A 575400-nucleotide genomic window follows, 5' to 3' on the forward strand; every position below is an offset into this window, starting at 1 on the left:
GTCTTAATGGTCCTCTGTCAGGGGGAGAAGGTGTATGTACCTCTGCCCTATTGGATGCACCTTAGCTCAGCAAACATGCATGAGCATCAACTCTGTGCCTGAACATCACCAGTGCCCTCCTTAAGGGCTATATTTCTAGTGCCTGGCACAAGGTGCTCATTGAACAATGGCTTGTGAATGAATAAATGAATGAATGAGCAACCCGAGTTGCCTGGGAGTTTCTAAAATATATACTTGCCAGCCCCCACTGAGACCTGAGAAATCAGAAACTCTGGGAGGCACACTGGAGACTGGGGGGGTTCTTTTTTTTTTTTTTTTTTTTTAAGACGGTGGATTTCTTAAAAGCCACGCACGTGCCTCTCAAGTCAGAGCAGGAGAGAGAAGAAAGCCCAGGCAAGGCAGCCTCCCAGGCGGCTGGCGTGAGCAACTGGGAGGCTGGGGCTCTGCTCCCAGGAGGCGGAGGAGCAGGAAGACCCAGGGACCAGATTAGAGCTCAGTCTTGGATATGTCGGTTAGAGGTGCTGCAGAAGCAGTTCCGTTTGGAGTTCTGGGGATGGTGTTAATATCCACCAGAGAGGATGCGTTCAAAGGCAGGGAGTGGAGAGAGGGAAACAATGAAGGTCTGCAGGTGGAAGGCCTAAAAACAGAGAGAGAGAGAGAGAGAGCCCATTAGGCAAATTTGCTGTTTTGGAAGCCAGGAGGTGACTAATTCAGGCTGAGGAAGAAGGACATAGTCATGCCATGGCGCCCCAGGGTATGAAGTGGGGCCCAGGAAAGAACACTTCCCACCCATCCTACGTGTGCTGGGGTGTCAGCTGCCAAAGAGGCCCCACCAGGGTGGGGACTGCCCATACTCCCTGGGCTTGCATGATTGAGACTGCCCTAGAATTCGTGGGGGGGCTCATTGAGAGTGTCTTGTGAACTGAGGCCAAATACACCAGACTCTTAAGTCACAACCTACCTACCCCCTTTCTCCGAACCACAGGCAGTGAGGCAGTGCCAGAGAATGTGAAAAAGTGCCTTTTTTTTTTTCATTTTTTCATTTTTTATTTTTTATTTTTGTATTTTTCTGAAGCTGGAAACGGGGAGAGACAGTCAGACAGACTCCCGCATGTGCCCGACCGGGATCCACCCGGCACGCCCACCAGGGGCGACGCTCTGCCCACCAGGGGGCGATGCTCTGCCCCTCCGGGGCGTCGCTTCCTTGAGACCAGAGCCACTCTAGCGCCTGGGGCAGATGCCACAGAGCCATCCCCAGCGCTGGGCCATCTTTGCTCCAATGGAGCCTTGGCTGCGGGAGGGGAAGAGAGAGACAGAGAAGAAGGAGAGGGGGAGGGGTGGAGAAGCAGATGGGCGCTTCTCCTGTGTGCCCTGGCCGGGAATCAAACCTGGGACTTCTGCACACCAGGCTGACGCTCTACCACTGAGCCAAACAGCCAGGGCTTTTTTTTTCATTTTTAAATCGTTTTTATTTTTTAATTACAATTGACATACCTTATTATATTTGTTTCAGGAGTACAGCCCAGGGATTAGACCAGGGGTGCCCAAACATTTTACACAGGGGGCCAGGCCAGTTCACTGTCTCTCAGACCATTGGAGGGCCAGACTATAAAAAAAAACTGTGAACAAATCCCTATGCACACTGCATATATCTTATTTTAAAGTAAAAAAACAAAACGGGAACAAATACAATATTTAAATAAAGAACAAGTAAATTTAAATCAACAAACTGACCAGTATTTCAATGGGAACTATGCTCCTCTCACTGACCACCAATGAAAGAGGTGCCCCTTCCGGAAGTGCGGCGGGGGCCAGATAAATGGCCTCAGGGGGCCACATGCAGTCTGCAGGCCGTAGTTTGGGGACCCCTGGATTAGACATTACATAATTTCCTAAGTGATCATCCCGATAAATCTCACACCCATCTGACACCATACATAGTTCTTAGGTTATATTACTGAGTATATTCCCTATGCTGTGCCTTACATTCATCCTGGTGACGATTCTGTAACAACCAACTTGTACTTCCTAACCCTTTCACCCTTTCCACCTTCCCCCCAACCCCCCTCCCATCTGTAAGCATCAAGATGTTCTCTGTATCTATGAGTCTGTTTCTGTTCCGTTTGTTCCTTTATTTTGTTTTTCAGATTCAATTGGTGATAGATATGTATTTATTGCCAATTTATTGTTTATATTTTCTTATCTTTTTTTTTCTTCTTCCTAAAGAAGGCCCTTTAACATTTCCTATAATACGTGCTTGATGGTGATGAACTCCTTTAGTTTTTTCTTGTCTGGGAAGCTCTTAATCTGTCCTTCGATTCTAAATGATAGCTTCACTGGATAGAGTAATCTTGGTTGTAGGTCCTTGCTTTTCACCACTTTGAATATATCTTGCTACTACTGCCTTCTGACCTGCAAAGTTTCTGTTGAAAAATCAGCTGACAGTCTTATGGGAGCTCCCTTGTAGGTAAGTGACTAACTGCTTTTCCCTTACTGCTTTTATGAGTCTGTCTTTGTCTTTAAACCTTTGACGTTTTAATTATTACCCATCTCGGTATGGGCCTGTTTGGATTTATCTTGTTTGGGACTTTCTGCACTTCTTGGATTGTATGTCCATTTCCTTCACCGAATTAGGAAAGTTTTCTGTTATTAATCTTTTTTTTTGTATTTTTTTTTTTCTGAAGCTGGGAACAGGGAGAGACAGTCAGACAGACTCCCGCATGCGCCTGACTGGGATCCACCCAGGACGCCCACCAGGGGCGATGCTCTGCCCCTCCGGGGCGTCGCTCTGCCGTGACCAGAGCCACTCTAGCGCCTGGGGCAGAGGCCAAGGAGCCATCCCCAGCGCCCGGGCCATCTTTGCTCCAATGGAGCCTTGGCTGCAGGAGGGGAAGAGAGAGACAGAGAGGAAGGAGGGGGTGGGGTGGAGAAGCAAATGGGCGCTTCTCCTATGTGCCCTGGCCGGGAATCGAACCCAGGTCCCCCGCACGCCAGGCCGATGCTCTACCGCTGAGCCAACCGGCCAGGGCCTGTTATTATTTTTTCAAATAAGTTTTCAGTGATATACTTGAAGTTGTTTCAGAGGCCCCTTACACTGTCTTCATTTTTTGTTTCTTTGTTTTTGCATTCTTTTTCTTTTTGCTATTCTGATTGGGTGTTTTTTGCTTCCTTATATTCCAAATTGCTGATTTGATTCTCGGTGTCATCTACTTTACTGTTGATTCCCTGTAAGTTATTTTTCTCATTTCAGTTAGTGTATTTTTCATTTCTGGCTGGTACTTTTCATAGTGTTGAGGTTCTCACTAAGTTCATTGAGTGTCCTCATAAACTCTGCATCTAGTTGATTGCTCCATTTTGTTTAGTTCTTTATCTGAAGTTTTGTCCTGTTCTTTCATTTAGGATAGGTTTCTTTGTCTCATTTTGTCTGCCTCCCTGTGTTTGTTTCTATGGATTAGGTAGAGCTGCTGTACCTCCCAGGCTTGGTAGAGTATCCTGTAGGGAGGGTCCGGTGGCACAGCCTCCCATTCACCTGAGCTGGGCACTCCAGGTGCACCCCCTCACCCCGTGCAGCTGTATACACAATCCTGTGGTAGTTGAGCCTTGATTGCTGTTAGCATATCAGTGAGAGGGATTTACCACTCCGCCCCCCACAGGCTGCAAGGACTGGTTGTGATCACCAGCCTCCGACCCTCCACTGTGCGGGGGCCCACCCACAGAGCAGGACTTACTTCAGTGGGGCACTGGCGCCTGCTGGGTCCACCCTTGAGTGTGTCCCTGGTGGAGATGGTTGGGTAGTGATGCTTTGATGCAGTCTGAAGCTGTCGACTGAGCACACTGGCTCTGGGGCCTCCCAGGAGGTGCAAGCCAAGGTCAGCTGCCACCTGTGTTCTGTCTGGAGCCACCTGGCACCGGCTGTGAAGTGGTCTGCAGATGGCTGCTACTTGTGCTGGGCTTGGAGGTGCCCAGGCAAGGCCAAGGCTGCCTGCCGCTAGTTCTGGGCCTGGGGCCACTTAATGAGAGGTATGAGGCACACTGAGGCCAGATCCTGCTTCTTTGAGAGATGTTAGGAAAATCTAAAGAATGAGCCAAGTCAGGCCTTTGGTATGGAAAAGCCACAGGGAACAGCTTGTGTGGGCCCGAAACTGGGCGGGGCCCCAGGGTATCCCCAGGGCAAGGGGAACAGTGTGAGTGGGGTTGATTGAGATGCGGATATGGCGCCACCTGCTGGCTCTGTGGGGAAAGAGCTCATCAAAGGAACAATGCAAGCACTACTGCTGGAAGAAAACTGCTCCTTTCTTGATACAAGACAATTTAGTTCTTCCCCATATGTCCCTGGTGCCTTTCGACCTGATGCCCCAGCACTGGAGCTCAGAGGGAGTGAGTCCAAGTAAGTTCATTTGCAGGCCCTTTAAGAGGAACACCCGGGACTCTGGCAGCCTGTCTCCCTCAGTCTCAATCCCCCTTATTTTTACAGCAGGAAGTTAATGGGGACTTCTCTTCCAGAAACAGGCAGAGAAGTGTTCCCAAAATTGTTCCATTGAGTCAAGCCCTGCCAGAACTGTGGCAGTTATCAATAGCAATAAACAATGGTCCAGGAACTAACCTGACTCCTTTAAGTTGATCAGGTCTAAAGCCAAGCCACAAATCACAGAGACAAACCCTCAATGCCTGGTTGGGAAAGTCTCTTTCTGCTTCCCATAATAAGTGCTACACAGTCCCAGAATGCTTTGCTTTGCTGACATATACCTTGGCATCAGTATTTGTACACCCAGACATCAGTGTTTCCAAAAAAAAAGTTGCTAATACTTCTTGACTGGTTAACCCCAGCAACTTCCATGTCCACAAGACAGAAAAGCTCCTAAGCACCACATTCAGCACGCAGAACCTGGGATACCATCTCAGATTCTCGCCCTCTGCAGATCCTCCATACATCTGCCTTTGTTTTCATTAGTGTCCCTGGTCTAAATTATTTTATGCCAGAGAACAAAAACCCAAACTCATCCGTAACATTCCTGGCACTGGAACCCTGAGCTGGGGACCTAGTGTGGGGCTGGGACCCCTGGCTCTTCAGGTGGAGGCTCCACAGCCGTGGACTCCTGGTTTTTATCCATCACACCTGCGTGTGGGACCAGCACACTCCGCATCTCCGCCACTCCTACCTGTCTCCATACGCCTTCCTCTCTGATTCCCTAGCTGTAGGACTTCCAATTCAGCTAGGTTTCAGATGGTTCTGGATGCTGGTGGTTCTGTAGTTCTGTTGTAATTCAGACGTGGTTGTGGGAGGACTGCGTACTGTGTTTACTTGCCTGGCAGTTGAAACGGGCCATTTTTCACTCCTATTCCCAGTAATGAGGACGCTAGGATGTTTCTAAGGGCTCACAGAGCAGCGTGCTGGACTCCAGCACTCCCCATGGATTATCTTGTTAGACCCTCACAACAACCTTTGAGGCAAGTACTGTTTTTCTGTCAGTTTGATTGGTAACGAAACCAGCTAGGATTCAAGGCAGCCTGTCTCTACAGGCAAAGGTCTTCACCATTGAGCCACATGGCCATTCCGGTCAGTACTGAGAGGCCCAGGTCAGAGCAATGCATCCAGCAGCCCCATGCCAGTGTCCTAGGGGAACCAGGTCACTCCTACTTCCCACCCATCAAAGCAGCAGGCTCTCTTTTCGTGACAAGACAGGACACCCACACCCCGGAGGTGAGCAGGACCACAGGGGCTGCCCAAGCCAATCCCCTCCTCTGGGGGGAGACCTAGAAGCAGGCCCCCACTGGTCTGGGTCCTTCAGCAGAGCGGGCTACAGCGGGACTGGCGCCCAGGTAGGCCAGCCCCCAGCAGCGCCCCCAGGAAGCACCAGGCTTCCCCAAACCCCTTCCTGTGACAGCCTGCCTGTCCTAAGACAGTGGCGCCCAACCCAAAGAGGTGACAATCACCTGGCAGCTTTAGACACAGCAAACCCCAGCCATTCTTGGGGGCCACTCCCAGAATCTCCAACCCTGCAGACTTAGGTGGGACAGGGCATCTGTACCTTGTAGAAACTTCTAGGTGTCTTTCTTGTGAGCTTCAGAAGGTCTAACCCTCCAGAGTGAGGCTGATGGATCAGAGCAGGAAGCGACCCATGTGAAAGGGGACTAAATAGCCGGACATCAATTGTGGTAACATTTCCTGACCTAAGTTTGGCAGGACATGTGATTGGAAGGACAGGGACAGTCTTGGGGAGGACATGGTCCGAGGTGCTGCTTCCCTCGGTGTCCGCGGCAGGGGACAGAGGTCCGAGGAGTCTCCTCCCCAGGGACGGCAGTGAGGACAGATGTTCCGAGCTGTCCCCTCTCCCAGAGGCCCCTTCCGGGAGGCGCCGGGCGCTGCGCGAGACGCGGAGCGCAGAGCAGTAGACGCGCCACCTGCCGGCCCCGGAGCGCAGGGCCCGCGTGGTCTGGCGGCTCCACCTGGTGGCCACTCGGGGAAGCGGGGGCGGCCAGCCCCAGGCGGCCTCGGCGCCGGACACCATCCTGGTGATCGGTTGGCAGCGGTTCCTCCATCAGCTCCCCCACTCCACGAGCTTTGCTTCGAGACACAAACCCACCTGGCAGCGCCGGCCGGGCTGGGTGCCCCTTCCCCGAACAGCGCCCGCGCTCGCAGCCCTCGTGGTCCCAGGGATCCGGCCTATCGGTACGATTCCCTTCATTCTCGACCTCTCCACCTCTTTGGCTGTCATCTTGAGCTAAATGCCCCCGAATTTCCGTTTCTTCTTCTGTTAAAAAAAGAAGCGTGGAGGGGTCTAACAATATCACGTGCTGGGCTGGTGGACAGCGGTCCAGACGACGCCCACAGCTTCTGGGTCAGTGCCTCCACCACCGCTTTGTCCAGGTCCACGAAGGTACAAGAGGAGCTGTGCATGGCGGGCAGGGATTTCTGTGCCCAGAGACAAGTGAATTATTGGAGCTCTAGGGTGACCAGGCAAAGCTGAGAACGAATGACTTCACATTCCTGCACAGGAATGAGAAGAAAATGGGACAGGAATATGGGACGCATGGGGCAGAGGGGTACCAAGCGAGGAGCAGTTCTGCTGAGCCATGTCCTCAGAACTGCAGAAGAATACCTGCCCACTAGCAAATGGTCGTGACCTTCAATTTGCACTTCTGTCCCTGATAAACTCCATGTTGCATTTGAACGGGCCTTTCTCCTGGCTCCAGCAGGGACCCGCTGAGCGGACACCACCACCTGGGACTCCCTCCTCTTTAAGAGGCTGAAGCTGGCGCACCCTGGAGCCCGGAGCACAGCGGGCACTCAGTGTCTGTTGAACTGAACTTTAGAGGGCCCTGAAAACATAGGTACTGCCTTTATTTTCAAACTGGAACCTCCTGGAATTTTTCATTGGTTCTTGAGATTTTTTGTTCCATACACTGGGGCACAATTCGTCACTTACCCGGGGACTGACTGATTTTGCTCCTCACTGGATGCAGCTTGTTGCTTTTCGCCAAGATTCTTCAAAGAAACTCTGATTCTCTCAAATCAGACATTTCTTATAAGCGACCGGAGAAACAGTAAGACTCTTGTACTACACACTATGGGTGCGCCAACCAGTTCACACTCTGACTTGTTACATCCTCTCCCAGGCTGGGGTCCCCAGGAGTGACTCTGGGACAAGGGTGTATGTGCACATGGGTTATTTAGGGGTGATCTCAAGAGGAGTGGAGAAATGAGACGGGGTGATGGAGGACGCCAACACAGGGTGTTCTCATGAACACCTGCAGCTCCGCTCAGCTGGGGAGCTCGGGAGACAGTGGCGGACATGACCCAGCTATCCCTGGGGGAGGCAAGAGGCCGAGTGCCATCAGCCACTGGCCGAGGGCTGTTCCCAAGAGCCTGGACTGCTTGGTACTTCTAGCCTGCCTACGAGTGTCCGTGCTTCAGTGGCCAGAGCAAGTCCTCAGGCAAAGGGAGCTGAAGCACCAGGCCAACCCGATGGGGCACCTACAGCATCTGCCACACAGACCAGCAGTCACACGTGCCAACTCACTCATGACTGGCACAGGATGAGTGCCGATGAGTGCCAACCCTCTTATGGACCATTCGCTTACGCATCAACACTTTCACAGGTCAACTTGTTCAGGAGGTGCCAGTCACGTGCCGCTGAGTGAGCACACTGGTCTGCACAGGCTCTAGCAGTCAGGAAATATCCCAGGCCCCTGTGAACACAGGAGACAGGTCCACTCAGTGGTATCAGCTATGATACACGGGCTGGAATGGGGCCGATCTCGCCCACACTCTGCAGCCATTTAAAAGAGGCTGCTCAGACCAGCCCTGTGTCATTAGGGGCACGCGGGGGGGTCAGCTCAGGAAGGTTTTAATTTAGCACAAAGTTCAAATTGTAGGAAGACAGGGAAATAAATTGGTGACAGTTTTTCTCTCATGTCCTGATACAAAGGGCATTGGCCACGTTTCTGCAGGGCCTCAAAACTAAAATCGGCCCTCGTGCAGGATTTGTCTCCAAGCCCCAATGCCTTTGACGGCAGGTTGCTGTGCCATGTTTCAACTACACTGCCCCCAGAGGACAAGGGGACCGGCCCCCAGAGGACAAAGGGACCAGCTCAGGCCGCCTGTGAGACGGGAGTCCTGCCCATTCGAGCGGGGTCTTAAAGCTTCCCTTTTGCAAAGAACAGTATGAAATTTTTGTAGACATTAATAAGCCTGTTCTGCACCAGTTTGAAAGCAATACAATCTCCATCCCGATGATGATATAGAGGGAGAGGAACAGGAAGAAGTGGAGGTGTTCCGAAATGGTGTCCCCAAACCCAGTGGTGGTCAGCGAGACGAGGCAGAAGTAGAAGGCGTCCTCGAAGCGCAGGGGCGTCTCCCGGGTGGGAGGATGGCGGCTGCGCAGGAGATGTAGGCGAAAATAAGGAGGGCGATGGCGGGCAGGGGCACGTCCAACCTCTCCACCCGTTAGCCCACCTCATCCAGGTTGCTGACGATGGAGCAGGAGAGCCTCCCGACACCAGCTCCGGACAAGTTACACCTCCCACGGCCGCGGGGGCAGGGCCGTGTGTCTGACTTCGCTTGTGCCAGAAGCCTCTCAAGCAGCTCCATGTTGCCGCTTGGGGCTGAGGTACACCTGCCGGGTTTGGGGCCCGGGGGCTCCTCTGGGGCATCGATGACGATCCTGGGGACAGCTTGGTCCTTGGGCTTGGCGGCCGGCCTTCTCCTGCACAGCAGTCGGCAGCCACGCTGGGCCAGGGGAGGGCGGAGGAAGGGGAGTTTTTGGAACCAACTGTAAGACGTGGATAAGAGGGTCGCCAGGATGTCGCCTGTGTCCGTGAGGACCAGAACCATCGAGGGGGATGCCGAAGAGCGCGTAGAGCATGCACAAGTACTTGCCGAGCGGGGTGACGGGTCGATGTGGCTGTAACCTGAAAAAGAGCGCGGACTCGCTGAGAATGCGAGGGGTTCCGCGACTCTGTTCCCCTTCCCTGTTCCCAGCGGCTCCCGCCCTCCCCGCAGGGACAGCAGACTGCAGAAGTCGCCTCAGGACAGCCTCTCATCCAGGCTTCGGTGAGGGCCCAGAACCACTGTGGTGACCACAGTGGGTGAGGGATCTAAGGGGGAGGGGAGACGGGTGACAGAGGTGGGCCATGGATAGAATGACCGACTTCCCAGTGTGCTCAGGACCAAGGGCTTTCCCAGAATATAGGACTTCCAGTGCTAAAACCACGGCCGTCCCGGCAAAGGAAGCAATTGACTCTGGCCATGGAGGAGGGTGTGGAGAGACCTCTTGAGCATGGACGGAGCAGGGGAGGGATCCTGGAGCCTCTCCTGTGGGGACAGGGGCTCAGAGAGGCCCAGCTATGGAGTCCCGGGGAGCCCCAGCCTTGGGTATCAGTGAAATCCCCATGCCCAAGCTTGTCACGGGCCCCACAGAGCCATCCGCCCTTAAGGATGTCAACAGTGGCCATGATGGCCATAGACAAGCCACCCTGTCTTCCAGACACTGCCTAAGCCCCCAGTTCTCATGGACCTCTGGGGGAGTCAGAAGACATTCTCCAGTAGAAATCCCCCAGCCTCAAGGATGAGCACCCAGGCTCAGATTTTTATGTTTTGTTGTTTTTAAAGAAAAGAATATCACATTTCTTATGAGATTTACAGAGTAAAGTGCCTTTTAGAGTAAAAATTCCTTGCATAGAAAACGCCTAATGTTGGCAACCACCATTATTACCACATTTAATGGACAAGGAACAGGGAAGTCAGGTGACCTGGGCAGGGTCACACAGCCCACAGCCAACAAGAGTGTGTACCCCTCCCTTGAAGATCTCCCCCAAACATGCCTCCCCCGGTGTTCTCCTCGGCAAAGGTGGGCTTAGCAAATTATAGATAAAGTCTCTGTGGCTGCCTTGGGTGGGATATGTTCACAGCCCAGAACAGATGCCATGTTCTAGAAAAGGCACCAAGGACTCAAGTCCCAGAGAGCACCCAGCCCCAGTGGGGGGCTGCATTAACGAGCCCAGTTATTGAATGCTGAAGTGCGTAATGGAAAACCATCTCATTTCTTCTGACGCATTGCTACATTCCACGATGATCAGCCCGCCCCACTTAGGCTGTATTTAATAACCCATGCTCTTCACTCTCTAGCCCAAGGGGGCTGACCCAAGTGGAAACGACTGGGGATTGGCCGACATCACACCTGTCAGGTGTCCCTTTCACCAGCATCAAGGCCAGGTGCATTTCGGGTGACCCAGAGATTCAGGGTAGGAAGCAGCAATGCCAGCAGGACCTTCCAACACCATTATTGATTTACAGGCAATGCAGAACTTTCCCCAACACTCTCTCCTAGTGGTAATTACTGGACAGCCCGATGTCCTAATTGACTTATAGTGTGGGTAGTAGCATCACTTTCTTGAAATTTAAACCAGGCTAATGCATTTCCATTAGATCAGTAGTTCGCAGCCTGGACTCCCATTAGAATCACCTTGGAGGGCTCTGGGAAAGGCTGATGCCTGGGCTCGTCCCTAGAGATTCTGACTTGATTGGCATGGAGTCGGGTCCAAGCAGGGGAGCTTATAAAAGATATGCAGGTGGTTCTATGTGTAGCCAGGGCTGAGGACAAAGTTGCATCAGGTCAGTGCCTCTCACACGTTAGTGGGCATCAGAATCACCCTCGAGAACCTGTTAAAACATGGTTCTGCTGGGCCCCACACCCAGCGTTTCTGACTCTGAAGGTCTAGCATGGGGCCTGAGAATTACCTTGACTTCCTGACACGTTCTGGAGTGACGCACACGCCACTGGTCCAGGGACCACACTTTGATAACCATCGCACTAGTTCGGTGGGTCCCCACAGGGGCAACTGTGTCCATGCCTGGAGACATTTCTGGTTGTTGCACCTGGTGGGTACAGCAGGGGAAGAGGTGGGTGCATCCGGTGGACACGGGCCAGGAAGGCCACTAAACACCCTACAATGTTCAGGACAGACCCCCACAGCAAAGAATCATCTAGTCTGAGACGCAGGAGTGCTGAGGCTTAGCAACGCTGCCTCAGCTCAATGCCCTGAAGTTCTTGAGAAAAAGTCCAAACTGGACCCTACACTCTCAGCCCAGCCCCCTTGCTCTGATCCGCCTCTCTGGACAGCGCTCCCGCTGCCCTCTGGATGAACCCCCCTCCTTAGCCCAGCTGGCAGGGGCTCCCCGCGGTCTGGTCCCTCCTCTCTCTCACCCCCTTCATGCCAACCTAACATCACCTCCTTATAATGCCTGGCACTTCTTTGGCTCCCAGGCCTTTGCCCATGCGGTTCTCTCAGCCTGGGGTACCCTCTTCATGTCCCGCCTTCCGTCACCCTGGTGACTCCCACTCCCTCTCTCCAACTTCTCGTGGCTGTCATCCCCTCCAGGGAGCCTGAGTCCTGCCTCTCGGACCTCCCCCAAGGCGGGGGCAGCCACCCCAACTCTGTGCTCCCACAAAACCCTGCGCACATCACACACTGACCACGGGTGGTGGTCCCGGGTTCTTCTGTCTGGCCCGGGAGCCTGAGCTGGCGGGAACTGTTGACAGACGGCATTTTGTACACGAGCACTCAGCCAAGGGACAAGACGAGGCTGAATTCCAGCTCACACCTTGCTCTCTGGGACCTAGGCCCAGGTGTGGGCGGCACCCACCGGAAGGAAGGGCACTCCATTCTAATTCCCACACAGGCGTTGATGGGCCAGCGCAGGGACGGCTGTGCCCTGAGCTGGGAACAGGCCCACCCATGCACAGTAGGCCTGGCACGGGGCAGGTCCCCCACACGAAGTAACTGAACACCCCGGCGTCTTCACCAAGGGTCCCCAGCATGCCCTCCCGCCCCCCAGCTCTTTCTGCCAGGCCCAGCCTCGCCCTTGCACTCACCCACGGTGCTGATGACCCTGCAGAAGAAGAGCGAGCTCAGGAAGGACCAGTCTGCGGACCTGCTAAACCACTGGCTTCGCCTTGGGCAGCAGCTCCCTGAGACCCAGCTTCCTGTCTTCCATAACTCAAGAAAGAAATGCCCAGAGTGAGGGCGAGGGCTCCGCCCTGCAAGGCAGGCCCACCTAGGGGCAGGGGAGTCTTCCTCAGGGACCCGCAGGCCCCCGCCTTGTGGCACCAACAACCCCAGAGCTTGGTTCTCGGAGCCCTGCTTTTCAGCACCTCTGCAGTGAGGTCCTGCTCCAGGGCCTGCAGAGAGCTCCCACGGCAGAAGCCCCGGGGGTCCAGCTGAGCTCAGCCACGGGATTGCTGTGCGGCCTTCTGGGGCTGTCTGAACTCACCGAGCCTCCATTTCTGCCCCCTGCAAAGGGGCTACAGACTTCCGCTCTCTCTCACGGGCTTCTTGTAAACTGAAAGCAAAGGCTTTTGTGGAAAGCAGGCTGTGCTATGGCTGCCGGCCGCATCCCCACCTGGAGGTCATTAAGCCCGAAGGATTTGGTGATGGTCCCAGGGTCTGTGGGCACAGGCCCCCTGAGGATGTCTGGGCCGCAGGCAGAAGCAGCTCTGGGAGCCCTTTGGTCTCGAGGAGGTTTTCAGATGGTTCTTTTGGCCTGGCAGCCAGTGGGATCTGGCATCCCAGGGTCCACCTGCCAGACTCTGTACTGGGGGGTGGGGGGTAAGAGGACATCACAGAGCCTGGCACATAGCAGGAACTCACTCCTCATCTGAATGGGCCTGGGAATCCAGACACCTGCATTCTAGGCTCAGCACTGACCCTGACTAGTTCCTATAGCTACAGACAGGCGGCCTCTTTCTCAGCCTCAGTTTCCCCATCAGGGAGGCACTATGTCGTGGTGGTGAAAAGCTCGGGCTCTGGACCCCAATACCTGGGTTGAGCCCCTAGCTCCATTTTGTGTGACCTTAAGCAGGCTGTTTAACTCTCAGTACCTCAGTTTCTTAATCTGTAAAAGGGGGACAGTTCACACCCACCTGCCAGGATTGGTGTGAGGATTAAGTGTGCAAGTGCTTGGAAAACCTTTGGCACGGCGTCTGTACTTAGCTAGTACTTACTGAGTATTTTCATTTCCGTTGGAAATTGGTAGCAAACGGGGTCGGACCAGCTCGGTGTTCCCAATCCGTTCTGTGCATCAGAATCACCTGGGAAACGCTTTATAAATCAGATTCCCAGTTGCAGAGATCATGATTAAGTTGGTTGGGGGAAGGGCCTGGGAAGGTGTATTTTAGACAAGCTCTCTGGATGATTCTGAGGCATGGCCAGGTTTGGAAAGCCCGAAACTTGTTAATAGTCTCGACCCAGTGCTGCCTCCGAGTGTCTGAGCAGCAGCAGTGACAGAAGTCACCTCCCAGGTTGGCTGAGCAGGCTTGTGTCTGTCTGCAACACGTGCAGAGTAAAGGAGTCGAGGAGCCCCTCCATGGAGGGGAGACTGCCTTCTGACACCATTCCGTAGTCAGCCCCAGCTGAAAGGACCTGTCTCTAGTAGATGTAAAGTGACTAAATACAAATGATGTCCAACAGGGACATATAGAAGCCTTCCAAGAGGCTTCATGTTTATTATCTCATCTGCTTCCCACAGGGTCCCTGCGAGTGTGGGCCCCCTTCTGTCCAGGACAGTGGCCGGCAACCCGCAGCTCGTGAGCCACATGTGGCTCAATCTGATTGAGGTCGTTTTTTAGCACAGGCCAGCTTAGGAGTACCCTAATTAAGTTAATGACAATGTACCTACCTATATAGTTTAAGTTTAAAAAATTTGGCTCTCAAAAGAAATGTCAGTCATTGTACTGTTGATATTTGGCTCTGTTGACTAATGAGTTGGCCAACCACTGGTTTAGGACACTAGATCCAGAGAGAGCAATGGCTTTGCCTGAGATCACACAGCTAGCTGGGGAGCAACAAGGACTAGAGCCAGGTCCCCAGGCCTTCTCACACTCCCTCCCCCCTCCTCTGAGTCCCACAACAGAAGAGGCTGTTTGAAACAGAAGACGGAGAGCAGGGGCAGGCTGCTATCTTGGGGAGGGCAGTCCAAGCCCAATTTGGACCGAACCACGGGGTGGGACAGACAGAGTCCTGGGGATGAGCCTAGGAGCTCCTAGCCCCAGATCGGGTCCCCTCTGCACCCCACCGCACCTCCCGGACCTCTCCAATCCCCCTTCCTGGGAGCCTGCTGGTCTGGGCGAGGCTGGAAGCTGAGGCCAAGGGAAGGGAGTTGGACTTTTCAGAGCAGCTACTGGGCGCTCAGTGCTTTTTTTATCTTCTTCACAAGAACCCTAAGAGGCCATTATTCTCCCTATTTACAGAGGAGAAGACCGAGGCTCAGAGAGGGGAAGCGCAGGAATGGGGAGGTGAGACGCAGAGGGCTCCCAGATGCCACCTCGCCTCAGGCAGGGGAGCCCTGGGCTCTCGGCGGCTGCCTCCGCCCGTGGAGAAGATGCCCAGGTGAGCCTCTTACCGGTTCCGTTGCATTGCAAGAGGCCGCAGAGCTTCTCCAAGAAACCCTCGAACTCCGGGTCCCCTGCCCCTAGGTCCTGGCCTCCCTCAACGCCTGAGAAGAGCAGGGCACCCATCAGCGCGTAGGTCACCAGGGAGCAAAGAAAGCAGAGGCGAGGGAGGAGCTTCTCTAGGGCCTCCTGGTACCACCTCCTGGCCTGGGGCGGCCCTGCCGCCTCCATCCTCCCAGGAGCTCGCAGGATGCAGGACCGGAGGTATTGTGGCAGGAGCGCCGAGGTCCCGCCAAGAGCAGGAGGAGGAGGGAGTGCCCGGAGATGGCGGTGCTCCTGCGCTGAGTGGGCGGGGCGTGCACTTCCTCCGGGACTCGGAGCAGCCCTCACTCGGCGTGTTCGGTTCACCCGAGTTACAGACGGCGCCCCGCCCCCAGCGCCCCAAACTACTACTGATGCACCCGGCTGACGCCCCGCGGTGTTCCAGGAGCGCGTGCAGGGCGCTCTGGGAGCAGGGCCTGGTGGTTGCTTTGTGCTTTGGCCTCTCCCATCCCTTAGCTGCAGTTTTGACTTCCAGGTTCCAACTCTGACTTTTGGTTTTTAGTATATTGATTGTCCTTCCTGAGCTTTGTCTGTGGTACTTGGTCTCTTGGACAGGTAGTAATCATAGTAACTAGTCTGGCCAGAGTGTACAAAGGGCCGTTCTTCTTTGTGGATCTCATTACTGGTCCCAATTCTTCACTCCCTGTAGTATACCCACCCTTGTCATGGCCTCACTGTGGGCCGCCTCTCCCAGGAAGCCAGCCTGGGCCCAAACGCTCCTTCCCCTGACTCTGCAGAAGGGACTGAGAGGGGAACTCAGGGTCTCTTTGAAATCTCTGCTTAGATTCCTTTTCCCCTGAAATCTGAGTTTATAATAGTTAGAAAACGCCCATCCATTCAAAGGTGAGCAGAGGGCGGCAGGCAGAATGCTCGGCTGCTCTAGCGCTGTGGTCTTCGAGTTCTCTAACTACAATCGTTCCACAGTACAAACCCATTTGCATCAAGGCCATAACTACCTTTTATGTAAATATGACATAGGAAAAGTAAATTAAGTAGTTAAAGTAAGCCCAGCCCATTGCAAAGAAATAACAGGCCTCATTGGGGATGGGTCCTTATTCTTCGCCTCTGTTGCCCTGAACCATACCCTGCCCTCTGTCGTGTGAATTTGCAGCGCCTCCCAGTGGAGCAGTTGAGTACTACATTCCCTCTCCATTCAGGCTGGGCTTGGCCCTGTGACTTCTGGCCAATGAAATGGTAGCAGATGTGATATCAGAAGAGGCTTTTCAATGTATTCACCTGGATTAGTTTGGCCTCCTGGGTGGCTGCTATGCATGGCAAGAAGACATTCTCTCAGAGGTGTTTGTCCCCAGCCCCACCCCAAGCAGAGTCACCCCGGGCCAGCTCACTCACTGCGGCAGAACCAGGGGAATAAGCAAGGAGGTGGTAGGAACTGTCAGAGCCTGAAAGCAGGTCATCTTCCCCTCCTAGTGACACATCATTCTAAAGACTCGGTTCATCAAAAAGTTAAATGCAGATTTACTGTATGACCCAAGAATTCCTCTCCTAGATATACACCCCAAAGGATGGAAAACAGGGACTCAAACAAATACTTGTACACAGATGTTCACACCAGTCCTATTCACAGTGGGCAAAAGGTGGAATCAACCCAGACGTCCATCTGTGGACGAGTGGATAAACAAAATGTGGTCTCTGTGGGGTGGAATCGTCTTCAGCTATAATAGGGAGTGAAGTGCTGATACACGCTACAATGTGTATGAACTTCAAAAACCTTATGCTAAGTAAGAGAAGCCAGACAGAAAAGGAAAAGTATTGTATGCTTCTATCTTTATGAACTATCTAGAATAAGTAAATGCATAGAGGTGGAAAGCAAATTGGTAGTTTCCAGGTGCCAGGGAGCACGAGGACCAACTACATGCAAGGGTTTGAAATGTTCTTTTGGGATGGCGAAGGTGTTTTGGAGCTAGATGGTTACATAACGTTGTGAATATACTGAATGCAGCCAAATTGTTTACTTTAAAATGGTTGATTTATGTTATGTAAATCTTACCTTCATAAAAAGGAAAAAAAATATTGTGTTTACATAAGATGTTTAATACCTACAAGTTCAATCTGGGCATAGTGTAATTTACCCTTTTAATGTATCCACTCTGAAGTAGGAGCATACCAGGGCTCAGAAGCCTGAAAATTTTAATCTGTGAATTAATTTATGTGTGGATTTAGGTAATCTGGTTGTAAACCCGCTTAAAGATTGCCTCCAAATTACTGTCTTGACGTAAGGGCAGGGTGTTAACAGGGTGGATGACTAAGGCGTGTCATCTAGTTACAGGCATCTGATCCTTCCAGGGATGAGCAAAGCTCTGAAGGACATCCTCCAATCTAACCCTCTTTTAAATCCAAGTTTATATAAAGCCTTATAAACTGTTGAATTCCTAATCACAACCCTACAAAATTAGATTAGCGGCCACAGGGGGCAATGGTGTCAGGCAATGACCTAACCAGTTACACGAACACATCAAGAATTAGAAATCTTGAGTTGCAGTTTCTCAAGTTTTCATCAGTAAGAGTGGTAGCAAATATCCCCAGGCCACAGGACACATCATCAGCCATTTAAAAATATATGTGTATGTTGAAGAGACTATTGGATCTGGAAATGGATCTTTGGAAAACATGTCCAGCAAGGTTATTCTGCAAACACAGACACTGGGTTCAGAGAGCTCCAGGGACCAGCCCGTGCCACTGAGGCAGGTCTAGAACCCGGGTCTAGTGTTATCATATTTGGTTCTCTTGCTGCCACTGCCTCCAGCTGTATGGAGCTTTTCTAGAGCATTCAGCTCAAGTCACGTGTGCCTGACGACACGAGCACTTCCCACTGTTACTTCTGTGGCCAATCTCCCTTCCACCGCACTGCTGCCCTCAGACTCCCACCCCACTGCTCCAGGCCCTCAACTCCAAGCCAAACGCATTAGTGGAAAAGCCTGGAATCAGAGCTGGTGGTCAGAGAGCCCCTACTGGGGACAGGCATCCACGTGGGTCCGATGAGCTGTCAGAACCGCCACCATCTGTCAAGACCTATGAGAACGCATACAGCACGGGGTGCTGATACGGTTAGTTACCCAGCCTCAAAGGCACACTGCAGCTCACCCTGTGACCTGCCCCAGGTCCAGAGTTCCTCCAGGACGGACTCCAGTTGTCAAAGCCCCGCCATACCCACCCCCAGCCCCCGCTAGATGCTGGAGGGAAGGAGGCAAAGATAATTTGGTACCATCTTATTTTAAAGATAATTAAGGTGACGCCTCAGCACTGGAGAAGCTGCCAATCAGATTAAGAAACTGAGATAAATCTAAGAAAGTAATAATACAATGGTGCAGAGCTGATTTCCAAGTCCTCTGCACAAATCATTCACCCCATGACCCTTGGGCTCATCAGCAGAGCCAGGCATCTGCAGGAATTCCAGCTCTTAAGAATCCAAATGAATGGCGGCTGCCTTGCAGAGGGTGACGGTGGACCCTTTGACCCACTACTTAGAGGGCAGGGCATCTTTCCTCCTATTGCCATGATGGCGAACCTATGACACGCGTGTCAGTACTGACACGCGTAGTCATTTTCGATGACACGCAGCTGCATGTGGCCACATACCAGAGAAGTATGGGGCCGCATGCCGAGAAGGACATTTCATCCTCAGCTCCTGAATGGCCAGGTGCAGTAGCCGAGGATAAAACATTTGCTGTAGTGTAGACACTCTGTGCCGGAGGTCTGTAGGCCAAAACAACAGAACTCCGGCACTGAGCGTCTAGTTCTGGGACTTCTGGTTGGGCTGTTAGGGGATCTTTGACCTCACTTCTGGCAGATGGAGCAGGGAGCAGTGGAATGGGGGAGACGCATCTCTGGGGGCCCTGTGATCGCCATTACTAACAACCACATAACCACAGCAACCATCATCCAATCTACTGTTCTGGGGTGTCGTGGATTTCTAATTGACCATCATTACTGAGATAAGTGAGGAGAGAAGCGAGGGCCTGTGCTATGGGTGCCGTTTCCCGCCATTAGAAATAGCGGCAGCCATCTTAATTTACATAAGATGCAACTTGCAGAATTTCAAGACAGCATCTGGGCTCAGGTGTTTGTCGACTTGAGGTCAAAGCTTGAGAATCTGGAAAGGTGCCGCTTGGAGAATCAAGAGGAGTGCCACTACGAACAGGAAATTTGGAGTGCCTGGAACTGATTACCAGACACTTTTAGCACCCTGAAAAATATAGCAATGGCTTTACTCACAATTTTCCCCTCTATGTACTTTTGTTAGACCTTATTCTCAGCATTAAATAATATCAAAACCAACAAAAGAAACAGATTGACAAATGAAGTTAGTAGTACTTGCTTGGGCTTGAAGTGTACAAAATACTAACCTTCAATTGAAGATTTAGCCAATGAAATTCAGCAACAAAAAAGTCACTAATAGACAGGTTAGTTAAAGAATTCTCCCTCCCCCTCACTTATCTTAGTTCACGGCACCGAACACAAGTTAAATAATATCAAGACCAACAAAAGAAACCGACTGACAGATGAACAAAGAAGTCACTAAGCAGGTAAGTTAAATAATTAGTTTTTGGTATATTAAATACAGTTATATATTACAATTATACATTTTTGTTATTTAAACTATAAATATCACGAAATTATGGTTTTTTCTCGAAGTGACACACCACCCGAGTTATACTCAGTTTTTTGGTGAATTTTGACACACCAAGCTCAAAATATTGCCCATCACTGTCCTATTGCTTCCTACTGAGGATTCAGGAGGCCTCTGTACCCCTAACCGCCTGCAAAATCCTCAGAGCTGGATTATTTCTGGTCATTGCCACCAGAGGGAGCTCGAAGAACAAGCCTGGTTTTTGCTTCTTTGCAGTTTAAGGAGAGGGATGGGAGATTATGCTCTCTGCTTCTAGCAAGTGCAGACATCAGTTTAAAAACTCCTAACAATTTTAACTTCATTCCTGATTCGTGGAAAATACACATGGCAGAGTGATGCTGGGTCTTCGGATGTACAGAACAGCTGTCCTCTGTGGTAAGTTTCCTGTGAATATTTCAGACTCAGAAACCCTGCCTGTCTACTTGGCCTCTAGTGCTCTGTCCAGAAGATCGGATCCCAGAATTCTCCCTGCCAGAATTCACAGCCCCGGGGACTGCTCTTCCAGCCAGAACTAACGCCAGACTCTGCCTTCAACAGTTCCAGAGCCCCAAGCCCCAGGCTCCCTCCTCTTCTCCACGCTGCCAGCGAGCATGTGACAGCACAGATGTGACAGTTAAACAGGCATTGAAATCAAAGTGGGAATTACTTTGGCCACTAGAGCCCATGTGCAGACCCTCACCTCCGTTCGAAGGGGGGATGCAGCAATGCTGTTCTGATGCCGGAACAAGTGACAAGATTCTCTGGGGAGAAGCAGCAGCCCAACCTGAGAGCTGACAAGTCCCACCTGAGGCCACTTGTTCATTACAATAGTTTAAATTCGTGGGTTTGCATCCCTATGACCATGTGAGGATATCACAAGTACACCCCTCCCCCCGCCCTTCTCAGGATTATTTTGATCCTGCTAAAAAAAAATTATTTTTGTTTTTGGAGACAGCTATAAAGAGGATGCTCCCTTGGGCAGACCCCAGGGGGGAAGCCCAGAGGGGAAGCAGAGGGAAATGGCCCTGACCTTCAGGTCCTGGGGCTCAGCCCAGATTGCTGCTGTGGGCTCCAGATGTGCAGGAGGCTGGCAGGCCAGCGGGAAAGTGGACTTGTCAACACGGCTGGGTGCACTGATCCTGTACTCGGGGGACATCAGAGGACAGCCTGACCCCTCAGTCACAGCAGCTGCTCCTAGAGGGCTGGTAGGTGAATGCAGCCGCAGCCCCGAGCTCACCCTCAGCCACGCACTGGCGAGCATTCCCTGAGTGGCACCCGCTGAGGACTCGCCAAACCAGGTGACAGGACCAGCAGGGGCTGCTGCCTGGCATCTTATCGCCTTCCCCGGCATGGGCACTCCTCCGTTCCATTCGGTGGATGACGCCCTCTAGGCAGTCTGGGTTCCAGCTCCATGAGTCCAATGTGCATCCCTTTCCTTCTCACGCATCGTCCAGAACTCACACTCGGGATTTGGGTTCAGAGATGAGCGTGCCCCTTCCGCTGTGGCTCTCCCCCACGCCTCGGCCAGCACCTCATAAGAAACGGCCTAGAGCCACCCTGCCAGTGGCTTTGCGGCCATGAACCCTGCATTCCCCCGGCCTCCTCAGCCACCTGTATAGACTCAGGGTGGTGTTTTATGTTTTACAAACAGCTTTCACTTTTATTGTATTATCCCCATTAGACAGATAAGGAAACCGAGGCTTGCCAGCATCTGAAAGTCTGGGATAAGCGGGACTCAGAGTACAAATCTGCAGAATTGATAGTCCCCAAACTAAAACTACTGATTGCCCAAACCTAGCTCATGGAGGAGATCATGCTGACCCCAGCACTTCATATTGATTAAGTAGCTGCTCCTGAACTTGGGGAATCTCTGGGCAGCCACCTGGATTCTGCTGTAGAACCCCATGGCCTGGTGCTGCCACCGCAAAGCTGATGCTCTATGTCATATTTTGCAGTCAATCTCACATCTGTGGTGAATGTCTTGGTTTTTGCCATCTGGCAACCACTCTGCTTTCTCCTGAGACCTCAATTTCCCACAGAGGAACCGCTCTCCTCACCTTTATCAGAAATAGACAGGTGATGCCCTCTTGACCACTGGAGCGAGCATTGGTTTCTCTCGGCCACGGTGGTTGGTTGGAGCATGAGCCCACAGCCCAGTCAGAAGCATTGAGATTCTTTTTTTTTAAATTTTCTTTTTAAACTTTTATTATTGATTTTAATTTATTGTGTTTACATAGATTCTAGTGTTGCCCTGCACTCTCTTTAATAATAACTCTTGAACCTGGGAGGATGCAGGCTTGGGGTGTGTGGCAGCAATCTTGTCACCATGAGGAACCCAAGAGGCAGAGAGTGGTTATCTGATACATTGGTCTCTGTATACAGATATCTAGGCCTGAAATCAGTATTCCTCTGAAGGTTTTTTGTTATGTGACCAATGAAGGCCTTTTATTTCTTGGGCCAGTACGAGTTGACTATCCAACGTAACATCTCTTGCACTACAAACACCAATCATCCTGTTATTAAAAACACATGCATTCTGAGCCTGACCTGTGGTGATGCAGTGGATAATGCGTTGACCTGGAAATGCTGAGGTCGCCAGTTCGAAACCCTGGGCTTGCCTGGTCAAGGCACATATGGGAGTTGATGCTTCCAGCTCCTCCCCCCTTCTCTCTCTCTGTCTCTCTCTCTCCTCTCTAAAAATGAATAAAGAAAAAAAAAAAGATTTAAAAACACATGCATTCTATCTTGAGACAGTGAGCTGTCCCTTGTTTCTGTCCCTCTTGCCAAGTCACATGGAAGCTAACTGAGGACTCTTGCTCCTCACCCATTGGTCAGACAAGTTGATTCACAGAATGAATTATATACAATGCCCAGAAGAAAACAGCCAGGCATCCTTCTTGGTACCAAGTCTATCTCCTTCGTTTATTTGCCAAGGATATATGGTACCTCCTTCACAGCAGGGCTCTTCATGTCTCTATCCTGCATTTAGAACCTGTTTCTTCATCTACAAGATAAAGTGGAAGGGCCAAGCAGTCTCTAACAGGTGACAAGATTCTCTGGGGAGAAGCAGCAGCCCGACCCGATAGCTGACAAGTCCCACCTGAGGCCACTTGTTCATTACACTAGTTGAAATTCATGAGGTTTGCATCCCTGTGACCCTGTGACCCTGTGAGGATATCACAATCACCCCCACCCCGCCCTTCTCAGGATTATTTTGATCCTGCTAAAATAAAACCAATTTTTTTATGTTTTTGGAGACAGAGTTATAAAGAGGATGCTCCCTTGGGCAGACCCCAGGGGAGAAGCCCGGAGAGGAGGCAGAGGGAAATGGCCCTGACCTTCAGGTCCTGGGGCTCAGCACAGATTGCTGCTGTGGGCTCCCTGCAATGCTAACATCCTGTTATCCGTTTATACAGTCTCAAGGAAATAAAGAAAAATGGCTTTACCGAGGAAGCACGGCCTGTGAGCAGAGGGCTTTGGTGTTTGGGAACAGCCTGAGGTTTCGGAAAAGGGCCACTGATGGAGATATGCTTGCACACTCTCTGTGTGCAGTAACCCGTGACCTTAGGAATGTCTCGATTCGGGAGACAATAGGAGGGATGAGTGAGAATAGCATTGAGGTGGGTCTGTGTGGGGCATTTTCTTCTTTGTCTAAGGCCTCTCAGCTCTGTAAGCAAGTGCCATCCAAAAAGCAGCAGAGGCAGGCCCCTTTCAGAAAAAAACTTCTAATCGAACCGAGGTTTCCAGAAAATTGTGTTTGGAGAGCTAAGAAGGTTGGCTGTGAGTAATCTGTTTTTTAAATAGCTCTGTTAGTTGGTCCACATTGTGTTTTTCATTCCATCAGAGCCGAAGGTGGTGTTTCTTTTGTTTATAGTATTAGTGTTATATTATTGGTGATCTCATTGTTCTTGTTTGTGACATGTTTACCTCGGTAGGAAAGTTATTGTAGGAGGCAAGTCGGGAGCCAATCTACCCACCCAACCTGCAGAACTAAAGAAAAGGACGCCAATCGGTCCTGCAGGGTGCATATTACTCCTCTCTTGGATTGTTAAAGTCTAATTATAGGCTGTTGATCCCAGTTAGAACCATTTATAAGCCTAAACACTATTCTACAGCGTCTTTGCCAATGGATGTGTTTTGTTTGATTGTGGTGTAAAACATAACATTTGCACATTTGGGGGACTAGGACAGGTTCATGTTCCCTAGGAAAACCAGATGGAAAATAGGCCAAATATGACTCAGTGTTGGGATGGGAGAGCAATTGACCTTGATGTTTATTTATTAGGAATTTCTGAAACCCCAGGACTGTGAAGCTCTCCTTTCAGCTCTCAGCTCAAATGCCACTTCCTCCTGGAAGCTCTCCTTGACTGCCCACCCTTCAATGTTGGGACAGCAGGTTTTCTCTTCCGGATGTTTATTATTATTACATGTTATATGATTTTGAGGATTATTTGATTGTGTCTTTCCACTAGATGGAAGGCTGCCCAGCATGATGCTTAGCACATATTGGGCCTTTATTCAATGTGTTATGCAACATGTGTATGTTTGAGACTATTCAATCATGCTACAGAAGATAAGAAAAACAAATGGGATGGATTAAACTCAAGAAGCGTGAGGCACAGATAGTAAGCAAATCAGTAGATTATGAAGTATAAGCAAAATTCATTGGATGTATTTAGTACAGAGGATGAGTAACAAGTATCTTGCGGGACACAGGCAAGATTCACATGGATTGTGAGTAAATCAGTAATTTGCACGGCATGTTACAAATAGATAGAAGAAAACATATAAATATATATGATAAACAAACCAGAGTGCTAAGTACAGGCAGGAAAATATAAAGAGCCTAAGGTATAAGCAACAATCATGTCATCTCAGGGCTAGTAGCTATGTTACCCCCTAAATCAGCCATCCATTGATGACACCCATTATGGTCCCAATTGTTTTGCCCAAGGCATAGCTAAACCCACAGCTGGTCAGCAGACTAACTGATGAGCACCTTCTAGACCAAGCAAACTGGAAAGTCTGTGTCATTGCCCACCACCTTCTGTCTGTTAGGTCCTATAACTCACCTGCAATTCTGGTCCTTGTAGGTACGCCATTAAGGGGGAGTATATATGGAGAGAGAGAGAGAGAGAGAGATGAACATTGCATATTACATAACCCAGGATTGGGGGGTGCTTTCCCCTCCACCTGCTAATACCTTACTATTTTTGTTCTAACCTACCCCCAATCTCTTTCCTCTTCCTTTTCATTGTGTGTTTTAAATTTATTTATTGGGGTAATTTGCCCTTCCAGTTTGTAAGATAGATAGGGGCAAGGGGCGGTGGACAGGAGTGTTTGTGGTGGAAGGGGTGACAGGAATTTCTTCTTCTTCACTGATGCATACAGTTCTCTTTCACCTCTAATCTTGGGTGGGTGTTTGTTTTTCCAACCAAGCGCTTGCCTCCAAGGGGCCTGGCCTGGACTGAAGGCGGGCAGAGGGAGGGGCGTTGTCTGGTATCCGTGGACTCTAATGAGGGAGGACCAGGCCAGCAGCTGGAGAACGTGGCGGGGGTTTGGGGCAGCCGCCTGTCCCAGCCAGTTGTGGAAAGCCTTGAACGACTTTCAAATGGTCGCTAGGGACAAGGCGGGTCAACTCCCTGGAAGCTGGAAGTGCAGTAGAGGCTGGAGTGGGAGCCCACGTGGACGCTGGCTGCCGGCGGGCTGAGCCTGAAGCCCCAAAGGCAGGGTGTGCGCTCGGCTTCCTGCCGCCAGGGGACGCGTTGCTCAGCGCGGCCCACTTGCGGAATAAGGAGGGGTGGCCTCAGTCAAGTGAAGGGTGGGCGGGGTTCGATCCAACTAGACCCGGAGAGAGCCAGGCCCCACCCGAATGCTGACTCCGACTAGTGCAGGGGCGTCCTCAATTCGGACCCAGGAGAGCGCTGGGTTAGGACAGAGAGGAGGGCTCCTGGGGTCAGCCTGAAAACTACCAGTGACTGGGGCAGAGGGCTGGGCGCAGGGCCTGGCACTCAGCAGGCGCTCGATATTTGCTGACTGGGGACCTCAGGGACAGCTCTGGGGAGCAGCTGGCTGGGGAGCCTCACAGCGGTCTCGGTGGCTGAGGACTCTTAGTGACGGTGCCTTGCGCTGCAACCCGGGAGTTGCACGCAGTAGGCTTATTCCGTTTAGGGTGGGGAAGCGAGGGAGCCCCTGCCCGGCGTGGACACCCTGAGGGCTCCCGGAGCATCTCCGCTCTGTGCTCCTGGCCTCCGACATCCTGCCCCTCGACTCAGCAGGTGCGGCCTCAACTGCGACCTGAAAGCGTTCCTGCTGGACTGCTCAGCTGAGACTCCAGGGAGGGAAGAGATTTCTTCCCAGGACGGTTGTCTCGGCGACCCGCTGACGGTGCGCTGGTGAGACCGCTGAGAGGACTAAGGACCGAAAGAAGCTCGACCACAGGCTCTGGCCCAGGATGCCCCTGGAACTCGCTGAGCGACAGGAAATGCCGCCGGCCGAGTCCTGGAGCCTGCCCCCCCCACCCACCCACCCCCGTTTCTGCCAGTGCTGATGCAGGGGAGAGGGAGTGGGAAACGAAGAGCAACGCTTGTGCTTTCTGAGCCACACAACGCCATGGTTCAGATTTGGCCTCTGAAGGAAGACTGTGTTCGAATCCCTGCTCCATCACTTACCAGCTGTGTGGTCTTGAGCAAGTTTCCTGCTCGGTAAAATGGAGATTTATAAACTTAAGCAACTACATCTGTCCCGATGTCATGCAGACAAAGTGGGATAGTGAATGCACAGCTCTTAGCCCTGGGTCTGGCTCGGGTTAAGCCTCGGTAGGTGACAGCTATTAGGCCCAGTGTTCTCATCGCTGTCCCTGCCAGATGCAATCATAAGTGAGGATGACTAGCTTCCCAGAACTGAGAGAAGTGCTCTAAGGCCTTTCAGAGTGTCAAGTCTGGGTCGTGGAGAAGAGACCCAGGAAGGTTCCTGGCCACTGGCAGGCAGCCTTCAGGGATGACACTGCTCTGTATCTTCCCCGCCCCCTGAGAGCTGGAAATGCAGGTGCCCCTGTGCTGTGCTGCAGTGCCCCCTGCTGGATGCTTGCTGCGGGACTCTCCTGCAGTGAATACCTGTAATCATCAATGATGACCCTGACTAACTTAGCACATGCCTGCATGGTAAGGACACTATTTCAATGAATCCTCACAACAACCCTGAGAATCAAACCAGGAAAATGAGGTGCAGAGGCAAAGTAACTCACTCAAGGTCACACAGCCAGTGGTGGCCAAGTTGAGACCCCAGCCCCATCTGGTTCCAGAGCCTGCATTCCTTCCCTGTCTCTGGTGATCTAAACACCTACTTCTCCATCAAGGCTAGACCCCCAAGCATGGGATGGATCATCCAACTGGGACAGGGAGGGTCAGCCATGTCCTGGGGCCACCCTGCTGCCCACATCTGGCACTAGATCCCAGGTGCCTGTTGGAGAAGGAGACAGTCATCTTCCAGCACCTCCCAGAGGTCAGGGCCAGCCCCCTGGGGAGAAGAGGCTGACTGGGCTGGGCTGGGAGGCTGTCGGGGTCGTGTCCCCAAGGATCACACCCTGGCACTCGAATTTGGTCACCAGGCGCCCTGCCCACCTCTCCCACTTGGGGCGTGGGAAGAAACTGGCCCTGCTACTTCCTTCCTTTCTCCCCTGGAAAGCCCAGGTGCCAACTAATGAGGACCTGGGAGCTGACGTTCATTACGGTAGGAACATGCCCAGCCCCAAATGAGTCTCTGTGTAGACAAGCCTTACCCACCCCGCTCGCATGGGCCTGTAGTCAAGGCCTCCTTGCAGCCCCCACATCTTTCGGCCCCTCCAGGTAGGGGTCAGCTGGGACTTGGGCACCGAAGTCAAGAAAGGGTGCATGCCACACTGGAGGCCTGGGTTAGGCGCCTTGCGCCCCCTGGGTCCTCTCTGGGTGGGTGAGTGTTGGAGGAAGAGGAGTAGGAGGAAGGCTTCAAGCTTGGCACGAGGGCTTTCCGGAAGCCCCAAGACAGCTCAGACAGGGCTTGTGGCCTGGAAAGGAGAAAAGGTTTCTTCGGGCAGCCCAGGAAGGAGACCCGCGGCGCCGAGCAGGGCAGTTTCGGCGCCGGATACCAGGGGGCAGTGCTGCGCAGCGAATGCGATCGAGCCGCAGTGTGGCGCCCGGGCCAGCACAGGCACGACTCCTCTCTCGTGTCTCAAATGCATTGCAAAGTTGCTCCTAGAACACTTCTGACCCCAATAGTCCCCTGACCCCCATAACACGCTAAAGGGGGCTCGCTTCCGCTCGGCCCCCTCCGCGCGCCGCGCTCAGTGCAGGCGTCCTGGATGTCTGTGATGGGTAGACAGCTGCCAGTGGTGGGTGTTCGACGCCTGGTTTGACTCTAAAGCAGTGTAAACTGGGGCAGCCGGGTGGGTGCCCCGTCGGATGTGTGCCGGCTGCGCTCGAAAGGGTGGGGCGACCTGGAGGATTGGGTCTGAGCGGACTTAGCCCGTGAAAATGCAGGCACTACTTTGAAAGCAAAAGAGAGCCGGATGTGGGCCGTCTGCATTTGATCACCTTCTGGATTTACACAGAAATCCGTCCGAGGACAGGTCTGATATAAGCCACCCCAACTTGGAGCCACCCCAGAGGGGCAGGTTTGGGACGGGCGAACTTGCGCGCCAACACCCAGCCCCAGGCCCACCCCGGACTCAGTGCAGTGTTTCGGATGCCTTTCCTGTTAGGCTGCATCCAGGTTTCAAATCCGCAGAAGCAGTGGACACAGAGGACCTGGTGGTAGGCAAGGTGCTGTTCCCACCCTTAGGTATATGAACTCCACCGCCGATCCCAGCCCCGAGGTCAGTCCCTTCCACAGCGGGGCCAGGTGTGAGCCCAGAGCTTGGAGAAATATAAACCGGATGTGCTTCTCTTTGGGCACAGCCTATTTTGCTGGGATTTTTGTTTCTGTTTTTCTGGTGTGTTTTTGTTTTGTTTTGTTAATTTTTTTTTTTTTTTACTAATAGCTGCTTTGCAATAAATAAAATAAAAAGACAGCTGCCTGTCGCTGTTTGAATGCTTGTGGCTGTTTGTTCTCTGAAGAATTCGCATTTAGAAATTGCTTTCCGTGAGCTCAGAGGAAGAACTTAGAAACCACCGTTATGTAATTTGAAACCATCAATAGCCCCTCTTTAAGGCCGTCTTTATTGTGAGAAGTCAAGGTAATGATTTTGTCCCTGTCTAATTTCGTCCCAATGTACAGCATTGCTTTTATAGCCTTTCAAAGGTAAGTGAAAGGCATCAATCTGGGACCCTTTTTGTGGCCGATTAACAGTTTAAACTGGTTTTCTAACCCTGTCACAACTACTAAGCCCATAAACAGGATTTCTGGGAAGGCATTAGCAAGTCTGTAAATAGATCATTTTTTTAAAACTCCAGCAATTCTGCGCTCCTCTAAAATAAAACATAGGTCCACAGGGTGGTTGGATGTGTGTGGGTGTGGGTGTGTGTGTCACACCTCAAAGAAGAGGTAGTTACAAATAACTTCTCAAGAGCTGTTTGTCTCCTGGTTATTATTATTATTATTATTGTCATAATCTCAGGAGAAAGCAAACAACAAGCTGACGACACAGGAATGGAAATCAATGGTTTGCAGGTGCACAGACTCTTACTGTAGGAAATGTCCTCCGGCAAAGCCCGGCCTGCTGCTGCCGACCTCTTTTGACATAGCATCATCCACATAGAAAAATCTGGTTTTATCGCAAGAGTTCTACAGGGGGAAATATTTTATGTGGACGCTGCCGGGACAACTCTGGGAAAAACGAAAGAAATGAAGGCAAACTGAACACCAACTTAAGGGAGATCCAACCATCATCTTTTATCCTCTCGGTACCACTAAGAAACATTTACTGATATTTTAAATTGAAGCAAAAAGGCAAATTAGACAACTTGAAGCTTTAAAAATTTTTTAATGAATTAAGTGTAGGCCCAGTCTTACTGTAAGTTTATTCTTTGATGCCGCCCAATTTCTCAGATGCAACAGGAACCTCTAACCCCTGGCCTGGGGTCCCCTACCAAGACCCACTGCCTGCTCCCCGGGCACCGGAGGGGTCACCTGTCGGTGCTTTACCAAGGGGAGAGGGCAGTCACCCTTGTGAGAATCGAGGGAGAATATTTAATTAGTCGTGAAACTGTCCAGAGGCCCAGCCTGCCCCCCCCCCCCCGCTAGGCTATGCGGGAGGCGACCCCCGGGCCCGGCGAGCCACCAGGGCCTCCTCCGGCGCCGCGCGCGGAAAAGCTTTGCCTGTCGGGGCTTCCCCGCCCTTCCCACGCGGTGTTGCGGGAATTTCGGGCCCCGGCCCGAGAGGAAAGCGCGAGAAGGCGCTTCTGGGCTCGCTGGGGACAGGCCGCAGCGGAGCCCGCCCCCGGCCAGGGTCCCCGAGGCCCGCGGAGGGGCCGGACGTGAGGGCGCGGGGCGGGCGGGGGCGCCAGTCCCGGGAGGGGCCTCCGCGCCCCCAGCCGTCGGCGCTCGGGAGGTCGAGGCGCGCAGACCGCCCCCTTTCCGGCCCGCAGGCGGGTCCGCGCCGGGACCTCGGGAGCGCCGCGACTCGGGTCACTCGGGACCCGGCTGGGATGGGGCGCGTCCAGAGCCGAGGAAGGGCAGCCGCGGCTGGGGGGCTGGCGGGCCCGCCCAATGCGCTCCGCTCTCGGCTGTCCCCAGCCAGAAGCAGAGCTCGCGCCCTCGCTGCGGGTCCCTGGCCCGGCCCGGCCAAATCCGCGACGCTCAGGGCGCCCCAGACGGTGCTGTGTCCGCCCCTCCTGCGAACACCACCTCCAGGACGACGCGCCCACCCCGCCCCGTCTGACGGGCCACCCAGCCGGGGACTGCCACCGCCGCGGGAGGACCCGGCCGAGGAAGGCCAGCCCCGCGGCTCCTACCTCCCCGGCGGCCACACGGGACGGGGCGTGGGGGCCGGTGGCCAGCGGCCTGACGGAGGGGCCGGCCCGACTGCGGAGCGCGCGCCCCAGGGACCAGTGGCCCCCCAAGCTTAGCCCAGCCTGGCCCTCCTGCCCGGACGCAGCCAGGGTCCCGCCCTGCCTCTCCCTATCCCAAACCAGCCTGCCCTCTCCGCCTTCGCCATCGCCTGTCCCTCTGGGGTCTCCTCGCTGCTGCTTACCACGCCGACTCTCCTCTCCGACTTCTTTCTCCCCACCTTGTCCCCCGCCCCCACTGTCCTGCAGCTTAGCCCCGAGAGAGCCCTAAACAACCCTCATAAAGCCAATAAACTAAAAACGTAAGCACTGCCCAGGATCCGTGTGCGTTTCCTGTCGCTTCTAGAAGGCAAGAAGGACACCGGGCGGATTGGGATTGGCTTCCTCCGAGAGGCCAGGAAGCTTTCCAATAGTCTAAGTCAGGAGACAGCTGGCTGTGTCCTTAGCAGCTCTGCAGCGTCTGAGGACTTCCTTCTGCACCCTCAGGCATGGCAGTCCTGGGGTGCTAGCCCATTGCACAGATGGAGGACGAGGAGCAGGGAGGTAACCCCAACTATTACCAACTTAATACTTCTCCTGTGATGGATTGCAGTCCTTTGAATACGATCTCTACCTCCTGTTTTCCCTTCCTCATACTGAATTTCTTGACGTTTTCTTAGGCGGTTTAAGCAACAGGACGAAGAGAGGGCGAAGATAGCCTCATACCTTTCAATAGCGTGAAATAGCAGTCTGGAATTACAGCCACATAACTATCACAAATGAAACTGTTTGTGAAAAATCTGTAACTCTAGCTATGTAATTTGGAAACAGTCATGAAAAAGGATATTGCACAGGTGAAAGCGATTTTACAATTGCTCCCATATTTTAAAATATTTTTCAAAATTGTTGAGAGGTCTTTTCCTGAATGCAAGGATGAATGTTTCAACTTGGAAATTTCAATGGCACCTTAGTCATCGGGAGGGCTACAGTTACCATAAATTGCCTTTGAAGTGTATATTACAGTGATTGAAATATGTTTCCTTTTTAAAAAAAAGTCTCTGAAGTTGAAAACTTTCCACTTTTACCAAATAGCCTTTCCTGAAACTTTAAAATAATCCCTCGAATGTTTTCTTAGAGAAATTTTGCAGTAAACATAATGTTTCTTGAACTCTAAAAAAACAGGAGTTGGAACTCAGCCTTCACAACCATGAATTTCCTCAGATTTTTAAGCTGAACACATCCCTGGGTGTCTGGACCTTGCTCTTGTTGAAGCCGAGTTCTCCCAAGGGAAATTTGCATTCCTGGAGAACGCTCCTTTCAGGCAAGTCCTGAAATGATGCAAGTTTAGGCAACCCACGCCTATCAGGGTGGTCAGAATTTTGGACATGGGATCAATGTTACACCCAGCCAGTATCCTGGGCATGCTGACCAGGCTAGGGAAATCCTGGACAGACTCATGGACAATAAAGACAAAATTCAAAACAGTCCCTCGTTTTGTAAGAAGCACTCAGACATGGGGGAAGAGGAGGCATTAAGTTCGAAATTGTCCAAAGTGTCTATATACTTTCATATTTGTTACTAATTATCATCCCTTTCCTGTAGCTCGTTTTGTTTGGTCAGCCTTGAGTACCTGGGGACATACCAGAAAACTGCTTTGATTTCTTCCCATGTTGTTAATAATAACTTGGAATTGAGTCTACCTAATACAAAAAGTCTTGGACTTTAATTTTGTGCTAAAGCAACTAGATCTTGAAATTGAAGTTTTTTTCTTCTGTCCCTATGTAATTTTTACTGCACCCCCTTTCACTTTAGTCCTTCAAACTAGTTTATTGTTCTTCCCATCTATTTTCTTGACCTCTTGAGGATTTTGTGATGGTAATTGACATTACTGACCAAATTTACAAAACACCTTCAAAATTAACTGATACTTTTACCACCTACTGGAATATCGATTAACCAAGGAGCCCTCACCAACCCAGAAAAGTGAGAGAAAAAAATAAGCTAATCATAGACAGAGAACTGAGGCCAAAAAGCAATTCATAATTAAGGGTTTTCTTTTTATTTCTTCAAAAAGAATGTCTCAAAATTAGAAACTTCAGAGTAATTACTGTGATACATATATTAACTGTCACCCTCCAATGGGTATTCAGGCCAGAATCCTTTTTGTGCTAGTGACGTGATAAGACACATATAGTGGTCAGGAAAAACACCAGAAAGTTGTGTGTTTAACCCCAAATGAAGCCTCGTTCCTGTTACTATCTATCTGGCATCCTTCTTTATAGAAAAGTATGATTTTAGAAGGAAAAGAAAAGTTGGAGGGGGAACACCCTGACAGCTGATGGTAAATAATTCTCCCGTGGAAACACATGAAGGAGCCCCAGCAGCACAAAGCAGTGGGTCCATGTCCTGCATCAGCCCGAAGGAGGGAGAATTTGGAATGGGAGAGGCAATGGGCAGTTATCAGGAAGTGAAATGCTTGCCCAGAGAATTCTAAGCAAGCCAATCACCAGTCGAGGCAGTTGTTGTTTTTTAATATCCATTTCCCATTTATTTTATCCAATCAAAAAAATTTCCCCAAGGGGAAAAAATATGCTTGTAAAATGTCTCATTAACAGCAAAGATGAATTGCACCTCAACTCTTGAACGCCAGGTAGCTTTAATGGAGATGGTAGAAGTTTGTGGAATGCCAGAACACAGCCAGCGGGAATCCGGGCTCTTTTCATCTGCTCCGTGGAGCGAGCTGTGTGTTCTGCAGAAGCGTCAGTCGCCAGGAAGACGGCGTTGGTCCTGCATCTGTATTTATTTATTTTTGTTTGTTTCAAATATGAAAGGATATGTATTACTTTCTAAAATTTTTTATTTTCAATCACTTCTCACTGTTTACCAGATTGAAATTGTGTTTTGAGAGACACATGAGAGGATCTCTACATTTAGTACTATTTTATAAGGAAAAGGAAAAAAAAAAAAAACACCCGACGGTACTGATTTTTCTAGTGTCAAGTGAATGCATTATTGGTTTTATTCTTCAGGCATCCCCTGATTACTACTGATAAAATAAAAGCTTAAAGCTTTCACTTGGAGAAATACGAAACTTTATTGATACAAAGTATGGCAGTGTGACCAGCAGTTGGTTATACAATGGGTGGGCCAGGGGTGGGGGAAGACACGAGGCAGGGAGATCTGGTCTCGTACTCAGTCACTGCAGTGATCGTGTTTTTTGGAAAGCCCGTTTTGTCCAAGGGCTGGTCAGACTCCAACGTGGTCCCCACAGCTCATCTCTGAAGCCAGCAGTTTAGTAGAGCCAGGAGCTCGGTTAGCCTCCGTACTCCGACCCCCAACCCAGTGACACCCCAGCTCAGAGCACCTCCAAAGGCAAGACTTTTATAACCGAAGGGAAGCAGCTGGGAGGGGCTCAGTTGTAGCACTAACAGTTTTTGCTTCTCTACAGAGGGGAGGTAGCAGCTCAGCCCCTTGTTTGTTTTTGCTGAACACCTCGATTTTGCCTCTGCATTTCCCCACCAGCAGGAAACCATTACCCGGGACAATGTCCTATTCCATTGTCATTATCTCCTGCAGAACTAAAACAATACTCGGTTTGGCCTCCTAGGCGACAGGGATTTGTTCTGCTCTTCCTTAAGCAGAGTTTCCGACTGAGTCCCTGACCCAGTCACTTGATATCCAGCAGGGATACCTGGTGACAGGTTGTTTTTTGGTTTTTGGTGTTGTTGTTGTTTTTAATCTGCTATCTTGTGTTTTGTAATTTCATTCTCTGAGAAATAGCTCAGAAACTTGATTCTCAACCAAGAAGAATCACTCCGGGCTAAGGGGAGAGGATTTGCTCAAGCTGCGGGAGCTCTATAATTGAAATCAGCTAGATAAGATTTATTTATAGTTGTCTTATTTTGTTGTTGTTGTTTTTGTATTATTGAATACCACACCCTAAAACGTTTTGTAATATTGGGATGTTGAATCTCAAACCCAAAAAGGTAAAAAAAACCCATAGGATGTCACATATTTTTCCACTGGGCCATGGTGTTTCCTTTCTATTCACTTCTTTTAAAACACATAAATAAATATAGATATATGTGTGTGTGTATAATATTATGATATGTCAAGATTTCTAACATTCATGAACAATATGATGAACATGAACTCTTTGGTGCTATCTTCCCTAAAAATAAACCAAGCCCACGGAGTGGAAGGAACCCTTCTGCCAAAAGCATCTTCCTCTGTGTACACTTACGCAGGCCGGCAGCCATAGTGTTTTCACCTGGAGAATGTTATGTCGTTTAAGGCAGATCTGATGGCAGGAAGACTTGTTTGTCTTGGAGCTAAGGAGCCAGTAGGACACTTAAGACTGTGTTTTGCCCTTGGACTTACTGCAAGCTAATTGTTAGCATCGCTCCGTAGCTGCTATCACTTTATTACTCTTGTTGAGCCACGAGTAACCTGGGAAGCACAAACATAACAGCTGCTTATAATAAAAAGGTAATTGGCCAAGACTGGCTACCTGAGGAGATTAAGCCTCATGCTAATGAGGCCAGGGTCACATGCTGATTTTCTTTGCTCTGAGATGGTAATAAACAGTCCTGTCTCTCGCAGTGCCAGTGGCTGGATCTGTGCAAACTTAGTAAAGAAACAGTTCAGAATACAGGTCTTGTTGGAGAGAGCCATTGTGGGGGATGAGATGGCAGAATGCCTAAGCGCTGTCTGGAGGCAGACAGGTCTGGGTTTAAATTCTGACTTCCCCATTTTCTCCCTTGGTGACTGGGCAAGTTCCTGGCCACTCTGAGCTCGTGTTCCCTTGTCTCTAAGAATAGAGGAAATCTAAGTGATAGTGTTCTATTATATGTGAGAAAGCTTAAGGACAAGGTGTGTGTAAAACATTCAACACTCGGCATGAGTGATCATCATTGCTATCTGTATGTACAATGAATAGCACTGCCCACCCAAGACCCAACCCTGTGGTTGTTCCTAGTCCTGTCCCTGTCACTAGGAAAAACATCCTTAGAAACAGTAGAGCCACCTGTTTTACTCCTAGCTCATAGGAGACTTGTCATGAACAAGCAAAGCTTCATTTAGTTGGTCTGTTTGGGTTATACACCGAAGAACTCGTTCTGCAAATCACAGTGGTCTTCCCAGTCATAACGATTCTTCTTTCTTTATGAAAACCAGTTGAGAAAGTTTTAAGTCTTAGTTTTACAGATAGGAACCTAGAAATAGGAATAAATGAGAGCATTCAAGTGCTCCAGGTAAAACTGACCAAGAGGCTGAGATAAGGAACAACATAGTTGGTTTTGTTTTTTCTAAAAGACACCAGACACTTGACAAAATTAGTCCAGCCTTCCTAAGGGCTCCCTGAAATCTGGGAGATTTTTTTCTCAAGTAAACTCCTCTGTTTCAGCCAATTCATATAGCATGTAAGAAGTTCTCATTTCCCTACTGATGGGTTGAGACTCTGAGGAACCTATGAACAAAAGACGTACCCTCCAGTTTTGTGGAAGATGGTTTTTTAAGCTTATAGCTGTCTTTAATACCTTTGCCCTGAAGTTCCCTAGCCCTAAATTTACTAATTTCTGAAATGTTATACTTAATTGTAAGATAATTATAATTGTAATATAATATAATATATACTTAATTGTAATATAATTACAACATGTAATTGTAATACGATCCCCCCTGCATTTTGCTAGGCATGTATTACATTTGCAGGAAGACCAGAGTTGTGCCAACAAGTGACCTAGATAACCACTATGGTTTCTTACAACTATCCTGAAAACCTCCTTATTTTGCTTTTTAAACATTGGGGGTTTGGCTCGTAGGAGCAAAATTGTGTATAGTATGCTCTGTCTTGGGTTCTGATTGATTAAGCTCTTTAATTTTTTTTTTAAAAAAGCTCTCTTAATTACTCTGTTGAACATCACTCATGCCGTTCCTCCCCTGCATCCCTTGTCTTCTGTCGCCCGTGAAGCCTCCCTAGATGTGGGCTGCCTCACCCTCATCACTGCTTCTTTGATTGAATCCTGAACTTTGCCACCTCGCCACACTGGCACAGGTTCAGGGACAAGGTCCCCACTCTCGAGAGCTTACAGTCTAGTTGTGGGTATAAGTGCGCAGGAAAAGAAGGTAGCGGCGGAAAGCCAGGCATGAAGGGTGGCGAGCGTGGCGGAGGCGCTGATGCCTGGCCCGTCCCACTCTGACACTCACCTTGCTCACCTGAACGCGGAGCTGACCCTCCGTGGGCAGCCGCTCTCACAGGAAGTCACTTGAGATGTTCCGTATGGAAGCTTTCTGTCAATCATAACTCAACTATACAAAAAAGTGGGAGGCATTGTTAAACCATAAGATGCAGGAAAATACCAGTTAGTATTAAACCTTAAAAGGACACTAAAGATGACCAATGCCCAATCCAGTAGCATGGTTCCATCGGGGGTAAGAGGGTCTCAGGGGTGCCTGGTGCTCAAAGAGCCCTCAGCTGTGTTGGTGTGCTTCGTGTCTTACGTTAAAGAGCTGATCAAATGACCGATCAGTATCTCATTTATGTACATTTTGGTATATATTAAATACATACACAAATACATACATAAAGGACTTTAGTTACTGGGTTTCATTTTACAGACGAGAGAACTGAGTCCTAGAGAAGGAAATGCTTGCCTAGAATCAAGCAGCCTCTTAGTAGCTGAGCTGGAGCTCTATCTTGTTTCCCGGCTCAATGTGTGTTTTTTCTACCCCCTGTAAATCTTATTGTCATCCTTGATCCTCTGTCCCTCACCCCCCTACTCAATCCAACAGCAGGTCCTGAATGTTCCACCTTCTAACTGTGTCCTGAGCCTGTCCACTTCTCTCTATTGCCATTGCCCACGTCCTGGCGGCTGTCCACGGACAGTGGAGCAGGGGAGGCCAGGGCTGTGCAGGGCGGGGCTTCCAAGAGCACTGCATGTATTCACAAGGAAAATGTGAGTCACCGTCACACCTGTTATGCATCCCTCGTGGGGCACGTCTGTGGATGCATGTGGAGGTACTCTGAGAGTGTGAAGCATTTTTTATGTATGCATGGAAAGTTATGGAGATTTTTATGCACACTTCTACAGCAATTGTCACGTGTAACAGACATAGACACTCCTCTCTGGGTCCCTCCATGCTTGCTCCAAAGCTCTAATGGAACTCTCACGTTCTGGGGTGTGATGGATCATTGCCTTATCTTCCTTGCTAGATGGACATCACTGGAAGGCAGGAGCGAGTCTGAGACATCCTCCTGCGATGCAGAGACTGGGCTCCCTTCCCCGCCCCCTGCAGGCATGGAGCATGTGCTCTGTGGGATCGTGTTGAACAAACCTTTGTGCAGAATAAGCCTGCGCCATTGCTGCCGCTGTGCCGTCCACCTTGGAGCCTGTCCTCACGGCCCCCTGGGTGGAGGGCGCCCTGTTCTCTGCTCTGCCTTTCCTTCAATGCCCGGTTGAGTCCTACATCAAAGAAGCCTTTCCCACACTCCAGCTCTCCTCACTCAGCCCTTCCTTTCTTCTGAATCCTTCCCCACTGGCAGCCTGGGCCACAGACTTCAGCCCTTGGGATGTCTTAATTCATGTGACATTTTAATGGGAGATTGGAAGTATCCTGAGCTGAGATTGGCATGTCGCCATGTCTCCTCCTACAACACAGGAGGCCATAAGCTTCCTAAACATGGGTACTAGCACGTTACCTGGCAGATAGGTGCTCAGTAAATATTTGCTGAGTGAACAAATGAAGAGCCTCCTCGTGGGCTTCCTGCTTGCACTTTTACACACATCAGATTGCAAATCCTCATATAACTGGTGCCCATTGCTCTTAAGATAAATATAAAACTTTCTCCCACAGGCTACAAAGCCTTCTATGAGCTGATTCCCATCCTCCTTTCCAAACTGCTCTCCTACTTTCTTCCTGACTGAGCCATACCAGCCTTCCTTCTGCAGCTCTAATACACCACACATTCCTGCCTCAGGACCTTTGCACTATCTTTCCTCTGACTAGGAGACTTTCCCTGGTTCTTCACATGCTTGACCAAAACAGTCCCAGCTATACACCTTAATACTCTTTTACCAGAGCACTTACCACTGTCTGAAATTACCTAGTTGATTAAATGAGTTTACATGTCCCCTGTCCAATCTACCTTCTCCCACTAGACCAGTGGTAGTCAACCTGGTCCCTACCACCCACTAGTGGATGTTCCAGCCTTCATGGTGGGCAGTAGCAGAGCAACCAAAGTATAAATAAAAAGATAGATTTAACTAGGCCCTGGCCGTTTGTCTCAGTGGTAGAGCGTTGGCCTGGCGTGCAGGAGTCCCAGGTTTGATTCCCGGCCAGGGCACACAGGAGAAGTGCCCACCTGCTTCTCCACCCCTCCCCCTCTCCTTCCTCTCTGTCTCTCTCTTCCCCTCCTGCAGCCAAGGCTCCATTGGAGCAAAATTGGCCCGGGCACTGAGGATGGCTCCATGGCCTCTGCCTCAGGCGCTAGAATGGCTCTGGCCACAACAGAGCAGTGCCCCAGATGGGCAGAGCATCGCCCCCTGGTGGGCATGCCGGGTTGATCCTGGTCAGGCACATGCGTGAGTCTGTCTGACTCCTCCCCATTTCCAACTTCAGGAAAATACAAAAAAAAAAAGATAGATTTAACTATAGTAAGTTGTTTTATAAAGATTTATTCTGCTAGTCCAGGGCTAGTCAACCTTTTTATTCCTACAGCCCACTTTTATATCTCTGTTAGTAGTAAAATTTTCTAACTACCCACCGGTTCCACCGTAATGGTGATTTATAAAGTAGGGAAGTAACTTTACTTTATAAAATTTATAAAGCAGAGTTACAGCAAGTTAAAGCATATAATAATAATTACTTACCAAGTACTTTATGTCGGATTTTTGCTAAGTTTGGCAGAATAAATCTTTATAAAACAACTTACTATAGTTAAATCTATCTTTCTATTTATACTTTGGTTGCTCCGCTACCACCCACCGTGAAAGCTGGAATGCCCACTAGTGGGCGGTAGGGACCAGGTTGACGACCACTGCTCTAGTCTAACAAGAAAGGCCCTTGTGTTCCTTTGTCATCACTGTTTCTAGCTACTTAGCAGAGTGTCTGCTAATTGGGTGCTCAATAAATGAATGAATTTTTAAAAATCAAATTACACTGTTATGGGCTAACTATGTACCCTAGCCCCAAATGTAACTGTATTTGGAGATAGGGCCTTTAGGAAAATAGATGAGGTTAAATGAGGTGATTAATGTGAGGAACAGGATTGATGTCCTCAAAAGAAGAGAAAGAGACACCACAACTACACACTCCCGCTCTCCCTCTCTCCATGTGAGGATAGAGGGAAGGTCATGTGAGGACACAGGGAGAAAGTGGCTGTCTACAGCCAGAAAGAGAGGTTTCACCAGACACCACCTTGACTGCACCTTGATCGTGCACTTCCAGCCTCCAGAACTGGGAGAAAATAAATGTCTATTGTTTAAGCCACCCACTCTGAGATGTTTTTGTTATTGCAACCTGAGGTGACTAGTATCCACATTTCCACTAATTAGCTGACTGGCCTTAGACAAGTCACTTAACCTCTGTGTTCCTCGGGGTTTATGCCCATGAAATGGGCTAATAATAGTTCTTGCCTGGTAGAGTTGTGGTTTAAATGAGTTAACATAGGATACTGCGAGTGATCCCTCTTCTATTGTGGGGGTTAGTTTCCAGAACCCCTCCCCTGCGATAGGCGAAAATCCACGAAGTAGCGACCTGATATTTATTTTATTGTTTATATATATTGTAAGGCTTTATAAACCCTCCCCATACTCTTATAAACCTTTCCCACACTGTTATTTTTTTGATGGATTCAATCATCTTTATTAACCTGTCAATGTTACATTTTATACATAATATCTAGTTATCTTCTCAAAGAGACCTATATTTAGTACATCATGTTAATAATAAAAAGCCAAATAAGATGGCTAAGCTTCTTCCTAGCATTTTAATAACCTCTGGACAAGGCAAGCTAGAAAGTCAATCACTTTACACACACATAAGAATAGTGTTCCAAAATTACTAGGAAGCTGCTACATTTTAAGCAGGGAAGGAAAACATTTTCATTTTGGTCTTTCTTGTGTTCTAGCAAATTATACTTTCAATTAACAATAACAATGATATCATAAAAAATGCTCTGCTTTTAAAATTTCTCAACTTCAAATTAAAATACAGTGTGTCCGTAAAGTCATGGTGCACTTTTGACCGGTCACAGGACAGCAACAAAAGACGATAGAAATGTGAAATCTGCACCAAATAAAAGGAAAACCCTCCCAGTTTCTGTAGGATGATGTGGCAGCATGTGCGCATGCGCAGATGATGACGTACCAACGTGTATACAGCGGAGCAGCCCACAGCCATGCCAGTCGAGATGTGGACGGTATAGAGGAAAGTTCAGTGTGTTCTGTGGCTTGCTAAATTCAAATCCATGACCAAAGTGCAATGTGAATATCGGTGCGTTTATAACGAAGCACCACCATATAGGAATAACATTACTCGGTGGGATAAGCAGTTGAAGGAAACCGGCAGTTTGGTGGAGAAACCCCGTTCTGGTAGGCCATCAGTCAGTGACGAGTCTGTAGAGGCTATACGGGATAGCTACCTAAGGAGCCCTAAAAAATCTGTGCGTGAGCCCACATCGAACTGCACTGAATAGGTATGAAACTGTGAGAGTTTTCCTTTTATTTGATGAGATTTCACATTTCTATCGTCTTTTGTTGCTTTCCTGTGACCGGTCAAAAGTGCACCATGACTTGACGGACACACTGTAGTAGTATTGGAGTCTTTTGGGAGGCAAATGGCTAGCAGCTACATCTATCAAGTGCAGCTGAGCCTCTCTACTGGTCAGCTTGTTGATTTAAATTTACTTGTTCTTTATTTTAAATATTGTATTTGTTCCTGTTTTGTTTTGTTTTTTAACTTTAAAATAAGAGGGTAGCCAGGGCCAGGCTGGGTATAGCCCTGACCAAAGGGAGGACGTTAGGTGCATAAGGGTTGGGCCCACTTGGAGGAGGGGTCTTGGTACTTCCGGGAGCTTTAGTAAAACCTGGTCTTGGCTGATAGGCCCCAGACCAGGGTTCCCCAAACTAAGGCCCACGGGCCACATGCGGCCCCCTGAGGCCATTTATCCGGCCCCCGCTGCACTTCCGGAAGGGGCACCTCTTTCATTGGTGGTCAGTGAGAGGAGCACATATCACTTGTTACGGCTAGCAGTGACAGATATGGAACCGGATATTGACCATCTCATTAGCCAAAAGCAGGCCCATAGTTCCCATTGAAATACTGGTCAGCTTGTTGATTTAAATTTACTTGTTCTTTATTTTAAATATTGTATTTGTTCCTGTTTTGTTTGTTTTTTTTTACTTTAAAATAAGATATGTGCAGTGTGCATAAGGATTTGTTCATAGTTTTTTTTTTATAGTCCGGCCCTCCAACGGTCTGAGGGACAGTGAACTGGCCCCCTGTGTAAAAAGTTTGGGGACCCCTGCCCCAGACTGTGAGGCAGGGGCCACAGTGTAATTAGCAGGCTGAGAAATTGGGGCAGCGTAAGTGTGTGCAGGGTAACTGCTCGCCGGCACTGCTGTGGCAGCTGGGCAGGCAGCTGCTGAGGCTGGCCAGAGAAGGGTGGAGGCTGGTGCCTGGGAAGCCGGTTGCTGGCCGTATCCCTGGAATTGCTGAGGTTGTTGGGGTCCAGTCTGCTGACTACAGCCTGCTGAATACTGAATGCCGTACTGTGGCTGCCGCTACGGCGCCAGCGGCTACTGAGCACCATACCGGGCCTGCTGCGGGTACTGCTGGTACATCTGACCTTCACTGACCTGCTTGTGTCTGAGCTCCTGTATACAGTGGCTGCTGGGGCTGAACTCCGGGGGGCGAGCTGCGGAGGAGGAGGAAGCAGTGCTGTCAGGAGTTCCTCAACGGTCTTCTGCAGGAGCACCGCGTGGCCCTGAAACCTGATCATCTGTTAAGCCAAATGCTGACATGACATTTTTATTGATCTCATCTTGGTTTTTAAAGGATCAAAGGCTGACATACTTGCTGCCATAACCTGAGTAAACTGTTTTCCAGAAGAATCAGAAGCAGCAGGCTTTTCTCCCCTACCATCCACAGTGTCATTTTCAGGAATATATTGGTGGGAGGTCCTGGTTCTCCAGGTGGTTCCAAGCTATTCAATAAGTGATTCACTTTATTTTGAAGTTCTATGAGTTCTTTTTTTTTTTTTTTTTTTTTTACAGAGACAGAGAGAGTCAGAGAGAGGGATAGATAGGGACAGACAGGAATGGAGAGAGATGAGAAGCATCAATCATTAGTTTTTTGTTGCAACACCTTAGTTGTTCATTGATTGCTTTCTCATATGTGCCTTGACAGCGGGCCTTCAGCAGACCGAGCAACCCCTTGCTTGAGCCAGTGACCTTGGGTCCAAGCTGGTGAGCTTTGCTCAAACCAGATGAGTCTGCACTCAAGCTGGCGACCTCGGGGTATCGAACCTGGATCCTCTGCCTCCCAGTTCGACACTCTATCCACTGTGCCATCTCCTGGTCAGGTTCTATGAGTTCTTGATGGAGATATTTCACCTGACTTGATTCAAGAGGTCTTGGTTGGCCATTAACAGATAATGTTAGTTTCAGCATTCTACTACACTGAATTGCAAAGGAAAGGTCAGAACTATCCAAAACTGTTATAAGATCTCCATCTTCATCTTTATACTTTATTGTAACTTCATCATTACTCAGAAGTTTTCCTCTGAAAACTCGTTGCATCATTAGCACTAATTCGTCGTAAGTAATATCTTCATTATGAATGGGAATTCGTCGAATATCCTCCCCAAGTTGAGCTTTGATGACTAGCTTCCCACTTAGGTCCCACTGTCCATTCCTGGTGGAATCCAGGATGGTAGATATATACAACTGAGAGAAAGACAGTTTCCCGCGGCCGCACTGACCCCACTGGTATAAGGTCACCGAGCTCCGGGGCTCCCACACTGTTATTAACCTTTCCCACACTCTTATAAACACTTCCTATGCTCTTAAACACTTTCTACACTCTGAAACCTACGTCATTTTAACAACATATAAAATCCTCTATGGGTACTCACCACTGAATATACTATAACTTGAATGATGATGATGATGATGAATTAACTGTGCAGTACTGATGACAGTGAAGGTGATGATGATGAGATGAATGTACTGCACAGCCAAGGAAAGCATTTTTTTATGTTGTTTTCTATTTTTTAGGCTAGAAAATGCCTATTTTACCGCAAAAATAATTAAAATAATAAATATATAAGAATACCTATATACTGCAAAATCCCATGATACAGCAAAAAAAAAAAAAAAATCCATGATACAAAATTAGATGTATACAATTTAAAAATCCGTGATACAGTGAGACCGCGACAAGTGAACCGCGATATGGCGAAGGACGACTGTGTGTATTAGGAATAGCAGGTTTTGTCCTTTTATTGACAAACAGCAATCATGCCCACTTTTGAACTCCCAAAGTAGGACATCTGGAAAGAAAATATCACCCGGAGAAAGAGGTGTCTCGGAGAGGCCCGAGACAAACAGGCAGAGGAGGAGGAGAAGGTTTCCGGGGAGGCAGACTGGGAGGAGGAACAATGTGACGTGTTCAGGGCCAACAAACAGGCTAGTCTGGCTTAGGCAGAGACTCTGTGGAGGAGAGAGCCCCGTATTTATTTGCACAGAAACACCAGTGTTTTTCAGCCAAGGAGAAGCCGGCAGACATTCTGAGCACGTCTGGGGTCACGGGCCATTCCAGTCCCTTCACCGGCCTTCTCGAGTCTGTCAACAGGCCTTGCTTGCCCGCCGGTCACCAGCTTCTCTCCACGCCCTCCTTGGCACCACGCTCCTTGTCTGTCTCTCCTGCCGCTGCTTCTCCTGTCCTCCAAACGCAGCAGAGCGACATCCTGGCGCAGGGCGGTATCCCTTCATTTTCTCAGCCACTGGGCTGTCCCGTCTCTCCCTCTCTCCCTTTCTGGCATGCCAAGGTTTTGCTCTGTAAAGAGAATTTTAACTAAAAGTTCCACTTACTCTCAAGTACACCGATCTGTGTAGACAGCCAGAATAATTTTTTGTTTCGGTGTTATTGTTTTTGTTTGTTTGTTTGTTTGTTTTACAGAGACAGTGAGAGAGTCAGAGAGAGGGATAGATAGGGACAGACAAACAGGAACGGAGATAGATGAGAAGCATCAATCATCAGTTTTTCATTGTGACACCTCAGTTGCTCATTGATTGCTTTCTCATATGTGCCTTGACCGTGGGCCTTCAGCAGACTGAGTAACCCCCTGCTCAAGCCAGCAATCTTGGGTCCAAGCTTTGCTCAAACCAGATGAGCCTGCGCTCAAGCTGGCAACCTTGGGGTCTCGAACCTGGGTCCTCCGCATCGCAGTCCAACATTCTATCCACTGTGCCACCGCCTGGTCAGGCGGTGTTATTGTTTTTAATCCTCCATTCCCACAGAGCCGAACTGGCTTGGGGTCTGAACCTTTGGGTCACTCCTTGCCCTTATCTTTCCTCTTGGCTTGTCTCCTAGGGCTGAAAAACTGGCCTTTGCACCCACGGACACGTCCCCACGTTCTCTGTCCGCCCCCCTCCCCTCTACTGGGTAAACACCGGCCTGCGGTCTCGGGTACAGACTCGGGCACAGACTCGCTGGGTGCAGCAGACAGGGCACAGGCCCCGAAGCACGAAAGGCAGGCTGGCCTCCTGTCTCCATTTCTGCTTCCAGGGCCTTGTCACTCTGGGACCCCTGAGCCTCAGTTTCCCCGTCTGTAAGATGGCACAGAGGGTGGGAGGTCCCATGTGAAAGCTCTTGCTGACCCATAACTCAGGGGGTGAATGTAGTTGTTTTCATTATTGTCACCAGCTGCCTGTCATTTGTTCTCTTAAGTTCCCGGCCTTGGCCTCATGGTAGTTGTGAATCCGCATTAGGGAGCAGGAAGGTGGGGGGGGGGGCTCAGTCTGCCTCAGAACCCTTCCCCCACATCGGACCTCCCAGGGTTCTAAGTACTCCATTGATGACTCAAACCCCGGTAGCAGTTTTGTGGGATGTTTCTTAGCAACAACAAGCAATGACGACCTGAGGCCGACCCTGGGGCTCTCCCACTTGGTTAGCTCCTGAAGCTGTGGCCGCCCACACCCCCAGCATCACGTGCTTGGCACACATGTCTAAGGAACCTGTTCCCTAGGGCTTAGCTCAGCTGCCTCCGGGACCAAGCAGGTAACATGATGGAGGGGCTGACCTGGCGGAGACCTGGGGGGCATGGATTCCTTCCAGGAAGGGCCACCACTGATTGTTGATGGGGAAAAATAAGCTAGTGCAATCGGGTGATCAATTTTTCAAAAGAAACTGAGAGTTCAGGTTTCTAGGTGAAATCTCTTTATTTTTAAAATATTTGGAATCAACTCAGATTTTAACAAAATACAGTGTGGACCAAACCCAACGCGAGACCACAGGCTGGGTCTGAGTCAGATTGTCCGCCTCTGCTTTAATCCACGTGGGCATATTGGTAAGTGCTCAGGGTTACTGTTCTGTGACTTACTCGTGTTTCTCTTGGGGACTTGTCTCAATGCCCAGCAGCATTCACATAATGTGGACCGCCTGACGACTCTGCTATTAAAAAAGGTGTCTCTGTCTAAGGCAGGGGTCCCCAAACTATGGCCCGCGGGCCGCATGCGGCCCCCTGAGGCCATTTATCCGGCCTCCGCCGCACTTCCAGAAGGGGCACCTCTTTCATTGGTGGTCAGTGAGAGGAGCATAGTTCCCATTGAAATACTGGTCAGTTTGTTGATTTAAATTTACTTGTTCTTCATTTTAAATATTGTATTTGTTCCCGTTTTGTTTTGTTTTTTTTACTTTAAAATAAGATATGTGCAGTGGGATTTGTTCATAGTTTTTTTTATAGTCCAGCCCTCCAACGGTCTGAGGGACAGTGAACTGGCCCCCTGTGTAAAAAGTTTGGGGACCCCTGATCTAAGGAGTCACCTCCCCTTGGCTTTCTGTGTGTACCTACGGAGCCCGAGAATGTTAGCACTGGGACCACCACCAGCTCCTGACAGGTCACAGACCCTGTCTTGTTCCTCTTTCAGCAAAAAGGAAAGGGAAAGCCACGTGGAGTAGGTAGGATCTTACCTGGGTCACTAAGCTTTCTAGTGGCTCAGTCGGAGCAGTAGTGCAGCCTCTCAGCCCCTGGCCCTCTTTTCTCCCTCTTTTCCTGGAGCTTCTATTTCCACTCATAACATAACTGTTTTGGCTTCAAACCCAAACACATTCTGCTGAGAAGCGGTATTCCTCTGAGCCCTCGGGATATCAAGCCGCCGAAGAATAAACAAAAGGCAGGTTGATTGAGCGGCCAACACTGTGGTCTTCCAGCTGTGGCTGTGGTCAGAATGAGGACCAGCAGAACGCAGAGTCCCGGGCATGCTCACCAGGCACACTAGCACTGTCATGGGCGTGATCCCCTGACTCCCTCTAATTGTCTTTGCCCAAAGTAACCACGTCTCCCTGTTACCAAAAAAAAAAAAAAAAATGTGGCAAGATGTACAAACAGGCAAAATATTTAGTCCAGCTTAAGAATGCAGTGGAAGAAGGCAGTGTGGAATCTCCAAACTCTAACTGCTTTTCAGGGTTTGTATATTGGGCTGCAGCAACCAAATATGTGAAAGGAAGGGGCTCGGTGTCCTGCTCCGCACCAGCAGCCTCTGGTGGCTGCAGGGGACTTGCTCTTCTTTGGGTGGTCCCTCCTGTAGAGATGGTGGACAAAGCTCAGTTGGCTCACGAGGCAGGCTTCCTCAGCCTTCCCTGTACCCGGGGCTCAGCGAGCCCTGCACAAAAAGAACCATAGGGAAGAGGCTCCGTGGCCAAGGACTGCCAGGCTGTTTGCAAATTAGAACCTCCGACGTGCCTGTGACTTGGTCTTCCGTTGGTGGTGCTGCAGCAGAGCCACGGGTTGCCACCAACAGCTTTGAGGATGTCCAATGTACCGCCACATGTCGATATTTAATCCTTCACAAAAGCTGTTTATGGTTCTGTGTCCTCCTCTTGATGAACGTTATACCTTAATTTTATTAGCTTTCCCGGAGAAGTCAAACAGATTGCAGAGGCTCAATTTTCTCTTCCAGAAGTCCTGCTGGTTTCATTAGTTAATGTTTGCAAAGCGCTTTTGGAGAGGGAAAGTGCTGTAGAAGGACATGCTAAGTAGCAGATACGCGACACATATTATTAGAACATCTCTGCTCCTAAATGGCAGCCCTTCCATCTCACGGGGTGTGTGTTTGTTCTGACCATTGATTCATTCCATGGAGAGCATGTCTGCCTCCGTTTCAGGTTACCTTGGACTCCAAGGCCAATTACAGCCATCTGTGGCCTGTGCCCACAATTCTCCACTTCTGTTGTAACTGGAAGTCTTAGAAAGTCGTGAAACAAATGGTTCTCGCTAATAGTCTTCCCATTTTCTTTTCCTCCTTCTGCAAACACCAGTGAGTGGCCACCAGGCACCAGGCATGCCCCTCCTCTCGGTCTCTCTCCCTATCTTGTCTGCATTAATAATGGTTTTGCTGAGTGACCTAGGTTGAGTCATTTCATCTTCTTGCTTTTCTTGATCCTTTCACCTGGGTTGCCAAGGATCTGATACAAAACATCCAAGGATAAAAATGTGCACATGCTCAGTTCTGTATTTCTGTGTGAAGTATCTCACCTCGGCCAGCTTCCAGTAGTGAGGGAGGGAGAAGTCCATGGTGCTCACTCTGCTTCCACACGGGTATGGTTTTGCCTTTCAAATGACAGTGACTCCCCCCTTATTATAAGGCAGTAAGGTGTGACACCTATGTTGATTTTTCGCAGTTTATTTTACATTAAAATGTTTCGCAGAAGTTTTATGTGTTTCCCTGCCTTCTTAAGAAAAATACAGTTTAATCTTTTGAGGGTCATTTTCCTGAATATCCCTTGTCACATGGCATTCTACTGCTTTCAGGACCTCAAAAGCACTTGAGGGTGTAGCTACTTACGTCCAAACCAAGTCAGTCCAGATGAAGATATATGTATTTATTGATTTTACAGAGAGAGAGACAAAGAGAGACATCATTTTGTTGTTCCACTTGTTTATGCAGTCATTGGTTGATTTTCATGGGTGCCCTGACTGGGGATCGAACCCACAACCTTGGTGTACTGGGATGACTAACTAACTGAGCCGCCCAGCTAGGGCAGATTGTGATATTCTTCGAGCAGCTTGGTTTGTTTTTCATCTTCCTTCAAGATTTTTTGTTAGCCGACATTCTCCCTGTCATGGGTATCCCCGCCTCAAGTGATACTTTCCCTTCCTGTTTGCTGCCTCTCGCCGTCAGCAGACTAGAAAATGGGAGCATTTGGCTTGTTAGAATTGCGTCTAAAATAAGAGTAAATGGGCTTTGAATGAGGGACTGAGCAGGTCTCCTTTGAGCAGAGAGCCCAGGTTGTAATTTACACTCTGTGATACACCCACTCTAACTGCTCAATGGCCTCGTCTTTGTCCTTTTTCAGCTCTGGCTCTCTTCTAGATGCGGTGAGGTTTATAGAATAAGTGACTTCCGGGCAAGCATTCGTGCACATTGAAATGGAAAAACCGCTTTACAGTTCTGATACAGGGAGTTCTTAGAAACTTGCTCAGAGTGGGTGTCAGTACCTGCTTGTTGACTAAATGGCTCCAGCAGCTTCTCAGGCAGGAAGGGATTTTAGAAAATGATGGGTTTAAAGATACTTTGAAACACAAATGTACTCATGTTAGAAAGATACAAATTTATAAGCCAAGTTTCCTGGAAAACCTCAAAATTCTCTGTGACCCAGAAAACGTTGTCATAAAAGCGGCCTTTCTTTTTCCTCCCAATGCTCCAGTTGGGAAATTTCAGAGCCAGATGACCACCTGTTGCCGTTTCCTATTCACCACCCTAAGCATTAATGTATCTCTCGTTTCCTAAAGGCGAGAATAGAACGTGTGCATTATTTCATCTTTGGTTTTTAAAAGAGGAAGAAATTCAGGGCTCTGTACCCACTTCACCCCATATGACATTCAAGAAATGAAGAAAATCTTGGCAAAACCCACCCTTGTTCCATTTCTAGCCCTAATGCTTTTGTTCTCTATGATCTTTAAGAATAACATGGGCTTTCTTTACTACTAAATCCAGCCTACGCTGTGTAATGTCTGAAATAAAGGATAAAAATAAACTTACAAACTAATGAATTCTTTAGAGTTTGGTTATTCAATGGAGATGCCGAATAGTTCATTGGTCAAGATCATGGATTTGGGTATAGGATGGTTCTGTGTTTGACTCCACGCTGTACCACTTCCTAGCCATGAGGCCAAGGACAAGTTGCTTAGCCTCTCTGAGCCTTAGATCCTCATCTGTAATATGGGTGTTTCAGTTACCAACTGCTACATAACAAACATACCCAAAGCTTAGTAGCTTAAAACAAAGCAACCATATAGTTTTATTCAAGATTCTGCTATTTGAACAGGGCTCAGCATGGTTGGCTCATCACTGCCTCATACGACATTGTTGGGATCCCTTATCAGGTTGCATTCAGCTGGAAGTTCAGCTGGGCTGGAGCACCCAAGATGGCCTCACTCACACGACTGGAAATTGGTGCTATCCACTGGAGCACCTCCATTTTCCACATGGCCTCTCTTCCTCTAGTTGTAGACTGACTTCTTTATAGCATGGTATCTGGGTTCCAAGAAAACAAGAACAGAAGGTACCAGGGCTCTTTAAGACCCAGCCCAAGAACTGACTCAGGGTCATATCCACCTCTTTCTATGGATCAAAGTATGTCACAAAGCCAGACAAATTCAGCAAAGGCAAAATAGACTCCACCTTTTTAATGGGAGGAATGGCAAAGAATTTATAGCCATTTTTAATCTATCACAATGGGTACACATAACTGTTCTTTCCCCAAAGGGTTAGTATGAGAATTAAATGAGATAATAGCACTAAGTCCTTAATAAATACTAGCTGTTTGTTACTGTTATACAGTTTTGAGTCAGTATGCGGCCAATTAGCTTTGCCATCTACAATCTGGACTTTTCAGTTACTCCGTCTAGCTTTTGGTTCCTTCTTACTATCTGTGCTAACATAGTGCTAGCCACGTGGGATGTGCTTGAAGAAAGATATCCGTAGTAATATGGGCCAGTGGCGCAATGGATAAGGCGTCTGACCATGGATCAGAAAGATATCCGGAGTAAATATTTATTGACAATGTTCACCATGTGTCAAGTAAAGTGTCTAAACACTTTAGTTGTGCTACTTAATGACTGCATAGGTACTAGAACTGACCTTATTTTGCACATAAGCTACTGAGTCACAGAGAAGCCAAGTAGCCAACCTAAAGTCACACACACCTCATAAGCAGTGGAGCTGAGACAGAAACATATGGAGCAGACAGCCTGGCTGCCTCAGGACCCTGTTTGTTTGTTAATCGCTCTAAGCCCCTTCCAGCTCAAGAACTGTGTGTTGCTTCAATGCACAAAACAGAAGAAGTAAATGAAAGAACTTAGCTTCTTGGTACAAAATGCAAAGTTGAGAAATGGAGTCCAATGGGATTGTTTGCCTGAAATTAGCTCTCTGCACATTGGCTAAGTGTTTAACTAAAGCGGAGAAAAAAATGTCCGTATGTGTGGCTGCATTTTCTACTTCAGATATTCAGCATCAGTTCTTAATTAAATTGCTTCTCCAGTGCCCTAGCTACTTTCTGTGAAATGGGGATAATGACGACTAGATGAGATTAAATTTGTCACCACGTGCGACTTTGATTGGGGCGAAGATCTCTGCATAAATGCTAGCTATATTCTTGCTTGTAATTAGTCACTATTATCAGGTGCTCTGATTCAGTCTTACAGAAACTTAATTTCTGGTTGTATCATCGCCTCTGATGCAGCTTCTTATAATGTTTCAGACACGAAGTTGTGCTGCCCCCAAACCGCTCAGAATTGAAGAGGATCTCATATTTTCTGCCAGCAGGTGCTTCCCCCCTACACTTTTCTGAAATAAAAACTGAAGATGGAAAAGGAAAGCCCTGTGTGTGCTATCGCAGACCCCGCTTCCTGTTGCCGGGATGAGGTGAAGGGAGGGAATGTGAAAAACACCTGCAAGGCTCCGATTGTAACTTAGTTTGCTTCTGTGACATCACTGCACCTGACCCCAAAGAAAGTATTCGTCTTGTTCGGGTTTGGGGAAGCCTGGGTGGTGGTAGGAGGGCCCCTTTCAGTCAGGAGCCTGGAGCTGTCGCCCAGGTGCCCCCAGTAACCAGGTGTCTCATCTTTAGCAAGTCGCTTTGCCTTTCCAGACTCCTTTTCCTCATCTGTCAAGTCACATGAAAGTTACGGAATAGGTGATTTCTACCAATCCTTCCAGCTCTCCGGCTCTATTCTGGATCTCTCTGCACCTGCAGATGAGGTGTGGGGGCAGGAAGGGCCCTGGGAGGGAAGGAAATTCAGTGAAGAGAATCAGACAGTCTTACCTGGAGCCGACCTGTGTCCTCCTGTGCCTTGCGGAACAGGCTTGACTCAGATCAGCCGGACAGTCTCCTGAGTTCACTCCTTTCTTTGCCAGTGGACACATGACTTAATTTCTCCGGGAGCAGCAGCTGCTTTGCTGAAATTTCCATTCCTGGGTTTCCATCCTCCACTGTGTCCTCTCAGAAACCTGTCATGGTTTTTCTGGATGGATGCCCACAGAATTTTAATCCACCCAGAAGGAAAAAAAGAGTGCTATGCATAACAAACAAGCAAAACCAGGTTCTGGGTTGACTGTTTTTGTTTTTTTTACTGAAGCTGGTTATTTCAAGGGCTTGAAACATGGTGGGGCATTGGTCAACAGCACCGACCCTGAGCCATGCCTAGGGTCGGTGAGTTCCCTTAGTTAAGGGTTTGTCCTGGAAGCTGTAGAGAGGAGGCCTCTAGCTTCAGCAGACACCCTGGATCCTGCCCCATATCCTGACACCTTCAGACCCTCATAAATGGCTGCTTAATTAAATTAGGTGTTTGCTGTAATATCCCATTTCTTCCTTTCCACAGTAAGCATGTGTAATTTCCAGGGGATTAGCACATACACGGACACACACGCACACACACATCCCTGCCCTCAGGAAGACTAGCTGAGTCCCCTGACTTTATGCAATTTTAAAAGGTGCAGTCCTCCAATTTGAGCTTGGGGGGAGATCTGGGAGATGTCCAGGAAGGCTCATTCCTGCTATCGGACGTTCATTGAGGAGGTTGGAGCCCAGGAAAGGCACTCATTGACTCTGGACAGCTTGATGTGGGAGAGTGACAGACTCCTAGGAAGTGCTCATGGCTGGTAATCCACAGCCCTATCAGAAATAACAATTCACATTTCCATGTGTTTCATGTTGTTTTGATGAAATTTGTGAAGATCAATGCTTAATAATCAGGATTTCTGGAATAAACTTAAGGTCATTGTTCTGTATCTGTGATTTACACCATGGTCAGCAGACATTATGCAAACTCAAACCAGTGATGGGATTAAATAATGAGCAGAGCCCGCCCTGGGGTAGCTCAGTTGATTAGAGTGTATTCCAGAAAGGCAAAGGATTTGATCCCCGTACAGATTAATGTTTCTGTCCCTCTCTTTCCCTTCTTCTCTCTCTAATATCAATAAATAAAAAACTTTAAAATGTTCAGACTCCTGTGGGGTGGCCAAAGATCATAAACAGCTTTGAAGTCAGACAGAACTGAGTTCAAATTCGGCCCTTGACAACTGCAGGACTTGGGCAAGTTATTGAATGTCTCTGAGCCTCTGTCTTTTCATCTATAAAGCTGGGATAGTACCACCCTCCTGATCAAGGAGTTAGGAAAATTAACTGAGGTTACACACCTGGCAGTGACTCCCCATTAGACAGTTCTCAGTTATACCAAATAAGGCACTATTTCCTCCCCTACAAGAGGCCGGGTCAAGCATCTCCCAAGCCCAACTTCAAATCGGTTTGGGGGCTTTGATCATAGTTTGGTGTATCCTGTGGTCGGAGGTTGGGGGATAGAGGGGGTATGTGGCCCTGGACTTCCCCTGGACACCCCTGCCTACCGGAGGTGGCCTTTCTCAGGGCAGTAATTCACTCCCTGGACAGTTTCCCTCATCGACCTAAAAGAAGAGGTGGTAGGTCGGACATTTTTATTTAAAAAAAATTCTTTTGTCCTGGCGCGGCAGGTGTCAGCGTGGGTTTCGTGGAAAGAAGGAGGCCACGGAGCTGGATGCCACCAGGGAACGGGAGCGGTTCCGAGGTGGCCCGATTCGGGCCACGGCTTCAGTCTGGGACTCTCCTGAGGGGGTGAAGCTACCCCCTAATACTCCTGCGCAGGGGACCCTGGCCAGGTCCAGCTGTCGGAGCGGAAGACCTTCCCCCGCCAGGTGTCAGGGAAGGGTCAGTGGGCCGGAATTTGGGAGCCCATCAACCCCTGCTGGCAGACGTCCCAGGAACTGTCTCTGGCGGCTCCGCAGGGAAACGAGGGCCCCGCCCACCGCCCAGACCCGCTTCGGGGACCCAAAACCCGGTGACCTGCTAGCTACGCGGTGGTGGCAGCCAAGGCCGGGCAGAGGCGCCTCCCGACGGCTCGGCCCAGGCGGGAGTGGAGCCCTTGGGGCCTCAGGGCGCCCGCCTGAGAGGGAGCGTAGGAGGGGGAACCGGTGGGTTGGCTGGATTCTGTCCAAAGCCCACTGGACGTCTTCGGAGCAGGGGGGCCGCAGGGGTCGTTCCCTCCTCCACTCCCACCGACCCGCCCGGGAGAGCGGGACTCAAAGCACTTGCCATCCGAAGACCCAGTTGGCGTCAGGCTTCGAGGGCTGCGTTCGTGGCAAAGAGGACTGAGGGACCACCCGTCTGCCGGGGACCCGCTAAGGACAATTACACACACACACACACACACACTCTGAAATAAAAGTAATGGCCCAAGGTCGGCCTCCAGGGTCGGAGACGCCCTACGGAACCGAACCCAGAATGGGTTCTCCTTGGGGCCAGGGACTTGGGGGAGGAAAGGGGAGGGAGAGTGCGGCGCCCCATCCGTCCCCGACAGGTTTGCTGGGAGCCGGCGGGGCGGCAGCGGCGCGACCGTGGGGCGGGCGGGGCGTGACTGGCTGAGATCGGTAGCCCCCCCCCCGGCGCCCCCCCCACACAGTCGCACCCCCCTCCGCCCCTCGCTCCCAAACAGCTCGCCGCGACCCCCGCCCCAACCCCCACCCTTTCCCCGCTCGCCTCCGCCCCCATTCTCGGAATTGTGTAAAAAAATTCTCAGCCAAACCTCCCACTTCCCCCTCCCGCCCCACCTCCCTTTAAAAAGCCCCCTTCCCTCCGCGGCCCTTGCACTCTGTGAATGAGGGCAGGGACTCGGCCCCTCCCCCGCCCAGGAGCCACGCCAGACCGCCGCACTCAGAGGACTGTTTGTTAATAGTCCAATTAGATAATTGCCATCTTTCACTCCTTTCGCTCTGCATTTCCCATAAAGGAATGAATGGGGAGAGCGGCGTGGAGAGGGCTTCTGCCCCGGCAAGGTGACGAGAAGGGCTGGAGCATGCTCCTTGCACAAGGCCATGCGCTTGAATTGAATCATTGTAGCCTAATCAATGCTCTTATTGGATTACTGGCTGTTGCTTTTCTCAAAGATATTGTAGCAGAGACAATGAAATAGCTAGGGGAAAACTTTTTTTTTTTTTTGAAGCAGATCTCACAGTGGAGATTTTCTGGGCGCTCTCTCTCCCTCTCCCCTTCTCTCTCCTGCTGGACTCTGAGTACAAAGCTGCTCTTTGAATGGGCTGCCTCAGGGCTGCTGGAGGTGCAGGCATGAAAAAATCCAACGGGAACTAAATGAAGAGAGGTGGCTGTTTAAGATGGCTGTCAGCGTGGAGGTGTGTTAAGAAAGAGTTGTTTGGGATGAAAGCTTGGCTTTTTAGAGTTGCGGGGGAGATACTTTTTTGGGAAAACTTTTTCTCCTTCCTACTCCCCCCCCCCCCCCAGAGGCAATTCTCTCTGTGCTTCAGAGTGTTTAAGGGTTCTCTCTCTCTCTCCCTCTCTCTCTCTCTCCCTCTCACCCCCCCCCCCCCATTCAGCTCTATCTGTCGAGTGTGGAGAAAAAGCCTCTAGCCAGTATGTGAGCAGGAGGGTCAAAGGCAAAGAGAAAGTTAATAATGCCTGCTAATGGTACTAACCATTCAGGATGAATCTTGCCAAAAGTTTTTCTGGAAGTGTGGGTCTTTGATTGTGTGTTTCCTGAAAGCAAGACCAATCATTTCCGTTTATTCACTGGCTAAACCCCTACTTGATTGGGGACAAGGACAGAAACCATCCATTACGATCTGATATATTATCCAAACAATTTAGTGTATTCATGAGGTAACCGAAACGTGGGGGCTGTGAAATTACCCGTAATCAATTGCAGCAGCGAGTGTGCGTCCCCCCGGGTGTCGGACAACTACAACTCGCCGTTTCAGTTAACAGGCGGGAGCCTCAGCATTTCGGAGCTACGCTGCTCGCCACCTGATATCCAGGCTGGGGACACTGGACGTGCTCAGAGGACGCGGGTGCTGACGAGGCGGCCTCGCCGCGGCTTCGCCGGGATCTTGTACCCAGCCCGCCGCCTCTCGGCCAGCGCGCCACTCGTCGGTCGCCGCTGACCCGCCCGCGGCCACCGCAGCCGCCCTGCCGGGACGTTCATTCCTGCCTCTCTCCGGGCCAGGGGTAGGAGGTGTGTTGGAGGGGTTTATCCCCCCACTCTGCCTCTTTTTCTTTTTCTTTTTTTTCTTTCTCCTTTTTTCTTTTTGTTGCTCTTGCTCTCCTATGTTCGGGAAACCAGACAAAATGGACGTTCGGTGCCACTCAGACGCAGAGACTGCCCGGGTCTCCAAGAACGCGCACAAGGAGAGCCGGGACAGCAAGGGCGCAGAAGGGAACCTCCCCGCTGCCTTCCTCAAGGAGCCGCAGGGCGCCTTCTCCGCGTCCGGCGCCGCGGAAGATTGTAACAAAAGTAAATCCAATTCCTCAGCGGACCCGGATTACTGCCGCCGGATCCTGGTCCGAGGTAGGGTGGGCAGGGCCACGGGGCGCGTTCTTTGGGGCGACTCCTGTGTCCGAGTCGCGCGCCACCAACGACCCCGGCAGGCGGGGAGGAGGTGTGTGTGGGCTGGGACTTCGGAGAAAGTTGCTAGCTCTCCTCTCCCCGCGGCCGGTGGGGACTGGCACCTGGGGCGCGCACTCTCCGGGACCTCGACCTTCCCAGCCCCGAAGGCCCGGCTGCAGAGTGGCTGGGGAGGTTTAGAGGAGGCACGGGCGGGCCTAGTCTCTGAGGCTGCGGCCTCCGACCCGGGAACGGAGCAGGGAACTCTGGAGGACGTGTGCGCGCCCTGCGGCCGTGGGGACCTGCGGAGGCCGGGTCTTGGACTCCCGCGCTGTGGCGCATTGAGCGCACCCAAGGCCAAGGAAGCGCGAGCGCGGGCGCGGGGGGAACAGCCAGCGAGCGCCGGCTACGGCCCAGCCAGATGGCGCGCTGGGCCGAGGGCCGCGGCGCCGCCGCCGGCAAAAGCGCTCGGGCTCCGTGGTCCGGCTGCGGGGACCGCCTCGGTGTTCGGCTCGGCCCCACTCTGCTGCGCGCTGTGCGCTGGGCTGGGGCGGCCACGGCGGTGGGGCCCGGCCCCGGCCCGGCGCCGCCCCCGCCCGCGGATCGCCAGGCCCGCCGGCTCGACTCGGTCCCTCCTCCTTCCGCCTCCCGGGCTCGGGAGGGAAAGAGACCCCGGGGTGGGGGTGGGGGCCGCCGGAGCGCAGTCTGGTCAATATGCTCCAGAGCTGGGGCCCCCACTCCGGGCTGGTCAGTGCGGGGACCCTCAGGCCGCCACCGACCCAGACCACGTTGTCAAGCCCCCGGGGCGGGAGGACTATCCGCGATTTGGAATTGATTTCTTCCCCTCCGCTGTCCAGACGGTTGTACAAAAGCGAAGTCTGGTTCTCCCCCCCATGAGCGGTGGTGGTAGTCCCCTCGCCCCCCAAACACGCACTTCGTTCGCCGGCTGTGGCTGCGCCCTCCCCCCGAACGTAAAGCTGGTGGCGACAGTTCCGAAGCCAGCTCCGGCCAGGGAGGTGGAGAGAGACAAGAAGGCTCTGGCAGCTGGTATTTTCTCTTCCCCAGATGCCAAGGGGTCCATCCGAGAGATCATCCTGCCCAAGGGCCTGGACCTGGACCGGCCCAAGAGGACGCGCACGTCGTTCACGGCGGAGCAGCTCTACCGGCTGGAGATGGAGTTCCAGCGCTGCCAGTACGTGGTGGGCCGCGAGAGGACCGAGCTGGCGCGGCAGCTCAACCTCTCCGAGACCCAGGTACTCGCGGCCAGGCTGCTCCCGGCTCTGACTAGCCTCCTTCCCCACCCCCCACCCCAGCCAGCTCTTCCTCGCCACCCAGTCTGGCTGGGGACAGTCTCCCAGGGGAGGCGGAGGAGCCAGGGAGGACAGGGAAGAGAAAAGGCCTCAGGCTTTCCCTTTCTTCCTGCCCTAAGCCATCCCTTTCCTCCTGCACCCGCCAACATCCCAGCGCCCAGGCTCTGATCACGTGGCCTAACCTAGGAGGCCCCAAATCCTGTCCTTTTGGAATTCTTCTTGGACCCCCATCTTGAGAATTCCTTGCTTGTCTTTACAAAGAACTGATGTTCACCCAATTTTGGCCACTTCATTTTGGCCAGATTTCTAGGCATCACACCCTTTGGGGACCCCAGTCTTACACAACACCCAGGCCCATTCTGCAGTGGGTCAAAAGCCGAGAGCCCAAGCCCCCTGTTCCAGCGCTGTAGGTGATAGCTGAGATTAGAAAGCTGCTCTGACCCTTAAGGCTTCCCTTGGCCCTGAGCTACCCAAGCCCACTGTCAGCCCTGAGCACCACTCCAGACCCAAGGAGGCCCTGTCTTCCATGCCGTGATGTGTGAGGTGCTGGATGGGAGACAGGTCTGGGGCCCTGGGAGCCAACACTGCCAGCTGTGCCTTAGGCCATTTGCTTTCCATGAAATCCACATGATTCTATGGTGCTGGCTCTGTGGACTCAGCCAGAGGCACTTTAGGACCTGAGAGGTTTGCCTGGCAGAGGCCCTTCGGCCTCGGTGAGGCAGACACTTTTTTCCTTTCTTTCTGAGGATGAGTACTTTTCCCTACACCCAGCCCTGAAGCAGGTGGGGAGCACTGTAGGGTAGAATCTGGGCAGAAAGCTGAGAAGCTGGGACAGAACTGAGTGGATGTTCTTTCTGAGTCTGAGTTGACACGGTAGCTCTTCCTCAGTCTCTGCTACCACCCTCTGAGTCTAGTTTGCAGAATATAGACAGGATAACCTTTCCCTGTAGCTGCTGCACTCCATTCTGGGCCACCAGGTAGGCCTGAGGAGGGACAGAGGGGGAAGATAAAGTGATGGTGGAGAGGACTTTGTCCAGTGCAGCCTCCCGACTTCCTCCTGCGATTCCCCAGTTCCTGGTGAAGAGCCACAGAGCGGTTGAGTATCACTCAGACCCTCCAATCCAGCTGGTGGTGAGAGGCGGTGGCCTGTCAAGAACATCCTGCACAAATGTTCCTTCTGCAGCCACTTTCCCTGCTTGCTGCTAGTTGATGGTCAAGTCTTATCCTAACAAGCAGGAAGCAGCTGCTTGTAGCCTTCAACAGTACTTGCTGCTGGGGCTAAATCCGAGCCTGTTTGGCCTGGGGCCTGGGTCCAGAGAGGCAGGGAAACGCTCTCCCCACTTCCGTTCACTTCCCACTTTCTGCACCGCATCCTCAGCCCTCACAGGTCAACGGTACAGCTTCAGGTGGTGCGACCACCCCGGGAAATACCTCCTGGTCTTTGTCTGAGTTAAGGTCGTGGACATTTTTATTACTTGATTGGTAATCTCGGCCTGTTTTCACGACCTGGAAGTGCAGCCTAGCTGAGCTGTGTGGTCCTGGCTCCCCCTGTCAGCTCCGGTGACAGACCTCTCCCGAGGCGGGTGGGCTGGGATTGCTGGAGGGTCCCGGAGCCCGGGCACCCCGGAGCCTGCCTCCCTTGACGCCCTTCTTCCCTTGCCCCTCTTCCCCACCTTCCTCGTGCCTGGCACGCAGGTGAAGGTCTGGTTCCAGAACCGGCGCACGAAACAGAAGAAGGACCAGGGCAAGGACTCGGAGCTGCGCTCGGTGGTGTCGGAGACCGCGGCCACGTGCAGCGTGCTGCGCTTGCTGGAGCAGGGCCGCCTGCTGTCGCCGCCCGGCCTGCCCGCGCTGCTGCCGCCGTGCGCCACCGGAGCGCTCGGCTCGGCCCTGCGCGGGCCCAGCCTACCGGCCCTGGGCGCGGGCGCCGCGGCGGGCTCGGCCACCGCCGCCGCCGCCGCCACGGCCCCCGGACCCGCCGGCGCCGCGTCCCCTCACCCGCCGGCCGTGGGCGGTGCCCCCGGGCCCGGGCCGACCGGGCCAGGGGGGCTGCACGCGGGCGCGCCGGCCGCCGGACACAGCCTCTTCAGCCTGCCGGTGCCCTCGCTGCTCGGCTCCGTGGCCAGCCGCCTCTCCTCCGCCCCGCTGACAATGGCTGGTTCTCTGGCTGGGAATTTGCAAGAACTCTCCGCCCGATACCTGAGCTCCTCGGCCTTCGAGCCTTACTCCCGGACCAACAGCAAAGAAGGAGCCGAGAAAAAAGCGCTGGACTGATTCTAAGTGTTCCCCTGTATTTATATTTATAGTATCTATTGTGTGATATTTATGGACTCGCGCGTAAGGCGCGGGGCTCCCACGCTGGACGCCCGGCTCCTGGGAGGCCGCGGACAGCTCTCCTTCCCCGGGCTCTGCTGCCCACTTGATCTCACTGGGGCAATTTTTTCTACCTTTCCTATGTGTTCTCCTTGCCCCCCACCCCAAACTTCCTTTGAATCCAGGAGAATCCAAAGAATTGGGGGGAAAGGCCCGAGGTAGCCCACCTGATGCCCGAACCAGTGCCGGGCCCCGGAGGGCAGAGACCGGCTCCAAGGCCGGAGCACCGGACGCCTGCTCTAGACCCGGCCGCTGCTGCTGTTTAGTCTTACGAATATTTGAGAGAAAAGCTGCATGCAAATCCCAGGTACTGAAAAAGCTAACAGGTTTCCTTAGACCAAAAAGGAATACGTTCCTTCCATTGCCAGAGAACCCAGGGTTTTGGGGAGCCCCCGGTCCCCACTTTGCGAAGACCTCCCGGGAGAGCCGGTGCACACGCGGCTTCCTGGCCGGACAAATCCTGCTGAGTTTTCTTCTCCTTAGAGAAACTCCAATCACAGCCACCTCCTGGGCTTATTGACCTCAGGAGACAATAAACCAAATATCACGGAAGGCAACGGTGGTGATAAATTCGACCTCATCAGCAGTACACCAAGAGTGATAACCGTCCCATCAAACCAGATGAAGTGGAACCAGTTTGGAAAGTACTCTTGACAATGGAGTTTGGAAGGTCTAAGAAAATTCAGCAGAGAGAATGCGCCACGGGCAATGCAAACATTCAAGTTCTGGGTTTTATCGTTTTAAACAGAAATTTAAAAGGGAACGGCAAACTAAAAGCCAACGCAGCGGATGAAAGAAAATTCAGAAGCTTCTCCGAGGCCGTTCGGGGCGGTGGCCTAGAGCTTGGGCTCCCGGAGAGCGCGCGGGGGCTCCGGCGGGCAGCTCGGAACCGGCGCTCCGCCCCACCTTCTCCCCGCCGCGTGGCCGCAGGCAGAACCGCAGGGTTTGGAAGCAAATCGGCGCCCAGTGCCTCTCCTGTCCCCCACTCCCGGACTCACAAAACCCTTCCTGCACGGAGGAGACGCCTGGATCTCAGAGCAGTGTTTTGAGGACCGGGAGGCAGGGACGCAGCCGGGACAGCAGCGAGCCCGATTCCCCCGTGGGTCGTCTACGCAGCCAGATCACCTCCTTGCGTGGATAGTAGAGGATCCCTCCCCTGAAAAGCCCCGGGGTTTCTATGGTCCCAAGTCAGAAACCTGGACCTTACTGACGCGACAAGGACAGTTTCCACAGCCACGGCTACCCGCATTTTAACCAAAACCGCAGACCCAGCCGGCGAAGTGCCGCAGTGTCTAGAATGTATTCCTCCATCCGAAGAGAGAGTAGAGCATTTTAAAAATAGTAATTTTATTGTAAATTATTTACGTCGGGAGCTTTTTTCCTTTTTTTTTTTTTTTTTTTTTAGGCAAATTATTTTTAGTGAAGAAAATAATGAACGATTTAAACGCGGGTAGGTGTCACTGAATCCTGACTACTAACTTTGTTCTGAATGTTTTGAATATCTGGATGTTTTGTATTTATGTGGTGAGAGTGAAATATATATATCTACGATGATAAATGACGTGTATTTGTGTCTTGTATTTGAAGGAGAAAAAAAAGAAGCATCTAGCAAGCGATGAGTCTGGGCGTGGGGACTCTCGGGGCAGAGGGTGACAGCTTCAGCAGAGGGCTTGCCGTGGGCCCCAAGGACGAGGTTTCGGGGGGACCGGCCGGAGAGACAGTGATGGTCTGTCACTTGCTGGAGTGGCCACTTTCCAGCTCTGTTTGTCCCAGTGATGTTGGCCCTTAGCCTTCCACCCTTGACCTCCCACTTCACGTCTCTTGGTTTATTTAGGAACTTGTTCACGGACACCCTAAATTTCCTGCCTCCTAAGGTTCTACATTTCTAGGGTTTTTCAGTCGCATCTGCAGACCGGCAGGATTTTGGATTTTGTGCCATTCCCTTCTTCTGACTTAACAATAAGTCTCTCTGCTGTCCAAGAGAAACTTTGAAGGAGCAAGAGAATTCGGTAGATATCAATCTCTCCAGAGACCGCTCTTCCCAGCCCAGTACACAGGCGGTGGTGACAGATGTGGCCGGTGGCAAACAGAGATCTTGGGGAGCTAGGCGGGCTGGGGAGAGTTCTCCAGGACACACTGTCCTAAGGCTCGCGCGGCAGGCCGGGCAGCGCAGTGGGCGCAGTGCAAGGGGCGGGTCTCGGTGGGCCCACACACCTGGTGCCGTGGAACCCACAGTTCCCTTGGGGAGCCTGCGCAAGCCAGGCCTCTGCCCCCACCACGCATGTACTGCGCAGGTTTTCGGCATCCGCGTGGGCGGAGGAGTCCCTGGGCTGGGTGTGGGTTGGGGGCTACCGGGTGTAGGACCCTCGCTCTGAACTCAGCGTTTGCTGGGAGCAGCCCCCAGAGTTCACTTTTGTTTCTCCAAGTCGCTGCACACCCCTCAGTTTCGCTTCCTCTTGATTGTCCCCTTGCTGTCCCCCCCTTACTCCCCCCCTACCCCTGTCTTCTCTTCTGTCCCTTGTACCCTGGGCTCCCTCTAGGAGTCTCTCTCCCCTGGTGGGCTCTTGGACTCTCCCACCCCATCTCTCCTCTTTTCCGTAGCTTTCCCCCAATCTTTCCCTCTGCTCTCTCCTATTCTCTCTCTCTCCCCCTTTGGATTCCTCTGCCTACCCGGGTGGCCCCACAGCCGAGGCGTGGGTGGCTCTGCTGCATTTCAGGGCAGGTGGTTGGGGCCAGCGAGGGGGAGAAGGGAGTGAGAAGGTGGCATAATTTTATGGAACAAAAGAACAACAAAATCCCAGCTTCAGGGTCCCCAACAAGCTTAGCCCCTTCCTCTGGGAGCCTCAGCCTGGGGAGTCACCAGGCTGATCCGGGAATGGCCCCCCTTCCGCCCCTTTCTCGGGTTTGCTTTCTTATCTGGAAGAGAGAAAAGAACCAGTTACTCCATCTCCTCTCCTCTCGGCTCCCACCTCTTCCCTCCCTGGCTTTGGAAAGAGCTGCTGAGCTCTTCGCCTGCCACTCAGAGAGCGCGATTGTTCTTAAAGAGACTCTTCTGCAGAGAAAAGAATCACAATTTTAATTAAAAAACATTTACAGACAATTCATCTAATTTTAGTGCTTGTCTTATTTTTCCCCCTTCCCTAAGGGCCTCCAGCAAACTGCCTTGGTCCCCGGAGGCCTCTAGCGAGGCCTCTGGATTCCAACTAGTGCTTCAGGCCAGGGAGGAGGCAGGTGGCCTCCATGACAACAGCTGGCCCTGCCTGGGAGAAGGTGGAAGGGGCTGCTGGGGGTCAAGGAGAACAGCTGGAGGGGGTAGTGGGGGGCTGGAAGGAATCTCATGCTCGGGCCTGCACAAAGCAACATCCAAGTTTGCTCAGAGCAGAAGAGGAAAAGAAGGAAAGAAAACTTTTTACCAAGCTCCTGTGACTTCGGTGGTCAGGTGTAGGGATGATGTGGAAAGTCACTTGTGCAGCTGCACTGGGTCACGTGCTCATATCTACACGGGCATTTGGCCTAAGTCTGAGCTGATAGATATGCATAATAAATAGCACTTAACAGCCCCGTAGAGTTTACAAATAGCCTTTCACACACTCCATCTCCATTATTCCTTGCTTTCAGAGGTCCAGCGGCATTTTAGAGACAGACACAGGCTTGCAGCAATCGGTGGCTAGGTGAAGGCCACATGGCTAGACAGCCCCAGGACTGGAAGCCCCCACCCACCCCCTCAGGCCAGGGCCCTTTTCCTTCTGTTTCTTTCTCCTCTCCTTCCTCTTTCTCTTTTCTTCTTTCCCTCTTTTCTTCTTCCCTTTTCCTCCTTTCCTTCCATTTGTGCTCAAAGTGTCTGACTCCTGGTACCTGACCCCGTTAGCCTCTTGGCATCCGCATCTGCACACTCCCATTTCTTGCCCTCTTTCTCCTGCACCAGCTGCTGAGGATTTACTTGATGCCTGTCAGGAGGTCTGCATTTCTTCCCTTTTCCTGTTTTCTTTCCTGCTGGAACCCGACTCCTACCTCCTCCTACCCTCTCTAGAATGACATCTTTATACCTCATGCCCTCTTTATACTTATACTTCCTTCATTATTTTTATTGAGGCATAACATTCATATGATAAACATTTATACAGTGAGGTACAAAAGCTTAAGTATAAATTGATGTGTTTTTATACACACACACACACAAACACACTTTTTGAATTGTTCCAGTGAAACACCTTCAACTCTTCACCCTACGCCACATGATGACACAATGGCTTTCTCCTGTTTGAAAGAAATGGTGTCATATTGGTATGTTATTGTTACATAGAAACACTTTCTAAGAAGTCTTTCCAAGGCTCCTTGAATCCATTAGAAATCAAGTATCTTGTCCAAAGCCCCATAGTTCTGCATTTAAGAAATTTAAGCTCATCAGAACTTAAAATCTACTAAATCAGGGTCTTTTAAAACACAACTGATGACCACCTGCTTCAGAATCATCTGGGGACTGGTTACAAAGCAGATTCCTAAACTTCAGCTCCATCTGATGAATCAGAAACTGTGTGTATGTGTGTGTGTGTGGGGGGGGGGGGTTAGGAATGTGCCTTATTTATTAGCAAGTTGCCCAAGTGATGTTTATCCATGCGAACATTTGAAAACTACTCTACTAAATGGCTAACTCCCAAACACACTGCCACCTCCAGCATCTGGCTCAGGGCCTGGCGTTGGGTAGGAGTACAATGAATGTTTGTTAAACACATTAATCCACATTTTCTGACACAGTTTAGAGTTTCTTGGATCACATCGTAGTCTTGTAATTTAACACCATTTCTACTTTGAGAAATCTTTACATTTCAGAGTCTTTTTACTCGAATAGGTTGTATTTCAATGAAGCAGGAGAAGAAAGCGAATAGATGTTAGTGGTTTTTCAGATTTCAGGAAGGACTTTTATAAACCCAACTGGGACCACCTTGCTGCTCCCCTTCAGATCTGGGAGTCTGGTGAGGGCAGAAGAAGAATTCTACAGATTTGCTGGAAGCCCCTCAGAGACACAGCTTTCCAGGTTGGAACTGAATGCCACTGTTGAAGAAACACCAGAGCTGTGGAAAGAGCAAGGCCACCAGGTCCAGAGAAACACGTGGAATGGACGTGGGAGCTGAGAATTACTTCAGCATTCTCTGATTGATAGTTAATATGAAACTTATTTTCTATCTGGAAGTACATTCGCTTATCATCTTACCATGGAAACAGAAAATAAATGTTGTGCTTTATGTGCTAATGTTGTACCCGTTCTTAGAAATAATAGCAACACACACACACACACACACACACGCACACGCACACACGCATGCACACAAAGCTCACAAGGCCCCGGATGATGGTATGCTTCACTATGAAGAAGTGATTCATCTCAGTGTTACTAGTTATGGGGCCTAGAGTCAGAGTGCCTTGGATTCAAATCCTAGGTCCACCACTTCCCGGCTGGGTAATCTCAGACAAATTACTCAGCTGACTGCTCTAAGCCTGTTTCCATTCATCTGAAATGAAGATAACAATGGCAGCTACCACATCGAACTTTTATGTCATTAATTAGATAAGGCCCATAAAGCATCTAGTACAATCTAGTATAAACATTGAAATGTTAGTTACTTATTATAAGACTGTGTCACTGTGGTAGCTGATGACTTGAGACTCTCTCTGGGCCTCAGTTTCCCTGTCTGTAGAGTGAGAGGGATGGCCTAAAAAGTCCTTCTGTGAGGAAGGACTTGGAATTGTGGTTGAGTCAGTCACAAGGGAATTGACTCTCTCTGTTTTTAGACTGGGTACCACGGTCATTAGGAAGCACAGAATTTTTATCACAAATGATGATTGTTATTAATAATAAAGTATTATTTTAATGGCTCGACAGACAGCCTACAGGTGTTGGGTGTCAGACAGCCCTCAACTGTCAGTTTCCTTTGGGAACTGCCTCAGTTAAAGAGAGCCACCTTGCCCAAGGTCATGCCCAGTTTCCCAGGGTGACTTCCAATGACTAACAGACAGGGGGATAAGCCCGATCCTTGCACCCCCACTCTGGCTAGCTTGGAAAGGCCATACCATCTCCCAAAGTCCCTGAAATGTTGGCAGAAGTTGTCAGCACTCCAATGCAGCCCGACTTCTCCTTCTGTCCAGCACTGCTTCTGTCCTTCCTTCTCCACAGCTGTTGACCTTGGAGCATTCCTCATAAACCTTTTCCATGCTAATTTCCCTGCTCTTAAGGAAGCCCGTGCGTCAGATTTTACGGGAAAGAGCATGCTAAATGGTAGAAATGGAGATGCCGGGGCACAGAGCGACTGAGAACAAGTGGTAGGCGAAGAGGCAAGACTGTAGGAAGCACCTGTCATACCATATTATGGACCTTTGGACTTGATCATCAAGGTGACAGGGAGTCACTGACAGGTTCTCCCCAAGGAGATCAGGGAATCCTCAAGGGGCTGATTTGGAAAAAACATCTCTGGTAGTTTGGGGAGACTTTCCTGGGAGGTGGTGTGGGAGGAGGAGCCCAAGTAACCTGCAACAGAGACCAGCTGGCGAGCTCACCACAGCAGGGACAAGAGAGGACGGTAGTGGTGGCGGCTGTCAGCTGGGGCAGTAGCAGCAGAAATGAAGAAGAGAGAATGGATCCAAGACATTTTTCTGAGATAAAGTATACACATCTCAGTAACAAACTGGGGGCAGCTGGTGTTGGCACTGATTTTCACGATTGGGTCTAAGTGGAGCTTTGAAAACATTTTTCTTGAGACAGAGAGGGAATGGGATGTGGAGCCTGAGCCCAAGAAGGGATGGTGTGTGTGTGTGTGTGGGGGGGTACTCGGGCCCCGGTGACTTCCGGTGGGAATCAAAAGGCCCCAAGCAGGTAAAATCACAGAGCATGCGCCTTAGCTGTCCCTCCCCTGCTGCTGGACGATTGAAGGGCTTGGGGAGTCTGGCTCTGGCGGCGACAGGGCTCTCAGGGACGGGACCCTGCCCACACCTGCCTCCCCTCCTTACCCGCGTGAGGCGGCTGCAGATACCCTCACCGGGAAAACAAAACAATGACCCTGGTTCGAGACCCAGCCTTGACTTAAACTGAGCGCTGCCATGGCACCCTGGTGCTCAGTTCCAGCGGTTAGAAATGCCCTCCAGGAGGGAAGGTCGGGCTGTGACGAGGCCCGCAGTGACCCAGGGTCGTGGAGCAGCGGGAGCCACCTCGAAAGGTGTGGCCACCACCCCTGGTGGCCCCTCACCCCATCCCAGCCTGTCACTCAGCTCATGGAAAAGGAGGGACAGGTAGGTTAGCGGCCCCTCTCCACCCTCCAGACCGGCGAGCTGGGTGGGCCCTGGACAGCGCACCCGCGGGGCGGGAACGCTGGGCCCGCACGCCCCTGGGAAGGAGAGGAGCAGGGCTGGGAGGGAGGCGGTTTGCTCAGGATGCCCGGCAGTGAGCTTCTTCCCACTTGTTAGGTAAGACTGCCATCTGATAGGGGGTCAGCATGCAAGCCTATTCTTCCAAATCCCCATCCCAACATTTAATCATGATCTAGATGCAAGTTTAATTTTCTGTCCCGGACGCCAGCGGAGGCTGTGGAGAGCAAGCACAGGGGTGAGAGGCGCTCCTGGCGGGGCGCAGAGAGCCGGCTCGGAAGGACTGCGGACTCTGAGACCACCAGGTAGGTGGTTCAGGCCTCAGCCAAGGCAGCCCGGGGAGTCATGAGAGAGGAGAGGGAGAGAAAAGGCAGTGGAGTGACAGCAGGTGCACACTGAGCAGAGGGGGAGATGATGCCAGAAAAGTCAGGAAGATCTTGGATATCAAGATCAGGAAAGTCTTGGATACCAAGCTGAAGGTCTTTATTCTGTATGCAGAGGGGACGTTTTTGTTTTGTTTTTGGTTTTTTGCAATCCTGAGGCAAATACAGGTGTTTGTGGTCAAGCTGCTTCTCTAGTTTCTGAGTAAGGAGCTGGGTCCAGTCATGGCTCAGTGGATTTGCTTAGACGGGAAAGGTCGTGGCAGAGTAGGGAGCTGTTTCAGAGGGCTCAGCCAAGTTTCCTGCAACAGGGCCCTCGGCCATCACGTGGGCCACACAATGCTGTAGGAGAACTCTGGCTTTGGATTCTGTCTCTGCCTTCTGTTAGCCATGTGACCTTAGACAAATGAGTTGACCCCTCTCCATTAGAACTGTCCTCCGTAAAATAGAAATACTACTTTTTCAGCTGAGGTGTGAAGTCCTTAACATCGTGCCCAACTGGGAACTCAACAAATGTTGATGCCCTTTTCCATTTGGAGCCAGACCTTTTCTTTAGGCCCTAAGTGTCAACTCCTGCCTAGGTTTATATCTGGGCAAAATCATATAACTGCGACGTTGTTGTGGGTACATTAAGGTACTAGATGTGCAGTACATGACAGAGAATAGGAAAAGAGGGTCCTCTTTGCTAATTGGGAGAATGAAGAAGACACACTTTCATCAGTTCGGTCTCCGGAGCATTTTTATGTGTTTATATACACACATGCTCAGACATTTTGTTGAGGTTCTTGTTTTTTCTTCTTATGAATAGGTTAATATTATACATATTGTTTTGTGACTCTTTTCAATTTAACAATGTATTTTGGAGATGCTATTACATCCCTGCTCATAGGTCTACCTATATTGTTATATACACAGCTCATAGTAATTAGAGGATTAGTAATGTGCAGATACTCCAGGACTTTCAGCCTTTTGTCTAGTGCATTTTCACCAATGAAATAAAAGTTAGTTTTGCATCTCATTTGCATAATTGAACAACTTTCTTTGACTTGTTGTTTGCTTCTCTGATGTTCTTGTTTAATAAAAAAAATTAAATGCTTCTTTTTTATCACTTCATATTCATTTTGAAATATTCCATAATTTTTGTGAGCAGTGTATATTTCACCATATGGCTGTATCATACTTTATTTATAGCCTTTCATTTATTGATGAAAATTCGAATTCCTTTTTTTTTTTTTTTGCCTTTGCAAATATATTTCTGAGAACATGCTTGTGCTTTTCTGTACCTAGACTCATACAGTATTCCTAAAGGTGGAATTTCTGCTCCAACCAATATATGTATGTTTAATTTTACTGGGTTCTGCCAAAGGTAGAATTAATTTATATTCCCACTCACAGTTTTTGAAAGTCTGGCTGGGTCATTTGATATCTGTTCCTGGAGGCTCTTCTAAATGCTACCTTGTCAACTAAATAGTGTTGAAAATGCATACAACACCAATCCCCTGAAGTTACTACAAAAACATAGTTTGATCTTTTATTTATTTTTTAATTCACTGAGAGGAGGGGAGGCAGAGACAGATTCCCACATGCGCCTCGACCGGGATCCACCCGGCAAGCTCACCAGGGCCAACTCACTCCAATCGAACCATGGCTGCAGGAGGTTAGAGAGAGAGAGAGAGACGCTAGAGGGGGAGGGATGGAGAGCAGGTGAGTGCTTCTCCTGTGTACCCTGAACGGGAATTGAACCCAGGACGTCCATGTGCCAGAAGCTCTACCACTGAGCCAACCAGCCAGGGCCACCGGTTTGTTCTTTCTCTTTTCTGGATTATTATTCTTGAGATAGTTTAGAACTGCCTTTAAAATTAAACAGATTTATTTTCAAAGTGATTAAAAGTTAAAATTTCAAGGCTTATTATATAAAGGAGCATTCCCCTGACCTCATTCAAGAAAAAGCACAGAGCTCAGTGAAAATTGGACAATAGTGGGTTTTATACAGTTTACCTTCTACATCTCTTAGCAGAGAACATTCACCTTCTGTTTCCGTTATTTTTACTCTAGTCCAAGCCACCACTGTCTCAGTGTCTGTTCTACTGTATGTCTCTTAATTTACCTCTAGTTTTTCTTTCCTGTAAGCTGTTCTCCATGGCACAGCCACAGTGATGTTTCTCAAACGCAGGTCTACTCTAGGTTACTCTGCTACTTCAAGCTCTTCAGTGGTTTCGGTGAATTTGACTCTAGGATCAAATTCAGTTTCCTTAGTATGGCTTACAGGGTCCTTCATGGCCAGACCTTGCCTTTTCTCATTGTTCCTGTCCCTTTATACTTTCTGGTTCAATCTCACTGGACTTGAAAAAATTGTTCAGATTATGTAAAAGCTTATGTTTAGAACATGTTTCACTATTAACTCAGTCACTTGTGACTCTCATCTATGTCCCGTTCATCTAACTATCTGTATGTATATAGGAGGAAAAAAGAACAAAGGTAACAAGGAAAAGATGAAGTGCAGACCATGTGAAGGATGCAGAACTCAAGGCGTAGAAAATCAGTGTGTCAGTGAAAGGACTGTAAGGGAAACTTTATCCTTTTGAATCCTGGAGTTCCACTTTGAATATCATGTTTAACTTTTGAGTTTTGCTTCATTGTCAAATGTGTTCTACCCTTGAGCTTCCTCCCTGACCTGGGGTCCTTTTCTTTCATTGCCTAAGGCCTGTTAACACCCCCTGCCCCAGTTGGGGCCAGGACCATAACAGCTGCATTTGAAGTTTAGCAATTCTTTTTTTTTTAATTTATTTATTAAATTTAATGCAGTGACATTGATAAATCAGGGTACATATGTTGAGAGAAAACATCTCTAGATTATTTTGACATTTGATTGTGCTGTATACCTCTCCCCCAAAGTTAAATTGTCTTCTGTCACCTTCTATCTGGTTTTCTTTGTGCCCCTCCCCTCCCCCAACCCCTGTCTCCTTCTTCACCCCATCCCCCCTCCCCCCCACCCCTCACCCCAGCAATTCTTTTAAGTCAGTATGCTGCTGGTCCCAGACCTGAAGAATTAGGTAGAGAGAGATACTTTGAGATGCAGGAAGATGCTGAATGGCCCCCACACTCAGAAGTCATTTATGCCATTATTGGAGGTTATGGCATACTAATCACTCACTACACTTCCCTCCTTGTTTGAGTAAACTGCACAAGGTGCCATATGGGGTTCTAAATTTAAGTGGCAGCAATTGACTCCCAAGGTAGTCTCCTGTTTTGCACTTGGAGTTGAATTGATCAATCCAGGCATGGGCAGAGAAAGGAAGATAAAGGTAGAAAAGGATAGTACCCCCACTTTTTAAGGCACTTACACAGTGGTCCCATGAATGTTAGTGCTCACAGCTCGGATTAATGTCTTACTTTGCTCTTGAGTTAAATTTTTTAAAGATTTTATTTATTGATTTTAGAGAGAGGAGAGAGAGAAAAAGAGAAAGAAGGGGGAGGAGCTGGAACCATCAACTCATAGTAGTTGTTTGTCCTTTGCGCCTTGACCTGGCTAGCTTGGGGTATCAAACCAGCGACCTCAGCATTCCAGGTCTACGCTTTATCCACAGCGCCACCACAGGTCAGGCAGCTCTTGAGTTTTGAGAGGTCAAGGAACATTCACCTCTCCCAACACTTTCCTAAGTTAGTAGAAACATTGGCTGAACTGCCTTAAAAAAAAAAAAAAGAAATTGGCCCTGGCCGGTTGGCTCAGCGGTAGAGCATCGGCCTGGCGTGCGGGGGACCTGGGTTCAATTCCCGGCCAGGGCACATAGGAAAAGCGCCCATTTGTTTCTCCACCCCACCCCCCCTCCTTCCTCTCTGTCTCTCTCTTCCCCTCCTGCAGCCGAGGCTCCATTGGAGCAGAGGTGGCCCAGGCGCTGAGGATGGCTCCTTGGCCTCTGCCCCAGGCGCTAGAGGGGCTCTGGTCGCGGCAGAGCGACGCCCAGGAGGGGCAGAGAGTCGCCCCCTGGTGGGCAGAGCGCCGCCCCTGGTGGGTGTGCCGGGTGGATCCCGGTCGGGCGCATGCGGGAGTCTGTCTGTCTCTCCCCGTTTCCAGCTTCAGAGAAATACAAAAAAAAAAAAGAAAAAAAGAAATTGCTTTAATTATGATTGTCCTTAAATTTAACAGTATACAGAAAGATTGAGAGTTCTCATTGCTCTTTGAATTTGTTTTAACTGTTTGGATTGCTATTTTCAGGTCTGACACATAATAGGCACCTTAACATTTGTTGACTGCCTGCTATCACACAATGAGTTCGTTAACAGAGTGGCGTATTTGAGTCCTTTGATTTCCTAAGTCATCTCTAAAAACCTTTTTATTGAACTTATCGGTTGATAAAATCATATTTCAGGTGTACAATTCTATAATATATATAATCTGGTATATATTGTATTGTATTCCTCTCCCTAAGTCAAGTCTCCGTGAATCAGCATTTATCCCCCTAAACCTCTTCTACCTCCCCAACTCCCCTTTCTCTGTGCTAATCATTACACTATTGTCTGTGTCTATGAGTTTATTTTCCTTTGCTTAATCCCCTCACCTTAAAAATATATATTTTCTTACATGTGTTATTGCTCTTACTTTCTCTATTTCACTATCTGTCTGCCTGGAACCATTTGAAAATATGTTACAGACATCATGACAGTTTTTCCCTATACATTTCGGAATGTATACCCTAAGGACATTCTCCTACACAACTACAATATCATGAACTTATCCAGGAAAGTTAATAATTTTCTAATATCTACTATGTATTAAAACTTTCCGATTTGCCCCAGCAATGTCTGATAATGCTTCTTTTTTTTTAAATCTAGGGTTAAATATGGGTTTATGTATTACATTTGTTTATTATGTCACTTTTGCTTCTTTTAATCTAGAGCAGTTGTCTGATTTCGTTTTTCCTTCTATGACACCAACTTTTGACCAGCTATTTTATAGACTGAACTGCATTGTGGATTTGTCTGGCTGTTTCCTCATGATATTATTTAACTTGTTTCTCCATCCCTCATATTTCCAGCGAACTGGAAATTAAACATCTTTGACTAGCATACTTCTTAAGTGATGCTTTATTGCAGCTGCCTTCTCACGTGGTCTGAGGAGGAGAAGAGTGTTCCATTTTATGATCATCACACATCTATTGAGCTAATAGGTACCATGTACTATGTTAGATAAAGTAGGAGACTAAAAAACAAAAAAAAACCCAACCCACCAATGTTTAACGTAATGGCTGGCACATGATTAATGTTCTATGAATACTTGTTGACTGCTGAAATATATAAAGAAAGATAATTGACACTGTAAGGCAATGAATGGCAAGAGTCAAATGAGTGCTGAATGGAACTACAATTTAATTTAACAAATATTTTGATTTTGTTGGACAGAGATGCTTCTATAAGCCCTGAGGTAGATGCTGTAAGCACTGCTAGGTGCTGGTAGTACGTTGATCAGCTAGATAGCCCAGTCTCTGCCTTTGAGGAGTAAATGTCTCAGCACTTAGGAGAAGTAGGCTAAATGTAGACGTGAAGGCAGAATTTGTATATACTGGTGTATATATTAATGTATAATTATTTCTCATTCTCACAGAAATATTGCAAAGTACGTGTTATTGGAGCGGCTTTTCTGCATGAGACTCAAAGGTCAGAGACTTGCCCATGGGGTGGGGAGAGAGATCTCCAGGGTTCAACCCTGGACCTGTCTGTCATCGAGCCCATACTGCACTAAAGAATATTAGTTAAAACTGCAGGAAGTCCGCCCTGGCCGGTTGGCTCAGCGGTAGAGCGTCGGCCTGGCGTGCGGGGGACCCGGGTTCAATTCCTGGCCAGGGCACATAGGAGAGGCACCCATTTGCTTCCTCCCCACCCCCTCCTTCCTCTCTGTCTCTCTCTTCCCCTCCCGCAGCCAAGGCTCCATTGGAGCAAGGATGGCCCGGGAGCTGGGGATGGCTCCTTGGCCTCTGCCCCAGGCGCTAGAGTGGCTCTGGTTGTGGCAGAGTGACGCCCCTGAGGGGCAGAGCATCGCTCCCTGGTGGGCAGAGCCTTGCCCCCTGGTGGGTGTGCCGGGTGGATCCCGGTCGGTCGCATGCGGGAGTCTGTCTGACTGTCTCTCCCTGTTTCCAGCTTCAGAAAAATACAAAAAAAAAAAAAAAACCCCAAAAAACTAAACTGCAGGAAGTCCATGAATTCTTCTGAAACTCTAGACACAGTTTTGTGAAGAGATGGTTATTTAGCAGATTCTCGAAGGAATCTCTGGCCCCCAAAGAGCCGAACAGTTGTCTTAGATCAGGAGTCGGGAACCTATGGCTCATGAGCCAGTTGTGGTTCTTTTGATGGCTGCATCTGGCTCACAGACAAATCTTTAATAAAAAATAATAACATTAAAAATATAAAACATTCTCATGTATTACAATCCATTCATTTCCTACCGCTCATGTTCATGGTTGCGGGTGGCTGGAGCCAATCACAGCTGTCCCTTTGGTGTTTGGGACCACACCAAATTTTTATTGGATAATGTGTAACGTACACAAGTCGTTGTATGGCTCTCATGGAATTACATTTTTAAATATGTGGCATTCATGGCTCTCTCAGCCAAAAAGTTTCCCGACCCCTGTCTTAGATATTCAGAGCTGGAAAGATCCTTAGAAATCAAAATCCCCCTGCTCTCATTTCAAAGTTGGGCAAACTGAGTTGCCAGAAGGATAAACGATTTGTTGCAGAGTGACTCAAGTGGCAAAGCCAGCTGGATCCCTGTCCCCCCCTCTTTCAGGTCCCTGGATCTCCTCTTTGCTAACTCACGCGAGGGCAGCAGAGCCCTGAGCAGCCCGGAAGGACTGCGCGCAGGACCAGAGCTCCTCATACACCGGCTTGGCAAGGACTCACCTCCTTACCTCTGGAGGCAGGTGTGTTAACTCTTCAAGGATTAGGTTCTCATTCAGTCCCGATAGGTAAGTTGCTACCGTTAGTAAGTAAACTGCTCTAAAGCGAACTCTGGACTGTGGAGAGCAACCCAGCTATCCAAGAGCCTGCTTCTTGCCCAGTGCATAGGTTTCTCCCTGGGCAGAAGAACCCGGCCAGGGCTACAGCACATCAGACCGCCTCTGAGGAGACCGTGGTGGGAGGGGGAAAGGCAGGACAAGCTGCTTTCTGCACCAGCAGAAAGTTGGTCCACGTGCAGGAGCTGCTCTAACAGAGTCGTGTGAACAGTGTTCATATCCCTGTGGTGCTCTGGCTTATGGGATGCCTCACAGGCCGCCCCACCTACTTCTCAGCCTTAAGTTACAGCCCCTTTTCTACTCTCTCTCCACACTTCTAAGGCTCATTTCAGTCTACCTTCCACCCAGCATGGTGCCTGTCACGTAGACAGCTTTGAATTAGTATTTATTTACTAAATAAATGAGTGAGATTCTACTCATTGGGCTTACATCTTGATTCCATCACTTAAAAGCTGTGTTATTCTAACAAGGAAGTTAACCTCTCTGAGCAATAACGCCTAAGGTTACCTGGCAAAGTGGAAACGAGAGGGAAGCTCAGTGATGGTCAGGAAAGGCCCCCTGGAGACGTGGAGAAGGGTAGCAGGGCCTGACCCTCTCGGGGAACTGAGAGGCAGACGGGCAGGTTCTCCAGCCTGCTTCCGAGGCTGGGCCCAGTCCCTGAGGTCCAGTCCCGATTCAAAGCCCTGGCCTTGCTTTTGCGAACACCTGGTTCGTTCCTCATTCTTGGCCTGTCCCAGTAACACTGGGGAACTTTGATGTTTTTTGCTATTTATTTATTTATTTATTTATTTATTTATAGCAAAAAAGAGAGAGACAGACAGAAAGAAAGACAGCCAACCAGACCGACAGGGACAGACAGACAGGAAGGAAGAGAGATGAGAGGCATCAACTCATAGTTGTGGCACTTTGGTTGTTCACTGATTGCTTTCTCATATGTGCCTTGACTGGGGGTAGGAGGTGGGCTCCCATTGAGCCAGTGACCCCCTTGCTCAAGCCAGTGACCTTTGGGCTCAAGCCAGAGACCATGGGGTCATGTCTATGATCCCACACTCAAGCCAACAACTCTGAGCTCAAGCTGGTGAGCCCGTGCTTAAGCCAGATGAGACCACGCTAAGGCCAGAGACTTCTGGGTTTGGAACCTGGGTCCTCTGCATCCCAGGCCGAGGCTTTATCTGCTGTGCTACCATCTGGTCAGGCATTTTTTTTGCTCTTTTGATATGATGACCTTTCCTCTGTGCTCTCTCTGGGGCAACCCCAAATTCGTGCTAGCATCATTCAAGATGAGTGGTATTTGAAGGAGATTTCCTGCCCCAAGAGAGTTAGGAATGGGATGTTTAGGGTTTCTTAGAGAATGGCCCCTTGCTGTTCAAACAAGTTTCTGTCACTTAGCCTTGTCCAGAAAATCCTTATTGTTTCTAGATAAAGCCTCTGTAGTTTCAGATCTAAGCATGATAAACCTGGCTACTGCCTGACATTGGACCAACTGTCTAGAGCCCACGGCACTTACAAGGAAGGAATAGTCACCTCTTTATTTGAACGAAAACACAGCATTGGGGACAGATTAAAAACTATATTATTTTAATTTTTAGAGGAAAAGAGTTCCTTAAAAAGAATTGTCAAGGATCAAAACTGGTTAATAGATCACATGTGTAATATGTAATTAAACTTCTCCATTTTCAGAGACCTGCAATTAGAGTTCTTCGTCTAGTTACCCATAATGACTCATCCTTGCTAATACGCTGAGAATGAAGGGAGTCAGGGAGAGAAATTCAGTCTGATCTCTTCCCTGATTTGGATCTAGAGGCGGTGGGAGTATGCGTAGGCTGGGAGGCAGGAGAGCCGGGTGGGCTCTAGTCCCAGTTCTGTTTCTCGTGAGCTGGGCCTTGAGCTAAATCACAAAGCCTATCTGACATTTGTTTTCCTCAGCTATAAAACAATAATAATAACAATACCTACCTCAGAGTATTGTCATGAAGCCTTTAATGAAACTATGGGTGTGATAATGCTTTGTAAATTTTAAAATACTCTAATGTCCTAATATGTTTAATATTGTGCTTACTTTTTTTTTTTTTTTTTTTAACCAATGGCAGGCCAGGCCCTCTGTCGGTGGTGGGAGGAAAAGGGTTTAACGGGCAGTATCAGCCTTTGTGTCGTGTGAAAAGACAGACATTAGTGAAGGGCTAGGGTGCTTTGTTGACTGGGTCTGTGACTGACTGATGGCACTACTTCTGATGACCAGGAATTTATTATTAAGAAAAGTGCAATGTGCTTGGGGAGCTGGGACTTGGTTTGTGCCTTCCCGACTGCAGAGCGTCACCGGAGATGTCTCAGGTGCTGCCGTATTGATTTTGTTGGGTTCACATTTAAAGAGAAACCTTTCGGCCCTGGCCGGTTGGCTCAGTGGTAGAGCGTTGGCCTGGCGTGCGGGGGACCCGGGTTCTATTCCCGGCCAGGGCACATGGGAGAGGCGCCCATTTGCTTCTCCACCCCCGCCCCCTTCTTCCTTTCTGTCTCTCTCTTCCCCTCCCGCAGCCAAGGCTCCATTGGAGCAAAGATGGCCCGGGTGCTGGGGATGGCTCCTTGGCCTCTGCCCCAGGCGCTAGAGTGGCTCTGGTCACGGCAGAGCAACGCCCCGGAGGGGCAGAGCATCGCCCCCTGGTGGGCAGAGCGTCACCCCTGGTGGATCCCGGTCGGGCACATGCGGGAGTCTGTCTGACTGTGTCTCCCCGTTTCCAGCTTCAGAAAAATACAAAAAAAAAAAAAAAAAAAAAAAGAGAAACCTTTCATTTTGGACCAAGTGGAGGTCATGGGGGATTGAGATGGGGACACTGAGAAATTTCAGGGTTCAGTTCTAAGTCTCAGTATGAGTCATAGGATAAGAATTGGGGTTTGAGTTCACACAGCGTATCAGACTTATAAAGTACCCTACGGGTGATCTAATGTAATGCTACTCAAAATGTGGCCGAGTTGTAGCTTCAGAATCACCAGGGGGCGTGTTAGAAATGTAGGTCCTTGGGTCTCACCCCCAACTGCTGAATCAGGAACCCTAGGGCTGAAGCTTAATAATCTACGTTTGTAGCGAGCCCTCCTGACGATTTGGATGCACTCTAAATTTGAGAAGTAATGCTCTAATCCAGGCCCATTCTGTAAATGTTTGTGCAATGCTCATCCTAGTTCCTAGTACATAGTAAACAGTCCAAGCCCCAAAGACTGAAAAACAATTCCATGCACAACAGTTTTTACCTTGTTTAAAAATTATACTTTGCCCTGGCCGCTTGGCTCAGCGGTAGAGTGTTGGCCCACATGTGGATGTCCCGGATTCGATTCCCAGTCAGGGCACACAGGAGAAGTGCCCATCTGCTTCTCCATCCCTCTCCATTTTCTCTTTCTCTCTCTCTTTCTCTCTCTCTCTTTGTCTGTCTCTCGCTTCCCCTCCTGCAGCCATGGCTCAGTTGGTTGGAGTTCATGGCCCTGGGTGCTGAGGATGGTTCCATGGAACCTCCACCTCAGATGCTAAAAGTATCTTGGTTGCTAACACGGCCCCAGATTGGCAGAACATTGGCCCCAGACAGGGGTTGCCTGGTGGATCCCAGCTGGGGTGGAACTAAAGTCCGGTGTTTATGAAAAAATGGAACTAGGAAACGAAAGACCAGAATTCTAGTTTTGGCACTGCCAAATACTAGCCATGTGACTGTGGGCAAACCATTTGCTCTTTCTGGACCTTGGTTATTCAATCTATAAATAAGAATTCTTAATCTACTTACCTAATAGGATTTCTTCAGATAAGTTCATGGTTTTGGAGGTCATCTTTGGTTCCGGTGGTTTAGGATCTGCGAGCTTTCTGGGCAGGAGGCTATGGCTCTGGGCTGAGAGGGATGGGAGAACTGGTTGTGAGGAGGGACGCACATCTGAAGTAAGCAGAATGATGTGGGTTTGGAAGAGCGCGTGTTGACGGAAGGGGGATGGCCCAGCTGGAATCTACTCCAGTTCACGTGACTCCCAGGGAGATCAGACATATCAGACTTTTACTATGGAAGCTAGTTGATGCCAAACAATTTGGAGGCTACTCAAGACAAGTAATTTTAATGATAAGAGTAACAAATTAATGGTCAACTAATAATTCCAGACTTAGTTCTGAGACTTCCAGGAAGTTCCACAGCTGCCTCACTTACTGTCCTCAACAGCCTGGTGAAATAAGTGTTCTTAGTCCTGCCTTATTGACACAGAAACCGAAGCTCAATGTCACATCGCTTGTGAGAACCAAGAGTCAAACCCAGGTTTATCTGGCATCAAACGCATCGTCTTTACCATTATTTTGTGTCTCTTCACTTGTTCTTTAAGTGTTTCCTGTGTTTATCTCTGGTCCTAACGTTGCATTAGCTATATTCTACTTGTTCCCTGAGGCCCAGTACAAACACCTCCTCTTTCATTTATCTCCCCTTCACGCCCAGTGCGAATTTTTTTTCCTATCTCAGCATTTTTAGTTTCTACTTGCAGAACAATACTCCCACTTTCTGCACTTTAATTATTTGGGTACGAGAGTACCCATGAGGCTATTCCTTCGCACCATGGAAGGCGAGGCACGGTTTCTCGGCGTAGACTTGGCTGATAATTGCATTCCAGGGTAGACACAGAAGCCCCCAACCCCACTGCATCCCCCAAGGAAAAGGTCATGGAAGAAAACCCATGTGATCTATTAGCTTCTGTTTCCATCATTTAAAACAGGAACAAGGAAAGCAAATGAAATAAAGGCTTCTGTTTTTTATCATCACGCTGCCAAAATGATTGAGGACAGGCAGGTGACGATCAATTCAGTGGCGGGAAGCTTCACCTGGTTCTGGTGTGCAAATCACCCGTCTCTTCTCTGGGCCTTTCAGTCAAATAATCGAAATGACTGAGAGAGGAAAGGTGGCGGCCGGTAGTTATGCCCAGTCCATTCTTCCCATTGACGCGGAAGGGATTTATGTAGGTAAGTCCCATTAATGTTAATGGAAGTTACATGTGTAAGTCTCCTTTGTCATTGCCGAGAGAATAGACCTTTATACGCCCGGGTAATTATGGTACTGGCACTGTTCGTTTTTTCAGTTAACTTTTTCACCTGCCTTTCCTGCTTGGACTCTTAAGAAAGGAACTGAATTCTTCTGTTCAAAAAAGGAAAATTGCCAAAATATCTGAGAGGTGAAACAAATGTAACTAGATCTGCTTGTTTGCAGGAGGAAAGAAAGCCAGAAAACACTAGGACAGGAAGCTGGAGGGTGCGCTCCTGCTAATTTTCAGATGCCCAGGAAGCGAGTTGCCATTGGTTTTCTAACAATGCAGGGATTTTCACCCCCCCTCCCCGTCTCTCAGATATTTGAAGTGAGAGAGAAGGAAGTCCCTGCACGTTTTGACTGAATTAATTTGAGGGTGGAAGAGTTGAGTAGCAATGCCCACGTCTTTGTGGAACCTAATACAGAATTAATCTTGGCCTCTCCCTGAGACTTGATAAAGTATTTGAAATGCCCTGGTTTCTGCCATCTGGGTGACAGGAATCTACAGGACGGCTTTATGAGCGTCCCATTAGAAATAAAAGTCCCCAGGGGTGTTTGTTCCTCAGTCACACTAGGTGCTCTGATCCGAGCCTGCACACATCCTTAGGCATTAGCCGTGCCTGTTCCTGGGCTGGACATGGGGACGTCAGCATCCTAGTCTTGCCTGTGTAGACAGGTCATTTTCGGAAAAGGTTTTCACAGTGCAAAGGAACAAAGTTTTAGCTTTTCTGATGGCTTTACTTCTACTTTTTTATTTTATTTTATTTTTTGGTAATTGGGAGCTGAAGAAGGTATACTTCAATACACAGACATATTCAGATTTTGTGGCAACTATTCAATCTCGTGTAGGTAGGGACTTTAACAGTCACGAATTCCGCCAACTGGTCCAAAAGCAGTCAGTGATAGGGAGCTTACCCTAGCACGTAGCGTGGCCTCTGGAGCACAGGTGGGGAAGTGATTTGAATCACCTTGTCAGAAGCAGGCTGTTCTCTCTTTGGACAACTTTGTGTTGGAGAGTTCTGGCTCATGGTCAATAAAATATGACTTTTAGCCTTACTGGGACACAGAGAACTCAGGTTCAAAACCCCAAGGTTGCTGGCTTGAGCACAGGCTCCCCAGCCTTGAGCTCAGGGTCGCTGGCTTGAGTGTGGGATCATAGACATGACCCCATGTCTATGGGGTCGCTAGTTGAAGCCCAAGGTTGCTGGCTTGAATTCAAGGTCACTCGCTCTACTGGAGCCCCCTTGTCAAAGCACATATGAGAAAGTAATCAATAAACAACTAAGGTGCTGCAACAAGAATTGATGCTTCTCATTTCTCTTCCTTCCTGTCCGTATGTCCCTGTCGCTCTATCTGTCTCTCCCTCTCTCTCTGTCTCTGTCACAAAAAATTATATAATAATTATATATATATATATATATATATATGACTTTTACTAGTTTTCGCTTACCCTTTTTGACCATGTTTAATTTTTTCACCCAGTGGCCACATTCTATCCGCTTGGGACCACAGAAAACAAGTTAGCTTTCTCTGACACTTAAAAGTTCTCCCCTGTTCTTCAGCATTAAGAACTAAGACATTTTATTGGCCTGCTTATTTGTACTCATATTTGTTAGGCCAGGTTTCTGACTAGCCCTTGTCCAGCTATTCTCTTGTTCCTGGGACAGCTGAACCCTATGTTTCTAAGTTGGCTTATTTCCTAACAGTTGTGACAGATGACCTTTTGTCTATCATCTTGTCCTTTAAAATCTTTGTACCCAGATTGCCGGTCCACGTAGCTGCCTGTCCTTAGAGTTCCTTTCAAGTGAACCAATCAGAGCTTGGAGAAGACCCAGACATAGTGTTATGTGAGCTGTTTTCTCCAAAACAGCCTCATGTAGCAAAAAGAAAACTAACTGAGAATTAGGAGACCTGGGTTTTAGCCTTTCCTCCGCCATAGAAGCTCCTGTTTGAACTCTTTCTCATCTGCTCATTTCATCATTATTTAACAGCCAAAGTGATCTTAAAATATAAATTGGATTATGTCACTAAAAATCCTTCAACCCACTTGGGTCTTACCCTAAAATTTAAAATCTTTACTGAGACCAAAAAGGCCCTCCAGTATGACTCCGTGCTGACTACCTCTCTAGCCTCATCTCCACTTTTGTCTATGCTGCTCAGAAAACCGAATGTTAGACCACTGAGTGTTAGCCACGCTGGCCATTTTGCAAGATCTGACCCACTCAGAGTCTTTGCATACGCTGTTTCAACTTCTTCAAATGTTACCCCCTCGATCTTTGCCTAACTAACCCTTATTCCCTAGATTTCAGCTCAAATATCATCAGGAAGCTCTTCTGTAACCCGGAAGCAAAGCCCCTCGCTAGATGCATGGCGGCCAGATCGAGTGCCGAGGGCTGGAGATGGGCATGACCCCGCCCTCCCGCCTGTGCTTTTGAGGTGTGCCCAACCTCTGCTTGTGGCCGTTTCCACCAGATGATACATATTCTACACAGGTCCTGTCATAGGCAGGCTGGATATGGAGAAATAGGTCCTAACGGTATGGTACCTGGGTCTTAAAAACATTTAAAAATATATAGTTTCCTCAACTTAAAGTAACCAAACTCAGTAAAGCAAAGGAAGAGCAAGGAAACATACATTTATCAATGACCTATTTCAGTATTTGGCAAACTTTTTTTTTTTTTTTTTTTTTTTTTTTTTTTTTTTTTAGGACCAAGAGTAAATATTTAGGCTTAGTGGGCCATACTATTGTGGTTCAACTTAACTCTGTTGTTATTGCCTGAAAGCAACCACAGATAGCACATAAACACATAAACAAATGAGTGTGGCCCTAAAACTTAAGTTACAAAAACAGGTGGTGTTGGACTGCTGGTCATTGCTTCCCAGGCCCTGGCCTAGTGTGTGCCACATGCCTGGCATACATTTACTCTTCATGGCGATCTGATAGGCAGCTGATTATCCATCCTACAGACTCATAGAGGTGAAGTAACTTGCCTAGAGCCACTCAGCTTAGTCTGGGAGAGAAACGGGATTCTGACTTGGGCTTCAAAGTTAAGAGAAAGGAAATGGTCAATAAAGTTCAATTCAATAGGTATTTATTGAGCACCTACCATATGATGTGGCAGTGCTAGACATTTCCAAAGGCTAGCATCTTTATATTTCACTTCTCGCTGATTACCTAGGAAGACTGTAAGACGGCTCAGGGAGGCATTATGGTGTGATGAAAGGAGAATGAGTCTTGGGCTCAGGGCTCAAATTTAACCCTACTATCTCACAACTCTGTGAACCTGGGTCAGTTTATTTAAGTTCTGGCCTAAATATCCTGAGACCAAAAACAAGTGAAGTGATATGGGTCGATGGTAGGCCTCCATGAAATTCTTTTGAAATGAGATTTATTGGAAGGGACACTGTACATTTTATTTATACTACTTGAACTTTTCTGTAGTAGGTATGTACGTTTTAAAACTCTTTTTTATTTACTTATTTTTTATTTATTTAGTTTTTAAAAAGATATATTTTATTTTTAACTTTATTCAGTTTTTTTAGAGAGAGAGACAGAATGAGAGAGAGAGGAGCAGAAAGCATCAACTCCTGTATGTGCCTTGACCAGGCAAGCCCAGGGTTTCAAACCGGTGACCTCAGTGTTCCCAGGTCGACACTTTATCCACTGCACCACCACAGGTTAGGCTAAAACTTCTTTTTAAATTGGGGGTGTGAAGGAGGCAGGCATTCTTTGTCTTGTCTAGGGCTGGTCTGTCTCTAAGAAATTGGCTTGTGTGATGGGGTGTTACTTGGCTCTCTCTACCAGCAGGAAGAAGCATTTGGAGGAGATTCCGGAAACCTAAGTACTGAGTTTGAAAGTGGATAACTTTTCAAGTCCTGCATTCTTTCTCTTTTATTTGCTAAGTGACAAAGGAATCATGTAGAAGCGGGACTTGCAAGGTCTACATCCTGATCATGTTTGATACCAGACTCAGAGTGGACTTCAGCATGGTGAATGTTTATCATGGTTGACGAACCGACCTTTAGAAAAGATGGAGTGGAAAGAGTGAAGTGGTTTGTAGGAAAGATGTTTATGGTCCAAACAGGGCTGCAAGTTACCTTGAGGGCATCTTTGGTATCTGAGGACATTATACGCACTCTATCTTGATGGTTCGGATCTCTTATTCCATTTGCGGCTAGATCATCTCAAATTTCAGACTTTCAAAAGCACACCGGAACAACTTCTTCTACTCCTGGAGTGACCATTCACTTCCAGACACACCTTCCATTCCCTCTCTTTGCCTCTGCAGCTGCTTTGAGGACGTTCTACTTCATTGTACATGATGCACTTTGCAAATTTCCTCGCTGGAGGCAGCCCTCCGACTGTCTTGCCCTTATCTGTGTCTGCTATGCTAATGAAATAAAACAGTCAAAACTCAGTTTGGGAGAGTAAAGTGTAAACTAGGTCATGGTTGAAAATTTGGCATTTGGTGCCATTTTAGTGATCCATAATTTTCATATGTTTCGGCTTTTATCAGATGAAAGGCAAACTCCTTTGACCCATGAAGTTGATCTGTGAACTCTGTCAAAAAAATTCAAACCCCCACAGTAGTAGTAGATCATGTATGCCATTAGCATAATTTGCCACCCAGGGTGTAAATGTATATTCTCCAAATTGGTACAGAGAGTATAGATAGTATTTTACAGTGTGTGAGGAAAAGGTTGCTTATTTGATGCATAGCAGAGCTCATTCAAAGTTTGCTGTAAAATTACTACTCCTCTTCACTTATTCTGCTGGACACTGTGAGTTGTCATATAAATCTTAATGGGGTCATTGAGGTAGATACTATATCAAATAACACAATATTCTAGTGGAATCTAGAACAGAGTGGGAATCTGATTTTCATAAGCCAATTTGTTTGGCAAATTAGAGAGGAGGAAAGAAATGTCTCAATTCATCAAGTTCAGTCTTTGAATGTCAGAGAACCAGTTTATAACCTGAAGGAATAAAATGGGGAATTGGAGAATCTGAATTTTTCTTTGCCTGCCCTTTGGGGCTTCCTTCCATGTGTGTGTGTGTGTGTGTGTGTGTGTGTAGCTTGGGTGTTTGTAGGACTTACTTCACTGTTCCCGAGGCTTTGTACGATTTCTCTAGCATCTCCATGATGATGTTCCTCTTTTTTCATTCCTGAAATTAAAATGTGTTGGAATGCTTGGCTGCCTTTCACTCCCTCCTCAATGGACGCTTTAGTTTTTCACACCAAGGTGTCCTTCTTCAGGGTGCCAGGTCAGGCTACCAAAACAGCTTCTAGGAGGGGATTAGGACCAATTAACATCTTTGTACACAAAAGCCCCTGGCAGCTGAACAGGCAGCCTGGTGGCGGCTCCGGAGCTGCATTTTAAATAGGGGCCTTCTGTACTTGAGTTCAAGTAGGAAGAGGTGGAGAAAGTTTTTATTTATAATTGAAAATGCTGGTTTTGGATAAAGTCTCATGAAAAGAAAAGTAGTGTTCAGAAGTATCGAACAAACACCATTTGAATGTTGGTCTATATTGTATGCGATTCTATCAAGGATGCTCTCACAATGTCGCCGGTTCTTCGGCACATATTGAGATGAAGCGATGTTTCTCCACATAACAATTTTGTCCTTACATTTCTCTTGTTCTCAGTTTAAAAAAAAAGTTCAGCTGGATCCCTAGGCACAATAAGGAGCCGCCGCTGCTGCAAAGGATATATGGTCTTAAAGGGCAGTAGCCTTTTCATAAGAAATCTATCATATGGCTACCTGCGCCAGAAGATATTTGTTTAGGGTCAAATAAAGTGGGGAGAGGCTTTGTGCAAAGTTTGTTTGTTTCTTAACCCTTTGATCTGAGAGGGGTCCAGTGATTTTTGTTTTCATTTTAATCATAATAACTAAAAGGTTACACTTTTTGTCGTTTACCTTTCTCTCTCTCTCTATATATATATATTTTGAGGTAGTATGCATATTTTTTAGTTCAGAAATGCTAGAATCAATAAAGATCTTAGCGTTAAAGAAATTTTATTACCCAGGTAATTGGGAAGAGTCTTAAATAGAGAATCAGTTGGACTCTATTAAGAATAAAGTTGTTGAAGATGGAAAGGGACCTTTTAATACACTTAGATGATAAGAGTTTTCAAATACAAATTAAAGCTCAAGAGCAAAGAAGGAGTGTTTACAATTCCTTTCTTATTGTACCTTTCTAGCTTCCCAACAGCAAGGCATGTTGCTTTCACCGTGATTGAAAGTACTAGAAAATAAAATGCTGCTTTCAGAATTTACAGTGGGAACCCATGAGAAAAAGAGAAACCTGAAAAAGAAATTAATTAATATATGGTAGGTCATAGAATGACGGCGCCCACAAATTTACTGCATTAGCGTGGAAAGTGTGAGGAATTGAATATGAGAACTCGGAACTCTATAATTCCTGTTCTGTGATATATTTTTTTCCTTCCACGAGGAAAGAGATGAGAAGAGTATGCGTTTCTCTTTCAATGGCTCTAATAGAAAAAAAAAAATTTTTTTTTAAAGTCAGCCTTTTGGTCCCTAATCTAAATTATGGTCATTTTCAGTTTCCTGGGTTTTATACATAACTCCAGATTCTTCTTAGCGTGATATTTTCGAAGCAAACCTTAATACAGTCTCAATGTGTGGCTTCCCCCCTGGGTTTTAGTTTCAGATACTGCATTGTGAGTCTTCAGACACGTTGAGTCCCCCTAATGTTAAATGGTAATTGCCAGAAGTAGAGCCGGGGATGGAAACATTGTTATATTTTGTCCATTTTTCACACTTCAGCAGTTATCCCCTTTTCCCCCTTGCTGTATGCTTATTAGGGTATGAAATGCAGGTGTGTGGGAAATGGCTAGCGGACATTGACAGGTTATTTTGTTGGTCACTGCCTAATTAGTAGCATAGTGGATGCACCCTGCTAAGCTTTAGTGTGGGCCAGCCGAGCTGGTCTGTTCTCATTTCCTCACGGCTTTGATATTCGCCAAAAGATTGACGGTTTACACAAAAAGCCAAGGCCCGAAGGAGGCCTGGGGAAACAATGGGCCTTCTTGCTTGTAGACACCACAGATGTGAGAGAAAGCTGGCTAAAGACAATTGGCTGACACTGTCTAATTGTCTCCGATGTCAGCGTCATTAATGTTTTCCCATGTAAGACGGAGAAGGCCAAGGTTGTATCCTCCCTTTCTGTCGAGTCACATGATTATGTAACTTACCGAGATTCAGATTAAGTGTTAATTGTTATTTGTGCAATAAAGACACTGAATCTACCTTGGGTTGAATGAATGTGTACTTAATTAATTTTGACAGCTTTTATCTTATTACCTTTGGAATAACCCTTATCAGGATGAATAACATTTTTCAGTAATTAAAATCACAGCGCGTTTCATGATAATATGTATTTACAACTTTTGGAGTTTCAACCAGGGAGACGATCAGGAAAGTTGACTTACCTTCTGGAAAGCTTCTGGTGAATGTGCTAAGTGATAATTAGAACAAACACTTCGGGATGTCAGCGGTGCTTTTCAAATTGGACAGCTGACCCAAGTGTTCTAAAGAAACACGTGGTCATAGCCAAGAAGCACAAAATTACAGCATGACCCCTGTGAAACTCCAAACCTATTTTTATTTACGAAATGGTTTAAAAAATTTTTTTCCTGTGGAGGAGAAAACTGGGGAAGGTGAAACCCCCTAGGAAGAACGGACAGATCGGACTGAAATTAAACAGCTTTTTGCAAGGTAAGGCCTGTAGTTTCCTACAGTGCTGATGATACATCAATCCAAACTGAAGTGTACTCGTTGCCACTGTAATCAGCAAATATTATCATACAGTTGGCCCTCTGTAGCAGCATCGGTAACACCAGCGTAAGTTAAGGCAGATACTGCAGTGTGTGCTCCTTTTGATATTTTATAGGTCTTTTCTGGGCACTGAGAGCCTTTTTCCCAAAGAGATACTCTGTGATTGGTTTATTGTCTATGAAGCTTTTGAGTCAGGGAAACCCACAGATCTTGAGTTCCCCATTGAGTTAAAAATGTATTAAACTTGATTCCCCAAAATTATCTCTTAGAAAAATTAGTCCACCCCCCAAATCATTCTTCCAGGGAAGCCCCACGTTTTCATCGGAACCTTTTATTATCCAGGTGCGTTACTTGAGTACACAACCACCGTTGACAGGAAACAGTTTTTGACCTTGGAGTCCTGCATAGAAAATTGTATCACCGAGTGTCTGGCTCCCTGCATGCTTTCTTTACAGCAACACCTACAAAGTGCAGCCCACGCAGTGGATGCCCAGTACGTGGATGCCCGTGCATGTCCACACTGGTTTCATAAGTGATGCATTACAGCTCAGCTTCTGATGCACTGTCATGGAAAAGTGCCTAACCTTTGGGGTCAGGTAGATCTGAGTTTAAATCTGGCCTCTGTGACTGACTAGCTGTGAAACTTTGGACCTGAGCTGTCTAACTTCAATTTCCTCACACTGTATTTGAAATGGGTAGCCATGCCTTGCAGGCTTGGTGTAAGATTTAAAGAGAATGGGCATGAAGTGTTCAGCATAGGACCACCTATAGTAGCTGTGCTGTGAACGGTAGCTATCCCGTCATGACTACACCAGCACCTTCTGCATGCCAGGGAGGGCTTGTCGGCCTTGGGCTCCGCTCCCCCCGTTCACTAACTGTGTACCTGAACTTGGTACCTAACCAGTCTAAGCCTAGTTCCTTATATGTAACAGGGGGGTGATAATACTTGTACCCGAGGGTGTCATTGTAAGGAATAAGTGATCGAATGGTCTTAGTGTTCATGACATAGACATACTGACTACCACTGACATTTATCGAAGGAAGCTCAGTGCCTAGCACTGAGCTAAGTTGGGTTGTTTATTTTCCCCTTGGGGGCAGGTTAAAGATGCACACTATCTCTTTTAATGCACACTGCAGAGAGCCTAGAACACAAAACACTTTATAAATATTAGCCACCATTGTTGTACCGGTCCACAGAGAAAGAATAAATAATTTACATTATTTCCATTTTATTTATATTTAAGTCTGAACGATGTTTTGTTTTTAAAAAATGACCAGATTCCCTCTGTTTCATCCATCGAAGACTCACTCTTTAAGCTTGTCTCGGTCACGTGATACATTTATCCATCCCACCCTAAAGTCCAGTCCGTGAAAATATTTTCTGACATTAAACCGGTCCGTGGCCCAAAAAAGGTTGTGGACCACTGGTTTAGGAGACCCGGGTGAGATCGTTCCTCCGCCAGGCGTTTCTTGTCTGCGAGGTTGAGAAGGCAGTACCCATGAACCCCTCCCTCTTCCCTTCAACACTTTCACCCCGGTCCCTCCTTTACCTCCCCCTCGCTTTTTAAACCACTTTCTTTTTTATACACGGCAACAGTGTGAAATGAGTGCAGGCTACTCCAGAACATGATATTGGCCAATCTCGATTTATTCCGGCATATCACTGACCACAGGCAGCTTTTCTCTCAATGACCTAGGCCAGCTGGGCGCCGTGGCCTCATGATGGGCAGATCCTGGTGCCCTGGGTACAGCCAGATGGGCCTAGAAAATGTCCTCTTCTCTCCCCTCCCCCCTTTTTGATTTAGTTTGCCACCAAAAGGGATAAAATTCACAACTTTTAAATACTGCGCCTTCATTTGGTTTCCTTATTTAGCATGGAAGCTGATAGCTTCAGATCAGTTCAGGGAACACTTCCTCAGCGTCACTGACTTGTGAGCTACTGTACCGCATGCAGGGAACGCAAAGCTGAAGCAGGAAGTGCTGTGCAGCCTAGCGGTCACGTGTGCCGGCTTTGATACCACTCCTAGGTTAAATCTTTTATCTATGCCTTGTTGGCTTGGAGAAGATACCTGCTCTAAGACTTTGTCCTCATTGGCGAAGGAGGGTTGGAGAATATCAGTGTCATAGGAGTGTTTAGGATTAAACGAGATAACGTATGGAAAACAGTGACCACTCAATAAATGGTAGTCATTAATAAGACACGGTCTCTTCCTTCATTGGAGGAGACGGACACCAAAAAGAGGTCACTTCCACGTGACGTGGTAAGTGTGCTAGGCTCCCTCTGGCACGCGGGCCAGGAGGCAGCTTCGGGCACGCTTCGGGACAGGGCAGGCCTTGGCTTTAGCCTTGACGGGCGAGGCAGAGTCGTCCAGGGAAAGGAGGGCTCGGAGCTGTGTTCTTCCAGCGGAAGCGACAGCATGCGCAACTGCACAGCGGAGAAAACATAGCCTATGCCAGAAAGTGCCAGAAATTCAGCGTTCTTAGCGACGCAGGGTCCTTGGGTTGGACTCAATCTGTAAGAGAGGCTTGGAAGCGGCTTGGCCTGTGCAGCCTTGCCTCTGTGTCCCTGCCCTCGGCCTGACTAGCAGCCTCCAGCCTCCAAGAATGCCAGCCCTTATTTCATTTGTTTAACTTCTGTTTTGAAAAAAAAAAAAGGTTATTTATGTGGAAAGGTCATGCCTATCATTTAAGAAAAAGCTAGTCATGGGTTTCCAGAGCTTTCCTTATCAACTGTGTGACCATGTACTATTCTTTAACTTGTGTCTCAGATCCTTCGTCTATAAGATTACAAATTTGGATAATAATAGTATTTACCTCACGCGGGATATTTCAGGATTAAGTAATACGATGCATGTCAAGTGCTTGGAACAGTCTATGGCGCAAAGAGAAAGCTCCATCCATGATCATATTGATGTGTGACCCACTCGCAGAATACTTCCATTCAGAAGAAGGCAGCTTTTAACTGAGAGAAATGGCAGAATTTTCCAGCACGATGCCATGTGCTATTTGGAGGCAGAGATCAGGGAGTGAATTAGAAAAAGGTGGCCTGGTTCTTTCCATCTTGTCTTCTAGAAGAAAAATGAGCGCGGCTGCACATACTGTCGTTTGCCAGGGAAGCGGGGGTCCTAACTAGCGCTGCTGAGCTGCTCGGTGCTGTCCTCTCTCAGCGACGCTCGCACCACTAAGCATCCGGGAAGGGCCGATCCAAACCGCCATGGGCTGCCACCTCACCCTTGTTGACGTGGCTGTTCTCAAAAAGACAAGGAATAAGTGTTGGAGAGGATGTGGAGAAAAGCAAACCCTCATTCATTGTGGCTGGGCTGTAAATCAGAGCAGCCACTATGGAAAACATAGAAAACAATAAATAGAAAAATTTTTTAAGATTCCTCAAAAAAATTAAAAATAGAACTACCATATGATCAAGATATTCTACTTCTGGGTATTTGTCCAAAGGATAGAAAACATTAATCTGAAAAGATAAAGGAACACCTGTGTTCATTGCAGCATTATTTACAATAGCCAAGCTATGGGAGCAACCCAAGTATCCGCTGATAGGTGGATAGATCAAGAATATGTGGCATCTATATAACACAGCAAGAAGAAATCTTGCCATTTGTGACAACATAGATAGACCTGAGGCATTATCCTAAGTGAAATAGGTCAGACAGAGAAAGACAAACACTGTATAATTTCACTGGTATGTGGATTCTAAAAAAAATAAAAACCCAATAAACAAATAAAAAACAAACTCCTGAGTACAAAGAACAGAGTGGTGGTTGCCAGAGGGGAAGGGGGTTGGGCGAAATGGGTGAGGGGCCCAACTGTGTGGTGGCAGATGGTAACTAGGCCTATGGTGCTGATCACTTTGCAGCATAGACAAATATTGAGTTACAATGTTGTATGCCTGAAATTTACATGTTGTGGCCTGAGAACAAACTTATCCCACTAGCAGAACCTTTTTCTCCTTCTCCTCTCCTTCACCCTCCCTCTCCTCCTGGCTCTACTGGTTGCCCTCCCCCCTCCCTCCCTCCCTCCCTCCTTTCCTTCTTTCCTTCCTTCCTTCCTTCCTTCCTTCCTTCCTTCCTTCCTTCCTTCCTTCCTTCCTTCCTTCCTTCTTTCCTTCCCTCATTCTTTCTACCCCTCCTTCCCTCCCTCCTTCCTTCCTTCCCTCCCTCCTTCCTTCCCCCTTCCTTCCCTCCCTCCTTCCCTCCCTGCTTCCCTCCCTCCTTCCCTCCCTCCTTCCCCCCTTCCTTCCTTCCTTCCTTCCTTCCTTCCTTCCTTCCTTCCTTCCTTCCTTCCTTTTCTCTCTCTCCTTCCTTTTCTTCTTCTCCCCTTTACCCTTCTTTACAAATTAGGTGGCTTGGCTTGAAGAAGTATGGGTTGGATTTCAAAACTATGGCTGGGTGCCCCTGTGCAAGTCAACTTGTACAATTGTACCCCCCTCTGAATTCTTCTATTTCAGCCCGCTCAATGGGGACTGTTTTGTTTTATTTTATTTTTAATTGTGGTAAAATACACAGAATACAAAATTTATAGTCTTAACTATTTTAAGTGTACAGTTCAGAAATGTGAAGACTATTCCTATTGTTGTGCCTCCAACCTCCAGAATGTTTCATCTTGCCAAACTGAAACTATATAAACAGCAGCACCCCATCCCCTCCTCCCCCTCCACTGGCAATTCTTTTTTGTTTGAATGAATTTGACTAGTCTAGTAACTGCATGTGAGTGGAATCACACAATATTTGTCTTTTTGTGACTGACGAACTTTTTTTTTTTTGTATTTTTCTGAAGCTGGAAAAGGGGAGAGACAGTCAGACAGACTCCCGCATGCGCCCGACTGGGATCCACCCGGCACGCCCACCAGGGCGATGCTCTGCCCACCAGGGGGCGATGCTCTGCCCCTCCGGGAGGTCGCTCTGCCACGACCAGAGCCACTCTAGCGCCTGGGGCAGAAGCCAAGGAGCCATCCCCAACGCCCGGGCCATCTTTGCTCCAATGGAGCCTTGGCTGCGGGAGGGGAAGAGAGAGACAGAGAGGAAGGAGGGGGGGTGGAGAAGCAAATGGGCGCTTCTCCTGTGTGCCCTGGCCGGGAATCGAACCCGGGTCCCCCGCATGCCAGGTCGATGCTCTACCGCTGAGCCAACCGGCCAGGGCCGTGACTGATGTATTTTACTTAGCATAATGTTCTCAAAGCTCATCCATGTTGTAGCATGTGTCAGAATTTCCTTCCTTTTTAAGACTGAGTAATATTCCACTGTATCTATACACCACATCTTGTTTATCCATTCATTCTTTCTTTGATAAACATTTATTCATTCATTCTTTCTTTGATAAACATTTGGGTTGCTTCCACCTTTTGGCTACTGTGAATGACGCTACTATTAACATGGTTGTACAAATATCTCCTCAAGACCCTGTTTTCAATTATTTTGTGTATATATCCCGAGTTGGAATTCTGGATCCCATAGTAATTCTATTTTTAATTTTTGAGGAACTATTATACCACGTCCACATTCATTGCACCTTTTACATTCCCTTTAACAGTGCACAATGGTTTCAATTTCTCCACAGTTTCCTCGTGTGTGTGTGGTCCAGGAAACGAGCCTAAAAAGTGGACCTTAGGCATCAGCGTTTTAATGGCAGACCTAAGGCGTGTCAGCACCTGACGGAATTCGATCCAAGACTCTTTTCAGAGGCACAAGCAGCAGTGCCAAGGACAGAATTCTTGTGAGCAGGCTACATAGTACAGGTGCTGCCATCTGCACACCTGTATGGAGGACTTGCTGAGTAGGACATTTTGATGTCTTAATGGATGACCGTGAAATTGACAAATTAGGGGAAGGGGGGAATTGCATCTCTGAAAGCTTGTCGTTCTTCATTCTCCTGGGGTTGACTTGGCTTCTTCTTTCCTTCATGCTAGAATTTCAGATCCTTTCTCCAATGGATACATTGGTGTGTGTGTGTGCGCGCACGCTCGCGCGCGCACGCCATGTGCTTAATGTTTAACCTGTGGCCTACTGGCGACTTCCTTAAAAAAATAAAAGCAAAGCAGACACTTCATAGACAATAACAGTATGGTGATTTCCAGGGAAAAGGAGGATGAAAGGAGGTAGAGGAGGGTAAAGGGGGGTAAATGGTGACGGAAGGAGACTGGACTTGGGGTGGTGAACACACAACACAAGGTACAGATAATATGTTATAGAACTGTGTCCCTGAAACCTATGTAATTTTAAACCAATGTCACCTAAATAAATTCAATAAAAAAGGAAATAGAGAAGTTAGAAAGTGTAATTTGAAAAGTGGCTTTTATGTGAAGCAACTTTTTCAATATTGAGATTTAGTCAATGTCTTACAATGGAACACTTCTAAACCTTAATCAGTTGTGAATAAGTGCTACCATGTTGCTATAATAAAGGACACTTTTAATTCTGAAGTACTTTTATCCATAATTGTTAAACAAAAGACAAATATTAATTAGGTTGGAAAATATTAAAACATGCTATGTTTCCCTTATCAAGTAAAATGCTTTTTCTAAGATTTTATATTTAGATCACAAGTAAACAAAATTAGATTAATAATATAATTAATATCTATGAAATTAGCTCAAGAACTAGAAATTACTAGTAACATAATTATCATTGTCTATGTGTTATTCTTTTTTTAATTAAAAAGTTTTTAATTCATTTTAGAGAGAGAGAAGAGGGGAGGGAGCAGGAAGCATCAACTCCCATATGTGTCTCGATCAGGCAAGCCCAGGGTTTTGACCCCATAACATCAGTGTTTCAGGCTGACGCTTTATCCACTGCACCACCACAGGTAAGGTCTATGTGTTATTCTTTTTTTTTTTTTTTTTTTCATTTTTCTGAAGCTGGAAACAGGGAGAGACAGTCAGACAGACTCCCGCATGCGCCCGACCGGTATCCACCCGGCACGCCCACCAGGGGCAGTGCTCTGCCCCCCAGGGGGCGATGCTCTGCCCATCCTGGGCGTCGCCATATTGCGACCAGAGCCACTCTAGCGCCTGAGGCAGAGGCCACAGAGCCATCCCCAGCGCCCGGGCCATCTTTGCTCCAATGGAGCCTTGGCTGTGGGAGGGGAAGAGAGAGACAGAGAGGAAAGCGCGGCGGAGGGGTGGAGAAGCAAATGGGCGCTTCTCCTATGTGCCCTGGCCGGGAATCGAACCCGGGTCCTCCGCACGCTAGGCCGACGCTCTACCGCTGAGCCAACCAGCCAGGGCTTCTGTGTTATTCTTTATCCCATTTTTCTGCCTTTTTTTCAGAGGTAACTACTATCCTAAATTTTGTTTTTATCATTACTTCGCTTTTAAGTTGCATCACACACACACACACACACACACACACACACGGGGTGGGCACAAGTAGGTTTACAGTTGTAATACAAATAAACAATACAATACAATAATAAATAAATAATATGCAAGAATAAAATCTATTTCATGTACTCATAACTGTAAACCTACTTTTGCCCACCCCTTGTGTGTGTGTTTGTGTGTGTGTGTATATTTTATCTCTTATCCTGTCCATAGTCATTTGTGCTGTTTCCAAATTTTTGTTATCACATATATTGATGCTGTGAATATTGTTGACCATGTCTCCTGAACACGTATCTGCTCAGCACTTTGTTTAATTGTGCATGCAGGAGTAGAATGGTTGAATTATGAGGTATGTCAATGTTCAGCTTTGCAAGCTACTGTCAAATTATTTTCAAAGTGATGATGCCAATTTAGAATTATATTGCTCACGTAGAAATGATTCCATTACCCACCTATCATCAGTTCTCCTGAAACATAACACTTGTGTCCTATGTCACCATGTTAGGCAAAATCACCCAACTTAAAAAACCACAGGGATTATGGGAGAAATAGGTTTGGGGGCAGATGGTAAAAAAACTATGTCAGAGACACATAAAAACAGTAGCACAGTTTGATATGTGAAATAGTTCAGAAATACGTACTGTCCTGTGTCTCTGTCCTCTGGATAGGGGTATGTTCATCTCCAGGAACAATTCCAATGTCGTTGCTAAAACAGGGTAGGGGTGCTTACCCAGCAGGAGATACATGTCACACCCACGATGGTTAACTGAAGAAAGTCTCAGTGTATTTAACTTGTGTTGGCATTCTCAGATTGCAGGTTTGAGAATGGAATAGAGAGGTAAGCACATGATGGAGGAGAAAGGAGGTCTTTCCCATCAACCCCTAGGAAAGCGAGAGAAAGTTAAAGGAGAGAAAGCCTGAGCCACAGGTCAGCACTCTGATGGATGGCTATAAAGATAAAACTATATCACAAATCAATTCACTTCTTTTTTTTTTTTTTTTTTCTTTTTCTGAAGCAGGAAACGGGGAGAGACAGTCAGACAGACTCCCGCATGTGCCCGACCGGGATCCACCTGGCATGGCCACCAGGGGCGACGCTCTGCCCACCAGGGGGCGATGCTCTGCCCATCCTGGGCATTGCTCTGCCACGACCAGAGCCACTCTAGCGCCTGGGGCAGAGGCCAAGGAGCCATCCCCAGCGCCCGGGCCATCTTTGCTCCAATGGAGCCTTGGCTGCAGGAGGGGAAGAGAGAGACAGAGAGGAAGGAGGGGTGGTGGTGGAGAAGCAAATGGGCGCTTCTCCTATGTGCCCTGGCCAGGAATTGAACCCGGGTCCCCCGCACACCAGGCCGACGCTCTACTGCTGAGCCAACCGGCCAGGGCAATTCACTCCTTTTTATCCCTGCTGTCCCTTTCCCAAATTAGCCATCATTTCCTCTTGTAACTGGTTTCTCTTCCTTCAGTCGGGGCAGTCCCCCACCAAGTTCAGTTAAGTTTCTCTTTCCATGTGCCTCCCTAGAACACTCCCATCACAATGTATACGGCAGGGGTCCCCAAACGTTTTACACAGGGGGCCAGTTCACTGTCCCTCAGACTATTGGAGGGCCGGACTATAAAAAAAAAACTATGAACAAATCCCTATGCACACTGCACATATCTTATTTTAAAGTAAAAAAATGAAACAGGAACAAATACAATATTTAAAATAAAAAACAAGTAAATTTAAATCAACAAACTGACCAGTATTTCAATGGGAACTATGGGCCTGCTTTTGGCTAATGAGATGGTCAATGTGCTCCTCTCACTGACCATCAGTGAAAGAGGTGCCCCTTCTGGAAGTGCGGCGGGGGCTGGATAAATGGCCTCAGGGGGCTGCATGTGGCCCGTGGGCCGTAGTTTGGGGAACCCTGGTATACGGCAATATGTGATGATTGCCTCTAATTATTAGTCTACTAGATTGAAAATTCCACGAGGACTTAGGTGTGCTCGTCTTGTTTACTATTGCATTCCCAATGCCTAGCAAAACGCTGGGCATGAGGAAGGTGCCCAGAATTTATCAGCTAAGTAACTGAATGAGTGAAGGAGCTGTGATTTATGTGATAGACTGATCCAGAATCTTCACCGTCCTAAATATATAAGTTATTCTGCGGTTTGCACTGGGACCTCTGTAGGTCCCAGGAGACGGAGTTCAGGGCAGAAACAGAAAGGCCTGACTCGTTGAATCTGAAGCTTAGGGCACCTCGATACGGCCTGAGAAGTAGTGCCTCTCAGGATGCAGGGTCTCTGCAGTGAAGCAGAGCAGATTTTAAATATTGTGTTGAAACTCTGAGGAAAGGAGATCCTAGAACATTTCTCCCATCAGGGAAAAGGTAAGCGGAAAATAATGGAACAGTTTCCAATTCTGCTACTTTCAGACCTGTAAGATTCAGTTAATTATGTTTAAATTTTATTTTAGAAAATACAAAAGAGCCTTTTTCTTTTTTTCAACCCCAATTTCCTGGATGTGCTGAGGAACTGAACCCATGAAAGACTTCAGTATTTCTTTCCTTCTTTTTTTTTCTTTTCCTTTTTAAATTAAGTGAGAGGCAGGGGGGCAGAGAGACAGACTCCCGCATGCGCCCAGACTGGGATCCACCTGGCAAGCCCCCTACCTGGCGATGCTCTGCCCATCTGGGGCCACTGCTCCATTGGTTGGCAACCGAGCAATTTTAGCGCCTGAGGCATGGCCATGGAGCCACCCTCAGGGCCCAGGGCCAACTTGCTCATGCCATGGCTGCAGGAGAAGAAAAAGAGAGAGAGAGAGATAGAAGGTTGAGGGGAAGAGGTGGAGAAACAAATGGTCGCTTCTCCTGTGTGCCCTGACTAGGAATTGAACCGGGGACATCCACACGTCAGATGGATGCTCTACTGCTGAGCCAACTGGCCAGGGCCAACTTCTGTATTTCTTAATTCTTCTGTTGAAAGTCTTAGCGTTGACCAGAATGACTCCAAGCTGTAGTAGTGCTGTCTGCCCATCCTGCAGACACGGGTAGGCAGTGCAAAAGCAGGTTTATTTTTGTTGGACTTCTTTATCTCTCCCAATGTGTCATTGGAAACTTCTATTCCTGCCCTGCCAACTGCATTTCCTGTTCTTAGTCTCAGTTCCCTATTCTCATTGTCCCTGATAGAAATGGCGCAAACTACCGAAATTGAAATCCTGGAAGTTCTCCAAAACAATATAGAAATAAATGTACACATATCAAAATTGAATAAGAGGGTGACTACAAGTTGTGGTGGTATCACTGAAATGCACCAATTCTTAACTTGTTGGGAGTTGTGGATTTTTGAGACTCAGATGAAAGTTATGGGGTTTTTATTTCCCCAGAAAGATGCACATACCCATTCACAATTTTGCATACAGTTTCAGAGCGATCATGAACTAAAGGTTAAGGATCTCTGCTGGAAAATGTTTACTGAAGAACTCCCCTCAATCCCAAGATTTGGGGACTGGGAGATGCCACATATATAACAGGTGCTCACACCTATGAATTTGTTATTAAAAATGAAACAATGTGCATCCAATCACAGACTTGTACATGTTTTACCGTGGACTTTATTAACTGATGGCTATTAGGAGTTGCACAACAGGATTGTTAATTGGGATCCTGTCTTGGTCCGTAGGTCCTGTCTTGTTAGGTAAAACCATCTGTGTATTTGAACAAAAGCTTTCTTCATTTATTGTAGTCATGATTGCCTGAAAGTAGGAACTACTGGCTTGATATTCACAGTTAAATATAAATTGTAAACTTCCTTCCAGGAAAAAGGTCTCAGATGTTAAATTCACAGAATTACATTTCTTAGAAAGGCTCTGCATCTTATTTAAGCTGAAAAATTATTGCTTTTCACAAGAAAAGCCCCAAGGGATTTGAATTTATGTCCCATCAGATGCTCCATGCTGGTTGAAATGTACTTGCAGGGACATGGACAGCAGTAGGACGTACAATAGGATTTTAGGTCTCAAGACAGCTCCCGTCGTTTTCTGAAGCTAGAGGACCCTTATCATAATAAGCAAAGTAAGTGGTGGCCCATATATATTATGTTGTTGGAAGTCCCCAAAGCCTAGCTCCGATAGCTGACCAGGAGCCAAAAACCTCATGATTTAAATCACTTCCCCAGTTCCTCAACACAGGTGGAAGGATCGTGGACTTTAGAGACGGACAGAACAGGGATCAACCCCACCTCTCTCACTTATTAGCTTTGTGATCTTGGACCAATTTCTTAACTGCACTTTGCTCCAGCTTCCCCATCTGTGTGAAGAGATAATGAGAACCGCTGACGTGGATTACTGAGTAATGCTGTTAGAGGACCTAGCACTCATTGTCCCTGATATACGGTAAACTTCATTCCCTTCGTGATCTAATTACCATATAGAGAGCCAGGAAGCAGCAGCTCCTGCTTTAGGCTTGTTTTGACAGTGTCGGTCTACAGGAAGCACTGAACATACACTTTCAAGCCTGATTAATAAAGTATGTCACCAATGCAAAGTGTCAAGCAGGAAGAGACTTCATTATAATCGGTAGCAGGAGAACATAGCAAATTACTTTTAAAAAATAATTCAAACATTCATTTTGCTCATATCTTTGTAAAATGCAATTTAATTACTGTTTCATTGTTCAAGAACATAGGAACATATAAGTGAAATATTTTTTAAATAAAATAGAACAAAATTATACTTTAGTTCTGATTTCTCTAAACCTTTTTTTGGGGGGGGGATATCTCCAAGTCTATTGTGTATTCTTACTAAACCAACAACTATGGAAATGCTTCCGGGCCCACTGCCCGTGGGCTAGTGAAGGCTGCAAATTCTTCTCTCCTGGGCTTAATGTCCCCTGAATGGCTCCTCCCTCTACCTCATTCTCGCCAAAAGTCTGCTCTTCGGAAAAGGACAAGAAGGAATCTGATGCTCAACCAGTAAATCTGGGATAGTGAGTTGAGAGCCAAGAGGAACACTTTCCATCCAGATTGATCTCAGCATTCACTCCAGGTGCCGCTGCCAGAGGTGATGTCAAGGACCTCAGGCACCTGTTCCTCACCCAGGACTCCCTTCGTCCTATTAGAGGTTGCTTTGCAAATACAAATTCCTGTGTCTTTGAGTTTTTGTTTGTTTACCCATTTGTTGCTTTAAGTTATATGTCTCATATATGAGTAAAAGCATGTAGTTCTTGACTTTTTCTGTCTGACTTATTTCTCTTAGCATGATATTCTCAAAGGCCCTCCATGTTGTTAGAGATGGCAGTATTACATCTTTTCTTATAGCTGAGTAGTATTCCATTGAATATATGTACCACATCTTCTTTATCCAATCCTCTATTGAGGGACACTTTGAGTGTTTTATTGTCTTGGCCACCATAAATAATGCTGCAATGAATATAGGGGTGCAAGTATCTTTGTGAATAAATGTTTTCAAAATTTGGGGGTAGATATCCAGAAGAGAGATTGCTGGGTCATATGGTACCTCTGTCCTTAAGTTTTTGAGGAAATGCCATACTGTTTTCCATTGTGGCTGTACCAGTTCACATTCCCACCAGCAGTGAATGAGGGTTCCTTTTTCTCCAAAACCTCTCCAGCACCTGCCATTCCTTGTCTTGTAAACAGCCATTCTAACCGATGTGAGGTGGTATCTCATTGTGTATAGTTTTGATTTGTATTTCTCTAATAGCTAGTGAGGTTGAGCATTTTTTCATATATCTGTTGGCTAGTTGTATATCTTCTTGAGAGAAGTGTCTGTTCAGGTCTTTGGCCCATTTCTTAAATTGGATTGTTTGTTTTCAGAAGGAGAGGGACCCGGGGAAATAGAAACAGGTAATGCAGGTCAAATACATGGTGCGGAAGGAGACTTGATGTTGGGTGGTAAGCAGTCAATGAGACATAAAGATGCGTATCATAGAATTGTACACTTGAACCCTTTATAGTTTTATTCATCAGTGTCACCTCAATACATTTAATTAATAAAAGAAAATACAAATGCCTCTTGGAAAAACAACTAAAACTCATGAAAAACAATGAAGTGACTGGAATTAAATTCTTGGCAGTAGCATTGCTGGGGATACAGAAGGTGAGGGAAAAGAGTATGGAGGATGGAGAGGAAGGTGGTGGAGGAGGAGAAATGCATAGAGAAAGAGTCAGTAGAGAGCTCAGAGGGATTCTCCATGGGCTGTGGTTTTAAACCAGAATCTGAAGTTTTAAAATTCTGTAGATCTAGCAATAGGCTTTGATTTAAACAAGAAACACACACACACACACACACACCAGGACAGGTATAGAAAATGTACCTCACCCATCCACTTAGTCATGGTTTGCGGCCATTTAACTGGCATGCTTGGTATTGACTTCAGGGTCCATTATGGACATCAACTCAGCAGCCTGGGCAATTTCTTTATTTTTTTGACAGTTTGATTTTCAAGACTTTCCCTTGGCTTTTAGTACTTTTTTTTTTTTTTTTTTTGACTCATCTTCATTAAGGATTTTAAAAGCGGAGGTCTTTGCTTACATTGAATGTGCTACTTTTTCTAGCAACATCGTTCCTTGCTAATGGGTTTCTGAATGCCATTTTCATGATTTAATTTTTATAGAACCCTACATCTTTTATTATGACGTTTGCCTTTGTAATATGTACAATCTGTCGGCTACATATTGCTATGCTTTAAATATTTTTTCTGTTTACCGTTAATAAAAAGAGGTTGCGGGTTCACAGAAAAATGGTGTGTATTATCTGCTGATCATCCCCCACTACTGCTGTACGCCGATCTCTCTCTTTTCCTCCACACTCATGGGGATATAAAGCTCTTTGGCTGTGGAGAGGAAACCAGCATAATGGTAAGGCTGCTTGGCCTTTGTCAATTTGATAGTAATCATTTGCCTATTGTTATTAAACAGTAACATATATAACGCTTGACAGTTTACCCAAGGCCTTCACTCATATTATTTTGTTTGAATCCTGAAAGGTTGTCCAATCTTAATTATGATCCCATCTTGCAAGTGACTTACAAAGGTTCATGACTATTGAGTCACTGAATTCACCCCTTCTTTCCTTCAATCGGGTCAAGACTTTTCTATCCCAAGACCCCCGCATCCCTTTCTCAGTTCACATTCCCTTTTAACGACAACCTTCTCTTCTTCTCCTTCAAGGCCAAGCCACCTGAGAGTGGTTCTGTACCCCTTTCCCACTTCCTGACACCCCATTCGTTCTTCAGCTCATTGAAATCCAAGGTTGTCGTCTGCCACTGGGCTGGACTGACTCAACGAAGGTCATGGCAGCCTTCGGGTTGCTGAGTGCAATGAATCCTTCCCAGCCCTCCTTTTCCCTGAGTCCTCTGTCCTGTTGACAGTACTTGTTATTCTTTCCATTATTACATCTCTTCCTCTGGCTTCCGGGACATCCTCCTCTTTGGGTTTTCTCCTTCCTCTCCAGCAGTCTTCTGGTCTCTTCAGCGACTTCTCTTCCTGGGCTTTTTTCTTCAATAATGACATTCCTCAGAATTCCAGCCTCCGCCCACTGCCGCTCCTTTTTCTTCCTTTATTCTCATCCTAAAGTCTCACTGTTTCTCTATAGGTTGTAATACTCATCCACAGATTTGTAACTGCTTATGTGATGTCCTCTTGTCTTATTTATGGCTGTAGTCTGAGTGTCAAAAACAGGGTCTGTTATTAGGCAAATGATCAGTCAATATGTCCCCAGCACAGCACTGTTTCTTAGTGTTGTAGGTGTGGTGCTGTAGGTGATTATGATTTTGAAATGCCCTTGTGCAACGTACATTGAAGTATTTACAAGCGCAAGAACAAGAAGTGCAAACATCAGTCATTGTTGCAGCTCAGCAACGGGTCCCTGGACGTTAATTAAACTATATCTTATCTCTAGTTTTGCTTATGTTTGAAAACATCTCTAGTAGTTAAAAAAACCCAAAAAACAAAAAAAAACAGTCATCAACCTATAGTCATTTCTCCAGCATCCTGGCCTTAGAAATGAAATTTCCACTGAATTTTCAGAAAATAGTTGAAACGTGGAAAGAAGATAGTGTAGGTAAAGTTTGTAAGCTTGCTTGTTCCTGTGTTAGGGCCTGTGAACTAATGAACTAACTGCTCAGCCTCTTCGGAATATGTCATTGACTCCCCCCCCCCCGTCTTCACCTAGGTAGTTCCTTTTCATTTAAATTTAAGTGTAGCCCTGGCCGGTTGGCTCAGTATCAGAGCGTCAGCCTGGCGTGCAGGAGTCCCGGGTTCGATTCCTGGCCAGGGCACACAGGAGAAGCGCCCATCTGCTTCTCCACCCCTCCCCCTCTCCTTCCTCTCTGTCTCTCTCTTCCCCTCCCGCAGCCCCGTTTCCAACCTCAATACAAAAAATAAATAAATAAATAAACAAATAAATAAATTTAAGTGTAAATGTCACCCCCTCAGAAGGGCACTTCCTGATCATACAGTCTAATATAATCTCACGGTTGTCATCACTTACCCAGTTTTAATTCTCTATATAGCACTCCTTGCTGTTTCTGTGTTGTTCTTATGTCCCTGTCCCTCTCACCAAGGGGGACAAAGGACCTTGTCTAGCCTGTTCATTGCTGTGTGGTAGGTACCCTATAAACATTTGAGGAATTAATGGAAAAACAAATGAATGAATGACTGATAGATGTTTAGGTGATACACTTCATAGGACCAGTAAGGGAAAATGGCAAGCTTATTTCCCAAGGGGTAGTGTTTTTCAAAAGTAGCAAACCCTCTGTAGGTCCTGTTACTAATCAGACGTGTGATCTTGTGTGTACTTGCTGGGCAGATAAAATATATTATGCTCACTTTGTTAAAGATGGCGCTGCCCACGTGGAAGCCCGTCGCCCAGGTGATGGTATTGGTTACCTTTCTTGCTTGGGATGGGCGTGACTATATTAATGTGTGTTGGGGGAGGGCTTTCGCACGAAAAAGTTTTAAAAGAGATCACGTTGTTCCGGGGAAGAGTGATTATGTTCTAGGAGGAACCCATGCTGGAGGAGAGCAGAGAAAGGTCATGTGGAAGAGGCCAGGAGAAGCAGCCAAGATGGTGGAGCGCTGAAAGAGAAGGGAGTTTGTGCAGAGAGAAGGAGATGAGGAACAGAGGTGAATAAGGCTGGTGAGGTAGAAACCTTTGATCCTAGAAAAACTCAGATAAGTCAGTGGGTTTGGGAGCCCTGAATGGAAAGGGAAGTATTTTCTCACTGTATTTCTCGCCCACCAGGTGCAAGCTAGGATTAAAGCTAATGGCCCACCAGTTCTTGGCTCCGTTGTTTCATTACCATCTGTCCAAATCAAATGCGAACCTGCGTGGGCCAGGCGGCCGTGATGGTGGCCATGGCTACTGGCTTTACAGTACCCTTTTTCTTTTTCTTGTACCTTTTTTCTTTCTATTTTTTCTTAAGAGTATCTGGAGAGCTGTTTGATGGACACTCTCCATTGGACCACCTTGCTTAAATGAGGTGATAAGCATGTGCTAATATAAGCAGAATCAAAAGAGGAGCAAGCTCTGGGAGAGGTGTAAGTGAGTAAGAACAGTAATTAAGGTACCTGTTGAAATAAACCCTTGAAGAAAAAGAGAAAGAGGCAACAGTTTGTATATTTTGGCTTCAGAAGACCTCTTTCAGGGGACCATTGTAAGGCTGACTGTTTTAGCCCGAAGAGCAACCAGTAAGGTTCGGTTTAGATCCCTGGTTTAATACTGACAATTGTGTGGGACTTTGGGCAATAATTGTGGAAGGAGGGGGAGGAGGAGGGGGGGAGAGGGGGGAGGGGGCATGGAGGTTTGGTTGGAAAAACAGTGGGAAGTCTAAAAATACATTGCTAATGAGGGGACAGAAGCTCTACCTTCAGAGGCAAGGTAGAGCTGTGGCTCGGAGAGTAGATATGAAGAGTTGGATTATAGTATAATACTTTTATGGATTCTTTCTAACCCTTGAGAGTACAATCCAAATATAATCCAAAGATGGTTTTGCTAACACAGCGCCCGTTTGGTAGCCACGATCAACTCGTGGATGGAGCGTGTCCTCTTGAGGCCAGCCTGGAACCAAAACATTGCCTTCGGTAGTTCACTGAAAATTGAATTAGAATACATGACTCTCCACCTCCCAGTGTCATGGTTCCTTAATGCCAGTGCTCGTGAAGGAGGTCAGGGAGCAGGATGGCGAGTTTGGTTTAGGACGTGTTGAGACTGAGGTGTCAGGGATACTTACAAAGAGCTCGGGGATCTGGGATAGATATGAGATTTCTCAGGGTAGACCCCAGGTGAATACCAGCATCAAAGGGACCAAAGGAGGATGTGGAATTCTTTGAGAAATATCTGATATCTCTCCCAGGAATGTACCATCTCCAGAAGATCTTATACCAACGGTCATTCCTTTCTGAATTCTTGTAGCACTTCCTGTTGTGCCATATCTAAACTTCTAAGCCTTTTTAGCAGAGTGCTGAACAATAGAAACACAGTGGAAGCCACCCATGTGAGTTCTGTTGTAAAGATCCTTCCAGTCATGAAAGGCCCAATCTTGGGACTAATCGCAGCGTTGCTATAGCTGCCTGTACAGGCATCCTGGCCCCGCAGTGCCTCTGGTCTATGCCCCCCTTTCCGGCTCTTTCCCAAAGGGGCCTTAGGCAGAGCTCAGAAGCTAGGTCATGGGTGAAAGAGGGTCAGAGTACTGATAGTGCACCCCCCACGGCCAGGCACACACAGTCCTAGGTTCATGGGGTGTCTCCCTGGGGCCCGCGTCAGAAGAACAGAGGAGTGAGCAAAAGGCAGTTGCTACCACTTCATCTCAGATTCTCAGTATTCAGTAAACAGACTTTCTTTTTCTTTCTTTCCTTCCTCTCCCCCATCCTCTCATTGTCTCTCCCTCCCTCTCCTCTTTCTCTTCCTCTCTTCCCCTCCCTCTCTCTCTCTATCCGGGGTGACCTCTATGTTTATTTCATTCTGGAGTATACCGCAGCTCTGCCTGCCCCAATGTGGTCAGAGCTGATGTGGCTCATTGCACACTGAGGGAACTACACATTGGCTTCCATCTTCTGCAACTAGAGCGCATCTTTTTCTCACACCTGCCTGATTTACTTCACAAAGCTATTATACAAATCAAAGGAGATAATGCCATGGAAGTGTTTTGTTTGCCATTTTCTAAGTACAAGTAAAGGATGCTTATTATTATATAAGAAATACTTACTGAACATTTATTTTATTTTATGCATACTAAGGATGGAGCCGAGAACAGACATGGTCTCTGTTCTTGTGTGCCTTGAAGCCGAGTACGGGAAGACAAAGACTGAGCAGCGAATAAGTACACAAAAGATTGTGTAGATACAATCATGGTAAGTGTTATGAAGAAAAATATATGAGTGCTTTGAGAAGGTAGAATGAAACGTGATTTGGGCATCTCGAGAAAGACCCCTTTGAGAAAGTGGTGTTTAAGTCACGATCTGAAGGATGAATCAACATTGGCTAAGTAAGTGAAGGGTGTAAGGAATAATGTTTTTGGAAGGAGGAACCGTATCTGTGAAGACAGTGAAGCAAGATGGAGACCGCAGTATTTGAGGAAGGGAAGAGGCCCCGGAGAGTCACGGAAAGAAGGTCACTAGATGAGGCTTGGGGGCGGGTATGGACAAGATTGTGTAAGATCTTGAGGCCAAACCTTGGGTTTTGGACTTTTACTGAAACCTCTCTACACATTCCCAAGAGAAGGAACTTAGTGCCGGAAATTGATTATACATGTAATCGGCATACGGCAGAGGTGAGAGAGCAATGGGTGTCCATTCAGATAACCGGATACTATTACTGCAGTTAGCAGTTTCTACACCATAGGACTGGTGGTGTCAGGAGAACCTAGGGGGTCCCAGAGGGACCCTTGTGGCACATGTGGGACTGTGGAGTAGGATGGAATAGGGTATTGGTGTAGCAGCTAGGATCACCAAAGGACAGAGCTACCTACAAAGTTGCTGTCAAAAGTAGAGAGAGGCCCTGGCTGGTTGGCTCAGTGGTAGAGCGTTGGCCTGGCGTGCAGGAGTCCCGGGTTCAATTCCCGGTCAGGGCACACAGGAGAGGCGCCCATCTGCTTCTCCACCCCTCCCCCTCTCCTTCCTCTCTGTCTCTCTCTTCCCCTCCCGCAGCTGAGGCTCCATCGGAGCAAAGTTGGCCCGGGCATTGAGGATGGCTCCATGGCCTTTGCCTCAGGCACTAGAATGGCTCTGGTCACAACAGAGCGATGCCCCAGATGGGCAGAGTGTCGCCACCTGGTGGGCATGCCGGGTGGATCCCAGTCGGGTGCATGGGGAGTCTGTGAGACTGCCTCCCCATTTCCAGCTTCAGAAAAATACAAAAAAAAAAAAAAAAAAAGTAGAGAGAGAGAGAGGTGTATGGGAGGGAGAAAGAGAGAGCACTTTTCTCTTTCTTCTGCCTTCTGTCTTGCCAATTCCTCCTTTTTCAAAAGCTCATTGGAAGATGTAATTCACAGGTTCCGAGCCACTGGAGCAGAGCAGAAAAGGGTGGGTGTTGAAGGGAGTAGAAAATGGTGGGGTAGAGACAATAACAGAATATGAGTCAGAAAGATTTCACTGAGAGAAGAGATGAGAATCTCTGAACTACAGAAGGATTGAGCCCATGGTAGTGACAATCCCCTCCCTGGGGTTCAGTAAGCCAGCTCCCTTAATGGGTAGGTAGTGTTATCTAGTGAATTCCCCAGTAGTTTAACTGAAAGCCTGTTGATCTTACATTCTCTTTCCACTCGGTACCTGTGAGTTATATAAGAGGATCCGATTAGATATAGTATATATATCATTTGTTGAGTACCTGCTATGTTCATCATACATTATAATGTCTCATTTAATCCTTACAATCACCCTATAAACTGGGTACTAGTGATATGTCCATTTTATAGTAAAGGCGACTGAGAAGGAGGGAGTTAAGCTAATAAATGTTAGTGATGATGTTTGCACAAGGGCTTTCTGACCCAAATCATGTACCCCTACCATTATAGCACAGTAGCTAGCCTAGAATTTGGGAGGAGCCGCTCACTATGAATCTCCAAATGTAAGCTGTAAGTTAATTCTTTGATGTCCAGTTTTTTCCTAACTTGTGAGAGGATTCCCAGCGGAAATTCTGTGCTGGTTGGACAGGAGACACAGCACTCGAGATCTTGTATCTGGAACCTTTTTACTAATAATACTTAAAATGTATGGTCAAGAAACATTTTTGGGGTTTTTTTCATACTGTGGGTAACTATATCGTTATTTTTCATTTAAAAATGTTAGTCATGTTAACATAGAGTGGGTTTATTATTGTATTTTTTATAAATAAACTAAATATTTTAAAATTTCAGTTTTAATTTCTAATACAGCAAATGTTGATAGATAGCCCACCTAAAGAAAGCTTTTTGTAATCCTTAGTCTTTTTTTTTTTTTCTGTGACAGAGCCAGATAGGGACAGATAGACTGGAAGAGAGAGAGAGATGAGAAGCATCAATTCTTTGTTGGGGCACCTTAGTTGTTCATTGATTGCTTTCTCATATGTGCCTTGACCAGGGGCTAAGGCAGACCAAGTGGCCCCTTGCTCAAGCCAGTGACCTTGGGCTCAAGCTGGTGAGCTTTGCTCAAACCAGATGAGCCCGCGCTCAAGCTGGCGACCTCAGGGTTTTGAACTTGGGTCCTCTGCATCCCAGTCCGATGCTCTATCCACTGCGCCACCGTCTGGTCAGGTCTCAATCCTTTTTTTCAGTGGGGTCTTTGGTCTGAGGAGTTTGAGAGCTGCTCCCCTGGGCTCTGCTCTCCATTCATGGCAAGGCAGGAATGGTGACGTTAACTTGGAATACGGGTGACGTCAAAGACTTAAGAACAGAGACCAATTGGTTTGCAAGGTCTTTCCAACCTTGATTATCTGCATAACAGCTGCCTACAGAAAGTCAACCAAGGCAACATGCCAGAAGTTTGTACAACTTCACCTGGATAACGTGGGATACAAAAGGTAACAAATTTCAACCAAACAATACTATTTTTATGATGACTCTACTGCCTTGAAGTTTGTTTCATAGCCTAATAGGCCTTTCAGGAATTAATGTTAGGGAAAGCTTGTAGTGTTTTAAACTATTTATGGTATGAGAAGAAGAAAGGAGTCTTAGAAATGGTAGCAACTCTAATAAAAACCTAATGTGGTACAGTGCCTAGAACAGAACGTCTCTGCATGGATAATGCCATTAAAGACCTTGGCTTCAAGTTTTAAAAAAGAAGAAGAACTAATGTTAAACTAGCATAGGAATCCAATTTGAAAGAAACAATACGTTTTTAAGCAAAATGGTCAAGGTCTGCTGGCATTGTTCATATTCTGTTAATACGCCATTATTATATATATTCAAGATGAAATCTGTTATATTGCTTGAAACTTTGGTATATATCTAGATTACTGTTACCTTTTCAATCAGTTTTGCACAGAAAGGGCAAGTCACTCTGCTTAATGCTTCTGAGAAACCTAGCAATCACTAGCAACCAATTGGCTCATACTTCTACAAAACACAGCCCAGGCTCTATTTTAAAATAGTACTCTCTACAAATGTGGTCACTGTGTTTCTCTCTCTGGACTGAACTGCAGGAAATGTATAATGGCATCTCATGGGCTTTCTTCAGGTTTAAACGATCTCCAATCACTATTTAGCTTTTGCATGGCTACTAGCGTCAAAAAAGGGTCAGAGAGCTACTAATAAGGAATTTCAGTTCTTCCTCCAAGAAGAATTCTTTTCCCCTTTCAGTCTCTGTGGTCTCATCAAATTATCTGCATAACAATTCACACTGGTCTACCGCTTAAACTTTGTATTCTTAACAACGATAAGCTAAGTAAAGTGAGACATTTGTTGAATATCATTTGTTGAATACCTGCTACATTATAGCACATTACAAGGCCTCATTTAATCCACACAAGGAACCTATGGGGGCTGGGTGACATTTATCAACAAGAATACATAGGTCTCAGGTGAATGTTTCTATGGCATTTGAACTGTTGATTATATTGTATACCCGTCACACACAATCAAATAATTTTCTGTCACTGTATATTTGACCCTCTGGTGTTGGATTTTAAAATTATTTATTTATTTATTTATTTATTTATTTAGTATATTTCCGAAGTGAGAAGCCCAGAGGCAGTCAGACAGACTCCCGCATGCACCCAACCGGGATCCACCCGGCATCCCCACCAGGGGGCGATGTTCTGCCCATCTGGGGCATTGCTCTGCTGTGGCCAGAGCCATTCTAGTGCCCTGGGTGGAGGCCAAGGAGCTGTCTTCAGTGCTGGGGCCAACTTTGCTCCAATGGAGCCTTGGCTGTGGGAGGGGAAGAGAGAGACAGAGAGGAAGGAGAGGGGGAGAGATAGAGAAGCAGATGGGCGCTTCTCCTGTGTGCCCTGGCTGGAAATCAAACCTGGGACTTCTACACACTGGGCCGGGGCTCTACCACTGAGCCAATTGACCAGGGCCAATGTTGGCTTTTTTTAAAGTGCTTTTTTCACATCCACTGACATGATCATATACATTTTTTTCTTTTACTTGTTAGTAGGGGGGACCATTACATTAATTGATTTTAGAATGTTGAACCAGGCTTGCATACTTAGAATAAATTCCACTTGGTCATGGTGTATAAATCTTTTTGTGTATTGCTTAAGTTTGCCAATATATAGTTGAGGATTTTTGCATCTATGTTCATAAGAGATATTAGTAGGCAATTTTCTTATTTTGTATTGTCTTTGTCTGGTTTTGGTATCAAAGTAATACTAGCCTCATAAAATGAGTTGGTGTTTTCTCCTTTTCTACCTTCTGGAAGATATTGTATTGATTTGTACTAATTCTTCTTTATATGTTTGGTAGGGTTATTTAGTGAAATGATCTCAGCCTGGAGATTTTTTTTTCAAGACTTTTCAACTACTAATTTAAGTTCTTTGAAGGTTATAGGACTATTCAGATTGTCTATTTCATCATAATTGAATTTTAGTACCTTGTGGTATTTGAGGAATTGATCTATTTCTTCTAAGTCATCGAATTTATGAACATAAAGATGTTCACAGTATTTACTAATTGTCTCTTTATTATTATGGCAAAATACATATAATATAAAACCATTTAAACTCGTTAAATATACAATTTGGTGGCATTTAGGACATTCACAGTGTTGTACATTCATCACCAACACTTAGTTCAGGAACATTTCGATCTCCCCAAAATGAAACCCCCTAGCCATTATGCATAGTTCTTCCTCCCTCCACTTAGACTCTGAAAACCACTAATGTGCTCTCCGTCTCTATGAATTTTCCTATTCTGGATATTTCATATAAATGGAATAATACAGTATATGGCCTTTTGTGTCAGACTTCATTTTCTCAGCATAACCTTTTCAAGTTTCATCCATGTTATAGCATATATAATTATATATCAGTGTTTTTCAACTGCCAGTCCACAAACTGGTGCCGGTCCACCAAAAATCTCATGCCAGTCTGCAAAAGAGTTAACCACCCTGATGTTGTATGGAGATTATAGACCCAATGATCTCAGTCAAATTCGATTATTCTCAGGGTGATTTCTGCCTTAGTGATATCCTAAATAATTCTCCTATTTTCACCGGTCCTGAAGCATAAAAAGGTTGAAAATCACTGGCATATATCATACTCCATTCTTTCCTATAGCTGAATAATATTCCATTGCATGTATACATCACATTTTATTTACTCATTATCTCTTGGTGGGCATTGGGCTATTTTCACCTTTTGACTGTGTTGAATATTGCTACTGTGATGCTCTGCCCATCTGGGTCATGGCTCCATTGCAACTGGAGCCATTCTAGTACCTGAGGCAGAGGCCATGGAGCCATCCTCAGTGCCCGGGCCAACTTTGCTCCAATGGAGCCTTGGCTGCAGGAGGAAAAGAGAGAGACAGAGAGGAAGGAGAGGGGAAGGGTGGAGAAGCAGATGGGTGCTTCTCCTCTGTGCCCTGGCTGGGAATCAAACCTGGGACTTCTACATGCTGGGCCAATGCTCTACTGCTGAGCCAACCAGCCAGGTCCATTCACTTTCTTATATACTTAGGAATGGAATTGCTGGGTCACATGGTAATTCTATGTTTAACTTTTTGAGGAACTGCCAAACTATTTCATAGCATTGGCACCATTGTACATTCCTGCCATCAATGCATGGGAGTTTCAGTTTCTCCAAATTGTTGCCAACAGTTGTTATTCTCCACTTAAAAACAAAAGCCACCCTAGTGGGTGAAAGTGATATCTCGTTGTGGTTTTAATCTGAATTTGATGTTGTGCATCTATGCCTTCTTTGGAGAAATACCTATTCAAGTCCTTAGCCCATTTTAAAAGTGGGCTATTTTTCCTTTTGCTGTTTAGTTTGTTTGTTTTTTTTTGTATTTTTCTGAAGCTGGAAACGGGGAGAGACAGTCAGACAGACTCCCGCATGTGCCCCACCAGGATCCACCTGGCACGCCCACCAGGGGGCGACGCTCTGCCCACCAGGGGGCAATGCTCTACCCCTCAGGGGTGTCACTCTGTCACGACTAGAGCCACTCTAGCGCCTGGGGCAGAGGCCAAGGAGCCATCCGCAGCACCCGGGCCATCTTTGCTCCAATGGAGCCTCGGCTGCGGGAGGGGAAGAGAAAGACAGAGAGGAAGGAGAGGAGGAGGGGTGGAGAAGCAGATGGGCACTTCTCCTGTGTGCCCTGGCTGGGAATCGAACCCGGGACCTCTGCACGCCAGGCCGACGCTCTACCACTGAGCCAACTGGCCAGGGCTTGCTGTTTAGTTTTAAGAATTTTATATATTCTAGGGATTAGGCCCTTATCACATATGTGATTTATAAATATTTACCTACATTCTGTAATCATCTCAATCTTTTTTTTTTTTTGAGAGAGAAAAAAAAAAGATGGCACTTTAGTTGTTCATTGATTGCTTCTCATATGTACCTTGACAGGGGGCTCCAGCTGAACCAGTGATCCCTTACTCAAGCCAGTAACCTTGAGCTCAAGCCACTGAACATGGATTATGTTGATGATCCCACACTCTAGCCAGCAACCCTGCGCTCAAGCTGGTGAGCCTACGCTCAAGCTGGCAACCTCAGGGTTTCCAACCTGGGACCTCTGCATCCCAGATTGACACTCTATCCACTGCACCACCACTGGTCAGACATTAACCTTTTGACAGTGTCATTTGAAGCACAAAAGGTTTTTATTTTGGTTTAGTCCAGTTTATCCTTTTTTCTTCTGGTTGTGTGTGTGTGTGTACGCGTGTGCGTGTGCTTTTGGTGTCCTAAGAAATTCTTAGATTTGGGTGGAATGATCAACTTGTTGAGAGTTCTCCTGTCAGCTAAACCTTTTGATCCTCATCAGAATCCTGGGCAGATATAAGCCTCAGCTGACAAATGAGGCTACCAAGACTCAGAGAGACTGAGAGACTTGCCTAGTTGAGAAAATAAAAAACACAGACAAGTTTCTGGACTCCCAACGAGGCTTTGACTCTTACCTCTTCGTAGCTGACCATTAAATATGTTTTAAAGAGGGCAAAGTCCAATTGTATGATAGATCTGCCTGTCTGGAACATGATTATTAATGGTAATGGCTGGGTATTACCTGGCATGCATGTGTTAGGTTTATAGTAAAGAATGCCTACTTTTTATTAACTGTCCTTTCAGTTATATTAGCGACTGTCACACCTGAATTATAACAAAGAAGCACCAGAGTAATTCAATGTGGGCGGCAAAATTCTTTGAAGAATAACTAGTTATAATTGGGGAGTCTGAACACATTTCAGAGTTGCACGTTTAATATGCAGTATGGTTAATTGCACTGTAATTACAGTATTTTAGAATGCCATTCTAAGTGTTTAATCCTTTTCAGGTTTGCCTTCCAATCAGTGGTCCGCCTTCATTTTCCAGATTGATGAAGTCCGCCTCAGAGAAGGGGGTAGGTAACAAGATTGCGCTGATGTGTCTAATCAACAGGGAAAGTTGTAAAATGAATCTTTTCTATCTGGAATTTATATATAATCACAGCTATGTTCTCTTTATGAATGAGAGTTGATTAGTTAGTTGTCAGAATATGAAAACAATAAAAGCTTTTATTTACCCAGATAAGTTATGCTAGTCTCATTATTTGGGCCTGATTGAGTTGATGGGAATATTTACATTATCTCAGCACATAGATCCACTTAATCTTATTCCTAATGTTAATTATATACTCCAAGAGTTACTGTCACGCACTTATTTATGGTGTTTACTATTAGAGTTTGTTTATACATGGGTGATTGTATGATTCCCCTCTCTTTCACTGGACGATGCCCCTTTTAAAGCTGCAAAGGGCGGCCCTGGACAGTTGGCTCAGTGGTAGAGCGTCGGCCTGGCCTGCAGGAGTCCTGGGTTCGATTCCTGGCCAGGGCACACAGGAGAGGCGCCCATCTGCTTCTCCACCCCTCCCCCTCTCCTTCCTCTCTGTCTCTCTCTTCCCCTCTGGCAGCCAAGGCTCCACTGGAGAAAAGTTTGCCCGGGTGCTGAGGATGGCTCTGTGGCCTCTGCCTCAGGCGCTAGAATGGCTCTGATTGCGGCAGAGTGACGCCCCAAGATGGGCAAAGCATCGCCCCCTGGTGGGCGTGCTGGGTGGATCCCTGTCGGGAGCATGTGGGAGTCTGTCTGACTGCCTCCCCGTTTCCAGCTTCGGAAAAATATAAACAAACAAACAAACAAAAAGCTGCAAAGGGCATCTCCACTCATAGAAACCTGATTTGCAGTAGTTTGTGCACACTAATTTGATGACCTCTAATTCAAGAAAGGCATGCAGTTTGGTTTCCGAGAATTGGTTAAGATTAGACTATTAAGCTGACTTTTAATAGCTTCATTTTGCCTTCGTGTACTTGCATATGCTTTTTCAGTGTCTGGAGTTTGCTTTCTCTGTATATCCCCTGCAAACTACTATTCATCCTCTAATATCTGGCTTGAAATTCCATTCCTCAAGGAAGGAAGCAGACCCTAATTCTACTAAAGAGAGTTAATCCCTGCTTCCCTGATCTCATTGCTGTGTCTGCATATTAATACCATCACAGCCCCATTATACTGTATTGCTATTCTCTTTTATAGATTTGCTTTCATTAACAGACCAGTTTCTTTCTTGCTCTCTTGTTCTTCTACCCATTAGTCTTATATTTCTCTTTCTGATGGAGTCATATAGTTCTCCTAGAGTTCTGCCTTTTTTTTTTCTCCCTTTTTCTACTCTCAAGTCTCTCCCTTCTTTATCTGGATCATTTCTAGAGTTCTATCTTCAATATCATGAACTCTTTCCTCCATCTGGTCACTTCTGTATTCTAAGCTCACTAGTTGATTCTTCATCTTATTGAGCTTTTTATCTCCAGAATTTGTATTTTTTAAAGTTTTAATCGTTTTGGTAAAGTACTCCATTGTTTGTTGCTTTTATTTCTGAGTTCATTAAACTACTTATCTGTGTTTTCTTATATCTTGTTGAGGTTTTTTTTAGAACTGCAATCTTGAATCTTCTGTCATTTAAATCACATATTTATATGCCTTTAAGTTTATTTTCTGGGGATTTTCATTTTGTTTCTGAGCTGCCTTGTAACTTGGTTATTTATGACATTTGATGAATTACTTCTCTACTTAGACATATATGGGAATAAAATCTGCTTTTTTTTTAAGAGTGGCACTTGTCTATTTAGTAGGTTAAGAAGAAGTCTTTTCTTTCTCTTTTTCCAGTAGGTGGCACTGAAGTGCAAATTTTTAAGTTTTTCTGAGGGGTGGTGGGAAATGCCCCATGTTCCCTGGGGAGGTGAGCATCTCCTCTATGACCAGGTCACCTCAGTCTCAGGGTACCACTTCCATGGGGGAATATGGTAGGTGATGGGGTCCTGAGCTCATGGTATGCCAGTGCTGTCCCTGCAAGCAGACACTGCCTGCAGTTCAGCCACCATGGGTGGGGTGACTTGGGAGAGGCTCGCTGTTGCATTTGTGGCTTTGTTCTCCTCCCAGTAATGGTGACTGCCAGGCCTCAGCTGCCTCACCTCTGTATCTCCACCCCTGTCACTGGCATTAAATGCAGCATGCACCTGCCACATAGGGGAAAATGCTTCTGTCTCTCCAGTTTTCAGGGCTGCAGATACAGTGTTCTGTCACCTGACACTCCCTGCTGGAGCTTCTTCTGGGGTCTCTTGCTATCTCTGGGAGGGTGAGGGAAGATAAATTCTGGAAGGGTGAGGGGAGGTAGCCAGGCTCAGTGGCTTTGTTTTTCTGCCTGGCAATGGTGGCCCCAGATAACTGTGACCGCACCTCTACCTTTCATTTCTGCCCAGGTCACTGGGTTCAGCCACAGCATAGACTGACCACTCAGGCAGGACCACTCACTCTTTGCTCCTCCAGGCTGCAGGGAGCACAGGTGGCAACCTGATTCTGCCCCTCTACCAAGACACACAGTAAGCTCCCCACCCCGGCTGTGTCTGTGGCACCTGACTCTGCTCTTCTCTCATCTCCTCCCCAGCTCCCCTCGACTTGTCCGCCTTCAGATGTGTCACTGTGTGATCTTTCAGATGTGTTTGTGTGTTGAGCAGGGAATCCTTTGTTGAATTATAGCTGTTCAAATTGTTGTAACTTCAAGGGGAGAGACCAGGGGAAGCTTTCATAGCACCATTCCTTTGACTTCCTATAAAATCTCATTTTTGAAAAATATTCTTTGAGATATCATTTACATAGCCTAAATTCACTCAGAATTTAGTGTTTTTTTATATATTCAAAAAGTCATACAAATGTCATCACTATCTAATTTCTAAGCATTTTTATCACACACACCCCCCCACACACACACCTTATACTTATTCCTCATTTCTTCCTCTCTTTAGCTCTAGGTAACCACTAATCTAATTTGCCATTTTTAGACATGTCATAGAGGAAATCATATACATGTGGCTTCTTTGCATAATGTAGCATGTATCTGTAGCCTGAATAACTATTCCATTAATTGTATATATCATACTTTGTTAATTTATTTACCAATTGATAGACATTGGGTTGTTTTTACTTTTTTCACAATATGAACAATGCTGCTATGAACATTCATGTTAGAATTTTGTGTGCACATATGTTTTCACTTCTCTTGAGTATACTTGTATGAGTGAAATTCTCGGTCATATGGTAATTCTATGTTTAACTTTTTGAGGAGCTGCCAAATTGTTTTTCCAAATGACTATACCATTTTACATTCCTCCTGGCAATGTGTGAGGGCGTCAACTTCTCCACATTTTCCCCAGCACCTGTCATGTCTATCTTATTGATGATAGCCATCTTAGTGGGGGTGAAATGACATTACCCAATTACCAATGACTAACTAGGAAAGATCATTAAGAGTGAAGATATGTCATTAGAGACCAAGGCTAAGCTCATCTATACACTGACTTTTCTATTTTCCCTTTACCACAGATATTTATTTCTTCACATAGGTTTGAGATACTGTCTAGTGCCTTTTGATTTAAATCTGAAGGGACTCCCTTAGCACTTCTTGTAGGGCAGGTCTAGTGGTAAGAACCTCCTTCAACTTTTGTTTATTTGGAAATGTCTTAATATCTCTATCATCTTTAAAGGACAGTTTTGCTGGAAATAAAATTGTTGGTTGACAATTTTTAACATTCAAAACTTTAAATGTACCATTCTACAGCCTCATGGTTTCTGATGAGAAATGTGCTGTTAATCTTATTGAGAATCCTTGTAGGAATGAATCGTTGAACTTGAATGTGTAACTTCATCTTTAATAAATCTGGGATCTTTTTAGCCATTATTTTTGTCACTTAATTTACCGTTTCTTTGTTTCTTTCTGGGCCACCAATTTCATGTCTGTTAAACTGCCTGGTATTGTATTTTAGGTCTGTGATGTTTGTTTAATTTTTCAAAACATTTTTTTTCCTCTGTGTTTCATTTTGGATTGTTCTATTGCTGTGCTTCTAGATCACTAATTTTCTTCTATATCGTCTAATTTACTTTAAATGCTATAGCTGTAGGGAAGAGCTTTTTTCTTTTTTACATTTCTGATATTGCATTATCTCTTATAGTTCCATTGGAGTATTTTTTATAATTCCTGATTCTCAGCTCATTTACATGTTTTATATATACCTTTGATAATATTTATAAGCCTTATAATGTTGCTTATAAAGTTCTAGTCTGCTATTTTCATTATCTCTGTCATTTCTTGTTTTTATTAACTGGTTTTTCTCCTGATTTTGGGTCATATTTTTTTGCTTCTTTGCTTATTGTAATTCTTGAATGCTGGATATTGTGAATTTTACATTGTTGAATGTTGAATTGTTTTGTAATCCTTTACTATAACATTAAATAAGAAGTCTGTCATCACTTTTACTGTTGTTCTTCTGTATATAATATCTATTTCTCTTTGGTTGCTTTTAAGAGTTGAATGTTATGTTTAGTTTTTAACAGTTTGACTATGATATGCCTATGTATGGTCCTTGTATTCCTGCTGCATTACTTATAAAGAGACATACATTAGTTACAACTCAAGATACCCAAGAATTTCAGAATGGCTAAGTATTGATCAATATAACTGAATGGCATTGAATGAATATGTAGATTATGTTGGTATAAGATAAAATGTATATGAAATGTTTTGTAAAAGAACAATTAACTATAAAAATATTTGAAAACTAAATAATGTTTGTATTAGAAACATACATTTAAGTTATGTAAATAGTATATTAAGATAAAAGTTTTCTTCTTCTGAAAATCTGTTTTTCAATATAGCTTTTATTATTATTTTTTGACAGAGACAAAGAGAGAGTCAGAGAGAGGGACAGACAGACAGGAAGGGAGAAAGATGAGAAACATCAATTCTTTGTTATTGCACCTTAGTTGCTCATTGACTGCTTTCTCATATGGCCTTGACTGAGGGGCTATAGCAGAGCGAGTGACCCCTTGCTCAAGCCAGTGACCTTGGGCTCAAGCCAGCGATCTTCGGACTCAAGTCAGCAAGCATGAATGGGGTCATGTCTATGATCCCACACTCAAGCCAGTGACCCTGTGCTCAAGCTGGTAAGCCTGCACTCAAGCTGGAGACCTAAGGGTTTTGGACCTGGGTCCTCCACATCCCAATCTGATGCTCAATCCACTGTGCCACCACCTGGTCAGGTTCAATACAGCTTTATTGAAATACAAGTAACATTCTATAAACTTCTCCTATGCAATGTATACCCCTAAAGTGTACAATTCTGTGGTTTTGAATATATTCATATAGTTGTGCAAAGCATTATTCCAATCAATTTTTGAAAAATTTATCACCCCAACAAGAAACCTCACACCTATTAGCAACTACTCCTGATTTTCCCCAATGCCCTCAGTTCTAGATAATCAACCACTAATTAATTTTTTCTCTTCATGGATTTGCCTATTCTGAGCATTCTATAAAAATGGAATCATACAATATTTGGTATTTTTCTGACTGGCCTTTTTTTTTTCCACTTAGTATAATGTTTTCAAAGTTCATTCATGTTGCATGTATTAATACCTTACTTCTTTTTATTGTTAAATGATATTCTAATGTTATCATTTTATATATAATTAACATTATAATAAATAGCTCTGTATATAAAGCCTTTTAGGATAGACTTTTCCAGTGTGAAATTAATATCATGAGATTAAAGGAAAGGAATATTTTTCCCATTGTGTTTTGATCTTATTAATCTATATACCTTGAAAGATTACATATATACTATGGTTTTAATTTTATGAAAACACAAATACGAAAGAAAAAAATCCTTCTTATTACTGCTCTTTCCAACTCTACTCCTTACCCATTGGGCCTGTTCATCTGCTTTTTACCCCTAGTCTCCTGAGTTTGGTACATATCATTCCAATTCATTTTTAAAAAGTCTGTCATTCCCCATCCATGTCTGTGTGTGTATGTGTGTGTGTGTGTGTGTGTACACACACACACACACACACACACACTTACCTCTTTAATGGTTTTTAATTACATGTTATTTGGAGATTTATAAATCCAATATGATGCCTGCAACATAAATCCCTGTGTGCATTATTAAACAGAACAAAAACTAATTATATCACTACTATCCTGTCCATCAATATTCACATCATATAAATAAACCATAGTGTAATGGGAGAGCTGAATCCCAATAATTGACTCTAATAGCCATCCTAATAACTCATTCCATGCCCTCAAGATAATACCATATTGTATTTCAGAAGGCTATTTTAATTTCAAGGAAGGTAAACAGGATTCATTTCAAGGAGCTGTGGATTCAGTGTGGGACCAAAGCACTCAGTTTGATTGTAGATTTGATAATTCATTAACTTGTTCTTAAACTTCCAAAGTGCTACCTAAATTACCACATCATTGAAGTAGATGATTAAATCAGCCATTTCAAAATGGAACTTTGTGAACTAACCCAAATATTTAACAGGTGCTCTGTGCTCATCTGGGGTTGAATATGAGAAAATATCTTTGATTTTTTTGGGTTTGGAGGAGGCCTCTGGTCATTGCCCAACAGTCAGGGTGACTGATCAGGTTTAACCGGTTTCCTGACTGTGGGGCAAACCCAGGTAGCCATGATTTGTTACCCAAATCTCTTGATTTTTGTTTAGAAAGAAATTATTTCTCTTTATACAAAATAGCTGGTGGTAGCACATATTCATGTTTTCGTGTAGTTGAGTCTGAATTGTCTCACATCTCCTGGGCCTCTTTCAAACTCTGAGGGTTAAAGTGTATTCTCAGGGTCAAGGCCATTTGCTTACTGCCTGGGGATCTTCATGATGGCTGATCCACAACTGTCTTAAACTATCTTGCGAAAAATTAGGGAAAGAACTGAACAATAAGACTCCTTACTGAATTTATTTTTCAAGTTTCAAAATTTTAGCTCACTCAAAAATGCTATGCTGCCCTTTTAGATCACTCTACTACTGAATCCCTAGTGCTAAACTATTATGTCACCCTTTTAGGAGAAACCAGTGCTATTGTTTTCTCAAGCCTGCTTGAGTTCCAGTTTAGTAGGGGTATCAGACAGATACTAGGTACAATACTTACCCATACTTCAGCCCCCTGCCCCATCTGTGGTGGAGAGACCCACTCAGTAAATGACGCATTTGCATTACCCAGCAAATGAGGAATGAGCAGAAGCAGTAGCTGGTGTAGGACCCTCACTAAGAGTATTGAGGCTGAGGTATTCAGTAAATCTAATTTCATTGGATTTATTCTGGATGTTAATGATCAGTGTAAAAGGACTGTGCCTATTTTAGCTCATAATTAGCATCTACAACCCCTTTTTCACAGACCTGTAATCTTTAAAAAACAAACAAACCACCTATTGTGTATCAAATTCTGGATTTGAGGTTTTGCATTTCTTCCTCTCTCTGTTCAATCCTTACAACTCCTCCTGTAGAGTAGGTATTCTTCTTATTTTTAGATCAAGTTGAGAGAGGTCAGTAGACTGACCAAAGGCTTACAACCAGAAATCGGGGGCTGGAGAGAGCCATTTTGAAATCGGGCAGGCCTGCCGCCTCTCTCCTGGTCAGGGTCTAACCCAGAGCCGGGTTTGAACAGTGCAGAGGGCCGTGAAGTGGGACATATGCTAGGTTTCACTCCGCCAGGCTACATTGCCAGGCAGCCGTGTGGCCTTGGACATTCAGACTGCAGTGGCAGCCTCGCTAAAGAGAAGGTCCTCTCATCGCGAACCAGATGATCCGCGAGCGCCTGCGACCCACGTGCTGCAGGACCCCGGTTCAGACCCACCTCTCAACCCCATTGAGGTTGGAGAAAGCCATTCCTGGACATGGGAACTTTCAACTCACTACCACGCCCTCCTTGCTCACTATGTGTCAACGGGCCGGCCTGTTTCAGTCCCTGCCTGCCGTGTAAGAATCGGAAAGGAAGCCAGCGGGTCCCCTCTACTTGGGTGGCTCGCGGGGACCGGCCTTCGCTCCACGTTCCAAGTGCGGTTCCCACAGACGCTGCAGATCCAAGGCGGGTTTTGTCCGGGATCCGCCTCTTGGGTTCCCCGGGGGGTAGGGGGTGCGGTAGGCAGAGAAAGGTGTGCAAGAGCGAGTCGGGGCGACCCACGCAGGCCCCCGGGCCCGCACGCCCTCCCGCCAGCGCAACCCGCGGCGCCGGCCTCCGCCGAGAAAGCCGAGCAGCAGCAGCCAGCGCCGGCGAGGGCAAGGGCTGCGGCCCCGGTGCCCCGCGGCCCCGCCCCCAGCCCAGCCCACCTCCCGCTCCCGGGCCGCCGGAGCCCCGCCCCCCTCCGCGCCCGCCGCCCGCAGGTGCAGCGGGCCGGCTGTAGGTGCGTGGGGATGATCTCACTCGCGCGCTCCGCGCCAGGAGGAGGAGGAGCGGGAGCCAGTCCAACTTCCGGGTAGCGAAGCCGCACGCCGTCGGCATCCTGCTTTTCCTTCCCCCTCCCCCCGTCGTAGTCCTCGGCTCTCCGTCCTTGCCTTTTATTCCCGACCCCACCTGCCAACATGAACAGCTCGGACGAGGAGAAGCAGTTGCAGCTCATCACCAACCTCAAGGAGCAAGGTAGGCGGGCGCGCAGCGGCCAGGTGCGGGCGGCCGCGGCCCGTGGGCGGGGACGGCTCCCGGGCGCCGGGCTTCGGGCTCGTGGACGCTGGGCAGCAGGTGTCGCGGTCGCACGGTCACCCCAGTAGCTCCGTTACCCGTGTGGCGGCATCCCTTGCGCACCGCGCGCATTGGAGAGCCCAGGCCCGAGGGTAACGTGCGGGTGCCCGGCAGTGTCGGGCCCGGCAGTGCGGGAAATGCCACCCGCTGGTTGTTTTAGCTGGCGATCTGGGTGTTGGGGGAAGGGACAAGGATTCGGCGCAGACCTGCCCTCACGGTACCACCTTTCACGTGGGATTAGCGCGTGTGGGGCAGGACATCTTGGGAAGGGTTGACACGGGCAGCTAGGCTGGCCCTGCTCCCCAGCCTCGGCCCCACCCTTGCTCTTTGGCGCTGGGAGGCCTGCAGCGCTGCGCTCCAGCCTTCCCAGCTTTTCATTCTGGTTTGTTCTAGTTCCCCTTTCTTTACCCAGCTAGGATTTTTTAGGCCCTGAAGTGTTTTATCACTTCTCATTTTTAGCAATTTATTAGTCAGTGAGTCAACACGCAGCCTGTGTGGGGCTTCCTCCACTGGGAAGCCAGGCCATGTGCATGCATTTCTACACTCCCTGGTAACTGGAGATTATCCCTTTGTAAAGAATTGTTTTGATCAATCATGTCCATCACTTATGCACTACTGAACAATGCCAAATTAATGCGAACCTCACACTTTTTAAATTTGAAATAATTATTGCCCTGGCCAGAGGTGACCTGAGACTATGGATCAAGAAGGAGAGGAACCATACAAATGTAGGAAGTAAAAACACGTGAACAGTAGTTTTCTAACTTGCTGACATGGCGGCTCTGCGCAAGGGGGACACAGGCCCCTTCTCTGTGGCTGGTCCTTGGTGTCTGGTCCCAGCTCTTTCACTTCTCTTTGCTGAGTCACCAATTCTGTGAACGGGGAAGAGTCGGTATCCCTTCCAGGGGTCTTGTGGTTAACTAAGCCTCACCTGACTAAAGGCAAGGGCTAAATCAGAGGACCATGGGTCCTGCCCAGTCCCGTGACTTGTTGCGCCTTAAAACCAGCAGCATACCATTTGCAATGGGTGTGTGGGTCCTTCCTGGAAACAAATTTGTTTTCTATTTACTTTGTGAGCTTGTTGACTGTATACTGGGTGACCTTGAGGAAGTTCTTTAGTCTCACTAAGATGGCCAAACGCATTCCTCTGTGGTATCTAGCATCTAGAAAGTGTTGGATAATGTTAATGGAATTTGCCTTCCCAGTACTATCAACTCCTGTTGCAGGTTAGCTCAAGGTCATGAAGCCACCAGCATCAGTGAATCTAGTGAGTGGACAAAATGCCTTTATCTGGAATATCTCAAGTGTGTTAATGAAGGGCTGGGATCTATTAGTATCTTTTAAATTTCTAGTAACACCCTCCCCCCCAAGCTTAAAGCCTTTTTATTCAAATTTAGTTGACATATAATATTATATTAGTTTCAGGTATACAACATGGGGATTTGACATTTGTATAGTAGTACCTCATGATGTAATCACATAGATAAGTCTAGTAACCAACCATCTGCCATTCTACAAAGTTCTTATATTATTGACTGTATTCCTTGTGCTATACATTACATTCCCATGACTTATTTATTTTATAACTGGAAGTTTGTATCTCTTGTTCCCTTTCACCTTTTACACTCATCCCTAAAGATAATTAATTCATATTCTAGACGTTGGAGATTTCATTACTGGTAATATCTGTCAATGGATACAGGATCTTTTGATGGATGGTCAGTTTTCAAATGATAATTCTACTTCTAATAAAAAAAATTCCACTTCTTTTTATTCTGTATATAATTTCAAGGGTAGGTTAACAATACAGATAACCCACAAGTTGTTTAAATTTGATTTTGGAATATATTCTCTGTCTTTATTTGTTGGATTTGAGAGCTGAGAAAAAGAAAGGATTCTTAAATTTATGGTTCTTTCTCTTATTGTATCATAAAAGAAACAAAGCCATGTCAATGGTATTTGTAGAGGGTGTATTTCCTTGATTATGACATAGCCAATGCAATAGACCAGTTAGAGTTTGACATTTGTGTTTCTTAAAAGGCACACTTTTTTTTTTTTAAAAAAAGGATATTGATTCTGGTTACACAGGTTTGGAATTTTTTTTCAGCCCACACTATAATATTTCTACATCTTAGAATCAGGGCATATGTCTGTCATTGGATCATAAACTGTGCTCCCAAATTCGAGAGTATTTAATTGCTGTTTGACCAACGGGATGAACTGGGCAGATAGGGATTTGAGGTGGAAAAACAGGTACCGAGATGTTTGGGCTCTTACCAATATTATGACCAATTTTGTAAGCTGATGGAATGTATCATTTATTTTTGAAAATAGATGATACTTTTTACTACCTGTTAATAATAATTTAATGACTCCTGCACCACTACTTAATGTGAACAAGAATTAATATCCATTTAATACTCTCTTTTAATGCTGAATAAACGTGTTCATTTATTCTTCTAACCAATACTTACCAGGTACCTACTGTACATGTCAAGCCCATGTGCTGGTCACTGGGGGTTGAGATGGTGAACCAGTCTTTGCTCTTCTCAAGTTTCTTGTCTGGTAAACAGTCACTGGTAAAATAATCATGCAAATAAATTTCTACAATTCTAAATATTTTTCTAGGCTACATTCTTAGAAATGGAATTGTTGGATTAGAGGGCATGTACACATGAAGTTTTGCTAGACATTGCAAAAGTGCCCCCCGCAATGGCTGTTCCAGTTCACATGTCCCCTAGTAGTGCCCAGGAAACGCCAATGTTGGCACCGGTCAACATTGACCAATAGCGGTCTTTATTAATTTTAACAACATGACGAGTTTCTTAATTTTGCCAAACTGATGAACAAAAGTGATACCTTTAAAAAATTTGTATTACCTGATTATTAGTGAGGTTTGAAATCTTTTTCATAGGTCTATTGACCAGTGAGGTTTCATCGTATTGTTCCTTCCTCAGTGAGTTTTAATTCTGAAATTTGAATCCATTCCCCAGAAGGGAGTTCAGAAAGAAGGTTCCTATCGATGCTGAAAGGCAGAGCTGACAGCAGCCTTCCCTAATGTGAAGCCTTCAGTGGTATGGTGAATAAGGTTGCTTTTGACAAAAGTTGTGAAATGTAATGACGGAGTCTGTCATAATAAGAACAATCTCTAATTTATACTTACCATTCCCTCAGCTCCATGTCTTATAAATCACACCCACTTCTGAATTACTTCAAAACATTGTATGTTCCCTTCCAGTGAATGGTATAATTAGCTATATTATGTCTTTCTAGAAAGTTATATTATGTCCCTTTAAAAAAAATTAGCCAGTGTGAGATTGCTTATGTTCAAGCAGATGTTGAGGTAATGAGGTAATTCTCCTTTTGTCTTTTTGGGGCTTTATTTTATTGGACTGATTGACATCTCTAATGCACTGAGAAATGGCAACTTGGGATACTATTTCCAATGCATATTTCCTAGCTACTAAAGTGGACATTTCCCTTACAAAACATCATACAATTTGCTCCCCCTCCAGAATTCTGTTGGGAAATGATAGACTTAGCTTAGCATTTGTTTAAGGTACATGCTTTTCTTTGTAATTTATTCAGCCCACATGCATTGAATATTCATAGCCAGGCACTGTGCTAGGCATCAGAGATACAGAGATGAATAAATCCTTGTCCCCGCTGGTGAGGAGTTCCTGCCTCGAGATGGTGGTAGGCATGTAGAGTCCAGAAAGACTGTCTAACTGACCTAGTCTGGGTTATGTATTTAAATCCTTTGGCCAGGGAAGGGCAAAGCACCATTTTTGGCAGCCTCCACAAAGACTAATGGATTAAAGCAGTTGTCCAAAATAGAGTGGTGCGCCACTACCAGAAGGGGGGATGCAGACTGGGCAGACACAAACAATGGCCGTCCACTAGACTGGTCAACATAATAATGTTGTGTCATTTGAAACTTGTTGAGGAAGTTTGGAGGACAGTGATTGTCACTTAACCATAAGGACATTCTAACATCATACCAAAACAACAAACAACCCAAGTTATGGGCTGTTCTTCAGCTAACACTACTTAAAATGGATTTCCTATAGTATGATAATTGGTTTTAAAGCAAGGTAATCTCCTTTCATCTTTAGTTACTATTATTTTCCTCAAGATTATTGAGATAGCACTTAAGGTTCAGATGGAAATTTAGTCAAGCTTATTCTTAGAGCTGAGTCAGTGATTCAAAGAGGCATCCAGTATTCCCTTGGCTCTAGGTTAGAAAGTACCAGAACATTATTTTAACAGAAGGGCCTGCCACAATGACCGTGTCCGTCTGGAAGAGCTGAGGCATTGCTAATGCTGGGTCCATACAAAGGGAGCAGACTTTTCCTGTAAGTGACCAGTAAGTGTTTTAGGACTTGTGGTCCATATGGCTTTTGTTGCCAACCAGCATATGTATTAAAAATGCCATTTCCTCTTAAAGTTGGTTAGCCACCGCTAAGAAGACATCATTCGGGCAACCCTCCATGAGATGGAAACTCAGCATGGGCTGAGGAACTACGTCTTCAAGTCAGAATTTCATTGTTCAGTTAACACTTCCATTACATAGATAAAATCATAAACAAATTTTTGTGGAAAAAATAAGCATATAAAGTGAAAGTCCAATGACCTATTCCATAGTCCATCTAACTCATTGTTTCCCAATATTTATTTCATTATGTTTTCCTAAGGAGTCTTTTGCAGATTTCTCCCCCAACCAGTCCTCCTCCCTGTGGCGTAAAACTTTAACGCCACAGATAAACTGTACAGCACATCTTATTAGGCACTGCGATCCTTGGAGGGCTACAAACGATTATGAAATTCAGGGTCATTTTCCTCTGTGAGGGCATTTCCACCGCGTTGATCATGCATGCTCTCACCTATTTCCATTCCTCAAAGTTGTCTACTGTTAGCCTTTTGTTGTATTTCTTTCCAGAAACTGTGTGCTTATATGCACATATTATTTATCACTTAATATATAGGATTAGAATTCATATCAGTACAGTCCTGGTTGGGTAGCTCAGATGGTTAGAGTATTGTCCTTATAACTCTAAGGTTGTGGGTTTGATTCTGGGTCAGGACATGTACAAGAAACTACCAATGAATGCATGGATGAGTAGAGCAACAAATCAGTGTTTCTCTTTCTCTCTTTCTTCCCCCTTCCATTCCCTCCCTCTCTCTCCCTTCCTCTCTCTCTCAAAATCAATCAATAAATATTTTTAAAAAAGAATTCTTACCAGTACATAAAGAGTTAAATCTTTAAAAATTAATTAGCTAGTGTTCCAGTGTATGGATTTTCCACAAAGTAGTTAACATCTTCTAGATGGACACTTCCATGTTTCTGTTTTTATTTGAGATTAGAAATGCTTTCACCTGACAAGGCGGCAGCACAGTGGATAGAGCATTGGCCTAGGACGCAGAGGATGCAGGTTCGAAACACTGAGGTCGCCAGCTTGAGTGTGGGCTCACCAGTTTGAGCATGGAGTTGCTGGCTTGAGCGTGGGATCAAAGACATGACCCCATGGTTGCTGGCTTGAGCCCAATGGTCGCTGGTTTGAAGCCCAAGGTCACTGGTTTGAGCAAGGGGTCACTGGCTCAGCTGGAGCCTCCCTGTCCCCTGTCATCAAGGCACATATGAGAAAGCAATCAATGAATAACTAAAGTGACGCAATGAAGAATCGATACTTTTTCTCTCTCCCTTCCTGTCTGTCTGTCCCTCTCTTTGTCTCTATGTCTCACTGTCTCACTAAAAAGTTAAAATAATAGTAATGCTTCTAGCAATAGATAAGAGTTGGAGACATCAGTATGAACTCATGTTTAGCTTAATATAGATACAGATGGTTATATATAAAAATATATATAGCTATGTATATATACACTGAGTTAGTATACACACATATATATCCTTGCTCTAAAAGCCTGGGTATACCAGCAGCAGTGAACCCATCTAGCTCCAGAACATGCTTCTTGTATCATTTTCTAGGTAAAAAAACAAAACTCCTGGGAGAAATGGCTGATTCTAGGACCGGGGTGCCCGGGGCTGGAAATGATACAAGATGATACCCAGAAACTGAGGAAGTGCTCACACAAGCCCACAATAATGAGGATGTGTGAAAGAGATGCAAGAACCCACCAAAATGACTCCTCGTAGCCAAAGATGGAACAATATGAGCAACAAAATATTAGATTATCACCCAAAGCATAAAATAGATATCCATGAGTCCATATTGATAAAAATATATGATTGAATAAACGGAGAAGAGACAAAGCTTCTATACAAACAATGCCAAGTAATGTATATAGAGACTCCTTCCCAAAGAGGTGGAGCATAATGCCCTGGTCCTTCAGGGTGGGCATGGTGGCTTTCTTCCAAAGAGGACAGTATGGGAAGGGGGAGAAAGAATAACTTGACAGTGGAGAATGACGGACATTTCCCCAGCTAGGTGATCAAGGTCAACTGCAGTGGTGATTTGCACCATGCTGATAGTAGGTACCGTTTTGTTTATGCGAGACTTGATCTTTATTTTGTTTCCAGCCTCGTTGAGGATAGTATGTATCTTCATAAGAGGTGATGAAAATGGCACTTGACCTCTGCGTCTTCCCTTAAAAACCCATAGCTCCAGTCTAATCATGAGGAAAACATCGACATATCCCAATTGAGGGACATTCTACAAAATACCTGACCAGTACTCCTCAAAACTGTCAAAGTCATCAAAAACAGGGAGAGTCTGAGAAACTGTCACAGACAAGAGGTGTCTAAGGAGGCATGACAACTAGACGCAATGTGCTATCTGAATGAATGAGATCCTGGAACAAAACTAGAACATTAGTTAAAAACTAAGAAAGTATGAATGAAGTATGGATTTTCATTCATAATAATAACATGTCAGTGTTGGTCAATTAATTGTAATGTATTATACTAATACAGGATGTTGATAGTAGAAACTGGGTGTATGGAAACTCTGTACTATCTTTGCAATTTTGCTGCAAATCTAAAGCTTATAAATGAAAATTTATTGAAAATAATAGTGCTACTTACATTCTTGTATACCATGTATCTGTAAGTGCAGCTGTAGGAAAAATTCTCAAAAGCCAAATTGTTGGATTTAAAACGTATGTGTATTTTAAACTTTGTTGTGCTGTAGATTTTATTATATAAATCTGTAACACAGCCAGGCTTTGCTTTAAAGTGTAGAAGGAATGTGGCTTTTGTTTTTCTCTGCTTACCACGCTGGCTAAGCATTTTAAACATTAAAGCATGAGTTCTGGGCCCTGGCCGATTTGATCAGTGGAAAGATCGTTGGACTGGCATGTAGTTGTCCCGGGTTCAATGCCCGGTCAGGGCACACATGAGAAGTGGCAATCTGTTTCTCCCCTCTCCCTCTCCCCCTTCTCCCTCTCTTCCCCTTCTGCAGCTAGTGGCTCGGTTGGTCTGAGCGTTGGCCTCAGGTGCTGAGGATAGCTCAGTTGATTCAAGCGTCAGCCCCAGATGGGGTTCCTGGGTGGATCCTGGTCAGGGCACATTCAGAAATCTGTCTCATTATCTCCTCTACTCTCACTTAAAAACAAAAACAACAAAAACCCATGAGTTCTGAAAGTTTTTGTATAATATAATAAATATATTAGGATCCTTTTAGTTAAAATCCTCTGCAGCACAAATCAGTATATGATTCTGATAAGACATTTTGGAAGTTGTTTATTTTAAATAAGATTTTGGGAGCCCTTTTAGGATTGCAGAAGAGCTGAGCAGAAAATATGGAGAATTACTATGTAGCTCCTCCCATGTCCCTCCTCATTTCCCCTATTAGTGTCCTGTATTAGTGTGACAACATTTCTTAGAATTAATGAACCAATATTGATACATCATTATTAACTATTGAAGTCCATAGTTTACATTAGGGTTTATTCTTTGTAGCAAAATTACAAAGATAGTACAGAGTTTCCATACACCCAGTTTCCACTATTATCAACATCCTATATTAGTATGGTACATTACAACTAATTGACCAACACTGACATGTTATACATCTACATTCTATGTTTTTGACCTGTCCCCACTATTACATTATTATGCCAAATAATTTTGCTGCTCCAAAAATCTCCTCTGCTCTACCTGTTCACGGCTCCCTCTTTACCTCTGAACCCCTGGCAACCCCTGATCCTTTGACTAGCTCCATGGTTTTGCCTTTTTCAGAATGTCATTGAGTGTAATTGTACAGTAGATAGCCTTTTTTAGATTGACTTCTTTCACTTAATTATTTGCATTTAATGTTCCTCCATGTCCTTTTCCAGCTTGCTAGCTCATTTATTTCTCATTACCACTGGATAATATCCCATTGTGTGGATCAGCAATTTTCAACCATTTTCATCTCATGGCATACATAATCTACTGAAATTCTGTGCACCCCCAAAAATATATTTTTTGCCAATCTGACAAAAAAATTGGTATAATTTTGACTCATTCATACCAGATGGCTATTACTGTGTTGGCTGTTGTCAGTTTTTTATCTGATGATCTCAGGGAAAAGAGGTGCCCCTGACTAAATGGTCAGGTATTGTGTGTTTTTATAAAGATTCTTGTGCACCAGTGTGTCCACTGCCCTCCTACTCCAGTTGAAAGTCGCTAGTGTGGGTGTACCCTAGTTTCTTTATCCATCCATTCACTTACTGGTGAACACAGTAGTAGCTTCAAAGTTTTGGCAGTTATGACTAAAAGTGCTGTACACATTCATGTGGTGGTAAGGTATGGGGAAGAGAAGTGTGTCACCTGTGATAAGGCCTTACTTAGTCTTTTAGGGAGCCGATGTCCCGGGGCTGTGACTTGTCACAAGTGCCTCTCAGTTTTGTTTTTCCTCCTTAGCTGAGTCAGGAATGCTAGAGGGCACCGGAGTTGGGTTATTCCCTTCCTGTAAGTCTGTGAGGCTCTGGCAAAGGAATTTCTCTGGAGGGCAGGCCTGGTAAGGAGAACAGAATACTCGGAGTGATTTGAAACTGGCTACTTCTCCCCCCTCCCTGGCCAGAAGCAGTAGGGACATTGTCTCTGATGCTCACTTGGAGGACCTGTTAGCACTCCTGGGGGTAAAACTCACATGTGGGGGAACCATCCTCAGACTGGTCCATCCCCTGAGGGTCTTTTTTAAAATTAATTGTGTTTACATAGATTCAAGTGTCCCATCGAATATATCTCCCTCTCCCCCCACCCACTGTTCCCTTGGTACCCCCTTGCCCCCTTCCCACAACGCCCTCCCCCCTTCCCTCCAGGATTTGCTGGCCTGCTCTCTTTGTCTCTGTGTTATGTATACATAATTTCACTAATCTCTTTCCCCTCTCTGATCCCATCCTCTCTTCCCCTTTCCCTCTGGTCCCTTTGACCTCGCCTCTGCCTCTTTTCGTTCCGTAGTTCACATTGTTCATTGGATTCCTCATATGAGAACTGAGCATCCAGCCGTTTGTCAATCATTTGTCAATCACAGCGTAAGCTGCCCTGTTATGATTAGCAAGCAGGTTCTACCCCTTGGCTTCTGCTCTAATGAAAGGTGCGACCCTCTGCATCTGCTCAATTGCCTCTCCAATTTTTGGAGTGGCGATTTACCCCGTGACCTCAGTTCTCTGAAAGATCTAAGAAGAGTCGTTGATATTTGGTTTGTTCGGCTTTTTGTTGTTGTGAGGATGGGAGTGTCAGTTCACAAGTTTCTTACATACTGGACCAGAAACAAGACTTATACTTGTATTTTAAAATTACTCAGTTTCTTTCCTTTCTGTTGGTTAATTTGAAATCCTGAATATAGTTTGTTGTGGGTGCTTCTTAAGCTTCATTAATTCATTGACACTGAGCTGTGTGATGAGTAAGTTTCAGGCTTGGTGTGATTTCTTTTCAGATGTGAGATCTGTCACCTTTTGTTTTTCTGATTAGTTTTTCCAGCAGTGCTTTCCCTGACTTTTCTAATGCTTTAATTAACAAGTGAGGTATAGATGATGTCTCTTTTCTTCTCTGGCATTAAGAGCGGGCCCCACTGGGATGTGTGCAGAAGGGAGTAATGCCCTAATTGCACATTAACTGTTATGACTCATGCCTCACTCCCCATTAGTAAGAGGTGTTTCAAGCCTCCACGAGCCTCAGAGATGCAGATTCAACAGGTGAGAATCTCCATTAGAGGGGCTCACGAGGCGGTCTTCTGGGTAAATGTGATGGCTATTTAAAGTTTCATTTTTATGAAGTACCCTGTTGTAACATATGACGTCAGAGACCCTTCTACAATGGAGAGGAGATTATGGGCTCTTTCACGGTTGATTCGTGTGAAGACTTAGACTCATTCTTCCTTTTTCCTTAGTTTAGCACACATTTATCAGGTGCTTCCTGCATGCCAGGCATTGCGCTAGACTGTGGCATCTGGATGCATGAAAATGCAAGCCTCACCCTCCAAGACAGTTTCTGCTCTAGTGCTGGGAGGCCCTTTGTCCACAGTAATGCTCGTAATGTGTTTGACTTGAGTGACTTGGAATCTGTAGACTGGTTCTGTCTCTACCATTTCTTACTGTGGGATTTGACGTATTTTTTGTGTGTGTGACAGACAGAGAGGGTCAGATAGGGACAGACAGACAGGAAGAGATACAAGAAGCATCAATTCTTTGTTGAAGCACCTTAGTTGTTCATTGATTGCTTTCTCATATGTGCCTTGATGGGGGGGGGGGGCTACAGCAGAGCGAGTGACCCCTTGCTCGAGCCAGCGACCTTGACCTCAAGCTGGTGAGCCTTGCTCAAACCAGATGAGCCCACGCTCAAGCTGGCGACCTCGGGATTTCGAACCTGGGTCCTCCCCATCTCAGTCTGATGCTCTGTCCACTGCGCCGCTGCCTGGTCAGGCGGATTTGACTTCTTAATGCATTTGCATCTTCATCTTTAAAATGAGGACGTTAATATTTGGCTTAATTGCTCTACATCACAGATTGAAACGAACCAGCCATTCGTTCAACATGGGCATCCACTCTGTGCTTGGTGTTCTGCTGGGTGTAAGCAATGAATCAAGTGGGAGACAAGACAAGAAAACAGACTCGTGCTCAAATCATTTGTAACGTTGTATGTATATAGATGCTTCATCCAGTAGAGACATATGAACAGTGTACCTTGGTAATATAGTTGAAATATGAGTACTGATTTTTGCTTCAGGTAAATGGGAGGGGTTTTTGTTTGTTTTTTAGAAGAAATGACAGTTAAATTGCAATGGAGATGAGGAGGTAGGGCAGATGGGGCGGGGGAGAACATGAAGGCAGAAGGAAAAACATGTTAAAGACACTTGGATATGAAAGGTCTTAGAGGGTTCAGGGAAACGTTGGGACTTGGGGGTGATGGAGTAAGTTGTGGTCTCAGGCTGGATGGTGAGTAGGGGAGTAGGAAGAGAGGGAGATTGGGTTTCTAACATATTTGGGGGCTTTTACATCAGAGAGTGAAATGACCAGGTTTCTTTGTTACTATGCTGTCTGTCTCGTACAGACTGAGCTTAGGATGGAGGCTAGATAAAGACGCTTTGCCACAATGAGGGGTCGGAATCACGGCAGAAGTGCTGGCTGTAGAGGAAGGGCAGATGGGAGAGTCATCTTAAGAGATCCGAGCAGAGTGATGATTCTTGGGAGGTGGGGGAAAGTGGGGACTCAGGGGTGGTCCTGAGGTACCACCCGGAGGACCGGTGGCTGACGACCCCAGTGAAGGGCGATCCCGCACTCGGGAGTCTGCAGTTGGTGGGCTCCCTCTCCAGGTGCTGAGTGTGAGGACAGGGATGCCCAGACTGGTACTGTCCAGTAGAACTTTCCTCTGTGATAGGGATGTTCTGTGTCCACTGTCCACCGAGGACAGAGGTGCCCAGACTGGTACTGTCCAGTAGAACTTGCCTCTGTGATAGGGATGTTCTGTGTCCACTGTCCACCGAGGACAGAGATGCCCAGACTGGTACTGTCCAGTAGAACTTGCCTCTGTGATAGGGATGTTCTGTGTCCACTGTCCACCGAGGACAGAGATGCCCAGACTGGTACTGTCCAGTAGAACTTTCCTCTGTGATAGGGATGTTCTGTGTCCACTGTCCACCGAGGACAGAGATGCCCAGACTGGTACTGTCCAGTAGAACTTTCCTCTGTGATAGGGATGTTCTGTGTCCACTGTCCACCGAGGACAGAGATGCCCAGACTGGTACTGTCCAGTAGAACTTGCCTCTGTGATAGGGATGTTCTGTGTCCACTGTCCACCGTAGCACGTGTAGCTGTTGAGCATTTGAAACGTGGCTGATGCTGCTGAAGGACTGAATTTTGAATTTCATTCAATTTTAAATAATTTAAATGTAAGTAGCCCCATGCGGCTAGCTGCTACCGTAGTTGACCCTGTTGGTCTAGGAAGTATTGGTTGGAAATACTGATCTGGAGCTAATGCTAGAGACAGGGTGATGAACCTCCCTGGGACTGAGAGTTCCCAAGGACCCTGGACTCTTCAGGGCTAAAACGGGGAAGGCCCCAGGCGAACTGATTGTTTTCCCTCTAGACAGAGATGTTATCGGGAGTTTTCAATGGCTGCTTCCTGGGCTAATTATACCCTGATTTGCAGCTTGGAAGGAAAACTCCCTTTCTTGGAATTTAGGGAGTTAGAAAATAGAAAACCAGCGTGATTCTTGAAACTCATGCTCTGTCTGATACTATCACTTTCTCCATATCTTCCTTTTTCTTCCATTCTGTACTCTTAGGTGGTGACAACTCCTTCACTGCACATTAGTCACCTGAGGTGCTTACTTCTAGAAAAATATGGATGCCCAAGGTCTATCCTAGACCAGTTAAACCAGAATCTTGGGTAGGGCTGGGTGGAGAGGGGCTAGACATCTGGATGATTTAAAAGCTTCCCTGGTGGTTCTGACGTGCAGCCAGGATTGAAAGGTACAGCTCTTGGACATGCGTCCTCTTCTTTGTCGAAGTACCAGTGATCTTTAGCCCTCTTTCTCCTCTCTCTCTCTCTCTCTCTTTTTTTTTTTTTCCCGACAGAGACAGAGAGTCAGAGAGAGAGGGACAGACAGGAAAGGAGAGAGACAAGAAGCATCAGTTCTTCGTTGCAGCTCCTTAGTTGTTCATTGATTCCTTTCCCATATGTCCCTTGACTGGGGGGGCGGGGCTACAGCAGAATGAGGGACCCCTTGCTCAAGCCAGTGACCTTTGGGCTCAAGCCAGCGACCATGGGGTCATGTCTATGATCCCACGCTCAAGCCAGCCACCCCAGGCTCAAGCTGGTGAGCCTGTGCTCAAACTGGAGACCTTGCGCTTCAAGCCAGCGACCTTCGGGCTCAAGCCAGCAACCATGGGGTCATTGAGTCTGTGATCCCACAGTCATGCCAGCAACCCCTCTCAAGCCACAACCTCGGGGTTTCAAACGAGGGTCCTCTGTGTCCCAGTCATGCTCTCTCCATGGCACCACTGCCTGGTCAGGCCCCTTTCTCCTCTTATTTGCTGGAGGATAGTAGTACCTAGGGTTTCAGTGATTTTCTGCTGTGCCTTCTTTCAGACCATATGTGACAAAAGTAAGCCCCAGTCTGAGGCCATTAGAAAGCAGCCACATCTCTTGCATGCACACAAGAGCTGATGTGCTTTACTGTGCCAGTTAAGAATACCCATGGCTAATGTGTACTAAACATTCCACATGCCTTAGTACTCTTATATCTTACATGTTAACTCACTCACACTTAGTTACAACAGTGTGAGACATGTATATTATTACTCCTTGTTTCCAAATGAGGAATATGAGATGCCTCAGAATAAACAATTTGCCCAAGGTCCCCTGGTTATCGTGGGCTCGGGCTGAGATTAGGCTGCACCTTTTAATTATTGTGCTTTAAGACTCTATGAAGAGAACTAGACCCAGGAAACTGAGAGATGACGTCTTCCCAAGCTGTGGATATTTTTCTTGCGGCAGGGAATTGGTGAAATTCATCTTTGCTTTTGTATTGGTGAGTCTAAGATTTGGAGGATCTCTCATCAAATTGCACCTGAGCTGTGCAACCAACTTAAAATGTTCAAACTGTGAGCTAGTTTTGGAACAATCGGAAGGTTTTCTCTGTGACCTGTTACTGTTGCCAAAAAAGAAGTAGCTGAATATAGTAGGTCACTTCAGGTTTTTTTTCTGCCAGTTTTGCTGAGAATGGATACATAGGTATTCATTATGGTGTGTGTGTGTGCAAATATTATTTAGAGCAGTGAGCTTGGTTTTCTAACTTCAAAGAAATAAAAATATTAATAATTTTTTCTTTTTTTATACTCTGTCCCCTAAGTGATCCCTTCCTCTACCAACTAGTTGAATTCTTCCCACGCTTTTTATTTCAGTTCCCTGTACCTGGCTTTATTATTATTTTTTAACTCTCATGTCATCACAGTGAAGACTATTTTCTGTGATTTCCATTAAGATATGATAGGTGAAGAATTCTTAATGAGCCCTTTTCACAAAGACCCAGTAATTGAGAGTCTAGAATGATTCTTCTAGATTCTATTGGCAATATAATTGAAGAATAGTATTGGTATTTTTAAAAAGCCTTCAAAGCCATTATCTGATGCTTTAAATACAAAAAAAAATTTTCTTAATGTCAATATGAGATCATGGTTTTATAAACTTTCATTGTTCATTTTGTATGTCTGTAAATAGGTCAATAAGAATAGAGTGGTAAATCAGTTGTGATTTTCAACATCATCTGTACATACTTTTAAATGTCGGGTAAACTAATGCAAGGCCTCCCAATCAAGTATGTATTTATTTTTCAAAGCAGTATTAGATAGAGCAGGGGTAATCAACCTTTTTATACCTACCACCCACTTTTGTATCTCTGTTAGTAGTAAAATTTTCTAACCGCCCACCAGTTCCACAGTAATGGTGATTTATAACAGTGGTCCCCAACCTTTTTTGGGCCATGGACCGGTTTAATGTCAGAAAATATTTTCACGGACCGGCCTTTAGGGTGGGACGGATAAATGTATCACGTGACCGAGACAAGTGTCAAGAGTGAGTCTTAGACAGATGTAACAAAGGGAATCTGGTCATTTTTATTTATTTTATTTATTTATTTCTTTTACAGAGACAGAGTCAGAGAGAGGGACAGACAGGGACAGACAGACAGGAACGAAGAGAGATGAGAAGCATCAATCATCAGTTTTTCGTTGTGTGTTGCGACACCTTAGTTGTTCATTGATTGCTTTCTCATATGTGCCTTGACCGTTGGCCTTCAGCAGACCAAGTAACCCCTTGCTGGAGCCAGCGACCTTGGGCTCAAGCTGGTGAGCCTTGCTCAAACCAGATGAGCCTGAACTCAAGCTGGCGACCTCGAGGTCTCGAACCTGGGTCCTTCCTCATCCCAGTCCGACGCTCTATCCACTGCGCCACCGCCTGGTCAGGCCATTTTTAAAAAATAAAACATCGTTCAGACTTAAATATAAATAAAACAAAAATAATGTAAGTTATTTATTCTTTCTCTGTGGAAAAATGGACCGGTACCAGTCCGCGGCCCAGGGTTTGGGGACCACTGATTTATAAAGTAGAGAAGTAACTTTACTTTATAAAATTTATAAAGCAGAGTTACAGCAAGTTAAAGCATATAATAATGATTACTTACCAAGTACTTTATGTTGGATTTTTGCTAAGTTTGGCAGAATAAATCTTTATAAAACAACTTACTATAGTTAAATCTATCTTTTTATTTGTACTTTGGTTGCTCCGCTGCCGACCACCATGAAAGCTGGAATGCCCACTAGTGGGTGGTAGGGACCAGGTTGACTACCACTGAGATAGAGTAATAATAATATTTGGGATTATGAGCATAGGCTACCCAATGGCATAAATGCATATTTTTGACATTTCTTAGTTCTTATTTCTTTCTTGTAGAAAAGGAGGGGGACTTGCTATGGATTTTTTTTCAGAGCCAAGAGCAATTTAGTTTGTACTCATTGGCTAGCATCGTGGGAAGGCTGAGGAGCTGGTGGGAGAGAGCTGCATTCTGTGGTTAATTGGATCTTCTCTGTTAAAATGTAATTCTTTTTAAAAGGGTAGTCTCTTTATGTGTACACATTCAGCTGAGTTTTTTTTTGTTGTTGTTTTGTTTTTTTGTTTTGTTTTACAGAGACAGAGAGTCAGAGAGAGGGACAGATAGGGACAGCCAGACAGGAACAGAGAGAGATGAGAAGCATCAATCATCAGGTTTTCATTGTGGCACTTTAGTTGTTCATTGATTGCTTTCTCATATGTGCCTTGACATGGGGGCTACAGCAGACCGAGTAGCCCCTTGCTCAAGCCAGCGACTTTGGGCTCAAGCTGATGAGCTTTTTGCTCAAACCAGGTAAGCCCGCACGCTCAAGTTGGCGACCTCGGGGTCTCGAACCTGGGTCCTCTGCATCCCAGTCTGACACTATATCCACTGCGCCACTGCCTGTTCAGGCTCAGCTGAGTTTTATGGGCTGATTTCTTTCTGGGTGTGGCTTCAATGAAACTGTCCATAAATTCTGATTGAGGTGGTCTTGGAGTGCTAATAAAATTTCTGTGCATTAGTGGTATAATCTTACCAATATTTGTTCATTTCAATCGGATTTTAAGATGTTGGTCCTACCATCACAGTAGCTATTCTAAATCCTTTGGTTCATGACTGGAGGAAATGAAACACGTACTTTGCCATGTGGACTGTCCATCTGTGGGGCGCTGTCTGCTTCAGTGGTGAGAATCATGCACTTCTAGAATTTATGACCAGGTATCTGGGTGTTCTTGAAGCCTCCGGTTTCAGATTATTTCTACCTTTAAGGTTATTCACAGAAATGGGAAATTCTGTTTGTCATTTGTTCTTCAGAGAAAACTTTTTGTACATAAACCCAATTAAATTTTTCGAAAGTAAAAAGTATCAAATTTCAATTGGCCGGCTTCCTGGTGTCTGGTAGCGGTCAAGGCCGTGGGCCAGGAGCGGGCAGCAGCTCTGTGAGGCCCGCCCTCAGACACTGTGCCCATCAGCAGTGCCAGATCATTCTCCATCTTCCCATCGTGCTTGCCAAATGTAATGTTCGCAGCTGTAAGGATATCTAACAACGGTGCTTTGGCTGAAAGATGAATGTGGGGGTTCAGGTTACTGTATTCTGTCAGTAGAGGGTTTTAAGTTGAAAACTGCTTTTTCTCCCCATATAGTTGGAAGTATTTCCTAATAATTCACAGATTTTTGCAACCTAGTGAAATGAATCTGGCTGGTTTCTGGGCATGGCTTGGTTGGTGAACGATGATCTTGCAGTGCCTGGGAAGAGTTATTCTTAGCTGAATGTTCATAGCATGAACTTTCTGCTATGTGGACAGAGCAGAGGCATGGCAGTGAGTTGAATGGGTAAGCCTGCTTTATTTCCTGGCAGGCTGATTTTAAAAATAAACCTCTGATTACAGAACCACAGACTAATAGTGCTAGAAGGAACTTCAGGGAACACCCACCTGCCAGGACCAAGTTCTGAGTATCAAAATGAAGCGACTTGTCATAGGTCACTTATGTCTCATAGGTCTTCCGAATAACCTAGAGAGAACTGAAATTCAGCGTGGTGGGCTCATATCTGCTATGGTGTCTACTTAATCCTTCCTCTTGAAAGCAGAAGTCCTTCTGTGGTCTCTTCTGCACCTTACCCCAAACCCAGTAAATATCAATTGGGCTAAGTTGGATTCCCAGGCTTTCCTACAGTAAACTTTTGATAGCGTTATAACGTTGTTTTCTCTCTCTCTCTCTTTTTTTCTCTTTTAGCAATAGGCGAATATGAAGACCTTAGAGCAGAGAACCAGGAAACGAAGGAGAAGGTTTGTATTTGACCTTTTCTTTCCCCTCTCACACATGTAGAAAGCCTGGAAGGCGTGGTGCATTGTTCTACTACCAGTCTCAGTTCATTACGAATGAGAGTTGTTGTTTTTCTCTTTTCTCCTACATGTGGTTCGAGCTTATATCAAGTGCAGGCTCCAGATGGTCGAGAATAGTGGGCGTGCCACAGTGGCACTGCTCAGGAGGCGAACCCCACGGCTAGATGTGCAGCGAGGCACCGGGCCGGGGGCGCAAGCCCCCGAGGATGGCACTTTTCCCCAACAGTCAGAATTGGGGTTCTAGGGGTGGGATGGAAGACCTGAGGCATTTCCTTTTGGGGTTCTGTGTACTAAATTCTGGAGAGAACTGTTTGGACTGAATCCTTGGTGCTTAGCCCAAATGTCTCTGTAAACCTTTTGTATGTTGACTTCCTCGAAGTATATGACTAATCACTGGAATTGAGACATGCCCAGTGTGAAGATGGGGGAGCCTGAGGGACATTTGCAGGGACCCTGGAAGTCTTATTTTTAAACTGTTAAATAATTGAATTGTACTTACATTTATAAACTACTTACCGCTTGTCTCTGAACATGTATATTTAAGATTCATGAATGTGTGTGTGTGTGTGTGTGTGTGTGTGTGTGTGTATTTATTCATGTATTTCCTGTAAATTTAGAGAGGGAACAAATGGGAGGGAAGGCTAAGTTAAAGAAGTAGAGTGACCGTCCTGACCTGTGGTGGCGCAGTGGATAAAGCATCGACTTGAAATGCTGTGGTCACCAGTTCAAAACCCTGGGCTTACCTGGTCAAGGCACATACAAGAAGCAACTATGGGTTGATGCTTCCCACTCCTCCCCTCTGCCTTTCCTTCTCTCTCTCCTCTCTTTGAAATCAATCAATCAATCAAAAAAAAAATGTCTTTAGAAAAGAATGTAGAGGGACTGAATAGAAAATGAAAAGTAGGAGAGAGAGCAGAGCTATACATTATTGTTTGTGGACATAAAGGAAATTTACTTTTAGAAATTACTTTGTTTGATAGGTCAAATATTTCTAAACATAATATCCCAGGTGGAAAATTAGTAAAGCAGGTCCTTCGTGGCGATGAAAGAAGGTGGTCCTCGTTGCTGTACATTATGAAACCTCATCTTGACAATTACGGAGTAAGAATTGTAATGAAAATTAGTAGTGAGTTAAATATTTGTAAAATTTGTGGCATATTTGGGGGTATTTATTGGGCCCTTGGGAATCATATTTAGCTTTTCCACTCCTATTAATTTGCCGCCTCTATAGCTATAGTAGCTTGGTTATATTAATGATCAGTACTTCAGTTCAAAGCAGATTATAATGGATTTTTAGATCATTATTGGTTATATTACTGATCAGTACTTTAGTTCAAAGCAGATTATAATGGATTTTTAGATCATTATTTTCCACCCAGCTTTGAGGTTCCTTTGCACATTTGTAAATAACTCCTTGGTGTTCTGCGAAATCTTACACTTCTTCTCATCCTTTCCTCCGGCGATGCAGGACATGGTAAGTTGGGGGGGTGAATGTGGCCATGACAGAATGTGGCCTGTGTATGCATCTCTAATATGGCAAGAAGGTCATGGGAAATAGTGTGACAAAATTTCGAATTCTGGCACCATTAACACCAAAAATCCCGGATGTCCTGAGGATGCCAGCGGCAGGGGTGTGAGGAGGTGGTTTGATCCTGGGTCCCCGGTACCCTACGGTTTCTAAGGTCATGCTTAGGGCAGGTAGCTTGAGCCTCTTTTTCTAAGAGACTCAACTACCTTCCAGCTCTAGGTGAAAGGGCCCAGAAGTCATCAGTCGATTCAGTCTCTTCCATCGATGTACCTGGCCCAAGCAGGGAAGAGCACGACCAGTGGGAAGGATTAATTCAGGAGAACTTTTTATTAAACCTAGAAGGTATGAGGAGTGTCTTCATATGATAGCGAAGGAAGGAGATAGAGGGAAATGATTAACAGCGTAAGAGGAAGAAGAGGAAACATTTTGTTTTCTCTTTTCTTCTTTAATGCTAGCTTACTTGTAGACCTAGCACTGCCCTAAAAATAGTAGATGTTCTATCCACATCTGTCGGTGGTGGCGATGACGGTTGTCTAACCGAGAGGCACTTTCTGCAGTGAGGTTTTAAGTGAACCGTCTGTGATGCAAGTGGAATTATAGGTACAATGCCTTTGGTAAAAGAACAGCTGTAAAGGATGTTAGCCCAGGAACTGTTGACGTGTTTCTCTGCACAGAGGATGGCCTCGTACTTTTGTAACATGTGTCTGCATTATTGACCTGCTTCTGTTCTAATTCTCTAAAAACAACTATTACAGAAATGGGAAGAAAGGAAATGAAAGCGACACGAAGGCTGTGTCTGGATAAAACAAAATAGAGTGGTTTTAAGCCCACTGCACCCTGTTTATCTCTTGTTAAAAGACTAGCAGGCTTATTACTGCAGATTTTTTCTCCAAAAAGGGGGGCTGTATTACAAAGGAGGGCAACATATAATAAAAGCCTTTTATACGGCACAGGATGAGGAAAAGCAGCTTTAGTTCCGGAGCTGGTAAACGGGAAACACCGTTTGCTCTGGCAAAGCACTGTCTTGTGCCTGGTGGGTGCGCTTTGTCTACGTCATGCCAGCAGGTAGACGTGGCCATTCCTGCCTCGTGGCCCCAGACCGGAGCTCAGGTCAGTCAATCAAGGATAGGCATCTAAAGTAAGACTCCGTTTGCCGTAGTTAATTTGATGGGGGGAGATGGATTTTGCCCATGTGGAAGGGACCGAGAAAATTAATCTTAAGTTATTTCAGCCTACATAGAGTACGTCTACATGGAGTCTGACGATCTTTGTTGCCAGCTCATGAACCTTATCAGTGGGAAGAGACAGTGGGTGTGATTCCTCTGGGAAAGGTCTTTTTATGCCCTGTTTGGGCTCTCCTCTGTTGAGAGAAGTGGGAGGACATGGATCTCTTCAAAGCCAGCTATTGCTTCAAAGACTGAGTTTATTAAGAAGTTACTGTGGGTCATGTGCATTCACTTATCTCCTGATGTTTCAAACAGCCCTGGGCCAGCTCCATTTCACAGAGAACAGGACCTCAGGATTTAACAGACTCTAGATTGGAACAAGGGTCTTCTAACCACAAGTGTTCTTTTGGAAGGAGGTAACTTACATGAGCTAATTAACTCTTTTTCCATAGAGGTCTTCGTTTTATTCATAATTCTTGATTGTTAGTTCATGAAATTTTCCACGTGAATTTAATTCCATAAATTATCAAACTGAGTACTTTTCTGGATCGTTTGTCTTCCCTATCCATCAGACTGTATTGAAAAACTGAAAGTTGAATTATTGATCCATTGATGTCAGTAAAATGCATGTTATGACATACTGCATTCCAAGGATAAGAGTTGGAGATTTGGGAAGGCAGGTCAAAGTTTTCATGGTCTTTTCCTTTTTTATTTTTATTTTTTGTATTTTTCTGAAGTGAGAAGAGAATAGCGGCAGACAGACAGACTCTCGCATACGCCCGACTGGGATCCACCCGGCATGCCCACCAGGGGGCAATGCTGTACCCATCTGGGCCGTTGCTCCGTTGTAACCAGAGCCATTCTAGCACCTGAGGCGGAAGCTATAGAGCCATCCTCAGCGCCCGGGCCAACTTTGCTCCAGTGGAGCCTTGGCTGTAGGAGGGGAAGAGAGAGACAGAGAGGAAGGAGAGGGGGAGGGATGGAGAAGCAGATGGATGTTTCTCCTCTGTGCCCTGGCTGGGAATCGAACCTGGGACATCCACACGTGGGCCAATGCTCTACCACTGAGCCAAACAGCTAGGGCTGATCTTTTCCTTTTTAAGAAAAATGTAATGATCATTTTGTGGTTTTTATCAAAGTCTTTGAGGGTGGAATCATAATCTTTTTAAGTTTATTAGGAAAGCTTTTTGCAGGGAAAACTTTGTTGAATGTCTTCTGAGTTCTGGGGTATAAAAAAATACACATGAAGGTCCCACTCTTGAGTAAAAACTACCCTAATGAGGACACAGGCAAGTTGACAACTAAAATTGTGCTGAGGTAAGTAAATACCTAGAGTTTGGAGGTAGGATGGGAAAAGGACAAAAGGACAAAGTTCCTACTCAGTTCCAGGTGACAAACTCTTAGTAGCTCTTAATGCTTGGCTTCCATATCACTTATTGTTTTCAAAGCCTTCTCTAATTCTCTCACTAGCAGAATTAATTGTTTGCTTCTTTGGAATAAAACACATGTATATTTTTTATGCACTGATCACATTTTATCAACAAAAGTTCATTATTAAAATATATTGGGTACAAGTTGTATGGGTTGGATTAAAATGTGAAAACTTCAGTTTTATCTTTTTTTAACATCAAGATAAGTGAAGATTATGGAAGGAGTGCTGCTACTTGTTATTTTTTGCCTAGTTTCTAAATAACGCTATCAGCAGTATGTTCAAAAGTAAGAACACCTATCCCATTGAAGTAAGCAACCCTTCCAAGCCTGTTTTCTTGGGGGGGGGGGGTATGGACAGACAGAGGACTTTATTTTGTAATCAACCAAAGACAATGTTTTACTTTGTCACGATATTCCAATGTTAGTCATGCTTCTACAATTGAAGGGTATTCTCTTATGACTCATTCAGGATCTTTGTCATCATTGCTTGATTTCTTTTCTTTCCTGTATGTGGGGGGCAGCGCCTCACTGAGCTTTGAATGGAATAGCTTCCAACTTTCTGTGGCTGGAGGGGGTGTGTCTGGAGCGTGCAGAAAGAGAAGGAAGTCCCTGTAACAGACGGATGTCTGCCTTTAAACAGTATGCATTTGTGTTTAATATTACGAGCTGCCATCCAGTTTGGAAATGAAGAAATGTGTGAGTGGCTGATGAGAAGTGAAGTGGGGGAGCTACTGTCGCAGCGCATCAGGGCGCTCTGTCAGCTTGCCAGCAACAATGAATGGAATGGGAACGAGGCACACACTCGTTCAAGACTTAACGTTTCAAGAAGCAAATTGGTATATGATACCATTTGCTTCTTGGCTCAGTTGTCTATTGTTACCATTTCTTCCTCTTGTGTCCATTTCAGAGGTGAAGGTCCCAAGTATTTTATTAAAAAAAAACCCCAACCAAACAATAAAGAAGCCGTTTTCAATTGTAAGATATGCATCCATTATGCTAACTGTTCATGCATAATACATCCACATACATGCAGTTTCTTTAGAACAGAGTGGCAAGTGGTTGTGCCAGAGAAAAAGTAATTACTTAGCAGTTTGAAAGTGAAAATGAGTCTCTTATTAACAGCAATCTATCCAGAAACAAAGAGCAGGGATCTCTGTTCCGATGACATGTGTTTCCCTCTGACACACAATACCTAGAATTTGGAGAATGCTGCATGACAGCTTTGGGGGCAGCTACCACTTTAGTGCCTGTGAAAAATCGGAGGGAAAGAACTTTGAATTGGAAGAAAGAACACAACCACCGAAAAGGGAAGAGAGTGAAAGGAATTCCATCTTAGTGGGAATGGTTTAATTTGTTATTGTGTTCTTTAAAGACAAGCACAGTCAAGTTCTAGCCAGACTTCCAAAGGTGGAACAGTAGATTTGTGGATCTTTGTTAAAAATGATTTGCTGTTCCCCTCACTACACCTCCAAAGATTTTGAATCGGGTAAATACGCGCCACTCTGATGCTTTGCACGCATAGGTTTGTAAATGTTGTGACTGGACAGAACAAGAATGAACTTCGAGAAGAAGAAGTAAAAACGGTGTGGGGCTGAGTCCTCTTCAGCAGTGGTCCCCAACCTTCTTTAGGCCACGGACCAGTTTACTGTCAGAAAATATTTTCACGGACTGGCCGTTAGGGTGGGATGGATAAATGTGTCACGTGACCGAGACAAGCGTCAAAAGTGAGTCTTAGACGGATGTAACAGAGGGAATCTGGTCATTTTAAAAAAATAAAACATCGTTCAGACTTAAATATAAATAAAATGGAAATAATGTAAGTTATTTATTCTTTCTCTGCGGACCGGTACCAAATGGCCCACGGACCGGTACCGGTACTGCTCTTCAGACTTGGTGTGGTCGCCTCTGTTGTATGTCGCTACTGGGCAGTATTTTCTTTCCTTGTAGAAAGTATTCTGATAAACTGCTTCTTTCATTGTTGGTCTTTCAAGTAGATCACCTGTCTTGTGAGAGCACATTATCTGTTCTGTTGCCCTCTGTATTTTTGCCAGTGCTTAATTACCACAGTGCCTGGCATGTGTTGGTGCTGGAAAAATGATTTGTTCAGTGCGTGAGGAAGGAACTAGAGGCATTTGGTGATTAGAGCTGAGATCTGCTTAGAAGTCTAATTTCGCCAAGTGGAAGGCACTGGACCTGTGTACCGCGTGTCTGCTCTGTTGCTGTGTACTGTTTGTGCAATATGTGTGCACACCTCTTGGTCCCCACACAGACCTTTCTATAGGCTGGCGGCCCTCCGCTGCATTAGGGTGCCACAGAGATAACATGAGCGCTGAGGTTGGTAGAAGTTAGGCACCATTCGGAACACTGGGGGTTTTCTGGCATCAACTACACACACAGCCTCAGTTATCTGCACTTCTTCTGAGCCCTGGTAAGCAGACAGTTTAGTATAAACAGAAAGCTGGGTGATCCGCATGGGAGAAAGAGCAGAGCTATTGGTCTGGTTGGGGAAGGTGGTCATGCCAGCGCACAGTGGAAAGTTTTTTTCTAAATAGCAGCCTGCCAGTACCTCCCAGTGCTGGGTTGGTCTCAGAAGCCAGGTATCAGCCTGGATGAGGCTCAAGAGAGCGATCTGGAAACAGCCAGGCTTCTGATATTAAAGGGCTTTCAAAACCAGCAAGGCCAACCTCTGGTCATTTCAGCGCTTCATCAAGAGCCAGAATAGAGACTCTAGGATAGACATAATGCTGTCCAGCGTGCTCAATCCAGCCCGCGCTCCTGCTGCTGGGTTCCACCCCAGCCTTGAGCTCCAGAGACCCACGGGGCATCGTAATTAAGTGAAATGGGCCCACGAACATCTGTTGCTATTGCAGAGTCTTCATTGAGCGACTCTCAGACAAAAAGAAGCCATTTCTACAAATAGTGCAGCTGCGTGAGCAGGGTTAGGGGAAGGGGTAGGGTGGGTGAGGGGCTTCAGGGGACAGAAAGACGAAAAGGCCCAGACCCCTTGCTGACTTCTCTCTGAGGGGGAGGGGAATGAGAGAAGACTTGCAGGATATTTTTGCAGGTTCACCTAAAACGGTGAAGGAAGTGGATGTTTGGATTTCTGCTTAGTGAATGGGTCCGGCCCTCCCATTTTGTTCAGCTCTGGGTGAGAATAAGCCGCATGTGCAGCCTGTGCGGCCCCCTCCCCCGGCTCACACCCTTTTCAGTAATCAGAGCAGATGGTGAAGTCTGGAGCTGCCAGTTCTGTCATAATGTGGTTGCAGAAAATAGAAAGCCAGGCAATGTGAAGACCCCTGACAGAACACAGCTGGGGCTGGGAGGCATTTTCTGAGTCCCCCGACGGTGACTCCGGGCCGAGTGTAAAGGCACATGCTGGACTGCAGAAACCCGTTACTGGCACGTTAGAATAAGACTGTGATGTTGAGACCTGTTACTAACCAAAAGCCTGTCTCCCTGCACTTTATGAACACAGAGTGTGGGCATCAAATCTTACTTTTAGGGTATTGGGATAAGCCTACCTAAAATTGTCACGTGCTGTTAATGACCAGTAAATGCAGCTATGTTGGTGGTTTGTGTGTGATATCACTTGGTGGCCCCCTTCAGTTCTGAATACAGTACTATCCTGTTTAAGAATGTCCATGCCAGCGTCATCGGATGTGCCAAGGTGGTGGGTTTGATCCCCAGTCAGGGCACATACAGGAGTCAACTAATGAATGCATGGATGGTTGGAGCAACAAATGATGCTTCTCTCTCTTTCTTTCCCTTCCTTTCTCTCTAAAATCAATAAATAAAATATTTTAGAAAGAAGACTCATTTGATGTCTTTGTTATACAAAGTCTCTGCGAAAACTCTAGCTATTTGATTTAAGCCAGAATGAAATCCATCTCTCATTCTTTCAGGTGCAGCTCTGAGAGGCATGTAGAAGAATCCAAGTGGCAGTAAGTCAGGAGCAACACTCCCAAACACCAGCTCTTAGAGAAAGACAGTTTTCCACAGGCTGCGTTATACCTTCAGAAATGCCAGATATTGGAAACATGAACTTAAATTTGAAAGAAAACAAACACCAGATATGTTCCATAACCCAGGAGTCTAATCAGAAATTATGTTTCTTTTTGTGCTTTTAGACTCTACTCTGCATTGTTAGAGATGGGGTGGGCAGATTGGCGGGGTGGTGGGGAAGTAACGGGACAAACAGAAGCCACGTTCTAGAAAGCAAGAGGAATGTAGCAGGACGACCGGCTAGTGGTTCAGTGGTGGGCAAACCGCAGCTCGCGAGCTGCAGGCGGCTCTTTGGCCCCTTGAGTGTGGCTCCTCCACAAAACACCATGTGCGGGCGCTACCTGGATAAGGAATGTACCTACCTATATAGTTTAAGTTTAAAAAATTTGGCTCCCAAAATAAATTTCAATCATCGTACTGTTGATGTTTGGCTCTGTTGACTAATTAGTTTGCCGACCACTGGGCTAGTTGAGTAAGGATCAAACAGTGTCCCGTATACTGGAAGATCTAATAAAGCTTACTTGAGAATCCATAACTCCAGTGTGGGTGTGCCTATGGTGCCCAGCCATAGTCCACTGCCCCTTCCTATATTTTGTCATAAGTTTTGTATATATATCCTTCTATTTCATGTTTTTATATTATGCTAGGTCTATTATGAAATATACATATACTATATATAATTAGAGAAAGTGTTTGTGCGTTGATATCATTTGGTATATGTATATCCTACTTGATGGTTGTTATAAATGCCGAACATGTCTGTATAGATCATCTTGTACACATTACTAGAGATTCTAGTATAGAACCCTGAAGTAGAACCGCTGAGTCATACATAGGGTGTGCGCATTTTCAATTCAGGTGGTGTATTTCCAAAGTAGTTGTGCCTGTTGACACTTGCCCAGTGGTGTTTCCAACTCCTGATGTGAGACTTTTTAAGTTGTTTTTTTGTTTTGTTTTGTTTTGTTTTGTGGCAGAGACAGAGAGAGTCAGAGAGGGACAGATAGGGACAGACAGACAGGAAGGGAGAGAGATGAGAAACATCAATTCTTTTTTGCGGCTCCTTAGTTGTTCATTGATTGATTTCTCATATGTGCCTTGGCCAGTGCCTTGACCAGGGGGCTACAGCCAGGTTGGGTGACCGCCTGTTCAAGCCAGTGGCCTTGGGCTCAAGCTGGTGAGCCTTGCTCAAACCAGATGAGCCTGCACTCAAGCTGGCAACTTCGATGTCTCGAACCTGGGTCCTCCACATCCCAGTCCGATGCTCTATCCACTGCACTACTGCCTGGTCAGACTTTTTAAGTTCTTACCAATAGATGAGACCATCTCACTATTTTTAATTTGAGTTTTTATTTTATTTATTTATTTTTAATTTTTTTGTACTTTTCTGAAGTTGGAAACGGGGAGGCAGTCAGACAGATTCCCACATGCGCCCGACTGGGATCCACCTGGCATGCCCACCAGGGGGCGATGCTCTGCCCATCTGGGGCATTGCTCTGTTGCAACCACAGCCATTCTAGCGCCTGAGGCAGAGGCCATGGAGCCATCCTCAGCGCCTGGGCCAACTTTGCTCCAATGGAGCCTTGGCTGCGGGAGAAGAGAGAGACAGAGAGGAAGGAGAGGGGGAGGGGTGGAGAAGCAGATGGGTGTTTCTCCTGTGTGCCCTGGCCAGAAATCGAGCCTGGGACTCCTGCACGCCAGGCCAGTGCGCTACCACTGAGCCAACCGGCCAGGGCCTTAATTTGAGTTTTTAAAATTACTGTATTCCCCATGTATAAGATGCACCCTTTTCTGAAAAATTTGGGGGCTTAAAACTGGGTGCGTCTTATACAGCAGTTGCAGAGTTTTTTACTTGTATTTCCTGCTTTTTCACGCTTGTTTTTGTGCTCATTGTTGAAGACAGTGATTTGTCATCAGACACAGATGAGGACAAGCTAATAGACGGGAGTTCTGATAGTGATGAGGAGTTGTATGAATTTTATGATGAATAAAACTTGAGTTAATAACTTTATGTAATACTTTTCTTTTTTTCAAATTTCGGGCCCCAAAATGAAGGTGCGTCTTATACATGGGAGCATCCTATACATGGGGAAATACGGTATCAGTGGCATCCTTATTTTATAGCCATAGAAATGTGAAGCTATCCGAAGGCATGAAATCCCAATACGTTTATCTTGTGTAGTAGGATTAAATTATAATTTAAAGTTGTGTTTTAGTCAAATGGTCCTCTTATTATTTAGTATTCCACAAAATTTAAGTTTTAACAATCAACGCTAATAGCTAAAATCACTTTTTAAAGTTTTAGCCATTTTGGATGAAAATCTTTCTACAAGTGTTATACTTTCTTGTTTTGTGAAATTTAGGGTAAGTTGGATTCAATCCTCATAATGAACATTAGACTTTTTAAAAAAAATTTGTTGATACCTTTAGGGCCTGTTAAAAAGCACTAAATACTTGTTTCTAAACCAGATATCCTAAAAGATCCTCATGCTTTAATCATTGTCTTTAAAAAAATTTTTTTTGCCTTTTATGGTCTCACCTCCTAAAGTATTTTCAGTGAGTCCTCCCACCTTTTAAAATGAAATACCTGTTTCTATACATGATACATGCTTATTGCAGAATATCTTATCTTCTTTTAACTTGCCACCTTCTTCCATTTAGAATTCGGAGGATACAAAGATGGCTTTCCCCTTGAGTGAGAGTGCCTGGGTGTGTGGCAGTAGGTGGTCTTCATGAAGTGGTCATTTCCAGCTGGGCCTGGGTCTTCTGGATATTTGAAACTCCAGTCTGGGAATTTGACCTGCGGATGAGTGGGCTGTTCCCTGTATTTGCAAAATACCTACTTAACAAAGAAGCACACATATTCTCTTAAAGAATGAATATATTTTAACTTAAGGGTGTTAAATTGATCTGTGACTGAGGCAATAATGAGCAGTAAGGTGACCCATTATCTTAGAAGGTCCCAGAAAATTGGCCGGATATAATGGTACAAACAGCAGCCTGGTTGAGTGGGACCAATACCATGAGACTGTTAACACTTTAAGGTTTTTAATTTTTGTTTGCTTTTCATAAACTAATTGCTGTCATTTGTAAGTTTGCCCTTCCTTGTCTTTCCAAACTTATGATGCAGATTCAGTATTTTCTTTTTTTTTTTCTCATTTCAGTGTGACAAAATTAGGCAAGAACGAGATGAAGCTGTTAGAAAACTGGAGGAGTTTCAGAAAAGTACGTAAGCATTTCACTGGAATGATGATAACACACGAAGCTGTGTGTTGGGGCTGTGTGGGTAGACATGTCCCCTGGGTGTAGCTACTGGTGCATCGGGCATCCAAGAAAGCAAGAATTGTCTTCCCATCTGCCACCCAGATGCCCCGGCATTACTGTGATTTTTAAAGAAATGGAATGAGCATTATTGTTTTATGAGTGTGTTATTATAAAAGGCAGTTTGTACTTGTGATAGCAAATTTTACTATGCAGAGCAGTTAAAGGAGAACAGAAGTTACTTGTTATCTTGATTTTTTTTTTTTTTTTTGAGACAAACCAGCATTAGTATTTTGTAGTCTTTCTTTCCTGGTCTTTTATCTGAGTGATATGTGTATCTGCAAAAAAATACAGTCATACTTGGCATTTTGCTTTGCAGCTTGCCTTTTGTGGTAAACAATATATTATGGTCATCTTTATGTGTCAGTAGAGATGTATATTAGTTTTAATGGTTGTGCATAGTATTCTGTTGTATGGTCATACCATCTTTTATTTAAATGTTTCTTCAGAGATGGATTATTTCTGGTTTTTAGTTATTATACATAATGCCATGGCAAGTATTCTTATACATACACCTTTACATTGGTCTGATTAGTTCCTTAGGTTATAAAAAAGGAATTCTAGGTTCATAGGACAAACACATTTTTAAGAGTTGGGGTGTTTAAAATAGCCCTCTCACCAAGGAAAGTTATATTCCCGTAAAAGTTGTAATAATTTTTTCTAAACTTTTGCTGTTATTTTTTTTAGTTGGTATAAATTTGTTACTACTTTACCCCCTAAGGCAGAGCACATCTGATGACAGTCAGAAGAATCACAGGGAAATCCGTCACGGGAAAGGGCCAGACCTGAGCAGGGAAAGTAGCCCTCCCCCTCGGGAGCAAGCCTTTCTCCGCTGCTATCTGATTGTATCATAAAGTGTTCACTTGGTAACTACATAACAAAACATTCTATTCTCGCTGAAGGTAAAACAGCTATAAAAGTGTAGCATTATAGTTAAATTTCAATAGCCAGTTTATTTCAAGTGTCTGGCTGTAACAAAGAAAATCTAATGGGAATATTAGATATTACCTGTCTTTGGAGGCCAATACGCTGTGATGGAAATATCTCCTAGTTATGAATGTGTGAATGACAATTGCGAGAAATTTTCTCCTTCCCTAATGCAGTATTAATGGGATGTTCTTACACTTGTGCTGACACCGAGCCACATCTGAAAGGGTTATACCATTGACATTGTGACCAATTAATGTGCTGAATTAATTATTGACAGTGGATTGGCATACTATCTGCAGTGGGACTAGTTCAACGGGAACTTTCTGAGAGGGGACTAAGAACACTCTAAATGTTTTTTAAAACAATTGTATCTATGATTGATGCCTTTTGGACATGGGGTGGAATTTCCGCTTTGGTAGGGAGTGAGGCAATTATCACCAGAAATAAGCATCCTTTGGTGGGTATCCGTGCAGCCCCGAGCAATACCTGTGTTAGTAAAACTGGGGTAAGTGACCCTGTTTCATAAACTTTACAAGAATGAGTGAGGTGATCCACATGACGGGTGCTGACCACGGCGCCTGGCAGTGGAGTGAGGGCTCAGTGATGCTGGTTGCTCCCCCGTCCCAGTTCCAGCACCGCTCAGGGCTCGCCTCAGTGGTGCTGGTTGCTCCCCCGTCCCAGTTCCAGCACTGTTCAGGGCTCGCCCGCCCTTAGCGTTGAGTTCATGTCATTTGCCTTCTGTGCCTTAGTTTCTGGACTGCACTCTCCACACTTGGAAAGCTCTCAGGGAAGGTATCTTTGATGCTGAGTTGGCACTGGTCCCCGTGTGGTGTTTACCTGCAAGGCCTCGTTCTTGAGTGTAGGAAGGGCAGCGGACTGGGGCTCAGGAAGCGCTCGGTCAGGCGGGGCGTGGGGCTCTCCTCTCCCTGGCCGAGCGTGCTTTCCCGGCTGGTTTGTCCACACGGGGCTGGGCAGAAGTAGGTTTCCAGGGGTTCATATGGAAAAAGACATGCACGTTATGATTATTATGACAGTTTTATTGACTCAGAAGAATGTTGCTCGCAACTGTAAACCTGCTTTTGCCTACCCCATACTTCCATGTCGTTCTTGGCCCTCCGCCAGCTCCTCCTGAGCCTTTTTCCTGTATTTCGGCACAAAAACACCACCACCTCGCAGAGCCAGGTTCCCCAGAGAGACAGATTCCTGTGAAAGTAGAAGTAAATAAAGGCTGTCTGTGTCTTCAGGCCACAACGTTAGACCCTTTGCTCCGGTGTAAGGCTCCCCCACTCCTGTACCTGCCAGTGTTCATACTACAGTGAGAACCTTTCTGTGTAGTCCGATGTCGCAGAAGAATTCACTGTCCATTCACCACGTACACTTTACAGACATCCTAGCATCTAAATATCGCCGAGAGTTGGCTGGAGGGAGAGGTATTTTGCTCAGGAAGCAACATCATTGGTGGTGTCAACTTTAAGTATGACAAATTAGAAGGGAACAGAAGATTGGAAGCACCTGGGGATAGATTTGGCTGGGCTTTGCCAGTTGGAACTCTGAAATTTGGGGTATGTCACTTCACTTCTCTGGGCCTCAGGGCCCCCAAATGCAGCATTGCTGTGAAAATACCTACCCCAGAGGGTAGTTGTGAGGATTTACGACGGAACACATGTAAGGGTTGAGCACAAGGTAGGATACATCACTGACTCGATAGATGGTGATGGTGGCTGTTGCCTGTGATTCTACATGGCAGAGGACATTCTTGTACAAGGGTGTTCACAGATGAACTGAGGCCTGCTATGCTTTCCCAGTCGTTCTAACACAAACATGATGACCTGCTTCCTATAGAGCAGAGTGCTAAGTGCAAGAGATTCAGACACGAGTAAAACAAACTCTGGTTTAATGCTCACTGGTAGTTGAAGACAAAAACAAGTTTAAAAAGAACACGCAATGTGATCGATGTATTCTAAGATGGCAATTGTATAAGAGTATTTTGGGGTCATTGAAGAGGAGAGACAAATTTTGCTAATTCAACTCAACCAATAGAAGCAATAATTGATGTATTTTTAGATCACACTTCTGAGTTCTCAGACTCATTAAAAACTTTTATTTTGGGACGATTCTAAGATGTCTGCAGAGTAGGTGAATGCTACGCTCACTTTCAAGCTTATACAGAAGTGAGAATATAGTGTAATGAACCACCATGTACCCAGTCACACAGCTTGAACAGTTATCAGCTCATGGCTAGTCTTCTCTTCTTCCCTTTGTATATCTACACCCACTCTCACCAACCTTAGACTATTTTTAAACTAATTCTAGTCATCATATCATTTTACCTGTAACTATTTCAGTGTATATTTCTAAAATACTAGGATTTTTAAAACATAACTTCAGTATTAAGGTCATTTTGTTTAAAGTTCCTCCCTTTTTAAACCTTCATGTCATTCAAATTATAGGTGTTTTTGGTGCGGTGGGCATGTATTGTGGATGATGTGAGACAAGCCTCAATTTAAGACCATAGGCAAATTGTTTAAAGGTTTTTAAAAACATTTATCTTTTGAAAGGTGCAAATAAATTTTACCTTAGAAACAATTCTGTTTGTGTCATGTGACGACTTTTGGTGTTGGAAGTGGGGTCGTGCTTTTGAAAGGTATAAATGCCCTTTGAAATATGTTCTTCCCTTTTGACTCTAGAAAGTTAAGAAGTAGGGTTCTATGATACCAATTTAGCATTGGGGTAATTTTTTTTAAACAAAAAATTAAAGCATGATTTTTAATTTCTACTGCTCCCGCTTAGTGGAAGAAACAAAAACCCTCCCTGATGGAGTACTACATATTAGAATCAGAGAAAATGTGGGCTAGCTAGTGCTACTTAGCTTAGTGTATCAAGTTAACCTGTGGTGGCACAGTGGAAAACGCATCAACCCAGAATGCTGAGGTCACCGGTTCGAAACCCTGGGCCTGCCTGGTCAAGGCACATGTGGGACTTGCTGCTTCTGCTCCTCCCCCACTTCTCTCTCTCTCTTCTCTCTAAAATGAATAAAGTCTTAAAAATGTTTTAAGTTTATCAAGGTAAATTACAGGGAAGCTTTTTACAAAATGTTTAGAAAAGATGTGTTTTATTTTTCTTTTTTCCGGCCCTAAACCTTACTACTGTGGAATAATTTTTTCTTACTCTCCCATGAGCAAGAATGTTATTGAATAAAAAGTCAAATTCCTCTGAAAATGCAGAGTGTTTGTGTTTTTGTTATGATATTGGGAATACCAGATTGTGGCAGAAGATGTCAAGTAGTTAAGGCTAAAAATTCAAAGTAATATTTGCTGTTGTAAAAATTGTATAGGTTTCTTTTCTCTTTCCTTCACATTTTTGAAGAACCTACCTTGTAAATATAGTGGTAAAGTGCCAGGAATATTAGGATTTTAAGGAAATAATAGAGCCCATTATTTAAACTACAATATAAAAGGCAATTATATTGATGAAGAGCTACATGGGCTTTGTGTGTGTGAATAAACTTGGTCTGTGTTCAGCTTCTATTTGTTCTTCTGGCATAAACACATATTGTGTGTGATTCCAGTTTAATGGGGACCCGTTTGTATGCCAAGCAGCTGCATTTTAGGACCTATTGCGTGATTTCATAGCTCTCTGAAAATTGGTTCTATTCAGCACAAGAGATAGAAGGGGAGAAGGAGGGGTGGGATGGAGGGGGAGGGGGAGTTCTCCAACACACAATCATTTCTTTTCAATTGGAGCCAGAAAGGTTGATGACAACATGACCATTGTGTTATAATGATAAGACCACTAAGGCATCTGTACCTCTCATCAAAGCTTTCACACAACAGCAGATACAATTTAATTCACTGCTCTGTCAGCGGCGCTGATACCATTATGCCGTCTGTCTCCACAGTTATAATCACTGTCGTCTGAGAAATGCAGTTGAAATGATCTTGAGCAGTCAAAGAAACTCTCAATTAGGGCTGCCACTTCCAATGTGTCAGATTGTGTCTTATGCACTTGGTACAATTTTCACTTCCAATCCTGTTTATTTACAATGTCTACCAGTAATTACGCTTAACGTGTCATTTAGTGAGGGGGGCCCCTGCCAAGCCGATTGTTGGGTGCTGCGGCACCATTGAGGGGGAGTTTCTCGAAGTCAATGCCATCAGCAGCTTTTAGGCCCTGATGGGATGCAGTAGTAATGTTGATAATGCAAGTATCGTGCTCATCAAGTCATAATTAGATGCCACTCAAATGTGCCACTTGTAATAACAGTGTTGATTCATGTTTTTCTCGGTGACTGCAACTACTAATTAGTTAAGTGGCTTTTGGTTGGCCTGCATTTGCCGCAGATTATTATTACCCCTGAAAAAATGTCAAGGTTAGAGATGTTTCTGGCCATTTAGTGCTGCTTTATGAATTTGAATATTGCCATAATAAGAACTTTGGACAGACTTAGGAAGTAATACATTTTTTTTTGGTATTTAATTTGGAGAGAAATTTTTTCCCCTGAGTTTAATCATAATTGCAGGTTAATTAAGCTTAAATGAAGCAAAAGTAATCTCTCTTTGTGTTATGGGAGCCCTGTGCTTTCTGCCTAACTTTGTTGGGTTTCACATTTAGTATCCTTAATTTTTCTTTCTTTTTTTTTAAAGCAAAACAAATGTTATTATACATGTCTACGGTTAAGTAAGTTGGAGATGTTGAGTATTTTAACTAGAAATGTGGGTGAAAGGAGTTGGCATTTTTCTTACTTGATCTTCAAAGCAGGATTTAAATTCCATATTAATTTGTAGGTACCTTTACATCTCAATTTGTATAAACCAGCTACCAAAAAATTTCTAAAAATTACTATTTTTCAAGCATTGGTAAAATAGCAAGTAATATTTTTCCCCCTAATCTTCCTGACAGTCTGGAATGCAATTTAGTAACCTCTATTTTCATCATAACATAGTACAAAAATTTTGTTGCTCTATTTCTCTAACCTGGAGTTTATTAAATAATAGTAAACTCTACTTTGTAACTAATGAAGGTTAAGATTGCAAAACTCACCTCAGCCAAGCAGCCACATTATTATTACAGTTACGAGATCAACACAAGATCTAGTTTTTTTAAATTTCCTTTTAGCTAATTTTCCTTATTAGATTCATCTGTTACATTCTGCTAAGACAAGCAAATGGTTGTTACTTTTTATTTGTGAGAGGTTCTTTTGTTTAAATTAGTGGTTATATATACAGCTACATAGAAAATAGACACTTAGAAATGATTCTAAATAGCTTTCTTAAAATGTGTATAATAGTAAGAAAAGTTCTTTGTTGTATTCTTTTTGTCTTTCTACATTCAAATATTAGCTAAGATTTAATCAGGGCAACATCTTAAACATTTTATTTCATGATCACTGAAGGTCTGGCTAGCTGAAGAATTGAAGTATTCTTCATCATGGGATGAGATGTGTGGGCCTCTGGAATAGCTGACTAATCTTTGCATGCTGAGACTTTTTTTCCCTCATTCCCAGTTTCTCACATGGTCATAGAGGAAGTTAATTTTATGCAGAACCATCTCGAAATAGAGAAGACTTGTCGAGAAAGTGCTGAAGCTTTGGCAACAAAGGTAAGACTCTTCAAATTCAAGGAATTCTACTCGGGCTTTTAAATTTCTACTTGCTTTGCTGCACAGTTAACTCTAGCTCTTTTTTTATTTTTATTTTTTGCTTTTTTAGTTTTCTAATCTTCTACTCTGATGATGAGGAAAGTGTTAGAAAGTCTCAGAATCCTGGAATATGATTGTGTAAATATCTGTCTTAATGCAAAGGTTATTTTTATTGTAAAAGGACTGTGTGTGTGTGTGTGTGTTTCATCATTTGTGCTTTTTTACCTATGAAAACTAGTCCCAGAGTAATCTGAACGAGACTTTCCAAATGTCTCTGCATTTGCTTTAAATGTAAATCAAATTTCAAACTAACCTGGTGTGACAGAAAAGAGCAGTGAGTGCTTGATGTTTGAGTCGGATGAAAAAGTCAGCCTTACATTTCAGGTGATTATTTGTGAAAGCAAAGCGAGGGCGTGCACAAGGTGACCTCCGGTGCTCTGCTGATTGCTGCTAGCTGATGAATTGACCAAGTGTGTAATTTTCTATATTCTATCTCATCAGACGTACATGATTATTAAAGAATGTTTTTGTCTCTGTCTTATGTATTTTGGGTTGGGTAAAATGCATCTGAACCTTTTCATCAGAAAATGGATTACAGCAATTTTCGCCCAAATTTCATTAGTAATGCTGGTTGTGTTTCTTTCTCTTTTCCCCCATCACCGACCTTTAAAGTGGTTTTCTCTTTTCATGTGACTGAAATTCTATAAATCAGTCTGTCTATCTGACTTTCTATCTATATGCATTAACAGTATGCATGCTAGAAGTATGTGCTTAATTGTTTGCATAATGACACTACATTAGAATTCATAAGATAGGCAGTCAGAACCTAACTAAGCTTCTCTTCTGCTTTTGTCTAAGCAGGCCTCCCCAAACTATGGCTTGCGGGCGGCATGCGGCCCCCTGAGGCCATTTATCCGCCCCCGGCACTTCCGGAAGGGGCACCTCTTTCATTGGTGGTCAGTGAAAGGAGCACTGTATGTGGTGGCCCTCTAATGGTCTGAGGGACAGTGAACTGGCCCCCTGTGTAAAAAGTTTGGGGACCCCTGGTCTAAAGAATACACAGCAATACAGACTATTGCTTTAAAAACAGTGGTAATATGGGTGCTCTCATATCATTTCCACTCTGCTGTGTATCACGGGAGTTCACTGGTCCATAATACTGTGAGCATCCTGGACGCTCTCAGTCTGGTAGTGTCTAAGGGTGGTCTCTGTATTTTCTCTTCCTACTAACATGTTCCTGTTGCAATAGAACATCCAAGGGGAGAACACTGACTACCTCTCAGGATGGGCAGAGTTTATGGAAATCAGTGGTTTGGGAGGCAGTAGAGACATTTTCAACTCCTAGGTATGTCATTTTAGGCATATATGACTTTGGATGAGTTAGCTGTGTTTCCCATACTGCTGTCTCATCTTAAATGACAGGATGGATCAGAGTTAGTACTAGAATGAGAATGGGGGGGCTTTTAGTTTTTCATTATGCACTTTAATCATTGATTCATATACTAATTGTAAAAGTGATTTCATTTCCCCTCTCCTTTTGAAAGTTAACAGGTTATTTTGAACAAGAGAATTCACTTCTCTGAGCTATAGGTGTCTTGTCCTAAGTGTCGGGTTAGACCAGGGTTGATTTCTTAAGAATACCCCAGTCCCACTGACTCTAGGAGTGTGGCCCAGGCATGTGTATGTTGAAAGCTATCAGGTGACTGTTATACTCATCCTTGGATTTAAACCACTGTGTTACTAATCTGTAAGGTCATGTTTACAGTTGTTTTGACAATGGGATCCTTAACTTATCATCTGTTCTTTAAGAAGCCTTTTTGAAAATGGACAAATAGTTTGTTTTGGAGGATTCACTATGAACTCATGGGGATTGGAATTAAAACACCCCCCAAAGACCTATTTAGTCAAACATGATAGATGTTCCAGTTGAATGTGACTGATACGATAGCTTTGAATGCAAAATTTAGAAGCTTCATTACATACTATTCGTATATGATGATAATCCTGATTTAAGTATCCTTGTCATTTTGAAAATAGGTTCCATTTTCTAAGCAGCAAAGTTTCTGTAAGTTATTTCTTATTTTTCCATGTCTTTGCTTTCAAACTAATGACAAATGGAATGCTTAATTCTTATTGATGCAGTTTGACTGCATAATTTTCTTAAAAGCAAGTATGGACGGATACTTTGCCAGAATGTGTAGGTTAAACTGATAAAGGCAGACCAGCTACTTAAACAAAATGGGCCAAATCTGTTTAACTTGTTATTTTGTATTTTTAGATATTTTTAAAACTGTGTGCAATATAAAAACTCCATTTAAATCTGAATTATAGAAGATTCTGTTACTGTAGGATTATAAAAGCTTTATTTCTACCTTGTGATTTAGGATGGCTCTGAAAAAAGCAGCATGCCATTCATCTATATAACTTGATGAATAATGAAATAGCTTAGCCAAAGTTGGTGAATTCAGTTTTCAAAAGTGTTCTGTTAGTATAGTCATAAGGTCTTATAGTCCTTCTTTCTTTTTTTATTTTATTTTATTTTTTTCCCTTTTCTTGTCCAAGTGATAGGAGGGGAGATAGAGAGACAGACTCTTGCATGCGCCCTGACTGGGATCCACCCAGCAACTCCCATCTGGGGCTGATGCTCTGGCAATCTGGGGCCATGCTTGCAACCGAGCTATTTTTAGCACCTGAGGTGGAGGCTCCACAGAGCCATCCTCAGCATGCAGATGGAGAAGAGAGAGAAAAAGAGAGAGAGAGAGAGAGAAGGGGGAGGGGGGAAGGGTAGAGAAGCAGATGGTTGCTTCTCCTGTGTGCCCTGACTGGGAATCAAACCTAGGACATCCACATGCTGGGCCAACGCTCTACCACTGAGTCAACTGGCCAGGGCCTATTCCTTCTTTCAAAATGTTAAAATAATATTTTAGAGAAGACTTTTGAAAATTTTCGTCTGGCTTTCTTTTGTTTATTTTTCTTTTTGAGTTAGTAACTTTGTTAAATAGAGTAGTTGTATTATAGCCAGAGAGTGGGTTTGGTACCCAGTTTGATAGAGGTACTAAACTTTATTGAGGGCAGAGCTTTTAATTATCGTGTTATTAAACATTATTGTGATGGTGGCCCGGGAAGCAATGTATTAAGCACCAATTGGCAAAGCTTAGTATTTTCATGACAATCCTGAAGGAAGTTAAAGTGTGTAGACACACACCTAGGTTGGATAAGAGATTTCCAAAGGAAAGTCAGATGCACAAATTAAATCCCTTTTGCTACTATTAATAGCTAATACTTACTGAATTTTTAGTATATGTCAGTCACTGTATAATTACACAAACTACTTTATGTGTAATAGCTCATATCTCATCTTCGTATTATGCGATAGAGATTGTTTTTATCCTTAGTTTGCTGATGAGAAAGCTGACACTGAAATATTAGGTTATTCTAGATGCAGAGACAATTTGATTGTAGAGCGGCTTCTTAACTCAGCTATACTGATTTTATAGAAATGTATACTAAAGCATTAGTCTAGCTCAGTGATGCTTAGTATTGCTGAACATTGGAGTCACCCGGGAAGCCCGACAATGCCCGTTGCTGGGCCACACTGCAGAGATTTTTGGTCTGGTGAGGGCCTGTGCATTGTGATTCTTAGAGAGCTCTGCAGACATTCTGATGTGCAGAGTTGGGAGCCATCAGTTTAATCATTAGGCTGCAGAATTACAAATTAAGTCTTGAGTTTTTTCACTTTTTCCTTAAATTGTTATTTTTTTCTAACATTCAGGGGGAAATGGAGAATTGACAAGGCTCTTTGAGCCTCTGTGTTCCTCCTATGTGTGATGCAGCAGTCATGGTTCTGAACACCTCCCCACAACAGTGTTGACTTGGGCTCCCTGTTTCAAGGAAGAGTGGCTGGAAAATCATGGGCCTGTATCTGACTCGTGACCCTCCTGTAACCTGGGGAGCTAGGAGCCGGAGCTGTGGGCTGGGGACGGGGAGTGAAGAGTTGTTTCTGCTTCCCTAAAAATAGCGCACTGGGCTTCCCAGGAAGACTCCATGGAGGACTCAGAGCCGCTTCTGGGAGATTCTCCTGATCTCCTGGTTTCCCTGGCTCCCAGATTCCCCAGAGAGGAAGCATCTCCTGTGCTCTAGAGCAGCCTACTGGAGATATATTCAGATTTCATATTATTGGGTGAGAATTAGACCTCCCAGACTGAAATGGGCTAGGCTTTCCCTGAGAGGATCCCCGAGGGATGCTCATTGTGATCACAAACAAAACAAAAGGCCAAAGCTGGACAAGTACCAGACTGAACGTCTCATTCTGGTGCAAGGGTGACATTGGGGAAGGGCAGTTAGCTTGCCCGTTAGTGATGTTTCGGTTTATATTTATTTTCAGTGTCAGTTATTAAACTCAGGGCTAGTTTTGATAGTCCTTGGCCCTTAGTAAAGGAAATACATTTGCATTTCTGTATCTTTCATTTTATACTAGAAAAAGCAATCTTTTAAATATTTTCATGTACTCAAATAACAGAAGACTTTATTTTTTTAGTCTTTAGAAGAGAAAATATCAGCAGTGCTATGTTTTCATTCTGTGGATTTTGAACAATGTTTAGTCTTTGTGTGTGCTTTGTACTAACACGTATATGCACATAAACACATGAGCTAACGAAGGTAGAGATAGTCAAGAAACTAAAACTGAAAACCAATATTATGTCTACATTAACGGATAACAAATATGTTAATGAATTAGGATTCCTTTATTCTGCTATGAATTCAAACTCTTTTTATAGAAATAATGGAAACATATCTTGAACTTTTATTGTGTATCAGTCAAAGTCTCTGTAGAGATAGAAACACAGCTTGAACTAGCTTAAGCAAGAGAAAACATTAAAAAGTAGGGATTTGTTACGGAGGGACTGGCGAATCCCATCGACTCTGTGAGTTAGAAGTGGTCCAGGAATAGACTGGAGCCCTGTAGGAAGCCATTGCTTTCCTCTACCTCCCTGCACATCAGCTCCGTTTCGGCTTTGCTACGTACAGACCGCTTCCCTCTCTTCCTCAATCCAGTATTGGGATGTGGTTGCCAACAGCTTCTGTACATCCAGACATATGAAAAAAACACTCCTCTCTCTGTTCCGGCCTCCAGGTTTCTAGAGCAGGGATCCCATTGACCAGGGTTGGGTCATGTGTCTGTGGCTGAAGGGCGAGGGTGTGCTTTGGGGGAACATCCCATAGGAATCCGGGGAGCAATGAAGAGGAGTGGCGGTGTCCAGAAAAGAGGGAATGCTGGGAAAACAGACCTTTCGCAGCACAGCAACAGGGGAAACCTTTGCTGGGGTTAAAGTGCCTTAATTAAAACAATCAAAGTGATGTTTGGTTTAATTTGTGCTGCTGTTTGATCTTGATTCTTCTTGTATTTCTTATCAGGTATAACTAGCATCCTCACATGCCGCTGGCTGTAATCCAGACATCAGGTCTTACTTAAAGTACTAACTTTTAATACTGAAACGTGTAAATAGAACCTTATCTAATGAATCCTTTAATTGTTATTTCATGCTGGGAGTGCTGATGAATATGTAAGACAAAAATACACTTAACTCGTCTATTGTTTAACAATCCAAGATACTCATTTGACTGCTGTTAAAATAACTGTTTTTATATTTTGCCTAAGCTAAATAAAGAAAACAAGACGTTGAAAAGAATCAGCATGTTATACATGGCCAAGCTGGGACCAGATGTAATAACTGAAGAGATAAACATTGACGATGAAGACTCGACTGCGGACCCAGAGGCTCCTGCCGAGCCCTGTGTCTCAGTACAGTGTCAGAAGCAAATCAAAGGTGGGACTTTGACTGCATCACTGAGCTTATTTTTGATAATGTTTCTCAAGCTGTTTGCATATTGGAATCACATGAGAACTTTAAAAAATACTGATGAAAATTCTGATTCAAATGTCCTAAGTAGCCTGGTAGAGTCATGATAGAGTATAACATCTGTGCTTCTCAAGTTCTCTTTCTTGTTTGGAACTAAGCACTTTGGAGAGCATTGTCTTGAAAAACAGCCAGTTAGGCTGTAAAACTTCTTTTAAGAATATAGACTAGCCTGACCAGGCGGTAGCGCAGTGGCTAGAGCATCAGACTGGGTGCCAAGGACCCAGGTTCGAGACCCCAAGGTCGCCAGCTTGAGCACAGGCTCATCTGGTTTGAGCAAAAGTTCGCCAGCTTTGACCCAAGGTTGCTGGCTCGAGCAAGGGGTTACTCGGTCTGCTGAAGGCCCGCGGTCAAGGCACATATGATAAAGCAATCCATGAACAACTAAGGTGTTGCAACAAAAAACTGATGATTGATGCTTCTCATCTCTCCGTTCCTGTCTGTCCCTGTCTGTCCCTCTCTCTGACTCTCTCTCTGTCTCTGTAAAAAAAAAAAAAGAAGAAGAAGAATATGGACTATATGTTAAGATATTTTGAGTAAAATAAGATAGAATAAATAAACATATATTTAGTCAACAGCTCCTGGTTGTGGTTCTCTGTTGGAATCTTTGGGGAAGATTTCTCCCCAAATTGCTTAGTCTTTGCCCTCAAAGAACTTCTCATCTGATTCAGGCAATGAGCTATAAGCAATATGCACTATTAAGTAGCTGTGTTGATTAGCCCAAAGTGCTGTTAGGCAAGATCACATGATTCATCTATGAAATATGCATTCATTTTATTGATACACACACACACACACATTGTATATGTCAAAGATGTAGGAAAGCAGGTTTTGGTTCAATAACTATTGAGGTATTTTTACTTAGTGCACATGTCAAAAGCAACACTTGTTAGCTTAGTAGACAGAGCTTCAGTTGGAAGTCAGCTCTATATCACTGGGTTCCGTGTCCGTGGATTCAACCAATGGCAGATAGAGAATATTTAGGAAAAAAATGTTATGTGGTTGCTGACATGCACTATATAGTTTGACTTAAGATGGTTGATTCTGTCCTGAACATGTACAGAGGTTTTTTTTTCCCTTAAACAATATAATAAAGAACTATTTACATAGCACTTACATTGTATTAGGTATTATGTCTAAAGATTATTTAATGTATAGAGGAGGATATGCTTAGGTTTGTATGCAAATACTGTGCCATTTTATATAAGGGACTTGAGCATTTGTAGAATTTGCTGAGGGGGTCCTGGAACCAATTCTCACAGATGCCAAGCAAAGGCTGTCTAGAGCAGGGGTCCCCAAACTTTTTATACAGGGGGCCAGTTCACTTTTCCTCAAACCGTTGGAGGACCAGACTATTAAAAAAACTATGAACAGATCCCTATGCACACTGCACATATCTTATTTTAAAGTAAAAAAACAAAACGGGAACAAATACAATATTTAAAATAAAGAACAAGTAAATTTAAATAAACAAACTAACCAGTATTTCAATGGGAACTATGGGCCTGCTTTTGGCTAATGAGATGGTCAATGTCCGGTTCCATATTTGTCACTGCTAGCCGTAACAAGTGATATGACGCGCTTCCGGAGCTGTGATGCGTGCCTCCCGTGTCTCCGGAAGTAGTACTGTATGTGAGCGATGCCGCGCGCTCACTGACCACCAATGAAAGAGGTGCCCCTTCCGGAAGTGCGGCAGGGGCCGGATAAATGGCCTCAGGGGGCCACATGTGGCCCGCGGGCCATAGTTTGGGGACATCTGGTCTAGAGAAAGCCATCTCTAACTGACTCCACTCCCTTAACCTAGGACAAAATAATATTTATGTTGGTGAGGAGAGAGAGGAAATTTAAAGCATTTTCTTTTGTTCATAATTCTCCCCTCTGTTAGGTCTTGAACAGTATGGTCTCTTGTTCTACCTTCAGGAGTGGCCAGCCAATTGAGAAAGTGATTGTGAAATAAGTCTCTGAGAACTCCTTTAAGCTGAATTTGTGTAAAAAGCTTGATTTAATTTATAAATAACCACATAGCAGGTTTCTTATTGTCCTTGCAGAAGAGTTAGAAATTAAGAGCGGTTAAAAACTAAGTGGCAAAACCATAAGCCTGGGTATAAATTGGAGTACTCAGTGCTAATCCATGTGTATTTTGTTAACATCTGAGTGGTGAAAGTAACTGCAGTCTCATGCTAGAAGCTTTTGCACTTAGAGTTGCTAATATTTTCATTCTGATAACACAGTTTTCATTAAATGCCAGTAATAAGAAATATGAAATAAATTAAGAAACAAAACACCCACAACTCTAGAGAGAAAATTACTGGAATTAACCCTTTTTCAAATAGGCTGTATTTTGAGATAGTTCAAATAATGTTTAAGGGCTATGAATTGGCAGCAAATCAGGATTTTTCCCTTCAAATCAAAATCTCCAAATTATTAACTGCCCAATTGTTTATATTGTATTGTGACAAGAGTCCATGGTCATTATAACATAAAAAAAGAAATTACTACAATGCCTTAATTTGTTTTGCTGAAAGCTTAACCAATTTTGCTTTTAAAATGCCAGATAGTTTTCTTGAACGTGGGTTTGATAGAATGCAAATAAAACCTGATCTGGTACATTTAACACAGTGAGTTTGCCTGATATAAACTTATTAATAACCACGGCTGTGTTGGGGGGGGTCACGAAAGTAAGGTTTCCATTGTCCTTTGCTTCTTCGTTTTCCTTTTAATTGTTAAATAACCTTGACCATGAGCTGCATATAGGCTGGCATTTTCAATGCTTTTGCCAAGATTGATTTTTTCTTTTAAAAACACATTTATTTGAGAAAAAATAACCCACACATTTATTTGTATTTTTTCTCTTTTTTTTTTTTTTTCTTTAAAAATGCAGAACTTCGAGATCAAATTGTATCTGTTCAGGAGGAGAAGAAGATATTAGCCATTGAACTGGAAAATCTCAAGAGCAAACTCGTAGAAGTAATTGAAGAAGTATGTATCATAGGCCAGAAAGGCAAGCCCTTTGGTGTTCTCAAGGTGTTTGGGGACTGGCCCTGTTAAAAACTTGCCCTTGGAAGCCAGTGTCTGACATGTGAACCAAGTACCAGTTTTAGTCTTCTCCCACTCTTCTGGACATACAAAGAGCTCTAGACAGTAATATCATGAACATTCACATACCCACTACCTAGCTCAGTAGATAAAACACTAAAACAGCACCGAAGTCTTCCCTACGGCCCCCTCTTCACTCACTAGACGAGGCAGATTTGTCAGAATGGTATCTTGAATTGAAGCCATACACTTGAGTGCTGCTGGTGACGCCGTGTTCTGCTTCTCCAGTGGCTCAGTTGGCAAAGACAATCTGTCCCCCTTTTACCTGCAACTCAGGCATATATGACAGATGATGGAATGGGTTCGAGGAGGTATTGGGGAAATCTTTTTCTTTCTCCTTTTGAATTGGCTGTAAGAGCAGGAGAACATAATTGCCTTTCTTTGCACAAGGCTTCAAGGATCTCCCTTTGCAATCATGACGTACCTTGTGTCGGTGGCACTCAGATTCTATAGCCCCGAGCTTCCCAATCCATGTGCGGTCACCTCTACATCCCTCAGTGGCTTACAAGGTGCCAAGGCATTGCTCCCTTCAGCAAGCAGCCTCACCGTGTGACCTCAGTTCCCTTACACACACTCTCACTCTCTTAGGGGCCGTAGTGCTCAGGAGGTTAGGAAGCAGTGCCCGCCACCTCCCAGCAGCCCCAGTGCCTTTCCTTATTGTGGTAAAGCATCCTAATGAATGGGAAGAAGGATGATGATATTTTGGAAGTGGCATTCCTGTTGGACATTTTATACCGGTTACTAATGGAAACCAAAAACAACGAGATAGCTTATCCTAAAAGAACTCAGTTTGGAGACTATCCAAAGTGCTGATGGATTCAGAGTCCCTTTCAGAACCATTATCTTAAGTTTGTTTCTCGAGTGTGACCATAGGGGAGTGACAGGAAACATTTTGATACACTCTGTTCTTAGGTTATGATTATTTATTGAGTCTCTCCCTCCCACCTAGTGCTGTGATTGGAAGCCATCCCAGAAGTTATTATAATTATGGCTGTTTCAGACATCTGAGAAATATAAAAAACAAAATAATGATCATCTATATGCCTACCATCTAGCTTAATACATAAAACATTAAGGTGGTATAGAAACCCTGGTGTCTTTCTCTCCTCAAGTGCATTTCCCTAAACAACCATTATTCTGAACTTAGGTTTTTTTTTTATCATTGCAATGCCTGTATTTACATTTGCACTTAAAATGCTTAGCGTCTTGAGTGTTTTTAAACTATATAGACATACCTGCTTTTTTTTTATTCCATATAATGCATTTGCGATTTATCTGCTTCGATACATATAGCTTTGTGTTCTTTCTAAAAACTGTCTATCATATTCTCTTCTATTGTAGATGCCAGAAATTATTTCAGAAATTTAAGTTTGGGAGTATATTATTATACACACTTTATTTGAGCTGGAAGTTATCCAAGTTGAATTTGTTTTTGTTTTAAAAATTCATGTATGTCTTACTTAAGCCAAATATCATCAAAGTTTAAAGTAAATACCCAATTGAGTATTGCATCTCTAAATGATTCATGTATTTTCTGTGTGCTGTCTAGTTGGATTTTTGCATTAAAAATATCCATCATTGATACTGATGAATACTACCATGTTTAGGGATCAATGCCAATGCCATTTTGAATATATAAATAAATTATCTACCAATTGTACATCCTAACTTAAATTGAAGCTTTAAGAAGACCTGGAATAAAAGCCTAATGCTACTTTAAACTGTTAACTTCTTGTTAAAAGTTGAACAGCAGTGTGAGAATCACACATCACCATATGTCATGTCTTACAATTTTGGGTGTTTTCTCCCCTCAAAATCTCACATTTTTAGGTAAATAAAGTTAAGCAAGAAAAAGATGTTTTAAATTCAGAAGTTCTCGAACAGAGGAAAGTCTTAGAAAAATGCAATCGAGGTACGTGTTTCCAGTCTTTTTTCTCAAGTATGTACCTGTGTCATTTATTCTGCATGCATAGGCTTTGTGTTTTCGACCTGTACCTACAGATTCTTGTAGCAATAACCTTCTCCTGTGTTGTGTCTTTCTAACTTACAGCAATGAGTCTCTTTCATTTCTGTTTTGTCACCCACCTGAGAGTCTTGGGACATTTACAAATGTTTTTACTTAAGAAAGTCATGACCCACTCATTTTGAAACTTTAAACCTAAATGTTGATCTGTCCTACATATATCCTGGAAGCATGGTCATATTGGTTTTCCCCTCATTATTTATATATTTGGCAGGTTTATTTAGCAATTCTCCCTTCAATCCAGAAAAGTTTAGAATATCTACATAATGATACATGCAACATGCTATGAGAATATTTTAAATTAAGAGGATATGGCCACGGGACACAGGGAAGGTGGTGAGAGCATCTACTGTTAGACAGAATGAGTCCTTGCTCTGAGGTCTTACACATTTCCCGCCCGTGTACCTGAAATCTGGCTCCGAGCTACCGAGGGGCCAGTGCGACGCTATGATCATCTCACAAGCCCATGATCATGGATATGAATCACATAAAAATGAACCTCCTGCCCAGGAGAAGCAGACCTGGTCTTCTGGTGAGAAGGAAATTCCTCTGAAGGCTGTTTACAGAGAAAACCTGTAGTTTGAGCTTCTTGTCCTTGTCGTAAAACACAGCATCAAGTCTCATGGGGCTGTTTCTTGTGTCCTCTGGTTTAGGACAAGAGCTTGATGTCAAAATGCAGTTCTGCAAACATAATTCTAAGAGGGAGAGCTCACTGTGGTTTGTTCTCTTTATCCTCTTCTGAGTTCAGAAGCTACAACACTAAAAGGAAATTTTCAAACCCAGGGTCTTCCCTGCTCTTGGTGGTAGTTCTCCATCTTTGCATCATTCGTGGCTTGAGATTTTTGAATAGACAAAGAACCTTGTAGTTAAGTGCTCTAGATTGGAACATTTCCTCACCTCTTTCTACCTTTAAGAAAATAGAAATGGAGCCTGGCCGTGTAGCTCAGTTGGTTAGAGCTTCTTCATCCTGAAGCTGAGAGGTTGTGGGTTCGACCCCTGATCAGGGCACATATAGGAACAGATTGATGCTCCTGTCTATCTCTCTCTCTTTCTCTAAAAATTAATAATAATAATAGAAAGAAATGGTGTGGAAGACTTCAGTCTTGAGGGACTGTGCTAGAAACAGAAGCTTCTACAAAGGTTAATCTTGTGGTTCTTGCCTTCAGAGAGACCCTATCTGGGAAGAGAGAGAGACATTGTATAAATAAACACATGACTAGGACCAAGGACATATGAAAATTCACCTTATATTTTAGTTTTCTGGACATAGAAAAGAGAGTCCATTATTCTTCCCAGGGCTTCAGATAGTCATAGTCTTGTTTTCTTCATTAAATTTCACTTGATCTTAGCCAAAAGGCCACTTGATCTTAGCCAAAAGGCCAAGAAGCAATCTTCATGAAATTTCTTTGTAAATAGGTTTGAAAATAATTTAGTTTTCAGGGACCTATAATTCACATCACAAACTACCACTTTTATTGCTTTACTCAGGTAAGACTATTAGTCTTTCCTCTGAGTGAGCAGGAGATTTACAGAATAGAGTTTGAAATTCTATGTCATTGCACAGTAAACCAGTCCTTAGTCAGTTAGGGCTGATGTGCCCCTGGCGGAACACTGTCTGAAAGCAGCCATTAAGGGAGTCTTTTAAAAGATTTTCTTGATATGACTCAGCTCAGGATTGAAAGTGCCTCAGCCAGAGGCAGATGGCAAGACTAGGGTGGTATTTCCCAGGTGGTGCCTAATTTCTAACGGCGTCATCCCTCCTCGGTATTGTCTGTATTGTTGAACAGAACAGACCGCAAATGTCAGAGTGTTATTTGGTGTTGCTCTTATCTGACAGGACCTTCCCTTTGAAGAGTTCTGTCCCACATTGACTATCTAATTCAAAGCTCTGACTCTGGGCCTGAATGGATCCGCTGCTGTTTCTCTTCTTTGTGAACTTTTTTTTTTTTACTTAGCTAATATACTTTTTTTTTTTTTTTTTTTTCTGGTGAGAAGTAATAGATTCATACAGAAAAGGGGGGGGAAAAACCTCAATCTTTTAGTCCAGAGATAAGCACTATTCACATTTTAGTGTGTATTTTCCCAATCTTAAAAAGCCTATATCTCCATCAAATTGTTTTTTCACTATGTTTATAACATATATGGAAGACTAAGAAAATACCACCAGAAGGAATCTCTGTTTACCCGTTTGTACCCTGCAAGACCTTGAATGTCCGTCCCTCTCCACTCATACCCTCCCTTGAATTTTTATCATTTATTTCTAGTTTTACCAATAGTGTTTAACTTCGCGTGTTTTTGAACTTGGTAAGACGGTTTGATTTTGCATGTGTACCTGTTCAACTCTGTGTCTGCGGGGTTCGTCCATGTGGGAGGTCTTTGGTGCGGTGTGTTTGCGTTCACCGCTGTGTCCTATCTCATTCAGTGTCTGTATCAACATTCCTTTATCCAGTATGCAAGTGGTGGATGTTTGAGTTTTTTCCCAGTTGTTTTGCTATTCTAAGTCGTGCTGTTATGTAAGTTCTTATCCATGTCTCCAGATGCACATGTCCAAGAGCATCTCTAAGTAAGATATTTGACAAACGTGAAATGTTATCTTTAGTTGACTCCTTGCTGCCGCATTCCTCTCGAAGTAGATCTGTAAGTTCACACTCCTGTTAGCCATGTGTTTGTTCCCGCTGTTCTGTCATCTCCAGACTTGCTGTGTGCTTTTCATTTTTGCCTGCTGCCTCTTGGGTGAGTGTAAAAAGGCGTCTGTGTTTGTTCCTCACATTTTCCTGGTTACTAATGAAGACGAATGTTGCCCTGCGTGTGTGTGGAGCTTTTACGTTCCCTCTTCTGTTATATGCCTTTCGGTGAGTTTACTATGTGGCTCTTACAAAACCAAAATGAACTCATGGGAAATATCAGGACTGTCTTTCCTTTCAATGAATAGGCTTCTATAATATAGTTTGGATAGCGGAATAATTTCTTATGCGTATTAGACCTTCCTGACCCTCTCATGTTAGACCGTCTGGCTTATTTTAGTGGTCTTGTTTCCTTCAGTGTCCATGCTGGCAGTAGAAGAGTATGAAGAAATGCAGGTCAACTTGGAACTGGAGAAGGACCTTCGAAAGAAGGCGGAGTCATTTGCCCAAGAGGTTAGTATCTTGTCAAGGTGTAGCTTTCAATTCTTATTTCTTAAAGAACTTTGTCGATGACACATCAGAATATTTTATTTTTAGGTTGAATGAGAACTCATCACTTTGAATGAAGGGTTAGTTGATTTAGGGAGGCAGCTATGGAATAGTATCAAGTTCACTGAACTTGGTATCAGAAGATCTGGTTCAGACTTTGGCATGTTAGTCAGCGACCAGGTATAGGGCCTTTGCACAGTCCCTCATCCTCTCAAGGCTTCTGTAAAATGGGTGACCTCATCTGTAAAATGGGTGATGACACCCTCGTAACCAAGTGGGTTTTAAATTCAAATGGCACGATTTTGCAAAGGTATTTTTGTTTTGTTTTGTTTGTTTTTTTGTATTTTTCTGAAGCTGGAAACGGGGAGAGACAGTCAGACAGACTCCCGCATGCGCCCGACTGGGATCCACCCGGCACGCCCACCAGGGGTGACGCTCTGCCCACCAGGGGGCGATGCTCTGCCCCTCCGGGGCGTCGCTCTGCTGAGACCAGAGCCACTCTAGCGCCTGGGGCAGAGGCCAAGGAGCCATCCCCAGCGCCCGGGGCCATCTTTGCTCCAATGGAGCCTTGGCTGCGGGAGGGGAAGAGAGAGACAGAGAGGAAGGAGGGGGGGGGTGGAGAAGCAAATGGGCGCTTCTCCTATGTGCCCTGGCCGGGAATCGAACCCGGGTCCCCTACACGCCAGGCCGACGCTCTACCACTGAGCCAACCGGCCAGGGCCTGCAAAGGTATTTTGTAAACTCTAAATCAGGGGTCCCCAAACTTTTTACACAGGGGGTCAGTTCACTGTCCCTCAGACCGTTGGAGGGCCGCCATATACAGTGCTCCTCTCACTGACCACCAATGAAAGAGGTGCCCCTTCCAGAAGTGTGGTGGGGGGCCGGATAAATGGCCTCAGGGGGCCGCATGCGGCTGTGGGCCGTAGTTTGGGATGCCTGCTCTAAATGCTACATAGGGTAAAGAAATTATATTTAGGGATTGCTATAGCTTGTGATGGGAAGTCCAGCATGGACATAGGCCTTTTGCATGTTTCAAATAGCCTCACGAATCTAGGTTCTCTCTCCATACCATCTCAGGTAACCGTATCATGGTATCAGTATCTCTCTTCACTGCTATCCAGTGCCCTCATTATGTGAGCTGACTCTTCCCCTTGCTGTGGAACATTGCCATGTTGTACATCCTTTATCTCAGCCTCTCACCAGAGTAATGATTTTGCTCTCATGTTAGAGATAAGCTTGGCGCTTCTCGTGTTCCGGCTTACCTTTGTTGACACGTAATCACTGGGTGTCGCATGGCTCTGGGACGGGTATCCAGGGAAATGATGAAGCGTGCCAGTTGGCTGAACTCTGACAGCTTATGGCGGGGGCTGACCTGCATGAGCATCCCCTCAGGCGCAAATGTTCTGAATCTGTGTACTCATGGTAGCAGCTTGCAGGAAGGTAGCCAAGGAAATGGAGATCACCCTGAGGCGGAAGTATCCACAGCGTGGGAGGGAGACAAAGTGTGGGGCCATCCGAATGACATTTGAAAATCAGATGATGGTTTCTGCAAGAGTCTGTCTGTGCTTGAATGTCGCTGTGCTAGCAATGGGCTCGATGAAAGGTGTAGCCCAAGGAGATCCGATGTGAATTATTACGATTCATTTTATTCAGAGAGTTTAATGAAGGGTGAGTAAATAGTGTCCTCTTATTACATGGAAGGACGAGAAAAGAATTGGAGTGTGTCAGGGTCCTTTGGAAAAAGCTGCCGCGGTATAAATAATGGAACTAAACAGTCGAGGGACGGGAAGACGCCTCCACTGCAGAACTGCGAAGGTTGGCTGATTGCGACCTGAATGCCAGGGTCTTACCTTGACAGACACGTGCAGTTTCCCGTCTGCTGTTTGTCGAGGGATGTTAGAATACAAAGCAGCTCAAAGAAAACGTGAAGGCCGCCCAAGTAGCAAAAATGGGTGGGAGAAGGAAGATTCCACTAAGCACATGAAAATGAGTGATCTTCTGCCATTGCAGAATGAGGCAATAGACCTTTGAGGAGGGAAACCGAGAGCCGTGACTCTGATGTCCCCATAGCATAAACACCTGCAGCGGTGCTCAGTCATTTTAAGTGTTTGGATTCGATCTGCGCCGTGGTGAGAGGAAACTATTTTTTAAGACAAAGCTAGGTTAAAACCAGCACATCTTCCCTTTCGCAACATTTATAGATGCTCAGGTTTTCAACAGATAACTGCTGCTAAAAGGTACGTGATTTAGTGTATCCAGAGAAGTACCACATGTTTATGCATTTTGTTCCTTTGTGCATTCAGCAAACATGTTATGAAACCAGACTTTGCTGGCAGTGATGAAGAATATAATGGTGAAGAAGGCAGATATGATGTCTGTTCTTTGGAACTTACTTAATTTACTTTATATGTTTATTTAATAAAGGAGTATATATGCCTTGTAAAAAATACAAACCATTCTCAAATGTGTAAAGTGAAAAAAAAAAACAAGAGCCTCTTCCCCATTCCTTCCCCTGCTTGTCCATTTAAAAAGCAAAAAGGTGATCACCCATTCTGGATAGACAATTCCATATCTAGATGTCTCAAGGGGACAATGCCTCAGAGATTCCAGCCCAGCCCGACTTTGGAAGAATCAGCTAACAGCCTCTGTTCCAGCCTCGGATCCCAGTCCCTTGTCTCGCTTAGATCAGACAGGGAGAGACTCCCATGCCCAGTATACGCAGGGACCAGGACCCTTGTCAGCAGGAGGCAGTTACTGAAGACTGACCACCACCCCCCTTTTCACCCCTAAGAGATTCAGGGATGGAAGTCTCTGAGGGGGAGTGAGACAGGCTAGTAAGACAGGACAAGTAGAATAGGGAACCTGAGATAGTTAAAAAGCTAAGCAGTTTACAGCCACCTAGTAAATCACAAAATCCTATCTTCCATAACCAAGGACACTTAAAAGTAAATGGTTTACACTTCCTCTCCCCAACCAGAGGGTAAGTAGCTTAAATCACCCTACTCAGGAAGATAGATAGCAGAAATCCAATTAGTGCTATGTCTATCAGCCACACCCAAGGACAGAAATAGTTATGGACATAAATTTCATTTTGGCACATGAGCATAAGGCTGACGAAAATCCTATCCTATTGAAATCCTCCCCTAAGAACCCCCCTAAAATCTTAGTCTTTAAAACCCTCAAAACAAGGACCCAGGGCACGCTCTCCCTCCCGGGAGCACCCCCCACCTCTCTTCTCCCAGGTGTGCATCTCCTGCCCTCTGAGTTCCCTGGAGACCTGCAACCCGGGGAGCAGCGGGCAGCGGCAGCTCGTCTGGGCTCATCCCCTGAACCTGGGTCCAAGGCCCCCTTTCTCTGACTTCCCAGGTGGCCAGGGCAGCCCCGCCTGGGCTCATTTCCTTCCTATGACATTATTCTGCAGGGGTCCCCAAACTACGGCCCCCGGGCTGCATGCAGCCCCCTGAGGCCATTTATCCACTGCCCCCCCTCCCCCCCCCCGCACTTCCAGAAGGGGCACCTCTTTCATTGGTGGTCAGTGAGAGGAGCTCTGTGTGTGGCAGCCCTCCAACGGTCTGAGGGACAGTGAACTGGCCCCCTGTGTAAGAAGTTTGGGGACCCTTGTTAGGGAGCCAAAGCAGTCCTGCCTAGGCTCTCCTGTTACTTCTGCCCTGAGCCCTTCCGGTTTCACTGTCCTCAGCTTTACTAGACGTACTCTTAAAAAAAAAAAAGCCATGATAGAAAATAATGTTTTCAATCATGAGAGTTGTGAAGATGAAATGAATGGTATATGTAAATTGCTTAATTAATACTCAATAAATATTAACTATACATTTCTCCTTCTCTTCTTTACTCTCCTACTGTTAACTACCTCACGTACTGAGGAAAAACTAATTAGTTTAAAGCAAATGTTAGGTCTAGCAAATAGCAAATAAGAATAACCAGGTAGTTAAGAGCTTGTGAATCAAATGGACCTGGGTTTAAATCCTGGTTTTTACCATGTACTTGTGTCCTTGGAAAAGGTAACTAACCCTGTGAGCTTTATTTACTTTATTAGTAAAAACAGGATAATAATAGTATCTGCTGGGCAGTATTGTTTTAAGGATTAGATGATATAAGACATGTAAAATTACACAGGAGATGCAACCACCTGCTTCTCCCCCTCCCCCCCTCCTTTCTCTCTAGCTCTCTCTTCCCCTCCCACAGCCAAAGCTCCATTGGAGCAAACTTGGCCCAGGTGCTGAGGATGGCTCCAGGACCTCACCTAAGGTGCTAGAATGGCTCTGGTTGCAATGGAGCAACGCCCTGGATGGGCAGAGCATCGCCCCGTCGTGGGCATGCCGGGTGGATCCCGGTTGGGCACATGTGGGAGTTTGTCTTTCTACCTCCTCACTTCTCACTTCAGAAAACTACAAAAAAAAGAAAAGCTACAATGAGATAATGAGATATTATTATATAGCCACTGGAATAGCAACATTAAAAAGACTAATAACACCAAGTGTTGGCAAAGATGTGGAGAAACTGGAATGGTTACACATTGCTTGGGAGAATTCAAAATGATACAGCTATTTTGGAAAACAGTTTGGCACTTTCTTAGAGTTAAAGACATTCATGCCATATGACCCACCAATTATACATAGAGTTGTGTAAATATTACTTGCAGCATTATTTATAATAGCCAAACACTGATAACAATCCAAATGTCCATCCATAGATGAATTGATAAACAAAATGCGGTACGTCCATATAACTGAACTCTATTCCATAATAAAAAAGAGAAAACTACTGATACTTGTAACAATTGGATGAACCTCAAAAACACTGCTAAGTGAAAGATACCAGACACAAAAGACTATATTATATGGTTGCATTCATCTGAAATTTCTAGGAATGGCAAATTGTTCCAGAAATAAGTAGATTCATGGTTACCTGTAGCTGGAATTGGGGAGTGACTGCAAATGGGCATGAAAGAACTTCTTGAAAGGATGTAAATGTTCTAAAATTGGTTTGTAATAATAATTGCACAACTGTATAAATTTACCAAAGCTCATTGAACTATAAAACAAAAAAAAGACATGTAAAATTATTACTACCGTATCACATGGTGTGTAGTAAATTTTAGCTATTACTAGTAGAAACATTTTACTCATAGGATTAATATAAGGATTGAAATAATGCTTTAAATCAAAATTATGATTAAAATAAAATATTTAAATTAAAAGAATGATTAAAATAAAATATTGAGTCGAGTATCTGGTGTAAGACAAGCTCTTGATAAATGTTAGCTACTATTATTAGTATTAGTGGATTTTAAAGCCATAATACAATATTAAAAACTGAAGTATAGGCCTCAATTGTTATGCCTTGCTGGGGTACAGCAATCATTACTTCTAAAACCATTATACAGTAGAATTCAGAAGTTGCCGTTAACTTTTTGGTGAAAACTCCATATACTTTCCTTTTGCTCAAGTGTCAGTTGAGGAGACATGACTGGTCTATACATTTTCATAATTACCTGTTGCAGATGTTCATTGAACAAAACAAGCTAAAGAGACAAAGCCACCTTCTGCTGCAGAGCTCTGCTCCTGACCAACAACTTTTGAAAGCTTTAGACGAAAATGCAAAACTCACCCAGCTCCTCGAGGAAGAGAGGATTCAGCATCAGCAAAAGGTACCAGATTTTCTTCTGGAGTGTTAACACACACACTGAAATGGGAAGAGTTAGTCTAGGCACTTAGAGTTCCACATTTTGTCTCGCTAAGTTACCATGTCTGTCTTTTCCCTTTTTAGAAGAAAAGTAACTATCAAATGAACTTACTTTGAAAATTAAGTTCAACTAAAATTTTGTAGTGCATTTTTGTAGACATGAAACTGTCCCAAAGGACAGAGGAAGGGAGGAAGAGAGACACAACTTCAGCAGAGCTTGGCTAATGCATTCAGTGCACCATTTGGAAAACCGAGTTGATTGCATTTTGGGGAAACCGCATGCACTAGGCAGTCTTGAAGAGCTTGTGGGAGGGCACAGGTTTGATACAAAGAGGGGGGAACATCTCCGTTGGTAGTAATTGTTTGCTTAGACTCTAAGTTTCTGGTTTTGTAAACTTGCATAAATGTGCATGTTTAAAGGCTTCCTGAGTGGTGATTCCTGTATGTTTGAGTAGAGGTTTTCCAGCTGACACAACCTACCTGGGTGTGCTGGGCAGAAAGGATGGGTAGTCCCCGTGGTAGGTGGGGGGAGGGGAGGACAGGAGGGAAGGGAGAGCTAGAACCAAGGCTTTCGAGTTCAAGAAGCCACTTAAGGCAAATCACATCAATATTTATACTACTTACAGCGCGCCTGGTTGTGAAGGAGAGGCTGTTAGCTGCTATTCATTATCATCGGTCCAAATCTCTTTATTGAAGGAACAGTATTGACGTCTAATCCTTGGGGCTTCTGAAGTTTTCACATAGTTGGTCATGAGGGAGAGCTGATTTTTTTTCTCCCCAATAAGAAATGCTGGTATATGCACAGAGGATGGAAGGGAAAGAATTTTCGTTCTGTCTGTTGTCCCATATAGAGTATTACCACAGAGGATAAAAGAATGCTATTTTTATTTAGCTTATCCTAGAATTTCTTGGTTCTGACAGTCCCGCCACTTCCAGTTAACTCATTTAGTAAGTAATACAAACCTAGAATCGATCGACTTGAACTGAGGTGTGGGACTGAATTGTTGTCTATGTACCTCGTTGGGGTTAGGGGCAGACGTACTGAAGATGAGATAAAAGTTATGAATGAAATTAGAGCAGGCGTTACTTCTAAGATTGTTATATTATATGATTCAGTTCCTCTGGACAATGTTTCATAGTGTGGGTTATAAAATATATTTAGCCTCTCTGTAAATCCGCTTGTAGATTCAGCAATTTTTAAACACAGGTGTATTTTTTTTTAATAATCCTAAAGCTAACTTGTTCCTTCTAATAAACAAATTTTGCAAATATAGAAAAAGTTCTAAGAAGAAAATGAAGATTACCCAAGAATTTCATATTTTGGAGCTTATCTAAACTTTATGCAAATATATACTTTTCTGAGTACAGTTTAAATGGAATCATACTTTGCCTACTGTTCTGATTTCTAAAATTAGTAATATATCTTTTCTTGTCAATGCATAGTGAGCTATGTGATTTTAAATGGTCGCATAATATGTCATTTAACAAACACATCCGTAAATCAAAAATATTGGCAGACATTTAGGTTATTTCCAATTTTTCCCTGTTACAAAGAATTCTTTAGTGAATATATTAAACACTTTTTATTATCTCTTTAAAACAAATTACAAAGGTAGTATTACTGAATCAAAGGGCCTTTCCTTCTCTCTTTTTTGTTAAGGTTTTTTGATGGTTGTTACCAAAGACCCCGTCCCCCCCCCCCCCCGCATGGGTCTTTTGAATGTTACCTGAATGTTTCTCTTGAATAGGGGTGTGAAAGTATTCATCTGTTTTAAATGAATTTTTTAGGTATGGCTTCACTTTTTTGACTCACATTAAAAATTAAATTACCTGAGATATAGGTCTCCAATAAATTTATATTGAATCAAATAGCTGATAATGATTTGAAATATTATGTGTCCCAGAATTATAGGTTTTAAGATGGACTAGAGTCTCTTTTGCTATGAAGTACAAAGTAAATGGATACAGTTATTTTTTTCTATTATTTTCCCTGACATATGAAAAACTATCACTCCATAAAAGTCTGTTTGTAACTTACAGGTCAAAGAATTAGCAGAACAACTAGAAAATGAAACACTCCACAAAGAGATACACAACCTCAGACAGCAGCTGGAGCTTCTAGAAGAAGATAAAAAAGAATTGGAATCGAAGTATCAGAATTCTGAAGAGAAAGCCAAAAATTTAAAGCATTCTGGTAAAAGCATGGAGCAGGCTACTCTGTCTTTCTTATTGTTTATAATCTGTGATTTTCTCATGCCCAGTACAAAACCCGGCATAGAGTCGGTCCAGAACATTTACTGAATGCTCTAGAAAGCTACCAAGATGTGTTTTAAAATTCCTTCCTTTCCGACTGTTGCACCTCAGTGGTAAAATGGACTTTGTAATTAGATGATTCACAAAAATTTAGACCTCTTTTTCAGACTAGGAGCCTTCGTGAGCATTGCAAAGGTATCATTGATATACGAAGACCGAAATCCCAGCATTTCTCAGGGTCACCTATGAGTGTTCATCAAGTACTTACTTTGTTCACTTTAGGGTACATTTTTAGAAAGACTTAAACTTTTTAGATTCATACCACCTCCATCTTCAGTGTCTAATTACACATCTGAAATAATACTTACAATATGATACCTAACAATAAAATGGGTAACAATATATATTAAATGGAAAACTTTTAAAACACCAGGGGATACTTAAAATCAAAGGATTTATTCATTCACTTCCAGAAAGCTCAACAGGAATGTGTGAGTTGGATTACTACACAGGGCTAAGTAGTAAGTTTCTGCAGCGAGGTAGGTAATTTAAGGAGGCAGGTCCATCCCCTTTATAACAGCTTCAATATTCACTTCAGATAGTTTGGGTTAATTTTATACTGGAATTTTGAAATCTGTACAGAAGAACCAAGTTGGCTTTCTTCCTTTAAAAAAAAGTACACAATGCTTTGTAATCCACAGTGAAAAGTAATCATAGTTTGTTTTTTAGAATTGATGTAAAATTAAGAACTATTCCATTCTTTTTAGTGAATATCAGAGCAGCCTGTCGTGAAAGCCATCCGTCTTTGATTATAAAAAGAGGGGCAGACCCTAGAGATATTTGACATTCAATTTTGAATGTTTTAGTTTCTGCTGTGTGTGTACCCAGCCATACCCTAGGGTGTCATAAGAACTAGAAAAAAAAAACCATGCCTTTTGTCCTTGAGAAATTCGGACTTCCTTTGCAGAGACAGTCGCATGCACATGGAGTAGGTCTTGGTGTTGCGAGCTTAGCCCACACTGCTTATTTAAGTACTGAGGGTAGAAACAGATGGACAGTCACAGGGGGTGCAGTGCATCTGGAAAGTACAATGGCTATGGAGTCAGAGCTCTTCGTAAGTACAGACAGCACTCAGTACCTAGAGTCTATCGGAGTTCATGTTAGAGGCATTCGCATCTGTGGTTGTAATTTAAATTCTGCTCCTTGAAGTCAGGAACTCTGATTGGAACAGCACCCAGTAGGCCCTTTTGTGTTGTTGGTGCTTTAGTCAACACCGTTTCATTGACTACTTGACTGATTATATTCTATATACAGAATGCTTTTTAAAAGAGCCAAAAGTTTTAGAGTTACAGACATTTGAGAGCCTTGAGTTTGGTTAATACCAAGAACACTAAGATTTGCCGTTTTTGAAGGAAATGCAGTGGAGGAGAAAAGCATGCAATTACAATTCAGGACTAAATGTCATCTTTAAAATGAGTTCTTGGCCCATACTCTTTAAAAGTCAAGTATTAACAGTTTCTCAGTGTTTGAGTAGTATATCTCATTGTTAACAAATATTTCTTCAACCTACTCAGTCCTTACTTCCCACCCGTCCAGCATTGCCTTGAACTTTTTTCTTTTCCATGCTGGTGTGTGTAGTGAATAGATGGCAACGTTTTCTTGTCACACAGGTGAGGCCTCTTGCATTAGCGGCCGTGGACTGGATTGTAAAAAGTTTGAAAGATTCTAGTTTCATATTGAAATTTCTAGCTTTGCCTTAGGAAAAAAGGAACTTGGTTTTGTGAGAGGTTATGTTTCTTCGTTTACACGCCCGGAAGGTGTTAAGTGGCTTATTTCTGCCCTTCTCTGACTGTGTGTGCTCTCTGTGCAGTGGATGAGCTCCAGAAACGGGTGAACCAGTCCGAGAATTCGGTACCCCCACCGCCTCCGCCTCCGCCTCCACTCCCGCCCCCTCCTCCCAATCCTATTCGGTGAGTGCATCCAGGAGACGCCCTGCGTCAAAGGTCATTCCTCGTCAGAGAGCCTGAAGTTTTTGTCAACTGCATTAAAGAAAATACTGGCTTAGATTATATCATTAGAGGGATAGTAAAAAGTATGAAAGATATCTGCTCAGAGAATTTTCTAAAGACTGGTGTATTATTCCCTTCTTGTACTATATGGGGTGGGGTCCTCAGGTTATGACACAGTTCTGTTCCTACGACAGTGATGTAACCTGAATTTTGGTGTAAGTTGAACACACCCTTTCCTAGGTCACTTATATATCCTAACACAGTTGGGAAATCATAATCTAGAACATAAAAACACAACTCAGCCACAGAAAAAGGAAAAGGACATAAATATACTACTGTACTGTACACTGTACTGTCGGAACAGAAAAAAATGACAATAAATGAGCAGTAAAAGAAGTACAGTGCTAACAGCATAAGCCGACACACTCATGTCTCAATTTTTTTACTTTTATGGGAATGAGCATTGTAAACTTGAAATGTCGTATGTTGAGACTGTCATAACGCGAGGACCCCTGTATGTAGAAAGGGCCTTACATGGCAAAAACATTCTTGAGGCCGACAGTGTTCTGTTGCAGATGTGCACATTCTATGTGGATGTTCTGAACAGCGAGGAGCTAGATAGACATAGAGACCAGTGGTTTTGATAGTACTTCAGTTTTAAACTTGCAGCCGATGACGTCAGGATTTCCTGTGAACTCGAAGACCCGGGCATTTTGAGCTTCTCAAGACTGGTCTCATCTTTTTTCTCTAGCTAATTTGAATTTGAAAAGCTCTGGTTTGTTCACTTATTTTAAAAATAAAAGTACTAAGTGAAAACTGAACAGGACTAATTGTTATGAGCTAGTAAACTATCTGTACTAATTATTATTTTTTTTTATTCTCGACTTTATATTTAAACCTTTAACAATGCCCAGAGAGTGGCACCTTTTGTGAGAAGTGACGTTTAAATCCTTGTGACAGGAGTGTATCTAGGCAGACCAGAAGTCACTTTTTCTGAAACCTGAGGTGACCAGATGGCATTGAGGGTCTGAGCTAAGCCCAGGGCACCCCAGGAGAGCTAGAGCCAGGTTTGCCTGCTTTATGGTTCTGGGGGCCACCGTGCAGTCACGTAAGACCGTACCTGCTATGGTGACAACTTACCTCCTCATGTCATGAGGTGAACTGCTTCTGTGTAATTTATTCTCGAACAAATGGAATCTAAAATTTTGCTAGGTTTTTCCCTTTCATTAACTCATGTGATTTGTTTAATCCTCTCACACAGAGAAGCCATTTATTCGAACCTTGTACCTTTGCCGACCCCTCTGAATGGAACCTGTAGCACATTCCTCCCACCCGGCTATAAAAAGGACTTTGCCTTTAGAAGAAAATTCTCATTTAGTTGTCCTTACTGAGTAGGTAGGGGTCGGACAATCTACTTTAAGCCGTTGGGGTAGTTAAAAGCAAAATAATTTTTACACGTGATCGATCCTAGAGTCAATTGAAACAATTTTCGGTATTTTAAATTCTTTCTCTCCTGGGCTGCTAAGTCTGTAGGAGCTGGGTATGTTCTGAATTTGACATTTAAAATGGGAAATGCATCACTTTGATCTTACTCTAAGGTCTGGAGTTTTGAGCTGATAAGAAAGGTCACTTCTGTCTATGAGGAGGGAGAACTATTAAAAAGCAATTATAGCCTTGCTGTTGGTCTTTAATTGTTAGTCGCAGAAATCTTGAGAGCCCTTCAAATTAAAAATATAACCTAAATAGAATATCTTGCCAAAAAGCACCTTATAGTTAAATTGAGAAATGAATGTAGAATTCAGACTATGTCTAAAGCATGAATTCTTTTATAAGGTTCTTTAAAAGAAAATTCATTCAATAACATGAATGATTTTTATTTTAAGATGAACTTCAATAATGTAAAACATAATTTCTCAGTAGAAAGAGGATTGTTGGGTTTTTTTTTGGTAAGGAGACTATTCTTGTCAAAGAAATATATTTGCATACGTATTGAGTTTCAGTGGACTTTGAATTCACTGATCAAGGTTTTCCAGCTTTGTTCCTAAGCTGTTTGCTTTAACCCTGCTGTAAATCATGGATAGAAATGAAAGCGGGGAGAGAAAGACTAGGGCCTGGGATGACTTTCAGTGGCTTTATTGCTTTTTCCTCATCTTCCTTCTCATTTGGCCCTTTGGCTGAGGCGACAGGAGGGAGAGAGGAAAGAGACGAAGAAGGCATATACTTTGGTCATTTTATAGTGGTGGCAGTGAAATTATGACAGGTCCTGGGAAGGTGTGGCTCTTCGGGAATGGGTAGAAGAGTTTTAGAGTTTTGGGGTTTTTTTTTAATCTGCATATATATCTCTAAACTATAGGGCTGTGTGTGTGTATGTGTGTGTGTGTACCTACAGATACCTGTATATGATTCATCCATGCTATTTTGTGTAACTAAAGTTCATTCATATCTATGGATACATAATCCATGTTATGAATGTCCCACAATGACCAGTGCAGGGAAATGATGGCAGTTCTTCATGGACATTCATGTGCGTGTTGCTCGGTGCGCCACATTTCTGTGAGAAGTGGAATCTTTGGCTCGGAATACTTGTGTATCCTCAGCTCCACTAGATCACGCCAGTTTTCCAAAGGGTTTTGTCCATTTACACGCCTTCTTCAGTTTGAAAATGGCCTGTGAGTCCGCAGACTCACCAATGCCTACTATTTTCGGACTCAGAGTTCCTTACCTGTTTGATGAGTGTGCAGTAATATCTCCATGATGGTTTCATTTGTGTTTTCTAATGAAACCCAGTACCTTTTTTGGTATGTCTATGGGAAATTCGGATATTGTCTTTTATGGAGTTTCAACAGTTTTGTCCATTTTGCTTTTATTTTTTCCTTCATTGATTTGTAGATTTTCTTTTTATTCTTTATGATGTCTTTCAATATGGAGAGGTTTTACAGTTTTAATGCCAAATTTATCATGATTTGCATTTTATACAGACTTTAAAAACATGGACTAGATCAAAGGGACCAGAGGTTAAAGCGGACAGAGAGAAAGGGGATAAGAGGATGGGATCAGAGAAGGGAAAGAGATTGGTGAAATTATATACACATAGCACAGCATTATAGAGAGCAGAAAAGTAAATTCTGGAGGGAAGGGGGGAGGGCATTGGGAGGGGGACAAAGGGGATGTTGAGGGGAACACTGGGGTGGGGGGATGTATTCGGTGGGACATTTGAATCTATGTAAACACAATGAATTAAAATTAATAAAAAATGTAAAACCCCAACATGGACTAGTGAGACAACACTTTGAATATATTTTCTCTCTCGAGTACCTGGTCTGCGTCACACGGGTCCAGCCTCTTCTCTGCATATATTTCACAAACAAATATTTACTAAAAACATCCTATAATTCTTTTATCCTTCCTCTCCCTCAAACGTATTATGTAGAGAGCTTTTTTGAATTTTAGATATGTCTATTGAAACTTTTTCTGAATCTACTTTGCAAATGTCTATGTATCATATTAGTAATTACAGTGGTCCTTGTTTTTCAGTAATTAGTTTGGTTTCACACAGAAAGGGATGGGACACCTTTCTTTTTCTTGAAGTGATGAAAAGTTTGCTAATTTATTAAAAGTGGAAAGTAGGCAACTAAAATTATACTTGTGCATTCATGCGCCGATGAGAAGAGTTGGATATTTACTGAGTCCTTAGAATCTGTACGTGTTATTTCTTGCATCATAAGCGCCCGGTAATCAGTCTCCTGTCAATCTTTCTCTCCCAAAGCTCCCTCATGTCCATGATCCGGAAGCGGTCCCACCCCAGCGGCAGCGGTGCTAAGAAAGAAAAGGCAGCTCAACCAGAAACAAGTAATTCTTGTTTTATTTGTCTTGATGCGCCCCCTCCCTTGCTTGACTGTCAGTGGTTGATGGTGTACAATTCTTTAACAATACACACTTTTGTTGAGTGCTTTGACCATGAGTAGATTGGCGGGGCAGAAATGTGAGCTCGAAGCCTGTAAGTACGAACCAGAAAGCAGTCATTGCCTTCTTCTGTCTTACTGTCTAGAGCAGGTTGGCGTGCACACAACACCGCTATAATAAGGTGAGACATGCTGGGACGTGTGATTAAGGTACGAGGTGTTTGGGCTTATAAAGCAAAGAGAGGCGGTGACTCCAAGTAAGGGACTTGGAGAAAGGCTGTGTAGAGTTGACAGCGGGTGGGCTGAGACTTCATGGGGCACCTGCTATGCTCTACTCAGTGCTGTGCACTGGAGATCCAAGATACAGAGTTACGTGTGAGTGGGGACACAGGAAGAAAACAAGTAATTATCCAATTAGATATATAATTATTTGCAGTTGGAGGAGAACACCTTTCTGAGAAAGTGTGGAGGTGGGCAGCTCGTGTCAGGGGTGTTTAAACTGAGTAATTGTGGATTTAGAAAGTCAGGGTGAGGGTATTTAGGGTAAAAGTAGTTCACATAAAGGAGCAGCAGATTCGAAGGTCCAAATTGGGGAAGCCATTTGGCCGATTAAGGGTACAGGGTCTGATGGGTGGGCTGGAGCTAGATTCTGGAGGCTGTGGTCAAGACTTGGGAGTTGATCCTAAGGGCAGTAGAAGTTGTAAGCTGGGCTGTAACTTGATTAGATTTGTCTTTTAAAAAAATCACACCTGCTGTAGTGAGAGAAGAGAGAACAGGCTGTCAGGGATTAGTGGGTGAGGGGCGACCGTGGCAGTCATTCAGGTGGATGCCGGCGCGGCTCAGACCAGGGCGGCAGCAACAGCGGTGGAAGGGAGTGGAGAAATGCACTTCTGTTCCGGGAGAGTCTGAGGCTTGCTGGCGAGGGGGTGCCGGGGTGCCGGGATGACGTGAGAGGTGGGAATGGAGGGCGAAGGGCTTTCCCGTTGAGCGGGGGCGCTGGCACAGTCAGTGCGCAGCACCGCGGGCAGGTGGGTGTGCAGCCCTGGGGAGGGCAGGGCCTTCAAATGCTGGGGCCCGGTCCTGGGCCTCTGTGCCCTAGAGCTGTGAGCCCAGATTAAACTCAGCGGTGTTTGCTGAGCTCCGGGCAGTTACGAAGCATGGCAGCGTCGCCTGGGTCCGGCCCAGACGCGGTAAACGTCGTGGTCCCTTTTCCTGCCTGCAGGTTTTGTCGCCGCAGTCCAGGCATTTTCATTCCGTTGGCAGGGAGGTGCCTTCGGGTCCTGGTCTTACCCCGTTGTCCCGCGTTCTGGGCTTCCCACGCATCAGACCGGAAGCCGAGCTCTGGTGCAGCCTGCCTGTGGATGGTTCTCTGCTTTTCCTTCAGCCTCACTCCTCACTACACCTGTCCCTCCTGTGGCTGGACCGTTTCCACCAAACCGCCGTGTGGAGGCTCCTGTCTTTCCTCCGCCAGACTGGCCCTCAGGCGCTCTCCTCCTCTTCTTTTTATTTACTAGTATTCCTAATAATAATTCAAAGTGACCGGCTCTGCAGAGTGTGTGGCTCTAGCGTTGGCTTTGAACTTGGTCACTGTGAGGATTTCAGGTCCTCCTCACCCTCCACGGGCCCCGGCCTCCACCCTGGTGTTTGAGTTATTTCCACGTCTCTCCCCGAGCAGGCTGCCAACTCTTCGAGGGTTTACTCCTCTCTGCAGCCTCCCGCCGTCTTCATGCATATCAAGTGAATCCAAGTTTAGATACAGTCTTTTCTTTCTGGGCAAGCACCTCGCAACCACGGCAGACAAAAGCTGATAGGTTGCATGCGTGGAAAGGGACTTCCTGCGCCTGTTTCCTGCGGCGCTCTGGAGGCTCTGCCTCTGCACAGCAATGCAGCTGGCAGGCAGATTCCACTCTGCCCGGGGCGGGGCGGGACTCAGAAACGTCCTGCTTTGGGGATTTCCAGGACAGCCCTGCGCCTGGGTTCCCGGCTGTACACTTTCCCTGACGCTGGAATTAACATTTCGTTTGTTTCAATGTCGTTTTGGGATAGTCTGTCTGAGGGTCAGGAGGACTGTCAGAACAAAATGATTTCCTCTTCTAAGTAAATTACATGATTAGCTTGTAGACCTGAACAGTACCTTTAAACTGAAAAAAAAAATCTACAATCTAGAATTTACTAACCCCCCAATGTTAGAAAGCATACCAGTACTTTTCCTTATGAGAACGATGTTTCATTTTACAATTCATGAAGTGTGGTGGTATTTTCTCCCTTCTCCTTGAGTTATTGCATTACACTTTGGGAATCTGAGTCAAGTTACTGACATAGAAGTTGCTCATGAGATTTTAAACTGGAGTGCCTCTAAAATCATGCTGCCTTAAATGATACATACCATAGCCACATGTGGCCAAAGCCTTGGTCTGGCAAGGTAGTTATTTTTTGTGTCTTGTTACTAGTTTGCCCTAAAAAATAGTTGTGGAATGAATACATCAATAGTGACTAAATGAATGATGAATGAATGTAGAGCATCAAACATTGGACTCATCTGTAACACTTTGGAGTTTGCATTTAAAATAACAGGACCAGTCGTCTGACCTGTGGTGGCGCAGTGCATAAAGTATTGACCTGGGATGCTGAAGTTGCCGGTTTGAATCCCTGGGCTTGCCTGGTCAAGGCACATATGGGAGTTGATGCGTTCTGCTCCTCCTCCCTTCTCTCTCTCTCCTCTCTAAAAATGTATTAATAAAGTCTTTTAAAAAAATGACAGAACCTGCCTTGGCCAGGTAGCTTAGTTAGAGTGTCATCCCAATATGCCAAGGTTGTGGGTTTGATCCCTGGTCAGGGCACATATAAGAATCAATGAATGAATGCATAAATAAGGAGAAAAATAGATTAATGTTGCTCTCTCTGTCTCTCCCCCCCTTCCTCTCTCTCTAAGATTAATCAATATATATATACATATATATGTGTGTATGTATGTGTGTATATATATATATATATATATATATATATATTTTTTTTTTTTTTTTTTAAATGAAGGCAGCCTTAGCCTTGTCATCCCTGGCTGGTTGGCTCAACCAGAGTGTTGACCTGGCGTGTGGAAGTCCCAGGTTCAATTCCTGACCAGGGCACACAGGAGAAGTAACCATCTGCTTCCCCCCCTTCCCCCCCTCTTTCTTCTCTTCCCGCAGCCATGGCTCAATTGATTTGAGCACATTGGCCCCGGACTCCATTGAGTCTTCACCTCAGGTGCTAAAAATAGTTTGGTTGCCAGCGGCCCCAGATGGACAGAGCATCAGTCCCAGAATGGGGTTGCTGGGTGGATTCCAATCGGGGCGCATATGGGAGTTTATTTCCCCTACTCTCTCTTAAAAAGAAAAGGAAGACAGCCTTGCTATCACTACTTTTTCTTAAATTAACATCTTATGGTGGCCAGGCTATTCAGTTACTACAACATTCCGAGCTTAGGGATGGAGAAACTTTTGTTTGTACGTTATGGTTCTTAAAAAAAAAACTCTATTGTAGGGAAGGTCTGTGGAATATAGTAGTTATAAGATTTAAATATAAGAAATTATTACAGATTTTGAGGTTAGTAACTAATTTTGGTAAGAATGCAGTTATTAGACGTTCTGAGATTTCATATATTTAGGTCGTTAATTTGTTGATATTTTCTTACCTCAGTTTAGTAATCTGTAGAATGAGGACAATAGTAGTTCCTATTTCATACAGCTGTTGTGAGATTAATGAGTAGTATGGAAAGCGTCTACAGTAGTACTTAGTACATAGAAAATACCCAAAACGTTAGGTTAAAAAAGAACCAGACAAGGTCCTAACCACCCTTTGAGTGGCAGGAGCCCTCATTTGGCAGGCTCTTGTGATCATTGTAGTTAACAATATTTCCTCAACTTTAGGACTTTAGGTCAAATTCAGACTTACTCATCTATGATGCATTCTTTAGAAATTTTGTACATTGTGGTGGCATAGATTTTCTTAATGCCTTTAAAAAAATTTTTTTCATTGATTTGTGAGAAAAGAAAGGGAAAGAGAGAGAGAGAGAGAGAGAAGCATCAACTCGTTGCTTCACTTAGTTACTCCATTTAGTTGTGCACTCATTGATTGCCTCTCATACGTACCTTGACCAGGGATCAAACCTGCGACCTCTGGGACACCAGGTCGATGCTTTTATCCATTGAGCCACCCGGCCAGGGCCTTTAATGCCTTTTTAAAAATGTTAGTGAAAGAGAAAAGTAATCCTGTGGCATTAAACATTCATTTTAGTTTCTTCTAGGTAATAACAAAAGGTTTCATTGAGCAACAAGGTGATGGTTTTTTTCTTTTCTTTTTTTTTCTAGGAATTAACTTATTTTCAAGTGGGTCTTAAAATGTAAGCCTCAATTAATCACATGTAGTGTTCTGATCCAAGACTGACCTTGAAGCACTAACTCAAAGAACATTTGATTTTATTTTCCTGTGGCAGTTCAATAACCTTAGACCTGTTGTCTTCATTTGTCCCTTTTCTTTAATCTCCAGTATCCTGCATATTTCTATTGTCCCCCTGATTACATGCTTTTGTGAGACAATTACCAATTGCATGATTGCAGAAAGAATTACGAAACATACCCTGAGCTCTCCGTAGGTGATTCTTGCAGATTTGTTAGAACTACTTAATAGTTCAGAAGTTCATATAGATTGCTTTTTACTGGTGCACAAGCAGGGTCAGTGAGAAAGAAAGCGTGTGTCACTAACCTAGTATTGCCCTCATATTGTGCCGAGTAGGGGATCTGATAAGAGTGATTTCTTTTCCTTCAGACCAATTAAGCCTTTACATTCAAAAAAAGACTGAGAAATTAAATCCTGCTTTATAATCTGTGCCCAGCACAGATAGTGGCACCTCTCTGAATTATCACTACGATTTTGGCAAGTCAAAATAAGAAACTACTTTAAATTCCTGCTATGTTAGGTGCTACAGCAGATTGGAATGGTGTTGATCATAATTCTCCATCTGTCCGCCTCGAGTCGTTTGGTCTGGTGCGTTTAATTGGGTCTCAGTCATTCCTTCCAGAGCGCTACTGTGTTTGTGGGCTCCGTTCCTGTTGCCGGCAGTTCTTCCCAAATCTCACTCAAAATGGCAGACTTTTGGAACAGCCAATGTTGTTTTTTTTTTTCTTTCCCTAAGATTTTTGTAAATTCCCAGGAAGAAATTCTATACCCATCTCAAGTGCTTGAATAACAGATCTGGGTTTTACCTCCTTTGTTTTTGAACAGGGTCAGCCAAAGCCCTGTGTAATGCATTATTTAGGTTTTTAGGTATTGAATGAATGAGTGAGTGCATAAGTGAATGGATGAATGAATGAATTTCCGTCCGCAGACATTGTCTTGTCTGTCCCCTTGTTGATGTTTGTGAGCCATCAGCAGAAGCTGCTCAGGAAAATGCTACTTAAGGGCGCATCGTTGATCAACCCACAGTTTTGTCCTTTTCATTTTCTGGTGGATGAGTTCTGACTTTGGTGCCATTTCCCTCACGTTGCCTGGCAAAAGAAACTTTTTCTTTAAAATTTCTGGATATGACAAATTCCATGGGAATATTTTCATCCCCAGCATTTCAATGGCTGTGAGGCTGACAGAACAGTATTTGAAGTCAGGACTATATTAGAAAACCTAGGCTATGCAGTGACTGTAGCATCACTATGATGCGTACAGAGTTGAGGATAATGGAACCTTCTGGACTCTCTGAGTTGCTCCCCTAGGCATGTATGTAAGTGGAACACCTATCCAGGAATGGCGAATTTCGGCCATGTAGCAGCAAAAGCAGCCATAATGTAGGCCTTCTTAGGGCAGAGCCTGCCCCGGCTGTTAATTAGCTTAGGGCTGTAGTTGTGGTTGACTTCATGTAGATGCCATCTTTTGGGGGCTTAGTTATTTCTGCTCAAATAATAAAAATATTAATAGCCACTTAAGCCAAAACTTTACAAGTCAGTCAGTAAATAGATAACTTGTTGAGTGCCCGCTCTATGCCTGACCATGTGGAATCTTATTAAAGATGCTAATCGGGAGGTCTTTCTGAGATATTTAAACTTAGATGTATTGGCTGGAGCGAGTTTGATGGAGGTGAACACAAGATCTAGAACTGCATTAACAGAGATAAGTGTTCCAAAAATGACCCGGTGCCTTTGGTCAAGGTAGTCTGCAAAAGATACACTTTTCTGTATTCTGATCAACAGGTTGAAGCTCACCACAATTGCATTCGTCTAATTGATGCATATTTCAACAGCTTTATTGTTTCTGCAGCAAAAAAAATAGTGCAAAGGTTAGGCAATAGACAGTTGAAATTTTTAAGTCAAACTTAATTACTTAATTATAGTCATTTCTAGATGTATGTTTTCTTTTAACATTGACAACTTTTTAAAGACTTGAAAAAAGGTTTGCTTAAATGTTTCCTTCCCACGGGATTTCTAAACAAAGGATGGCAATTTAAAGATAGATTTTACCTATCTGCTGCTCATCTTTTGACTGAATTTCTTTCAATAAGTAAAAGAAGCTTTTGAGCTTTTATTTTTCAAATGGGATTTTTAATAGTTATTCCTTCTTTGGGCTGATTTCCATGACATATGATGTACTATAACTTGTAAAAATATATTTGAGACAAAGATGAATGATTATTTGGGGTTAGTTACATTAAAGGTGGGTTTTTAAATACTTGTAGAAATTCATGTCTGTCTTTATGCTGACAAAGGGAACAAAATCTACTTTAATTGTTTAACATAGATGAATAGGTATCGATTTCTTTTTTCTTTTTAATTGAGAGTTGGGGAGACAGAGAGACAGACTCCCACATGTGCCCTGACCAGGATCCATCCAGCAAGCCCCCTATGGGTTGATGCTGTGCCCATATGGGGCTGTTGCTCCATTGCTCCGTAACCGAGCTACTTTAGTGCCTGAGGTGAGGCCATGGGGCAATCATCAGCTCCCAGGGCCAACTTGCTCCAACCAAGCCATGGCTGTGGGAGAGGAAGAGAGAGATAGAGAGAAGAGAGAAGGGAGAAGGGGTGGAGAAGCAGATGGTCACTTCTCTTGTGTGATTTCCATGCTACAAATTAAAACTTAAAATTTATAACTCTTATTTTTTAAAGCAGATTGTTTATTAAAAGATTTTAATGAAAATTATGTTGCTACCTGGTAGCTGTGAACCTTAAGTTGTTGGTGTTTTGTGACTTTGTCTAAAAAAATGACTGTGGCCAATTATGTAGTCACCAGAGGTAAGAAGTAGCCATTTTCTTGTAATATAAGATGATTTATGTGTGTGTTCTTTGAATAGCTGAAGAAGTCACAGACCTGAAGAGGCAAGCAGTTGAAGAGATGATGGATAGAATTAAAAAGGGAGTTCATCTTAGACCTGTTAATCAGACAACTAGACCGAAGGCACAGGTATGGAACCACTAAGTGCTTTTTCTCCCCGTTAATGTTTCTATTTTCAAATGCGAAATTTCAAAATGTGATGTAAGCTGTAGCCGGACTGACTGTTAAGTCTTAGGATAAGGCTAATGTGTCATAAAAGCCTTTATTTCCATACGCGTGTTTCAGGAGGACTCTCTCTGACCCGTGGTAGACCTAAATCACCATGGAAACTAAGTCCCGCTATTGTGGGGTGCTGTCCTCAACTTGCGAGGCACACTGATAGGAACTGCTATACCAGACAAATAACAGTTACGACACTGCTTCTTTTCGTTAATTCCTGGTTATTTTGTATATTTTAAAAACTATTTGTTAAGTGTCTCTCCCATGTACCAGGTACTATTTTAGGCACTGAGGCTAAAACAGTCTATAGGATGGACAAAAACTCTTGCCTTCCTGAGGTTTCTATTTGTGTGTGTTGTGGGGGTGGTGGGAGGCATGGGGACGGGGGGCGGGTAGGGGTCACAGGATAATGCCAGGACAGATATCTAAGCAACTTTTGCCAACTAGTGAGATTGATATGATTGTTTTTACCAATTTCACAAACCTACTCCAGGCCACTTCAAGGGGAAGAGCTTGTGTATATAAATCATCAGCTGTCTTCTAAACTTTTAGACCATGGCGTGCGCCAGGATCTACCAAAGCACTTAGGGTCCAGTCAGTCCTTCTCCCTTCCCTTTGTATATCTGTCCCATTCCAGCAGACCCAATAGTATATAGTTCTTGACATTTTTCTTGAAAAGTGTTTTTTTCTTTTGTTCACTTTAGTAAGGCATCAGCAGATGGGTCCTCTTTCTTCTACTTTTCAAACAAGCTTCACGGTTCTTTCTCACCCTCAGAGATGGCTCTCTTCCGCTGCTTCAGTGTCCCCAAGTGTCAACACCGGTTCAGGACAAATTCCGCTGGGCTTTGAAAGTTGCCACTTTGTCACTGGCAGGCGATATAGCCAGGCCTGGCAGGAGTGGCCGTGGCGTGGGAGAGGGGTTGGGAGGGCGAAAAGAAGACTCAGCTCTCAGAGCAGATTGACTAGTGAAATGGAAGCTTCCACCGACCATGTAGCATCATAAAGCAGTGTCCTAAGTCAGGGGAACACGTAGCGCAGGAAGAGGGGCTGAGTGTGTGGACTCAGAGCTGTGTCTGGTGACAAGGGCGGAGCACTGCTGTTGGACTTAGGGCCTTCACACACTGTCCCAGCTTCCCCGACTGTATTCTCCCAAAGTGGGAAGAGCACCTGCTCCACTTGACTCACCGGGTCATTGTCACGATCGAATGGAATAAAATGTGAAAACACTTGAAAGTGCAGGGTCCAAGTGGAACCTTTGTAAGAATACGTTCTTACAACTCTCACGTCACAACTGATTTGGAAAGAAAATAAGCACAGCCAAGCTCTGACTAGAGAAAAAAAAAGCAGTGTTGTAAAGAAGCAAAATTAGTTTAGAAAGAAAAATGTTGAAAACTTCTCAAATCATAAAAATAAAAAAGCATAAGTAATCAATGTTCTGTGTGTACTCTTCCAACAGTTCCACATTATTTAAAGTCAGTTCAAATTCTGGGAGACAACTGGGCAAGGACCAGTGGACGAGTGGCTTTGGCGCTGGCCATCGTTAACCGATGTACGTACGTGTAGAGCAGAATGACCTGGTCAGTGGCCTGTCAGACAAAGGGCCGCTGCAGCACCTGAGGACAGACCTCTTCCTGCAGTCACATCGGGGCTTTCCTAAATGTCACAGGTGTGCAAGAATGCAGCCCAGGCTTCACAGGCTTATGCAGCCAGAGGGCAGCTTAAGTGGCATGGCGACACTTGAGTAGACCGTTACCCATGGCGCTTGTTCAAAAGTCACAGCTTGTCACCTCCAGAAGTCAAGCCTGCCTGGAGACTAATTTCACTGCATAGTTGCTCAATCCCTTGATGTCGTTGGCAGTGCTGGTGTGGTTAGGTTGAGTGTGTATCAGAGCTTTGGACCTGCACGTATGGCTGGCACTGATGGCTGGCATGGACGGCATGTGTATTTCGCAGAAAGCCTAGGCTCGGGAAGTTGCATGACTTAGTCCAGTTTGCACATGAGCAGCATACCTCTCTCCCCTCCCCTTCCCCCGCTTCCTTCCCTCTCCCTCTTTCTCACTTTTCTGTGATTGTCCCCATTTTCTAAAATTGGAAAGGCATCTTGTGAGAGAAAGAGGTGATCGTTTGCTGTGAATCACCTCCCGTTTCTTGATGGGAGAGACATTAGCCTTCGCTCTTTTCCAGGAATGAGAGGACTTGGGGGTCCTTTCACTGCTTTGGGGGGTTTCTCCTCATCTCTACTCTTTATGAAAGGAAGTAGTATGGGGGGTCAGAGATCTGTTTTGATCTTTTTCATGAGGTCCTCCTACTAAATTTTCCCTCCACTAGATTAGACTGTTAGGTTTGATGGGGCCGGTAAATATTAGCCAGAACTTCAATTCAAATTGTTTCGTTCAGGGCGTAGCCAGAAGAGAACTGGGCCTGTATTCAAGACACTGACTCAATCACAACTTTCCCCAAGATGTCACCTCCCTCCTGAGTGAGACGAGTGACTGGACGGCACACCTCTGAGCTCTTACTGGGTCGACAGCCAGGGATGCTGACGTTCCCGGCAAGCCAGGTTCCGTGTCGGTCCCGCTCCCGGCTCTGAAATGAATGACACGAGACCACCAGTCCTCTGTCCCTGGCCTTCCTCGGGAGCTAACAGAGCCCAGAGGGGTCTTCTGCCCTGCCGCCTCGGGCTCTGCAGCCTTCCTCGTCCTCGCTCGCTGGCCGAAGTCCCACAGTGCAAGCGGAGAAGTCTATTGTAAAAAAAATTTGGAATAATTTGAAACTAAGTCTTTGCTATCTGGTGCTGATCAGTTTTTCTCTATATATGATGACGAACAAGTAACAGAATGATATTTGGAATATGGTGGCCTGAGTCCTTTTGCTTTGAATACTACTTCTTATTTTATACGTAACTGCCACTTGGAAGCACTAACCTGTCTAATACTTTTTCCTAGCAGTAAGACATAGACCTGATGATGAAAAAATAGTGAATATAAGCTACCAGTGCTCTCCCATGTAAAGTATTTGTTTAGTACTTTAAAAAGGAATTACTGAGTAATTTTTTTTTTTTTTAATTGTAGCCAGAATCTTCAAAAGGCTCCGAAAGTGCGGTGAATGAACTAAAAGGAATACTGGTAAGACTAGAGCTCAGCTTATTATTCTGTTAATGGGAAAATGAAAGGGAAACGTTTTTAAAATGGATTTTATGAATGATTGGTTTGATATGTTCTGTTTCCACCTACAACAGCCTTATTTATTTTGAGGGTTGGCTTGATTGTGTTAAGGAGTCCTCATCAGGCATGTTATTAACCGTGGCAATACTCGGCCGCGTCTGTTCTAAGGGAATGGTTACACTAACGTCACCAAAGTCATCCCTCTCATTCTTGCCCTCCAGTCCTTGTATTGCAGCTCAAAGATGAACTCTCTGGCCACATGTGAGGGTTGGCACGTGTTTTTAATAACAGGAATACATTTGAGGCTCTTACATGGATGGTGCTTAGCTTTGGGGCGTGAAAGCGGAAGTCTTGGTGCAAATCTGAGCTCCTCCCCAAATATGTTAGTATCAGGGGCACAGTCTGCTTTTTCTCGCTCTAAAAAATTATTTGATGATAAATTGGAGAGTAGAATAAAAGCTCCTTTCTTTATGTTTCTGATTTCATTTTCTAAAAGTAATTCGTATCCACTGGAGAATGTACTTCACTGCCCACCTCTAGTTATAGTCCTCCTTTCCAGACATTGGGCTTTTGCCAGTGGAATAAATGGGTACTGCCCTGTTCAACAGTGGCTGTCACTTAGGAAATGTTTCAGATACCAAGAGCTCTGTTGTCAGATCCTGTGAACAGTCTCAACACCAGTCATTAGGCACAGTAAGTCAACAAACATGGGGGCGGAGGTACAGGACCAATATCCCCGTGTGTGCTGTTACTGTGCTAATTACGCATTGTGTGTAGACATCCCCGTAGTCGTGGTAAACAAAATTGTTTTCATCAAGCACGGAACAGTAGACTTAACTCAGAATGCCTTAATAAGTTAGCTTTAGTTTCAGGTGAGTGGAATTAGTACTGGGGGAGGTCTGGTGGCGGCAAACATCGCAGGTCTGCCTGCAGAATAAAGTGTGGAAACTGTGGACAAAGTATGTGGCTGTCATCTAATGGATTCTTTGATGAAAGCATTTTGTTATCCAGTGTTCCGTTAAGGAGAACTCTCCACGAGAGTCCCTTTTGTTGTCTCTACATTATAACGTTAATTCCTGTTGGAGAAAAGGTCCGTAGAGGCACTATGAGATCTAGAGTATAGTTCTGATCATCAGTGAAAGAGTAAACGATACTGAGTGTGACTTTTTCAAAATTAGGTTTACCTGAAACATCAGACGCCTTATGAGACACATGTAAAATGTGACCGGCTCTGCTACTCCCTGAGATGGTGCAAGTTTTCTGATGGCAGTGTCACTCTTGAGGGTTGTGGTCCCTGTCCAATCCCACTCACTGTCATTCTGTGCCGCCGTCCAGGAGAGAAATTTTTTGAAGTAAAATTCTGTGAAATAATTTACAAATTATAAAAACTGTCAAAACTCCCCCCCCCCCCTCACCCCTGCAAATTCCCTCTATCCTCCTGGATTTATTGTCCTGGATTTATCATTAGATTTCTCTACCTTATCTGGCACTGACAGATCACTGTAGCTGTTATTCTGACATATTGCTTTGCATTAAGCTTTTTTATTTCAGTAGAACTCATAGTGTCCTCCCCTACTCTTTTTTTTTTTTTTTTTTTGCCTAATAGCAACTCTCTGCTGCCCCATAGTCCCTCTGAGAGGTGAGGGTGGCACTGGTCACTCCCAGTCACCTAGCACCAAGAACCATACAGCTTCCTGTGAGGGAGAGAAAAAGGAAGCCCCTCTCAGATGGGCTGTGTTCGAGCTTTTTGCAGGAGTTCAGACTATTATCCAGTTTAGTGCCCAGCAGAGCACGTGACACCAACCTCACAGTGGTGACATGTGAGAAACAAACATGAAAAGAACCATGAAAAGTCTACAGATTTTACCCTGAGATGGAAACGAGTGTCTGTACTAAGAAATGCCAAGAAAACAGGAAGCCAGATCAGTATGTTGTAGGACAGAAACCAGGAGTGAACTCCGTGTGGCGTTTTTGCTGAGATGAACAAAACGGGACCTGAGTTGTAAGGGATATCCACGCCACAGAGATCTGGCTTTTCGCTGAAAGTTAGCACATGGGTAGAAGATAAGTCTCTGGTTTGGAAAATCTCACTTGATTTTGAGTTGTACAGTTTTTAAGCCAATTTTTAGTCTCCATTTTGACTGAACTCAGTTTTCCAAGCCTGTTTATGCTTCATTTTTTTAAACTGTGTATATTGTAGATTAAAATATTTGTAGTTCATTTATTGTAGTCACATTAAGGTTTTGCAGGACTATAACAGAAACCTCTTGAGTCTCTCTTGTCATTTAAAAGTCACTCGGATTGGAAATGGCAACTTCCGAAGTCTCAGTCAATACACATTATTCTAAAAGTTTCTTTTCAAACTCGGTCGCCCCTAAATCAAAGGAACAAAAACAGCATTTGAAAAAATTGTCTTACAGGTCCTTCTCGAACATCTTCAGTTTTCAAGGCAGCCAGAAATTGTTGAATAGTTATTTTGCTACATGACAATTAGATTCCTCAACATTATGAACTTTTAACTAACATGGAGACTAAGAGTGTTAAATGATCAAATTGGTTTGAAGTAGGAATAGATTTGGGAATTAGAAGAGCCAAATTCAGGGTCTCATGGGACCTGGCCCAAACCCCAAGGCTCTCTTCTCTGTAAAGGGAAGGAATTGTATATGCCACATGGTTCCTAAGTTAATTTCTGATTCTAAAAGTCTATGATTATAATATAAATAGATAATTAAGATGACTTTGGTACTTCATTAGCTGAGCTCCTTTATTGTTTCAGTTGAGAGTCATGCAGAAACCTTTTTGCATAATTGCCTCCATATATAAAGTTTACTTATACGTTAGTTGAATCAACTATATCAATCAGTGAGTGGAGAAAATGTATGGGATTCAAGGATTTGAACTTGGAGAATGGATTCCTTCAGTAACAGGTGTGAAGAAAGGGTCATTTACCACAGTCAGGAATTTGGGGGAAATAATACTGTTGTCTGAATGAAAAATAGAGACAATCAGGAAAGAGGAAATTCTTCAATAAAAGAAATAAATCCATTAACTCCAGCCATTGGGAAAATCACACAGAATGTCCTTGACATGCAAACAATGTAGTTTTAGAGTTGTTAAATAATAAGGGCCATACCTTTTAAAAAACTGTTTACATATGATATAACTGGTAAGTTTTTAAAAAATATAGACACAAATGATTTGGAAATAGTTCTTTCTTTCTTTTCTTTCTTTCTTTCTTTCTTTCTTTCTTTCTTTCTTTCTTTCTTTCTTTTCTTTCTTTCTTCTTCTTTCTTTCTATCAAATGAGAGGCGGGGAAGCAGAGAGACAGATTCCTACATGTACCCCAACTGGGATCCACCCAGCAAGCCCATCTGGGGCTGCTGCTCCATTGCTCATCAACTCAGCTATTTTAGCACCTGAAATGAGGCAATGGAGCCATCCTCAGTGCCTGGGGCCAGCTTGCTTGAACCCAAATCATGACTGCAGGAGGGGAAGAAAAAGAGAGAAAGGAGAGAGAGAGGGAGAGGAGGGGGAAGGATGGAGAAGAAAACGGGCACTTCTCCTTTGTGCCCTGACTAGGAATCGAATCCAGGACTTCCACATGCCTAGCCACACTCTACAGCTGAGCCAACTGGCCAGAGCAGAATAGTTTTTCTAGTACATTTAAAAAAAATTATCTAAATGGGCTTTGGTTCTGTCTTCTTTACCTTCGCAGTGTTTAGCCTACTTTATGATCCAACTCTTTGATGAGTAGATACAGATCTGCTTGTTCACTGTTAAATAAACCAAATAAAATTTAAATTAGAATGCGAGCTGTTATAGTGTTACATGGAATGTGGTTTTCCTATGACCATATGTTACAAATATTTGCAATGAATAAAAAGCAGAAAGATGTACCTCAGGGCTGGGGGGGAGTATCAGATGCAGGCTTGATTAAAATATGAGCCTTATCTAACTAAGTACATTACACATCAGTTTTGGTTAGGCATCTGAAAGCAGCAAATATACAATCTCCTAATCTTGTTAGCCAGGTGCCTCCCTAAAAACAGGCTGCTTTTTTGTAACTAGGCTGTTAGGGGGAAACATACCTTTCCAAACAACACAACAGTGATGTCATGTGAGATTTGTAATTACCTGATTTTACGACTCTTTTTGTTTTATAGGCTAAAGAAGAAACATGAGTTACCATTTTCGAGCCAGTAGAATTCTTCGAGTCCTCAGGAAGTTAGCAGGGAGCAAAGAGCAGGATTAGGGCCAGCCCATAGTGAGCTCAGAGAGGACAAAGGTGGGCCTGGTTGTCAGGTGTGGTGGACAGTGCTGCCTTCTGACGCTGGCACGAGGTCAGGCAGCTCTGACCAGACTTGAGGTTCTGATTTGCTCTCATCAAAATAGTGTGGTTCCCCTCCTCCTTTTTTTTCCTTCCCAAGTCAGTGGCACAGGTGAGGAGGACTATATTCAAAGCAATGGTGGGCATTTCTCAAGAAAGAAAACAGACCATTTGCTAAATGCTTACATAGAAGAAGTACATCAGCAGCTAGTGTTCTGTTCAAACACGTGACTGGAGATGGGAAGCCATAGCTCTCCCTCCATACCGTACTTCCTAGGCAGCCAGGGCGGGGAACTCCTGCCGGCTCTTCTCTGTCGTCTTGAAGTTCAGTACCAGTTTCAGCAGGAGCGCTGCTGTGTAGCATCTCTTGTTCCCTTCAGTATCTTCTGGGCCCTGAATAACACATCCACTGCCTCCTGTTAGGACTCCGGAGTTGCGATGCCGGGCCCCTCCTTGCCTCCCTGCAGGAGTCTAACCTTCCCTCTTTCACAATGGGGCCACGGTGTGCTCAGGGCAGCCCGTCTTTGCGTAGGGCACTGCAGGGCATTCTGAGCCTCCTTGGGCAGCCTTGAGATCATTGTCACAAGTTGTGTGGTCAAGGTCATTCCCTCTGAAGGATCGGCCACCCATTTTTCAGTGCCACATGGATCTTGGTGCTGTAGCTTGTGGCTGCCATGTCAACATAACCTTCTAAGGTGAGTTCAATATGTCCACCGTCTTCTCCACGCAACCGATCCACGCCCATCAGATGGCCACCGGATTTCATGTAGCAAGTTCATCAAGGAGCGTTCTTGGGCTGCTTTTCCGACACAAGAGCTATTTTACATCCTCAGTAGCATCTTCTTAAACGATCCAACACTCTGTGTTGTTGAAGATATGCACATTAACAACAACAACAACAACAAAAATATATATGTAAAATTTCATTTTATTTTCTAATTCCATTCAAATTCTGGTAATGTTTTGGTAGTTTGATTTTTATAGTCTTTTGTCTGTTATATTAAGCCATTAACCTTTTTGTTTTTGTTTTGTTTTCACTTTAGGAGACACTTAACAAATCCACTAGCTCAAGAAGCTTAAAATCCCTTGACCCCGAGCGCAGTGAAACTGAGTTAGAGAGGATTTTGCGTCGCAGAAAGGTGACGGCAGAAGCAGATAGCAGTAGTAAGCTGGTTCCCTTCTCCGCAGCTCTCCTCTTCTTCTGAGTCCTTCTCTACCACGAAATTATCTCTTTAAAATTGTTATTAAAACATTTTAATGTGAGTGAGAAGTCTCGGATGGTCAAAGGTACTTATGCATATTTTGTAAGAGTGAATTGTGTCATTTTTTATGGGTATGTTTACTTATTTATGTGTAGGTAATCGGGCTTTTATAGATCTGGTTTGCTTAACGCAAGGTGCCCTTGTGTAAAGACATTCAGGTTGGGCTTTGGCACCAACGAAGCCTTAAATACAGGCTCTGGAACCTGACAGGGGGAGTTCGAATCCTAGCTCTGCCATTTACTTCCTGTTTGCTCTTTCACAAATGATCCCACCTCTCTGTGCCTCAGTTTCTCCATCTATAAACTAAGGACAATAAAAGCACTACCTCATAGGATTGTTCTGAAGATTAAGTCAATCAGTAAATGAAAAGTGCTTAGTTAGCACTGTGCCTGGCAGAAAGTCAGCAGGCGATAATCAGTAGTAATAGTAGTAATTACGCATCAGTTACAAATGCAGAGAAATCGTCTTTGTTCTTCATATCCATGTAGTTTAGTGTCTCTGCCTGTGAGCCAAGTGAATGAGACATTCCAGCTCTGCCACCAGCTATGACCATCTGAGCAAGTCACAATTTGCATTTGTATCATGATGGCACATGTATTGAACATCAAAATTTGTTCCCAAACTAACTTTGTGTGTCTTAATTTTTTCCCCCATCAATTTAATCATGGGAATTAGCAGAAACCTGTCTGAATTTTTTTTTCTTGTGGCCAGGAGTCTGACTTTGAAAAATTAAAGTAAAATTAATCAGCAACTATAGGTACTAGGCTGAATCATTTAGACTCAGTGTACTTTGCACTGCCATCCTGTTTACATCAAGTTTAAGTTGCTAGAATATTAAGGATTTGGGTTTTTGATGATCAGGGTCGAGTTTCCACATAGGGACTTAAACAATTGAATAAATTGTTTTTGTTTTTTTTAACTGGAAGCAGCATAATACCAGCCAAACCTTTATTATAAGAAGATGAAGCCTTTGTTTCCTTTTTTAAAAAAATAACCAGTTTTTTGTTTGGTCTGGAAATTTTGCTGTTACTACCCCACAACCCCTCCCTGCAAAACAGCCACATCTCTGGAACATTAAGGGATGCCATAAGAGTGTTTTTCCCCTTAGGATCGGTTTACAAGCAGTCAGCATCCGCCATAATGAATCATTATTCATCTTGGGACTTGCTCTGTGCTGTGGCTGGTCCAACATCTCATCCTTAAAAGTCCTCATGTAGCATTATTGATTTTTAGGACTTTGTGGATGCCATTTTAGCGTTCTGCCATTTACATTTACTGACCTCTCTGTTCCTCCACAAACCTTACCTCGATCAGGAACTTGGTCAGACATGGAGCACTCGCTATTTCAGTTACTTTTCAGTGGGAGAAACCAGGAAACAATTTCAGTCAGTATGGAAATTTGACTATTTCAAAGTATGGAGAAAGGTAGGAACTTGTTTGATAGGCATGGTGAGAATCTTTTATTGGTTCTATTCTACTAATATACAAATATTCAGTGTATCACTTGAGGGAAGTTAGAATAAGATGTATGTTCAGTGGAATCCATATTTAGATGGAAAAAGAAGAACTGTGGCCCGACCAGGCAGTGGCGCAGTGGATAGAGTATTAGACTGGGACACGGAGGACCCAGGTTTGAAGCCCCGAGGTTTCCGGCGTGAGCCGGGGCTCACCCTGGCTTGAACACGGGGGTGCTGGCTTGAGCGTGGGATCATAGACATGACCCCGTGGTCCCTGGCTTGAGCCCAAAGGTCACTGGCTTAAAGCCCAAGGTCACTGGCTTGAGCAAGGGGCCACTGGCTCAGCTGGAGCCCCCAGTCAAGGCACATATGAGAAGCAATCAACGAACAACTAAGGAGACTAAGGAGCTGCAACGAAGAATTGATGCTTCTCATCTCTCTCTCTTCCTGCCTGTCTGTCCCTATCTATCCCTCTCTCTGTCTCTCTCTGTCATACACACACATACACACACACACACACACACACACACACAGAGAAAGATAAGAACTGTAATTGATGAAAAAAGAGAATATACATACTGAGGGGAGTGGATTGTAATCGAGCAGAAATTTTCTTTTGAGCTCCTTAGTAGCCAAAGGAAGAAAAAAAGGGAAGAAAACAAACCAATAACCTCTATAATCTACTAAAAGAATTACTCTTATTTCTTAAAAAGATGGTACAGATGTTTCTCTAGCATCAAGCTGGAAGAAATATTTACCATGTCAATCTTTTTTTTTTAAAGGTTTTCTTTATTGATTTTACAGAGAGAGGATAAAGGTGGGGAGGGAGAAGAGAGGAGCATCCACTCATCGTTTCTTCATTTTAGTTGTTTGTTGATTGCGCCTTGACCGGGCAAGCCCAAGGTTTTGAACTAGTGACTTCACCATTCCAGGTTGACACTATATCCACTGCACCACCGTAGGCCAGGCTACCATGTAGATCAGGGGTCCCCAAACTACGGCCTGCGGGCCACATGCGGCCCCCTGAGGCCATCTATCCGGCCCCTGCCGCACTTCAGAAGGGGCACCTCTTTCATTGGTGGTCAGTGAGAGGAGCCTAGTTCCTATTGAAATACTGGTCAGTTTGTTGATTTAAATTTACTTGGTCTTTATTTTAAATATTGTATTTGTTCCCGGTTTTTGTTTTTGTTTTTACTTTAAAATAAGATATGTGCAGTGTGCATAGGGATTTATTCATAGTTTTTTTTTAATAGTCTGGCCCTCCAACGGTTTGAGGGACAGTGAACTGGCCCCCTGTGTAAAAAGTTTGGGGACCCCTGATGTAGATCTTTTAATAAAGGAATGACAAAGTGAAAATTTCAGGACAGAAGGGGCAGGTTAGGAAACCAAAGCAGCCCAGCCACATGGTAGGGACAAATTAGAGATGGGTGTGATCGGGCTGTGCCTCAGGCACCCTTAATCTCTGGGGCTTTTTTCTTCCACACACAAAGGCTTATGGGAAAACTAAAAGGGAGGTCACAGCGTGGAGAAAGGAGGCCTCACAGGAGAAGGAGAGGCAGCCTGAAGTTTGCAGAACTCGGCTCTCAGGCTAGTTGGTATCTCCCCCAGGGGCCAGGGAAGCACATTTTTCTTTAGAATTTTTCTTAACAGACCTAACTGACACTCCCTTGTTTTACCTAGACCTACGGCCTCGCACTCTGGTATTTCAAAGAGCAGCAGTGCCTCTTGGAACACATTGGGCATCTGAAACTGGATGCAGTACTAATAATCTTCCGCATTATGCATTTTTCTTTCTTTCTTTTTGTATGTAGGAAAAATAAGAGCTGTGGCTCAGCTCACCCACTCTTCCCTCCTTTTTAATTGACTTCATTGCAGAACAAGCAGCAGGCGTTGGTGCATTCAGAAACAGATCTTGCTTTCCTACAAGGGCAGATTGTTTAAAGCTATCTAGCGTTGTAGTCAACAATATCCAAGGGCAGAACAGAGCTGCTCTGAAGCTGTTCTTGAATTCAACTTCTTATTCATATTCTCAGGAACTTTCTTTCTTGATATTTCTGCCTTCCTCCCTTTCCTCCCACACGCCCATGCAACAGGAGGCTTAACGTAGGTGGGAGGGAGAGGCCTTCTTAACCAGAATGTTCAGCATCACAACATTGTTTGCCCAGATGGTCTAGATGAAATAAATGAGAAAGGCCAATGCTTTGTGGGCTGACGTTCTCCACTAGACTAGAGCGGGTCTGTATCTCCTGCGTGGAGTGAGGCTCAGGGAGGCACCACAACAGAAGGGCAGAGCAATTATCCAGAGCCTCATAGAATGGATTATTTATTTATTTATTATTCAGTGAAAGGAGGGGAGGCAGAGACAGACTCCTGCATACCCCATGACCCGGATCCACCTGGCAAGCCTGCTAGGGGGCAATGCTCTCCCAATCTGGGGTGTTGCTCTGTTGCCCAGCAACCAAGCTCTTCTTAGAGCCTGAGACAGAGGCCATGGAGCTCTCCTCAGCACCTGGGGCCGCCTTGCTGCAGTAGGGGAGGAGGGGTAGAGAAGCAGATAGGCACTTCTCCTGTGTGCCTTGACTGGGAGTTGAACCTGGGACAGCTGCACGCCGGGCCAGTGCTCTACCAAGCCATCTGGCCAGGGCCAGGTTTCATTAAATTAGAACTTTGTTTTTAAAGTTAATATATTATACTGTTGTAATAATCAGACACACTCATATCAAATGAAAAAATAAAATTCCAGAGCTTCATGTCCATCATGAGGGACCAGTTAGCTGTTTTGGATTGCACCCAGACTTGGTTCCACTTTCCTTTTTAGGAGATGGTCTGACATTTCTTAAGTTTTCATTGTATTTTTACATTTGTGACTTATTTCAGAAATCTCTTTGTCTAAAAGGATTCCTTTCAAAGTTTCCAGAAAAACATACTAAAATCTTGCTTTAAAAAAACAAAACAAACTAATATAGTATCTTTTTAACTAAAGATAGACAATAAGTCATGATGGAGATGGGCTTCAATGCCCAGAATTTTTGGATTGATATGCCGTTTATTTCGGTAACAAGCCCTGTTGTTGTTTTTAATCCTGTCCCAAAGAGCAGAAAAGTCTAAAAGGGAAACAGCCAAACTCTTTGCTACTTAATTTTTATAATTCTGTGTCTGTATATGAACAGGAAATAAATCCACTGACTTCTCAATCACATTAAAATGAAAATGTTCCTGACAGCTGTTGAATTGCTCAAGAAGCCTTCATGAGCCTTTTTTTAAAAAGAGCCTTTTGACATCGTTCCATTTTGTGTTTAAGATGCAGCGCTGATTTGGGGAGGAAGTAACTCTTGGGAGGCCACGGGGTTCAAGTAGTGCTGTCAGAAAGCCATACCCAGCGAGAAGAAAAGAGTTTCCACAATTCCAGGATTTTTAAGGACTCTGGTCCAGTGAGGGGACCATGGCCTGGGGTTTTGCGGTTTCTTAAGGTCTGTACACAATTTCTCAGCGTGGTCCTGGAGCACTGAGTAGTACCATCCAAGCAGAGCAGGTTTCGAATAGGAACATTTTTCAACATGCTCTTGAAATTTTAGCAAAACTTGGCCTTTCCACTTCCTGAGGGATTTTCAGCTAATCTGTTTTTTCAGTGCCAGATTAATCAGCATCGCACAGAATTATTAAACTTGAGGTATATGTTTGGTTTTAAGGTCCAACTGGGATATTAGCCACCTCAGAGTCCATATCCATGCCTGTGTTGGGTTCTGTATCCAGTGTAACAAAAACAGCCTTGAACAAGAAAACTCTGGAGGCAGAATTCAACAGCTCGTCCCACCCAACACCTGAGCCAGGTGAAGGGCCGTGTAAATTGGAAGGAAGCAGAAGTTCCAAGGTTACATTTCAGTAAGTAATGATGCTCCTGACTAAGTGGTGCGTGGAACAATCTGTGATAACTAACTGGTGTGTTGCTTTGCTTTCTTTCTCTTGGGAGAGCTTTTGATTTGGTTACCCAGTGAATACTCTTCTTCCTTCGTTTGATGAGCCACCTTTTGATTCTAGGCTGCTGGCTCAGAGGTCTTATTACCTCCCATCTAAAGCAAATATGTGTAAAGAGAATTCTTGCCCCTGAACTGGGTTGGTAATTGGGCTCTTCTCTGCACAAAAAAAATTGACCTGGGTGATCATCATTCAGCGTCAAAGACAACTCTTTAATCATTCTTTCAAGATTAAATTGCTTATATTACCCCTTTTAATGGTTCATGAGGAGCTGAAGAAGGTGCTAGATCTTTCGGAAGAACCAGTTCTTCAAACGTACTTTGAAGGGTACCTTTTTACAACCTCACTTTCTGGTCCTCACCTAAAGAATGTATGTGCCTTGATATTTCTCTATCCCGAAAATGGGAACATGTCTCGGAAAGAGTTCTCTGTATCGACTTGCTTGAAAATGACACTTTGTCACGTTGATCCTGCTGTTGAGTGTGTTTCCGACAGCTCCAGAGGAGGATGGGTTTGTTCTATAACAATGGCAAGCCCTTTTTGAAATTCGTCTGGTTTCGCTTTCGTTCCCTTGCCAGGATGTCGGGGTGGGGGTGGGGGCTGTCACTTGAAGAAAAGGAAGAGGTGAGACAAATCAGATCAGCCGATTGTAGTTGTAATCACGGTTAATTAAACCTCTGATTTCCTGTTCTATCAGGAGAGAAAGGCCCTTTTCTGTACCTCTACCTGCCTGTGTTCAAAAGGTGAAGCCTGGACAAATGAAGTTGAAATTCAATTTAGATCTGTTTTTGCCAACTGGTATTTTCTTCCATTCTTGCATTTCTCTTTGGTACTATTAACTCCCCCCACCCCCTCTTTTGAAATGAATGGCCTTCTTTGCTGATTTACAGTTTTACCTAATTTCATTGTATTTAATAGCACATTTCCCCCTGTAGTCATGTGTCCCCTTTTCCTCTGACTACAGTCATTGGAACAATTCTAGCAGAAAAATTATCTATATTCATTCTTCATCTTTCCTGTTAAATTTATTTCACACCTAATTTGACATCAGCAATCTGGCTACATTGGAACCAATATCTAGACACAAAAGCAATTTGGCTGAGACAAGTTAGTTTCTGAGAAAGACTTCTGTGTTTGTGTGTGCCTGTGTGTGTGTGTGTGTGTGTGTGTGTGTGTGTGTGTATATAGATTTTTTTTCCCCTTTACCATTTTATACAGATAATCTTAATCAGAAAATACTGCAATTCCTTCTTCCTTTTGTCTGCCTTTTATTCTCCAAAAGTAAGTGGAAATTACATTCCCAAGAAAGGAAATGAAATAATTGCAGGCCCAAGGTCTGCAAAATGTGTTGAATTGACCGTGAAAAGGATCCATGTGTTGACAGGCACGGTTGTTAGGCACCATAAAGGCCCGTGCGAAGCTCCATTTATTTCTCATCCTGCTTGTTCAATGACTGCTTAAGAGACACATTTTCAATTTAATTTAGCTACTTAAAGCGCTAATACAAATACTCTGTGCTGCTGTATTAACTTTTCAACTTTGTAACCTAATGCTTGATTATTCAGTTCTTGACATTCTTTAGCTGAAATAACCAGTGCCATGTCTTTTCCTAGAAGGAAGTCATTTAGCAGAGAGGAGCGCCTTGCTGAAAAATCTGTTGTAGTCTGATTAGACTAGACGAATGAGCCCGGGTTCGCTGTGTACGTATATGGTAACTAGTCACTTCTCAGACAGGCGTGCTTCGTTCATGTTGAAACCCAGCTTCTTAAGGAGGGAAAGAAGTTTAATTCAGTGTAGTGCCATGTAAGCTTTCAATGTAAACATTCATGTGATGTATCGGAATTCCGTGAAGCTAGTCTCCCTGCCGGGGAATGAGAAGGGTCATGTTTGGGCCTGCTGCTGGCCACCGCTGACCAGTAGGCTTGCTCTGGTCACAAACTCCTAAGGGAGAGGCAGACCGTTGTCTTATCTCATCACCCTGAATTGGCAAAGCACTTGCAGGCCAGATCACGAGTTAAAAGTGAAATGTTTCCTCTGCTTTTCTTTATTTTTAAGCAGGAGAGAGAGACAGACAGGAAGGGAGAGAGATGAGAAGCATGAACTCATAGTTGCAGCACTTCAGTTGTTTATTGATTGCTTCTTATATGTGCCATGACCAGAGGGTTCCAACCAAGCCAGTGACCCCTTGCTATAAAGCCTGTGACCTTGGGCTCAAGCCAGCAACCTTGGGCTTCAAACCAGCAACCTTTGGGCCCAAACCAGCAACCATGGAGTCATGTCTATGAACCCACGTTCAAACCAGCACCCCTGCGCTCAAGCCAGCGACCCCAGGGTTTTGAAGCTGGGCCCTTAGTGTCCCAGGCTGACGCTCTACCCACTGTGCCACCGCCTGGTCAGGCTCCTTTGCTTTTTAAAACTGTCTTTGCACTCTAGTAATTGCATCTTTATACTGATCTGTGGAGAGAGCCACATATCAGTTTTGGGTGAGTGGCACTGTCAGCTCTAGACGGGGAATCAAGGTCATGGGAAGATACTAATTACAGTAGCCTCTAGTTCCTACATTATTACACACACACACCAGTCCCTTCCTCTCCCATGCTCCCTGCCTCCCTCCGCCCAGGATGCCCCTAGCTACATGACCTACCATCTCAGCTCCATCACTGTCATCTTCTAAATGAGACCAGTCCTATTTAAAATTGTAACTCATCTTCCTCTAAACTTTGATTCCTCCTTAACCTGTTCCATTTTTCCCCACAGCAGTTATATTCTAATATACTCTATGCTTTATTTATCATATCGAATGCTCGTTTTCTCTCTGCCTCTGCTGGAGTATAAGCTGCATGAGGGTAGGAATCTTTTTGTCCAGTTTGCTCCCAGCCGTATCCCACACACCTGGAAAATCCCTGCCTTATGGTAGACTGACTCCCAGTCAATGTGGAGTAACAAGCAAGTGCACTTTGGTATCAACAAAACAGCACAATATCAGTTAATTAAAATACTCAGTTAACCAGCCTTCTGTCATTATTCAACAGTTACACATCTACGGAAGCCTAGTATTAAAGATTTTTGTTTGTTGTTTGGTTGGTTTATCTGACTTTTTAAACATTTTTTAAATGGCCAGGAGTCATTTACATCCAGCTCCTGCTTGCCTATCTTCTACATCTTTGTACCTACATGAGATAAAAGTGTCCCAAGCTGTAGAAGAAAGATTCAGGTATGCTCACTTGATTGACCTCAGGTAGACAGGGAAGTTTGCTAATCCAACTAAGAAAGCTTTTAAAGTGAGTAGATACAAAAATGTTTTCTGCACAAGCTATTTGCTTCACCAGAAAATTAAATAACATCAAGCTATCCCTGGAATTTTTAAAAAATAAATTCCTAAAATCAACATATAATAATTGAGTAACTACTGTGTCTGGTAAAAAAAAAAAAAAAAAAAAAAAAAAAAAAAAAAAAAATTATAGAGCCAGACATTTGTACAGGATATGGATTTATTTCCTAGAGACTTATGAGAAGGCAAGAGACACCATTAATACTTAATTATAGGGACTAATTAAAATTACCGTAACATTTTTGTCTCCAGCCTAAGCAGAGCAAGGTGGGGTTTTTTGGGGGGGTTTAACTGGCAGTTAAAATATGGCAAGACTTCGCTGATTCAAGCCACTCTTAATAGATGGAGAGTTGAATATAAAATAGAGAACATCCCAAATTATAGAATTTTTTTCAAGGCAACTAACTATTGTATTACTTTCAGCTACAGTACCTGGGAACAGGCTGAATGTTTCACAGGTCAGAAAACCGAGAGCGACTTGTATTTTTGGCAGTAAAAGCCTGTAGACTGGAGAGGGCAGAAACAAGTGTGCACAGTGGGATCGGTTTTCTGAACTCTGCGTTTCATCTGTGCCCGGGGTGGCAAGCCGAGGGGGTTGCTTCCGAACCACTGCTCCACCCTCGGGTAGACTAGGTAGGGTCTGACCTTGGGTTTGCTATTGATTTTCTTTATGACCTTGAGGAAGCTGTTTAATCTGTGACTCTTGTTTCCTAATCTCTAAAATGAGGGTAATAACGCTACCTTGTAGGGGTGTCCTGGAAACTAGACAATGTCTGACATGTATTTCGATCATATCTTTTTCCACCTTATGTTAAAATTATAAGGCCAAGCCATTACTGGATGATCGAGGACAAAAGTTAGAGTTGGAAAGCTTGGATACTGGACACCTGGGTTATTGACTGGATCAGGTTTCCTTGGGGAAGTCATGTCGCCTCTCTGTTTTGTTTTCTTTTTTATGGTGTTTTCTTTTCTAATCTAAAATTGAGGCATGTCGATTAGATACTCTCCAGAGTCCCTTTCAGCTCTAGCAGCCCGATAATTCATCACCAATGTGGTTTTCGGTAAAGATGTTCACAGTTTGGATAAGGAACAAGAATTAAGTCTGTATGTTTTACCTACATGACTCTCAATACAGTAACATACACACAAACCTAGAAATGTAAAAGAATTCATTTTTAAATGATTCCGTCAGAACTTAGAAGTCCAAATCAAAATGATTGTTATCCCTCAGTGGTCGGGATACTCACTCCAACCCTGTCACTATCGCCCCAAAGCTTTTAGCCCCATTTGGATTAGAGGTACTTGATCACAGACGGTATCTATTGAATGATTATTCCTGTTGACCTTGGGGAGGAGAAAGTGGTGGGGGGGGACTTCGAGTGCCTTCGAGCCACTCTGCTGGTCTTGTCACTATGAGAACTAGTGTCAGTACTTATTTTGTTCAAAAAATGATTCGGTCCATTTTAATCACTACTATATATTCAACAAATGTTTTCCAGTGATAGTGGCTTTTAAAAGTGGATTAGTTTTTGGAACTAGCGATGAGCTTTACAGATAGACATGTTTTTAACTGTGATGTGGACACTTGACATGCCTCCCAAGCCCATGGACAGAGAAGCACCATGGGGTCCAGTGAGGCCAGGGCTGCTTGGCCTTTCTTCGCAGGTTTGACTACCCATCTTAGGTTTGACTAGTGTCAATTGTACATGGTTGTGGGGCGTTCATTGGTGGGTAGCTAGGAAATTAATATTTCAGAAACAAACAGTAAGTAAGAAATGCAGTCTACCTCGATCTGGGTCAAGTCATCTTCCACTTTAATCCTGTGAAACCTGCTAGTTCTGTTATCAACAGAATGCAGAGAGCTTGTGTTCCTGGTGCAGGCAGAGTAAATTGGGAAAACGTTTTGAGGATAAAAACCTATAACATTTTATTAAATCTGTTTTTCCTCCTTTTTTTAAGTTAACATTTTCTATTACTCTTCATCAGTACTTATTAATGCATATCCATACTAGAATCCTATCCACCCAAGCAGAACTGTGCCTAGGTTGCGGTAGGCAGGGTGTAGCTGTCGATTGTAGATGGAGGCCGTGGGAATGGCACCAGTTTCCAGCTCAGACAGTCAGGATTTTGGAACTTGCTTCTGTGATACTTTGGTGTTGTTACTGTATTTCACTAACATGTATTCAAGCCAGGTACTTTCATAGGTTATTTTACTTCTTCCAAAAGGGACGGAATGGACATATCTCCGTTTTAAGGATGAGAAAACTGAGGCTCAGTGAGGCAAACAATTTGCCCAAAATTTTATTTCTAATTGATAATGGGATCAGATTTTATTTGAACCTTTTTCATTCCATCTCCAAAGCCCATGCTTTGCATACTGTATTAAGTATATTGAAACTTAAGAATGGAGGGAATAAAGTGACCATAAGGTTTCTTCTATAGAAAGCAATGATCCCACAATTAAATCACTCCGTTAGCCCTGTGACACTCACATCCTGCTCCCCTGACCCTACATACTCACAGGTACTGTCCTTCTCTTCCTCTTTCCCTCTTCTTAAGGCTAACTTAAGCACTTACAACATCAGTTGCCAAGGGGGGAAAAAATGTTACCTAGTAAAACAAAGAATTCTGGGAAGGAGAGCTCATCCGAATTAACAAAAAGACTACAGTAGTTGGAAAGAAATTATTTTTATGTTTTTCATGTCAAATGTCCAGTAAAGGGGAAATGCTTCACCAAAAAACTTTGGAAATTACTGTATCAGAATACCAGCCTGAGCTACTTCAGTCTTTGGCATAAATTTCATTTACACATTTTTTTATTTAATGATGTTTCAAACATACTGTAGAATAGTTTATTCACAGAAGCCAAGCACCTTGAAAATATCTGACTATAATCATTGGACGATAGACTATGATAACATAATGGTGAATCACTGTGAATCCAGTTGTTTTGTACTTTCTGTAGACAAAATAAGTCTTACTGTGGTATATCCACTTGTGCTGAACCTCTGTGAGATAGCTCCATCTCTGGTCAGTTACCGGCCAGCTACTGGAGCTTGTGCTTAGTGTCCATTGGTCATCATGTCTTTGGACATTCTAGTATAAACAGAGAGGCAGGACCCGTGGGCCTTCAGTGTGGAAGAAGAGGTGAGATCATAGCAGAGTTCTGCATCCCAGTCAGGCAGAGGCCCAACAGTACCTTGTATTCTTGCTGTGTTGCTGGTTCATCTCTAAACATCACTGTGGCCCTACTTGTCCACAGTGAGCTGTCTGCCTCCGGGTTCACTTTGTTGATTACACGCAGGAAGGTGAGTATCCTCCCCACAGTTACAACTAAATAAAGCAGTCAGCCTCAAAGATGACTTTTCACTTCATCTATGTAGTAGTCACAGTACTTTTTAAAAACTTTGCCCTAAAGGGGAGTGTCCATTTGAAAGTGAACTCAGGTTCCCATTATAATTGGTGTCATTTGCAGTGATTTCATAGCTGTGCCCTCATCTCTGGACAATTCCCAAAGATTCTTTTTAAACCACACTTGCCAGAGGCTCTTCCAGTTAACACTTCCCTAACTCACCATGCTTCCCTTCCAGGGCAGATCTCCCCAGAGCTCTAAGCATTATCAAGCTCTTTTTTAACCACCAGATAGGCAGCTAGCTTGCCTTTTTTTGTTTGCGAGGTCAAGACAGGTCACCTTGTGCTTTGGAAGAATTGAACAAACAAAAACCCATGTAGCAATTACAGGATTTCAGTTTCAATAGAAAAATGTCTGCTTCCAATAAAACCCCTTTTATTGTAATTTGCATTTAATTTCTAGCTAGGGTACCTCTAAATACATGAGACTTTTGGCCCCACACCGATTTATTTCTGTAAGAGTTCATCCTGTGTGACCCATTAACTGACTACCAAGGGGTAGTTGATAAAAGATAAATTTTAGGTGTCTCTTAGTTAGTGTGATCAGTCGCACATTTCTGCGGAGGGAAAAAATGGAATGGCCTTTCAAAGGGTTTTGAGTTAAAAGTAAGGTTGATTTTAATCATTGACCTCCAACTGGCCACTTCCGTTTCGTTTCCTTATTTCCGGTGTGAAACTAATGTAGAAAAATGAAATGGAAAAGCACCACTTTGAGATCAGAGCTAGGGAACCTGAGCCTTTGAACTATGTTACCAAATAGCAATTGAGATTCTTAAGTAACTTTTAGGGAGACTTGGCTTAAATTATTCTCTCAAATATTGATCGTGGCTAGAAATTAATTTGCTTGGTCATGCAACAACTGCTCCTTAAGAGGAGTTTGGTTCAACAGATGGAAAACAAGGGTTCTTTCAGCTCCTTGTGCTGGAAGGGGTGCGCTGTCTTTCTCTGCTCCCACCGGCACTATGTCCTCCTCTCCGTCTCTCCCCCTTCCTCCCCTTCTGTGTATGTGTGCGTGCACGTGCGTGTGCATGCGTGTGTACTCATGGAGTGAAGAATGGAGGGCACCTTCCCTGCACTTTGCGGACATTTGTGTCCGAGAGATGACGACTAGCGAGCAGAGTGCACTGCACAGAGGTGACTGCCTAATCTGGTGCTCTTACACAATTAAAGGATTTTGTCTGCTCTCAACTGTAATCTTAGCACTGCTGAATGGCGGGCTGCCGCTGCAGGAAACGGCCCTCTCAGCAAAGCACAGCCACAAAGCAGCACCCTGTGCGTCTGCATACGGACCATTAAGTTTCAACAACAGAATTAGCAGACAACTGGATGTTCTGGAAGCTGAGATTCCCCTCAGTCTTTTCTCCCTACCCCCCAAGGAGTTATCCTGTAGACTGCCCCGGAAGATCCGCTGGGCAGTTTTGTCTTCCACGTGTTCTGACAGCAGCTTCTTCCAGATTAGCTGTGGAGGCCATGTTACACCTCATGTTAACATGCTGTTGAGTAAATCTCAAAATGACTGTTCAGGTGCTGCTGAGTAATTCTCAGTTCTCTCAAAGAATTAATTGCCTTTCTAACATTTGCCTCAAGTTGCAAATACCTCTGATATTAAGGGCCATAGCCTAAAATATATTCACTTCGGCATAGAGAACCAAATTGCTTTGGGTGCTTTGTAAATTTTTAAAAAACATCTCTCTATAGTCTCTGCAGTGTTTGTGTTTCCTTTTATTTGTGTATAGTGGAGTATTTATTCAAATAGAAGCAGCCGACTAAAAATAATATAGAATATTATTACTATAATAATATTATTATTAAATAATAAAACTTGACAATAACATAGAATGTGTCACTTTATGTTTCAAAGTCTATTTGGTGAAATTTTGGACGAGTGTATTAAAACTTAAATGAAATTTTAGATTTAAGGACAGATTGACCTAACTTCAGAATCCTGATAAACACATTTCATGTGAAATAGATTTTGTCATACAACTATGTGAAAAGTGGCATGCTGAATTCTTTGTGACTTCCCATTTTACCAGAGAGTTTATAATATGGTAAACTTATAGCAAAATCTTGACAAAGTTAAAAACATTGTTCTGAAAAGTTAGAACGAAACAGTGAGCAAGGCTCGCTCTTGGGGAGCCAGTGTTATTTATAGGTGGTAATTTTATGGAAGACTTAATGTCTATTCACATATTTCTCTTTGAAGTAACATTCCCTTTTGATAATTGGGATCTGAATGGATTTTTCATGGTGACTTAAAGTTGTGCGGAATTACCAAAAGCTTTGAAAGTAGTCCCCTCAGAAAGTATAAGACATTTCAGAATCTTTGCTTGATGGAGAATTAATCTTAGTTCATGCTTTCTCTGCGATGAGTTTGCTGGCGAGAATGGTCCAGTTTCCTGAGCCTTTGGGGACCAGTGTACTTTGGAATCTGTTAATGTCCACAGTCCAACTTCCAGAGGAATAAAGACCTGGGACAAGGCTTCGTCACATGCTGGGTGGTTTGCGCTGTAACCGTGCACAGAGATGCCCGGGCTGCAGTTACTGCACAGAGTGGGCACGAAGGTCTGTGCCCGGCCGTTACCACCTCTGTTAGAAAGGAATTCTTGTTCATCCTGAGGGCAAATCTCCACCCAGAAGCTGATGTCGGGTTTTCAACCATGGCAGGATTCTGTTGTTTAACACTTATTTTTTGATCATTTAAAATTACATAGATTGTTTTCCCCCTCACATCAGAGCTGACCCAAATTGACAAACTGATTTATTCTTTGAGCTAAAACGGAGTTTTAAAGAAGTAGACAGAGCCAAAAGAAATGAGCTTTGTTCTACCTGCATTATATTTAAAAGTATTAGACTTGGTAATAATATAGAAAGTGTCATTTTATGTTTAAAGGTCTATTTGGGGAAATTTTGGACAAGTGTATTAAAATCTCCTGAAAATTAGGGTGTCTGAGGAAAAACAACAACTACCCCCGTGGTCATTCCACTGCTGTTCCCTGCGGTTGTAACAAGAAAAAAAAGTAAGACGTCTTATTTCTGCCTGGGGAAAATATAAAGCGGACTTCCTCTTTGGAGTTTTCCCAGGAAACTACTTTATAAAGACAAATTTAAATCTTTTCGTTTTCTGTCCTTGAAGGTGGTAAATACGATTGCGGCTTTCTCCATTTTTATTGTAAATGAAACAGAGTTCAGACCGTCCGGCGCGTCATTTGTTGGATGGCTGCCACAGACTAATGCAGACGTCCCACTGCGAGACCAGAGAAGAACTATACTTTGATTCACCAGATTGTGTTAAATAGTCCAGCTGTTGCGATTTGAAAGATAGTTACCTCCGAAGTGAAATAGAAATGAACTTGGCATTTATGCCTCAAACCATTTTTATACTGTTGGGCAATCAGCTTTTCAGAGGTAGCGTTTTATAAAATAACTCTCACAGCTTTAAAAGTTTCATTCACTGTACTATTCAAAATGTCCCACCTTTATATTATCAGTAAAATTAAGCTTGAGTGATATGTAGAATTTGCATGAAATAAGCATTTCCCCCTTCATTTCATGAGCTTTGATTGCATTCAATTGAGCTCAGAGCCGCCTCGATTAGGGCTCTTTGGGGCATTAGTTAATTTGAATTGCAGCCGAAATGTTAGCTAGAATGTTTTGAACATAATTGGAACGTGGAAAGTTGATTTTGAAAGGAATTTCATTGAATGCAAACAATGATGTGCTTTTTAAAAATTAGAATGCTGCGTTTTCATCGCCTACCACGCAGTCTGAGAAATCACGGAGTCCTGCGTGAAGTTCAGCTTCCACGGCACTGGTTGCCATTGTTCTGACTCTTGTGGTACCAGTACAGTTTGGAGTCAGGTTCTTCCTTTTATCAGCAAGTGGCCCCGCCTGTCCAAGCGCCACCCTCTGGCTCTCTAGCAGTGGAAGAAACATAGCTGCTTTTTAAAAGGGCATCCGAGTTGTGCTTAGGCGTCAGGCTTCGCAGAGAGGCGTAGATTGGTATATTATCTCCAAGCTTTTATTTTGCTTTCTGCTTTTTCTTTTTGTCTTGAAATACTCCTTGAGCAAATGATCTAAAATGACCCGTGAAAATATCTATTTGTCTGGATCATAAATGGCTACTTGTATGTTGTGGTTTAAATATATGTGTGTGTGTGTGTGTGTGTGTGTGTGTGTGTGTGTGTGTGTAAAACAGGAAATCAAGATTCCACAATTTTAGTCCTGCTATCTGCTATTAACAAGTGTTATGCCCTTGGACAAATCATGTAACTGACTTTTTTGTTGTCTTTATTTGATAAATGAAAAGGGGTTAGTGATTCCTGTCGCTTGAACTTCCTTTGATTTTAGTCTTACGTTCTCTCACCTCTAAAATTTAGGTTTACTTGGGAGATTTTGCAGGATACAGGAGGTCTGCCATACTTTTCACTAGTGCTGAACTCTTCTACTTATTTGTGGCCATTGCCCTTAGCTGAAGAATTAAAGCAGAAAAATTGAACAGAATCATAGTGTACTGCAGTGCTGATTACACTGTTGCATTTGAGTGCCTGGGATTTATACCTTGGGGGAGAGGCTTCAGTGTTGACCTTTTAAAAGCTGCCGCTAGGGTTTCTTAGAGCAAGAGCCTGGGTTCTTGGTGCCCTTGAGGGGGCTCTCTTGCTTGTCCCATAAGAAGGGAATGGAGCTGGAATAAAGCGGAGGAGGAAGGCCCCCCCCCCATTCCAAAGGAGCCCTGGGCAGCTAGGGGAACCTGGAGGGGACCTGATGTCAACCCAGGAGAAACTACAAGTCAACAAAGGAAAAACAAACAAATAAACAAGGATAGCTTGAAGGGATGGAAATTTACATTTCTGAAAGATGCCGCTGAAAACAGGGATTCAGAAAGAAATGGTTAAACATGAATGTTAGCCTGTGGCATCATTGTTTTTCTCGGAGAAGATGCCTTCCGGGAAACAGATGTGGGAAAAGCAAGAACCTGGAGCTAGAGCTCCTGCTTCTTGGTTTGGCTCTGCTGCTGCTCAGCTGCAGGGCTTTAGGCTCTTCCCCTCTCTGAACAGCATTGTCCTCATCTGTAAAGGGACAGGTTGGACGTGGTGATTGCCATAGTGCCTTTTAGTCTTATCCATTGGGATTCCAAGTCATTGCTTATCAACCTTGAGAAACATGTTATTCTGACACGGTGCTATAGATTCAGGGGTATTGCCCACCGTGCTAAGTTCAGTGATAATCAACAAAGGAGTTCTCAAACTGCAGCCTACAGGCGATTTAATAATACATTAACCTGCAGTTGAGAAGCCTATTTCAAGAAAGAGGAACAATTCTTTGGACTGAGACTTGCAGGACAATTTCTGCCTGACAGGACGAGGTTTCTGAGTTTTCGGTTCAATCAGCATCCCTGTGTTGCTATTGTGGAGCCCTGTGAGCACTTCCTGGAAGTGTTCGGACTCCAACCAATGAAGAAAGCTTTTCTAGGACGTGCTCACCACCCCTTCACCTGCAGACACGTGGGCGTGACAACAACCAGACTAGTTCTGCAAAAGTGGTGAAGGTCAGTATGGGTTGATGGAATTTGCTCACCAAGAAGGAGGTATATCCGGTACTCCTTTGCATGCTTAGAGCAGGTTGGCTGGCTTATTTATATACAGTGAGCTCACACCCAAGACGGTGGAGCCAGAATGGTCTCCGGAGCTGCAGGCTTTGAGGCTTGGACTGTAGCAACCTGGCTAGGCTGGGATTTCATTTCCTAGAATTCCCTTGCCCATTTCCTTCTAGATGAGAGAGGCCACAAGACAAATTTGCATGAAATTAAGAAGGCAGAAGTGACGTAGTCTTTTTCTTTTTTTTTTAACACTCTGAAGGTCCACACTGTTATAGTTCATGCATGTTGTCACCTACTTGGCATGTGGCAGCAGCTGGCCCTCCATTTCTGCAGCCTCTGCCACCTCCTTCTCCAGCTTCTCCAGCCCTGGGCCAGGTGCATGTGCATTTTTGCAGGAAGAGCCCCTGCTTATCCCGCAGGTGGTCTGCGCCACCAGGGTTGGAGATTGGGAGAGGGAGACGTGCTGCTTTGTCTTCAGTCCTTTGCCATGTTTCACCCGTCTCCCCTCCCAGCTGCCGGGACTGCTGACCTCACGCCCAGCAGCCCACGCAGAGGCAGCAGGACTGCCTAACGAGCTCCCTCTGTTGCCTGAGGTCTGACTCCCAGAATAAGTCCCCATGCCACTCATCGTGGTTGTGCTTCTCTGTACCCCGGGAGTGTTGCCTGGCTCAGGGAGAGTCCCACCTGGCACCACTGGGGAAACGACAGCCCGTTCTGTACTTTACAGCAACAGAAATCTTGAGAAGTGGATCCTTGGCCAAAGTAGATGAACCGTTGTCTTGGTGTTTTCTAGTGACAAGGGCATTGCCAGACCGAGGCAGAAATGGAGGAGCCTGTCCACACAATGGGCTAGCTGTCCTCACGATGGGCTAGCTCTCCTCTCAGTCTGCTGGTCATCTGTTTGCTTTAACCACTTCCAAGGAAGACACAGTTCTGCATTAATCACTTAATGATGACGAGCACATAACACAGTATAACCAGATAGCCAGATGGAGCCGTATTCAAGATGTGGATAAATCTCATGGTGTTGGCCAGAGAGTGATAAAACTGGTCAATGGGTTTGAGGGGTTTTCTGCACCTGTGGCTGGACTGTGCAGACCATTTCTCTCAATAGTTGATCATGTGTTTCGTTGTTTTTGTTGTGTAAGGGAGACCTCCAGACTTGCTCACACCAAAGCCTCGGTTTCCGCCCATTCACACCCAGTTCGTCAGTATTTGCTCATTCACTTACCCCACAAACAGGTCTGCACGAGGTGCTAGCTAGCTGTGCACGAGCTGAACAGTGCGTTTTGGGGATGCTCTCACTGTGTTTGAAGAGACAGACATTAAATAAGTAATTGCACAGTATTTAATTATAACCGTGGTGAGTCCAACAGTGGGAGAGTCTTGAGTGACCTGCCGTAGGACTCAGGGTATAGTAAAAATCCCCTCCAGGCTAGGGGCTGGTGGGGCAGTGGGCAGAGCCCAGCCAGCAGTGCAGTCTACGTCCTGACATGCGGAGGTGGGACAGGCAGGCGCGGGCTCACGGTTAACATCCTGGCATTTGCCAACAAGACAGATAAGTCTAGAACAGCCCCTGCCCTGCCTACCAAAGACCCCTCAACTTTCAGACACGGGGTCAGCAGCCCAGTACCTGCAGGTGGTGGCTTCTGACCATGACTTCTAAAAGGTGCCAACTGTCTAATTCCCTGGCAAGAGTGTTTCAGGACATGCTTTTCACGAGGGAACTTGCCCATTCAGCTTGATGAGCAGTGGCTTTCCACATCCGAAGAGGAAACAGGAAAGCCTCTGTCGGAAAAGAAACGGCATCTGAAATTCAATAGGAGATTTCTCAAGAGACATGAAGCTCCTTTTTAGAAAAACTTTATGGTAACTTAGCATTTCAGCTTATTCTCTGTGTTCCCCCATCTGCCCTTGTTCCCCCCATCTCCCCCATTTCTGCCCAGATTCCTCCTCATGTCTCAGCTGTCCATTAGTGATGGGGGCGATGCACTTGCCTTGTCCGTGCAGTCCCAGAGCTAATCCGCAGCCAGGTGTGCCCAGAGATACGCGGCAGGGGCTAGCGGGCTCCTTCCAGCTAGGGAGGGCGGGCCGGGAGTCTGGGTTCAGACAGTGGGGAGGTCTGCATGTGTCTGAGCTTTGCACTTCCTGAGGAGAGCATGTAATTAAGCAGGTAGGTGCATTTGGCTTTTTAACACTTACTTAATTGCTCTGACTTTTTCCACCTTCTTTCTCCTGGCCTTGTGCTCCTAATGTGTAATCTAATAGCTTCATTTCTTTAAATGGCTGGCATCTCCAAGACCACTGTGTGCATGTCCATTAAACGCTCTGGGTTGTTTTTTTGTGTTGTTGGCCTGAATCCAGGACTATGAAAGACAAATATTTTCTCTCTCTGCTTTTAATGTTTTGTTTGTTTGTTTAACTGTTCATCCCCTAGGCCTCCCAGTAGCGCTGGACGGAGGAGACAGTACCTTGGCTGCGAATGGCAAGCAAAACCAGTTGTAGTTTTAGATCCTGTTTCCACACACGAACCCCAAACCAAAGACCAGGTTGCTGAACAAGATCCAACTCAACACAAGGATGAGAAAGGCAAGATTAAACCAGAATGCAAAGAAGACAGCGCTGAAAAAACAAGCGACGTGGACAGCTCCAGCTGCTGATCCGGAAGCCAGAGCCTGACACGTTCGGAAAGTCCTTCTCAATGAGCACACGATTGGTTTTGTTGTATTGGCAAGGGCTATCGACGTGCTTCTGTCCTCGTCCCTATTCAGAATACAGGTTCTTCTCTGATGTCACTTTTGTAAGTAGGTCACCTATAAATAGAAGTAAGCGGTTTGGCAAAATACACAAGCTAGGTAGGGGTTTTCTTTTTTGTATTTATAGGGATAAGGTTTTCTTTTTTTTCTAATGATGGTATTAAGTGTGACTTCTTTTAGAAGGTTACAGAAAATTCAGACGTCACTATCTTTTTTAGTTCACGTGCTACCACTCTTCAAATGTACAAGTATAATGCTGGAAGTTTGCAGCGCTGTGGATAATTGGATGAACAGGTGATTTAAAAAGCCCCCACATAAGCTGCTTTTTTGGATCTTGATCCTGTTCGAATGGAGAAACTGCAGCAGCATGGAAATTGTTAGACGCTGTGGCACACTAGTTACTTTCTAGGATATGCTGAGATAAACTTAAAAGTCAAGAGCTGGCATCAAACCAGTAGTCCCATAGTCAGTGTTAATTACACACATTGTTATTGTGGGATAAAAAGTGGGCACTATTGATCATGTCCAAAGCCTCCCAAGGACTTTGGTGGGAATGCTCTGGTGGCCCGAATACAGAATTAAGGTGCAAGTCCAGTCTTTGAATTTAATAGAGTATCGCCGTGGTAAGCCATGTGCTCTGTGCTCTGAGTTAACTGGTTTCTCATGTACTGGTGTGGCACAAGGACCATATTTTATCACAGTTCTTGTGTTTAGTGAAGATAAGCGACAAGCAGACAATTTTCTTGCTTTACTGCTGTTCTACGTCACACAGGTTTGTTGTTTTATTGTTGTCTTATTTTGTAAGAAATTAAGTGGTAGTTATTCTCTAAAAATACAATGATTCAGTCTACCACAGTGAATAAATAGAAATGTAATCAGGGGCTTTTTTTTTTTTTTTAAAGAAACTTACACAGCTTTTCAAAGTTGATTGTTTCAAAATTGATGTTTATTGACAATAAGTGGTCATGCACTTGAATGCATTTTTTTTATGACAACAATTCAGTAACGGTAATTTTACTATTAGAGAAAGTGAAAGGTTCAGTTCTGTTAGCATAGCTCAGCATGTAGCTGTCAGGTGTTTCTCACCAAAGGGCAAAAGGAAACAATGTAATAATTGCAGTAGTTGTATTGTACTTTATTTTTGCACGCGCGCTAAGCATAGGCTTGACGAGGTGGGTAGGCAGGTGAATGTACTTCCTAAATTTGGAGATAATTATCTTTCTGTAGGTTCGTTATGCTCGACTGTTTTCATGTTCTTCCGGTGACGGTTTTACAGTTACTTTTCAGTTCTCTCCTGGGAAATGAAAATGTCATGCTTTCATCTGTAATTTTCCCTCACTGAATAATAATACTGCTGTATGATATCCTAACGACAAACTGCGTTAATGCACTTAAACAAGTTCTGTTACCCTGTGATTAGACTTCTCCTCACCACACTTATTAAAAAGCACCAACAGTATCCCATTACAGGTCATTTGTGGTTATTGACATTTTGGGTCTGGGCCCCCAAATTGGACATTCTTTAAAAAGAAAATGGTATAAGCGTTGATTGCTTTAGTCATTTTTAAGAATCCACAAGGTGGTTTATTTTGAGTTTTATTCTCTGTTTGTCCAACCTCTCCTCCTTCCTGGGCCTGTCTTCAGCCCCCTGGGACACTGTCTACATTTAGGAACATAAGGATGTGAACTCTCGTTCCCTGTTTCATCACATACACAGAATAACGCCGTTAGGAAAGCACCTCGTTTCCCGGGTGAGAACTCAGCCACCTGGGAAGGCGTGTGGGCTAGGCCGGGCGGTGGGTAGGAACCGGTATTTTGAGCATTCTTAACTTTTCTGAGCTGCTTGCATTCTTTCATCATGATCACAGTCATTTACCAGGATCCACCAGGTAAACCCCCTCTGAGGCCGATGCTCTGCCCAGCTAGGGCCATGCTTACAACCAAACTGTTTTAGGGCCTGAGGCAGAGACTCCATGGAGCTATCCTCAGTACCCAGGGCTGACGCTCGAACCAATTGACTTGATTGATATAAAGGTGTGTCCGATGTAGGATTTTACTCGTCTTTTTCCACCTACAGTTTTCCCCTTTCACATCAGTTTTTAGGAAGTTTTGCCCTTGCTGGGGGGCCATAGTCAACAAGCATCTAGGCTGGGATGGGGAGACCTAGGAAGACTAGTGCTTGTACCTTCAAGGTACGTTCTTTGCTCTTCGCATAAAAAAATTATAGGCATCCAACTTAGGCCATTTTACAGTTGGAAGGGACTGCCATCTTTTTCTTTGTATTTTTTCTATTAAAAAAATGTTTCCTTCTGTTTTAGACATATGAATTTTGTCTCATCAGCCACAGAGTTCTGTAATTCATGGTGATGCATTTTTAGAGCCAGAGTGAGGCTAAGGGATATTTGTGTTCTCACTATTAAAGAAGAAAATATCTCCCTTCTTCCAAAAGAATAAAAATTTAATGAAAATTTGGCCCCGGCTGGTTGACTCAGTGGTAGAGTGTCTGCTCAGCATCTGATGTTCCGGGTTTGATTCCCAGTCATGGCACACAGGAGAAGAGACCATCTGCTTATCCATCCCTCCTCCTACCCCTTCTCTCTCTCTCTCTCTTTCTCTCTCTCTCTCTCTCTTTCTCTCTCTCTCCTCTTCCCACAGCCATGGCTCGACTGGTTCGAGCATCAGCCCTGGGTACTGAGGATATCTCCGTAGAGTCTCTGCCTCAGGCCCTAAAAATAGTTTGGTTGTGAGCATGGCCCCAGCTGGGCAGAGCATCAGCCTCAGAGGGGGTTTACCTGGTGGATCCTGGTCAGAGAGTGTGTAGGAGTCTGTCTCTCTATTTCCTCTCCTCTCACTTGGAAAAGAAGAAACAAGAATTTAATGAAAATTCTAGCATGTTTGTGTCTGAGCTAGTCTCAAGCCCTCCCCCACAGTAGCTTCTGCAGTTGATCTGTCCTGTGGAGATTCTGGTTACCAGGGATCCCCAGGGCTCAAAGCACCTGCCCTGTCGGGTCTGGGTAAACAGGACCAACGTTTGGGCTCTGGCTGCCCACCAGTAACTTCTCCTTCCTGCCCGTCTTTGTACAGGTAACAATCATGGTTAATTATCATTCCAGACCATGTTTAGGTTGTTTGTCAGGTAAATGAGAGTCCATATCACAAAATCTAATCAAGTCTGGATGATTTTCTACATGCACACGATACGTGTTTAATCACTTTCATCATGGGGCAGCTTTAGCTGCTATGGAAACAAGCTGTGGAGAGTGGGCAGCCATCCGTCCTCACGACTGACCCTAAAGGGTCACCGAGCTGTCCTTACTTCAGGATTGGATGGAGTTTCTTCAGAGCACTGACACTTCCCCATCCCATTGTCACCTCTTAGCATGGGACCTGGCTAGTTTCTTTCATCTCTTTTACAGACGATATCTTACACATTACATGACACGTGTAGACACAGAGAGAAAACAAACCGTGCTTATCAATGAGACCATTTTAAACTACAGTGCTGCATACGCATTGGTGACCCGGTCCTCAAGTCTCAAGTGAAGTGATGGAGTGCTGATCTGGTTGGGGTCACACATCATCTTTTTGGTTAACTGAATGGAGCTAGTCACTTAACTGCACATTTTTTGTCTGACTGTACTCATCTAATTATAATTTGTGTCACAGTCCCAGAGCATACTCTGTATGATTTCCCATGTTACATGTGTGTAAACGTGTGTGTATGAATGTGTGCGCATATACACGTGCAAAAGCTGTGTGAACACCCAGGCTCTTCCTCCTGCCTTTGAAAGGAACTTCCCGACCAGTTTCTCACACCTCACAGTTCGCTCTAAGCCCCGACAAGGCAGAGGCCACCACGACGGACACCTCTCCCAGCTGGGAGTGAGGCCAGCCCGCTCCCCAGCCCTGTGCTCCGAGGATCCGCCCTGAGCCGCTGTCAGCCATTGCTTCGAAGGTGAGGCTGGGGCTCTATCACAAGACCATTAAGTTTCCCTGTAAGTACTCTGCAGAAGGAGAGGTCCACAGTATGTTCAGTAAAAACGTGTGGAATATGTCAGAAATCTAAACTTCGGCCAACTCTCCCGCAGGTCACTATAGCATTGATATAATTTTAGGGAAAAGCAAATGATAACTTTTCACAGAGCGTCTAAACCACACAAAGCAGTTGGGCATGACTCTCAGGTCCACAGGGATGTGACTCAGTGGGTTTATTTCCGTCCCTCCCTTGCTGTTGGCCTAGCGCTGGCTTACAACAGAGGTGGCCGGGTCACCCTGGATGTTGCCTGTCATCACCTGTCAAGTCCTGTAATAGAAAAAACTGCATTTAACTCAAGAATATTTATTCATCCACACGTGTTTATTCACTATGCTCATTCTTGTTCCAGAGGATTGAAGGAGACTCACAAGGATGTAAACAGTACAAGAAAAATGAAGGAAGAGGAGGGAATCAGGCCAAGGGTATGAGGGCAGGCAAGGTCAAGCAGGCGGTCTGGCTGCCACAGAGCGGAGACGCTCTGGCGCTTCTGCCTGAACCCGGCTCCGGAGCCCTCTGCGTTCTCCAGCCCGGGTGCGCCAAACACGAGTGCAGAGAGCAGAGAGCTCCGGGCGAAGCTGTGTGTTCACAGAGACGTTTGGGTTTGGGAAGGGGGAGGTGTCTGAGCTGAGAGGGGCGCAGGTGCACCGACAGAATCTCCACGCATTGGGACGGCTGTAAGACGGTGCACAGCGATCATTTTAGGCAGAAATAACTAGACATATTTGGTCAACTGGGGAAAGAGGACAAAGCACATGAGCCAGTGTGGTTTCAGAGCAGCTCCCGTGCGCAGCAGACACGGGCCAGACCCGCCCATCTGGGTGGGGCCGCCGCCAGAGCGCACAGCCCTGTGCGGGGAGGCTCACACTTCCGCTGACTCCTCTCCAGCTTCCGCGGGGGAGAGGGGCCCCGCGGCCTCCGCAGCCTTTCCGTCCTCCTCGTTCAAGTCAGAAAACGTGAGTTCTTCATTGAAACCTATTTCAAAACAACAATCTTGTTTACTGTCTGATCCAATGGTGCCAGTTCTGATGTTATTTGATTTAGAGGAGATCACCCTCAAAACCATCCAGAGGTGTCCTATTACTATCAAAAGGACTCTAGAACCATTTAACAGTGGGCCTGTTCCGGTTACACGTTAACTGTGCAATGCACGGGGCTTCTTCAGTTTGCCCTGTCTGTACCTTCATAGGGCCTTCTGGGACATGGACGTGCAGCGGACTTTGGGCAGAGAGGGAGAAGATAAAAGAGAGTAAAGAACAGCACTCTAACATAAACCATTGCCAACCTACGCCCCCAAGGTAAACGACTGCAGACTTCCACGGGTCCAGCCCATCTGTGGAGGTAGGGACACTGGATCAGCTGGGTTTTTGCCAAGATTTCCCACTCAAGCCCTCGGTGGAGAGATGTGGCTTTGCTCCCCTTAACATTTCTTGACCACTACACAGTCACAGCAATTCTCAGCAATCTATTAATCCGTCCCAGAATGCCCAGGGGCCTGCACTGTCATGGGGAGGGGCTGGTGTCTGGTCACTAGAGTCCTTTCTGATGCCCTGAAGCAGGTGTTTCCCTCGTGGTAAGTCTAGCTGGATATATAAGTCATTTAAGGAACATATGGCTTCCGCAAATCAGTATGACACAGAAAAAGTAATCAGGTGATGTGTGGGGAGAATCTTCTCTGTTTGGAAAACAAGCCTGTGTCACACACTACACAACACAGAGTAACTTTGACTCCCTCATGTGATGTGGCACAGAAATGGTCTCCTAGTCATAGCTTTACTTTCTGTGAAAGCAGGGTGTATTTCAAGATCATTACGTATGTGAAGCGACAAATTTTAATCACAATTTCTATTGGTTTCTTTTTTTTTCTCTCCTCTTCAGTGCCCATACTGAGTCATTAAGTAGGATCGAGTCCTTGCTTTCATTGTATGCTCCACAATACGTTCTATAACACATCTCTTTTAGATTTCCTTTATAGCATCCAAGAGAGTTTCATGTTTTAATTGTCAGCAATACCTAAATAACATACTGTTTTTTCAGTAGAGCAATTCATTTAGTCTATCTTAAAATACAAAATAGCTTATAGAATTACAAAGACTGGCCCTGGCCGGTTGGCTCAGCGGTAGAGCGTCGGCCTGGCATGCGGGGGACCCGGGTTCGATTCTCGGCCAGGGCACATAGGAGAAGCGCCCATTTGCTTCTCCACCCCCCCCCCCTCCTTCCTCTCTGTCTCTCTCTTCCCCTCCTGCAGCCAAGGCTCCATTGGAGCAAAGATGGCCCGGGCGCTGGGGATGGCTCCTTGGCTTCTGCCCCAGGCGCTAGAGTGGCTCTGGTCGCGGCAGAGCGACGCCCCAGAGGGGCAGAGCATCGCCCCCTGGTGGGCAGAGCGTAGCCCCTGGTGGGCGTGCCGGGTGGATCCCGGTCGGGCGCATGCGGGGGAGTCTGTCTGACTGTCTCTCCCCGTTTCCAGCTTCAGAAAAATACAAAAAAAAAAAACACAAAACAAAACAACAACAAAAAACAGACAAAAAACTGTTGGTTTCTTTTAATGTCTCTGCGTGTTACATAACTACTTTTGATCATCACCGTCAGTAATATAAAAAACTAAAATCCGTACTTGGGGTGTTTCCAGTTAGCCAGTAGGCAAGGTGATTTGTCCCATGCAAATTTACAAAGGTTTGATGTCATAAGTGATTGCTTCATTTCTCTGGAGACCACAGTCTTCCCAAAGTACAACAACTAAATTAACATGCTGCCTATTTGTCTCGAGTAAAATGAACCATCAAGAAAAATCTGCCTTTAACTTTCAGGGGCTGTGCAGAGAGACCTCAGCTATAATTTGGACCGTAACAAAAGCTACGCTTGGTGATCCCAATCAATTAATTCTATTGAAAAGCCTCACATGGCCTCTTTATCCAGAAGAACAGCGAGGGTTTTAAACATTCAGGTAAATAGATAATCCATTAAGAAAACAATATGCATTGTGGCAAATGCCATCCTAGTTTGTCAGCACGTATTTATCGTCTTTGGAGCCCCCTGCCCTCCTGCTGAGGGCCTCGTCTCCGCCCCCTCCCACCCTTTGTCCTTATTCAGGGCCCAGCGGAAACAAAGGGAGAAGCAGCACGTACCCAGTGCTCTGTTCTGGACCAGCTCATCCTCTATAGCGAAAACGCGGTTGTACTTGGTCACCCGTTCACCACGAGACAGACCTCCCAGCTTGATAAACCGGACACCCAGCCCAACAGCCTGAAGAGGGGGAAGAACAACTTATTTTAAATGGAAGGGTCCCATTTTGCTAATAGGACACCGTCCCTGTGTGTGCCTTTGGGCTGGTTTCTCTTAGGACTTAGTTAAGTGTCCTGCTTAAAGCTGAGGGTGTCGAGCAGGGGAGAGTTGGTGTGACTACACCAGAGCTTTACTGGTCATGTAGGCGTGCTCGTTTTATCTAAGGACCTTCTGGCCTTTCTCACTTCGTTTTAGGAGGTGAGAGTGCAGGTGCGCACATCGGTCATTTAAGTGTGCTCATCATTTCCCTCAGGACTTCAATTTTTCTTTTTCTTTTCTTTCTTTTTTAAAATTCAAAGATTAGTTCTTCACAAAAGGGAGCTGTCTGGGAGGAAGCAAGTCTATTTCATAAAAGGTTACATGACTTTCTTCGCCAAAGATTGCGTTTCTCGGAAATGCCGGTTTAGGATAAAAGCAGTGTTCGGGGCATTCTGCAATTGACCAGCCGGCAGCACTTACCAAATCAACCAGGCTGTCATCAGACGACTCTGCGTCTGGGCTTCCCAAGATGGAGATGTGCTTCTTACCTGTAGGCAGGGGGTTCTTTTCAGTTTCCCGTGGTGCAGAAACAACGGGCCCATGTATGCGCCTCCGAGGTCCGAATTGTAAAGTTCCCAGAGACTTAAAACTTTCTAGTGAGGAGTCAATTATTTGACCGCCTATGAATTCTAACCCAAATACTTGCATTTTTTATTACCCTGGTTTTATCTGTTTACCCCTTCTCAGTAGCTTAGATGCTAAATACTAAATGAATGCTACACTTCATCAAATTAAGGTACTATAAATCAGAAGATTCAGCACTGTTACCACTAAATGGAGAAAATGCTCAAATAAGATTGATACATTTCTGAGACCAGAGCTGTAAGACACGAGTCAGTTCTGTCCATGTTCAATGTAGAAAAATGCACCTTTGAGTCAGTAGACGGGGAGCCCAGGGCATCGCACGGGGAGCGGATATGCTAAGTAACGGGCTTCACAATTCATGTGTAGAAGTTTAGTCAAAGTTTACTTATTAGAAGAGCTGCACTGATAGTCATTTAGGGGCCTCAGACCCCTTGTAATTTATCAAAGTCTACATGGGGTGAGCCAGAGTTCTTCCTGTAGTGACAGGGTTCGTGATTCAGAAGCAGGAGCTGCAGCAGCAATCTGAAGTACAAGACAGAATGACTGCTGAGTGCGGCCCCCGGCCAGGGGCAGCCCGCAGGACTGCTGAGTGCGGCCCCCGGCCAGGGGCAGCCCGCAGGACTGCTGAGTGCGGCCCCCGGCCAGGGGCAGCCCGCAGGACTGCTGAGTGCGGCCCCCAGCCAGGGGCAGCCCGCAGGACTGCTGAGTGCGGCCCCCAGCCAGAGGCAGCCCGCAGGACTGCTGAGTGCGGCCCCCAGCCAGAGGCAGCTGCAGGCCAGGGCACGGCAGGCCTTTCCGTCCGTCCTCAAGCCCCCACCCGGGGCCCTGGCTGCCAGTCCCCCTCTGAGTCAGACCCCGCTGTACCGGGTCTGAGGCCGGCCTTCTGCCTTGTTCCTGGTGTGCATGGTCCAGGCCCTGTGTATACGTGAAGCAGATGCCCATGAACTCGTGGAAGTGTGCAGTCTAGTGGGAGATACTGGGCATTAGATGAACTGTATGAGTAATTGTGGGCTGTGCTACGGAGAGAAAGTCTAAGCCTCTGGAAAGGCTCAGTGTAACCGGTTGTGGTGGAGGAAGTCAGGGAAGGCCTATGCAGGGTGGGGCAAAGCAGATTTACAGTTGTTTGTATGGAAAATAATACAATAAGTAATAAACAATACAAGAATAAACTCTTTCCCGTACTCACGACTGTAAACCTACTTTTGCCCCACCCTGTCTCTCTGAAGAGGCTTTATTCAAGGCAAGGAGACCTGAAGCATCAGGAGTAGTTAGCCAAGTAAACAGCACAGGGCAAAGCATTCTTGTCCGAAGGAACAGCATGTTGAAAGACCTCAAGATGGAAAAGAGTTTGGAACTTTTGAGGAACCGAAAGGAGTGTGGGCGAGTGGCATCCCTGCCATGTCCTATGAACCTGATCGGGCATGGCCTGAGCCACCCCTCGAAGGTAGCCCTGGCCACAGGAGATGGCCTCCCGGCCCGGGCCAGTGACTGGACCCTTGTGAAGTGAGTAAGGGAGCTGCGTATTGTTCTCCAGCCCCTCTTCACTCATAGGTGATGGGATTCTTTCTCTTCTGAGGATTAGTCCATGCTTTTCATTAACTGATGAACTGCATATTGTGGGCTTCTTGTATAATAACCAAGTTTACTATGAGACCCTCAGATGTCTACTTGTACTCACTGTCGAGGAGATTGGTTACTTCCACCAAGTCAGACATCGTAGTTTGATTGGTGTGTTTTAGGATCAGCCCACTGGACTTGGGAGTGCTGATGGCCCCATCCTCCAGAAGTCTAGAAATGCTTTTGGAGGCGCTTGCTGCAATGATGTAACACCTGGAACCAAGAGCATTACTGAGGCTGTCCCACTGTTCGGAGTCCTGGGTAAATATTTAAGAGTCAGTCAGTATAATGTATTGGACACAGTCACGAAGCAGCAGGAAGCATATAGCACATAATCAAAGTGATCCACCTTTCTGAGATAACACAAAGCAGTTCCCTTTTGCATCTGCGGCTGAACTTGGCCTGTCCCGTAAAGACTGGCAGGTGAGAAGATTTGACTGTTATTTCTGGGAAACAGAAACTACAAGAAAGGCACCTGCACGAGCTCTCTGCCCTCTTTCTCAACACCCTTATTTTTTTGTATGGGTGAGACCACTAGATAAACTGAAATGCTTGCTATTAAAAAATAAAATAACATTCACAGTGTTTCCAGCCGTTGTATCAGATTTCAAGCTATCTCATTAGAACAGAGGAGCTGTCTCACAGGAGAGGAGCTGTGGCCGGAGCCCCAGGACAAGCATCAGGCTGGGGAGATGCAAGACCAGAGCTCGTCTGTCTCCCGCGAGGGCCGGGATGGAGCCCAGGCTGTGAGAGGGACCACGGGACCGAGAGGCCTGGGGCTCCCAACCAGACCCTAGCACTCTTCTTGTCCCCAAATTTAAATTGTTATCCCGGAGAGGGTACCGGTTAGCATATCTAATGGTTCTTGAATTCATAAAATCGAGAATTTAAACTCTGCTGTTTATGTGGGATAGGACGAGAGATGACCTTCTGCAGCATGTAAACAATCCTGTGAGAGGCACTCATTTGATTTAAAAAAAACACCTCAATATCTCAAACCTTTAAAAAATACGGCTTTGTTACTTTTCTGCATACATGGCAACTGGGTTTAAGTTAGAAAACACTTGGCCTGGTGGAAGCCCTGATTGACCTATGGGAGCACCTGCTGGCACGGCGGGCTCGGCCTCCCTTGGCTAAGCTGCCTGTAAACATGCAGACGCCCCGAAGGGCTTGGGCACCGCGCGTCGTTCTGCAGACACGCATGCTCCCAGGTAACTGTGTTACTGCTACTCGGCTTTGTGTGTGCCTTTTCTCACCAATGGCGAAGGAAACCAGCTCAGCCCCGGCCCAAATTACAACGCATTCCCAATGGCCGATCCAAAAGAAGGGTTTTTTTTACTCTACGTGTAATTAGAAAACCGCCAGGGCTCCGTTACCTCTTTCCTGAAAGGATCGATGAAGGCGATGACCGACGGGAACCTGGTGGCCAGGTCCACGTACAGGTCGACCATCTCGGCGGCACTCTTGTGCGCTCCTGTCATCACCTCGTACTTCCCTTTACTCTGGCAAGTGCAAGGGAGAGAGCGGAGGACGGGGGTGAATTCCTCAAATGTTAGAACTCTGATTCTAATTCATGTGCGTTCACTTCATAGAAAGGTTGTAAACAGGTTCTCTTCGGGCCATAGTCACATAAGAAATCTAGGCACTTTACTTTTACCATCAAGTACGATATTAACCTGCGGAGATCTAGTCCCCATTCCCTTGGATGCGCCATGGAGCTCTTCCCCCTGACTTTGGATGAAGCCATCTGCACAAGAACACCGAGCACAGAGTGGGAGAGGAATAATCTCCTCCTTAGGTTATGATGTGGGGCCAGCTACCCGGCTGCTTACACATGGGCACTAGCAAGTTCACACACAGCAGCAACGCAGACCTGCCCTCTCGCTAGAACCCAGCCGTCTGTCCACTCACAGAGGGAGCAAAGAGCTTGTCCCTTCTTCTGTGCATGTTCTAAAATGTGAAAGCTGAGTACACTCTTGAGATAACACGAAAGGTAAAGTGATATATGTGAGGGCGCCCCTTCCTCAGACAGCAGGCACGGTCTAGTAGTAGAGAGACTGTTTGAAAGCAGAGTTCTATGCAACCCATTCGTGTGAAGTCTGGCAAGCCCCCACGTGACGACGCCTAGAAGGAAGCCGGGCTGAAGGGTCTGGCGCTGTCTCTCTGCAAAACAGAGCGCCCTTCCTTCCCAGTCTGTGTTCAGGGAAGTCACCTGAGGTGTTGAGAACTGGGAGGGAACTGGGAGGAACCGGCCAGCTGTTTGGTTTGCTAATGACTTCCTGTTGCTGCTGCTGACTGGATGGATTCCAGGGGAATTAAGCAGGTTCTTAAGAAATCCATAATTGAAAGAATGTCATACATTTTTCCAATAAATGGCATCAAGAACGTTTAGTTTCTATACTGCTAGGCCTTAAAATCGTATCTTGTCGGTAAAGAAATGCTAATGAACTTGAACCAACGTTACAGTAAGAAGGATCTGATATCAAGCTAATACATTTTACTGCATAGAAACAATAAATATCCATTCACACGAGAACTAGCAGTGTATTCATAGTTCCTGGTATACATTGCTGATGGAAACACGCAATCATTTTCCTTAATGGTATACCTAGGAACCAGTCATCATGTGAAGAACAGGAAATTACAGTAAACTTTCCTTTATGTGCTTAATTTCTTTAGAAATCAGCTGAAACTTAGGGTTCATATTGTTCAAATGTTCCTTTGTAGTTAAAAGTTAGGATGGTAAATCAAAGCAAAATTCTATTTGGTCATATCCTCTGAATTTGACATGTATTACCAACTCACCGTAAATGCATATCAATGTTCTGGGCATTTTATAAAAGCAGATTCAGCATTTATGTATTTGCAAATGGGAAGTGTGTGTGTGTATAAGACAGACAACTTGTAGCAGGTGTCCTAACGTAGCGATTTCCCACGTTTAAAGGCTGACTGCTAATGCAATACCCTGAGGAAGTGAGGGCCACACCATTTTTTAATAAAAGCTATTTTCCATTCTCTTTCTATTTAAAATAACTTCCTTCATGTTCTGTGGTCCCTGGTGAAGTTTCATCACTAAAGCTCTGTCCTGACCCAGAATGGATAAACACTACATGGGCTTATTTTATATTGAAAAAGTGAGTCGCAGCACACACTCCGAGAACCATGTGTCTGGAAGGGTATATCTAGCCACAGTTAAAGCTGATCCACTTTTCGTGCTTGACAAACTCAGCATTCACTACCTAAATGATTGTCCTCAGCAACACATGCCAGTCTGCACAATTATTTTTCAATAGCTCTCATGGCTGTAATGCAAGCAACCCACTCTGCATCATTTTTATTACAGAATTTCTATATATACTTGGGATGTTTTCTGTCAATTTTAAAAATTAGGTACGTTATATGGTTGTATTAGTCTCTGGTCATTAACCAGCTTGGCTTTCTCAACTCCATTTATATTTGGACCTCCACCCCCCAAGAAAAAAACTTAACAAACAGAAAAATAGGATGTGCCTGAAAAATATACAGATAAGCTCTTCTTTTGAATTCTAATTTAACAATAACGGAACTTCAACACAAGTAAGCGTCCCAGAGTAGAAACTTACATAGTCCATCAGCTCATGCGCAGCACAGTTGATGGCCAGGTGCAGATTCGTTCCCATCTCTAGCCCCAGGTTGGCACAGATCCCTTGTATGAGAATCAGGGGCTGCTCTATGGTGTCGTAAGTAATGGTCAAGCAGCCAAGATGGGACATCTTGCCAGTGACGGGCTGCTGCGAGATCAGAGGAGGACAAGGAGTGTAAACGCAGCACGTTAGTGTCCTTGGCGTTCCTGTGGGGGGCGCCTCTTATAACCAGACACAGCTCCCCAAAGATGTGACCCCGATTCTCGAGTCACCCTGCATCTCGGTCCCACTCATCTCTGTGTGACCTTTGGGGACACAGAATTGCCCTGCGGCATCTGGGAGGAATTTTCTTACTTTATTGTATTTGCCAAGGTTTTCACGCTTGGCCTGGAGGCCACACTTCTCCATCTCCAGGGCGCCCATGTTATTTTTATGGGCTCGGCCATTGTGCCCACCAGGCTGGTGAATCTCCAGGCTGCCCCTGTAGCCGTTTGTCCTGCCTGTCCCTAGCTCTGTCTTCTTCCTCCAAACCTGCTCTTTCCCATGTTCCGTTTTTCCTTTAGTAGACTCAAAGAGTTAAAACTTAAAAATGCAACCTTCCTCCAGTGAAAGTTTTATTTAAAAAAAAGATGCAGACTTCAGCTAAAAGGACACAGCACGAAGGATGGAAATGACCCCCGGGAAAGGCAGCCATACGCTCCTCCTGCAAGGCCAGCCTGGACGTGCCTCTGTCATCAGTTGCCACCATGCAATTATAATGTAAGTTGAAGCAATATCAGTAATTCTGAGGGCTTAAGGGCGTGTGTGTAGGTATACCAAGCTCAATAGCAAACATGAATCTGGGTATAAATATCCCCTCTGTACTGGCAAAGGCACTAGTTAATTATAAGAACCACCCAACATTTTTAATGTTAATGAGAGGAAGCTTCTATTCAGCAAAGGAATAGCTGGGGGAAATTTTTGTTTTCAGAGCACCCACAGTCACCAGCCTGATCAAGTCCAGCTTGTCTCCCAAGGCCCTTGCAACCTTCGTGGCCAATTTTCACAAGAATGTGTGCCCGACTCTCTTGGCAAGCTCTGAGATCTGGCAACGTTGCATTGGAAATGGCACCTCAGTGCCTTTGGGGGCCAGATGTAAGGAGCGACTTTCTTCTTGTGCCTTTGCTTTCCCTTTGGTAGTGGTAGAATTAAAATCCAAAACATCCTGTGTGCCTTTCATCTAGTTAGAAGAGATTCAACTTCCCCAACACTCTACCTGTATGGTTTCAAATGCCATCCTATTAGTCATGAATGCTCCTCCCCACCTCTGACATTTCAGTGGGCCAGACAACTGCTGACCCGGGGGGCCGAGCAGCCTGCTGCCAGCAAGGCCGGGGCAGAACGACAGTCCCGTTCTCCAAATGGCCTGGCTCAGTGCTCTCGGGACAGAATCCCTGCTTGCGTGAGCCCCGCTCCTGGGCAGACTGACTACAGGAGAGACAGGGCAGGGACCAGAGCAGTGAATTGTGTGGAACATGGACACATATACTTACGTGACCTCTTTTGCTTCCATTATGCCCTTTCTTCGGCTCTGCTTTGGGAGGAGGGAGCTGTGAGACAGAAGACAGAGACGTCTCACTTGGAATTTTCATACGTCTGTGCAACATATATATATATATATTTAAGCACCAGAGACAAGGAGTGGGTCCCTCTCCTGGCCCCAGCCCTGCCACATCACTGTGCAATGCCTCAGTTAGAATACGATGGGACAGCTGGTGACTGACTCATACAGCTGCCTGTCATCCTGCCTCTGACTTACCCCTCAAGGGCTGTTTGGCCACGGCTACCAGTGTCTCCAACACTGGAGTTCTAAGCAGACACAAGAGTCTGTGCCTTAACCATTATACAAAACTGCCTCTCACATGCGAGAGACCCAATCCTCTCTTTGTGAATCCTAAGGGATGGTCTCAGCACAGAGCCAGCTGCCTCAGAAATCAAAATGAGACCACAAAATACTGGTACTGGCCGGAGCCAAAGCCCAGAGGGAACGTATGAGCTTGGCTCGTATGGGAAACTGAAAGCAAAAGAACATACTTTCCGTATCAGTAACACTGTTGATTTAATTCCTAACCAACTGTAATTTGGGCACTAGAGGCTGTGTAAGCGTCAGTAATTGGATACCATAGATTCATTTTACATACCACTTCGAGAGTTTTGTTAATTTGTTTCTGAATTTCCATAAGCATCTCCACACCCTGTAAGAATAAACATGATCTTCCACACCTGTAGCCTAGAGATTTTAAATATAAAAACTTACCTCGCACATGGTTATTTCTAACTCAGAATAATGGTCCCTGGACAAGGTCTACAAAATCAAAAGATTAAACGTTAACCTTCAGCCCTCAGTTTTTGTTTGGTTGAACATGAACAAGAGGCTCTTCATCTTTGTTCAGAACTGACTGGTTCAGTTGGTTGGGTCAAGTCAACTTCATTCTATACTGCTCACAAAAATTAGGGGATCAGGGAACGTGCAGATACTCCAATACTTTCAGCCTTTTGTACAGTGCGTTTTCACCAATGAAATAAAAGTTGGTTTTGCATCTCATTTGCATAATTGAACAACTTTCTTTGACTTGGCATTTGCTTTTCTGATGTCCTTGTTTAATTTTAAAGAAATCAAATACTTCTTTTTTTTTTATATCACTTCATATTCATTTTGAAATATCCCCTAATTTTTGTGAGCAGTATATTTCATGGTCTTTTGGGGGACTTTCTTGCAATACATGTCATAGGTCATGAAGGGACTCTTCGTGATAGTGTTTCAATTAGTATAAACCCACTGCCACTTAAGTAAAAAAGTGTATTCTGATGATGGTGGGACCTGCATGTGAAGACATAAGGAATGGCATGCCCAGTGCTCTGGTTCCCACACAGCATGACAAACCTTCATGACAGGTACAATCCTGGTGCCAGGATCTGAACTTGGTCTGACAGATGGTGAGCCATGTGAGCCAGATACAAATGCTGGTCCTCCCCAACTGATAAACTGGATGGTCATGGCTATTCTCTTTTAAAGGGGAATTCTTTATTATAAATCCTCTTGAGATTTAAACAATCATGACTTTCCCTGGAGCACTCAGCTTATTACCAGAGGGGATGGAGCTTCCTGTACTTTCTCTGAAAACATCCCTATAGAACAGGGGTCCCCAAACATGTGGCCCCCTGAGGCCATTTATCCGGCCCCACCGCACTCCCGGAAAGGGCACCTCTTTCATTGGTGGTCAGTGCAGCACAAAGCACGGCGTCGCTCATGTACAGTACTACTTCCAGTGACGCGGGATGCACGCATCAGGGCTCTGGAAGCACATCATATGATGCATATCCTGTCTGCGGCTGCGGCGCCCCACATCACCGGAAGCAGTGTGAAATAACAGCAGAAGTAGGAAGAAAGAGAAAGCACTATAACCATTACTACACAGTACAATGGCCCCCATACTCCCCCAAATGTACAACAACATAATGGCCCCTATAACCTCCCTTTGCCCAAAGGTCTCCCCCCACATTACTACACACCATGTTTCCCCTATTATAAGACCCTGTCTTATATTAATTTTACCTCCAAAAGACGGGGGCTGTCTTATTTTTAGTTCCCATTGAAATACTGGTCAGTTTGTTGATTTAAATTTACTTGTTCTTGATTTTAAATATTGTATTCCCGTTTTGTTTTTTTACTTTAAAATAAGATATGTGCAGTGTGCATAGGGATTTGTGCATAGTTTTTTTTTTTATAGTCCGGCCCTCCAACGGTCTGAGGGACAGTGAACTGGCCCCCTGTGTAAAAAGTTTGGGGACCCCTGCTATAGAACATGAACACTGAGCTCTCCTGAACACCTAATTGGTAGGATGTTTCATGAGGATTTAAAGATGTATACTGACTCTTTCAGGACATGAAGAACAATACAGACATGAACACATCACTAAGTAGTGACAATGCGACTTGCGGCTCCTTCATTCCACACTCCATAAACAGGCACTAACCCTCTTATGCGCCGGGCAGTTGCAATCTGCCATCTCCAGGCGGGAGGGCTCTCGTTTAACAGAATGGGCAGCTGGGAAAGTGCCAGGCTCCTCTCATTGCTGCTGTGGTGCACAGACCAGGAAGTAAAGCTCTCTCAACCCCCCAATAGCACTCCCAGCAGTCCCAGGCCTACAGGGTTGCTCACATGTGGCTTCTCTGTGAGTCACTAGCATGAGTCAGTGCTGGAATGAACCGGAGATCTAAGGTGATCTAAATGTGTTCCCTTTTGTTTGGGGTCTTGTTTTCCTTCCATTTCTCTGATTCTCTAAACTATTTTTTTCTCATTTTATTTTTAATTCTCTCTCTCTTGGTGTCATAAGTCTACACTGAAAATTCATTGATGATGGGAGAACCTATTTTTTAGAAAAAGTCGTTTTAGATCATGTAAGGTACTTGTTTAGCTGTTAATCCAGGATGGGGTATACAAATCACTTCTTTCATTAAATTCAGCTTCCCAGGCGATGACTTCCCACAGCTGACCATCGATACCATTAGCAAAGGTAGAGTGAGCTTTGCTGGCTGTTCCTGGAATGGGGGGCGGGGGCAAGAGGAAAGGAGAAACGTGGTTCATTCATCCTGAGACACTCACGGGTCCCTGAGATGGGATATAACAGACACTGACCTGAGGGTGCTTCAGTGCCGCCACAGTCAGGTACAGAGGACGGTCGCTCAGCATGGCGCAGGTTTTGGCAACGGCTAGTGACACGGCCCCTATGGCCATGCTGCCGCAGAGCACGGGTTCAGCTGGTTCCGGAGGCAAAACAGGTTTCTCTATAAAGGAATCCTTCGCACCTAGAAGGAAAAACACTGATAATGGATTCCTTTCTAGGAAGCTTGACTCTAAGAAAACTGTATTTTTTAATGCTTTATTTACAGATATGAAGGCCCCGCATAAAGAACAGTTGAAAACTGAGGTTGGGAAGGACATATTCTCCGCCTCAACCCCCAACACGTTTTCTGTTTGATTTCATTTACCACCCCCCCCCCCAAGCCTCAGACAATCCTTAGGCATGGATTTTGTGTCTCTAAGAAATTTTTAGAATGTCCAATATTAACTCCTTTGATCACATGGGCAGATACTGTTTTCGCACGTTCACATACATCTAAACTAGGCCTTAGAGAGGTTAAAAGATTTGCCCAACATCTGTCGGAAGTTGAATAAAGAGAGGATTTGGACAGTCTTTGAATTTCAAGTCCTTTGTTTTTCTCTGTTCCACCACAGCTCTTGCATGGCCAACCTGATGTTGAACATCGCTTTATGCATATATCTAACTAGCTATTTCTTTGCCAGCCCCCAACCAATGCCTTTTGCTTTTAGCAATGCCTTCCGGATCCACCCATCCAGACAGCATCCTTTCTCCCCGTCAGATGTCCTCAGCCACCCAGTCTGACCAGGTACCCCAGTCCCTCATCAGTCGCTAGTCCCGCCTGTCCTCCTCTTTCCCACAGCGGCTGGCCTGAGTCAAGTAGGTCAGATAAGTGAAATGAGACATAAACACGTTGCACATAGTAACTGTTTAGCAATTATTGTTCCTCTCTGACTTCTTCCTTGGAGTTCTAAGTTGTATCAGTCAAAGCAACCATGAAATGAATATCTGTGGGTGGTCTTGACATGTAAGTCGGTAGTGCTGTCCTCACCCGCCCAAGAGATTGGTCTAACATACTTCCTTTGTCTTAGGCGCCTCTCCTCCCCATGCTAGGCCTCAGCCTCTGAATCTATGAAGTAACTGCTTTCTCATTCGATGGAGCCCACATTTAGAGGGCGTTTAGTTTGCACCTAGCATCATGCTAGGCACTGTCGGTGCTGAACAGAACAAGGCCCGATTCATGCCTTCCAGGAGCATGTTCCAGTCAGACAGACATACAATACACCGTTACGACATCCGCAGCAGTTCCAGAGTTAATGTGCTGGAGGGACTGAGGTTAGCAATCTGTTGGAAGACATGGGGCAAAGGGCCATGACAACTTCAACTACTTGCTTTAAAAAAGCAAAGTTTCCCAAAGAAATGATCCATTTATACGTCACACAGAGCTGCGAAAATGTTGGTAATCATTCAGACAGGGAGTGGCCTCTTGATGAACTAATAATAGAAGTCCTGAGGGGCAGTTAAAAGGTGCCGGTGCCGCCCTCACCTCCCGTCTCCAGCGTTGCCACCGTTCAGTGCACTTGGTTTGTTTAGTAAGCTGCTCACTTCTGGGGAAGAAATATTTTTATCTTATAAAAAAATAGAGAGTGGGATGGGGAGAAAACCCTGATAGCCCAGCAGAGAAGCTTCCAGCAAGGGAGTGGCATGGAGGATGGATGGCACCCGGTGGGAGCCCAACCTCGGTCCCCTGGAGCCCAGAGCCTCTAACCAGAGGCAGGCTGAGCTTCAGCCTTTCTCCCTCGCCATGTTTGTCACTGAACGCTCTGCAAGGTAAACAGCCACCGACCTTGCTTCTGTCCTTTCTTTTTCCCTGGAGGCAGAGGGGGTGGAGGTGCTGGTGGTATCAGAGGGACAGGGGTGGGCACAGCCGAGTCTTCCAGGCTCCTGTCCAGTTCCCGTCTCTCCTTGTCTTCTTGCACTTTACTTTCAAAGAATGCCCTGCATGGCAACAAAAGATGGCTGTACAGAGGCATATTTAGGAATACCACTCGTAATATTGATCATGTTTTACTGCCAACTCCAATACGTTCTAATCATTAACTCTGTTTCTTAGCTACCTGAAGAACAATCAGCCTCCATTTCCAAGGCCAAAATATAACGATACTGTTATGACTCTGTGTTCAAGAATTAAAATTAATTTTGGCCTGGGAATAAATGTTTAAGGATGTCAGGTGCTCGTTTTTGTTGTTGTTGTTGTTGTTGTTTTAATCCTTTAAGCTTTGTTTTTATCTGTAAAGTAAAATTTGAAGATACAATTTGGTTAAGGGCTATTGGATTTTCTTTTTCAGTAAATGACCATCAGAAGAAAATTAGTCAAGAAAGACAATGAAATATATAGTGCTATGTGCGGGACTTACTTTTTCTTTTTCTTTTTGGAGGGTGGGGCTTAAAATGAATAGTTAAAAGAACTCTCCAGAAATCTCACTTAGGTAAATCTACATAAAATTTCAGTCACCCAGAATAAAAAGAGGCTAAAAGGTTCCTTAGATAAAGAAAGAAAAGTAAAACAAAAATTAACCAACAAAACAAACAATCCAACAAAGACGTGGGAATTCTATTTGCATTAGATTTATTACTAATCCAGATGCTGGCAGGGCAGCAGAGTTAAAGTACTGAGAGAAATTGGCTTTAAATGGGAATTCTATACTCAGCTAAACTGTCAACCATGAGAGCAAAGTGCTGACATTTTAACACATATAATATGAACTCAAAAATTTTACATTCCTTTGTCGTTCTTACTTTTAAAGGATGTAATCCAGAAAGGGGAATATATGGGATGCAAGCAACAGGAGAAGGAGGAAGGGATGTGTAATGGTACCCCTGCAGTAGGTCTAGAGGAACCAGTCCACAGGGGAGGTCTGGGGAGGGAAGCTCCAGAAAGAAAGAAACATATAGGATGGAAGGTATGACTGAGATCTTGGGGGAAAAAACTGAGGATATGATAATAGCAGAAAAGATACACACACAAAAAAGGAATAAGTGCATTAGCATTCAGAAACCAAAACGTATTAAATAAAAATAGTTGTTGTTTTTTTGGTTTTTTTTTACAAAGGTCATTATCCAACGCTGAAGCAAACTAACGTAGGTTGTTACGCACAATTCAGCAAGTGATAAAGCTTAAAGAGAACCCAGTCAACCTTTATTTGGCCAGGAGGGCTGTGGCATTGGACCTGCACAAAAGGAAAAGTAACGCTGACTTCTACTTAGCTGAGCATTGAACAATACTCAGAACGCCCCAGTAAACAATGCCTTGGTTTGCACATTTTAGAGGTTGAAAGTCCTTATGTAGCCCTACACTGTAAAATGTTAATAATGGTTTTCAGAAGAAAAACAACATTTTCTACTAAATTTTGCTGCTCTTAGCACATGCTTCTTAACTGATGAACCAACTGTAGCCTATGACTACGACAGGCCTGTCCACTGGCGGGTGAAATGGAAGGAAAGCAGATAGAGATTTATGCCCGACACATTTCCGAGTGGAAGACTTACCTGAGCACCTGATCCACTGCAGCCTGGTCGGAGGGCGCCACACCCTGGAGCTCCTGGGTGATGGCTTCGTTGACCCACTGCACAGCCGTGCTGACCGCCTGGAGCCTGTCGGCTTCTTCCGCCTCAACCAGCTCGGGTGACGCGTTCTCCTGGACTTCGAAGTGAGTGGCAACCACCACAGAGCATATGTTCTGAAAATAACACAAAGGGGTGCTACCTTTTCTCTACTCTTGCAGAAAACGGGAAGTCAGATGAATCCGGCTTTTAATGCGCATGACATTTCATCACTAATTTCAAATGGAAAGTGAGAATATATAGTTTTCCTTGAGGTGTTTTTATAGCTATTGAGACACTGGAATCCAACTTCAGGGAACATTTAAAATTATTGCTTTGTTAAAATTCCTTTAGAAAAATCTTACATTGAAATTCTTTTTTTTTTTATCACTGTCTCTCTAATAAATAGCTAAAAGGATGCAGATGTAACCATAATTATTGTCCTCCCAGAGACTGTAGCAAAGTTATTTCTAACAAATATGTAGCAATTAAAATGAATTACTAAAATTATGAAAATGTACTCTTCTTTATGGAATTCAGTCTACATATTTCTAAAGCTATGGGAACCTAGATATAAATATATCAATCTATAAACCTATCTGTAGATTTATGGAACTCATCACGTTAATGGCAGGGTTTTAAAACAACTTTTGCCCCATGTCCTTCCTCCATTTTAAATCATCTTCAAGTTAGTGTCATGTCTATATGACATATATAAGTTATATAGTTTTATGGTTCATGTTTATACATATGTCCACCTACACACTGAATTTCAAAACATTCATTTTCCACAATGTAGATGTTAATGCAGTGGGGCCAGGACCCAGTGAAGAACACAGTTAAGCTGCCTCGTACCTTGGGAAAATTTTGAATGGTGCAGAAGATTTCCACTTGTAGGGTGGGAAGCCCCACCCCATCCAGCACATTCTTCCCCACCACTTTGCATATGGTGGGAGGCTTTGCAAGTTTAGAAAAGCAGTTCGCCTTCAACACAGAAAAACAAAAATCAGAACATTACACCAAATTTCTCTATACAAGGGCATTTGCATTTATTCTAGTTTCTACTAAACTCCCCTCTGAGTTCCTCTTCGTGCCATCATTAGTCTAACAGCAATGTGGGAACTGCCCTGTCCTCACTCACTGAGATTTGGATGTAGCCTGTTGCCAAGTCTCTGGTGGGTGGGGGGATTTGTAGTCTTTTAAACTCTCAGCGGAAACTCACGTGCATTTCTTAATTTAAAGGCCCCGTGTAACTCCTTAGTTGGCCCTAACCTATCCTTCTGGTCATGATACCGAAGTCAATTAGTCTCTAGAACACTGATGGATTAATACTTAAGAAACTAAGTGATCCAGTTTTTATTCCTACCAGAAAGGCATCTGATATTTTAATGGTGAGTCAGTGATAGTTAATAGAGCACTGACCATCAGTTCATGCACAAAATTACATGTTCAAAGAGGACTGTCAAAACCTTAGTAATAGCAGCTAGCTTCACTGATGTGGAAAAGCAGAAGCCATTTGGAAGTGATCCAAGAAAGAGACAGAAGAAAGAATGAAGTCGAGGTAAAAAGCCCACGCAAGGAGCCTGGATAAAAAGATTCAAGATGGTGGTTCTACCCAGGAGCTAAGAGAGAAGAAAGAAAAGTGAAGGTCCACCCTCCTTACCCTCTTTATCACCAGATGGTATTGGGCTCTTTCATAAGCACACCAGCCTCATGATTCTGCAATCTGGGCTGGGCCCAGCAGGACAATTAATTCTTCACTGGTCCTGCCTAGGGTCTCCAATGTAGATTCAGTCATCCAGAGGCTTGACTGGGTCCAGAGTACCCAAGATGGTTTCACTCATATGTCCAGTATCTCAGCCAGGACGGCTGGAACATCTAGGGACTAGTTGGGCATCTGTCTTTCTCAAAGGATATCCTAGAGGTCTCAACTGCCAGGGTCTCTCTACAGGACCTCTCTCCCTTCAGCAGGGTAATTGGATGTCCTTGTGCTCACCAAGATGATGGCTAGATTCTAAGAGGGTGTGTTCCAAGACTGCAGGCCTCGATATGCAGCACTTGCATCATGCTTGCCAATATGCTGTTGATAGGAGCAAGTCACAAGGCCAAGTCCCGAGACAATGTAGGAGGGACTTGCATAAGTCCACTGACACTGGTGGTATGGTTCATTGGGGACCATCACTATAACAGTCTATTACAGCTATTGAATGGCAGGGCTAAGCACCAAATCCAGATCTGCCTGATTCCCAGCCCCAAACTCTTTTGCTTGTAAGTTGTACAATGGAGGAATAAAGTATTGGGGATACAGACCCAGTTTGATTTTTCACTGTTGTTCACTGTGCCCCTTGGGAAAATCATTTAAGCTCACTGCCCAGTTTCTTTATTTGTAAAAGGGGAATCATAACTAGGAAGGGTGGTATGGAAAGGGCCTCCTGCTCAAATGCATGCAGAAAATGCTAGGGGAACTAGGAACAAGGAAGGACAAGGCTGGGCGCAGCGGTCAAGACTTTGATTTGAATTGGAAGTTTAGGTAGGAGCAGGTCAGGTGGGGACGGGCATCCAGGCAGGAGCAAGGCTTGACCTGAGTGACACTTGGAAGCGATGGGAGTGGGTTGGGTATGAGGGCCCGGGGTTGGTCGAGGCCAAGTTGTAGCGAATGCCAAGGCGTCTGTCCCATGGTTGAGAGGCGGCCGCACAAGGTTGGTAAACTGACCTACGCAGTGTTAAGGTCTGTGTTTGAAATGAACTGGCACCCGGGGCAGGCCTGCCCCGAGGTAGCGAGGAAGGGGTCAGGCCCCGTGCTGTCGCCGTACCTACAAACCCGCCTAGAGCCCGCTATCCTCTAGCTTGTTCCAGATTCCTTCACCCCAGGTTTCCCCTCTGCTTCTCCGCTACAGGACCGTCTCCCCGCGACCACGGTCGCCCGCCCCGCGGCAGCAGCGCGCGTGCGCGACTATGCGGCGCAGGCGCAAGGCGTTGCCGCAGCGCGGGGCGGGGGGAGAGGGGCTGGAGGGAGAGGGTGCTGTCCCAGGTCCCTACCAGGTGCCCGTAGACGTCGGCAGGCTGGAGGTAGAAGGTGGAGTTGAGCAGCTCTTCCAGCCTGCGCGGAACGTCGTTCTCCCGGTAGTACTCCAGAGCCTGCTGCTTCAACTTCTGCAGCTCCCTAGTGGTCCCACAGCTGCGACCGCCGCCTTCTTCCCCCATGGTAGGAGATTTAAGGCTACAGCGGGGGTTAGCCTGGGGGCCCGTGAGCGTCCGCTTCGTCGCTAGGCAACGCTACGTAACGGAAGGCCGACCCCAGATCTCGCGATGCTTCCAGTCCCGAGTTCTTCCCGCGGCTGGAGCCGGGAATGGTTTATCCTCCCTCCTCCCTAACCGGCTCCTCAACTAACGCTATTCTGGCGTCGTTTTTCACCCCTTTTCCCGACACAGAATGGGGAAATAGTTAACGATCTCAGGGTTTGGGGGGGGGTCTTTTGGAAAAGTGAGGGCGTTAGCCTCAGCTTCTGTCTGGGGACTTGAGCCTGGAGTGGCGCGCCGGTTCCCGTGACCCCGGGACTCGGGCACCGGCCTTCGCCACCCAGCCCCTCGTTCCCCGTGAGCTCCTCTGGGTGGCGAGGGCGCCCGCCGGCCTGCGGTCCTGGGGAGGGAGGTGAAACCCAGGGTTCGCTCACTAAGCTGCGCAGGTCCCGGGAGTTCGTTCATTCGGCCCGTATTTAACTGCCTGTCCTGAGCCGAGCAGTGGACTCGCTGGGCGTTCTGGCGCGTCCTCCCCCGGGGAGATTAGTGGGGTGAAGTCAGCGGTAGGAAAAAACAGTGTCCATAAGGGTTTTGAGGTGAACCTTAAGGGGTGGTTGTGGTTCGGACAGGCTAAAGAGAGGGGGTGTTACAGGCAAGACTTGAGAAGGGGGAATGGAAGACTATCACTGGGTCATAGTCCCTCTCCAGGACCTTGACAGGCTGCTTGCGTCCTGCCCTTTTAAATGCAAGCTGCCTGCTTGGCTTCATTGGCACGGGCCAGGTGTCATATATAATTATAGAACTTCTGATGTGCGCTATACTTATGCTGCAAGAATGGGCCGAGATGCACCGGGTGTTCGTGGTCTACTCTTGCGTGTTTGTGTTTTTGACCCAAGCAGATCACTTAGATTGGTTATGCTGCACTTTGCTCATCTGGAAAACACATCTTTACCTACTCGGCCTGATTCACTGGGCACTTAGGGAGAAACGAGAAAGAGTGAGAAAACACTTTGAAACAAGATAGCTATTTACAATAGATGCATGTACATGTATAAAAACATTTGATGCTTGAAATACTGTAATAGGGACCCCAACATGCACCTGTTTCTGAACTTCATGTTTTTTCCGAAGCTCTAATGGAACGTCTCACTTTCGGGGAGAGGGGTGTACTAAAGCATCACAGACCTGCCTTATTCTTGCTAGAGGAACATCTCTCCATGGTAGGATCCAAGTCTGAGTCATCCTCCTGTGATGCAGAGCCTGCTCCCCCCCCCCCCCGCAGGGATGGAGCATGTGCTCTGTGGGATCGTGTTGAACGAGCCTTTGTGCAGAATAAGCCTGCGCCATTGCTGCCGCTGTGCCGTCCACCTTGGAACCTGTCCTCACGGCCCCCTGGGTGGAGGGCACCCGTTCTCTGCTCTGCCTTTCCTTCAATGCCCCGTTGAGTCCTACATCAAAGAAGCCTTTCCCACACTCCAGCTCTCCTCACTTAGCCCTTCCTTTTTTCCAAGTCCTTCCCTACTAGCAGCTTGGGCCACAAAGTTCAGTCTGCAGGGATTCCTTGACTCATCTGACACTTTGACAGAACATTGGCAGTATCCTGAGCTGGGACCACCATGTCTTCGAGTCTCCATGAGGACGAGGACTTGGTGTGTCTTTTCATCCCCAGCTGAATCAGCTGATAGAACAGATGCTCAGAAAATATTTGTTGAATGAATGAATGGATTTTGTGCATAATAGATGCTTAGTAAATACCTAACTCACAATCGAATGTTTTGGAGTTGGGTGAGTACTGAGTACACCAAGCTGGCTGGAGCAAAAGGTTTATTTTTAAGAACAGTGAGAAACAGGATGTAAAAATAGTCTGAAGTGAGATTGTGAAGGAGCTAGAATACCATTCTGTAAGAGTGGGAAGCCATCCCGCATTTCTGAATATAGGATAGGCAAGATGGAAGTGGTATTGTAGGGAGTTAAGTGGCAGCAGTGGGTAACCTGGGTGGCTGCTTGGTTATACAAAACACAGGAGACTCGGGCAGAAAATAATATAGATATAAGGGCCTAAATAATTTTAGTAGCAATAGGAAGAGAAAGGAGAAAGAGATAATAGGAAGGGAGGGTGAAAATCACTTTGAGTGAGATTGAGGAACCAAAGAAGACACCATTAAGGATAGCTTGTAAAATTTTGTTGCAGTTGACAGAAATGGGGTAAATGAGAGAGTGATTTGGTTTGGTTGGAACAGGATACATTTGATTAGACCTGTAGGGCACTGGCATCCCCGAGGAAAGGGAAGACTGAAAATACAGATACCCACAACGAATTTCAAGTGGAGTGAGAATAGATGAATCTTCTGGAAAGAAAAGGGAAAAAATCCTCTTGAACTAAGGATCTAAATATTGGGAAAGGGATATATTTAAGATGTAAGAAGAGGGTAAGGAGCTATCATAGGAGATAAACAAAAAGGGCTTAGGGATAAAAGAAGAAACTTCAAATCCTGGAGTCTAGGGCAGAGGGTTTGGTAACATGTCAGACGTGTGTGTACATATGCACAGAATGAAGTCTGAAAGGATATGAGCATGTTAACTGTATCATCCTTGGGCGATAGGATCACAGGGCCTTTTATTTTCTTTATATATTGGTAGTATCTGATTTGCCTAAAATGAATGCATTACTAATATAATTTTGAAGAATTACATTAAAAATATTTGAGGGAAGGATGTTAAGTCAAATCTTACAGGAGAATTGAAGACTGAAAAGATGAGGGACTCAGTTCTTCCTTGTAGATCATTTTCTCCTCAGAAATAAAATTGTGTGTAGGCTAAATAATGAATAAGTAACCCTGTCATTCCTGTTTACTTCTGTCACTCACTCAATCAACATTAATTGAATGCACCCATGTACCAGGCACTATTTTAGATGTTGTGGAGGAAAGCTGAGAATCAAAATAACATTTCTTCTCATTCTGGCACTTAAATTCTTTTTTTTTATATTTAGAGAGAGAGGGAGAGAGACAGGAAGGAAGAGAGATGAGAAGTATCAACTTGTAGTTGCAGCACTTTAGTTGTTTGTTGATTGCTTCTCATATGTGCCTTGACCTGGGGCTCCAGCTGAGCCAGTAACCCCTTGCTCAAGCCAGTGACCTTGGGCTCAAGCCAGTGACCTTGGGCCTCAAGCCAGAGATCTTTGGGCTTAAGCCAATGGCCTTGGGATCATGGCCATGATCTCACACTCAAGCTGGTGACCTTGCACTCAAGCTGGTGAGCCTGAGCTCAAGTTGGATGAGCCGTGCTCAAGTCAGAGCACGGGGTTTAGATTTTGGGACCTCTGCATGCAAGGTTGACACTCTATCTACTGCACCACCACCAGTCAGGCCTGGCACTTAAATTCTAATTGAACTCCAGTGGTACTTATATTTTAGTGACCAATTGGAAAAATAAGTTGAAATAAAAGACGTGAAAGCATTTTGGAAAGTTGGTATGCTAGGGGTTTAAGAACCTGTTAGTGTTGACAGATTCAGAGAAAATAAAATGATTATTTATGAATATATCAATTTTCTTATTTTCCATAGATACAGAAATTCTGGGGTTTTAGCTGTAAAATATATCCATGCATATGCATATTTTTTTCTTTTTTTTCTGAAGTTGGAAATGGGGAGGCAGTCAGACTCCCGCATGCGCCCTACCGGGATCTACCCAGCATGCCCACCAGGGGACGATGCTCTGCCCATCTGGGGCATTGCTCTGTTGCAACCAGAGCCATTCTAGTGCCTGAGGCAGAGGCCATAGTGCCATCCTAAGCGCCGGGGCCAACTTTGCTCCAATGGAGCCTTGGCTGTGGGAGGGGAAGAGAGAGACAGAGAGGAAGGAGGGGGAGGAGTGGAGAAGCAGATGGCGCCTCTCCTATGTGCGCTGGCCAGGAATCGAACCCCGGACTCCTGCACACCAGGCTGACGCTCTACCACTGAGCCAACCGGCCAGAGCCAGCATATGCATACTTAATACATACTTAACACATTCCTTATTTAGTACCTTCATATTAAGGCTCAATTCCAAGCGCACTTCCAGAGCATCAGAGCTTGAAAGGGGTGGAGTGGAGTACCGCCAACCCTGAAGGTATAAACTGGGGATTTGAGGAGGCAAGGGAAAGGAAGAGAAGGAAAGAGAAAAGAAAGGTTCAGGATTTATAGAAAATTCTGGAACATACCCAGGGAGAGAGGGTAGGATTATATTCTCCCCTTTTAGAAAGAGAAGGAATATTAGAAAAAGGATACAGGCCCTGGCCGGTTGGCTCAGCGGTAGAGCGTCGGCCTAGCGTGCGGAGGACCCGGGTTCGATTCCCGGCCAGGGCACACAGGAGAAGCGCCCATTTGCTTCTCCACCCCTCCGCCGCGCTTTCCTCTCTGTCTCTCTCTTCCCCTCCCGCAGCCAAGGCTCCATTGGAGCAAGGATGGCCCGGGCGCTGGGGATGGCTCCTCGGCCTCTGCCCCAGGCGCTAGAGTGGCTCTGGTCGCAATATGGCGACGCCCAGGATGGGCAGAGCATCGCCCCCTGGTGGGCAGAGCGCCGCCCCATGGTGGGCGTGCCGGGTGGATCCCGGTCGGGCGCATGCGGGAGTCTGTCTGACTGTCTCTCCCTGTTTCCAGCTTCAGAAAAATGAAAAAAAAAAAAAAAAACAAAAAAAAAAAAAAAAAAAAAGAAAAAGGATACAGCCATGACTGTTAACTTCTCTTTGGAAGAGATGTATAATGTGCGACAGACCGTTTGGGAATTGGGAAACCCAGATTGGAATCCCAGCTGTCCCGAAGACCTCCTAGGACCTATTCAATAAAACGAGGGGGTTCTACTAGATTGGTGTTTCCTAACTTTTTTGATGAAGACTCTTTTTTTTTTTCAAACTATAAGAGAAAGTTTATTTAGAAAGTCACAGAGGTAGAAGTGAGCCGTAGAAGAAATGGGCTCAGGAAATGATTTAGAGGCAAAAATGGACCCTGAAGCTTACTAGGGAGGGAGAGAGAGAGAGAGAGAGAGAGAGAGAGACCACACCTTGAGAGATGAGAGAGCTAGGAAAGGCAATGACATGCTCCAGAAGGAGAAAGAGCATGCCTGAAGACTCCTTTTTAACAATAAAAAATTGAGGACTCCCTTCCCATGTAATAGTGGTTACATATAGTGACTATGAATTCAGTAGTATGTCTAGAAGCATTTGTATTTCATTCATGGACACTTTGTACATATGACAAAGATGCTGTTTACAGGCAAGCCATTCTTCAGTGTTGAGAATGTGTTAGGTGTATGTCTGAAGTAATGGGACTCTTGTTCAGGGTCCATGGGCTTCTTGGAGATCTTGATTGAGAACCAAGGAATTGTGTCTCTCTACTTTGTAGCTCTGACTTAAGATAAAATATCAAGACATTATTAGTGTATTCCTATCTGCTAATGGAACCCTTCAGAGAAGAAATTAACCATTCTTCTGTCTGTATTTCAACTAGAATATCTAAGCCATGTCAGACATTTTATAAATGAATGAGGATAAAGAAAAATGTATTTGTTCATTTCTCCTTAATTCTTTCTGACATCTTTATATAAATTGGAACTTGTTTGCCATGACTTTAATGTTCAGAAGTGATTAGTTAGGTGTTATTTTGGGCTTGCTATCAAGTGCTTGTTAATTCTTCTTTCCTGCATTTGCCATCTGTGTTGAATATCATTTTTCATAGGGAACTAATGAACATGATTGCAGGTGTCTTTAATCATAGAATCATAGAAACTGGAGACAGAATAGATGGAAATGTTCTTTTCCTCATCTAGAAAAAGGGACTAATAATGTTACCCTTACCCAGTCGTCATGAATGAAAATATGATTGCCAAGTTAATTGCAATATAAATAGCTGCAAATTAAATGCTATGTAATAAAAGTAGAAATTACTTGACTAATAAAAATGTGGGGTTTTTTGTGATTTGATTTTTTCATTCCTAATGCCTTCTGGCAGTAGTCATTACCACTGTAGTAATAATAACAACAAAACCACAACATCAACTACCATTGATGGAGCACTTTTATGAGCCTGGAGCTTTCTGTGCATCATCCCATTGAGTCTTTGTAACAACCACGTAAGACAAGCGATTGCCCCAAGGTTACACAGTGGAGCTGGAGTGTAAACCCGGGTCCAGCTGACTCCATTGCCCATGCATTTCCCATTGGGCTGTTCTGCTTCTCAAATCTAGCACTCTCTAAGAGATTCTGCTGTCTCAGGTCAGCTGTTTATTGTTGGACTCTGGCCCGTTCTCTGCCAGTTGAGTTGCCTACTTTGAGGGCTTGGAGTAAGAGGCCTAGATAAGTGATATTATCCAGTTGATCACTGGTTTTCGCTCTGAGCTGCACATTAAAATCACCTGGGGATTCTACTAGATTCTTTTAGAAACTAAGCACCATTAGAATTTCAGCATCATGAAGAGAAGGATTTTCTATTTTATTCACTGCTGTAGTAGTGACCTATGAAATCGGAGTCTCTAAGGGTGGGGCCCAAGCATAAGTATTTTTTAATATCTGATGTTAGTGTGCAGCTGAGGTTGAAGCCAGGGCTCTAAAAGATTTCTTCATGGATCATGTCAGAAAGAGAATGACTTCACCAGGAATGGTTTGATAATGGATACAGCTATGATGGCCTAGAAGTAGTGGGTCTTGAAATCAGACCCCTCGGGTTCAAGTCCTAGTTCTTTCCATTCCCAGCTGTGTGACCTTCTACAAGTTCCTAAACCTCTCTGAGCCCATTTCTCTGTTGCTAATATTTTCAGTTTCATAGGATTGCTATGAAATTAAATTTTAAAATCCTATGAACTTCTTCCCACTGTGTCCAACACATAGTAAATGATGTCATTATTACCAAAGAAATCGAGGACAAGGAAAATACAGCACTTTTAGCAGTTTTGCATTACTTATCTGAAAACCTTTATTTGGCTTTGTACAGAAGTTCAGAGGGAATTGCATTAAATGATAAGGGGAACTTCCCCTCCCTTTAAAAACAGTATTAGTGACCTTTTGAGGTGATCAAAACTTCTGGTAATCTTTCACTTTCATTTTAACCTTTACCATTTGTGCACATTATAAAGTTGATGGGTTATTTCTCCCTTTCTTCCCAAATAAAGCAGAGAGCTAGAGCTATAGTCCTAAAGTGAGCGCCCAAAGCTGGCATTCCTGTCAAAGGCTGTTTTAGCGTTAGCCTTCCGGTCATTTGTTCAAAGAGCTTTGACACTGAAGACCAAAAGATACTGTCAGAGATGCCACTGGCAGTTTAATTGGTATTTTTCAGGTATAGACACACAGTTCTATGTACGCAGAATGAAATTGGAAGAAGGGCCATTATCTAGTGAGTTCAGACAGTAAAGAGAAAGGGAAAACATCGAGCAAGAGAAATCCTGTAAGCAAGCTATTTTGCCATTTTTAAATGGATAATTTTTAAGTTTATAGAAGTAGATACAATTTAGGAATATTTTGTGACATAATAATGGGGCTAATAAAGCAAGTACCTATAACATTTTCTTCAAAAGCCAGGTTTTCTAATTCTTAGTTCTTTTTTTAAATATAGAAGTAGCAAACTAAAAACAGTCATAGCGTTTATTGTGAATGAAGAAAAGTTAACCATTTTTTTCCACATAGGGGCAGCAAAGAAGAAAGAGGGGAAGAGGCCCAGTTAAGTGAACCAGGTAGAGGTTTTATCAAGTTATGGCTGAAAACGTTTTCTCTGTCTGTTACTAAGGCAAATATTGATTGGGTTTGTCTCCTGGCCCCTGAGAGTTGTGTGACCACTTATTCTGTTGCTGCACTTAAATGAGAGCTAATAAATTGTTCGACTTTTGTAATTAAACTTAAGACCCTGGTTGAAGGGGATTTTAGCTTCTCTGAAAATGTACTTTAAGTTAATCTGCTTAAGAGGAATTATCTATTTCTTTTTAGCAAAACGACAAGACAGCCTCTGCTTTTATAACTGGTGACGTCTATCGGCCTGGCTGTGAATCTTATGGTAATGTTCATCTCCAAAACGGGAAGCTTTGCAAAATTATTTGTGGGATTTAAAATTTTTTCTTGTCACAAATGTAGGTCTCAACTCTTTACATTTGTTATTGGCAAAGTGTAGGGTTGTCTCGTGTTGTTGTTTTTCTCTTTTTCTTCCTTGATTTGCGTGTTTGTTTGTTTTTTCGGTCCTGTTTAAGAATTTGGAGGATTTTCGTTACTCGAATAGTTTTTTAAAATGCTAGTCACAGACTCAGGTGAGGATTATTTCCTGAAGAATTGTGATTTGTGGGGGGAGTAAATTTCCAGGAATTTTTAGCAAATAAAATAATTTTACACCAATACCTCAATATTGATTTGATTTTACTGTATCTCTTTTATATGTGACAATCATATAAAGTTATCATTGGAGCCCTGTGGACTTCCAAACTTATTTAAGCTGACACTTGTGGATGAATCTCTGTTACCAGCCTAATGTGTTAGATTAAATTTCTGTCCAGTTAAAAAAAATACACAGAATTGTATATTAACAAGGGATAATGGATCCTGTTTTTAATGAACTAATACAGTTATTATATTTTGTGATTATGCATTCAACATCTGAGGTGGGCATTATAGAAATAAAAGTCAGAAACAAATAATGTTTCCACTAAAACTTGAAAGAGAGACTTAGTAAGAATGAAAGACTACAATGTTATTTCTAGAGTGGAAATAATTGTAACATGTTAAAGACACGTGCCTTCCGCTTGGGCTGTATGTAGTCTGCACACCACATTTTTTGTGTTACAGTCTAGGGATAGGAAGGAAAAGGAAAGTGCAGGAGAATCTAGCACACTAAGACTCAGAAATGATTGATACACAGGGGTGGACGAAAGTAGATTTACAATCATGAGTATGCAAAACACAGTTTTTTTCTTGTATTATTATTTATTAATTATTGTATTACTTTCCATTCGTACAGCTGTAAGCCTACTTTGGCCAGCCCCTCCCTGTATATTAGGATGATTTTGTGTGATAGCACTTTCACTGGAAATAAATAATTGAGGTAGAAGTGAGGTTTGGAAAAGAAGTGTTTGCGTGCTTGTCCTGACCTCTGTTTCTTTTGTGTGCGTGGAGATCGGGCCCAAGGAAGCCACGTGAGCGATCCAGGGCCCACTCCCTTCCCCTGCCCTGGTCGGACTCGCAAAGCTCCCTGACGGAGCTCGTCCCATTCAACAGTTGCTGTTAGACTGTTGTAAAAATTTGAATTGATTTCTAAACAACTGAGTGATTTGAAATATCCCTGAGCTATTCTAGGTAACCATCTTGCCCAAAGTTCATGGCCAAATATTTGCACTCCATTCTGATAAACTTTATGGGGATTTGAAAATAGAGAGGATTGTGAACCAAAGTCGTGAGTCAGGTCACTTCATAGAGAAGAGCTGTCTCAGGTAACTGTAGATACTGTACTCGCTGAAGAATTTTTGTACCTTTAAATTTTAAACATAGAGTACTAATCTTAGAGATCCGGTACCAGATTTCTTTTTGATGTAAAATTATTTTATGTCAACACTTGTTGGGATTTTTATTAACTGTGGATCCGAACTCAGCTTTGGTGCCTAATCATAGATGCTTTCTTTTCTTTATAGCTAGGCTGACTGCTTATAAGGGGAAAATAAATTTGCTGTGCTCATGTTGAGAATACAAAATAAAAAACTATGTTTTGTAGAGGAAGAACAAAAAACATAATGTGTAAAGTATGGTATTTGAATAAGTAAAATATATGTTTATCAACTTATAAACTTCAGAATGAATATTGTCCTAAGAATGATTACTTTACTGGAAATACAATCTATTTGAATTTTTAACTAAGACCATTGCAAGGAAAATATTATCTGTAATAATTTTTTTCTCTATATTTCTCATAAACCTATTATTGGAGAATTAATTGTCTTTTTTGAGATAATTATAAATCTGCAAAAGCAGGAAATGCAAGCAAAATGAAGAATTCAAAATTATAAGCTCTTTTTGAATTTATATTTGCAATAGACTTTATCTCCAAGTATTATTTGTTATATGAGAACAAAAGGAATCACCATGTGTGTGTGTTTTTGTTGTTGTTGTTTGTTTTTAAACTAAAGAGAACTGTTCTTACCTTCCTTTGTGTATGTTGTCTGGGTTTGACTCTGATTCACCAGGGGCATGCCTTGAACTTTCCACACTCTTTTTTCAAGCTTTAATGCTAAGAAGAAAGCACTATCCTGCTTGGCACAAAACTAGACCCTGGCTGGTGGATCGGACAGAGAATGTCACATACACGCCTGTACCATCCAGGGTTAAGGCTTGGCTTTTACATACTATCAGCCTATACAATTACTGTATTTATGAGAGACTCACCTTGCTTTCCAAATTCAGGCTTTAGGATTATAGACCTCATGCTATCCTGCCTCATCTATTTTTGACAAAATATGTAGGTAAAGTTTTAGGGTTTCTTATGGTAGGCATCTAAGACTAGTCTTTTGGATCAGTCATACATGTGTTGTTCCTAAAATGCATCTCTTTCAGTTGGTATTTTAAGATAAGCTATAACTCTGGAAGGATATGATTAGAGAAAAGGGATTTTGATCCTGTGTCAGACAAACTGGAGAAAAAGCAGAATATAGAAACACTCCTTTGGCTGTTCAGTGCTTTCTGACTTTTGAAAGAAAGGAAACTTTGCAGCACGTAATTCTAAAAAGGTTGCAAGAAATAAAAAAGTAGAACCAGGCTCTTTATGGGGGAGAAAGCGAGGTCTCTGCGTGTATAGCTTCCGTCACGTCTGACTTAGTCGTACAAACTGCAGCTGAGATACTCATTTAGAACGGTCCCCTGCGTCCGACCAAGGCATAAAATATAAGATCTTTTCCTTCCCTTAGCTATATCAATATCAATATCAATATCTATATCAATAGTAGCTCTGTATTAATTCAGGAGCCATAAAACAAAGTTCAGAGTGACCTCCTTTTCTAACTGGAAAGTAAGGACATCTTGTATAGGGAATACAGGCTTTTCAACAGGTACGTTATCCATCAGCCTGATGTTAACTTTTTATTTAAATATAAAAAGTCTTTTTAATACTTAAATATAAAGTATAAAAGTCTTAACTTTTAGTGACTGAGATACATGTTGGTAACAAGAGTAAATGCTAAGTAAATAGAGGGCCAGGTTGAAATGTCCGTGGCTCTCACTCCATAAGTAAATTTACGATTATGAAGTGTTAGCTCTTCCCCTTCAGAATGATCACATTGTAGCCCAGGATATAATTCTCATCACTCCGCAAACATCTCATCAGTTAGGTGTGCTTGGATATAGGAATGATGCAGCATTTAAAAATATACTCTTTGATTTTCAAACGCACGCCCAACATCTTGACCAACCCTATTTGGTATGAAGTTCGAACAAACGTAATTCAAGGTGAATTTTGACCTCATGAAGTCAGTTGGTTTAAAATGTGTTGCAAAGACCCATGAGGAACAAGACTATGAGACAGGCCATTTTGCTGTCTCTGAACAGACCTTTTGCATCATGTGCAAAGAAACCAAAGAGGAGACCAGTCCTGCGGCTCCCGTCGGACTGACATTCATTCCGCTGACAATGGGCTTGTTTGGTTTGCTTTTTCTTCTTCAAATGCTCTCCTTACCCCCATCCAGAAATATGATGAATGGTGTTAACGCCATCCACTCACACTCTCACTCTGGGAGTTCACGCAGAGGACACGGGGTCTGAGGGTGCGGGCCACCTTCCCTGCGCATTCCTGGAGGTTCCTACCAGCGGGCATGGGACTCCAGCCTTGGTAGTCCAGACTTCCTATCTTGGTCGCAGGGGCTTTACTCAACCCACTTTTACTCTGTCTCCCCTGCCTATCTCATAGGCAAAGCTGCTAGACACAACTGTGGTTATATTAACTGCTTGTTCATTTGCCATTGTAGAAATCATTTTGGTAGATGAGGAAATCATACAGCCAGGCTGAACTTTGGGGTCATGTAATTCCACATCCTCATTTTACAAACGAAAACAACAGCAGCAACAACAAACTTCTCATACAAGCTATAGAAGCACAGACTTTGCCTCCTCTTCCCATAAATAAATCTCCGGCCATTTGTGCAAGGCCGCCAATGTAATTCTTCCTGTTCAGGAGTCAATTTATTTAATGCGTTTAAATTTAAGGAATTTAAAAAATTCTCTTCACTATGTGGATAGGTAAAGGAAAAAATATCGTTTATTATATACATCATATTTTTGTGGAATATGTCACCACCGTAACTGAATATCTGTGTATTCTGACAATATTATAAGATTTAAAATGCTAAAATCCAAAATTTCTAAATTCTAAGGAAAAAAAAAATCCCTGCGGCATCTACTTACAAGTTATGAAACTAGTACCATGACCTTTTAGAGGTTTAGATGTAAAAAGTTTTACAGCTTTCTTCAGATTTATCATTTTAAATGGCCTTTTTACTGAATACCCCATACTCTCTCTATGTGTCAAGCAGGCAGATGTTTTTGCCCTTTTAAGAAAGTACAGTAATAAGTATGATTACTGCTTACTTCATCAGCTACAAAAAAAAAAAAAAAAAAAATCATGGTTCATTCTGTTAGAAGGTGATTCACCTGAAACGTCGTTCCCAAATTAGTAATCTTAGTAACCTGGCCACATCTCACTTAACAAGTGCTGCTTCCCACCAATTAAATTGAAAAAAAAAAGAAAGAAGAAAAACCTCTCTTTCATTCAGATACAAATATAGGCGTTCACCTGTCAGAGGAGAATGAAACCATCACCAACAGCTGTTTATTTTACTGGCCGGTTCATACCTACCACAAAGTGATTTTCCCCAGGTGAATTACTCTCATGTTGGTGTGGCGACAACTATTAAAGTATTTATGAAAACTGAAGTGTGTAGTCCCTGTTCCTACAATGTGTCACTGCTGCCGCCAAGTGACAAGTCTGAAGAATCAGCAACTCTTACCCAGTTAGAGCGTCAGTCCTTCCTTTCCTAAACCCAGGCTTGGGCTGCCTCCTAGACAAAGATGCTGTCATCTTGTGCGAGGAGAAGGAAGATGCTCTCCTAAATCACATTTGACCCATGCAGGCATCCCTTCGCATTCATGGCTTCCCAGGAAAGAATGGCTTGGGTGATGAAGAAAATGATGTCTTTCCCTGGACTATTTTAGGGTGGAGGGAGTTTTGAGTTCACTTTGGCTCATTTCCCACAACCTCACACAAAATCATACTGTAATGCTACAGGAAGGGAAATTCTCTGTCTTGAAATCCCATCAGTCACACCCAAAACTTATAACTCTAAACATGCAAGCACTTGGGGACGTATACAAAGGCTGCTCTCTCCAGCCCCCTCGTTCTTGAACTGGGCTAAGAGCTTTTCAATTGCTGTGACATTTTCAGCCAGGGAAGTAGTCGTTGTCGTCGCAGGGCAATGTTTTACAGGCAATTACTTTATATGATCAATGGAGCAATTCCCCTTCCAGAATGGAACCAAAGCGATCAAGTTAAATCATTAAAGAGAGAAAGAGAGAGCGGGAGAAAGGATTCATCTCATTAGCAGGTGCCGGTGCTGCAGACTCCGCGGCGGCGCACCATGTCACTGGCCCTTTAAGACAAACGGCTGCGCCGGCTCCACCACCGCCACCCCCTCCCCTTAGCTGTTGACAGGTCTGAACCTCCCTAGCAGCCCATTGTGGCCGCAGTAGGAGGCACCTGCAGAAAATGTGCCAAAACCAGGCAGGGAGCAAGAGCTTTTCAATAAGCTCCGCAGCTGGAGAGGAGAGGCGCACTAAACAAGCAGGCGCGGACCAGGCATGTGATGGGGAAAGGGGTCAAAGCCGGGCACCTCCTATCGGCTTTCTGAGCACTGTTCGCTTCAATTGGCTGACATCTTCTAGCTGGCTTTTCTCTATTTGCTTAATATGCTGTGGTATTTAGCTTAAAAGCACTAAATGCTCCATCACGATGAGCTGCTCTCTCTCTCTTCCCCATTTACTGTTATTAAGGACGTTTTCCAGTATTTTCTCTCGCTTTCTGCCCCAAACTAAGATTGCTTTCTTTTCCTTCTGCCTCGCGACGAGTTACAGGCCCTCTCTAACCACACGCAGCCCGCGTGATTTTACTCGTCTTTAATTCAGAGACAAGTTAAAACTCTCCAAATTCAGGATGTGTGCAACCTTCCCAAAGCACACACATCCTGCCTGCGCCCAGCACGGCTCTGCAAGCTGCACCGCCTTTCAGCTCAGTAAACATTTATTGTGCATCTACTGTGCGCCGGCCACTGTTCTCCGAGCTTCTAGAAATCCGGAGGCTCACCAGACAGGCTGCCCCTCGTGCTGTTTAGGATCCAACAGAGAGGCTAAAAAGCTCATATAACCTCGGGTTTTAAGGATTTGCTTTGCACCTTGCACTTCTCTTTGTAGAATTCACAGTCCTTTTGAGAAAAAGCAGGTGGAGGGGGCAGGGAGGGACCTGGGACGTGCTGGTGGCGCAGGGGCCTTGGGGAACAGGGACAGAGTCTCCATTTCTCCTCTCCTCCATGTAGGCTAGATGAGAAACAGGCATAGCTTCTCAATTTTGGCAGCTCTTCTTGGTCCACAATGCCACACCTTTTACAAGCTTTCCGGTTGTTACCATGCTTCTGTCTATTCTCTCACTTGAAGTTGTAAGGCATTATGTTATGAGAGCAGCCGGCCAGACTCGGAGCCAACCGCTCTGCCCAGGGCCACACAGAGAGTTAGGTAGCGGTGAGTGCAAAGGCCGCAGGAACGGGCCCCTCCGCTGCCCGTCTAAAACCTGTCTCCTGCCCGAGCTGCCTCTTCCTCTGTCAGCCAGCACGGGTGCACCACTGGACAGCAGCATGGAGACAGAAAAACACAGGGACATTTTCACGGCGAAACTCTTTTCCCCTCCCACAGATGGAGAGTGTTGGCGTGTACGGATTCTGTGGCTGTACAGCAAAGAGCAAAATGAAGTGTGACTCAAGGTGGGAAGCAACCGCCTCAGGTAGGAAACGAACTAATGTGTGTAAGTATCAAAGCAGCGTCTGAAACGGTTACCCTAGAACTTCGTTCCTTTGGAGAGGAACTAGGAACCCGTGAAGCAGGTCCATAGAGACATAAGCAGACGTAAGACATTGGCTAACCGGCTGCAAAACACCTGCTTGTTTGGAATGCCAAGTGGGTGGAGGTGTGAGCGAAAGGGTATTACGGAGGCACTACTGGGGTCAGGAAATGAAATCGTTTCCCATTGACCGGAAGCCTGGAGCAGCTGCTGTCTGTGGCTCGTGGAGCGGACCTGGCATGGGTCTAGCCTGCTGGGCACACCCTGTCCCCTGCTCCGCTCTGTTTGGGCGCATAGTGAGGCAGGAAGAGGTGGTCCCCCCCCCCCCCCAGCTTGTTTGTGCTTTAACATGTCTCTCCTCTTGGAGGACTGGTCCTCTTCTCCCTTATCCCCCAGCGCCTCCCTCCAATTCTGGAGAAAACAAGTGGACTATTCATGTAAAAAGAGAAAGAGTGAGCAGGGAGGTGGGGGGTTGGGGGGAGATGCCACCGACAAACTCCATTCAAAGCCATTGGCTGTTCATTTACATTCACACTTTTTAAAAAAATGTTAACTAATGATGTTAAATGGTTTGCCAAAGGTCCTGGCAGGTCAGTTGTAGAAGTGTCATTTCTGCCTAATTAGGGCTCTTGTGGCTGCCCGGGGCCTCCCAGTGCAACTGGTGACAAGCCTAGAGCTGACAGCTTCAATTGGTGCCAATAGGAAGGTTGGACCGGTCATGTTTTCCAACTCAGCCAGGTGTTTGCTGAATGGGGGTGGGGACTGGGGAGATCTGAGCGCCTCTATGATCCTTTTTCTTTCACTGCTCCCTGCCAAGTCCTTCCCCTTTGCCTGTCTTGTCTTGTGTCAAGGTCAAGAATGGGCTTTGCTAAATCAGCAATTTGGGTTATCTCTGGGAGGTCATTAGCAATCCCCAGCCCAGACATTTCAAGTGATCTGAGACCCAGATGCTAGATTTTTTTTTTTCTCCCTAAAAATCAGAGAGTAGGAAAAGAAAAGAAAATTTTAGGCGAGAAAAACAACAAACAAAAAAACCCCCAACAAGAGTAGGAAGAAAACAAAAGAAAATAAAAAAGACCCAGAAAATTCAGCATAGACATTTATGATCATAAAATTGCTTGAAGAGAAAACAGCTAAAGCATCCTGATCAATGCCTTCAATGTTTTAAAGGAGAAAAGGCAATAATTAAAAACCCCATCACATTCAATTGGCATTAGAGCACCTGTCACATAGTAGCTGCTCAATAAATAATTTATTGTTTGATATGATTTTTCAGGCCAAAAAAACAACAAAAAAACACGTTGCCTGAGAAACAAAAAGTGATTGACAGCAATCCTGCTACTTTTCATGCTTGCTTCAGGTGTTTCTGCAACGCTCTTTGAATTTCTCAGTTGACCATAAAACACATGCTAAGTTTGAGTACCGCACGATGGGTTGCTATGATTAGCTTATTTTTTGTTTTTTCTCCTCTCCTACATTTTTTTGTTTTTTGTTTTTTTAACAAATTAAACAAAATCCCACTGGCACTCGGCAGCCTTGCAGAAGCACAAGGCAAGGAGGCAGTCCCGTGGCAGGGACAGGACACCCGTGTCCAGAATTTGGATTTGACATTCTGGCCGATCCTGCAGGGAAGACGGCACTTCTTCTTTGTGCCTGAATCGAATACACCAGCACTGGAACGCATAAACTCACATACATGTGCTAAGTGTGGTAGTGGGTCTGTTGGACAAGGAATGGCAAGGGTTAATATATGAGCATTTGGGGGCAGTGCTGTGTTAAAAGGGAAAAGCGACCTGAAAAAAGCAATGTTTGGTGAAAAATCTAGGACCAGACCCAAAAGGTGACAGCTCTGAAAAGGAGGCGGGAAGGTACGCTGATGGGCGTCTGAAACGACGTTTTTAGCTTTATTTTTCTCACCCAGTGACCCCTTCCCCACCTGCTGCCTTTGTTTTCTCTAATATGGGCGATGGAAATGGAACCGGGGGAACAGACTATTTAGTCTGTTGATTCGATCAAAGGAGTGTTATGAAGATTAAGTTTAGAGACAACATATATAGGCACACCTGGGACAATAGCTGGCACATACCAGGTGCTCAGTAGCAGTGAATTTCCTTCCTGCTGTCCCGAGTCCTTTCTCCTTGGAGAGCACGTGCTGTTCTGTGGTGTCAAGTTATTTTCTCAATACCCAGGATGTTTATGAACAAAGAAAATTAATACAATCGACTAATAATAGGCTGGCCTCATGAATGATAAGTGAACAGATAAAACTACCCATATTCGAAAGGTTTACCTGCCTGTCTCTAACTTTTCCTCCAGGGAGCTCCTTTGTGGTTAAATTCCCTCCAAAGATGCACTTTGCAATTTTGTCTCTCCCTTCAACGCTCCTTTTCTTCTTTTTCTTCTTCAGTGACCTCCTCTTCCTTTTTTTCCTCATACTGTTGTTATCCTGGGACATGATTCACTTCTGGTTTCAGTACTAGCCCCTCCCTGGGCTCTGCAACCATCTCAAATCAATTTTAGAACTTTCATCACCCCGAAAGGAAACTCTTCTACCCATTAACAATCACTCTCTACCTTCCCCCAAAGCCCCAGCTCTGGGAAACCACTAATTGCTTTTGTTGCTCTAGAGTTGCCTATTCTGGACATTTCATATAAATGGAACCATGCAGTATGTGGTCTTTTTAAACTGCTTCTTCATTTAGCATGATGCGTTTAAGGTTCATCATCCATGTTGTAGCATGCAGCAGTGTTTCACTTCTTACTGCTAAATAATATTCTACTGTACGGATATGGCACATTTTGTTAATCCCTTAGCCAGCTGATAGACATGTGGGTTGTTCCCACTTATTTATGTACTGGTTTCTGTGCAGATACATGTTTTCACTTCTCTTGAGTACATACCCAGGAGTGGAATTGCTGGGTCATATGGTAACTCTGTGTTTAAACTTTTGAGGGCCTGCCAGGCTGTTTTCCGAAGCCATGGCACCATTTTGCATTCCAGCCAGCAGTATATGAGGGTTCCAATTTCCCCACATCCTCGCCAACACTTATTATTATCTGTCCTTTTTATTATAGTCATCCTTGTGGGTGTGAAGTAACATCTCATTTGATTTGCTTTTCACTGATGCCTTCTCATGTGATTATTGGCCATTTGTATACCTTCTTTGGAGAAATGTCTATTCAGATCCTTTGCCCATTTTTTCAGTTGGGTTACGTCTCTCTATTATTGATTTGTAAGAGTTCTTTATATATTCTACATGCAAATCCCTTATCAGATATATGATTTGCAAATAACATCTCCCATTCTGTGGGTTGTCTTTTTGGTTTCTTTAATAGTGTTCTTTGAAGCACGAAAGTTTAAAATTTTTAAGTCCAATTTACTTTTTTGTCTTTTTACTTGTGCTTTTGGTGTTTTATTAAAGAAATCATTACCTAATGTAAAGTCACAAAGATTTATGTCTAAGTTTTTCTTCTAATAAAAGTTTTATGGTATTAGCTCTTCCATACAGGTCTTTAACCCATTCTGAACCCATCTTTATATACGGTGTGAGGTAGGAGGCCCCGCTTCATTGTTCTGTATGATGTTTAGCTGTCCCAGTGCCATGTACTGAAAAGCTTATTCTTTCCCTACTAAGTTGTCTTAGCACCCTTGTCAAAAATAAGTTGACTATAGCCTGACCAAGCGGTGGCGCAGTGGATAGAGTGTTGGACTAGGTTGCGGAGGACCCAGGCTCGAGACCCCGAGGTTGCCAGCTTGAGTGTGGGGTCATCTGGTTTGAGCAAAGCTCACCAGTTTGTACCCAAGGTCGCTGGCTTGAGCAAGGGGTTACTCGGTCTGCTGAAGGCCCACGGTCAAGGCACATGTGAGAAAGCAATCAATGAACAACTAAGGTGTCACAACAAAAAACTGATGATTGATGCTTCTCAACTCTCTCCGTTCCTGTCTGTCTGTCCCTGTCTATCCCTCTCTCTCTCTTTTTGTCTCTGTAAAAAAAAAAAAAAAAAAAAAAAGAGCAGTTGACTGACTATAAATGTGAACTCTGAAGGCTGTTTTGGAACTCTCAAGTTAATTTTGTCTACCTGTCTGTCCTTATCCACTACCACACTGTCTTGATTATTGAGGCTCTGTAGTAAGTTTTGAAATTGCAAAGTGAAATGTGTCTTCCCACTTTGTTCTTATTTTTCAAGATTGTTTTGGTTGTTCTGGATCGCTTGCAGACCCATATGAATTTAGGGTCCACTTGTCAATTTCTGCAAAGAAGCCAGCTGGGATTTTTATGAAGATGGTTTTGAAACTGTAGATCACTTTGGGGAGTACTGCTGTGTCACCAGTACTGAGTCTTCTGGTTCGTGAACCTGGAATGCCTTTTGTTCAGACTTCTTTAATTTCTTTCAGTAATATTTTGTAGTTTTCAGAGTATCAGTATTACATGTCTTCTGTCTGTTTCTAAGTATTTTATTATTTTTGGTGCTATTGTAAATGAAATTGTTTTCTCAATTTCATTTTTGGATTGTTCATTTTATATCCCTTTTGGAATGTGGTCTTTAAAAATATTGAACTAGCAACAGCAGCAGGATGCCCACCTGCCACTTGTGGATACAGCAGTAAATAAAACATGAAAATTGCCCTGGCCGGTTGGCTCAGTGGTAGAGCGTCGGCCTGGCGTGCAGGAGTCCTGGGTTCGATTCCCGGCCAGGGCACACAGGAGAAGTGCCCATCTGCTTCTCCACCCCTCCACTCCTCCCCCTCTCCTTCCTCTCCTCTTCTCTCTTCCCCTCCCAAGGCTCCACTGGAACAAAGTTGGCCCGGGCACTGAGGATGGCTCCATGGCCTCTGCCTCAGGCGCTAGAATGGCTCTGGTTGCAACAGAGCAACACCCCAGATGGGCCGAGCATCGCCCCCTGGTGGACATGCCGGTTGGATCCCAGTCGGGCACATGCGGGAGTCTGTCGAACTGCCTCCCCGTTTCCAACTTCAGAAAAAAAAACATGAAAATTTCTACCTGACCAGGCGGTGGTGCAGTGGATAGAGCATCAGACTGGCATGCAGAGGACTCAGGTTCGAAATCCTGAGGTCCCCGGCTTGAGCACATGCTCATCTGGCTTGAGCGTAGGGTCACTACCTTGAGCCCAAAGGTTGCTGGCTTGAAGCCCAAGGTCGCTAGCTTGAGCAAGGGGTCACTAGCTCTGCTGTAGACCCCTAATCAAGGCACATATAAGAAAGCAATCATTGAGCAACTAAGGTGCCATAATGAAGAATTGATGCTTCTCATCTCCCTTTCTGTCTGTCCCTCTCTCTGACTCTGCCTCTGAAAAAAAAAAATTCCTGTCCTCACTCTACATTCTCGTGTGTGTGTGTGTGTGTGTACCACTTGTAACAAATATGTCGAATGATAAATGATACAGAAAAATTAAGCTGAATGAGGGATATGGTTGATGGGGTGGGAATGGGGTTAGCATTTAAAGTGGGGAGCCCAAGGAGGCCTTGCTGAGAAGGTGACATGTGAGCAGCAGCCTGAGGAGGGCAAGTGGCCGAGCCGTGTGGCTGTCTGAGCAGGAGCACCCTGGGCAGAGGCGCAGCTGGTGCCAAGCTCCCGAGGTGGGAGTTGCCTTGGGTGCCAGGTAGGCCTCGGAGGCCGTGGTGAGGGTTCCAGCTTCTCCTCTGAGCTGGGAAGCCAGACTCTCGAGCGGAGGCGTGGCATGATCTGACTTTCACTTTTAAAGGACCTCAGTGGTCATGTTGAGATGAGTTTGGTGAGGAGTGGGATTGGCCGAAGAGAGGCAGGGAGACCTGTTGGGAAGCTATTGCAAGGTGTAGCTGGGAACTGGTTTGGATTAGGGTGACAGATATTGGAAGGGGAGGCCCAGGATTTCTGGCAACTGGATGCAGGTGTGAAAAAGAGAGAAGAGTAAGAATGATGCACAATAATGTTGGCATTTTTGGTCTGAGCAAAAGGAAGGATGGAGCCACCAATTCCTGAGGCACAGATGGCCGGGGGAGGGGTAGGCTTGGGAGGAGGAGGTTAGGCGTTGGATTTGGGGCCTGTTAGCTACCTATTAGGCAGGTGAGTGGCGGCGAGTGAGCTCAGACTAGAAATGCCAGACCGGGTGTTGTACCACACACGTGTTTAAAGCCAAGGAGTGGAGGGATGACTCAAGGAGGGAGCGCCGATGGGAAAGAGAGGTCTGCAGACAGCAGCAGGGGCGCCCCCACTTTTAGAGCTCACGGGGATGAGGAATCACCACGGAAGGAGTCTGGGACGCTGTGTCATTGAAGGAAGAGGAAACCAGGTGTCCTTGAAGTCGAACGAAGACAGTATTTCCAGGAAGAGCGGTAGTCTGCTGTGTCAGGTGGTGCTAACGGGCCCTGTCTGATGTAGACTGAGAAGTCACATATATTTGTGGCCTTTGTGGCCACAGGAGTGGCGGAAACAACAGGCAGGCACTAGGTATCACCCGAGTCCTCTCACAGGCTGGGCGCAACCCCACTCCTCTCCAAGTGATCCCAGTGACTGTCCTCTGCGCAAGTCCCCAACTCCAGCCCCATCCTCCTGCCTCGATCGTGGTCCATAAAGTAGCCAAAATGTGTTATGGGGCCCTCACAGTGGTGGGGGCAGTGTGGAGATGCATCTGGGTCCCCCTCCCTCGGTCACTGCGGTCCCACTTGGTGTGGAGCAGCTGAGCAGAGAAAAGAACTGGTGGTGAGAGGGCTCTACTGAGGGGGTGGGGCCCTGCTGGGGGTGGGGCCCTGCTGGGGGCGGGGCTCTGCTGAGGGCGGGGCCCCACTGAGGGGTGGGGCACCTAAGGAAGGGGCCAACAGGGTCAGCAGGCTCGAAGGTTCCTGGCTGGGATGGAGCTCAGATGCCAGGCTAAGGTGTTTAGGGAGAATGAAAAGAGGACTGATGTGATGAGGTCTGTCCCTGTTTGGGTAAGCTCGGTGGCAGCGTGTAGCAGAGGTAAGACAGAAGGCGGGGAGACCAGACGGATTGGTGCAGGAGCGCAGGTGGGAGGCCAGGAGGACCTGGCGGAGACACGGAGAGGACTGACGCTGGAGATGAGAGCGTCATGGTGGAGGACAGGTCAACAGGAACCGGTGCTGAACTGGGTGCTGAGTGCGCGGTGAGATCCAGGATGACTACCCAGGGTCTGACCTGATGACCCCGGCAAGCTGGGCGGCTGCTTTCACACACACACCCCCCCCACCCCCCCACCCCCCCCACCCCCCCCACCCCCGCGCAGAGAGCAGCGAGGGGACCTTATATCATCTTCCTGTTCGGCAGATTAGCTTGAATGACCCCTATCTTGGAGGCAGAGGTATTTTTGAGGGAGGGGGGAATGAGCCTGAAATATTCGAACAATGGTCTTGATTCTCCCCTTCTCTTCCTTGTGTTAGCAGCCTGGTAGATCTCTAGGGGTGGTGGAGCCCCGTGGAACCCTAAGCAGAATTGTTCGTGTAGATATGAGGATGCTGCAACCCCCCCACCCCACCCTACCCCACTGGATTTCCTCCGCCAGAGCCAGGGGAGGAGTGAATAGAAGACCAGCCTGTCCCTGAACTTGACAGCGTCAGGAGTGGCTCGCCTGAGATGACTGCAGGTGGCTGTGGTGGGGGTCAGCGCTGGGCACCTTCTCTCCTGTTGTCTCTGAAGCTCCATTGTTTTAAGCAAGCCAGTCGACTTCGTAGCCAGGGTTCATTCACGACAGACAAAGCCTCTGTATGAAAAAAAGCAAGATTTCAGAAGCTTCTAGAGAGCTGTGGAAAACCACAGGCCTTCTGCAGTGCACATTTCAATTCTAGACCCCCAGGCAAAAAAAAAAAAAAAAAGGCAGGTGGGGTTTCTCCCTTTATTAAATATGAAATAAACAAATGTGGGTGGGGAATGGGGAATGGCCTCCTGTACCCGTGCATTCCCGCCTGACTCTATAATACAGTTCAGCCGTATCCGGTTATCAATTCAGATGACCCCGATGAGCTGTGGGTTTCATTTTCAACCACCGGCAGCACAGCTGATGGATATCAGGGAGGAGCGCCATTGAACATGGAGGTCGTGACTTGAATTGCTGACACAGTATTTCAATTCAGCTCTCTCTAGGTGACTGGATTCCTTGTACCCCTCCCAACATCGACCAGTTTGGGAATTGTTTTAAAACAGTCCAAGGACTATTTTTTCTCAACAGAAACAGAAGCGCAGTCATAATAAAATAGCCAAGCAAATGGTTCGTTGGAAGCAATTTGTAACCTTTGAAATGAAAAGGAGTCTTGGGATCCATGTACCAAAATCTCGATGATTCGAGAACCTGAAACATAGCACTTCTCATTAGAAAGACTTATCTCTCTGAAAAGAGGGAGAACCCCCATTATCTGCAAGCGGAAGATTTTCCTGGAGCCCGCGGCCACACGGGCCATTTGAATGAAACTTCAGAGCTGTCCCGTGTGGACGAGGTGGCACCTTTTATGCTCGCTCCTTCAGTGAGATGTCTTGGGTGATGTGAGGTTGGGGGTGGGGTGCTAGTGAAAAGTCCGGGGCTTCTGAGAAAGGTTGAGAGTGCCTAGATCATCAGACTATGACTTGGAGCATCATTTGGCCTGGCACGTGGCCAGCATTCTCTGCTCTGTGGGTGGTGCTGCCTGTCACCAGGCCAGGTGTCTCCTGCCCCTGGAGATGCCAGCCAAACAGGGAGAATGATGGTTTTGGGGGTTTGTACAGTCAGCTTTTCCTCTGTCGGGGGCAGGATGGTACCATGTCTCAGCAAGAATAGATGATTGAAGCTGGGCGGGGCTTCGGGGATTCTAGGCAGAGATTCCTCTGTCGGGGGCAGGATGGTACCATGTCTCAGCAAGAATAGATGATTGAAGCTGGGCGGGGCTCCGGGGATTCTAGGCAGGGTGAACCAATGGTGCTGGGCATGAGGACCATGCAGTCAGGTTTGGGTATGCCACTCACTAACTCTGTGATCAGCATCCTATTATTTAACTTCTCTAAGTCTCCGCTTCCTCGTTCATAAACATCCTGAGAGACGGCTTAAGAGACTCGATGGAGAAAATACATGTGAAGAGCTCAGCACAGTGCCTGGCACGCAGTGAATGCTCAGTGAATGTTTATTACTATAAATCGCCCATTGATGGTGTGTGTTCGCCAGCCTCTAGCTTAGCTGCAGCTGCTATGACCATAAACTGAGTGGCTTACCAGCAGCAGAAACCTATTCTACAGCCTGGTGGCTGGCAGGCAGAGATCGGCCTGGCCAAGTTTTGGTAAGAATTCCCTTCCGGGTTGCAAACGGCCCTCTCCTCACTGTCTCCTCACATGGCAGAAAAACACCTGTTCCGATGGCTCAGCACCATCCCTCCTGCAGGCCACCCTTAGCTCTGTGGGCTAGCACCCCTTTGAAACCTGCTCTGACTAGATAGTGACCCTTAAGGAGGGGTGGTTGAGGAGGGTGCACATTTTGCTTTGTTTGACAAAAAGATTAACATTATGGCCTTCAGCAGATCATGTAACTTCTGTGAGCCCCTGATTTACAACTCTAAAATGAAGCAGTGAGATTAGGCGTCCCATCATACTGTAACTAATGCCAGGGCGAGGCGGATGGCTCTCTGGTAACCACAGTCCCACCACTTCTGGCCCATGACACACTTGCTGGCCACTGGGGGGTCAAGGTCAGAGCCACAGACATTGTCAAGGTTTCTGGGCCACCCTGGGTTTTCATCTGCCTTCGGTCGAACACAAAGTGGGGGCCCCAGGACAGAGGTCTGCATCTCTCACGTAGGAACCAGGGCCCACAGCCTGGGCACCCTCCCTGGGGGTCTGACGTGGCGTCTAAGCTCAGGAGTCTTGGGGTGCTCAGATTTCCAGCCCAGCGATTCTTGCCTCTCTTCACACAGCAGAGTCTTAACAGTGACACCGTGACACCTTTTCTAATTGTGTTTTAATTGAACAGGCTAGATTTGATTATAGAAGCCCGCACTGGAGTTGAAGGGCTTGTTAAAACATGTATTAAATCCCGAAGATGGCGATGTTTTGCTGTATAATTATGTAAACAGTCACATAAGTGGAGCTGCGCGCAGTCAGCAGGAATGCCTTTTCCCGTCACAAGGTAGCAAGCAGGCATCGTTGATCAGTGACAGGTGAGTTTATTATTTTTTTTCAAGGACAAATGCAAGTTGGCATCCCCCCGCCTGACATCAGCCGGGCCAGCTTTTTCATTTTCTCTCCTCATGTACATTTTCCTTGAAATCCGTTGTGATTTTAAATAATGTTTCTGTGTCCTCGGGTGTGCGTGAATTTCCCAACATGGTTCAGCAAAGTAAAATGGGCCACGTCTCTGCAGGGTTGCGATATCTCAGCAGCAGAAACGATGCAGGCATTAAATAAGAACTCCTCAATTGTAGTTATTTAAAAAAAATAGGAGTTGAACTACCTTAAAATTCCCTGCCGTTTTGATGAGAGTGTCCATTAAATTTACTGAGGATAAAGGAGTAATTTACCGTGAAACACGCTCTCCTGGCCTTCCCGAAGGACCTAGGATGCTCACCTATCTTTCTGGACTTCACAGTAAATGAAACATTGATCAGGGCTGTCACTGAAACATCACTTCTTCTTGCCCGTCACCGACTCAGCTCTGGCCTCTTTGAAGGAAACAGGCCCCCACAATCACGGTTTCCTCCAGGCCCTGAGAAAACAGGAGGCGCAAATGGGCCGGCGAATTATGTGCTTCTAGCGGTTTTGAAGGGAAGCATTTACTGAGGGAGAAAATTGTTTTAATCTTATAACAACCAAGGAGGAGAGTTTGTAAAACACGGAACACCTACACATGCACTTGATTTTGTTGCGTAGGAACGAACCCACGGGAACATTTCTTCCCGCGCATGCGCCAGATGCCTCAGGTGAGGGATCTTGCTGTGGCCTGGGCTGGGGCCCAGCTGGGGCGGGGGCGGGGAGGGGGAGGGGGAGGGGAGGCTGGGGGGGTGCTGGTACTGAGACCATGGCGAAGGTGGCTGAGAATCCCAGGGACTCAGGGATGGCAACTTCAGTGCGGGGTGAAGGCTGCAGTCCTTCCAGCCCCTGCTGGAAACGTGAGACCTACAGGACACCCCGAGCTTGGCTCTCCCACGGCCCAATCCCTCAAGTCACAGGACGGAGGTGGATGGTGTCACTTCTGTCCAAGGCCCACTTTAATGACACCCTGCAAACCCAGCCGCAGCCCTCCTTACCCTCGGTACCCTGGCCACACTCAACGCAGGGGCGTTGTAGGAGTTTAGTGTCCCTCGTCGCCAAAAGCAACAAAACACGCAAGCCAATAAACTCAAACCTCCGAGAAACCAGTCCTAGAAAAGGCTAGGAGAAGAAAGCAAGAATAGTGAGTGGTTTAAAGGACAAAAGCACTCTTCCCACTTCTGGAGGGACAAGGAGAGAAGGGAAGGCAGGCCGGAGAGAAGGGACGTCCACATCGTGCTCAGCGTCCTTACGGCTGGGAGTCTTGTCAGGGGACCTAGTAGTGGCTTACTTGTGTCCTTTTCAAAAAGTGTTAGAAGATTCCAAGCAGAAATGTCCAGGTTTGGAGGAGAAAATGCCACGTAGCCTGTCTGGAGCAGGTGATGAATGAACGATGGTGACACAAGGGAGGAAGGGCCGGGGCGAACTCGGCATTTGCACCGGCCATCTAGCTTGCATCCCTTGTCTCCTTTAAGAGAATGTATTTTTGCACCAAAGATGCCTCGTTCAAAAGGGAAACGGCTGGTTTCCGGAAATGCAGTCCACATCCCATCATTTCCAAGAGACATAGAACATGTCATCTAAGAAAACTCCCCTGCAGCATGGAGGGTACATACCCCAGGAACAGAAGGCGCCCGCAGAAGCCCTAGGCAGTGGGTAGTTTCCTGGAATCTTTGATTTAAAGGGGAGGGTGATTAAACTGTTGATGGTTTTTGTGCCTTATTAGGAAGGCCTGACTAGGCTGGGTAAGGGCGTGTGGCGTTAGATACTGACACCATACCCGAGACTCAGCGTTTAGAATCGTCCCCCTCCCCAATGTACCCGTCTCCATCCCCACCTTCGGGATCTTCTCACCACACTGCCCCGGGAACTGCCCCAGGAACTGCCCCGGGAACTCTGAGTATGCATCTCTGTGTATGAGTGTTACGTCTCCAAGTAGATGCTATTGTGGGGGAGGAAAGGATGTTTTTTTTTAATCTTTCTACTCTGCTAGATTCTCAGACGGGGGCCTTGTTAAGTTAGATAAACAAGATAGGTTATCAAGACAAAAACAGTTTATTAATGCATGCATGTTTTATCACAGGGGAGAAATGCAATGATGAGTAACTCAAAGGGGCGGTTAGAACTTGGGCTTATCTAGCATCTTAGCAAAGAACAATGTGTTTTTAGAGAAGGGAAACAAAGGAGAGGCGTTTGGGGCTTCCGAGGGCAGCAAACTGTGTGAAGGGAAGCGTGGGGGGACACTAACAGAGCGAGGTCTGCTGTGCGGGTCCCATCAGTGCCGACTCCCAGCCCTTCTGTGGCTGTACATCTTCCCTGGGAGAGCGGGTGGATCACAGTCCCGTTCTTCAGAAGCTTCCGCTATTACTCCGATACAGGGGGCTGGGAAGGCATCTTTCAGCATCTGTAGATTTGCACTTGCCTCCAGCTCAAAGTGATTCTTATGCCAAAGTGGCATATTTTGGGGTGGCATGGTTTGATCGGCTACAGGGTGCATGCTCCTCACATTCTCTGTGCCCACCCCTCTGCCCCTGCCTCACGTCTGGGTTCTTCATGCGACACGTCCTCACTAAATTTTCACCAACTCCTGATCAGTCCCCTCACTTCTCCCCCTGGGGCCTCTTTGCTCATATATTAGCTTCCATGAAGTAAGGCTGTGTCACAAGCATCCCCACATTTCAGTGGCTAATGGCACACTGGCTTATTCCTCACCCCCGTACTATGTTGGGTGCCAGCTGGTTGTGTGTCTTTTTCATTCTGAGATCCAGACTGAAGGAGTGGCTGCTGCCAGGACCACAAAGGCAGGGGACCCACAGAGCTGGTGGAGACTCGCCAGGCTCTGAACACTTCTGCTCCGACTCTGCACGGCTTGCCTGCTCACATGCCATTGGCTGAAGCAAGTCACATGGCCACACCTAAGTGTGAAACAGGGAAGAGTATTCCTCCCATGGGAAGGCCCTGCATAGCCCTTGACAACAGATAAGATGTTCAGATCTCACAGGGAGGGGACTAGTGATTGGTGATGGAGACAGCGACCTTCATCGCCCGGGGCCACTCTGGCTAAGCCACCACCTCCTCGTGGCTTGGTCATCCAGCCTCTCCTGGATTCCAACTCAGGTGTTTACATTCTTCCAATGTCTTCTACCTTGCCCCTTTCCTCCCTCCCTCCTCCCCTCCCTCCCTCCCTCCCTCCCTCCCTCCCTTCCGTTCATATTTCTATTGTTCTAATTCTAAAAGCAACACAATGTTCACTCTAGTGTATTTCAAACAAGGTGAAAGTGACTCTGACCACCTCTACTAAGAACTTTCCATCCCGGAAGCAATCACTGCGCAGTGCTCAGGGCGTGTCATCTCAGATATAACTTCCATGCTCACACAACCATGTAAGGTGTCTGCACACGAATGAGGTTTTAGGGAGATGGGGTCACCCTGTCCGTGTGCACACTGCCCGTGACCTTGTTTTGTCCTGAGCAGTGCACCATGGAGACCTTGGTGTTGAGCCGCCGCCTTCTTTTCCTGCTCGCACCGTGTCCCGCGGCACGGGCAGTTCACAGTGACATGTTTTCCGATTCATGGAGATTTAGTTGTGTCCACTTTTTCTCTGTCAAACAATGCTGCAAAGAACACTGTATCAGCACGTGGGCAAGTAGTTTGTAAGCTGGACTCCTACAAGTAGAATTGCCTGGCTAGTGCATTCTGCATGTCGATGGGTGCTGGCAGATGGTTCTCCTGAATGACTGCGCCAGCTTACACTGTCACCAGTGTGTGTGTTTCCATGACCTGGCCCTCCAATGTGTTTTCTTTTTCTTTTTTTTTTTTTTTTTTTTTTTTAGCTTTTCATTTTGAAATAATTTTAGACCCACTTAGAAATTGCAAAGTAGTACACCACTGGTTGTATATATTGTGTACACAAAAGTGGTGTAATCGGTGTGCCCTTTCCTCCGCTTCCCCCACGGACAGCCTCTTTCATCACCTCAGTACAGTTATCAAAAGCAAGAGCTGGACCTTGGAACAGTACTATTAACCCGGCCTTCTTTGGACTTCACCCATTTTTACACGCACTCTTCTCTTTTCTTCTGGTAAATAGTTCTATGAAATTCTATCACATGTAGAAATTAGCCACAAACCTTCAAAACATATACATGTTAGGTGTATTTATAAGACATAACCCTTTTTCTCTGAGTAATTTATTTGTGTGGGTTTTGCACCCGACTGAGTTACTCTGATGGTGGGAATGTTTGAATTCACACTCAATACGAGGCAGGTTGTCTGGTTCCCATTGTGAGATAACCAGATGCTAAAATTTCACCTTTTTCAGCATTCCCTCTAGCGAGCCGGGTACAGGGGCTCTAACGCCCGATGCCCATGGCCCGCGGCAGGCGTCGGGTGTCTGTAGCTTGTTGTTATGAAAGTCCTGAAGTGGGTTTTCAGTTTGTGTTGTGATTATTCAGACCTGAAGACCTGGGAGTATGCGTGAAAACTTCATGGGAAATGAGTCTTTGAGAAGCAGAACACGCCATCTCATTGTATTTAAACAAGGATGAAAATTAATGTCAGTGCCCATGCTTCTTACAATATATATTTATACCAGGTCCATTCACTTAGGAAGAAGCCGTCATAAGCATGTTTTCTTCTGATAAAAGGAACCCGGCATTAGACCGCAAACAGGACATGTTGAAATCACTTCAGTGTCAGCCACGTCCAGCCTCTCTAAAATTGTGGATTTTATAACTTTCAAACATAGCTTGTTTATTTGGTAGAATTTAACTACGATTCCTATTTCTCTGAAACAGAAGAAAAGACAAGAGTCAGAGCCAATTGCAGGTGGGTAGTGTCCCGGGCACCCCTGTCCCCACCTCTGCTCTGTCACGCCCCCCACCCCCGGCCCCCGGCCCCACCTCTGCTCTGTCACGCCCCCGGCCCCCGGCCCCTGTCCCCACCTCTGCTCTGTCACACCCCCGGCCCCTGTCCCCACCTCTGCTCTGTCACACCCCCGGCCCCTGTCCCCACCTCTGCTCTGTCACACCCCCGGCCCCTGTCCCCACCTCTGCTCTGTCACACCCCCGGCCCCTGGCCCCCACCTCTGCTCTGTCACGCCCCCCACCCCCGGCCCCTGTCCCCACCTCTGCTCTGTCACACCCCCGGCCCCCGGCCCCCACCTCTGCTCTGTCACACCCCCCCACCCCCGGCCCCTGCCCCCCACCTCTGCTCTGTCACACCCCCCCACCCCCGGCCCCTGGCCCCCACCTCTGCTCTGTCACACCCCCGGCCCCCGGCCCCCACCTCTGCTCTGTCACACCCCCCCACCCCCTGCCCCTGGCCCCCACCTCTGCTCTGTCACACCCCCCACCCCCGGCCCCTGACCCCACCTCTGCTCTGTCACGCCCCCCACCCCCGGCCCCTGGCCCCCACCTCTGCTCTGTCACACCCCCCCACCCCCGGCCCCTGGTCCCCACCTCTGCTCTGTCACGCCCCCCACCCCCGGCCCCTGGTCCCCACCTCTGCTCTGTCACACCCCCACCCCCAGCCCCTGGCCCCACCTCTGCTCTGTCACGCCCCCCACCCCCGGCCCCTGACCCCCACCTCTGCTCTGTCACACCCCCCACCCCCGGCCCCTGTCCCCACCTCTGCTCTGTCACACCCCCACCCCCGGCCCCTGGCCCCCACCTCTGCTCTGTCACACCCCCACCCCCGGCCCCTGGCCCCCACCTCTGCTCTGTCACGCCCCCCACCCCCGGCCCCTGACCCCACCTCTGCTCTGTCACACCCCCACCCCCGGCCCCTGGCCCCCACCTCTGCTCTGTCACACCCCCACCCCCGGCCCCTGACCCCACCTCTGCTCTGTCACACCCCCCCACCCCCGGCCCCTGGCCCCACCTCTGCTCTGTCACGCCCCCCCACCCCCGGCCCCTGTCCCCACCTCTGCTCTGTCACGCCCCCCACCCCCGGCCCCTGGCCCCACCTCTGCTCTGTCACGCCCCCACCCCCGGCCCCTGTCCCCACCTCTGCTCTGTCACGCCCCCCCACCCCCGGCCCCTGGCCCCACCTCTGCTCTGTCACGCCCCCCACCCCCAGCCCCTGGCCCCACCTCTGCTCTGTCACGCCCCCACCCCCGGCCCCTGTCCCCACCTCTGCTCTGTCACGCCCCCCCACCCCCGGCCCCTGGCCCCACCTCTGCTCTGTCACGCCCCCCCACCCCCGGCCCCTGGCCCCACCTCTGCTCTGTCACACCCCCCCACCCCCGGCCCCTGGCCCCCACCTCTGCTCTGTCACGCCCCCCACCCCCGGCCCCTGGCCCCCACCTCTGCTCTGTCACGCCCCCCACCCCCGGCCCCTGGCCCTACCTCTGCTCTGTCACGCCCCCGGCCCCTGGCCCCTGGCCCCCACCTCTGCTCTGTCACACCCCCGGCCCCCGGCCCCTGGCCCCCACCTCTGCTCTGTCACACCCCCGGCCCCCGGCCCCTGGCCCCCACCTCTGCTCTGTCACGCCCCCCCACCCCCGGCCCCTGTCCCCACCTCTGCTCTGTCACGCCCCCCCACCCCCGGCCCCTGTCCCCACCTCTGCTCTGTCACGCCCCCCCACCCCCGGCCCCTGTCCCCACCTCTGCTCTGTCACGCCCCCCCACCCCCGGCCCCTGGCCCCCACCTCTGCTCTGTCACGCCCCCCACCCCCAGCCCCTGACCCCCAGCGGGGCAGTCCAGGAGCGTTAGGAGAGGACTGAGGATTTTTCAAGGCTGCGTGTTCTGATGGCTTGCTTGCTTTGTGCATTCAGATGGTTCTTCATGTGGGCTTCCATTTGAATGCAGAAAGCCGTGCTGCAGGGGCGAGGCCTGTGCGGGCGATGGACACCACTTAGCCCACGGTGGCCTGGACAGCGGGGCAACAGGCTGTGAGCCACACGAATTACCCCTGTAAACCACCCTGTCGTTTCCAGCTAAGAAATCAGGTCTGGAGGTGGATGCCAGACACCACTGAGTTTCTCGGTATCGCTGGCATCCACACAAGAAGAGCTCAGAATGAGAAATGCGCTGGGGCACCCAGTGGGGCAGCAGCGTTGGTGCGAAGCTGGGCAGTGCTGAGAAGTCTGTAACTCCCTCTTCCCTAAAAGCTAACCTCGATTCCCACAAGTGAGTGCCGGGTTTCACGCTGAACCAGCACTGCTGGACCTTGGAGCTGGACAGGACCGTAGAACACACCCAGTTTTACCCTTTGGGATGGAGGTGTGTAACTGAGTGGCACCCCCGTGCCCCCACAAGTGTGTACAAGCTGCCCCATGGTGGAGCAAGCTGGGGCGGGGTTGACAACTCTCAGGGCTGGGGGTGAGTGGGTGGGAGGGCGGGGCTTCCACAGAAAGCGTTTGTCTCCCCTCAGAGCCAGCTTGTGGCTTGGGGATGTACTTGGCCAGTGCTGGGATAGAGTCACCCACATAGCGCTACCCTGGAGCCTCTGTTAGCAAAAATCCAGCCCTCCACGGGTACCCGCTCCCTCATCTTTCATTTTCTGGGGGAAGTGGGTTTCTATTTCATCCTCTTCCACTGCTGTATTAGGAAGGAGAGGCGGAATTAGTGTAGGAGAAAATGGATTTCCTAACAGATACCCTGGAAAAAACAATCCCTCAAAACCTCAGCAACCGACCCCCTTGACCCTCCCACTTTCCCATTTGCCCACGAGACCGACAGGCACGGTGGAGGGAGAGATTTCTGTCTGTTCTGTTTGCTGCTGTACTTTGGCACCTGGAACAGTGCCTGGCCCATGATAACTTCTCACTAAATATTTCTGAGTGAGTCATTCATTAAACACGTGCTGAGCACTTCTTCCCTGCTGGGCTCTGGGGGGCAGAGGTGAAGGGTCAGCCCTTGCCCTGGTGGCATGTGCCATCCAGGAGAGACAGACACGCATACAGCTCCCTGCCGTGCAGGTGTGGGCACAGCGGGGCCGCCTCAGGAGGCCAGGGCGGCACAAGCTGAGATTTCTGAAAGCTAAGAGGTTCGAAATGTTCTCTACGAGCCCCCTTTCCATTGGGATGGGCCTTGTGAGAACAGCAGGAAACCCCCGTATGTGTGTGTGTGTGTGTGTGTGTGTGTGTGTGTGTGTGTGTGTGTGTGTCACCCAGCATCGCATGCTGAGCTAGAATCTGAACTCACACCTGCCCCCACGTGCTGTGTTCGATCTGCAGGCTGGGTCTCGGAGACGCTGTCTAGTAGAGGAAGTGACAGAACCCCCACTTTCAAGGAAAAGCCCTGGCGGGTGCAAAGGTTACCAGGGGCAGCAGCAGACCGTGCTGAGCCGTGCCTCCGGCTCCCTGGGGGCAGTGAAGAGGGGCAGAGGCTCAGAGAGGAAGCGACCATGCCTGGGGCTGAGGGCCAGGGCAAGGCCACTTAAGTCCATGGCCAGGAGTGGCCCAGGCCGGCAGCCTGGGACACGAAGCACCCCAGACGCACGGGGTGGGGTGAGGGTGGGCAGAGACAGAGCTCGGTAGAAGGTGGGGGCTCCTGGCCAGGCTGTGGAAGGGGCAGCCAGGCCCTCCCAAAGCAGCGTGAGGCTCAGTGAGGGCCAGCAGCGAGTGGGCGTCCCTCTTCCTGGCCTTGTCTGCCACATTCCCTGTCCCTGCTGATGGCCCAGGCCGGAGAGAGTGGCTGGAGTCAGTTGTCCGCTCTGGTCCTCTGGGGAGCATTCCCGGGGTCAGTCCTTCGAGGGAGCCGACGGATTGTCCCTCCTTTGCACCTCTCCTACGTGGCGTGTGCATCCCCGTTACACCTACATTGCATAAACCACAAGTGGTTCGGTCACGGCACACATATGACAAGTGATCCTGTAGAACCCACATATCTGACGTCTGGTCTGTGGGTCCTTCCACCACCCCCACCCCACCCCATCCCCACCCCCCGGGTCAGACTGTGAGTCTTTTAGGGCCAGGGTCTATGACTCACAACCCACAGGGCCCAAATGAGGAAGCCACTCCTGTGAACCAGCCAAGAAGTAGCTAGGATCTACACAGACATGTCCCATGAGCGTTTGTCAGTGTCTAAGGTGCCACTCTGCTTATCAAATGACAAGCAACTCCAGGAGTTTGGGGCTCCAAAGAGAAAGCTGGAGCGCCCCCTGGTGGCTACAGAAAGTCAGTGCTGTCAGCCAGCTCCTGTGTGTGGGAAACGGGACTCGCTTGTCACCAGGGTGGGTTTCACTTGGGTGGGGTTTCCTTCCAGGGCCTCAAGAACAGGCCCCACGGAGCAGGAACACTCATTCAGAATAAATCAAATCACTGCAGCAGAGAATCTCCCAAGTAAGTCTGCTAATCATCTTTGAACAGGGAGGAAATGATAGTTTGAACTTGACAGATTGGAAGCTTTCTGGGTGTGAAAAGCCCGCAAGCACCCAAAGATACCACTCTTGTCAAATCACAAAGGCCAGTTACCCTCGGCCCCATGACCCTGTTCTCCACCCCCAGCAGAGGGTCGGCTGGGCTGAAGGTGTCCTCTCTGGGCGATGCCCCAGGACTGGGGAGCTCCCACCATCTCTGTCCTGTGCCTCAGCTGCAAAGCCCACACCTGGGCATTTCTCCTCTGGTGTTGAAGGCTTTCGCCCTTTTAAATGGGCTCCGTGGTATGAATGCCAGTGTTGGGGACCCACTGGGTGTTGATAAGGATGCAGAGAGGGGAGCAGGCGCAGAGCCAGGGGCAGGGCCCGCTGGGGCCCGAGTCCCCAGGGCAACCCTACAGGAGAGCAGGTGTGCAGGGTGGGGGGCGTTGCAAAGGCCAGCCTTCTCTGACTGACTTCTGCCCTGTGCGGTGTGTCCTTGCTCTCAGGTGTACTCTTGGAGCCTTGGTTGGATTACTCTGTCTAATTTTCATCATTCAAGTAATAATTATTATGATGATAACTAACATTGAGTTCTTATTAAACACCAGGGACAGTGGGAACACCTTACAAGTGATATATTAATTCGTGAAGTATTATTTTAGATGGTGTATAATATATTTAATCCTCTTAACAATGCTGTAAGACAAGTACTGTTCTCATTTTAGCAATGAGAATTTATATTTACCAAATAATACTATTCTATTATTTATTTAATATTTTTTTGAATTTCATCCACTTACTAAAGAAGTGTATTTTTAAAAGAAACGTCACCCTGGCTGGTTGGCTCAGTGGTAGAGCATCAGCCTGGCATGTGAATGTCCTAGGTTTGATTCCTGGTCAGCACATACAGGAGAAGTGCCCATCTCCTTCTCCACTCTTCTCTTTCCTCTCTCTCTCTTTCTCTCTCTTTCCCCCTCCCTCAACCATGGCTCATTGGTTTAAGCACATCGGCCCTGGGTGCTGAGGATGGCTCCATGGAGCCTCCACCTCAGGTGCTAAAAATAGCTTGGTTGTGAGCATGGCCCCAAATGGGCAGAGCATCAGCCCCAGACAGGGTTGCTGGGTGGATCCCAGTCAGGGTACATGCAGGAGTCTGTCTCTCTATCTCCCTTCCCCTCACTTGGAAAAGAAGAAAAAAAAGAAAAGAAAAGAAAACTCCTGTCTTAAGTAGGAGAAAGTGTTTTTAAAATCTGTTGAAATAACTATGTGCCTGGGTACGATAAAAATCATCCTCTACACCGGGACAACACCAAATTTTTATTGGATAATGCGTAACGTACACAGGTCATTGTATGGCTCTCACGGAATTACATTTTAAAATATGTGGCGTTCATGGCTCTCTCAGCCAGAAAGCTTCCCGACCCCTGCTCTATACCACCGGCAGCAGCATCGCATGTTTGGGGAAATGCTACCTTAGGAACGGAAGGGACCCGAATGAGAAGGGGGCCCTGCAGGTGGACAAAGGCCGTTGTCCACTTTTGACTTGAAGGTGAACCGTGCTCCATAGATGCTTGCTTTAAGTATGTTTGGATTTATTTTTTTCTTCTTTTTTCAGCTTTTAAGATGGGTGCTTAGCTCATTAATCTTTAGACGTTCTTCTTATTTTTTTAAAAGATAAGCAATCACGGCTCTACATTTCTCTCTATTCTCTAGTTATATCCAATAAGTTTTGATATGGGGTGTTTTCTTTAGTGTTCCACTCTCGATATTTTCTTAATTCTGGTTATCATTTCTTCTTTGACCTAAGGGTTATTTAAAAGTATGTTTCCTAATTCCAAACATGTGGATTTAAAATATAATTATGCTTTTCTTATTGATTTCTGGTTCATGAATTGTGATTAGAGAATGTGACCTGTATGTTTTCAATCCTTTGAAATTTGTTAGGATTTGCGTTACGCCCAAGATATAGTTATTTTTGTTAATGTTCTGTTGTTTACCTTGCTGTCTTTCCCACTCTTTTACTCCCCACCTTTCTGTACTGGTGTGATTCTTATAAACAGAAAGGAGCTAGATTTTAAAAACTCTTATCTACTAACCTTTCACCAGGAGCATTTGGACCCTTACGTTTATTGTGATCACTGATATAGTAGAATTAGTGCCGGCTATCTCGTTTTATGCCTTCTGTTTTTTCCTCTCTTTTTCTTGTTTTGGGTCACTTGTTTTTTTCGTTTTACTTTTTTCCTTCTGTTAGGTTGGAGGTTATATACTGTTTTCATTAGTTCAGTGACTCCCTAGCCCTTACAAAATATGCCCACTTAATTTATCAAAATCTAAAAGTAACGAATACCTTAACTTCCCTCACACAATGAAAGGATTTCAGAACACTCTAATTTCATTCTTTCTCCTGATTTGCATGGCATTGCTGTGGTGCCTTTTAATTCTATTGGTTTTCTTTAAGCCCACAGATGTTATCACAGTTGTGGTTCAATCCCAGATAGACCAGCCCAAAGAGAGAGGGGGTGCTCCTCTGGTACCTGGGAGCCACTCGAGAGGGGACAGGGAGCCGGAGGGCCGCTTTTAACAACCCACGCGATAGAAGAGCAAACTGAAAGAGGAAAAGACTTCCATGGGGCCCCCAAGCTGTCGGAGCTGGGCTGGCGTTGGTCCATTCAAATGTTTAGATGACTCACGTAGCTTCACGTGGATTAAAATCTGGCATGTGAAATTCGTCCTCACAGTGCCTGAAATATGAAGATGTTCAGAAAGTCTGTGCAGCCATCATCTTTGTGATTGTTTCTATTTTTATTACACTCCCAGGAAACACGGACCTGTTAAGTGAGCATGGCCAAGGTGCCAAGTTACAGGTCTTTCCAAAAGAACAAGGTTCCCTGAGCAGGAAGAATTTGCATCTTTTGCTCCACGAATAAGCTTAGAACAGTTCCAGGGGACACGGGAGACACTGAGCAACACGGGGAGTGGGGGGTGGGATGGGTGTGTGGGGGTGTTGGGGGGCAGTCCGAGGGCAGAGAAGCCATGCCCAGGAAGAGGAGAGGCGACCCAGGGAGACACTGGCTGGGCTTGCACGTGGGAGGTCGTGAATAGGAGGTGCCAACTTTTCCTCCCAAATTCTGTTACATCTTGGGGAAAACTGGACCGGGTGGGGGGGCAGGGGGCTGAGGAGGGCCCTATGATGACAGCCTGAATCGGGTAAAATTTAAGGATAAGGAATTACTAATTAGTAATAAGGTAGACTACTTAAATGTAGGAAATGAATAATATGTAGCTAAAAAAATAATGATATAGCATTAGGCATTTGAGACGTGTGGGCTCCAAGCAATTAACCTCTATTCTTCTCCTTCCTGGCAGTTGTGTTAATTGGCCCCTTTCCTCTGATGGGGCCGCATTAACCTTTCTGTTTTTCTCCAAAGGAGCAAGTAGGTGGGGTTAGATGTGCCGCTCTGGTTTGGAGGAAAGGTACTCTTCCTGAATAATTACCCATTTGCAGTTTTTCTCCCAAACCGTTACACTGAAAATATTCTGTCAGATTTTGCCAAATCAGGGTCCACAGAGATGGAGAAGATAACTCAAACCTAACGGAAGGTGACCCCAATCGGGATCAGTGGAGAGAAGAGGCGTGTCTATAGGTTCTTTGGGCTTCAGACGTCACGTGGTCCCCGCTTCTCATTCATTTCAGGCAACTCGTCCTTACTGACAGTTACCTGTGCAGGGTGCTGGGGACACAGCCCGAGCAGGACAGCTTGGTGTCACGGAGCCTACATCTTAGTGAGGGAGGAGCACCAAGGGCGGATGAACATGTGAGTCTCGTAGAATCTCAGGGTGAGGACGAAAAAGGAACCTTGGTAAGAAAACAGTGTCTGGGAAGTGAGGGTACCTTTTAAGGCACGGTGGTTCAGTGGGTTTCTCTGGAGACAGTATTTGAGCTGAGACATTGATGAAGCAAGAGGAAAAAGGCTTGTAGCTATTTAGAAAATCAGTACTCTAGGCAAAGGGAATAGCAAGTGCAAAGGCCCTGGGGCTGGTGTTGGAGAGTCAGCGATAGCAGACTGGCCAGTGTGGCTCATTCTGAGTAAGGGCAGGAAGAGAAGGAAGACATGATGTTGGAAAGGTCATGAGGGCCATACATGCAGTGTCTCAGGGGCCTTGGTGAGGACTTTGGGTGGATTTCCAGTGTGGCACGAAGTCGCTGGCAGGGTGTAAGCAGGTTATGGGAGCAGAGGCTCACCCTGGCTGCCGTGGGGAGGACAGACTGAGGGGAGAAGGGATGACAACAAACGTAGAGGTGTTATTAAATGGAATCAAGACGTGAAGAGGGACATCTGGGCATGAAAGATCCCGTGACTCCAACCCATATTCTGGCGAAGTGGAGCCTCCAGAGGTGCAAAGCATGGACAGAGGCCATGCCCGTCCCACCTAGAAACAGAGCCCAGGCACTTCCGAACCCACTGGGCAGGGCAGTCAGGGCAGACTCACGCTGCCCTCTGGTGGTAGTCAATATCACAGCGCTCACTCAAAGACTGACCCGGCAATTCCACGCCCAGGAATATACCCAGAGAGGTAAGACGAGTGTACAACAAATCATTCATGTGCAGGGGGCTCCCAGCAGGAAAGCTGTCAACAATCTAAATTGTTATCAGTAGGGGATTAATTAAATAAGTCTTGTTACATTCAGGCTTAAGAATAATAGCCTCAAAATGATCATCTTTTAAAAATCATACAGCACAGAAGAGAAAGCGTGAAAGGTAAAATTGCACTGATGGTTTGTCGTCCCAATGAGGATCCTTCAAGCGACGTTTTCTCTTCTCCTTGGGTACAGGCTTAGGTACACCCTCAAATAGGGTGATTCTCTTAAGTATTATTTTGCAATGTAAAATGATTTTAAATAAAAAAATTTTTTTCATTGACTTGAGAGGGGGGAGGGAGAGAGAGAAGCATCAATTCATTGACCCACCCAGTTACTCCATTTAGCTGTGCACTCATTGACTGCTTCTCATTGACACCGCTCACAGGAATGAGGGGATCAGGGAACGTGCAGACACTCCAGTCCTATCAGCCTGTGTACAGTGCGTTTCCACCAATGAGATAAGAGTTGGTTTTGCATCATCAAACAACTTTTTTTGACTTGTCATTTGCTTTTCTGATGTTCTTGTTAAATAAAAAAAAAAAAATCAAATCCTTTTTTTTTTATCGCTTCATATTCATTTTGAAATATGCTCTAATTTTTGTGAGTGGTATATATCCTGACCATGGATTGAACCCCACCCTCCCTGAGTATGCTGGAATGACACTTTATCTACTGAGCCACCTGACCAGGGCCTAAAGTTATTTTATTCTATGATATATCTTTGACATATAGCCACATAATACACATGCAGTAGATTAACAGCAGCATAGTATTCTATGGGCTGGATATACCATAATTGACTCATTTAGTCCACTACTAATAGATATTTTCATGTATCCTTTCCATTTGTGTCACTTAGTGGGTTTATTTCCACAAGCATAACTTGTACAATTTCAGACAATAAAAGTGATGATGTAGTATACGTTTGCTGTGCAGATGACCACAATGTATTATGACGAGAAAAAAAGTCAGGCTACAAAATACATAGTGTGTGCTGTGTGGTCCCATTGATAAAAGTTTGGTGTGTGTCTGTGTGTATATATTTATAGGGAGTCTGGAGCGATGCTCACTAAAATGCTAACAGGAGTTATTGATCACAACCTAGTGATTGTAGGTGTTGCCTTTTCTTAGTACTTTACAATATTATTTAGAATTTGAATCTTTTTGGGGGGACAGGCTATTTTATATTTGGAGAAGAGTTCACTAGGAGATGGTTCATGCACTACACTTAAAATGTGAATTTTGTATTTGGATCTAATTTGAGCATTTCTTTTGGATTGCTTATTGAATACAGTGTGTCCATAAAGTCATAGTGCACATTTGACCGGTCACAGGAAAGCAACAAAAGATGATAGAAATGTGAAATCTGCACCAAATAAAAGGAAAACCCTCCCAGTTTCTGTAGGATGATGTGGCAGCATGTGCGCATGCGCAGATAATGACGTAACACCGTGTATACAGCGGAGCAGCCCACGGCCATGCCAGTCGAGATGTGGACAGTACAGAGGAAAGTTCAGAGTGTTCTGTGGCTCGCTAAATTCGAATCCATGACCAAAGTGCAACGTGAATATCGGCGCGTTTATAACTAAGCACCACCACATAGGAATAACATTACTGGGTGGGATAAGCAGTTGAAGGAAACCGGCAGTTTGGTGGAGAAACCCCATTCTGGTAGGCCATCAGTCAGTGATGAGTCTGTAGAGGCTATACGGGATAGCTACCTCAGGAGCCCTAAAAAATCTGTGTGTGAGCCCACATCGAACTGCACTGAATAGGTATGAATCTGGGAGAGTTTTCCTTTTATTTGGTGCAGATTTCACATTTCTATCGTCTTTTGTTGCTTTCCTGTGACTGGTCAAAAGTGCACCATGACTTTACGGACACACTGTACTTGAGAATTAAAATGTACATTTTCCTTCCCTGGTTCCCAACGTGTCAGCAGCACGATTGTGGACCTGAGTGCAGTTCATGAGTCTCACCACCAGAGGGCAGTGTTTGCAGGACATTGAGCTCACAACCTCCTGCTGCTCGCCAGGGTCTAGAATTTTGCAGGATGTCCTGCGGCCAAAGCAGAGAGGGGATGTATGTCCCGTGGCTTCCAGTTTGCACCGTGACACGTTCTTTTTTTCCCCTTTAAGGGTGTTGAATGGAGGTGGCACGAAGAGGGGATCTGCTTGCAGTGCCACCCTCTGTCCCCTTCCAAGCTGCCCTCACAGACCTCCTATCCCGTCAGGCTAGGTCACTGCGGGGGCGAGTGGGGGGCACAGCCACCCTAGGCCCAGCTGACTTGTGCCTCCATGGCTCCACCTAGGCCCCGGGGGTCGGGGGTGAGGATTTAGAATGCCCCTCCACACCCTCTCTAGACACTGGAGCTGATTTGGCCCCTCCTACCCACATTCTGACCCTGGCCCTTCAGGTCTTCCTCCTCAGGCCAGACGCTGCCTGGTCTCTTCTTCTCTTCTTCCCTCCTTCTCCTCCCTTCTTCTCCCTTTCACCTTCTTCACTTTTGGGGAAAAAGCAATACCACATCCCTGAGAATAATGCAAACAATACAAATGGGGAAGCGAATGAAAACCGAGTCCCCCACCCCCCACCCCATGCTAGCTAGCTTCCTCATTTTCTTCCCGAAGGCACTAACTGCTAAGAGGTTTTAGCAGTGTGGATCCTGCCAGGACTCACGGTGCCACACAGACACAGATACAGATGTGCCACGCAGACACAGATACAGATGTGCTAGGGTATGTTCCACGACCACGGCCTCCCCCAGCGCCTGGTCTGCATTTACCGAGGCGGTGGACACCCTTCCCATCAGTTTAGAGCACCTGGCTGCTTTTCCCTGGCTATGGAGTACTGTGTCACGTGGATGCACTGTGCTCTATTTAACAATCCCCACTGGGGGGACGGACGTTGGGGCTCTGTCCAATCCTGTGGGCTCAGCAGCAGAGGACTGTGACGATCCTGTGTGCACAGCTTTGAGCACAGTGCAGGATCGCCTGTAGACTAGATTCCCAGCATCGCAATGGCCGGTCCAGGCTGCAGACGCTTTCAGCTTCACTTCCCTTGCCCACTGCTCTCCGAGGGCCTGTGGACCGGGCTGCACTCCGGCCAAGGTGTGAGATATGGCCCCAGCGGGGCTGCCCTTTGCAAGTGTGACAGGTCACTGCTTCTCAATCTTGACCGAGGTCAGAATTACCTGCGGAGCTTTCTACAAATGCCAGCACCATGTCCCATGATGTCCCATGATGTCCCATATCCTATATTCCATTTCCTAGAGCAGTTCAATTGCAGTCAGACTTTTGTTGAGCTTGGGCTGGGCATTGAGCCTCAAAAGATAAATTTCCCCTAGGAGCCCTGGCCGGTTGGCTCAGTGGTAGAGCGTCGGCCTGGCGTGCAGAAATCCCGGGTTCGATTCCCGGCCAGGGCACACAGGAGAAGCGCCCATCTGCTTCTCCACCCCTCCCCCTCTCCTTCCTCTCTGTCTCTCTCTTCCCCTCCCGCAACCAAGGCTCCATTGGAGCAAAGATGGCCCGGGCGCTGGGGATGGCTCCTTGGCCTCTGCCCCAGGCACTAGAGTGGCTCTGGTCACAACAGAGTGACAACCCGGAGGGGCAGAGCATCACCCCCTGGTGGGCGTGCCGGGTGGATCTGGGTTGGGCGCATGCGGGAGTCTGTCTGACTGTCTCTCCCCGTTTCCGGCTTCAGAAAAATACAGAAAAAAAAAAATATTTCCCGTAGGAGATTCTAACGGGCAGGCCAGGATGAAAACCACTATGATAGGTGAAAAATATCCCATTGATTTAAATGTACATTTCTTTAATTATGAATGAAGATGAACATTTTTCTTTGAGAATAGTGATTTCTCTGACCAAAGCACTGGATCTCCTATTCAGAAACGTGTGTGGACATGTTGGCGTCAACTCAGCTGGTCGCAGACTTCCCTTCTCCGCATGCCTCCTCTGGCCCGGACTCACCCTGAGCCCGGGTTAAGGACCAGGCCCAGAACTGTTCTTCAAGGCCTTTCCCAGCCTCCCCTGCTGCGCCCACGCCTGGGCCTGACCCTCATGCTGAGATCTGCCACAGGCTCTGCCGGAATCCCCTCAGTCCACTGCGGGGTAACCTGGGTCCCCGACTGGAGCTTCCCTGATGCCACCTCTGAGCCGGACTTTGGGCTGCAGGGCCTCACAGCACGTGGGGCCCGCCCTCAGAGAGCTCACAGCCAGCAGACGGTCCTGGTGCTCTGGGACCTGGGACGGGCACTACAGGGATGGCGGTAACCCAGAGCAGAGCGGGTACAGTTAACTCAGGTGGGGACACAGACCCAGGGGCGAGGGCAGGAGCCTTCCGGGGGCAGACCCTGAGCTGAGCCTCGGGGGTGAGCAGGGGCTGGCGGCACCAGGCTGGGGAGCCGTCACCCGCTGAGGAGGTAGAAGCCAGGAAGGACAGACAGAGGAGCACGGCCACCCCAGGGAGCTGCCCCGAGTTTGAGGCCTGGACTGGGGGTGGGGAGAGAAGTGAGCACTGGGCGCACGGGCTCCAGCAGGGGGCGGCGTGCTGTCAGAGCAGGTGCCCTGGGGGCTCTGGGAGGGAGGTGGGGTGAGCTGGTCCGTGGTGGGGCGAGGCGAGGTGAGGGGAAGGGAAAGGCTGACTTTGGTTGTTAGGGCAGCAAGGCACAGTGGACCACAACAGATGCCACCCTCAAAGGACCGCTTGATTCTTTCTGGATGGGGGCCCTTAGGAGCAGCGCCGCTGTCGGGCTCCTGGGCTGTGGAGCCGGCGCTCGGGTGCTGGGACAGGCTGAGGGCGGAGCTGCCCTGTCACTGACCCACGGCCTCAGTGTTTCCTGGGTTGCCAGACTTCTCAGAAAGGCTGGACCAGGGGGCCTCTTCCCAGTTCTGCACGACGGTGCCCAGCACTCGCCTGTGTCGTCCCCAGCCCTGGCAGCCGGCTCATCTGATGGGCACAGCATGACGTCATAGTACGGACGGCCTCCTTTGCATCTTCCAGTCGCGACAGAGCACGTCTCCTCACACTTTGTGTGGCCTCGTCTGAGAAGTGGCCGGTCACTGTGAGTCTCCATTTAAAAAAAAAAAAAATGCATCGTCTCTTTAAAATGGATTTGTAGGCATTTTTATTCATTCGGGATACCAGTCCTCTGTCAGTTACAGGTGTGACAAACATCAGCTTCCATTCTGACAGTTTACTTTTCCAGCTTTTGACGAACGTTATGTTCTTAATTTTAATGTAGCAGAATATTAAAATTCATGTATGGGTGGCACATTTGGAGGCTTGTTTAAAGAAATCCTTTCTGTGTGGAGTCGGATTTGATGGCAGGACCCAAGGGCCTGTGCGCAGGCCTGGCACAGACAGCTGAGGGGTCCCCGGAGGGGCAGAGCTCAGTGCAGCCCGGGGGCTCTCGGTGCAGCTGACAGCTGGGAAATCGATTAAAACCTGGCTGAGGCGAGAGAGGAAGACAGGAGAGAGGCTGAGTGCTTTGAATCTGATCCTTTTAGTGACAATTAAGCAATCGCCACGGACAGGCAGAGGAAGGGACTGTCTGAGAACAAGACACAGGCTGCAGGAGAGGTGCCCTTGGCCTCACCTTGGTCCCCCAGCCACGTGGTTCCTGCTGCTGCCCCGCCCCCACCAGCCTTTATGGAGACATTTCATGGCAACAAGCATCTGCTCCCTGGAAAGGGTAAACCGTAGGGAGTCAGAGCGTCTGAGCACGCGCACCCAGGTGAACTCGCTCAGGGCTGACAGAGCAGCCTTCATGATAATAACTATTGATGGGGACACTGAGGCACCGACTGGGTAGTGACACAGTGAGCCGCAGGGCAGCCCAGAGCGGGACCGCTTAATGGGGCTCGGGGCCGGGGTCAGTGAGCTTGGATCGGAAAAAATGTATGTCCTCATTTTCGCCAGCCTCTCGTTGAAATCTTGCATTTACTTCAATCATAAAAGTAGATAACAAATCAGTCAGTGTTAGCAATACCTGTGACTTGTCACCCATAGAAGTCACAGATATTTTTACATCACAGTGCCTTTTTTGTTGTTTTTGGTAGGTAATTTTGAAACAGCTACTTTAAACTTACAGTTATAAATGTCTACTAGATATTTGGTATTTAATATGTTAATGAAGAAGCACATGAAAATCGTTACTATGTCACGATTTTTAAAAGTACTTGATAATCATACTGACAGACATTAGGTTCCTTTGTGATCCCATGTGGTTTATTTTATGCATTTAACAACGTCGTTCTGAGGAGGGGTCCACAGGTTTCCCCAGATGACCAAAGGGTTCATGAAACAGGGAGGGCTGAGAATGAGACTGGAGGGAAGACCCGACCCCCCCCCCCCCCCCCCCCCCCCCCGCCCTCCGGGGAAGCTGCTGCACCACGTGTTCTCTCTCAGAGGAGCTGGGCCTGCGGGAGGCTGGAGGGGAGGGAGGGTGTGAGAGCATTCCGCAGATACCCCAGGAATTTCTCTCTGCCCGGCTGCCGCGTGCTGGGCGGTCCCTGCGGATCCCTGCCCTGTGGTGAGAACAAGGTGTGCTCGGTTTGTCTGGTTCCTGCCCTTTCCGAAATGCCGGCCTGTCTTCTCTCCATAGACGCTAAGCTCCGTGAGGGCAGGCTGGGCACCGGGCTGTGGCAGTCACCTAAGTGGGTGTGTGTGGACAGGACAGAAGGCTAGGAGAGCGCCCTGCTCAAAGCCCCCCAGAGAGTCTGGCTCCTCGTCTTCCTGGCACGCCGCTGCTTCCTGCTGCCACCTCTCCCTGGCCGGACACCCACCCCCTGCTCCCGTCCACGCTGCACTCTGCAGGTCCCCACCTCTCCCTGGCCGGGCAGCCACCCCCTGCTCTCGTCCATGCTGCACTCTGTGCAGGCCCCACCTCTCCCTGGCCGGGCAGCCACCCCCTGCTCCCGTCCACGCTGGGCTCTGTGCAGGTCCCCACCTCTCCCTGGCCGGGCAGCCACCCCCTGCTCCCGTCCATGCTGCACTCTGTGCAGGTCCCCACCTCTCCCTGGCCGGGCAGCCACCCCCTGCTCCCCACGCTGCACTTTGTGCAGGTCCCCACCTCTCCCTGGCCGGGCACCCACCCCCTGCTCCCGTCCACGCTGGGCTCTGTGCAGGTCCCCACCTCTCCCTGGCCGGCACCCACCCCCTGCTCCCGTCCACGCTGGGCTCTGTGCAGGTCCCCACCTCTCCCTGGCCGGGCACCCACCCCCTGCTCCCGTCCACGCTGCACTCTGTGCAGGTCCCCACACCTGCCCTGCTCAGCCTGATTTCTTTTTTACAGAGACAGAGAGTCAGAGAGAGGGACAGACAGACAGGAACAAAGAGATGAGAAGCATCGATCATTAGTTTTTCATTGCGCATTGCGACACCTTAGTTGTTCATTGATTGCTTTCTCATATGTGCCTTGACCGCGGGTCTTCAGCAGACCGGGTAACCCCTTGCTGGAGCCAGCGACCTTGGGTCCAAGCTGGTGAGCTTTCCTCAAACCAGATGAGCCCACGCTCAAACTGGCAACCTCAGGGTCTCAAACCTGGGTCCTCGCCATCCCAGTCCGACGCTCTATCCACTGTGCAACCACCTGGTTAGGTTCAGCCTGATTTCTGAAACTTTGCTTACCCTCTCCCACCTGCCCACGTGTCAATCAAGGTAGACTACTCGGGGTCTCGAACCTGGGTCCTCGCCATCCCAGTCCGATGCTCTATCCACTGCGCCACCACCTGGTCAGGTTCAGCCTGATTTCTGAAACTTTGCTTACCCTCTCCCACCTGCCCACGTGTCAATCAAGGTAGACTAAGTAAGCTGTTGGGGACAAGCGTTTCCGATTCCGTGGGGGGCTGGGGGTGGCTCTGCCCCAAGTTGACCTCATTTGGGACCACGGCTGACAGAGCAGTATCTCTGCCTTCCCAGCCTCTTGGCAGGGTAGCAAGGACATGGCACCTGGTGCTGAGTGTCACCCCTCCTCACATCTCTTGGGCACAGAGAGTCACATGGCCACACCCAAGTTCAGGACAGCTGGCGTGCAATTCCTCCTGAGGGAGGGGACCCCAGCCCCAGGTGGCCCCATCCCACCCCTGCCAGAGAAATTCTCTCCCTCCCTCGCGCCACTGTGGCCGGCCTTGCCCTGCTCCCTCCGAGGGAGCCTGTCCTGCCGCCCCGTCCTCTTCTGTGTGCTTCGGGCCCCAGACGTGCTCCGCGTCTAAACCGTGCTGGGCCTGGAGTGTTGGCAGATTACCGTTACAGCTGTGTGTAAGCCTCAGGCCAAGTTCACCCGGGGCTTGGTCACTGGAATAGTTCAAAGAGAAGCAACCACTGATGAAGGCCGTGGGATGGCTCCAAAGCCACCAACGAAGCATGGAGGTGGGAGCAGAGGGTTTTAATAGCCCAAGTTGAAAGGAGTGAACATCAGCATTCAGCGCCTTTGTGACCTAAGAGCAGGCGGGCCCTTCTACTCAGGAGGGACAGACGAAGCCAGGCTGGGCGGTGGGGTTATGGGCAGGAAGGAAGGCTCCCTCACCCGTATGTGGATAGGACAACACAGAGCTTGAGTCGGTTTCTCCAGGGCATGGGGTGGGCTCCTGTCTGCGCCTTCTACAGTGCTGTTAGAGCTCCCCTGCAGGCTCCAGTGGGACCCGTCCGTGCCCAGCCATCCTTCCGTGAGGTAGGGCATTGCTCCGGACCAGGGCTTGGGAACCTATGGCTCGCGAGCCAGATGTGGCTCTTTTGATGGCTGCATCTGGCTCGCAGACAAATCTTTATTAAAAAAATAATGTTAAAAATATAAAACATTCTCATGTATTACAATCCATTCATTTCCTACAGCTCGTGTTCATGGTTGCAGATGGCTGGAGCCAATCACAGCTGTCCTCTGGGACAACACCAAATTTTATTGGATTATGCTTAACGTACACGGGTCGTTGTATAGCTGTCACGGAATTACATTTTAAAATATGTGGTGTTCATGGCTCTCTCAGTCAAAAAGATTCCCGACCCCTGCTCCATACTGGTTGCGCTCGGGTGTGTTTGTTTGTGTGTAGGGGAACTTACCGTCTGTGAAATCAGGTCCGTAGTGAAGGCTTTATTGTTTGGCAATGTCAGGTGACACCTGGTACGCCCTTCCCCTTCCCAACCCGCTGTGGCCACCAAGGCACGCCTGTGAGACGCCACAGGCTTGTAGCAGCTCCTGGGAGCTGTTCATTGTCAGGAGCTTTGTGAGCTAGCTGTGAAACACAGCTGCTATTAAAAATTAAACGATAGACTATTACAGTAGAATAAATCTTATTGAAAGCAAAGGTAATGACAAAGACTCAGCCCTTCTGAGTTATTTTACTGTTATCTGTGCGCTTGAGGGGACTCACATCCATTGTGTCTGTGGGATGGAAATGCTATATGTAAATGACACGTGTTTCTCTGCAGCCCTGCGTCAGGGATGTCATGATGGGGACAGGAGGAGGAGGAAGGGGCCGGCTGCTTCCGATGCCTGAGAGAGAGAGAGAGAGAGAGAAAGAGAGAGTGTGTGTGTTTGGAAGAGAAGGCCAGCATTAGTCTGTGTAAAGCCAGGAGCCATAGCCAGGGCCACTACTATCACAGCAGCCTGGCCCATGCAGGTTCGCATTGGATTCGGACAGTCAGTAAAGAAACAAAGGAGCCAAAAGCAGATGGGCTGTCATCTTTAATTCTAGCTTGCACCTGGCGGGCAAGTAAAAATACACACTGGGCTCCAAAACCCAGTCACATTCAGTGCTCACAAAGCCACTGACTTATCCGAGTTTCCTAGAATCAAAGGTTTCTAGCTCACCATCTCTGTTCCCCATCTCCTTCTAGTTCACCTCTGTTCCCCATCTCCTTCCTTCTCCCTGCACAAACTCTGCACAAACTGGCATCTCACTCAGCACTCCACCACCTTGGCTGCTTCTCCTGGCCTACTCCACGTGGCCTTTCTCTGCTCTCCTCTGCTCTCTCTTCTAATCATCCCAGGAACCAAGAGCGCAAGCTCCCGTTCTACCCCTATTTTATAGTGTAGATTCAAAACCCTTAATCCAATATACAAAATAGGGAAGTCTCTAATACAAAGTCACTTTCTGAGGCATGATTGGATTGTACCACCCCACATCAAAAAGGGTAGGAAAGGCTTAATCCCAAAACCAAGCCCCAGGCTACAAGGATTCTGCCTGCCTTTAGCCCACCCCAACACACATTAATATCACCTGGGAGAGGGCCTCCTCGTGTTATCTTTAACAAAGTGAGCATAATACATTTTATCTGCCCAACAATCTGAAACAAGTTATTTCAAATTATTTTTTTATCATTACTTAGATGATTTTGGCCACTAGTCAGGGTGGCAGGCCATTCCCGAGCTGCTCTGGAAAGTTCCTGAGGGGGCAGAAATGGAGAAGACTGCAGTGCCGCCGGGTGTGGTCGAGTGGCCAGTCACAGAGCTAGGCTTTCACAACAGGGTGGGGCGGGGACGCTGGGGCGGGGCCGAAAGGGGCGTGTCTGCAGCGCCGAGCCCCTGCCCTCCAGCCTGGGGCCGGGGCGTCCTCCACCACAGGAGGTCAGACTGCCCAGGAGGGCTACACGGAGTCTCCGTCCACCCAGACACTCCCCTGGCCTTGCTTCTGTGCGTTGCTTCTTGGATGCTGTAGGAGTAAATCAAATTAAAAGCAAACTTGAACCGAGTCCAAGTTGTCCATGCCTCCGGGTCTTGAACCCAGTCCAGGTTCCTGTCACAGTCATGAAGCCGTTTACGTGATGCTTTGCCTCCCTAGGCTGTTATACTTGTGTCATACTTTTACAGACGCCTGGTTTTTAATATATATATATATATATATATATATATATATATATATTCCCAAATGCTGTTTATAATTCTGCCTAATAGGTTACATTAAATCTGTGTTGGGCCAGCTTGGAGAGTTTCAAGCATCCTAGATGGAGATACTTCTAAAATAATAAAACGGATGTATTTTTAATTGCCCTGGTTTCCTGATACTCTGTGGCATCCATTGGATCAATGGGCTTAAGTGCTTCAGGGATGGGTGGGTTTCTGCTGGGATAATAAATTCATTGCTCAGCTTTGACAGTCAAATTAGACTTTTTATTTTGTCTCCACGGCAATACAAAGGTCTTGAAAGCCAGGCTTTGTTAAGAGATAAAAAAGTTTTCTAAATTCCAAAGCTTCCCTCTAAATAGGAAGTGTCAGTACCTCTGACTTTGATGATAGGGTTTTACTGTAAGCCATAAAAAGAAAGAATTTAGGGTGTTTTTGATGGAAGCCAAGAGCCCAGGGGGCAGGAAGATGAAGGAGAAAGTATTCCATCCTGCCTGGGGGAGGTTTGATGTTGGGACCAGCATGAGGATGTGGCCCAGGCAGGGGTGGGAAATGGCAGCAAGACCACAGAAGCTCTGAGGCAGGGGTCCCCAAACTTTTTACACAGGGGGCCAGTTCACTGTCCCTCAGACGGTTGGAGCGCCGCCACATACAGTGCTCCTCTCACTGACCACCAGTGAAAGAGGTGCCCCTTCCGGAAGTGCGGCGGGGGCCAAATAAATGGCCTCAGGGGGCCGCAGGCTGTAGTTTGGGGACGCCTGCAAGGTATTTTTCCCCTCCAAGGAGGAAGGAATGGGCGTAGCAACCAAGTGTGGATAACCAAAAGCTTTATTGAATACAGCGCTTCTCCAACGAGATTCACTGGCCTGGGAGATGGAGGTCAGGAAATCGCGCATGGAGAAACCGTGTGGGGCAAATTTAAAGGGTCCTCTAGGGAAGTCGAGTTATATGATGTAGCGAAATCTCATTGGCTGTGTAAAGCCAGTATCCACGGCCAGGGCCGGAGCCACCATCAAAGCAGCCCGGCTCTTGCAGGTTCGCATTGGATTCGGACAGTCGGTAAAGAAACAATGGAGCCAAAAACTGGTGGGCCATAGCCTTTAATCCTAGCTTGCACCCAGCGGGCAAGTAAAAATACACACTGGGCTCCAAAACCCAGTCACACTCAGTGCTCACAAAGCCACTGACTTATCCGAGTTTCCTAGAATCAAAGGTTTCTAGCTCACCAGCCTTATTCTCCTCAGTTCCCCATCTCCTTCCTTATCCCAGATACAAACTCTACACAAACTGGCATCTCACTCAGCACTCCACCATCTTGGCTGCTTCTCCTGGCCTCCTCCACGTGACCTTTCTCTGCTCTCCTCTGCTCTCTCTTCTAATGATAATCTCAGGAACCAAGAGCCCAAACTCTGTTCTGCCCCCATTTTATATTGTAGCTTCACAACCTCTAATCCAATATACAAAATAGGGAAGTCTCTAGTAGAGTCACTTCTCTGAGGCATGATTGGATTGTACCACCCCACATCAAAAAGGGTGGGAAAGGCTTAATCCCAAAACCAAGCCTCAGGCTACAACGATTCTCAACACACATTAATATCACCTGGGCAGCGGCCTCCATCTTTAACAAAGTGAGCATAATACATTTTATCTGCCCAACAGGCTGACAGTCGCTTTTTCCAAGGGATTCCTGGGAAGTTTCTTTTGGCGTGTGTGAGTGTGGGCGGTCCTGGCCAAAGTTCCTGGGTCTGGGTTCTTCACGTGACCTTCCCCCATTGCTGACCACCCCACATGAGGGACACCAGAGGCTGAGGGGCGTCCAGTGGATGGTTTGGGGGTGTGTAAGGTATTTTTCCCCGCCGAGGAAGAAGGAAGGGGCTGGAGCCACGAAGTGTGGAATAATAAAAGGTTTTATTGAGTACAGAGTGCATCCTGCCTGATGAGGTTCCCTGGTCCCGGGGACATGGAGGCCAGGGAAGTCGCATGGGGTGACCCGCATGGGGGATATTTAAAGGGTCTCTAGGGTGGTCAAGCTAATATGACGTGGAGAAATCTCACTGGCTGGCAGACGGTAGCTTTTTTCCAAAGGGCTCCTGGGAGGTTTCTTTAGGTGCGCCTGGATGTGGGCGGCTCTAGCCAAAGTTCCCGGGTCTGGTGTCTCACGTGACTGTCCCCCATTGCTGACCACCCCACAGGGTGGTGCTCTCAGGAGGCCCGAGAGTTGGTGGAGTCTGCCAAGGGACAGAGGCGCTGAGAGGACTGATGGCTGGGAACCGGGGGCTATGGCACAGTCCGAGGTTGGCCGCTGAGGGCAGCTGGGGCACTCAAAGGCCAGTGGGTCTGGGGACAGTTGCCTCAGCAGGGCAGAGACATGTGGAATGGGACACTTAACCAGAGGCCAGACAGGATCCAAAGGACAGCAAGGGCTCCCAAAGCCCCTCCCCTGTGCCACCCTGGGGCCACATTCATTTCCCTTCTGGCCCCCAATCTGGTCCTCAGTGTGTCCCAGGCCTGGCTTGGTTGTGGGCCTTGTGAGGGGACCACAGTGGAAGGCACAGCCACGCACCCCCAGAGACCCCGTGCAGTGTGGAGGGCTCGCCATTCCGAGAAGGTAACGGACACTAGGTGCCGTGGACCTCTGTCCACGCCATGGGGGGGCCGCAGGACCGGGTCAGGCCGGGGCCTTCCGCAGTAAGGGGTTGGGGGAGGGATGAACGTCTCTGTCTGAACTGTTGACGTCAGAAACGTCCAAACCTGTAGAGAATTTTTATGAGTATATTTGGGCCAAACTGACGACAGTTGCTGGGAAGCAACATCTCAGTGGACTGAGAAGACACGCCGGTGAATGGCAGGTTTGCAGCTGATTTTATAGTTGGAATCAAAGGAGGAGATGGAAGGGGAGGGTTACAGGAAGTCCGTGGTGGTGGATCAGGGAGGGGGAGAGAGCAAAGCGGGAAATTCCAGGATCAGTTAAAGAGTAAAATGGAGAGACATTGGCGGGTACAGGACAGTTAACATTCATGCACCCTGAGGTGGTATTTGGGGAGAGAGAGAAGAGCAGGCCCTGTGCTCCGCTGCTGTGGTTGTGCCCGAGGCTCCGGGGAAGGCGGTTACCCTGACATTTCAGAGGTATGTGGTCTTAGACGCAGTGGACCATAGATGACAGACAGGCTCGCTCGAGGTCAAGGTGGACCTGCAGGCCTAGGACGGGCAACCTGCCCTGGCTCGCTTGCAGTCAGGAGACTGTTCAGACTAGCCTGTGTGGTTACTGTGGGTCTCTGAGTTTGTGAGGCCCCTGTGCAGGCCTCCCCTGAGCTTGTCGGGTTCAGTATGTGGCCCCTTTTTCATTTGTGGAACCCCAGATGTCCCCTAGTGCTCCGGCCTTCTGGGCTCAGACTCTCCCTAAGCAATCAAATGACATGGCCCAGCCAGCACCATCACCAGCACGAGGGCGCAGGGGGCTGGCCCAGCAGCCCTGGGTCCCTGGGATGGCTGAGGTGGGGGGAGAAGGGGCATCCTCCTCCGGTCACGTCTCACCGGGCACTCGGAAGGCCCAGTGTCACGAAACTGTCGGGAGGAGAACTGTCCTGGAGGTTTGCAGAGGGCGTGAGCTGATACAGAACAGGCAGGAAGGAACGTCACAGCCAATGTTAGAGTTTCTGTTTCTGGAAGTAGTGCTGGTCGTTTTAACCACAGAGACTCCCTCCCAGAGTGAGACAGGCAGGAGTCCAAATCCCAGGCCCTTTCTTGCCAGCTATGTGACCCTATGTGGCCCTCGGCATGTCACTTCCCTTCCTGAGCCTCAGTTTACTCATGTGTAAAATGGGGTCATAATGCCCCTTTGCAGGCCTGAGGGCCATGGAGAGACTGACGTCAACGCACGTTCTTGCCCATACTGGGCATGCTGTTGATGACAGGAATTACTGCTACTGGCTTCTGGCCCAGCCGCCTCGGGGGACCCGTGCCAGGCTTTGGAAAGGCACTAATGAAGGGTGAATCAGCAGAGCAGGTCATGCCACAGGGCGGGCGGGAGGGAGCAGGGAGTGCTGGGTTCCCCGAAGAAGTGGGATGGTTGGGCAGAGTGGCTGGTGGGTGAGGGGAAACTGTGTTGAGTTGGGAGAGGGTTAGTGGTAGCAAGCCATCTGGGGGGCTGGGTGACCCCAGACCCCGGAGGGAGGGGAGCAGGAACGTCAGGGCAGACAGTCGTGTGCCCAGTGCTCTGAAAGGCCAAAACTCAGAACATCCGAGTTTGCAGTAAGGACAGGAGCTGAGGCCTGCACTTGTTACGATGTCTCCCCTGAGCCAGCATTTTCTTAAAAAGAAAAATTACTATGAAAATACAACCTTTGGAAAGTCAGTGGGCCTCTGGGGTGTTTCGTTTAATGTTCTCCCTGTGGTCTTCGGAGAGCTGCTTTGTGCGTCTCCGAGAACGTTGATAACTGAATCAATAGCTGTTTGGCTCTAATTTATTGAGCTCAATTGCCTGAACCTAATTAGCATGTTTCAGAGCCGCAGAGAGCTTCTGAGTCCTGGGCCCAGACGGCAGGGTTGACTGCACAGCTGCCCTGAGCCGCACAAGTTGGGGCTTGGAGGGACAGGCGCACAATCTCCCTACAGCGTCATTCCAAGGGAGAGTAACAGCCAGACAGGCAGACGTGGCTCCCAGGGCAAGTTCCTGGCGCTTTGATCACCTTAAGCCCCAGCCCTTAAAATGAGGACCCTTCACCCCAAGCCCCAGCCCCCCAAGTGGGAAACCAGGAGAGTCTGTTGGAGACCCCACTCCCCCTCTTGGTAGCGGAGTGACTTGCCTTTCTCTAAGCCTCCATCTCCTTAGTTGGAGCAAAGGGCTGGGATAAGGTAGGGAAAAGGCCTTCTGTAAGATGTGACCACTGGGGCCACACTGAGCCCCTTTGATTGTGAAGAGGAGGCTCCAAGGCCCAGCATGGAAGGGTTTGCCCGGCATGGGGGCTGGTGGCTGGAGAAAGGCAGAGGCCAGGCGGTCAGAGAGGAGACCCTACTGGTGGCTGGGCCAAGAGGCATCCAAGAACAGAGACGCTGAATGGTCTAATTTATTCTTGGTGTGCTATGCTGGGTACCACCCCCTCATTCATTCCAAATATGTCCGGGAACTTTGCCCCATGGAAAGCAGAGGGTATTTGGGGGAGGGGAGGGGTCCAGCAGGCCCTGGAGGCTGGGCCTGTGCAGACGAGAGTGGCCATGGGAAGCGGAGGGCAGCGCAGGGACTTTAAAGATCGTTTAGAAGAGCTAGCTTGCCCGGAATGAGATGGGCCGGGGTCAAAGTCAGGGTGACCCCAGCGGACTGCTTTAAAAAAAGAAAATGTAGACACAGGAAACATAACATAAAATTCACCAATTTTAAGTGTGCAGTTCAGCGGGGTTTTAGTATACTATGTTGTGCAACCACCACCTCCTCTAATTCCAGGACATTTCCATCACCCCGAAAGGAGACCTCACCCCCAGCGGCAGTCACCCTGTCCTCCCTCTCCCCAGCCCCTGCAGCCCCTAGTCCGCTTTCTGTCTCTACAGATGTGCCTCCTCTGGATCGTTCCTGTAAAAGTGGAATCACACAATATTTGTCCTTGGGGTCCAGCTTCCTGCATTTAGCGTGGTGTTTTCCAGGTTCATCCATGTGGCACATGTCAGACAGAACTCCCTTTTTATTGCTGAACGACACTCCACAGTATGGATACGCTCCATCCTGGTCATTCTGTCATCAGTTGGTGGACTTTTGGGTTGTGTCACCTTTTGGCTGCTGTGCATAATGCTGCTCTGAATGCCCGTGTGCTAGTTATTGTGTGAATAACTCGGAGTGGTATCACTGGGGCGTCTGATAATTCTGTTGAACTTTTTGAGGCACTGCCAAACTGTTTCCACGGGTGCCTTCTGTTACCCTGGAGGTGAGCTGTTAGGGGTACAAAGGATTTCAAGAGGTAGCTGCCCCCTTTGGAAAGGGGGTACAGTTACGGAAAATACAGCCAAGGGAGGCTGCCTGCCCCAGGGCAGGAACAGCCCAGGGCTGGCCAAGAACTCCTTTATTCCCAGCCTGGAGCCCAGGCTGGGACGGAGGTGACGGGAGAAGCCTTGGGGACAGAGCCTGGAGCCCAGGCTGGGACAGAGGTGACGGGAGAAGCCTTGGGGACAGAGCCTGGAGCCCAGGCTGGGACAGAGGTGACGGGAGAAGCCTTGGGGACAGAGCCTGGAGCCCAGGCTGGGACAGAGGTGATGGGAGAAGCCTTGGGGACAGAGCCTGGAGCCCAGGCTGGGACAGAGGTGACGGGAGAAGCCTTGGGGACAGGGCCTGGAGCCCAGGCTGGGACAGAGGTGATGGGAGAAGCCTTGGGGACAGAGCCTGTGCCGAGCAGGGCTGCCAGTCTCCCCCACCACAACCTCCCGACACCTGGTCAGGAGGGGCACAGGGTGGGGACGGTGGTCTGGAGCTAAGGGGGCGGGGTCCCTGCACCGGCCTTCTCCCATGCAGCCCTCTTGCCCTTCCTGCCTGTGTGGCCACCTGGCCCCAGGCCCCTGCCCCCTGCTTGCTTTTCTGCTGCCGCTTTCCAGAGCCTGTGCCTCCCAGGTCGGTTTGGACTCCAGGCAGAGCAGGAGAGAGGGCGCTGTGGCGCAGACTCATTAGGACTCTCTAGGACCCGCTGCGCTGCCCCGCCCCCAGCCTCAGAGGCCCCGTCCTCCAGTCCCCACCCTGCTTCATCTCAGGGCCAGAGCTGGGGACAGACCACAGCAGGCGTCCCCTCCTCCAGCCCCCGGGCTCTGCAGCCCCCCACTCCCCCTCCAGGACAGGAATGGCTGTCGCCCTGAAGCATCTTTCTGGGGAGGACTTGTGGATACGAACAAACGAATCCAGCGTTTCCCTGGGTACCCACGTGTGCCAATGTCAGCTTCTTTCTTTTAAAGACTCTGGCACGTTATTTAAAGGCAGTCTCCCAACAAAACGGTTAGCACATTAAACGACAAGGACAGACTAGGTGAGAGAGCGTTTGAACTGAAGACTCTTGAACGGCATCTCTCGCTCCTAGCAGAGCGGTTTGGAGAGACACACGATTAAAACAAGAGGATTCCCTGGGGCCAGGCCAGGCGGGTTGAATCGTGGGGAGGAAGTGACAGTCTGAGGTCATGTGTTATGCCAGTTCCAGGCATTCAAACCCTCTGGGGGAGCTTTGGACCGTCTGGGAGGGGACCAGGCAGCCGTGGTGAGGGCCCGAGGGTGGGGGGCAGGAAGTGCTCCCCTCAGAGGCCCTCAGATGCTGGGGTCTGGGCAGAGGCCCCTGGAGGAGCTTTCTGGGCGCAGGTGGCGTGGGTGGTAGAGTGACGGCTAACCGTGGAGCACAGTGTGCTGCCAGGTGGAGTGACCAACCCTCCCGGTTTGCCCAGAACAGAGGGAGTTCTCGGGATGCAACTCTTTTTAGTTCATAAACCAGGACAGTCCCAGGCAACGTGGAAGGAGTTGGTTCCTGCAACAGGAGATAACCCTGACTGCAGAGAACCGGGAGCCGGCACCTGGTAAACGCTCCCCAGGGGGCGCCATCACCCCATTGGGAACAGCTGGCTACCCGGGCTCTGTGGACCCATTTCTCAGCGTCTTACAGGGACAGCCTTCCCTGAGCTCACGTTTCTTTTCCCCTTCAACTTTTAAAAATATAAATATCTTACTTCGCTCCTATAGCTTTATTAAGATATAATTGACATAAACCCTGGGTAAGTTTAAGGTGTACAACGTGGTGATTTGATATATGTATGTATTGCAAAGTGATTACCACAATCGTCATCCATCACCAGACATTTATATTTTTTGTAGTAATCTTTTCAACTTTTAATCTTGAAAATGTTAACCTTTACAGATAAACTACAAGAATAATGCAATAAACAGCGGTAAATACCTTTAAAATCTTTCTTTCCCCTTCTTTACTTTTTCTATTAACATCATTTATTTTTTTTAAGTATTATTATGCATTCTTAGAGCTATTTTAAAATTTGTATGTATTGTAACAAATTACCATCATTTGTTGTTGTTGTTGTTTTGTATTTGTATTTTTCCGAAGTGAGAAGTGGGAAGGTTAACAGACTCCCGCATGTACCCGACAGGGATCCACCCAGCATGCCCTCCAGGGGGCAATGCTCTGCCCATCTGGGTCATTGCTCCATTGCAACTGGAGCCATTCTAGCGCCTGAGGCAGAGGCCATGGAGCCATCCTCAGTACGAGGCCAACTTTGCTCCAATGGAGCCTTGGCTGCAGGAGGGGAAGAGAGAGACAGGGAGAAAGGAAAGGGGAAAGGGTGGAGAAGCAAAGGAGCACTTCTCCTGTGTGCCCTGGCTGGAAATCGAACCCAGGACTTCCACACGCCGGGCCAATGCTCTACCACTGAGCCAAATGGCCAGGGTCAACAAATTACCATTGTTTTTTTTTTTTTCAATTTGCTCAAATTGTCCCATATTTGGCCAGTGAGATACTCCCTCATCCTGATCCTGGCTCCCATGTCCTTTTGACGGACCTCTTTGGTCTTTGAACATGTGTCTACTTTCTGCCATGAGATGAGGTTTCAAGTTCAACCTGTACTTTTCCTGTCTCAGTCCGAGAATTAGCTCTTTACCTCCGAGGAGCCCCGGTTGCTTTAGTGGAGACTGGCATTTAGAAACCAAGATTGGGCTGTAGGTGGCTCATTGCTACTGGAGTGTCGTTGCTTCTAGACATGTTTAGTGAAAGGCACTAGGAACTATATCTTTTTAAAACCATGAGTATACACTGACATATCTAATTCAAGTCTAATAAGTTTTTCTTCACTTTCTCCCATTTCATTTTGTATCTCCCCACTTTGCAGTCAAAACCCTGGTTCCCAACAACTTTAGACATTTATTCATTCGTTCTACCCTTCAATACACACACATACACACACATAATAGTTTCAGAATTATACCACCAATACCCCTCCCAACAGCAAACCTACTACATTAAGTTCAAAGGGTCTTTGTAGTTCTTTTTATCATTAGAAAGTGTCATATTGAAGATGTTCAAAATTACTTGAATTAATTATTTTCTTTGTGTGATTATGTCATATCTACCACTCATAGGATACACATAGGATATCTATGTCAAATTTAGGATTTGCTTTTATAAAGTCCTTTGGGTTTAACTTTATTTTTAGATGTATAAAACACTCCAAATCAAAACTATGTAAGGGGAAATTCACAGATGTCTCACTGCCATCCTCTTTCCCATGGGCCACTATTTTTATTAGCTTCTAGTTTATTGCTTCCATATTTCTTTTTGCAAAACTAAGCATATATATATCATACTTAATAATACATGTCCTAGAGATTGTTCCATGTCAATTCATAGGGATTTTTTTTTTTTGCATTCTCTGGCTGCGTAGAATTTTCTTGACTAGATGCGCACCATCATTTATATTCAAGTGGTCTATGAATATTTATGTTTTCTTCCAGCATTTTGCAATTACAAACAATCCCACCTTTTGCATTGTACTTCATACTTGCAGGTAGATTCCTAGATGTGGGATGGCTGGGTCACAGTGTAGACCCATATGCCGTTATGGCTTCCGTAGGGTAGTGCCAACTGGTGGACTTTCTCGAAGGGGGTTGGAACGTTGGTTCCCCAGCAGCTGTAATGGAGGACCTCTGTGGGCCCTGTGGACCACAGCCCTGACACGGGCCAGTCCTAACCTTAACCCACCTATCTCCCGCAGTCACAGATCCCCCATCAGGAGTGCCCCGCCCGAGGACACGGGCTCCTTGCTGAGTCCCTCCCATCTCTCAGTGGTCCTTTCCGAGTCTTTCCAACCCCCGTGTCAGCATCTAGATCTTACCCACGCTATTTTTTTTTCTCCACAAAAGCCTGCTGTTCCCCCAGCTTTCATAATTCATGATTATTTCAGACTAAAATAAAGCTTCAGTCTGTGCTGTCTTCAAATCTGACTTTCTTGGGAAACCTCAGATGATCTTTTCCAATTGAGTTGAATCTCATAATGCAGAAAAGCTCCCGGTCCGGAGCACACTTTGTACGTGCGGGAGAGAAAAATGACCCCTTTGTGTCTGCCTGGAGGTGGCCCCAAATTGGCACTGGGGCCAGCTGTGTCTTTGCCCAGAGCCAAAACCCTAGCTGGAGTGTCCCCTGTCTCCAGGGACTTGGAGAGACTGAATTCGGTCACACTGTACAGACAGTTGTAATGTTATAATCCCTGCATAGGAGAGTTCTGCAGTGACCACTGTGAGAAGTACTTATGTCTGGGCAGTGTGTTCCCAGAAGACTTTAACTTAATTTTGTGGGTTTTTTTTCTCAGTTTATTGTTATTTTGTTGTTGTTAATAGCAAACAGTCATGTTTCATCGGCCTCATTTGGAAATATTTTATTTTAAAATATTAGCTAAAAGGTCATTGACTTCTCCTGGCTCACATGTGCCATGAGACAGAAAAAATAGATCCATTCAAAAACCTCCAGTTTCCACCATGCATAAATGCAAGTGGAATTACCAAATTGGTAATGTCACCCCGCCCCAGAGCAGGATGTAGCTTGGGTCCCCTGTCCTCTCTGTCACCTTCAACAACAAAACTTCTTTGTGCATCTACCCTTGTGCCTGGAGCTGTGCTAGAGGTGAGTGTGACACATTGCTGTTTCTAAGATGGTGGCATGGAGTGGCAGGGGCAGACGCACACCAGCCACTGACAGCAGGAAGAGACAAACGGCCCAGCCCTGTCCGAGCTGGGGGCAGGGTGAGCGCTCGCAGGGAAGGCTTCCAGAGGAGTGATGGCCGGCCGGGTTGGAAAGAGCAAGAGGGCTCTTTCAGATGGAAAAGAGGCCCAGGATGGGTTTTCCAGGCTATGTGACAATGCGGGAACCTGGGATAGAGGATGTCATGGGTTAGGCCAGTCCCAGGTCCTGAAAGCCTTGTCTGAGAGCGTGGGCCATACGACTTCTTCCTGTAAGGGGTGAGGAGGAAGTCAGTATTGACAGCAGCGCAAGGCAAGCCACGCTCAGATTTGCACTTGAGAAGAAAACATTTGGTGGCAGTGGAGAAAATGGATCGGGGTGAAGGTTTGGGACTAGAGGCAGGGAGGTCAACTGACCAGGGTAATCTGGTCAGAGATGCTGAGGCCCAGATCTGAAGAAGGCTTCGTGGATCGAAAGAGGAGTGATTCTGGAAGGACGTGGCGTCTGGAGACCAGCAGGATGGGAGAACGGGGCGGGGACAGGACCAGCTGCTTGTGCCACATGGCAGGCTTGGTGAGGGCAAGAGCCACGGGCATTCGGAGCTTCACACAGTCCCGGGACTGGTGACGAGCTCGGTGAAGACGGACGTAAGCCATCAAAGGCCATGTGTCACACAGACCAGTCTTCACCCTGGGTGGTGCTCGGAGAAACATCAGTGCAACATCCCAAAGTCACTGAACGCAAATGAAAACTTCCCTGCTGTCTCTCAGGAAAACACAAAGGGAAGCATTTATAACAGCCTGCAAAGTTTGCAGATCTCCCTTTTCTCCCATCTGTTGGGCAGATAAAATGTATTTTGCTCACTTTGTTAAAGATGGCGCTGCCCACGTGGAGGCTATTGCCCAGGTGATATTAATGTGTGTCTGTAGCCTGGGGCTTGGTTTTAGGATTAAGCCTTTCCCACCCTTTTTGATGTGGGGTGGTACAATCCCATCATGCCTCAGAGAAGTGACTTTGTATTAGAGACTTCCCTATTTTGTATATTGGATTAAGGGTTATGAATCTACACTATAAAGTGGGGGCAGAACGGGAGCTTGCTCTCTTGGTTCCTGAGATTATCATTAGAGGAGAGAGCAGCGAGGAGAGCAGAGAAAGGCCAGGCTGCTGTGACAATGGCCTTGCCTACTGGCTTTACACCATCCTGGCCCGCCTCCCCAGCCCTCTCATCTTCTGTCCTAGTCACAGGTGGGCAGCCACCTCCCAGTGCGACGTCCCTCTCCTCCCTTTCCAGACTGCAGCGTCTCCTTAGCATCTGTTCTTTTGTCCTTCCACCTTCATCTTTTAGATTAACCCTACTTTTTCCCCTTTTACTTTTCTTTTTTCTAACTGGGGGGGGGGGAGGATTATAGTTCTCTTTCCCACATGTATCAGCGACCCCCGGCTTCACCGGGTGTGCGTGCACTCCCGTGTTTTATCCTGTGTCTCCATGGATGTCGTAGAAACGGAGGTATCACGAAGTGCCAAAGTCACACAGCAAGATATCCAACCTGGGCCCGCCCTCTAACCGGGACCTCTGTGAACCGCCTTTCTTTCTTCCTGTGCGCAGTCTCGTGCTGTGTGCGCGCGCTTGGTGGCTCTAACGCTGGCAGCCTCCCGGCACCCTCTGCTGTGGAAAGGAAGGGGTGTTTGGGGGAGGCCAGGTGATCCGGCCGGAAGGGCCCCTGGCTGACTGCACAGGCGCACCCCCTGTGGCCCCAAGTGAGCAGTTCCCCATCTGGGGCCTGATGCTCCGTCCTGTCACTGAAAACCTAGAAGGCTCAGCCCCCAGGGCGCTAGTCTTCCCCGGGAGACTCCTGCTGTCAGCCTAGCTCAGGGAACAGGCAGAAACCAGAACCCCGGGCGCCTGTCCACAGGGAGACTCCTGCTGTCAGCCTAACTCAGGGAACACAGGCAGAAACCAGAACCCCAGGCGCCTGTCCACAGGGAGACTCCTGCTGTCAGCCTAGCTCAGGGAACAGGCAGAAACCAGAACCCCAGGGTGCTACGTCTTCCCCAGGAGACTCCTGCTGTCAGCCTAGCTCAGGGAACAGGCAGAAACCAGAACCCCGGGTGCCTGTCCACAGGGAGACTCCTGCTGTCAGCCTAGCTCAGGGAACAGGCAGAAACCAGAACCCCAGGGTGCCTGTCCACAGGGAGACTCCTGCTGTCAGCCTAGCTCAGGGAACAGGCAGAAACCAGAACCCCAGGGCGCCTGTCCACAGGGAGACTCCTGCTGTCAGCCTAGCTCAGGGAACAGGCAGAAACCAGAACCCCAGGGTGCTACGTCTTCCCCGGGAGACTCCTGCTGTCAGCCTAGCTCAGGGAACACAGGCAGAAACCGGAACCCCGGGCGCCTGTCCACAGGGAGACTCCTGCTGTCAGCCTAGCTCAGGGAACAGGCAGAAACAGAACCCCGGGGCGCCTGTCCACAGGGAGAGCCGGGGAGACCTGTGGGCCTCCTCCCATTCACTCCCATTCACTCCCTGCCCCTTCTGCCTCAGGGGGGCAGACCCTGCATGGTTTCTGGCCTGAGTGCTGGTGTGGGGTCCCAGGTCTCCATCTTCTTTGCTGACTAGCCTTGAGAAGGTTATCAAATTGTTTCTGTCCCTCAATTTCCTTCTCTGTAATAAGACAATACTAGTACTTTCCTCTAAGGGTGATGGGAGGTTAAGTGAATTACACCTCACTCACAATCCATAATGAATTATATGCTCCACAGAGGGGGCTTAGAAATATGTCTGGCATCTAGTGAGTGCTCAGTAAATATTAGCTTTTGATATTAGCACTTTCTACCTGGACCAGCCCAACCACAAGTCGCTGGAAGCTGTATTTATTCTCTTGTTTTCTGTCTATCCCCTCAGACTACGATCTCCTTCGGGGCAGGGACTAGTTTTCCCACCGTGGTATTTATCCTCCCGGCCTGGTGTGTAATTATGCCCTAATACATGCTTGTTTTAGTGCCTAAAAAGTGACTGAATGAATGTATGAACTCCTACCACCTAGATTGACAAACTCCTCAAAGTGGTTTGCAAATTCTGAGCATCTATCAGATTCCCAAAGGGGCCCGTGACTCAAGACAGGCTGAGAGGTGGCTACAGGCCTTGGGACAGGGGGACAGTGAGCCTGCCAGGGAAGGGCAGTGTTCTAAGCTCAGCCTCGGCTCCTCAGAGGGCCCTTTGTGGGGCCTGACATTTCGTGTCCGTATGTGGAATTCCTTGGCCACGGCGCACGGCTGGCTGCATTCGCTCTAATGAAGTATTTGCTGGCTCTCACGCACACAGGGCGGTTTGTGCCGAGGGCGGCCGTTTCAGGGAACAGCAACACAATGTAGGGACCAAATCAAGTGGTGAGTCGAAGTGATGGAGCAGGCAGGATGCAACTCCCTGCCCTTCCCAGGAGGAGCGGGAACAGCTCCCAGCAGAGTTTAAAGAAAGAGGAAGACAGAAAAAAACAACAACAACCCCATGATACAGCTTTAAGGGGAATCTGGAAAGGACAAAGCCTCCCTCGTTTTCCTTTCACTGAACACAACTTAAGTTTCCTCTTTCAGCATCTGTTTATACGCAGGCGCAGGCGTAGTTTCAGTGACCACACTCGTTAGGTATACACGCCCTTTCTGTTTCTTTTCACTTAATATTATACGGTGACACTTCCCATGTTGCTGCACCTTCATATTTATATTTGTAATTTCTTTCAGTTGTATCCCTTGTATGAAATAATATTTAAAAACACATAGATAAAGATAGAACTTTCCTCTGCCATAGAATAATAGTTCCTAAGAAAAGGATTCATTGATCAGAGTGTTTTTAATATCATCGCGTGATTGTCCAGAGTGTGAAGCTACTTAGTTTCTGATGGCACTGTCTACGTGTACATATGAAAGGAGAGATTTTAACACAATCAGCTCATCATTAGAGAGTATTGTTTCACTGTTTTATAACTTATCACGTTTACTTAGTGTTTAATTGTATACATGCATATGTAAGTTACTGGAGAGAGTCATGCTTGTTTATATGCTTGTGTAACTGTTTAGTTTCTGCTTGGTGATAATTTCCTTGTGGCTCTTGCATATTTAGCTCTAGACTCTGCGGAGCACGCGCGCGCATGCGCACACGCTCCTGTTCCCATTACAGCGCGTCATGCCACCGATTTCCTCTTCTGTGTTCCTTCTTATCCTCACTTTGGTTTAATTATATATTTTAAAAAAACACCACACAGAAACTTTACGTTGTAAAGTTCACTATTATGATTTTTAAAAAAAAAAACTCTCTTCTTGCTTCAGCCATAGAACTTTATGAGGATATAGACAAAATAGGAAATGAAGAAAATTGCAAACCTTTTTTGGGGAGGTAAGATAAGTAGCACCCTCTTAGCTTTGCCCAGACCTTTGCACTTCCTGTCCCTGTGATGAGCCAGGGGCTCAGGGTGGTGTGTTGGGTCCCCATCTCACGGAGGAGGACTGTCCAGGTGCAGACTTATTCTGGGAGGGGCCTGCCCCTCCTCCTTCCCTTCCCCCCACCGCCCTGCAGCATGGGGGGGCCTCTGTGGAGCAGTGTGGGGCCGGCAGAGCCTGGCTCGGGGACCTACTATGTTGCCCAGGAGGCCTGCTCTCCTGGGAAGGTGAAATGAACTCCCCTAAGTTGAGAGCTTGGCTTATTGTTGAACATAAAATGAGCAAACACAGAAAGAACTGATGATGATGATGATGATGATGATGGTGAAGGATCTCGCTGTGACACTCTTCACCTTGGAGCACCCGTTCTCTCTCACTGAGCCTGTAGTATGTGCTGGCCCCTGAGCCAAGCATTCTACACATGTTGCCTCATATCATCTTCACGGTAGCACTGGGAGGCAGGTGCAGTAATTATTCCCATTGCACAGATGAGGAGAGAAAGGCTCAGAGTAAGATGACAAATTAAGAAGAGGCAAAGCTGAGATTTCGCTCCAGAACTGTGACAGGCAGCATGAGGCAGGAGGAATAAATATGATTTTTATTCGCATTGTACAAATGGAGAGATTAGGATTCAGAGAGGCTCGGTGACCTGCCCAAGGCCACACAGCAATATGTGACCGAGCCTGGTCTTGGATCCAGGGTTCCTGAGACCAGTCTGGTGCTTGTCCCACTACTGACATAGTGATATGATAACCACTGTTAACAAAGTGCACACCGCCGTGTGCCAGGAGTCCTCCTGGGGCCTTCCTGGTCCTTAACAATCTAGGAAGAGGTCCTGGGGAGAAGCTGGATGGGCCCAGGGCTCCCTGAGCCTGGAGCTCCTGCTCACGGCCTGTGGGTTTGCCTGCAGGGTCATGGAATGCTGCCACCATGCCAGCATAGGGCTGGGAACAACGGGGCATCTTTATCCTCACGCCACTGGCCACCAGATTGCTCTTCTCTCACATGGCTGACACCCCTTGGCTGGCTGAGTGGGCAAGGCTGAGAAATTTTATTTTTTATTTTATTTATTTCCCAAATTTTCAGACTTTGCAAGAATAGGCTGGTTAAGAAAAACATCCTACTGGGAAATGCAGACACTTTTTTGCAAAGCCTCTGCCTGCAAGCTGGGATTTATTCCCGAGCGCTGGTTATGAGTAATGGCCCATTGTAATGGCCAGCATTGAGGGAGAGCTTCCTCTGTTGAAGAAACCGGGTTAAGCATCAACTGATGTAATGCTTCAAGGGCTCTGCTCTGTGGGTTTTATCATCCCACTTTTACAAGTGAATTGTAGGTGACTGACTTACTCTAGACCACACAGCTAGGAAGAGGGGGAGCTGGGATTCAAACTCCAGCATCATCCAGTTCCCACATCCACACCCCTAAGCCCCTCTCTCCCTGCCCTCCAGGCCTTGCTTCCTGATGGAGGAGGCAGAGGTAGGTGAGGCCCAGAGCACTCTTCCTATACATTTTGTAGGCTTGGGTCTAGGTCAAGTTCTGCTTTGAATTATGGCTATGGCTATCTGTTTCTCTCCTTTCTATTGAGGCTGGGGCTTCGTGAGGGCTGGTCCGCGTCTGGCTAGACTTTGTGTCCCAGCACAGTGAGAGGCATGCACGTGTCTGTGAAAAAAGAGAATGAATGAGAAGGAATGAAGGGAAGGATGAACGGATGACCATGTGTCTTGGCTGACCTGGAGTGGGGTGCTTCCGGAAACGGTGCAACTTCAATGCAAACTTAGGTATAAAAGAAAGTGAGTGTGGACCTATTTCTCTGACTCGTTTCATTGAGTGTGAACTTGACCTTCAGGGTGGGTTAAGTCTGCCAACCCTCAGTAACTCCTGGTTCTTCCCCTTCCACCTCCAAGACTTCCAGCAGCTGAGTGGACCTCACCACCCTTTACGTCCACACCTGAAATGTAGCCCAGTATTAGTTGGTACTTCTTAGAGGGAAGGATGTGACAATTAAATGCACAAAGTGTAAATGACAGTTAACTGTGATTTCTTCCTGCTAGAGTCCATGTCACTGAAAGAGTTGATTTTTAAAAAATTAAGTAACTTGGGTGTCAGGTACCCAAAGGTTTGTTACATCGCTCCCTGTAGTTTTGTGGACGCTTAAAGTGTTCCATAGCAAGACATTTTAAAACAAGTAATAGAAAAGAAAAAAAAGAAAAGAAAAGAAAAAAACAAGTAATAGAAATATAAGGTGTTCATTTTGTTTAGGAAAAACCCTGCAGCTATATCATAGGAGAGAATGCAAAGTGTGCGTGCAATTTTAAAATAAAACACAAGCTTTGAAAGAACTACTGGTTTAACGCAGGCCCATAGAATCACGACCTCAGGCCAAGGTGCGCATGATCTCACCAGCCCTTCAATTTCTTCATTTAAAAAAAGTCAGAAATAGCAACACCTTCCTCTTCGTGGTTTAAGAATCAAGTGAGAGCAGAGAGGTGAGGGTGCTTTGTAAACTTTAATTCTACCTTCCCATTAGATGATTCTTTTCATCCATTCTGCACATTTCTTGACATCCAGCTGTGTGCCACGTGCTGGTCTAGGCACTGGGACACATTCCTGCACAGCTCACCATGGGGGAGGGGGGGCAAGGTGGACCCGGATGCTCCACTGAGGTCAGACTGCCCAGGTGCAAAATCTCACTCTGCCACTTACTTCTTGGGCAAGCATGGCTGGCCTCAGTCTCCTTGTCTGTAAAATGGGACAATAGTAATATAGTTCCTCCTGCATGGCTGTGAAGATCGAATGGGACAATAGATGTAAGTATCCAGAGGCATGTCTGGTACAGGGCTTGTGCTTAATAAAGGCTCATTATTACTACTGCCCCCAGGGAGGTTACAGCCTAATGGGGGAGGCTCGCAATAAACAAATAAGTGAAAGGAATGGTAAGTATTGGTCTGGAGCAGTGAGGTGACGTGATGTGACACAGAACAACAGGTGGCGCCAGGGAGGGCCTCTCCAAGGAGCTGACCTTTCGGGTGACTCAGTCTGATGATGTAAGGCCGGGCGGAGGTGGGGTCTGAGGTCTGAGGTCCGCAGAGTGGGAGGTGGGAGGAGCCGGGCCTGCAAAGGAACCGGATAAGGCAGGTAGCTGAGGGTACTGTACTGGGTACAGGGTCTGGCTGCGAACCACTCTCCCCTGGGGGGTATTTTAGACATTAGGGACCTGCATAATTTTTTACCTCCATTTCCTGGCAGATGAAATAAGTGTGCTATTTCAGGACATTATGATGGTTTTCCAGAAGTTGGGGGTGAAGTGTCCGGAGAAAGAGGCTTCTTGTTCTAATTGTAAATGTGTCCTATGGGCTATGGAGGCCTAGGAGTGGGTGGGTGGGACAGGGGTGTGACCGGGATGAGACCAACAGGGTGGATGGGGCCACACCCTGCAGGGCCTCCTGGGCCCAGGAGACAGGTTTGGGTTGGACTGTAATTCCATGGGAAGTGTTAGGGGGAGGAGGTGGACAGAGGAGAAGTGGATCCCGCACACTTCCCAGCCACACCTCCTGCGGTCAGGACTTGGACTGAAGGGGGCGCCAGAGTGGCCGCTGCAAGGTCAGAGAGGAGCCCGGAGCTGTGGTGTGGGTGCCCGTGCAGAGAAGCCCTGCTCACCACTCACCCGTTTATAAGGAAACAGGCCAAGGGAAGTAAAAACCGAAGGAGGATGTGGAGGAGACGGCAGGACTTGGAAGATATTTCAGAGCCACAGGCACTTCCTTTTCCTGATCCGCAAATGTCCTCCAAGACCTCCCACTTCTCCGTCTCCTCACTTCGGTCAAGAGGCCGGTGTCTGATTCCTAGACGGCCTGGAGCATCACTGTCCAGGGTGCAGATCCTTCTCGAGCTTATGGATCTGGAATTTGGCACTAAAGGGAGTGAGGATGAGCAAACCTCTGAGGCCGGGACTGGAGGAAGGTGCAGGCAGGAGGCCAGCCCGGGGGTGGCGGCTGGGCCAGTGTCAGCCCGCCCTGGCTACCGCCTGAGAGTATTGGCTCTGAGCCGGGCACCGTCGGAGCCCCACACCTGCACTGCCTGGGTTGATCTCACAGCTCCCCTGTGCGGTGGGTGACATCACTATCCCTATTTTACAGGGAGAGGCAGGGCTCGGGGAACCAGGGTCACCCATGACCCTGCCACAGCCTGGCCTCCTCAGCCCAGTGCACCTGGTAGAAAAGCCCTGTTTTGTTCAATGGCTTTAGAGTTTGGTTCTTAATTTGGGGTCTGAGGGTCCTCATGCTTCAGCGTGCTAAGATCCTGGTACATGCAGGGGGAATGTAATTTTGAGCATGGTTCTGGGGAGAAGAGTCATAGTTCTGTTCCCCAGAAGGGTTTATAACACCCCTTCCCTCCCAAGTAAAGATAGTATCTTACTGGCCAAGTGGATGCATTTTGGCTGTTTTGTTTCCTACAGGCTTAGAGCAGAGCCTTGTACATAGTAAAACCTCAGTAAGTATCTACCGAGGGAATAAATGACTCTCATGATTAAGGGCCTTATCCAGTTATTCTTTCTGGGTTTCTCCCATAATTGAAGGACATCTTTTCATGGGCTCTTAGGAAGGACTTACGGTTCCCCTAAGGTAGGGGTCCCCAAACTACGGCCCGCGGGCCACATACGGCCCCCTGAGGCCATTTATCCGGCCCCCGCCGCACTTCCGGAAGGGGCACTTCTTTCATTGGTGGTCAGTGAGAGAGCACAGGATGCATCCTGTGTGCTGTATGTGGTGGCACCACAAAGCGCAGCGATGCGGGACGCACGCATCAGGGCTCCGGAAGCGCATCATATCCCTTGTTACGGCTAGCATTGACAAATATGGAACCGGACACTGACCATCTCATTAGCCAAAAGCAGACCCATAGTTCCCATTGAAATACTGGTCAGTTTGTTGATTTAAATTTACCTGTTCTTTATTTTAAATATTGTATTTGTTCCTGTTTTGTTTTTTTACTTTAAAATAAGATATGTGCAGTGTGCTTAGGGGTTTGTTCATAGTTTTTTTATAGTCCGGCCCTCCAACGGTCTGAGGGACAGTGAACTGGCCCCCTGTGTAAAAAGTTTGGGGACCCCTGCCCTAAGGTAACCTGTCCATTTTACAGGTGGCAAAACTGAGGCCCAGAGACAAGCTCCCAGGGCTGAGCTCAGAACCTGGTGACCTGAATGTCACCTGTGTCTCTTCTCCAGGCAAATACTGTGACGATGGGCCTGCCACCAAGAAGCAAACACACAACTGTGCTGACCAAGGGGCATAGCAGCTGCCTCTATCTAGGACGAACACACATTAGGCAGTTCTAGGACTGCAGGTAATGAGGCAGCACCACGGTTGGGGACATTTGAGTTTTCGAGGACTTTTGCTGACATTTGAAGCTGCAGGTGGCTAGGTCCACTAGGTTCATCTTTGCACAGTGCAGAATGCTCCCTCTGCCCTTCATTGAAGTTTAGAAAGTTAGAGAGGAGGGGTTCTGGAAGTCAAGGTATCATAACATGGATGCCATGGTCCATAGAGGACGGACATTGCTAATCATCACCACATTTACCCATCTCCACAGAGCTAGACACGGTCTCAGTGCCTGCCTTCTCCTGTGTCCTTGTCATCCCTGATCAATCACAGTAGCATGAGCCGTCTCCCCTGGACCTTCTGCAGAGGGGTCACGACTGGACTGAGCTGGGAGTCAGGGGGCTGGAGTTTGGCCCCAGCTCTGTCATTGATTGTGTGGCTTTGACAAGAGATTTGTCTTCTCTAAGCTCCAGTTTCCTTCCACTCCATTATTTATTTACTTGAACAGTCATTCATTTCTTCAACAAATCTACACTGTGCACCTGCTGTGAGCCAGGCACTGGGGCTGTGAGCTGGAAAAGAGGGAAGTAGGTTTTCTCTACAACATGAAACCTCTTGGCTTGGATAGCGTACCGTTTGTTGCAGCCCATATGGAGGCTCTCTCTGGGCAACGTGGTCATTTCCGCGTTCCTTCTTTGAACCTTCTCTCACTTTGCACTGTCCTCCTTGAGATGTGTCTTTGAGAACGGTCCATCTTATTCTGAACCAGGAGCTTGCAGGGCCACGGGTCGAGCCGTCTGCGACAATGACCACAGATGTTTGCTCTGCTGTTTGAAATCCATACAAAAATATTTGGATAACCCGTCATTACCTGAGCAGGTATTTCTAAAGTTTGCCTTGCAGGCCTGAGTGATTGTGATACTCTGAGAAGTAATTTCCTCCCGCCCTTGAAGTTTCCCCCTTGAATTTCAGGCTGCAGCTCAGTGTTGTATATGCAAAGTGTGCTTTGGAATGTTAATGGGAGGCTGGTTCACACCAGATGGGGCGGGAAGACGTTGGAAAAGGATGTCTAAAACTAGACACCACGATTTGGCTCTGAGGCTAGATTTTTTAAAATGTCGTCGAGATCAGAGGTCAAGGACTTTGACTCATGCCTGGACTTTTCCAGTGTTTGTCTTAGCTCCTCTGTATCTTGGTCCTGTGATAAAGGAGGCACTTGCATGGTATTCGGTTTACAGACCGAATTCTGATGCATATTGTAAAGTTCACAGTAGCTTTTACTGGAAGCTTTGTACGTAAAAGCTCAGATTTAGATGCGTGTCAGTTCTCAACTTAAAACTCTTTTTAGAGAAAAACATGAAAGAAAAAAAGTCGCTTAACCCCGTTCATCTTTTATGTTTCTTCACCAGCCAAGAAAATTTTGCCTAGATCCATTCTGTTATTTATAATACACAAGAAATTGGCATTTTTGTAGCAAATTAAATAGGCAAATTTGCAAATTAAATAAGAAGTCCTGTTTACTGCAGCGTAGGTAGCCTGGCCCTATGCTGAATGCTTTATACTTATTACCTCCCGTCATTATCCTGCCCACTATCATCGACCCCTTTTACAGGTGAAGGGCAGACCCAGAGAAGAGTGTCCCCAGGTCACCTGAAGTGACAGGGAGTGGCTCAGCTCAGACTTGAACCCTGGTCTGTTCTACTTCATGTGATGCGATGCTCTCCCCCACTCTGCTTTCTGCTGGTGTACTTGCCCTGTCCTGGTCCCCGTGTGCCCCCAGGAGCAGTGTCCTCAGCAGCTGACCCTTCAGCAAGTGTTCTGCAGTTTCACCTGCGCTGGGGGCTAGAGGACTCTCCCCCACCCCCACCCCACACTGGCCACCTTGTCCTGTGTGTCCCGCCCTTTTCGCAGTTGGCAGTTGGTGCATGTGTCAGGGTGTCCTGGCTGCTTGGCAGAGTATTTGGCTGTGTTGGCTCCAGGCTCCAGCATCTCTTTGCATGAGTTGATATTGAAGGGGGGAGGGTGTGCCGGTCTGGGGACTGAAGAAAAACGAGGAAGCTACTGGCAGGTGGGTGTCGAGGACCCTAGAGATGATGACAAGTGAGAGCCTGTAGCTGAGGGGCCATTTTCCTTCATACTTAACTACCTGTGCCAGGCAGGCACTATGCCAACGGCTGTGGGCGACAGCTGTGGGTATGGCCAACCCACCCTGGGCGAACTGGCAGCTAGAGGCAGGGACAGGCAAACTGAAGTTGGAAAGACCTGCGTTCTAGTCTCAGTTCTGCAGCTTCATACCCGGGTGACCTTTCAGGCTCTTGGTTTTCTCCTCTGTACAATGGATTAATAATAAGACGTACTGTGGTAATAATAGTAATACTGTTGTTGTGATGAGTGCCGTGATCGGAGTGCATGGGGAGTCAGGCACAGGGGACGGGAGGCCCTGGCGCAGTCTTGGAGGGCAGGGTGATTTCTTGCAGGAAGTGACATCTGACATGACACCTGGAGGTGGGGGCTTACCTGGCAAAAAGTGAAGAATGGGTTCCCAGTGGACACCTTTCTTTGGAGACAAGGCATCCCTGCAGATAAACAGAGGAAGCCACTTGGGTGACAGGCAGGGGAGCAGGGAGAAAAAGGAAAAGAGCTGTGTGGGTGTATCGAGTACCATGGAAGCGTGGTGTGGGGGCAGTGTCCTTGGTCTCCGGAGCTGGTGGCCTTGGACTGGGGCCCTGAAGGATGCCAGGTGTGGGCAGGTAGAGGAGGGAAGTAAAGGGGGTGCCAAACACAGAGTCGGGACAGCTTGTAACTATGGCCGAGGAAGGCTGGTGGAGGGAAGGCTTCTTGGGTGACTGACCACAGAGAGGAAGGATGGGGCTTCCTCTTGTCAAAGGTGCTGAAAGTCGCACTAAAGAGTTAGGGCTTGCCTGACTGGGCGGTGGTGCAGTGCATAGAGCGTCAGACTGGGATGCAGAGGACCCAGGTTCAAGACCCTGAGGTCGCCAGCTTGAGTGCGGGCTCATCTGGTTTGAGCAAAAAGCTCACCAGCTTGGACCCAAGGTTGCTGGCTTGAGCAAGGGGTTACTCGGTCTGCTGAAGGTCCACAGTCAAGGCACATATGAGAGAGCAATCAATGAACAACTAAGATGTCACAACGAAAAACTGATGATCGATGCTTCTCATCTCTCTCTGTTCCTGCCTGTCTGTTCCTATCTATCCCTCTCTCTGACTCTCTCTCTGTCTCTGTAAAAAAAAAAGAAAAAAGAGTTAGGGCTCTTTCCTTTCCTTAGGGGAGAGATACCTGGCATGGCTTTATTCACGAGAGGGACTCCATCAGAGATGCACGCATTAGAAAGCTCTTTTCTGGCCTCCCTGCACAGACATGTGTCCATGTGAACCGGTGCTCAGTGGCCAGAGTGCTGGCGGCTGTCCCTGCCTTCTCATGTTCTAATCCATGCAGCCTCGGCCTGGCCAGCTTCACTCCACGGAGAGATCAGAACCGCACGGGGCAGGCAGCTCCAGGGTTGGTGTCGGGCCTGCTTCGGCATTCTCTGCCTCCATCCTGAGCCTGCTCAGCCAGGCTGTCACTTGGACAACTGCTTTAACTCTTCTACCTACACTCAACCCAACTGCCACATGCCTCTGGCCACCAGGCTCTTTCTTGGATCTGCCTCTGAGATGGCGGGTGTTGTTCCAGCTAGCAAGCAAGCTTAGGGGAGGGCATTCCGAGGCACAGTATTATTCTCAACTCGGGAGTGCCCCCCACCATGTACCCGCACTGCACTACACAACTGGCCAGTGGCCACCATTAAAAAGGTGTCTATGACCTAATCATATGGAATACTTTATGGATTGACTAGCATGTGCCAGACCCCAAGCAAAGCATGTTACATGCACCCTCTCATCTAATCCTCTTCAGTATGATGAGGTGGATTTTACAGCCACACCCATTTCGCAGGTGAGGGTGCCGAGGCTCAGGGAGGCTGAGTAACTTGTTCGTGGTCTCTCACACAGCCACAGACTGTACACGGGATTTTTAATGCAGGCAGATAGAAGACAACTTTGTCCTATTAACGGATCACCATATAACGCTTCCTGAGTAGAGATTGGTCTATGGGCTTCCCCTACAGCCCTCTGCCAACCCCTCCCCCATATCCTGTGGCAATGAAGCCTCCCTAGGTGTGCTTTGGGAGCTGTGGCCCATCTAAGGATGTGAGGGTGGTTATGACCTGGGTGGGGATCCCAGCTTGCTGTGGGTGTTCTAGGGATTATCACTTATCTCCCTCAAGCCTCCGTTTTCTTAACTGCAAAATGGGGATCACTGGTTCCCTCTTCTCAATTATGCAGAGAAAATTAGATAAGGCTATTGAGCACTTAGCATGGTGCCAGGGACACTGGAAGGACCCAGTGACGGTCCAGATTCTTACAACTGCCCTCCTTGCCTAGTCGTTGCACAGGTGACCCAGAAGCCACTTGGCCTGGCCCAGATAGGTGCCTGGGGCGCGTGTGTGGGGCGGAGCCATAGGTCAGGGAGCATGGATCATCGACTACCAAAACTCTGCATTACTAATGTCGCTATTCTCAAACTTTATAAGGATGGGCTGGGTGGAAGCCCAAATATGGAAGGCACGAGGCAGCCTCCGCGGAGAGCGCCTCGGGGCTCCCGAGTTGCCATGGAGTCCAGGAGGCGGCCTGAAGGCGGATGCCCGCGAAGGTGGCCAGCGCACTGCTCCCGCGCAGGTCCTTGTTCTGCGGCCTCACAACTGGCCGTGCCAGGTTCCGCTGTTGCTTGGGCCCTTGACCGTTCCTTTGGGACCCTTGCATGGAGATGGAGGAAGAGAAATATACTGGTGGGGACTGGAGCGAACTTCCTCGGTGTCCGCTCCAGTGGGGTGTGCATGCGGTGCCTGGTGCAGAGCTTCAGTGGCCTGCGATTGCAAAGAGCGGACGCGTAGCGGGGCCGAGGGGGCCTGAAATCGAGCCCCACTGCTCTCCCAACCGTGCGCGCTGCGTGCGTCTGCATCCGGCCGGCGAGCCGGGGACCCCGGTCCGCGCCATCAGCCCCGCCGCGGCCGTTCAGCGGTGAGCCCCGGTGTGTAGGGGCCAGGTTTCGGCGGCCCGGGTTAGAGCGGGCGAGCGGACTCGGGACCCTCCGGCCCTATGACCTCCTGTTTTGCCCAGCCTTCTCCGGCCTTGCCCAGCCGGCCCAGCTCGGCGGGGCGGGGCGGAGCGCGGGGCGGGCCCGGGAGGAGCACGGGGAGGAGCTGGGGCTGCGGAGGCCGCCGCGTCAGAGCAATGCTCTAGCTGCCGGCGGCTCGCAACCGGCCCGGGAGCCGCCGAAGACGCGGACAGAGACTTGCACTGCTCGGGCGCTGCGCCGGAGGCTCCTCTCGCCGACCGGGGCTGCGCGACCATGGCGGACAAGGAGGCTGTCCGCGGCGACACGGGGCCCCGAGGTGAGCGCAGAGCGCAGGTCCTGCAGCTGCGGCAGGGAGGGCCGGGGAGGATGAGGCGCGTTCGGCCTGGCACCCATCGGCTTCCTCGCGGGCCACGGGAAAGTGGGAGCCCCCGCCCCATGCTGCCCAATTGGTGGGGCCGGGGCTCAGCTCCACGGCGGGGCTGCGGGATAAGGGGGCCCGAGGCGGCCCACCGGTCACGTGCTCTGTTCCCAGCTGGGGTGCGGACACTGCGGCGGGGACGCAGCCCCCGCCCGGGCACCCTGACGGTCCTTGCCACGGGGTGGCGCCTCCTGCGGGCCCGGTGCAAGTCCGGGTGTGAACCGCCCGCCGTGTCCATCACTTGCACGCCGTGCGGGGACGCCTGCGCTTGCCCGGTAAAGGTCTGACCGCGGGGTTGTCCCATATCCCTGGAGGCTCGTCTCCGTGACTCGGCGGGGCGGGAGTGGGAGCCTGTGGGAAATGGAAGGTTAGGACCTGTCCCTTCCTTTACCCCGCCGAGATCGGTCCAAAGCTCCCGGAGTGGGGGCTGCAGCTCTGGTCCCAACTGCGTCCCACGCCTGTCCCCACCCATCCCCGGGAATTCTCTGGGCTGAGGAAGGTCGCATCAGAGGGGGCTCGACTGTTCCCTCTTTGCCCTGGCGGGGTTGGGGAGGAGGGCAGCCCCCAGTGCATAGGACAGTCGCTCGCATTCTGCAGGTTTGCCGGTGCCGCTTTCTTTGGGGAGCCTGGCTAGGGCTCAAATGGGGCGCGGGAGGGGTAAGGAGCAAGAGAGGACTTGGGAGCGGAGAAAGAGGAGGAGCAGCTCTTGGAGCCCGATCTATAAATCATGGCTTCGCCAGCAGAGCGGACGGTCTGGCCAGGATTGTGGGTCCAAGTGGGGAAAGTTGGGCGCATGGAGGCACCGTGTCCCCTGACCTTCAGGGCCGTGGCAGGCTCAGCTGTTGGGAGCGGAGAGTGGCCCCGAGGCTTCCTCGGAGCAACAGGACAAGCCGCCTAGTGAGGATGAACCAGGATGTGAGGGAAATTCATCCAGGAAAGGAGTGCCTGGCTCTGCAGGGACCCCAAAGCTGGGAAACTGAGTCAGGTGACAGCACAGCCAGCATGGGCAGTGTGATCACAGTCTTGCTGTCTGTGGTCGCGTCCCCGCCCTTCGCTGCTCCAGAGGCACCGGCCCCCTCCCCATCCCATTGTTCCTGCGGATCTGGGAGGTGCCTGCACTGTACTGCAGTGGTGGGGGGAGGGGTATCCTGACTTGGTTCCCTCCTGGGAGGAACCTTGGAGAACCCAAGCTGAGACCCCAGGCTGTGCTTTAACACACATCTCAAATGCGCCCCCCTCCCTGCCGGTCCCCAGCTGGCCAACACCGCGGAGGGCTGGAGGATGTCTTTGTCTGAACATCACTCAGCAACTGGATTGATTCATTTTTCTCCCCATCCTTTTTCTTTAAATTGGAAAAAAAAATTTTGAATGATAGAGAGAGGCTTCTGATTTCCCAAGTATTGCTAAAGCTTAAGTTAGTGAATCAGTTTCTTGCTTCTCATGCTGGGATCAAGAGCCAGTGGCTGTATCAAACACAGGGTTGGCCATAGGATTTCTCACATCAGTAGAGTGAGCAGGGATATGCACCCTCTCACACCGCTTTTTCTCATAAAATGGAATTCAGCACCCCTATTCTACATCCATACACTTACACCCACACCCACACACGTGCGCACGCGCACACACACAGAAGCACTCAGCTGAGAGGTTGTCCTCAGGGCTGGAAGAGCTTGCCGTCCACATGGACATACACCCAGGATACACATGCTGGGTGTGTGCTGGGCCACCTGCCACCGCTTGCCTGTGTCTATTCCAGGGAGTTTCCTCCCTTCCCACGATCTGCTGCTCAAGACAGCCAGTGAGAATTCTCAGCACGTGGACTTGGGACATGGAGTAAGCTCTCCCTGGCTTCTCTTTGGCTTCCATCCCTCCGTCTATAAAATGGGAGATATTACTAGTCTCTCAGCAGAGCAGAGCCTGCTCACTCATTGCCTACCACATCTATTTCTAAGGTTTCCTCATTGCATATTCTGTGTGGACAACTGATCATGTGATATATAAGGTCTACTGGAAAGTTCTGTCCATTTCTATCACAACAAGTTTCTACACGTAAGCACATGTTTATTTGGCACATGTGTGCCTCTCTATTTTTATCACTTAATGTATACATACTGATATAGCAAATTAACTAAAACAAAGTTAATTCACATTAGTCTTATGTGTGAAGCGATAGTGTACCCATGGCTACTGATAAAGTTCATTTACACCACTGTATTGTATATGAATTTCAACAAGGAAGAAATGCTACAGAAGCATGTAGAAATTTATTGAAAGTGTTTGGTGAAGGTACAGTTTCTGATAGGACATGCAGAAGATGGTTCGAAAAATTCGAAACAGATGATTTCGACCTTTCTGATAAGCCATGTTCTGGGCGACCATCTTTGATTGATGAGGATGTTGTTAAGACCATGTTGGAGCAAGATCCTTTTCTGACAACATCGGAGATCGCAGAAAGGCTTAATTCAGCTCAGCAAACCATTTCGGACCATATTCGGAAGATGGGATTGGTGTGGAAATATATATATATATATATATTTTTTTTTAATTTTTAATTTTTTGTATTTTTCTGAAGCTGGAAACGGGGAGGCAGTCAGACAGACTCCCGCATGTGCCCAACCGGGATCTACCCGGCATGCCCACCAGGGGGCGATGCTCTGCCCATTCGGGGTGTCGCTCTATCGCCTGAGGCAGAGGCCAAGGAGCCATCCCCAGCGCCCGGGCCATCTTTTGCTCCAATGGAGCCTCGGCTGCGGGAGGGAAAGAGAGAGACAGCAAGGAAGGAGAGGGGGAGGGGTGGAGAAGCAGATGGGCACCTCTCCTGTGTGCCCTGGCTGGGAATTGAACCTGGGACTCCTGCATGCCAGGCCGACGCTCTACCACTGAGCCAACCGGCCAGGGCCGCAGCATTCCTCTTTTACTGGGTAAGAAATCCAAACATGGGTCGAATGACCTATCCAAGGTCACGTGTCTAGGAAGTATTGATCCAGCCCTTCACAGCCATCCTGTATAACCCCACGGCTATGGCCACTGATTACTGTTCTATTAAGGGCATAAAAATGCTTGTTCTTCCCGATACCATTTCAAGGGTGTTCTTGGTGCCAAAGGACGAGAGCCACAGGTATTGTGTTGGGACCCGTGAGCAGTGGGAGCCCTGAGTGCTGGGATGTGCCAGAAAGGCTGGTCATAAAAATTTCCCCAACAAATCAAGTGAGCGGAGATGGGGAGAGGATGAGGTGCCCACGGAACAAGAATGGAGGGATATTGGCAGTTATTGAAGCTGGGTGATCTGGGCAAGGCAGTTCACCACTATTCCATTATTTTGTATATGCTTATACTTTTTCTTAAGGGAATGTTTAAATTAATTTGTAAAGTCAGAAAGGCTACCTTTTCATCTCTGGAGATTTGAACAGCAAAGGGTGTTATGACCTTCAGTCCTGCCCCCACCAAGATCTGGGTTGGTGGACAACATAGAGCTCTAGAGGGCTGGATGAAGTGGGGGGAGGGGTGGGTCAGGTTGGCTGGCTGCTAAGGTGATGAGTCAGGGCTAGGTATGGGCAGTGGAAACCTGGTCATTTGGTCCAGGTGGGGGTAAGGTGAGGAACAGGGGGCAGGGGGCTGGCCTGGGTCAGGGGGTGCCTCTGTAAGCTTTGCTTTGGGCTTTGGAGCTTGGATTCTTACCATCCTGGCAGTTAATCATAATAAAAATAAGCATTTTAAACATTGATGTTTATTGAGGACTTCATTAATGCTCAAGTCTGAGAATTGACCACATTTGTTAATGAATGAATGACTCTATGAGGGGGCCCCATTTCACCAAGAAGACAGCCGCCAGGCCAGTGTGGCACAACTGGAAGTGGTCTGGGTGAGGTTTAGGAGGTGGTCAGGCCTCTCCTGGCACATGCCTGGCATGCCGGAGGCCCTCAGAGGATTTTACTGAATGTCCGAATGAATGAGTTCATGGCTAACAGAGACTGTGGCTGCCTGACTTCACTGTGGTCACCATATTCCATGCGGAAGTGGCTGGGTGCCAGATGTGGCTTCCAAGCTGGGCAAGAAGAAGTCAGAGCGATGCTCTGGGTGTCACTGGTTGGGGCTCTGGCCATTGGATCCACTTCCGAGACCATACCTGCCTCTGCAGCTGTGTCCCCCGCAGCCCCCGTACATGCTTCCCACACAGGCTCTCGTGTTTCCTAGTGCCCTGTGGTCTCCTTTGGCCTCTTATAGTTCTCCCTGCCAGGAACATCCTCTCTTTTTCTAGTAAACTCCTACTTATACTTCAAAACTCAGTTCAGATAGCACTTCTCAGGAAGCTTTCCTGGACTCAACCATCTGGGTGAGATCCTGCCTGCGTGGTCCCAAAGCCTTTGGTACTGACTGTTGCTGGTAATCCCAACTAGTGTTCATTGAGTACATGATGTTTCAGTTCTATGTGTGTACATCCCATCGACACCTCCAACAACCCTATGAGGTTGGTGTGATTGCCCCATTGTCCTGAAAAGGCAGTGGAGGCCTTTGAGAAATTTGGTAACTTGCCCAGCCAAAGATTCAAACCACCCAGCCAATGAATGCTTGAGTTGGTATGTGAATTAGTCATGGAGCCTAAACCTTCTGCTCTTTCTCTCAATACCTTTTCTCCCAACAAGGGCAGAGGCTGTGTCTTTCATAGCCGTACTCTTAGTAAAGCCACATAGTAGTTGCTCAATAAATATTCTATGGTGTGTTGACTGAATATCAGTCAGCAAGCCATGAGGGAACACAGCACTGGGGAATGCATCCACGTCCCGCCCACTCCACAGTGGGGCGGTGTTTCTACAAGCATGGATGCTCAGAAGTAGGGAAGCAGGTGGTGGTGGAGGGTGCAGGCAGGGCTCAATCAATCTCTGGAGAGATCTGGCTCTGATTCCAACGAGGCTTTGAGTGATGACTCAATCTTGTGGGGGCGAAACACTCTCTCACAGCATAAATAGGCCTGTTTGGTGAGGGAGAAAGCATTCTTATCATCTCCATGCATAATCTGAATGGCAAGGAGGAACCAGGGCCTAGATGAATGAACAGCAAGTGGCAGGGAGCAGGCGCCTCTCACCCAGCAGCGCTGGTTCTGGGCATCGCCCGGAGAGCGGGGTGAGCCAAAGACCTGGCCAAGAAGTGCTGCTGTAGGACCGCCAGGTGGGGAAGGAGAATGTTCCAGTGGAATCTCACAGGGGCAGTCAGCGTGGATTCCAGTCCTGGTTTTACCACCTACCGGCCATGGGACATTCTGGATAAGTTACTTAGCGCCCCCTTACCTCAGTTTCCTCATCTGTAAAGTGGGGATAATCACAGTACTCATTTCAGAGTGGATTTGATTTACTCCCTTTACCCCTGCTAAGGGCTGAGTATACTTCCCGGCTCAGGTGGTGTTGTCTGCCATTATTATTTACTGTTATGCACCCAGTGGATGGAGGTAGGGCAGTTATCAGCAGTTGCATTTCGTCCAGGAGACTCAGAGGGGAGAAGGGCTGGCCCGAGATCCCACAGCAAAGAAGGACCAGACCTCAGCCTGAGCCTCAGGCCATGTGGCTTCTTGTCCTCCAGGCCCAGAACTTCGGAGGAGAGCTAGGTCTCAGGCTGGCTCCGCCCACTGTGCTGAGACCCCAGGTTTGGAGCTTTGCAAATGCTGCTCTGACCTCTGCCAGGACCGCCCCTCCTCTTCCGGCCTTGACCATGACCTGGCAGCTTGAGGTCGGTGGGGCTGATGGCTGCGCCACATCACCCCCTCTGGGGAGCCCTGAACTGCAGAGTATGGGCCTCAGTTTCAGTCCCCTTATATTTAGGGTGGCCATGCGCCCTAGTTTGCCGGGACAGTTGTGGTTTATGACTCTTGTCCCAGTGAAGTTATTGATAGGGAGTCCTTTCACTTGCTAAGTATCCCAGTTTGGAGGGAGGATAAATTATGTGGTTGTGCTACTTATCTCTGTCTTCTCAGCCACTGGCACCTGCTACGAGATGAGGAAGGCAGTTGGGTGTGTGGTTAAACCTGGGCTTTGGGCTCAGACACTTCTGGGTTCAGATGTGTTTAACCTACAGGTATACCATCGCTGTACCTCGATTTCTTCTGCTGTAAACAAGGATGATTTCTAATCCTGCTCCATTGGGGGGGGCGGCAGTGAGAATTCAGTGTGAGAGTATGTGTCAAGTCCTAAGCGTGAGCCTGGTGCACAGAGGGTGCTCAGTTAGCAGCTATAATCGATCATTATCAGTGTTTTCTTTCTGGAGCTATGGAGTGATATTCATCAACGCTGTTTCCCCATGAATCCTGTTATTTTTAGTTTGTGATTTTGCAACATGTGAAGATTTTCAGGAAAGTTTTCCGCGTTATAGCTTGTGCTTCTTTTACTGTAGGATGAGTGTCCGTTTAAAAATATTGGCGCTGCTACAGCTTGGGGCCTCAAGTGACAGCCGCCAGGAAGAGCCTCTGGTCATGCACCTTCACTTCAGTTTCTGGGTGCATTTACTGAACTTTTGAGACTGTTTTGCTATCCAGCTGTTTAGCATGTTACAGCTTGGGGCCTCAAGTGACAGCCACCAGGAAGAGCCTCTGGTCATGCACCTTCACTTCAGTTTCTGGGTGCATTTACTGAACTTTTGAGACTGTTTTGCTATCCAGCTGTTCAGCATGTTTTTGGGGTAGTTTTGCCGACTGTGTCCTAATTTTACTGTCGGAAACAGAGGCTCCAGGAAGGTCATAAAGTCTGTAGCAGGGAGCACTGCTCTGTGGTCCTGTGAGCCCCCCAAATCTCAGAGGGAAGTGGGTTTTGCTAGTGTCCTCTGTTTACCATAAACCGGCAGAAGAAGTGGTCTCCTTTGCTGCCTTCTGTCTTTTATAAATCAGACCCCGTGGTCTTGCTGGTTTCTCTGTGACTGGGAGCAGTAGTTTCTGTCCCCAGACTCCTGGTTCCTGTTGGGGACACAGATGACGTAGGTGTTGGGACCTGAGCCTGCTGACTTGCAGGCCCCCAACTGGTCTCTCTTTGTCTCCCAGGTTTCCGTGGGCTCAAGGCTAAATTCTTCTGGCCACTTCCTTCCTTTCTTGTCCTTTTCTCGCTGCCCTCGAGGGGCCCGTTGTGCGGGCTGCGATAGGAAACTGTTACAGCACAAACGTCAGGAGGCCCACTCCCAGAGCGGAGATGGGAGTGGTTGGGAAACAGCTCGTAGGTGGCATCTGCAGCCACCTGGGACCTGTGCTGTCAAAGGTCCAGGCTGGGCCTGCTTTCTCATTGTACAGATGGGCAAACTGAGGTCAGGGAAGGGAAGGGACTGCCCCCGAGCACGTGGCAAAGCCAGGAAGAGGGTCCAGGTCAGGGGGCTCTCTCTACAGGCTTCCCCACTGGACCTGGACGTTGCCTCAGCGTCCTTCTCCACGCAGCGCTCCAGCCAGCCCCTGGAATCAGGCAGGGGGGCAGGCAGCTATAAGCCTCTCTGCCGTTAATAAATGAATGACTTGTCCCTCCCTGCAGGAGTTACATTTTAAAAGAGTGTTTGAAGAAGTAACACTTGACTGGAAACCAGGAGCCAAGTCTCACTGCTGCGAATAAGAGAGTCCTTAACGGGAGCCCCGAGGCACAACCCTTTCTCTCCTTTCTTACGTATTCCTTCCTTCCATTGGGAGACATCGGTGGCTGCTCCTCTTTTGGACCCTGGCCCTTGGCGGATGCTTGTTTTCAAAGAGTGTGAAGTAGGATTTTTGCCACAAAGGTTACAGGGAACAAAACCTTTTCTAGCTAAAGAAAAGCCCAAAGGAGATTTTAGAGTGAGGGCCCTGAGTTGGCTTCTAGAGTTCAGGCCCGCTGCCGGGTCTAGGAGGGAAAGCCTGGAGCCCAGAGTTCTCTCTGCAGCGCTCCCCGCCCCCAGCCTCTTCCTGCTGAGAGCCACATGGAGGGGACCCGAGGCTCCTGACCAGCAGCCCAGGTGAGCATCAGCCCGGCGGGGGCGCGAGAGGCTGTCTTGGCCCACCCAGCCCAGGCGAGTCTTCACATGATGGTCGCTGCTTGCATTGACCCAGGTGGGAAAAGCCCAGATTGCACAGCTCTGTGTAAACAACCGGTATTTGTGTTAGGTCACTAACTCTTGGAGTTAAAAAAAAATGTTCCTATAATAGCAACAGATAACTGATACAGTCCTATTTTCCTTTAGTTAGTGAATTGAATATAATAGATGATAGATTTAATAACAATGTTCTAGTGTCTATCCTTGGCAAAATAAAAACTTGTCAACACTCTGTCAGGCCCACTGTTTGCGGGGGGCCTTTACTGCTTGGTAAATGGAGCCACCTTGGAGCCACGGCCCCGTGGAGATCTGAGGGAGGGGTTGCTGGGCAGATTTGGGACGTTATCAGCCACTAGCACTTAGTGTGACATCTTGTGACTTCGATGATCAGATGAGAAACGGTGGAAGCTGGAGGAAAGTGGGAACTAGTGGTGTCTGTGAGCCAATCTGACGAAGGAACAGACGCGTAGGAAGTGGCGGCGGCCCTGGAGCGCGGTGCCGGAACAGACGCGTAGGAAGTGGCGGCGGCGGCCCTGGAGCGCGGTGCCGGAACAGACTCGTAGGAAGTGGCGGCGGCCCTGGAGCGCAGTGGCGGAACAGACGCGTAGGAAGTGGCGGCGGCCCTGGAGCGCATTGGCGGCCCTGGAGCGCAGCGGTGGAACAGACGCGTAGGAAGTGGCGGCGGCCCTGGAGCGTAGCGGCGGAACAGACTCGTAGGAAGTGGTGGCGGCCCTGGAGCGCAGACTCATAGGAGGTGGCGGAGGCCCTGGAGCGCAGCGGCAGAACAGGGTCGTGCTGTCTCTCCGAGCGAGCTAAGACCCTGCCTGTCTGGTTGGGATACTGGACGGGGAGGCTGAGGACAGCACTGTGGAGTGCGGCACCCAGCCTGGGTGGTCTCAGGGGCACCCCTGGAGGGAACTGGGGAAGCAGGGATTGTCTGTCCTAGGGCGCCAAGCTTTTGGGAGATCGCTCACAAGCAGAGTGGTGAGGAGAGGTGCTTAAGACCCAGCAAAGACCTGACACTGCTGTGGCCTGCCCGGTCCCGCCAAACCCATCTTCAAAGGGGCCGTTGGGTGTGTGCATGTGCACGCGCACACACGTGTACACGTAAGGACGTGTGTGCATGCACACGTGGAGAGAGAGAGGGAAGGAGATAGAGACAGGCAGAGGAAGGGAGAGACTGAGAGATGTTCGATGCTTCTGGTAGGTCTTCCCTTGGGGCTCAGACATGAACCCACAAGGACTTGGCTGGTTACTGACATTGCTTCTGCCCCACTATTGCACTCCGTGGCCCTCCCCTGAACATTCGCTAGTGTCCCTAGTGACCTCCCGCAGCGCCACGTGCTGGGGGCTGGCATGTGGGGTTCTCGGGAAGGAAGACGAGGCAGCAGGATGGGATTTATCAGGGAGCTGGAGGAATGTCAGGTTGCACTTTGTCCTACTTATTTTTTATATCTCAACCTTGTGTGTTAAATGAAACACAGACATGCGTATGGAAAAGCAGACTCTCACCAAGCTCTGTTATCAAACGGGCACGCATTCCTGCACGGGGAGAAGACGGACTACAGACATGTGGTGGTGGCAGTGGTGCCGGTCCTGTGAAGAAATCTCAGTGTGTGGTGGGCCCGGCGGAGGGCGGGGCCTCTTTCTAATGGAATATTAGCATCGAGGCCAAAATAAACTGCGAACCGCAAACGCAGAAGCCAAGAATGTGACAACCGTGCAGGGGGGTGGCCGGCTCATCCTGTGACTCACAGAGGAGTTGTCAGGGACTTCCGTGTCCCGAGATAGCAGCCCTCACCTCCTCGTGCCAGCCCCTCCCCCCACCTCTCTCCTGCCCTGTGCACACAAGCGGTTTCTGCCCCGGAGAACTGGTAAATTGGTTTCCATCCGTGAATGTGTTTACAACTCAAGGTGACCCTCCCTGCCCACCTCCCCCAAGCCCTTAGGGTCAGTGCCCATTGGGGGCCATATGGTCAGCATACTGCCAGCTCCAGGCTGTTCCCTAATTAAGTGACTGAACACCAGGGTTCTGACCCGGTGTAAACGATTAAAGCGAGGGCCGTGCTGGTTGGTTTAAAGGTTGGAGCCCAGGGTGAGCGGCCCCCACCCTGCAGGGACGCAGGATTTCTGTTTCTGTACTGAAGATGGCCCACCTCAGGCAGGGGACATCTGGAGACATTTTGGGGGTTGAGTATTAAAGCCAGAAACAACACCCAAAAAGTGTAGCTCCTCCCTTGGGCATGGGGGAGGCGGAGAGGCCGAGGCCCCTCCAGGCTGCGCTGTCTGGGAGGCAGCATGGTATTGTGGGACAAGCTCAGGGGCTGTGTCTGCATCTCAGTTCCATGGTGTCTCGCTGTGAGGCCTTGGGGAGGCCTGGAAACTTCTCTGAGCTTCTATCTACTCATCTGGAGGATGGAGCTAAGAAATAAAGCCCCTGGGGTCACTGGGGAGACTTGCTGGGCAGAGTTGGCCCCCAGGGTGTGGAAGCCCTGGGGTCCCTGGGGCCCGATGGAGGCTGGGGGTCCTGGTGCAGGATCAGGAGCAGGCAGGGACCTTGGGCAGGACCAGCACTGTGGCCAGGCAGCAGGGCACCCAGTTGAAGCCGCAGGAGGTGACAGGTAAGCCAGCCTCACACCTGCTCACCTCACCCAGCCCAGCCATCTCCTCTGCCCTCACACTGTCCAGGGTAGGCATGGGGTAAAAGCAAAGATAACCGGTTCTCATGACAAAAGCATTTCATGTTCATCATGGAAAACATAATCCAAAGGGAAAAGGAGGAAACAGCCAGGACCCCGCCCAGAGGCAGCCCCGGTGACCATGGTGCTCAGCCTTCCGGCCTGGCCAGGCACGGCGGGACAAGGCTGATCGATGGGCTTTCCTAACACCCAGCACCGAGGGCTAGGGGCATCATTTTCCTCTTAGAAACAAGGACACAGAGGCTTGAAAAGTAATGGTTTGTGGGGGAAGATTGGGTGTTGAACATGATGGTTTCTAAAGTGTGTCTTCTTTAAAAGTCCTTGTCCTGGATAATTTCTGTAACACCCCCTCACACACCATGCCCGGCCATGAGAAAGCAACTCCCCAAGACTCCTTGATTCCCCCCCTGACACCAAACATCAAGGGAGCAAGGTGGATTGGCCCTCCCCCCTGGTGCAGGGCTCCGCGCAGGCAGGGGGGAGACTTGGGAATAACAGTTGTCCCTTCCCCAGGCTCCGGGCCCGCCCCCTGGGCAGCTCAGCAGGGCTCTGGTGCACCTGGACACGGTCGGTCGGAACCCAGCTATTGGGGTGTGTTGGGGGCATCCGGCAAAATCAGATGAGCCTGGGGGCCCCAGCCTTCCCTTTGGGGGTGCGCTGGCGGCGGGAGCAGCTGGGATCTAAGGCAGGGCCTCTGAAACCAGCTGACTGTGTGCTCACAGCAGACGGGGCTCATTACAGAGCTCGGTGGCCTCCCTGTAGGAGCTGTCGGGCCCCTTCTCACAGGAGCAGCCTGGCTTCCTTCTGGCAGGTGCGCCACCCGTGTCCCATGCCCTGCAGAGAGCAGACCAGGTTCTGCTGGGCGAGGCTGCAGCTTGCCGGCGGGCGTGGCAGGGTGGGAGGGAGGGGGATGTGGGGGCACGAGGTGGCACGCTGGGGGCCTGGGGACAAATGCTTGCCCATGCATTTGAACACATTGCCTGTAGTTAAAACGAATGAGAGCGGTCACATGAAAGTCTGAATGTCTGACTGCTCTGTCGGAGCCAGAGGACTGCTGCCCCGTGGACCGGGAGCGTGGGGGTCTGAGGTTGGCACAGTCTCTGTCACCCTGCCGTCCCTGCCTTTACTTTCCTCATCCTAACCGTACCATTGGTTTTCTTAGAGCAGATAGAACTGGGACATCAAAGGAAACCCCCTCTCCTCTGCGCACCTTCCTGACGCGGGTTTCAGGGGTCTTTGGTGACGTTGGGGGGCTGGCAGAAAACTGGCTTGGGAGTCAGATTTGGGTCGAAATTAGCTTTGCTTCTTGCCGGCTGTGAGAGAGATTGTTTCTGTAAAATAGGACCATGGGGCAGGGTGGGAATGCGAATTGAATGGGTGGGTGCCTGCAAAGCCGTACCTGGGGTGTGACACCTATGACCCAGATTATAGGAGCCCTTCTTGTGTGTTCTTTCTTACTGTTACCGGTGTGATTTACCTGCAGTAAAGGGTAGGGACGTTCTGTGTACAGCTCGGTGGGTTTTATATATGTGTGTACACACCTGCATGTGGGGGGCTGAGTTGGGTCCCCAAAGATGCCCGTGGCCTACTCTCTTGAAGCATTCACAACATGTTACCTTACGTGGCAGAGGGGACCTTGCAGATGTGATTAAGTTAAGGAACTTGAGATGGGGAGATGATTCTGGATTGTCGGGGTGGTCCCAGTGTAATTCCTAGGGTCCTTGTAGGTGAGAGAGGGAGGCAGGAGGGTCAGAGTCGGGGCCAGACCGGAAGGTGCTATCTATGCTGCTGGCTTTGGAGGGGGAGGACGGTGACATGCACCAGGGCTGCAGGTGTCCTCTACAAGCTAGAAAAGCCAGAGAAATGCCCACTCCCCCCACCCCCGCCTCCTGGAGGAGCCCAGCTGGCCGACCCCAGAGCTGCATAATAAATGTGTCCGGGTTTAAGTCCCTAATACATTGTTATACGGAGTCTGTAATACCTTGTTGCAGCAGCAATAGGAAGCGGACGCACTGTGTGACCACCACTCCTGGCAAGAGGCAGGACATCTTCATCACTCCAGAAAGTTCTCTTGTGCCCCTTCCCCATCTGAATCTACTCACCCAGTCAGGTAGCCGTTGTTCTTAGGTGTGTCTTAAACTTGACGTAAGTGGAATCAGAGTGTCCACGCCCAGGGTCTTTCACTCAGCACGGCCCCTGAGGCTCAGCCACCCTGTAGGTTGCATTGGTGTCTGGTTCCCCTCGTGTTGCTGAGTTGTGTTTCATTGGCGTCCGTACCACACTTCATTGCTCCATTCTCCTGTTGATGGGTATCGGGCTGTTTCCAGTTTTTGGTGATTATAAAAAACAAACTGCTGAAATGCTCCAGAACAAATTTTTTTGTGGACGTGTACACTTATTTCTCTTGGACAGAATCTCGGAGCGACGTCGCTGGGCCACAGTGTTGGGGGTCTGCTGAGCTTGGGTGAAAGAAACACGGGCCAGGAGGCGTGAGCGTGAGGCAGCCTGGTCAGCCTCGGGGACCGCGGGCTGACGGCCACCACCTCCCCACGGTGGCTTCTGTGGTGCACACATGATGGTGGGGGCCTTTTCTGGGCCAGGACGGTGGGCTGAGTCGCCCTCGGGTGGAGATTCGGGGGGGAGAGCTCAGCCCGTGTGCACTGCGGGTCTCGGAACAGTGGCCGGCTCTCGCTTCTCCAACACCCACCCTGTTCCCAGCTCAGAACTGGACGTTTCCCGCAGCTCCTCACTTGTGTCTCCACGCAGCCCTGTGAAGGGACAGTTGTTAGTGCGGTTTGCAGCTGTGGACACGGGCCGGGGACAGAGCTGTGCCTGGCAGAGCTGGTGAGGGTGGAACTGGGTGTGCCCTCCAGAGCCCAGCAGACTCTGGGTCCTCAACTCCATCCCCCACCCCTGGAAGAGTGGCGCAGGGCTATGCCTGGTCGGAGGGCAGCCATGAAGGTCAGCTCCTCCCACGGGAAGGACAGGGGACCTCTTCTCCCTGCAGGCTGGTGCACGAGACAGGCTAGGGGGTGGCAGATGGCCTCCCAGATGGCAGAGAACACGGCCCAGCTGGTGCAGCCAGTGGTTTAGGGGCAGTAATGACGTGAGGTGCAGCGGTGAGGTGCTAATGGAGGTATCTGATTGGTTACAGAATTGGATCTGACGTGAAGGCAATAGAGAACCACAGTGGGCACTTGCGGCTGAGAGTGAGCAGATGAAATTGGTGGTTGTGACGTGAGGCAGGGGGGCGGCCTGGAGGCAGAGCGCAGGGCCCTCTGGGAAGCTCTCCACACTGCCCTGCCTTTGTTCATGCTGCTCCTCTGCCTGCTGCCCTCCCTGTCTGTTTACTCAGCCAACTTGCCCTTCAAGATGCCAGTCAAGCATTTCCACCCTGGAGGTGCCTCCCCCACCCCTGACCCCCCTGTGGCACTTAACCACGGAGTCTAATAAAGAGTGCAGAATAGAATTTCACAGTGTTCTTAATTACAGTATTTAAATTGAAACCACTTGCTCTGTTTTGGCCTGAGAACTCATAGTCAGATTCTCAGGAATTAAATACACATGTGGTGTGTGTCCACTACACGAGAGTAATGGCAGCTGGATGGGGATGGCACAGAGGAGAGCACAGCCAGACACAGGGCGGGTGGGTGGGGATGGGGGGTCACATGGGCCCCAGTCCTTCCTGCTGAACCCCCCAGGTAATGCTGAAGTGACTGCCCTGCTCCCCACCGCGTGTTTTCCGGAAGTCTCCTCGTGCCCTACCCCAGAATGCCCCTGAGCGAGCTGTGTGTGCACCACCTAGGTCCATGGGGACAGAGAGTCAGGGAGACGACAGTGGGAGGACAGGCCTGGGCAGGCATCCCTGTGACCGGCTCCCACTTCTCCCAGTCTGAGACATTCCTGTGGATACCTCCCAGAAGTCACCTCCCGGAGGGGAGGTCACCGCCCTGCACTCTTGACATTCCAGGCTCAGTAGGGCTGTGCCTGCAGGAGTCAGGCGGGTCACTCCGTCCAGAGCTTTCTGCTCCGCAGAGTCGATGGCCACTGATTAACTGGGTTCCAGATGGAGCTGCGAAGGATAACAGTGAAGTCAGAGAAACTGTCCCTGCACATGTCAGGCTTTAATGAAGGGGGCGGGCCTGCATCCTGGGAGGGACAGGCCCCGGGGACAGCAGTGATGAAAAGCCACAGGCAGACTACCTTGGCTTACAGATGCCCAGACATCTGTGCAAAGTCCAGGCTTGGGCAACTGCTGTCTACGGGTGGTGGAGAGGGTTCAATGTCCATGTCCTGGACCTCAGTTCTTGCCTACCCCGGAACTGCAGGGGCTGGAACAGGGGTCCTGGAGCCGAGTGTATGGAAGCCCACTCATGAACAATACCCACGCGTGCATCCCCATGACAGGTCTGAACATACTGGCAGCTGGGGCCTTCTGTGTGGCCTATCCGTGGTCCCTAAACATAGGCTGCGTATTATTTCCTGGGATTTCTATGGTGTTCACACTGGGGAGGCTCTGCTGGCCTCATCACACTGCACGGCCTTAGGTGGGCCAGGGGACACACACTCTGGGGACCCTGTGGGTCCCCTGGCTTGGAGTGTCCCCCCCCCTGCTCTGTGGAGTAGCCTGAGGAAGTAATGCATTCCTCAGAAAGCCCATTAGTACTTCCTGGGAAAAGGCCGAGCAGATTTGGTCCTCGGGGAAATTGTTCCTTGGCTTCCTTCCTTCCTTCCTTCCTTCCTTCCTTCCTTCCTTCCTTCCTTCCTTCCTTCCTTCCTTCCTTCCTCTTTCTTTCTCCCTTCCTTCCTTCCTTCCTTCCTTCCTTCCTTCCTTCCTTCCTTCCTTCCTTCCTTCCTTCCTTCCTTTCTTCCTTCCTTCCTTCCTTTCTTTCTTTCTTTCTTCCTTTCTTTCTTTCTTAATTCCTTTCTTTCTTTTCTTTCTTTCTTTCTTTCTTTCTTTCTTTCTTTCTTTCTTTCTTTCTTTCTTTCTTTCTTCTCTTTCTTTCTCTCTCTCTCTCTCTTTCTTTCTCTCTTTCTTTCTTTCTTTCCTTTCTTCTCTCTTTACTGTTCTGGAAGTAAGACTCTACTTCAGCCCCTTTCAAGGGTAGTTACTCTTCAAATGTTGCCACACGTACTTAGCAAAGTCTGAAGTTAATATTTTAACCTAGTTAACTGATGCTAGCTTTATAAGAATGTCAGTCCATCGCTGAAGGTTTTGTAGGAAAAAAAGTAAGAATGGGATCATAAACTCACACAGTCTTAAAGACTCTGAAGGGGCTTTCCTTCCCGCTCACAGGGAAGTCCTTGCCCGTCATGGGAGGGATGTTCTGGGCACAGGTGCTGGGGCCACCTGGCTGCGAGGACATCTGGTTTCCAGGGGAGACCAGCCTCCTGGGCAGCTCCCCACACAGGCTGCAGGGGAAGGGTCCATGCTTGGCCTCCGCAGGGGCTCTTTGGAGCCTCTTGTGCCATTTGCTTTCTCTTTTCTTTGATCTCTGGAAGCAGCAGGTTCTCAGGCAGGTTCCCGAACACCTCCCTGCTCCAGGACCCGGGCTCAGCCCTGGCTCAGCTGCACAGCGAGGGACGCAGAAGAGTGTCTCCATGCCGACGTGGTTTGCCCTCCCGACAAGGTGGGGCTGGGCTCCTGATGGCTGCAGGTTATTGCGCATCTCCCAGCATTTCGCCGAGAGTGCCTTGCAGCTGCTCGTCTGCGGGGGTGGGGGAGGTGGGAGGGGTCGAGGGGGGAGGCCCTGAGTCCTCTGTCTACGGTGCTTCTTCAGGAGGGAGCCTGGCATTCAGCGCAGGCCAGCTGGCGGCTTCAGAGCATCTAGGGGAAAAGTGCAAATACAGCTGGTGACTGGGCCCTGTCCCTGCTCTGTGCCTGCGTTCTCGTGTTGTCACCGAGCAGGGTGTCTGGGGAGAGGCCGGTGCCAGCAGCTGCCCCTGGCCCAGGGAGATGGTCTGGGGTTGGCAGCCAGCTTCGCCCCTGGGCCAGTCCCAGGGACCTGCTGCAAAGTGCCGGGTGGAGAGGTGAGCCTCTGCCAGAGGGAGGGGGGCCGAGGGCGGAGGTGCAGTGACCCCGGTTCCTCAGGGCAGGCGGGACAGGGAACAGTTTTCCTTACAAGGTAGTTTGCTGCAGCCTTTTGATATATTTTTTAATTGAGATATAATTCACATATAAAACTCACCGTCTTCGAGTATGCAGTTCAGTGGTTTGTATATTCCCCAGGTTGCACAGCCCTCACCACTGTCACATTCCAGAACGTTGTCATCACCCCGAGGAGAAACCTCATACCCGCTAGCCGTCACTCCGGTCTCTCTCCCTCTGAGTGCTGGTTTGTAACTGCTCTGTGTTGCCAATGGGACCGATGCAGGCCGGGGACAGAGTCCTGGACCTCAGGGCTGGGGTGTGGCAGAGGGGAGGACCTTGGGCATTGCGAACTGGCACACGGAGTGTGACCTCAGGAAGATGTTTACCCTCTCTCTGCCTCGGTTTAATGTTAAATTAAGCACGTGGCTGTCTTCTCAACCGCAGTCGGACCGGTTTGATGATGATGATGGTGGTGGTAGTGATAGTAAATGACATCTGTATCTTATGGAGTGCTCGCCATGCTCTGGGTGTTATTTTATTTTATTTTTATTTATTTATTTTAGAGAGAGGAGAGAGAGAGAAAGAAAGGCAGGAGGGAGGAGCAGGAAGCATCAACCACAGTTGTTTCTCGTATGTGCCTAGACCGACCAAGCCCAGGGTTTCAAACCGACATCCTCAACATTCTAGAGGTCAACACTTTATCCACTGCGCCACCACAGGCCAGGCATTTTATTTTTTTTAAATTTTACTTACTGACTTTAGGGAGGGGCAGGGAAAGAGAGCGAGAGACAGAAACATCATCCATCTGTTCCTGTATGTGCTCTGATTGGGGATCGAACCCATAACCTTTGTGTCTCAGGATGATGCTCTAATCAACCAAGCTAACTGGCCAGGGAAATGTACCAGGTTTTATAGATATCATTTATTTGTGTATTATTTTCTAGCAATTCTATAAAGTATATCGCCATCATCATAACACCCCCTCCCCATTTTCCAGGTGAGAAAACAGTGTGTGAGGTTGAGCAGCTCACCCACGACAGGCGGCCCGGAAGTGGCCATGCTAGGATTTGAGCTCAGGCTTTCTGACTCTGAACCTCTGTTGTCAGTAGCCCCTCCCACGACCCGGTCTTCGGCTTTGAAGAATGTTGGCGTTCGAAATGGAGAGCCCCGTTTGGCTTTAGAGCCCAAGGAAACGAGGAGGCACATAATCTTTTGAGCCCGTGGGCAGAGACTGCCAGCCAGGGCTTGGGAGAGCCCTGTGATTGTGAACTCCTGACTTCCTTCTACTGTTTACTCATCTGTGAAATGGGGATTTATCTTAACATCTCTTGGTCGGCTCATCTTTCAAGAGAAGGATACCTGCGGGAGAGCTGGTGTCGGGTCTATTGCAGGAGGGCAGGCTCCGAGTTGGAGAGCTGTGACTCCAGCTGGGTGGCACCCCAACAGTGCGGCTTCTTTCTTAGCCTTGGAGGATCTTCTTTTCTCATCCCTACAGAGGGAATAATGACAGTGCCTCCCAGCCCCCGAACACGGCAGGGTTTCATGGAGCTAGGCCTGGAAGGCTCTTAGCTTGGCATGAAATTCTCATTCAGGGAGTGCTGGCCATCCGTGAGCGCTTTCCTGATCGAAGTCCTTTACAAACTATTTCCTCACTTCTCGCAACAGCTGCCTGGACACACATGCGCGTGTGCACCTGTGGTTAAGACAGCGTCTGTGACCTGCCCGGATCACCTTTGGAGGGGCTTGGGGATCTCACTGTCTCTGGGGAACTCCAGGGACCCCAGTTCCCTCTTATTGGGGCACCTCATCTCTTAAAGAACCATCTGGGGAGAGGGGCAACTGGAAGAGACTGACCAGGGTCATGATAGGCCAGGCACAGCCCCCCCCCCCCCCTGCGCCTGGTACTGTGGTTTCTGCCGCTGCAAATGCTCATTTCCATAATTATTATTTATCATTTGGAGAGCAGCTATCTCACACTTGGTATTCTTTGCAGCCAGGAAGGTCTCCCAGTTCATGCAATAAAATTTCCATTTACTCTGGACATCAACTGCGATGATTAAAAAAAAAAATCCATAAATTATTTACTGAAATGGAAGTTCAGCTTACGGTAATAATGCATTAGTTCAGCTAGCCATGAAGCCAGTTATAGGGCAATGCATTTTTTCTCCCTTTTTAAAGGGCATTTGCCAGTAACCTACACATGACCTTGAGCTGATCAATTTTCAAAAATGACACTGTGGGGAGGGCACGGAAGGAGAGAGAAATGGAGAGCTCTTTTCAAATAGCCTGATTTTAGGCAAATTGTCAGCAAATACCTGTCATCTCAGAGCCAGAAGGAGAAAAGGAATGAAAATATATATTGCATTTTTTAAAGCCTAAGGACCAGACCTTAAAAAGCTTTTTGAAATTGAGCACTTATTTAATAGATACATACATATGGAAGCTAGCAAGAAGGCCTATTTGGAAAAGCCGCGGAGTCATCATCATTGGGACCACCTGTCATCTTGCATGAGCCTGGAGCCTTGTAGAATAAAGGCAAGCCACTGGTTCTGTCCTCCTCCTTAAAAATGTTGTATTTATGGAGCTGGATCGATTTTATGCATCTCAGAAAGTCCACGATCTGCTCACGGCCATTTACTGACTAATGTCTCCAGCCGAGAACAGCAACTAGTCAGTTCCTGAATTATGGCTGACTTTGACACGCCCGTATCAAGACTATTTTCTTTTCTTTATTTATTTACTTTAAGAACATCTGCTCTGACTAAAGTCATGAGGTCCTGAAGCAAATAACATGTGTCTGAGTTTTATACACGTCTCGCACTTTATAGCCGGAGCCCCACCGATACCTGCCTCTTAATTCTCACACCACGAAGGCAAGCAAGGAGTGTTAACCAGTTAAACTTGTTCCTCCTCGGCTACCTGGTTTGGGGTTCTAAAATAATCCTGTGGTAGGAGACTTGGTCGAGTCAGACTTTGACTGATTTATATCCTCTACTTTGCTGTAAAAATATTTTCGTTTATTTATATACCCCCTTTGCTGCAAAAATTATTTTAAAAGTGATGTGTTAGGGGTGGCTGGGTCCCAGATTAAGAGGGAAACTACAAAGAGCCAAATCAACTCATTTTTATATACACTAAACTGAAAAAGATTGCACAGTAAATACAGAGGATAGCAGTGATGTTAAGTTAGCGAAAATTACTAACAGGAGACCCGACAATTATTATCTGTCGGTTTACCGGAAAGCGTCAGGCCCTCTCCCTTCTCCGTTTAACCGTGCTTGTGTGGCTCATAGTTTGCATTCTTGAAATGGTCAGTGTTGTTTCGATTTTTTGATGTGAAATCATCAAATCCCTCTATGTTCCTGCCTTTCAGGGTAACTTTGTGCTCGAAAGGTGTGATGCTTTGAGTGGGAACAGTGGAGTAGGTATTTCTTTAAACTCCCAGATGTTTTGGCTTTGCCCCTGATGACACGCCCTGGTCTAGCATTTTCCTTTCATCTCTCGGGTACGTCTCCTCGTTACCCGTCTCCTCTCCCTACCTCCACAGATGGGTCTCGTCTTCTCTTCAGCAGCTGGCTTCCTCTCCTCTAAGCCTGCATTCTAAAAACCTCCAATCCTGTCCGGCTTTCAACGTTGCCTTTCTCTTCTCTTCCTGACGTGCCCAAGTCACCCTGTGTGTACTGAACTGGAAGAGCCCATAGTGGGAGCAGTCACGGGGCAGATGTTATTGTACTGGCTTCAGAGGAGCATAAACAGCTAATGGCAGAATTTCTTCCAGTGGATAATGGCCTATGTACAATTGGTAACCGGGACTCAGAACATGTGCTTTGTACATATAGACACTTCATGTGTCAACTCTCTCCTATTGTCTGTTAGCATAGATCTGTCAAGTGTTCTTTGATCAATAGATAATATTCCATTAACCCCACTGTGTTTATTCCTAATCACTGATTTAGGAACAGAAGCTCTCAAGCTGGCTTGGGGCTATATGCACACTGGAAACTTTCCATGCCCTTCAGGGGTTAAAGTAGGCTTTTTCATATTCTTTTCCCTGAGAATTTTTGAGCACTATTTTGACATCTTACATAAAGAAGTATTAGCTTGACAACAAGACTATCACTATAGGCCTTGTATATTCTTGTACTGGACTGATGCACATTAGATGGTGAATTATCTTTGATTTGGGATATATGGAGCTACAGATATGGGTATGCATGATATTCACGTAGCTGTAAAAGTGCTACTCCATACTTTCTTTGCGGATCCGTTTTAAATCACTGCACAGCATAGCTGCATTTTAATTTCTGATGGGCTCTGCACAGGGTTCAATTGCCTCTAGGCCTGGTTGAGTGATCAGCAAGTCAGATGATTTATTTCTTACTGAACAGTGACAGAGGGGGAGGGAAGAACTGGGAGGGACCAAAAGATCCTTGGTTCTTGCCCTCACATATCCTGGAGTCCTCTGGGGCCCGAGGCATGTGTGGCCCAACACATGCTGTTTTGCAAGTCAGCGGGCCATGCCCTGAGAGGGCTGAGTGATGGGATAATTAGAACCAAGCAGACCGCGGGGTGGATGGTTTGTCTGTGGATAATAGCTTGTTTGCTAATTGCCAACACCAGATTTTCTGGGCAATTAGACATTTGGTTTCTTCCAAGACCTTCTGTGCAAATGTGGACACATGGCCGTAGGCCTTCCAGGTAGCAGGTGGAGAGGAGGTGGCTCCCAGTGCCGGATGGCATCTCTCTGCTGGCGGCCCAAGGGGACACGGGCAGGGCAGACTTCTCGCCAACAGGGGGAAAGGCCATCTGACTGGGCCTCCTTGTGGAGAGGCCGAACCCCCTCTCCTTTTCCAGTGCTTTTGTGGAAGTGGGTGCCCTTGTGCGAGGAGATTAACAAAGAAGGGGGAGGCCGGCAGGCTGTTCCAGGGCCCGGCTTCTGTCTGCAGCCTCGTTCAGAGCACTGAGCTGTGGCTGCAAATAGGAATGGAGAAGTGCTGCCCCTCTCAGATCTGTAAGGTGATTCTTTTAATAAAAAATACTTATTGTGGTAAAGTAAAAAAATATACATATATATTATACATAAAATGTGCCATTTAAATAATTGTAAGTGTAAAATCAGTGGGATGAATTACAGTCAGTATTGTGCAACCATCACCACTATCTATTTCCAAAACGTTTCATCACCCAGAACGGAGACGGTGCACACCCTGTTCCTCCCCCGCCCCCAGCCCTTGGTAGCCTCTAATCTACTTTCTGTGTCTACGAGTTTGCCCGTTCTAGATATTTCATAGTAGTGGCATTATACAGTGTGTCCGTAAAGTCATGGTGCACTTTTGACCAGTCACAGGAAAGCAACAAAAGACGATAGAAATGTGATATCTGCACCAAATAAAAGGAAAACCCTCCCAGTTTCTGTAGGATGATGTGGCTGCATATGCGCTTGCGCAGATGATGACGTAACACCGTGTATACAGCGGAGCAGCCCACAGCCATGCCAGTCGAGATGTGGACGGTACAGAGGAAAGTTCAGTGTTTTCTGTGGCTTGCTAAATTCGAATCTGTGACCAAAGGGCAACATGAATATTGGCGCGTTTATAACGAAGCGCCACCACATAGGAATAACATTACTTGGTGGGATAAGCAGTTGCATTGTGCTGTAATCCACTGAACAAAACACATCTAAACTGCTCAATTGTAGTTTCCATGCTTTAGAGATATAGTCAATAAAATAAGACAGATTTAGAGGAGGGTTTTTTACACAAAAAGAGCATGGAAAATATGTCCTGTAAAATAATAGGAAAAAAAGAGATGTTGCATTCAGAGAAGAGAACCCAAAAGCACTAAAAGTTTGTCCTGAGTCCTTTAGTGCATGAGGGTACAGAGGGTGAACTGGGGCCCGTGGGTAGAAATTACAAGGAGGCCAGTTTGGTGGAGAAACCCCGTTCTGGTAGGCCATCAGTCAGTGATGAGTCTGTAGAGGCTATACGGGATAGCTACCTAAGGAGCCCTAAAAAATCTGTGCATGAGCCCACATCGGACTGCACTGAATAGGTATGAAACTTGGGAGAGTTTTCCTTTTATTTGGTGCAGATTTCACATTTCTATCGTCTTTTGTTGCTTTCCTGTGACTGGTCAAAAGTGCACCATGACTTTACGGACACAGTGTATAATATTTGTCCTTTTGTGTCTAGCTTATTTCACTCAGCATAATGTGTTCTAGATTCATCCATGTTATGACATGGATGAGCCTTTTATTCCTTTTTATAGCTGAATAATATTCCACTCTCTGGATATATACCACATTTTGTCCACACATCTATTGGTGGATACTTGGCTTGTTTCTGCTTCTTGGTTATTGTGAATACAGTGACATTTGCATACAAGTATCTGTTTGAATCCCCATTTTCAATTTTTTGGGGTAGATACTTAGGAGTGGAATTGTGGGATTATATGACAATTCCATGTTTGACTCTCTGAAAAACTGCCAAACTCTTTGCAAGTGGCTGTGCCATTCTGCATTCCCACTGGGTATATGTGAGGGTTCCGACGTGTCCACATTCTCGCCAGCATTCGTCGTTTCTATTCCTTTTTCATTATAGCTGTCCTGGTGGGTGTGAAGCAGCATCTCATTGTGGTTTTGATGGGCACTTCTCTTGTGACTACCAAGGTTACACATCTTCTCACGTGTTTGTTGGCCATTTGTATATCTCCTTTGGAGAAATGTCTGTTTAAGTTCTTTGCCCAGCAAGTTGATTTTCTGCCTCCACACCTGTCTCCCGAGGTTGGAGCTGAGCCTCGTCAGGAGGGCCCATCCGCCTGCAGAGAGGGAAGGCAGCCGTGCACGTTTGAAGCTTCCCAGTCACTCTTTCATGATTCATTTTATTCTCTCAGCCTGTTTGGCACCCACTGTCACGATGCTGTTTGAGGTCTCACTGAACAGGAGGAAAGGATCAGTCAGCGCGTGGGATTAACCCATGCGATTGACAGCATGGCCGAGGAAGGAAGCCACTCCTGTCTCCTCGAGCAGAAGACAGGCCTTTCTCAGACACGTCACGCCCTCTCGGTTTCCTTGACCACAAGTTTTGTTTTAGTAAATGACCCATTTCCCCCTCCCAGGTAGTAGCTTATGTACTGGGTAGAGCAGTACTTGCAGAGCACCCCGGGTGGCACCTGGCATTTGTAGATGCCCAGCGTCTGGCATAGTCTCCAAGTGGAAGCCCACCGTTCTCGATCTGCTGCTCTGCCAGTCCTGTGCAGCGGGCAGGGACAGCATCGTGGAGCCTCCAGCACTGATCTGGGACAGTGTGACTTCTCTCAGGGCAGGAGAGCCACTGGGCCGTGCCAAGGCTTCAGGACCAATGTCTTTCCTGAATAATAGCAGGAGCAGCAGGGCAGTCAGTAGAACGATCTTGGTGCTGCTTAGCTGTTGACCCTTCTCCGGTTTGACCTCGAATCAGGGCCCTGTCTTCGGGGTCCAGGAATGCTAGTCTTCCTGTCTTTCTGCTGTGGATTTTCTTATCGAATGTCAGAAACCTTCAGTATCACCGAAGAGAGATGAAGCCTCCTTGTTCTGGCGGGGCCTCGTGCCAGAGGGAGGGTGGGGGTGATGCCTCCACTAAGCCAGGGAGTTATTTCTGGAAGGTGCACTCAAGTCCTGTACTCCTACCAGAGGGGTTGTTAATTTCGGGGATAGGGTCCCATACCACACTGGGAACCCGAGGGGTACGGACACTCTTCTATAACGTTTGCACATTGCCCCTCTCGTCCGTAGTGGAGGCTGGGTTAAGAACTGGCTCTAGGGAGGGCAGGAGTCAGGAGCTGAGGCCACCTGGGCACTGGGCAGCATCTCAGCTAAGTAGCTGGGTGGCACATAGTGAGGTGTTGGCTGGCCCCAGGAGGAAAGGAATGTCTCATTTGGTCACGTTTGAAATATGAAATGTAAGGCAGTGCTGACCCCTCGGTTCTGTGGCTGGAGTCAGCCTTGCCCGCCATGTTGGCTGGCTTTCTAGAGGCGACAGTGCCCTTAAGAGCAAAGCCACGCAGCCCTGTCCTTGCTCCTGGGCAGCCCCTGCCACCTCTGAGGAGCGTAATTTGTCTTTCTTTTCCAGAAACGGCTCCCACGTCTGCATATTCATCTCCAGCCCGGAGTCTTGGGGACACAGGAATCACACCTCTGTCCCCTTCCCATATCGTGGTAAGAAACGTGCACCTGCGTGTGGGAGTGTGTGCTGATCACCTGGGCCTTCTGGGTCTGTTCCCACGAGGCTGCTATGCAGCCATGGCGGAGGGTGACGGTCCCGGTGCAGCCACGTGAGCCCTGCCAAGCCCTTCCCCACTCCGCGCCTGGTGTGGCCAGTGCTCTGAGAGGAACTTAGGAGCTGCCACTGGGCCTGGGTGGGCAGCAGGTGGGGGCAGCCCTTAGAGACGCATCTGGCTGGAGAGTCAGCGAGAGGCAGCGGCTTTGTTGACTGCCACATACTGCCATGCTCGGAAGCCTGTGGCTGTGTAATCGCTTGTACGGCAGCTAGCCCGGGAGGGACCTGGACAGACAGGTGAGGGGGCCAGAGGCTGGGCAGTGGCTCCTACCCTACCCGGCACGGAAAGGGTGGGCATGTGGGCAGCTGTTCAGGGGACTTCCATGTAGCAACCCGACAAACGTGCCGGGAGGAAAGGGCAGCTTCGCACGAGCTGTTGGAACCCAAAACGATCCCTCTGAGAGGAATTTAGGAGCTGCCACTGGGTCGGGGCACCAGCTCGTCCTGATTGTCCCAGAACTCTTCGGGGTTTGTTTTTTTTACAGAGACAGAGGGAGGGATAGACAGGGACAGACAGACAGGGACAGAGAGATGAGAAGGATCAATCATTAGTTTTTCATTGCATATTGCAACACCTTAATTGTTCATTGATTGCTTTCTCATATGTGCCTTGACGGTGGGCCTTCAGCAGACCGAGCAACCCCTTGCTCGAGTCAGCAACCTTGAGCTTAAGCTGGTGAGCTTTGCTCAAACCAGATGAGCCCGCACTCAAGCTGGCGACCTCGGGGTCTCGAACCTGGGTCTTCCGCATCCCAGTTCGACGCTCTATCCACTGCGCCACCAGCCGGTCAGGCGAACTCTCCGGGTTTTATGTGGAAAGTCCTGCATCCTGGGACTCCCTCAGTCCCAGGCAAACCGAGAGGCTTGGTCACCTATAGCCAGGTCCTGGGCACTCTGACCGCTCCCTGTAAGAGCTGCAGGGTCACCTTGGCCGTGGGCATGGGGGTAGAGGGAGGAGTGGCCAGGTGGGTGGGGCTCCCACCCCCTGTTCTAACCAATGCACTCCAAATCCAAAATTGATTGGTTTTATCATTTTTATTTCTGTGAGTGTTAAAAAAGTTCATAGTGAGTTTTTCTACAAAACGGTTGGAAACCGGGAATGATCTGACCCACTCACTTGACAGAGGGAAGAAAGGCTCGGGGCCCAGAGGGACAGGACTCACTGGGGTCATGTGTGGTTATGACAGGACCAGGCAGGGTCCCTGGTGTGTCGAGCCCTGCTCCCAGGCATGACACAGCCGTGCAGATGGACTGGTCACCCGGGAGGTGCATAGGGCACAGCGGGTGACGCCCTCTGCACAGGGACTCGGGGAGAACAGTGTGGGGAAGAGCATGTCACTCAGGCAAGCACTGGGCTCCTGGCCCTGACGGTAGAGTTTCCGTAATTAGCTGCACTCATGCGCAGTTAATAAAGGGAGTAGGCAGGTGATCTTCGCAGGGGGCTCAGCCCTTCACTTGGGGGCACCGCCCTGAGCTGGGGCTGGCCTGCCCTCTCCCCAGGGCTTGAGCCAGAGTGTGGACTGCCCTTTGCAGTGGGTGTAAGCTGGGCAGGGTGGAACCACCAGGAGTATCTTTCTGAAAGCCAGGTGCGGCCACCCCGCACCCCCATGCCTTACTCGGTGTTTCTGCAGAACGATGCCGACTCGAATGTCTCAGAGCAGCAGACGTTTCTCGTGGTGGTGGCCATCGACTTTGGGACCACGTCTAGTGGCTACGCCTACAGCTTCACCAAGGAGCCAGAGTGCATTCACGTGATGAGGTAAGTGCCATGCCCTGGTGCCCGCCACTGTGCTCGCGGGGGCTTGGGGGAGGGCCCTGGGGGAGGGGAGAGGGATTCGTTCAGGGAGCAGGCGAGTGGCACTTAGTAGGCGCTGGTCTCTGGGCTCCAGGTTCATGGTCTGTAAGAGTGTTGGATTAAATCTGACTTCGTTGGGCTGGGGAAGGGCGTGGATAGGATGTTTGAAACCGGTCATGGGTGATTTCAGCGTGCAGCCTGGGGGAGAGGCACCCACTTACAGGCTGTCTGTGGTGGACACTTACTGTGTAACCTAGGCCATGGCTCAATCTTCTAAACCTCAGTTTCCTCACCTGTGAAGTGGGGGTAATGACAATACCTGCTTGCAGTGTGTGTGTGTAAATGAAATGAGATGGCCTGTCAAGTGCTTAGCACAGGGGAAATGCACTCAGGGAAGGTGCCAGTTCCTCCAATGAACAGCAGTCACGGGTGACAGTGACCAGCGCAGAAGGCACCGTGCCTGAGAAGAAGCAGAGTGGGGTGAACATCAGCCCAGTGAACCTCAGGGGTCTCCCTGAAGTTGCCCTGGATCTCCTGGGGCGTGCCCCGTGCTCAGGACACCCCCGCCCCCACCCCTGTACACACAGCAGCCCAGCACCCCCTTTCGTCCACCCTGTCTACAGTGACCGACTGGGGAGATTCTGGTCCGTCCAGCACCAATTCCGGCTCCCCAGTCTGGCTGCGGCCTTCCCTCAGGGTCCTCCGCTCCTCCAAGCTTTGGGAGCCGGGGACTTTTCACCCCGATTTTCTAAACCAAGGATGGTTCTGAAGATACGTTGTGATTGGCAGTTCCTTTAACTGGTGGAATTTAATTATTGCTCCCAGAGTAAGATTTTAGGCATTTTTTTTAAAGTGTTGTTTAAAACACAAGTTGTAATGAAAGCAATCCCCACCTGATCTTGGTTTAGGCCTGCCTTTCCTCTGGAGAGCGAGGTGTGACTTAGGCAAGGTCCCTGGACTAAGAGACTCTGGAGACCCGTGTGTGGTGTCATCTCAGGAAATACTGAGATGGCAGAGACCCTGAGACAGCACAGCCCTCGGGGGCCAGCTGGACTGAGCCGGATTCTGCCCCCAGTTAGCCACACAGATGTTAGGAGGGTCTGTCTGCTCAGCCATCCTCTGAGTCTGAAACCTCCAATGGAAAAGACCACCCTATTAAAACCTGGGATCAATGTTTTTCAGTGTCACCATAGTTGTTTTAAGAAGTATTATTCCCAAGGGGATAGTCATGCAGTGAAAATGGGGGGAAAAGAAAGAACAGAAAAAGCTTTAAACTTACTTGGGAGGAACCATCACAGAACATTGGTGGCGTTCAGTGCCTCGGGAACGGGAGACATCATCTTAGTCATGGTAGCGATTTTGGGACGCCGTCTGTCCTGGGTTTTACTTCAGTCAGAACACAGGAACATAACCGTAGTCCAGACTGATAAAGTTATGAAAGAGAAAGTTTAATTGTTTCGTGTGTAAGTAGGAACGAAGGAATACAGAACTGAAGGGAAACACACAGGTCCTTGCTGACATAAACGTCAGTGCTCACAGTCTTGGGAGGCCGCTGGCGAAAGGCTGTGTGTGGAGTGCTCTCCTGTCCCGGGCGCCCACTGTCAGCTTGGGGTGGTGACCAGCCCTGTGTCTCAGCAGGGTTGCCATGGGGACTTAGCCCTGGATGGACCTCGACTGGGAAACCGGCCAGGGCTGGTTCCAGACCTTTCTGATGGCAGATCCAGGTGGAGGCTGGCTCTCCATCTAGACTGTGAGGGTCGCACTGCAGCTTAACAATGCCGTGTCGGGAGCAGGTGTGAGCTCAGCCAGAGAGCACCACCTCCCCGGGTAGGTTTGGGAGAGAGGTGTGCTTCCCCTCATGACTGCTCGTAGGGGTTCACATGGCTAATGGCAGGACGGGAGCCAGCCCAGGAGGCAGAGTTGGTGGAGGAGAGAGCCTCCTGGCCTCTTGGCCACTGTGGCTTCTCGGCCATGGCCCCAGGGGAGGGCGAAGCATCGCGTCACCTGCCCTCTCCGCTACCTTCCCTCTCCCCATTTCTATGTGAGAGGAGGAAGCATCTCTGGGGCTCGGCCGCCCCCGCCCCATCCATCGCCCCTCCGAGAGTCCCAGGGTGTAGTCGCATCACGTCTGCCTGTGTGTCTGTCTGTCCCCACCTCACTCCTCTTCTGGCCCCTCTTCAGCACGCAGCCCTGCAGGATCTAGTCCCTTCCCTGCTCATGTTCCCGTCAGTGCCCGACCCACCTTGTGACCATGGCTGTCACTCCCGTATGGAGGGTCCCAGATTTGTCTCCTGCCTGGATCTCTTCCGTGAACTCCAGGATCGCCTCTGCAACCCCCTCCTAGGAGTTCAGCGCCAGCACGTTCAGTGGGAGCTGCAGCCTCCTCTCGTCCTCCGTGTCCTCCTTGTCTAGAGCCCCTGCATTCTGTAAAAGGCCCTTTCTCCTCTAAGTGCCCAAGCTCGAAACCTTTGGGTTGCTTTGGCTCCTGCTCACCAGTGTCCGTTTGGCTCGGTTCTCCCTCTGGACAATTTGTCTGCCCTCCACCACCCCCACCTCACCCCCCTCTTCCTTGGCTTTCTACCCTTGTTTGAGCTCTCTGACCTCTGCTCCCAGATGAGGCCTGAGCCGTCTCCTCGGCCTCCTAGCTTCCCATCTCCCTCCCGTTATCTGGTCTGCTGCGGCTGTGATTCCGTCATGCCCCCGCTCTGAAGCCTTTAGTGGCTCCCGGTTCCTCACTGATCAAATCCCCAACCCCTCAGGCTCTCTCCCGTCTGGTTCCAACCATCTTCCCGAACTCGTTTCTAACACTCCCCATGTATACAGGCGTTCTTCTCATTTACACCCTTGTTCTCTAGCCCACACCCTCGTGTGCACGCCTGTCACCTCTGAGCAGCCTGCGGTGTCCTTTCCTCCTGCAAGGTCCAGTCGTCCATCACCCCTCCAGGTCTCTCCTGCATCCTTCCCCCTGCCGCCCCCGTTGCCACCTCTGCTCCCTCTGACCCTGGGGCATTTCCCTGCGATTTTGCAAGACGGTGCCCTAACCTCTGCTTTTCCTCGGGGGCAGGCGCTGGGAAGGTGGGGACCCTGGGGTGTCCAACCAGAAGACTCCCACCACCATCTTGCTGACTCCCGAGCGGAAGTTCCACAGCTTCGGGTACGCGGCCAGGGACTTCTACCATGACCTGGACCCCAACGAGGCCAAGCAGTGGCTGTACCTGGAAAGGTTCAAGATGAAGCTGCACACGACGGGGGTAAGCGAGCCTCCACCCCCTGCCCCGCGCTGCGCACCACGGGAGTAAGTGAGCTTCCCCCGCCCCTGCAATGCGCACCACGGGGGTAAGCGAGCTTCCCCGGGCCCCTGTGCCACGCACCGCGGGGATAAGTGAGCCTCCCCCGCACCCCTGGACCAGCGTCCTCCATGTAGGAGAGCCAGGGCTCCTCCCGGCTGGTGAGCGTGGGGTCTTCGCAACCCAGGGGGCCCTCAGGTTTCTCCCTAGCCGAAATTCACGTCCATTTACTTTGGTTTTAGAAATAACCTGGAGCGCCCCACACTTTTGTGGAATACACTGTGCTTTCCGATGTACACGTGGGCAGGGAAGTGTTCTGAATATTTAATGACTCGGTTGCCTTGGAAACTGACCAATCAGAGTGGATGCTGACCGGAGCGCAGGCCTTGGGGGTGGATCCCATGCCAGGGGTGCCCCCTTCCATAGCTGGATTATAGGGAGATTATACTTGGGGATGGGGACACATGGGGGGGATAAGGGCCGTGGCTCTTTCCTAACCAGGTCAGAATAACGACCCGTTAGCCCCTGGGAGATTACTTGGAGAAAGGGGAAGCTCAGGACATCCAGTGCTCAATAACGGAGGCCACTTCCCATGGCAGGTCTGCTCCCAGCATGCCCGAGTCCTGTGCAATGTCCGGGCCAATGAGGGCTTCTCCCGGGGCAAGCTCCAAGCCTGGTCCAGACGATAGAATATTTTCAGTTTAAACGTATTATTCCATACATGTTCCTTAATTCTCAGTAATTCTTAGAGATTCAGAATGGTGATCGTATTTCAGACTGGACTGTAGGGACAGACAACCAGAATTTAAATCCTGCCTCGGCCACCTTCCTGATACTTAATCCAAGACCCTCCCCTCCCCGTGCCTTGTTTTACCTCATCTGTGAAATGGAGACACTGAGAGCGCCTCCTTCATGGGGATTTTGTGAGGATAAAAGAACCATGCTGGCACTTCGTAAATTCTAGTCAATTGCTAGCTCCTATTATTGTTGCTTTCATTTGTCACTGTTACGCGGCTGCAGATGTGGGAAACAGCTAGGAGTGGGAAACCCAGTACCCAGCAGCCTGCTTTCCAAGGCTCTGTGCTCGTGGAGGGACTGCCTCTCTGTGAAGCAGCCCGGCTTCCGCTAGACATGCCTCCTTCCCAGTGCCCCCAGTGGGACTTAGTGTTGAATTTCAGTTTGTGCAAAGGGATGCACAGGAATTGTTTTATTCAGTTTGGATTTTTAAAATGCTGAGCCCGTGGCTTCCTGGGGCTCGGCCATGTTTCCGAGTCTGGGAGCTGCCTCCCGAAAGCTGGGGCGTCTTTGCTGAGCGTCAGGGCTGGGCAGTGGCTGGCCAGGAGGAGGGAGCATGTGCAGACCGGCCAGGATGACTGACAAGCTTCACAAGGCTGGTTTCGCTGCCTGATGGCCCTTCACACTCCAAAGGCAAAGACTAATTACCCGGCCTGGCTCAATCCCGAGGCCCCGCCGCTTTTTATCTTCCCTGGCAGTGACAAGCCTGTTGGTTCTGGGATGCCTCAGGGCTTTCTCTGCCATCCCCGCTCTGCAGAGACATTTGTCGTCATGTTTTAATGACCTCAGTCCACGCGGTGCAGAGCACACCCCCCCCCCCCCGCCCGAGGACTGCCCTCAGCACCTGCACCGGCTCCTGGTGGAGGAAGGGAGGCCGTGACGCTGGCCTCCCAGCAGATCGCGCAGCAAAACCCTTAAAATAGGAGCCCTTCTATGTATTTTGGTGACTTGGTTGGCAGCTCATTGGAGAATGAAAGCTTCGCGCCTGTTCAGCATCACGCATGTCAGTGAGTCGGCATGATTACGCAGGCCTCCGCCGGGGGGCCCCGGGGGGACCGTGTGTGTCCTCGAGTGGAGATAGTGTGTAAATTGCACGGGCAGCGGGGCCTGCTGCCTTTCTCTCTTCCTGGGCTCTGTCGCCGCCCTGAAGCCTGGCTCAGAGGATCCGGGGGAGAGAGAGAAAGAGGGAGGGGGTAGGAGGGACAAGTGGAGGCAGAGCTGACGGGAACAGCCAGGGGCTCCCACGCAGCTCGAGGACAATGTCTTCAGGCCTGTTTTGGGGGACCCGCCATCCTAGTCTGCCCCTCAGACATCGGGAGACGCACCAGCTTCCCCAGACAGAACTCCTGCAGCCGTTGCCAAAGCCAGACTCTCCTGTGTCTTCTCCTTTGTCTTACTGTTTCATTCCCCTCTTCCTGCCAGGACCTCACCTTGGATACAGACCTGACAGCAGCAAACGGCAAGAAAATCAAAGCCCTAGAGATCTTCGCTTACGCCCTGCAGTACTTTAAGGAGCAGGCTCTGAAGGTAGGCCACGTGGCAGGAGGAGGGAGCGTGTGCAGACCGGCCAGGATGACTGGCCGGTGGTGGTGGGGTGCCTGTCACCCAGGGGTGCCTGAGGGAGAGAGTGTGGGCCCTGCACTCAGGAAGCAGGGTGCACCCTCCTAATGGCTGGCGGCGGGTGGGGAAGGCACGGAAAATGGTGCGGCCGCTGTGGAAATCAGGCTGGCAGGTGCTCAACAGACTAAACAGAGGTATCAGATGACCCACAGTTCCACTCGTAGGTGAATATCCAAGAGAAACGAAGACACTCATTCACACAAACACTTGTACATGAATGTTTAGCGCGGCACTGTTCCCAGTAACTAAAAAGCAGAGATACCACACATGTCCATCAGTGGATGAACCGGGAACTAAACGGGGTCTCTCTGTGCATTGGAGTGGTGTTCAGCCATCAAGAGGAAGGAAGTGCTGACCCATGCAACCTCGTGGATGAACTTTGAAACCATTATGTGAAGTGAAAGAAGCCAGACACGAAGGGCCTCCTGTTGTAGGATCCCGTTTACCTCAGAGGTCCAGAATAGACATTCCATGGAGACAGAAAGTAGACCTGTGGTTGCCAGGGGCCGGGGAGAGTGGGGATGAGTGCTGCTGAAGGGTGTGGTGACGTTTGCACAGACCGTGTGAATATACCAAAACCCACTGAGTCGTACGCTTTAAAAAGGTGAATTTTTATGGTATGTGAACTATAGCTCAGTAAAAAAAAAAAAAAAAAGCAAAGAAAGGTGAAAGACTCATGTAGCACCTGTGTGATCTTGGGCGAGGTGCTCAGTCTCTCCAACACCCATGTTCCTAACCGAAGAGGGAGCCAGGAAACTACTTTGTGGGTTGTTTGATAGTAAAAGAGATAATAGACATGAGGTGCCTTCCTCGGGGCCTGGCACAGAGTAAACGCTTGGTAGGTGGTTGCTTCGTCCCACCTTCTGCTCCTCCACTCACCGATTCCTGTCTCCTACCCTGTCCCCTGCCCCGGTCCCCATCCCTGTCCCCTGTCCCTGTCCCCCATCCCCGTCCCCATCCCCGTCCCCCATCCCTGTCCCCCATCCCCGTCCCTGTCCCCCATCCCCGTCCCTGTCCCCCATCCCCGTCCCTGTCCCTGTCCCCCCGTCCCTGCCCCCATCCCTGTCCCCCGTCCCTGTCCCCTATCCCTGTCCCCTGTCCCTGTCTCTGTCCCTGTTCCAGTCCCTGTCCCCTGCCCCCATTCCTATCCCCTGCCCCTGTCCCCGTCCCTATCCCTGTCCCAGTCCCTGTCCCCGGTCTCTGTCCCTGTTCCAGTCCCTGTCCCCATTCCAGTCCCTGTCCCCATTCCAGTCCCTGTCCCCATCCCTGTCCCCTGCCCCCATTCCTATTCCCTGCTCCTGTCCCATCCTTGTCTCTGTCCCTGTCCCCGTCCGTCCCCGTCCTTGTCCCCATCCCTGTCCCCTGCCCCCATTCCTATCCCCTGCCCCTGTCCCCGTCCCTATCCCTGTCCCCGTCCTTGTTCCCACACCCATGGATGAACCCAACTGTGAGTGGTCTCCTGGGATCGCCCTTGCAAAGGTCTTGTGCAGTGATAGCCCAGAATGCAGAAAATGGCTGATTTCTAAGTGGAACATTGCTATCCACTCAGTGTCCCTGCCCATGGGCAAGGTGAGTGGGTATAAATCAGGTGACTAAAGAGCCTCGTGCATTGAGCTTTATGCAAAAATGATTGGAAACTTCAGAAGCATTTGGTATTATATGATCACTAGAATAAATTTACTCAGTTCTAGAGATAGAATAGTAGAATGGAATGGAATAGGATAGGATAGGATAGGGTAGAATAGAGTAGAGTAGAGTAGAGTAGAGTAGTAGAGTGGAGTGGAATGGAATGGAATGGAATAGAATAGAATAGAAATAGAAAGAATCTAGAAATAGAATGGAATGAAATAGGATAGCATAGGATGGGATGGAATGGAACAGAATAGAACAGAATAGATATAGAGTAGAATTCTAGAAATAGGGCTAGAATGAGGCAAAGAAGAACACAGTATTGCTTTCATTCGAGTACTTTTTTTTTTAGTGCATTTGATGTGCCAGATCCTATACAAGTTCTGGCAGTATAGAAATAAATACAGTATGCAGTCAGTGGGTTGGTGTGGTGAGGGGTAACTGTGGGTGTTCAGTGTTGAGAGTAGCAGGGAAGACTCCCTGGAGGAGGTGGATTGGGGGCCTCTCCTAGGCACAGCTAGAAGGGTGGTGTTTCAAGCTGGTGGAAGGGCACGTAACACTTCTGGGAAAAGAAAATGCAGCAAACAGCCCTGGGAAGCAGGTAGTTTGGGGGTGGAGAAGGGCCAGACTGGGGATAGAGTGGGGCTGTGAATAAACTCAGGATGAAATCGTGCAGAGCCTCGAGTGCCAAGCTAAGGAACTTCTACTTGGTGATGGGGAGCCATCAAGGAGTTCCAGGAGGGGAATGAATGCCATGGCTGGAGACCACTGTGGTCCCGAGGCCTGCAGGGTGCAGGAGAGCCATGTGGCTGCAGCTGACGCATACCCTGCAGCAGGGTTGTCTGGGGGCCGAGGGTGAGCCTTTGAGACTCAGAGAATTGTGGGGACTTCCGGAGAACATGAAAGCCAAGGAGACAAAGTGGGTCAGGAGAGGGGAAAGGTGGGCCCTGGGGAAAATCCTACCAGAAGGGAGAGGCGAGAGACAGAAAGGAAGGACTTGGGAGGGAGAAGGGCAGGCAGGGGCGTCGTAAGGTGGCTGGGACCCGGAGAAGGGAGAGTGCCATCGTCCCTGATGGTGGCCGGGCAGAGCAGGAGGCACGCGGGGTCAGCATGATGAGCACGTCCCTGATGGCGGCCGGGCAGAGCAGGAGGCACGCGGGGTCAGCATGACGAGCACGGATCCTAGGGATGGACTCAGCGCCAGGTGGCCCAGGCGGCCACTCGAGGGCCCGTCTGCCTGACCCACGTGGCAAGTCCAAGAAAACTGAAGGACAGACGGAAGCAGAGCCCTCAGCGGCCCTGGTGACAAGGAGGAGCCCTGGAGACTCGGGAGGAACTTGGGATGTGAGCAAGTCCATGACACTGGGGCAGCCAGGAGGAAAGGAACGAACAGCCCATCTCAGAAGAGGACGAAACAGAAAGTCAAGCAGGGCCCGGGGGGTGGGTGGTTGTGAATGTCCACTCAGCCTCTGGCTCGGGACTGGCTGGCACCTTCTCCCAGCAGGGGACACGTGAAGCAACTCCATAGAGAAAAGCTGTTTGAGGAGAAGGACAGAACCAGGCCCTTCACAAGAGGTTGGCTGGAACCTGAGGGACAGGTGGATTCAGAAGGGACTATTGCATGTTGGACCAGTGTTGGGCAGATGAAATATATTATGCTCACTTTGTTAAAGATGGCGCTGCCCACGTGGAAGCCCGTTACCCAGGTGATTGCTTGAGATAGGCGTGAATATGTTAATATGTGTTGGGGGAGGGCTTTTGCGCCAAAGGTTTTAAAAGGAAGAGAGATCACATTGTTCGGGAGAAGAGTGATTACTTTCTAGGAAAGAGCAGAGAGAAGAGCAGAGAGAGGCCATGTGGAGGAGGCCAGGAGAAGCAGCCAAGATGGCGGAGTGCTGAGGGAGAAGCCAGTTTGTGCAGAGAGAAGGAGATGGGGAACAGAGGTGAATAAGGCTAGCAAGCTAGAAACCTTTGGTTCTAGGAAACTCGGATAAGTCAGTAGCTTTGTGAGCACTGAATGAGTGGGTTTTGGAGCCCAGTGTGTGTTTTTACTTGCCCGCCGGGTGCAAGCTAGGATTAAAGGTAATGGCCCACCAGTTCTTGGCTCCGTTGTTTCATTACCATCTGTCTGAACCTAATGCGAACCTGCACAGGCAGGCAGCTGTGATGGTGGCCGTGGCTACTGGCTTTACAACCAGCAACAGAATCAGCTCAAGTAGAAGATCTCAGAAATCCCGGGCAGGACGTCGTCTCATTCATGAAGGAAAGCAAGCAGAATGCCTGAACATGAGACGCCCCATTAATGTCGGGTTCCTTTCCCTCTGAGCTGGTCTCCATCCCGGTGAACAGCTTGTCTACACAGCTTTGCCTGCAGCCCCGGAAGCCCATCACTCGGGCTTTGAGCCTCTTCCTGTTTAGAGTTTAAAATAGTCTGGATGGTAATAGGTGTGCTTAGAATTCTTCCCGACACATGTCACATATTCATCTGCTTTTAAAGCCCAGCACAGACTTGTGAGGAAATAACACACGATAAAAAAATAATAATAAAACAGAAACAAAACCAAAAAAAACCCCAAAAAAACAAAAACCAAACTGTTTTACGTTGGCCCAAAGCACAGATATTTTAAAAAAAAATGTTTAAAAAAGTGTACTGAATGTACTTAACACTGAACTATATACACTTAAGAAATAGTAAATTTTATGTTATATGTATTTTGTCACAAATAGAAATGAAAAAAAAATTAAGGCAAGAAAAAAAGTTTACTGATCAAAGAGGAAGTGAGAGGGTGGGTCGGTCCCTAGATAACTGTTTGAAACAATAGGGAAAATGTGACACCCATCAGAACAACAACAAGAAAATCCCCAGCCTGTTAATCTGACCCACGTCCCCAGAGCTGACTGCGTGCAGGAGTGTGTCCGTGTGTGCTCAGGTCTGACTTCAGATGTGTCTGGTGACCGTGGCAACAGGATGGCAGGGGACAGAAGGAGCCAGCATTCATCAGGGGTCTTCTCTGGGCCAGACATTCCTCATGTGTGCTCATGTGGTGTTGCTGCTAAAGCCGTGGGTTCGTTTTATTCTCCCCATTTTACAGATAGAAATACTGAGTCCGAACTGTGCTAGAGACATACTTTGTCTGCATGGAATGAGCAGAACCTCTGAGGCTTCTACCCACCCATCCCATTTAGCCACATGGTTTAACCTTTACCCGAAATTAAAGGGAGCACGGTTCTTGCTTGGGTCATGTCATTCATATCCTTCCTGTCCTGCTAGGAGAACTCCCTTGATGTGCTGGGCTTGAGGTGAGGTAGATGACAGTGACAGCTCTGACAACTTCCACCAGCATCCTGGTGGGTCAGACACTGTTCTAGATACGAGACCATGTGTCACAATTTAGTTAAGACGTTGGCCTTGAAAGTCAAGATAGACCAGAGTTCAGATTTTGGCTCTGCCGCTTTCTAGCTGTGTAATCATCAAAAAACAATATGTTGAGGCCTTGCTGTGCCATCTGTAGGAAAGGGGCACAGTCAGAACCCCTTCCTGTCAGGAGTCTCGGATGGGTTAATGGAGATGCAGTATGCAAAGTACTTAATGAGGCTGATACGGAGTACACTCTCAGTGAATGTAGCCCTCAGAAAATTGCCAACCCCTCCAAACCTTTATGAGCTAGCTATTATTATCTGCATTGTACAACTAAGGAAACTGAGGCCTGGGAGTTGTCACTTGCCCTAAGTCACATGGCTAGGGAGTGGCCCCAGGCCTGTGGTCTGCCTGCCTCTCGCCTGCTGTCAAATTCAGTGAGGGAAGGAGCTGGGCGCTTCCTGCTTGCTGCCTAGTCAGAAGACAGACCCTTGCTCGCTGACCCTGGTGTGTTCTAGAGAACTGTGGAAGTTAAGTTCATAGCCAGGAAACCTGGAGTCTCAGCAAAGCAGCAGGAGAACCCGCTCTGTCCACTTGACCTGCTGCACTTTCCTTGGCCTTAGGAGCTGAGTGACCAGGCGGGTTCGGAGTTCGAGAACTCTGATGTCAGATGGGTCATCACAGTGCCTGCCATCTGGAAGCAGCCCGCCAAGCAGTTCATGAGACAAGCTGCCTACCAGGTGAGTGCAGGGGTGAGAGCGGACGGGGGCCCAGGATGCCCACGGTGGTGACTGTCACCCCACTCAGGTGTCCTCCAGCATGCATGGCTTCCTTGGGAGGCAGCGAGGGGTCTCCCACAAGCAGGGGGACCAGGAGCCTTCCCCTTCCTCAGCTTCCTGCCGGGGGAGGAACGGAGCTCGTGCTGGACGAGGGGAGGGGGCGGGCCCCGTTTTCTTTCTGGCTTTACACATTTCCAGGGCACGTGGCCACTGTAGAGTCCCCGGGGATAGGATATCAAACGGGGCTTCGGAGACATTTTTTCATGTATGAATGGAATTGAGAATTTCAAGTGAAAGTCTCGGAAAACAAGAACATTTGAACAAGAAAGGAATACAGACATGGCCTAGGGTGTGAACCAGGCAGACCAGCCTGGTGCTAAGGCTGCAAGCCAGGAAATAAAGGCAATCGGATTTTCCTCTGCCTGTTTCACCTGCCACGCTGGCCTGGGGGCACGCACCTGGGTGAGGGCAGTGCCATGGCTAAGGCGTATGCCAGTCAACACAGCGCCACAGACAGCATCCCATGGCCGAGGGCCAGCCCATCCCTCGTGGGCATCTGGGGGCCCCGTTGGTGCTGCAGACCCTCACGGGCGCCTCCACCCCTCATACTGTTTGCAGAGGACTGTCCCACAATGGGCCCTCTTCCACGAGCATCTGACTTCCTGGCAGATGGCTGCTCTTCCTGCCCTGCTGTTCTGATCCTAGCACGGAGCTTGCTCCCGTGTAACTGACTTAATCCCTCAGGTGACTGAGAGCCCACCCTGGGACTTGGGTCAACTCTCTGTGCTCCGAAAGTCCGTTTTCAGAACCATCAACCTGAGCTGGGCGGAAGAAAGTCACCAAGATACTGGAGGTCCTTTTGCCCACCACCATATCCCTCAGGAAGTGGCCACCTTTCCCAGGGGACACACCTCTGACGCTGAGTTTATAGCCACATGTATGAACCTTTCCTTTTAAAACACCCACCGAGTCCACTTTGCGTTCAGGAATGTAGTAAAACGGGCACCTTGGTGTCGTGAATTGTGCTGAACACTTGGGGCTTTACTCTAGGGGACAGCAGAGTTCAAGGAGGGTCAGTGTCCCCTCCCCTCCCCTCCCCTCCCCTCCCAGCGGCTTTCTTCCCTCCCCTGCCCCAGGCTGTCTCTCCCCTTCCTCTGTTCAGCGTGAGAATCTGGCTCAGTCTCTGGATCTGCCAAAAATAGATTTGTTTTCATAGGGATGAAGGACGAGAGGGTGGAAGTTCCAAAAAGAGGCAACTTCTTTCAAAAGAAAGAAACACAAACACACTTTGGCTGTCCACAGGAGCCCGGGACTTCTCCGTGGCCTTAGCCTTCAGGTGGACAGACCCCGGGAACGACCGTCTGGGAAGACACGGCCCAGAGTCTGAGTTTTTCCCGGATGGACACTCAAGAGTCGTGGTTTTGACTCTCATTTTCCAGCCCACAGGAAGACTTCAGCAACAAATGTGTGACCCGGAAAAGGGTCAGTTCTTATTTTTAGCTTGAAAAAGAAAGAGGTGCAGTGACCCATAGATTTGTCAGGGCTGCTGTTGGAGCTCTGGGCTGGCTCTTCCAAGGACAGCCGCTCTGAAACGGGGGTGGGGGGTGGGTAGGGCTTGGGGGGGGGGTGGCCCCTGACCGGTGGGGCCGCTGCGTAGGAAGGAAGGGAAACCAGTCGGGGAGCTCGGCATCCTCTGGGTCTGGCCGAATAGAAATGGCACTTCAGACAGCAGAAGGGTCAGCAGGTTCTGAGCAGGGCAGCTGCGATGAGCATTAATGGACACGGGGCATTTGCTTTCTGTCAACAGGCCTGTGTCCTCAATACTGGGCACCTTTGTCTGGTGCCGTGATTGTGCAGCTTCATTTCTGACCCTCTGCCATTCTGATTGGATACTTGTGTTCAGTTTACAGTCACCGAATGGACTTCATGGTGGCTGGGGCCACTCAATCACTGCTTGTTCACTCATTTGTTTATTCATTGAACAAACTTACGCTGAGGGTGTCCTGTGTGCCAGCACTGGGGTGGGCACTGGGTTCACACCCTGTGTGACTGAGACTGGCCCTGCTCCCACGGTGCTTGCCGCCGACTGGTTCATTGAAGCCTTTCCTACTCCCGGGAGGGGGCAGGGGCACCTTAGGGGCACCTTAGTTGGCTTTACTGACTTCTCTGCAGTCTCGTCAGCCTGTTTTCTGGAAGGGTTCCCATGACAAAATGGAAATGAAGTTTGCTATTCTATGGCCAGAATTGGCATCTCTCTCATTCTCCCTTTTCAACCCCTCCTATTTATTAACTAGAATAAGAGAGATGTGTTCCTATGATGGTAATTATACGTGTAAAGTTGACTGAGCCAAGGGGTACCCAGATATTTGATCAAAAGTCATTCTGAGTGTTGCTGTTAAGGGTGTTTGGGGATGAGATTAACATGTAAATCACTTGCCTGTGAAGAAAGCAGAGTGCCCTCCCCCAGGTGGGTGGGCCTCATCCAGTTAGTTGAAGGCCGGAGTAGAACAAAAGGCCAAACCTCCCTAGAATAAGATGAAGTTTTTCCTACTTGCTGGCCTTCAAACGGGGACATTGTGGATCTTGTTGCTTTTTTTTTGCCTTTGGACTTGAACTGAAACATCTGCTATTTCTGGGTCTTGAGCCTCCTGGCAAGGAACCTGGAAACAATACCATCACTGGCTCTCCTGGTCCTCCAGCGTACTGACTGCAGGTATCCGAACTTGTCAGTCTCCGTTATTGTGTGAGCCACTTCCTTATCATAAATCTCTTTCTGTGTGATACACACACACACACACAAACACACACCTCCTGCTGGTTTGGTTTCTCTGGAGAAACCTAATATAGAACCTGAGGGAAAAAAACAGTTCTTGGCCCAGCTGGCTCCTGAGATCCACCCATCAGCCCTTCCACCCAAAGTGCTGCCCATCAGCCTGGCTTCAGGTGGACGAACCGGAAGGAGGAGGTGGGACGGTCAGGTCAGCTGGGAAGCTGGTCACGTCCCACCTGCTCGCATGTAAAAATGGAGCCCCGCCTTCCAGGCTTGTGGGCGGTTCCCCGAGCCCAAGGCACAGTCTGGGGCCGTCTGAGCTTCTCCGCCCACCGGCCTGGCGGAGGGGAAGAGGCCTGGCTGCCCAGGCCCCGGCAGGGCCTCCCGCGGGAGAAGCAGGCCTGGAGCGGACGGTGCGTGGGCTTGGCTCGGGGGTCTGGGATCCCCTGCCAGCGAGGGCCGCAGAGCACACAGTTTCATCTTCGAAACTCCAGGATCTGCGTTTGTGTCAAGTGCACGGTGGAAAAGTAGGTTAAATCTCTATCTTTCATAATTCGCAGCCTCCGGGCACCTTTAGACCCTTGAAGAGCTTTCGGAGCAGACATGGTGGCAGAAAGAACAGCCGGTCCCTCCGGGGAGGCCTTCAGAAAAGACGTAGAAGGGGAGGTACTCGCACGAGTCTCGAGGGCTTCATGGAGGAAACCGTCCAGTTTATTTTTAGAGGCGTTTTGCCTAAAATGTGTAGCTCTCGTAGGTTCCAGCAACCCGTTAAATAAATGATGTGATGAGTTCATCTAACATGGAGTTGCAGCTGGTGTTTGCCTCCCTTTCTGAACAAATTGCAATGAAAAGTAATCAAAGCAGGAAAAAAAATTAAAAAGGCAAGAACCACCACCCCGTGGCACCCAGACCGGTGCAGCTGTAGCCCTTGCAGCTTGACACCAGGCCAGCAGAGCACTCACCATCTGGTCGTGTTTCTCAGCTGTAAACACCGTCCCTGGCGGGTTTTTCTGGTTGACCTCGGGGCGGGGGAGCTCTGGAGTCAGTGTGGACGCCCACGCCCTCAGCCTCCCTGGCCTCACCCACCTGCTGCTTCTTCCCACTGGGGCTCCTTGACCACGAAGCAGTGCTCTCAGAAACTATGGTGGCGATGGGCTCCTGCTGCCCCAGATTTGGGGAGGGGTCAAATGGGGTCACGCGCTCTGGGTTCAGACGCTTGCTGTTTGCAGAGTCCCCAGGTTACGTCAGCAGAATGCTCACTCTCGTTCAGATTTGCAGAGAGGAGCACCGGGAAATTACAGAACTTTATTCTGGCTGGAGGGATGCTCAAGTCATTCATTTAACAGCTACCCTCTGGGTCCCTACTGTGTGCTATGGGGCAGGAAGACTTGTCTGCTGCCCTCAGAAGTTGTGCCGTCATGCAGGGGAGGCCAGACATGTCCACACGGGCCCCAGCGGAAGGAGAGCTCACAGCAGCACAGTGGCCATGAGATCCCAGCTCCAGCGGCAGGGTTAGCAAAAGCCAGAGAGGGCATTCTTCTGCTTCAGGTGACCCTGGCCTGCTGCCAGGCAGATAGAGCCCCGGGTCTCCTGACAGCTGTCGGGCCAGAGGGTTTCTGCTGAGAAGACTGCAAGTGTTCATGCAGAAGCAAAGCTCACACTTGCGGGCGCGAGACCCTCCGGCCCAGAGCTAAAGACAGTTGTTTGCGAGTCTGGTGGATTCTGTGTCTCCCTTTTCTTAGAGTCCACAGGCAGCCCGGGACCCCTCCTGGGGGGGTGGGCTCTGCCCACAGCCAGCTGCTTCCTGTTGCCTGTCCCTCAGCTTTTCACTGTGGCCACCGTGGGAGCCGTTGGTGGGGCACGGCCCCTGACTCACTGGGCAGCATGACGGGCTGGTGCAAACAAGCGGGTGTGGTTACTTTGTCTTGGGTCTCCCAGGACCGCCTCCCTGATGTAGCCTTTCCCTACCCTCTGGCTTGGGGTCCTTTTCGCCTCCATTTCCCATCTCATTCTCTCCTGGGGACCTTGGGAAGCCCCTGTGGAAATGGATCAGAGCTTTGCTGGGGAGCCGCAGCCAGCCCTGCTGGGGGTGGCGGGGACAGATGGAAGGCCCCCCTGAAGGGTGCAGCCATGCTGTTGGAGTCTTTTCCGTCTTCAGGCTGTGGGAGCATCCTCATGAGGGGTTGTCTCAGTCACACACCAGGTACACTCGGACACGTTGAGTTGAGTCATTTCACCCCAGGCTCTTCGCTTCCCTGGTCTTGATTTGATTTTCCGGTGTAAATATTTCACGTCGAAATCCAAGTTCCTGCTTGGAATTGCAGGGAGGAATGACGTTTAAGTTCTCTCCTTTCTCCCCTCCCGTCCGTTCCCTATTGCAGGCCCAGGCCATAATGGGCGCCACCTGTTGGGGTTCCTCCTGGCCACTTGGGCACCACCTGGCAGGCTGACATCCCCGTGGGACATGATGACAGTGATGTGCCCTTTGAGTGGACAGGGTCTTTTCCTTGCCTCCTTCTCTCTGAGTACCTGGGTGCCACTCTGGCTCTCTGCTGGCCCCGCCTGTCCCCCAAGTGTGCTCTCCATTCTGAACTGGGAGGAGAGTCCGACACAGTCAGTCCCAGCCATTCCTCTGTCGCTGGCCTTTCCTTCCTCGCCTGGTATTGAGGAAGCCAGGCCTGGTCGCTCCTCTTCCGGGAGCTCCTTGACTTGGCAAACCCACGAAGATGGTCCAGTGATCCCACTAGGGCCATCCTTTGGAAGGTCGCCTCTTGGTTTCATTTTGGGTTTCTTCTGGGATCTTGGGAATGTGTGTAACCCCTGTCCTCTTTCACTGGGTACTATAACCTCAGCTCTCTTTGTACCGAGGGAGTCTAATATGACCTGTGAGAAAGAGGCTAGGGGCAGGGGACTTTAGTACTTCAATAGGGGTAGTGGGAAATTTGGTCACACTTCTGTGTCTGTGGCCTGTTGAACCAGGTCAGCGATGGGCAGACCCCGCCTCTCTGACCCAAGGACAAGCTGATGGGCATAGGTGCTGCCCATGCAACTGGCCACAGCCGAGGCCACGAGGCAACAAGGGGGAAGGTCTCCTGTGGATGAGGCAGGACGTGTGTGTGGTTCTGTCTGGTTTTGTGAAGTCAGTCTCCCAGAGAGGCGTTGCCACCTGCTGTGTGGCCTTCAGTCCTGGCAAAGTGGAGACGTTCGGTCCCCTGCCCACCAATGCCATCTCCGGAAGACGTGATTCCTGGGTTCATGTTGGGTACGGTATACTCGGGTGTAGGCGGGGCCCCATCAGGTGCCGTCCCAGAGTAACGGGTAGAGACCGCACCTCTAAGCCCTTCAGTCCTCCCGAAGGCCTGGGCCTCACCCAGTAACTGGAGTCCCTCGGACCTTGCCACAAGCTGGCTTGCAGGGCGTGAGGCCTGGGCCTGGGCCTGCTCTCCTCTTACAGGCATGCGTAAGAGACTGGAAGGCCCATGACTTGAAACCCAGGACAATTGGTCACCTCGCCTCGGTTTTTTTCTGCATAAAGCGAAGGAGCTGGAGGAAGGTCCTTAAGGTCCTTTGCATTTCTTACATTATAACCTGGGCTCTCCACCCCCACCCCCACCCCCGCCCTCCTAAGCTCCTCCCACCTGTGACTGGGCGGCTCTTCCTGGTGAGAGGTCACTGTGCATGTGTGACATTAGGCAGACCTGCCACCCCTGGCCTACGGGATGAGGCCACCGGACCTCACGAGCTGGTGTGGATCTGGGGGCCTGTGACCATGTGGGTGCGGCACCAGGACGGCATCCTGAGGTTCCCTGGGAAACGGGACCAAAGACAACAAACACTGCGGGGACAGGAACAAAGCTTGCCTCTGTTTTCCATCGTGCTGGCCGCCGAGGGAACCCTGTGGGCCTCAACGAGCATGCGAGACGTAGTGATGGAGTGCTCTTCAAGGCTATGAGAGGTGGACGGGGACCTGGTAGGGCCACGCAGGGCGCATTTTCTGAGCACAGAGGTGGACGGGGGGACCTGGTAGGGCCACGCAGGGCTCATTTTCTGAGCACAGAGGTGGACGGGGGACCTGGTAGGGCCACGCAGGGCACATTTTCTGAGCACAGAGGTGGACGGGGGGACCTGGTAGGGCCACGCAGGGCTCATTTTCTGAGCACAGAGGTGGACGGGGGACCTGGTAGGGCCACGCAGGGCACATTTTCTGAGCACCTTCAGAAGGGGATCCCAGGGCCCCCTGGACTGGCCCTCGAAGGTCTGGAGGGACGTGGCTAGGACAAGCCAGATGTCGCCTTTCTGCTATTAAGGGGACAAGGGTTCAGAGCAGGAGAGCTGCCAGCTGGCTTTCTACCCACACCCCAGGAAGGTGGAGACTACGACGATTCCAGGGGGGCCCTGGAGCCCTGGGGACGCCTGGTCACATTCCCATGCAGCAAAATCAGATGCTAGGCCGCTGAGGATCGTGGCTTGCTCGGACTTGTCCGATGGTTTGACCTTTTATAACCGAAAACAGACCACCTGCCTTCTCTCTTCGCACAGTTTCCAAAATTTGGGGGGCATTCTCCATCATGCTTCTTGGTTCTGAGCTAAGCAAGCCCCAGATGCAAGACGCCTGTGCCCAGAGGCTCTGGCGTTTCCCAAGGATGACTGGACGTTTTCTCTGGTCCCTCTGTGGTGTTTGAGTATCTATCTGGCTTAGAGCCCAGCACCCGATCACCCCCGATCTTAAGCTCTGCAGAGGCCTATGGTGGGAATTTCTCAAACCAGCAGAGCATAAATGTCCCTTCCTTGGGGATGTCAGCCCCAGGTGTGGGTGTCCTCGGGAGCGGCCCCGCCCAGGGAGCCCAGGGGTGGGTGTCCCAGCCTCTGCTTCTGTCCTGCAGGCAGGCCTGGCGTCCCCCGAGAACTCGGAGCAGCTCATCATCGCCTTGGAGCCCGAGGCGGCCTCCATCTACTGCCGGAAGCTGCGGCTGCACCAGATGATCGAGCTGAGCGGCAAGGCCGCGGTCAATGGGTACAGCTCCAGAGACACAGTAGGAGCTGGGTTTGCACAGGGTACCTCTGCTCTCTCTCTCCCCCTCCCTGCGCTCTCTCCTGCTGCCCCTGCATGGCTCTGGGCCTCTTACAAAAGTGCGTTTGGTGCTGTAGTGAAGAATCAGGTGCTCCCAGAGAAGTTGGCATTAAGCACCTGTCGGCTAAACCCCCTTACCTGGCCCCTCCAAGAGACCCCCAGAAACTTGGCAGTGGGTACCCTGGTTCATCACCTGCCCATATGCCCTAGGAGGGGGCAGGGCACTCCCCTCCAAAAGCTTGAAGAGGGGCCTGAGAGTAGTCCTTGGCCTTGCATTTTACTAAGCTCTTAATCTTTCCTGTCCGTTAACTGATTCTAATCTCATTTGCCTGTTATTAATTCTTCCATTAAGACTGTTGGTTTATTGCTGACTCACTCATCAGTGCCGCTTCGTGTGTGATGAGCTCATTACTTGTCTTAGTCATCACCCTGGCGAGAGTGTCAAGTACAGATGAGAAGGGCTGACTTTTCCTGACCTGGCTGATCCTCGTGTGGCTGTGGGAAAGGTCACCTGTGTAAGGAGACTCAGGACTTACGGGGGATCTTAGGGTGCTTCTCTCTCATAGTTACCTGTATGCAAGTTGGTCACAACCTTGGTCCCCAGAACTGTTTTCCCCAGCGTCCAGGGCTCTGTGGGTCTGTTGAGGACCACAGAGTCTGCGGACACCTTAGGTCAGGATCAAAGCCAGCCCTGGGAGTGAGTTTGGAAGCTACTCCGAGTGCGCTGGGGGTGGTGCACAGCTCTGAGCTCTGCCCCCAGGTGAGGGCCGCAAGGACAGTCCACCCACAGCCAGGAGGACAGGGCTGACATGAGCCGGGACTGTTGCAGGCTATCTCCCTGCAGCCTTGTTCTCAAGTTTTCCTTGGTCCCCACAGCCAAGGCCCTGGGACCCAGGCTCACCCTTAGCAGGTGCACATTCCTGCCTGGAAGGTTCTGGGCCATCTCCTCCAGGGGCCACCTTTCTGCATTGTCACCCAAGGTCAGGGAATCTGGGAACCCCAGCCCTAAGACGGGGGCACAGTGTCCACCAAGCTGCTGCCTCAGGGCTGCTCATTAGCACCTCAGATCTGATTCGCCCCAAGTACGTGGGAACGGGCTCCCCTTTAAACCTGAGGCCTGGACTTGCCCTTCCCGAGCTGAGCCGGCCCCGCCCGGGCCCCGCCCAGGCCCAGGCTAGCCTGCCTGTTAGCAAAAGCACTGCCCTGTGTTAAAGACCCAGGGTGAGGAAGGCATTTAAATTTCCACCTGCATTGTTTTAACTGGAAAAAAGAAAGAAAGGAATGGCTGGGCTTTTCATCTTACTTGTTGATTTTTGGTTGCTCTTAGAAAGAAATTCATCAGCATCAGCTAGTTCTAGAGTCGCTCTCCTCACCACTTCCTGGCTAGACCACACATGTGCGGGGAAAACCCTTTAGAGTGCCCGCCTTCCCCGAGAGCTGTTTTTGGTTTCCTCTCCGATCTTCACACGTCCAGTCTGCCCTGCTGCTCCGTGCCTGTCCTGTGCCTTGTGGGCTTTGCTGTTGTCTTATGAGCTCAGAGGGTCCTTAGGGATCTTTGGAATTCCCAAATTGTCGGCCAGCGCCCCTCCGCAGGCCAGGGGGCAGGGCTGGTCTCAGCCTCGGGCTGCAGTCGGAGCCTCTCTCCCGGACGGACAGACAGTGTACTGTCTGGGGAGTCCTGGAACACTTCATGAGGGGTCCCCGGGGTGGCGTTGGGGCCCAGAGACCCTCCCCCGTCCCCCGGGCTGTCCCCTGCCTCGAGGCTCCTTCGTGGTGGCTGCCGACTGGACACCACCCAGGAGAATGACTCTAGCCCGCTGCCTCCCCCCCACACACACCACAGGGTCTGCTGGCAGCATTTCTGTTACTCCAAGAGGATTTAATGCGATCAGTAAAGGATACATTTTTCACAGAATGGGCTTAATTTGCCTGAAAAATGAGATGATTTTTTCAGAGCTCAGAACCTGTTTTGTTAGCCTTGCTCGGCCATTTTTTATGGATGCCATTCTACTAGTCATCTAGATTGTTTTAGGAAGCCGTTTGCCCACTGCAAGATCTGCAAGGGAAATTCACCTGGAGCCGGTGTGGGGAACAGGAGAGAAGCCCAAGGCTGGGGATCCCTCCAGGCCGGCAGGAGCTCTTTAATCAGGAACAGCCATGCAACCCAGGGCCCGGGGAGCTTAGAACTGGAGCTTAGAGCTGGCCCAGTGTTTCGCATCCTAATCCCCAGAGGAGGTGCTGTTTTGCAAATCCTGCTCCTCGCTGAAAGGCTAGAGGGTCAAGGGTCCTTTATTGGAAAAACAGCAACAGACAGGTTTGAAGTTCAGACTCAATGTCCGCAGCACCCGCTTAGGGGCTGCAGAAGTGGGTGCAGGCAGAGTGTGGGTTGGGGCAGCAGAGCTGTGGGCAGAGCCCGGATGTGTAAAGTAGGAGGCTGCTCTCGCCCGAGCATAGTCATGGTCACTTGTTGGGCACCAGGCCTCAGACCTGGTGCTTTACCTTCCTTTTCACCTGATGGGAGCCAGGTGTCACACTGGCTGCTTAGGACACATCAGGGAGCCAGTCCCTGCTCTGCCTGTGAGGAACATAGGCCAAGTATTATGATCCCCATTTTATGGATGAGAAAAACTGAGGCCGGCGGAGGTTGAGCTGCCTAAATGCCCTTCTTGGCTATGCCCTGCTGCCTACCGGGGATGCTTCCGCAGTACCTTCCCCGTCTCTTCAGGTTTTGTCTTCTGCGTTTTCAGACTTCACTGTAAATTGTTAAATCTCAGAGGCACAGGGACCCCTGGATGGAGGGATGCTTTCAGGATGCAAGACAGGGTGTGGGAACTGCAAGTCCCTTAACCTCCTGACCTGGTTGTCATCTTAACACAGGACCTTGATTTGTGTCCTGTCCGCCTCCCAGGGCTGTTGGGAGGCCAGTGCGAGATGAAATCATCCGGGCATGGTGTCACAGTCCCTAAGTACCCTAAGCCATGGCCAGGTTGTCCCTCAGCGCTCAAGGAAATGATGTATGTAGGCTGCTGGCCTTGGCTAGTTTCTGATGTGCCACCTTGTGGCCGAAGACCGTATTAGCTTCAACAACGTCAAGAACAGCTCCGGTCCAATTTATCCAGGATCCAGATTAGGAAAACATACCCACTTCCCGTGTATCAGAGTTCCTCGATTTTATTAATCCACCTCCCCCCAATGTCATTGGTGGAAGGGGCTCTCATCCAGGTGAGCTTTTCAGCAGGGTCCAGGCTAACGCGCTGCAGGTGAACAGATGGCGGCCGGTGGCAATAGCTCCTTGCTCTGGAAGAACTAGCTTTGTAATTCTCGATGTTATATATATGTTGTTTCACTCAGTGTTCTGTCCCTGAACCTTCTCATGCTGTTGTGCCCACTGACTGTAGATGATTGCCCGCTTGTTCATGCTTTCTTACTCGTCATCATTCTCTTTCTGTTGGCCACTAGCTAAGGAACACATACGGCGTAATCGGCAGAGTCGGACCTTTTTGGTGGAGAATGTCATAGGAGAGATCTGGTCCGAGCTGGAGGAAGGTAGCGTCCTTGAATGTCCTTTGCCCTTGCTGGATTTGTACGTGTGTGTGTGTGTGTGTGTGTGGCGTGCGCGCGTGCATGCACTGCTGGCAAAAATGTGTTCTTACCTGTTCCTTTCGCACTTTCAGAAAAATGTTCAAAATCAGTTGGTTTTAAAGACTACCCACGCAGGAAGAGCTCTTTTCGGAGCTGTGATTTTGCATGTTTTAAAACCCTATAGACTCTTCAGAAGACAGGTAGGGGTTGGAACTCACCAGTTCCAGAATAAGTTTCCTGTTAAACAGCAGGTGTTTTTAAGGCACTATGGACTCATCAGGAAGTTATCCAACTTGGCCAAACCAGGTGTGCATCAGTGTGTGACCTGTGTGACCTGAATGCTTTTGTCTTAAAGATTCACACATCTGGGTTCTTTATCATCCATGCTAACTGTCCCTCCTAGCAGATATTATCTCCTTCTCTTTAGTCATGATAACTCTCTGTGCGGCTAATTAGCGAGCCCCGTGTACTAATGAGAAGTGCTGGGTATACCAACCATCGCTCACCAGCTTGTTTCCGGATGGGCTGACAAGTGGTCTATGTACAGAATGGTTGTGTTTTGTTTTGTTTTTTTACCAGGTGACAAGTATGTGGTTGTGGACAGTGGTGGTGGCACCGTAGACCTGACAGTCCATCAGATACGGTTACCGGAGGGACACCTTAAAGAATTGTATAAAGCAACGGGTGAGCCCCTGCATGGCTGATTTTTTCCTCCCTGAGCCAGTTCACTCACCTCAGATTTCTCTCTGCATTTCGTCTTCATGCCACCAGCGAGTAGGATCATAGGCAGGGGAAGGTCCTGAGGCTTATGTATGTTTTTCTCTTTTTATTGACATTTTATTTATTGATTTGAAAGAGAGATGTTGTTCTGCTTATTTATGCACTCATTGATTTATTCTTGTATGTACCCTGACTGGGGATCGAACCTGCAACCTTGGCATACCGTGATGACGCACTAGCTCACTGAGCTACCCAACAAGGGCTGAGGCTTATTTCTAATTAGAAAGCAAAATGAAGTTCAATATTTTTGAAACACAAACCACCATAACTTGGGTTTTGGCATAAAATAAGCCTGTTTTGTATCCTGGCCAGGAAGGTTTGCTTCTGAAAGTTGAGGAGGAAGGTGACCAAAACCTGATGTCACTTAATGACTTTGTGCTGTGGATAAGCTTTCTAGGAAGGTCCCAGGACATGTAGTCTTGGGTCAAGATTGCCAAACCAAAGGACAGGCTCTTTCCCTTGGTCGGGGTGAGGTGGGGGAGGGAACCACGAGCTGTTAGTAGACCACGGGGACTAAGTAACACCTGCTCTTCCAGCTCCTGGTCTTGCATGTCGTAAACCATGCTACTCCTAGTTACTTAAATGTATTCATTTTATTTAAAATGTAATTGCTTTTAAACAGATTATTGATGAGTGATTTCTATAGGAAAGTTTCTCCGTGCTCGGGGGGGGGGGCCCACGTTTGTGCGACTTTGTGTTTCAGGGAAGAGCAGCGTGGGCTGGCTCTGAGTTGGGGTTCAGTTTCTCGCCGGTATTAACACGATGGACTCCATCTTGTTCTTGACTCAGGTGGACCCTACGGATCCTTAGGAGTAGATTATGAATTTGAAAAACTTCTGTGTAAAATATTTGGAGAGGATTTCATCGAACAATTCAAAATCAAGCGTCCTGCGGCCTGGGTGGACCTGATGATTGCATTTGAGTCTCGCAAAAGGGCGGCCGCCCCAGACCGGACAAACCCGCTGAACATCACCCTGCCCTTCTCCTTCATCGACTACTACAAGAAGTTCCGTGGGCACAGCGTGGAGCACGCCTTGAGGAAGAGCAAGTGAGTCGCTCCTGCCTTTGGCTCGGGACGCTCGCGGGGCGTGGGTGGAGAAGCTTCTCGGTGGTTTGGTTTGGTTGCCCTGCAGCGTAGTTCAGTAGAAGAGACAAGACAGATGCCGGGCTCTTTCCATTCGTTAGATGTTTGTCTTAAAAAATTGTTGATTTCTTTAGTGACCAATGATTTTTTCTTCTTTTGTGGGGGGCACAAGCGGAGTCTCATTAGGAATTCATGGATTTAAGTACATGTGATGTATTTGAAACCACGTCAGCTATATCCTTAGGGACCTTCCAGTTGTCCCATCCTGGCCGGTGGGAGCCTCTCGTGTTGGCTTCGAATCCCACTGTGCTCGGGGAAGATGCGCCCGACTCCTTTTGGGCGTTCCCTGCGCACCTGCACTTGGTTGTTGCTCTAAGAAGCTCTGGCTCCTTTTGGTGGGAATCAAAGCAGATTCGGCTCCAGGTCGTTGTGCCCTTGGAGCGGGGTCCCAGCCAGACTTGGACCAGGCTGGTGTTCCCTCTGCCCTGGTCCCAGCAGAAGCACCTCCTTCTGGTTGACTTCTAAGTCCAGCCTGCATGGTTCTGGGGCCCGCCAGCACTCACTGGGGCGACGGGCCACAACCAGCCAGTGGGTCAGGCCACACCATGCCACACTGTCTTGTGGCCCAGGCCGCAGAAAGGGCTCCTGGTCTGAGACACAGCAGCACCTAGATGTGGTGCTGGGCGGCAGCTGGTCTGTGCTCTGCTTCAGGAATAGACAGCATTTGCTTGGCCCCTTTGAACCTGGGAATAGGCAGGGTCCACACTGCACTCAGCAGTCCCTGACGTTCCTTTAGTACTAGATACTTTCCAAAGCATTATCATAGACACGATATTCAACTTAAATCTTTACACCATCCCTGGAAGGGAGGTCAGGCCAATGGTGTTATCCTTGATTTGCAGATGAACAGCCCAGGGCTCAGAGAAAATGCTTGCCCGTAGTCCTGTAGCTGCTAAGTAGTGGTGGCCAGACGAGCCCAGCAGCCTCGACTCCCTGTCCAGTGCTCTGTCTGCTCCATGGCGCTGCTACGGACAGGCTGCTCCTTTGACAGAGACAGTGAGGGGCACTGGTAGGGGACAGGTGCCTGCAGGGCTGCGCCCGAGCATGCAGGTAGCCTTACGTAGCAGCACGGTGGACGCATCCTATGAGCCTTTAGTGGACTCGGATCCAACTATTGTTGAATCAAAATGCAGCCATCCAGAAGAGAGAGGTCCCTCTGTCTCCTTGTCTTTTGTGCTAGATGCTGGCTTCCACTTCCCAGGGAAGGCAGAGAGGAGCAGAAGAGGCTGTGTCTTAGCTTTGAGCTGCTAGGGGGCAAGTGCTGGCAGGTTAGGGTATTTCCAAGGGTTTGAACCCCCTTTCTTCCCCTTGGATGTGACAACTATTCTGCCAGGGCCCACGTCTATGTCTGTCTACGTCTGTGGGTAGCGTTTATACACTCACCTTGTTTCTCTCTGTACTGTGCTCCACAGTGTAGATTTTGTGAAGTGGTCCTCACAGGGGATGCTGAGGATGAGCCCGGATGCCATGAATGCCCTTTTTAAGCCAACCATCGACAGCATCATTGAGCATCTCCGTACGTATCAGCCAGGGCTGGTCTGCTTGGGGGCGGAGGCAAGAATGGGGACTGCCTTCTCCAGCATCGCCAACCTGCCTGTGAAGTCAGGTTGGCAGAAGCCCAGGGCCGGGAGCCACAGGCCAAGGCCCTGGCAGAGTGGACAGGGCCTGGCATGTACATGAGCCATTGCTGGGCACAGGCTCCAGATACCAACCCTTAGGTCCTAAATGGCCCGAGAGCCTGTCCTCACCTGGGCTGTCCCTTTGGCTCCACAAGCCAGAAAGCTGGGAGCTCTATTGCAGTATTATCCGCTAGCAACAGGCCCCACAGACTGTACAGCCTTTGCTGGATGTGGAGGAATTAGGAACCAGAACCCTTGCTGAGGAGAAGGAACTGTGGCATGAACCAAAGAAAGGTCCCCACAGGGCGGGACACAGAGGCTGCCTGTGATGCTATCTGCTGCCTGCTGGCCTCACCCGGCGACAGACAGTAGACACCAGGGACCTTTTTGAGTATCCAGGTCCCCCATCTACCTCCTACCCACCCCACCCTACCTACCAAATTCCAACCCTTGGGGGTGGGATGGGATTTTTATGAAAACCAAAGAACAGTATTTATAACAGCCTGTCTTGACTTAACACAGGGGTCGGGAACCTATGGCTCGCAAGCCAGATGTGGCTCTTTTGATGGCTCCATCTGGCTTGCAGACAAATCTTTAATTAAAAAAAAATAATGTTAAAAATATAAAACATTCTCATGTATTACAATCCATTCATTTCCTATTGCTCATGTTCATGGTTGCGGGTGGCTGGAGCCAATCACAGCTGTCCTCCGGGACAACACCAAATTTTTATTGGATAATACATAATGTAGTCAGGTCGTTGTATGGCTCTCACAGAATTACATTTTATAATATGTGGCGTTCATGGCTCTCTCAGCCAAAAAGGTTCCCGACCCCTGACTTAACAGAATCACGGGTTTGCAAGTGTTAAGAGCGTTCCTTCATCTCTAACAAATTACCGTTTTAACATGATCACCATTTACCTGTTAAAATGGGTTTCTACGTAGCAGTCGCTCTGGGTTTAGTCCTGAGGGTGTTGGTGTGCAAACCCTCTTTCTTTAGAAGAGCAGATCTACAAAAGTCCTGTTCAAGCAGCTCAGACTAAGCCTGTCCTCCAGCTGACCCACGTGGCTGTGTCCTTGCCCCACATTCTCAGGCCACCCCGTCCCCCCTGGCTGCTGGCTTTGGTGACAGGACATTGTCCCTCCCTCTTGCCTTTCAGGGGACCTGTTTCAGAAGCCCGAGGTGTCCACTGTCAAGTTCCTCTTCCTGGTGGGCGGCTTTGCGGAGGCCCCCCTCCTGCAGCAGGCAGTGCAGGCCGCCTTCGGGGACAAGTGCCGCGTCATCATCCCCCAGGACGTGGGCCTCACCATCCTCAAGGGCGCCGTCCTCTTCGGCCTGGACCCCGCCGTCATCAAGGTGCGCCGGTCCCCGCTCACCTACGGGGTGGGCGTGCTGAACCGCTACGTGGAGGGAAAGCACCCGCCCGAGAAGCTGCTGGTCAAGGACGGCACCCGCTGGTGCACCGACGTCTTTGACAAGTTCATCTCCGCCGAGCAGTCCGTGGCCCTGGGCGAGCTGGTCAAGCGCAGCTACACCCCGGCCAAGCCCTCCCAGCTCGTCATCGTCATCAACATCTACAGCTCCGAGTGCGACAGCGTGAGCTTCATCACCGACCCCGGGGTGAAGAAGTGTGGCACGCTCCGCCTGGACCTCACGGGGACCAGCGGCACCGCCGTGCCCGCCCGGAGGGAGATCCAGACCCTCATGCAGTTCGGGGACACTGAGATCAAGGCCACAGCCATCGATATCGCCACCACGAAGAGCGTCAAGGTTGGGATCGACTTCTTAAATTACTAACTGGTACCTTCCTGTCGCCTGTCCCCTCCTTGGACTCAGCCCACCTGCATCTGCTGACCTCAACCCTGACTATTCTGTCCCTACCCGTGACCCTTGACAGCGCCCACCTGAATCTCAGCAGGGAAGATGAGACCAGGGCTAGAAATAATTAGGGACTTTTGAGGGCACACTGGAGTCAGAACGACTGTCGGGAAATTACGATTGAGGTTGAGAAGAAGAAATCCAGGGACCCTCGAAGAGCGGCTGGTTCTCATAGGTCCCAGTGGTGCGACACCCGCCCAGCGAGGGGATCCGACCCTTTCTGCACAGCGACTGAGCTCGCTTTGAACGCCTCTCCACCAGGTAGAACTTAGGGTGCTCTATCGCTGTCCTTCCAGATTCCAAATGAGATCTTTGAGCCAGGAGGAGAGTCTCCTATCTTTCCGAGGCTTTTCTTTATCTATTTTTTTTTCCTTTTTGGATAGCACTCAGTATAAAATGCCACCCATCTGCAGTCAATTGCTGTTCCTCGTCATGTGATTAAAAGTGGAGATGCAGTGGGAAGTTGGAGCGTTCTTCGCTGGTGGGAGAAGACTGCCTACACTTGGCACTATTTTAGGTTCTCATCGTTTAAATTCCAAATAGGGTCGGTGAAGAATAACTGTAGCCATGGCTAATCCACTAGGATTTGTGTGAGTGGGAGAGCCGATACCTCAACCTTTCAGCAGGTAAAAACTTGCTTCGATGGAAATGGATTTTAAAGAGCTTCTGACATATCCCTAATCACATGCAGTGTAATTTTTGGAATCAGAATGCCAACTCCTGGTTCTGAGTTCATGTAAGTAATTCTAAGTAACCTCAGTAGGACTTTTTTGTGAGAAAAGGAGATGCAGTTTGCCTTGCTCACAGTACAGTGCCCAGGAGTCGGGAATAATCTTTCACCTTGCTAAACAGGCATATTTTAAGTTAACACCCTCCTCCCAGCTTACCCTCATCTCCCCTAAAAGTTTTGGCCATTTATTCTTACATTTTCAAAGGACTAGATTCAGTGGTACACAGACAGTGAATCTGTTCCATGAAATGGTTTAAAAATTGTCACTTTTGCCCTGGCCGGTGGCTCATTGGATAGAGCGTCGGCCCAGCTTATGTATGCATCCAGTTTGATTTCTGGTTATGGCACACAGGAGAAGCAAAAATCTGCTTCTCCCCCCCCCCCGCCCCCTTCCTCTTCTCTCCTCCTTCCTCTCCCGCAGCCTGTGGCTCAATTGGTTTAAGCACGGCCCTGGACAATGAGGATGGCTTGGATGGTCCGAGTGCATCAGCCTCAGGCACTAAAAATAGATTGGTACTCGAGCATTGGCCCCAGACGGAGTTGCCAGTTGGTACCCAGTTGGGGCGAATGTGGGAGTCTGCCTCACTATCTCCCTTCCTCTCACTTAAAAAGAGAAAAGGAAAAGAAAATGTCAGTTTTTAAAGTCTGTCCAGAAGGAACTCATAGATGTATACTTGATGAACTACGCCAAGTTGTTTTCAAAGCAGATCAGTGGGTTACGCGCATGAGGGTGCTGGAAATGATATCTCATTATATTGTCCACCTGAAACTGTTATAATTAATACAATATCGTATACCAGCTACACTTACACAGCAGCACCACCAACAAAACCAGTTCCTGGATCCTACCCCTTTTACAAACTGAAGTCAAGTCTTGGAGAAGGGGACCAGCACCTGTGATTTTTAGTAGACACTGCGAGTGACTGTGGTCTAGCTGAAGTTTGAGATCTCCTCACTTCAGGGTTTTGTCAGAAGCCGAAGCACAGACCAGACCTGCAGCCTCCAGGCTTCCCGTTTGGGCTTCTGCAGGAGGAAAGTGATTTATGAGAAGAGTAACGATCCCACACTACCCCCTTGTGAGTGGGGCTGGGGTCCCATCTGGCTTGAGATTGGCACTTTTAACCTCACAGGAAGGGCCAGGGGAAGAAGATGGGAAGAAAGGCGCCCTAACCAAGGGGCCAGCTGAGGCACCAGTGGGTGGGGCCCGTGTTCTCTCCTTCGTCCCCCGTTGGCCAAGCCAGTCTTCTCCAACATTCAGAAACCCACTGAGAAAAAAGAGCCAAGAACCTGACTCATGGCCCATCTGATCTGTTCAAAGCTGTCTCTTCCACCTGCTAGAGTTCACTCCAATTTAAATCACTGGGGGCATGCCTAATGAACGAAGGAAGGATGAGCGAACTGACTTCAGGTGCATCCTGGATTCACAAACCCATCATCACAGCCCGTACGCAGACGTGAAATAGCCTTCTTAATGTCATTTTAACACGTCTTCTTTTCCACCTCACCTGCTGCAGAATTCCCTGCAAGAACGCAAAACATAACGAACCACAGAACTAGGGAATGCCTGCCACGCACAGTCACGCACTCGCATCCAGGCGCAGAGGTGTGCTCGCCAGGGTTTCCTTGCTGCCTGCCCTGCTTCAGAAGCTCCGTGTTCCGGGTCTCTGGTGTTGCCAGCCATACTCTACGAATGAGACTTTTTAACTTAGTTCTGAGTAATATAATTTTGTGTACATACAGTATTCGAATATTGTACAGATTATTTCTACAATGTGCTTTTCTTGTTTAAAAAAGAAAAGGGCGATTGCTCCTTGAATTTTGTTGATGAGATTGCTGCCTTTCTTTTGCCATGGTTTTATTAATTGTGCGTACTACTCATGGATCGGTGCCGCTGAGCGATGGACTGTGTATGCAGGACTGAGCAGTAGCCCGAGGTGCCCAGGGTCACAGGACTCTAAACAGATGGGCCACGTGGGTCAACACCTTCATCAGATCTTTCTGCACACACACATCCTTCCCAGAGGGGCACAGTTCATATTTAAAGGAGCATAACAATGTATCGATTCTCCTGTCCAGCCTTTGAGAGCTGAACATTCTGGCTCTGTAAGCCAACTAACTATACAGAAAAAAACAAAAGCTACAGAAACCCTTGGCTTCCCTGCAGGGTTGTCAACCTCTCCTTATGGGCAAAGCAGTCACTCTGAGGGCAAAGAGTGGGCCACCGTGTGTGACGTTTTCCGTACACCTGGGACAGAGGAAGCTTCAGGTGGGGAGCAGATGAGCTTTGTCCCTGGATTAAGTGTGAGTGTGGGTAATCAAGCCCCTCTTTTATTTGGCTAATGGAAGGCCTTTTCCCACCTTGCATTAAGGATGACTCCTTGTCTACTGTTTCTCTTGAAATGAGCTGGTTGAAATCTAGCCAACACTGCAGTGTTGGCTAACAGAGGATGGAGAGCGAGTGATAATTGTACTGGACTTTCTTCTGGTCCCAGAAATGCAGCCCCAATAGTGGAACTCCTTAAAGGGAATCCTCAAACCCTCTCCTCCCCTGTGCCCCCTTGGAAATATTCTAGATTAAGAGCACTGGGTAAGTTCACTTGGACACATTTTCTAACCTTAGAAAATTCCTAGAAGGCCTTTTTGTCTTCACACATTATTCCTCTGTCCCTGGCTTATTGTCTGATGTCCACCTTTCTTGGAAGCAGAACTGTCCAAGGATTTCCTTTGTAACTGCCCTTTCTAGACCCAGCAGGCATTAATAAAGGCTGAATGACAGACAAGTGACAGATGAGATAGGAAAGAGGAGACATAACAAGCGTTTTTGCCAAGTGACAGCTAAGATGCGTCCAGATTATAGAGCCTGCCCTCCCCCTAGAATGATATTTAGATCAAGTTTAGCTTTTAGAGTCCAGGTCTGGTTAATTGCCAGGGTGGCAAAGAATCGCATGCACCAATATAAACAGGAGTCAAAAATGCATAATTAGTCGACGACCGAACCTCACATTGTATTGACGAAATAGCTGCGATTAAGCTGCATATTTACGCTGGGAAATGGCTTCACTGGGTGACTAGTATAAGAGTTGTTGGCCATAATGTTACACCTCTCATCTGCTTGGAATAAGGAACTATATTCTGAAATGGGTCTTGTTCAAACTTCACAGAACTCTGCAGCAATTCACGACTTGACAGGGTTGTATCTGCAAACTCTGTCGTCACAGATGTCTAATAAAACAAAACTCTGGATCTCATCTGGCCCAGGCTTATTATTTATTTGTTTGTTGATTTATTTACTTGAAACTCTGAATGTGTACGTGGAGTTTTAGATACATCATTACCGACCGACCTCCTCTCCCCATCTCGAGTGGAGATAGAGAGTTTTCAGGTCCTTTCCTAGGTGTTGCAAGCTTTATTAATTTTCATTCCAACAAGACTGGCCCCTTGTTTGCTGGGAAGGAAGGCTCCGTGGAATGTCTGTGAACCCCTTTTTCTTCCAAGTTGGATGAAAGTGGTCCAGCCAGAGAGAAGTCAGACATGCCAGGATGGCCACCTACAACGCCGCTGCACCCACAGGCGGGTTGTTAAAAACATTGGCACAAGGTCAGGGACTGGTGCCTGGCCCTCTGGCATCCTGCCAGGCACACCACACTGGTTGCTGCATCTACAGCCTAGCTTTGTTCCACACTCTATGTCCGGGTCACCCTCCAGAGTTGGTCCTAGAAGCTTTTGGATAGTGTAAGGTCAGGTAGGCTGGGCAGTGCAGTAAACACGAATAAACGAGTATTGGAAAATAGTGTCACCAGGCAGTCGGGTCACCACCTCCATCTCTGCAGGGAGTGACTAGGTAAGGGTCACGTATCCCCTCTGAGTCATGCAGTGGGCATCTCGGTGCCACTCTGACGAGATGGACTCAGGCCCCCCTTCGTGCCCAGAAGATGAGGATGCCTAGGACTATGGCACCTCTTCCCGGGACGTCCCTTCGTCTTGGCGCATTGCCCCTTCCTGCCCTGTCACCTGTCCTGGCCATCTGAAAGTCCTCTTGCTAGACAAAAGGCTGGGGCCCGCGGGAGAAGCCCAGGGGAAGCACCTGTATAGAAGGCCACCGCGGACTTGGACCTCCGTGCCTGCGCCCGCGCCCACGCTGCTCCTGCACCAGCCAGTCCCTGCCAGGGCGCTGACTTTTGGCCCGACCCTGCACGAGGGACGGAGGCCCGTTCCCACCAACCCTCTTCCTCCCCCGAGGACCTATGGGCCCAGCCAGCCCGTCTGAGGTCCGGTGGCCACATCACTAAAAGGCCGTTTGACCTAGACTCCGTGGCGTGCCCTTCCCAGCACTCCAGAACCTGGAGGGCCCGTCCAGGGGCGAGCAGGAGCAGGGATCACCTTCAGGACCAAATATTTGAGGCGCTAAGGACCAAATATTTGAGGCGCTACTCCTGAGTGGGGTGCAGGAAGCACCCCCAAATTCACTAAGGTTCCCAGGTGGGGGGGCTGACCCACTCCTGTCCCTTTTCCCTCCCCCTTCCAACCCCCTCTTCCCCTCCCCTCCCCCGCCTGCCTCCTCCCTCCTCTCCCTTCCCCCCTCATCCCCTCCCCCTCTTCCTGGTGAGGTGAGCACACAATGGCCGGGGGAGGTGCGGGGGAGGTGCGTGGAGTCCAGGCGTGGGCTGGGGGCCCCTCTGTGCCTGGATCCAGGCCCGCCCAGGTGAGCAGCTTGGGAGGGGGTTGGGAAGAGGAGGTGGGCGCCAGGATCCCTGCTTTCTGACCTCATTGCTTGGCCCCCAAATCCCTAGCACATCTCCTCTCTGAACTCCTCCCTTTCACCGCCTCCAGGCAGGCCTCAGGATGGACTCTGCTGCCGCCCAGCCCCCTCCCCAGCAGTTCATTTTGGGGCAACAAAATCCTGCCCCTCCCCTGCAGAGGTTCGAGGTTGTCCGTTCTTACTTCTTTGGAGGCGACAACACTCAAACAAGTTGCCTAACCTTTCTGAGCCTGTCCCCCTCTCTGTAAAACGGGGACCCAAATAGGAACTAACCGTCAAAGTGGCTGTTAGGATTTAACAAGAACGCGGTCCCACATTCAGCCATGTCCCCTAGCAAACGGTCTAGAAATGTCCAAACCTTTTAAAAATTTCCATCACTGCAGACTAACCTTGACTGTGGCGCTCCCCTCACGCCCTGAGGCCATTTGTCCTGGTAAAAGCAGGAGGGCCTCGATTTTAAGAGCTGATCTTGCCTGACCTGTGGTGGCACAGTGGATAAAGCGTCGGCCTGGAAATGCTGAGGTCGCCAGTTCAAAACCCTGGGCTTGCCTGGTCAAGGCACATATGGGAGTTGATGCTTCCAGCTCCTCCCCCCCTTCTCTCTCTCTGTCTCTCCTCTCTCTCTCTCTCTCTCTCCCTCTCCTCTCTAAAATGAATAAATTAAAAAAAAAAGAGCTGATCTGGCTTGGCCGGGTAGGACCTGGCAGCATCAACCTGTGAGATGCTGCGCCTGGCCACTGGGGGGAGGGGACCAGAGGCCATCCCTCCAGAGGGAAGGGGAGGGGTCTGGCCCTGGAGACAGCATCCACGCCGACTGATGCTATCGTGGCCCTCCCGCCCCCGCCCCCCACAGTCTGCTCGCCCACCGGGACTGTGTGCCAGCCTGTCGGAACTTCTGACCCCTTCAGCCAGAACTTACTCTGATTCTCTGCTGTGGGGGCGCCTTGTGCTTTGCAGGCTGTTGAACAACAGCATACTTGACCTTTACTCACTAGATACCAGTAACCTCCCATCCCCCTGGTGGTGACAACCCCAAATGTCTCCAGACACTGCCAGACGTCCTGGGGAGGGGGCAGCCCTGCGACCTGACTCCCCCTGGGCAGAGAAACTCTGGGATGAGATGCCTCAACATTCCCCTCCCCCGGGGTTCTGGAGTCTTCCATGGGGGCTCCTGGTTCTTGCTCATCTTTTCATGCCTAACCTCCGTCACAGTCGGTGGCCATAGTGTGGGTACAGTTCACGGCTGTCAGACGGAGGAGATGGTAGGTTGGTTGGTGGGGTTGTGGGGGGAGGTGGTTAGGAGGCTGCCAGGGCAGGGGAGACACTGGACTGGGAGGCGGTGATCTGCTCTCCTGTTGTCTAAGCTCACGTAAGAGGGGGAAGGCCGCTCGGTTTTATAACAAGCCAGCAGCAACAGCTCCTGGGCTTGTGTACGATGGTGGCGCTGCCTCTCCTTCCCAACCCCCCGGCGGGTCACTGCTCCCAAGGACTGCAGCTCACCTGAAGCAAGTTCTTAAATTGAAGCAGGGGCGTTGGATGAGCCTTTCATTTCTTCTTCCCTTTATTAGCAGAGAGCACAATCATGGAGACTTCCAAGGCCTTCATGAGACAGCTGCCAGTCACACCGGGCTACAGTGGTAAGTGGTGACGTACCCCGCAAGGGTGTGCTTGGCACAAGGACCATCATCCTGGCTCCTGCCCCCGCCCTGGCCCACTGTCCATGTCTGTCTGGCCGACTGGGCCAGACAGTACAGGTGTGTCAGCTTTTAAGATACTGGTTAAGAGCGCCCCGTTGTTGAAGACGGCTGATGAGTGGGTTCTGATAAATGGAGAGACATAACTTAGGCCACATCTTCCAGGACACGACCTGGTCTGCAGGAAGCACTGAGTGAATGTCCATCAAATGCATGTGGACCGATGCTATTGGGAGAGCTGATGGCCTGCCCTTCTTCCCTGGTTGGACTTTCTCAAGTCTCACAGAACTGTGCTTATGGTCCCATTTCTTGTGTCCCCTAGAGGCAGGGTGACCAACTGCACTGGTTTGCCCAGAATGGTCCTGGTTTTAGCACAGAAAGTCCTGTGTTCCAGGAAATACCTTAGTCCTTGGAACTTGGACAGTTGGTTACCCTACCTAAAGGCTTCTGGGCTGCTGAGAACTTACTGAACTTACATCTCTGACAAAGCCAGTGATTCCTGCAGGCCCTCAGCTCTCACATACAGGTGTGGTTAGGAGGGAGGTGCAGAGGGCACTTTTCAAGGTGGCCCAGTCTCACCCTGGTCCTACTGGTTGATTAAGAAAACAGGCTTTGGGTTCTAGCAAATTGAGGTTCCAGTTTCTGCTTGGCCATTGTCTATGTGATTGTAAGTAAGTTACTTCCTTATGGTAAGTAAAAGTTTCTATAAAAGGGGGTAGTACTTGCCTCGGGCTGTTGTTTAAAGCAAGAGCTAGCTGTTATCTCACACTTCTGGAAGCTGAAAGTCTGAAATCAAGGTGTCTGTAGGTCACACTCCCTCTGAAGGCTCGAGGGGAGGACCCTTCCTCACCTCTCCCAGCTTCTGTTGGCCCTGGCATTGTTTTGGTTTGTGGTAGCATCATTCTAGTCTCTGCCTCCATCTTCACATGACTCTTCATGTGGCCGTCTGCCCTGTGTCTGTGTCTGTGTCTGTGTGTATCAACTCTGTCCTTTCTTCTTATAAGGACAACAGGCATTGGATTTAGAGTCTACCTACCCTAAATCCAGGATGATCTTATTACCAGATCCTTAATAACATCAGCAAAGACCTTACATCCAGATAAAGTTACATTCACAGATACCAGGGGTTAGATCTTGTATAAATGTATTTGGGGGACACAATGCAACCAACTGCATAGGGTAATAATGGCATTTTAAAAATAAGCCTGTGGTGAGGATTAATGGAGCCAGCCTACACAACCTACTTGAAATGCCTTGACGCTTAGCGAGACTCCGTAGCTTGAATTGTGTGTGTGTGTGTGTGTGCATCTGTACAATTCTATCAAGTCTATGCTGATCAAAGCAGGCCCCGATGGAGGAGAAACCACTGTGACAAGGCCCCTGGCTTTCTCTGGTCTCCCCCATGCCCTCAGGGTACGTTTTAATTGCCCAGCGGCTGGGAGACTGGACGGTGGGCAGCAGACTTCCAGATCAGTCTAGTAATGAGATTCTTCATCGAGGGGGCTTCCCGCGGGGTGCAGGGGTGGGGTTACCGCCTTCAACTCTGAAGCCAGGTTTTCCTTACCTAGGGACAAAGGCAAAGATGTTGGGCTCCAGTCATGAGAGTTCATTCATTCATTTTGCAGATTAAAACCACATTCTCAACCAGTTTTTCTTTTAAGTGGTTTCATTGTGGTAATATTAGAGTACTGAGGATTTCAGCATCTACTTTAAGTAAATAGTTGTGTTTTACCTGTACTAATTGTAATGATTATCGGTTATTTTGTGGGAAATGGTGAAAAATTGTCCTAGGGGTTGGGTTGTTCAGATTATGAATTTACCTTCTGGTGTAATAATAGGTCTCTGCTTTTAATAAGCCTGCGATTGCCCGATGGTCCGACAAGAATGATCCCAAGTTGCATTTGTGAAGTGTGAAGGAAAATAAGCTTTCTCTCTAAAGAGACGAATAATTTCAGTTTCTGCTCAGACTATCATTTTTGCCCATTACACGCTTTCTCCATTTACCGTGCAGGCTGACATCGAGGGCTTTGCTATCAAAGTATATTACTGTCATCGCCTCTGTTGAAATGGCCTTTCCTCCCCAGCTCCAAGGTCATTATTTTTGTGTGTGGCCTCGGGAGGGCCCAGCCACAGCGGAAACACGGCCCTGCCTATATTAATGGCCTTTGGAAAAATGCAGTGTTGTTGGCCAAGGAAGAAATGACAAGTGGTGGGCGGAGAGCCTGGGGCGGGGGGGCAGGTTCTAACCCTTGCTGACGGCTGCGATTCCCTGGGCTCTCGCAGGCTTCATCCCGTACCTGAGCTGCGAGGGGACCTCCGGCGAGGACAACATGACCCAGTGCCTGCGAATCTTCCGGGAGAAAACCCAGCAATACAAGGACCAGCTGGAGGCATTGCGCTGCTCCGCGGCCAGCGCCCGGAGACTGAAGCCCATCTGTACCGAGGAGCGCGTCCTGCGGGCGCTGCACCAGTACGACCGGCAGTACCACCCCTTGAGTCTGGGTACTGCTCCCCAAATGCAGCCCCCTTCACCCCCAGGCCCAAGTGCAGGGCCCGGCAGATCCACGAAGCCCCCTCAGAGAGCTCAGACCCCAGCACTGTTCCAAATCCCTGGGCGGAAAGGCTCAGTTTCTTCAAACGAGAAACAAACATGTCCAGGGGGAGAGGGACGCAGGTCAGGGGACAGGGTGTGGGGAACTAAACCCCGGGGCAAGTCACCACAAACATTCAGACAGTCGCTGTCTCTGTGCGGGCACCGTTCCTGCCATAAGCACTCACAACAACCCTGGGAGGTTGATGGGGACTGTCCCCTTGTCTGAGGTAGACCTGGGCGTGACCCCAGCTCCTGCAGCTACCAGCCGGGTGCGGTGGGGTTTTGCACTGAATAGCAACCACAGAAACAACAGATAACCTAATTGTGTAATGTTAATAATCACAACAGTGATATGCCCTCCATCATTTTTCAGGACTAGGAAAAGTAATGGACTGATTGCCTTCATTATTATTACTGTCATTGTTGGGGGACTTTCAAGAATACACTTCTTGTGCTTTAAATTTTTCCAAGCCTTTGCAAAGAACATTTGCCTGAGAGCTTGGGATTTAGCCCAGCTCAGCAACCACTTGCTGTGTGACCTAGGGCAGGTTGCTTCCCCTCTCTGGGCTTCCTCCAGGGCAGGGAAAGATGGACTAGATGCTCCCGAGGGTGACTTCTAGCTCTGAGGTTATGGGGCTGAGTGGCCTAATTCAATTTTTACAGCCACTGGAGAAGGCAGGTGGGGCAGTAGTCTTTCATTTCACAAATGTGACATTGCCCAAGTCAGCCAGCCAGCCAGCCAACCAGAGTCGCTCATGAGCTGCACGCAGCTTCCCAGTGCTGAGTCTGAATGTGCTTTCTCCCGGTCTGGATGCTTCTCTCAGTTCCCTTCCGTAAACTGTCAGAGAGCAATGTCTGAAGCTTTTAATCTGAGAAAGCAGCAGGATCTGTTTCAGAGCAAGGACTTGGGGATCAGAGGGGACGTGGGTGGGACTCTTGGCCCTACCGCTTCCATTTCCTTGCTCTGTGGCCGTGGCTGAGTCTCGCTTTACCTCTTTAAAAGTCTTACACAAAGCGGAGGCAATAGCACCAACTCCTTAGGGTTTGTGAGAAACTGAAATGAGAGGCTATGCATAGAGCCCCTACCAAGGTACCTGGCACCGGGATGAGCCAGCCCATGGTAGCTGCCCTTAGGACATGTGCAGGCCTAGGGGTTCACCGGGGCTAACTGCTGGGGTACCAGCTAACTTGGGAGCTCTGCCCGTGGTGTGGCTTCTCAATGCCCTCAGGAAGCATGGTATCTCTTTGCAGAATGCAAACACATCAAGAAACCTCTCCAGGAGCCCCCGATCCCTGGCTGGGCGGGCTACCTGCCGAGAGCCAGGGTGACTGAACTAGGCTGCGCCACGCGGTACACTGTCATGGCCCGAGAGTGCTACAAGGACTTCCTGGACATCGTGGAGCAGGCCAAGAGAGCACACCTGAAGCCATATGAGGAGTAAGTCCGGCTTGGGGTGTCACACAGACACAGGGGAAGAGCAGACCTGGGGCAGGGGTTCCCAGGCGCCCCCCTCCCAGCACCAGGACCCCTTTTATGTCTGATTTCTTTTCCACGAGGCCTCGTTTGTTATTGCAGAGCCTTGCTGGTAGGCAGCCACCCTCTGTTCTCCTCGTGCTCAGCATTCTCCAGGAGTCCTGCTTGTGGTCCTCGCTGGCTCACAGGGAGAGGCTGGGAACAAAAACCAACAGGGCCACTGTCCTGGCAGCAACCTAGGGCCCAAGGGTGCCGAGGGAGGGAGAAGGCAGGGCACTGCACAGGGTGGCTCGCGTGGCCTCCACCTTCCCTTCTGTAAAATGGAGATGATAATCCTTACCTTTAGGGTAAATGGTAAGGGTGAGTAATAAAACATGCCATGCTCACACAGGGCTTGCATAGATTATAGTTATTCTTATTTATTTTCTTTTTAATTTCTTTAAAAAAATAAAACAACAAAAAATCTTTTCCTCCCTCTGTCTTCAATAAGGTAGCCATTTTGCAAATACATTTTGCAGCAAATGTACTTTTCTGTCTTGTTTTTATTATCAATGAAAGGAGCAACTCTCTGAATTTTGTTCTTACTTTTAGAATATATGGGGTGAAGTCCACGCAACCTCCTCCCACTCCTTGTCCGAAAGTTTTGCTGCACGAAGGGCTGCTGCCCAAATATCCAGACTTTTCTCTTCCAGGTAAGGTGGGCTCTCTCTTCCTGTCCTACTATCTCTAAAAACCTGCCTGCAGCTCATGGGGGTGGTTTCTCTCCCAGATGGTAGCTGTCCAGCCCTTGGAAGACCCCTGATAGAAGAACCCAGACCTCCGGTCGTGACGTGTGGCTGTGCCCAGAGACAGACCATGTCCAGCAACGGGAAGATTTATCTGGAGCCACTGTCTCAGCCAAGTATGCAGAGAGCTGAACTCTAGAGGGCGCTCAAGCTCGCCATTCTCACAGGGTATCAACCCCTCACCCACACCCCAACAGACACTAGGGAAATTTTCTAACAGGAGAACCCTTTTCACTGCTGCCTGCACCCTCCCGGACTGGTTGGCAGTAACATGTCACGAATGGTAGACCTTTTATTGTCATGTGAGAATAAAGAGGATACTTCTCAGCATGCTATGAGCTTCTGTGGGGTTTTCCCAGATTATGATGACCTCAAGAAGAGCCAGGGTGGGGCCCATCTCTTCCTAACCCAGGGGTAACACTGAGCACCTGGACCAGGCTATGATTGAAGTTGAGCCCAGCCCTCTAACCTGGTGGTCCCCAACAGCCATCTAGGGTCTTGACATGGTAGTCCCAAGACTGTCACAGATGCCACAGCCACTCTGACCCTGGTTTTTCAGAATTCCAGTCCCCAGGGGAGCCCGGCTGGCAGACACCAGGTGTGTTAGTTTTCCAGGGTTGCGGTAACAGGAGCACAAACTGGGTGACATAAGACAACAGAAATTTCTGGAGGCCACCACTCTCAAGGAGTTAGCAGGACCAACCTCCCTCAGAAACCTCAGGGCAGACTCATTCCTTGCCTCTTTCCAGCTCCTGACGGCTTGCCGGCAACCCTTGGAGTTCCTGGGTGCGTAACTCCAGCCTCTTTGTCATCACGTGGCATCTCTCTGTGTCTTTTTGTCTTCACATGGCTATCGTCTTATTAAGGCCACTGGTCACAGAATTAAGATGCACCCTTCTCCAGTATGACCTCATCTAAACTTAGCTAATTACACCTGCCATACATGACCTTGTGTAGGGGGGTTAGGCTTGCTCGCTAGTTTCCCAGCTGCAAGCACTTTGCATGATTAGTTCCTTGATTCCCTTGGCCGCCACCGTGAGCGGTGGTTTTCCTGGTCTCTTGTCCCCCACTGGGAAAAGTGGCTTTCCTTTGCCTATTCACTCACCCGTCTCTGCGAGCCTCCAATAAACGGGAATGGCCGGATGCTTTCCGGCTCCGCAGTTCCTCTACCATCTGCCCACATCCAGTGTGAATCTGTCTGGCCTCCTGTTTCCAAATAAGTCACATTTGGAGGCACCAGGGATTAGAACTTCAGCATACGCTCTTTGGGGGACACGATTCAACCTATAATATAGGCTAACTTCCTCCTGCCACTGACAGGGGCTTTCTTCAACCTCACGCTGGAGTCAGTGACATTCAGAAGAAATCAAAGCAGCTGCTAGAACAGGGTGTCCGTTGGCATCAGAAGACTTAAAAATGCGCTGAGCCAAAAGATGGAGTGGCCACTCCTGGGGGTCTTCCAAGGCAGGAAGTTTCCCCTGGGTTCCTTGGACTGTCAGGGTTCTGTGGAAAGAAATCAGGAGTCATACTTTTTATTTTGATGAGAAAGAAAAGCTACACATCTGTTTTCATTAACCTCCACGTGAAACTTAGTATTGCCTTCACGTATGCGTGTAGGGAACACACCCATACTTGTCACCTTAGCCCAAGAGAAACACGGATCGTTTCACATCTTATGAGATTTGTTAGAAACAGCTGGAAATAATGTTACTGTTGATCACTACATTGTAATCATTGTAGTTATTAGAGCTGCTAATATTTCCTAACATTGTAATATATGTATAAAGAAACATGCCATTTCACAAATTATTTTAAATGTTTGGAAACTATTTCAATATAATTAGTTTCCTGCGCAATAACCTCCTGTATTTTACTTTATGTTTAAAAAGATGATTTTTGAGCCTGACCTGTGGTGGCGCAGTGGATAAAGTGTCGACTTGGAATGCTGAGGTCGTTGGTTTGAAACCCTGGGCTTGCCCGGTCAAGGCACATAATCGAAGCAACTACTGTGATTTGATGCTTTTCTCTCTTCCTGCCCTGCCCTCCTTCTCTCTTTCTTTACTCTCCCTAAAATCATAAATAAAATCTTAAAAAAACAATTTTGAAAAGAGGTCCATAGGTTTCACCAGCCAGCCAAGGGTCCCCGGCACAGAAATGGTTAAGAACACTTGCCCAGGGAAACAACCAAGGATGTGTGTAAAGAGTGAGTGTCTGTAAAAACCAAGCAAAACCCAAACCCCATGGGACCTGGGATTTCAGTCTGATTATTAAAAAATAATACGGTAGAAGAACGCTGTTTTGGAAAAACATTTATGATAAGGTACATGCAAAAAACAGGCATAACAGAAACCCACGTGTACACACACACACACTATAATCCTTTTTTGTTGTTGTTGTTTTTAGAAAGGGGTGGGCAGAGGGAGCTAAGCCCTAATGCTAACATTAGTGGTTAGATGTTAGGGATATTGGTCATTTTTATTTTCTTGTTTATGGTTTTTACCCCAATTTTGCACAGCCAACAGCTACTGTTAACATAATCAGGAAGAGATGTTATTTTAGAATTCCATTTGAATTGATTTAGAAGATATTTTAATCTTTTAGAGATGTTTGAAGAAAGAGTCCCATCTCAAAACACAGTAGCTGGCATTCTCTTGAAAGGGTGGAGCAAAGCTCAGTGAATAGTTGGGATTTTTTCCAGTTTTCATGAAACCCTGGGAGAGTGACCCCATGAAGTCCCAGAAAGGAAACCAGGAGCTAGATCCCTCCCGCACCTGGACCGGAATGGTCCAGCCCATTGCATCTCCACTGGGCCCTCAGGAATGAACCACAGGGGGGCTGGCCTCCCTCCCAAACCACAGAATTCACGAAGACTGCTCTGGGCTCTGGTCCAGTGGTCCCCAACCTTATTTGGGCCACGGACCGGTTTAATGTGAGAAAATATTTTCACAGACCGGCCTTTAGGGTGGGACGGATAAATGTATCACGTGACCGAGACAAGCGTCAAGAGTGAGTCTTAGATGTATTTAACGGAGGGAATCTGGTCATTTTTTAAAAAATAAAACATCGTTCAGACTTAAATATAAATAAAACAGAAATAATGTAAGTTATTTACTCTTTCTCTGCAGACCGGTACCAAATGGCCCACGGATCAGTACCGGTCCACGGCCCGGGGGTTGGGGACCACTGCTCTAGGTTACCAAGACCTTTGCCAGTGAAATTAAGGGGAGCCAGGACCTTAATGGCTCCTCAAAACTGCCCTTACCTTGACCTCATCCACAAGAGCACATCACGCATCAAAATTTACGTCGCTGACTAATTCATTTGGCACCAACTTTTAAAGAGTGGCTTTGAACAGTAAAACACGAACAAAAAACAGCCACCCAATGACGGAGGTAACAAAATTTAAAAAAGGCAATTTAAAAAATTGTTTAATAGCATCTAATTCTTCTACAACTTCCAGATGAAGATCACGAGGTTCAATGTGCTCATCTATAACTCCTTTTGTTGTAGCCGTTCTGCACCCCAGTTCTTAATCTTATTCCTTTTGGTTTCTCTTTAGTCTATAATTTCTAGAGCATCGTCTGTCGGGGGAGGTAGGGAGAGGGTTTTACTGCATAGCAAATGATCATTATTAGCACAAGCTGCATCCTTAATGAGCTCATTCTTGCTGCTGAAAACAATTCCATTACCTGATCAGACAAAATGCCCTGGGCCTGGCAGGGCCGAAGAATCAAAGAGTGTGGACTTGTATGTTTTTTTGTTTTTTATATCAGGGCTTCTCGCCAGGACAGTTTGACTTTCACGGCCGTTAAAATGCCCCTTTAGGGTCACCTCTCTCTTTTCGTGTGAGAATGAACAGCGCCCCTGGAGGCTGGATGTGGCCAGGGGAAGCTGAGATTTCCTGTTCTTGTTCCCCCATCCAGGAGTGGTGACCAGCTGGTTGTTCTAAACAGGCTCTCAGATATGGCTTCAACTTTCTTCCAGCACTCTCTGTGAAGCAAGTGGCCAGGAGTCGGACTCCCTGAGTTCAGGTCTCAACTCTGCTTTTGTACGGCTGTGTGGCTCTGGGCGCTTTCCTTAACCTCTCTGAGCCTAAAGTTCCTAGTTTGTTAAAAGAAGATGAGAAAAAAGCCTATGCAGTAGCGTGGGTAGGAAGATCAAGAGATTAGGCAGGTAAATCTAGCCCCCACAAGCTCAGCAGAGTCTGTTATGAATTACCATTGGGGTAAAGGGACCTGGGAAAGCTGCCATAGCTGATCCGGGCTGAGGACAGGGACTGTTAACAGACACGGGTTCAGTCCCAGGGCTCTTGGCCCCTAATAAAGGGCTCTTTCCACTGTCGGACTTTTCTTCCAAGGATTCCAGCCTGGGAGGCAGGCAGAACAGGTATGAGTAACGAATAATAAAATCAGCAGCCTCTAATGAGCTTCTTGTGTCTGTTTCTGGCCTAAGCCCTTCACCTGGAATAGGTTATTTAATTAGCTATTTCTTTTGCTGACTTTGGGTTGCTTTTGTTCTTTTTTCTGGTTAAGACGAAATGTTAGATGTTTACTTGGGATTTCTCTTGTTGGTTTTTTTTTTTTTTTTTTTGAGATAGGCCTGTAGTGATATAAACTTCCCTCTTATTAGTGCTTTCCCTGTATCCCAGAAGTTTTGATGTTGTATTTTCGTTCTCATTTGTCTCTATGTATACCTATTGATCTCACCTTTTATTTCTTTTTTGAGTATTTCATTATTTGAGTAGTATGTTGTTTAATCTCCATATATTTGTGGATTTCTTCTTTTTTTTTGCAGTTGATTTCTTTTTTTTTTTTTTTTGTATTTTTCTGAAGCTGGAAATGGGGAGAGACAGTCAGACAGACTCCCACATGCACCCGACCGGGATCCACCCGGCACGCCCACCAGGGGCCACGCTCTGCCCACCAGGGGGCGATGCTCTGCCCCTCCGGGGCGTCACTCTTTTGCGACCAGAGCCACTCTAGCGCCTGGGGCAGAGGCCAAGGAGCCATCCCCAGCACCCGGGCCATCTTTGCTCCAATGGAGCCTTGGCTGCGGGAGGGGAAGAGAGAGACAGAGAGGAAGGAGGAGCGGGGTGGAGAAGAAGCAAATGGGCACTTCTCCTGTGTGCCCTGGCCGGGAATCGAACCCGGGTCCCCCACACGCCAGGCCAATGCTCTACCGCTGAGCCAACCAGCCAGGGCCCTGCAGTTGATTTCTAACAAAGCATTGTGGTCAGAGAATGTGCAGAGAACAGAAATGGTATGATTTCCGTCTTCTTGAAATTGTTGAGGTTAGTTCTGTGACTACACATATGGTCTACCTTTGAGAATGTTCCACGTGCACTGGAAAAGAGTGTATAATCAGATGTTCTGGGAAGAAAGGCTCTGTAAATGTCAATCATGTTTATTTGGTCAAATGTGTCATTTAAGGCCGGTATTTCTTTATTAATTTTTTGTTTGGATGGTCTATCTAGAGCTCTCAATAGCTACTAAGGTTCGCAACTATGCATATATGTTTTTGTCTGTTTTTCCCAATAGCTCTGTTAGTAGTTACATATTTCGGTGCTCCCTGATTGGGTGCATGCATATTAAGGAGTGTTACATCTTACAAAATATTGTTTTGAATTTTTAAAAAACCATTGAAAGTGTAGAAACCATTCTTAGCTGGAGGGCTGTACCACAACAGGTGTCCCGTGGACCCTAATTCACCAACTCCTGCTCCAAACCACAAATTATCCCAAGGGGATGATGCTAGCTATGATCTGGTCGTGATTTATTTTGTAAGCAATATGGGCCAAGCAGGTGCCTTCTCGAGAGAGTCCCCGTTGGAGGATCTGCGAACTAGCGCCCCCATGTGCCCAGAACAGGGAGCAGGTAGCCCAAACCCGCTGCCAAGAGCGAGGGAAGGGAGATGTGGAGCTCAGATGAGCTGAGATACAGCCTGCAATTGCTGGAGATAAAAGGCAGAAACAAAGGCCTGGGTTTACAAACCCTGCATTAAAGTTAAAATCTAATTTAAATGAAAATGGCTGCACAGAAATGAAATGTGTGTTGTGCGTGAGGCTCTCGTCCTTCCGCACTGTTCCCTGCCTCGATCCCTTTACCAAACTCATTCCCTTGGCTTCGAAATAAAGATGCTCTTTGAAATTTGACTTTGTTATTTTTACAAATTGTTTTAGCTTTGCAAAGAGTGCAAATTCTATTTCTGACCCGCCTCAAACACAAATAGAGCATTAAAGTGTTTAAGATGCAATCAAAAGCTTGCTGTGAGTGGCCCCATGTTAAAATCACAGAAAAATCAATTCGACTTTTATTTTGAACACGACTTGTCACAAATAGCATTCTAATAGATAACACTGATTATATGGTAGCAAATGGAATTTATGTATACTGAGCCCTACACCTCTGTCAGCGTCGTCATTAAGGAATTTGACACGTGTGCCGGGGAACAATAGCTGTCAACTGAACTGTATACCGGTTAGATATAAATGGGAGGCCGATGTGAGTGATGCTAGCACTCGCTATACTTACACGTAATAATATGCAGCCCAAAGCAGCTTGCGTTTTCAAACAAGACCTCTTTGCATGTTGTCATTTAAAATAGCTCATATTCCTGAAGGTCAAGAATAAGTGGCAGTATTAGCATTTAGAGCTACTAAAAGAAAAAGTAATTTGTTGTTCATTTAGCATAGTGCTTTATGAAATAGGTTTGCAAAGTAGTCATTATTTCTCCCCTATGGGAGGCTCAGAAGGCAGAGGGTAGAGATACCCGGTTTTTATACCGAGGGCTTTGGCTCACACCTGGGTCACCGCTAATGTCTCGATTAGGTGAGATATTGCAGAGTTGTGTGGTTTGTGCCTGGGCACATTAATACTAAGACACAACGCTGTCCACACAGCAGTGGGCTCAGCTGACTCCAGGTCCTGGGTTTGGTCCTATGAGTAGTGCCATCTGGTACAGGGCATGACTGTCAGAGACTGAAGATAAAGGTTTTCGGTGTCACAGAGCCAGGTCCCCAAGAGAAAGAAGCAGGTTCTTGTGGTGTGTCATGGGAACAGTGGCGGATATATCAGATTTGAATCCAAATGCAGATGTGAGAGCATCTCAGGGTCATAGAAACGCACTCAGTCACCTCCCACCAGCAGCCCTTCCTACCAGCCCCAGGTCCTAACTCCAAAACATTGTGAACCTCTTTCTCCCTTCTTTTCCTCTTAAATTTGGATTAAAAAAAACCCTAAAATGTTACATAAAAATGATGTTGACAAACAGCACTGGATCCAGCACCTTAAATTAGCAAAGATGAACTTTTTGTCATTTTTGCTCCAAATTCTTTTGTAATGAAAAAATAATAACATTTCCGATAAAGAAGGACTCTATATGTCTATGTTTTGGTATTTTGTACCATAGACGCAGTGAATTGTAGTTTTTTGTACATAAATGGTATTTTCTGCAGCTAAATGGTATCTTCCCGATGCTGGCTTTTGTCCTGAACAGGATATTTGGGGGATCTTCCCATGTTGATATATATGGACCCTAGTTCATTAATTTTCATCACTGAAGTTATATTTTGGACAGTCTAATGGGTGTGAATGTCATGTTGTTGTTTTTGTTTATATTCCCTTTGTTACTAATGAAGGTGAATCTCAAACATTTATTCTGTTTTCTCTTTGTGCCTGGCCTGCTCGTGTCCCTTTGTCCACTTTTTTTTTCTATTAAGTTATTCTTTTTTTTATGTATTCTGAATACCAATCCCTTAAGTCCACTTCAAGTACCTTCTCTGAGGCTGCACTTTTCTTTAATCTTGGTCACTGGTGACTTTGTTACTCTTAAAAAATAATGCTGACCTGCCCATCTTTCCTCTTCATTTATTGGCTGTTGCTTCTCATGCTTTATCTCATGGAATCAGCACAGCCACCCTGTGCAGCGGGCCACTGTTATCTGGGGACAGTGCTGAGGTTGGAGAAGTGAAGAAGCCAGCCCAGGTGGTACAGGCAGAAAGACAGGCAGCTGGGATTCAAGGCTAGCTCCGCCCCCTGTGGAGCCCTCTATCACACTATGGGAATTAGGAAGAGTTCAGATTGGAAAGTGTTATTTAAACTCTCAGAAGGGAACAGGCATGGTGGTTCTCCACCCTCGTTGTACATCTTCCACGGATTTTTAAAAAATACTGGGGGGCTGGGCCCTACCCCAGAAATTCCAATTGGTCCAGGCTACCGCCTGGCCGTGGGGTTTTCTTTGAACACTCCCCCCGACAATTCTATGACGCAGCTAGGGCTGAGAACCTCTGTTCTATAATTGGCAGTTTTATTGAGATCTAGGAAGTCTTGAAGGTCTCAGACAAGGACCTATATCACGCACCAGGACAAGGTTTGAAATGCTGTGAAGCGCTTCAGGGAAAAGAATTTTAGAAAACATAAAGAAAGGAGAAAGAAAGAACAACCCCAAGGCATTGAGCTCCAGCTCTTCGTTCAGCTAGGAATTAGGGGCGTCCCCATAAAGGGGAGGGAGAGCTCCTTCCACCCTTGTTCTTGGATTCGCACTGGGCGAGTCACTTCCAGTCTCTTCAAGCACCAGCCACAGCTGTCACCATGACACCCGTCACAGAATTGCTAAATGACGCCATTTGTGAATCCGAGGAATTAAACAGTAAATGCTCCCACTCCTCCCTCATAGACAAACCTACGCCACCATCCCCCTGAAAGTGACACCCTCTACCTGGCAGCCTCTTCACTCACGGGGTCCCCGGAATGAGTGGGCGGGTCAGTGGGGTTGGGGGCAGGTTAGTGGGTGGCCAGGCTTGGGTGGAGGCCAGGCTGGAAGGCCCACACTCCGTACATATCATAAAAGGACATGAGATGCAAGCATATTTGCAATCGGGGAAAAATGTGGAGACCACGTCTGTGACCATCAGCAGGGACAAACGCACCATGTTCACCCCTCAGTGGAATCCGGGAAGCCCAATGAAGAATGAAGAAGCTCTTTCTGGACTACTGGAGAATAATATCCAATTTATTGAGAGTGTAAAAAGCAAGGTGAGAACGCTGTGTGCTGTAGGCTACCATTTTTTAAAGGGGCAGTTGTGGGATTGAGGTGTGTGGGATAGGTACCCACATATGTGTATGTAGAATATTTCTGGGAAAAACTCTAGTTGTCTTTGGGAGAGGTGCTGAGAGACTTGGGGGCAAGGATGGAGGAATACTCTGCTGGATCATTTGCATGTTGTGCCATGTGCATGTATTAAGGTATTTTTATTTAAGCCCCTCTCCCTCCATGGCGCAGGCCGGCTTAACGGTAGGTTCAGAGTTACTCATGCCACACAGGCTGCACCCCCATGGGGTCAGCGCTACCCGGGGATGTTAAAAGCTGCGTGGGCGACACGTGGACGTCGTGGTGAGCTTTGCAAGTAGGGCAGACTTCACTGTCTACATTAGACACACAAAGTGCCCCGAGAGAGATGGTGGCAAAGGACGGCCAGTGCAAGGTTTCAGGTTTCCCTGTAGCCAACTGGGCTCCGGTCCCAGGAACCATTTCCGAAATGTGACCCCAGAACATGGAGAATGTCAAACTAACACCTCAACGTCGATTCGAGGGCCTGAACATTTTATTACCACGAGGATACACGAGAGCACGGCCTCTTTAACAAGGGTAAAGGGATTGTAAGATGTCTTCTTTCACGGTGTCACCGCCACAGAAACGATACCTGTGGAGCAAGACGCGTACGCGTGAGGCTCGTGAGCTTGCGGAAATGTGACCTCAGCATTGAGCCCCTCCCTGGGAATCAGATCGGTTTGACTAGGAGGCTCTGCTACCCCAGACGGAGGCCAGCTGATTCTTACTATGGAAAAACTACTTCAAGACCATCCTACCCTCCTGTAGCCTTTTAACCAGCTGAGAGTGAATCAGCTGTGTCAGACCAAGGATTTAAATAAAAGGGGCGGGGCCTCCCGTGAGCCTACAGCTTTGGACCCCACAATGAATTCAGGGACCAGGGGCGCCCAGCTTGCCCAGAGGGGGCTTTCCCTAGAGCTAAGATCCTGAAGGGTTCTTCTTACACTGCTTCTGCTATGTTCTCTCCCAACTCTCACCAAGGAAGGTTCTATTCCCTCAGCAAGAGAAGGGCTCACTACTGTGAGCTAGATCCCAACACAGTCCACATTCCTCCCATACCATCGTCTTCATGCAAAACAATTTGTATCAATAAATGCACCCCAACTGAAATGAACTCAGAGATTTTCTACAACTACTGCCCAGGTGTTTTTCTTATAGTTTGAAATGAAAGTCTCAGTTTTGCCTCTTTCTCGAATCTAAGCCTTACCACTGATGCCTTGCTCCTGCCAAGCTGAATTTGGCTTAAGGAAAATGATGTTTGATTTTTTGAAGTAAATCAGATGGATAGATGGAGAGTTAAGATGAATGACTGGGTGGGTGAATGGCTGGACGGGTAAGTGGATGGGCAGAAAGGGAAGAATGAATGGATGGGTAGATGGGCGTGCAGATGGGTGGGGATTGGAAGTGTGCGTGTGTGTGTGTGTGTGTGTGCGTGTGTGTGTGTGCAGAGATCGATTGATAGGTAAATACAGAAACAAGACTTGGGGGGAATAAAAGATACGCACTCAGTTCCATCTTCGCCACTTTGCACCGTGATTTGGGAAGCCCCCAGCTTGGCCGGGAAGAGATTTATCACGTGGTTGTTCCAGAGGAACTTGACCTTCTGGATTTCTCCCACGTTGAGGTCCATATCAATGTCACGCATGTGACTTACATTTGGTTTGAGGGAGCCTCTGCAATCACAGACATAAAAGGTTGTTATCAGCTGGATATAAGAATACCTAGGAAGATAGCAATCTATTGTTTCTCCAAACAACAGCTGCAGTGGTCGGTTTTCTGCAGTGATCTTGAACGACTCCGTACTCATCCAGGGACTGCTACAACACAGACGTACTTGTGAAGAACACACCTTTAAAAAACACTAGACTAGATTTCCACTGGCTTAATTTGTTCCTAGAGGAAAGTCAAATATTTGGGGTGGCATATTAACTCCAAGTTCACTGCAGGAGTCTTGATGTCTTAAGTTTTAAGACATATGTGGTTCAGCAGAGGTCATTTGTGGGCACAAATTTTGGCATAAGAAATTGACAAAGAACTTTAACATGAAAATTTAGTGCAAAAACACTTAAATTAGAATCTAATTTTACAGCACAGTATGCATGCATCCAACACATTTTTACTGAGCACCCCATACGCCCAGCCAATGCTAGGTGCTGAGGTTACCACAGCAACAAGAAGCTGGCCTCAGGCTGCACGTGTGACACGTGGTAGCATGTGAGGGGGATGGAGTGTTTGTGTTGGACAGGAAGGAGTTGCCATATTTATGTGCCTTAACCAAGGAGAATGTGCTATTCACCAAACCTAAGCAGGGAGGAAGCAATGGTTGCCAATCCAAACGGATTCTCCATTTTATTTATTTATTTATTTATTTATTTATTATTTTTTTTTTTTTCTGAAGCTGGAAACAGGGAGAGACAGTCAGACAGACTCCCGCATGCGCCCGACCGGGATCCACCTGGCACGCCCACCAGGGGCGACGCTCTGCCCACCAGGGGGCGATGCTATGCCCATCCTGGGCGTCGCCATGTTGCGACCAGAGCCACTCTAGCGCCTGAGGCAGAGGCCACAGAGCCATCCCCAGCGCCCGGGCCATCTTTGCTCCAATGGAGCCTTGGCTGCGGGAGGGGAAGAGAGAGACAGAGAGGAAAGCGTGGCGGAGGGGTGGAGAAGCAAATGGGCGCTTCTCCTGTGTGCCCTGGCCGGGTATCGAACCCGGGTCCTCCGCACGCTAGGCCGACACTCTACCGCTGAGCCAACCGGCCAGGGCGATTCTCCATTTTAAACAGTTCTTCCTCCCTGGGCTCCGTTCCTCTCTCATTGGGATGACTGCACTAGATGCTGAGACTTCCTCTGCCGCTGACATTCTAGGTTCCAATGGTTCTGTATACTAGATGGCTAGATTTATAAAGCAGTTTATACCTAATCTTTTACGAATACTCTATTTTAGAAAGTATGGCATATTCACTTTTCTATCAAACTTACTTGAAAATCTGATATTGTTTTGAGTTTCCATTACTTCCATATAAAGCAATCCTGATGTACCCACTCACTTTCTTCTTCCCAGCCAGCGTGACTGACACCCTGTATCTCCAACCTGTGCAAAGAAAGAGATACAATCAGTTCAATGAACTCATCGTGTTGAAAAAAAATGACCCTATGGAAGCCTTCCGGTTCCAAGCTCTGAATCCCCCAAGAGTGAGAGGTAAGGGGGAGTGTGACTCAGGGTTTCCTTCAATGAAGTTGGGGTCCCAGGAATTCAGATTCTAGGTGGGGACTCAGAGAAGTGACTATTATAGTTCAGCGCAATCTTGTGCCAATTCAGCCATGTATGTGTTCTGATGGATGGACGCCACCACACTAAAGAGTTCACAGGGAGAGGGAGAGGTCTGTGGCTCCAACCTTTAGACAAATCACTTACTGTTCCCTTTTTTTAATTTTAATTTTTGTTATTTTCCCCATGCAATGGACATATACTCCATGAAGAGTTGGCCCCAGGTAAAATGTAAAGAATAAAAATCAATCCTTCATGGGCACCCCTTCTCCCTGCCCTTCATCTCAGGTTCTTCCCTGAAGCAGCCAGTTGGGTCTCTATACTAAATCAAGGCCAGGGGGTGATTTTGCTTCTCAAGGATATCCGGCACTGTCTGGAGACATTACTGATTGTCACACCAGGGAACGGAGCGGATGGGTGGGCAGAGGGCGACTGCATCTATTGGGTAGAGGCCACAGATTTGCTAAATATATGGCAAAGCACAATTCAGCCCCTCCCCAACAATAACAAATTATCCAATTGCCAATGTTGACAGAGCTGAGGTGGGGATGCCCTGATCTAGAGCTTTCTAAGCAATTACATACACATATGAATACATAAAAAACATAGGCTTTTCCTCCTCCCGTAAATAGTGTACATAGCTCCTTTCCACTCTCTTCACCCATCCCCACGCCAGACTGATTCACCGCTCTTCTCTGTCTCGTCCTGAGATCTAGAAGGTGGATCTCACCAGGGACCCTTGCTCCTGGCTTTCTGTTGGGTTCAGCCCATAAGAGGCTTGCACAGGAGGTCTGATGGCAGGAGGGGGAGATGGAGGTATCTCCTGCCCTGCACTCCCCCAAGCTGGGTTCTTATACTGGTATCTGGGAGTAACTCACTTCCTCTGTGATGACACTCCATTCTGGGAGCCCTGCAGTGACTAGATTCTGGGCATCTCAGCAGCCCTAGTTTAGTCTTTAAACCCTGTCCACACCTTCAAAAGCAGGCCTTTCTATGGGTCCCCTCATTTGAACCACTTGGATGGGTTCTATTTCCTGGAGGGACCCTGACTGGTATATGATATATTTCATGTTGTTTTGTTATTTGCTTTTCCCTTAATATGTCTTAGAGGTTCTCTATCTCCTCCTTTTAATGGTTATATACAGTACTTTGTTGTTTAACAATTGGTGAACATCTAGGTTTCTCCCTGTAATCTTTTGGTATTAAGAACAATGCTGGCCATGGCTGGTGGCTCAGTGGATAGAGTGTCGGCCTGGTGTATGGATGACCTGGATTTGATTCCTGGTCAGGAAACACAGGAGAAGCGACCATCTATTTCTTCCCCTTTCCCTCTAACTCCTCTCTCCCTCTTCCCCTCCCACAACCTGTGACTTGATTGGTTTGAGCCATGGCCCCAGGTGCTGAGGATAGCCTCATTGGAGTGTTACAACCTCAGGTGCTAAAAATAGCTCTGTACTCAAGCATTGGCCCAAGATGGGGCTTGCTTGGTAGATCCTGGATGGGGCACATGTGAGAGTCTGTCTATCTCCCTTCCTCTCACCTAAAAACATTTAATTAATTAAAGAAATAGAAAAGAACAATGCTGTAGTGACCACTCTTGAGCATAGCTTCTTCTGTACAAGTGCAAGCATTTTCCTAGGGTACGTTCCAGGTTAAAGGAATATGCAGGTAAGATGTTATAGATACTGCCAAACTGTTTTCTTATGAAGTATTATGAGGATGACATGAAATACTGTGTGTAAAAAGTGTTTTGTAAAGTGCTATGTGCATTTTTTTAAAAATTTAAAACTCCTTTGGGAAATAACTGCTCTTCAATTCAGCCACCACGTAATACTACTTATAACAAATGGATCTTGATGATTTCACCGTCTTCTACTTTTTCAATGAGAAACTGGGCAAAATAACAACAAACACATAGCATGTTCGTGTGTGTGTATACAGGGGGATAATCATGGGGTGACTTTCTGAGTTACAGTGAGTTTGCATTCTTCTATTAATGGATCTGTCCTTGCTGTCACAGAGTTGAGTGGACATGTGACCCAGCCTAGGCCATTTGTTGTACTGACTCCACTGATCAGGATCATTAGTTAAAGGGGTGAATGTGAGACCCAAGACAAATGCCATCTATTGTCCTTCCATTATAGCTCTTGCTGGTTGGAGCTGAGTTTCTGTCATCCTAACTAATGAGGCTGATACACCTTTTAAAATTACTTGCAACTTTTAAGTGGGTAAAAATGGAAACTTACGAGTAAAGTTACCGCTCTCTCCTGTGTTCAGGAAAAACGTTTGTCCCACAGCACTGGTTTTCCCCTGAAACTGATCAGCATAGTGCCCCATTTTGGGGCATCCTCTGGCTGGACAAGGGAAACAGTTATTCTAGTGAGAAGAAAAATAATTTGTCTGTGAGTTGTAGGCCTTCGACTCACTCATTCACTCACTCAATGGATCAATTCATCTTCTCATCCATCCACTCATTCATCCACCCATTCTTCCACCCACCCACCCATCCATTCATCCATCCATTCAACCATCCATCCATCCATCCATCCATCCATCCATCCTTCTACCCATCCATCCATCCCTCCTCCATCCTCTCATCTACCTAACCAGCTTTCCATTCATCTACCCGTTCTACCCTCAATCTATTGATTAACACATGCATGCATGCATCATACCCATGCCATCCACGCATCTCTTGAGAATTTTTTATAATGAAAAGTTGGGGACCTAGGGCAGGCCCAGCACAGTCAGGTCTGTGTCACCCACCTCCTGCCCACTCTGCTCCTGGAGAGTGGAAGGCTCTGTGAGGCTCAGCATTACCACAACCTCCCCTTATTAGTCGTGGGGTCATATCTTTATTCTGCTCCAAGCCACAGGGACAAAACCAACAAAACAGTCACCCACATCTTCCCCAGGCCCCTGGGGTGACCTACCTCCTGAAATTCCTCATAGGAGGCACATGGGTAGCCCAGGAAGCCGTCAGGATTGAGGATGCTGCTTGAGTAATACTTGTAGCTCCTCAGGTGATTGCAAGCTACAAAGTCTCGGGTTCCTGGAAAAGCAAAAGCCACGGGAGCTCACGGGAGCATTTCATTTTGGAAGCTCAAACCATTCTGACTGAGTAAGAAATCACCTCCATGTTTCACAGACGGGCGTCGACATTCCTGAATGCCTTGGTCACAATTCAAAGTTTCTCTCATTGACTTTGACATTCTTTGGGGGCAAGTAGGAAATTCGGGGACTTGTTTAGTAATGATGTTTGGCTAGAGTTAGAGTTGCTTCCTCTCCCCACCTCTGTCCCTTTGCTGAGGAGGGCTTACCCGGCGCTAGCCCGGTGCTGGGGAGTGACGTGTTTTAACCGGCACATTTGTCCAAACGCCAGGGGCCAGGCATCTGACATTAATGAATGATGAGGGCTGGTGGCGCTTTCGGGGCAGTGAGAGAAAACATATACAAAGGTGGAGGGAGAGAGAAAAAGAGGGAATAGCAATAGCTTTTATAAGGACTCTTACACTGGTTAGCCAGTTGTTGAATGTTAAGCCCCAGATGGCTGGGTCTTCTAATTTTTCATGAGAATCCAGCATCTTGACTTTTACATGGAAATGTTTCCATGCTTAAATGATAGCAGTACGCTCCCATTTTAAAACCAGTCACCTCGAAGGCCAACCACGTGCTGCTGTGGGTGGCGGGTTGCCAGAGGGCCACAGTTGGAGAGGACCACACGGGACAGGCCTTTCACAAGAAACAAGCTTTTCCGTGTCGTGGCCTCAGGCAGAGAAATCCCTCCTCCTTACTATTCCAGGCACACAGTGAAGGCGGTGAAGATCAAGGTCACCGTGGCCCTCTGGTCACTCTGTCGCTGCTTTTTATTTACCAGGTTTTTCTTTAAACCCAAGTCCTCTTGTTTGCAAAACTGTTTTTTCATTTCTCCAACGACATGGTACAAAACTCCCCATGGCGTGATCCACAGTGACCCCAGGCATACCTGGGAACCACTTCTGGGGGGTCTGGGGGGCTTTTCCCACCACCCACGGAGAAAAGACCGGTCCCCTTTGTGCTGGGGGGATTAGCTCCGCACAGCCGCAGCCCTGCTTGCCCCAGGGCCCAGCGACTTCCAGCCAAGCCCGTTAGTTCCCCACACCAACGCTCATTACCAGACAACACAACCTGTTTCAAACTTAATTGTTCCTTTCATCCAAAATCGCTGCCCAGGGATCCCATAATAGAGAAGAGACTGGATTTAATTGTTCCTCAGTGCCCAGCGCCTGGGTGCTCAGAGCCCCACACAATAGAAGCACACTCCAGTGTGCATGGGCTTGTTCACTCTAAATTGCCTCTTTAATTAAACCTGGGCTCCTTTCTATTATGTGTGCCCTCCTCCTCGCCTCTGGGAGGGGCAGCCCTCATTGTGACTCTGGTGTTCCTTCGGGGAGCAGAACAGCCACGTCTTCCCCGGAGTTACGTGGTGCTGAGTGAGAAGAAGTCAAAGGCTCCATTTACTGCCAGTGGATGTTGGTTGTTGCTTTATCGACTCTTTTCTTTCCCATTAAGCACATGAAATATTGAAATGCTACCGAAGCCTGCTCAGCTCAAATGAATGAACTAACTGAGCACCTGCTTTGGGTCTGACCCTGAGCAGGGTACCAGGGAGTCTGAGATGTCCCAGACACAGTCCCCGGCCTTGAGAAACCCCCAGCTCAGAAAAATAAACACTAAAATGAAATGGTCACAGACTCAAAGCCTCTACCTTCGGGGAGGAGATGGAGCCTGGTCTCAAGGGAGAGGCCGCAGACACAGGACAAAGGCCAGACAAGGGCATGTAATGGAGATGCTGCTCTAAGTCACCTGATATCGGGGGACTGAGCCCACTGTCTCAGGTAAACGGAAACACACATGCGGACAAAAGAGAAGTCACATACTAAACCTGACAAGCTCAGGGGAGGCCTGCATGGGGCCCCTACAAACTCAGAGACCAAAAGTAAGCACATAGGATGGTCTGAACATAAAAATTCCTAACTCCAAGCAAGTTATTATGGTAGGTAGTCCCATCCAGGCCTGCGGCTTCCTTGTCAAAGGCCAGTCTTTACCTTAAGTGAATCTATTTTCTTTTTGCATCAAAGATAATGTACCTTTGACATGTCAGAGTAATCTTTTCTAGACCCTTCAGGGCATGACCCTGCCCCCTCCACAAGAGCACCAGACCACAGAACCCCATTGTTGTCCTGTTCCCCAAATAGCGTCTCTATGTGCTGTAAACGATCCTTAACTCTTCTGTATCCTTCTCTGTAAAAGAAGTGTTTCTGTTTTACTTTTTATCTAATCCCAGAGATTTCCCCCACTTTGCTCTCTCCCGGAACCTTCACCTACCACCAATGAGTTTCCTGTAACCCTCCGAGGTCTCCTCCTTTCTCCTGATGTATCAAATAAGCTGTAAAACTGCCACACGCTGGAGCATTTCCTCAGTCTGTTGAGATTCTGCTTCCTAGCAACTGGTATCAGTTTGGCTCAAATTCATAAAAATTCTCCACAAGTTTGGACGTTTCTGACATCAACACACAAAAAGGCTTGTCCCCCCCGGAACCTCCAGGCCTTCCCTTCCGTGCACGCACTCCCTGAACCCACAGAGCACGACCCCCGTGTCTTCCTGTCAACTCAGTCCCTTTCCAGTGCCAGCAGCTGGCAACAGCAAAGGGCAAGAAAGTCAGAGCCGAGAGCAGCCCAAGATGGCCGACTTGGAGGATCGGGTGTCGGATGAGGAGAAGATGATTCTGGATCGTCTGTAGCTCCAAGAAGGTTGCTGAGGGCCATTCAAAAGCGGTGACTCCCACTGGTCTTCGCCAGTTTCCAGCCTGTGAGTTCCAGGGCCGGTACATCCAGCGGCCAGATACAGAGCATCAGCTCAAGACCTAACAACCATAGTTAGAGTGGTATCTTAAGGAAAGGCTCCTCACACCTGACCCAGCTAAGGCAAAGAAAACGTCACAAACAGCAAAAAGAGCAGTAGCAGCAGACAAGTAGCCCACAGCAGATTACAGACAGCTGAAGCCATCCCAGGAAGATTTAGAAACAACACAGCTGAAAGCTGGAGTCAGACAACACCAACCCTATACTCAACTACACAAACAACATATTTGAAGGAGCAGTCTATATCGAGATAAAATGAGAAGACAGGGAAGTGCAATTCAAATGAATCAACTAGAGGAATCCCCAGAAGAAGAATTGAATGAAATGGAAATAACTAAGATGCTGGATGCAGAGTTTAGAATAATGATTGTGAGGATGCTCAAGGATCTTAGAGCAGCCATAGATAGACAACATGAGTACCTAAACAATGAGATATCTGGCATCAAAAAGGACACTGAAATCATAAAAAAGGATCAGACAGAAATGACAAACACAATATCAGAAATGAAGACTACACTACAAGGAATGAAAAGCAGGCGGGATGAAAAAGAGGATCGAATCAGCAATTTAGAAGACAAGATAAGCAAAAGCACAGAAGCAGAACAGCAAAAGAAAAAGAGGATCAAAATGTCTGAGAAAACTCTAAGAGAGTTCTGTTACAATAGGAAGAGAAACAACATCTGCATCATAGGGGTTCCTGAAGGAGAAGAGAAAGAGCAAGGGATAGAGAACCTGATTGAAGAAATCATAGCTGAAAATGTCCCAAAATTGATGCAGGAAAAAGTCACACAAGTTCAAGAAGCACAGAGAATCCCATTAAAAAGGAACCAAATAAACCTAAACGAAGACACATCATAATTAAAAAACCAAAGCTAAGAAATAAAGAAAGAATACTAAAAGCTGCAAGAGAAAAGCAGTCAATCACCTACAAAGGAGCCCCCATAAGGATGACATCCGACTTCTCAACAAAAACACTTGAGGCAAGAAGGCAATGGCAAGAGATATTCAAATTAATGCAGAACAAGATCCTACAACCAAGACTTCTTTATCCAGCAAGGCTATCATTTAAAATAGAAGGAGAAATAAAAAGCTTCCCATACAAAAATAAAAAAAAACCCTCAAGGAATTTATTACAACCAAACCAATGATGTAAGAAGTGTTAACAGTCCTGTTGTAAACAGAACAAGGGTAAAGAGGAATGTAGATTTAAGATTTTAGAAATGCATCCAAATTGAAAAAGAAGAAGTAAAACTATCATTATTTGCTGATGATATGATACTGTACATAGAAAACCCTAAAGTCTCAGTAAAATAACTACTGGACCTAATAAATGAATTCAGCAAGGTGGCAGGATATAAAATTAATATTCAAAAACCAGTGGCATTTTTATACACCAACAATGAACTGTCCAAAAGAGAAATTAAGAAAACAGTCCCCTTCACTACTGCAACAACAACAAAGAAAGTACCTAGCTGTAAATTTATCCAAGGAGGTTAAAGACTTGTACTCAGAAAATTATAAAACATTGATAAGAGAAATCAAGGAAAATTGAATAAAAATGGGCAAAAGAAATGAATAGACACTTCAAAGAGGATATTCAGATGGCCAATAGGCAAAAGAAAAAATGTTCAACATCACTAATCATTAGAGAAATGCAAATTAAAACCACAACGAGATACCACCTCACACCAGTCAGAATGACACATTAACAAAACAAAACATAATAAGTGCTGGTGAGGAATCCTGCACTGCTGGTGGGAATGCAGACTGGTGCAACCACTGTGGAAAATGGTATGGAGATTCCTCAAAAAATTAAAAATGGAACTGCCTTTTGACCCAGCCATCCCACTTTTAGGAATATATACTAAGAACACCAAATCACTGATTGAAAAGAAGAAATGCATCCCCATGTTTATGGCAGCATTGTTTACAATAATGAAGATCTGGATACAGCCCAAGTGTCTTTCAGTGGACGAGTGGATTAAAAAGTTGTACTACATATACACATGGAATACTATGGGGCCATGAAAAAGAAGAAAATACCTTTTGCAACAACAGGGATGGACCTGGAAACTATTATGTTAAGTGACATAAGCCAGACAAGAAATAAAAATATTATATGACTTTACTCATATGAGGAATCCAATGAACAATGTGAACTGAGGAACAGAATAGAGGCAGAGGAGGGATCAAAGGGACCAGTGGGCAAGCGGAGAGAGGGAAAGGGGATGAGAGGATGAGATCAGAGAAGGGAAAGAGCTTGGTGAAATTATATACACATAACAGCATTATAGAGAGCAGAAGAGCAAATCCTGGAGGAAAGCAGAGAGGGTGTTGGGGGAGGGGGCAAGAAGGATGTTGAGGGGAATTCGGGGGTGCGGGAGGATGTATTCGGTGGGACACTTGAATCTCTGTAAACGCAATAAATTTAAATCAATAAAAAAATAAGAAATAAAAAAAAAAAGAAAGTCAGAGCCCTCCAAATCTTTGAGCTTGCCCTCCAAGGAGCAAGCAGTGAATGTGGGAGGGGGAGGGGCAAAGCCCGAGCTGGGTATGTGCCAATGTGTGTCTAGCTCAGGTCTCAGCGTCCTCAGAAAGGGGAAGATGACAAAGGCTAGGGTCTGAGTTCGGGGTTTTGTAGCCAGAAATTGGGCTTCCATATAAGGTAGGTTTGGGCACCTTGATCTGGTTTCTTTATCTGTAAAATGCGGATAAGCAGAGTAACTATCTCATGACATTGTGCAAAATGCCCGGGACAGAACGAGCACACCATAAGTCAGGGGTCCCCAAACTTTTTACACAGGGGGCCAGTTCACTGTCCCTCAGACTGTTGGAGGGCCGGACTATAAAAAATCTATGAACAAATCCCTATGCACACTGCACATATCTTATTTTAAAGTAAAAAAACAAAACGGGAACAAATACAATATTTAAAATAAAGAACAAGTAAATTTAAATCAACAAACTGACCAGTATTTCAATGGGAACTATGCTCCTCTCACTGACCACCAATGAAAGAAGTGCTCCTTCTGGAAGTGCGGCGGGGGCCGCATGCGGCCCGCGGGCCTGTAGTTTGGGGACCCCTGCTAAGTGGTGGCCTCGCCACTGCTCCTCTTTCTCCCCAAGTGGAGCAGCTGCTGACTTGCTTTGCTAATTTACATACCTTCCCACAGTCCGTTGATATCAACGATGGTTGAAAGGATGTTTTTCTTACACCCAGGCATTTGCTTGCCTCCGTTGGGATAGAAATCCAGATGGCCCACCTTCTGGCTCATTCCAAAACCTGGAACATTGGAAGCAGAGGTTGTCAGGGAGGGAAAGGTCTCAAGGCGAGGTCAGGGCCACAGGGCGTGTCCGGCTCCTTCCAACGAGAATGAGAATCTTCTTGGCATATTCTCCCTCAGTGTGGCCACCTGTCTGGCTTTGCAAAAAAATTCTCAAAGAGCCCTTGGCAAGACAAGGAGGGAGGAGAGAGCAGAGGAAGTGAGCGTGCATATATGTGTGCTTGTGTGTGTCTCTGTCTCTGTCTTGGGCAGGCCCTGAACAGGAAGGATATACCCTGACACCATTATGCATCAATAGACACATATTAGGACTGCTGCAATTTCTATTACTTTATTCATTTTAAAATGTTGACTTCTATGTTATATATATATATATATATATATATATATATATATATATATATATATATATATATATTGTTATAGGGAGGCCATATAACATTGTATTATTATTATATTGAGAGCCCAGCATACTGACGGGACACTTCGATTTTCTAAGCACACAGACCTGTGATCACATCTTGGCCCTATTTAATATATAGTATATAATATAATTATATATTATATTAGTATATAATACTCTGTGATCTTGGGTAATTACCACAGCTCTCTGAGCCTCAGTTTGCTCAGCTATGAAACAGTAAAAATAAAGCCCACCTTTTTAGGGTTGTTACTATGATTAAGGAACTAATGTGTACAAAGTGTTCAGGGCTGCACATGGTAATCATCATCATTATTAAGGACATACCCTTTTATGGGCATGTTTCATGAGTGGTTATGTAAGAAAATATTTAAAAAAAATAACGTTTTTATTTACTATTTAATTTTTACATATTTTAGCATTTTAATTTATTGAAAATAAAAAAATCCTTCACCCATTTGATTTTAGAAGAAATAAAGGAATATATTTAATCTCTAATAACACAAACTATAACCAAAGCTTTCACAAAAAAAGTAGAGCAAAAAATTCAAAAATTAACTTTGCATTTTACAAGTATAGATCAAGCATCTATAATACATCTGCCTCTCTGGATAGTGGCAGGTTAGGGAAGGGTTTGAAGACTGAGCAGCAACCTTCCACAAGCTAGAGAGTATTTTTTGTCCTACCCAGGCCACAGGCAGATGGCACTGGCACTGTCCTGGCTGTTTATCTGTAGCTGGCACCCGGTTGGTGTCCCAGCCATTTCCGTAGTTAACTGTGTTGAACACCACCCCTGGCAACATATGTGTGTGGTGGGTGGTGGGGTACCTGGCCCTACTCTCCCCAGTTACAGCCTAGTCACCAAGAGGTGGAGTGAGGGACTCACCTAGGAAGGGGACAATGGGCGCAGCATCTGTGTGAATCACATCCACAAACATGGCATCAGATGAGTCCAGTCGGATCTCCTCGGGCGTGCCCTGGAAGCATGGCTCTGCTGGGTCCAGTCCTGACAGGGGGAGGTGACAGTGAGGCCATATTCTCAGATGCACCAGGTAGTATCCCCTGTACCCACAAGCTCCCTGGGGGTATCTGCCTGGAGCAGGGGTTGCCCAGCTCATCTCCAAAGAGAAGCAGAAGTTGGCATACAGGACTTGGGGAACCCCTATCCTTCACCTGGTAACTAGCCAGGTACTCTGAGCAAAAGAGACATTCATTAAACTGTTTGTAAATTACACACAAACCTGGCTGCCTAGGGGTCTGTGTCTATGTCTGTGTTTCCTCATCTTGCCTAGTGCTTCCTTCGTTTGTTCGTTCGTTCATTCATTCATTCATTGATTCATTCCCAGTAGTTACTGAGCACCTCCTGGGGCAGGTCTCAGCTAGCCTCTTTCATTTTCTGCCTCTGACTGGCACAGCGAAGACAATAAGCATTGGTGGAACTGATGAATTAGCATTAAAAAATCATTTCACTTGTTAAAAATCTACCCTACTCTAGCAATTATTATTATCCTGAAGTTATGGGTTTAATGATATATATATATATATATAACACATAAATATATAGTTATTAATATATAGTTATATATATTTATAAATGTTTTTATTTACAATCATATACTTTGTAGTTCACATGAAAATAAATGGGCAATTATTTCTTATTCTAAATCGGGCAGCACCTAAATAAAATCAGTTCCCGGAGGACCAGTAGGGGCGCCCTTGGCCTCGGAAAGTGCACGTGGCTGGACTTCCACCGCCCGCCCCGGGGCGGGACCCGGCGCCAGGTACCTGTGATCCTGCCCACGTGGCCCCCCAGCCGCCTGCCCGCCTCCGCGGCCGCGTGCGCGCCCAGGCTGTGGCCGATGAAGTGCACGTTCTCAAGGTCGTAGCCCCATTCATTCTGCAGAAGGATGGCGCGTCAGGTCGCCCGGACCCTGAACGAGGACGCGCCAGGGGACCAGGGATAGATAGGGGTGGGTCTCGGGAGGAGCGACCCGGCCGCAGGCCACCGCAGTCTCCGAGCCCCGCGGACCGGCAGATGCGCGGGCCAACAGTGCTGACTAGCGGCCACCGTGTCAACTGCAGGCCGCCTTGGCGGAGCAGGGACGGGCGCTGCGTGCTTCCATCCACCCCCGCCGCAAGGCTTCCTGCTCATCCCGGGCAGGGCGTGGGCCCCGCTGCGAGAGCGTGGGCAGTGGGCCCAGCTCTGGGCGCTCCGGAATAGACTTTCCAGAAGGCTTTCCCTTCTATGAGAATGAAGACCCATCTGCTGGTCTGAGAACTGTCGGGCGGCCCAGCCTGCTCTAGAATTCCCAGAACAGCCTGCAAGGAAGGCTTATTTCCAAAGGGGAAACGGAGCCTCAGAGGGGTTGGTTTGCCCCAGGCACCACAGCTAGGGATCTACAGGACACTCCAGGAGGGAGGAAGGTTGCAGCTTCATTTCAGGAAAAGCCCCTCTATGCTTCCAGGCTTCTAGGCCGACCCCCTGCCCACCAGTCCCCTGACGTCCCCTGCCTCTGCCCCTCCCCATGGGATGTGGCCCAGGCAGGGTTTTACCGACAGCCCCTGTACTAAGAAAGCCAGCTCTGCTCCCACGACTCGAATGTTGTGGACAGCCTGGTTGTAATCCGTCTTGGCCCCACGTCTCCAGTCCACACAGATGCAGTTCACCTCCTCAACTTTGAACATATTCTGGGGAGAGAAACACGAGGGAGAAACCAGGGTATTAACAAGTGCAGGTGACACACTCCACATGTAGGAATTCACACCCACCAAGCACCTGCTTTCTCTCAGAGCTTTAATATTCCCCCCACATGTCCTCACCCTCTCCACATCGCTATGAACTGGCTATCTTGTCCCCACTTAACGGATGTAGACACTGAGGCCTGGAATGGAGTGACTTGTGCAAGGTCTCCCAGATGATTATTGACACAGCCAGGTCAAAAAGATCACTTACTAGATCAGGGCTTAGCAAACTATTACTGGAAGGCCAGATCTACCTGCTCTTATAAACAAAGTTTTATCAGAACACAGCCACATGCATCTGTTGACGTATTCTCTCTCTCTGCTTCTGAGCTCTAGCGGAGTTGGGTTGAAACCATATGACCTGCAAATGCTGAAATATTTACTACCCGGTCTTTTACAGGAAGTTTGCTGACTATTGTTCTATGTAGTTGGAGCCACAGGGAAGCTGCTTTTTTGTTTCCAACAACGCATAATTGGGAGATAGAAGGTTTTGATGGAGGTACGCTCCAACTCTCCCAGATATATGCATCTTTTGTATTGTGTGGCATGACTATGGTGTACTGTTACCTTTAGGAGGGAGGTGACACATGGTGTCCAAGTGCTGGTACTGGCCCCTGAAGGGGACCAAATATATAAATGTCAGAAAGGGCCACTGTATATCTTGTGTTCATTTGGGGGTGCCCTGGACTATATCTTGGATTGAGGTGGCGAGAAGTTGGCTGGAGGCCAGGGCATTGTGATGGACCACGTCCCCCTGACCTTCCCAGCTCCAGGGTCACACGGCCTCCTTCTGGGACTTGCGGGCACGTGTGAGCATCCTAACCTCAAGAGGAGCAGATACCCTTGGGAGGCAGCTGCTCGGGGTATACCCCAGTGCAGACAAGGTTAAAAGCCATGCCCCTGGGGATGTCCTGCAGATGGAGTCTCTGGACACAAGTGGGGGTATCTTACGGACAGAAGACCTGGTTTTGCATTCTACCTCTGGATTTAACTCTGTGCAAATATTGAACTTTTTGTGCCTTAATTTATTCTTTTATAAAATGGGAACAATAACTATACCTTCCTCACAAAATTGCTGGGGGGATTAAGTGAGACAAAGACCGTGAAATGTCAACACAGAGTCAGGCTCATAGTAGGTACTCGAAAAATGGACATTACAAATAATAATTCATTACTCATATTCGCAATAGCTTTAGAACTGCACTGTGCAGCGTTGTGTCCACTAGCCACATGTGGCTAGTTATAATGAATTAAAGTTAATTAAATTTAAATTTTAATTCTTTGGTCACACTCACCACATTTCAAGTGCTCAGTAAGCAGAGGTGGCTAGTGGACAGTGCAGATATAAAACATCCACACCGTCCACAGAAAGTTCTATTGGATAGCAGAGCTTTTGAGGGTAAAGTTTAAGTTGTTATTTTTTTCAATGTCACATAAGGGTTTTGTATAAACCATCAGAGATAAAAGCCAGGTAATTTGATTCAGTCTCCACTTAGAGGACTTTTCTGATTGGACGCTCTCCTCTTTTCAAGAGGAGATGGCCGGCGAGCAGTCAGTGGGTCGGGAGAAGCTGACAATGGCTGTTTTTAGAAAGGAGCCATCTGTCCCTGGACTGCCTGCTTTCCCAGTCGCAGGGGCAGGGAGCTGCAGTGTTTGAATCTGGGTGCGGGATGCTGGTCTCACCAGGGAGCGGCCTGGTGAGGGAGGCAGGCGGGCCCCTACCTTGCACATGTCGGTCAGCCAGCTCTCCTCCCCCTTGTCTATGAAGCCATGGATGATGAAGCGCGTCTTGCGGCCCAGTTGGAAGTTTGAAGCCTCGACAGTGGCTAGGTCCGTGGCAGAGATTCGCTGGTTAAAGTAGAGAAGACAAATTTGGATGTTGGCCTTTCTAATTAGAGCCAGTTCTAGCAAGACTGAGGTCATAGGTTCAACACTCATAAAGTTGGGTCAGGCTAGAACAGGAGTTCCTGACATGGGATTCAAGGATGGAATTCAGGAAGTCCAAGTTCATGGACTTTCTAGCATTTCTGCTAATTATGAAATTGGGTGACAAGCCACAGTCATCATAGCAACACTCTGTCACCGATGGAAGTCACAGATATTTTCATGTCACATTACAGTTGTTACAGATGTCTTAGAAATAATTTCTTCTCATTACTATTTTAAGTGACAGTAGTAATTAGACCAACTCTTAGATCTTGTTATTTGGTGATATAATAATAAAGCAGCACATATATTACTATATCACATATTTATCTTTTTTAATGTTCCGATAACTGTTTTTTGATATAATGGCTTCCTTTTATAATCCCATGTGTTTTATTTTGTGTATTTAAGCACCTAGTCTTGAGAAGGGTTCCGTAACTTGCCCGGATGGTGGAAGAGGTCCCTGGAACAGAAAAGATGAAGGACCCCTGGACCGGAAGCACCGGGCATGAGGTAGGTGCCGCTCAGTGGGGCTGTGTGGGGCAGCTCAAGTGCATGGGGCTTGAGAACCGACTCCTGCATGCCAGGGCCTATGCAGGCCCCTTCACCAGCCCCATGGTCACCATGCCCCAAGAAGGATCCCAAGATAAAAACAGCCCAACCACCATGTCCAAGCAGACTCCCAGCTGGGGCTCTGAATGGGCAGTTTGTCACCTGGAATGCCACAGCAGCTGACCTCAGAGGTCTATAGACAGTCACCAGGTTCCCTAAATTCTCAGGGATGGACCTGTGAGCAGCCAGAGTCCCGAGCCTGTTCTTCCTGGTCCTGTCTAAGCACCTGGGGGAGCCTGTCCTGCCCCCACCTGGCAGGCCTCTGGGAACTGAAGTAGCTCCCAGGTCCTTACCTTCTCACCTTTGGGACTGAATGTGCCCTTTCCCCACCTGTCTTCTGGCCCCTCGGGAGGGCTTGACACCCTGCCTCTCTCAGTCCCTGAGAGGCTTTCCTCCTTCCACTGCCCAGGGCAGAAGACAGACCCACCAGGCCTGGATTTCTCCATAACTGTGGCTCATACCCACTTCCTCCCAGGATCAGGGTGCTAATGCCGGGAAGCTCTGTGCGCAAGTGCATGAAATGTGTAATGATTTATTGATGTCGCCCCATTAAAAAAATAAAATTATAATTAAAAAAAAAATACAGATCTACCTTTTAAAAAAAAAAAAAAAAAAGAAAAGAAATGTGTAAGTTTCTGGGCTGGGCCTCCATAGACCTCATCAAGGGCTCCAATCCTGAGAGCTAAGCTGGCTAACGTCAAGAGGGAGCACCACCCGGAACGTTCCACAGCAGTACATTTTTCCTTGGACAACTGCAGGAAGGTCCCAGGGTGGGCGCCCAGACCCACTGCCAGGGCGTCCTTTCATGCCCGCTCTTACTTGGTAGTTGTTCGGATTCTCATTCGTGTACAGAAGAAAGCGCGTGTCGATGTCCTTGGGGGCCCAGGGAAATAACTTTGAGGGTCGCTGGAAGATCCCGCCCCAGGGTTTATCATCAGAGAAGCAGCCGAAAGGTCCATAGCAGATCTCCCTCCCTGGGGCAGGGAGAGCAACAAACAGGACACGGGTGAGGTTCTGGAAAGGCGCGACGTCCTCCCAGCCACAGGGGGACTCTTCAGAGTGCAGCCCAGGGCCGGCCCAGGCCAGCGTCGGTCTCCACCTTGCTGGCAGTGCTCCCCAACTTCCACGGGGACGACAGCCACCTGGGCACTGGGGATGATGAATGTGTGTATCTCGTGTACCCATTCCCAGCCCTTCCCTCGGAGATTTTGATTCAGAGTCGGGTGGGGGGCAATAGAAACTACATGTTGAATGCTGTTTTAACCCTATCAGCAGGCTAATGTGCGGTGGCTGAGAATTCCTAAGGACCTTCGGCTTTAAAACTACCTATTCCAGGACGCCCCAGGTGACCCCTGATATGTACTCATCCAGCATCCGGTGTTTATCAAGTGCCGGCGAATTCTGGAGCATAGAGACGATGCTTGATTTGTCCTGACGTCCGTGTCACCCCCAGCGCAGACCACACACACAGCGGTCCCTCATGCCTGTTTGTCCAGCCCACATGTCCTCGTGTCATGTGTTTATTACACGCATTTCCCCCCAAATTATTCTTTGCCCTTTCAGATTTTCCCTGTTGCTTTTTGACAACAGCAGGGATGGTCTAATTTTGCATTATTTTGTATATCGTAAGGGCTCAAGACACACAGCCGATGACCCACATAACCACCGCTAAGTCTGAAGGTCCTTTCTCTAGTCCGCAGCATAAACTTTTGCACAGAAAGTGCTCGCTGAGATTGACGTGACCAAATCGGGGGGGGGGGGGCTCAGTGGGTCTTCACTCTTAGGTGTCCTCAACTCCTGAATAGATGGTGACAAATGTTGGCCATCCACTCAAAAACTAATAATAGTTAACACTGATTCTTTACTACGTGCCTGATACCACTATAGAGCTTTACGCACATTAGCCCTTTCAAGCCTCAAAACAGCCCACGAGTAAGGAATCACTCCCCTTTTACAGACAGGAAAACCAAGGCACAGAGAGACAAAGAGATCTGCCCAAGGTCATAGCCAGTGGTGGAGCCAGGATCTGAACCGGGGAAGATTAATTGGGAATAAAGCTAGGCGCTGAGGAGTCACGAAGACAAGTCAGGTACAAACCCTGCCCTGAGTGACATGAACTCTAACAGGGCAGCAGCAGTACGGGAAGAGGGGCCAGTCCTGGAGGAAAGGTAAATGCAGGGGCTCGAAGGCGGGGTTCAGACAGCGGGCTGTTAGGTGGATAGCGGGGAGGGCTAGAGGGTGTGGGCTGGTGAGTGGGGGGGGCTGGGGCTCTGTAAAGGGGTTTCAGGGAGCCTGCAAGAGGTGGGGTGGGGTGGGCCTGGGAGGTAGCAGGCACTCTCCTCTTGGGGACAGTGGACATGAAGGGGAAGGCAGAGGGTGGGGGTCAGGGTGGTGCCCCTGCCTGGGCAGACGAGTCTGAGGCCCGGGGCAGGCCCGGGAGCTGCCGGAAACGGGAGGGGGCAGAGGCTGGGCAGAGGGGAAGCCCCGGGGGAAAAGAAGGGTGAGGGGATGCCCACACTGAGGGCAGGAGGGCACAGCAGGTGGACAGAGGAGGTCAGGAGGCGTCAGAGAGGCCAGGGAGCGGCCGGATCGATGGGGGCCCTGCTCTCAGGAGCCAGGTCTTGCTGCACAGCCAAGATGGAAGCAAGGCCAAGAGTGGGCTGGGGACAAGCGGGGGGACAAGAGGGAGGGACTGTGGTGCAGAAGCAAGCCCAGCAGAAGCTGGAGAGCTTGGATTGGAGCTGGAGAGACAGAGATGGTAACTGAGAGGAAGGATGGACAGCGTATGGGCGAAGGAGTGGGTTCAAGTGACAGGCCTGCAGGACAGCAGTTCTCCGGGGGACATGCCCATGTGGCTTTAATCTACAGACATGCGCTTGTCCACTCAAGGGACGGAGGGTGTTGGGGGCCGTCCAGGGCGCCCACCCTCCACCTGGCCCAGCAGCCTGCCACGTCCTTCGCACCCCCCCCAGCCACTAGAGCCGTTGCAGGGGGAACAGGGCCGATGGGTCCCTGGGGTCATCTGTGTCCAGCATGTTGCCCTGTGTCTGCCAGCGTCAATACTCCCTGAATGGTGGCGAATGCTTTTCCTTGAAATAATGATAATGCTATTGATTATGATTAAAATAACGATGGTGATGCCTCTAACTGCCCCACCCAAAGGCCAGCCCAGGCAAGGTCGCTTTCTCCCCAAAGGGCTAGTGACAGCCTCCTCACCTCTGACTGTGGCCAGCAGGAGAAGGCCGATGGTCCAAGAGGGCAGCATCTACATGGATGAAAACACAGGCACAGACCGTGTGGACAGTCACCGAACCCAGTCAGGGCAGGCGCCTGGAGTGCACCGGGGACAGTGAGTGAAACAGAAGCCAGGGCCTGGGCCCCATCAGGCTGCCCCTCAAGGCAGGGATCCTGAGGCTGAGACCTCCCTGCATACGGGGAGTAGGGCACCTCTGTCGGGCCCCGGAATCAGGGTCCCCCAGTGCAGTGGCTTCCCCCGCCTCAGGGTCCTGTCCCTTGTGCAGCCCTGGCCCTGGCCCAGACTTACTGTGTGACACCAGTGTTCCACTCAGCCCACAGGTTGGCTGTGGCCTTTTATAACCAGGCTTTATCCTTTGGACTCCTTAGAGGAGAGGACAGGAAAGATAGAGATGTGTGCTTTGAACCTAGGTTATCATAAACACATACTGGGAGCAGGGCTATTTATAAAGTGAGATTCTCGGGAAGAAAAACTGACTTTGGGGACAAGAAAGGACCCAGCTGATGTGAATTTACAGGGTCAGGTGCCAAAAGATTGTGTTCTCCAGGCGATAACAGGGAGACATCAAGCCTCCTGTTCAAAATCCCTTCAGACAAGTGGTCCCAAGCCCGTCTTGTGGCGCCATAGTTATCTGCGGAAATGGGACGTCCGGAGACTGGCTGTTCTCGGCAAGCACCTGTTTAGGAAGACGTGTCTCTTCTGCTTTGGGGGTGAGGTCCGTGGAGAGCAGCCCTCCAAAGAACTGGGACAGAAAATGAAACCAAAGGCAACCCTGTTGACCCAGAAAGAATAAAACAAACACTGTTTAAAAATAGCTTCGTTCAGAAAAAGTGTAGTCTATTTGCAAAGCATGTCTGAGCCGCGTCTGCTGTACCTTGACCTGGAGATAAGCAGGTGGAGGTGTTTTCTTTCCTTCACTGCGGAGAGGAGGTCCTGGTGTACGGCTAGCTGCCGCTCTGCTGTTCTTAAATCAACAGATACGTTGATACGCCAAGGTGCATAAGTCTTGAGTTTAAACTTTGGCACGGTTTAAGGAGCTTTGACAAGTGTATACTACTATGTATAAGCACCAGATCAAGTTGTAAAACATTTCCAGGAGGTAGAAATTTCTTTCATGGTCCCTCTCCCCTCTCCCTCCCCCACCCTCTATGACAATGCTCTGATATCTCTTACTGTAGATGAGTCTAGTCTTGTCTAGATCCGATGGCAAATAAACAGAATCACGCAGCAGGTTTTTGAGATTCACCCACCTTCTTACACATCTCAGTAACTGGCCACTCTTCACCCCTGTGCCATGTTGATACATTTTGGTGTGGATGTATCCCGGTGGGTTTTCTCATTCTGCGTGGGTGGGACCTGCGGGTTCTGTTTAGTTTAGGACTAGCAGGAACCATGCCGCCGGGAACATTCGAATCCAGTACAGGTGCACGTTGGTTGGTGGACACGTGTTTCCTGATGCAGGTTTATTCCCAGGAGTAGGACTGCCTGGGTCCTGGGGTCTGTGCCTGCTTCGCTGTAGGAGATGCTGCCTAACACTCTTCCCAAGGGGCCACACCTGTGTCAACTCCCACCGGCCGTTGGGCGGGAGTTCCGGAGCTCCACATTGCACCCCTGCCCTTTGGTCAATCCCAGCAACACTCAGGTTGCCAGCAATTTCCCGAGGGGTTCAAGAGTAGAAAAACAGCTTCTTCAAGGCTTGTGAAACAGAAAGGGATGAGGAAGCCTGAATGGGTCACTTATACCTGAATACCCAAAGCCTAATGTCGCCCTGCTGCCCCTGGAGGTGTCCAGCGGCTGGGAAGGGGATCGAGTGGAAGGCTCGTAAAGGACCCCACTGAGGAGGCTGGGACGGTAACACTGGGCTGAATGGAAGCCCCAGACCCATGACACTGGGCCAGTGGCTGCCCGTCGCTCTTGGGAAAGCCCCAGCTCCTTACCATGGTCCTTAGGGCGCCATGTTTCCTGGACCTTGCCTCCTTCCCCCTTCCCCGTGAGTCCCTGTCCCTTGTGCCCCAAACTCCAGGCACACTGGCTGGGCTGCCTTGTGAACTCTTAAAAGTTCCCATCTTGGGGTCTCTGCATATTGTTTCCTCTTCCTGAGATATCCTGCTCCTTCTCTTTCCCTACTTAAGTCAAAGTTCTCTCCCAAGACTCAGCTTAGATGTCACATCCCCAAGTTGCTCCCCCCCAGAGGAAGGCTGGGCACCCCTGCCACAGCCCCCAGGAGTGGGACAGGTTTTCCCGTAGAGTCTTATCCCATTCCTACTTTTCCCCCATGGAATGTCTCCCAGTTGGTAATTATATCTCAGTGATTACTTGTTTAGACCTTGCCTTGGGAGCGGGGTCAAGGTTTGTATAGTCACTCCTGTGTCACCAGAGCCTGGCACAGCACATGGCAGGTACTAGGTGATCAATAAACATTGATCACTGTTGGCTGAAATATTGCCGGAGGAAAAGATGGGACCTTGGAAGCTAATGACTCACAGGGTTGGTGAGCTGGATCACTTCCAGATCTCTCCTGCCTTATCCTCCCTGCCCTGTGCCCCGGGGATGCTTCTTTGGCCTTTCTGCACTCCTTGCCCTTGGCCTTCTGGTTGGGTTTAGCCAATGGCAGGCACTTCCGGGAGATCAGAGGGGAGGAGAGGGCAGTTAGAGTATCTCTGCCCAGGACCCCTCCCTTCTGCGCTGTGGTCAGGCACTGTCTGCACCAGCTCCTGAGGACAGCAGCTCCTCCCAAGCAGCTCTCTCCCATGGCCCCAGCTCCTCTGTGATTCTTACCACGGCTCCCTCCCTCCAGGCTTCATGGCACAGGGATATCAGAGCTTCCAGCTGCTGCTAATCCCTGGGTGTGTCAGGACCCCTGTTGGGTCCCTTAACCTCTGTAACTAGTTCCTTTGATAAGCCTTTTGAGTGGACCATCTCTTTGCCACGGGGACCCCTGACTGGTGCAACTGGCCATGGGACTCCCCCAGAGAGAGGATGTGGTTCCGAGGCCGGTGGTCTATGGAGGGTGGGGGTGGGGGGCGGGATTCGCTAGGCTGTGGGCACCTTCCCTTTCTGACTTCATATTCCTAATGAGGATTTCTCTCCTTAGTAGGAAATGGTTTTGGATTGTGTTCCTCTTTTGGTTTTGCGAACCACACTAATAACAGCCGATTTATTCTGTGACTTGGTTGCCAAGGGCAGATCGTGGTCACCCCGTCCTTGAGGGACTCACTGTGGCAGATTTGTTCAATGTAAGGAAAAACTTTCCAAAGGTGAGAATCACTGGAAAATAGACTAGGGCTTCTTTGCTGGTGGCGAGCGACCCCTCCCTCAGGTGGGTGACATCACGACCTGAGCAGAGGGGGACGGAAGCCAAGCATCAGTGAGGGTTGATTAGGTGATCTACTTTGAAGGTCCTTTTCAAATCTGGGATTCTACAAGAAATTTTGGAAACTGAAACCCAGAGAAAAGACTTTACCTTTGGATTCAAACAAGTGTCACCCCATAGGAGCACACCATCCTAACCCGCATGTCAAAGAGAATAAATCTCCCAAGAAGATAAGAAATCACTCAAGATCATGAGAAATAAGCCGAACAAGCACATCTGGGGAATGTAGTGTCAGGACAGGTGGGGGCCGCGAGAGGGAGCGGAGCAGTAGCAGAGAATTAGGTGGTGTTGGTCAACAGGCATTCTGGGAGGAGATGGCGGTGATCCAATCGTAGCTCTTAGAGCTGTGACATGCTCAAGGAATAGAGCACCTCATTTATTTCCGTTTTACAGCCAAGACAACCGAGGTCCTGAAAGGTTAAGGGGCTTAGTTTAAGGGCAAAGGAAGAGTAGGGCTTGATCTTGGGGCTTCGCCTTCTACTGGGGTGCTGCTGCTCTCCTCTTCTGTAAGTCTCAGTTTGATGGCCTGTGAAATGGGTGGAATCTAGTCTTCTGATTTCAGAACATTGTCCCTGCACCAAGTTGCCCCCCCCCAAGGAGTACTGGCACCCCTGCCACAGTCCCCAGTCCCCAGTGGTCCTGCAGGGTGGCCCAGAGTGAACCCGTGGGGCCCCAGTCTGTCTCCCATTTGCCTTCCTATGGCAGGGCCAGCTCAGCTCCCCTGCCCTGTCTGCGGACCTTCGGTTCTGAGATTCTGCCAGTGGGCTGTCTTGGGAAGAAAGGGAAGGTCAGCACCTGTGGGAAAAGTCATTCGCTGCCACATGTTGGCAGGGGGCAAGGCCGGGGCCTGGGGAAGCCCGGCCAGGTGGCACAGCAGCTGCCCGGGGGAGAGGTAGCTTGGGTCCTCCGCCTGCACCCTGAGGCCTGCTGACAGTTTGTTTTTCTCCTTTAACATCTCTGTCCGTGTGTCCCCTGCCCTGGCCCTTGAGAGGCTGGCATCACCTTGCTCTAGGTCACTGCGTCTCCCCTCCAGGTCACCCGCCCCAGAGTTTCCTCCAGCCTTAATCCTGTGGGCGGCCCCCTGATGCCCTCAGATGCATGCCTCCTGTGTTTGCCCTCTCACTCATGTCTATTTCTATGGGGCTACAATGTGCAGGATGCTCTTCCAACCTGAGGGTATGACAGTGAGCAGAACACCCTCCCTCCCTGGCCCCACGTGGCTGATGGTCCCACGGGGCACAGACACTGATTGCCTACAAATACAGTGTGTCCGTAAAGTCATGGTGCACTTTTGACCGGTCACAGGAAAGCAACAAAAGATGATAGAAATGTGAAACCTGCACCAAATAGAAGGAAAACCCTCCCAGTTTCTGTAGGATGATGTGGCAGCATGTGCGCATGTGCAGATGATGACATAACACCGTGTGTATAGTGGACCAGCCCACGGCCATGCCAGTCGAGATGTGGACGGTACAGAGGAGAGTTCAGTGTGTTCTGTGGCTCGCTAAATTCGAATCCGTGACCAAAGTGCAACGTGAATATCGGTGCATTTATAACGAAGCGGCACCACATAGGAATAACATTACTCGGTGGGATAAGCAGTTGAAGGAAACTGGCAGTTTGGTGGAGAAACCCCGTTCTGGTAGGCCATCAGTCAGTGACGAGTCTGTAGAGGCTATACGGGATAGCTACCTAATGAGCCCTAAAAAAATCTGTGCGAGCATGTGCTCGACAATTACACCTAAGCAAGACTACAGTTCATAAGGTGTTAAAGAAACGTCTCTGTTTTATGGGGTACAAATTGCGGCAACAAATGGAGCCCACATCGAACTGCACTGAATAGGTATGAAACTGGGAGAGTTTTCCTTTTATTTGGTGCAGATTTCACATTACTATTGTCTTTTGTTGCTTTCCTGTGACCGGTCAAAAGTGCACCATGACTTTACGGACACACTGTAAATGCATAACTGCCACTGAAGAAAGAGTACAGGGAGGAGGGCTCGAGCCCTGGCCACAGCGTTGGGCTTTATCTAAAGAGAATAACTTAGGGGTATTGGGTAGACAGGGGTCCAGATTTAGGTGGAATCCAAGCTCCTAAACCAGGCATACAAAGTTGCTCACTGTTACAGGTTGAATTATGTTCTGTCCAGAAAGCTATGTTCGGAGTTCCAACCACCCTGAACCTCAGGATATGACCTTATTTGGAGATAGGATCTTTATACAGGAAAAATGAAGTCCTAAGTGTAGGTCCTAATCCAATATGACTGGTGTCCTTATAAAAAAGGGACATTTGGATGCAGAGACACGCACACGGGGAGAAGGCCCCGTGAACGGGAAGGCAGAGAGCTGGGTGATGCTTCCCCAACCCAAGAAGGGGCCAAGATTGCAGCAACCCCCGAAAGGAGAGAGGCGTGAACCGGGGCCTCCTCACCGCCTCGGGAGGGTCCAGGCCTGCTCGCCCTCAGTCTTGGACTTCGCAGCCTCCAGAACTGTCAGAGAATACATTTTTATTGCCTGAGTCATCCCGTCAGTGACGCTTGGTGATGACGGCCTGAGCTGACTAACGAGGCCACCGTGTGGCCTCTGCCCCATTCATTCCTGCCACTCCCCGACCTGACATCCCCTCACCGAGGACTCACTGTTCTGGAGCGATCCTGCCCTTTCTCTCCTCTGAGCCTCTGTACCTGTGGTCCCCCCTGCCAGGGAGTCGGCCACCTGTCCATCCTCCCCTGGGACTTGCCCCTGAGGTCGCCCTCCCGGGTGCCCCCCATGCACCAGGCTCTGTCCCCCTCCGTCCCTCTTCTCCACATTTGCTCCCCCATTGCAGGTCCCAGAGCCAACACTCTGCTCCCAAAGCCTGTGACACTGGACGTGACTTCCACAGGCTCAGTCCCAGATCCTGGACGTGACTTCCACAGGCTCAGTCCCAGATCCTGGACGTGACTTCCACAGTCTCAGTCCCAGATCCTGGACGTGACTTCCACAGGCTCAGTCGCAGATCCTGCTCTCCACGGTGTCTCGGACCTGAGTGAACGCAGGGAAGCCGCTGATGGTGAACAGCCTCACCGCCCCTGGGACAGGCTCGGCAAGTGACCAGGGCAAAGAGAAACGATCTTTATCCTTCGTGAAAATGTGCAGTGTCATTAAAACGAAAACACGAAATTAATTCTCAGGGAAGTATCCATGCGGAGCCCAGGGAACTGGACTTGTGTTGGAGGATCATGAGCTACTATCACAGCAGGGCTCCCCGTGGGAATCACCGGAGGGCTCTTTAAAAAGCCCTGTGCCCTGCATTGTTCTTCAATGGGTCAGGGCAGGGCCTGGGGTTGCTCCCGCCCCCTTTTTCTTTTTCTTTTCCCCTTTAAACTCCAGGTGATTCAGCCAGGATGGCACTTGCTTCTGATAGCCACTGAGCATTGTCCCAGAGGGCAGGGCCAGCCTCACGCACCTTGCGGTGAGCTTGCAGGTCCTGGGTTGGGTGGGCACTAAGCCCACCTTAACCTGCACGACTTTGAGCCCAGGGACCCAACGTTCTGCGTTCCTGCAGCCTTCTTGTAGCTTTGGGTGTGGGGCCAGCCTGTGGCCACACTCCTGAGGTTGCCTCACACCCCTTTCAGTGGACTGGCTTCAGGATAGAGCCTTCTGTTCCTACTGTGCTGTTGATTCCTTTGTCAGAGCCTCAAGACAACAATACCAGGCTGGGCTGTTGTGCCCATTCCACAAATGAGCAAGCTGAGGCCCAGAGAGGTGGCAACCCCTTGCCCAAGGTCCCTGGGTTGACCAGTATCCTGATGGCCAGCTCGGAGCCTTTTTATATTGCTTTCAATGAAACTGAATGTCCCTCTGAGCTTTATGTTAAAAAACTGAATATGAATATGGCATATTTTCTTTGCTCCAAAGGCTGTATCCCTGTGTATTCTAAATAATGTGCCACCTTTGTTATTTAAAAACAAAACAAAAACAAAGCCCAATCAAACTGGCCCCATGTAGCCTCTGAAATCCGGAAATTTGACCAGATTTGGCTAAAGCCACATAGACACTGCAGGTGTACCCCTGAGTGACCGCAGAGAGCCCCAGCTCCCCACCTCCTAGGGTGACATGTGAGGGTCGGGGACGTTTGGGGCCGAGAGTGGCCTCTCCAGTGGTGTCGGGAGTGGGGCTCCACGGCCACGCCGGTAAGCAGCCGAGGCCCAGGCAGTGATCTTGGAAGCTGCTGTTCTCTGTCTCCCTGGCCGCTGCTCCAGCTGCACAGCTGATAGCGGGACTCATTGGAGTGAAGGGTCGTGTTGGGAGGAGGGAGCAGAGCCTGGCCCCGCCCATGCCAGCTCCGACTCCATGGGCCCCTCCCCTGCCCTAGAGCATATGGCCACCCCTGTACCATATGTAGTCAAAAGCCAGGTCACCCAGGTTGCAAGGCCCAGGGCAGCGCTTCACTGAGTGCTGTGGTGTGGCACACAGCCTTGGGGCTTCCTTCCTCTGTGCTGCGCACTCCTCTCAGTTTCCTCTTTTTTTTAAAATCATTTCCCCAAGCCATGGGCCATGGCTGACAGTCTGGGGAGTCGGTGGGACAGGCTGTACTCAACTGGGGAGAGGGGCTCTCTCCCTGTGGCCAACTAGTTCTGCCCCCTCCACTGTGGTCCTGCACAGCCCTCTCTCCTCCGGCCTGCACGCCTGCAGGGGCCTCCTCCACATAGATGCCCTCCCAGCCTGCAGTCTTGTCCACTGTGGTCCTGCACAGCCCTCTCTCCTCCGGCCTGCACGCCTACGGGGCCTCCTCGGCACAGATGCCCTCCCAGCCTGCAGTCTTGTCCACTGTGGTCCTGCACAGCCCTCTCTCCTCCGGCCTGCACGCCTACGGGGCCTCCTCCACATAGATGCCCTCCCAGCCTGCAGTCTCCTTGCAAGTCTTGGCCAAGAACCAATGCTTCGCAGAGCCTTCTCCATCTTTCTCCTTTGCTGGGCCGCCCTGACCTGGGACGTACTTTGCTGTCTGCACTGGCCAGGCAGCATGGCCAGCTCGTTCCTGGCTGGGCTCTCTCCTGCTGTGACAGCGGGAGCTCCTCCTCTCCGCTCACTCCAGAGCCAGCACTGGGCTGGTGTTTGGCAGTGCTGGCAAATCTACATTCCACTGAGCTCTTCTGCCAACATGGTGCTGCCTTGCCCAGGGTGTGGGTTCACGGCCAGTGCCGGGCAGAGCTGTGACCAAGGGGCCTCTGCCCTGGGCTCTGCTCACTCCTGCCCTGTGCCCCCTCCTCTTGTTATTACCTCTGTTCACGAAGGCTCACCTCATTCATGCCTGTCACGTGAGGCTCTTATTATAGTCACTCCTTTGATCCTGATAACATCTGTGTTCAGGAGCAATCTGTAGCTCGCACTCAAGTTTGACGCTTAGTAAACAGCTGACATGGTCAAGAGGCATGTCCGGCTGACAGGGTGGGGCCCAGAGGCGGGGGCCCTGGAACTGCCTGTGGGGTGGGGGCCTGGTGGCCAAGAGGGGAGACCTTTGAGGAGGGGGCGATCTTTCCAGTCCTGCACAGTCCCCCAGGGACGATCATGGGACAGACGGGGCCACCTTAAAGAACACTGTCCCCTCCCAGTTGAAAGACACCTGTACGGGTGGGGCCCACGGTGAGGTCTGACTGGCTGAGGGCCCCTCGGTGGCTCAGACCACAGAGGGACAGAAATGTCTCCCTTTCCCTTAGAAACGATTCTTCCTCAGTGCCTGCTCTGTCCTGGATATCGCCTGCTGGGCTGGCACAGAGAGGACCCTGAGGCAGCCCCGGCTCGCGGTGAGCGGGGGCTGGGAACCGTCCGTCCACTCTCTGCAGATGTGCCCACCACAGTCTCCAGATGCTGCAGCACCCTCTACCTCACCCAGAGCCGGGCCACCACGTGGTCCCATCACCACAGCGTTCACCGCCACATGGAAGCCACATCATACATAGCACGGTCTTTCCGAGATCCTTCAAGGTGATGGCAGAATCAGGAAGGAGCCCTGGCGTTGGAGCTAGGGGCCCGACCCTCAGTCCTGACGGGACACTGATTCACCCTGTGTGCCTGAAAGGCAAACCTGCCAATCTGAGCCTCAGTTTCCTCACCTCTGCGATGGGAGGCTCTGCTGAGGCCCGAACACCCACCCTCTAGTCCCGCCGTTAGTTGCCAGCCCCTCAGCTGGGGAGGAAACAGTGAGGGCCAAGGAAGTTGGGGGAACAAAAGAGTGTGTGATCAGAAGTCAGCGGCAAGAAACCCAAATACAGAATATGGGAAAGCTCCGGACATTTGGACATTTCAAAATGTTCAGTTCCCAAAAGCGCCTGCAGGGGGCAGCTGACGTCAGAGACAGACTGTGAGTAGATAGATGCATCAGCGGGTTTTATTCATGTGAACACAGTGATGTCAAATTGTGCCTGGCGTTTAACAGGGCGTGAGAGTGAGCAGCACGTCCTCTCTCACGGTGTCCGTGCTGCAGAAGCTGTGCCTGTGGAGAGAAATGAACCCTCGTGAGTGTCGCACGGCCTTACTTGGTGACTGGAGTTGTTAGCAGAGGAATTCGCTGATTTCCAATTCAGAAGCATGGAGGGAAGCATTAGGGTTGTCGCTTTGACCAACTGCTCTTCATATTTATAGAAGAGAACACTGCTCCCTCCCATGATTGTTGAGAATCCCATGTCAGTAACGCAACAGCTCACGACAGTAAATCTAAAAAAACCTTTACAAGTAATAGTGACAACGCAGACCTAAGTGGTTGTCATTACGGGTCTTCCAAGGACCATGGGCTTGTCTGGGGCCTCACTCACTGTCTTTGAACCTCGAAGCTTTGTCCAGTTTTTTCTCTCTCCCCTGGCCTTCAACACTGTGCCCTCTGCATTGCATTTGCCTTTCCTTGAAAATGTAACTCTGACCTCCAGTCGTGTCCCCGGTTCTCTGCGCCTTGCTGAGTCCCGCCGGGAGCAGGCTGTCCTCCCCTGCCCCCCACACACTGAGTCCTCTGTCCCTAGTCCCTGCTGTCCCGATATCCCTCAGCCCAGAGGTGCCTGGTGGCCCCCTGCCCTCCATGACCGCCAACTCCAGCCTTTTGCCTCCTCCCCAGCACTCGAGGAAGGAAGGAGTGGATAAGGGTGGGAGAGCCCCATTTCTCCTAATATCTTGTCCCTGCAGGGAGCCTGTCAGCCCGTTCCTCAGTAGGACCTGAAACCCCGATGAGGAGACTAAAATGATCTGAGGGGGTTCTGAATAAAGGTTGGAACAAAATGGTTTTTAAAACCTCTTAATGCGGACGATTTTTAAAAAATGTTTACTTACTGGCTGTTTTTTGTTTGTTTTTGTGACAGAAAGTGAGAGAGAGGGGCAGATAGAGACAGACAGACAGGAAGGGAGAGAGATGAGAAGTATCAATTCTTCATTGCAGCACCTTAGTTGTTCACTGATTACTTTCTCATATGTGCCCTGACCGGGGCTCCACAGCAGACTGAGTGACCCCTTACTCAAGCCAGCGACCTTGAGCTTAAGCTGGTGAGCTTTTGCTCAAACCAAATGAGCCCGCACTCAAGCCAGCAGCCTTGGGGTCTCAAACCTGGGCCCTCTGTGTCCCAGTCCGACACTCTATCCACTGCGCCACCACCTGGTAAGGCTACTGGCTGTTTTTATAACAGCAAAATTGTTTGAATAATTTGATTGACTCAGCTCTTTTACTCCCCAAATTATCCCCGTGAGCCAGGGAGGACAGAGGGGTCAGCCAGGTGGTCAGCACAGCAGGAAGTCCCTCTCAGCTAGAACACAACAGTGACAAATGGGGGTGGGGAGATGGAGGAGGCGGTGGGAGCCCCGTGCAGGCTGGAGATGGGAAGGGATCATACCCTCTGTACCCCCAGGGATAGTGCTTAGAATACTCAGTAAACTGTACCCCGCACAACTATTTGGGGCTCCCTGTCAGCTATTTGTTGGCCTGGCAAGAAAGAGCCCCAGATGGGAGATTTTCTTGGCTTTTCTGGCTGAACTGTAACTTGAAATTCTGGGGTGAGTTTTCCTCACAAACAGGAAGTTTTGCAACCCCCCTTAGGCACGAGCCAGCAGAGATACATACACTGCCCTCTCCTCTCCTTTCTGCACTGTGATCTTGGAAGCACCCACTTTGGGGAAAGTGGGGTTTATCACGTGGTTATTCCACAGGAACTTGACTTTCTGAATTGTCCCAATGTCCAGGTCTGCATCAAACTCAGTGGAATGGGTAGAACCTGGCGTGATGACGCCCCTTGAAACAGAAATAAGAACATTTTCATTCATAGAAACAACTTCCAATGACCGTATAATGTCACGCCGCTTTTCTATCCTGAATTAATGAGACTATTTTTTTCCAAATTAATTCCCAAATAAAGGTTGGAGAAATGGAAAAGCCAGAAATCAAACTATTATTTAAAGATTGGTTACTTAAAGTTATGTTAATTTCTCTTTAGAACTTTCTTATAGAAAATTATATAATTCCTTCATATTATGGTTTTCTGGAAGACTTATTTATCTAGTAACAAGTTATCCGCCTGGTCACACGTCACTATGCAAGTTAGAAAACATGCTATCTGGGATAATAATTAGATTTAATTTTTAAAAACCAAATCTATTGAGTAAGAAAGAACTAAGCCCCTGGATTTATATTAGAGAAAAGGAAAACAGTCAGCAGAAGTCTGAAATTCACTTTAGCACATAAGGGAAAGAATTGAAAATCCACTGATAGATAAACAGATGACTAGCATTTAAGTGCATGGATCTAAAAACCGTGTACGTCATCAAATGAGATGTGGCGCAAAACTAAGAAACTGTACCTGAAGACGTCATATTGGCGAGTGTTTCCCTTATCTCCAAACAAAGCGACTTTGACCTCACCAGTGATGAGTCTCCCAGACAGTGTGACGGAAACCCCATATCTCCAGCCTGCAGAGGGGGCGGGAGACAGTTCGTTTATTCCTGCACAAAATACTTCACCCACACCTGAGGTTCCTGTCCCTGTCCCTTGCATTGGGGCATCAAAGTGTGAGATGTTCTACATGTTCATCTACAACTCACACTAGGACACGAGGGGAAACACATATCTAACAGGGCCCCCTCCAGATCTGCCCTGTCCTGTAAAGGGGCCGCGAGCCACATGGGGCTGCTTCAATTTAAATCCAAATTGAATACAATTAAAATTTCAGTTCTGCAGTTTCACTAGCCACGTTGGGAGCGTGAAATTGCCATTCGGAGTTCGTGAGTACTGACTGTATCGGACAACACAGACGTTTCTATCATTGCGGGACGTTCTTTGGGACAGTTCCGTTGTGGAATGACGGTACCTCGAGTTAAGGTGAAAAGAGAAAGAATGCTGGTCTCCGCATCTGGAACTCTAGCTCAGGAGAGCGGTCCTGTGAGCCCCTCGTGGGCAGGGTCTGTCTTATCTCTGCATCCCCAGGACCGGCAGTGTCCAGCATAGAGTGGGGCTCTGCTGTCACCCAGATTAATACCTGGAGTGCTGTCTCAGTGCCCATGAGCACACACATACACATGCATACACGCATATGTACACACACATCATGCATCTTTGTATACACAGATGTATGTATAAACACACACACACACACACACACATCCTTTGCTTACTTCCTACCCATTCTTCACATCCTCAGACATGTCGTCCTTGTCCCTCCCTCTGGTCAGGGCCAGGTCCTCTGGCCACAGTGCCGTAGTAGCAGCCCACCAAGCCCAATCCACCTCTAGCTGCTGGCTCGGTTTCTGTCTTCTCTGCTGTATTGTAAACTGCACGCACAGTGCGCTTGTACCCTGCTCCCCGGCGCCTAGCATAGCCTGTGCTCCATAAGCGAATGTTGGTTAAGGAATTAATATATGATTTTTGAATGTGTAGTTTGTTGCTAAAATGTGGGCAAGTATTTCATGCATCATTATCTCTGTAGAAGGATTGATTAAGCAATGTCTTAAAAAAATTATAGAGTGATGAAAATTTCTATATCTTGATTGTGGAGGTGGTTATATGATTATTCATTTGTCAAAACTCATAGAACTTATCCACTAAAATGGGTGAATTTCACAGTATAAAAATTATGTATGAATAAACCTAACTTGACTATATAAGGCTTGTATTATATTCATGTATTCATATAGTTGTTGTTTTTTTACAGTGAAACATCTTAGGGGACCATTATGGGCAGGGTGGCTACAAAGTGACCCAAACATGCCCTATTTTACCCTATGACTTAGTCCAGCCGGTAGGTTTTTGAGAGAAGTCACCCCTTCCTGATTCCTGCCCGCCCTCCACCAGAGGGGCAGCCCCTGGGCACCAGGGGCACGTGGGTGAGGGAGGGGAGGGGAAGGGGGAGAGTAGAGTTGGGCTTCTTACGGGGCCCAGCCCAGGAAAGAGCTGGCACCAAATAAATGTTTGCTGAATGACTAGAAAAGCAGGTACATGTGATGTGACACCATCATAGGGACAAAGGGGTCAGATAGATGGTGATGGGAGAAGATTTGACGTGGGAGGGTGGGCACACGATGCAATATGCAGATGACATATCATAGAACTGTTCACTTGTACACCTGGAACCTATAAAATCTTATTAACCAATGTCACCCCCAATAAATTTAATTTAAAAAAATAAGAATAAAAAGGGACCATGAACTGTGGAGCAATAAAAATTCAGGGCAGATGGCCACAGAGACATGTAAATTTCTATTATCCCATTAAGTGATACTATTGGTTTCTACCCATTTCCTGCTATAAGAATAATGTGGAACAAATGCAGACTCCTTCTAAATCCCAGCTGACCCGTAAATGGGACAATTTGGCTGGACGTGTCCTTTTCTGACGATGATAAAAAAAAGGGTCAGGTACAAGCCCTTCATTGATACCAGAAATTACACTTTCTTTACCCAGAAGGGAGAGTCTAAGTGCAGCTTACGGGGGAAACTGTTGGAGTCGCCTGTGTTCAGGAAGAACTGCTGCTGTCCACTGGCCCGGCCGGCGAATTTGTCCGCATAGTGGCCCATCTGCGGGCACCCTTCGTCTGGACAGGGGAAGCACTTGTTCTAATGGAAAGAGATAGATCAGGCTGTAAGAAGTGAATTTGTCTTTGTAAGATCCATACATCCGGGGGAGCAAATTTCCTGCAGTCTGAGCTCTCTCATTTGTAACTGGAAGGGGATTGGAACAGATGTTCTTCAAATTACCTTCCCAAGCCCGGTACACATCACATTCAAATGGCTTGGGAGCTTTAGAAAATATGGATTCCTATATTTAAGAAAATACCGGGGCCCAGGTTAGATCAATTACACCTCCCCTTTAGTGATGTGCCAGTGATTGATGAGCAGCCAACTCCCCCGATTGTAGTGTTTACTGATTTCCATGGTGTAAATACTATGACGGTGGCCATTTTCAGGCTACCGACGTGATGTCACCGAACGCGGACTTGGGAAAAGGCTCTCATGAGCCAGAACATGCAGGCTCCAGAATGCCACCCCTCCTCCCCATGTTGCCGGGCTACAGAGGCAGCCTGGCATGTGAACCCAGCATCCACTCCTCTCTGGCGCATGAGGTCATCTCTCAGAGATTCTTCTATTCTTGCTCTGCCCCCGCCAGGCACCTGCACCCCTTCTCTTCCTTGGAAACATGACAATTTCATAAGCTAGATTCACACGTTGCCTCCGGTCGGAAACTTTTCTAGATCACTGAGCCGACTGCTCTTGACTCTGATTTCCCCGCGTCTCCCATGCCCACATGACTCAGCTAGAATTCTAGCCACTGCCTGCCTAAAGTTTAGTTTTCCTCCACTCCGCAGGACCAAGAACTCCGAGGGACAATGCATAACAAGTAGGGGCTGGTTGGAAACAGGTGAGCAGGTACCACAAATTCCACACTCAGGGGGACCACAATCCCACAGTAGGACAGTAGCTTACGGACTTAAAGTCCTTGTAGGAAGCACAGGGGTATCCAGTGAACCCATCAGGATTGAGGATGCTGGCGGAGTAATACTTGTAGCTTCTTAGGTGATTGCAAGCCACAAAGTCTTTGGTTCCTGGGGAAACAAGTGAAGAAATCTGTGCAGGTGGTCAGGGAGCTGTGGCAACCTCTCTGCCTCTCCCAATGGGAAGGTTCCAAAGTGGGAAAGTGGGATTGTATTTTCAGAAAGGTGAAGTAAGTCCAAATTCCAGTCACATTAATGCAGTTAACCTATAGAGGGTGCTTTCTGTGTGTTGGGCAATGTTCTGAGAACTGTTTGTGTATTTCCATGACATCCTCACCTTTCTTTCCTACAAGGTGGATATCATACCGTTCGTGATTACAGAAAGAGCTAGAGGTTACAGACTCAGATTTCAGGTTACAGATACTAAATGGCAGAGCTGGGAATTGAACCCAAGCCCATCTGGTGTGTGAGTCCACGCCTCTATCCTCTGCCATCCTGTGTCCCAGTTACCAAGCTGGAGGTCATTGAAGACACAAACCAGATGCGACATTGACCTCCTAGACACAAAAAAACCCAGGGTGACAACACTTTCCTGCAAATAAAAAGGATGGTTGAGTAGCTTTAGGTGGCTTTATCTGAGCATCTCACTCCTTATAGTCTTCCGTAACTCTGGCAAGATCCACGCCTTACAGGCCTGGGCTGAACTTGCTTGGCCACTACTGATGGAGAGTTTAGGCTACCCTGCCCATGCAGACCCTCAGAACACCAACATGTAAGTCTTGGTCTTAATATTTGCTTCGATAGCATCCATATTTGTCAAGTCATTTTGATTGAATTCAACAAAAATCTTTACTCATTAGATTTGGTCAGACCTGTGGGTGCCAAATGGTGAGTCTGGCTGAAAATTTCACTTACCCACTGTACTTTTAACTTTATTAAATACAGAGTCAGAGCTGTGTCTGAAGGCTGCCCTTGATCCTAGGGGCACTTGATCCACGGTAAAGACTAACCGCCTCGGACAGCACAATCTCCACTCTAACCTCCCCTATACGTGACTGCTTCTCATTCTTGACCCAGCATTGAGGAATGGTGACTCTCACTGTGCCAGTGCCTTTGCTCTAGAAATGACTGGGAATAGTCTCATTTTGGCAACTGAAATGAAGCCAGTTGCATAAGTCTGAAGCATGTCACTGACTCCCAAGGGAGAAACTGGCAAATTCTCGTAGCGTCAGGATGTTGACTTTTATGGTTTTACCTTACCTTGTTATGTGAATCTACCAATTTATTGTGGGAGTTATAGCTTCAAGTGATGGTTTTGTAATTCTCTGTTGCTTGTACACTCCAGATTACCCACAACGATGTTTTAAGAAAGTACAAAAAGCAGTAGAGCTTAGCTATAACAAATGATATATAGCTATAGTTTTCAGAAATAAGGTCTAACAGGGGGTTTTGTATATTTTTAAAGAGTAGGGGCTTTTTGTTTGTTTAAGATTTGCTATGGGAAAGATGCTGCTCACCCCAAGAAGGTGATGCCCCACTCCATCTGGCTTTACCCGACCAGAGCTCTGGCCTTACCTGACCAGATGCCGTCTAGGTCCACGATCTGGGACAGGATGTTCTTCTTGCAACCCGGCATCTCTTCTCCTCCATTGGGGAAGAAGTCAAGGTGACCCACCAGTTGGTTCATTCCAAAGCCTGCAATGTTGGGAACGACAATGCGCTCTCTGTAGTTCAGGGCTCTCCTGGGTGAGAAACCCCGGTGCGCGTGCTCAAGGCTGGCGCCTCCCTGGCCTCACCCATGGATGGGATCAGAGGAGCCGCGTCTGTGTGAATCACATCCACAAAGTCGGCGTCAGAGGGATCAAGCCGAACTTCTTCAGGAGTCCCCTGGAAACTCGCCTCCATGGGATCCAGCCCTGAAAGAAATGGCCGGTGCTGCAGACCACAGCTTAGCTGTGGGTGTCAGCAGGCTGGAAGTGTACAGTTGCCTAACTGTCTAACTAAAGGGGTGCCATAACCTGGCGGTGCCCAGCACTATGTATTGAATGTGGGGACATAGGGTCTCAATGTTGCTCGTGACAACGGGGCTCTAGGTGGCATGAATAAAGGAAAGGCTGATGAACAAAGAAATTTAGATATTTTTAGGGGCTAGGATTTTTTCCCACACCAGATGCTCTCATTTACTTAATGTATCTTTCTTCTTCAACATCCTTTTTCGCTCCCCAAATTTGAAGAGAAAGGGCCAGAGCAGTATGGCACGGGAGATAAGGACAGGATTCTGGGGCTGGCTGCCTGACTCCGAGTCCCCACTGAGCCACTTCTGAGGCAAATAGCACGATGTGGGTGAATCACTCCACTTTCATTGTGCCTCAGATCCCTGTTTATAAAATGGGGGTAATAAGGCATCTATTGTATACGGGTGTTATAAGATTAAATGAATAAATGCATGTAGCATTTAGCACAGTGCCTGGCACATCATCGTGGGTGTATAAATAAAATATTAACTATTATTCTTTCCTCCTGACTATATTTCCTTTTTTGGAAGGGCTCTTGGATTTGCCAATAGGTTTTTGAAGGTTTGGTCAGAGCAGCCAGAAAGGCATGAATATAATTGTCGCTGAACATAAAAGGGAGAGTTCCTATGAACGCAGAGACTTGTTTGAGCCGAATGACAACAGAAGTGGGTCTGAGTCTCAGTTCCACCACTAATGAGTTATGTGACCTTGAACAAGCTCCTCATTTCCTTGAGCCTGTTCCTTTGATTCCTTAGAATGAGAAAATGTAAAACACTTGGTGTAGTATCTAGGATAACTAGGCACTGAAACAATGCTTCCTGTAACAATCATATTAGCATTATGTTAATGTTATTATTATTATTATATTATAAAGCTGTATTTTGTTGCTATTGTTGCAATGTAAAGGCTTTTCTGGGGCTAAAAGGATGCTTTTGGCCATGATGGTGTTTGGGTCCCTTCTACCAGCAGAGACAACAAAAAGCATACTTTCCACATTCTATTCTGCTCTTAATTTCACAGAACAGGGGTACAAAGAATGACAATTAGGGATCCTTTCTTGCTCATGTTCAGACCAGCCTTGCTCTGCATTGTTCTGGGAGCCCAGTCCTGCTGAGCAACTCACACCATCAGAAACCTCGGATCTAGAGAGAAAGGACAGGAACAGAGATGGGGGAGACAAAAGGAAGCAAAGAAGAATAAAGCCACGACCCCCTGCCACTTCGATGAGCTTCTTGGGGGCTTTCTGAAATGCTCTGTGCAGGCTCTAACCACCTCTGCCATGGCCACGGGGGGACAGTCCCCTTCTGGCCGGTTCTGAGCTGGGCTGCAGTCTTGTACCAGGTTGTGCGGTTACTGAGGACAAAACCCAGCACCCTACCTGTTGGGTCTTACCTGTAATTCTGCCCAGGCCTGGAGTCCTGCTTCCTGCCTCCCCAGCCACGTGGGCGCCCAGGCTGTGGCCGATGAGTTGAACTTGGGAAAGTGGGTAGTTGTAGTTTGTCTGGACAGGGAAGACGGTATTTTTAAGACATTGCTGTGTTGTGGCTTTTGTGATGTGCAAACCGGATACTGTCACTCCTCTGCTGAAGCCTTCTGTGGCTCCCACTCCCCTTAGAATCAAATCCAAGTTATTACCAGGGCCTCAGAGCTTTCCTGACTTAACATGCATTTTTCTGGACTCCTCTGGAGCAAGCCCTCTGTGGATCTCTGAGGCCCTGAAGTACGTATGTCATCTTCTCTGATGTCTGGGCCTGGTGTGGAATCGTCTTTCTGTGGTTGTTGATCTCCCCAATCACATCAACACAACTCACATCAGCCCCACCCCGCCCCATCGGGCTCCGCCCACCCACCCGCAGGGTTCCATAAAGCGCTGCACCCTCCCTGCCAGAACCCTGACCACACTGTGTTGTAAGTCTTCCCCGTAAGCTCCTCCAAGCCCTGGGCGCCTCGCCCATTCTCCTAGCAAAGCTCCTGACACTGCGCCCCCCAAATACTGGATGAACAAACAAATAACATAGACATATGGGGTGTTTGCCCACATTGGTCTCGCCGATGTTGCCCACATGCACTCCTTTATTGGCCTACAGTGCCTCTAGCACAAACACCCTGGGCTCGGATCTCTGCAGGGGTGCAGAAGTAGTTCGAACCAATTGATTCTTTTATACACCCTGTAACTATAAGACAGTAACAATTGAGACCTTTATCTGGTGGAGAAAACAGTCACCAAAAATTAGTGACTTAACTGAAAAAAATCAGAGACTTAAAGAATTAGCCCAAAGGAAGACCAAGGCAGGAAGAGATAACTGGATTGATGTGCAGAACATCGACAGGACCCAACCACAGGCCAGTGGAGTTGGTACTTGCAGCTGTGCACACTGTCCTTTGGCTCCACTGACTTTCCCGGGAGCGCTATGTGTCTCCCCCAAACAGAGCCCTCCTGGTACAGTGGGGACCTGTGGACCTAGATGCTTTGGGGCCCGAAAGACAGCTCTTATATCACCTGCTGTATCATTTTTTTTTGGGGGGGAGGCAAACTAGTTAAGCTTTCTGGGCCTCAGTTTTCTCACCTGTCAATCGAAGACGATAATAAAAGACCCTAGCTCCTAAGTGTTACCTCTTACTGCTTTTTTTCTTCCACTGCTGTGCCATTACTAAGGCAGTTTCAGAGTTCCAGAAGTCATTCTCCTTTAATGATGTAAATCTTTAAATAAGTAATCGCAGAGGTATCTCCACCCGACAGAGAGCCAGGGAGCCAGAGCGGGGCCCTGCCCTCCTCCTCGGCAGCGCCCGGCCACTCACCGAGAGCAGGCTGAGCATCTGGGCCACCTGGGCGCCCACCACGCGACAGGGAGCCAGAGCGGGGCCCTGCCCTCCTCCTCGGCAGCGCCCGGCCACTCACCGAGAGCAGGCTGAGCATCTGGGCCACCTGGGCGCCCACCACGCGCACGTTGTTGGCGGCCTGCGTGTAGGTGGTCTGGGAGCCTTTTTTCCAGTCCACGCAGATGCAGTTCACTTCCTCCACCTCGAACATGTTCTGGTGTTGGAAAGACACCAGGTGTCACCACGGGGCGCGTGGAAGCACACCCAGCCGGGCTCAGAAATGGTCACGAGACGTTAGGGACCCCTGTGGTCAGTGATGGAATGCCAACAGACAGACGCCCTTCCTAGTGGGGAGATGACCTAAACACTGGCCACTCTCTGGTTTCCTCCGACCAAATAAGGTTGATTACTTGGGGAAACAATTACATCATGACAGGAGCCCCATTTTGAAAAGAAACAGCCTCAAGTGCAACCTCCGGGGCCCAGCGTCTAAGTGACCTTGTGGATTTGATCTAGGGGTCACTTCAGCCCCTTGGCAATGCTGCGGCCGGTGGTGGGGCTTGCCTTCAGCCCTGCAGGCCGGGCAGCAGCAGAGCTTTAAGGTAGAGAAAAGCATTTCTCTTTTTAGAGTCAAGGAAAGCTAGAATTTCATGGAGAAAAAAACGCACTGCGGATATTTGAAAAATAGAACTGCGCTGATTTAAAGGAGATCGAAGGCTTCCGAAAGGAAAACTTCTTCCTGGATGTTGAAGAAACTAGTGTATCCTTAGAAATTCCTCCAGGCCGTCCACACAGGCAGCTTGAATTGAAAATGGTACGACTAATGTGAAATCCACGTGTATGACACTAATATGTGTGATCATGCAGGGATACCAAGAGGTGTTTCCTCAGGGTGCCAAGAGTTAAATGCCTGGTAAACCAAGGCCACCCACAGAATGCCTTTAACTGTCTGGGTTTGTAACTTTTCCTGTTGACATTACGGTCAGAGTTATTAATGTGTGTGCCGGGGTCAATTCTTTGGTGTCAGAAAAATGGATTGAACCAGTGTATATATGGGAAGAAAGGAGAGTGGTATATTCTGCATGTATTTATGTGTGTTCCTGTGCACATGTGTGCACGTGTGTCTGTGTTTGCATGCGTATATATGTGAACATGCGTGTGTTCATCTGTTGTCCATTCTTCTGACCAACAGGTGCTATATTACACACAATTCTGCATGGTCTGTGCTGCCTTTTTAGTCATCCAGGCGATCTTGGTTCTCCATTCTTACATAAATGGTCATTTTAAACATCTCTGACCCTCGGGAATGAGGGCAAGATTTGAACAAAAAGAACACAATTCCTCCTATGCAGGAATACCAAGTCCCCACACTGAAAATGAAAGCAGGCAATACTTAACCTGGATTTAACCAGAAATGAGGAAATGTTTGCTCACTTAGCAAATGTCATTGTTTCAGGCTACAGACACAGTCCAGAAACGTGGAGAGGGATTTTTACTTTTGCAAAGGGAGGCATTTAATTGCATTTGGAGCTCATTTGCTGCACTTGCCTCAAAGGGAGGCGGGAACATTAGCGGGCGCAGTGGCAGCGGCCGGCAGGGCAGCCACAGGGGTGGCAGCCTGCCCCTACCTTGCACATGTCCAGCACCCAGCTCTCATCGCCCTTGTCTATGTAGCCGTGGATGATGAACCGGGTCTTCCTGTCTGTTTGAAAATTCGATGCCTCGATCGTTGATGGATCAGACAGAAGGAGATTCTGTGACAAATGCAGAGGTTGCGTGTTTGTGTAGCCCAGCCACTCAGGACTGCCTCACTGCCTCGCTCTTCCATTTTCCTAATCATCGCAATGCTACAGCCTTCCAAACTTAGCACAGAAGCCACCTCTTCCGTGAAGCCCACCCTGACCTCCCTTCTCCTGCCCCATCTTGCTATGTCAGGAATCACAGCCTCTACTGGGTCTGGATCGTGGCTCAGGGTCTTACCTTTCACAGGGTTCTTTGGTTAGCTCGTTGCCCCAAACCAGAACCGCATAACCAGCTAAAGGCTCTGGCAAATGCGAGCCGTTCATTCATTCAAGCCAACGTTTTACTGAAGAGCTACGCTGTCCAAATCCTGGGGTGCAGCCCGGGGGTGGGTGGGGCCCAGTGTGTGGAGTTTGCGGTACAGAGAAGAGAAACTCGGTCTGCGGGCACAGCCTCTCCCCCAGTCACAGCGGTGATGGCCCGCGGAGGGCTCACCTGGAAGGTGTTCGGGTTCTCGTTGGTGTAGAGCAGGAAGCGGGTGCCGATCTTCTCGGGGCTCCAGGGCAGGACTTTCAGGGGCCTGATGACGGTCCCGCCCCAGGGCTCAGAGTCCGAAAAGCAGCCGAGCGAAGCATAGCAAATCTCTTTTCCTGTAGAGAAAGGATGACCTGCTCAAGGATTTACTCCTGAGCGGGGATCTGGGACATCCCTGCTGCTCGGGCCTTGTCACTCCCCTGCACGGGGACAGTCTGACGACCGTGCCCACAGCCACCTCTGCACCATCCATATTTTCTTGCCCTCAGCGTCCACCTTCTGGTCCAGGACCAGTCCCATTGAGTCCCTAGAGACACCACCATCAAAACTTCCAAGTTCTGTGTCCCGTCCCAGCTCTTCAGATAGATTTATTTGACTAACGTGATAATGGACATTGATGAGTCTATATGTTAACTCAGGCAGGTGTTTAATGCTTTTCCGAGAAAAGTCTGGCTTTAGGGGTGCCCCAGGCATGGAGACCGGATGTTGGGGAGACACTGTGAAGCGGGTCCCCCTCAAACGGGCCCCTCTCTCTGGCGGTGTGTCAGCCCCACCCGCCTTTCTCTGGAAGCGGTGTGGTCCAGAGTCGCTGGAAGCCCTGGTCGTGTCTAAGGGTTTCTCTGGCCAGTGCTGAGATGCTGGGTTTCAGTCCTTCCCGAGGGCAGGCGTGCTGTGTCTCACCTTTGGCTGCTCCTAGCAGGAAAAGCGCGACTGTCCAGATGCTCAGCATCTGCAATAAATGCAGACATTTTCAGCCTCATCAAGCATTACCAGAGCAATGAGCAACTCTCAGGGGTTCAAGGCTATCGCCTGGCCTCTCCTTCACCGCCGGTGAGAAGATGGCAAAGGTGACTTACCCTGCTGGATGTCCCAGGCGCTCTCTCCCCCCGGATCCAGCGCCCAGGCTGTTTTATACCCTGACTTTATCACTGGGCCACTGCTTCCAGGAAATAGCAGGTGACGGTAAACAGGCTGTGTGCACTTACGATTTTAATCTGCACAAATACACAGAATGAGATTAATGGTAGTGGTCCAACCTTCCCATAAGCCCGGGAAGATGAAAGAATGTTTGATTAAAAGGGGAGTAACAACCCCCTAACTTGGCATCGGTGTACCTGTGCATGGAATTGTGAGCCAAGGGGACCCTGCTTTCCCATTTTCTACTTCATCACCAAGTAGTATGCAAATTCCAATGGGGTCCCAGCAGCAAGCCGTAAGAGTGGCGGGGAGTGTTTCCCACTTAGAATGGACGGAAATGCCCCCATGTCAACGAAAGCAATGGGAAGTGTCTGATTAAGAAAAACCTCCTCTCTCTGTCTCGAGCAGTCTAATAATACACAAGCACATGAGCTCTGGAGACAGAGTCAACAGCCCCCACAATGGCCTCTGACCACAATCCCCCATTAACTACCTGTTCCAGTTATCTACAGCTTTGCAATGACCCGACGCAAAGCATCATGTTGTGAAATGGCAGCCATCATTCTATTATCACACAGTAATTTTGAACAGCTGCGCTCAGGAGCCTTTAAAAGCCCACGTCACCAGACAGTGTCACATCTGCTGAGTTTCCCCAGGTCCTCTGAAATTTGTGCACCTGTCCTGCAAGATTCGGCCCTGTGAGGCTGCCATGCATCGTCCACAGACACGCATCTGTGGGCAGCCCGGCCGGTTCACACAGCGGGCAGATAAGCCTTCGTGGGGCAAACATCCTCGGTGCCCTACACCACCCCCAAGTTAAATACGCCTCACTGTCAAAGTTCACACTCCTCCAGAGTAACCAAAACACCGGGGGACAGTTCGAGAAGCTCCCCTGTCAAGAAAACAGAAAGGACTTCCCCCGGAATAATAAAGAATAATCACCAACAGTTATTAAGACTTAGAGCAGGCAGTCAAGAAATTCACACATAATTCAGAATTTAGGTCTTATAACAACCCCATGAAGTAGGTGCTGTTATTTGCTTCCCTTTGCAAATGTGGAAACTGAGGCACAGGGAGATTGAAGAAATTGCCTCCGAAGTCACATAGATAATGAGTGAGGAGATGGGATTTGAATCCAGTCTGTACGGAGTGAAGTAAGGAGTTGTTGAATATTTAGTTATTCTGAGCAAGGTATCAACGAGAGTTTCTGAGTATAAAACACATAGAATAGGAAAATTATTTACATAGAATCAGCTGAAACAGAAAATAAACTTCCTGTTAAACTGCCAGACTTGAACCATCTGGTTGACCTAAGCGATCAAGTAGTTAAGCTTTGGAAGTCTGCTTAGGTAGTCTAGGAAGGTGCTGGAGCACTGTAGTCAGGCTGGTGCTGACCCAGATGCTGACTTGTGGTCATCTAGGGGTGAGGAAATAGGTAAATGGGTCGGTAGGACGTGCCAGCTGGCCCTGACTGCCTCTTGGATCTCTTTTCTTCCTCCTTTCCATTCTGCCCTCCATATATGGCCACACTGAGTTCCATCCAAATGCCTAGTCCTTTCCTACCTCAGGGCCTTTGCACATACTATTCCCATGGCCTGAAAGTCCCTTCCTTAGACCTCCATCAGGCTGGCTACTTCTTGTCATTCAACAACTAGCTTTAATGTCACCTCTTCAGTGAGGCCACCTCTGACCACCTCTGACATCTGTCCTCGGCCACCTTCACCACTTGACCCCAGGCCCCCACTCCCCAACACCTTGTTTGTTTTCTCCAGGTCTCCTGTGACCAGTTATCATTATCTGTCTTATTTATGTGTTCATTTATGTGCAGTCAGGCTTCTCCCCCCTAGAATGCAATTCCAGGAGGATGGAGACCTCACCCGTTTTGGTCTCCGTCTGCTGTACCCCAGCTGCTGGAACTGTGCCTGGCGCTGACGTGGTTATGGATTAATGAAAGAACAAATATACTGTGAATGGAGTTCATGGGTATTTTACCCTTTACTCTCAGTGAATTTCAGGGCTGAGAAAGGGCTGTAGGCACAGTTTTAAGAAGGGGGGGAGGAAGAGATGTTTTCTTTCCACAAGCATGGAGAATATGAATGTCTGATCAGATTTAGAAGAAATTATTATATATCATCTGTCAGAGTTTGTCCAGGGGTAAGACCCCTGTGCCTCTTTACCTTTTAACTCACCTTACTGACAAGTTCAACTGCGGGCTCTATGCCACTCCAGGGGAAAGGTCACTCCCTGGAGGGTTCAGGGGTTGAAAACACCTAAAGTGATCGGGGCTTGTGTGCCCTCTATTGATGAACATTTGGTTGTTTCCAATATTTTGCTATTAAATACAGTGCCTTGGTGAATATGCTTATTCACTTGTCACTGTCCACATGGATGGTATATCTGTGGCAGAAACTCCTAAAGTTGAATTTCAGGGACAAAAGATCTGTACATTTAATGTGTCTGTGTATATTGACTATTCACCCCGCACTCAGTCAAGGCAACAACAATAAAGACCATTAGTTATTTAAACAGGTAAGGTTTTAGAGAAATATAATGATTCTATTGGTTGCAAGCAACAGAAATAAATTTTGTTTAGCTAAATTAAAAACAAAAGAAGAGAAGACCCTGGCCGGTTAGCTCAGTGGTAGAGCATCGGCCTGGCGTGCAGGAGTCCTGGGTTTGATTCCCGGCCAGGGCACACAGGAGAAGCGCCCATCTGCTTCTCCATCCCTCCCCCTCTCCTTCCTCTCTGTCTCTCTCTTCCCCTCCTGCAGCCAAGGCTCCATTGGAGCAAAGTTGGCTCGGACGCTAAGAATGGCTCCATGGCCTCTGCCTCAGGTGCTAGAATGGCTCTGGTTGCAACAGAGTGACCCCAGATGGGCAGAGCATTGCCCCCTGGTGGGCATGTCGGGTGGATCCCGGTCAGGCGCATGCGGGAGTCTGTCTGACTGCCTCCCCGTTTCTAACGTCAGAAAAATACAAAAACAAACAAACAAACAAAAAAAAAAAAAAAAAAAAAGAAGGGAGATTTCTTGAAAGAATATTGGGGCGTCTCATAGAACCCATGAAATTGTTGAACCATGAGACCCAGGGGCCCAAAATGGGGTTATCCTGGAGCCCTCAGCTGTCCTCAGATCCCTTCTTCCCTGGACCTGATTCTGCTGCAGGGACTCCCTGGCTTTGTGCATCTCAGCTCAGAATTCTTAATTGCCAGATGATGGGCCTGATCAGGTCAGGAACTGTCCTTGAATTAGCAAATTATTAGGGAGTGGCTCTTAGTGGGCAGGTCAGGCTGAGGGGACCCACCCCTGTGCACCCAAAGCTGGAGCGGAAGTTGTGAGGTGGGCAGTGCTGCAAGAGATATGTGCTTCTACAGTAACAACAACAAAAGCAATTCTAAATGAATCGACTGCTAAATTTGTACCAAAGTACACAGCTGGTGGCTCAGTGCTGGTAGAGAGAGGATTTCTTTAGAAGTATTGCATTTATCACACCTTGAAATAATGGAGAGGTGATTTGCGTGAGTTATCAAGAGTGAATTAAATTGAGAGTATCATGCTAAGTGAAATCAGTCAGATGGAAAAAGTCAAGAAATGTATGCTTTCACTCATATGCAAGATATAAAACTGCAAGGAATAAATGAACAAACAGCCCTGGCCAGTTGGCTCAGAGGTAGAGCATCAGCCCGGTGTGTGGAAGTCCTGGGTTCAATTCCCAGTCAGGGCTCACAGGAGAAGCACCCATCAGCTTCTCCACCCTTCCCCCCTCTCCTTCCTCTCTACCTCCCTCTTCCCCTCCCGCAGCCAAGGCTTCATTGGAGCAAAGTTGGCCCAGGCGCTGAGGATGGCTCCATGGCCTCTGCCTCAGGTGCAGGAATGGCTCTGGCAGCAACAGAGCAACGCCCCAGAGGGGCCGAGCATTGCCCCCTGCTGGGTATGCCTGGTGGATCCCAGTCAGGTGAATGCAGGAGTCTGTCTGACTACCTCCCCGTTTCTACCTTCGGAAAAATACAAAAATACAAAAATAAATAAACAAACAAACAAAAACTCACAGACATAGACAACAGTATGGCTGTTACCAGAGGGAAAGAGGGGTGAACGGGGGGTAGAAGAGGACGGAGGGGGTCAAATATATGGTGGTGTAAGGAGACATGACTGTGGGTGGTGAACACATAATGCAATGTGCAGATGGTATATCATAGAATTGTACACTTGAAATGTATAATTTTATTAAACAATGTCACTCCAATAAATTTAATTAAAATTTTTAAAAGAGTAAATGATGACTGTGGAGACTCGATTTCCTGATCAGCATATCTGATTAGGACTGTTGTGTCATTTTAAGGTAAGAAGAAGCAACTCTCTATTCATTGGCGTTAGTTGTTTGACAAGAAGCATGCTGTCACGGGCAAAGTCAAAAGTGAGTGAACCAAAAAGGTGCCCTCGCTTCTGATGACGGCAGTGAGGAAAAGGCAGTAGAAGGAGACCAGAGACTGGAGCCTGGGCTGACCCATCACCATGAAAACCCTTCTGACACCTGACCTGTTCCTTCTCAGGCTTTCTCGGGATGGAGAGACAGGGTAGAGATGGTGATAGATAGATTGTGAAAATGGTCACAGTTCTCCGCGCTCCCCCCAAATATCCACACCCTTGGCAATGTGATCTTGAAGTTCCTTTCATCCTTTGGCTAGATGGTTGACTTGATTTGGCTAAATGTGTACTGCCATCACATCAATGGCAGTAACCACTTGAACCAGCTCAAAACCACTGACCCTGAGTATGTGAGACACCCAGGCAAGATGAACAGCACTGCTGACTAAACACACTCTGACCACATGAGTGAATCCATCTTAGCCCAGAAGAAGCTAACCCAGAGATTACTAATAGATGTTTGCTGTTTAATACCACTGAGTTTGGTGGTGGCTTGTTATGCCGCAGTAGCTAACCAATACAGAAACCCAGCTTAGTGAGACAGCAGCTGGCATTGCACCTACTGAAACCATTCTTGGGCACAGCATCAGTTAAGTGTGTGTATTATTTCCTAACACCCACATTTCATCCATATGCACTGTGCTCTAACACAATGACTCTTGTTTAATGCCCTGGGGGATATCATTGGACTAAGCCCGTAGCAAGACTGGGGTCTAAACTTCATCTCCTTTAGAGCCTCCTAGACCAGTGGTTCTCAACCTGTGGGTTGCGACCCACAGGTTGAGAACCGCTGCTCCTAGACCAATGAGTTCATTCCATATCAGATGGGAAGATTCCTAGGTGAGGCTTTCAGACAATAACAAATAATATATAAATATTTTGAATGAACTTATATCACACTCAGCTTCAGAAATTTAAGGCAGGATTTGTATTCACAAAGATTTGTGGATCTCTTTTGAAATCTTGATTTCTTGTCCACTGGACAGCTCTCCTGCCTTCAACTGTATGACTCCTTAAAAATCACAAAGATAAAGTTGAGATCTCCAGCTATCCCCTGCCATGTCTACACATCTGGATGGAGATGAATCATGCTTTCCTCCAGCCAATCAGCTCTGTCCTTATATTTTCCTCCAACTTCAAGTTCAGAATGTTCAGATACCCTTGTCATCTCAATAGAAAACTATCTTGTGAATTCTGGGGGAAGGGTAGGGTTGGCTCAAGATGGGTTCTCAGACCCCTAAATTCTGAGAAGTGTTTGTTCTGAGAAGACTGTTTTCTAAATCTTTCCCAGAGCCTAGTCTAGGGGTCGGGAACCTTTTTGGCTGAGAGAGCCATGAACGCCACATATTTTAAAATGTAATTCCATGAGAGCCATACAACAACCCGGGTATATTATGTATTGTACAATAAAAATTTGGTGTTGTCCCGGAGGACAGCTGTGATTTGGCTCCAGCCACCTGCAACCATGAACATGAGTGGCAGAAAATGAATGGATTGTAATACATGAGAATGTTATATATTTTTAACATTATTATTTTTTTTTATTAAAGATTTGTCTGTGAGCCAGATGCAACCATCAAAAGAGCCACATCTGGCTCGCAAGCCATAGGTTCCCGACCCCTGGCCTAGACACCCGCGTTCAGTTGAACCAGGCACATATAACATGCAAACCCCTTAAGGAATTTACATATGGGGTACACATGCAAGTAAGCCAGCAACTATGGTATGGAGAGAGAAGTGCTGAGATGGAGGAAGTCCTGGGTCCAGTGGGAATGTCGGGGACCTGTAGTCCAGTCTTAGGGGAGTGGGTAATGGAGGTGAAGAAAGTCTTCCTGAAAAAAGAGATGTCTACACAGAAGGAAGTCAGTCAGTAGGAGTTAAATAGACAGGAAAACAGGGGACAAGACATCCTAGGGAGGAAGAGTTTGCACAAAGGTCCAGCAGCATCCGAGGTCAAGGCCCTTTAAGGGACAGTGCCAGGATGCAGTGAGTTGATGCTGGGGTCCCGGGTGAAAGCCAGATATAGGGCCCTTGCAGGCTCACTAAGGAAAGTGGGTTCTACCTTGGGGACTATTGGGAGGATCTTTGATTTGTGCTTTAGAAAAATCAAAGAAGCCTCGGGGGGGGGTCTGAGGGAGCCCCCTGGGAGCAGCTAGGAAGCATTGGAAGTGCCCAGTCTTCAGCTCCTTACGCGTTACCCCCCTGAGATGTCTGAGTAGGAGCAGACGGTAGAACAAGCAGCACAGGTGGGTATTTGTGATGTGTGCCCACCAAGAAGGGGTCATTTTGGACCGGGACATCTGTCTTAAGTCATCAAACTGACATCAACCCTAAGCTCAAAGCCACAGTCATTTGTGGTTTATACTAACCCCAAAATTTAGATTTTAATCACTGCATCCAAAAGTTTCACAGGACAAAACTGGACGAATGATGACGAAGAAAAGAATGCATTGCTTTACCAATAGATTTTATTAGCAATAAGATTCAGTGGTCACATGTCATCAGGCTTCTAGCATGGAGTGAGAGCGAGCAGAACATCTTCCCTCACAGTTGTTTGACTACAGAAGTTGAAGCTGTGGAGAGAAAACAATGAAAAGTCAACTCCTGGCTCAATCAGAGCGTTGAGCATTTATTCGGGCTCTGGTCTTCCCCCATCTGAGTGAGGACAGCCCTGTGCCCGAGACCAGACATTGGCAGAGAGCGCACCTCTCTTCTGTGGAAAGCACTGCGTTCTCCCTCTCAAAAGAAATCAGCCAAAGTAAAAATTCCGGGGCCCTGGAGTCACATTGGCTAGACATTCTGATTTTAATTCAGTAACAGAAGTGAAATGACTAACTGTACTCATTAAGACTGAACAATACTTAGGGTGTTTGGGGCTAATTTTCTTTACTATGGAAGCATATGTAAATTTCCTGGCACATAAAAGTCCTCAGAAAATACTCTTTTCTCTTCATTTCCTTCTTTGTGGCTTTGATGGCTGGCAACTCACAAAAAGCAAATTAAAGGTTAAAAATGAATATTGATAAGGGGCACAGGAAATGAAGGGCACACAATAACTACTCATGAATAAGGGTGAACTGAGTTTGTTTTGTGGTAATTAAGAATTTGCTGGAGTGAAATTTCCTGCATATGAATTTTGGCACTAAACTTTCATTTAATTATCTGTCAAATGGAGATCATACTAGTACCCACAGTCAAAGAGTAAACATATCTGTCACCCTTACATTTTCTTTCAGCGTCTTGGTCATCTTTCCTTTCTGTCCTTCTCATCTTTCTCCCTCCCCAGGCGACCACTGATGTGCTGTCCCTCTGGACTCATTTGAGTTGTATAGAATTTTATATGAATTGAAATCAAAGGTGGATGCACTCTTCCGTCTAACTTCTTGTATTCAGTGTAATTTTGTTCAGTATAATTATTTCGAGATTCATCCATTTTGGTACATGCATCTCTAGCACATTCCTTTTCACTGCTGAGTAGTATTTCAATTTGTTTACTCATTTTCCTGTTGGCAGGTGGTGAGCTATTTCCAGTCTTTGAATATTCATGTACGCATCTTTGTATAAACACATGTTTTCTTTTCTTGTGGGTAAATACTTAACAGGGGAATGGCTGAATCATAGGTAGGGGTTATGTTTGGCTTTTTAAGAACCTACAAAACTGTTTTTAAGAATGATTGTATTACTTTATATTCCCATCAAAGTGTATGAGAGTTTAAGACGCTTCACATTCTCACCAACACTGGGTACTGTCCATCTTTTAAATTTTAGCCAGTTAAATAACTTTAGAGTGATATATCATTGTGATTTTAACTTGCATTTCCCTAATAACTAATGGTATATCTCTTTTGGTCCTTTCACTTTTAACCTACTTGTGTTTTTATACTTAAAGTACATTTCATGTAGGCAGCACACAATTGGCTGTTAATTTTTAAAAAAATCCAATTTGACAATCTCTATCTTCTAATTTTTGTAGTTGGACCATTTTCATTTAATCTGATTATGGATATGGCTAGGTTTAAGTCTATCATTTTGCTCTTTGTCACCTATAGTCACCTATATCCTGTGTTTTCTTTTCCTCTTTTTATGCCCTTTTTTTTTTTTTTTTTAAATACAACTTTATCTCCTTTGTGGACTTATTAGGTAGAGTTCTTTGTTTTATTATTTTGTGGTGGCTTTTGAATTTATACAATATATTTTTAACGTATCATATCTTACTTTCAAGTGATGCGTCAATTCACATTTTATATAAATACAGCAGGGTATTTCCATTCCTTCCTTCCTACCCTTTATGGTACTGTTATCACATATTTTACACATTATAACCCTTTCAAATATAACCATCATCTTAAAATAGTCAATTATTAAAGACTTAAATAATAGCCCTTGCCGGTTGGCTCCGTGGTAGAGCGTCGGCCTGGCGTGCAGAAGTCCCAGGTTCGATTCCCGGCTAGGGCACACAGGAGAAGTGCCCATCTGCTTCTCCACCCCTCCCCCTCTCCTTCCTGTCTGTCTCTCTCTTCCCCTCCCGCAGCGAGGCTCCATTGGAGCAAAGATGGCCCGGGCACTGGGGATGGCTCCTTGGCCTCTGCCCCAGGCGCTGGAGTGGCTCTGGTCGCAACAGAGCGACGCCCCGGAGGGAGGGGCAGAGCATCACCCCCTGGAGGGCAGAGCGTCGCCCCCTGGTGGGCATGCCGGGTGGATCCCGGTCGGGAGCATGCAGCAGTCTGTCTGACTGTCTCTCCCTGTTTCCAGCTTCAGAAAAATACAAAAAAAAAAAAAAAAAAGACTTAAATAATAATATTTAAAGACCTTGTGTATTTTCCAATGTAGTTACTGTTTCCTAGTCTCTCAGTTTCTTTTTGTAGATTCTTTTCCAACTGGTATAATTTCCCTCCCCCTGATGACCTTCCTTATATTGACCTGATGGTGATAAATTCTTTCAGCTTTGGTATGCCTGAAAAGCATTTCATCTTCATCTTTGAATATTTTTGTGGATATAGAATTGTAGGTTAACAGTTCTTTTTTCAGTACTTTAGAGATGTTTTACTGTCTTTTCACTTGCATTGTTTCTGACGAGAAATTTGCTGTAATTATTTTCTTTATTTCTCTGTACATAAAGTGCATTTTTCCTCTAGCTACTTTTAAGATTTTTCTATTTATAACTAATTTTGAGCAATTTGATTTTGACATTTGTTGGTTAGTTTTCTTCATGTTTCTTGTTGTATCACTTGGATCTGTTGGTTTATAGCCTTTGTCAAGATAGAAAGTTTTGAAGCCATTATTTCCTCAAATATATTTTTCTGTGTCCTCCTTTAGGGTCTTCAATGAGAAGTATAATATACTTCTTGAAGTTATTTCACTGCTCACTGATATTCTTTCCATTTCAAAAATCTTTTCCTCTGTATGTTTATTTTGGATAGTTTACATTCTGTTTTCAGGTTCACCAATCTTTCTTCTGCAATGTCTAATGTGCTGTTAATTGCATCCAGTGTACAAGGTGAGACAAAAGTAAGTTTACAGTTGTTTGTGTGGAATAGAATACAATGGTTAGTAAATAATACAAGAATAAACTGTGTTTCACATACTCACAACTGTAAGCCTACTTTTACGGGGACTGAATGGCATGATGACAAAAGAAGAATAAAGTGTGTGCCTAAGATTTTGGCTTTATATTCAAAATACTGGTTTTGTTATGATTATCATCATCATTTCACTTTTTCTGGTGGTTCATCATGGTTAATATCCTTAGGCTCACACACACTTTAGTCTTGGCTAGAATGAAAGTTGACCTCTGTTTTCACTAAGAGGGCCAATGATCCAAAATAGCTCATTTGTATTCCTTGGTAAATTAAGTGTTTTCCTGATAATTTAACTGGCAGTTTGGTGAACCCAGAACATTTGGGGAAGTTACACATATTAAGCACACACATAGCACAAGGCACAGCTGCTAAATGAAATCATTCTTCTTGCCTTAGGTCATGAAACCAGATCCTCATTGTAACATAAGTTGTATTAGATAACACAACACTCATCTACAAATCTATCAAAGTGGTTTTCCTAAAGTTCTATACTTTCTCCTAAAGAAACAAAAGGGATTAGGAAACAGCTGTGGTTGGGATGTAGGAGAACCATTATAGGAGCTACAACTTAAAGTAAACTTTCAGTGGGAATAGAACTATAAATGTGATTCAATACTTCAAATCTCTTTGGATTTTTATTACTTACACTTGTCCATCACTTCTCTCCACCATGATCTTGGATGCTCCCACTTTGGGTAGAGTTGGGTTGATTACATTGTTATACCAAACAAATTTAACCATTTGCAAATTTCCAACATCCACATCTGAGTCAAATTCATTGGAATGAATACCCTCTGGTCGGAGAACACCCCTTAGGAGTTAAATGGTTAATAAAAACATACATAAATATACATATAAGTATATATATATTTCTAAAACCATCTTAGAGTGCATCTCTAGTATGATGATTAATAGTACATTTGTCATTCTAATGTATTAAATAAGTGCAAACATGTAGGCTAACTCAGTGGTAGTTTGCCATCAATAACTCAGACATATTTATTCATTATCCTCCCACAGTTTAGTAAATGATGACATCATTATATTATCTTTTCTCAGTTGTTTGGTGGACAGAATATTTACTGGTGATAAATCAGAAGCCACTCATCAAAGGAAACATCAGGAGTTTCCCCAGAAAATAGCAGAGAAAAAAGTTTAGAAACAAAATTCTGAAATATATTAAGGTCCAAGGGTGAGACAGTCTCTACCTTTTCATGATATGTGGCAGTACCATTGCATGTGAGGTACTCCAACATGTAAGGAGCTTAGAGTTATATGTTACTCACTTGAAAACTTCATACTGCTTAGAGTTTCCTTTGTCTCCAAACAAAGAAACTAGCACGTGTCCTCTAACCTTCTTTCCAGACAGAGTAACAGTGACCTTATACCTCCAACCTGCATAAAGGGTAGGAGAGAATTTGTAAAATGTCAGCTTGCAGGAAAAAAACACTGAAAACAGGCTAAACTTGAATTCCACATCTGCTGAATTCTGAATAATACACACACACACACACACACACACACACACACACACACACACACAGTCTGAATATTGGTAGTTCTTCTAATAGTCATGGACATTCCTTTATTCCACTGATTTTCAGTCGTTTTCTTCCCATGGCACACATGAACTAATTACTAAAACTCTGCAGCACAATGCCTGACCTGTGGTGGCTCAGTGGATAAAGCATTGCCCTAGAATACTGAGGTCACCAGTTTGAAACCCTAGGCTTGCCCAGTCAAGGCACATATGGGAGTTGATGCTTCCTGCTCCTCCCCCTTCTCTCTCTCTCTTTCTCTCTCTCTCTTTTTCTCTGTCTCTTTCTCTCTCTCCTCTCTAAAATGAATAAATATAAAAATAAATATTTTTTTAAAATAAAAGATGAGATAAAACTCTGCAGCACACCAAAAAAAATTATATTTTTTGCCGACCTGACAAAAAAAATAGGTATAATTTTGATTTATTCACACTGAATGTCCATTATTGTATTGGCTCTTGTCATTTTTTAAATTTAGTAGTTTCAAGGAAAAGAGGTCAGTGCCCCTCACTAAATAGCCAGGTGTTGCATGTTTTAAAAATTCTTGCAGCACACCGGTTGAAAAATTACTGCTTGATCTAGAAGTCCCGAGACCATGCGTTGGGGGAGGGGAAGAGCACACACTATCCAGAGTCAATAGATTTCAAGCCAAGGGGAAAATATATTTTGCTTTCGATTTTTTTATACTAACAACTTATTCTTAAATGTTAAAATAACTTTGTTAACATATAGAAAATAGCGGACTATGACATTTGCATCAGTTTACTTCATTTTCATACATCACTGCATTTTAGACTACTGTCATCTCTTTGTCTATGTGGTCTACTTTCATTTTAAAAATTCTACAATTCAACTTTCCATTGCCATTGGAAATGTATTAATATGTGGTAATCCATGTACGGTACTGGTCAATAGTAAACTACCAGTTTTTACTATTTTGAGCTAGCCTGGGCTCTTGGGGAAGGAGATTAAATTTGGCTTTGGTTTTTACAATGCAGCAAACCTCATTGGTTCCCAACCAAATAGTTTTCTTCCTCTATTAGCTGGAAGGGAAACCTGGAGTCCGTCCCATGCTCCACCCCCCACACACCCTCTAATTCCCAGCACCCTCGGGGTCTGCAGTCCCACGTATGTCTTCTCTCCCTCAACTCCTTTCCGTGTCCACACCTTCTGCCCTCTCTCTCCTGGATCACTCTCCTGTTTGTGCAGAATCTCAGAATTTTGCTCAGTGAAACTTTTGACTGACTATGAAGAGGCTGGAGGGAAAGAAGCCTCCAGAATTCAGCACCAGCATTAAATATGAAGACATTTATTTTTGTTTGCATTCATAGTTCAGTCCCCATTCTCTGTTCTACCACGCAGATTCGCTGAGCACAGCATTTGTGTATCTTTCCATGTTGTGGAGGGGTGTTTAAGACTTTTGTACAGAAAAGCAATCCTATGCATTTTCACCGGGCGTGATAAAACACGTACCATTAAGAACTTAAGGCGAATCAAATCGAGACTTACGGGCAAAGCAGCTGGCATCACCAGTGTTTAGGTAAAAGGTCTCTCCCATGCCCTTTGTTTTCTCAGCGTATCTGTCAGCATAATGACCCATCTGGGGGCAGCCTTCACTCGGACAGGGGAAGCACTTGTTCTAGGGAAAATAAACAAGTGATGGATGAGGGTGCTCTTTCTCATAATAGTGCCTCATCTTTTTTTCACATGTTGTTCTGTGAAAGGCAACGTTCTGAAGCCAATTCTGTTCTGATAAGAGAGGTCGTTTACAGTGTCTCAGCGAAGGTTAAAAATTAGCAATCTCGCTGTTAAATAACACGAGCCTAACAAAAATAGAAAAATCACACAAAAGAGAATTTATGGATATATTTATATCTACATATTTTAATCTTCTCTTTTCTGCCTCGGTTGCCCCAGCAGGTGGTTAGAATTTATTGTATAAAGTTTGCAAGAAGCAGAGCAGAAAGTGATAATCAGCTTTTGATTCACTAAATAAGACCCAGTAAGAGGACAATAGGCTCGAAAGTCAGGTTTTTCACAATTTCTTTAGCTCCTAATTAGCATATCAAAAGCAAAAGAATTCAGATCTCAGAATTCTCTCCTGCGGAGAGAAAATGCTCCTGTAAGTTGTTAAGGCTTAGCCAGATGGTTGGGGTCTAGAAAAGATGGATAATCACACAGAAACTGTGGGCCAAGGAATTGTGGGAGGAAGAGAGGGAGAGGGAGGAGCCAGAGTGGGAAGGACTAAGGTAGCAGTTTCCACTACGGAAGAGTAAGGCTGCTCCGTTCCTGGATCGATGGACCAGATGGGGACGGGCCAAGTACAGGTCTGCATTCAACAAAAGCTAACTGGAGACTGAGCCAGCCGGGAAGAACGGCCAGAGCTCTCGGAGGACAGACATTGCTTGAGCCAGAAGAGTAGATATTCCCAGAATCCATCAGCAGACGTTGGCCATGAGCCCATCAATAAAGCAGACCCCCAAGTTCTCCCTCTGCCCAATATACGCTGACCACCACCACCGTGACCGCCTGGGCCAGGACCAACTTGGAGAGAAATGCTGAGAGATCTGCGAGAGTGAGAATTTTTCTTATGAAAGTGTCTGAGCATTACCTAAAAGGACCGTTTATATTATTGAGTCAGTCAGATTAAGTTTCACTGAATGATACCTAAAGCTTCTCTGTTTGTTTTCCCCATTACCTAGAGAACACGGATTTAAGAAGAAGATAAAGTTAGATTAAAGAACAGGGAATGTTCTGGTTGTATATGGAAGCTGTTCTGTGAATAAAATATACACACACCTCCCCCAATCATACACATAATGGCCTACAGTTGTTGAATGGTAATCATTATACTTTAGGTTCTGGGCAGTTAACATATGTCAACTCATTAAATCTTCCCACCAAATCTATGAAGTCTACCATTATTATTTATATTTAGAAATGAAGAAATTGTCTTAGAGAAGTTAAATATTTTGCCCCAAATTATTCAGCATTTTAATGGTGAAACCTGGATTCATATTCTCTCTCCTCATCACTAAGGCATACCTCCTTGGTAATTGTGACTTCACCTGGCATATTACTCGATCTTTTATTTATTAGGTGGCACAATTCATACATTTTTGTTTGAAAAAATTATAGAGAAAGGAAAAACAAGTAAAAATAAGCAGGCAACAGATAGGTCATATTCAAAATCACATTTAAAGATCTTAACCTAGATATCTAAAGAATACCAAGCAAGGTGAAAACTTGCAAAACATTTTTGGCAATTATGAGATTGCACAAAAACATTCACAGGCTCATTATATTATCGTTTTATGAGGTCAGCAATTAAGACAAGTATTCCATGTTTATTAGCATCCTGTAGCCACAGCTCAGATTTCCAGACTTTTTTTTTTACTTAGAATTATTTCCAAAACAAGATTGAACATTTACCTCTCACATGAAGAAAGGAGAGAACAAGGCAGACATGAAGCATTTCCATAGACAAGGCCATTTCTCTAAAGTTGTCCAGTACCTTATTGCTATTAAAATAAGTCTGTGTGACTAAAAGTATACATCTTGTGGCAGTCATATAGTAACACTCACTGAATGCATGTCAAGGACACTGAATCACACCAGCCAGGAGGAAGGATGGTCACAACATTCTTTAGGCGCAAGGTGGAGTCTACTCACTTTAGTGAAGTCGCTGTAAGAGGCACAGGGGAACCCAGTAAAGCCATCAGGGTTGAGGATGCTATCAGAGTAGTACTTGTAGCTTCTCAGGTGATTACAGGCGAAAAAGTCACGAGAGCCTTTGAAATCAGACAGGATTCCTCGTCAGTGACAGATTTTCTTTTTCCAAGCTAACGTCGTGATCAGAATATAGTTAAATTGTTGAATAGATGTCTCTCATGGTGTAAACTCATGGTGGTCACAGAACAAAAATCATTTATAAACTGTGTTTATGATTTGAGATGGAATTAGAAGTTGAGTACTGTTTAAGATGACAATAGTTATGCCATAGCTAATAGAAAATGACATTTTTAGAAATAGAAAACTAGCTCTTTTTTTTTTTAGTGGAAAGATACTTTAGAAGTAAAAGATTGATCCCTATAGATAAAACTTCATAATGCATTTCCTGAATTTGATCCTTGGAAAGTTGACTACAAATACATCTTCTTTCTTACAATTTCCTCATGCTCACTGTCCCCAGTGAAAATTTCACATCTTGGGGATACAATTAAAAGTCCTTTGTCATACAAAATGTAAGGCCTGTATTTAGCAAGGTTAGCAAAGTGAAATACAGATATTTCCCCCCAAAGAACTCTCATGCACACAATGGTTTTACCTTCCCAGATCCCCTCTATGTCCACAATCTGAGAGAGAATGTTCTTCTGACATCCGGGCATGTCTTTTCCTCCGTTTGGGAAGAAATCCAGGTGTCCCACGGTTTGGCTCATTCCAAACCCTGAAGAATTTCAAAATATGGGAAAGACGATGTGAATGTACGGACTGAAAACCCTCTACAGCACTCCAATGTATGGGTGCAGAAAGCACTCTAGGAGGACAAATTCGGGGAGCTCACCCATGTTGGGGATGATGGGGGCGGCGTCTGTGTGAATTACATCCACAAACTGGGCATCGCTGGCGTCCAGTCGGACTAACTCTGGAGTCCCCTCAAAGCAAGGTTCAGCGGGGTCCAACCCTAAGTAACAGAGGCGTCATGTTAAAATCCATCCGTGTACCTGCCCACTCTCCCGTCTTCGTTAGTGACAGACCCGAGTGCAAGCAGTGGCGGTCGGCATGAGTTATGCATGAAAGAGTTTGGCTGATTCTTTCCCACTTTCCCATTTTCTGAAGGGAACTCTGCATCTAATTTACTATCTGCATTAAAGTGAATTTTCCTCAAACCGTGGAATTTCGATTTACTTATGGATACTTAAGTCACTGGGGCAATCCTGATCACTAGCGGCAGTTGTCAGGAAAGTCCAGATTCTGAGAGACACTGAGCTCCCTAAAAGCTGTTCAAGTTAAAAGAGTCCTCACTATTCTCTAAGCTCCCATGAGGGTAGGACCCTGGTTTTCACGGTCACCAGGACCACAACTTTGCACAGTGCCCGGCTGACGTGCCCAGCTGACGTGCCTGGCTGACGAGGCTCTCGAAAACATTTACAGACAACGGGAGACTGTTCTCTCCAGCAATGAATGACAGACATTCCAGATGCCTCCTCCTATTCAAATGTAACCAATTTAGAGTATAAAAAAAGGAAATCAGAGTGGGAGTATAGAAGCGGACAGTGACCGTTTCCTGAAAAAGTCATCTCTCAGCTGCAGGATAGCAAAGTCTTTCTTATCAACTTCTGGGGTTGTTTTAGGACCTGCGTAGCCAACATGTGACCCCCATTGTCATCCAAGGTTTTAAAAATAATATATTTTATCTAATTAGCAGCATGTAGAACTATTTGTTATTTATTATATTTTTATGCTGTTTACCCTATTCATGACATTTGTCCTTTGTGAATACTTGAAAAAGGGAAAATAGGTATGGTTAAGAGCTCCAGACATTTTTAATTCACATTTTAGTCATATGCAATATTAATATGTTAAACAGGGCTCTGTAGACCAAAGATTGATATCAAAAAAAAAAAATTCACCAGGCCTCCACAAACACTGATTTCTGATAACATGGCTCAGTTTAGAAAATGGGAAAACCTGTCTTCTTAGATAAAAAGCAGGGCTGCACTGAATTTCCATCCTTTCCTTGTGGAATCCATTTAGTCTAATTTTGTAGCTCTTACTCTTTTGACCAACCTGTGATCCGTCCAACGGTCCCATTGGTCCTCCTTCCAGCTTCCCCAGCAGCATGGGAACCCAGGCTGTGGCCAATGATGTGGACATTGGAAGGTGAGTAGCCAAATGCCGACTGGTAAAAAAAAAAAAAGCACTTCTTCAGAATGTTTTCAAATACTGCAAAATTCAAGTTGGATACAGAAGGGAAACTGAAAACTTGAATCTTGAGAAGACACACTCTGCCTTCTAAGCAATTTCTTTTCATAATAGTTTTCAGTTACCATAGAAAATGGTGATAGTTTCCACATTTAAACTGGTAGAGGTCGGGCTCTCTTTTGTTGTTTTACTTAGTAGAGAGTCCTTTCAATGGATATGAAGAATTGTTATGTGGCGGTAATAAAGCATGAATTTGGGTGAGAAAATAATAACGAAAGCAAATATTTAGGCACCCTCAAGCTTTAACATTCTCTTTGTTTTTAGTTGATAACATCAAGGTAGCTTGTTATTGTTGTGCTTCTCTTAAAAATTTAGAAACAAAACCAAACCTAGTTTACTCTTTTTTTTTTTTTTTGTATTTTTCTGAAGCTGGAAACGGGGAGAGACAGTCAGACAGACTCCCGCATGCGCCCGACCGGGATCCACCCAGCACGCCCACCAGGGGCGACGCTCTGCCCACCAGGGGGCGATGCTCTGCCCCTCCGGGGCGTCGCTCTGCCGCGACCAGAGCCACTCTAGCGCCTGGGGCAGAGGCCAAGGAGCCATCCCCAGCGCCCGGGCCATCTCCGCTCCAATGGAGCCTTGGCTGCGGGAGGGGAAGAGAGAGACAGAGAGGAGGGGGGGGTGGAGAAGCAAATGGGCGCTTCTCCTGTGCGCCCTGGCCGGGAATCGAACCCGGGTCCCCCGCATGCCAGGCCGACGCTCTACCGCTGAGCCAACCGGCCAGGGCTAGTTTACTCTTGAGGCTGACAAGATCATGTGCTAAGTTGGCTTAATTGCTGGTAAAATTAAAAGAAATACTGGGGGGATTCTGTCGAAACAGCCTATGTGGTTGCCTAACAAATAATACCACATTTAAGAAAAACTAGTTTATTGGCCTTAACAGGCGTGTTGATGAAGCCCAAATCGGGATTTCGTTTGCATTTCTTTTCAACCAAGGGGAAAAGCCAATCTCAGTAGAAAAATGTCTTTAGCAATTACCGTACCTACAGCACTTGCTGTTGTTGTTGTTCTTTGGAAGAGAACCCAGAGGCAAGATGCATGGGCTTTTATATACAAAAGGTACCTGAAGGACTTCAATAAAATATGCCACTTCTGCCCCCACGATCCGGATGTTCTGTGCGGCCTGCGTGTATCCCGTCCGGGAGCCGCTTTTCCAATCCACGCAAATGCAGTTGACACTTTCCACGTGAAACAGGTTCTGGTGGAAAAGGCACAATGGATAGGTAAACGATTCGGCATCTTCATTAATTTCCGATTAATACATTTGAGGATTAGGATTTATAATGTAGTGTTTCCTCTTAACCCCCAAAACAAAGAACAAAACTTCTAGCCTGTTATGGATATGGAATCCCTTTTATAGTTGAACATTGACTCCACACTGGAGGCTTGGCCATAATAGGAACTGAATTCTTGGGATTTCTACTGCAACAGTTGCATAAACACCATTTCAGGGGGGAAAAGATATAACATCTGGTACAGTGGGTTGTCTCAGAGCTTTATAAAGTCGTAAGACTACATTATCCCTTACTAGAATACACCCCAGGACATTGCCTGTCTTATTCACTTGTTCACTGTTGTATCTTCAGTGCTTTGACCAGTTCCTGGTGCATACTTTGTGCTCAATCAATATTTATTGAATGAATAAATAAATGAATAAATGAAAGACTATGTTGGACCCCCTTAAATAACTATGCTAAAGGTAAATGAGTTTTTCCATAATGGAAAAACTAATCAAAGTTTTCAGACCAACACGTTTTATTATCTATTACTAAAAAGTTATTTTGCATGAAAGTACAATCTACTGGAAGCTTTATTTGGTGGGGGTCAGTGATAGTTTCATATCATCAGATCTGGCAGGACTGTTGTTTGTTTGAGTGTGTGTTTATACATATTCCCATCGTTTTTCCAAAAAGAATTTGAGAAGAAGGAAGCAATCTTAGAAATCACCTCCCACTCTTCCGTTTTACTGATAGAGAAGTTCCCAGAGGGGAAACAATGTGCCAAAGTCAGGGACAGAGAGAGACTAGAATCCAGGACCTTTAACCTTTGAGTTCGATCCACTCTTCTCCATCGGAGTGCAGATAGGATGTCAAAGCCAAGCACATGATGCAATGAAAGCACATCTGCTTTTGAGATCTCAGAAATAAATCATCTATATGTGTCTAAAGGTCTACATTCCTACAGAGCTGAGAATCACTTAGTTTTTTCTTCACGATTGTGGAGAAATTTATTGCCGTCCCCCAACAGCCATCAACTTGAAATTACTTTAGAAGATAAGTCATGGTTTGACTGATTATTTCTAAACGTGGGGACAGAATTAGCCCACTCATTCTCAGGTCAGCAGAAACTCTCTGGAGTCGTCTCCAGTTAGCCTTTCCCTCGAGTCATAGACAGATCTGGAATTAAACAGGATTATCGGTGTCCTTCTCTCGAGACACTCTGGAGGGATGACTGCTCCCTGTGCCACAGCTGGCCACAGAAGCATTGTGAATAAATGCATCAATGATAAAGTTTGAGCAGTGACCTAAAGGTTAATAAGAAAGTTGGTTCTGTTTGATTTTCTGTCTTTTAAAAATATTTTTAGCGATTGATTCTTAGAGAGAGAGGAAGGGAGAGAGAGAGAGAGAGACAGAGAGACAAGAGAGAAACACCATTGTTGTTCCCCTTATTCATGCGTTCATTGGTTGGTTCTTGCATGTGCCCTAACTGGGGATTGAACCCACAACCTTGCATGTCAGGATGGTGCTTTAACCAACTGAGCTATCGGGCCAGGGCCTCTGTCTTTTTTTTTTTTTTTTAATTCTTAATTGTCACAGGGCACATAGCCAAAGACAAAGGAAAGGAAACAGAATCACTTCTACTATGGAAACAACAGATGCGGGAAATGAAAACCAACCCAGCTTTCCTAGGAATTGCTACCCCAGGAGATTACAGAGTAGCAAGTGAAAACCAAAGGAAAAGCATTCTTTCAAGCAAAAATGAGTTACATTAGCTCCTTCATCTAAAAATGAAAACCTATTAAAAAAAATGAAAAGCTGTTGAAAATGCAACTCATGTTGCATCAGTACGGTAACGTGTTGCTAAGATTGGAAGTATCTCTGTATTCTTTATTGAAGCGCTACTACCCAGAGCCTCCAAACGCCTGCCAACCTGGCCGCCCTGACGGTGCCAGGCCCTCTCCATCCCTCCGCCTGCTGGACCTCCCCCGGGGAACCTGGGCCGGCAGAGTTCAAAGCTCCTCCTTCGTCACCACGGCTAGTATTTGCCCTGATTGGTCGGGGCCTGTGCCTTCCCCATGGTTAATTATCACTCCAGAATCAGTCCTCCCTTAAGAGATGACCACGTCTCACCTTGCACATGTTGGCCAGCCAGCTTTCTTCTCCTTTGTCTATGAATCCGTGAATAATGAAGCGGGTTTTTCTATCTGTTTTGAAATTGGAGACCTCAATGGTTGATGGCTCTGCAACGAGTTCCTATTTGGGGGAGAAAAGGCTTCCACGTCAAGTTTATTACAGACTCCAGTGGACCTGTTCATGGTAGAAGAAGACCGCCCGGGCTCAGGACCTTCGGGAGTGAGGGTTCTCCCATCCCAACCGAACCATCTGCAGTCACCATCAAGTCCCTGCTTTCCAAATATCATGACATTTTTATAATTGTTCTACTTGGGATGATCTATTTCCTATAACATTGCTAGTAGGGGTCTCATTTCCATGCAATGGAAGGGTTTCTCTGTGCATATTCTATATACATAAAATATGTTGGAAGATTATATATAACATTGAGAGATTATATATATATATATATATATATATATATATATATATATATATATATATATAAGCACACATATATCCATACTTAAATTATTTATTAAACAGTATCATAGAGATAGGAGAAGAATAATTGCAAGGTAATGGACTTTTTATATACAAAGTTACAGAAAATAATACTTAAGCGCACAGTCCTCAAAGTCTACAAAGACGTAAATTCCACTGACTTATTCTCTTTAGAAGACTTATAATTCGTTATCCTTATCATGTAAAATAGGTGAAACTTAGTTCTGAAAACGATGAGCTCCCTTACTTGGTAGGTGTTCGGGTTCTCATTGGTGTAGAGGAGGAAGCGGGTGTTGACTTCCTTGGGGCCCCAGGGCAATATTTTCAGGGGTCTTTCCACAATTCCTGCCCATGGGGCATTATCGCTGAAGCAGCCAAGTCTTTGGAAGCAGATTTCTTTTCCTGCAATCACCCAGGAGGGTTTTAAGGATGTTAGTTTAACCAGAATGCTCTTCTTAATGGTCCCTCTGGCAAAATATGAGCTAACTTCTATTTTGCGGCATCTTTTCTTCCTCCTCATCCCCAAATGTCTTCCTAACTACACGTTCACAAAACGGCGTCACCAGACAACGTCCAAGCTGAAGAGAGGCTGTTGTGTCTCATTTCTACCTTGCAGGACCGCCCCAGTCCTTCCTCTCTGTGCAGTCCTGTGCAGGTCCCATTTAGCCTCTCAACTCTGTTGCCTTTCCTGAGCCCTTGATGCCCAAGAAAGAAGCAGCCTCGTGTCCCCAGGCCTCGGTAGAGAAGGTGAGACTCTCAACTCCTTGTAGCCACCTTCCGGCTCGTTGCATGCCAAGGCCAAAGCTTTATATCTCCAGATGGCTAGTATTGAGGTCTCTAAGCTAGGTTAAAGGGGCACCCTGGATTCCCAGGACCCAGGGAACTCACAAATAATCAAATAGCAAATCCATTGTTTGATAGACTCTAGGCTTAAATGTCACCCCGTAAAAGAATAACACAAAGGGAGTGTTCTTGAAGAAGACGAAGTCTAGATGAATAGGACTAGGAGTAGCAGCTGTGGTGGGGGCTGTATTCTCAAAATCTACCTGGGCAAGGTGATTGATGTGACTTACGTTACCTACATCTCACAGCGATCCTCCGGGAGGGGTGGTGGTCTATGCTTATTTCACAGAGGACGATAGAGAGAGATTCAGAAGAGAGGACAGAGAGGTTCAGAATTGTGCTCAGGGGAATACCTTTGTGGCTGGTGGACCAGGGTTCGAACCCCATACGACACCAAGCTAGGGTTGCTAAATTTAGCCAACGAAAATACAAGTTAGAGTATCAGATAAATTTTTGAAGAGGAAACTATCACATAGTTATTATTGATCTGCAATTCAGATTTAACTGGGTGTCTTAGCTTTTACCTGGAGACCTGCCTCCAAGAGCTGGGGCTCGCATTCACAGACCTGTCTCTGCTCCTCACCACTGCGGCTAGAATTCAGCCTCCATGGCCCTTCCTGAAAGTATCTAGCACTCTGGAAAGATATTTACTTACCTACTACTGTTCCCAGCAGCAGCGAAAGTGTCCAGATTAGAAGCATCTAAACAAAGTTAAAAATATGAATGAATCTGGCTGCATTCGTTTTTAAAGAATTGGCCTAATTCAAATTCACTTAGACCTCTGGGTGAAAAGAGGCCAAAACTCATAAAGGAGGCTTGGAATACCTGCCCCTGACTCACCGTGGCAGCCCCGTCCGGTCCCGCGCACAACCCGGTGGCACCCAAAGTTCCTTTTTATAAGCCAGCCTTATCTTTCCGAGCGGTTCCAAGGAAAAGTGACATGCAAAGACAGGAGGTGCCAAGGATGTATTTCTACTTTTAATCATAAGTAAACCAAAATTGATAGAGTAGGTAAAGTTTCCCACAGCGCTTGGGGGAAGATGAGAAAAGGGAACGGTTCTCTTCCGACCTCATTACATAATGCTCAGAATCACCATATGCTTTTGTGCTAAATGTTCCAGGCTGCCTCTTTCTGAATGTGCGGTTCCCTGTGAAGGTCTGTGGGTATGCGTGAAACGAAACGGTTTTCAGAGTTTGATAGCAGCATTCTTGAAAACAAATACTAAAAGCTTACCAGCTCCGGCAGTTCTTGTATAACCTTGCCTGACCCTCAGAAACAGAAAAATAGAGGCAATTATTCAGGAGAGTCCGTTCTTTGTGGGGAAGCACTTGATATTTTATTTAATAGTCTATAGAACTAGTTCATTTCTCAACAATAGCATGGAAAAAAGAATAAATAAACTGACAAAAGGAATTGAAAGTAATTCTAAGAGTATAGAGGTGAAGTCAGTGACCCCCACCAACCCCACGAAATTGTGAATAAGAAAGAAAAATAAAATTCAACTTGGAAAAAATGTTTGGGGAAAAATAATCTGAAGGAAGTGTTTTATAGAAAAAGGAAACTGGAATGTTTTCAGTTGGTGATAGATTGCTTCAGTAAACCTTTAAAAAATGATAATGGGATCCATCATTTTAAGAGATTTGCTATTTATCCTGACAGCATCACAGACAGAGATCGGGTCACTTGAAGTTGCCACCTTTGTAGGTCAAAAATGGTCAAATAATTCAGTTCCCTGACAAAGTTTACAGGTACAGAAAGAAATCAATAAAATTATTTGTGAATGAGGAAAGTTCTAGAATGTGGGATAAGGCAGACGGTAAAATCAGGACTGAAGGCACGAGAAAGAATTCCATGGATGGCACCCAGCAGACCCTGAATGTATCCCTGTGTCACGAGTGAACCAACAAACGAGGGAATGAAAATAAAAAGCAATTTACGTTTGCATAATTCCTACAGTAAGAACTGCCTATACAATATCACAGTAAAGAACTGTGGTTTTTCTGAAGTCCTTTTTACTCAAAACAAGAAAACGAAAAAAATAAACCCCCAAAAGCAAGCCAATGTTCACTTTAAGTTTACCTCGGAGTAAAATGTATCCTGTGTGAATTACCAAATAATTCATACAAAATTTCTAAGTTGGCATTTTCGATAGTACCATAGAAGTGATCCATAATTTGGGTTACTTGCTCTATAGAGGCTGAGAATTAGGACCCAAAGTGACCGAATTCTGAGACAGAGCCTAGAGTTTCTGGGGAATTATTTTGTTAGTTGAAATGACTTCAAATTTTAGAATGTTTTGGGAAGATTCAATTTCCCAAACTGTTATCAAAGCAAAGAAGGGAATTGTACACAATCAGCAGTCTATCAGGTGAGATCTGGATGAATGACTTTTCCTAGATTCAATCTTGCTGAATCTCTTAACTGGGTTGCAAAATTTAATCAACCCTATTGTTTCTTTCAGACCACTAATGAGCTATCTCAGACAATCTGTTTATAGAGTAAGTGGCAGAGGTTGGTGGCCTCTTCTTATACAAAATAGAACTAGACCTTATTACCCAAATTCCCTTGCAGGGAGATGGACCACACGATCCACTTCTGGCCCGTGAGCTGTGAGTGCACAGCTCCTGGTCCTGTTCACAAAAACCCACACATGATCTTCACATGCCTTCCCTTCCATGGCTTGATGCAGAGAAGTACGGGGACTTGGGAGGTTATAATGTTGAATCTGGCAGAGCCACAAGATGGAAGGAGCCTGGGTTCCCTGCTTAGACGAAAGCGAGCCATCAGTCATTAAGACCTCATTTTGAATTTTGCATGAGCAAGAAATAAATTCTCATTGTTCTAAGTCATTGATATTTCAGGGTTATAGCAACCAGCATTGCCTTAACCAATAGAGATTATTGTATTGTACGATGATTTCGCCTACTTCTGAGAACAGTTCAGGTACAGACATTAAATCCTGGGCTGTAAATTTTACTATAGATCTGGATGATACTTATGCATGATATTAATATTTTGACATATTTTTTTCCTAATTTTTTACTTTAAAATTTTCCTTTTCTGCCATCTCCCCAATTATAAGAATTAACTGCTCAATTCTTCACTCCATATTTGTAGAATTTTAATTTTAATGGACATTTTCCAGCTCAGTACTGACAGTAATTGTTATTTCACAAGCCATCTGAGGCCATATAATACTTCAGGGTTTAGTGGAAATTTACCCAGCGTTGCCTGGCCCCCAGGTGCAATATATGAGTGACTGGAGCAGTTCAGTGTGCTGGATACACAGGGAACTCTCAAATACCACAGGGAAGTGCCCTGAGCTCCCACCAACTCTGCTCCCCACCAGCCTTTGTTACTCCTCACATCTCGCGATTGCAGGCGAGAAGGTGGGTCCTATAAAAGGTGATAGAGCCACAGCTGTCCTACCCCAGGTAGCTCATGGCCTTGAAAGTGGGCACTCATTGAAAAATAATTCTGGCTTCAGCAGTGCATTACATAATATTGACTCAGCTTTGACTCTGAAACCTTGGGCATTTAAAAATAGAAATGCCAGACTTGGAAGTTCCTAATCCAGTCTCTATGTTTGCAGAGGAGTTAAATATTGACATAAGTTTAGGCTCTGATTCTGGCAATCTTGTGATACCAAACTCCAGGGAAGGGAAAGAAAGGCCCTGGGACACCTGTGTGGCCAGATAACCGGCATGTACACCAAACGCGGGTTTATTTACTTGACCCTCAGAGGTCCTCCAGCCAGTTCGGTCCACTGCCAGGACCGTCGGGGGGAGGGAGAACATGCTCGCTTGGGATGCCAAACTTCCCTGAACAGAAGATGGCAATGACCTGGGGTTACTGTTATCTCGCACCTTCCAGAGCGACCAGGCTGTCAAATATGACGGGCTCCAGTTCACCCAGACTCAGAGAGTGAAAACGTAGTCAGCCACTGGCCGTTGTGCGTGAAGATGGTTTACTTTGTGGACTAGAATAACGAGCATACTTACATTTTATAGCATTCATTCTTTTTTTCTTTTTTTTTTTTTTGTATTTTTCTGAAGCTGGAAACGGGGAGAGACAGTCAGACAGATTCCCGCATGTGCCCGACCGGATCCACCCGGCACGCCCACCAGGGGCAACACTCTGCCCACCAGGGGGCGATGCTCTGCCCCTCCAGGGCGTTGCTCTGCTGTGACCAGAGCCACTCTAGCGCCTGGGGCAGAGGCCAAGGAGCCATCCCCAGCGCCCGAGCCATCTTTGCTCCAATGGAGCCTTGGCTGCGGGAGGGGAAGAGAGAGACAGATAGGAAGGAAGGGGGGGTGTGGAGAAGCAAATGGGCGCTTCTCCTATGTACCCTGGCCAGGAATTGAACCCGGGTCCCCCGCACGCCAGGCTGACACTCTACTGCTGAGCCAACCGGCCAGGGCCTTATAGCATTCATTCTTTAGCTTTACACACTTTCATCGTTTTTACATTTTCTGTGCCACAGGTTCTGCGGAAGTTTTAGTGTTTTTCTCAGTGGGTTTAAGCCACCAGCCCAGGAGAGATGGTTGGTAAGCAGCAGAGCTCATTGTGGAGGGGCAGGTTCTTCCCACCAGCCCCAGATGACTTGTTGGTGTCAATCCACAGATGGCCTCGTTCTCCTAGGCTGTGTTCACCTAGAGTCGATAGAATAAAATGGTCTTTTCACTTCAGTGAACCGCTTTTAAGCCACTGATGCTTATTTGTGTGCATGTGAAACTGAGGATATAACTCAACAGAAGAGGAATGACATAAAATGCAAATGTAAAACAAATGTGAAAATATATTCACCTACACTTTCGACGGGCATGCTTTGGAATAGAAACATGATACCACAGAGCAGTGGTCCCCAACCATTTTTGGGCCATGGACTGGTTTAATGTCAGAAAATATTTTCACGGACCAGCCTTTAGGGTGGGACGAATAAATGTATCACGTGACCGAGACAAGTGTCAAGAGTGAGTCTTAGATGGATGTAACAGAGGGAATCTGGTCATTTTTTTAAAATAAAACATCGTTTAGACAAATATAAATAAAACAGAAATAATGTAAGTTATTTATTCTTTCTCTGCGGACCGGTACCAAATGGCCCACGGACCGGTATTAGTCTGCGGCCCGGGGTTTGGGGACCACTGCCATAGAGGATCTCTTTCATCATTACAGAGAATACAGTCATTTGAGAACATACGTAGGAACTTATGGACAACATGATGGCACCTCTGGCGGCTTGATTAGCGGGCCAGAAACATTCATACCTGGTGTTCCTGGTTACACTCGCATGTTATAAGGTGAGGCCCATTGCTAGTCTTAGGTAACATGCAGTCCATTTTCATGGAGCCTCAGACACATTTGCTGAAATTCTGTGTGAAATGCTTAGGTGTGAATCCCGAACCCACTGTGGACTGATGTGACCTTAGACCAGGCGTGGCCAACAGTTTTTGCCCCCGGGCCAGATTAGAAAGAAATCTTTTTTCACGGGCCAGACAAAATATTAAAATGAAAAAATGTTAAATACAAAAACAAATTCATTTAAGTAAACAAAATTTTATTATGTAATTTGTCTATGAATGTGAGTGAAAAAAATTTTAATATACAATATTATTTTAATAAAAATATATTAATAATTACAGGCCCTGGCTGGTTGGCTCAGTGGTTGAGATCGGCCTGGCGTGCAGGAGTCCTGGGTTTGATTCCCAGCCAGGGCACACAGGAGAAGCGCCCATCTGCTTCTCCACCCCTCCCCCTCTCCTTCCTCTCTGTCTCTCTCTTCCCTTCCCACAGCCGAGGTTCCATTGGAGCAAAGATTGCCCGGGCGCTGAGGATGGCTCCATGGCCTCTGCCTCAGGCGCTAGAATGGCTCTGGTTGCAACAGAACACCGCCCCAGATGGGCAGAGCATCGCCCCCTGGTGGGCATGCCAGGTGGATCCCGGTGGGGCGCATGTGGGAGTCTGTTTGACTGCCTCCCCATTTCCAACTTCAGAAAAATACACACACACACACACAAAATATATATATATATATAAATATATATAATTATATACCGTATAAATATCCAAACTGTATCGCAATCAATTGAAACAATATTTAATAGAATGAGCTTGAAGGGGTTATATCACAAATAAAACAATTATTTCATTTTACAAACAGCCTGGACACATTTTCAGTTATCAACTGCAGCTATTGTCTATGCTACAATGCCACTTGATTCGGCACACTTGACCACAAAAATAACGAATTGTTTAACCTTGGGTGCGCACTGGCTAACTCCACCTAAAAGAATGTGGGTTTCACATTGCCACTAAACATCAAACAGGTCATATCAAGTACAAAAGCTGTAAATCTTTATAATGGGATTTTCTTAAAAAATAAAGAAGCATCGAGAATTCATTCGACCAATTATTGGAAGTTAACCCTAGATTAGTCACACGTGGAATTCTTTTCCGTATATCGCTATCTTCTTAAATATCTCGATTTCCAGTACTCAAAGAGCTTCCAATTCTGAGTAGCTGAGATTTTAAAGTATCAGAGAATATTAAAAATTTAATCGTGGGCCACATAAACTCATTACGTGGACTGGATCTGGCTCGTGGGCCGTATGTTGGCCATGCCTGCCTTAGACGTTTTACCTAAACTCATTGTATCTTAGTTTCGTCATCTGTAAAATGGCACATTACAGAACCTACCTCATTAGGAGCCTGCAGGGAATAGAGGACACAGGACAGGGAAAAGCTTGTACAACAGAGCCTGGTACATAGTAGGCACTTAATAAGTGTTATCGTTATTCTGATGAGTGTTTTCTATTTCATTTCAGTTCCCATAAAGCTTTGCAGGATTTACTAACCATCTATTTTATTTCTTGTAATTAAGCTTAGTACTTTCTCTCCTTTACACCAATAGATTTTGTCTGTGATTAATCCACACATTTAACACATAATTTGATATTTTAATTTTGCAATGATACATATCATTGAGTCTGAGTTTAATATATACATTGAAAATTTGATTATAAGAAGTAACTGACAAGTGATTAAGAGCACAGAAGGAAAACTCACAGTTAACAGAACACCAGACAATTAAGCCACTTACATTTTTTCATTTATATGACGACTATAACTTTGTCTAGAGAATACTAAACATGTAGATGAAAAGTAAATATTTCAGATGAGGCAGTCATTTGGATAATTGAAGTATAATTAAATGTAGTTTGAAGTTAAATTAAATTACATTTTCCCTAAAATATCTTTTCCTGGATAAGCTGTTATGTGAAGTATTTCTTAAATGTATGAGAAAATTGTGAGTCATAAAAATTACTGGAAATAATGTTGCATTTTTTTATAAGTGATATCATTCCCTAGTCACTGCCGTATAATGACAAATGCCTTTCTTGATTAAACCTTACGGAAAGGGCAAGGATGCCCCATGAAGGCGTCAGGGTTGAGAATGCTACTAGAATAACCACTTCTTTGAGTGTTTGCACACCATCAAGTCTCTTATGAAATCAGACTCGATCACACATTGGTGACAGTTATTTATTCTAGCTAGTCTCCTGCTTAGGATATAACAATGGGGTAAGCTAGTGTCAATTGGATCAGAATCACTTTGACATTGCAGTTACGAAGTATAATTCATGCCTTATGATTCATTCTTTTAGTTCCCAAGAGTTTTTGCAAATAGTTAGATCATAGAAAAAGGTGTAAAAAATTTTATACAAAAAACTGATTCCTTTAGACGAGTCTAACTCATTATTGAATAATCTGGATTGGCTCGATGTTAATTTCTCCAATAGTTTTATCTTCCCTCATCCCAGTAGCATCCTCTCAGACCATTGGAGGTCTTTGGAATAATATCTGAAGTTCTGTTGCACTAAAAAAAAAAAAGAACTAGGTAATACTGAACATTTAGTAAGTTTGGTAAAACATAACATTTTCACAAGGAAGTCTCTCTATACACATAACAGTTTTGCTTTCCCAGACTTAGTGACCGTTTCCAAAGGGTAAGAATTCTGTTTACCTATGGTATTTCTTTTCTTCCATTCGGGAGGAATCTAGGTTCCCGGGGCCCAAAGTGTGGCCCATGGACCAGCAGCTTCAGCAGCATCTGGGAGTGAACTCATTTGAAAAGCCACCTGCACCTGCTAAGTCAGAACCTGCATTTTAACAGGACCTGCAGATCTGTGTGCTCATTCAGGTTTAGAAAACACTGATGTGGTCCTGGCTGGTTAGGTCAGTTGGTTAAGAGCAGTGTCCCGAAATGACAAGGTCGCGGGTTCAGTCCCCAGTCAGGGCACACACCCGAAGCAACTAATGAACTCATGACTGAGTGGAACCACAAATGAGTGCTTTCCTTCCCCTCCTCCATCTCCTATCCTCTCTCTGTCACTAAAACAAAAAACAAAAACAAAACTTAAGCCCTGGCTGGATAGCGCGGTTGGTTGGGGCGTCGTCCTGGACGGAGGTTGTCGGTGTGATTCTCGGGTCAGGGTGCACATAGGAACAGTTCAGAGCTTCCGTCTCTCTCTTCCTGCCTCTCTCAGGAGCACATACAGGAGTTCAATTTAATGATGAGTCCTTTTAGAAACTTCCTATTAGAAAGAATTGCTTTACAAACTAATTATGAAAGTAATTCAAGCCTGAGATGATCTTCACAACCCCTTTCTGCTAAGTGAATCGAGCTCCCTTTTTGCTCCAGGAGGCTCCCCTTCACACAACCCATCTGATGTTTTGGATAAATCATACGGATTTATTAAAAGCTTAAATCAGGGGTCCCCAAACCACAGCCCATGGGCCGCATGCGGCCCCCTGAGGCCATTTATCCAGCCCCCACCGCACTTCCGGAAGGGGCACCTCTTTCATTGGTGGTCAGTGAGAGGAGCACAGGATGCGGCGTCGCTCAGATACAGTACTATTTCCAGTGACGCGTCATATCACTTGTTACGGCTAGCAGTGACAAATATGGAACAGGACATTGACCATCTCATTAGCCAAAAGCAGGTCCATAGTTCCCATTGAAACACTGGTCAGTTTGTTGATTTAAATTTACTTGTTCTTTATTTTAATTAATTAATTAATTAATTTTTGTATTTTTCTGAAGCTGGAAATGGGGAGAGACAGTCAGACAGACTCCCGCATGTGCCCTACTGGGATCCACCCGGCACGCCCACCAGGGGTGACGCTCTGCCCACCAGGGGGCGATGCTCTGCCCCTCCGGGGCGTCGCTCTGCCACGACCAGAGCCACTCTAGCGCCTGGGGCAGAGGCCAAGGAGCCATCCCCAGCACCCGGGCCATCTTTGCTCCAATGGAGCCTTGGCTGCAGGAGGGGAAGAGAGAGACAGAGAGGAAGGAGGGGGGGTGGAGAAGCAAATGGGCGCTTCTCCTATGTGCCCTGGCCGGGAATCGAACCCGGGTCCCCCGCACGCCAGGCCCACGCTCTACCGCTGAGCCAACCGGCCAAGGCCTCTTTATTTTAAATATTGTATTTGTTCCCATTTTGGTTTTTTTTTTACTTTAAAATAAGATATGTGCAGTGTGCATAGGGATTTGTTCATAGCTTTTTTTATAGTTGCCCTCCAATGGTCTGAGGGACAGTGAACTGGCCCCCTGTGTAAAAAGTTTGGGGACCCCTGGCTTAAACTTACAGTGGATAGAATTAAGTTTAAAAACCAGATTAATTGCTTAATTAACTTACCTTAGAATAATTTATTTTTAAAAAGTAGAACTAACTAGCAAATGAGGTCAAACTGGCTTTTGAGTGGAGCTTAGAAATAGTTGCTATTCAGAGCACTATTTTGTTCAGTTAAGGGGAAAACCAATACTCAGGAGGAAAGTGTCCGTATTAATTATCACACTTAACAAACTTGCTTTAGCACTGACTCCCGAGGGCAGAGCCTGTGAGCTCCCGTGGAACCTGCAGTTACCTGAGGAATACCAATAAAAGGTGTTATACCAACTCCCATGCCATCTGTGGGACCTGACTTGGTATATTCTCTCTCATGTCCACGAAGATGTGTTCATTCCATTCGCCTGAAAAAAAAGCAAGAGTTATCTAGGAAACAGGGAAATCATTCAGGACCCAAATGCCATCTAATTTTTTTTTTTTTAATTTTTTTTTCCTGAAGCTGGAAACGGGAGGCAGTCAGACAGACTCCTGCATGCGCCCAACTGGGATCCACCTGGCATGCCCACCAGGGGGCGATGCTCTGCCCATCTGGGATGTTGCTCTGTTACGACCAGAGCCATTCTAGTGCCTGAGGCAGAGGCCATAGAGCCATCCTCAGCACCCAGGCCAACTTTGCTCCACTGGAGCCTTGGCTGCAGGAGGGGAAGAGAGAGAGAGAGAGGAAGGAGAGGGGAAGGGGTGGAGAAGCAGATGGGCGCTTCTCCTGTGTGCCCTGGCTGGGAATCAAACCCGGGACTCCTGCATGCCAGGCCGACGCTCTACCACTGATTCAACCGGCCAGGGCTAATGCCATCTAATTTAATACATTGTTGGGATAAAAAAATTTCTATTTTATACATCTTATGCACATGGTTAAGTAACCTAATTGCAACAAATACTTGAGATAGAAAAAATGTAATGTTATAATCCTATATATGTGATATTATGTATTTTAATATTAAATCTCAACTAGAAGTATAACCTGAGTGAGAATTTGAATCTTCACAATATTATTGCAATATATATATAGATAGATTTTTTTTTATTTTTGAGTGAATAAAATCTACTATCATGGGTTATCAAATCTGTAAGCAGTTTAACTGTTGTAGTGCTATGTACAGATTCTTCCACTAGAGGTCGCCTCAACTAAATTTATTGGAGAAAAGTCAAAAAGGTTTGGTTCTTTTTTATGATAAAAAGAGCATTAAAGAAAAAATTCAAAAGGCTTTTGAATCCGCCTTTACTGTATATCAGTAAAAAGTTACTTCACATGAAAACATACATATATCTAGAGCCTTCTAAGGTGCAGAATCTATGATCAAAGGAGAATGTCCCAAGCAAATTAAAAAATAGAATCTGACAGAATTAGCATTGGAAGGAAACTTAAAAAAAAAAAAGACCCAACAAAATAATTAACTTAGAAATAGCCTCATCTCAGTCCAGATATTTTTTAAGGAAGAAATTTTAGAAATGACATTTAATATTTTACTGAAATTAGAGAAACCAAGAGTCAAAGAGGGGGAATGGTTTGCCCGGGCCGGGCCCAGTTAGAGCACCCGGGACCGACTGCAGACCCCCAGGCCCTGCTTTCCCCGTATTCTCTGACGTAATCATGTTTCCTATCTCTAGCAACATCTATCTGTACTTTTCTATCTGTCTAGACTGAGTCATGATCTTTCTGATTCCCGGGTCCTGGGAAAAGTCCCCATACCTCTTGACTTTTGGGCAGAGTGTCAGGTAACAATGTTGTTTGTGTCCCCATACGTGGAACTGGGTTCCAGCTGCTTCCTGCCTTAAATTATGTCCTATGCTCCCCTTTGGGTTTTGCTGTGGCTATTTTATTTTTCATTTTTTCATTGATTTGAGAGAGAGAAGCATCAACTCGTCATTCTAGTTGGTTGTTCCATCCAGCTGTGCACTCATTGGTTGCTCCTCGTACCTGCCCTGACCAGGGCTCAAACCCATGTCTTCTGGTGCGTCCGATCGATAGTTTATCCACTGAGCCACCTGGCCAGCGCCTGCTATGGCTACTTCTGATTATGCAAATTCATTGATGATAATCTGTAGTATTTTATCTTAATTTCTCTGTTGGTTTTTTTTTTTTTTTTTTTTTGTATTTTTCCGAAGCTGGAAACGGGGAGAGACAGTCAGACAGACTCCTGCATGCGCCCGACCGGGATCCACCCGGCACGCCCACCAGGGGGCGACGCTCTGCCCACCAAGGGGCGACGCTCTGCTCCTCTGGGACGTCACTCTGTTGCGACCAGAGCCACTCTAGCACCTGGGGCAGAGGCCAAGGAGCCATCCCCAGCGCCCGGGCCATCTTTGCTCCAATGGAGCCTTGCTGTGGGAGGGGAAGAGAGAGACAGAGAGGAAGGAGAGGGGGAGGAGTGGAGAAGCAGATGGGCGCTTCCCCTGTGTGCCCTGGCCGGGAATCGAACCTGGGACCCCTTGCACGCCAGGCCGACGCTCTACCACTGAGCCAACCGGCCAGGGCCTCTCTGTTGGTTTTTAACTATACCTCTGTGCATTATGATTTTAGTGGTTGCTGTAGGGGAGTGTACATATATGTTTTGGTATGTTTAACTTTTCCCAGCCTACTTAGAGTTAATACAGTGTGTCCATAAAGTCATGGTGCACTTTTGACATCAGCTATTTATAATTTGTCCTTTCAAGATCCTCTTTGACATTGTTTAGAGAAAGTCATAAATACCTTTGCAAATAAAAGTTATAATCTACATTTTTATTATAACTTTAATATCTAAGGATTTGAAGTAAAAGAATATGAAACCAAATCTGATGAAATATACAGTGTGTCTGTAAAGTCATGGTGCACTTTTGACCGGTCACAGGAAAGCAACAAAAGATGATAGAAATGTGAAATCTGCACCAAATAAAAGGAAAAACCTCCCAGTTTCTGTAGGATGATGTGGCAGCATGTGCACATGCACAGATGATGACGTAACACCGTGTATACAGCAGAGCAGCCCACGGCCATGCCAGTAGAGATGTGGATGGTACAGAGGAAAGTTCAGTGTGTTCTGTGGCTCGCTAAATTCGAATCCGTGACCAAAGTGCGACGTGAATATCGGAGCGTTTATAACGAAGCGCCACCACATAGGAATAACATTACTTGGTGGGATAAGCAGTTGAAGGAAACTGGCAGTTTGGTGGAGAAACCCCGTTCTGGTAGGCCATCAGTCAGTGATGAGTCTGTAAAGGCTCTACGGGATAGCTACCTAAGGAGCCCTAAAAAATCTGTGTGTGAGCCCACATCGAACTGCACTGAATAGGTATGAAACTGGGAGAGTTTTCCTTTTATCTGATGCAGATTTCACATTTCTATCATCTTTTGTTGCTTTCCTGTGACTGGTCAAAAGTGCACCATGACATTATGGACACACTATATTGTACCGCTCCACATAAAACCTTAAGAACTTGGCAACCATCTCCTACCCCTCACCATCCTTCGTGCTATAGTTGGCATATCTATTACTTCTATATAACATCCCACATCCCACAAGACAATGGTAAAATCAAGTCACAATTTTTTAAAAATTAAGAATAAAATTTTTTTTTTTTAATTTGCGCATATATTTACGAGGTCCAATGTGCTCCGTTCCAAGTTCCCTCTGGACTCTGGCCACAGCCTCCGGCACATCTAGTAGTGCAGAAGCGTGGGCACACATGCTCTTTGCTTTCTTTGATCTAAAGCGGATTGATTTCCTTTTATTCTTTTTGGAAAAAAAAAAATTATTTTTTTATTTGACAACATGCCTTTTCATACCACTTCCTCTCGCGATAACATGATCCCCATGTCCGTTACAAGTTAATGAGGCGGGAGTACCAAGTGACTTTATTCAAGACAACAAGGCTAGTTAAGTAGGAAGTCAGGATTTAAATCCAGATCCTCTGGCTGAGAATTCTGAAGTCTTTCTACCACTATGAGCAGGAGCAGGAAGCGATTCGCTAGCAGAACTCGGGAAAGCAACCAGTGCCTGGAGCCGGGATGACCAGAAAAGAAGGCAGACTCAGAGCAAAAGAGCGTCCAGCCTGCAAAGGAAAGTGCGCTGGATTAAGATAAAAGAATCTTCTAGATTAAAAAAAAAAAAGTTCAGAGTGAAGATAGCTTTTCTTGCCTAAAACCATGTGTACAACAACATTCAGATGGGGGGAGTGGTTGTTGGGAACAGAGGACTTCCACGGTGTAAAGGAATTACCCAGGAGACTTCAGTAATCTCGCAGCTCAAGTTAATGCAAACTGGGAAATAGCAATTGGGAACAGAAACAGGATGAGGAACAGAAACATGGTTATTAAAGCTCAGTTAAGGCAGAGGGCTTACACTTTAAGGATTGGTACTGTGTCTTGGAAAAAAGGGAAAACTGCAAATTTTCTGCATTGAGAATACCAGCAGGAATCACCCTAAACCAGATTTACAACGGAGCTCAAGTTGCAGGGTTCCTTATGTACTCGGTTCCTTCCAAGATTCTGTGTCTAATTTTACACTCATAATTTTGCATTATTCTTCTTAGAAAGGGCTTCCAAATTATTTCAGCTTTTTCTTTTTTATCTTTTTTTTAAATTGAGATATAGTTTACACATGGCATTATATTAGTTTCAGGTGTACCACATAATGATTCAATATTTGTATATATTGCAAAATAATCATCAATCACACTAAATCTAGTCCACATCTGTCCCTATACATAACTAGAAGTTTTTTTCCTTGTGATGAGGACTTTTAAGATGTACTCTCTTTAGCAACTTTCAAATATGCAATACCTTATTATTAATGAGAGTCATGTTGATGTAAATTGTATCCACGTGACCTGTCTTATAACTGGAAGTTTGTAGCTCTTAAATCCTAAGGGTGAACTCATTTCACCCATCCTCCACCCGCCTCTGGCAACCACTAATCTATTTTTCGTGTCCATGAGCTTTGATTTTGCGGTGGTGGTAGCGGTGGTGGTGGTGGTTTTTATTTGTTTCAGATTTCACATATAAGTGAGATCATATGGTATTTATCTTTCTCTGACTTATATCACTTAGCATACTGCCCTCAAGGTCCATCCATGTTCTTGCAAATAGCATAATTGTATTATTTTTTTATAGCGGATTAGTATTCCTTTATATACTGTATTTCTTTATCCATTCATTCACTGATGGATACTTTGTTTTCATACCTTGGCAATTGTAACTAATGCTGCAATAAACATGGGTGCACATATCTTTTTGAGTTAGTGTTTCTATTTTCTTTTTACTTCATTCTTGAAGGATATTTTGCTGGAAGTAGGTATCTACTTCCAGCACTTTAAAGACATTCTATTTTCTTCTGGCCTATATGGTTTCTGATGAGAAGTAAGCAGTCACTTCAAGAGTTTCTCTTGACCTTTGGCTTTCAGCAATTTGATTACATTGTGTCCAGGTGTAGTTTTCTTTGCCTTTATCCTTCCTACAAATTGCTGAGCTCACTCAGTCATTAGATTGGCTAAAATTTAAGAGAATGACAATACCAAGTGCTGACAAGGATGTGGAAAAAATGCAAAATACAGTTCTGGCATGAATGTAACAACTACTTAGGGAAAAAATGTTCAGCTTCTGAATGTTGGTGGAAATACAAAATGATGAAGCTGCTATAGAAAACAATATGGAGGGTTCTCAAAGAATTTGAAAATTTTTCAGTCACAATTTCTTCAAGTATTTGGTCTGCACCATCTCTCTCCTTTTCTTCTGAGATTCGAAGTATGATACATCTGTGAGATTTTTGATATTGTTCGTGAGGTTCTATTCTTTCTACTTTTTCCAGTATTTTTTTCATGTTTTTAAGATTGGATAATTTCTATTGATCTACCCTTAAATTCTTCTCTCATCATCACTCTTCTATTAAGCCCACCTGTGTGGTTTAAAATTTTATATAGTTTGTTTTCATGCTAGAATTTCCAATTGCTTCTTTTTAATCTTTATTATTTCTGTGTCAAGATTTTCTGTGTTTATTTTGTAATATAATTTCCTTTATCCTCTTGAACATATAAGCATAATCAGAGAAATGCAAATTAAGATCACAATAAGACACAATTACACCCATTAGATCGGCTAAAATTTAAGAGGCTGACAATACCAAGTGCTGACAAGAATGTGGAGAAACCAGAAAACACATCGCTGGTGGGAATGTAATAACCACTTAGGGGGAAATTTTTTCAGTTTCTGAATGTTGGTGGAAATGTAAAATGATGAAGATGCTGTGGAAAACAAGATAGAGGGTCCTCAAAAAATTAAACAGAGAACAACCATATGATTCAGTAATTCCATTTCTGGATATTTAACCAAAAGAATTGAAATCAGGATCTCAAAGAGATATTAACACTCTCCTGTTCATTGCAGCGTTATTCACAACAGCCAAGATGTAGATGCAAATTTTACTTTAACATCATGAACCCTGGGGCAGGGAGAGGTCCTTAAATTCCCTTCTGGATAAATACGAAGCTCATTCTGGAATGCTTTCCACATAATTTTCATCAGTGGTGATTCTGGAAAGATCTCCCCTCTGAGGAAGATATTAACATCTGCTCCTCTGATAGTAATAAGAGCACCTTTCAAATAAGACAACTTACTATTTTTGTGTTTAATGCCTTAATGCCTATATTTTTATCTAATCAAAATAAAGTCAAACTTGCAATGCTTTTTTATTTATGATGCTGCAATTGTATCCTGATAACTCAGAGCTACCATATATTTAAATTTAATTTAAATATACTTGGGTAGGTATGAACAATTTTAAACTTAAAAAAGCATTTGTAATATTTAATTAAACAGGGTGCATTCTCCCAACTCACCAGGCAGTTCCAGGTGGCTACACACTTTGTGTAGGTAAATGTTTCCTTTTGCCTATAGTTCCCTTAAAAAAAAAAAAAGTCAAGAAAAGAAATATTTCCAAGAATAGGTTTCCAGTTTTAATCATTGAAAAGCTTTTTATCAATTAAAATTGAGGGAAGGTCAGAAATGCACACATAACATTTATCTCTAAATCTGGGTAATCGATGCATAAATGAGTCACTGTGTTAGAGTGGTTCTGTTTTACTCCACTGAGTAGATACGTGCTTGTGGTTGAAAGGGCCTCATCTCCACAGAGCCTCTTAGGGAAGCCTGCCAAACACGTAGAATTACCCCCACATCCTTTTTTCTATGAACAGCTTGTGTAACCCATAATAAATTTGGAAACACAGAGTTAAAAATAATTATTCACTGCTAGCCCAACAAGATAATTCAATCATCCTCAAAACCCGGGTTTGTTTTGACTTAGAATCACGAACACCTGGCCAGTTTACCTCTCTTAACAAATAAAGCAGAAAGAAAGGCGAGCTAACCCAAGGAGGTGAACGCATGAAGGAAGAGCAGGTTCTAGGCTACTGGGTGAAATGATGAGAGAAAAGGCTGAGATTCAACTCGGAAAATTCCATCCAGGGAGAAAAAGCATCAGAAAAGATCTTGAGAATTGGGGAGTATGCTGTATTCAGTGTCTGTCCGGTCTACCAGCTCACATGCTCTGTGAGGGCAGGAGCGGAACCTCGGGGTACATTACAAAGAAGCAGTCGGTGCCATTGAGTCCTGTATATGTGTCCCTAAAAGGAAGATGATTCAGCATCCAGTTAAGACAGCAGGTGCAGAAAGAAAAGAAAACAAGACCAATAAAAGGGCAGAGACCTTTGTGCAGAATGAATGATCAAAAGGTTGGGTGAGTGATCTGCTTGTAATGCAAGAGCATGAAGCAAAGACCTAGTGCTGATAAAACCAGCTTAGTTATGGAGATATCTTGAACAATGGGCCTCGTCACACCAGCTGTCTGTGGCATTTTAATGAGCACTCATTATCTCAAAGCTCAGTTAAAACATCAGAGAACAGAAACTTCTAAGAACCAGAACCCTAATTCTTCAAGGTAGTTGGGCATGTGATCGTCAAGCTAATCTTTCAGTCACAGCCAAAGACTAAGCCTGGGCTTGTCACGAAGGTGAGTCCTGCACAGTATGTCCTGGCCGCAATTTAGAAAAGGCAACATCGAGTCCCTAACGACAGAGCCTTTGCTGTTTATAATTGTGCTCCAGCCTTAATTACTGATGGAAACACTTGAATTGTATGATCACCTGTTTCCCTTCTTATAAATCCATAGGGGAAACAGCAGAGAGAGGGACTGACTTCAGTCTTAAAATAGCTTCTCAAAAAAGTAATATTGAACTGTCACAAAAGAATACATAGAAAATATAAATATGTGCGTGGTACAAAGGATCATGAGAAAGTGACAGTTATTCTTGTGTGAACCCTTCCTCGTCTCCGTGCTGCACATGTGAGGTCTTTGGCATTTATCACTGTATAACAAACAGTTAATTAGCCATATTTCTGTCTATCTCTAAGCACCAGAAGTCAGCTCCAGAGGGTGGATGTCTTCTCTGTTCACAGTCATCTCCCAGGCACATGGAGGGCTCTAAATGAGTATTTCTTGAATGAGTGGATGAGCAACCAAGCTGGAACCTCTCACCCAGCTGAAGGAATAGGACTGACCCCTGCGTGACCTTCCTCCAGTCACCCTCCTCCCTCCCCATCAGAGGTGGCCACGAATCTCAACTCCTGCATCATCTCCCTATTTTCCGTTACACTTTGCGTGTTTGAAACACAGTATGTGTTTGCATTTCTAACAATGTATATGCAATCATACCATACGCATTCTTCTGTGATTTGTTTTTATTCACTCTTTACATTTCACACATTATGTTTCAGAAGTTCCTCCATGTTGTGTGTAGCTTTGACTCAGTTTCCATCGTTGTATAGTATTCTATTGCATGACTACACTATGATGAATTCATCCATTTTGCTGTTTATTGACATTTGGGTTGTATGTAGTTTTGGTATTACAAAAACTGTTGCTATGAACATTCTTATACATGACTCTGTACAATTGTGACAGGTTTTTTTTTTTTAGACTGTATATCTAAGACTGAACTTGATAGAGTGTCAGGGATCTCATTCTTAGTCTTATTAAATAATGTCAAATTATTTCCAAAGAAACTATTCCAATATATATCTCCTTCAGCACTGTCTAACCTTTCTGGCTGCTCCACATCCTCACAATAACTTGACACCAGACATTTACACTTTGGCCAATCTGTTGGCAGTAAGACAGCCTGGTGGTTTCAATGAACATTTCCTTGATTATCGATGACATTGAGCTTCTTTTCTTTGTTTATCTGGCTTATTCCTCTGTAAATGTATCTCTTGACCTTTTTTTTTTACTGGGTTATTTTTCTGTTTCTTATTTGTAAGCACCTTACATATTCTGGATATAAATAACTTGTCAGTTATATGTGTTGCGATATATTCTCCCAGTTGTGGGATTGTGGGATTTTTTACTTTCTGTGTGTTATCTTTTCATGAACAGAAAGTCTTAATTTTAGTATAACCAAATACATATTTTTTCATATATATATGATATATATACATACACACATATATATATATACATATATATTTTTTAAAATAAATCCTTCTTAACTCAGAATTATAATGATATTTGATACTATCTTCTAATTGCTTTATAGTTGTCCCTTTTACATCTAAGTCTTTAATCTACCTAGAACTGGCTTCTTGAAAGTGTAGTATGATGCAGGGCATCCATCTTCATGAGTATCACCAATTGTGCAAGCACCATGGTTGAAAAGTCCAATCTGTTCTCATTAGCCTGCGTCTGCCAGTTCCATGATGTATCACTTCTGTGTTTGCATGGGTCTGTGTCTTTGGCTCCATTGGTCTCTTTGTCTATCCTTTTGCTCAATATTTATTCTTTTAATTTAATTTTTATTTTATTATAGTGTGGTAGGAACTCTTTAGATGAGACCTACCCTCTTAACGAATTTGTAAGTGTATCATATATAAGGCACAATGTTGTACAGCAGATCTCTAGAACATATCCATCTTCATAACTGAAACTTTAGACTCGTTGAGTAACAACATGCCATTTAAAAATACTTTAGGAAGTTAGAATCAAAAGCTATGTCCCCAGCATAATAATATACTTCTCAGGAACCAATGCCTAATAATGCAAAACTAGAAGCATTTTCATTTGTACCAGATGAAGAAGGGGTATTCGTTATTTATTCAATTTAAATTGTTCTGAAAGTGCTAAATAATGTAACAATTCAATAACAAACAGCCTACCAGCTGGGAAGGAGGGAGCAATATTCTCTTATTTCCAAATGCTATCATTATATTTATGAAAAAACATTGAAAACAATAAGAGAATTCTGTAAGGTGGTCAATTATAAAATTTAGCTGCAAATATCAAAGATTCCTTTCTCTGGAAATGATATTATTATAAAAGATTCTACTTATGGAAACAATAAAACACAATGAGTCATTTTATATTCACTTACTATTAAAATGCCATCTTAAAGAAAAGGCAAGCCTGACCAGGCAGTGGCACAGTGGATAGAGCATCAGACTGGGACACAGAGGATTCAAGTTCAAAACGTTGAGGTCACCGGCTTGAGTGCTGGCTCATCCAACTTGAGTGAGGGGTCACTGGCTTGAACATGGGGTCATGGACACGACCCCATAGTCGCTGGCTTGTGCCCAAAGGTCGCTGGCTTGAGCAAGGGGTTACTCACTCTGCTGTAGCCCTTCAGTCAAGGCACATATGAGAAAACCATCAATGAAAAACTAAGATACTGCAACGAAGAACTGATGCTTCTCATCTCTCTCCCTTCCTGTCTGTCTGTCCCTATCTGTCCCTCTCTCTGACTCTCTGTCTCTGTCAAAAAATAAATAAAACAAAATACAAAAAAATAAAAGAAAAAAAAAACAAAAACAAAGAAACCAATAAGACACAAAATATCTAGGAATTTCAATAGTAACTGATAATAAATACTTGTTAAGAGTGAGGGATTTTTTTTTACATTATCACTCAATCCTTGAAATAAAATATAGGGAGGTATTTTTATTACTATAAATATTTTTAATTGAAAACTTGAGCTTCTGAAAAGTTCAGCAGGTCTGCAAGGTCATTCATAGAACACAGCAGAGTCAGAATTTGGACCAAAGTTTGTGACCTTAACCACCAAGCAACACTGCCCCTCTGTCTTCACAAAGAAAACTATAGTGCTCGGCTAATGGATTCATACAAACACCCAGCTCAATACAGATGAGTTTTGAAGAGGATAGCAGTGTTATCATAAAGGATGTCAGCTCATTTAAAAAGAGGGTAACTTGCCCTGGCAGATAGTAAAATATACCATAAAGCCATAGTCATTCAAATAATGAGGTACTGGGCATGAAATAGGCCAGGTCTCAACTTGGCATCTTGCCCTTCAAAGACATTTGGCCGCGTCTGGAGACTTTTGATTGTCACTAAGGGCGGGGTGCTCTGACACCAGGTGGCTAGAGGTCAGGGATGCTGTTATCATCTTACTGGGCACAAAACAGCCTCTTGCTCCCAAGCCCGATAATAATCAGGCCCCAACTAAACAATAACTTGACTCAGAAATGTCAATAGCGCCAAGGCTGAGAAACTAAAATAGACAAATAGAAAAACGAATAGAGTGTAAAGCCTAAAGGCCGCAGAAATATAATCTGATGTAAATGTCATCAAGCCTCCTTCTTTTTTTTACACCAAATCTGACAGTGCCTAAAAATTAAAAACATCTCCACAGCATTTAAAAAATAAGGCAAAATACAAACCACAACCTGGGGAAAATATTTGCAATATATATGGCAGACAAAAGAATTAGTATCCCTCTATACAAAGAGTTTAAAACAAATCAATAACAAAGAGACAAGCCATATAGATATTACAGCAAGGTACACAAACAGTATAGTCATAAATTAAAATCACATATAGAATGTAATAATGAAGGCCGTGGCTGGTTAGCTCAGTTGATTAGAGCTTTGTGCCAAAACACCAAAGTTGTGGGTTTGAACCCCAATCAGAGCACATATAGGAAGCAACCAATGAATGTACAGCTAAGTGGAACAACAAGTGAATGCTTCCCCCTCTCTCTCCTTTTCTTTCTCCCTCTTCCTCTCTCTGTCTCTCTAAAATCAACCAATCAAAAAAGTAAAATATATATAATAATGAAAAGTGAAAATCATATATAGAAGCGTGTGTAAAATGTAATAATAAAATATAATAACAGTAATAATGCACATCAAAATGAGATATCATTTTGACAAGAGACAAAAACAAAAGCCCGCCAGTCCTGGAGGCACAGACTCCTGAGTCAGACAGCCGGGGATGAATCCTGCCGTGGCCTCAGTTTCGGGCAGTAATAACTGTTACTGGCGTCGAAAACTGTCTATTCATTCTCCAGTCTCATAGGAAAGCCCCAAGAGGCGCCCACTGCCGACGTGGTTACGTAATGAATAATCTAAATCTATGTTGACAACATGCTGGATAAACAGCATTCTTTTATATGGACTGACCTTATTTGACTGTGTAAATCTGTACAAATTCAATCTTCCTGGTGCAAACTCACTGGAGGCAATATCAGGAAACTTTATTAGCTCTAATGATTTATTCAGGCCTCCAGAGTGCCGTTTATCTCCCAGTAGAAATGCGGTTTCGAGTATTTCAGTATTTCGTTATTCACTGATTTCCCCCTCAAGTCCATTAAAAGTTAAAGTAAAAAAAAAAAAAAAAAAACAACTCTCCTAAGGGGTTATGAGCATCCCTAATGGTTTGGGTGGTACTTAAGAATATTTCTGAAGAAATAATATTTATATATAGCCCTAATATCTTAAAATGAGCTCTTCTATAAAAGGGAAATAATCTCTTTACATTTGTTTTTCCTAACTTCCTTAAAATTTATGACTTGGTAGAGCACTCAAATATAACAGTTGTGACTTATGCCGATGGGAATCGTGATTTCCGGGCAGCCTGAGGTCAAGGGCAACCCCAAATCCCAGGGTAGATCTGCCCAGTGCTGCCGGGGGCCCCAGGCTCCCTCTCTGGATGCTAAGTGGGTGTCTGCACAGGACTCCCTCCTGGGCACAAAACGTTGCCCTTTGAGACTCTCCTGCAGCCCAGCATTCCTGCGCCGGTTTGTTCTCATCCTTTAAGTATTCTTTGTCTGTGTAGCTGGCTATTCAGGTGTCCGAATATACCTGTGTTCAGGACTTCCGGGGAGGAGCAGGCAGAAGAAAGGGGCCGCCCTGCCCAGTATCTCAAAGACCAGCTGCAGTTAACATAAAACTAGACTGCGTCCTAGAGCCCCAGAATGGTAATCACAAGACTTCCCAAATGCCTCTAGTACTTACTTAGTAAAGGCATCAAAAAAGCAGTAAAATTCCTCGGAACCAGTGAAGGTAGCTTGATTGTTGTCAGCTGTGATGAAAAAACAAAAACATCTAAGCCAATGATTTGTGCCGAATTCTTCCTTTCGTTCCCTACCTAAGATACGTCTGTGATCGACCTTTGTCTCTCAACCTTGGCTGCACATGGGAATTACCTGGCAGTCTTTACAGAGAATACTGATGTCTGGGACCCACTCCCTGCGAAAATGAGGTCATTGGGCTGGAGGGAGGCCGGCATGTTGGGGTTTTTATACCTCGCCAAGAGGTTCTGGTGTGTACTTTCATAACCCATCAGAATGAAACAGTATAATCACATATAATGACAATGGCATAGTGTTCAATTGCATTGCCTACCTAGAGAAACTAGGACAGTCGGCAGGTATCTTTACAGACACCCCGACGTACAGGGACACATGGAAGCAGTGTGTGTACACATCAGTTGGTATTTTGACAGAGAGAAGGAAGAATGTCTGAGAATCCAGCCATTCTGAACATGTTAAGCTGAGGATGCAAAGGAGGTTTCTTCTTTCCTCTAAAATAACGTGCCTAGTGGGTGCAGCTGTGGGGAGCAGAGCGGGTGGAGGGAGAACTGTCGAGCAATGGGAAGGATTATAAGCTTGGAGACCAAGCAGTGTTTCAGCACAGACTCGCTCCTGTGAGGTTTAAATGTTTGTTGAGGCCGAAGGATTCGTCCCACCCTCGCTGCATATGCTAGAAGTATTAAGAAGAAAGTAAGAGTTCAGTGGAAATCATAGCAAATGTTACCTTTCATATTTGTCCGATGTATGTGAACAGAATGGTTTCCATCGCTCATCCCTCCGAGACTGCCAAACCTTATCCATACCCTCGACAGAACCCCTCTGATGGGCGGGGCAGGAATGCCAGGGGGATAGGACCAGGTCTGGAGTTCTTCTTTTAAAAAAAATTTTTTTTTTAATTTATTGTGTTGACATGGTTTCAGGTGTCCCACTCGACATGACAACCTCTCCACACCGCATGCCCCCTTGGCCCCCTTTCCCCGGCCTCCACCCCTCCTTTCTCTCTAGCTATTGTCCCCTTTGGATTTCCTCCTTTTGACCCTGCCACCCAGCCTGGGACTTGGATCTGGTCACATCTGTAGGTTCTTGGTGCAGCAATGAGCGCGTCACCTGCGTCACCACTCCCAGCCTCGGACACGTGATGTGCCCATGATTTCTCCCACTTTGTCATCTTCTCCCTCATCCCCTCACATGCACGATGCAAACAAGGGGTGTTTTTCTGGCTACTCAGAGTGCACAGGAGATAACAGTCACGTCTCGAGCCAAAGACGCCAAATCGTTTCTGATTTGTGTGTCAACAATAATTAACCGGAGTGACGTCCTGGAGTATCAGAGTGTGAAGGAGTCTGAGGTCACCTCTGATCTCACCGGGAAAGAGGATGGTGATGAATTTGTAGTTGGGCTTATGGGTTGGCAGTGAAAAATGGCTACCGGCCCTGTATTTTCCATTTCCATCTTTCGTTGGTTGTGTTGACAGTAAAAAGCTGAATGCTGTAAGTGCTGATGGTGGAATTTAAGGCGCCAGCAGGAGGCGGAGCAATGCTTGACATTAACCTTTTGGTGGGTTCTCTGAGAACCTCAAGGTTTCACCTGCCTACAGCCTGCTCTATGCAGGAGACTGAGTGAGGCTTTGGGGACTTTTAAATGACCCAAATCAGTGTCGTGCCTGACTTAACAACAGAAATAGCTGTGGAACTTTATTAAATTAAGTGTTCAACCAAGATATTTTTGGATCATGTGCTCAGGGACAATATTTAAGGTTTGGTTTTTTAAAAAAATCCTATGATGACACAGATGTACACACAAATTTGGGGAACAGTGATAAAATCTACTAGGGGGAATCTGAGTCTACAAGCTATTTATCAGAGCTGCTGTCTGGGTATTCCACAGAGCAACGCCACTTAGGCGTCCTGGACTCTGGTCTCCAGACATCTGGCGGCCTCTCTCTTTATTATTTCAGCAGCCATTGCTAAGCATTGCCTCGATACTTTAATGTGTTAGGGCATAAAAATTATCCTCTGCTAATTGTATCATTCCCCTTTCATACGTCAGCTGGAATGTTTCTACCAAGAGGACTGGAAAAACCTAAGTGCCCTCAACTCTAAAACGGATAAATAAGCTGTCATGCAAAAGAATTATATACAGCAATCAAAATGATCAAACTATTACTTTTTTGAAACAATCTTACAGACATAATGTTGGGCAAACTAAGAACGAATAAATATGATATGAGTCCATTTATGTCCAGTTTTGAAAAAACAAGCAACACAAACCCGTGCTAAAAGCAATCAGAAGAGTGGTTACTTTTGAGTGAGCAGAGGGGTCACAAAGGAGATTTATGTGATGCCACTAAGATTTGTTCTTTAAATTAACATGGGTGTGTTTACTTTGAAAATAATGCATTGGCCCTGGCCGGTTGGCTCAGTGGTAGAGCGTCGGCCTGGCGTGCGGAAGTCCTGGGTTCGATTCCCGGCCAGGGCACAGAGGAGAAGCACCCATCTGCTTCTCCACCCCTCCCCCTCTCCTTCCTCTCTGTCTCTCTCTTCCCCTCCCGCAGCCGAGGCTCCATTGGAGCAAAAGATGGCCCGGGTGCTGGGGATGGCCCTGTGGCCTCTGCCTCGGGTGCTAGAATGGCTCTGGTCGCAACAGAGCGACGCCCCGGATGGGCAGAGCATTGCCCCCTGGTGGGCGTGCCGGGTGGATCCCGGTCGGGTGCATGCGGGAGTCTGTCTGACTGTCTCCCCATTTCCAGCTTCAGAAAAACACACACACCAAAAAATAAGTGAAATGAAGGTGAACTGGGGCAGCCGCTCTCCTAGGGGTTTCCTCTCCACATGGCGGTCTGGGTTACTCTGTGTATGTTTAGTGTGGATTTCCAGTTTTCACTCTCTTTACCAGCCTGTGATTCACCCACTGGTCCCATTGATCTCCCTTCTTTCATTCCCAGCTGTGCAGGAGCCCAACCTGTTGTCCATATTGTGAACAAAAGAAGGAGAGAACATAAAGTGTCAGGATTAGAGATGTAGAAACTTCTGCAAACAGGTCACTCTAATGACAGGAACTACGAGGGGATGGTAGGGCTTTGCCCCAGTCGTACAGGAAGTCTCAGAGATTCATCAGTCACGTGATTTCTCCCGTAGTTATATAAGGCTGGAAATGCATCAAACTGTTAAATCAGTTGTCATAGAACTATCTATTGTCCTTGGCTATGAGGAGTGGTCGAAATTTAATAGGAAGAGTTGTTACAGAAACTTACATCACATGTAGCCTTATAAAATACTAATCAAGGTAATTATTTAACCCCATGACATTCAAGTTACCATATCTCTTTCTAGCTTTTTGTTTACTCATAACACTCTCTGGACCACCAATGTGATATTTTGGATGCTTTGGTGTATTGATATATTCAGGTTAAAATCAATAACTGGTGAGATTCTTTTTAGTCAAACTTTGTTGCTTGACTTAAAAGCTTTTGTCAGTTTTTAAAAACAAAACAGACCAGTTAATTATATTCAATTGGTTTGTAGATGTAGCTGAAATGCTTCCTCACATGCTGTTGGTTGCTGTTCAATTAAGAAGAAGTTCAATCTCTGGAGAGGAATATCTTTATTGATTACAACACCAATAGCAATTACATCAAAAGAGGCGTAGTGAGTGAGACCTGTATTCTTATAGAACCTGATGACAGATACCGGAAGAACATCCATGTCTGCCCCGCCTGCTCCCACGCCCTACGTACTCTGCGAGGCCAGAGCATCCCTACGAGAGCTGGCGCTCCCCTTCCCTGTCCCGCGGGTCCAGTCCCTGCCCCTGAACCAGGTGCTGGGGAAATTCACCGTGAGCCAGCACCTTGTCCAGGGACCCAGGGCTTTCTCTTTCTATACTGATTGCAATTCAGGAACTGGATGAACACAGTAAAATGTGCTTTGTATTTTACTCAGCCCGATGTGCACTGGGACTCCAAGAGCAACAATCACTTTTCAGGAGAGGTTTTTAAAAAATGATTTTCCACCTTCATACGTGTTGTTATTACTGAGTTTCAAGACTGGTTCCCAACCAGAATTTCAGCCAGAGTGAGATCTTGAGAACTAAAAATTTCACTGCGTGTAGCCTAGAAGTTTGATTCAATAAAAATGCAGATGATGTTGTACAGTGGTTTGTTCATTATTCTCACCAAGAACAACACAATATGTTCATTCTTCTACTAGAGGGAGCCTTAATAAATACTTGCTTGAGCAAAAGTAGGTTTACAATTGTTTGAATGAAAAATAATACAATAATTAATAAATAATACAAGAATAAACTCTGTGTTTCACACACTCACAATGATAAACCTACTTTTACGCCACCCCATATTTTGAACTCAAAGTAATCAGGCTTTCCACAGTAAAAAGACAAATCAAATTTCAGGGAACATAAATTGATTAGGTACAATCAGTGTCCATCATACAAACACATAAATACCTAACTATAGCTTTAAATAGTTGGGGAGAATTATTACCACACAAGAAAATCCAAATTTTATTTTTGATTTAGACTTACACATCTATCCACTCATTCATGTACACATATCCTCACCTAATAAGCCAGAAGATTCAAGAATGGGAAAGCCACCCCAGAAGCCGTAAATATTATCTTTGTTTTCTAAGTGAACACATTGAAGTTCAAAGGGGAAGAATTATTTGCCCAAGGTCACTCCATTAATTGATTCTGAATCAGGGCCAGACTTCAGATCCTTGAATTCACAGTTCCATGCTCTTTTACTACCTTTGGTTTAAAACAGTGTAGCAATTAAAAAAGAACCTTCTGTTCCTGAGATTTCAGAAAATCTCTGTATGGTTGGTACAAAATAGTATGTGTATATATCTTTCATTTGTCTTCTGCATTTTGCTTTGTCCAAGTTGTGTGTTTTGACTTCCTTGGCCTCTGTTTGTGATAACCATTAGGATTACAGTTTCTGGCTTTGAAAATCCCTGGAGAGTGTTATGTTAAGTGAAATAAGCCAGTCAGAGGAAGACAAATACCATACGATTTTATTTTTATGTGGGATCTAATGAACAAAATAAATAAGCAAACAAAATAGAAACAGACTCATAGATAGAGAACAGACTTACAGCTGTCAGAGGGGAGGGCGGCTGGAGGGCTGGGTGGAAAAGGTGAAGAGATTAAGCAAAAATATCTTAGAGACAACAGTATGGTGATTACAGAGGGGAAGTGGGTGGGGAGGTAGAAGAGGCTACAGGGGACACGTGGTGACAGAAGGAGACTTGACTCTGGGTGTTGAACACAATATAATATATGGATGATATACTATAGAATTTCACACTTGAAACCTATATAATCATATGAACCAATGTCACCCCAATAAACTCAACAAAAGACTAAAAAGGTAAAAAATAAATAAAAAGAAGCAGCAAAGAAAATCCATGGGCCTTTGACAGTGCTGGTGAAAGAAACCTCTAGAAATAAGTCAGAAAAAAACCTTGCCTTTCCCCTGCAGCTTCCGAGAAAAAGCAAATGGCCTTGTGCATAATGAAAACATTGTTAGCAAAACACCTGGGTGTGAGATTGATGTAACAGTCTGTGAGAGTAACCCTCATCCTGTAAAAGGTCCCATTCTCTTTGGCTGACTTAAGCACGTTTGGTTGTGGGAATGAGATTGAAATTTCCTTTCCGCCCTCTGGAAGCCATAAATCCACTTGCCTTTTCATTTCTGAGCCAGAGGAAATCACTAACATTTCCCTTTTCTGACACGTGCATGTGGTATTGCGATTTGCATTGAGTTCTTATTTACACTAAGAGTTTGAGAGTGTGGTCTCCTAGAAATGAACAGCGGCTTCGCCTGCTGCCCACGTGTTCTGTAAGCTGAGCCAGGAAATAACAGTTTCCTTCACTCATCATAAGTGGCATTCTCGCGTTCCTCCACGTACTCTCCCACATCCCTAGCCTAAGTTGCTTTAACTGTCACTAGTGTGGTGATTCCTGAACAATGGGTTCAAGTTTGGTAACTGCATCTGTCTTCAAGATCAACATGCATTGTTCTGTGGTGGACTCAGTTAAGACCACCAGACGTGCCAGGGACAGCCCAAGGTGAGTGACTGAGTCAGGCTCTGGTTGGCATCATCCTAAATCTAGTGGGCACGGTCTTTGCCCAGTTCCTGGGACCCGCAATGTGATTACTGCTCCTCTGGCTACAGTTGATGGTCAGTAGAGTTTGATGGGTAGACGTCTGTGTGTACGGATGAGTGCAATGTCAGTTCTGTTCCTCCAGGACCACAGCTACTGGAATAGAAAGAACACCGAGTTTCCAAACAGGAGCACTTAAAGCAATAGGTGTGGTAACCACAGAGTTCAGAAACGAAAACCTACTGGGTTCTCCCTCTGCCGTTCTTGCTTCTACAGGAGGTCAATGAGCAGAGGGTGAAGGCAGGGGAAGTAGTGGTCATATAAACTGGTGTCTTCCTCTGCCGCTGTCATCCCTGTGCCTGTTACTACTGCCTGTCTTGAGGTGACATGCTATAATCAACGATTTCCTTCCCCTATCCTCCTCCTTACTGCGCAAACCTCAAGAGCAGGGACTCTCTCCAGGCCTGGATTTCCGTATAACCTCCTGATCCACCACAATGCCTGGTGCCCAAGCAGAACTCAGTCAACAATTGTTGAATGAATGAAAAAGCCTATGAAAAGAAAAGAAAAAGAGACGCCCATGGAAAGGCTAAATGTTTGCAAAACGCAAACGTAGAAAATAGGCTGTGTAAAGAAGAAAACATTTGCTAGAACTCTTTGGCTCAGACTATGGACACATTCGCCTCCCAGTGGAATCAGAGCTCGCTGGGAGACTCCGCTCTTCCAAGTAGAAGACTTAAATCATCCCAAGCGGGACTCTTAGAGAGGCATGCGTAAAAAATTTTAAAAGCCCATCTGGTATTACAACATCAGTGTGCATTTGGAGGGGGAAAAAATAACAAAACACAAAGCACACCTATCATTTTTATTACCACAATCTACAGAAAGTAAAGATTTACAAAATCTTTTGGGCCAGAGGGTATATACAAAAGATTGATTTTTCCCAAGCGGGGGAGCAAAACCCAGGAGGGACATGCGATTTTTCTGTTTCTCTAACGTGAGCTTAGGTTGGGAAAGGCTGGGAAACAATAACTTGGCATAAATTATTTCTGTTCCTGAGGCTCTCTGCTTGTTCCGGAGAGTTGCAGAGTCAACAAAAGCTGAGGGCTTTATGAAGCAGGGTAATTTCTATTATTTACTCTGATCTGAAGAGCCCGGGGAAACAGTCACCCAGTTCACCCAGGCGTCTGAACTGCCCTGAGCTCCAACTGGAGCAAAGGTATTATCAGACGCGGATTTAATGGCAGGCGCACCAGGTGCACACCCTGGGCCCCGACTTCTGAACAGCCCCGCCGAACCTCAACTTCACACTTTTTTTCTAATGACAGCAAATTTGGTTTCATATGTGCAATTTATCATTAATCGTACATAATATTTTTTATTTATTTAAAAATATGGTTAACATGTATTTTTATTTTCCCTGTCTCTCTCTAATTTTTTAAGGGGTCCAATATTTTCTTCTGTGCCCAGGGCCTCAACAGGCCTTAATCCGCCTCTGGGTATTATCCACCACCTCCAGCCGTAGGCACGGCACAGAATCCAATGCCTTGTCCGTAACTGGATCTCTAACAAGCCCTCGCCCCCACCCTCCAGTCCCCCCCAGAATGCAGACCCTTTTAAATCTTCATCTAGGCACCTTTCTCCTCTCCACCTGCCACTTAACAACTAGACTCCAAGCCATCCTATAGTCTAGTTTACCTACAGCTCTAATTGGCACCGTCCTTTCAGATTTATAAACTGCTAACTGCATACATAATTCTTTAAATTAAAAAAAATGTGAGCGATTAACTGGAGAGCTGTAAGGGTGGTGTAGAAATTGCCCGTCCAGAGGCCAGCAGGCGGATGGTCATTCCCCACTGCCTAGCGGAGAGGACCCTGGATCTCATCAAATCCCTCCGCCTAAGCACTGCTTTACAGGAAACATACAGGAGAGGGGAAAACGCTAAATGATACCAGGGGATCCCACCAGTTCAAAGTGAGAAGTTTAATAGGACAGTGACCTGCTTTATTCAACAATTCAGTGTGGAATAAGGGGGAGGGGAACTGTTATAAATGAAGAGAGATTTAGCGACAAGTCCCTCAAAGGCAATGTGTGGGTCATGCTCGGATCCCGAGTGAAACAAACACACAGCAAAAGGGCATTTGTCAGACGATCTGGGAAATGGGAATGCAATCTGAACATAAGGTGATATGAAGGAATTTTTGCTAACTTTTGCAGATAACCTTGAATTTATTTAAACATTATTATTATTAGTTTTTATAAATGGATATTTTGTTATGTTAGACACATTTGTGGTTCAGAGATACACACGAAAGAGTAAATGGGAGAGAGTAATACGTCTAGGATTTTCTGTGAAATACCCTACCAAAACGAACAAACACAACAAAATAGCAGTGTGTGTTTGTGTAGACATTCATCAGATAGAATTGACAAAATATGAACATTGTTAAACTGGCTGACAGGTCTCTGGGGGTTTTTTTTGTTTGTTTGTTTGTTTTTTCATTTTTCCGAAGCTGGAAACGGGGAGGCAGTCAGACAGACTCCCGCATGCGCCTGACCGGGATCCACCCGGCATGCCCACCAGGGGGCGATGTTCTGCCCCTCTGGGGGTCGCTCTGTTGCATCCAGAGCCACTCTAGCACCTGAGGCAGAGGCCACAGAGCCATCCCCAGCGCCCGGGCCATCTTTGCTCCAATGGAGCCTCGGCTGCGGGAGGGAAAGAGAGAGACAGAGAGGAAGGAGAGGGGGAGGGGTGGAGAAGCAGATGGGCGCTTCTCCTGTGTGCCCTGGCCGGGAATCAAACCTGGGACTCCTGCACGCCAGGCCGACGCTCTACTGCTGAGCCAACCGGCCAGGGCTGGGGGTTATTTTAAACCAATTTTCCTGCTCCTGAGAATATTTGAAATTTTCTACTATAAAAAGTAGAAAAAGGCCCTGGCCAGTTGGCTTAGGGTTGAGCATCAGCTCTGCATGTGGATGTCCCGTGTTCGATTCCTGGTCAGGGCACACAGGACATGTGATCATCTGCTTTTCCAACCCTCTCTCTCCCCCTTCTCTTTCTCTCTCTTCCCCTCCCATAGCAGTGAGTAGATCGACTGTTTTGAGCACATTGGCTCCGGGCACTGAAGAAGGCATTGTGGAGCCTCTGCCTCAGGTGCTAAAAATAGCTCAGTTGCAAGAATGGCCCCAGGTGAGCAGAGCAATGGCCCCAGGTGGGGTTGCCGGTTGGAACCCAGTTGCGGAACCTGCAGGAGTCTGTCTCACTATCTTCCTTCCTCTCATTTAGAGGAAAAAAGTAGAAAGAAAATATTTCTTAATTAAAAAAATTTTTTTTTTAATTTTAAAAAGAAGAGCAGGAGGGACTTGACAGTGTTGAATTCTGCTCTGGGATGAATCAGTGAGTAAAACCTCCCAGTCAGCTTAGGGACGGGTAGTCATAGGAATCCTGGTGAGAGTTGTTCTGAGGGCAGATGGGAGGAGAGGTGAATTTAGGGTTGACATTGATTTTTTTTTTTCCCAAATGGGAGAGATTTAGATTTTTAAAAATCAGATGCAATGAGAACTTGAATATACAAAAGAGAGAAATGTAACCAATAGGATAAGGGTCCCAAGAAAGGAGGAGAGGGTGAGAGCCCATGGTCAGGCCGGCAGGCACTGGCCTTGGACAGGAGAAGGGGCGGCTGTAGCAGAAGGGGAGCAGGTCGGCAGATGCGGAGGTAGGTACTTGGTATGTTTGAATCAAAATGAGGAGGGATGTACTCTCTCTTTTTATTTTTTATTTTTTTTTTTTTGTATTTTTCTGAAGCTGGAAACGGGGAGAGACAGTCAGACTCCCGCATGCGCCCGACGGGATCCACCCGGCACGCCCACCAGGGGCGACACTCTGCCCACCAGGGGGCGATGCTCTGCCCCTGGGGGGGGGGGGTCGCTCTGCGCGACCAGAGCCACTCTAGCGCCTGGAGCAGAGGCCAAGGAGCCACCCCCAGCGCCCAGGCCATCTTTGCTCCAATGGAGCCTTGGCTGCGGGAGGGAAAGAGAGAGACAGAGAGGAAGGAGGGGGTGGGGGGTGGAGAAGCAAATGGGCGCTTCTCCTATGTGCCCTGGCCGGGAATCGAACCCGGGTCCCCCACGTGCCAGGCCGACGCTCTACCGCTGAGCCAACCGGCCAGGGCCTACTCTCTTGATGACTACAATTTTCTGAATAAAGTAGGAGATTCAGGATCGGAGGTGAATAAACACTAAAGTCAAGGCAGGAGTGTGAGTGAATGGCAGTGGGGGAAGGAAGGAGCTGATCGGATTGGAAGTCACTTCTCAGCATGAATGGCAGTTCACTCAAGAAGCAGAAGAACTTCCGAGCAGATTCTCCCTGACATCTGCAGGCCCCAGTCCCAGGCTACGACAATCCAGGGCAGACAGAGAAAAGAAGCATTTGTTTAGAGCTTTCCTACGTAACACCACACACAGATGATAATGTTGCCTCCTTGACCTCTCAGAATCCCTCTGCCTACAGGGCCATGCACTCTTTGTCGTCTTCACAATGAAAAAAAAAGGGGGGGGAAAGATATTAAGAACTATGGGGCAGAAAGCCTATATTTTATTAAAATAGATTTCTCAGAAATTAACTCCCATTTGTCTTTTCAAGCTTAGAAACAGTTGGCCAAGAGACTTTCTGGGCAAGAAGACTGGCCAGGTCTCACGGAGCCTAATGCCACATCCTGATTCATAACTCTTCCTCCTGCTGGGTGATCCCCTTCCCAAAAGAACGACAAGCCAAGCAGAGAGCAGTGCAAGCTCAGGACTGTGGCTCACACAGTAAGGCTCCTCCCCTCATCTCCCTCCTCCCCAACCTGTAGGAACTTGGAAGCCAACTCCCTGACCAGCTTCCTATATAACGCAGGGGCTGCAACACAGTAGGACCCACCCCTGCCACTGGGGGTGCTCATGGCCACCCTGCTCCCGGGCTGGACTAGACTTGCGGTTGATAGGCCCATTAGGGAAGGACATTCAGCCAGGTCACGCCAAATATGTCCCACCTCCTTCCCTCCTTCCATCAATCAATCCTCTATCTCCTACTTGCACAGCGGTAAACAGCCACCCACTTTGGCCTCTACCTTCTGCCATTACTCAAGTTTCTGTCCACCCACGGGTCTCTTCTGAAGGTTCCGCTGGCAGCCAGGCACCAAGGAGACTCAGGAAACCTACTGCAGAGTATCTGTCACTATTTATTTCCAGCAATGTTTACGGCCCAGCGCTGTGAGCAAACACTGAGCCCAGTGACAGAAAGCAGAGGAATGAAAACATTCATCTTCCATTCTCACTGGAGAAGGACAAACCGAATTAGAAGAAATTGAAGCAAAATAAAAGGAAAAACACAACTGACACATTTAAATATGACAATATTGTTATTGCAAACACAAAGGGTTAGTCAAGTGCTTTACAAATGAAATGCTGCCTTCAGGCTAAATAATTTGTACTAGGGCCTTCCAAGCCTAGGGAGGTGAATACTTCTCTTGTATCAGGAGCGTTCTTGAAGAAGTAGATTCAGAGCCCATTGCTAAGTGATGCACACAATGTACAGAAGTCCCAGAATCTCTCTCTAAAATCTCACACAGACCGTGAAGACCAAGGAAAACCCTGGAAATTCTAATGGACTCCCATCAGTTTTCATTGTTACTAGATAGACATATCAACCCACAGGGTTATAATCTATATACCATGAACGATAGCCATAATATGTCTCAGAGAGGATTAACAACATAATAAATAAACATTCTGTAAATCATTTTAGAACAATGATTATTCTACCAGGAAATACTCAACACATATGTCACTCAACCCGAGCCTCCCTGGTGCCCAGGGAGGTGACCACGCCACCCTGTCGCGTCACCTCCTCTCAGTCAGGGAAATCCCAGCACAGCTGTTTTGTCATGGATCTCCAGATTCCTACCGGTCACAGCTCCACACTCTGTCCTAGGAGTCAGTCTGTTTCTAAGGCACATATACAAGTTTATCAATGAGAAAAACAGCCTATACAGAAAAACAACAACAACTGTGCTTGTCTAGCTCATTTACAAAGGCCGAGTTTAGTCCGATTACCGATCACAAGGAGATATTCTTCACATTCCCATTAAATAAATCCACTAAGGCTGTATGTGGGTTTAGCATGGTGTCAGGATCTGGGCGATATTAGGTCCCTTCATGTCCTGGCTACAGAAGGTAGATCTGAAAAATTTAAAGGGGGAAAAAAGGATGTTAATATAATTCGGGGGGGGGGGGGAGGGAGACATTTTTAGACCATTTAATAAATGAGTAATTATTATTTTGTAAACACTTTTACAAATACGGTATTGGTTTCTTAAATCATGTTTCGTTTTTTCATTGCAAAACTTCAAGATGTACAAATTTTTGTACTAGTTGCAAATTTTAAATTCTACATGGGTTTTAAATATCATTTATAAGAATGTAAACGTGTTTGAAAATGAGAAGGGAAAGGTCATACTTACTCGTATTCGTATTTTCCAGAACTGTCTACCACCATTTCTGCTCCCAGCTTATTCTGAGAACATCCAAACGAATGTGCCTTCCAAATAAACTCAATACTTGTGATGTTGCCAACATTCACTTCTGCATCAACTAATTTTGTATAAGTCATGCCTGGCTTAAGTGTTCCACTGTAAACAGAAAAACAAGACTCAGAATCTTGCACTGAGCATTCACCATGCCGAAGGAAGAGGCATCTGCGTGTGTGGTATGGGAGAGAAAGTTGCATTTGCTGCGGCATCTGCTTGTAGGATATTTATTCTCTCTGTTCCTATTGGTCAGCATTCTCAGAATAGCATGGTTCCGAAGCTTGAGAGAAGGGTGAGGTAAATGGGCAGCTTCACTCGTTGATTTTGGGGGAATGCCTAGAGAGGCATCATCTTGATGAGTTCTCCCTAATGACTGATCGGGTCTTGGCTGTCATATCGGAAACCAGATTTTATTGGCACCAGGAAATGATGATTCTGTCAATTGTGGATTAATTCAGCCCAAACTGATTTATAAACTAGAAGACTGTTGATCAGTTCACAATGGGGAAATGCCTCCTTTTATTAACCAGAATATTCTCCTATTCTTTCCCTGTATCTTTTTTGTCTTGATAAAAAGAACTGGGTAATCACAGCTGTTTTGGTGGGACTGGCACAAGAGTGGAGTGGAGAGGATTATCTGACGCATACAGCACGTTTTATCCAAGCCAACGTTAGCGATTCCCTTACTCCTGCTATTTCCCTATTTCTTTGTTAAGTTATTGTCTGTTTCCTCTAACTGGGGATGAGCACCATGCAAGTAGGACCTGTGTCTATATCCCTGGCAATTAGAATGATTTCTGGCACATGGTAGGCATTTAAATGTTTATTGAATGAATGAACAATGTTGCTATTCCAAGAGCCTGTTTTATTGCATTAGATGTAGAACTAACTGATTTAATTACCAGAAGGCAACTTCCCTTCCAAGTTCCTATGGGTAACGTCCCTGTTGCTCCCCGAGCTGCCTTCCCTAGGCACACACAGGGCAGCCCTTCCTGACATCGCCACTGGAAGCTCAAATAATTAAAATGTAACCTACGGTGAAGCCAGACTTGAAACTTGACTGCAGATGAGGCATAGGCCAGCATACTAATTCACTGAGATGACTTCATTTGAAGATGAGACATCTAGTGTGAACCAGAGATGCTGAATAATTCTTAAAGCAGGACAGGGCAACTGCCTCACAACAGGACAGACAGCTTCTTTACACATTAGAAGTACAGAAATGTCAAAGCATGCTCACTGACCCTGAGAGGGGCAGAACTGCATGTTCATCCCCGTCTGCCCCGTCTGCCTTTGGGCAGCCTCGGGTGCCGTGTGGTGAGCCTCGGAGTCACAGGCACACGGCTGCGCAGAGGGCTCCCAGAGACATGAAGAATGGGGAGGAATGAGACGCTGAGACAGGGAAGGGTATTGGAACAAAGGAACAGCACGGGTGAAGACGGGGATAGGAGGAAAGGGTGGGATCTATGCAGAGCTGGGAGGTGCAGTCAGGGAACCCTGGATGAGCTGAAGAAGAAGTCGCCACACCGTGGAGACCTGGCTAGACGGGTGGGGCCTGTGCACTAACACAGACAATGCCTCTCCCTGGCTGGACCCGCAGTTACGGGTAGCTGTGCCAAGGCAAGTCAACGTGGACGAACTGTGCCACAGTGATGAACCCAATGTCTCCTTCAAGTGACACAATAACCACAAAATCTCTGCTTTTCATGCCTCTCTGCCCAATAGTTGAACACGATGAACATCAAAGAGGCAACACATTGCATCCATTCATCAGTCTGCGAAAGGGTCTGGGCTACTGAACAGATTCTACATGATTATAGAATAAAACAATGAGCGTGAAATATGTGACACTCGAGTCCTGGTCAAAGAACAGATTAAGGAAAACTTGAGATAAAAGGCATCTGTACTTTAGCCCCAGATACGCAGTGAATGTCTCCACTGAATTATTTGTACCTTTGACTGTTCCAGCACATGTCACATATCTCTGGGTGCCACCGAGGCAGCTAACGAGAGATCTGGCAATTGATACACATGTTTTATTTGATAAGTCATTTGAAACTGACACAAATAAAAATATGGGCCAACTTTTATGCTATGAAAAGGACTGGCTAACATGAGGACTATGTATCTCCCATCAACTTTTCCCCAGCTGCTTTCTTATCTAGAGCTATACTTTCATGTAACGATTTCCTGTTTGTAGCTTGAGCTGCGGAGACAATATTTGTTATGATCTCTATTTGCTGGCTGGGAAACACGAAGTAAAAAGGCAGGTCAAGTATAACAGGACGGCCTGTGGCATTATATAGATGAAGACCCGCTGGGATTGCTCACTGAGCCAGTCCCCCCGGGCGCCCGCTCCCAGACCGCCCCGCGCCATGTCCTCACCTACCTGGCCACCCCGAACTCCTCTGTCTTCCCAGTCGTCCCACCGACACGGACGAATATGCTCCCTTGCGTGACGTTGTTTCCATGGAGTTTGACAGACAATTTGTGCCTCCAACCTTGAAAGAGAAGAGAGAGAGGGGGAGAGTGAAGGGTTAAAACTATGTGACAAGGGTGACAACCTGGGCATTTTCATGTAAACGCCCCTTGGTAACTTTCAGGGTTAAAGTGGAACCAGGCTGCTCATGTTCTTAGTGTGAGTGCATTTGGTGAAAAACTACATCGAAAAATACAGATAAATGTTCACATTTCAACTTTCCACAAGTAAACAGTTTGATGATATTTTAGAAAGAAAATTCTCCAATTTCCTGGGCCTTCTTAGGACTTTTTATACTGCTCACAAAAATGAGGGGATATTTCAAAATGAATGTGAAGCTATAAAATATCCCCTCTTTTGTGACCACTGTAGAATGGAGTTGCATGTTGCTGCCCAGCTCCCTTGTATCTGGGGCGCGTGTGACTTCCCATAGCCTGGTTTGCTGCATGCCCTAGTTTGCCAACTAATCCAGAAAAAAATCTAGAAAACCCATTGGGCAAGAAGGTCTGTGTTGTTATGATTCCTTTAGGGGGTGAAGTGACTTGTGGCTTCCTCTCTTGCAGGGCTATGTGCCTGGAATGCCCCCTTGGTACAGGTCTGGGGCAGTGCACTCCTGCCAATAGGACAAACCGCTGCTGAAAGGTCAAATGTCACTTTAAAAAACATAAAGCCAAACAGATTTCTCATCCTGAATTCTGTAATTGCTGCATGCTTAGGAACACAATGAACAAATGCAATTCTTCATAAACGTCGTCTGAAAAGCATCTGCGAGGGGGGAACATCCCACTAGAGAAAATTTTCAATTCATGAGTTGATCGCTGCCAAAGAGTTCTCTTTCCCTCAGCCCACCCCATGGGGATAAGGCCCCCACTGTCACTTCTCCAGTGACACCGCTGTCCCCCAAGCTCACCAGCGATGAAATGGTGCTGCATCCCATGAGCCCTGGTGGGCCCCTCTCTCCTTTGACCTTTCGGTGTATTTGGTGCAGGGCACGTGGCCTCCCTCCCTGATGGTCTTTCTTTCCTTGGCTCCTTGGACGCCTGCCCCACACTGACTCTCCTCTCCTCCGTCTCTGCCCATTCCTCAGCCTCTTCTGCAGGGACCTCTTTCTCTGCTCTTTCTCCTCAATTTGAGACACTTCCCCTGGGTGATCACAGCATCTCCTTCCACCGCTCTGATTGCCGCCTGAACGCAGGTCACTCTCAAATCTCCATCCATAGACCATAGCCTTCCCCAGGGACAGAGACCGCAGCTCTAACTGTCCAGTGGGCAAGTCCCAAAGGCATGTGGGACCCGACTGTCAGAACCTGAGCCCGTCAGGTTACTCCAAACCAGCCTCTTTTCTTACATTACCAAGTTCCGAAAGTGGCACGTGGCCCGCACAGCTGGAGCCGGGTGGCTTCCACATTCCCTGCACCCCTCACACCCACTCGCCAGGTTTCTGGTTGTCCCCACCTCCTGACGGCCTCTGCATTCTCGCCACGTCTCCACCTTTCCGCCTGGATTGTGGCAACGACTGTTCTTTTCCTTTTTTCCTCCCAGCTTTGTTGAGATAAAATTTACACGTAACATTGTGGCACTTCTAAGCATAAATGTGATGATTTGATACACTACAGAGTGTGAAATGATTACCTCACTAAAGTGGGTTAACACATCCATCACCTCACGTCGCGGCGAGACAACACTGTCCTAACATGTCACTCTGCCTCTGCTCTGTCCCCCTCCCAGCCCATGCAGCACCTCACTAGAGTGTTTTTTCTAAAAAACAATCTGATAATCCTAATACCTTTCCGTGGCTTTCCATGAGCCCAAAGACAAGGCCCAACTCCCTGTGTGGTGCACAAATTCCATTATCTGACCCCTTTGTCTCTCCGCGGCATCTCATCTCATATTACTCTCCTCCGGGTCTCTATAATCCCCCACTCTAGAGGGGGTCTTTCAGCACCGGCTCCCGCTGAGCCCCACGCTGTTCCCTCTGCCAACCACATCCCCGCTTCCTCCTCCGGCTCTCCGGCTCTCTGGAGACAGTTTAGAACTCCCGTTTCCTTGGAAGGCTCCCCTGACCTGGTCATGGCTGTTCCTCTTTGTCTGTCTCCTAACACAAGGTTTATTAACACTGAGATTTCTTTCTTTTCTTGTGCTGCCTTCCCCATCAGCCTAAACTCACCCTATTGTCTCTCCCTGCATCCCAGAGTATGGCCCAATGCCCAATTATTGCACACACCCTGGTAAAAATGTCAAAATGTAAAAGATAAGTACCTTAAAGCATTCCAATAACACTTAGCTAGACTACTTACGGGCAAATGGGGAAAAAGCCCCGGTGTTTAAAAAATAATATGATCTATTGAGCTTCTTATTTTTGAGGTGAAATCTATCAGCAAAATGACCCATCGTTGGGCAGCCTTCTTTGGGACAGTGGAAGCAATTTCCCTGGTGACAGAAAACAAGAGATAATAAGAAATGTAATTAGAATTGTTGTCCTTCAATAAACTAATGATGTGTTATTAAATAATAAGAAATCTTTGGAATTTAAATAAAGTATATGCACTTAAAAATGACTAAGTTGCCTAACAGGCTGCCCTGCCTGTTTTCAAAAACAAAACAAAATAAGACAGAAACAGTGGAAGGAGAAAAGAAAAATAACCTTTTAGAAAAATGGGTAAACAATGTGAACAGACAATCCACCAAAGAGGAAACTCAAACAGTTGGTAACTATGTAAAAGGATACTCAATCTTACTAGTTGTCAGGGATGTGCTAATTAGAACAACATGCAATTCCATACTCAGCAGATTTGCAAAAATGAAAGCAACTGGCAAATCCAAGTACTGGTGAAGACATTGAGTGGGGGGGTTCTCATTTGCTTCTGATAAGACTATAAATTCACAGACATTGCGCACAGCAATTTGGTAATGTCTAATAAAGACGGAATTGCACATACACTCTGATTTCTCACCTCTATTGCACACCATCAAGAAACTTCCACCCAAGTACATGAGGAGACATGCAGAGGTGTTTATTGTCTAATTGCTTTTAATAACAAAAGGTGGAAATCACCAAAACACATGTTACTGGGGAATGAATAAATGAGTAAATTGTGGCTGATTCTCATGAAATCAACATCTAATCTGTATACATCAATGTAGACTGCAAATGTATAAAATTTAACAAACAAAGCAAATCCATAAAGATACTCAGAGTATGATGGCTATTTACTCAATATATATCTGAGTTGCTTCAAATTCTGCTCTAAAGCAAAACTGACAAGACATTAACTTTAAAAATCCTTGGGGGGAGTGACGTCACGGAAATGGCGCCGTGAGCAGCGCGTCCGACAGATCTCCCCAAAATCACAACAAATTTATCAACTAGAAACAGGAAAATTTATCTTCGGAGCATTACGGAGTTCCACACAAACTGAAAGCAAAAGGACTGTTATCACTCGAATCTGAGAGACGAGGGTGTGGAGGAAGCTACCGCAGGGACGTTCATTCAAGCCGCGAGGAAGTACGCCTGTGGCAGAAGCAGTGGCAGCCTTATAGCTGGATCACCAGGCTGCTAATTCAGGAAGGGGGGACTAGGAGAGAGAATCCACGAAAGCAAACTCTCTCATCGTTGGACCCTGCAAACGCCAACAAGCCTTGACTACCAGCAAGACTAAAGCCAATTATATGACATTGCCATAGAATCCCATCAACTGCAAATCCCTACCTAAATGTGACACAGGGGCAGAGCCTGGGGTACAGAGTCACCGACCAGGAAGAGGGAGAGAAAAGAAAAAGGAAGAAGTTAACATCTCAAAATCAAGGAAAATCCACAGACTTTACAACTTGTTCCACTAATTTTTTTTTTTGTTGTTGTTGTTGTTGTTGTTTGTTTCTTCTATCTTATTGCCTTTATTTCCTCCACCTCGGTCCTTCTATTCTCTGCCCATCTTATGCTTCCCTTTTCTTGAACTACACTACCCATAAGTGTTACATTTATTTCTCTTCTTCATCCTCACCCTCCTTTGGGGTTATACTCCAGGACACTTAACTCTCACTCTCTCCTCTTTTGGTTTTTTTTTTTTGTTTTTTTTTTTGCTTTATTTTGTTTTTTTCTCTCCTTTTTTATTTCTTCCTTCGTTTTTCTCTTTTTCTTATTTTTTTCTTTCTATTCGTTTTTTCTTTTCTCGTTTTACTTTCCTCCCATTTAATCCTCAATCACGAACAAATTAGTTAATTTGGGACTCAAGGTTTTTTTTGGCTTTATTTTTCTTTTTCGCTTTTGTTTTTGTTTTTTTCTTGTTAGTTTATTTTTCTGGCATTTTGGGTCCTCCCAACCCAAGGTCTCCATTGTATTTGGTTTTTGCTCCACTTAATACAACATATTTTTACTTATTATTTTTATTTTTTTCTTCTTTATTATTCCTTTTTTTGTCCTTTTTTCTGGTTCCCTCTTATCCCTCTCATTATATCTCTTAGTTGACCATCACCCGCAGGCAGATCAACTTATGCTTGTCTAAGATTTTCTTTCTTTTTTTTTTTTTTTTTGCATTTAGTAGGTCCCTACTCCCCTTTTTTTTTGCCCCTTGAACTCTTCACCGCAAACCAGGCCCTCCATTATAGGCACGATATTTCCCTGAGGAGGGGAGAGGAGGGAAGGAGAAGAAAGAAAAAAAAGGGGGAAATAATAAATTATTACTGCTTTTTTTTGTGGGGTGTTTTACCCTTCGGGTTTTTTTTTTTTTTTTTTTTTTTTTTTTACTTTTTACTCTTTATTAATTCTAATTAGTGCTATCAACAAGACCACCCTCAGATGCCAATAAGAAAGAGGAAATCGAATATTATGGATACAAAAGAAAGAGAGGTAACACAAATAGATGTGGAAAAATCTATGGAGAAAAGACTTAACATATTGGAAGCCTTGGAGCTAAATGACAGAGAATTTAAAATAGAAATCTTAAAAATACTCAGAGATATACAAGAAAACACAGAAAGGCAATATAGGGAGATCAGAAAACAACTCAATGAACACAAAGAATATATTACCAAGGAAATTGAAACTATAAAAACAAATCAAACAGAAATGAAAAACTCAATTCACGAGCTGAAAAACGAGGTAACAAGCTTAGCTAGCAGAACAACCCAGATTGAAGATAGGATTAGTGAAATAGAAGACAAACAACTTGAGGCACAACAGAGAGAAGAAGAAAGAGACTCAAAAATAATAAAAAACGAGAAAGCCCTACAGGAATTGTCTGACTCCATCAGAAAGAATAACATAAGAATAATAGGTATATCAGAGGGAGAAGAGAAAGAAAATGGAATGGAGAATATACTCAAACAAATAATAGACGAGAACTTCCCAAGCCTGTGGAAAGAACTAAAGCCTCAAATTCAAGAAGCAAACAGAACACCGAGTTTTCTTAACCCCAACAAACCCACTCCAAGGCACATCATAATAAAGATGACACAAACCAATGACAAAGAAAAAATTCTCAAGGCAGCCAGGGAAAAGAAGAGTACAACATATAAAGGAAGGCCTATTAGATTATCATCAGATTTCTCAGCAGAAACTCTACAAGCTAGAAGAGAGTGGACCCCAATATTTAAAGCCCTGAAAGAGAGGAACTTTCAGCCAAGAATACTATACCCATCAAAGCTATCCTTCAAGTATGAAGGAGATATAAAAACATTCACAAATACAGAAAAGATGAGAGAATTTATCACGAGAAAGCCCCCACTCCAGGAAATACTAAAGGGGGTTTTCCAACCAGATTCAAAGAACAAAAGAAAACAACACCACAAGTAACAGCTCCACCAAGAACACAATAAAACCAAACTTAAACTGTGACAACAAAGGAAAAAAAAAGGGGGGGAGAGAATGGAGATTAACAGTAGCAAAGGACGATGAAGTGCAGAAATACTTATAAGATAGGGTACTACAATGAATATGGTAGGTACCCTTTTCATTACTTAATGGTAACCACCCTAGAAAAAACCACCACAAAAACACATGACTTAAAAAAGGTAGCAACAGAGGAAAGAAGTATGGAACACAAACAAACAGAAACAAATGATAGAAAAACAAAAGAGAAGAATCAAACTAGATACAAAACTAACAGAAAGCAATTTATAAAATGGCAGTAGGGAACCCACAAGTGTCAATAATTACACTAAATGTAAATGGATTAAACTTACCAATAAAAAGACACAGAGTAGCAGAATGGATTAAAAAAGAAAATCCAACTATATGCTGCCTACAAGAAACACATCTAAGCAACAAGGATAAAAACAAATTCAAAGTGAAAGGCTGGAAAACAATACTCCAAGCAAACAACACCCAAAAAAAAGCAGGTGTAGCAATACTCATATCTGATAATGCTGACTACAAGACAGAAAAAGTACTCAGAGACAAAAATGGTCACTTCATAATGATTAAGGGGACACTGAATCAAGAAGACATAACAATCCTTAATATATATGCACCAAACCAAGGAGCACCAAAATATATAAGACAGCTACTTATTGACCTTAAAACAAAAACTAACAAAAATACAATCATACTTGGAGACCTCAATACTCCGCTGACGGCTCTAGATCGGTCATCCAAACAGAGAATCAATAAAGATATAGTGGCCTTAAACGAAATACTAGAACACCTAGATATGATAGACATCTATAGGACACTTCATCCCAAAGCGACAGAGTATACATTTTTCTCTAGTGTACATGGAACATTCTCAAGAATTGACCATATGTTGGGCCACAAAGACAATATCAGCAAATTTAGAAAAATTGAAATTGTACCAAGCATATTTTCTGATCATAAAGCCTTGAAACTAGAATTCAACTGCAAAAAAGAGGGGGAAAAACCCACAAAAATGTGGAAACTAAACAACATACTTCTAAAAAATGAATGGGTCAAAGAAGAAATAAGCGCAGAGATCAAAAGATACATACAGACAAATGAAAATGAAAATACGACATATCAGAATCTCTGGGATGCAGCAAAAGCAGTAATAAGAGGAAAGTTCATATCACTTCAGGCCTATATGAACAAACAAGAGAGAGCTGAAGTAAACCACTTAACTTCACACCTTAAGGAACTAGAAAAAGAAGAACAAAGACAACCCAAAACCAGCCGAAGAAAGGAGATAATAAAAATCAGAGCAGAAATAAATGAAATAGAGAACAGAAAAACTATAGAAAAAATCAATAAAACAAGGAGCTGGTTCTTTGAAAAGATCAACAAAATTGAGAAACCCTTGGCAAGACTCACCAAGGAAAAAAGGCACAGGACTCAAATAAATAAAATCCAAAATGAAAGAGGAGAGATCACCACAGACATCATAGATATACAAAGAATTATTGTAGAATACTATGAAAAATTATATGCCACCAAATACAACAATCTAGAAGAAATGGATAAATTCCTAGAACAATACAACCTTCCTAGACTGAGTCATGAAGAAGCAGAAAGCCTAAACAGACCAATCAGCAGGGAGGAAATAGAAAAAACTATTAAAAACCTCCCCAAAAATAAAAGTCCAGGCCCAGACGGTTATACTAGTGAATTCTATCAAACATTCAAAGAAGACTTGGTTCCTATTCTACTCAAAGTCTTCCAAAAAATTGAAGAAGAAGCAATACTTCCAAACACATTTTATGAGGTCAACATAACCCTCATACCAAAACCTGGCAAGGATGGCACAAAGAAAGAAAACTACAGACCAATATCTCTAATGAATACAGATGCTAAAATTCTAAACAAAATACTGGCAAACCGAATACAACAACATATTAAAAAAATAATACATCATGATCAAGTGGGATTCATCCCAGAATCTCAAGGATGGTTCAACATACGCAAAACGGTTAACGTAATACACCATATCAACAAAACAAAGAACAAAAACCACATGATCTTATCAACAGATGCAGAAAAGGCTTTTGATAAAATACAACACAATTTTATGTTTAAGACTCTCAACAAAATGGGTATAGAAGGAAAATATCTCAACATGATAAAGGCCATATATGATAAACCATCAGCCAACATCATTTTAAACGGCATAAAACTGAGGACTTTCTACCTTAAATCAGGAACAAGACAGGGTTGTCCACTCTCTCCACTCTTATTTAACGTGGTGCTAGAAGTTCTGGCCAGAGCAATCAGACAAGACAAAGAAATAAAAGGCATCCATATTGGAAAAGAAGAAGTAAAGGTATCACTTTTTGCTGATGATATGATCCTATACATCGAAAACCCGAAGGACTCCACAAAAAGATTATTAGAAACAATAAACCAATACAGTAAGGTCACAGGATACAAAATTAACATACAGAAGTCCATAGCCTTTCTCTATGCCAACAATGAAATATTAGAAAACGAACTCAAAAAAATAATCCCCTTCACGATTGCAACAAAAAAAATAAAATACCTAGGAATAAACATAACAAAGAATGTAAAGGACCTATATAATGAAAATTACAAAGCATTGTTAAGGGAAATCGAAAAAGATACAATGAGATGGAAAAATATTCCTTGTTCTTGGATAGGAAGAATAAATATAATCAAAATGGCCATATTACCCAAAGCAATATACAAATTTAATGCAATTCCCATCAAAATCCCTATGAGATTTTTTAAAGAAATGGAACAAAAAATCATCAGATTTATATGGAACTATAAAAAACCCCGAATAGCCAAAACAATCCTAAGGAAAAAGAATGAAGCTGGGGGCATTACAATACCTGACTTTAAACTATATTATAGGGCCACAATAATCAAAACAGCATGGTATTGGCAGAAAAATAGACACTCAGACCAATGGAACAGAATAGAAAGCCCAGAAATAAAACCACATATATATGGTCAAATAATCTTTGATAAAGGGGCCAACAACACACAATGGAGAAAAGAAAGCCTCTTCAACAAATGGTGTTGGGAAAACTGGAAAGCCACATGCAAAAGAATGAAACTCGACTACAGCCTGTCCCCGTGTACTAAAATTAATTCAAAATGGATCAAAGACCTAAATATAAGACCTGAAACAATAAAGTACATAGAAGAAGACATAGGTACTAAACTCATGGACCTGGGTTTTAAAGAACATTTTATGAACTTGACTCCAATGGCAAGAGAAGTGAAGGCAAAGATAAATGAATGGGACTACATCAGAATAAAAAGTTTTTGCTCAGCAAGAGAAACTGATATAAAAATAAACAGACAGCCAACTAAATGGGAAATGATATTTTCAAACAACAGCTCAGATAAGGGCCTAATTTCCAAAATTTACAAAGAACTCATAAAACTCAACAACAAACAAACAAACAATCCAATAAAAAAATGGGAAGAAGACATGAATAGACACTTCTCCCAGGAAGAGATACAAATGGCCAACAGATATATGAAAAGATGCTCAGCTTCATTAGTTATTAGGGAAATGCAAATCAAAACTACAATGAGATACCACCTCACCCCTGTTAGATTAGCTATTATCAACAAGACGGGTAATAGCAAATGTTGGAGAGGCTGTGGAGAAAAAGGAACCCTCATTCACTGTTGGTGGGACTGTAAAGTAGTACAACCATTATGGAGGAAAGTATGGTGGTTCCTCAAAAAACTGCAAATAGAACTACCTTATGACCCAGCAATCCCTCTACTGGATATATACCCCAAAACCTCAGAAACATTGATACGTGAAGACACATGTAGCCCCATGTTCATTGCAGCACTGTTCACAGTGGCCAAGACATGGAAACAACCAAAAAGCCCTTCAATAGAAGACTGGATAAAGAAGATGTGGCACATATACACTATGGAATACTACTCAGCCATAAGAAATGATGACATCAGATCATTTACAGCAAAATGGTGGGATCTTGATAACATTATAAGGAGTGAAATAAGTAAATCAGAAAAAAACAAGAACTACATGATTCCATACATTGGTGGAACATAAAAATGAGACTAAGAGACATGGACAAGAGTGTGGTGGTTACCAGGGGTGGGGGGAGGGAGGACAGGGGGAGAGTTAGGGGGAGGGGGAGGGGCACAGAGAACTAGATAGAGGGTGGCGAAGGACAATCTGACTTTGGGCGAGGGGTATGCAACATAATTTAATGACAAGGTAACCTAGACATGTTTTCTTTGAATATATGTACCCTGATTTATTAATGTCATCCCATTACCATTAATAAAAATTTATTTAAAAAAAAATAAAAATAAAAAAATAAAAATCCTTGGGTAGCAGCATTGGTGGATTTGCTATTCTAGATTTTGACGTTTTAGATTTATAAAGCATGGACTACATGGGCTAGGACTACAGTAAAACATCCCATGTAAAACTTCATTTTTAGTCAAGGAAAATTCTAACTAAAATAATACTGGCTGCCATTTCCTGAGTGCTTACCATGTGCCAGACCCTGTTCTGATGCTTCATGTGCATTTAACTCAGCTAATTCTCACAGAGGCCCTTGTTACTGTCATGCTTCCAGACTCCCTTCTTTACAGACGTGGAAACTGAGGTGCAGAGAAGTTAAACAACTTTTCTGGTAAGTGATGAAACAAGAATACGAACTGGGCCAGCCTGATGCTAGAACCCCTCTTTATTTTATTTCTACGACTATTTGGGTAAAAGTGTATTAAAACATGTCGAGGAAAGTGACTCGATGTTCTCCAAGTCTGTGACCATAACTTGCACCCATGTGGGACAGGGGTCTAAGGTTCTCCAACCTGGCAGGTTGAACCCCATTGTCCCTGACTAGCCCGTGAGCTGTGGGTCTGCTTCCACCTGTGGGACAACTGCCCGGACCCTTGAGCCGCTCAGACCAGCATCCGGGCCGTAGAAGGGCCAGGCGGAGGAAGAGGGAGTTATGGGGGAACGCCAGTGTTTGGCTGTCAAGCTTCCTGAGAATGGAAGCTGACCAGGCCACATTCAGAGTAAGGACAACTGGCTCGGGAACTACGAAGACGGCCTGAGGACATCCACTCCCTCACCTTGCTCTGTAACAAGAGGGAGATGATTATTTCCGTCCCGGACCCTGGACTTCCTCACAAAGTGCTATTACTTACAATGAACATTAGATGAAACCCCCACGATGTTTTTCTACCCTGATCAAACAGTGGTCTGTAAACACAAGAGGGAAAATCTTTTCCACTTCCCACTACAAAATAGATTTTCTTTCTCCTTTTCACCGTGATAACCAAATGAAGAATGTGCTTGGCTCAGATCTGTCACCGTGTGCTTCAGGACTCAAGCAAAATCAGATTTAGTTTTTTGTCACATATTGATCTGTGCGGAGTTCCTGTGAGCGATCTATGCCTTGGTTCTGCTCTGTATAAATAATTAAGTTTTAATAAAATAATCTTCCTGTTCCGAGTGAACAGTAACATGTTTGGTGGTAGTTATTGATTGGTCCAGCTTTCTTGGGGGTATCTTTGAAGATGACATTGAAAATACACAGAAAAAAAGGGTGCCCGGGACTCATTCCAGTTCTACAGGAGCATCTAATTACTGCATAACAAATGGCCAAAAAAGCAACACCGGATATTATGTTCAAAAGAGCTGAAACCATCAGAACACAAGTCGTTGGTTTACTGACTTCAGCCCATCAGCAACCTTGGCTGCTTGTTCTGCACTCCGCACAGAAGGACTACTGTTTCCCAAAGTGGCAGATGCAGTTTTTTAACCACAGACTCAAAGCCCTAATTTTTAGTTGGTTGATCATGCTTCAAAAAAAAAAAACCACAAAAAAAACCCAACTTGTTAATTAAATCCCACTGCAAAATGCTTGACTTACCACTTTAAAAAATTCGTAGGATCTACAAGGATAAGCAATAAATGCATCAGGATCGAGTATACTTTCCATATAGAAGCGCTGACTGCGGGCATGGTTGCAATCAAAGAAGGAAGCCACTTCTGTGAAAACAACTTCCAGTTAGTGGACAGCAACAGGCAGATCAACCGATAACGGAGAATAGGAACCATTTCTTAGACAGAGTCACTTTAAATGAGTTTCTGGACGAGGGTCCAGACAGTTAGACCTTGTGAGTATGCTTAGATAGTGCACAACATTTATTAGTATTACATGGCATTTTCTTTGCACCAAAGAATTATTTGTGTGAGTCTAAAGGGACATTTGAGCAGAGTAAATAAACAAATGGATATGTGGGTGACTTTGTGCTCTGACACTAATATCCTCCCAATTTCCCAGATCTCTGACATAAGCACTTAGAGCTCTGAGTATCCCTGTGCACCCAGCATTTCCTAAGGCCAATTAATTGGCCTCCCAGTCTCTGCGGGAAGGACTGAATACCACCCCCCCCCCCATTTAGACACAACACAGCCAGCAACGCTAACCACTGCACACCATCAGCGGAGCCTCAGGTATGGCAGGTGGGAGGGGTTAGAAAGGACGCTAGAGATAAATCAGTTTTGTCATTTTCAGACATAACATTGTGGCCACCAACATTTAGGATTATTGCAATCATCAATAAGAGATCTAAATACTTCGCTCATTTCGAAGTGGCCATAGCACCCTCGCCCTTTGTGCTCTCCTGTCTTACTCAGCATTTTACTGTACGGCATGAGCCATTATCCCAGTGACCTGCACGGCTTGGCTGATCTTTCAGACACTAGATTTTGGTTTTAGCATATGTGGTAAATCATTCATCTCTCACAGTAGCCTCCAATGAATCACTTTTTTCTAGGTCCTCACCCTTTTGAATACCATGTTATCATTCCTCCCTTCAAGAGATGGAGCCTATTTTTCCCCCCTCATGGGTTACAGGTTAGTCTTGTGACTTGATCTGACCAGTAGAATGTGGAGGAACGGACACTGTGCAAGTTCTAGGACCTTGGTCTACAGGACCTCCCGTGTCCATACCTGCTCTCTTGGAACCCAGCCTCCATGTAAAGAAATCCAGTTTAACCCACTGGGAAGAGAGGCCCAAAGGATAACAGACCACCTGAAGACAGATGAGAACAGGCACCAAGACCCCAGACAGGGGAGGCCATCCTGGACCTTCCTACTTAGCCCAGCCCGGCCCAGCCCCCAGCCAATGTAATCGTCTGAGTTACCCAGGGGGACACACTGAGAACTCGGCCTGAATCTTCAGCCTCAGAACACTGGGCATGAAACAAAAGAACTACTTTTTTTAAGTACTATAGTTTGTTATGCAATAGGTAATTGAGACAGCATGACTTCATAAGTGCAATAATTGGCATCATTTTTTCTTTTTTTTTTTTAAATGAGGCTATCTCTCACCTTAGGTCTCTTTATATACAGACTTATATTCAAAATTAATTGTGATTTACACGAAATGGTTCACTAGAATAGAGGGAACTAGGAATTTTAAAAGTAACGGTTTCTTAATAATAAATATACTGTAGTATCGAATTCCTTGAAGTCTTAAAACTCACCTAAAGACTTCACTCGAGTTAATTCTTTACAGAGTTTCAAATGCTCTTATAATGCTATAAATGTATAACACTGATTATAGTTCTGTAAAGGAGTCTGATGACTTATATTTTACCTTTATAGGAAAGATTGTAAATCACAATATGAAAAATAAAAAAACATAAGTTCTACATAGGCCTTTTATGACGGAATGTTGCTTATCTGCATTAAATGGAGTTGGCTTTCATTCTCATTTTGAGTATCTGTAGTTTCACCCCCTTTTTTAAAATCAGTCACTGCAAACAGATACTTTTAATCCCATTTACCATTTTAGAACAGATTTTATCATTTATCTCTAGGGAAGAAGAAATCCGAGCTCTTCTTTATGTCATGGTCTGTGTATCCTTCCTCTACATCAGCCAAATAGAAGATTAAATAATTACATCATCTAGGTATTCTGACCACATGGAATTAGGTGATGAGATATTTAGAATCATCCATGTACTTATTTTCATATCATTGTATATTATTTTATTATGTATCTTTATATATTACATATGATATGTTTCATTATTTACATAATGATGACATGTAGAGATGGGGAGGAATGGAATTCCCAAATAATAATTTGTTGGTGCCTTGTAACTAAGTGCCTTATAGATGTTATTATTATTATTATTGGAAACTATTATACAAATTTAAATGCTATTTGTTTAATTTATAATTAAACTGCGAGCCAGAGTGATTCTGTTACAAAGTAAGTCAAACCACATTTCTCTTCTTCTGAAAATCTTCCCATCCCACCTATCTCACTAGACTAAAAGCTGAAGCCACAAGGCCCTGTACAATCTCCCTCTGCCCTGCTCCTTCTCTAACCTCAGGCCTTATTATTCTCTTCTCTTTCACTTAACTCCAGCCACAATAGGCTCCTCACTGCCACGAACCTCCCAGGCATGCTCCTGCCTCAGGACCTTTGCACGTGCTACCCATACCCCTCAGCCTGGAATGCCTTTTCCCCAGGAAGCCACATGGCTAATTCCTTTAAGTAACCTTTTCAGTAAGGACTCCTCGACCACCCTATCAAAAATCTCATTTCCCCACCTCACCCCTACTGGCATCAACACATACTCCTATTCCATACTTTGTTTCCTTGGCATTCATTCTATTAATTGTTTTTCTAGCAAATTAGAACACCAGCTTCATCAGAAAAATATTTTTGTTTTCATTCTTACACCCGCTGTTCCTAGAATAGTGCCTGGCACATAGCAAGAACTAAAAGCATATTTATGAAATGAATGAACCCCCTTGTTATATTGACTACAATGTGGTAGGCATGCTGTTAGGCAGTGAGGATACAAACATAGCTAAAACATGAATGCTGACCTTGCAGAGCTCCATACCTCTGACTATATTTTGGGCTAAAATAGATTTTTATATTCTATTATATACAAAAGGATATGGATCCTGTCCAAGGAGGGAGCTGAGTGAATGTGTAACAGCAGCCTTCAGATTTTAGAAAACATTTACCTTCTTTGTAAGCATTGAAATTAAATTGAAACAAAGGTGTAATTAAGTCTTCACATCCTGGCATATGTTTCCCTCCATTTGGGTAAAAGTCAAGGTGTCCACATGCGTTAATGATCCCGGCACCTGAAATAGCCAAAAGCTGGATGAATGCTTCTGAAATTCTCCTCTTTGCATCAGTGTAGCTTCCATTTGTGTTAAAAACTTACCAAACTCAAAAAGGAAGCGAACTGCATTGGTATGAATAACATCGACAAAGTTGGCGTCCGAGGGGTCCAGCCGGACTTCATGTGGAGTGTTGTGGAAATATGGCCCAGCTGGGTCCAACCCTGGGAAAAAAACATACATGAAACCGAGTCAGGTTCCATTCAAGAGTACATGGGTAGCGTTGCTATTCTGGAAGGGCAGGTGGTGAAGGCAAGGTATTCTTTTCCATATGCTTTATATAGGTCACACACACCCAGGACAAATACAGATACATAAACTGAGTACATAAATGCAGGGTCTGTCCGTATTGCCACGTCAGATTCCTACACACAAGAAAGAATCTGTGCCTAGAAAATGCCCAACAGCCAACAAAGTCAGGAAGTCAGGGTGGCTTTTCTAAGTCTGTATGTGGAATGCCACCTAAACAATTGCGGTTATGGACTGAGATGATCTTAAAAGAAGTATCTGCATGCAACAAACAAACAAACAAACAAACACAGGAGTCTTCAGAATGCAAAGCTGAATCCAGCAAGAAGCATCATTAAAATGATAGAGGCCTAGTCCTCAGCTGAGGGTTCCTTCGTTCCACTTCATTATACGAGAAATAAAAAGCCTGAAGCCCAGCGAAGTGCAATGATCTGAGAAGGTCACCGAGTGTTAGAGGCAAACGGACCGAGAGTCCAGGTGTCCCAACTCTCAGCCCATTGTCTCTTGTGCAAGTGTCTAGTAAAATAAAGGTAGGATGTCGAGGAGTCTCTAAAATGCTATGACCATTCACATAGCCATTCATTTACATATGACTCAGCAGTTATTTTTGAAGCACTCACTATGTGTCAGCAGCTAGTAGAGCTTAATCATCAGGAGCTGAGTTTATTAGTGTGTATGGATTTCTGTGTGTGTGTGTGTGTGTGTGTGTGTGTGTGTGTGTGTGTGTGTGTGTAGAGGCAGTAATCTCTTTTCAGATTGGAAAAGCACAATGCTCTTCACAGATTTAAAAAAGAAAGAAACCAAAACAACAACAACTTGAATCAGCTGATCACTCCCTGCCAGTTACGGATATTTACCATAGACATAGAAACTTAGGCATGGTTTCAAATCTATTATTAATTTTGTTTTAAACTAATTTTATAATAAAGTTAAAGTCTTTCTTAGGGCCTCAGTCCTTTGGTTACTGAAGGAACATGATTTTTTCACAAAGGAACCACTTAGAAGGAATATAGATTGCAACATCTAAATTATACAAACTCTTTGGACGTTCAGAGAGCGTTTAAAATTTTATTGTTTTCTATTTACTCTACAGGATAATTCACTTGGCAGAAAGAAACTGGAGTTCTAGAGTATCTGATTATTGAAATACGAATTAAGGAAAACAACTCTTCGTGAATTTACTGTGGCCCGTGGTGAATTTCTAAGACGTGCCTGGCAATGCGCGTCCCTTTCATTTATAGTTGAAATGCCCGACCAGCCATGCAGGCTCCCTGGGGTCCCATCGGCACAAACTTCCCCTGGACTTGAAAACTTAGAGCAAAGGGTGACTTTTGCCACCCAATGACTTCAGAACGAAAGCACAGTTTTATTATCCTACATGAAAATGACGGTGGTGAGCTGGGTTGGAGTTGGGACCAGAGAGCTGGGAGGAGGAGGAAGCTTTCGGCAGGAGAGCCTGTTACACCAAGAGACTGCAGAGGCGAACTACTCTAAACCCAATGCGAAATTCTTACCTCTGTTTATAAAAATATAGTTTTAAGTGGAGTTTTAATTTAAAGCATATGTGTGTGTGTATACACAATATTGCAGCTTATTGTTTTAATCAACAGAAAATGTGTACGTACTGCGTGCCAGGCTTGGGGCGGGGGGCGGGGGGTGGGTAAGGGCGGCTCTCTAAGCCGTTTATAGCCCATTGAAAATAACAGTCATATGAAAATGACCAGACCATGTCATACAATATTTGTATTTTCAAATGTAATTGAGGCATATTTCAAAGAGTGGGAGGCACAGAGAATGAACTCTGCCTGAGGAAGACACCTTTGGGTTGAACTTGAAGGACCAACAGGGGATGTTTAGGGCGAGAGAGGAGAACACGTGAAATATGAAAAAACACGAGGACACGTGAAATGTCCCTATAGCAGCTAAGGGGTCTTTGGCAATGGGAAGTCTCAGCAGCAGAGGGACCCAGCCCGCGTGCACAAAGACGATGACCCTGGCAGTTCTTGTGAAGACTGCTGGGGCCCCAGTCACGGTGGCCAAAGTCCAGGCCAGAGACAGAGAGGGCCTGGGACAGGCGCCGGGGCCTGGAGAGGCACGAACAGTCGAAGGAGACATGGGACTTGCTGATGGACTGTTGGTGAGGGGTGCAGAGGAGGGAGAGGCCAGCCCAGCTGGTCCACCATGGGGCGGATATACGGATCTCCATCCATCTGACTCAACGGCTTGGAAGTCAGAGTGCAGGGAAGGGTTATGATTGGTTATCATCCTCAAAAGCCTAATTCGTAGTATATACTTTACAAATCAGTTAGACTTAACAGTATATCCAGGTGTCCTATTGAACATTTTTAGCTATGGGAATAGCATGGGCACTAGCCTTGAACAAACCGGTTCCATATTACCAGAGTATACTGAGTCCAGATGGGTCACGGACACCCTTCCAGGACCATCGGTGGGGCTCTGACTCACACTTTGTGTTAGCAGGTATGACATCTCAAAGCCTGGGCATGTCATAATTCTTTCAACCAGCCCCGCCAGGTGGCTGATCACCTGGTTTCCATTGTTTTCCCACCACGGGTGACGCTGCAGCGAACGTCCTTGAACGTGGACCCGCCCACTCCTGCTTTGGAAGCACTTCTGAGTCTCAGTTAAGGGGAGTCACGGTTCCTCGTTATTTTATATTTGCTTCTGGTACTTAGTGTGTAAAATAAATAAATAAATAAAATAGGCAATTCAAGGCCCAGCTCCAGGGCAGGCTTACCAGTGATCCTTCCGAGGCCTGGAGTCCTTGACCCCGCCTCCCCCGCCAGGTGAGCTCCCAAGCTGTGGCCAATCAGGTGCACTTTAGAAGGGGAGTATCCAAATTGTTTCTGAGGGGATTTTTAAAAGGATAACAAAACACACATAAATATATACATATATATATTTATAAAAGAGCAGGTAGAATGGCTTAAATATGCTTGAAATAAGAAAGGAGATGGCACATTTCTCCCTCCCACATACAGGATGGGGACTGGCAGACTGACAGGTGACCCCCATGTGCCCCTATTCCCATCTGGCTGAGAGTGCATCAGGCAGGCCTGGGGGCGTGCCTTGTGTCAGAGCCCCTCTCCCGGTGCTAAGGGACCTCCTGGTCCTTGGGTACAGAACAGCCCATGGACCATGTCTGGGGTTTCCAGGTCATCTCATCCCTGCCGGCACCACCCCAACACAGGTCAGAGGCAGCTCCTGCCCGCGCTGCTATCCACTCTCCCGCCTGGTTTAAGACACGTCTAGGAAATAAATGTCTGGGATGACACGGGACCGAGAGCAGCCCACAGCTCAGACCCCAAGATCAATGAAGATTACAAAAACTTATGACTGGTTTTCCTCTGAAGAGGGGATTAATCTGATTTCATTCTTTTTTATGTAGAGACCCACTCTAAGTGCCTCCCTAAGATCCACTCTTCCTGGTGGAGAGTGGGGTGGAGAGAGAAGTGGGGGGGGGAGAAGTGGGGGAGCAGAAGGAGAAGTGGGGGGCAGAGGTGAGTGCTGCGCTCCCTCGTTCTTCTTCGGGCTGTTTCCGCACTGCGCTCAGCGTTAAAGTCACCCTCCCTGGCCGCCCATCCAAGTTGGCTGCCGATCGTGTCCCTCTCTGTCCCTGGGGTTCCCTCACAGCGCTGCGCCTATACTCTGCCAGAGCTGACACCCTGTCTCGCTCACGCTGTGCCTTCAGTGCCCAGAATGGTGCCCACTCACAGCAAGTGCAAAGTAATGTATTTGTTGGGTAAATGAGCGAACCCTCCTCAAGACTCTGGAAGGGTCTAAATCTTTAGATGTTACTTCACAGCCTTTTATGGTGGGAAATTATTTTCTGTAATGGCAGAGCGTTTGAAAATTTGTAAGTGTCTCTGGCACCTCCCTTATACATAGCAAAGTCTAGTTGATTCTTTCAGACGATGTGCAGGTGAAAGAATTGTGCCTGGACTGGCGTACAGACCTAGTTCACTGCTGTGGAGCCCAACTTCTGGAAGAAAATGCACTTCACGTTCTAAACAGGTAACATTCAGGAGATGGAAATGGTTAATATAGTAATTACTTAGGATAGATTTACAATGCCATGGAAGCTAGCAGCCGTGGTCCTACAGGCAGATCAAGGCGGTGACCTTGACTTGGAGGAAGGTCGGGAGGCCTTGGGTGAGGAGCCCATGAAGGAACACTGCCACCAAGTGGCACTTTGTATATCACAGGCACTTTCCCAAGAAGTACCTTCCCCTTCCTGACTACGGCGCACGAATCGCATGCTTGCCATTTCACCTGTTCAGTACTTGTGCGAGCTAATAAAAAGAATATAAAATTGCCCCGAATTCTTAGTGGGATAATGCAACACCAATGACATATAATTTAAAAATAACAACTCTCCTTACCACGAGAACATCAATAAAATAAGCCACCTCGGCTCCGACCACGCGGAGGTTGTTCACGGCGTGGATGTACTCCTGGGACCCGTTAGCCCAGTCTAAGTTAATGCAGTTCACATCTTCCACTTTTAGCAACACCTGGTGCGAAGATTCAGTATGAGTAGTCAAGAAATAAAAATGAAGGCAAACCAAAGTATGAACTTATTTCATCCTCATTTACAGCTAAGGAAACTGAGGCACGGGTAAGGCTGATTAACTTGCCCCTGATCCCAGGGCCCATAAGTAGAAGCATGACATGAATTCAGACAGCCTGCTTCTGCCACACTGCAGGGCCGTACAAATAATTCATTGCTTGCCATGTTCGCAGTGTATTCACCTTGAGTATCGGAGAGGAAAATTAATTTCTTGAAGTGAACTTAGAAGTTTTGATCCCTTACATTAAAGAAGAAATTGATCATGCCACTCATTTTTTTGTGTGTGTGCAAGGTGAGGATTTACCAAATAGTTTAAAAAATATGCTCCCATTCTAATCTATGTCATTCATAGTAGGTGGAAATAAGTGGAAAATGGAGAATTCACTTCAGGCCACGGAACATGGACAGTATGCATAACCCGGGGCAGGATATGAACGCGCATTAGTACTATGCTCAGTTCATTCATGCTACACAGGATCTTTCCTGCTGAAGAAGGGATTGTCCCCATCATACACTGCACACATCGCGCTGCCATTTCCCGTCTGATTTCCATCCAGGTATGGTGATATGGGTCAGCTTGTAGGCTCTGAAGTGCGAGGCTCGGAGGGTTTGATAATTAACGGCACTGACCTCCTGTTTCAAGTGAACAGAGATGAAGGTGAAATAGTAATTCAAAATGATTTAATATTTAGTAGAATGACTCTAAATCAGCTCAGAAGCCTCCCACTAAATTTAATTTTTAACAACCTCCTGGAATACATTTTTTACCAAAGAAATACTTACTGATACATATTGCAAAAGAACCAAGAAATGATTCATGCATTCTGAAATGCAGTATGGCAATTTAATCATGAGGGAAGAAGATAAAATTGTTTGGTTTTAAGACAATGTTTGTGAGACAAGGTTGCGTCCGTTTCAGTCAGAATTTCAGGAAGCCTTCCCTTCGGATAGTACTTGCCTGTCAGTGTAATTCATGGGAGTTGTCTGATTCGAGTTTTAGAACATGCTACGAGGGTGGCAAAGAATTGGTCCACCCCACTTGATGATGAGGAAGAAACGTTAGAATCTCACCACGTGAAAAACAGCATAGTAAAGATAATTTCATGTGGTTATATTAAATATTCCTTTTGTATTTCTTATATCTTGTTGCATTGGTTTTATGATGAAATTCTCAAAGACTTCAGAATACTATGAATTTCAGTGATTTTATTATTAAGAGGAGGTTTAAAAGGCACGCGTATAGCAATTTTATTAAGACAAAAACAAATAATCAGCAAACAACAAGTCTGACAGTAGTGAATCCTATAATTAGAAAACCACACATTTTGATACTTAGATATTTAAACAAAGAGTCTGTGGCCAGCTGCCTGTCTTAGTAGTGCTGTGGCATTAATCATACAACTTGCTGGCTAACGTATCTCCTTGACTGGAAGCAAACAATTATGAGAATCAAAAGTTGGTTTACATGGTAATTACAATAGAGCTGATACTCGTATCTATTTGTGTCAGAAATTGTTCTAAGTACTTGATAGAGTAGCTCATTCAACCTCACAACACAGTGACATAGCTACTGATTTTACAAACCAGGAAGGGCACAATGATAGGTGTCAAGTCACTTGTCCCAAAGTACTGCAGCTAATGAGTCCTGAGTACAAGTTCAAAGCCACATGGTCTGTCCCCGAAGTCATGTGCTTAGCCACTGGGCTCTCAAGTTGTCATCTGATCATAGTGTTCTCTACTGATAGGGCCCAGAGTGGATGTGGGATTTGCTGAGGCAGGTAATAAAATCAGTTGCATTCAGGCTTTGTTGAACAGAGCACTTATCTGCTAAGTAATGAAATCCAAGGGCAAAAACACTAGTCCATCTATGCATCTAAAAGACCCCAGGTGCTAATTCCAACTTCTGTTTCTACACCCAAAACAACTGTTTTTAGGGAGGAATTTAGTAGAAAAAGTTTGTTTAGTCTTCCCTCATCAAGAGAATAGTTTGAAGAAGAGGGACCCTGAGCGAGCCTCGTAGGGGCAATCGGACAAGTCTTGTGGGGTCTGAGCATCCCTCTGTTGTCCCAAGGGCCACTGAGGAATTTAATGAAGTAGATAAGGTAGAAAACACATTCTGTTCATTTTCCATTCCACCCAGCACACGCCTGGAAAACGGCACACTAGCCTAGAAAATGGGAAACGCCAAACCTCGTGGGATCAAAAGAAGGCAACTGGGATTCTGCTGCCACAAGGAGAGATATGGAAAGGGTGTCAGAACAGAACAGGTTATCCAGAAAAGGGGCGCGTTCAGGTATCGATGTTTAGTGGGGTGCTCGGGGACCTCTTCTCTTGACATGCTCATCTTTGAGGAGGCATGGAACCTAGTCGGTACGAGATCACCCCATTCTACAACTGCTCACAGGTGATCTCATTGCCAGTATGTCAAAACAGTCACCACTTAGGGATGTTCCAGCCTTGACAGTGGCTGCGGGCACAGAAACTGCCATAATTATGCACTGCGCATCACCCCTAGTGTCTGCACGAGCCACTCTAGGTTAAGGAGTCATGCATTTGTGGGGGAAGTGGGTCATTTGATTCTTGCAGAAAAGAAGCTAAAAAGATCTATGACTCTTAGAAGACCAAGGTCATTGCACCATGCTTCCCTTTGACAATTCCTCCCTCTGGGAAAAAAGTGTGTTAGACCTTTGCACAGTTCACGTCTACTTTCTCATAGACAAAGGCAGTCCGATTCCTACTGTATAGCATTTGGGTCAAGCCCAGGACAATCCTCCTATTTCCTTAGTCATTATAACACCTTGACTCATACTATGTCCTAGATGTTGGTACAAAACACTTTAACAACAAACCCTCAGGCTCCTATCCATTGCAGAATTCAGTACAGATCTAGTTTGTCACACATGGTTCTTTCCAAATGGCAGGGAGTGGAGAAGACCTGAGGAGCGTGATTTTTACGGTCCCTTTATTAGGAAAGTACTTGGTTTCTGATGTTCTCTTCATCATCTTTAGGGCCCAGCCTCGCCTTAAGACTGATGTTTGTCAGCTTCTATTTTAGTGCGTGTTCTACAGGTTCAAGTGTGTGACCATTGCGCAGAATGAAGGACCAGTGAGTCCTATGAAGGCTGAGGGCTAAGACCAGGAGAAACAGGCAGTCGTGTATGGGCACATATTTATATATCCTGAAACTCCTAAACCGACAGAGGTGCCCCAAACATTTGTGTTCAACACAGATTCTCTTTACATTTTAAAAACCATGGTAAAAATACACATTACATAGAAGTGACCATTTCAACCACTTTTACAAGCACAATTCAGTAGCACGAAGCCAGCCTCACTGTATGCAACCATGACCAGAGGAGGATTAAGGTCCGGAGTGGAAGAAACTATTGAGCCCCTTACATTAGAAAAAAGTGTCAAGTTGGGGTTTGGCAGGGCCCTTCAGAAGTCGGGGCCCAGGGCGCGCGCCTGGTGCACCCACCGTTAAATCAGCCTCTGCCCATGACCACCACCCCTCCCCCGAGCCCTCTTCATCGTCCCAAACTGAAATTCCGTGCTCATTGAACAAGAACTCCCCACGACTCCCTGCCCCTCAGCCCCTGTAATTATTATTCTACTTTCTGTCTCTCTGAACTCGATCGATTATTCTAGGTACTGCATCTAACTGGGATCATACAATATCTGTCCTTTTGTGTCTGGCTTATTTGATTTAGCAAAATGTTTGCAAGTTTCATCCATGTTGTAGCATCTCTCAGAATTTCCTTTCTTCTTAAAACTGAGTAATATTTAAAAATTAAACTTTGGAAACACTTTGTAAGTTTCTCTATACTCACAATAAGGACTTTTCTCCTTTGTTCTAGATAGAGTTGTCACCCTTTAGAGAAGACAGCATACTTCATTAAAGAGCAGTGTGTATGCAGGCACCTGTGTGCCTGGTATGTAGACAGCTACAAAGCAAATTATGTTTATGTGATGTGAGGTCATAGCAGAAGGCTGTCTTGGCCGGTGAGGCCGACCCTCTGTGTGATGGGTCTGATGGAAAGCCAGCCTCAAGGTTATAGACATGTAAGGACTGAAATTGATACCACGAGGGATGCTCCTTCCTCCTTCTCCGACCCCCTTTCCCGTCTGCTCCCTAAATACAGAAGCCTCACTGGGTCAAGTCTCATGCTTTTGTCTCTGCCCCTGGAATTGCACGCTTTCTTTGGGCTTCAACTTTCACCTCTGGGTGAAAGACTTTTGAATCCCTTCCTCTGGCCCTGGACTGCCCCTTACGCTGTAGGACTATAACCGCCAAAGCCTTCCCAAATCTCACCGGGCCAAAACTTAACTCATTCTCTTTCACTCTGAATGGTTATGACAATCACTTCTAACCCCTCACGAGTGAAAGCCCAGGACCATTTATGATGTTTATCATGTCGACTGTCTATTATCATATTCACACTCCGGTTCAGGCTAGTTCCCCCTGTCCGATCCAACAGCAGGGTAGCATTCCATTCAGTGCACTCTGATAGGACTTTCTGTGACCGTGCAAATACATGTGGACTGTCCAGTATGGTCACCACTAGCCATGCGTGGTTAGTAAAGACCTACAATGTGGTTGGCATAGCTGATGACCTGAATTTTGATTTAATTGTAATAATTGCTGGTAGCTAGTGGCTACTGTGCTGGACAGCACGGCGCTAAGTGGTCTGGTGTCACCTCCAGGCTTCCCGAGTGTCAGGCGAGAAGGTGCACTTCAGCCAGAGTACACGGCCTAAAACCTCTCTGAAAACTCACGGCGGGGCCTCATGGCTCCGAGGTGAAATCCCAACTCTACAGGAAGTAGTTACGTGATTTGTTTCTAATCAAGTTGTCTAACTAACTCTACATTTGAAGACTTCCCTTCTGTCCCCAGTCTAACCCTTGTCCATGTCACTTCTTTTGACATTTCCCTGTCTGCCTCTCCTTGTAAAAACCCTGCTCGTTCTCAGGGCACACCTCAAATGTGTGTCCTCCTCAAAGTCTTTCCTGGTTACCACCCCGCCCCTGGGGGAGGGGGTGAGCCCTTCCTCACCGCATTCCCACAGCTTAGGTCACAGATCATAATTTGTGTTGCAATAAGGGTATTTATTTATAAACCTCGTTTCCCCTAATACAGGGGTCTCAAACTCGCGGCCTGCGGGCCGCATGCGGCCCGCTAAACAATTTTGTGCTGCCCGCAGACTAATCCACGAAGTTCAAAATATTTTGGATAAAATTAAGTAAGCCTAGGGGCCTACTTGTATTTTTCATTTCTCTAGCATCCTAGCTAGATATTAGCTTAGTTAACAGCAGTTGTGATGCGAACTACAGTTTCTGGTCGTTTTGTGACACTGAGTAAACTGCATGTACGATTGTGCTTGTTGTACTGATTTTTTTTTTTGTTTTCAACTGCAGTGAGAAAAGTGTTGCGTAACAGTTGCCTTTTGTAGACCTAGTGCGGCCTGCCGAACGGCTGTGATCTTACTCTGCGGCCCACATGCTGAGTTGAGTTTGAGACCCCTGCCCTAATATAATATACTTCAGACACTGTCTTTCTTATTCAATTTAATACATAAGAGATACTGTGGCTTGACTATAGTCTTACGTGTGGAAGCCTCATAATTAATATATTAACTGGACAAAATACTACATTTACCATCTGCATGTGAAACACCATCTGCAGAGCAATTTATATATTTAAATACTAGGACAAATAATAGGAGGAAAAAAATCTGGCTCACGATCATAAACTGAAATACTTGCCTTGAAACCAATAGTTTCTGGCAGAAGAGGTTACCGCATCGATGTCTTCTCTGCCTCTTGCTACAGTTTCTAATTTAGAATGGTCTGTTGTGAAGGCAGCAAGTTAGCTTACCTGATGGGCTTTGGGGTTGTGTCTAGTGTAGAGCAGGAAGCGAGTGTTTATCTCCTCTGGGGACCAAGGTAATCCGGCTAGCTGCCTTGACCAAGTCCCGGTCCATGGGAAGCCGTCTCTAAAGCACCCCACCCTTTCATAGCAAATTTCTTTTCCTGCAAAAAACAAACAAACAAACAAAAAACCCAAAAAAACCCAGACAGAAACCAGGAGTAAACAGGAAGAGACACTGCTCTCCTGCCGCTGGGAGAAGCAGCATCCCCCTGGGGTCCTTACTGACAGTGTCTCTCGGGGCATGGCTGAAATGACTGCTGTGTCCCAGTGTGGGCAGAGTAGGGGCCGGCCTGAAGCTGAGGGACAACAGCCCCATAACCGGCCTGTCCTGCTGTCCACCTCGTCTCACCTCCTCCTCCCATACAATCAATAACACTCTTCAGCGCATTTATTGGCTTCCGCTGTAAACTTACATCGTAGTCTATTTCGCGATCCGTGCTTCATATCCCTTCTAACCTGAGTCCCTACCTCTGCAACCTGAACTTGGAAGGGCTGCGCGGCTGCCCCTCCCCCTAGTCCTCCCTTCCGCCTTCCCAGGTGTGCCAGCGGCAGTGCCGCCCTCACACCGTCAGCAGTGATAACATTCAGCAAGTTCTATAATCACAATGAACTCTTCCGTGTGTTGTTTGTAGGCTGACTCCAAAAAAAAAAAAAAAAAAAAATCAATAGACAGAATTTATATGATTATGACTAGACAGTTTTCCTTCCGCAGCCAGCCAGCATACTACAATTACACTTCCTTCTCCGCACCTTCCTTCAAAGAGTACTAAACGAATTCTCTTTTCTTGTATGACCGCTGCTCAAGATCGGTGTCACTGCGGTTTGCTCCACATTTGAATCGGGCTTTCTTGTGCCATTTTTGTTTTCCTGGTTTCTCTAGTTGCCTCTGTTTTTTCCCGTTGGAAGTGTAAACGTGCCTTCTTCTATATATCCTTAGTGGGACTCCTGATCACTGTATCTCCTGCCCACAAGCCATCCTGTTTCTCCCCTCGAAGTACACATGTATTCAGCTCTAATTTGGAGCAATGATTTCACGTTTGGACTTTGCCTTTCTGATACAGCCTTCTGTGTTTGCTAGAATGCTCAGCTGTCCTTATTTTTTGCATTCCATGGCTTTACCCCCAAGTTCTCAACTCCACTACCCAGGCTATGGAAGACAGCGTGGATTTTAAAATGAAGCCTGGTGTAAATGTTGCATGTTTTCTATGTTTGCAACTTACCAGGGTTATTGGTCACCATGCCTGTTTTTCTCCATAAGGAGATACCGTAAAGAGGGCATAAAGTTAGAAGAAACTAGATGTGATGGAATAGACTGATCAACATCATAAGCACTAAAGCCACTTAGGAAAAAAATAACATATTTGCTATAGTTAACAAGTTGAAATTGGACCAACAACTTCAATGGCCAATCAACAAAGGATAAATACAATATTGCACTAGAATGGTAAAAACAGATAAAAACCAATAACTACGACATAGTAAGTGCATAAGCAAGTCCACAGTATAAAGGGCACAGTTGATGAGTACTGAGTTAATGTATAAGAAATGTCCACAGACCAATATTCCGTCTCAAAATCATGACACAATGGAAAAAATCAATGTGGATGTTCCGATCAGCATTAACCACTTCATTCATTCATTTAAACATTTATTGAGCATCTTCTGTGAGTCCAGTACTGAAACTGGAAACATGTATTTTCTCGTTTACTGTTACATAGCCATCTTTGAAAAAATTGAGACATCAATGGATAAGTTACTTCACTAAGGCCATAAGGCTAGTAAATGTCAGATCTGGAAGCCAAATATAAGACTATCTGCAACTTTTATATTATTGGAAAATGATGCTTTACAACTGCTCTTCAGATCAAGTCAGTATTACAGGATTGATGCATTGCCCTTAGATAATTTTATGACAAATAAATCAAGATATAAACAGAAACCATATTTCAAAGTCCATGTCAATTACATTTTGGATGTGAAATATACCCATTATTTTAAAGGAATTTATTATGAGTCTTACCTGTTGATATGCCAAAGAATAAGAGTGTAGCAATCCAAATCTCAAACATCTAAGTTGATTTTTTTTAAATCACATACAATCTTCTTGAAGATTTTTTACTTGTACAGTCACCTCACTATAAAATATTCAGCAGTTTTCTTCAGAATGACACCACTCACTGTTTAAGTTCTAGATGTAGAAGAGCAGAGCTAACCGCACCGAAGCTCAACCAAGTGAATGTGCCAGAGCCAGACACCTAGCTTCCCATTAAGAGAGCTAATTAGTGGGTGTGTCTTGCATTGTGTGACTGGTAATGAAAACTTCGGAGGTTTCCGTTTCCTCATTAGTAGTATCTCAGTTAAGCGCAGACCGAGTCACTCTCCAAAGTTAATTTTAAGGCTTTGGGATGCTAGATAACAAACATTTTAAAGGTAAAACTTTTTCAGCCTGACCAGGTGGTAGCACAGTGGATAGACAATCGGACTGGGATGCAGAAGACCCAGGTTCAAGACCCCGAGGTCGCCGGCTTGAGCACGGGCTCATCTGGTTTGAGCAAAGCTCACCAGCTTGAGTCCAAGGTCGCTGGCTTGAGCACGGGGTCACTCGCTCTGCTGTAGCCCCCTGGTCAAGGTACATATGAGAAAGCAATCAATGAATAACTAAGGAGCTGCAACAAAGAATTGATACTTCTCACCTCTCCCTTTCTGCCTGTCTGTCCCTATCTGTCCCTCTCTCTGTCACAAAAAAGATAATAAATAAACAAATAAATGGTATTTTAAATTTATTTAAAAATAAATAAATCCTGGGTTGAAAAATAAAAGGTACTTTTTCAACCCAGAATTACACACATTGAGCATTTTCCTCCCTAACTCATTTCAGAGTGCAAGCATCCACTTAATACAAAGAGATCCTGCTAAACGATGTTGTGAGTTAAATGGTGAACATGGCTAATCTGCCTGTCTTACCGGTGTGGTAATATAACATAGAAGTTGCTGTCCCCTACTCTACAGCCTGACCACCTGGGTCCTAATCCTGGTTCTGCCATTTAGTAGCGGTGACTTTGGGCTAGTAAGCCTAGCTGAGCCTTTCTTTGCCTGTAAAGTGGGGATAATCATGGTTCCTAACTCATAGGGTCATTTAGGTGGTTGAAGGACTTATTCTATGAATAGTACCTAGTGTATATTAAGTATTCTATTTGGTGTTAATTTTATTACTGTTCTGTTTCAACTATGCTAATGGTTATAAAACCACATTTATGTTCACATACAGCTAAATACACCATGACATCATTGTACATAAACTTCATAATACACTTACTTTTTAAGCTACTGAGTTAAAGTGATGAGAAAGTCAATCTACAAATATCCTTAGTCCGGTTCTCCATTTTTAAATGTTCCTAAAAGATGGCTGAAGGTATTTCTTGGTTTTTCTTAATATTTCACTCTCACCATAGAAACATTAAAATTTTCACGTATTTACGAGGCATTCATCCTTTTCATACAAACCTTGTTACATTATGCAGGTATCAAAGAAGAGATTGTAAATAAGAATAGGTACGTGTATTGGGTGATTTGGTTGAAGTATTTCCCGGAACTCACAGCCACCAGCCCACCTGGTGTGTGACCATGCAGTGATTGGAGAATAGACTGTTCAGCAACACTGAGCTTGGGGCTTGTCCCACTCAGTGTCCAGTAGTAACTGTGCCATGGAAAAGGCGTGTTCTGGAAGCTTCACCAGTGACAAATGGTCATTTTCTCCAAGTGGCATTTCAAGAATCAATGTTTACAGCCACATATGTAGGGTCAGCATGAACAACACAAACACCAGTAGCACCTCTGAGAAGACAGCATCTTCTCTTCAAGGGTAAGGACAATGCCTGAAACTTAGTGAGCACTTCATAAATATTTTTATTATTTTTTTTTTATTTATTCATTTTTAGAGAGGGGGGAGAGAGATAGAGAGAAAGAGGAGGGAGGAGCAGGAAGCATCAACTCCCATATATGCCTTGACCAGACAAGTGCAGGGTTTTGAACCAGCAACCTCAGTGTTCCTAGGTCGACGCTTTATCCACTGCGCCACTAGAGGTCAGTCTTCATAAATATTTTTAAATGAAAGAAAACCCCAAAGATCTACAATGAAAAGATGCCCATCTTCATTAGTTATTAGAGAAATGCAGATCAAAACTACAATGAGATACCACCTCATACCTGTTAGATTAGCTATTATCAACAAGACAGGCAATAACAAATGTTGGAGAGGTTGTGGAGAAAAAGGAACCCTCATCCACTGTTGGTGGGAATGTAAAGTAGTACAACCATTATGGAAGAAAGTATGGTGGTTCCTCAAAAAATTAAAAATAGAGCTACTATATGACCCAGCAATCCCTCTACTGGGTATATACCCCCAAAACTCAAAAACATTGGTACATAAAGACACATGCAGCCCCATGTTCACTGCAGCATTGTTCACAGTGGCCAAGACATGGAAACAACCAAAAAGCCCTTCAATAGAAGATTGAATAAAGAAGATATGGTACATATATACTATGGAATACTACTCAGCTATAAGAAATAATGACATCGGATCATTTACAACAACATGGATGGACCTTGATAACATTATACTGAGTGAAATAAGTAAATCAGAAAAAACTAAGAACTATATGATTCCATACATAGATGGGACATAAAAATGAGACTCAGAGACATGGACAAGAGTGTGGTGGTTACAGGGGGAAAGGGGGGGAGCGAGGAAGGAAGGAGAGGGAGGCGGTGGAGGGAGGAGAGGGGCACAAAGAAAACCAGATAGAAGGTGATGGAAGACAATTTGACTTTGGGTGAGGGGTATGCAACATAATCAAATGTCAAAATAATCTGGAGATGTTTTCTCTGAACATATGTACCATGATTTGTCAATGTCACCCCATTAAAATTAGTAAAAAATAAATTAATGATAATGTAGGGGAAGCAAAGAAAGAGCACAATACAAAGAGAAAGCCTTGAGCAATCTTGGCACTTGCTCATTCATTTATTCACCAAGTATGAGTGGCTACTCCACACCAGCACCATTCCAGTTTCCAGTCATACATCAATGAACAAAGAGACAGTGAAGACCCCGCCCTCGTGGATATTACAATGGGAGGAAGCAGCCAATAAACACAGTAAGCAAGTAAATCAAGTCTGTGAAAAGGTGGTTTAAGGGTGATGGTAGAAAAGCAAAGAGAGTAAAGGAGATTAGAAAACTGGGGATTTGATTGGAGAAAAGGGTTGCTATTGATTTGGATGACCTTAGGAGGCCTTATTGAGTAGGTGGCATTTGAGCAAGGACTCAAAGGAGGTAAGAGAGGCAGCAAAGTGGCTATCCAGGCAGAGGGACATGTGAGCGCAGGCCCTGAGTCAGGAGTGTGTCTCATGTCCTTGAGGAAATGCAAAAAGGCCAGTGTGGTGGAACCAGACGGAGAGAGAGCAGGAGCAGTGTAGAGGATGAGGTCACAGCGGCACGTGAGGGCCAGAGTGGGTCAGCCACTGGTCGTGTGACCACTTCAGCTTTTCCTGCCAGAGAAAAAGGAGCCATTGGAGGGATCTGATCGGAGAAGGGTCCTGGTTTGACTTTGGGTGTAACAGAGCCGTCCTGGCTGCTCTGTTGCTGATAAACAGAAGTAGAACAAGGGTGGCCTCATGAAGACCAGTTAAGAGGCTGCTGCAGTGACCCAGGTGGGAGATGACGGGAGTTTGAACCAAGAGGGTGGCAGCGAAGGTGCTGAGATTCAAAACACAGTTTGAAGATAGAACCAACAGGGCTTCTTTGTCATTACCTCTTCTTTAACTGAGCACTGAAGAATGCAATGACATGGGGGAGTCCTCGGTGCCTTTTGCAGAAGTGGAACAAGTGACTCACTTTTTTTTCTGTTTTATTCTTTTTTTTTTTTTTCTTTTTTTTTTTTACAGAGACAGAGAGAGTCAGAGAGAGGGGTAGATAGGGACAAACAGACAGGAACGAAGAGATGAGAAGCATCAATCATTAGTTTTTTGTTGCGCATTGCAACTCCTTAATTGTTCATTGATTGCTTTCTCATATGTGCCTTGACCGCGGGCCTTCAGCAGACCGAGTGACCCCTTGCTCCAGCCAGCGACCTTGGGTCCAAGCTGGTGAGCTTTTGCTCAAACCAGATGAGCCCGTGCTCAAGCTGGCGACCTCGAGGTCCCAAACCTGGGTCCTCCACATCCCAGTCCGACGCTCTATCCACTGCGCCACTGCCTGGTCAGGCTTCTGTTTTATCCTTGAATAGATTTTCTCTCATGAATAATTCTTATGATGCAAGTCAAATGGAACTTAGTGGTGTTATCTACCCTCTCTGGCTGTTTTCCTTGTGAGTATATGAAGGTGACAATACCAGCTCGTGGTGTTTTTGTGTGAACTCGGTACAGATGAAAGCTTATCTCTTAGAGATAATCTGCAGAGACTAGAAGAAACCCTTAGTAATAACAGCTGATCTGATTCCTCCTCCCGAGGAATGGATTAAGACTGGCCTGCAGGAATTATTTCAGAGGCTTCCTTTGAAAACTGTCTGGCATGTGGAGATTCCATTCTCTGGGGAAACCCCAAGAAGTCTACACTTTAGAAAACTATATGTCACAAAGGCTCAATGACAGATGGACCTGGGGAAGGGTCTAGGTCAGTGGTAGTCAACCTGGTCCCTACCGCCCACTAGTGGGCATCCCTGCTTTCATGGTGGGCAGTAGCAGAGCAACCAAAGTATAAATAAAAAGATAGATTTAACTATAGTAAGTTGTTTAATGAAGATTTATTCTGTCAAACTTAGCAAAAATCTGACATAAAATACTTGGTAATTAATTATTATTATATGCTTTAACTTGCTGTAACTCTGCTTTATAAATTTTATAAAGTAAAGTTACTTCCCTATTTTATAAATCACCATTACTGTGGAACCAGTGGGCGGTTAGAAAATTTTACTACTAACAGAGAATCAAAAGTGGGCGGTAGGTATAAAAAGGTTGACTACCCCTGCTCTAGGTGATGAAAAAGAAGAGAGAACCACAGGTCCAGGCCCTGGGATGACAAAGGAGAATGGGATTCTGTGCTGTCATCTTGACCTTTAAGAGCTTCCCCTGAACCTCGTATTATAGAGTGAATGTACTTAAAGTGTTGGCAGACCCCCCAGAAAAGGACAATCAAAAAATAAAGAGGCAATTAGCTTGACGGGGAAATGCAATGGTACATCTCAGGAACACCGAGTAAATGGCAATCCTACATTGTCAACAGTGTAATCTGGAAAACCCTGGGAATGACCATGCTCCCTGCATTTCTGATCCCGGAGACTGGTGAAATATCTACCAAGCAAACAGTGTTGTAAAGTACTACTTTGTGAACTACAGACTATAATTAGATAGTCATCACATACTTTTAAAATTATACACAATAAAAACATACATCGCTGCGATGCAATTCATTATAATTACAAGTTACCAAGACTACTTGAGGTTTCCAAGTAGCAGCATACTTTTCACAATCGTAATAGACTACACTAGAACGGGGTATAGGAACATTACTCTTTGAAAAATTAATTTAAATTTTTCTACATTCAGCAAAGAAATCTGAATGACAGAAAAGAGAGAAAAATCTCACCACCCAAGAGGCAATCACAAGGAAAGGAGGTTGGGAGGGTTTATGCCTGTGTCTAGAATTGGCAAATCATGCGTGGGTGGTCAACACAACTTGAAAAGGCCTAAATTCTAGAAGCAGGCTCTTGTGGAAAGAATATAGTATGGTGATTTGGAGACTGGACTTCAGAATGGGATTTGGGCTCAGAGCCAGGCAGGACCTTTTTATTATAGCTGTGTGATCCTCGGCCACTTATTCAACATCTCTGAGCCTCAGGTTCCTCATCTGTGATACTGAGATTATGTTGTGAAGATGAAACGAGATCATGTTCATGAAGAGCTTAGCCCAGCATGAGGTATACTGCAAATGCTCCATAAATGAGAGGTGTAATAGTTACCGTTATTTCCTTAGATCCAACCCAATCTCCTGTTACGTGTGGACTGGACTCAATGAATGTCATAGAGAGAAGTCGGGCTGCTCTTCCCAATAAGCCCAGGAGAAAGGCAGGACTGGAAGCTGGTGTCATCAACGGGTAAGTGTTCCGTGGGAGAGCAGTGACAATAGCAAGTCCGCAGGTGAGCGGCTGTGTGATTACGAAGGAATGGTGCACCCAGTAGACATGAACAACAGGGAGAGAGTCATAGCAAACAGGCCCATTAGGAAGCATGAGTAATTAGTTATATAGAGGTGAGGAAAGGGATGATTGCTGGGTGGGGATTTCAGGAAGAGGAAGAAGAAAAGTCTGCTCAGGGACAGGGAAGCAGAAGGTGATTCACAGGGGAGAGCTGAATGGTTTCAGTGTAGATACATCTTGTTCCTGTGAGGTTCTTGTTTCGAGACCAGTGTAGATACAACTTGTTCCTGTGAGCTTCTTGTTTCAAGACCAACAGCGTTCCTCGCCTGGGCTAGAAGTTCTGTCATCCACTTCCACTCATCGCAAGGAAAATCCGAGCCTGAATAGAGTAAACAGAGCCAGACGCATTTTAAAACAACTCGACTGCTCCTTCATGAAAGGATTGGGCACGAGTTTTGAGGCTGCTCACTAGTACAGAGCCTGGCAGGGCCCCAGAGCGGCCTTAGTGATGTTGCACTTTGCGAAGGTGTTTGGACTGCAGCTGCTAAGACTCTTCCATTTCTGCTCTCGGGCTCCCCGTCCATCGGCTGCCCCCTGTGTGAGTGGGGTTAGAGCAGTGGTCGGTATTTCTGGGATCCAGTTAAGGGAGATGTAGGGAAACTTTTTTTTTTAATTGGGGAGGCAATGAGACAGACTCCCACATGCACCCTGACCAGGGTCCACTCGGCAAGCCCCTACTGGGGGATGCTTTGCCCATCTGGGGCTGCTGCTCCATTGCTCAGCAACCGAGCTGTTTTTGTGCCTGAAGCAAGGCCATGGAGCCATCCTCAGTGCCCAGGGCCAACTTGCTTGAACCATTGGAGCCATGGCTGCGGCAGAGGAAAAGAGAGAAGGGGGAGAAGGGAATGGGTGGAGAAGCAGATGGTCGCTTCTCCTGTGTGCCCTGACTGGGAATCGAACCAGGGACTTCCATACACCGGGCTGACACTCTACCGCTGAGCCAACTGACCAGGGCTAGGGAAACATTTTGTAATAAAGAATCTGACTCATTTTTCTGATGTTTGATTGCTGACAGTTTTCAAGCCTTACCCTTACCTCTTTCCTTTCTGCCCACATCTGGACAAGCCGAAAGGAAAGCTTTTTTGGCACAGAAGGGAAGTTCAAACCATGCAAGCCCCTGCCTGCACGCAGGGGAGCCCTCGCTCCAACCCCACACCCTAGCCAGCATGGACACCTTAAGCCAGTACCCTTCCTCTCTGCTCTCCAATCAGTTTTGGACCAGCATGGGAGTCTGACCCGCTCTCCCCTGACTGACTCAGAATATAAGTGGAAACCTTTTATGTCCTCTGTTGTGTATGTCCAAACCAAAGTTTGGGTAGAGGACCCTCCTGTCTATTCAAGATGATCAGACCACATTCAGTTTCGGTTTTAAAAGAAACACGCTTGGGCGCAGGCCTGAGGATCCCCATTCCTGGGTGCTGGGCTTGACGAGGCTGGTAAACAAGCACCCAGCACACCCATCCGCTCATGACATCTCCAGGAGGGCCTGTTGCTCAGGAGCGCGCTTGGTGCTCGGCGCCGGGGCGCCAGTGGGTGTGTCCAAACAGCTACTCGCGCCCAACCCTGTTCAGACCCAGGTAAACACTTCCCATTTATTGCCCTGTGTCCTCAAAATTAAAAGTGACTCAGTCTGGGTGCTATGAATCTCTGTGGGTTGTGTCATTAGAGATGTCAGAGAGGTCTACTGCTTCGGGGTATGAGAAGGTTTGAGTGGTGGAAATTCTTAGATTTTTTTTTTTTTTTAAAGGAAACTATTATGTTGAGTGAAATAAGCCAGGCAGAGAAAGAAAAATATCATATGACCTCACTCGTGTGAGGAATCCAAGGAGTAAAGAGAACTGAGGAACGGAATTGAGACAGAGGAGGGATCCCAGGGACCAGAGGAAAAGAGGACAGAAGGAAAGGGGGTGACAGGATGGGATATACCTGAAGGGAAGGGGGGAGGGCGCTGTAGGGAAGGGGGCAGGGAGATGTTGAGGGGAATAGGGGGAGGGAGGATGCAATCGGGGTGACCCTAGAATCTATATAAACACAATTAATTAAATAAAAAAAATTTTATATATATAAAAAAAGATGATATACTGGATAAATCTTCTCAGGGAAATATACTGCTCACAAAAATTAGGGGATATTTTATCGCTTTATATTCACTTTGAAATACTTCCTAATTTTTGTGAGCAGTACAGATTTTGTATAACTAAGCATCATTTCTTAGTAATGATTAATACTGATGTTTTGGTTTCACTTACTCTTCCACATGAAATTTCAGAGGTATTCATAAAGTAGCAGTTTCCCAAACGTTGTACACGGTAGGGAGGAACACTTTATAATATTAAGCACACATAATATGTTTTTGTTGTTGTTTTATTGTGGCAACTAAATAGACTGAACACTAGAGAGATTAATAGTTATTTTTTTTTTTTTTAATTTTTTTTCTGTTTTACTTTTTATTCAATCTCCATGCTTCACTTTCTCTCTCCTCCTTCATCTACCACCAATAAATTTCACGGAACCCTCTCCCTTCCCTCTGATTCCAATGTATAAAATAAACCGTAAAACCACCATTCTCTGGAGCATTTTCTCAACATATTCGGATTCTGCTTCCCGGTGATTGTCTTCAGTTTGGCTCAAATAAAGTCATAAAAATTCTTACGGGTATTTGGATGTTTCTTATATCTCGATGCCACCAATTTTTAGCATTGACCCTGAAAATCCTACCCCAGGGGCCATTTTCATTATCTGAGTAAGGAGCCGAGGATCAGTGCCCTGTGAGCAGCCTGGGCCACCCCGTGATGGTTGGGGTGCCGCGGGCAGCACTCACGTGCAGGAGTGGAACTCCAGCAGCTCCAGGCCATCCTACGGCATCACGGGGCCCTATGCACAGTGCACTCTTCTCTCTAAATCTTTCTGCACTGCGCGGTATCAAGAAAGTGTCACGCCAGGTATCTCTAGAGCAGATGGGTCCTTCCACACTGCATTGTTCCAATCCTGCCACTGTAGGTGACTGGTACAGGCATCGGGCTTTGGATGTGAGCTCCCGCAGGGCAAGGCTGGGTCATGACCACATCTCCAATATTAGATGGAGGTTCAGTCAACCATTGGGGGAAATTTTTTGAATATTTTTTATTAACAATTAAAATAAAATTTAATGTTAAATGTAAATAAATTATTATAATTTATCATTTCCCACTTGATTACAGTTCTGAATACTTTGAAAAAAATTATTTAAAAAATATATAAAAAATCATTTTAATTTATTTTATATTTTGTTTTTTAACCCATTAGATCACTACTGTCAGTATTACACACATAAGGCCCTGGCCAGTTGGTTTAGCGGTAGAGCACTGGCCCAGCATGTGGCTCTCCTGGGTTTGATTCCCAGTCAGGGCACACAGGAGAAGGGCCCATCTGCTTCTCCACCCCTCCTCTTCTCACCTCTCTCTCTCCCTCTGTCTTTCACTTTCCCTCCTGCAGCCATGGCTCGATTGGAGCAAGTAGGTCCCTGGCACTGAGGATGGCTCCATGGCCTCCGCCTCAGGCGCTAAGAAGAACTCAGTTGCTGAGTTATGGAACAATGCCTCAGATGGGCAGAGGATCGCCCCCTAGTGGGCTTGCAAGGTGGATTCCACCCCCTTCTTAATGAATAAAAAAAAGAAATTACACACATACTGTAAAAAATATTTATTCTGATATCTTAATTAGTAATTCTGCAGAAGGCAAGATAAATAAGTGATGTGGAACACATCTATAAGAATGTATGAATTGTGTATATGTAATTTGATTACTTACACAAACATTACCCAGTGCATTAACAGAACACCAAGACACATGCAATAATAATTAAACTCAGTTGTCTTTGATATCTTGTTGACTCTGTCATATAAAAGCCATGGTCTTATCTGTATTTTAAAAATGTTGTTGTTATGAAGGTTTATGTGTTAAGGTAGGATGATGTAATATGTTTTATTTAACTTTATTATTGCTTGATTTATAACTTTTAAATATTTTGCATATGAATGGTAAGCCTCCACTTAGAGTCTTGCTTAAGACTCCAAGCATGTTAGGGGCATGACTAGCAACAGGATTAGTCGGATATATTCATAGAGTTCGAAGTTACTTCCAGGTAGAGTTATATTATTGTTAGTCACCCAAGGGTAGGGATGGCTTCCAATAATACCATGCTGACTAACTAGTTTAGGTCACAAAGGTACAAGCAGGCCAAAAGTGTCACCAATATAAAAACATGGCCAGCGGGAACTGGCAGGCAAAGGTGATGGAGAAATCAGGTTTGAAATGTATAAAGCCAGAGGATTATCTATGGAAATTTCAATAATCTGGTGTGTCGACTATAAGTGGAGAATTTGGCTGTCACTGATGCCTACTCAAAGTGGAAGTTCTCAAGTAGCAGCAGCACAGCATATACAATGTTACTGGCACCATATTTTTTAAAATAAGAATTGCATGAAATAGAATTTATGAGAATATTAGTGTTTAAATTTCTTAATAATTTGACATTAACACTGACTTCCACAAAGATGACAGAGAACTCATAATATGACACCATGAAGAAGACAGTAACCATTACATTGGTAATTGAGTGTCACCAATATAAAGAATATTTAAGATTAGTAACTTTACAGGAAGACTTGAGGTGATCTGAGATCTTAGAGCTTACATACAAAATAAACTTCAACGAGGGTGACTTGCCGGAATTTGACAGTTATCCTAAAAAATATACCTTGCTGGAGAAAAGGCTGAGTTAGCTTTATATTTTCTTTCTAAAAAAAAGGCATTATAAACATTTTGTCATATGAAGAGACATCAAAGAGCATGTAATCAACAATGAAGGAAAAAGAATATTAGAAAAGCATGACAGGAAAATTGGTAAAAATATCACATTCTAGATTTTGTAATGTTTTTGGCATTTGCAAGCTTTTGAAATCATAATTTTTGTGACTTATTTTAAACATTCCCATTCTGAGTATTATTTTCAGATTTGAGGTTGTGTAATCGCCCAGAAAGTCCTATAGCATATGGGACTTCCCATGTGCTTATCTGAATGATGATATATTTATCATTGATCATTTTCTATAAACAACGCACTCTCACGCATCAATAGTGATTTTCACACTCCTGCTGTCCACACTACTCTACTGGACCAAGATCACACCCAGCATGTGCAGGTCTCAGCTACCACCAACCAAAATACAACCATGGAACATTCCCTTCAAACCTATTCTACTGTTTACTTAACTCATAATTTTACAATGTTGATGGGGGGAAGGGGGTCTAAGGGAAAAACACAACGCCAGGCAAGATGTCCTGTTGGCACCTGACCTCAATATTTGTCACTTCTTTTTTTTTTTTTTTTTTTTTTGTATTTTTCCGAAGCTGGAAACGGGGAGAGACAGACTCCTGCATGCGCCCGACCGGGATCCACCCGGCACGCCCACCAGGGGGCGACGCTCTGCCCACCAGGGGGCGACGCTCTGCCCCTCCGGGGCGTCGCTCTGTTGTGACCAGAGCCACTCTAGCGCCTGGGGCAGAGGCCAAGGAGCCATCCCCAGCGCCCGGGCCATCTTTGTTCCAATGGAGCCTCGCTGCGGGAGGGGAAGAGAGAGACAGAGAGGAAGGAGAGGGGGAGGGGTGGAGAAGCAGATGGGTGCTTCTCCTGTGTGCCCTAGCTGGGAATCAAACCCGGGACCCCTTGCACGCCAGGCCGACGCTCTACCACTGAGCCAACCGGCCAGGGCTAATATTTGTCACTTCTTTGCCTTTAAATTCATCTTTCTCCTCCTCCTTATTTCTTTTCTTCTTTCAAATAACATTTATTTTAGTTCTTCAATGTGACACATGTTCGTAATACACACTTTTTAAAAATATGGAAAACTAGGCAATAGGTTTTTAATACATGATCCTGCTATGGTAAGAATAGTACTCAGCCTCGGTGGTTTTCCTCCTCAATACTCCTGAATCCTGTTTACCCATGAGAAAAATAGCATGCTGATGCAAAATGAGGCATATGCTACAAAATATCTCAGTACTCCTCAAAGTCAAGGTCATCAAAGCAAGGGAGGTCTGAGAAACTGTCACCCTACAGAGTAGCCTAAGGAAACATGGCGACTAAATGTAATAAATGTAATGTGGTATTTTGGACGGCGTCGCAGGACAGGAAAAAAGATATTAGAAAAAGTAAGTAAATCTGAATAAAGTAGGGAGTTTAGTGTACAATCACGTATCAGTATTGGTTCATTAGTTGTGATAAATGTACCGCCATAATGTAAGATGTTAACAAGAGAAACTGGGGAGGTGGAGCATATGGGAGCATTTGGGGACTTTCTATATGTACTACCTTTGCAACTTTTCTGAAAACTAATGTTATTCTAAAATCAAATGTTTGTTTATAAAAACAAATGAGCTTATTTCACTTAACATAATAATTTCCAGATCCATCCGTGTTGTCGCAAAAGGCGAGATTTCCTTCTTTTTCAAGGCCCCATAGTATTCCATTGTGTATCTGTACCACTACTTTTTAATCCACTCGTCCACTGATGGACATGGGCTAAGCCAGTCAGAGAAAGAAAAATATGATATGACCTCACTCATTTGAGGAATCTAATGAACAATGTGAACTGAGGAATGGAATAGAGGCCAAGATGAGATCAAAGGAACCAGAGGGAAAGCAGTCAGAGGGAAAGGGGATGAGAGGATGGGATCAGAGAAGGGAAAGAGCTTGGTGAAATTATATATACATAACAGAGCATTATAGAGAGCAGGACAACAAATCCTGGAGGGAAGGGAGGAAGGCGTTGGGGTGAGGGGGCAATGGTGGTGTCGAGGGGAACATGGGGGTGCGGGGGAGATATATTTGGTAGGACACTTGAATCTATGTAAACACAGTAAATTAAAATCAATAAAAATTTAAAATATAAAAAAACAAACAAAAAACAAATGAGCATAACTATAAACATCTGCCTGTGCACCCCATTTTGCAAATCAGAACCCTTTTTCAGAGTACTGCTTATCAAAATACACTTGATAAGCACTTGATAAGGTAACATAAATACACTTTGAAGTAGATGTCTCAATTCCATATACGCTAAAGCAGTGATTTTCAACATTTTTTTGAGCCGCGGCACATTTTTTACATTTACAAAATCCTGGGGCACACCATCTACCAAAATGACACAAAATGACACTCTAACACAGTACATATTATACATATAGTTAATAATATAGTTTCTAAATGTATTTATACTCACTTAGTGTGAAACCTGGGCCTGTTTCGATGAACACAAAAGGGATATCCTGGCAGCAATGGTAGAAAGACACACACGAAGCTCTTCCTCAACAGTTCTCAGTCTCTCCCTGTTTTTAGTTTTTATCGCAGTCAAGCTTGAGAAGCTCAGCTTACACAGATATGTGGTTGAAAATGGGAGCAATGTCAAAATAGTTTTGTTGGCCAGAATGGGGAACTCCTTGGCAACAGATAACCAAAAACTGTCCAAAGGAAGATCAGCAAACTTTAGCTTTAAAGTTAGATAACATTGTGATGCATTGTACATCACCCTCTGCGGGGGCCTCTTTTAAAAAGAAAAAGGTCAAATATCTATATACACCATCAGGATAGACATAACCAGCTGAGGCTGAGGCTTCATCTAGTGGTGGCAACATTTACCTCCAGTCCTGACCAGGATTAGAAATCGGGACCATGGGGAGGAGTAGCAGCTTCAACTACTCCCAGCGGCCACACAATGACAAGTGTGCGGCAGCCCGAGCGGGGACCTTCCTGGGTGTGGATGAGAGGCAGCCTACTATTGGTTCATCACTAGTGGTCAGGATGAATCCTAGAAGGTGATTGGTCATGAGCGTTACCTGTGCCTCCACTTTTCTTGTGGCTGATAGCTGGAGGGATTGTGAGGGGAATGTTTATGTTGGGATAGAGGCAGCTGGTGGCGGGCTGGATAAATAGCCTCCGTGGGCCGTATCCGGCACGCGGGCCGTAGTTTGGGGACCCATGTTTAATTTCCCCACGGCACACCTGACCATGTCTCTGGTTCAAAAACACTGCAATAAAGGATCCATATTTCTCTTTAAAGAGTTAAACACCTGTACCAAAGAGAATGTTTACATGAGATTCTAAAAATACTGTGGTGGCCCTGGCCGGTTGGCTTAGCGATAGAGCGTTGGCCTGGCGTGCAGGAGTCCCGGGTTTGATCCCCGGCCAGGGCACACAGGAGAAGCGCCCATCTGCTTCTCCACCCCTCCCCCTCTCCTTCCTCTCTATCTCTCTCTTCCCCTCCTGCAGCAAGGCTCCATTGAAGCAAAGATGGCCCAGGCACTGAGGACGGCTCTGTGGCCTCTGCCTCAGGTGCTAGAATGGCTCTGGATGCAACAGAGCGGCGCCCCAGAGGGGCAGAGCATCGCCCCCTGGTGGGCATGCCGGGTGGATCCCAGTCGGGTGCATGCAGGAGTCTGTCTGACTGCCTCCCGTTTCCAGCTTTGGAAAAAATGAAAATAAAAAATAAAAAATAAAAAAAAATACTGTGGTATCAAAGTCTCAACATAATTTAATATATATATATATATATATATATATATATATATATATATATATATATATATATATATATACATATCCAAGCCCTGGCCAGTTGGCCTGGCATGCAGGAGTCCTGGGTTCGATTCCCGGCCAGGGCACACAGGAGAAGCCCCATCTGCTTCTCCACCCCTCCCCCTCTCCTTCCTCTCTGTCTCTCTCTTCCCCTCCCGCAGCCAAGGCTCCATTGGAGCAAAGTTGGCCCAGGCACTGAGGATGGCTCCGTGCCCTCTGCCTCAGGCGCTAGAATGGCTCTGGTTGCGGCAGAGCAACACCCCAGATGGGCAGAGCATCGCCCCCTGGTGGGCATGCCAGGTGGATTCCAGTCGGCCACATGTGGGAGTCTGTCTGACTGCCTCCTCGTTTTCAACTAAAAAAAAAGTCTCTCTCTCTCTCTCTCTCTCTCTCTCTCTCTCCATGGTCCCAAGGCTGGGACTAGTCATCATTCCTATCCCCAAATCCTTTTTGACATATTTTCTACAAAATAATTTTCTAGGTGCATTTTTTTTTTTTTTTTTGCATTTTTCTGAAGCTGGAAACAGGGAGAGACAGTCAGACAGACTCCCGCATGTGCCCGACCCCAATGGAGCCTTGGCTGCGGGAGGGGAAGAGAGAGACAGAGAGGAAGGTGCGGCGGAGGGGTGGAGAAGCAAATGGGCGCTTCTCCTGTGTGCCCTGGCCGGGAATCGAACCCGGGTCCTCCGCACGCTAGGCCGATGCTCTACCGCTGAGCCAACCGGCCAGGGCCTAGGTGCATTTTTATAATTAGGTTAATACTTTATATACAGGGTTGGGAGAAAATAGGTTTACAGTTATTCATATGGCAAATAATGTAATAAATAATGATATAAGAATGAACTCTGTTTTATGTACTCACAATTGTGAACGTACTTTGCCTATTCCTGTATAATTTTGTACTGCATTTTATTATTGAACCATATAGCATCTATTTTTCATAAATACTATTTTAGTGGCTACATAATAGTACCACTATCTGCCTAACCATTTCTGTATTGTTGGGTACTTAAGATATTTCCAATTTTTTGCAGTATTATAGTCTGGCAGAAGATATCTCTGTACATAAAGTTGTTTGATATATTGAAATTATTTCCTTCTGATTGATTCCCAGAAGTGAAATTACTGGGTCAAGAATTTTTAATGCTTTTGATGAATTCGCTGCCTGGATATTTATTGCAAAATTGGCGGGAGTCAGCATCCTTGAAACGACCCTTCACTGCTTTCAAGCCAGTTGGTAGGTTCCCAACTCTAAAGGCACCGGGAGTATTGTAATCCTTTCCTCATTTCTTGTCGTGAAACATCGGTTCATTGTTTACATTTGATAGGGAACAGTTACCAGAACTGAAGTGTGTTCCTTCTGAGAACCATCAAATTAAACCACTGTATTAGAAAACAGAGGTGGTGATATATGAATGAGGCAGATGATACTAGGATAGTAACAGCCAACACATACTGGACTCTTTCTATGTATCAATCCTGGACTAAAAGATTTAGGAAAATTACCTTCTTTCACCATCACACTAGCCCCAAGAGGCAGTGTGGCAGAGGATGCTAATTACCTTCCAATGCCAATTCTCCTCATCTTTGTTAGTAATACAAACTGGTGTTCCTTTTCCATGCTTCCTCAGAGTAAAGACTCATTTCCCAGCCTCCCTTGCAGCCATGGGACTAAGTGCTGGCTTTTGAGTGGCAGGAGAAATTTTACATGAGGATTCTTATAAGAATCCAGCTAATTAGGTGTTGTCTATTTATTTATTATATGTTTATTACTTTTTACATGGCAAATTAAATGTAGGTGATTGCACTGCAGGTCGTTAGTGAAATTGAGGAAGTAAGGAAGGTAACTAAAGGTCATTAAGCACCTCTACTTACCAGATACTGTGTTAGATATCACATACACCTTACCTTATTTTGTTCTCACAATTGCCTTATAAGGTTGATACTTTATTCCAATCTTTATTCAGACACAGAAGGTGAAGTTAGGATGTTAACTCTTACAGGGAAGGGACCCATCTTCTTTTTCTTTCCTTCTATTTTATTTCATGGGTCATGGATATAACAGCTGGACCTCCAGAAAGTCATCTTGGACCATGAAGATAAGAGCTATACCCTAGGATCTTGGGGGAGTCTGGATTTATACATAGCTCAACCCTTATTTTATACAATAAAAACAATACTTGCCAGTGAAACACAGAGCAACAACGTAAGCATGTCAGATAGAGAAGAGGAAGGCTCTGGCTCAGTTGAGGATGAATATTTCTATCACACTTGACACTAAACAGAGAGGATGTGCAGTATAGTGGAAAGAGCCTAGATTCTAGTCCTGGCCTTGTGACCTTGGACACATTCCCTAATTTGTACAAGACAAGCTTCCTCATCTCCAAAAGAGGGGGTCAGATTACCTGTGGCTGGTCTTAAATTTCTGGTAGCTATGTTCTGTGATCTAAATATAGGGGAAGAAGTGTTGACTTAAGGGAAAAAAAATTGAATAGTTGATGGTAAAAGGATACAAACTTTTAGTTATCAGATGAATACATTCGGGGATCTAATGTATAGCATAGTGACTGTAGTTACTAATTCTGGATTGCATACTTGAAATATGCTAAGAGAGTAGATCTTAAGCCACACATACACAAAAGGTGATGGATGTGATAATTAACTTGATGTTGGTGATCATTTCATAATGTATACGTATATCAATTCATCATGTTGTATACTTTAAATACATATAACTTTACTTTTCAATTATATGTCGATAATTCTGGGGAAAAAATGAATAGTTGGGACCAGGAAAAAGGGCAAACCTACCAATATTCAAAATAAAATTAGTGCAGGCAAGTTAATGAAAATTATATACTTATTACTAATCAATGTGCAGAGGGAATGTTGGCAATTACAGCAACAAATTCAGTAACAAGGGAGTGAGCCAGCTAATTAGGTGTTGCCTATTTATTTATTATGTGTTATTATTTTTTACATGGCAAATTAAATGTGTGTGATTGCACTGCAGGTGCAATTAGTGAAATTGAGGAAGTAAGGAAGGTAACTAAAGGTCATTAAGCACCTCTACTTACCAGGTACTGTGTTAGATATCACATACACCTTACCTCATTTTGTTCTCACAATTGCCTTACAAGGTTGATATTTTATTCCAATCTTTATTCAGACACGGAAGGTGAAGTTAGGATGTTAAGGATATAATCCCCAAGATAATTATAAACACTGACTTAGGATCTGCTATACACTGTCAACATAGCAGTGTCTTGCAATGGCCTCTCAAGTTATTGGTTCTTCCTGACTCTGTTGTATTTTCTTTTCCTGATTCTTGAAACACACGTGCTTATCTTTTTGGTCTCTGAAATAACTTGTTTTCCTGTCGATTTCTAGGGCTCCACTGATAGTGGCTTTTTCGATTTTCTTTCTTTCTTTCTTTCTTTCTTTCTTTCTTTCTTTCTTTCTTTCTTTCTTTCTTTCATTATTTTTCAGATACAGTTATGCTGCAAGATTCTTCTCTTTTCTCCACACTTTGTAGATTCCTAGGTATTTTCACCTGTGGGAAGATCATTTTCTCCTATGACTTTATTGATCCTGTCTCTCTGTGAGAAACTTCTCTCCATCTTTTCTCTCAAGCTTTTGATCCAGCATTGCCAATTGTGTCTGGACCTTTCTAACTGGGTGTTTTCTCTGAATCCTGAAGTCATCCTATTCAAGTTCTGAGATCCTCCTTTCTCTCCAAAGAGCTCCTCTCACGCCTTCTCTGTTGCTGTTATAGGAACTATTCTTTGAGTCATGAGCTGGAAGCTACCAAATTATCTTTGACACTCAAGGTCCCTGGCTCCCAGAGAGACCTGCCAGTCCCTTTTTTGGCAACATTTACAAAAAACAGTTCAAAACCCATCTAAGAGGTGACAATTCTTTCCTGAATATTTTTCCTGACTCCCCTCAGTCTTGTAGATCTCTCTAGTTTCTGAACACACACTGCATCCTGTATTATTTTTATCCTTATTATACCAAATCATTCCATGTTTAATATTGTACCTAGACTTTCAAGTGTGCTTTCTTTCTTTTTTATTCTTGCTTTTTTTTTCTTTTTTTTTTTGTATCTTTCTGAAGTTGGAAACAGGGAGGCAGTCAGACAGACTCCCGCATGCGCCCGGCTGGGATCCACTAGGGGGCGATGCTCTGCCCATCTGGGGCGTCACTCTGCCGCAACCAGAGCCATTCTAGCTCCTGAGGCAGAGGCCATGGAGCCATCCTCAGCGCCCGGGCCAACTTTGCTCCAGTGGAGCTTTGGCTGCGGGAGGGGAAGAGAGAGACAGAGAGGAAGGAGAGGGGGAGGGGTGGAGAAGTAGATGGGTGCTTCTCCTGTGTGCCCTGGCCGGGAATCGAACCCGGGACTCCTGCACGCCAGGCCGACGCTCTACCACTGAGCAAACCAGCCAGGGACTATTTTTGCTTTCTTTTTCTTTTTCCCATTGATCCTCTTTATTCAGTTCTGGGGGTGAGTAGTGGGAGAACCCACCAATTTGCCCTCTGTATCCACGAGCTTGGTTGGTTGGCTTGTTTTCAGACTGCACATCTGAGTGAGATCACACGGTGTTTGCCTTTCTCCGACCTATTTCACTTAACATCATGCCCTTCGGGCCCATCCACGTTGTCACAAATGGCAAGATGTCATTCTCTTTTTATAGCTGAACAGTATCCCATTGTGTTATTCAATATTTTACAATATTTCATTGTAAAAAATGCAAATAATTATTTTTTTATCCTTCTTATAACTTTTAAAGTGTCATATTACTTCCTTCTTCATCTCTATTACTGAACTGTAACCCTGAAGGCCAATGGTATATATTTGTTTGCTTGTTGTGATAGCTGATTAATGTGGTATTTTCCTAAAACACGGTCCAATCATCTCACTTCCCTGCCTTGTCTGTGGGATGAAGTCCGGACTCAGCAGCATGTGATGCACAGTCTTCCTCACACTGCCCACGTGCTCCTCCCACCACTCCTCCCTCTCAGTGCCATCAGGCAGAGCCCTGTCCACAAGGAGGCTGTGCCCACGCCTCCCTGTTTTCATCTGTGCCAGTTCTGCAGTACCATTCCCTACCCCTCCCCTACCGAGTAAATCCTAACCCTCCACCCACATCCTGCTCAAGTATTAGCTACTCTGTGAAGTCGACCTACCCCTGGATGGAAATGGTCACTTACTCTGAGCTCCTCACACTTTTTACATATCTCTAACGCTGGTGTTATTACATTAAAAGTAGTCACATGTTAGAATGCCCCATCTGACTGCCTCCTTAGAGGAAAGAAATCAATGCCTCCTAGTTATCTTTGTGTTCCCCCAAACCAGGTAGGGATCCTGTTAGCGGGGGCCCTCGGTGTGAGGAAGAGAGGGAGGGAGGGAGGGAGGGAGGGAGGGAGGGAGGGAGGGAGGGAGGAATCTATATAAGTATCAAATGGACTCATTCTGATTTGGCTCAAGATATCTAAAAACAAAAATTCTTATCTGTGATCCAAATTTCTATAATTATAACCTTCAACAAGAAGCAACTCTACAAGTTTATCCAATTCATTCTTCATGTTTCCAAGTATATGTAGCCACTTAGGAAAAATTCTCTTCAGGCCTGGTTCCCATTCTCTGGAATCCAAGGATCACCATTACATACTGTTCTCTTGGTATAATAAAATAGATATATGTATCCCCTTATAACAAAACATATATTCCCCCAGAAAATAATGCCAGGAATTCAATACTTTTCATCTGGATAAATATTGGATTATTTAATTAACTAGTTCAATATCATTTACTTATGCTTCCATATTTCTAAAATGCGTAGTTGTCGCCTTAATTCATTTAAATTTTCTGTGGAAAAGATGACTTGGGGGTAACTTGAAGACAATTGAGTTTTCTTTTTTCGCAGGAGAGCCAGTGTTTGGGTTAATAGAGACAGAATAAGATGCTACTATTTGACGTTTATTGAACACACATCCTGAACTTCCATATATGGTAAATCACAAAACACATTTTCACCAAAGCTCTGCACCCTCTGGTTGACTTTATATTTAAATTCTACATGACGACACAACAGAGAAAAGACAACCCAATTTAACATCGGAGAGAGGTGTGTGCAAAAGCTCTCTGTGCCCTGGCCGGTTGGCTCAGCGGTAGAGCATCGGCCTAGCGTGCAGAGGACCCGGGTTTGATTCCCGGCCAGGGCACACAGGAGAAGCGCCCATTTGCTTCTCCACCCCTCCACCGCGCTTTCCTCTCTGTCTCTCTCTTCCCCTCCCGCAGCCGAGGCTCCATTGGAGCAAAGATGGCCCGGGCTCTGGGGATGGCTCTGTGGCCTCTGCCCCAGGCACTAGAGTGGCTCTGGTCACAACATGGCGACGCCCAGAATGGGCAGAGCATCGCCCCCTGGTGGGCGTGCCGGGTGGATCCCGGTCGGGCGCATGCGGGAGTCTGTCGGACTATCTCTCCCTGTTTCCAGCTTCAGAAAAAAGAAAAAAAAAAAAAGCTCTCTGTGCAGGGAGATCCATAGAAATGCAGGGTCTTGGTCTCTTCTTCTGATACTGCTGCTAGCTGGCTATGACCTCGGACGATAGAGGCCTTCTGGGTTTAACTGCTCTGTTGACAAAAATGAGGAAATTGAACGTGGTGACAAGGTGTGTGTGTGTGTGTGTGTGTGTGTGTGTGTGTGTGTGGTTTATAATCAGGCTAGACTTTAAATATAAGGATCACATTAACAGATATTTGAGTACGCTCTTCTGAGAAAATAAAAAACAAAACAAAACGATCATTTTGGCTCCCTCCTTCACAATAATGCTGGTGCTGGAACCATAAACCCATCCTAAAGTGTGATCATTTCCTGTCATCAATGCCGACTCAGGTTTCTCAGTCAGGTGGTGACTCTGGGTACCACCCAGACTCAGGTGTCTCAGTCAGGCGGTGACTCCGGGTACCACCCAGACTCAGGTGTCTCAGTCAGGCGGTGACTCCGGGTACCACCCAGACTCAGGTGTCTCAGTCAGGCGGTGACTCTGGGTACCACCCAGACTCAGGTGTCTCAGTCAGGCGGTGACTCTGGGTACCACCCAGACTCAGGTGTCTCAGTCAGGTGGTGACTCTGGGTACCACCCAGGCTCAGGTTTCTCAGTCAGGCGGTGACTCTGGGTAGCACCCAGACTCAGGTTTCTCAGTCAGGCGGTGAGTCTGGGTACCACCCAGACTCAGGTGTCTCAGTCAGGTGGTGACTCTGGGTACCACCCAGACTCAGGTGTCTCAGTCAGGTGGTGACTCTGGGTAGCACCCAGACTCAGGTGTCTCAGGCAGGTGGTGACTCTGGGTACCACCCAGACTCAGGTTTCTCAGTCAGGCGGTGACTCTGGGTACCACCCAGACTCAGGTTTCTCAGTCAGGCGGTGACTCTGGGTACCACCCAGACTCAGGTTTCTCAGTCAGGCGGTGACTCCGGGTACCACCCAGACTCAGGTGTCTCAGTCAGGCGGTGACTCTGGGTACCACCCAGACTCAGGTTTCTCAGTCAGGCGGTGACTCTGGGTAGCACCCAGACTCAGGTGTCTCAGTCAGGCGGTGACTCCGGGTACCACCCAGACTCAGGTTTCTCAGTCAGGCGGTGACTCCGGGTACCACCCAGACTCAGGTTTCTCAGTCAGGCGGTGACTCCGGGTACCACCCAGACTCAGGTGTCTCAGTCAGGCGGTGACTCCGGGTACCACCCAGACTCAGGTGTCTCAGTCAGGCGGTGACTCTGGGTACCACCCAGACTCAGGTGTCTCAGTCAGGCGGTGACTCTGGGTACCACCCAGACTCAGGTTTCTCAGTCAGGCGGTGACTCTGGATACCACCCAGACTCAGGGTTTCTCAGTCAGGCGGTGACTCTGGGTACCACCCAGACTCAGGGTTTCTCAGTCAGGCGGTGACTCTGGGTACCACCCAGACTCAGGGTTTCTCAGTCAGGCGGTGACTCTGGGTACCACCCAGACTCAGGTTTCTCAGTCAGGCGGTGACTCTGGGTACCACCCAGACTCAGGTTTCTCAGTCAGGCGGTGACTCCGGGTACCACCCAGACTCAGGTGTCTCAGTCAGGCGGTGACTCCGGGTACCACCCAGACTCAGGTTTCTCAGTCAGGCGGTGACTCCGGGTACCACCCAGACTCAGGTGTCTCAGTCAGGCGGTGACTCCGGGTACCACCCAGACTCAGGTTTCTCAGTCAGGCGGTGACTCCGGGTACCACCCAGACTCAGGTGTCTCAGTCAGGTGGTGACTCTGGGTACCACCCAGACTCAGGTTTCTCAGTCAGGCGGTGACTCTGGGTACCACCCAGACTCAGGTTTCTCAGTCAGGCGGTGACTCTGGGTACCACCCAGACTCAGGTGTCTCAGTCAGGCGGTGACTCTGGGTACCACCCAGACTCAGGTGTCTCAGTCAGGTGGTGACTCTGGGTACCACCCAGACTCAGGTTTCTCAGTCAGGTGGTGACTCTGGGTACCACCCAGACTCAGGTTTCTCAGTCAGGCGGTGACTCCGGGTACCACCCAGACTCAGGTTTCTCAGTCAGGCGGTGACTCCGGGTACCACCCAGACTCAGGTTTCTCAGTCAGGCGGTGACTCCGGGTACCACCCAGACTCAGGTTTCTCAGTCAGGCGGTGACTCCGGGTACCACCCAGACTCAGGTTTCTCAGTCAGGTGGTGACTCTGGGTACCACCCAGACTCAGGTTTCTCAGTCAGGTGGTGACTCTGGGTACCACCCAGACTCAGGTTTCTCAGTCAGGTGGTGACTCCGGGTACCACCCAGACTCAGGTTTCTCAGTCAGGTGGTGACTCCGGGTACCACCCAGACTCAGGTGTCTCAGTCAGGCGGTGACTTCGGGTACCACCCAGACTCAGGTTTCTCAGTCAGGTGGTGACTCCGGGTACCACCCAGACTCAGGTGTCTCAGTCAGGCGGTGACTTCGGGTACCACCCAGAAGAAAGCGCCTTTCGTGGAGCAGGATATCATTACATAATTCGAAGAATGGAGAATGCCTTCAATTGTAATTAATCAAACAAACAAACAAACAATAAAACCCCAAAAAGACCAAAACCCAAAAACCAACCAAGCAAAGAAAACCCCCAGAGAATCAGTGTGTTTTGATAAAGAAAGGGAATGATTTAGGTCCTGTCAAATCCGAAACCTTGCGATGGCATGAGAAAAATGAACACCACTATTATTTAAGAGAACAGAAACTGAGACCAGCTTTATTCCCATGGGGGAAGGGCTTAACAAGGAAGCAATAACACGGTGCTAAACTCCTTTAAAGCTCCCCCTTATGGATGAAGCACCACCCTTGGGCTGGGAGACTCCTAAGAGAAGAATAAGATCTTTTTTTTATTTTTTTTTATTTTTATATTTTTACAGAGACAGAGTCAGAGAGAGGGACAGACAGGGACAGACAGACAGGGACGGAGAGATGAGAAGCATCAATCATCAGTTTTTCATTGCATGTTGCGACACCTTCGTTGTATACTGATTGCCCTCCCATATGTGCCCTGACCGTGGGCCTTCAGCAGACCGAGTAAACCCTTGCTTGAGCCAGTGACCAAGCTGGTGACCTCGGGGTCTCGAACCTGGGTCCTCCACATCCCAGTCTGACGCTCTATCCACTGCGCCACCGCCTAGTCAGGCAAGAATAAGATCTTTTAACAGAAGAGGAAGAGCTCAGTTTAAGGAAGAATCTTCTAATAAGAAGACTGTCCCCAAATCAGAATTCACTGATTATCTCAATATATATATATATATATATATATATATATATATATTTGAAAACCTAATTACAGTTGTTATAAACCAGATATTAGGGATTTAAATATTGAATTGGTACTCAAGGAAACTCCAGTCTAGTAGAAGTCATGTAACATATACATCAAGAATTCCAAAACCAGATAGAGGGTTAAATTTATGAACTGAGCAGAAATGTAATACATCCAATGTCAGTCGGCAGCCTTCAAGGAGAAGCTGTATGACTACTGCAGTGACGTAAGAGAGATTTATAAATCCAGTAAGAAGTGAAACTACACGACCTTCAAGATCCTTTCCAACAAATACTTTGTGATTTTATTAAAACTGTCACTGTAGTAAGGATTTTTATAAAAGACAGCACTGATTTTTCTGTCCCACTCACATCTGTATTTTATATATATGGTATATATATATATATGTATATATATATATATGGTATATATATATATACCATCATTTTCCAACATTAGTTCTTAGGACAAATATTCTTAATTAATTTCCTTAAAACATGTCTGAGAATTCAATCAGTTAGAAACAGTCAGTAGAGCATATTTAAAACTATTTCTAAGAGGCAGATGCAAAGATGTTTTTCAGTATAATTATGAGGGATTCTTTAAAGGAAAAGTTAATTATTTTACATAATACAAACCAGAAAAATAGGACTAATATAATAAGCTTACATGCTTTTATAATTCTATTCACTCTTCATACTATTTTAGCTTTAAGATTAATTGTCCAGAATCTTATTTCACAGTCACTCAATTTTCATTGACTTTGATATTGACAGACATAGTACAAGTTATAACGTCTTATGTGGCATGATATATAATTAAAATACTTTGTCTCATAGCTTATATTAATGGGTACCTGTCAGAGAATGTCAATTCGCCTTTGAGAAGAATGTAAACCCACATTAATTAATTTATTGTGGAAAAGTCTATTAGGACCATTAACTATTTTGCCTTTGCTTTACATAGTAAGTTCTAGCAGCCACAGTCTTCCTTAATGTGACTTCTGTTAACAGTACATTCATGTTCACTAGCCTACTGGGAAAATTTTCAAATGTAAAGCCAATGGATTTGATTAAAAAAATTTTTTTAAACATTAGTAAAAACATCTTTTCCTAGTAACTTTGATTAGCACGTTAAATAGTCCCCAAATTTCTCCGAAGTCTTCAACAATGCCTAAGCTCACCCATTTGATGTGGGCTTTCAAAAGAGTCATTTCATTTCTAAGTTAATGTGTGGAGGGAGCCTCTCACTATTCTTCCTCAATACTCATACATTGGAACAATGAATTATGAAGAAATAAGTAGAAGGGTCTCCTGCATTGTTTACAGGTCAAGATACTCACTCTGTTCTTACGCCCAAGAATGGTACGGCTGAATAAGTGACTTAGCTACCCAAACTGACCAGAGGCTGCCGTGTAAACTGGAAAGCACATTTATTAATGTGTCAGGAGAAAAGATCCTCTGCTGTCTGGTAATTATGGCCTTTCCCCCAAGGCACATCCATAATGTTCCTGTCGTTTGGTGAACACAGCCTCTGATCAAGGATAGCTTATTGAAGAATATTTATGGCCACTGTTACCCAACTAGGAAAAGACCAAGGCGTCTATCTCCACAGTAACAACATCCTTGAGGCAACTGGTTGGGAACATTTTTCCTCTAGACAGTGTTGGGGACACTCTGACAAATTCTTGCTCTTTGGAATCTCTGTTTATAGACACCATACAGGTCATTGTCCTTAATACAGTGTGTCTGTAAAGTCATGGTGCACTTTTGACCGGTCACAGGAAAGCAACAAAAGACAATAGAAATGTGAAATCTGCACCAAATAAAAGGAAAAGCATCCCAGTTTCTGTAGGATAATGTGGCAGCATGTGCAGATGATGACGTAACACCGTGTATACAGTGGAGCAGCCCACAGCCATGCCAGTCGAGATGTGGACAGTACAGAGGAAAGTTCAGTGTGTTCTGTGGCTCACTAAATTCCAATCCATGACCAAAGTGCAACGTGAATATCGGCGTGTTTATAACGAAGCGCCACCACATAGGAATAACATTACTCGGTGGGATAAGCAGTTGAAGGAAACCGGCAGTTTGGTGGAGAAACCCCGTTCTGGCAGGCCATCAGTCAGTGACGAGTCTGTAGAGGCTTTACGGGATAGCTACCTAAGGAGCCCTAAAAAAATCTGTGTGTGAGAACATATCAAACTGCACTGGATAGGCATGAAACTGGGAGAGTTTTCCGTTTATTTGGTGCAGATTTCACATTTCTTTCGTCTTTTGTTGCTTTCCTGTGACCGGTCAAAAGTGCACCATGACTTTATGGACACTCTGTATAGTCTTTCATCAAAGGATGATTAAGCATCACATAAAGGCTAAGGTCAAGGTGGGTGTTACTCATTCAAATACCTACAGGGACCAGCTAGTCACAGAAATAAGTAAGGCAGATGAGATGTGAGAGAATGAAATGTCTGAGAAACAACCAAATTTATTTTGTATTCCTCCTGAATATATAGTACAAACAGGTATGTATGATATTTTTAGAGATTATTTGAAAATTTAAAAGAAAACCCAAGAAGAAAATAAAAGAACACAAATATTTCACTACTGATGTTTTCTTTCATAACTTGTTGCTCCCCAACTTGGCATGGAAACTAACAGAAGATACCACCATTGTGCCATGCCGACCTAAACCACAAATCCTTCAACTGGGTGCCATAATCTGATGTACTCGGTTTCATATACGAAACATGGAGTTTACAAACCCTGGGGCAGCTTCGCATGGACAGACCCCGTTTCTGGAATGGTTATTATCTGGAGCCAAGGATTCTGCTCCAGTGTTCCAGCATCCCTTGTACTTGGATTTCAGTTACTCAATTGCTTTGCAAGTTCAGTAACCTCAACTGGTAGCTCTTTTTTTTTTTTCTCATTTTATCAACATCGAATTATAAAGGTAAGCTTTCTAATATTTTGATGTTAGTTTACTTTCATAAAGTCTAAAATCAGAGAACGTTTTGAAATCTTATTTTCGCCCTGGCCGGTTGGCTCAGCGGTAGAGCGTCGGCCTAGCGTGCGGAGGACCCGGGTTCGATTCCCGGCCAGGGCACACAGGAGAAGCGCCCATTTGCTTCTCCACCCCTCCGCCGCGCTTTCCTCTCTGTCTCTCTCTTCCCCTCCCGCAGCCAAGGCTCCATTGGAGCAAAGATGGCCCGGGCGCTGGGGATGGCTCTGTGGCCTCTGCCCCAGGCGCTAGAGTGGCTCTGGTCGCAACATGGCGACGCCCAGGATGGGCAGAGCATCGCCCCCTGGTGGGCAGAGCATCGCCCCATGGTGGGCGTGCCGGGTGGATCCCGGTCGGGCGCATGCGGGAGTCTGTCTGACTGTCTCTCCCTGTTTCCAGCTTCAGAAAAATGAAAAAAAAAAAAAAAAAAAAAAAAAAAGAAATCTTATTTTCAACTCGACAGCTTCAGTAATGTAGTTCAAGCCCTGACCTTCAGGTCGGGAAAACAACCCAGTGTAGGATAATGAACCAGATGATTCCTTGACAAGTTTGCTTCTTTAAGACACAACTTCAAGTGATCAAAATGAATCCCACACAACGGTGCAGCTGTGAATGCCTTTGTAGAGAACTATTCGGAGTTGATAGGTTCCAATATCAACCAAAAAGGCCAAGATGCTGATCCACTCCTCGCTGTAAAGAGACTGAGTGGGAATCTTCCCTCGAGTGGCATAAAAGTGTCCCAACATACCTCTCTGCGCTCAGTCACAGAAGTCCATGCACTACTGCAGGTTACCATAGTAACCTGGAAGAAGCCCTGGAATATCTGGATTTCACATTGTGGGATTTTATCTAATTCACGGTGTTCATACTGCACAGTCATGATTTATTACATTTTAAATTCTCTGGCACAAAGCAATTCCTGGCAAAATGATGTAATCAGAACACTTAAATTCTATGTTTCTCGGAAAAATGTTCCTTTAAGTTTTCACATTAACATTATCCATTGTGGGAGCTGAGTCAAACTGACTGATTTTGACCAACTGCACTACATTTTGTAATTTTCTTACAAAGATGAGTCATTTGCTGAGGTCCAAGCAGAGCCTTTTCTTCTGACACATAAAAACGCTTGTCTATATCACCAATTCACTGCAACTCTGTGATATTTATAACCACGCCCTCATCATCTGCCAGAGAAAATACTACAACCTTTTTGACAGCTTTATACAATTTTTCTGTAGGTGCTCAGACTTCAAGATGCTGGTCGCCAGGATTTCTAGGAAGACAAATTTACACATGCTTGCCTCTGTGTGGAACACTACTTCCTGCTGTATTCTATGATGCTCTTTTATAACCTTGCCATCTATAAAAGCTTTTGCTATCTGGGCATTTTTTTCACTTACTATATAACCTCATTTTTAGTAGTATTAGATGTGTTATTCACATTCAAAATCAATTTTTTGTTGACATTTCAGTCCTATTTTCATGTTGTTTTTCATTTCTTATATTCTTCATATACCAGTCATAGATCTTATTAGAGTTTATTTCATAGTGGCTTAATATGATTTATTTCAGATTTTACAACCTCCTAAGTTGTGGATCTTTAAATATGAACATCTTTTATTTGTATATTACACATGAAAGATTATTCTTCACTTCCTCAGAGAAAGATAATCTCTTCCATTGTGTCTGAATCAAACACCTTTTCCCCACATTCGGTAGAGATAAGGGGTATAGAGAAGCAATGATCTATTCTAGGAGAAAAATGTGCAAGTGGCAACTGAGATCAGCTTCCATGATAGCGAGACAATAGGGAGTAGTGCTGCTTGTGGCTAAAGAAAGAGCAAATGCTCCATCTAAGGGCATAGTTGCTATTGCTCCATATAAAAAAATGTGGTTGATTATTTTCAGGGAGAAATGCAGATCTAGAATTGTCAAAATTATTTAAAAGAAAAGCTGAAAATCACTGGCTCAATTAAAACAATAACAATAAAACCTCTACAGGTCAACAGGCCAGACAGAAGAGGTCAACAAGCTAGATTAGCCCCATTGGCAATCAGCATGCAATCTCTGTGTTCAAGTGTTAAGTACTTTTATAGAATTTAACTTTTTTAAAGACTATCTCAACTATTGTGAGTAAAATGCTGTAAATCCCCCAAGAGCTCAAATATTTGCAGAAAATGTTATAGGTGTAAGTGTATAGAATGAATTTCTTATTTTTGTGATCCCAATAAGTTCTCCCTACTGGTAGGGATGGCAGTTGCATGGCCCTGCACCCACGCCAGAGAGAAGACGTCATGTGATATAGCCCAGCCACAGTTCTGAGATTTATGGACGGGCACAGGACCCAAGCCGAGCCAGTCAGCACCGCACCAGGTTTTTGTTTAAACAACTGAGAGGCTCACTTTTCTTGGGGCTCATGACCTGAAGGTACAAGTAGGTCTAGAATTGTTTACAGTCATTACAAGTCTATCTCAAATGATGCCAACATGGGAAGATGCCAGAGTCAAAAAGTGAAAGAGGCTAACTGGTCATAACGTGATTTGAACTGCTAAATCCAGCAAGGTCTGAACCCAGAATTTTCCCTGGTCTTCTAGTTATGTAAACCGACATATTCTCTTGTTGGGCTAGGCTGGGGCAGGGTGGTTTTCTGTGACAAGCAGAGTCCTGACTCTCTCTCTCTCTAGTATAAATAACTAATATTACCCATTATGTCTGAGTTGTTTGACATGAATTTTCTCCACTGTAATTTACTATACTTAATCATTATTATCTCTTATTTAACATCAATTTTGTGTACTGGATTTTTTAAATTCCTAAAAAAATTAGTTCATTTTTAGCAAAGATTTTAGGTGTTTTCACAAAGATTGCTGTGTAGAAGAAATGTGATTCAGCCTGTTTAATGAAATTGGTCATACTTGTTCCCTTCAAAAAATGGAGCCAAGAACTCCGTTGCTTTGGTTGACAATAGTAGATCCACTTCAACACTTCATTTCTTTGCATTTCTTAGATAACATAGAACAAAATCTAATGTGGAGGTATCAATAAAACCTTCCCAAGGTACTTTCTGACTGAACTCATCCCGGGTAAAATCCCCGACCAATGAGACCACGTAACCAAGCATCGCAATAACTGAAGAAACGTTTCCTGATACTAACGCCGCCCGTATTGCACGGCAGAAAGCTGTTCCTCACAGCAGAATGCAGGGGATGCATGTGTTTGAATTCAAGGAGACAGGCCAATCTAGCTTTGACTGTGCCATAGCTAAAGCTTTCTCTAGGAATTCAAGGGTACGGTGTGTATACTTTCTCAAAGTGCCGCTTTGAGTGCAGCGGCCGTTACGATGAAGACCTAGCAATATTATAACAAAGCTCATGACTGGATGTAAATATTCATGTGATCTTGACTATAAATATAAATATGTCTTAGCCAGAGAGAGCATAGGCCTCAGGGCAGGGAGACATGCACACTGGCCCTCAGAGATGGCCATGGCTTGACAATGTCTACTGCAGTTCCTGGGAGTCAATCAACAGTGAATCCTTCCTCGTGGTCAGTTGCACTGATAGGGCCGTATCTGATAGTTAGAAACAGTACAGAGAAAGGCGACAGCAACCCACAGCTTAGAAATGTGTCTGGTCACACTGTTAAGAATGAAGTACAGTAAACTGATAATATGGTCTAAGTAGGTTGGTGACAAATTTTCCAAAACATAATCTGGGGGATCTGGGAGCTTGTAAAAAGAAACCTGTGTAATGCCATCTGGATTCAGACATGACACCAATTTACTTGAAAACTAACACGTGTGTCTCTTGTTCTAAGGGGAAGAAAGTGAGAACCAATTGAGTTCATGTAAAAAGGGCCTCAGACTAGTAGGCCAATCCCTGTGGCTACACCATGTTCCACCCAAAAGGTCCCCAAACTAAAGCTGCAGGAACTCTGAGAGGCCACCAGTCAACCATCAAATAAGAACCTACACACCCATATTTAATGCTTCTCCGTTTTCACCATATTTTTGTTTGATAAATGTGGGCTACTGCTGAATTATTTCCTAGCCTACCAGAATAATGCTGTTCCATGATATTAAACCACCAGCACGGAGCTGCTTTCTGGAATATCAAGCAGGTTCGGAGGCCTGAATTTGTGCCAGAACATTATAAACACAAACCGCAGAAGGAGTCAGATCGTGCTGAGGGAGCAAATGCTCTCTCTTCAAGGGCAATGTCATCTACGAAATGGAACTACACAAAGAAAGAGGCGCTTGATCCCATCTTAAAGTAGGGGAGTTCTTGAATTTCACCTACAATTATGTCTGCATAATCTACATGGCTTACAAGCTGCTTTCTGGGCTACAAGGGGGATGCAAATGATTGGGAATTGTGAACACAGAGAAGCCATAATGAGAGGCTCAGTGTGAACAGTGAAGATGGGTGGGAGTAGACAGTGGGTCATTGGATACATAGGACTTAAACTTTCTGGTAAAACTAGCAAGGAGAATCCCAGCCTTACTGATGTGACGCCAGGTGTCAGTGCCTTGACAGAGAGGAGGTATCTAGAAAAGAATGTCTAGATTCAGGCACATGTCCCTTGGTGGCCCGGACAGTAACAACCCCCACCCCCGCAAACAGAAAGACTAAGAAGATACAAGAGAACCAAGCACTAGAGATTTATAAGATAAAAATAAACATGCCAGCTGACAGCGGTTCATCAGTATAAGACACACTTCTCCAATTTTCACAATAGCCTACAGAGGAGTGCAAAGAAAAACAAAATAATTATTTTTGGCTCTGAGCCACCAATAGCAAACCAGCCTTTTCTGACATAATCACAGCTGCATTGTACTTACTTGGCAACTGACAGATTACTACACAGGACAGTTTCTGAGGCTGAGCCTGAATGAATGAATCTGTCTGTCTTGGTTGATACTAGGCAATCTGTCAACGAAGAGGTTATTGGAATTGCCCTCCTGGCTGCCTCCAGCCAATGGTGAGGGAGAAAGGATGACGCAGAGAAGAAAGATGCTTATCAGATCAAAGACTGCCATAAAGGCCGCTGGGTTTCTCATCCAGGCTCACATGTCCCATATTAAAAACCAGAGTCTGTCCAGTGAAGATGAGGCGGTTGGCCTCACCTGGCTTCAGCTGTCTCCGAGCAAACTCCAGGAATTCACAAGACAGCCCTCGATGCTGCTCTGCTTCTATCAGCCCTTCACTCACTCTTCGGAAAAATACTGTGAAGCTAGCAGGGTTGTTTTCTGCTCTGGGTTCTGAGGAAATACACAGTGTGGCGTGCAGATGGGCCACCAGCTCCGGAACGCCCAGCTGGGAGAGCGTTTTTGCCAAGGACCTCCCTAATACCAGAACCCTTACAGAATTTCTCAGCTTTAGTTGAATATGCAGTTTCACTGAATTACTCGGGGCGCTTTAAAGGCCTGGCATCAATTTTTGTTTGCTTCTTTGTTTCCTGTAGTCAGCATTCTTTCTCCCTTTTTAAAACATGTTTTCAATTGAGCTACCTTTGCCATCCAATAAAATATACAGATCTTCAGGGTTGATATCAAGGAGGATTTTTTTATTGTGGCAAAGCGGAGATAACGTGAAATTGAGCATTTTGATCATTTTTAAGTGTACAGTTCCGTGGCTTTGAGTATGTTCACACTGTGCGTGGCTGCCACCGCCCCTCATCCTCAGAACTTCTTAATATTCCCCAAATGAAACTCTGACGCATTAAACACTATCTAAGATGACGAGGAGCATCTCTTCAGGTGCTTCTTCGCCACCTGCATGTCTTCTTTTGTGAGGTGTCTGTTAAGATCGTTGGCTCATTTTTTTTCAAGTGAGTTGTTTGTTTTCTTTCTGTTGAGTTTGAAGAGTTCTCTGTATATTTCATACAACAGACCTTGAACAGATGTTTCTTTTGCAAATATTTTCTCCCAGTCTTTGGCTTTTCATTCATTTGACATTGTTTTTCACACAGCAGAAGGTTTCAATTTCAGTGAAGTTCAGCTTCATTTTTTAAAGTATTTAATTTATAGGAATTCTTCTTGTTCTGGATACAAGTCCTATGTCAGAATTATGAGATATGAATATTTTTCCAGTCTATAGCTTGTCTTTCATTCTTAATATCTTTTGATGAGCAGAAATTTTTGATGAAAACAGTTTATCAGTCTTCTTTTTTTCTTTCTTCTTCTTCTTTTTTTTAATGGTTAGCAGTTTTTGTGTTCTGGCCAAAAAAAAAACAAAAACAAAAAAAACCCCTCTGCTTTCTCACAATTGCTAAGATGTTCTCTTATGTTTTCTTTTTAAAGGGTTTGGGTTTTACACTTAGGTCTAGAAGCCAGTTCAGGTTCAGTCTTGTACACGTAGTGATTTCAGTTTACTTTTTCCATTGGATACCCAAGCTTTCCAGTAACATTTGTTTAAAAAGACTTTCGTTTCTCGCATTGGAGTACCTTGGTACCTTGGTCAAAAATCAATTGATCATACATATGTAAGACTATTTCTATTCCATTCCATTGATCTATATGTTTATCTTTATGTCAATACTACACCATCTTGATTTAAGCTTTAAGGATCAGGCAGTGAAATTCTACCAGCTTGGCTTGTTTTGCAAGATTGTTTTGGCTATTCTGATTCTTTTGTATTTCAATGTAAACTTTAGAATCAGCTTGTGTATTTCTCCACCAAATCCTCCTGGTATTTGAATAGGGATTTCATTGAGCATATAGGCTTATTTGGAGAGAACTGACAGCCAGATGATACTTTGCTTTCCGTTCATGAACATGATATCTCTCTTCATTTATTTAGGAGTTCCGTAATTTCTCTAACATTCTAAACTTTCCAATGTAGAAGACTTGTACATGCTTTGTAAGACACTTGTAAGGTATTTGCTAAAGTACTTGAAGGGTCTTATATTTGGTGACTTAGTATATTTTAAATTTAATTTTATAATTGTCCACTGCTCATGTATAGAAATTAAATTGATTTTTGAACATTGCCTGTGTATTTTGTAATCTTGCTAAATTCACTTTTTAGTTTTACCAAACTTTTGGACAATTCCATAGAATTTTTTTTATATATATTCACTGATGTCATCTGTGAATAATGGGAATTTTACAAGTTTTCTTCAATTCGGATGTCTTTTGATTCTTTTTCTTGCCTTAATGCACTAGGAAGAAGCTCCAATACACTGCTGAATACAAATGATGAGAATAAAATTCCTGCCTTATTTCCAGTCTCACTCCAGCAAGAGCCATTTTTTTTATTTCTGTTCCCCAGAATGGTAAAATAATAAATATATGTTGTTTTAAGCCACTAAGTTCGTGATAATTTGTCACAAAAAACAGTAGGAAACTAACAAAATATATCATTATCTATTCATCCATTATATCTGAATGCACATATGCAAGTTTCACATAAGTTTTTTAAATGTTATTGTTCTATATTTTCTAAATTGATTTTGTTTTGTTTAAAAGTGTATCATGTACATTGTCTAAAATTGATATAATACATATCCTCAATTTTTAATAGTATGCATAATATGCTCTTGATTCCATATTTAGACCATTTCTAATTTTTTAAAACAACAAATAATATTGCATTCCTGTTCAAAAACATTCATACCACCCATGCTGGTACCTAGTAGTACCTGCTAGATTACAACTTATGACATTGAAATGTTGATTGATTCTCCAAAAATATTATAATGTAAAAGCATCTTTTCACCCCTAATTTCACCAATATTGGCATAATATTTTTATTTTAACTTTTGCCAGTTTATAGGAAATTTTTATCCTGTTTTTAGCTGCATTTCTTTAATTATAAGTGTTCGAGCATATTTTTATATATTAGCCTTTGTATCTTTTTCTATTAATTATTGATATCCCTTGCCTATTTTTCTGTTTCTTTTTTATTAATTTTTTGAAGTTATCTACATACTATTCATTTTAATCCTTCACTTATCATCTGCTGCAAATATATCTTCCAGGTTTTGTGTGTGTGTGTGTTGAATGTCTTCTGTTTTAAGTATTAGAATTAGATGAATGTTTATAAAGTGTCTGGCACAGTATATACTAGACATTCAATTCGTGGAACTGTTGTTATTAATTCAGTCCTATGAATGGCTGAGGTTATGAGCCTACCTTGTCTGCCTGTTCTACTAAAGTCCTTTAAGAAGCTAACTGCTTCATTTCCTCTATGCTTCTGACTATGTGAGAACCTTCCCCTCCTCCACACCAGTCATGAAGAATGACTGCTTTCTGGTTCCCACATTCTGCTAACAAATCAGCTACATTTAAACCTTCAACAGGAAATTGGGTTTTAATTAATCTAATCCAGCTCACACTAAAACACTGATACCATTTTTCATGACAAGCATCAGGAAATAATTTAAATCCTTATGACTCATCCTTGAGAACACAACCTCCTCAGACAGCGGAACGCAGGTGTAACAGGTGTCGGTCAGCCTCGTCGTCACTGTCTCCTGCCCCCTGGATGAGAAATAATGTAATGGACAAGACATGAAGACTGTTGATATAATTCACTCTATCCCCTGTGCTCCTTCTGCTGCAGGAAAATATATTACTGCACTATCTTGTTTGGCTTGATCCAAGAGGCTTCAATGGTATCAACAGTTTTTGCAGGTGTTGTTAGATAAGATAAGATGGGCACTTCTGGAAAAGAATCACAGCCTCCATGTGAACCTAGATTAAAAAACTGGTCGAGTTTCCCATGAGAAAAATCATGGGATCTGATCGCTAACTACACTTATAAACAAAGTGTCTGAATGAGAGGCTCTAACTACTCCGGGAAGCTCTACTAACCAGTCCTGTACCTACCACAGACACCTTCCTTGGACCCAGACTAATTAAACCCAAGCCAGTTTTCTGTCACTGAGAAAATTCAGCCACTGGGAGAAATAGAAAGTTGGGTAAATATCAGCATTACAATGATGCATATCATACATTTTTATTCTATCTTCAGGCAGCCTCATTTAAACTGTTAACAAAAATCACTCGTTCAATTACTCATTCATTCAACAAATACCTATTAACCACTTACCAAGAGTTTTTACCCACTCTTGTATTCTTAGTACCTAGCACTGAGCCTGGCATAAGTGAAGATTAATACACAGTTATTTGGTAAATGGATGAATGAGGAGATGAATGAATGGAATCAGGTGCTGGGCCACATGGATTTATTTAAATCCTTACCTCTCTCAACAGCATTTGGAACAGGTGCCATTCCTTGTTCCTTCCTTCTGCAAAGCTCTGTTCCGAGGCTTCCTCAGTATCACACGCACCTGTTTTTTCTCCTACCTTAGAGCAATCTTTCTTCTATTGGACTCTTACATTTTGGTAGTTCCCCCAGCGTCTGCTAAGGTCATTTTTCTAAGTCTATTCACTCTCTCCTAGCCATTTCTCCATCTGCACATCTTTAATTGTTGTTTATATGTTGACAACGAACCTTCATTTCCAACCCAGATCTCTCTCTTGAGTGACAGATCATATACCTACTTGTCTCTGGACTTTTCCTCTTAGATATCTTGCAGATACCTCACATTCATCATAATCAAACTGGTGCTCATCATTTCCCCCTTCCCCTTCCTTCACCCGGCCACTGCCCCATAACCCTCTATCTCAATAAACAGCGCTCCCAGGCAACCTAGTGCTCCAGCTAGAAACCTCATAGTCATGTCTGATTCCTGTCAGAGCAATGACGGCCCGTTCAGACACTTGCTATAACTGTTGAAGAAAGGTGCTCTCTATCCATTGGGATGGCAGAACTGATAATAAAAGCCTGAAGTTGTCAGTAGCCATCTCTGTCACCACACCAATGTGGGCAGAATTGGCCTGAAGATGAAGCTGAAAGAGTGAGAAATGGACATGGGGCAGAGAGAGAGATTGGTCTAATCACTTTAAGCCCTTGGATCGAGTCGTGTCTAAGGTCAAGATGCTCTCTAGGACTTCCTACTTAGCTGAGACAGTACACTCCTTTTTTGTGCCCTTAAGCTAATTTGAGTTGGATGCCTGGTCTTTTGCAAGTAAAAGTGTCCCAACTTATTCAGTACTCAATATCTATTAAAATATATACAAAGTTAACAGGCAGAAAATATGAGACAATGTTCCAGGTCAAAGGAATGAACAGCATAAGCAATGGAGAAAATTAAGTTCTAGACAACTTAATATAACCTTTCTTAAAAATGAAGGAGAGGATAGATATTCCTGCTCTCAGCAGTCCACAAATGTAAGGTTTCTGATGTCTCCTAAGGCACCTGTCTAAAGGTTCTTCCTTCGTCTTTCAAATTGTCATATCTAAGAATCATGGTACATTATAAAAGAATGATTTGTCCAGTTTTGTTCAAGGCAGGCTATATATTTTGTACATGTTCTGAACAAAAAGATTCAAGAGGACATTACAGAATCCATTTATCATATCTATACTATATTAAGCTATTAGAATCATTCCATTAACTAACCATTATGATGTCATTGTTCCTGACAAGTACCAGGAAACAATTCCTATTCTTAATTTATAACCAATAGATTTGCATAACCGGTGCCTTATTCAAACAGCCAGCATAATGACTAGAGCATTGCCAACTCATGATGACATGAATTTCACTACCTTATCTGCATTATCAAATTGCACATCTATTCAGATAGGTTTTTGCAACTTGCCTTGTGTAATTTTGATGTTGCAACTTTTCTATACACACAAAACCACATTTCTGTTTCTTAGCATAATTCAGAGTGCTGTCTTAGTTGTATTTCCAGCACATCTTTCTTTTTATTGACTTAGAAATCCTAAAGGATTTATATGACAAAAATATAAAAAGAGTACCAATTGGCTTTTGTACCTTTACAAGCTGGGTTCTAAAATCAACATTTACTAAAATGCACTAATTGACAAAGATTCAAAGACTTAATACTAGTGCTTGAATTTTAGTTATACCTGAGGATCCCACTAAATTTTCACATTATGCCCCCCTATTATCTTAAGAAGGTGACTAAGTACGAAGGAGAAATAGCTATGCCTCGTTTTAACTGTTTCCTTGCCTAAATTTCTCAGAAGCATAGTACCCATTGCCCTAAAATACCCCATATTGGGTATATAGATACTCTAACACAGTAAATAATAAATAAAAATTGAAGTAACTTTTTTGGAACTTATAAATTGCCTTGATAAATGAGATCTTAAGGACTCTCAGTTAAAACAGGTCATGTGGCCCGATGTAAAATCAGCAGCGCCTTCCAGGATAAAAACTTACTATATAAGACCTAATTAAAAAAGAGTTGACCATCTCCATTGCTTCTCCATTTAATAGCTTAATTTTGCCTGCTTTTAAAATTTTGCCAGGGGTGGGGGGACAAAGGGCATCCACGTGGATTACTACACCTTTAATGTTGTAGTTCTATCCATTAAGCGCCATACCCAATATCCAATATTATTCAAATGACTGGCTCCATCCAGTCGATGCCTGCCGGTACTTGGCTCTTACAGATTCGGCTCACACGGTCTGTTCAGCGCCTCTGTCCGCAGCCTCTCAGCTGCCATGTGCCTCACCTCCAACGGGACACAAGACCTCTGCCAGGCTACCCACGGGCACCTCTTTAGCTCTGCCCTCACACGCAGCCCTTGCAGACAAGATCTTCCCTACCTCGCCTCTCTCCAGGAGCACAGGTATGAGACTGCATTCATGACGTCACCCTCCAAGGAGACTTATCTGGCACACTCATCTTTCTTGACTAAGAGACGACTTTTTTTTTTTTTTTTTGCTATAGAGGTCAAACACAAGCCAAAGCTTCCGGAGCCAGGGCTGGTTACTGCTGGCTTAACAAAGGCTTTTTCTAAAATCCTCGCACACTGGGAGGAACAAAAAAGCCACCATTCCTTGTTCTAACAGGGAAATGAGCCTTAAACTAGCCTCCCCACCCCTGTCGCCAGTTACACCGAGCGCCCAGCTAAGCTGGACTTCACTTCTCTTTATCGTCATTCATCCTGTGCAGTAGGGGAAGGGAGAGCAGAGAAACAATTTACAGATCATGCTTTAATATTTTTCAAACCTTTTAGCACAGGAGTCCCCAAACTACGGTCCGCGGGCTGCATGCGGCCCCCTGAGGCCATTTATCTGGCCCCTGCCGCGCTTCCGGAAGGGGCACCTCTTTCATTGGTGGTCAGTGAGAGGAGCACAGGATGTGGTGGCGCGCAAAGCGCAGTGTGGCTCACGTGCAGTACTACTCCAGTGATGCCGGGCGCACACGCCAGGGCTCTGGAAGCGCGTCATATCACTCGTTACGGCTAGCAGTGACAAATATGGAACCGGACATTGACCATCTCATTAGCCAAAAGCAGGCCCATAGTTCCCATTGAAATACTGGTCAATTTGTTGATTTAAATTTACTTGTTCTTTATTTTAAATATTGTATTTGTTCCCGTTTTGTTTTTTTACTTTAAAATAAGATATTGTCAGTGTGCATAGGGATTTGTTCAAATTTTTTTTATAGTCCGGCCCTCCAACGGTCTGAGGGACAGTGAACTGGCCCCCTGTGTAAAAAGTTTGGGGACCCCTGTTTTAGCATCTTTGCTCAGTCAGTCACTTGTCCATTCATTCACATGTATAATCTTTCATTGACAGCTGACGACACTGGGGCCAGAGCCGGACCGGAATACAGTGTGGATACAGTGCCCTCTCTTCCTGCAGAGCTCGGTTCCCACGTGAAGGCTCTTCTCAAAACAGGCAGTGTAGGCCCTGGTCGTTGGCTCAGCGGTAGAGCGTCGGCCTGGTTGTGGGGGACCCGGGTTCGATTCCCGGCCAGGGCACATAGGAGAGGCGCCCATTTGCTTCTCCACTCCCCCCTCCTTCCTCTCTGTCTCTCTCTTCCCCTCCCGCAGCCAAGGCTCCATTGGAGCAAAGATGGCCTGGGCGCTGGGGATGGCTCCTTGGCCTCTGCCCCAGGCGCTCAAGTGGCTCTGGTCGCAAAAGAGCGACGCCCCAGAGGGGCAGAGCATCGCCCCCTGGTGGGCAGAGCGCCGCCCCTGGTGGGCGTGCTGGGTGGATCCCGGTCGGGCGCATGCGGGGTCTGTCTGACTGTGTCTCCACGTTTCCAGCTTCAGAAAAAAAAAAAAAAAAAAAAAAAAAGAGGCAGTGTAAAGGGGGAAATACCAGGGGTTTTCTCTTCAGTTTCTAGTTTTACCCACGTTTTAGCATCAAGAGTCAACTCCTTCCACATACACACTTCTACTTCCGGTCATGAGAAATACATGGGCACGGGGTTCCTCTTCCACTGAAAACCAGGAGAAAATGGGACAGAATCCACGAGACAATGTTTTCAGGCACCGAGGACAGGGAAGGGTTGGGATGTCTGAGACAGGAGCCACAGGAGGTAAGCCCGGGCAACTCTGCTCCTGATGCAGAGAGGTGAGGCCCACGCAGAGACAGGTAGCATAGGGGTCTTCCTGAGCTGAGAGGACACTGCCCCAGGTCTCAGGCAGCTGCAGCAGTGGGCAGCAGTGGGCATCAGAGAGGCAGGGCACTGCGACAAGGCTGTACCTAAACAGGTGGTCAGGGCGGGAGCAAAGGGGCCTGGATGAGGGCGGAAGGGGAACAGGGGCTGGGGGTGTGGTCAGGGTCTCTTCTTAGCACAAAAACCACATCCTATATTAAGTAAGGGCCCTGCCCTAAGGCTAAGTTTAGAATAAAAACAGAACCGCCCAAAGAAATAATAAAACCAAGACTGTCAGGATCAAAAGAGTTCCCCAGTAATCTAAATATTTGTCAGGACAAAGCAA

The 575400-nt window shown here is 46.3% G+C and overlaps 10 protein-coding genes and 1 pseudogene across 19 annotated transcripts; 4 read left to right on the forward strand and 7 right to left on the reverse strand.

Annotated features, from left to right (window-relative positions):
• Positions 1 to 8637: 8637 nt before the first annotated feature.
• KCNK18 (potassium two pore domain channel subfamily K member 18) lies at positions 8638 to 15119 on the reverse strand. Its single transcript, XM_066354591.1, is given in 8 exon segments — positions 8638 to 8720; positions 8723 to 8863; positions 8866 to 9334; positions 9336 to 9397; positions 9400 to 9411; positions 12375 to 12445; positions 12447 to 12498; positions 14900 to 15119. Coding segments are annotated over 8 exon segments (1110 nt in total).
• Positions 15120 to 37392: 22273 nt separating this feature from the next.
• Positions 37393 to 43678, reverse strand: LOC136384422 (protein TFG-like; annotated as a pseudogene).
• Positions 43679 to 56450: 12772 nt separating this feature from the next.
• Positions 56451 to 61964, forward strand: VAX1 (ventral anterior homeobox 1). 2 transcript variants are annotated; one of them, XM_066355416.1, is made up of 4 exons: positions 56451 to 56691; positions 57793 to 57994; positions 61831 to 61860; positions 61940 to 61964. In XM_066355416.1, the coding sequence occupies exons 1-4, from the start codon at positions 56451 to 56453 to the stop codon at positions 61962 to 61964; spliced, it is 498 nt and encodes a 165-aa protein (XP_066211513.1). The 2 variants fall into 2 exon arrangements, with proteins under 2 accessions (XP_066211513.1, XP_066211512.1); XM_066355415.1 differs by lacking the exons at positions 61831 to 61860; positions 61940 to 61964 and adding an exon at positions 59733 to 60474 and having other exon boundaries at positions 57793 to 57980.
• Positions 61965 to 122644: 60680 nt separating this feature from the next.
• Positions 122645 to 225231, forward strand: SHTN1 (shootin 1). 2 transcript variants are annotated; one of them, XM_066355180.1, is made up of 17 exons: positions 122646 to 122907; positions 140775 to 140827; positions 152173 to 152233; positions 158763 to 158857; positions 164556 to 164724; positions 167696 to 167793; positions 169741 to 169822; positions 172976 to 173070; positions 178628 to 178774; positions 180850 to 181003; positions 182933 to 183032; positions 186838 to 186920; positions 194283 to 194392; positions 197554 to 197607; positions 203017 to 203137; positions 208382 to 208574; positions 223446 to 225231. In XM_066355180.1, exons 1-17 carry the CDS (start codon positions 122850 to 122852, stop codon positions 223666 to 223668), a joined length of 1896 nt encoding a protein of 631 aa, XP_066211277.1. In that variant the 5' UTR covers positions 122646 to 122849; the 3' UTR covers positions 223669 to 225231. The 2 variants fall into 2 exon arrangements, with proteins under 2 accessions (XP_066211279.1, XP_066211277.1); XM_066355182.1 differs by lacking the exons at positions 203017 to 203137; positions 208382 to 208574 and having other exon boundaries at positions 122645 to 122907; positions 223446 to 223591.
• A 2893-nt stretch (positions 225232 to 228124) lies between these two features.
• On the reverse strand, positions 228125 to 248394 carry ENO4 (enolase 4). 4 transcript variants are annotated; one of them, XM_066355781.1, is made up of 14 exons: positions 248230 to 248394; positions 246046 to 246174; positions 245137 to 245327; positions 243434 to 243585; positions 241623 to 241792; positions 241394 to 241525; positions 239124 to 239177; positions 238476 to 238532; positions 236923 to 237090; positions 234697 to 234822; positions 233382 to 233577; positions 231539 to 231606; positions 230923 to 231040; positions 228125 to 228772 (listed from the first exon to the last, which is right to left on the reverse strand). In XM_066355781.1, the coding sequence occupies exons 1-14, from the start codon at positions 248392 to 248394 to the stop codon at positions 228660 to 228662; spliced, it is 1839 nt and encodes a 612-aa protein (XP_066211878.1). In that variant the 3' UTR covers positions 228125 to 228659. The 4 variants fall into 4 exon arrangements, with proteins under 4 accessions (XP_066211878.1, XP_066211879.1, XP_066211881.1 ...); XM_066355782.1 differs by lacking the exon at positions 239124 to 239177 and adding an exon at positions 239240 to 239287; XM_066355784.1 differs by lacking the exon at positions 239124 to 239177.
• HSPA12A (heat shock protein family A (Hsp70) member 12A) lies at positions 248262 to 383734 on the forward strand. Of its 3 annotated transcripts, XM_066355778.1 has the most exons (13): positions 248262 to 248395; positions 263375 to 263462; positions 349440 to 349525; positions 351278 to 351405; positions 354506 to 354692; positions 356946 to 357050; positions 362754 to 362870; positions 370563 to 370734; positions 374210 to 374296; positions 374912 to 375016; positions 375902 to 376160; positions 377669 to 377772; positions 379038 to 383734. In XM_066355778.1, the coding sequence occupies exons 1-13, from the start codon at positions 248393 to 248395 to the stop codon at positions 379673 to 379675; spliced, it is 2079 nt and encodes a 692-aa protein (XP_066211875.1). In that variant the 5' UTR covers positions 248262 to 248392; the 3' UTR covers positions 379676 to 383734. The 3 variants fall into 3 exon arrangements, with proteins under 3 accessions (XP_066211875.1, XP_066211877.1, XP_066211876.1); XM_066355780.1 differs by lacking the exon at positions 374210 to 374296; XM_066355779.1 differs by lacking the exons at positions 248262 to 248395; positions 263375 to 263462 and adding an exon at positions 324255 to 324414.
• Positions 383735 to 386827: 3093 nt separating this feature from the next.
• On the forward strand, positions 386828 to 390974 carry SPMIP5 (sperm microtubule inner protein 5). The gene is made up of 3 exons (XM_066355794.1): positions 386828 to 386882; positions 389223 to 389441; positions 390784 to 390974. Exons 1-3 carry the CDS (start codon positions 386828 to 386830, stop codon positions 390972 to 390974), a joined length of 465 nt encoding a protein of 154 aa, XP_066211891.1.
• A 10400-nt stretch (positions 390975 to 401374) lies between these two features.
• LOC136384694 (pancreatic lipase-related protein 2-like) lies at positions 401375 to 534228 on the reverse strand. Of its 2 annotated transcripts, none has more exons than XM_066355170.1 (13): positions 534223 to 534228; positions 422276 to 422320; positions 419879 to 420033; positions 418244 to 418369; positions 416333 to 416467; positions 415565 to 415676; positions 414666 to 414785; positions 413238 to 413357; positions 407104 to 407222; positions 406417 to 406546; positions 403882 to 403993; positions 402405 to 402572; positions 401375 to 401491 (listed from the first exon to the last, which is right to left on the reverse strand). In XM_066355170.1, the coding sequence occupies exons 1-13, from the start codon at positions 534224 to 534226 to the stop codon at positions 401428 to 401430; spliced, it is 1410 nt and encodes a 469-aa protein (XP_066211267.1). In that variant the 5' UTR covers positions 534227 to 534228; the 3' UTR covers positions 401375 to 401427. The 2 variants fall into 2 exon arrangements, with proteins under 2 accessions (XP_066211267.1, XP_066211266.1); XM_066355169.1 differs by lacking the exon at positions 534223 to 534228 and adding an exon at positions 422604 to 422703 and having other exon boundaries at positions 422276 to 422324.
• On the reverse strand, positions 432044 to 445689 carry PNLIPRP1 (pancreatic lipase related protein 1). Its single transcript, XM_066355130.1, has 13 exons — positions 445594 to 445689; positions 445418 to 445466; positions 444698 to 444852; positions 444091 to 444216; positions 442542 to 442676; positions 441035 to 441143; positions 439424 to 439543; positions 439203 to 439322; positions 437620 to 437738; positions 436626 to 436752; positions 434505 to 434613; positions 433772 to 433939; positions 432044 to 432166 (listed from the first exon to the last, which is right to left on the reverse strand). Exons 2-13 carry the CDS (start codon positions 445464 to 445466, stop codon positions 432103 to 432105), a joined length of 1401 nt encoding a protein of 466 aa, XP_066211227.1. The 5' UTR covers positions 445594 to 445689; the 3' UTR covers positions 432044 to 432102.
• On the reverse strand, positions 452532 to 468808 carry PNLIP (pancreatic lipase). The gene is made up of 13 exons (XM_066355303.1): positions 468706 to 468808; positions 468521 to 468566; positions 467270 to 467424; positions 466537 to 466659; positions 464250 to 464384; positions 462989 to 463100; positions 461763 to 461882; positions 461526 to 461645; positions 460871 to 460989; positions 458708 to 458837; positions 456947 to 457055; positions 456307 to 456471; positions 452532 to 452654 (listed from the first exon to the last, which is right to left on the reverse strand). Exons 2-13 carry the CDS (start codon positions 468564 to 468566, stop codon positions 452591 to 452593), a joined length of 1398 nt encoding a protein of 465 aa, XP_066211400.1. The 5' UTR covers positions 468706 to 468808; the 3' UTR covers positions 452532 to 452590.
• On the reverse strand, positions 502459 to 534063 carry PNLIPRP3 (pancreatic lipase related protein 3). 2 transcript variants are annotated; one of them, XM_066354997.1, is made up of 12 exons: positions 533948 to 534063; positions 531874 to 532028; positions 526512 to 526631; positions 525811 to 525942; positions 524166 to 524274; positions 521203 to 521322; positions 520997 to 521119; positions 517871 to 517989; positions 508381 to 508513; positions 505994 to 506105; positions 503539 to 503706; positions 502459 to 503257 (listed from the first exon to the last, which is right to left on the reverse strand). In XM_066354997.1, exons 1-12 carry the CDS (start codon positions 533994 to 533996, stop codon positions 503194 to 503196), a joined length of 1404 nt encoding a protein of 467 aa, XP_066211094.1. In that variant the 5' UTR covers positions 533997 to 534063; the 3' UTR covers positions 502459 to 503193. The 2 variants fall into 2 exon arrangements, with proteins under 2 accessions (XP_066211094.1, XP_066211095.1); XM_066354998.1 differs by lacking the exons at positions 526512 to 526631; positions 531874 to 532028; positions 533948 to 534063 and adding an exon at positions 526384 to 526487.
• Positions 534229 to 575400: the final 41172 nt, after the last annotated feature.

This window comes from Saccopteryx leptura, chromosome 13, assembly GCF_036850995.1.
Source record: "Saccopteryx leptura isolate mSacLep1 chromosome 13, mSacLep1_pri_phased_curated, whole genome shotgun sequence".
In the NCBI taxonomy this organism is placed as follows: domain Eukaryota; kingdom Metazoa; phylum Chordata; class Mammalia; order Chiroptera; family Emballonuridae; genus Saccopteryx; species Saccopteryx leptura.

What these genes read in the sequence shown, in the direction of transcription:
- VAX1 (XM_066355415.1), top strand. Translation starts at nt 56,451, where the DNA reads ATGTTCGGGAAACCAGACAAAATGGACGTTCGGTGCCACTCAGACGCA. An exon ending in CCGCCGGATCCTGGTCCGAG is followed by an intron (nt 56,692 to 57,792) that starts GTAGGGTGGGCA and finishes TCTCTTCCCCAG; the next exon opens with ATGCCAAGGGGTCCATCCGA. An exon ending in TCAACCTCTCCGAGACCCAG is followed by an intron (nt 57,981 to 59,732) that starts GTACTCGCGGCC and finishes CCTGGCACGCAG; the next exon opens with GTGAAGGTCTGGTTCCAGAA.
- SHTN1 (XM_066355180.1), top strand. Translation starts at nt 122,850, where the DNA reads ATGAACAGCTCGGACGAGGAGAAGCAGTTGCAGCTCATCACCAACCTC. An exon ending in CTGAAGCTTTGGCAACAAAG is followed by an intron (nt 158,858 to 164,555) that starts GTAAGACTCTTC and finishes ATTTTGCCTAAG; the next exon opens with CTAAATAAAGAAAACAAGAC. An exon ending in ATGAACTAAAAGGAATACTG is followed by an intron (nt 197,608 to 203,016) that starts GTAAGACTAGAG and finishes TTTTCACTTTAG; the next exon opens with GAGACACTTAACAAATCCAC.
- HSPA12A (XM_066355778.1), top strand. An exon ending in GTGGGAAGCAACCGCCTCAG is followed by an intron (nt 263,463 to 349,439) that starts GTAGGAAACGAA and finishes TTTCTTTTCCAG; the next exon opens with AAACGGCTCCCACGTCTGCA. An exon ending in GAGTGCATTCACGTGATGAG is followed by an intron (nt 351,406 to 354,505) that starts GTAAGTGCCATG and finishes CCTCGGGGGCAG; the next exon opens with GCGCTGGGAAGGTGGGGACC.
- ENO4 (XM_066355781.1), bottom strand. Translation starts at nt 248,394, where the DNA reads ATGGGGGAAGAAGGCGGCGGTCGCAGCTGTGGGACCACTAGGGAGCTG. An exon ending in CGCATGAGCTGATGGACTAT is followed by an intron (nt 234,823 to 236,922) that starts GTAAGTTTCTAC and finishes TGCACTTGCCAG; the next exon opens with AGTAAAGGGAAGTACGAGGT. An exon ending in AGTAACCAATCTCCTCGACA is followed by an intron (nt 231,607 to 233,381) that starts GTGAGTACAAGT and finishes CCCTGCCTACAG; the next exon opens with GTAAGAAGCACATCTCCATC.
- SPMIP5 (XM_066355794.1), top strand. Translation starts at nt 386,828, where the DNA reads ATGGAGACTTCCAAGGCCTTCATGAGACAGCTGCCAGTCACACCGGGC. An exon ending in AGTCACACCGGGCTACAGTG is followed by an intron (nt 386,883 to 389,222) that starts GTAAGTGGTGAC and finishes GGGCTCTCGCAG; the next exon opens with GCTTCATCCCGTACCTGAGC. An exon ending in GTACCACCCCTTGAGTCTGG is followed by an intron (nt 389,442 to 390,783) that starts GTACTGCTCCCC and finishes ATCTCTTTGCAG; the next exon opens with AATGCAAACACATCAAGAAA.
- PNLIPRP1 (XM_066355130.1), bottom strand. Translation starts at nt 445,466, where the DNA reads ATGCTGAGCATCTGGACAGTCGCGCTTTTCCTGCTAGGAGCAGCCAAA. An exon ending in CCTGCTAGGAGCAGCCAAAG is followed by an intron (nt 444,853 to 445,417) that starts GTGAGACACAGC and finishes CTTTCTCTACAG; the next exon opens with GAAAAGAGATTTGCTATGCT. An exon ending in AGATGCTCAGCCTGCTCTCG is followed by an intron (nt 441,144 to 442,541) that starts GTGAGTGGCCGG and finishes TTCCCTGTCCAG; the next exon opens with ACAAACTACAACTACCCACT.
- PNLIP (XM_066355303.1), bottom strand. Translation starts at nt 468,566, where the DNA reads ATGCTTCTAATCTGGACACTTTCGCTGCTGCTGGGAACAGTAGTAG. An exon ending in GGCTGGCCAACATGTGCAAG is followed by an intron (nt 464,385 to 466,536) that starts GTGAGACGTGGT and finishes CTTTTCCACCAG; the next exon opens with AACCTGTTTCACGTGGAAAG. An exon ending in GACCGTTGGACGGATCACAG is followed by an intron (nt 461,883 to 462,988) that starts GTTGGTCAAAAG and finishes TCTGTTACTTAG; the next exon opens with GGTTGGACCCCGCTGAACCT.
- PNLIPRP3 (XM_066354997.1), bottom strand. Translation starts at nt 533,996, where the DNA reads ATGTTTGAGATTTGGATTGCTACACTCTTATTCTTTGGCATATCAACA. An exon ending in ATTCTTTGGCATATCAACAG is followed by an intron (nt 532,029 to 533,947) that starts GTAAGACTCATA and finishes TGTTTTTTGCAG; the next exon opens with GAAAAGAAATTTGCTATGAA. An exon ending in TCTGGAAAATACGAATACGA is followed by an intron (nt 503,258 to 503,538) that starts GTAAGTATGACC and finishes TAAATTTTTCAG; the next exon opens with ATCTACCTTCTGTAGCCAGG.
- LOC136384694 (XM_066355170.1), bottom strand. An exon ending in CCTATGAGGAATTTCAGGAG is followed by an intron (nt 406,547 to 407,103) that starts GTAGGTCACCCC and finishes TCTTCTCACTAG; the next exon opens with AATAACTGTTTCCCTTGTCC. An exon ending in AGAGAGCGGTAACTTTACTC is followed by an intron (nt 403,994 to 406,416) that starts GTAAGTTTCCAT and finishes TTCTTTGCACAG; the next exon opens with GTTGGAGATACAGGGTGTCA.